At 37.3% G+C, this 476,916-nt stretch overlaps 4 protein-coding genes, 1 long non-coding RNA gene, 1 other non-coding gene and 8 pseudogenes across 27 annotated transcripts; 7 read left to right on the top strand and 7 right to left on the bottom strand.

Annotated features, from left to right (window-relative positions):
• Positions 1-57,906: 57,906 nt before the first annotated feature.
• Positions 57,907-154,984, bottom strand: SPAG1 (sperm associated antigen 1). The gene is made up of 18 exons (XM_077167353.1): positions 154,843-154,984; positions 152,850-153,009; positions 138,164-138,289; positions 126,904-126,968; positions 125,041-125,150; positions 124,363-124,468; positions 121,112-121,242; positions 117,254-117,360; positions 115,721-115,880; positions 82,199-82,567; positions 81,720-81,819; positions 76,446-76,598; positions 72,104-72,270; positions 70,409-70,541; positions 67,394-67,520; positions 59,887-60,051; positions 58,505-58,873; positions 57,907-58,407 (listed from the first exon to the last, which is right to left on the bottom strand). The coding sequence occupies exons 1-18, from the start codon at positions 154,980-154,982 to the stop codon at positions 58,276-58,278; spliced, it is 2,820 nt and encodes a 939-aa protein (XP_077023468.1). The 5' UTR covers positions 154,983-154,984; the 3' UTR covers positions 57,907-58,275.
• Positions 103,954-104,419, top strand: LOC143686406 (cysteine and tyrosine-rich protein 1 pseudogene; annotated as a pseudogene).
• Positions 129,399-129,989, top strand: LOC143686405 (large ribosomal subunit protein eL19 pseudogene; annotated as a pseudogene).
• On the bottom strand, positions 148,356-150,397 carry LOC143686404 (casein kinase II subunit alpha' pseudogene; annotated as a pseudogene).
• Positions 154,985-161,150: 6,166 nt separating the features above from the next.
• POLR2K (RNA polymerase II, I and III subunit K) lies at positions 161,151-163,734 on the bottom strand. Of its 2 annotated transcripts, none has more exons than XM_077167352.1 (4): positions 163,610-163,734; positions 162,881-162,950; positions 162,443-162,535; positions 161,151-161,793 (listed from the first exon to the last, which is right to left on the bottom strand). In XM_077167352.1, exons 2-4 carry the CDS (start codon positions 162,939-162,941, stop codon positions 161,771-161,773), a joined length of 177 nt encoding a protein of 58 aa, XP_077023467.1. In that variant the 5' UTR covers positions 162,942-162,950; positions 163,610-163,734; the 3' UTR covers positions 161,151-161,770. The 2 variants fall into 2 exon arrangements, with proteins under 2 accessions (XP_077023467.1, XP_077023466.1); XM_077167351.1 differs by lacking the exon at positions 163,610-163,734 and adding an exon at positions 163,132-163,278.
• RGS22 (regulator of G protein signaling 22) lies at positions 163,723-432,440 on the top strand. 17 transcript variants are annotated; one of them, XM_077167341.1, is made up of 31 exons: positions 163,760-163,865; positions 179,243-179,353; positions 194,000-194,100; positions 207,262-207,364; positions 211,154-211,357; positions 241,352-241,414; positions 258,084-258,305; positions 263,664-263,749; positions 264,580-264,748; positions 286,370-286,499; positions 287,941-288,556; positions 290,651-290,812; positions 324,894-325,068; positions 339,209-339,342; positions 342,771-342,886; positions 344,202-344,326; positions 345,160-345,261; positions 386,689-386,883; positions 388,873-388,965; positions 390,960-391,132; positions 392,206-392,368; positions 394,541-394,699; positions 396,953-397,021; positions 400,188-400,349; positions 419,478-419,657; positions 422,399-422,554; positions 426,964-427,062; positions 430,196-430,289; positions 430,409-430,489; positions 430,737-430,784; positions 431,613-431,839. In XM_077167341.1, the coding sequence occupies exons 3-30, from the start codon at positions 194,015-194,017 to the stop codon at positions 430,739-430,741; spliced, it is 4,122 nt and encodes a 1,373-aa protein (XP_077023456.1). In that variant the 5' UTR covers positions 163,760-163,865; positions 179,243-179,353; positions 194,000-194,014; the 3' UTR covers positions 430,742-430,784; positions 431,613-431,839. The 17 variants fall into 17 exon arrangements, 16 of the variants coding, with proteins under 16 accessions (XP_077023458.1, XP_077023451.1, XP_077023457.1 ...); XR_013178357.1 differs by lacking the exons at positions 163,760-163,865; positions 179,243-179,353 and adding exons at positions 203,258-204,741; positions 432,295-432,440 and having other exon boundaries at positions 194,002-194,100; positions 431,613-431,665; XM_077167336.1 differs by lacking the exons at positions 179,243-179,353; positions 194,000-194,100 and adding an exon at positions 203,258-204,741 and having other exon boundaries at positions 163,758-163,865; positions 431,613-431,840.
• Positions 166,039-166,142, top strand: LOC143689310 (small nucleolar RNA U13). Its single transcript, XR_013178752.1, has one exon. It is a non-coding gene; the product is annotated as a small nucleolar RNA U13 (small nucleolar RNA).
• LOC143688898 (uncharacterized) lies at positions 213,803-225,265 on the bottom strand. Of its 5 annotated transcripts, none has more exons than XR_013178359.1 (7): positions 225,230-225,265; positions 224,446-224,532; positions 224,088-224,312; positions 223,899-223,984; positions 222,898-222,962; positions 220,158-220,253; positions 213,803-213,899 (listed from the first exon to the last, which is right to left on the bottom strand). It is a non-coding gene; the product is annotated as an uncharacterized LOC143688898 (long non-coding RNA). The 5 variants fall into 5 exon arrangements; XR_013178358.1 differs by having other exon boundaries at positions 213,857-213,899; positions 220,148-220,253; XR_013178361.1 differs by having other exon boundaries at positions 213,857-213,899; positions 220,148-220,253; positions 224,088-224,123.
• Positions 298,328-306,113, bottom strand: LOC143685740 (chromobox protein homolog 3 pseudogene; annotated as a pseudogene).
• On the bottom strand, positions 347,764-348,947 carry LOC143686403 (serine/threonine-protein phosphatase 2A catalytic subunit beta isoform-like; annotated as a pseudogene).
• Positions 380,008-380,618, top strand: LOC143686402 (translationally-controlled tumor protein-like; annotated as a pseudogene).
• LOC143686401 (dynein axonemal light chain 1) lies at positions 405,988-406,759 on the top strand. The gene has a single exon (XM_077163232.1). It carries the CDS (start codon positions 406,061-406,063, stop codon positions 406,631-406,633), a length of 573 nt encoding a protein of 190 aa, XP_077019347.1. The 5' UTR covers positions 405,988-406,060; the 3' UTR covers positions 406,634-406,759.
• Positions 432,441-438,003: 5,563 nt separating the features above from the next.
• LOC143686851 (protein TFG pseudogene) lies at positions 438,004-439,267 on the bottom strand (annotated as a pseudogene).
• Positions 439,268-450,663: 11,396 nt separating this feature from the next.
• Positions 450,664-452,017, top strand: LOC143686399 (retinoic acid receptor gamma pseudogene; annotated as a pseudogene).
• Positions 452,018-476,916: the final 24,899 nt, after the last annotated feature.

Raw genomic sequence — 476,916 nt, 5'->3', positions numbered from 1 at the left:
CTCCTACCCCTGGCTGTACCCCCAACCAATACCACCTCAGTCTCATTGTAGAAATGGTATGAACCTTCCTACTGGCTTCCAAAGTTCATTCTTCTCCTACAGGACCTTCAAACTTATAATCATTTTGGACCCAGCTAAACTTAACTGGAGTCCAACTCCAGGCTAGCCTCCAACAAGAGAACACCCCAGGTTTCAAGTCAAATGAGGCTTTACACACAATATCTTTTTTTAGCCTTTGTACTTTGCTTTCTTTAAAGCCTATAGAGGGAGTTTCACATGGTAGTGAGAGAGAATACAAAGATTATAACAATATACCCTACTGTTCATTATGTAAATTATCAATCTAAAACTGGATTCTCTTAAATGTAAAATTCCTAGTTTTGGAGTACTGAAATGAGTTAGCTTTTTATATTGAATTCACAATCTAGCATTCTTAACTTATTTTTGCTGAAAATTGAATTAATTTGTAAAAATATAAGACTTTGTGTAGCAATTTGTCTAAGTATAAACTTAGATCATCAAAAGATAAAGTGTGTATGTTGAAAATCATCAAATCTATGAATTCTTACATAAGATAAGCAAAATAACTGAAGCATCTCATAATTACTTTTGTTTTTTCACCCAAAGGTGTCATTTCATTTATTTACATCATTTTGAGATAAAGTATGACTTCAAGCCACTGTTATCTTGCTCAGTAGTTTGAAATGCCCAAAATGGTCATCTGAATGAACTTGCAGAGAGAGAATTTGACTAACCATACTATGGTAAATTGAATTATTTACCCCAATTTAGACATATTCTTAATCGGTTTTCCTGTGGGTCTGAACCATTGTAAATAGGGTCTCTTGAGGATACTATTTTTTAGTTAAGCAGTGGCCAACTGAAGCATACTGGGCCTTAACCCAGATTATTAGAGACTTTTGTAAGCAGAAGAAATTCAGAGAATGCCACTAGAAGGGGCCAGAAGTCAACATAGACCAGGAGAGAAAGGAAAGGACATTGGTATGCAATATGAGACAAGGATACAAGCCCAGGAACCCCAAGATTGCTGGCAATCAACACTGGAATGTTAGAGGCTTTGGGAAGAAGGCACCACTTTGCTGACAGCTTGATTTTGGATAGTTAGCCTCTGAGCCAATGAATTCCTATTGTTTAAGCCAACTCATAATGTGGTATTGTTATAGCATTAGGCAAACAGACACAAGTACTACCAAAAGCACTGGAAGTTTATACTATTTTCAAATAGACAAAAGTATGAATATATTTTTTTGGTAGTCATTGAATGGTGAAAGAGAATTTACAGGCTGTGTGATTCATATTGAATCAGTTCATATGCCAACCAGCATTTTTATGATTTTTACCAATTTAGTGATTCAACAAAGTCACTAGCTACTGGGGATAAGGCAGAGTACCAGATAAACAAAGACTCTGGCTTCAAGTTGCTGAGGCCATGGGAGAAAGATAATAAACATATACATATAACTATAAAATAATGCCAAATGATGGGTGCTATGAAAATATATAGGGAGGGTATAGAGTGATTTGAGAGGGGTGAGAGTGCTGTTTTATATAAGGCAAACAGAAAAGGTCTCTTAATTTGATGTCATCTGTTCAAAGATCTAAAGGAAGGAGAAACCATGCAGATATATCTGGTGTATAGGTATTCCAGAAAGATCTTCCCCATGGTCAAATAAATGGACAATTTAGACATCTTTGGGATTTTGAAATCTAACAGGGCAACTCTCCACCTTGTTTTCCTTGGAACTTGAAATTTCCATAAACATTTTAGAATAACCTTATTGAGTTCCACAAATTTTGATTGGGATTGCATTGATTCTAATTATCCCTATAGATTAGTTTTTTTGCACCTTTTGCTAGATTTATTGCTATGTACTTGTTTTTCATGGTGTAGTTTTTTTATTAAATCATTTTTGGCTTGTGGTTAATAGTATATATAGAAGTACATTTGATTTCGTATCTAGGGAATCTTGCTTTCTTAATTTTAGCAGTTTATCTCTCTATTCTTTGGGATTTCTACATACAGTCATCTGTGAACAGCTTATTTTTAGGTATTTAACACTTTTGCAGTATCAGACACTTTCTAAGTACTTTTTAAATACTAACTTACTTCTCAGAACAGCCCTATGAAGGAGGCACTCTTACCAAACATTATAGATGACTTGTGGGACAAAAATACATTCAGTAATTTGCCTAAGGTTGCATAGCTCTGGTAAGTGGCAGAGACAATCTTCAAACTATTTTGTTTCTTCCTCCTTGATTATTACACCATTTCTTTTTTTTTTGCCCAATTGCACTGGTTTGGATTTCTAATGTATAATGCTGAGTAGCAGTGATTATAGGAGATTTTGTTGACTTGTTAGTAATCTCAAAAGAAACCTTGCAGTGTTTAACCATCAATTATATTTGCTGCAGATGTGTTTGTAGATACCCTTTATTAAATTGAGTAAATTTCCTTATGACTCCCAGTTTGCTAGGAGCTTTTATCTTGGAAAATATGTTGACTTTTATTGGCTGCGTTTTGGGGAAAATCTATCATATAGTCATGATTTTCTCCTTTACTGTGTTAATTTGATTTTTTAAATGTTAACCTCCTGAGATAAATTTGAATATCAGGGTGTACAAGGTTGGAATTATGTCTTCCTTTAATATTTAGTAGAAATTACTGTTATGGTTGTCTTAGCCTGAATTGCTTATTTCTTAATACCATAGAGAATTAGGTTTTCAGAGTTTATAAAACAAGTTGTTTTTCATCTATATAACATGAATACAGTAAGGAATGGCAAGCTCTTTCCTGTTGAAGCGTTTACTAATCCTAGAATGTGTAGACTTTGCTGTGTGTCTGGGGACTATAGTCCTGCTTTTATTGTATTTATTTTTGATTCAGCCTTTTGCCTAATAGCAGTGGAACACCTATTTATACTACCTTTTGTCTTACATGAAAGAGGTAGAACTTAAATTTTTCACTGCATCATGTGTACTAAGCACCTCCAAATTCTAAATTACGAATTCAAGATACTGGGGAGACAGGTATCTTAAAAAGAGAGACAATAGGCCTCTTAAGGGCAGTAACCTTGCCTTTCCTTTTATTTTTTCCTATAAATATGTACTTAATATATATTTTATACATGAAGAGGAAATTGAGGATAATATTTGATGGGACAAGAATAACCAAAGGGAATGAGGATGTTTGTGGACTTAGACTCAGAATTGGTAACTGGTCACTTCATAAACTTGTACACTGAAAATAAGTTGTTTGAAACAATCTAATGACTGGTAAATCACTTTTAGCAAGGTTTTATGCCAAATACGTTGATTTATAAATATTCTAAAATGTATGTCAGCCACTAGAACATATTTGTTCATGGTTGGTATAACCAGGGCATTTTGTCTCCTTTTTTTTTGTTTAAAGAAAATCTAATAGTTTTTCAGCTAGATAAAGGAAGAAATCATTGTTGGCTTAGAAGTAATGTGTGGACTGATTTTTTTTTTTTTTTTTTTTTTTTTTTTTACATGGGCAGGCACTGGGAATCGAACCTGGGTCCTCTGGCATGGCAGGCGAGCATTCTTGCCCGCTGAGCCACCGTGGCCCTGGACTGATGTTTTGAGGGTAGTTACTGTTGAAATTTTAAATAGCATATACATGCAAAAATTTACTTTTCCTATTTTTCCCCTTCTGCTTTGCGACCCCCATCTTCTCTGCCCTGTTTTCTCACATTATATCTCCCCATAACCAAAGTAAATAATCTAGTATGTATGATACTGAAGTTTTCTTCATGTTCATGGTCACACAATGCATGTATACATAATACATGTGTACATATATTGTCAATAATTAATATTTGATTTTTTACTAATGTGGAAATCTAAGTCAACTGGTATAGCTCTTCTTTACCTGCATAAAAATTCTATGGTATTTATGTACTGTAATTCATTCAAACGTTCTCATATTGATGGGCATTCACTTGGTCAGGTTTTTGTTTTGCCACTGCAAAACGCTTGCAAGAAACAACTTCATACATAGGTATTTTATGTAGTTCTAATTATCGGAGATAGATTTATGGAAATCAGATTGCTAGCTTGAAAAGTATATGTATTTTAAATTTTAATAAGGTTGCAAGATTGCCTTCCAAAAAAGACTGTCATGATATACAGTTCCCCTAACAATACATAACTCTCCCCTTTCTATGCATTCTACCAAAACTAGTTACTAGAGCTCTTTATAACTTTTTTGTCTCCCTATCTAACTCTTGGAAAATTCTCTTCTTTTTTTTTCTTTTCTTTTTACAAACAAACATTCCCCTTTCCCCTCTCATCCTAACCCGCCCCCACTACCCCCCCATAATCTCTAATCTGCTTTTTATCTCTGCAAATTTGCTAGTTCTAGTCATCTTTTATAAGTGATATCATACAATTTTTGTCCTCATGTAGCTTCCTTATTTCACTTAACATGTTTTCAGGGTTCTCCCATGTTGCAGCGTGTCTCATATCTTCATTCTTATGGCTGATTAATATTCCATTGTGTGTGTGCACCACCTTTTGTTTATCCAGTAACCTTTTGTTATTGATAGACATTTGAGTTGTTTCCAGCTTTTGACTGTTGTGAATAATGCTGCTGTAAACATTGGTGTACAAGTATTGAAACCCTGTTTCACTCTCTTTTGGTATATACCTGGGGAAAGTCTGTAATTACTCAGTTTATATAACTCCTGACAGATAAACTTTCCATCCTGAGGGAAAACTCCGCTTACTTACCAGCAAGATGGTTCTTCTGCTGATGCATATTGTGCCTGGTATTGTTTTGAGCTCTCTACTACCTTAGTAGACTTTGGTTAGATTCCCTCTAACATTTGGCTTCTCCATTTTGCCAGTTTCAATCTATTATATACCCCAGAAAAGCCATGTTTTAATCCTGATCTAATCTTGTGGGAGCAGCCATTTCTTTAAATCCTGATTCAATATTTAGGGCAGAAATTTTTTATTATCTCCATAGAGATGTAGCATACTCAGCTGTGGGTATGATTTTTTGATTACATGGAGATATGGTTCCACCCATTCCAGATGGGTCTTGATTAGCTTGCTAGAGCCCTTTAAAAGGGGAAAACATTTTAGAGAAAACTCAGAGCAGAGCTGACAGAGCAGATGTAGATGCTTGGAGGCAGTTGCTTCAGAGAACAGAGACGTGTGTAGTCCAGCAGATATTGCCCTGAGCCTTTCTGTGAGATATTAAGCAAGTCAGAACCTGGAGAGGGCCAAGGGAAGCCAAGAGATAAAAGCCAGCATGGAGAAGCAAAGTGAGGAACCCTCACAGGAACAGAGGCCGAAAGCAAAGGATCCCAGGAGCAAGAGACCAGCAGATGCCAGCCATGTGCCTTTCCAGCTGACAGGTACTTCAGACCCATCAGCCTTTCTTGAATTAACGTATCTTTCCCTAGATGCCTTAGTCTGGACATTTTCATAGGCTTAGAACTATAAACTTGTAACTTATTAAATTCTCCTTTTAAAAGCCTTTCCATTTCTGTATATTGGATTCCGGCAGCTTAAAAAGCTAATACATCTGTCTAAACTTTGGAGTGAAATTATCAAAACTAGATTAGTAGCTCAAGGGGCATTCCCATGACCTACACAAGAATGGGGAATCTCCGAGAGTTACCAAAAGTCTTCTAAAGAATATGTACAGTGTAAATAGAACTTCTGAAGTAACAGCTCCCAAAAATGGTAGAAACCATTCTGCTATCAGGGACCTGGTATTTACTACCTGTGTTCTCACCCACCTTCCTTACCTCCTACAAAGGTATGAAGAACCCAAGGATGACTCATCCATTAGGTTTTAGGTCTAAAACTAATCTGACCTGCAAGAGAGCTGCTATTTACATAATCTGTATTTGGAAAAGAATCTTACTTGTATTCTCCAGCTGATAACAAAAGAACACTTAAATTGTCTTTTACCTGGCTTTAGCTAGTTGTAGGAGAGAGTTACAGGGTAACAATGGAAAGAGGGTGTGAGGAGGAGTAACTTCTGTACCCTTATTTTTTACAGCTTTATTGAAGTATAACTGATAGACAATATATACACATATTTATAGTGTCCAGTTTGATGGGTTTTGACATACGCAAATACCTGTGAAATCATAACACATTCAAAATAGTGAATGTATCCATCACCCCAAAAAGTTGATCTTTGTGTCATTTAGATTGGTTTACATTTGCTAGACTTCGGTATTAATGGAGATCATACAGTATGAACTTTTTAAGGAAGTCTGATTTTTAGCTTATTTTTGATATCTATCCATGTTCTATTGATTGTTCATTCCTTTTTAATGCTTAGTATTCCATTGTGTCGATATACTACAATTTGTATATTTATTCATCTGTTGATAGGCATTTGGGTTGTTTTCAATATTCACTATGATGTAGGTACGTACATACATTTGTCTGGATATATGCTTTCATTTCCTTTTAGTAAATACCTAGGGTTGGGGAAAAAATTATCAAAATGGTTGTACCATTTGCATTCTGACCAGCAGTGTATGAGAGTTCCAGTCGTTCCACATCCTCACCAGCACTTTGTGTGTTAAGTCTTAATAATTTTAGCCATTCCAGTGGTAAGTGGTGTATCACATTTTGGTTTTAATTTGCATTTCCCTAATGACTGATGATGTTAAGTATCTTTTCATGTGCTCGTTTGTCATCCATTTATCTTCTTTGGTGAAATGTCTATTTAAATTTTGCCCATTTTACTAAGGTGGGTTTTTCATCTAGATATAACTTCCTTGTTGGATGAATGTGCTGCAGGTGTTTTTTACAGTCTGCAGTTTACCTTTCTGTTTTCTTAACCATATCTTTTGAAGAGCAAAGGTTATAAATTTTAATGTGGTATAGTTTATTTATTTATCTTAATAGTGTTTGTGTAATTTTATCCTGTTTTCTTCTAAAAGTCTTATAGTTTTAACTCATATATTTAGGACTATGTGTGGCCACCCTCTAGAGACAGGATGAACCCCCACACCCAAAATTTGCTTCAAACGTTGAGACTGATAACAGTACACATATTCCAAGAAGGTAAGAAAGATTTTATTCACATAGTGAGGCTTTGAAAAATGGAGAGCAGGACAGGCTTTCCCAAGCTGGCCCAAAAATAGCTTGAGGAAAGGAGACAGGCTTGGGTTTTTACTGCACCATAGGTAGTGGGGTGGGGTGAATGGAGGGTTTTCTATTGAGGTAGGGACACGAATGGTTAGACTTTCCACCAGCACCGGAGGAGGGAGCACTCATGATTTCTTAATCTTATAGCTGGCCCAGGTGAGGGGCAGAAGAAGAAGGGAAACTTAAAAGATATCAGCAAGCATCAGAAAATCAAGTCAGACTCAATACAGTCTATGATCCTTTGAGTTAACTTTTGTACGTGGTATAGGGCATGGATCCAATTTTTTTTTTTGTTCTTTTGTTTTTTGTTGTTTTTAATACATTGAAAAATTGTCTTTTCCTCATTGGATTTCCTGGCACCTTTGTCAAAAGTGAATTAACCATTTATGTATGGGTCTATTTTTAGAAAGTTCTTTTCCATTGGTCTAGTTGTCTTAGCTTTACACCAGTACTACCTGTCCTTGATTACTGTTGCCTTATAATAAGTCATAAAAATAGATATAATCCAATTTTGTGATTTTCAAAGTTATTTTGGCTTTTCTACGTCCTTTGTATTTCCATAAACTTTTAGAACTAGTTTGTCAGTGTCTACCAGAATGCCTGCTGGGATTATGATGGGAATTTCTCCCTCTGTTACTGATTTCTAGTTTCATTCCCTTGTGGTTGGAAAAGATATACTGCATGATTTCAGTATTTTTTAATTAATGAGTCTTGTTATAACCTCACATATGGTCTAACTTGTAGAATGACCCATGTGCACTAGAGAGGAATATGTATTCTGCTGTGCTATTAAATGAAGTATTCTATATATGTTCTTAGGTCTGTGTTCAAGTCTCCTAATCCTAACTGATCTGTCTATTGAACATGGTGTAGTGAAGTCTCCTACTGTCAATATTTGCTTCATATATTTGGGGGCTTTTCCATTAGGTGCAATATATAGTTCTAATTGTGTATTCTTGTTGAATTACCCCTTTATCAGTATATACTGATCTTTTTTCACTAGTAATAATTTCTGACTTAAAGTCTATTTAATCCGCTATTAGTATAGCTACCCCAGCTCTCTATTGATTACTAGTTGCATGGCAATTTTTTCCTGTCCTTTTACTTTCCACTTACTTCATGTTTGGATTTAATGTGAGTCTTTTGTAAACAGCATAGAGTTAGGCCATGTTTTTTTATCCATTCTGCCAGTCTCTGTATTTTCAGTGGAGAATTTAATCCATTTACATTTAACACAACTACTAATAATGCAGGACTTTCTGCTGCCATTTTGCTTTTCTAAGTGTTATGCCTTTTTTGACCTTCAGTTCTTATGTTAACGCCTACTTCCATATTTATTTGAATTTTTGCATTGTTACCATTTTGAGTCCCTTATTTCTATTTTTTGGATAATTTCTTTGTGGTGCTCATAAGTCTTTTTTTTTTTAATTGACAAAACAAAACAACATACACAAACATTCTTAACATATGAACATTCCATACTTGGCATACAATCAATGGCTCACAATATCATCCCATAGTAGTATATTCATCACCATGATCATTTCTTAGATCATTTACTTCACTCCAGAAAAAGAAATAAAAAGAAAAATCTCATACATACCATACGCTTTACCCCTCCCTCTCATTCACCAGTAGTATTTCCATCTACCCGATTTATTTTAACATTTGTTCCCATTATTTATTTTTTAATCCATATTTTTTACTCATCTCTTCATACCATGGATAAAAGGAGCATCAGACACAAGGTTTTCATATTCACAGTCACATTGCAAAAGCTATAGCATTATACATTCATCTTCAAAAAACATAGCTACTGGAACACAGCTCTACAATTCCAGGCACTTCCCTCTAGTCTCTCTAATACACCTTAAACTAAAAAGGGGATATCTATATAATGCGTAAGAATAATCTCCAGGATAACCTCTCGACTCTATTTGAAGTCTGTCAGCCACTGACACTTTGTCTCATTTCTCTCTTCCCCCTTTTGGTCAAGAAGGTTTTCTCAATCCATTGATGCTGAGTCCCACCTCATCCTAGGATTTCTGTCCTACATTGCCAGGAAGGTTTACACCCCTGGGAGTCATGTCCCACGTAGAGAGGGGGAGGGCAGTAAGTTTGCTTGCTGTGTTGGCTGAGAGAGAGGCCACATCTGAGCAACCAGAGGTTCTGTGGGGGTGACTCTTAGGCCTAATTTTAAGTAGGCTTAGCCTATCTTTGCGGGGATAAGTTTCATATGAACAAATCCTAAGATTGAGGGCTCAGCATATTGATTTGGTTGCCCCCACTGCTTGCAAGAATATCAGAAATTCTCCAAACAGAGATGTTGAATTTTCTCCCTTTCCACCAAGGGGGCTTTGCAAATACTTCTTTATTCACTGTTCAGCTCACTCTGGGATTTATGGGGGCATCACACTGGACAAACATACATAATCTCATGCCCTATTCAAGGTTCCATGTACTTATGGTGTTCCATGTACTTATGGTACTTATTACCCTGTCAATATAAGTTATATTAGGAAATGCATTAGTCAAAATAGAACTTTTGAACCAAATAAACATTTTTTGCTTTATTCTTTTACAGAAGTTGAAGTTTTAAAATATAAATGACCATCTCTTTTCAACACCCTGCAATATTGACATCCTTTTGTTCTTTCTCATGCACAAACATTTTTTAATTTGTACATTTAGTCACTATTATTGTACACTCTAGGCATTCCTAGCTTATACCATCTCAGCTTTTATTGTCTTTCTTTCTTTCTTTCTGGTTTCACATGTGCCCCCAGTCCTCCTCTCCCTATCTTTATCACATTCAGCTTCATTCAGTGTACTTACATTATTGTGCTATAATCAGGTAGTATTGTGCTATCCGTGTCTCAATTTTTACAATCAGTCCTGTTGCACAGTCTGTATCCCTTCAGCTCCGATTACCCAATATCTACGCTATTTCTATCTCCTGCTGGTCTCTGTTACCAACTGAAATTCTCCAAGTTCACTCACTAATGTCAGTTCATATCAGTGAGACCATACAGTATTTGTCCGTTTGTTTTTAGCTAATCTCATTCAGCATAACGACCTCAAGATCTATCCATGTTGTTATGTGCTTCATTACTTTATTCTGTCTTACAGCTGCATAATACTCCATAATATATAAATACCACAGCTTGTTTAGCCACTCGCTGTTGATGGATGTTTGGACTGTTTCCATCTCTTGGCAATTGTAAATAATGCTGCTATAAACATTGGTGTGCAAATGTCCATTTGGGCCTTGCCCTCATGTCCTCTGAATAGATACCTAGCAATGGTATTGCCACATCATATGGCAATTCTCTACTTAGCTTCCTGAGAAACCACCAAACTGCCTTCCACAGCGGTTGTACCATTTTACATTTCGACCAGCAGTGGATAAGTGTGCCTCTTTCTCCACATCCTTTCCAGCACTTGTTGTTTTCTGTTTTATTGATAATGACCATTCTGTTGGGTGTGAGATGATATCTCATTGTGGTTTTGATTTGCATTTCCCTAATAGCCAGGGAAGTTGAGCATCTTTTCAGGTGCCTTTTAGCCATTTGAATTTCCTCTTCTGAGAAGTGTCCATTCATGTCTTTTGCTTATTTTGTAATTGGGTTGACTTTTTGTTGTTGAGTTGAACAATCTCTATATATTCTGGATACTAGACCTTTATCTGAGATGTTGTTTCCAAATATTGTCTCCCATTATGTAGGCTGTCTTTTTACGTTCTTGACAAAGTTCTTTGATGCACAAAAGTGTTTAATTTTGAGGAGTTCCCATTTATCTCTTTCTTCAGTGCTCGTGCTTTGAGTGTAAGATCTAAGAAACTGCCTCCTATTAGAAGTTTTATAAGATATTTCCCTATATTTTCTTTTAAAAGTTTTATGGTCTTACATCTAATGTTTAGGACTTTGATCCATTTTGAGTTAATTTTTGTAGAGGGTGTGAGGTATGGATCCTATTTCACTCTTGTGGATATCCAGAGACTGTTCTGCCCCAGGTGAGTTGGCTTGATTGCCTTATCAAAGATCAGTTGTCCATAGATGAGAGGGTCTATATCTGAACACTCTATTCTGTTCCATTGGTCAGTATATCTATCTTTATGCCAGTACCATGCTGTTTTGACCACTGTAGCTTTGTAATTTGCCTTAAAGTCAAGTAGTGTGACACCTCTGACTTCATTTGTCTTTCTCAGGATATTTTTAGCTATTCAGGGAACCCTGCCCTTCCAGAAATTGGGTTATTGGTTTTTCTAGTTCTGCAAAGTAAGTTTTTGGGATTTTAATTGGTATTGCATTGAATCTATAAATCAATTTAGGTAGAATTGACATTTTAACTATATTTAGTCTTCCAATCCATGAACATGGTGTGCCCTTCCATTTATTTAAGTCTTCTGTGATTTCTTTTAGCAATTTCTTGTAGTTTTCTTTGTATAGGCCTTTCGTATCCTTAGTTAAATTTATTCCTAATATTTTATTCTTTTGGTTGCAATTGTAAATGGAATTTTTTCTTGATTTCCCCCTCAGATTGCTCATTAATAGTGTATAGAAACACTACAGATTTTTGAGTGTTGATCTTGTAACCTGTCACATTGCTGTACTCATTTATTAGCTCTGGTAGTTTTGCTGTGGATTTTTCAGGGTTTTCAACATATAGTATCATATCATCTGCAAACAGTGAAAGTTTTACTTTTTCCTTTCCAATTTTGATGCCTTATATTTCTTTTTTTGTCTAATTGTCCTGGCTAGAACTTTCAACACAATGTTGAATAAAAGTGAAAAACCCACAGCTAACATCCTTGTCTTGTTCCTGATCTTAGGGGGAAAGTTTTCAGGTTTTCTCCATTGAGAATGATCTTAGCTATGGGTTTTTCATATATTCCTTTTATTATGTTGAGGAAGTTCCCTTCTATTCCTATCCTTTGAAATGTTTTCAACAAGAAAGGATGTTGAATTTTGTCAAATGCATTTTCTGCATCAATCAAGATGATCATGGGGTTTTTCTGCTTTGATTTGTTGATATGGTATATTACATTGATTTTCGTATGTTGAACCATCCTTACATACCTGGAATGAATCCTACTTGGTCATGGTGTATAATTCTTTTAATGTGCTGCTGCATTCGATTTGCAAGAACTTTGTTGAGGATTTTTGCATCTATATTCATTAGAGAGATTGGTCTGTAATTTTCTTTTCTTGTAGTATCTTTGTCTGGCTTTGATGTGAGCGTGATGTTGGCTTCACAGAATGAGTCAAGTAGCCTTCTCTCCTCTTCAATTTTTTTGAAGCATTTGAGCAGGATTGGTAGAATTCACATATGAAGTCATCTGGTCCTGGACTTTTCTTTTTTGGGAGCTTATTAATGACTAATTCAATTTCTTTACTTATGATTGGTTTGTTGTGGTCGAGTCAGTGTTGGCTGTTCAGGCCTTTCTAGGAAGTTGTCCATTTCATCTACATTGTCGGGTTTATAAGCATAAAGTTGCTCATAGTATCCTCTCATTACTTCTTTTATTTTTGTGGGGTCAGTGGTTATGTCTCCTCTTCCATTTCTGATTTTGATTATTTGTATCCTCTTTTTGTCAACCTTGTAAAGGTCCATCAATTTTATTGATTTTCTCATAGAACCAACTTCTGCTCTTGTTGATTTTCTTGATTGTTTCCAGGTTCTCAATATCATTTATTCCTGCTCTAATCTTTGTTATTTCTTTCATTTTGCTTGGCTTTGGGGTTAGTTTGCTATTCTTTCTCTAGTTCTTCCAAGTAAACAGTTAGTTCCTCAATTTTTGCTCTTCTTTTTTGATATATGCATTTAGACCAATAAATTTCCCTCTTTGCACTGCCTTTGTTGCATCCCATAAATTTTGATATGTTGTGTTTTCATTTGCCTCAAGATATTTACTGGTTTCTCATGCAATTTCTTCCTTGACCCACTGGTTGTTTAAGAGTGTGCTGTTGAGCCTCCATATATTTGTGAATTTTCTGGTCCTCTGCCTGTCATTCATTTCCAACTTCATTCCTTTATGATCCAAAAAAGTGTTTTGTATGATTTCAATCTTTTTAAATTTATTGAGACTTGCTTTGTGACCCAACATATGGTCTATCCTTGAGAATGATCCATGAGCACTTGAAAAAAAGGTGTATCCTGCTGTTGTGGGGTATAATGTTCTATAAATGTCTGTTAAGTCTAGTTTGTTTATTGTATTATTCAAATTCTGTTTCTTTATTGTTCCTCTGTCTAGATGTTCAGTCCATTGATGAGAGTGGGGAATTGAAGTCTCCAACTATTATGGTAGATGTGTCTATTTCTCTTTTCAGTGTTTGCCTCATGTATTTTGGAGCACACTGGCTTGGTGCACAAATATGATTGTTATATCTTCTTGTTTAACTGTTCCTTTTATTAATACATAGTGTCCTTCTTTGTCTCTTTTCATTGTTTTACATTTGAAGTCTAATTTGTTGGATATTAGTATAACTACTCCTCCTCTTTTCTGTTTGTTTTTGCATGAAATATCTTTTCTCAACCTTTCACTTTCAACCTATGTTTGTCCTTGGGTCTAAAATGTGTCTGCTGTAGACAGCATATAGATGGGTCCTGTTTTTTAATCCATTCTGCCAGTCTTTGTCTTTTTATTGTTCCTTTAACTGGGCTATATGTTCAATTTTCCTAGTATGATTCATTATTTTTTGCTGGCATCTAGGCATTTAATTTTCTTTGTTAGTTTATTCTGGAGATTGATTTCACTCTTTTACCTAGGATTTTCTTGCTGGTTGACTTTGTTGTCTGTCTGTTCTTTGACATTTAGTTCAGTTTATTTTAGATCTCTAGCATAGGTTTTGTTTTAACAGAACTATTTGTTTTAATAGTTCTTGTTTCTTGCTTTGCCTGTATGGTGCTTTTTTTTTTCCCTTAGGAGGGTCTACTTAGGTATTATAGACCCCAATCAGAATATCCCAGACCAGACTGGCCCTCCTGTAAGGAGGAGAGTCGCCTACAACAGTTTTCCCTGAGGGTGAGACCCAGCAGGTTGACAGGCTTTCCTATGAAACCTCTAGACTCTGATTTTCCTATCATGCCCAGTATGTGGCACTTGTCTGCCTGTGGGTCTCACCAGCATAAGGTGATGTGGTACCTTTAACTTCAGCTAACTCTCCCTGCTGGGGGCGTGGTTGAGACAGAGGAGTTTGTATGCTGGCTTCAATTGCTTCAGTTTTCCAGTCCCTGGTTTCTGAATTCCTTGAGGGAGGGATTCCACCTGAGTTGGGCCCCACCCCTCTCATGGAGAAGGCACAGCCTCCAAGAATGACCTCCTTTCACTTGACCAACCTCTTTGTCTCTCAGTCAAGCATAATTCTGCCCTTACCCAGGGCAGTTGCAGCCTGTGAAACCTTGCAGTTTTATAAACTAAAGAGCAGTTAAGCAGCAGAAATACAGAAAAAAAAAAATCCTTTTCAGAGCAGGACCCTGTTCCTCAAGTTTGTTAATCAAAAGCTTAAGTTGGTACATTGCTCTATGTATCCCCAGGTCTTGTGTGCCCCCCCCTTTTTTTTTAGGGTCCAGACCTTTTCAAGTATTGTGCTGTCTCATCTAAAAAAAACCCTTCCCCCCCCCCCATCAGTCCTGCCCCCTCTGTGCCAGGGCAAAAACCACTAACTTTAGGTTTTACTCGATGTTTAGCTGAGCTGGGGGCCTATTTTTAGTAGTCAGAATTTGTTAATTCCATAATTGGAGCATGGTAGACCTTAGCCCCTTGCTATTAGTAAAGTCCCTTTCCTTTCACCTCTGGAAGCAGCCTGTGGGGGAGGGGCACCGGCCTCCACCACTTAGGGGACTCATGGTTCTAAATGGTATCACAGCTGGTCCAGTTTGCCCAGACTCGTGTAACCTCTGTGTCCGGTCACTGCTGTGGCCCTGGTTGTTGTTCTGTACTGTTCCTGGCTGTTTACTAGCTGCTCTGGAGGATGAACTAAATTCTATACCTCACTAAGCTGCCATCTTGGAATCTCTTCCCATGGGTCTTAAATTTAACATCCTAAAATCATAACAATCACAATTATTTGATACTGTCTTAACCTCAGTAGCACACAGTTCCTATACCCTCCACCCTCACACCTTTTTTTGTTGTAATTGTTACAAATTATATCTTTATACACTGTATGTGCAAAATGATAGATGGTCATTAGTTTTTGTTTTTGTTTTTTAGGAATAAGTAGTCAAGTTTATTTAAAAGAGAAGTTTATCTAAAAGAGAGAGTACATGTTAAAGGTTAACACAGACATGCCCAAGGGAGAGACATGCACTGAGTGGAGTGGGCCAGGTTGTTTTATAGGAAAGTTTCATCGGCAGCAGGTTTCCATAATAACCTTTACATATAACCTTTGTTCTAGGAGGAGACAGCTAGCAGAATTCACGGTTTATTGTCACATACCTAAAATTTGTCTTTGTGCAAATGGTTAACAATCTTTATAACCCTATGCTTCCTATCATTAACTTAGAGTTCGCTTTGGGCCCAGAATTCTACAAGCTTTGATGGTTTGGGAAGGTTTCAATGGTTTGGGGGCTTTAGGGAGAGTTTTTTACCTCAGGAAGTTTGCAGCTCTGTGTTAGTTCCTTTGGAACTAGATAAGAAAAAAGGGACTTGGAGTTGTCTGTCAACTCTTTCAGAGCTGAATGGGAATCCAGGGATTTAGAGTTGTCGTATTTTATCCTGCTTCAGTTACGCACCCCCCCCCCCCCATCTAAAGTGTTAAATCCCTTTAATCTTAAAATTTTTTTTAGGGTTTGACCTTAAGAAAGCAAAAATTTTAAGGTAGTCAGGTTAGAAGCAATATTTTTTTAGTTAAAGTTGAGGAAAAGAGAAGTTTTTTTTTTTGAACTAAGGGTGTGCTCATGTTAACACAGACACAAGAAGTTATTTTGCCAAATTATAAACTTTCTGCTTTTTACACTACTTCTTCGGGAAAACTCTATACTGAAGATGGAATAATTAAGAAAACTTTGTCACTTTATCAGGAAATAAATTTTAGTTTTATATTAGTATATTATAGACCCATCAAACTTCTTAACCTTGACCACAATTTCTCTATCCTTGAACTTCCTACAACCTTTCATATCCACTCATTTTACATTTTCCTCATTCTGTAATAACCATTCATTTTGCTCTCTGGACAAAACTACACTTCTCCTTTTAATAAAAAAAAAACACATTCTTTAAATCCTTCATATTTAAGTTCCCAAAATAATTTTGAAAACTGTCACCAAGCAAACATTTTACAACATACAATTATCATCAAAATAAAATTTGTTAGGATATACTTAATGCACTTTGAAACTTCCTTGCTTTTTCTGTTTGCCACTTACTTGCTGCCTTTTAATGTTTACTTTTTTATGTTTTGGTTTGGGTTTACATCTCAGTGGGTGGCATTGAGAACACTGCCAGGATTCTTTCAGATGACAAACAGTGCTCCCCTGGGGTGAGGACAAACCGAAGGTAAGGAATCTTTTGTAAGGCAATTTGAACCTTAGAAGATGAAACTCACCTCATTTGACTAGGAAATTAAGGGTAGCAATGGTGTCCATGGTGGAAGCTTCTCTTGTAGGACTGCTATTAATAAATCATCAGTGTACTGAGGAAGGGAGCTAGGCTCCAAATGCAAGAGGACTAGGTCTTGCACTAGCGCATTTCCAAAAAGGAGAGGACAATTCAGCAGCGGAGAGGAGATGGAGTGAAGGCTAGTGCCTGAGACTTCCCATCTACTCCCCCCATGTGACAGGTTTTAAAGTAGAGGGCCAGAGTGAGAGGTTAAGTCAGCATATGTGGCTCCCATATCAATTAAAAAATTAATGGTCTTACCCACTATGTCTAGAGCCACTTGGGGCTCCATGATTTCAATCTTCTCCAGGGAGCCAGTGGCCCCAGGCCCCTGCAGTCCTGGTTAGGTGGAAAACAGGGCTTTTGGAGAGGCACCCCTCCTCCTTAGGGGCTCAACGCCTGCCTTCCCACCTCATAGACAGGGCTCTGAAAGCTCTCTCCATCTTCAGGGCTCCTTTGGTCTTTGGGGCACTCCCACTACCAGTGGCCCAACTCTCCACATCAATGACAGTTTGCCAGTGGCTTCTCCCCCAAGTGGTCCTGAGGTGGCTGGTTGCCATTCATAGCCTAAGTTATGAGTCATACCTTATTCTGGTCTCTCCTTGCCTTCTTCTTTGTAACTGAAATGCAAGTCTCAAGGGCCAGTGTCTTACATGGAAAATGTTGCTTTCCTGAGATGTTTTGAAATCACTCCTGGCTGGCTTGCCAGAATATGTTATTGGTGCCCTGCTGGCAGTGGTGCCAGTTGAGCCCCAATCCAAGTTTGATAGTCTCAAAACTAAAAGAATTTAGAGATGAGAGAATCAGTAGGAATAAGTAGTAAAGTTTATTAAAAAGAGAAATTTATCTAAGAGAGTACACATTAAAGAGGTTAACGTAGATGTGTCCAAGGAAGGGATAAGCCTGTTCATTAGTTTTTATACATTTGCATTTTAGAACCTATAAGAAATAAAAAGTAAAGTAATATATATTAGTACTGGCATTTATGGTTACCAATATGATTAAGTTTATGTGAAGGCTTTATTTCTTTATGCCACAACTTTTCCTACTTTTTTTTTGAACTCTGAGAAAGATGGCTCTGACAATTTTTCCTAGCTGTTCAAAGGTTCTGTAAGGGGACAGAACCCTGAAGTGTCTTGTGCCACCATTTGGTCAACTGGAAGTTGCTCAAAGTTGTTAGAGCAGTTTTAGTAGTGGTGAAAGTCAAAAGTCAAATTCCTTTAAAAAAAAAAAGAAGGAATAAGTGGGAGGGGGGAAAATGGAAGTTATTTTTGAGAACATGTTAATGTAGGAAAGTATAGAAGCTTGAAGGTTGAAAGAGGGACTCTTCCTTAGATAAAACAAGTTGTCTTAGATAGAAACAAGTTGAGCATTTTGTAGGCTAAGGGGAAGAAGGCAGTGGAATGAATGTATTACTATTCTTGGAGGTAAGTCCTGAAAGTAAAGGAGGAGATCTAATCAAGAGCAGTTCTGTGGTGTGCTGGTTTGAATCTATCATGTATCCCCCAAAACCCATGTTTTAATCCTGATCCAGTCTTGTGGGAGCAGCTATTTCTCTTAATCCTGATTCAGCACTGCAGGGTAGAAACTTCTGATTAAATTATTTCCATGGTGATGTGATGTGCCCAATTGTGGGTGTGACCTTTTGATTACATGGAGATGTGACTCCACCCATTACAGGTGGGTCTTGATTAGTTTACTGGAGTCCTTTAAAGGAGGAAACATTTTGGAGAGAGCTTAGAGCTGACAGGAATGCCAATGTAGACGTATGGAGAGTGAGGCAGAAATAGCCCAAACCTGAAGAGAAGAAATCTCTGGACCCTGCAGATGCTAAGCTAAGAGATGAAACCCAGGGTTTTGCCCAAGAGCAGCTAAGTGAAAACCCATAGATGCTTAGAGAGGAATCCACTGGCGTCAGAAGCGGGAAGCAATTGAACAGGGAACCAGGACCAGCAGCTGCCAGCCACGTGCCTTCCCAGATCGTCCTTCCTTAAATTAAGGTATCTTTCTCTGGATGCTTTAGTTAGGATGTATTTATGGCCTTAGAACTGTAAACTTATAACTTATTAAATTCCCCTTTTTAAAGCTGTTCCATTTCTGGATTGTTGCATTCTGGCAGCTTAGCTACCTAGTATAAAATGGTATGGCCTCACTTAGTTCCTTTAGGGTCAGGAAGCTTAGGATATCCAAGGGAGGACATGTGACAGTACATCATCGTCCATAGTTAGGAGCCCTGTGGAACCCTAGATTCAAGTTCTATACATAGGAAGCTTTCATATTGTCCACGAAATAGTCCAAGAAATAGTCTCTTATATTGTATATAGTTTAGAAAACATTTTCAAATGTTATTTTTCAAGATGGTATTTCTCATTTACAATCACAAACTTGAGTGATTGTGACTTGCTCAAGAGTTTATATACTTAATAAATTATTGTCTGTATAGTTTTAATTTAAGAGCATTTGTTTTTTTCCTTTCCTTTTCTGTTTGAATACTTTGTCTTTCAGTTTACAGTCTAGAAACATAGCCTATAAAATTCCTTAAGTATGAATTAACTTTTGGTGATAAATGACTTTCTCCCTGAGTAGAATTACTTCCAGATGCATGATTTACAGTAAACAAGTAGACATAAGAAGTGCTAACTTCCACTGAAGTATTTAAGTAGTAAATCTATGCAAAAATAAGATTATAAAAACAATGCTTTCCATTCTGTGCCAGACACTTTGCCAACCAATAGGGAAGACACAATTGAATCAGACATTTTCCATCATAGACAAGGAAACGTGAAAATACCAAAACAAGTGGTAACAGTTACGCTCACAGGACTATGGAAATACTGCAGAATGGTCTCCCTCATTCCAGACAGATTATAACTTAACCACTCCATTAAAAAAAAAAAGTATACACATCAAGCATATCAAGATAAAATAACAAATCCTCATTTAAATAACTTCTCTAGTCACAGAAAAAAATATATACTCTTAGGTAGGTAGAAACAACTCAGTGGATCAGCCTTCAGTTACCTCATTCAGTATGGTCAAAATGAAAAGGGAGTAGAATTTAATTTTCCATTCAAGATCTTTGAAGTCATTTTCTAAAAAGCCTCATACAGTGTATTGTTCAAAGCAATGATTTAGAAATAAGAATTTTTTACTCTCTAAATGTCCTAAACCAGTTTATAAAAACTTTCTCTAGACATTAATCCATTTAATTAGTTTAAATTGACCATTTTTTCCTTGATTTTGTTAACTACCCAAATAATCACTGTTTTTTTTTACCTTTTCTGACACTGTCCTTTGGCAAAATATGTATGAAATCTGATTTCTCCTGAAATGACAGACAATTATGTAAAAACTAGAATGGAAGATGAACAACTGTCAGATAGGACACTTTAAAAGGAGAAATGGAGACCTACAATCACGGTGGAACTTAAGCAATAAGAAAAACTGAACAAACTTTATCTTTTAAAAACAGAATGAGTCAGCAGAATGGTAGAGTGAGAAATCTCCCAAAGCCAACTTTGAAAATCCATCAGAATCAATATTTTCAGAGCTCTGGAAAACAGATAAGGATTACAATAACTAAGTGACAGCAAACTCAAAAGTGGTAACTTAAAAACAGTATTAACACTGTGTGGCACCTTTACTGACTCTTCAACTCCTCCCAAATACCAGCCCGAGCTCCTAGTATGGATCCCTGGTCCTGAGTTCCAGAAGTGCACAGTAACCCTTACGCATATATTGGAGCATATGTTTCGCTATAGCAGTCATTCAGGTGGCAGAGCTACTAAAACACTCTAAACAATCAAACCACAGCTGTCTGGGGCAAAGGATTACCAGTTGAGACATATGGTAGTACCTGAAGTGGAGGAAAAAAGTGAATTTCCTGGGGGATGTTTGCCACATACACCTGCCTAGGTCAAGATATGTGCTCAAAAGGACCTGAGAGGGACCAATGTTTCCTATCAGGCTGTTCTTTAGATCCATCATATGGCCTGCTAAATGCTAAAGGAGAGCACAAGGATTGATCCGATCTGCAAAGACTGGGAATGGTGTTTCATTTTTTGTTGTTGTTATTAGCAATTGTTATTCAAGGTAATATCTGTCTCTGGCTGAATACATGCTTAAGGAATAGAGACTTCAGCAATAACAGATGCCAAGTAACAATAGTCTTTGCATAAAGAATTTGGGAAAAAACTAATGAATGAATAGATTTTATACACTTCAACAAAAGAAATAGGAAACTCTAGGGAAGAAAGACAATCTATTTCTAGACTTATGCGAAATTATTCAGATATCCAGATTTTAACAGTCATGAGGCACACACAAAAAAAACTAGAAAAACAGGGCCCATTTATAGGAACAAAATAAACCAAAAATGAAGAAAACAAGGCATTATGGACATAACAAAGACATTTTTTAAAACTGTCTTTAAAATTAGGGAAAAAATATAAGAACAAAATGAGAATTTCAATAAAATTAGAAATTATGAAAAGTATCCTATTAGAAATACTGTGGCTGAAAAGAACAGTAAATGAAATTTAAAATTTCCTAAAGGGGTTCATCACCAGACTAGAAGTAGCAAAATAAAATCAGTGAACATGAAGATAGGATACTTGAAAAACCCAGCCTGCATAGTGAAGAAAAGTTAACAGAACCTAAAAGACCTTTGGGACACACCAATATAAGCATTATGGGAGTCAGAGAAAGAAGAAAGAAAGGGGCAGAAAAATATTAGAAGAAATAGTGGACAAGATGGCAACATAGTGAGGTGTAGAATTTAGTTTGTTCTCCAGGGCAGCAAGTATATAGCCAAGAACTGTAGGGAACTACTACTGGAGGGGCTTCAGTGACTGGACATACATTGTATGCTTGTCTGGAACAGCAGAGATCCCACACCAAACTCTTAAGTCTCCCAAGCTGGGAAGGCCAGCACCCACCCCACGGGCAAAGAAGGGGTTCCCAAAGGAAAAGGAAACAGACCCTACTAGGAGCAAGGAAGGTAGCTAAACAAAGCTCCAATTGCAAAATTAATTAACAAATTCAGACTGCTGAAAACAGGCCTTAAGCACAGATAAACCTGGAGTCAACACCAAAGGAACCAGGAGATTTTGCCCAGCAGAGAGAGGGTGGGGCTGATGGGAAAACAAAATAAAACAGGCTTTTTGAGTTGGACAGCAAAAAACACTGGAAAAGGGCTGGGTGCCAAGAATAGGGGACATATAAAGCCAGGTACCAACTGCAACTCTTGATTGGCAAACCCAGGGCTCTGAAAACCTGGGTTTCAAACCCAGGATTGAAAACCTCTGGCTCTGAAAAGGCTTTTTTTTCTTCTTTTTTTTTTTTTTTTTCTGATTTACTTCTTAACAGCTCATTACATATAATTGCTGGGCATTCTCAGGCTTCAACACTGCCCTAGGCAAGGGCAGAATTAAGGCACCTCATGTGAATGGGGATAATTCCCTATAGGGTGTATCTTCCCCCCAAAAAGGGGGCAGGGCCCAGCTCAAGTGACTGCCTGGCTTCAGGAAATTCATGCCCCAAAGACTGGAAAACAAGCAAGGAAAGCCCACATTCTACCTGAACCTCCATCTCAACCAAACCACTGGCAGGAAGAGGCTGCTGAGAATTAAAGGCACTGCAATACTTTACAGTGGTGGGAAGCTGTGGGATGACAACCACCACATGTTGGAAAAGCACACAGTCTAGAGACTCACAGAATAGTCTGACAACTTGCTGGGTCTCACCCTCAGGGTAATTTGATAGTGATTACACTCCCCTCCTGAGTTGTAGTCCTATCTAGACTGGAAGAATCTGACTGGGGTCGATCAATCTGAGAAGACCCTCTTCAAAACAAGGTGCCATATAGGCAGGGCAACAGAAAACAAGAGGTGAAAAATCCTGATCAGTTCAACAGAAGCTATGCTAGAGCTCTAGAATAAGTTGAACTGAACATCAGAGAACAGAGCCAACGAGCAATAAAACCTTAGGTAAAAGAGTGAAAATGACCTCTAGCATAAACTAATTAAGGACATGAGATGCCTAGAAACCAGCAAAAAATAACAGTCATACTAAGAAGATCGAAGATATGGCCTAGCCAAAGGAACAAACCAATATTTCAAATGAGACACAGGAGTTGAAACAACTAATTTCATTGTCTAGATGTTCTATGTATTGATGAGAGTGGTGGATGGAAGTCTCCCAACTATTACTGTAGAAGTGTCTACCTCTCCCTTCAGTGTTGAGTCATGCAGAATCTTATTTTAAAAAATCAATGAATTGAGGGAAGATACGGCAAAAGAGATGGACATAAAGACCTCAAAAGTTTGAGAAAACAAATGGCAGAACTTATGGAAATGCAAGGCACCACAGCAGAATGAAAAAGACAATGGAGACATATAACAGCATTTTTGCCTCCATGGTTTCTGAGAAATCTACATATAGTCTTTTGGAGCTTCCCTTGTATGTGATGGATTGCTTTTCTCTTGCTGATTTCAGAATTTTCTCTTTATCTTTGACATTTGACAGTCTGACTAGTTAAGTGTCTTGGAGGAGGTCTATTTGGACCTGTTCTGTTTTGGGTATGCTGTACTTCTTGGATCCGTAATTTTGAAGATTTGAAGAGGCAGGAGAAAGGATTACTGAATTAAAGGAAAGGACATCTGAAATCCTATACACAAACAGATAGGAGAAGAATAGAAAAATATAAACAGGGTCTCAGAATAGAATGACAACATAAAGTGCATGATATACATATTATGTGTGTCCCAGAAGGAGAAGAGAAGGGAAAGGGGGCAGAAAGACTAATGGAGGAAATAATCACTGAAAATTTCCCATCTCTTATGAAAGACATAAAATTACAGATCCAAGAAGTACAGCATACCCAAAACAGAACAGGTCCAAATAGACCTCCTCCAAGACACTTAACTAGTCAGACTGTCAAATGTCAAAGATAAAAGAAAATTCTGAAATCAGCAAGAGAAAAGCAATCCATTACATACAAGGGAAGCTCCAAAAGACTATATGTAGATTTCTCAGCAGAAACCATGGAGGCAAGAATGCAGTGATATGATATTTTTAAGATTCTGAAAGAGAAGAACTGTGAACCAAGAATTCTATACCCAGTGAAAATGTCCTTCAAAAATGAGTGGAGAGTTTAAAATATTTTCAGGCCAAGAGTCACTAGAGAGTTCATGACCACGAGACTGGCTCAACAAGAAATACTAAAGGGAAGATTACACGCAGATAGAAAAAGACAGGAGGGAGACATGTGGAGAAGAGTGTAGAAGTGAAGACTGTCAGTAAAGCTAAAACAAAGGGAGGGAAAAAAAAGATATGACATATACCCAAAAGACAAAATGGTAGCAGAAAGTATTCCCTTTACAGTAATAACATTAAATATTGATGTATTAAACTCCCTAATCAAAAGACAGACTAGCAGGATGGAGTAAACACCAAGACTGATCAATATGCTGTCTACAAAAGGCTCACTTTAGATCCAAGAAAAAAACAGATTGAAAGTGAAAAGTTGGAAAAAGATATTTCATGCAGACAACAACCAGAAAAGAGTGTGGGTAGCTATACCAATATCTGACAAATCAGACTTCAAATATAAAACAATTAAAAGAGACAAAGAAGGACACTATGTATTAATAAATGGAACAATTCATCAGAAAGACATAATCATAAATATTTATGTGCTAAGCCAGAGTGCCCCAAAATACATGAAGCATATACTGACAACACTGAAGGGAGAGGTCGACACTTCTACAGTAATAGTTGGGAGACTTCAATCCACCACTCTCATCAATACATAGAACATCTAGACAAAGGATCAATAAGGAAACAGAGATTTTAAATAATATGATAAATGAACTAAACTTAACAGGCATTTACAGAACATTACAACCCACAAGAGCAGGATGCACATTTTTCTCAAGTGTTCATGGATCATTCTCAAGGACAGACCATATGCGGGGTCACAAAGCAAGTCTGAATAAATTTTAAAAGACTGAAATTATACAAAAACACTTTCTTGGATCATAATGGAATGAAGTTGGAGACCAATAATGGGCAGAGGGTCAGAAAATTAACAAATATATGGAGGCTAAACAACACATTCTTAAACAACCAGTGTGTCAAGGAAGAAATTACATGAGAAATCAGTAAAAATAGAGGAATTAACTGTTCACCTAGAAGAACTAGAAAAAGAACAGCAAACTAACCCCATAGCAAACAGAAGGAAAGAAATAATGAAGATTAGAGCAGAAATAAATGAAATTGAGAATATGAAAACAATAGAGAAAATCAGCAAGACCGAAAGTTGGTTCTGAGAGAAAATCAGTAAAATCAGAAATGGGAGACGGGACATAACCACTGACCCCACAGAAATAAAGGAGGTAATAAGAGGATCCTATGAGCAACTATATACCAATAAATTAGACAACACAGATAAAATGGAGAACTTCTAAGAAAAACATGAACAACAAACATTGACTCCAGAAAAAATAGACCTCAACAAACCAATCACAAGTAAAGAGAATGAACCACTCATCAAGAATCTCCCAAAAAAGAAAAGTCCAGGACCAGATGGTTTCAAATGTGAATTCTACCAAGTATTCAAGAAAGAATTAATACCAATCCTGCTCAAACTCTTCAAAAAAAATTTGAAGAAATGGGAAAGCTACCTAACTTATTCTATGATGCCAACATAGAAACTATAAAGATACTACAATCCAGTAGTATCTTTGTAGCCAGACAAAGATACTACAAGAAAAGAAAACTACAAACCAACCTTTTTAATGAGTACAGATGCAAAATCCTCAACCAAATACTTGCAAATCAAATCCTGCAGCACATTAAAATAATTATACACCATAACCAAGTGGAATTTATTCCAGATATGCAGGGCTGGTACTACACAAGAAAATCAATTAATGTAATACATGATCATCTCGATCGATTTAGAAAAGTAATATAACTGAACATCTTTTTTTTTTTTTACTTTTTTTTTTATTAACAGAAAAAAGGAAATTAACCCAACATTTAGAAATCATACCATTCTACATATGCAATCAGTAATTCTTAACATCATCACATAGATGCATGATCATCGTTTCTTAGTACATTTGCATCGGTTTAGAAGAACTAGCAACACAACAGAAAAAGATATAGAATGTTAATATAGAGAAAAGAAATAAAAGTAATAATAATAGTAAAAAACAAACAAACAAACAAACAAAAAAACCCTATAGCTCAGATGCAGCTACATTCAGTGTTTTAACATGATTACTTTACAATTAGGCATTATTGTGCTGTCCATTTTTGAGTTTTTGTATCTAGTCCTGTTGCACAGTCTGTATCTCTTCAGCTCCAATTACCCATTATCTTACCCTGTTTCTACCTCCTGCTGGACTCTGTTACCAATGACATATTCCAAGTTTATTCTCGAATGTCCGTTCACATCAGTGGGACCATACAGTATTTGTCCTTTAGTTTTTGGCTAGACTCACTCAGCATAATGTTCTCTAGGTCCATCCATGTTATTACATGCTTCATAAGTTTATCCTGTCTTAAAGCTGCATAATATTCCATCGTATGTATATACCACAGTTTGTTTAGCCATTCTTCTGTTGATGGACATTTTGGCCTCAACAAATTTATTTGTAAATAACGCTGCTATAAACATTGGTGTGCAAATGTCCGTTTGTGTCTTTGCCCTTAAGTCCTTTGAGTAGATAACCAGCAATGGTATTGCTGGGTCATATGGCAATTCTATATTCAGCTTTTTGAGGAACCGCCAAACTGCCTTCCACAGTGGTTGCACCATTTGACATTCCCACCAACAGTGGATAAGTGTGCCTCTTTCTCCGCATCCTCTCCAGCACTTGTCATTTTCTGTTTTGTTGATAATGGCCATTCTGGTGGGTGTGAGATGATATCTCATTGTGGTTTTGATTTGCATTTCTCTAATGGCCAGGGACATTGAGCATCTCTTCATGTGCCTTTTGGCCATTTGTATTTCCTCTTCTGGTAGGTGTCTGTTCAAGTCTTTTTCCCATTTGAACATCTTTTCTTGATGAAAACACTTCAAAGGATAGGAATACAAGGGAACTTCCTCAACATGATAAAAGGAATATACAAAAAACCCACAGCTAACATCACACTCAATGGGGAAAGACTGAAAGTTTCCCTCTAAGATCAGGAAAAGATAAGGATGCCCACTCTCACCACTGCTCTTCAATATTGTATTGGAAGTTCTAGCCAGACCAGTTAGACAAGAAAGAAAAATAACAGGCATCCAAATTGGAAAGGAAGAAGTAAAACTCACTATGCAGATGAGATGATACCATATGATGAAATTTACAGCAAAGTGGGAGGATCCAACAGCAACACCCAAAAATCAGTTAGTGTTTCTATACACTAGTAATGAGCATTCAGGATGAAACCAGGAAAAAAATTCCATTTACAACAGCAACCAAAAAAATCTAATATTCAGAATAAATTTAAAGACACAAAAGACCTATACACAGAAAGCTACAAGAAATTGCTAAAAGAAATAATGGAAGGGCATATCATGTCCATGGATTGGAAGACTATATATAGTTAAGATGTCAATTCCACCCAAATTGATTTATTGATTCAATGCAATACCAATTAAAATCCCAACAACTTACTCTGCAGAAATAGAAAACAACCAACAACCAAATTTATTTGGAAATGCAGGGTACCCTGGATAGCTAAAAATATCTTGAGAAAGAAAAATGAAGTGGGAGGTCTCATACTATCTGACTTTAAAGCATATTAGAAACCTACAATGGTCAAGACAGCATGGTACTAGAGCTGTGTTCCAGTAGCCATGTTTCTTGATGATTGAATAATGATGTAACTTTCACAATGTGACTGTGTGATTGTGAAAACCTTGTGTCTGATGCTCCTTTTATCTACCTTGTCAACAGACAAGTAGAACATATGGAATAAAAATAAATAATAGGGGGAACAAATGTTAAAATGAATTTAGTTTGAAATGCTAGTGATCAATGAAAGCAAGGGGTCAGGGGTATGGTATGTATAATCTTTTTTTTTTTCCTGTTTTCATTTTATTTCTTTTTCTGTTGTCTTTTTATTTCTTTTTCTGAATCGATGCAAATGTTCTAAGAAATGATGAATATGCAACTATGTGATGATATTGAGAATTACTGATTATATATGTAGAAAGGAATGATCATTGTTAGGTCGGGGGAACAGGGAAGGGCACTGCAACTGGAGCTGTGGAGGCTGTGTCACCCCTCCCAACCTGACTTCCTGAACTAATGAGCTGCACCTTCCAGACCTGACCTCCATCCTTAAAAGCTGCCTGCACTGAAGCCCGCGTGCAGACTCGCCTCTCTCCATCTTGGATGCAGTGAGCTCTACCCGGAAGCGCAGAAATAAACTTGCTCACTTTAAATTTCCTGGTCTACTTTTCTTCTTTCTCACCCTTTCGCCTCTTAAACCTTTCAATCATATGTTAATGTTTTTGTTTGTTGTTAATTTTTTTAATTAATAAATAAATAAATTTAAAAAAAAAACAGCATGGTATTGGCATGAAGACAGATATACTGACCAATGGAATCAAATTGAGTGTTCAGAAATAGACTCCCTCATCTATGGATAATGGATGTTGGATAAGGCGGTAAAGCCAACCCACCTGGGAAAGAGCAACCTCTTCAACAATTGGTGTTTGCAGAACTGGATATCCATAAGCAAAAGAATGAAAGAGGACCCATATCTCACACCCAATACAAAAATCAATTCAAAATGGATCAAAGACCAGGTGCATGGGTGGTTCAGTGGTAGAATGCTTGTCTTTCACGCATGAGACCCAGGTCTGATTCCTGAACTGTACACCACCACCACCAACCCAGGAAAACAAAAACTTAAAAATGGATCAAAGACCTAAACATTAGAACTAAGATCATAAAACCTTAAAAGAAAATATCTTATAAATCCTACACCCAAAGTGTAGCAACAAAAAAAGAAATAGATAAATGGAATTACCTCAAAATTAAGCACTTCAAAGAACTTTATCAAGAAAGTAAAAAGGCAGTCTACACAATGGGAGATAATATTTGGAAACCACATATCAGTTAAGTTTAATATCCAGAATATAGAAAGAGATTCTACAACTTAACTACAAAAAGGCAAACAACCCAATTTAAAAATAGACAAAAGATATGAAAAAACACCCTTTGGAAGAGGAAATATAAATGGCTAAATGGCATATGAAAAGATGTTCAACTTCATTGGCTATTAGGGAAATGCAAATCAAAACCACAGTGAGATATCATCTCACATTCACTAGAAGGGCCAATTATCTAAAAAAACAGAAAACAAGAAGTGCTGGAGAAGATATGGTGAAAGAGGAGCACTTATTCACTGATAAAGGGAATGTAGAATGGTACAACCACTTTGGAAGGCAGTTTGGCAGTTCCTCAGGAAGCAAAACATAGACCTACCATATGATCTAGCAATCCCATTACTAGGTATATATTCAGAGCAACGAAAGGCAAGGACACAAACGGACATTTGCACAATATTTATGGCAGTATTATTCACAAATGCCAAGAGATGGAAACAGCCCAAATGTCCATCAACAGACAAGTAGCTAAACAAGCTGTAGTGTATACATATGATGAAATACTACACAGTTGTATTACAGAATAAAGTCATGAAGCATGTAGCAACTTGGATGAACTTTGAGGACACTATACTGAGTGAAATTAGCCAGAAACAAAAGGACAGATACTATATTAATATGAACTAACATTAATGAGTGAACTTTGAAACTTAAAGTTAAGAACCCAGGTTATCAGAAGATAGAGGGTAGAGAATGGGCATTTGTTGTTGAAGTTCAGAATGTGCAACAGGACTGATTTTAAAGATTCTGGAATGGATAGCACAATACTATCCATTGTGTAAGTACGCTGAATGAAGCTGGATCTAAGTGTGATTGAGGGAGAAGAGCTGGGGCATGTGTTATACCAGACAGAGAGACTGAGATGGTATAACTTAGGAATACCTAGAGTGGACAATGATGGTGATTAAAAACAAATATAAAAATGTTTTTACATGAGGGAGAACAAATGAATGTCAACATTGCAAGGTGTTGAAAATGGGATGGTATACAGGAAAAAATACAATCAATGCAAGCTAGGGTCTATAGTTAACAGTAACATTGTAATATGCTTCCACTGAATGTAACAAAGGCAATATGCCCAAACTAAATGTCAGTAAGTAAGAGATACAGGGAGTTCCATACCTAAGGAGTTACCTAATCTAAGGAGTTTTTTCCTTAGATTGGATTGTATGATGAGCAAATAAAACTGTTTAAAAATGAACAGAGTAACCCATACCAAACTCTGAAATTTGTTCTACAACTAATTGTTGCAGTGTGCTTTGAAATTTAATGCTTTTTGTATATATGCTATTTTTCACAATAAAAAAAAAAAAAACAAGCAGACAGAGATGCAGGTGCTGGAGTAAAGGCAGAGAAAGAAATGTACCTATTCACTGTTGGCAGGGTAACTAAGAGGTATAGCCCCTTGGAGGACAGCAGGGTGGTTCCACAGGAGGCTAGAGGTGATATTGCCATATGATCCTGCAATCCCGTGGCTAGCTATTTACTTGGAAGAACTGAGAAGAACAGGGACACAAATGGACATTTGCACTGGTGTTTATTGTTAGGTGGGGGGAATGAGGAAAGGCACTGCAACTGGAGCTGTGGAGGCTGTGTCACCCCTCCCAACCTGACTTCTGGAACTAATGAACTGCCCCTTCCGGATGTCACCTGACCTCCATCCTTAAAAGCTGCCCACGCCAAAACCTGCGTGCGCACTCACCTCCCTCCATCTTGGGTTTGGTGAGTTCTGCCCAGGAGCGCAGAAATACCCCCCCCACTTTAAATTTCCTGGTGTACCTTTCTTCTTTCTCACCCTTTCACCTCCTAAACCTTTCATTTATGACAGCAGTGTTTGTGATTTACAGTGAATAGTGGTGGCCTAAGGGGTACATCGACTAAGGAATGGAAGGGGGAACTGTATTGTATAGTAGGAACGAACTACTGAGCGGCTTCAAGAAGGAATGAAGTTGTGAAGCATGCAACTAGGTGAATGAACCTCAAGGATGGTATTGATAAAATTTGAAATGCCAGAAACAAAAAGACAAATAATATCATGCTTCACTCATATGGACCAACTATATTATATAAACTCAGAGAATTAAAGTTCTCAGGTTGGGACCTATTGTAAAGATTCCTAGATTCTAACTTCTAACATCAGTCACATCTATTCCAGAGTTGTAGGCATTATTTATAAATTCTGAGATGCAGAACTATTTGTATATAACCTGGTCATCACCTGGAAGTTCAGTATTTTTGACACCTGAGACTCAGAGTATAGAGTGCTAAGGCTATGAAAGTCAGCATTACCCCACAGAGCAACTGTTTAAAAAGTTGAAAAAGTGATCAAACTTCAATTAGAGATATGAATGAAGCTGATATGGATAGGACTAAGGTAAATCAGAAGACAAGGTACAAGTTGATATGGTCTATATTTTAAAACTCTTTGTGAGACCAAAGGAAGATATATTTGATGCAAAATTTATACTTTTGGTAGCACATTATCTAGTTTAACTTGTATGGTCCCTTTATTTGAACACCATAACTACATGGAATCTTGAATAGGATGTGAGATCTTGTTAGTTTGTACAGGTTCCTATGATGTCCAATACATCCCAGAGTAATTTAGGCAGAGAATAAACAAGCACTTGCAAAGTCCCCTTGTGGGACTGGGGAGATAGAAGAAAATACTCAACTTCCCCATGTGGGGAATTCCTGATATTCTCACAGTGGGGACAATTCAACAGGCTAAGCCCTTGCTCTTGGAGCTTGCTCCTATGAAACTTATTCTTGCCAAGGAGAAGCTAAGCCTACTTAAATTATGCCTAAGAGTCACCCCTAGAGAATCTGTTTTGTTGCTCAGATGTGGCCTCTCTCTCTAAATCAACTCAACAGGTGAACTCACTGCCCTCCCCACCCTATGTAGGACATGATTTTCAGTAGTGTAATTCTCCCTGGCAATGTGGGACATTACTCATAGGGAGAAGCTGGGACCCAGCATCGTGGGAATGAGAAAGCCTTCTTGATCAAAAGGGGGAAAAGAGAAGTGAGACAAAATAAAGTTTCTGTGGCTGAGAGATTTCATACATTGACTCGAGAGGTTATCCTGGAGGTTATTCTTATGCATTACATGAATATCCCTGTATTAGTTAGGGTTCTCTAGAGAAACAGAATCAACAGGGAACACTTGCAAATATAAAATTTATAAAAGTGTCTCACGTGACCGTAGGAACGCAGAGTCCAGAATCCACAGGGCAGGCTGCGAAGCTGATGACTCCGATGGATGGCCTGGATGACCTCCACAGGAGAGGCTCACCAGCCAAGCAGGAATGGAGCCTGTCTCCTCTGAGTCCTCCTTAAAAGGCTTCCCATGATTAGATTTAGCATCACTAATTGCAGAAGACACTCCCCTTTGGCTGATTACAAATGGAATCAGCTGTGGATGTAGCTAACGTGATCATGACCTAATCCTATGAAATGTCCTCATTGCAACAGACAGGCCAGCACTTGCCCAATCAGATAAACAGGTACCACACTTTGGCCAGGTTGACACCTGTCCCTAACCATGACAATCCCTTTTCAGTTTATGGTGTATTGGAGTGGCTAGAGGGAAGTACCTGAAACTGTGAAGCTGTGTTCCAGTAGCCTCTATTCTTGCAGAAGATTGTATAACTGTATAGCTTTTCCAATGTGACTGTGTGATGTGGCTGATGCTACCTTTTATTCAGGGTATGGACAGATGAGTAAAAAAATAAAGAATAAATAATGGGGGGATAAGGGATAAAAGAAAAATTGTGTAGATTACAATACTAGTGGTCAAAGAGAGTGAGGGATAAAGAGTATGGGGTTTTATCTTTTTCCTTTTTATTTCTTTTTCTAGAGTGATGCAAATGTTCTAAAAATGGTTATGATGATGAATACCTAACTATCTGATGATACTGTGAGCCACTGATTGTATACTTTGGATGGACTGTATGGTATGTGAAGATATCTCAATAAAAATATTTTAAGAAAAAAAGAAACAGGGGCTGAAAATCCCCAAATTTAATGAAAGACATGAATATACACATCCAAGAAGCTTCTAAGAACTGCAAGTAAGATGAATTCAAAGAGATCCACACATTGTGTTCAAATTGTGATACGCCAATGACAAAGAGAATCCTGAAAGCCACAAGAGACAAGTGCTGCATCTTTTACAAGGTAGTCTCAAGAAGATTAAGCACTGATTTATCAGAAACCAGGGAGGCGAGAAGACAGTATGATAAGATATTTAAAGGTGCTGAAAGAAAAACTGTCATCCAAGAATTCTTTTTCTGGCAAACTGTCCTTTAAAAATGAGGAGGCAATTAAGACATTCCCAGATAAACAAAAGCTGAGGGATTTCATCACTAGTAGACCTGCAATAAAAGCGATGCTAAAGGTTGAAAGAAAAGGACTCTAGACAGTAGCTCGTAGCTGTATGAAGAAATAAAGACCTCCAGTACAGTTAATGATATGGGTAAAAATAAATACCAATACTATTTTATTTCTATATTGTAACTCTACTCTACATCTTACGTGATAAAATAAATATGCATAAAAGCTCATTATGTAAAGTGATGTAATCAAGATGGATATGCAACATCCCCATGAATACTCCCCTTTAGAGACAGTAAATAAATAAAAGGGCAGATGCAATGCTCTAGGGACTCTGGAGGATGAATGTGACTGGAGAATGACTCAATGAACACTGAATTAGGAAAAAAAAAATCTCCAAATCTGTAGAAGAGTGGTGCTCAAATCTGCATGGTTTATGCAACTCACAGTGGGGGCTCCCTGGCCCAGCTAACTTCTATCATGGTCTCTGACTATATATAGATTCACCCATTGTGGCATCTTAGCAGCCCACATGCATTCAGTGACCCATAGTGGTGCTTTAGTGGTTTGTGCATGCACATTCAAACTGGTTCCCTTAAGCCAGGGTAACCCACATCGTAGCTTTGGTAAGCTGTACATACTTGCAACTGGCTCCTTAGGATTTAATTACTGGTGTACCTAAACAAAAACATTGGGTATCTCTGTAAATTGACTCCATCTGGATCCATGCGGGACAGCCTCAGGGTGCAAGTCTGGATCCCCCAAACCTGAGATTACTAGAGGACAGAAAATTTAGCAGAGCTGTTAAATGCCAGTGGAGTCACAGGGCTGAAAGCTGCAGAGGAAGGGCAGTCCATAGTGCAGGAGTGGAGCTGAGTCAGCTGCAGCCACTGGAGAGGGAAAAACTACATAAAACAAACAGAATGGCCTAGGACTCTTGGGTAAGGAATAGGGGAAGAGTAAATTCTTTCCTGGAAGGGAATCAGTTGCACATACTATAGAAATCTGGAAAGTTACAGCACATACGTAGGTCATAACATAGGCTCAGAGAGACATGAGAAAAGCTGACTGGTTAGGTACAGTGTAGTCTAAAGTGTCAGTATAAACTCATCCAAGCACTGAAGAGCCTGATTACACAGCCAATCTACACTGAAACCTTAGGCAAGAGGGAGAGACTGACTTCCAGAGCTAGTATATCAAAATAATCAAATGCCCAGACAAAAACAAAAGATTCCAAGTCATACAATGAAAAAGGGAGAGATGGCCCATTCAAGAGAACAAATTATAATAACAGAGGAAGCACAAATACTGAACTAATCAAAGGCATTCAGTCAAATCTCCCAAATAACTTCAATGAATTAAAGGAAAACATGGACATAGAATTAAGGAAATCAAGAAGATGATGTGTGAACAAAAACAATTAGAAAAAAAAAATTTGGTAGTGGAGAGTGCATGGGCCGGAAATCGAACCTGGGTCTCCTGCATGGCAGGCGAGAATTCTATCACTGACCTACCCTTGCACCCCCAAGAATTAGAAAATTTTAAAGGTATATAATAGAACTTATGGGGGAAAAAAACATAGTAATGGAGATTAAAAATACGTTGGGGCATCCAATAGCATGTTTCAACCAGTACAAGAATCAGTGACTTAGAAAGAAAGGACAAGCGAATCCATACAGTCAGAGAGCAGATAGAGAAAAGAGTGAAAAAAAGCGAGCAGAGCTTAAAGAACCTGTAGGACAACATGCAGTGTACCAATATAAACATTATGGAAGACCCAGAAGGAGAGAAAGAGAAAAGGAAAAATGAGCAGATTGAATACTTGCAAAAATAATGGTCAAAACCTCCTAAAATTGATGAAAGAAATGAATTTGCATGTTCAGGAAGCCCAATGAACTCCAAATGGGATAAATCCAAACAGACTAACTCCAAGACATATCATAATCGAAATGTTGAATACCAAATACCAAAGAGAATTCTGCAAGCAACATGAGGGAAGTGGTTTATCACATGTAAGTGTTCCTCAATAATGTTCTGGTTCTCATGAGAAACCAGAAAAGGAAGAATGCAGTGACACAACATGTTTAAGGAATTGGAAGAGAAAACTGTGAGCCAAGAATTTTATATCTGGCAAACCTGTCCTTCAAAAATGAGAGAGACATTAAGACATTCACAGATAAACAAAAACCGAGAGAGTCTGTCACCAAGAGATCTATCCTACAAGGAATGCTAAAAAGAGTTCTTCAGGTTGAAAGGAAGTAGCAGTAAACAGTAGCTTGAGCAGTATGAAGAAATAAAAATATCTAGTAAATATAACTACATAGATTAATACAAACCTCAGTGGTACTGGATTCTAGGTAGGTAACTCTGTACTTCGTATAAAATTTAGAAAACAATTGAATAAAAAAATCATATTTGCATATTATGGAAGTACAAAATAGAGAGGTAATGTGTGACAAGAGAGGGAAATAGGTATAGGAGCAGAGACTGTTTGTCTGCTTGAAGTTAAATTGGTATCATTTCAAATTAGATTATAGATTTAGGATGTTTAATACAAACCCCATTGTAACCACAAAAAAAGTATTTAAAACATACAGAAATAGAAATGGGAAAGAGATCCATTTGTTAACATCACAAAAGATAACTATTTGCAAAAGAAGGCCGCAATAAATGAAAAAAGGGATAAAAAGATGTATAAGAAACAAAGGATAAAATGCCTCATTAGTGGGCAGTGTTGACGGTGGCTCTGGCAAAATTCTTGCCTGCCATGCCAGAGACCTGGGTTCAATTCCCAGTACCTGCCCATGCAAAAAAAAAAAAAAATGCCTTTTTAGTAATTACACTGAACAGTAATGGATTTAATGCTCCAATTCAAAGACAGAGATTGGCAGAATGCATTTAAAAAGCATGATGCAATTATATGTTCTTTATAAGAGATTTATACCTTAGACCCAATGACAAAGGATGGGAAAATATCCCATACAAATAGTAACCAAAAGAGAGATGGGATTCAGTACTACTATCTGATAAAATAGACTTAAGTAAAACACTGCTAAAAGAGATATGTACACTCCATGTTAATAAAGAGGTAAATTCGAGGACTTCCTGGAAGATGGCGGCTTAGTAAGACGCGCGGATCTTAGTTTCTTCTCCAGGACACCTACTAGGGGAGTAGAAATGATACAGAAAGCGCCCAAAGCCACAACAGAGATAAAAAAGACAGCATACCCCATCCTGGAACGGCTGGCTGGCTGAGAGAAGCAGCTCGGGTGAGATCGCCGAGGCGCGCGGGCCTTACCGGGCGGGGTGGCAAGCGGCCGGAGTTACTCCCTTCCCCCTTCCCGGGCCGGCTGGGAGAATTGGAGAGGCGGTCCCCTGAAACAAAGACGGCTGGCGCCCATACCACGCGCAGCCCCCGGACCAACTGAGAGAATTGGATCGGAAACCCCCAGGCCGCGGAGAACGGTGACGGGTGGGGGAGGCCCCTTCCAAACCCGTGACTCCCGGGGAACGTGCACTCTCTCGGGCGGGCCGCTGCCGCTGGCGCCCTCCCGCCACGCTTGTTGCCCAGGGCCGACTAGGAAATTCGGACGGGCTCTTTCCCTGGCTGCGGCGACCAGCAACCCTCCCTGCGTTCGGACCCCGGGCCGGCTCAAGCCATTTCGGCTAGCGAACCCCCAGGACGGCGAGAGTTTTCCAAAGTTTAAGGTCCCACAGCACCTTTTACTGGTGGGACCCGCAGACAAACGGGTGCCACGAGCGCCACCTACTGGGCAGGATAAGAAAAACAGAACCCAGAGATTTCACAGAAAAATATTACAACCTTGCTGGGTCCAACACCAAGAGAAATCTGAATAAATGCCCAGACGCCAGCAGCAGAAGATAACTGTCCACGCTCAAAAGATTGAGAATATGGCTCAGTCAAAGGAACAAACCAATAGCTCAAATGAGACACAAGAGCTGAGACAACTAATGCTGAATATACGAACAGAAATGGAAAACCTCTTCAAAAATGAAATCGATAAATTGAGGGAGGACATGAAGAAGACATGGGCTGAACATAAAGAAGAAATAGAAAAACTGAAAAAACAAATCGCAGAACTTATGGAAGTGAAGGATAAAGTAGCAAACATAGAAAAAATAATGGATAGCTACAATGATAGATTTAAAGAGACAGAAGATAGAATTAGTGATTTGGAGGATGGAACATCTGAATTCCAAAAAGAAACAGAAACTATAGGGAAAAGAATGGAAAAATTTGAACAGGGTATCAGGGAACTCAAGGACAATATGAACCGCACAAATATACGTGTTGTGGGTGTCCCAGAAGGAGAAGAGAAGGGAAAAGGAGGAGAAAAACTAATGGAAGAAATTATCACTGAAAATTTCCCAACTCTTATGAAAGACCTAAAATTACAGATCCAAGAAGTGCAGCGCACCCCAAAGAGATTAGACCCAAATAGGCGTTCTCCAAGACACTTACTAGTTAGAATGTCAGAGGTCAAAGAGAAAGAGAAGATCTTGAAAGCAGCAAGAGAAAAACAATCCATTACATACAAGGGAAACCCAATAAGATTTTGTGTAGATTTCTCAGCAGAAACCATGGAAGCTAGAAGACAGTGGGATGATATATTTAAAATACTAAAAGAGAAAAACTGCCAACCAAGACTCCTATATCCAGCAAAATTATCCTTCAAAAATGAGGGAGAAATTAAAACATTCTCAGACAAAAAGTCACTGAAAGAATTTGTGACCAAGAGACCAGCTCTGCAAGAAATACTAAAGGGAGCACTAGAGTCAGATACAAAAAGACAGAAGAGAGAGATATGGAAAAGAGTGTAGAAAGAAGGAAAATCAGATATGATATATATAATACAAAAGGCAAAATGTTAGAGGAAAATATTATCCAAACAGTAATAACACTAAATGTCAACGGACTGAATTCCCCAATCAAAAGACATAGATTGGCAGAATGGATTAAAAAACAGGATCCTTCTATATGCTGTCTACAGGAAACACATCTTAGACCCAAAGATAAACATAGGTTGAAAGTGAAAGGTTGGGAAAAGATATTTCATGCAAATAACAACCAGAAAAGAGCAGGAGTGGCTATACTAATATCCAACAAATTAGACTTCAAATGTAAAACAGTTAAAAGAGACAAAGAAGGACACTATATACTAATAAAAGGAACAATTAAACAAGAAGACATAACAATCATAAATATTTACGCACCGAATCAGAATGCCCCAAAATACGTGAGGAATATACTGCAAACATTGAAAAGGGAAATAGACTCATATACCATAATAGTTGGAGACTTCAACTCACCACTCTCATCAAGGGACAGAACATCTAGACAGAGGATCAACAAAGAAATAGAGAATCTGAATATTACTATAAATGAACTAGACTTAATAGACATTTATAGGACATTACATCCCACAACAGCAGGATACACCTTTTTCTCAAGTGCTCATGGATCATTCTCAAAGATAGACCATATGCTGGGTCACAAAGCAAGTCTTAACAAATTTAAAAAGATTGAAATCTTACACAACACTTTCTCGGACCATAAAGGAATGATGTTGGAAATCAATAATAGGCAGAGTGCCAGAAAATTCACAAATACGTGGAGGCTCAACAACACACTCCTAAACAACGACTGGGTCAAAGAAGAAATTGCAAGGGAAATTAGCAAATACCTCGAGGCGAATGAAAATGAAAACACAACATATCAAAACTTATGGGACGCAGCAAAGGCAGTGCTAAGAGGGAAATTTATTGCTCTAAATGCCTATATCAGAAAAGAAGAAAAGGCAAAAATTCAGGAATTAACTATCCATTTGGAAGAACTGGAGAAAGAACAGCAAGCTAACCCCAAAGCAAGCAAAAGGAAAGAAATAACAAAGATTAGAGCACAAATAAATGAAATTGAAAACATGAAAACAATAGAGAATATCAATAAGGCCAGAAGTTGGTTCTATGAGAAAATCAATAAGATTGATGGGCCCTTAGCAAGATTGACAAAAAGAAGAAGAGAGAGGATGCAAATAAATAAGATCAGAAATGGAAGAGGAGACATAACTACTGACCTCACAGAAATAAAGGAGGTAATAACAGGATACTATGAACAACTTTACGCTAATAAATACAACAATTTAGAGGAAATGGACGGGTTCCTGGAAAGACATGAACAACCAACTTTGACTCAAGAAGACATAGATGACCTCAACAAACCAATCACAAGTAAAGAAATTGAATTAGTCATTCAAAAGCTTCCTAAAAAGAAAAGTCCAGGACCAGATGGCTTCACATGTGAATTCTACCAAACGTTCCAGAAAGAATTAGTACCAATTCTCTTCAAACTCTTCCAAAAAATCGAAGTGGAGGGAAAACTACCTAATTCATTCTATGAAGCCAACATCACCCTCATACCAAAACCAGGCAAAGATATTACAAAAAAAGAAAACTACAGACCAATCTCTCTAATGAATACAGATGCAAAAATCCTCAATAAAATTCTAGCAAATCGTATCCAACAACACATTAAAAGAATTATACATCATGACCAAGTAGGATTCATCCCAGGTATGCAAGGATGGTTCAACATAAGAAAATCAATTAATGTAATACACCATATCAACAAATCAAAGCAGAAAAATCACATGATCATCTCAATTGATGCAGAGAAGGCATTTGACAAGATTCAACATCCTTTCCTGTAGAAAACACTTCAAAAGATAGGAATACAAGGGAACTTCCTTAAAATGATAGAGGGAATATATGAAAAACCCACAGCTAATATCATCCTCAATGGGGAAAAATTGAAAACTTTCCCCCTAAGATCAGGAACAAGACAAGGATGTCCACTATCACCACTATTATTCAACATTGTGTTGGAGGTTCTAGCCAGAGCAATTAGACAAGAAAAAGAAATACAAGGCATCAAAATTGGAAAGGAAGAAGTAAAACTATCACTGTTTGCAGACGATATGATACTACACGTCGAAAACCCGGAAAAATCCACAAGAAAACTACTAGAGCTAATAAATGAGTACAGCAAAGTAGCAGGTTACAAGATCAACATTCAAAAATCTGTAGCATTTCTATACACTAGTAATGAACAAGCTGAGGGGGAAATCAAGAAACGAATCCCATTTACAATTGCAACTAAAAGAATAAAATACCTAGGAATAAATTTAACTAAAGAGACAAAAAACCTATATAAAGAAAACTACAAAAAACTGCTAAAAGAAATCACAGAAGACCTAAATAGATGGAAGGGCATACCGTGTTCATGGATTGGAAGACTAAATATAGTTAAGATGTCAATCCTACCTAAATTGATTTACAGATTCAATGCAATACCAATCAAAATCCCAACAACTTATTTTTCAGAAATAGAAAAACCAATAAGCAAATTTATCTGGAAGGGCAGGGTGCCCCGAATTGCTAAAAACATCTTGAGGAAAAAAAACGAAGCTGGAGGTCTCGCGCTGCCTGACTTTAAGGCATATTATGAAGCCACAGTGGTCAAAACAGCATGGTATTGGCATAAAGATAGAGATATCGACCAATGGAATCGAATAGAGTGCTCAGATATAGACCCTCTCATCTATGGACATTTGATCTTTGATAAGGCAGTCAAGCCAACTCACCTGGGACAGAGCAGTCTCTTCAATAAATGGTGCCTAGAGAACTGGATATCCATATGCAAAAGAATGAAAGAAGACCCATCTCTCACACCCTATACAAAAGTTAACTCAAAATGGATCAAAGATCTAAACATTAGGTCTAAGACCATAAAACAGTTAGAGGAAAATGTTGGGAGATATCTTATGGATCTTACAACTGGAGGCGGTTTTATGGACCTTAAACCTAAAGCAAGAGCACTGAAGAAGGAAATAAATAAATGGGAACTCCTCAAAATTAAACACTTTTGTGCATCAAAGAACTTCATCAAGAAAGTAGAAAGACAGCCTTCACAATGGGAGACAATATTTGGAAATGATATATCAGACAAAGGTCTAGTATCCAGAATTTATAAAGAGATTGTTCATCTCAACAACAAAAAGACAGCCAACCCAATTACAAAATGGGAAAAAGACTTGAACAGACACCTCTCAGAAGAGGAAATACGGATGGCCAAGAGGCACATGAAGAGATGCTCAATGTCCCTGGCCATTAGAGAAATGCAAATCAAAACCACAATGAGATATCATCTCACACCCACCAGAATGGCCATTATCAACAAAACAGAAAATGACAAATGCTGGAGAGGATGCGGAGAAAGAGGCACACTTATCCACTGTTGGTGGGAATGTCAAAGGGTGCAACCACTGTGGAAGGCAGTTTGGCGGTTCCTCAAAAAGCTGAATATAGAACTGCCATACGACCCAGCAATACCATTGCTAGGTATCTACTCAAAGGACTTAAGGGCAAAGACACAAACGGACATTTGCACACCAATGTTTATAGCAGCATTATTTACAATTGCAAAGAGATGGAAACAGCTGAAATCTCCATCAACAGAAGAGTGGCTAAACAAACTGTGGTATATACATACGATGGAATATTATGCAGCTTTAAGACAAGATAAACTTATGAACCATGTAATAACATGGATGGACCTAGAGAATATTATGCTGAGTGAATCCAGCCAAAAACTAAAGGACAAATACTGTATGGTCCCACTGATGTGAACGGACATTCGAGAATAAACTTGAAATATGTCATTGGTAACAGAGTTCAGCAGGAGTTAGAAACAGGGTAAGACAATGGGTAATTGAAGCTGAAGGGATACAGACTGTGCAACAGGACTAGATACAAAAACTCAAAAATGGACAGCACAATAATACCTAATTGTAAAGTAATCATGTTAAAACACTGAATGAAGCTGCATCTGAGCTATAGGTTTTTGTTTTGTTTTGTGTTGTTTTGTTTTGATTTTACTATTATTACTTTTATTTTTTTCTCTATATTAACATTCTATATCTTTTTCGGTTATGTTGCTAGTTCTTCTAAACCAATGCAAATGTACTAAGAAATGATGATCATGCATCTATGTGATGATGTTAAGAATTAATGATTGCATGTGTAGAATGGTATGATCTCTAAATGTTGGGTTAATTTCTTTTTTTCCGTTAATTAAAAAAAAAAAAAAAAAGAGAAGGGATAATTGGAGCTGAAGGGATACAGACTGTACAACGGGACTGGATATAAAAACTCAGAAATGGACAGCACAATACTACCCAATTGTAATGCAATTATGTTAAAACACTGAATGAAGCTGCATTTGAGGTATAGGTTTTTTGTTTTTGTTTTTTTTGTTTTTTTTCTTTCTATTATTGTTTTAATTCTTATTCTGTTGTCTTTTTATTTCTTTTTCTAAATCGATGCAAATGTACTAAGAAATGATGAATATGCAATTATGTGATGTTATTAAGAATTACTGATTGTACATGTAGATTGGAATGATTTCTAATTGTTTTGTTAATTCTTTTTTTAATTAATAAAAAAAAAAAAAAAGAGGTAAATTCATCAATAAGATACATAACAATTATAAACAATATGCTACCTAATCCACAGAGCCCTAAAAAATACATGAGGCAAAAACTGACAAAAGGGAGAGATAGCCAATAATATTTCTGATTTCATAAACCACTTTCATCAGTAGACAGAACATCTAGACAAAAGATCAATAAGGAAACAGAAAACTTTAAAAATACTTTAAATGAACCAGACCTTACAGACACGTACAGAACAATGCACTCAACAACACAATACACAGAACGCTTGGAGGCAATAAGACAGTGGGACAAAATATCTAAAGTGCTGAAAGAAAACAATTGTTTACCAAGAATTTTATATCCGGTAAGTCAGTCTTTCAAAAATAAGGAAGAGATTAAGACATTTCAAAGATAAAGCTGAGGGAGTCTGTCACCACTAGACCGGCCCTCCAAGGAGGGCTAAAGGGAATTCTTCAGACTGAAAGGAAAGAATACTCAACAGTGGAATGAAGTGGTGTAATAATAAAGACCTCCAGTAAAGACAACAATATTGGTAATACATGTACACCGATGTTTGCATGCCAACGTGCACAGAGGCATTATTCACATCTGCCAAAAGACAGAAGTAACACAAATGTCCATCAGCCAATGAATGGATAAACGAAATGTGGTATACACATACAATGGAAAGTTAATGAGCCATAAAAAGGAATAACGTTCTGATACATGCAACAACACGGATGAACTCTGAAGACATCATGTTGAGTGAAAGAAGTTAGACACAAAAGGACAAATACTGTATGATCTCACTGATATAATTAGAATAAAAGCTGACTTATAGATAGAAACCTAGAATACAGGTTACCAGGGGCCAAGGTTGAGGTATAGAATGGGGAGTTAATGCTTAACTGGTAGAGACTTTCTGCTTATGGTTCTGTTTTGGTGATGGATGATGCTGATAAGAGCACACGATTGTGAAAGTAATTCACAGCAGTGAATTATATATTTGAATGTGGTTAAAAAGAGAAATTTTAGGTTGCATATTTTACTGGAATAAATATTTTTTAAAATGGGCTATGATAAATGTAAAAATATAAAAACATTTTTGTATGAGGGAGAACAAAGACTGGCAACATTGCAAGGGGTAGAAAATTGATGGTATACAGGAAAAGGTACAATTAATGCAAACTAGGGCCTGTAGTCAACAGTAAGGTTGCAATATGCTTTCACTGAATGTAACGAAGGCATTAAGCCAAAACTAAATGTCAATAAGTGAGGGGCATGAGGGAGGGGAAGTAAAGGAAATGCCTTTGTATTGATTATGGTGGCAAAGGAATGTCTATTTATTTAGGTTGGATTGCATGAAGTGTGAATAAAATTGTTTAAAAATGAACAGAGAGAAACAAGTGCTAGAGAAAATGTGGAGAAAGAGATGTACCTATTCACTGTTGGTAGGGAAGCTAAGAGGGGCAGCCACTCCAGAGGGGAGGGTGGTGGATCCACAGGAGGCTAGGGATGGGGTTGCCACAGGATCTTACAACCACATTGCTAGGTATATACTTGTAGGAACTGAGGGTAGAGACACATATGGACATTTGCACATTGGTGTTTATGATTCACAATGGATGGAAGTGGCCTAAGGACACAATGACTGAGGAATGAAAGGGGGAACTGTGGCGCTTCCGTAAAGGACTACTTAGCAGCTGCAAGAAGGTATGAAGTTGTGAGGCATGCAACAAGGTGAATGAACCTTAAAACAGTGTATTAACTAAAATGTCAAGAATACAAATATTAGCATGCCTCACTCATAGATTATCTATAATATACAAACTCAGAACTGAAGTTGAAAGCATGGGTTATCAGACTGGGATCTATTGTAAATATCTTTAAAATGTATTTACGAGTTATAACTGATATTTCTAAATTCTGAGATACCAAGCTATTTGCACATAACCTGGTCGTTCCCTGAAATTTGGGGTATTTATGAGTCTCAGAGTTAGAGCACTAAAGCTTTGAAAGTCAGCATATACCCCATTTAGCAACTGTTTAAACTGAAAAAGTGCTCAGACTTCATCTAGAGATATGAATAAAGCTGATCTGGATAGGACTAAGGTAAATCAGAGTATTGGGTAAAGGATGATATGGCCCATATTTTTAAACTTCAACCTCTGTGTGAGACCAAAGGGAGAGATGTTTATTTGGTGCAAAATTTATATTTTAGGTAGCACATTATCAATTTAACTTGAATGGACAGTTTACCTGAACACTATAATTACATGGAGAGAATTTTGCCTTAGGACAGACCATGCCTGTAACTGACTTGATGAGATTTTATACTGTCTCTAATTTTGTACTTCATTGTATTGCTACTGAAAGGTTTAAGGCTTCTGACATTGTTATGAAGTTAATGTATTTTGTATATGGGAAAAACATGTCTTTTTTAGGGGCCAGAGGGTGGAATGTGCTGGTTTGAAAGGAAGTATGCCCCCTAAGAAAAGCCATGTTTTAATATAAGTCCCATTTCATAAAGGTAGAATCATCCCTATTCAATACTGTATATTTGAAACTGTAATGAGATCATCTCCCTGGCTGATGTGGTTTAGTCAAGAGTGGTTGTTAAACTGGATTAAGGGACAACATGTCTCCACCCATTTGGGTGGGTATTGATTGATTTACTGGAGTCCTATAAAAAAGGAAACATTTTGGAGAAATAGATTCAGAGAGATTCAGAAAGAGCAGAACGATGAAGCCATGAAATGCAGAGAGTCCACAAGCCAGCAACCTTTGGAGATGAAGAAGGAAAATGCCTCCCGGGGAGCTTAACGAAATAGGAAGCCAGGAGAGAAAGCTAGCAGATGATGCCGTATTCACCATGTGCCCTTCCAGCCGAGAGAGAAGCCCTGACTGTGTTCACCATGTGCCTTCTCACTTGAGAGAGAAACCCTGAACTTCATCGGCCTTCTTGAACCAAGGTATCTTTCCCTGGATGCCTTTGATTGGACATTTCTATAGACTTGTTTTAATTGGGACATTTTCTCAGCCTTAGAACTGTAAACTAGCAACTCATTAAATTCCCCTTTTAAAAGGCCATTCCGTTTCTGGTATATTGCATTCCAGCAGCTAGCAAACTAGAACATGGCCCATATTTTTAAACTTCAACCTCTGTGTGAGACCAAAGTGAGAGATGTTTATTTGGTGCAAAATTTATATTTTAGGTAGCACATTATCAATTTAACTTGAATGGACAGTTTACTTGAACACTATAATTACATGGAGTCTTGAATAGGGTGTGAGATCTTGTTGGTTTGTACAGGTCAGTGTGATACCCTGATGTATTCCAGAGTAGTTTGGGCAGAGAAAAAAGTATTTGGAAAGCCTCCTTGGGGAACTGAGGAGAAAGAAGGAAATATTAAAGTTCCCCATCTGGAGAATTCCTGATATTCTCACAAGCAGTAGGGGCTACCAATTCAATAGGCTGTGCCCTTGATCCTGGGGCTTTTCCCTGTGAAACTTATTCCTGAAAAGGAGAAGCTAAGTCTACTTACAGTTAGGCCTGAGAGTCACCTCCAGAGAACCTCTTTTGTTGCTGAGATGTGGCCTCTCTGTCTAAGCCAACTCAGCAGGTGAACTCACTGCCCTCCTCCCAATGTGGGACATGACTCCCAGGGTGTAAACCTCCTTGGCAACGTGGGATCTGATTCCTGGGGATAAGCCAGGATCCAGCATCATGGGAATGAGAAAGACTTTTTGATCAAAAGGGGGAAGAGAGAAATGAGACCAAAAAAAGTCTCAGTGGCTAAGAGACTTCAAACACGAGTGGAGAGGTTATTCTGGAGGTTATTCTTATGCATTATATAGGTATTCCTTTTTAGTTTATGGTGTATTGGAGTGACTAGAGGGAAGTACCTGAAACTGTTGAGCTGTGTTCCAGTAGCCTCTATTCTTAAAGAAGACTGTATAACTAGATAGCTTTTACAGCGTGACTGTGTGATTGTGAAAACCTTCCATCTTTTATCCAGGGTATGGTAGATGAGTAAAAAAAAAAAAATTAAAAATAAATAAATAATAGGGTGAAATAAAGGGGAAAAATTGGGTAGAGTGAAATATTATGGGTGAATGAGAGGGAGGGGTAAGGGGCATGAGATGTATGAGTTCTTTTTTCTTCTTTTTATTTCTTTTTTGGGGTGATGCAAATGTTCTAAAAATGATCATGGTGAAGAATACACAACTATGTGATGATATTGTAAATCACTGATTACGTAATATGGTTGGAGCATTGTGTGAATATTTCTAAAAAAAAACATGGGCTAAAATTAATAGTACAATTACAATAATATTCTTTCATGGAAAGGTACCACAAGGTATTAATGGGCAGGGAGGTTTAAACAGGATCTCCATATTTTTTCAGGATTTCTGGAAACGTACAACTTCTCTAATTATATATATCAGAAAAAGAAATCCAAGCAGGCTTTTTTGCAGAAATGGAAAGTCCAGTCTCCAAATTAATATGTATTCATAAGGAGTCCCAAACAGCCAAATCAATATTGCAAAGAAAGAACAAAGTTGAAGGTCTCATGATTCTCTGTTTAAATACTTACTACAAAGCCAAAGTAATCAAAACTGTGGTACTGGTCTAAAGACAAGACACATAAACCAATGGAATAGAACTGAGAAATATGCAATAAACCCATGTATCTATGGCCAACTGATTTTTGATAAAGGTGCCAAGTACATTAAATTGGGAAAGAACAAACTCTTCAATATATGGTGTTGAGAAAACTGGATACCTACATATAATGGAGTAAAATAGATCCTTACCTCATACCATATACAATTAAATCTAAATGTATCAAGGACCTAAACTTAAAAGCTACAGCCATACAATTCCTAGGGGAAAACAGAAGGGAAACTTCATAGTGTTACATGACACCAAGAGTATGAGGAACAAAAGAAAATGGAGATAAAATGGACTTTGTCAAAATTAAAAACTTTTGTACATCAAAAGTCATTATCAAGAAAGCCAAAAGACTATCTACAATAAGGGAAAATAACTGCAAATCATTTATCTGTTTAAGGTTTAATATCTATAATGTATAAAAAAAATTGCTACAACTCAGCAACAAAAAGACAAATAACCCAATTTAAAAATGAGCAAATAACTGAATATACAGTTCTGTAAAACAGATATATGAATGGCAAGAAGCACATGAAAAGATGTATAACATCAATGGTCATCAGGAAATACAAACCAAAACCACAATGAGATACCACTTCACATCATCTAGGAAGGCTATTATTTTAAAATAATGCAAAGAAACACACAAAAAATAAGATAAAGGAAAATTATGTGTTGACAAGGATATGGAGAAATGGGTACCCTTTTATATTGCCAGTTGCAAACCTTAAGATGGTACAGCCTCTGTGAAAATCAGTTTGGCAGTTCCTCAGAAAACTGAAAATAGAACTATCATATGACCTTGCAATCCTATTTCTTCATATATACCCAAAAGAACTGAAAGCAGGGACTCAAACAAATATTTGTGTATCCATTGGTGTCCATCAATGGATGGATGGATGGACAGATGGAAGAAGTGTGATACATACACTGGAACATTGTTTGGCCATGGGGGAATGGGATTCTGTTCAGTAACATTGGTCAGGCACAGGAGAACAAATGCTGTAGCATCTCATTTATGTGAAATTTCTTGAAGGAGCAAACTTTATAGAAATAGACAGTGGTTTATAAATTGCTAGAGGTGGAGGGGAGGTATATCTTGGTGGGTCTGTAGCTTCTATTTGAGATGATAAAAGAGGAAGGGTGGTAGATGATGTAATGGTAGCACAATATTGTGATTATGATTGATGCTACTGAATTGTATACTTAAATGTGGTTGAAATAGGAAATTTGGGGCTCTATATGGGCTACCACAAGAAAAAGCTTTTAAAAAAAGTAATTATAAATATATGATGTTGGGCCACAATGTTTAAGGATGTAGTTTGTGACAACAACTTAAAAGGTGGGACAGCAATGTATAGGAGCATAGCTTGTGCATGCTATCAAAATTAAGCTGGTATCAAATCAGATTGTTACAGATCTGGGATGCTAAATTTAAGCCACAACAAATTCCAATAGAGAAACATTCTATAAAATATTTGACCATCAAGGACATCAAAAAACAAGGAAATTCTAGCTTTCTAATACAGTGAGACAATACATACCTATTCAGGCCATTGTATTTGTTATATCAGCTCTGGCAAACTAAGGCAGTTTTCTGTGGCTGTTGTAACAATTTGCCACAAACCTAGTGGCTTAAAACAATCCAAAGATATTATCTTATAGATTTGCAGATCAGAAATCCAAAATGGATCTTCCAGGGATAAAAATCAAGGTGTCAGCAAAGTTGGTTCTTCTGGAGGCTCTTAGGGGAAAATCCATTCCTGCATTTTCCAGCTTCTAGAGGATGCCCACATTTCTTGGTTTATGGCCCTCCATTCCTTCACTCCAAACTGTTCCCCTCAGCACATCTCCTTCTCAGATTCTCCTCCCTCCTCTTTCCCTTATAAGGACCCTTGTGATTATATCAGGCCTACCTAGATAACTCGGGATAATCTCCCCATCTCTAGATTTTTAAAGTAATGTCACCTGCAAAGTCCCTTTTGCCATATAAAGAAACATTCACAAGTTCCAGGGATCAGGATATAGACATCTTTGTGGGGCCATTATTCTGCCTTCAGCCACAAGGAAGAATACAGTCTCTAAGATCTCTGTCTGATTTGTTCAACACCATTCCCAGCATCCAGCAAAGTACCTGGATCATCAAATGTACTTAGTTAATACCTGTTGAATATGTAAGTAAATAAATGAATAAGCAGATTAAAAGGATGTGATGCTTCCTGCAATACCATCTCATGTGGATACAGTACAGAAAGTTCCAAAATCTAGAATTTGTTGGCTCTTAAAGAACAATGAAGGACTAACCAAAAGACTATGTAAGTTAAGGAAAATAATTCACAACGGCCTTGGATCAAAAACAGTAACATCTGACTTGAATATATACCATTCTTATAAAAATTGCTTGATGAGAAAATGTGGAATATTCTCAGCTATCATACTATCTTCTTAAACTTTTATCCCTCCTAAATCATTAGCAATTATAGCATGCCATGTTCATGAAGCCAAAAAAAAACCAAGGAAAACCAGGAGCCCAAGGAGACATGCCAATTAAGTGTAACGTGGAATCCCTGGAAGGGATTCTGGAACAGAAAATAATATTATTAGGTGAAAACTAAGGATATCTGAAAAGAAACTATGAACAATAGTTAATAACACATCAGTATCTGTTCATTAATTGTAACAAGTGTAGCGTAATATTCTAAGTTGTTAACAATAGGAGAAACAATGTAGGGTATATAGGAACTCTAGCCTATCTTTATAATTTTTCTATAAATCTAAGCTGTTCTAAAAATAAAGGCTATTAAAAAAATTAAGCCACAAAACAGCGACAAAGAAAATATCTAAAAAATATAGGCAAAAGGAAATGAGAAGACATTCTAAATGGTTCACTACAAATGATCAACTAAATATAAATGTAGGCAGTAATTGAAAAAATGAGAGACAAAATGGTATAAAACTCTAAAATCAAATAAATAGGTGGCAGAAAGTCCTGCATTATCCAAAATTATTTTAAATGTAAATGGATTAAACTCCACAATCAAAAGGCAGAGATCAGGAGAACATATTAAAAAGCATGACCCAACTACATGCTGTTCACAAGAGACTCACATTAAATTCAAAGACACAAATCAGTTTGAAAGACACAAACTGGTTGAAAGTAAAAGGATAGGAAAAAAAGTATTCCATTCAATACTAGTCAAAAAAGAGCTAGAGTAATATATTAATATCAGATAAAATAAAAATAGAAAAATTAAAATACATTGAGATAAATGAAAATGAAAACAATATACCTTATGGGATGCAGCAAAGGCAGTGCTGAGATAGAAATTTATAGATGCAAATGCTTGCATCAAAAAAGAAGAAACATCTCAAGTCAGTGATATAACCTCATACCTGAAGGAACTAGAAAAAAGAAGAGCAAGCTAAGTTCAAAGTGAGCAGAAAGAAGGAAATAATAAAGATTAGAGTAGAGATAAATGAAATAGTGAATAAAAAATCAATAGAGAAAAATCTACAAAACCAAGGTTCTTCAAAAAGAACTACAAAATTGACAAACCATTAGCTAGATTGACACAGTAAAAAAAAAAAAGATACAAATAACTAAAATCGGAAATGACTGGATCATTTGACAGCCTTATAGAAATAAAAAGGATTATAAGACAATACTATGAACAACTATATACCAACTAATTACACAATCTAGATGAAATGGACAGATTCCTAGAAGCACAGAAATTATCTAAACTGATTTCACAAGAAACAGAAAATGTCAACCGACTAATAGCAAGTAAAGATTAAGTGAGTGCATTAGGCAGGATTCTCCAGAGAAACAGAACCAAAAGAGTATATATAAATATTAAACATGTGGGTTAAGAGATTTATATTAAAGAATTGGCTCACATGCCATGGAAGATGGCAATCCAAATTCCATGGGGCAAGCTGCAGGCTGGAAACTCCAGTAAAGATAATGTTGAAGTCCTTAGTCCAAACTCCCAGGGTATCTGGTTAGCTGGAAATTCAAGCAATAGTCAGTGCTGAGGCAGAAATTCTTCTTCTGACTTCTGAAACCATCTGGCTTTTAAGATCTCTAGCTGAATTGCATCATTAGATCCAACTGCCACATTGCTGACGGCAATTTCCTTCATTGACTATAGATGCAATCAACTGGTTGTTAGGTGCAAATCCAATCTATGAAATATGCTTGCAATAACAAATTGGCCAGTACTTGACCAAACAGCTTAATACCATAACCTGGCCAACAAATGAAATTAATCATAACAGGTAATCAAAACCCTCCCAACAAAGAAATGCCCAGAACAAGACAGCTTTTCACTGGTGAATTTTACCAAACATTCCAAAGAAAATTAACACCAGTTCTTCTCTCCAAGTCTTCCAAAAAATTGAAAAGGGTACACTTCCTAACTCATTCAGTGAGGCCAGAATTACCCTATTGGTGTGGTTCAACATATGAAAATCAGTGTAATACACCACATTAGTAGAATGAAGAGGAAAAAAAGCAATCATTTCAATTAATGCAGAAAAGACCTTTGACATAATCCAGCACTCCTTGATAAAAACACTCAAATAACTAGGAATAGAAATGTCCTCAACATGATAAAAGGCATCTAGGAAAAACCCACAGCTATCATCATACTCAATAGTGAAAGACTGAAAGCTTTCCTTCTAAAATCAGACACAAGATAAGGATGTCCACATTTGCCACTGTTACTCAGTATCTACGACAAGTCCTTCCAGAGCAATTAGGCAAGAAAAAGAAAAAAGTATCCAGTTTGGAAAGGAAGAAGTAAACTATATTTGAATTGGCACGATTCTATATATAAGAATCTACAAGAAAGCTACTACTAAAGCTAATAAATTCAGCAAAGTTGAAACTCACAAAACCTAATTGCGTTTCTATGTATACCAGGAATGAAAACCCAAAAAAGAAATTTAAAAAGTAATTCCAATTAAAATTGTATATAAAATAATAAAATACCTAGGAATAAATTTAACTAAGGATATAAAATATTTGTACACAGAAAACCATACAATATTGCTGACAAATTAAAGAAACCCTAAATAACCAGAAGGACTCCTCATGTTCATGGATTAGGACTTACTATTCTTAAGATGTCAGTTCTAGGGCTACGGTGGCTCAGCAGGCAAGAATGCTTGCCTGCCATGCCTGAGGACCTGGGTTCGTTTCCCGGTGCCCGCCTATGTTAAAAAAAAAAAAAAAAAAGATGTCAGTTCTACCCAGTGATTTACAGATGCAACACAATTCCTATCAAAATTCCAGCAGCCTTCTTTCCAGAAAGGGAAATACCAGCCATTAAATTCATATGGGGTGGGTCACAGTGGCTCAGCAGGCAGAGTTCTTGCCTGCCATGCTGGAGTCCCAGTTCGATTTCCAGTGCCTGTCCATGCAAAAAAAAAGGAATTGTAAATTCATATGGAATGGGAAGGTGCCCCAAATAGCCAAAACCATCTTTAAAAAGAAGAATAAAGTTTGAGAACTCACACTTTCTGATTTCCATATTTACCACAAAGTTACTGTAATTAAAACAGTGTGGTACTGGCATAAAAACAGATGAACAGACAATGGAAAAGAACTGAGAATTCAGAAGTAAACCCTCAAATCTATAGCCTTCTAAAATTTTGACAAGGGTACCAAGTCCACTCAATGGGGAAATAATCTCTTCAATAAATGGTGCTGGGAAAAATTAATATCCATATTTAAAAAATGAAGATGGCCCCTATTTCATACCATATACAAAAAAGTTACCTCAAAATGGTTCAAAGCCCTAAATATAAGAGCTAAGACCATGAAACTGGGAAAAAACATTGAGGAAATCTTCAGAACCTTGTAATGGACAATGGATTCTTAGACACGACACAAAAGCATGAACAAGAAAAGAAAAAATAGATAAATGAAACCTCATCAAAATTAAAACCTTTGTGCAAAGGACATTATGAGGAAAGTGAAAAGATAACCTACACAATCATATACCTGATAAGAGTTTAATATCTGGAATATATAAAGAAGTCCTATAATTCAACAACAGCAAAATAAGATGACCCAATTAAACAATGGGAAAAGACTTGAATAGATATTTCTTGCAAGAATATATACAAATAGCCAATAAGCCCATGAAAAGATGCTCAACCTCATTAACCAACAGGGAAATGTAAATAAAAAACAGAAAGAGATATATCCACCCATTAGGATGGCTATTATTAAAAAATGGAGAATAACAAGTGCTGGCAAGGATGCAGAGAAATAGAAAGTATCCTGCATTGCTGCTGGGAATGTAAAATGCTGCAGCTACTTGAAACTGGGAAAAAATGTGGTACTGCCTCAAAAAATTAAACAAATTATCATATGACCCAGCAAACCCACTTCTAGCTATACACCCAAAAAAACTGAAAACATATATTCACACAAAAACTGTACAACTGTATTCACAGCAGTATGATTCACAGTAGCCTAAAGATGGAAGGAACCTAAGTGTTCACCAAAAGATGAATGGCTAAATAACATGTGGTATATCCATATACTGAAATATTGAGCCACAAAAAGGAATTAAGTTCTGATATTTGTGACAACATGGATGAACCTTGTAGAAATCATGTTAAATGAAATAAGCCAGATACAAAAGGTCAAATATCATATGATTTCACTTATATAAAATACATAAACAAGCAAATACATAGAGACATAAGATAGATAATAGGTTACCAAAGGCTTGGGAACAGGGATGGGGAGTTATTGCTTAATGAATACAGAGTTTCTATTTGAGGTAATGCCAAAGTTCTGGTAATGGATGATTTTGGTAGCAAATTATTGGGAGTGTAATTAAGGTCAGTAAATTGTACACATGGAAGTGGTTAAAATGGGAAATTGTGTTGTATATATGTTACCATAACAAAAAAAAAATAATAAGCTAGGGACATAGTATGGGCTCAATGTTTATGGAACTGTGTTTATTTAATAAAATTATACAGTAAACTGAGTTTCATGTCAACTTTCAGAGAATTATTCTAAAACTTATAGTTTGGTACAGAAAATAGACCTAGACATAATTTTTATGTAATATGACAAGCAATAAGGTATTAGTACAAGGGGACTCTGGGAACACTGAGGGGAGCTGGTTAGCTCAGGCTGGTGGAGATGATATTCAAGAGGAATCTTGAAGAATGGACAGCAATTAGTCACTGTAGGATGAAAATGGAAAGAGAGAACAGGATTACAGAGTCACAAAGAAGCAACTTAAAGTATAAAGTACAAATCAGATGATGTAGAAAGTAATAAAAATTTATTAGTTAATGCAGGCAACAAAAATCTTACGTGAGATGATATAAGGAGAAACTACAAAATCAAAAGAGGAATAGAGAATTTCACAGATATGTCATAATCAATAAATTTTTTAAACCTCAGAAATAACCATCCCAGGAGAATTATCAAAGGGATGATTCTATTATTTAAATCCTCATTCTAAGAACTTGCATTATACAAAAAAAATAATTAATACTAGTGTAGATACTACAGTTTTTTTTTACCCTTCCTCCAAAACATAAAATCCAAATGAATCTCCAAAGCAAAGGGACTCTGTAACTAGCATAGAATTAAAACAAAACACAACAAGAAACACAGTATATTACTTAGGATAGGATAGGCTTTGATTTGGTTACAAACAATCTAAAATCTCTGGGTGTTTCTTTTGTTGCTCAGATGTGGCCTCTTTAAACCAACCTGGCAGGTGCACTCATGGCCCTCCCCACCGCCCCCACATGGGACATGATTCCCTAGGGTGTAAATCTCCCTTGCAATCTCGGACAGAACTCCCAGGGATAATAACCCTGGACCCGGCATCATGGGATTTAGAAAACCTTCTTGACCAAAAGGGGGAAGAGAGAAATGAGACAAAATAAAACTTCAGGGAGGGGCTGAGAGATTATCCTAGAGGTTATTCTTATGCATTATATAAATATCCCTTTTCAGTTTATGGTGTATTGGAGTGGCTGGAGGGAAGTACCTGAAACTGTCGAGCTGTGTTGCAGTAGCTATGATTCTTGAAGACAATTGTATAACTACATAGCTTTTACAATGTGACTCAGTGTTTGTGAAAACGTTGTGTCTGATCTTCCTTTTATCTAGGTTATGGGCAGATGAGTAAAAACATAAGGATAAAAAATAAATAAATAGTATAGGGGGGATAAGGGGTAAAATAAATTGGGTAGAATGCAGTATTAGTCATTAATGAGACTGAGGGGTAAAGGATAAGGGACGTATGAGGGTTTTTTTTTTTCCTTTTCATTTCTTTTTCTGGAGTGATGCAATGTTCTAAACATGATCATGGTGATGAATACACAGCTATGTGACTATATGGCGGGCCTCTGATCGTATACTTTGGATGGACTGTATGGTATGTAAAGATATCTCAATAAAAATATTTTTTTAAAAAGAAGAAGAAAAATCTTGGTGTTAAACAAAAAAATCTTATTGTTCATGTTATTTGTCCAATTCAGATTGGCAGGCTTCTGCTTCAAACTAACTCTCCCAGTACTAAGCTGATGGAGCTTGGTCACTGTAGAAAGGGCAAAGACAGCTAGAGGGCTCTGTGCCAGCTCTTGCATACTCTGGCCCAGAAGTGACACATGTCACTCCTAGTCATACCTCATGACAAGAATTGTTTCCATGGACTCACCCAATCACAAAGAGGCTGAGAAGTACTGTCTTGTTTTTGCCCAGAATGGGGGAAAAACCCAGGCATCGATTAAGAGTAGTAATGCCCATTCTTTACTACAAGTAGTAAAGGAACTACTTGTTTATTTAATACTCTAATAGTTTCTGCCATTTTACATGCAGCACACAGCTTTCTCTTCCGTCATCTCCTTCAGGATTATCACACAAACCTTATGCTCCACTAACATCAAGATCACATACAGTTCTGTGAACATGGCAAGTTATCACACATTTTCATTTCACAGATTCTCATGTACTTTGATACTTTTGCAATACCTGTTCCTTCTGCCTGGCATGTCCTTTTCTCTCTCATCCGTATGACAAACTCAGGCTGCAATATTACTTCCTCCTTGAAACATTACACTTCCTAACTCTCAGTCAAGACTGGGCTTGTCTTGCTGTGTTTTTTTTTTTTACTGTATTAAAACATGTAATCTACATCTCTCAGCTTCCACTAAGCTGTAACTCTTAAAAGCCACATGCCTTACCCATTATTCTATCAATACATTTAATAAATATTTTCCATTACACAGCACAGTGTTTATGAGCTCATAAACAGACTGCCCAGTCTGAATTCTAGATCTGCTACTTGCAAAATTTGTGACCCTTGTTAATTTATACAACCTTCTCTGGACTGTAATTTCCGCACCTGCCACAGAGTTGTTACGAGGATTAAATTAGATAATGTGTGATAAGCTATATGCACAGTGCCTGGCACAAACTTAAAGTTCAAAAACTACCAGCTCTAATATCAGAGTGTCAGGCACTCTGCTAGGTGCTAGGGATGTAATTATCAACAAAAGACAAATTCTCCCTTCGTATCTCTACTATAAAGTTACTCTAAATTGCAAGCTGCTATGTAGAAGACTGGAGTTAAGTACCCATTACAGTAGACTTTCAATTATGAACAAAAGAAAGAACAATTTGAATGAAAAATGGAAGTTTGAAATTACCATTTAACTAAGATGATTTTTTAAATATTCTATAATTATAAAAGATTACATAAAATAATAATGATATGTAAAAAATTAAAGTGACATTCATCTTTCATCTTTACTAAGAAAATCCTTCCAAAAGGGGAATTAACTACAGATTACAGGGAGAAATGGCAGTATACTGATGGAGACTTGAAAGTCTTATAACAAAGACCATTACTCTAACCCAATTAACAATCAGGAAGAGCTTTCCATTTGAGAAGACTGCTTCACTTTCTCTTTTACAGTAAGGGGATATGGTCATGCTTAAAGCAGAAAACAAAAATGAAGAGGAGGAAGGTAACATTTAAATCTTTTGGAAAAATATGAGAATGATAACTCAAAAAGAAATGCAGGCTTAGTTTACATTTATATAGTGGTTACTTTGTTACTACTTACATAAACATTATAAAAGAGAAACTAGCTTTTAAAACCTAATAAGTGGTAGAAATTTTTGGCAATTTTCTTAATTTAAAGGCAATCTTCCAAATTAGAAAAAATAAGCTACTTATAGGTCTCAATTAACAAAGCAATTTATTTAATAATCATATATTATAGACTCAAGTGTTGCATTTCAGCTTAACTGATTATAATCCACAAGTAGTATAAAATAGGGTTCATATATATGCATATGTTAGCAGGAAATAAAGGTGATATAATAATTAAAGTAAATGACTTGCACTTTTAAAAATGAATTTAAAGAAACAGATTTCCATCAAGCTTAGGAGGACTCCTAGAAAGCCAGAAAATTTTAATTTAACTCAAAATTTTAATCAGCAAGTTATTAAAATAAAGTATATACTATAACTTAAAATGCATTTTGAATGAGTTCCAAATATGCTTATTTTATATTTATTATTAAATATAAAGAAGTAAGCTCTCTGGTACATAAGAAAACATTTACAACTAATAAAAAGCAGAGTGTAGAACATACATGTTCTGTGTATAAAAATAAGTAAAATACTTTATAGTCCAGACCAAAGGATCTTTTCTAAGCTGGCCTTTATCCATGCAACTCTACTACACCACCACCTCATTAGCATCACAGGCACACGTACATACACAGAAGAAATCTATTAGTAATTCTGATTTAGAGCTCATACTGCCTTTTGAGGGCCTGCACATCTTCTAAGGTCAACTGGTTGTCTGGTGTGGTTGAAAGGTCATCAAACAGCTGTTCAATTTGCTCCTTTTGGCCCTTGCTAATTAATGTCAACATCATCTGAAAGGAGAAACACATTAGCATAATTAACATTTTAAAGTAACAGCAATCCTAAAAAAAAGGTCAACCTCTATTAATAAAATATATCATCACTTACCTTAAACCTTTCTGCTTTACTCAGATATAAAAGATGCTGATATACCAAAGAGGGATCTTTATTAATAAGATAATTTTTCAGAGACTGAATGAGGAGGAGGAATGTATCCCCTTCAAGTTTGTTACTCAACAACACTGGCAAATCTTTCGGTTCAGTGATAGCTAAAAGGTCTGCACAGGCTTCTTTATCTTTCTTAGTACTTATAGCATTTATAACTTGACCAAATTCATAGGCATTATTAGGCTTCGAGATCTGTAGTTTTTCATAGTATCCTGGTGGCCCATTTCTTTCATTTCCCTTCTCAGAAGCAAGGCAGTCATTAGGGACCTCTGAGGTTTTCTCAGTCTCCTCTTTATTGTCTTCATTCACCTTCATGAGGAAAAAAATTACACTATGATGCTGAACAATATTCACCGCACACATAAATGACATATATCAAAATGGAAACTTAAAAACCCAAGAAAACCATATTTCAGTCAAAATCTAAGTGGAAAACCCATCATAATAAGTTATAAAATTGTAGGAAGAGATTAATTTTAGGGTATAAGTAACTCACGAAGGTATTTTTTTAAATCTTTGGACACTAGAAATATGACCAAAAATTTTATGTCCAAAATTTTCCATAAATAAAGGTCCTATGTAAAATTTTAAAATCATGTAACAATTTTATCTGTTTTTCATGATAAATTTAAGTATTTTTTTCTTTACATTTTACAGAGAAGTGAGTGTACATTTTTCAGTTCTCTTACAACAGTTTTCTTCCCTCCTTAGAGGGAAAAAACACTTCCTAGCTTCTCTTCACGTACTAGCCTCCTACTCTTAGCAAAAATCTCAAACCATAAATGGGATGATATTAGCATTCACGAATGATCATGCCTTCACGGGCTGGCATTCTTTGATAATGGCAAAACAAAAAGTTGCAGATCAAACATTTGAGTTATCTGAAATCACAAAGGCAAGTTTGATTCTGAGATAGTCTAAGATGTCTGATAAGTCCAGGCTTGTTTCAGAATGCTAAAATGATCTGAGTCAATCTAGATGAATTCTAGAAGGCAGCCTCCATGCCCACTGCAAATGAGTGAGACTCAGAGTGATCTGGAGAGGAATCAATACAAGTCCCAAGCAAGACAGAGGGTGGGACAAAGAAAGGAAGAACCTCAGTAAGGCAGAAACTCCCAGTAGTATCCAGGGATCCAAGTTTAGAAAGACAATGGCTAATTATCAGTGCAAACGACAAGTTTTATCTTTATCATTGGTTAAAGATTTTTCACTGATATCAGAATAAAAATATAAAGTTAAAAATTTTTTGTAGAACTCATGAGATTATGATCTCAGTCTAAGATCCCTGAAAGAGTACTTTCAAAGATAATGAAATAAAATACCTCTTGAATGTTAATTTTCCTTCTTTCTTTTTCTTTGTTGAATGATGCTGTATTACCCTTAATATTAAGGAATCTGGTTACTTCTTCTAGTTCTTTTTTTGCTTCAACAATACTTGGATCTAATACGAGTACTTTATTGAGATCATTTAAACTTTCTTGATAATTCTGAAAGTAGAAAAACAGAGAAAATAATTTTCTTAAATAAAATGAGAAGAGGCATAGATTAGTTCAAGTTGGGAATGAATGTGGCAAAATGAATAATGCAGAGTGTGCAGTGGATTCCCACTATTACAACTATTATAAATTGAAGCACAGAGGGTAGGTCGGGCGCTAAACTGTTATAATTCATAACAAAATGAGCATTAACTATACTATAGAGGAAAAAGTACAGAATCTGGTTGTACAATTCTTGTGTCACCACAGCCTTCACAGTCCCTAACACACAACATACAGGTTAAGTGACTGCTGAATGCATAAATGAAAGAATGAACATCCTCATATTAGCATTTACTATCAGTGAAACAAAGTTCTGTTAAACTTTTCAGAACTTCAGTTTTCTAATCATTAAAATAAGGATAATATAAGCTTCTCTCTCTTATATCTAATAAAGCCATGCCAGGGAATAAATGAGTAAAATAATATGACTGGTTTCAAATCTATAAAGGGCTACACAAATATTAATGATTATTATAATACTCTTGTTCCATAAAAACTTCCAATGTGAGACTTCAATTCACCACTCTCATCAATGGACAGAACATCTAGACAGAGGATCAATAAAGAAATAGAGAATCTGAATATTACTATAAATGAGCTTGACTTAACAGACATTTATAGGACATTACATCCCACAACAGCAGGATACACCTTTTTCTCAAGTGCTCATGGATCATTCTCAAAGATAGACCGTATGCTCGGTCACAAAGCAAGTCTTAACAAATTTAAAAAGATTGAAATCATACACAACACTTTCTCGGATCATAAAGGAATGAAGTTGGAAACCAATAATAGGCGGACTGCCAGAAAATTCACAAATACGTGGAAGCTCAACAACACACTCTTAAACAACAAGTGGGTCAAGGAAGAAATTGCAAGAGAAATTAGTAAATACCTCGAGGTGAATGAAAATGAAAACACAACATATCAAAACTTATGGGACGCAGCAAAGGCAGTGCTAAGAGGGAAATTTATTGGCCTAAATGCCTATATCAGAAAAGAAGAAAAGGCAAAAATTCAGGAATTAATTGTCCACTTGGAAGAACTAGAGAAAGAACAGCAAACTAATCCCAAAGCAAGCAAAAGGAAAGAAATAACAAAGATTAGAGCAGAAATAAATGAAATTGAAAACATGAAAACAATAGAGAAAATCAATAAGACCAGAAGTTGGTTCTATGAGAAAATCAATAAGATTGATGGGCCCTTAGCAAGATTGACAAAAAGAAGAAGAGAGAGGATGCAAATAAATAAGATCAGAAATGGAAGAGGAGACATAACTACTGACCTCACAGAAATAAAGGAGGTAATAACAGGATACTATGAACAACTTTACACTATGAACAACTTTACACTAATAAATAACAATTTAGATGAAATGGATGGGTTCCTGGAAAGACATGAACAACCAACTTTGACTCAAGAAGAAATAGATGACCTCAACAAACCAATCACAAGTAAAGAAACTGAATTAGTCATTCAAAAGCTTCCTAAAAAGAAAAGTCCAGGACCAGACGGCTTCACATGTGAATTCTATCAAACATTCCAGAAAGAATTAGTACCAACTCTCCTCAAACTCTTCAAAAAAATCGAAGTGGAGGGAAAACTACCTAATTCATTCTATGAAGCCAACATCACCCTCATACCAAAACAAGGCAAAGATATTACAAAAAAAGAAAACTACAGACCAATCTCTCTAATGAATATAGATGCAAAAATCCTCAACAAAATTCTAGCAAATCGAATCCAACAACACATTAAAAGAATTATACATCATGACCAAGTAGGATTCATCCCAGGTATGCAAGGATGGTTCAACATAAGAAAATCAATTAATGTAATACACCATATTAACAAATCAAAGCAGAAAAATCACATGATCATCTCAATTGATGCAGAGAAGGCATTTGACAAGATTCAACATCCTTTCCTTTTGAAAACACTTCAAAAGATAGGAATACAAGGGAACTTCCTTAAAATGATAGAGGGATTATATGAAAAACCCACAGTTAATATCATCCTCAGTGGGGAAAAATTGAAAACTTTCCCCCTAAGATCAGGAATAAGACAAGGATGTCCACTATCACCACTATTATTCAACATTGTGTTGGAGGTTCTAACCAGAGCAATTAGACAAGAAAAAGAAATACAAGGCATCAAAATTGGAAAGGAAGGAGGAAAACTATCACTGTTTGTAGACAATATGATACTATACGTCGAAAACCCGGAAAAATCCACAAAACTACTAGAGTTAATAAATGAGTACAGCAAAGTAGCAGGTTACAAGATCAACATTCAAAAATCTGTAGCATTTCTATACACTAGTAATGAACAAACTGAGGGGGAAATCAAGAAACGAATCCCATTTACAACTGCAACTAAAAGAATAAAATACCTAGGAATAAATTTAACTAAAGAGACAAAAAACCTATACAAAGAAAACTACAAAAAACTGCTAAAAGAAATCACAGAAGACCTAAATAGATGGAAGGGCATACCGTGTTCATGGATTGGAAGACTAAATATAGTTAAGATGTCAATCCTACCTAAATTGATTTACAGATTCAATGCAATACCAATCAAAATACCAACAACTTACTTTTCAGAAATAGAAAAACCAATAAGCAAATTTATCTGGAAGGGCAGGGTGCCCCGAATTGCTAAAAACATCTTGAGGAAAAAAAACGAAACTGGAGGTCTCATGCTGCCGGACTTTAAGGCATATTAGGAAGCCACAGTGGTCAAAACAGCATGGTATTGGCATAAAGATAGGTATATCGACCAATGGAATTGAATAGAGTGCTCAGATATAGACCCTCTCATCTATGGACATTTGATCTTTGATAAGGCAGTCAAGCCAACTCACCTGGGACAGAACAGTCTCTTCAATAAATGGTGCCTAGAGAACTGGATATCCATATGCAAAAGAGTGAAAGAGGACCTGTATCTCACACCCTATACAAAAGTTAACTCAAAATGGATCAAAGATCTAAACATTAGGTCTAAGACCGTAAAACAGTTAGAGGAAAATGTAGGGAGATATCTTATGAAACTTACAATTGGAGGCGGTTTTATGGACCTTAAACCTAAAGCATGAGCACTGAAGAAGGAAATAAATAAATGGTAGCTCCTCAAAATTAAACACTTTTGTGCATCAAAGAACTTCATCAAGAAAGTAGAAAGACAGCCTACACAATGGGAGATAATATTTGGAAATGACATATCAGATAAAGGTCTAGTATCCAGAATTTATAAAGAGATTGTTCAACTCAACAACAAAAAGACAGCCAACCCAATTACAAAATGGGAAAAAGACTAACGGACACCTCTCAGAAGAGGAAATACAAATGGCCAAAAGGCACATGAAGAGATGCTCAATGTCCCTGGCCATTAGAGAAATGCAAATCAAAACCACAATGAGATATCATCTCACACCCACCAGAATGGCCATTACCAACAAAACAGAAAATGACAAGTGCTGGAGAGGATGCGGAGAAAGAGGCACACTTATCCACTGTTGGTGGGAATGTCAAAGGGTGCAACCACTGTGGAAGGCAGTTTGGCGGTTCCTCAAAAAGCTGAATATAGAATTGCCATACGACCCAGCAATACCATTGCTGGGTATCTACTCAAAGGACTTAAGGGCAAAGACACAAACGGACATTTGCACACCAATGTTTATAGCAGCGTTATTTACAATTGCAAAGAGATGGAAACAGCCAAAATGTCCATCAACAGAAGAATGGCTAAACAAACTGTGGTATATACATACGATGGAATATTATGCAGCTTTAAGAAAGGATAAACTTATGAAGCATGTAATAACATGAATGGACCTAGAGAACATTATGCTGAGTGAGTCCAGCCAAAAACTAAAGGACAAATACTGTATGGTCCCACTGATGTGAACGGACATTCGAGAATAGACTTGGAGTATGTCATTGGTAACGGAGCCCAGCAGGAGTTAGAAACAGGGTAAGATAATGGGTGACTGGAGCTGAAGGGATACAGATTGTGCAACAGGACTAGATACAAAAACTCAAAAATGGACAGCACAATAATACCTAATTGTAAAGCAATCATGTTAAAACACTGAATGAAGCTGCATCTGAGCTATAGGTTTTGTTTGTTTGTTTGTTTGTTTTACTATTATTATTACTTTTATTTCTTTTCTCTATATTAACATTCTATATCTTTTTCTGTTGTGTTGCTAGTTCTTCTAAATCGATGCAAATGTTCTAAGAAATGATGAATATGCAACTATATGATATTAAGAATTACTGACTATATATGTAGAATGGAATGATATCTTATTGACTTGTTTGTTGTTAATTTTTTTAATTAATAAAAAAAAGTTGCCTACAATCTCATGAGGTCTTTTTAAAAAGATATAGTATAATCACTTTTGTGATTACATTTATTATTAATAGATATTCTTAACTTAATAGATATGCTTAAACCTAAGCTTTATAAGATAATACTCTTTTTGGTATTTGTGCCTTGTAGCCTCCCAACTGACTCTAAATTTCTTAAGGTAGGCACCGTCTTATTCACCCCTATACTTCCGATGCCCAGCACATAATTGGCACACAACAAAATAATTAAATTGTAAATAAAAGCAAAATGTTCAGTTATCTTTACTTGTGAAGATCACCTGTGCATACTTTTCAAAACTGGCAAACTATATTTGCATTTTAAAGCCAGCTACAAAAGAAAAAAAAAACCCGAGAAAGCAGGCAGTGTGTTTCGCTGGGAGCTACAGGCAGGTCACCTGCCAGTTAACTGTGAGTCCCTGTGCCATTTCCTCATTACCTTCATCCTGTGGAAACAGATCAAGGTGTGAGTTCTGACAAATTTTATAAGTAATTGTAGCCTTTGATGATTCTGAGATTAAATTTACTTGGCACATAACTCAAACTACAGGGTATATAAATCAAGTTGTAAGAAGACAAACCAGAAAAACAAGTTTCCAGCCTCATACTCTAGTGGGATAGAACTACTCAAATTTGGGATTATCTTCCTGCATCGTAATACAATTTCTAGAATTCATTCCAGGGAAAAATAAAATTCTAGGTTTTCATTAAGTATAGCTTCTTTTAATCAGGTTCTAAGAGTCAGGTGGCCAGCATGCGACAAACATGCTTTTAGAGTCTGAACAGATTCTGAATTAATGAGACATACAGATCTAACTCTCATTTACCTAAAACCATTAAGCTCAAAGAGTCAGGAGTAAATTTCAAAGAAGTTACTTTAAAGAAGTTATTCGTGGTACAACACCCCATCTAGGAAATCTCTATATGAAATGATGAGGCTAACAAAAGAAAGTGGGGGTGTGGGGGTGGGGTTAAGGTCGCCTGGGCATGGTAATATGCAGGGATCCCCCAACAGCATTTCTGCCGTGGTGGGGAACACGGGCACATGGCCCCACACATGCACACTCACGCACTGCATACAGTGGAGCCTGACCTAATGCACTACACAAAAACATGACCTGTCCCTCCCAACAAAACTTAGATTTTACAGAATATATTTCTAGTTATTTCCCTGTTACTGACAGGCTTGGAATTAGAAGGAACTAATAAGGTCAGAACTAAACTATCCCCCTGACCCCCAAACTTATCCTTCTTCCTGCATAGCCTCCACTATCACTCTGCACCACTCAACTACCCAGGACAGAAACCCAAGAGGTCCCTCTTCACTTCCTTCCCCCATATGTGTTCTGTTGATCAAAGTCAACTTCACCTTCAAACAACCTTGAATTAATCTCTTTGCTTCTCTCTTCCTTCTATCATTACCTTCCTTCAGGCATCTGTTTCTCATTTTGTCCTCTCACTTTATCTCCATGCTTTCTTCTGGCCTCCCCTCTGATCCACCTTCCATGACAGCCCCAAATCTGATCCATCACACCACCATCTGCCACCCTTCAAGAGCTCCCTTCACCTGCCAGATCAGTCCAGCCTCCACAGCCTGCCTTCTAGGCCCCTCAGGCTCTGACCATCTCTTTCCATCCCGATTCCCAACAGCAACTGGCCTCCAGCTATCCCAGTTCACGAACAAGTCCATAAAACGTGCACACCCTTACGTCAGGGCAGTTTTAGTAGTAACAGTCCAAACTGGAAACAACCTAAATATCACCAACTGGTAAATGTATAAACAAACTGCAATATATTCATACAACTCAGCAATAAAAAGGAATGGATTTCTGATATATACACAATATGGATGAGTCTCAGATGTGATGCTGAGTGAAAGATGCCATGGGTACATTCTGTCAAGAATACATTAACATCAAGAAGAAGCAAAATTAATCTACAGTGGTAGAAATCAGGTCAGTGGTTTTCCAGAGTGGCAGGTAGAGGGAGTGAGATTGGTTGCAGAGGGGCACAGGGAACTTTCTGGAGTTGTGGAAATATTCTTTATCTTGACTGAGGTGGTGGTTACACTGGGAAATAACATTTATCAAAAGTCAATGACCTGCAACCAATGTTAGCAGCAACATTTTTATATGTTGATTTTTATATCCTTCTAGAAATATTCCGTTTATATGTAAGTATGTACATGTATTCCTCCTCTGTATATAAATGGTGGCATACTGAATCAAAAAAAAAGTCAATGACCTGCACACTAACAATGTGTGAATTGTTTTATATTATACCTTAATATAACTGATTTCTAAAATATACCATTTCAAGAAATGCCATTCCCCAATATGTTCTGGTTTCCCCATGTGATGTTATTTTCTATATAAGCAAATATTCATTCATCAAGATTTCCTATGCAAAAGAATCAGCATAAAGAAAAGTATTAATTATAAAATACCCTCTTTTCCCTAAAGTAACGGTGTCACTTTTTCAGGGAAGAATGCAACTCTATAGTCTCACATTAGGCCCAGAGCACCATGCATGTCCAAAGATGGAAACCGGGTTTCCATCTTCCAACCCAGCCCACCTTCTCTGCCAATCTTTACTAGAAGAACCCAGTAGCATTATAAGCTTTCAGTTATAGAATTTGCTGTCCTTTAAAAGTGGAACTATTATACCTAAAACCCAACTTAAAAAATCAGGAGAATAAATCAATTTTTTGAGTTAGAAGAAACCTGAGAAGTTATCCAACTCCACATTACAGCCTGGGGTGAAATCTAAGGCCTAGTTCAAGATTTCCACACTGGTCAGTGAGAACCAGGATTAGTTTACAGTGTAATCTCATCCCTTTCCACAATCCCCAGATTTGCTCATGAAATCCAGTTGGTCTGTACAGAGCTGAAATTTATATCAGAAGATGAAGACGTCCTCACCTTGAGTCCTTTATGAGCGAGAGCGCGTCTGTAGCAGGCTTTCACACTCCCATCGTCGATGTGAAGTGCCTGGTCACAGTCCTGCTTTGCTTCTTCAAACTGGCCCAGCTTCAGGTGACAGAGAGCTCTGGTATGACGTAATGGAATTTAGTACTCTGATAGGTAAAGACAGTGTATCTGTACATTCAGACAGTGTGCTGGTTTGAAAGGATGCAGGACCCTTAGAAAAGCCATGTTTTAATCTAAATCCCATTTTGTAAAGGCAGAATAATCCCTATTCAAAACTGTATGCTTGAACCTGCAATTAAATCATCTCCCTGGAGTTGTGATTTAATCAAGAGTGGTTGTCAAGCTGGATTAGGTGATGACATGTCTCCACCCGTTTGGGCGGGTCTTGGTAAATTTCTGGAGTCCTATAAAAGAGGAAACATTTTGGAGAATGAAAGATATTCAGAGAGAGCAGAGCAGAACGACATAGCCACGAGAAGCAGAGTTCACCAGCCAGCGACCTTTGGAGATGAAGAAGGAAAATGCCTTCTGGGGAGCTTCATGAAATAGGAAGCCAGGAGAAGAAGCTAGCAGATGACGCCGTGCTCGCCATGTGCCCTTCCAGATGAGAGAGGAACCCTGACCATGTTCACCATACACCTTTCCAGATGACAGAGAAACTCTGACTGTGTTTGCCATGTGCCCTTCCACATAAGAAAGAAACCGTGAACTTCATCGGCCTTCTTGAATCAAGGTATGTTTCCCTGGATGCCTTTGATTAGACATTTCTATAGACTTGTTTTAATTGGGACATTTTCTCGGCCTTAGAACTGTAAACTAGCAACTTATTGAATTCCTCTTTTTAAAAGCCATTCTGTTTCTGGTATATCACATTCCAGCAGCCAGCAAACTAGAAAAGACAGCTAATAAAAATCAGAAAAGGGGTGGGCCACGCTGGCTTAGCAGGCAGAGCTCTCGCCTCTATGCCGGAGACCCAGGTTCGATTCCCGGTGCCTGCCCATGCAAAAAAAAAATTCAGAAAAGAATAACTCAATAAGTCTGTTTTTATACCACAGCTGTTTAGATTGAAACGATGTCTTACTCTAAATATGGCCTTTTCTTGTAAGACATGAAATTACAGCAGTGGGGACATAAGTGCAAACAAACTACAGCCCTCAAGGAGGAGACAATTAAAATCAGCAAACACAAAATCTGGACAGAGAGCTCTGAAAGCACACAGCTGATAACTGATAACTTAATCAGATCTGGCAGGGTCAAGGGAAGGGACACCACAATCAGGAAAGACTTCCCAGAAGTGACATTTAAGTCAAATCCAAAGTATGAAGTGAGGATTACCCAAGGCAAAAGCACCAGGTTGAGGGAGTTAAGGTGGCGGGAAGGGAGCCTCGAGGCCAAGGGCACAGCATGTGCAGAGGCCTGTGCTGCTGAACACGGTGCTCTCAATGGACTGAGAAGAGCTCCATCTGGCCAGAGTGCAGGCATGAGGCTGGACAGTAGACAGGCCAGGTAACTAACGGCCTTATAAATCATGGCAAGAAGGCTGTTTACCAGAGGTCCATTACCAGAGGGCCACTGAAAGGTTCTGAAATAGGGACTGACCTGTTTACTGTGCTTTAGAAATGTGACTCCAGCTGCAACTTGGAGAATGAAGCTAGAGGAAACACAAGACTGGGCAAGGCCACTGTGGAGGGTGCTGCAGACACCCAGGAAGAGTCAACAGGGGTACAGAGCAGGGCGGTGATGGGTGGAGAGAACAGGTCACACTGAGGAGGCATTTAGGGATGGGACCAGCAGAATTTACGGACAGGGAGGTCAGGAAGAGGGAGTCGTCAGTCAGGGGTGACAGCCAGAAGTGAGTACTGGGGGGCAATGAATGCTGGAGTATGCTGGCCTGGAAGTCAGAAGACAGATTGGGAGACGGATCATACGGTGGTAAAGAACTGGGGAGAGGAAGAAATGACCCAGAGAGTACACAGAGCAAGAAAGAAGTCTGGACATCCAGAATCCCAAGAAGAAAACAGAAAGAAAAGCCTACAGAGGGAGAAGAGATGCATGCAAGTGAGCTATCTGCTTCTGCAGCCGAGGCAAGAAGGCGCTTCAAGGAAAATGAGTGGCCAATTATACCTGTGCTGCAAAGCTCAAACAGGAGAAGGGCAAAAAAAGATCTGCTGGATTTAGTGACAACATAATTGTTGTCTAAAAGGCTGCCAATGGGGGGAAAACATATACAAAAGCAAAATGGTAAGGGATTAAGGTAAAAAAGAATTGATCTTTTTTAGCACAATATTGCAATATGCTTAATGCCACTGAACTGTACCTGTTAAAATGGTTACAGTGGCAAATTTTACATTTTATATTTGCTACTACAATTTTAAAAAAGATTTTTTATTAATAATTTATCTGAAATAGCCAGGATAGCCTGTGCTATGAGCCCCTACTCTTTAGGAGTCCACCATGTCATCTCAGACTCTACCACTCCCTAGAAAACCCCAAATCACCACATTCTAAATAGGCATCTTTTACTATATTGGTCAACAGCACCAGAGCACCATAGTAGAACAATCTACTACCCATTCCTACTACTGCACGCTATAAAAGATGATGGTCCCTCTCCTTAGAATTATAGAAGAAAAAGCACATTGCTATCTAAGACACTGCTCTGAAAAGCAACTGATCCTTGCTCCCACCTCACTCAGCAATATGTATGCTGAGCTGGCTGCAGTAAGGTCCAGCAGCCACAAAATGCCCAGGGGGAGCTGCCCCAGTCCGTGCAGCACCAGCAGTCCTGGGGGCCTGGGCTTCAGCAGCCCTCCTGTCCCATGAACACCTCAGTTCTTCACCTCCTCCAGAATACCTATGGTGCCCCCTCTTTGAAAAACACTCATTTAGGACAATTTTCTATTCAAATTCCCAGAACTATGAAGAAAAACTCTGGCATGGAATGTGTCTATGTTTTTCAGTCAAAAATATTAACAAAGAAAATACATAAAGTTATAAAGAACTTGCCTGTTTGTATATATGGCACACTCCTTATTGTTAATCTTTAAGCATTCACTGTATTTCCAAAGGGCATCTTTATAGTTTTTGTCCTTTACACATTGATTTCCGTCTTCCTTCAGGGTTCTAAACATTTTTTCATCTATGGGGACACCCCCACACACACACAAAAAAAAAAAAAAAAGAAAAAGAAAAGGAAACACTCATATAAGTACCTCCACAAAATCTTAAATATATCTAAGTAAATCCTCTTTTATAAATAAACTTGGCCACACACCATGCAAAGCTAAAATCTAAATGGAACAAAACATTGTACACAAATTGAAAACATTAACTGGCTATAAGTAAAAACGATTATATAATTGTGGCACTATTATTTTCAGATCAGTAAATAAAATACAACTAACTTTTATCATTCTACACGTATTAGCATGCTTTTTTTTCTGCACCAAGATGCTGGAAACATTAAGAGAGGTGAGAACGACCCCAGAGACAAGGCAAACGACAGCACTAGGGCAGCAGGTCACTACATGAAGAGAGATGGCCCTCCGACTGCAGCCATGCCCCTGAACCGCCCAGGGCCTGCTGTTACCTCAAGTCCCGCTGCCTTGCACAGGGCTTTAACAGTACAGGTGACATTTTAGACATTTAGTTAGCTTGCAGGTATGACAGAATTCTTCTATAAAATGGAGATACAAACAGCTACAGTGCTTGGCTCAATGACTATTTCATGAATAATACACCCCTGAAAGCCTGAAGTAGACATCTAATCAGCATCCCAAATTTTCTTGGGAAATCACACCTCCCCCACTCTCTGCCGCTGAGGTTCAAATAAGAGGCGCCCCACTCCCAGCCTATCTCTTGGGGTAATTTCTGTTTAACCAGTACTTTATATTGCTTTGGCCACAATAATCTAAGGGATGGGCCTATGAGATTTTTGTAGCAGCTTCTGGGAAAGTAGTTCACACTCTCTGCCAAGGCATTTGAGACTAAAAGTAGGAGCTATTTTGTCATCCTGTGGTACAAAGGGAGAGCTGGTCTGAGAACAGAGCAGACAGCACAGGGGAGACGCCAGTGTCAAGAGCTAGAGCCAGTCTCTGAGCCCAGAAACCAGCCAAACCTACAGTACTCAACTCAGTAAGAGGCAATAAACCCCATCTATGGCTTAAGTCATTATGGATTAGGTTTTCTGATGTCTGTAACCAAAGAAGCCCCAAATATTCATTACCAGAATTACAGGCTGTTTGTGTTATTGTGCAGCCAACATGACTGAGTCTCTGGTCAGAATCCATTTCTCCCTTCCTAGGGGTGGCCTGATATTCATCCAGCCTCACCATATACATGGTCTACTAGAGTGTCTTATGATACTTAATTATTCTTATTATTGTTAATACCACTCGAATTTAAAAGAGTTGCTATGGGGTTTACACAATCAGCACATATGCTAGATGTTTCATACGTCTATCTCCATTTATTCCTTAGAACGACCCCACGAGATCGTTATTAATATGTTTCCCCCATATACACAGCGACACTGGAGATGTGAAGTACTTCTTAAGACTATTTAGCTCAAAAGAAGGAGAAGTGGAATTCCAACAGGGGTCGGACGCGAGAGTTCATTTTGTTATCTCTCTGCTTTACTGTGAAGATAAATACCCCCGCTCAAGATAACCTTCAGAAGAAAGGGGCGCAGGCTTCCCACACCTGGGATGCCTGGCTGGCCATGGCTGCAGGAATCTCCCGCTCGGTCTGGGGTCGCCTCTGCTGCAGGCTGCCATGCTCGCACCTGTGCGGAGGTGGGCACGGCTGGGATAGGTGACAGCTTCTCCCGCCAGCTTGGTCCATCCACATCCATTAAAATTCTTGTTATTCTAAAAAGAAAATAAGTTCTGTATTGATCATACAATTTGCCTTTTATATTACTGACGATCATATCAAGAATAAAACTTACAAATGCTATGCAACTGTCTCTTGCAGAAAACAAAATCTTGAGCTGTTTTGTGACCACATAAACTAAAATGGCTTCAAAGGGACTTCAAAGTGCCATAAACTGTATAACTTTAGACCATTTTTAATCGAAATAATTGAGACATATCTAATTGGTTTAAAAGTTTGTTTATATTCTATAATATATATGCTATAGTGCATTAAAAGCAATGTATATGTATATACATATATAATATATATCAAAATTTTTAATTTTTTGAAAAAGTAAATATAAAACTAAAATTTAGGAGGCCTAGAAGAAATAGCTTCCTAATACTTATTACAAGTATTGATAATGTATTATTCCTGGGAATAATCACAAGTGCTTTAGAATTTCTATACCCAAACTGTATATTAAAGTGGTTTAAAACAGGTATACAAGATTGGCTGCTAAAACTGACAAGAGTTATCTGTCACATGGTTTGCTACTTTTTGTTAAAACATTTACACATGGTTAAGATAGTTTTACCTTGTATTTTTTCTATCTCTAAAGTTATGCACTTACTTTGTTTTCATATGAATAAAAACAAAAGAATGGGATACAGGAGTTTACCATGAGGCCCCCTGTATTCATGCCGTTTACTAAGGGCCATCAAAAAATTCACATTAAAATCCTTGATGGTCACTTTCTCATTATTTTAAACATATAAAATAACATAGAAAGGAAAAAAAAAATTGAATTATAGAATCTGGTTCATAAAAGGTGCTTCCCAAGATAGAGAAGTCTATTGGCAAGTAGCTGAATGGAGTAGTTAGTTTGCTCAAGGAGTTTCATGTATTCTTTGTCAGAAGAAGTTGTGTATTTATATATTGACAAATATAATACATATACATTACCTAGTTTCTTAAACTGAAATTTCAACACTGATTTTTGGTTATGATAGCAAACCTCATCTATTTTAGTGTAAAAAGATTTTTTTTCTTTGAAAACTAATGTATAACTGACTGCAACAGCAAAAAGAAGCTTTAGAAAAAGAATTTTCAAGCAAAACTTGTATTACCAGCAGAGAGGAAGGAAGAAGCAGCTGAAAAGAGATGATGTGTTGCCAGGGAGTAAATAAGTATGTGCAGGGAAATCTAACATATAAGATTCCTGGAGAGGAAGAGAGGAATATGATTAATGGAAGACAAAAACAAAATAAGAACAGATGTTTCAAAAATAATAAGCTGCTCATGTTTAACTTTCCAATAATGAACTGAAATGAGAAATCAAGCATAAATATGGTATTCACAAAAAGGAATAGTGAAATTTTTAATAGATAGCTTATATAAAAAATATGTGGCAAAACCAAACAAAATCTCATCTTCTTATAAAACAATAAATCAACAAGAAGTATTCAATTAAAAAATGACTGAGTCTTAAAAGTCAATTTGTATAAAAGAACCTTCTTGAGTACATTTTAAAAATATAAAATATTTCTCAAAAAGTTAAACATAGAATTACCATTTGACCCAGCAATGTCATCCCTAGGTCTAGTCTCAAAAGAACTGACAACAGATACTCACACAAAAGCTTGTACATGAATGTTCACAGCAGCACTATTCACAATAGTTTAAAGGTGGAAACAACCTAAATGTCCATCAACTAATGAACAGATAAACAAAATGTAACATGTCCATATAACAGAATATTATTCAGTCATAAAAAAGGAATGAAGTACTGATACATGCTACAACACGGACGAACCTCGAAAAGCCAAGTGAAAGAAAAGGCAACACGTGTGATTTCACACAAGTGAAATATACAGAATAAGCAAATCTACAGAGACAGAAAGTAGATAATGGTTTCCAGAGACTGGGGGATAGAGGTGAGGAGGAGAGGGATGAGGAATGCGGTTTCCTCCGGGTTGGTGAAAATGTTTGGAACCAGACAGAGGTGACAGCTGCACAACACTGCAACTGTACTAGAGGCCACTGAACTGTTCACTTTAAAATAATTTTATGTTATGTGAATTTTACCTCAATTAAAAAATAAAAGTCTAATGCAGAAATGTGAGTAACCATGGTTTCTCAGTCCCACTATTTCTTCCTTTAAGCCACCCAGCCTTATCACTATTAAAACTGGATTTCCTAAAACATCTTTTTATCAGGCTCTTCCCTATTATGTAAGCTCCTTTAGGCGCCTTCCCATTTTGTTTCACACAAACCCCCTAACTCTAACTTTCTCCTCCTATCTTAGAATTACCAGGCAGATGTTGAGGCAAATTAAAAACAAAGCCCCAAAGCACAGGAATGAACCATGTTCTCTCTACTGGAGAATTCATTCACCCAACACATTTTTATGGAGATCATCTACTATGTAAGGTTCTGCAGCTACAAAGGTAGGCAAAACACAATTCCTGACCTCATGGAACTCTCAGAATAGCTACAGAAAAAAGTTTAAGGAGCGAGGAGTGGGGGGATGGGGGGTGAGGGGGATGGGGGGAGGAGGGAAGGGGCGGGGGAGGGAGGGAGGAGGAGAATTTTAAAACGACGACGTGAAAATGCACAGTGTTATGGAGGCACTGAGGAAGGGAACCTAAGGGGAGTGGATGGAGTGGGAGGAAAGGTTAAGTCAGGGAAGGCAATTTCCTAGAAGGAAAGGAGAGCAAATCTTCTCCTGTAAAATGAGGCGGAAATTAACAGGACAAAATGGGGACTTCTAGGCAAAAGAGGCAGCGTGATAAAAGGCCCATGGGCTGAACTACAAGCACTCAGGAGGAGGTAGCAGACGAGGCACAGTGTGAAGACTGAGCTCAATCAATCCCACTCTGCCCCAAACAACCAAGATTTACCCCTTTCTTCCAGTCAAGCTGGGAGTAGGTAAGTTCTGGGTGACCCCAAAATAGAAAAGCTCCAGGGAATGGCTGTCAGCTCTGCATACAGATCTTTCCACGTTTTCTCCAAAATGGAGTAGCACCATGAGGGCAGGTAAAGCATGATTTTAAAAATGAATTAATCCAAATTGTACCTTTCTCATTTTCTATATTTTTGCTCTCTCTCCAACAACCACATCCACTGAGATGAGGATGGCCTGACCTTTCTCTGACCCCCCACTTGACAGTCTAATGCATTTCTGCACTTCGGGATAACTGTCTTATTTTATGTTTTCATACCCAGCTAGATGCTAGTTTGCTTGAAGACACAGACCATGTCATTTTTTTGTTTTTGTCTTTTTTTGAGGGGAGAAGGGCAGGGAGTGGAGCATCATATACTAGATCAGCACAGGGCACTGCTAGCACACAGATACTTGTAAATACTTGAGAAGTTATGCTTTGGGCAAAATGGGATCAGAAAGCTCACAACCAGAAATGTTACCAACTTGTACTTTCAAATTTCACCTGAAAGCAATATATGAGGTCTGGAAATTCTTACTTTCCCATTCTGACTCACGGGGCAAATAGGTATTATACAAATCATATCCAAATTTTTTTGTATTTCACCATTATAAATTAATATTCATCCTAGATGAGGGACAATTTACAAGGACATATGACACACATATCTAGCAGGCTCATCAAGACATCCAGTCCCCTGAGGAGAAACAAAAGATGTTTCCACTGACAGAGGTGTTGCCAATGGATATCTGCAAATTCTGTAGGAGGAGAAGATTTAACATGACAATTTTCGCTACATTTTGTGATTTTGTCCCATCATTAGTTCTGATTTATGACATCAATAAAAACATCTTCCTAACCCCACAGATATTTACAAATACTAAATTAAATTCTGTACATTTTGGGCATCAGATATGAGTTGCATACGCAACTATAAAAAAAGAAAATTAAAAAAAAAAAAAAAAGAAGAAGAAGAAGATTATACTCCAAACAGTGATAAATGGACCAGGAAATAAATAATAGTTATGAGAGCACAACTCAAAGTATATTAAGGATAGTTAGAATATAAGTTAGAGAGAAAGAATCAGTTCAGTTTAACAGAGTGAAAGAAGTCAATCTTCAAGTAAAATAAACAACACAGAACATGTCTACACTTGACATCTTTCCTTGAACAAGGAGGAGGTAAAAAAAATTCAATTCCATTATAAAACAACCAGACCTTAGGTAGCTGCCGATTAGATTACCTGTTAGTACTGTCATTTGCTATCTGGATTCCACAGTCTATTTGCAACACTGTTTTATAATCCACGTAAGCTTTCCGATACTGCTCTAAAGTTTCATAGGCCATTGCTCGTCGCAAAAGAGGCTTGATTGAAAATGGTTGAAGTTCCAAGGCCCTAAAGAAGACAAATATATTACAAATCAATTTTTTTTAAAGTTACACTAAAAACTGAGTATATAATACTGCAGTACTGGAATCTCAAATATGTATATATGTGTTATTTCACTTTGGGGACCCAGTAACATATCAGCAAGGCAAACGCAGGGTAGGAGAGCAATAAGATTTGCAGTTGCTTTTTCAAACCAGTAACAAAGTATTCTGGCATTTACTCTTTACCTACTAAGAAACGAGCTCCCTGACAGCAGGCAGCATGCCTCAATCCTCCTGCATTCTCTAACAAAGCCCAGCAAGACAAAGGTACAGTAGAGGCTTTCAACAGTCTTATCAATGGGTTAAAAAAGAAAATTCTTATTTGTACCAATTTAATAAGGCACCTTAGAATAAAACCATAAAAACCTGCACTGTCTTGAAAATCAGCTAAAATTTAATATGTTTATTACGGTTTACTTGCTGCAAAGGAGTTTCAAAAATAGAACAGAAGGGAATCAAAGAACTTAGCATACAATGATTTCATATCATGAATTCGTGAATGTTTTACTTTGCATTTTTCACTCTTTGAGATGCTTCCAATATCACTGAAGATATATTTCAAGGTTATGTTCTTTGGTTTTGCTTGAAGTAACTGTTTAAAGCTACTTCCCCACTTAATGTACTTCATTATATTCTAAAATAAAGCATACAAAGGATTGTATGTATGAAAGAAAATCACTGTAGTCTTGGTTTTAACAAAATGAACTAAAACCATCAAGTACCCCATGCAGAGAGCCTATAAAGGGCCTACTTTCTCTATTAATCTACTAGCCCATCTCTGCACCAGACTGTTGGTGATCCTATGCTGCAAGCAGTTGACCTGTGAAAAATTTAACTTGCATCAGGGAGAGCAATTTTGTTAACTCTTAGCTGCAAGTAGTTTATGTATCAAAAATTTAACTTCTGGGGAAGCATTAAGTGAGGGCTGCTTTGCTTAACTTGTGTTTTCCCAATAATCTCAGAAATCTGTTGTCTATTCCTGCCTACCATGCCTTGGCAAGGAAGAAGAAACGATGGAATGCCTCCTATGTGCTAATCACTTAAGACTTTTATCTAATCTCATAAAGACCTACAAGGTAAATATTAATCTGTCCAGGTGTCAGTCCTTTTGAATTTAAGTTGCATGAAGGCACAGGTATTCTGTTTTGAGCACCTCTATAATCCCAGGCCTAGATCAACATCTGGGCCATGAAAGGTACTCAACAACACCTGCTGAATGAAGCTTCAGAGTCTGCACTCTTCCTACCACAAACACATACAAAAACACTGCGAATAAAATAAATAAGACATTTGTTTCTTTTGTACCATAGAAGTTATTCTAAAAATGTTAAACCTAACAAGCAATCGATTTTAAGCTGCCAAGTTGTTAGGCTTGTGGGTGATTTTTCATTACCTTCTTTGTGCTGTACTGGATTTTTACATTGTTTTACAATAGGTATGCATCTTAAAAATAACATTAAAACAAGCAAAAATAATTAAACATTGTAAAACAGATCCTTGGGCATCAGGATCTATCACCTATACCACAGCCTTAAATCTAGATTAGTTTAATGCCTAGGGGATATAAACTATATTATAGATTCTAAATATGTATCTCTCTCACAACTACATGACCACTTCTCCACTTCCCAGAAGATTTCCAAGGCCCCAGTGCCACTTATCCAATCAAAATGGATCACAGTCAGTCTTGCACTCTCAAACTGAGTAAGATGTTGCATTTAATTTTCAACATCTCCCAGCCTAGAAAACATAAGTTTTCCCCCTTTTAACCACAATCTGAAAATAAATGAGCTTATGAATGGAAATTCCATCAAGGAAAAAAAGGGGGGAAAGTCCACTCATAAAAACAAACAGAAAACTTTTAAACCAGAGCTTACATAAGACACTGTCTATTCAAGTTTAACACCATTAAGACCATAAAGGGTCTTCTAATTTCAAGTCTCTCCAAGAGTGGCAAAGATAAAAAAAAAAAAGAAGAGAATTACTAAGCATCATTCATTTGCACTTAGTCTGTCAAAATATCTTCAACGGAAAGGCACCAGAAGATTTTTGCCATGGTTTAGACGACTCAATAAAGTTCTCCAGAACAGGCCACAGTGGCTCAGCAGGCAGAGTTCTCACCTGCAAGCCGGAAACCTGGGTTCCATTCCTGATGCCTGCCCATGCGAAAAAAAAAAGGTTCTCCAACAGAATGGGAAAAGTAAAGATATCTTGCTGATAAAAATTATGAAAATAAATAGTTATTTCCAGAATAATGGTTTCCAAACTTTTGTTTAAGAATCACAACCCCTTTCCATGTTTCACCCAAAAGCCTAAAATAGAAGCATGAGATTCTGTGAGGAGGAAAGGGGCAGGAACTGGGAATCCTTTGAAGCATCGCTTAAGAGTCCACTACAAACACCCAGAACATCAGTTCTTCAAACAAGCTGCAGGAAACACTGACGCACCCTGGAGTGGGCCCCAGGAGTGTAGGTATTTAAAACCATTAAAAATACTGGCTAAGTGAAATACGACAGACATAAAAAGGACAAATATTGTATTACTTCACTTATATGAAATATCAAGAATATGTAAACTCATAGAGACAGAAAGTAGAATAACTGGAGAGTTACTGCTTCAAGGGTACAGTTTGTTTGGGCTGATGAAAAATTCTGGAAATAGTGGTAACAGTAACAAAACATTGTGAATGTACTCAATGCTCTAGAATTGTACACTTGAAAATGGTTATAACAGTAAATTTTAAGTTGCGAATATTTCACAATAAAAAATCTTCCAAAATCAAATAGTAGTCTTTTCCCAACATGCATAGAAAGTTATTTTCATAGGTAAAAGACTGCCCTGGAACCTTATTTTAAGTTTTGCCCCGAAATTTTTCTTTTTAAATAAATGTTGACTCCTACCACCACACGTCTGATAAAAAGGGTGTGTGGAGCATAAAACAACTCTCCAAGAAGCAAAAAGAAACAAATGAAAAGCTAAACAACAGGCTTTCTTTAAAATATATAAAATCTCTTTGAAATGAAGGGAAAATATTTTCTGTTAATAAGCTATTCTTAGCTCATACAGATTTAAATACACCCATTATTTCAACATGTTCTCAAAAGCACGCCATAGCATTAAAAGAAGTTTGAGAATCACTGCTCTGGAGCAAAATCACCCCCTACTGAGTATCAGCTCCTTGCCCCTCATGCTAGGACTCATATGCTAGCTATCAAAGAAAACATCTAAGTAGGTCGGTCTCCATAGTGGTCAGCCCTGACCAGCAGAGCCAGATTCCCTGGCCCAGAATCCAGCTTTTATCTTAGGACACCTTACCTAAACTGACCCCTGCCTCCCTCCCTTGCTGGCCTCCTCACACTCTCCCCCAGGACAAGACCCTTTCTAGTCTCACTGGACACCATAGCTAGGCTTCCACCTACTCCTGAGACTGCACTTGAACACAGCAAAGTTTAGCTAGTAAATGTCTGCCTTCTTAAATGTTCTCATTTAAAGATAAAGTTAGTCTGCTGTTTTGCAGCAGCCTTAATTTAACTAACTAAGGAGTGTGAAACTTGCTTACTCCAGAAGACCTCAGACAAGTCTGAAGGGTGATGTACACAGACACTTGTGCTTAGAAGGTTCCTGGATGCAAATCATAGGTGCCTGGTGTCCTGCAAATGCATGTGGCCCTGTGAGTTAGATTTGAATAGTGGTAAATGTTTAACAACCAGCTCTCCAGGGAAAGAAAAAAGAAAAAAAGCCCAGATTGTGGTGTTTGCCGACCTTCTTGGTGTCACCACTCCCTCAAGCTATCAACCTGACATTCACCAACTTACAAAAGCCTGAAACTCGGACAATTAGCCAGTGTGAGCCAACACAACAGTGGATAGGGCTTAAAGTCAGGCCAAAGGGAATGAACGTATTATTAAATTCAAATATGTAAAACTGGCACAAATCCAAATGTCTTCAGGCCTCCTTTTTAAGCTATAGTCACAGATATAAAGAAGCTTCTACCCTTCTCAATAACCCGAAACTGTCAATGAAAAAAGTAGTAAATTGTTCCATTTATAAACAGTATGGCCACATAATTTACTGTCCAAACCAGGACTTTGAGAGTAAAAGGGGAGATACTGATAATTAATCCAGATAACAAGAATAAACCAGGACTGTCAGACAAACCAGAACATGACCTTGACTTTTTTAGATGTACCAAGAGTAGCTTCTTGGCAAAGGGTTCCTGGAGCAGGCTTATACTTAATGGTAAAAGAAAATAATACTCTCTATTAACATAAACATATTAAACTATCCCAGTATCCAACTTATTGAGTACCACGGGTAGGTATTGTGCTTTGAGGGGTAAAAGACAGCATAAAACATGGTTCTGTCCTCGAGAACCTTAAAATCCAGAGCCGTGGAGAACCCAAGTCCCTACAGGTGTGACAGCATGCTAGTGCAGGTGTTACAGATGAGCAGAAGATAGGGCACCTCCTCAGGCTGGGGCAAACAAGGAAGCAGAGAGAAGGTGGCAGCCGAGCAGAGATTTCAGAAGCAAAGATGTGCAGAGGACATTCCAGAAGGTGAGGATCACCCGACAAAGGTGCAAGACATGGGCAGGGTAAGCGTAAGGAACTGGGACAGGAGATCCAACGGGAACAGAAACCTCGTTTTGCAGGCAGCGTGATGACGGAGGAGTAGCTGAAAGACAATACTGAGCTACTGAATGCCTGCCTGAAAACAGTCTGAGAAAAGTAATGCTTCAGGAAAAGTTATTTTGATGCCACAGTGGAATGCAGAGGGCAGACACTAGTAGAAGGCTTCTCCAATAGCCTAAGTGATATAAAAAGAGCATGAATTTCAACAGTGAAAATAAAAAAAGCTTTACAGAATCCTTTTAAAACTGTCTCCAAATATGTGAAAGAGGAGATGTATAATTATAAATATTTATTAGTTAATCTACTTAAAAGCTGTTTAAAAATTAGAAAATTATATTTTACACATATAATTTTAAGAAAACTTAAGCAGAAAAATTTAGCAGCATATTAAATATTGCATTTATCGTATTGAAATTATAGCAATCTCTTGACAAACTTGAAAACATGCGGTTTACCTGTCACAATCTTGAATGCAGCCACTGCAATTTCCTTCTTTTAGGTAACATGCTGCTCTATTTGAATATAAGATACTTAGATCATCTGCACTTTCACTTCCTAAAATCACATTTAATTAAATACAGTTAAAATCATTAGAAAATCACAGTTCACCAGAATTAATAGACTGAGGTCTCCGGTTGGCACTGCAGTCCTACAGACTGCTGACAAAGCAGAGCTCTAAGATGCCATGTCCGTCCTCGAACTGGCCACACAGGGGAAAAGTCCATAAAGGACAGAGGCAAACGTGCCTCACCCGGCACATGCTACACGTTCCAATGTATGGTTCCCATTGCTCAGGTCACACACCATCCTTAAGAACCAGGAAGTAATTCACAGAGCCCCTGTCATTCAGGAGGTGCGGGCGCCCTGCCTGCAGTGGTTTTTGGATCCCGGGGACACAGCCTGCCGGGTCTCCGTAAACCCCAGCACAGCTCACCTGCAGGCTCCAGCTGATCTATCGCTGCGGAGTACTTGAGCGCCGCCTCCGCAAACTGCCCGTTTTTAAACAGCTCGTTGCCCTGGCTCTTCAGGCCGGCTGGGGCCCTTGGGGCGACCGGAGCAGGTGTACACGCGGGCGCGGCGGGGTCCCCAGCGCCCCGCCCGCCGCCCGGGTGCCCGTTGGCGCCGCCCGCAGTCGCTGGGGCCCGGGGTCGACCTAGCTTGTCTGCACCAGGTCCCGGCACCCGCTCCCGCCACGGCGCGCCCCTCTCCGGCCGCTTGCCGCCTTCGCGGGAGAGCTTCTTCTGGATGTTGCCCATAGCGCGAGGCTTGTCGGCGCACCTGGCTCCCGCCGGTTCGGCGGCCTCTGTGGGGAAGGAGATGCGGAAAATAAGTGCATCATCAGGACAAACTACCGAGAAGCCCGCGGGGGTGCTCCGCGGCCGAGGCGCGGCTGGCGGTTCTCAGGGGCGGTTTCACCAGGGCGGTTTCGCCCGGGGAAGCCCGGGAGGGCGCCGCCCGCGTCCGGCCGAGCCCTGCAGTTTCCGGCACCGCCCGCGGGGAACGTCAGTTCAGAGTGATTGACTGCGGAGTCCGAGTCAGGATCCTCCTAGCCTTAGAGTCTTCCCCGAGGACAAAGGTCTAGGACAACGACCTGAGACCAACCCCGTATTTAACTCTTGAAATGCTGAAGCGCTTGTGGCATGAAAACTGGCATTTCGAAATCATTCCCTAAAGTCCTACCTCTTCATCCAACCATACCTGTTGAGGTACAGCTTACAAAACCTTGTCTTTCCTTCCACTTTCAATTTATGACTGAATGAAGTTACTAGGACTTGGTGGACACAATTTAGGATAATTACTCCTTATTACAAAGGGCTGGGAGAAAGATAGCATTTAAAAGAAAAAGTCGATGTGGCTTATTTTTCCGAAGTAGTTTTTAAGTCATTTCAAAGTAGATTTAGCAAAGAAGTCCACATAAAATAAGCACCTAATTTTTAAGCTTAAAATGAACCGTAAAAACACATAGTTTAAAAACACACACACACACACAGTAAATATTCCATTTAAATGCCTTCTTCAAACTTAAACATTCCTTTTAACTTGACTGAGATTTCAGGTATTAATCATAGCTTTATAACTGATTATTAATCTACTATTTTTTAAATATGAAACCGATGTATAAATATTTCACTGATGGGTATCTTATCAATATTTAAAATAGAACAATTAATCTTTTCAAAGCGCTATTACGAAGTGCTATTAAAGAAACTTTAAAGCTTTCTCTTGTAACAAATACTAATCTGATTTCTAATGGATATCTGTTCCATTTTCTTCCAAGAATGGTAAAGCCAGGATTTGAAGCACAAAGATAGAGGGAGTAGAAAACCACAACTGCCTAAATGAAAATCAGTGAATGATTTTCTTAAGGCAAGCACCAAGTATTAAAAATACGCCACTACAGCCTTCTGTACAGAAGAATTGACTGTTCGATCCATTCAATTTGGATCAACCAAAAGAAGTTTGTTAAAACAAAAAGATCTTGCTATAGAGATAAATCCCGAGACTGGACCCAGTAGGATTATTAGAGCAAAGCTTCAGTATTCATCTGGTATCTGCTGTTCAAATCCCAACCCAACACAGAAACGATGGAAGCACAAATCAGTGTCAGTAGAAACAAGGGATAGTTTCCTTCTCCTTTTATCATATTCCCTCATGTCTGATCAATACTATTACTGATAAATAGCTGCCATATCTTTACCACATAATAAGGGTCAGGACCTTTACATATGCTATCATTTCCTATTATCATTTATCCTAGTATCATCATCCCCATCTTACAAATGAGGCAAAGAAGCAGCACAGAGAGCTAAAAACCAGTATAACTGGGATTTGAACTGAATGTAAAGCCTTAGCCCTTTCCCCACGATTGAACTGTCCTTGAACAATTCCAGCAGATCTCAAGAGAGGTGAACAGAAGTGATCTCAAGAGAGGTGAACAGAGGTTGGAACTTAGACAGTCCTGTTGGGCTTGGGGATAACTGTGGGACTTACTGGGCAAGGAGTGGCCTGACCCAGAGACACGGATTTGGGAGTTGACAGCACACAAAGGATCATTAACATAGTAGGTGTGGATGGGTCATACACACCCTCCAAAGGATCCCTAGGGACTTTTACATTTAAAGGATGACCCAAGGAAGAGGAATCCAAGGAGATAGGGGAGTGCGCAGAAATAAGAGGAAGATCAGGAGGACTTACTGCCTCAGACTCCAAGAGGAAGAGTGCTTGAAGGAGAAAGAGAATCTTTCTGACCTAATGGATACAGCAGAAAATAGATATATCCTTTTTCCTCATGAGAGGTTTTAAAAGTCAGTGGTAATTCAGAGTTAACACACATACCTTTATAATCAAATATTTTCAGGTTTGACTTAAGAGTACATGGCTCAGGAGTTCTGTTCTCTGCCGGAGTTCCAATCCCAGATGACTCATAAACGGAGAACTGAACCTAGTACTTTCTATGCCAGCATCCTGATCTATAAAACAAGGCTGATAATGATGACTGTATCTTAATGGTGGTATGTTAATGTAGATAGTATCTTACCACAATTAGCAAAATGCCTGGCACGCAGTAACATTCAATACACAATAAATAGTAGCATTAAGTGTTCAGTGACTGCCTCTGGCCCTGGCTACTAAGATGGTTGATTATTTTGTTTTGGGTTTTTGGCCTTCTTATTATGGAAAATTTTAAGCACGCAAAAATAGAATAATACAAAAGACTGTGTGCAAAGCTGAACCTTAAAGTTCTAGTCCTTATCATTAGAAAGCCTCAGTTTAGTTTCTTCATCTGTAATATAGGAATAAGGCCTTCTGAAGAAAGTTCAGTTTAATTCTATTTTAGTTTATTGTTTTGAGAATTGACATAAAAATTGGTAATTTTTTTAGCATACAGTTAACTGACTGTACGACTTTTCAAAATATTTTATTTTTTTAGCTGTTTTTCATTCTCTCCATGTTCTTTTCCTAGACTAAGAAAAATATTTCAAGACTTTGAAAAAAAATTTTTTACCAACAAAATGTACCCCAATGGCTCCAGGTTATTATTGATGTATTTTTAATGCTTTAACTTGATGCTTGCTTACTTTCTTATAGGTATCTTTTTAAAAGATGTTTTCTAATAAATAAAGTTAGGAAATATGGAAAATACAAAGAAAATTTAAAGTTCACTGTTTAAACGACTGTTAACACACTGAAGTGTATGTCTTTCATGTATTTTTATACATATATGTACTTATTAAGCTTTTGATATGTAATTTACCTTAAATTTTATCATGAGCATACTCTCATATCAATATTATTTTAAAACATTTTTAATAACTGCATAATATATCATCCTGTGGATATTCTATATTTACTTAGTCATTTCCCTATTACTGGATTATAAGCTATTGCCCCTATTTCACTAGTTTAAATAATGCTGTGATAAATATTCCCTGAATATAAGATGATAATATCTCTATTTTCTGGGATAAATTCCTAGAAATCAAATTACTTAGGTACACATTATGAGCATTTTAAAGCATAAAGTACTAGATTACAGCTGAATCACTTTTCTGCAAGGCTGTGACAATTTACACCCCCATCAGAAGTGTATAAGAATGCTTTTATGGATTGGAAAATTTGGTATTAATAAGATCACAATACTTCTTAAAGTGAAATACAGAGTCAAAACAATTCCAGCTGGTCTATTTGGAGAATGTGACAAGCTGATCCTAAAATTCACATGGAAATTCAAGGGTCCCTGAATAGCCAAAACAATTGTGAAAAAGAACAAACTTGGAGGACTCATATTTCTCTATTTCAAAATTTACTGTAAAGCTGCAATAATCAAGACTGTGTTTCTGGCATACAGATAGACATATAAATCAATGAAATAGAATCCAGAATCCAGAAATAAACCCTTGCATATGATCAATTGGTTTTTTTGTTTGTTTTTAACATTTTTATTGTGAAATATAACATATATACAAAAAGTAACAAAGGAAAAGAAAGAAAAAGCAATAATTTTCAAAAGTCAATTGATTTTTAAGGAGGAGGCCAAGATAATTTAATGAAGAAAGAAGTCTTTTGAACAAATGGTGCTGGGACAACTGTATATCCACAAGCAAGAGAATAACTTTGGAGCTGTACCTTACACCATATACCAAAATTTAATTCAAAAGGGATCAAAGATCTAATGTAAAACTAAATTTATTAAATTCTTAGAAGAAAACATATGAGTAGATCTTTAACCTAGGCTTGGACAATGGTTTCTTTGACATGACTTCAGTTAAACTGGACTTCATCAAAATTAAAAACATTTGTGCTTCAAAGGATACTATCAAGAAAAAGGAAAAACCCAAACACAGAAGGAGAGAAAGTATTTGTAATTCATAGGAGTTGATAAGTCTAGTACTCAGAATACAAAAAGAACTCTCACAACTCAACAATAAAAACACAATCCAATTTTTGAACAGACATTTCTTCAAAGACAAAATACAAATGGCTCATAAGCACATGAAACAATAGTCCACATTATTAGACAAAAAAATGCAAGTCACAACCATAAGATACCACTTCATACCCACTAAGATAGCTATCATCAAAAAGACAGACAATAATAAGTATGGGCGAGGATGTGGAGAAATTGGAACTTTCATATATTGCTGGTGGGAATGTCAAGTGGTACAGCTGCTTTGGAAAACGGTTTGTCAGTTCCTCAAACTATTAACATAGTGTTACCACATGACCCAGCAATTCCACTCCTAGGTGGAATTGAAAACATATATCCAACACAAAAATTTGTACATAAATGTTCACAGTAGCATTATTCATAATACTCAAAAAGTGGAAACAACCAAGTTGTCCATTACCTGATGAATGGATAAACAAAATGCAGTATATCCATATGATGGAACATTCAGCCATAGAAAGGAAAGATGTATTAATGTAAAGAAGGATTTTATAAAACTTAACAGTAGCTAACTTTTCTTATGTAAAGAAGGATTTTATAAAGAAAAGAGTTATGGGCCCCATCAGGCTAAAACAACCCAGGACTTCCCAGGGGCGGTTATCTGCTGCCTTTGTTATGCAAGGTTTTCTGCTGCCTTGGTTATGCAAGGTTGTAACTGTCGGAGAAAGTTTATCTAAGAATGCAACTGAGAAGGTTGAGTAAGGGAGTTTTGCACGAGACAGCTCCCATGACTCATGCGCGAAAAATGTTTGTTATCTGCTTCTTGCAAAATGTTCGTTATCTACTTCCTGCATAAAGCAGAACCTGTAACTAATGTTCAACCCTCAAACCCCACACCCTTATCCTGGCCCTCAAAAGGCTTCCCAAAACCCAGGTTCGGGGCTCTCTGTTCCTGCGTGTTCAGTGAGCCCCACGCATGTGTGGTAAATAAACCCCTTGCGTGTTGCATGAGAGAACGTCTCTTGGAGTCCTCCTTTGCGCGGCAAAACTCTCAAATTCTTACATTTGGAGGTCCCACCGAGATCGGCTCTTCGTAGGGGAAGGCTCCAACAGCTCTTTCTCTCGGGGTAAGTAAGGCCTTTTTGTCTGAGGTGCGATCGCTTAGTCTGTCAGACTGGCAGTGACTGTCGGGGAGTCGCGTGAGCACTCCCTGACCGCAACCGACAGACGTGTCCAGGGGTTGCAGGTCACTCTCCCGAGGGACGCCTCGGGATTGGGGGACCTCCGGGGACGCCTGGAGGCTTCCTACAGGGCCGACTCTGATTCTGTTTCCCTTCTGACGGGGGGAGACTCGATCACAGTCATCGGGCCAGTCTGAGCTGTGTCTCTGAAACTGTGTAAACGTGGTGTGCCGGCTCTGTGTGTGTCTGTCTGTATTTGTGTGTTAGGAATTGTTTTTGTTTTACCAAAGATGGGTCAGGGAATGTCGACTCCACTTTCTCTGACCTTAAGACACTGGTCGGAGGTCAGGGAAAGAGGTCAGAATCTATCTCTTATTGTAAAGAAAGGCAAATGGCAGACCTTCTGCTCGGCCGAGTGGCCCTCCTTTAACGTGGAATGGCCTCGTGAAGGAACTTTTCATCTACCCTTGATTCGGGCCGTCAAGTCAGTCATCTTCCGCCCTGACCCGTATGGCCACCCGGACCAGCAGCCCTACATCATGGTTTGGCAGGACCTGTGTGAAAACCCACCTCCATGGGTAAAGCCATTTCTTACTCCTCTTGGTCAACATGACTCTCCCTCTGTACTCCCAATCAAGGTGCCGGGTCCTTCTCAAGCTCCGAAACTCTATCCTTCTTTGTCTCCTGCAGTCCTACCGGAATCCCAATCGGATCTAATCCTCTTCGATGCAGGTCCTTCTTCCCCTCCTCCCTACCCTTCAGCTCCGGTACAGGACCCCCCTTCTCTTAGCTCACCTTCTCCCTCCTCTAGTTCTCTCTCCCCGCCCTCTTCCATTTCCTCTCCGCAGGTTCACCAACAGACGATCCCAGATGAACCAGGACCGGCACATAGTACACGAAGCAGACGAGCACTAAGCCCATCTGATGTGGCGGTCACTCTCCCCCTCAGACCGTATGGGCCTCCAGTGGATGACGGACACGGGGGAGAAATGCCCGCTCTACAATACTGGCCCTTTTCCTCCTCTGACTTATATAATTGGAAAAATAATAACCCTCCTTTTTCCGAGGCTCCCACTAGGCTGACTGGATTGGTGGAGTCCCTTATGTTCTCTCACCAGCCCACTTGGGATGATTGTCAACAACTCCTGGGGACTCTCTTCACCACGGAGGAGCGAGATCGGATCCTACTGGAAGCCAGGAAGCAAGTTCCTGGACAAGACGGGAGACCCACCCAACTCCAGCATGTCATCGACGATCGGTTCCCGCTGCGCCGCCCTAATTGGGACCCGAACACCTCTGAAGGTAGGGAGCATCTGTCCATCTATCGCCAGACTCTAGTAGCGGGTCTCCGAGCAGCCGCACGCCGGCCCACCAATTTGGCCAAGGTAAGAGAGGTTATTCAGGGAGCGGACGAATCACCCTCAGTCTTTTTAGAAAAACTAATGGAAGCATACCGTAGGTATACTCCCTTTGACCCTCAATCGGAGGATCAAAGAGCCTCAGTGGCCATGGCCTTTATCGGCCAATCAGCTCCAGATATTAGACGCAAGCTGCAGCGCTTAGAGGGGTTGCAGGACCTAGCCTTGCGAGATTTAGTCAAAGAAGCTGAAAAAGTGTTTTATAAGAGAGAAACAGAGGAGGAAAAAGAACAAAGGAGAGAGAGAGAGAGAGAGGAAAAAGAGTTGGTAAGAGAGAAAAGGAGAACAAAAGAATTAACAAAGATCCTGGCCACAGTAGTTGAAAGAAACACTGAAGGTAGAGGACGAGCTGGAGAAAATCCCTCTGGTCGGCGTTATTGTACCCCTCTTAGTCCAGACCAGTGCGCCTACTGCAAAGAAACTGGGCACTGGGCCAAAAACTGTCCGAAAAAACGGAGGGGTACTAGGCCCCCAAATTGGCAACAACCGGCCACATTGGCTCTAGAAAGTGAGGACTAGGGGAGTCAGGGCTCGGCACCCCTCCCCGAGCTCAGGGTAAAATTTAATGTGGAGGGGGTACCAATTAATTTTGAAGTCGACACAGGAGCAGTAGTGTCGGCCCTCCAAGAACCTATAGGCCCACTCTCTACAAAAAGGTCCTTAGTGCGGGGAGCAAATGGCAGTCGCTACCGCGCCTGGACTACCAAAAGAACCATGGACCTGGGGAAGGGGAAGGTTCAACACTCCTTCCTAGTTATCCCTGAGTGCCCTGCCCCGCTTATGGGAAGAGACTTGTTAACTAAACTAAGGGCGAGAATCACCTTCAATCCTAAGGGGCCAAAGGTGGAATTTTTAAACCCGCTAGTAAGCCAACCTGTAATAACTGCCCTCACCTTGCCAGTCGAAGAAGAATATCAGCTGTACATAAAACCAGAACAGCTCCACAGTTCAATTCCTCAGGCCTGGCTTGAAGAATTCCCTAATTCCTGGGCAGAAGTTGCCGGGTTAGGGTTGGCAGTCAATCAGCCCCCAGTAGTAGTGACCCTAAAGCCCACCGCCTCTCCAATTCGGGTAAAACAATACTACTTAAGCAAGGAAGCCCGGGAAGGAATCAAGCCCCATATAGAGAAATTCCTTGGCTTGGGAGTACTTAAGCCCTGTCAATCAGCCTGGAACACTCCCTTATTGCCGGTCAAAAAGCCAGGGACTAGAGACTATAGACCGGTGCAAGACTTACGGGAAGTAAATAGCAGAGTGCAGGATATACATCCTACGGTGCCAAATCCCTATAACCTGCTCAGCACTCTCCATCCTGAAAAGACTTGGTATACTGTGCTTGATCTAAAAGATGCTTTCTTCTGCCTGCCCTTGCATAAGGACAGTCAACCCTTGTTCGCTTTCAAGTGGATCGATCCAGAGACGGGATCCTCAAACCAACTGACTTGGACACGCTTGCCCCAGGGGTTCAAAAACTCCCCCACCATTTTTGATGAAGCTCTTCATAAAGACTTAAGCTCCTTCAGAATTCAGCATCCCAGAGTCACCTTGCTACAATATGTGGACGACTTACTGTTGGCAGCAGACACTAAGGAGGACTGTGAGTATGGAACCCGAAAACTGTTAAGTGAGCTAGCCGCACTGGGGTACCGAGCCTCGGCCAAAAAGGCCCAAATCTGTAAAAGGGAAGTAATCTTCCTGGGATATACTCTTAAGAATGGAAAGCGATGGCTCACTGAGGCTAGAAAGAAAACTGTAACACAGATACCCCCGCCCACGACCCGAAAGCAGCTACGAGAGTTCTTAGGGACAGCGGGATTCTGCCGGTTGTGGATCCCAGGGTTTGCAGCCCTTGCTGCCCCATTATTCCCCTTGCTCAAAGGGAGCGCTGATTTCCAGTGGGGAATAGAACAGCAGGAAGCCTTCGACAGCATTAAGAAAGCGCTCCTGTCAGCTCCAGCTTTAACCCTCCCAGACGTGAATAAACCTTTCACGCTCTACATAGAAGAAAGGAGAGGCGTGGCTAGAGGGGTCCTAACACAGGCTTTAGGCCCCTGGAGGAGACCGGTGGCCTATCTGTCCAAGCGATTAGACTCAGTTGCCAGTGGATGGCCACGCTGTCTCAAGGCCATCGCGGCAGCTGCCCTCCTGGCAAAAGACGCAGACAAACTCACTCTAGGACAGAAGCTGACCATAATAGCCCCTCACGCCCTGGAGAGCATAATCCGCCAGCCTCCAGATAGATGGATGTCAAATGCCAGAATTACCCACTATCAGAGCATCCTCCTAGACAAAGACAGGGTGACTTTTGGGGCCCCATCAGCTTTAAACCCGGCTACCCTGCTCCCGGATGAGACCGCGGGACCTGTGCTGCACACTTGCCAAGAGATATTAGCTGAAGAGACCGGAATCCGCAGAGACTTAAAAGACCAACCATTACCTAACTCGGAGGTAACCTGGTTTTCGGATGGAAGCAGCTTTCTCCAACACGGTAAGAGGCGAGCGGGAGCAGCGGTAGTCAGTGGGACAAAAGTTATTTGGTCTTCTAGCCTCCCAGAGGGAACATCTGCCCAAAAAGCTGAACTAATTGCCCTCACAAAAGCTCTAGAATTAGCAAAAGAAAAACGAGCGACTATCTATACAGATAGCCGTTATGCCTTTGCTACTGCCCACGTACATGGGGCAATTTACCAACAAAGAGGGCTATTAACCTCAGCTGGTAAAGAAATCAAACACAAGGAGGAAATTCTTAAACTCCTGGCAGCAGTCATGTTTCCCAAAGAACTAGCCATTGTCCACTGTGCTAGCCACCAAAGAGGTTCAGACCCAATAACCATGGGTAATAAGCGAGCAGATGAAGAAGCAAAAGCGGCAGCATTAAGGGACCCTGTAAACTTGGTCCTAATAACCAAAGAAAACCAGCAACCCCCTGAAACACTATCTGAGGTTACACCCCAAGGAGAATCGGAAGCCCTAGCTTACATACAGCAGGTCCACCAGCTCACTCACCTGGGGACAGGGAAACTACAGCAGCTCCTGCAAGACCAGAGGGAATTGTACCCTCTGGCAGCCTCAAAAAGAAGAGAACTGGCGGATCGCGTAGCTAGAGAATGTCAGGCGTGTCAAATTGTGAACGCCTACCCCACCAAAGCTCCTAACGGAAAAAGACTAAGGGGAACTCGACCTGGGCAGTTCTGGGAAGTCGACTTTACTGAAATTAAACCTGCAAAATATGGACTTAAATACTTGCTAGTTTTTATAGACACCTTTTCAGGATGGGTTGAAGCCTACCCAACTAAGAGAGAAACGGCCCAGGTCGTAGTCAAGAAGATTATGGAAGAAATTTTTCCCCGGTTCGGTCTACCAAAGGTAATAGGGTCAGATAACGGACCCGCATTTGTAGCCCAGGTAAGTCAGGGTGTGGCCAGGATATTGGGGATTGATTGGAAATTGCATTGCGCATACAGACCCCAAAGTTCAGGGCAGGTAGAAAGAATGAACAGGACAATTAAAGAGACCCTAACCAAATTAGCTATAGAGACTGGCTTGAAGGATTGGACCATGCTCCTGCCTTATGCCCTGTTCAGGGCCCGGAATACCCCCTCTGCTCTCATGTGTAATCTAACCCCTTATGAAATCTTGTATGGAGCGCCACCTCCAGTCAAAGACATATCCTCCATTCTAGAGATTAATAGTTCCCTCCATACCCCCTTGCTTGACAGGCTGCGAGCCTTGGAAAAAGCCCAGCGGTTCCTGTGGCGGCAGCTCTCCACCTCCTACCAGCCAGGAGATAACAGAACTCCGCATCAATATCAGGTGGGAGACTTCGTCTACGTCCGCCGCCACCAGGTACAGACTCTTGAACCTCGCTGGAAAGGACCGTATCAGGTACTCTTGACCACCCCCACCGCAGTCAAGGTCGATGGCATCGCATCCTGGATCCATGCGTCTCATCTCAAACCTGCGCCTTCGCCCTCTGAGTCCCAATGGAAACTGGAAAGGACTGACAATCCTCTCAAGCTGCGGGTTCGTAGGGTTACTACTCCTTCTCCTCCTTCCCCTAGGGGAACCCAATTCCAACCCGCATAAGCCTTGGAAATGGACAATAACCAGATGGGATGATGGGAAGACTATAAAAACTTGGGAGGGAGCAGGGGAGCCTTCTTTTCTAGTGACCCCTTGTAATCTTACCACTCTGGGGAACGAGCCCTGCTGCGACCTGACCCCCATCTACCTATGTCCCGCATCCAATCAGGGAAAAAGTTACTGTAACAGCCCAGGACACTATTATTGTGCCTACTGGGGCTGTGAGACTTTAGCTTTAACATGGACAACCTTAGGCGACCCCTTCCTCAAAATAGGGTACCAGAAAACCTGTTCTAATCCTGGAAGCTGTGGGTCTGATGGATGGCCCGGGGCCCACCATGGAACACTCATGACCGGCGGTAGGCCTACAACAGATTTCTCACAAAACCCTTGTGCTAAAATTTGGCTTAATATCACTAACCCCTCAGATAATAGTTGGATAACTGGAAAAACCTGGGGAGCCAGATTATACGAAACCGGCACAGACAGGGGGAGGCTAATACTAATTAAAAAGGAAGAAATTCCCCAAAAAGCTATCAGGGTAGGCCCCAACCCTGTTCTGACTATGAAAAACCCAGGGCCTCGTGCGAAGCCTACGCCCCCAGGAAGGCCTAGCAATAGCTCCCTAATTCCCACTTCTTCCCCCCTTCCGACTCCCAATAGTACTTCTCCCTACAATCCAGAGACTCCTGGTGACCGATTATACAACCTAATTCTAGGAGCCTTTTCTGCCCTCAATCACTCCCGAGCTAATCTCACCCAGTCATGCTGGCTTTGCCTGTCAGCTTCGCCGCCCTATTATGAAGGAATAGCTATAAATAAGTCATATACCATCCTCCCTAATGGCACGTCTTGCGACTGGGACAGCGACCATAAACTCACCCTGTCTGAGGTTACGGGACAAGGAACTTGTATAGGTAACCCTCCTCCCCACGTTAAAATCTTATGTGCCACCATTAATCAAATCCAAAATAATGATAAATTCCTTCAACCTCCCCCAGGTTTAAAGTGGGCATGTAACACTGGAATTACCCCTTGTGTATCTACAAAGGTTTTTAACAACTCTGTCAACTATTGTGTGTTGGTTTCTATATACCCCCGAATTCTCTATCATTCAGGGACAGAATTAGAAACTATACTATTAAGCCAAACCAGATACAGAAGGGAACCAATCTCAATAACCCTGGCAGTTCTTATGGGGGTAACCGCCGCAGCCGGTATAGGCACAGGGACTTCTGCCATTGTACATAGCAATCAACAAACCAGTCAATTTCAGGCCACGATAGATCAAGACTTAAACGAAATAGAAAGATCTGTCTCAGCCCTTCAGAACTCTCTAACCTCCCTTTCAGAAGTAGTTCTGCAAAATAGGCGAGGACTTGACTTACTTTTCCTTAAAGAGGGGGGACTATGTGCAGCTTTAAAAGAACAGTGCTGTTTCTATGCGGATCACTCTGGTGTTGTTAAAGAGTCCATGACAAAACTCAGAGAGCGCCTTCGTGAAAGACAAAAAGAACGAGAGGCGCAACAGGGGTGGTTTGAATCTTGGTTTACTAAGTCCCCCTGGTTGACAACGCTATTATCTGCTCTCGCTGGGCCTTTAATTGTGTTACTTTTAATAATAACTATAGGACCATATATTCTAAATAGAATTATACAGTTTTTACAAAGGCAGATTGGAAATGTCAAATTAATGCTCATCAGACAACAGTACTCAGTATTAAATAACCCAGAAAATCTCTAAGATTAGAGATATGTACAAAAAGGAGTGGGGAATGTAAAGAAGGATTTTATAAAACTTAACAGTAGCTAACTTTTCTTATGTAAAGAAGGATTTTATAAAGAAAAGAGTTATGGGCCCCATCAGGCTAAAACAACCCAGGACTTCCCAGGGGCGGTTATCTGCTGCCTTTGTTATGCAAGGTTTTCTGCTGCCTTGGTTATGCAAGGTTGTAACTGCCGGAGAAAGTTTATCTAAGAATGCAACTGAGAAGGTTGAGTAAGGGAGTTTTGCACGAGACAGCTCCCATGACTCATGCGCGAAAAATGTTTGTTATCTGCTTCTTGCAAAATGTTCGTTATCTACTTCCTGCATAAAGCAGAACCTGTAACTAATGTTCAACCCTCAAACCCCACACCCTTATCCTGGCCCTCAAAAGGCTTCCCAAAACCCAGGTTCGGGGCTCTCTGTTCCTGCGTGTTCAGTGAGCCCCACGCATGTGTGGTAAATAAACCCCTTGCGTGTTGCATGAGAGAACGTCTCTTGGAGTCCTCCTTTGCGCGGCAAAACTCTCAAATTCTTACATTAATACGTGTTACAACATGGATGAACCTTGAAAACATTGACTAAAAGAAGCCAGATACAAAAGGCCATATACTGTACTTGATGGTTAATGTCATGTGTCAATTTGACTAGGTTATAGCATCCAGTTGTTTGGTCAACACTGGACTTCTTGTTACTGTGAAGGCATTTCATAGATGGGATTTGCATCTACAATCAGTTGTTTACATTTATATTCAACAAAGGAGATTGCCCTCAGTAATGTAGGTAATCTCATCCAATTAATTGTAGGTCTAAAATGTCAAAACTGATGGTTTCAGAGATCAGAAGAAGAATTTCTACCTCAACTTTAATACTGGCTCTGCTGGAATTTCAAGCCAGTCTCAGCCAGCCTCCCCTGGGAAATTCAGACTAAGACGTTCAAGGTCAGCTTTATCAGTTCCAGCCTGTGGCCTGCCCTAAGGAGTTTGGACTTGCCAAACCCCATGGCCACATGAGACAATTTCTTATAATAAATCTCTTTATATATTCTCTGGAGAACCCTAATACATAGTATAACTCCATTTATATGAAATGTCTAGAATAAGCAAATCCATAGAAACAGAAAATGGCTTAGTGGCTGCCAGAGACTGGGTGGAGGAGTGAATAGAGAGTGACTTCTAATGGATACAAGGTTTCTTTTTGGGGTAATAAAAATGTTCTGGAATTAGACACTGATGATATGAAGAAACTAAATTATGAATATACTAAAAACCACTGACCACTTGAAAAGATATTAATTACATCTCAATGAAAGAAAATGAAAGCTTTTCACCTCACCTTTACCAACAAAGGATACTCTTTTTTTTTTCTTCCATCTTGGCCAAGTTGATAGAAGAAAAGTAGATTTCAATTTCAATTTGTATTTTTGTTATTACCATCAAAAATATTTATTGATAATTTATATTTCTTATTAAGTGATTTGTCTATTCATGTTTTGCCCATTTTTCTACTGGACTCTTTTTCTTACTGCTTTGTAAAATCTCATATTACAAGATTATCAACCTCTTGCCATTTTACTCAGTATGTCATTTGCCTTTTAACTTTATGAAGGCCGACATAGGGAGATTTTTCATGTTTATATAACCAAACACATTCACCTTCTTCTTCATGAATCTGACCCATTGTTTTAACTAAAAAATTTGTCCTCTTACCCTAACCCACACTACCCCACAACCTCAGCTAATTCTAAAACAAGATTTTATATATCATTCTACTCCCTGTAAGCAACTGTTTAATTTTCTTAAACTTCATTTTTAAGTGGGGACTAAGCAACAGCACTACAAGGGAAGCAGGATGCTTTCTTTCTCTGATTGTTTCTTAGTATAAGGAAGTAGACAGAATAAATACCAAAGTCTCTGACTGCTACAGTTATATGATGATGGCCGCTTCTTCTGATGACTTGTAATAGGGAGGGAAACCCAAATAGATGAGGATGTTCTGAGAGAAGCCCCAACAACTCGAATCCTCAGATCTAATTATCCTGGCCAATAGGTAGACATTTCCTTATACTAATCCTTAGAAAGACAGGTGGAGAATGCCTATCAATTTTCTTAACTTGGTACCTCGCAAGAGTAGGTGCTCAATAATTGTCAGTGGTTTAAATTAAATCTGTTGGTTAACTTATACCTCAGTCTGGATGAACTGGGCCAGGCCACCCTGAGTGAAGCTGGCAGAGGATCAGCTGTGGAAACATATCAGCCAAGATTGCAAAACACTAATTGCTGCATTCTGCTATGGTCCCCGGGCTCTCCAGAACATACCCCATAATGACTAAGAATTCTTTCTTGGAATGTGGTGGAATGAGAATAAAGTGCAAAGATTCCAACTTGATAACCTCCCTCCTGGGCTTTATCAGTATTCTAAAAGTATCCTGGATTTTTTTCCTCCAAGTCTAAGGTTCCAGGGCCTCTTTTCTACACTCTTTTTGACAAGGTAACTTAGCACAGGTCAGTATAAACTAAACTGACTTCAGTTCATCTTAAAAGGACTACTGTGGGTTTCCAGATCTTTATTCCACCCCAGCTTTGTTTTCCTGATAAAACAGAACTTGCAGGTCTTAACATTAATATTCTACCAAGACACTTTTGTCTTCGGAATCTTATATATTCCCTAACCTACAAAATTATTATTGGGGATCTGAATGACAGGATGAGAAACAGTTCTGTTAAAGTACTGGCTATTTGAAAATGTGCATGGGAACACTGCTTCTGCATGGCACCCACTTTACGGATAACCATCTACCTCTGAGAGAAACATCTCATCAATCTGTTATGTTTGGATTACAATAATCCTGACTGTGAATTCTAATAATGAAGGCATCATTACTGTTTTTTTCCTGACTAGTCCTTTCCTACTTACCTCTAATTGTGAGGGAGGGCTTTTTAGTTTGAAAAAATGATCACACCAAGTCTTTGACCCTCAACATAGGTCAGCCTCTGAGAAGAGTTCTTGGTACAACATCAGTGAGCACAAAGTGGATAAACACCAAACAAAAATGTCTGACAGTGTGTCCTAGTGATATCCACCTGAGTTTTAAAGAATCTGTACTCTCTTAATTGGCATCCAATAATCACTCTTAAGAGATAGACTTTGGCTTTTGGTTAGAACTGCCATCTTGCAGTAATGACCCTAATGAAATACATAAAGGGAAAGAGGAGAGGTACCTGCTAGATATTTTCTAGGCTTTTTACAAAAGATGGAGTTGTTCTTTTGGCTACATATATGCAAATCTACAAGAAAGGTGATAGTTTAGATATCAAGGGAATGGACATCATTCAAAAAGGAATGCCCAACAAATGTAACCAAAGTTAAACTGAATGAGTCGATAATGTCACCAGCATGCTTGGCATTGCTGTAAACCACTAAATTAAGGCCACAATTCTTCCAAGAGACGATGTATGTATTGAGCATATCAAACACTCTAAGAGCCAAGATGGCTTCCTGAAATGCATGAAAGGAAAATGATCAGAAAAAGAAGGAAGCCAAAGAGAAAGGGACCTGGTTTCAAATGAAGTTTGAACCTGCCCCACCCAGAGAATCACACTTTGTGAGAACCAATGGAAAAGAGTCTGAGCAGCTGAAACTTATTCTTCATAAATTCATACATATAGGTGTGAAAACAAATAAAAGACTTTTGGATAGCTACAAAAAACAGAGACAGAGATAGACTTCGGAGCCATACAAATCTGGGGCCATATCTCAGTCATGGGACTTAAACTCCTTACAAATGTGGCAAATAACCTTTTAAGCCTCCATTTTCTAATGCATAAAAATATGGATGGTTATAGCTTCCTTAAGGATTAAATAAGTTAACCTATATAAAGTCCTTCAAATGTGCTAATCACTAAAAAAAAAAAAAAAAAAAAAGTGGTGAGAAAAGCACTTCCAGTCAAGACCAGTAAACACACTCCATCCTGTCTCTCCAATTATACAACTGAAGAGCCGAGACACAGTCCATGGGAGCAATGATATGAGGACAGTGAAAGAATGACAGGAGAGTCCCTGTTGCTTTTTTTCTGTCTGTCTACTTGCTGCTTGATTCTTGAGGCAGACACAGTTCTGGGAAATGTGTACAATAGTCTGGGGGAAACTAAAACCTTGGCTTTCTAGTCAGAGGAACAGACAGAGAAACCTCTAGGAGTCCAAAAGTAGTGGGAAGACTGTGGAAAGGAAGGAGCTCAAGAAAACAATTGCATAAAATTGTAAATGAATTCCTGGGCTTACCCTCAAGGAGACCCAAAGGCATAGATCTAACCCTAAATGTTATACTCAAGACTTTAGAACTAAATCATAGGCAAAGAACATCGCCCAAAACTTACAGTGGTCACTGGATGGTGCACAAGTGGGACAGATTCAAACAGCAATGTAAAGTCTTTGAAAACTGAAACAACATTGAAACCATGGTCAACAGAAGTCAGGTAAGAAATTATTGACTAAACCTAACTGGGTTTACCTGCTAAAATCAACATTCTCCACAGGATTTAAGATCCAAAGTCACATAACATAGTATTCAAAATGGTCGGGGTGCAATATAAAATTAGCTGACTTATGAGGAATTAAGAAAATCTCAACATCCTTACAAGAGAAAAGAGAATCAACATATGACAACCCCCAGATGAGGCAGATGTTATGAATTTTCAAAAAACTTTAAAGTGGCTCCAAGAAATCTTCAAGCAAATGGAACTAAATGATAAAAGCAAATATTTTTTTAAATGAATAGAAAGATGGAAAGCATTGTAGAGAAATATAAGATACAAAAAAGAATAAATGAAAATTTTAGAATGGAAAAATACAACAAGTAAAATAAAAAATTCACTGGAGGTGCTTAATGGCAGAATGGAGATGACAGAAGAAAAAAGTCAGTCACTTAAAAACAGAAAAATGGAAATTATTCCGTCTGAACAATAGAGAGAAGATTGTAAAAAAGTGAACAAAGCCTCAAGGACTTGTGACACAATATTAGAAATTTGTGTCAAATGAGTTCCAGAATGAGAGGAGAAATACTGTGGCCCATAAAATAGTTTTGAATAATAGTTGAAAATTTCCTAAATTTGGTGAAAGAAATAACTCAAAGATTTAAGAACTGAGCATAAACACACCAAGGCAAGGCAGAGTGTCAACAACTGGGGGCTCTATTGTATTTTTTACTTGACTTTTAAAAGTAAGCCTGTATTTTCTCTATTAAAAAAATATTTTTTAGGCATTATGCTAAGTGAAGGAAACCAGACACAAAGTACTACATATGGCATGATTTCATTTATATAAAATATAAAATACATAAATCTATAGAGACAGAATTAGATTCATGATTATGTAGAGCTGGGGAAGGATAGAAGGATTGAGGGATGACTACTAAGGGGAATGGGATTTTTCTTTTTGGAGTAATATAAATGCTCTGAACTTGATTATAGTGATAAATGAACAACTCTGTGATTATACTACAAGCCACTGAAACACTCTGGATGGACTGTATGGTTTGTGACTATATCTCAAAAAACTGCTTAAAAAAAAAGAACTCAGCATACTCCAAACAGGATAAATTCAAAGAAATCTACATCCAGATAAATCATGTTCAAGCTTCTAAAAAATAAAGACAAAGAAAAAATCTTGGGAATAGCCAGGGCAAAATGATGCATCACATATTGAAGAACATCAATCTAAATGGCAGCAGAACAACAATTCTGAAGTGCTGAAAGAAAAGAACTGTCAATTCAGAATTCTATACCCAGCAAAAATATATTTCACAACTGAATATGAAATAGAGACATTCTCAGTGAAGTAAAACTAAGAGAATTCATCTCCAACAGCCCTTCTTTATAAGAAATGCAGAAGGAAATTCTTCACATGAAAGAGAACATGGCTTATTTTTCTAATAAATTCTTTAAAATATGCAAAATGGTTAAAGGCAAAAATTATAACTGTCTGGTAGGGTTTTTAATACATGTAGAGGTAACACAATAGAAAGGGGAATGGTGAAGAGACTGATATGGTGGTGAGGTTTCTACACTCTATTTGAAGTGGTAAAATATTAATTCTAGGTGCAATGTGAAAAGTTAAGTATCTATATTTAAATTCTAGAAGAACCACTAAAAATATGAAAATATAGTAAAAATTCCATCAGTAAATTAAAATTTTAAAATATTCAACTAATTCAAAAGAGGGTAGGAAAGAAAAAACAGTAGAATGAAAAATAGAGGGAACCAACAGAAAAACCAATAATTCAATGTTAGAATTATAAACATCTCGATATTTAATTAAATGTAAATAGTAATAAATATACCAATTTAGCTAATCAAATGCTATCTAAAAGAAACTCATTTTAATTTTCAGGTTGAAAGCTGTGGTAGTTAGATTCAGTCGTCAACTTGGCCATGTGAAGATGCCTAGTTATACTGCTGTGGACATGAGCTGATGGCATGTGAACTTCATTTGTTACTGAGTACATCTTGAGTCTGCTAGGAGGCGTGCCTACTGCAATGAATGATGTTTGACTTAATTTGCTGGTGCTTAAATGAGAGAGCTCAATGGAGCACAGCCCAAGCAGCTTAGCATACCTCCGATCAAAGCACTTGCAGCTCAGCCCAGGCCCTTAGAGATGCAGAAAGGAATCACCCCGGGGAAAGACGCTGGAACCCAGAGGCCTGGAGAGAAGGCCAGCAGAGATCACTTTATGCCTTCCCGCGTAAGAAAGAACCTCAGTCAAAAGTTAGCTGCCTTTCCTCTGAAGAACTATACGTTAACTAAATAAATCCCCTTTTATTGAAAGCCAATCCATCTCTGGTGTGTTGCATTCTGGTAGCTAGTAAACTAGAACAAAAGCTAAAGGAAGAAAAAAGATATAGCATTAAAATGTCTCAAAAGAAATATGATGTGGCTACTTTAATATCAGATAAAGTAGACTTAAGAGCAAGTACAAGTGCCAGAGATAAAGAGGGACAGTACATAAAGATAAAGGAACAATTCATCAATAAGATATAACAATCCTAAATGTATATGAACCTATCAACAGAGCCTCAATATATAAAGTAAAATCTGTTAGGACCAAAAGGAGAAATAGACAAATCCACCATCTACCACTATACCACTCCTCTCAATAAGAAACAGAGAAAACAGAAAATCAGGAAAGACATAAAAGAACTGAACAAAACCTTCAAGCAAATGGAACCAACTGATTTTAATAGAATATTCTACCCCCAAACAGCAGACTACACATTCTTTTCAAGTGTTCATGGAACATTCACCAAGAAAGAACACATCTTGGGTCATAAAATAAACCTTAACAAATTTCAAATAACTGAAATAACACAATGTATATTTTCTGACTTTAGTGGAAGTAAACTAGAAATCAGTAACAGAATAATACTGGTAAATCTCAAAATATTTTCAAATTAAAGATACACTATGGGTCAAAGAGGAAGTCTCAAAGGAAATTAGAAAACATTTTCAATAATGTAACTGCAGTCTACCAAAATGCATGGGCTACAGCTAAAGCAGTGCTAAGAAGGAAACTTAAAGCATTAAATGCTTATATTAGGCGAAGAAGTCCCAAATTAAGATTCTAAGCTTTCATCTTAAGAAACCAGAAAAAGAGGAGCAAAATAAATCCAAAATGAAAATAATAATAATAATAAATAAATCCAAAATGAGCAGAGGGAAGGAAATAATAAAGAACAGAAATCAATGAATATGAAATCAGAAAAATGTAGAGAAAAATAAATGAAACAAAAGCTGATAAATTTGAAAAGATCAATAACATAAAATAAACTTCTACCCAGACTAACAAAGAATAAAGGAGAGAAAATGTAAATTACCAAATTCAGGAAGAGGAGATATCACTATAGACCTATCCTATTCATTATGTAGATATATTCAACAAGTTGGATAAAATAAATCAATTCCTTAAAATTACCAAATTACCAAAATTCACCCAAGAAAAAATAGAAAATCTGAACACTTGTGTATACAGTAATGAAATTGAATCTGTATCAAAAAAATCTTTCAAAATAAAAACTCTAGGCCCAGATGGTTTCACTGGTGAATTCTACTACACACTGTCAAAAAATAAATAACATTGGGGCGGGGGGGCAGCATGCAAAGGCAGTTCAGTGGTAGAATTCTCACCTGCCTTGCGGGAAACCCAGTTTGATTCTGGCAGGTCCACTTCCCAAAAAACAAACAAACAAAAAGCTAAAATAAAAATTCAACAAATGGTGCTGCAGTAATGGGATACTCACATGGAAAAAGAATGAAATGTGACCCTCAGGCATATAGCTTACAAAAAAAAAAAAAAGAAAGAAAGAATACCAATTCTGCACAGTGTCTTCCAGAAAATAAAAGTAGAAGAAGCAGATGCCAACTTATTTCACGTGGTCACAGTTGCCTTGATGCCAAAACCAGTATAAAATAAATAAATAATACTATATTTCAATATCTTTCATGAATATATATGCAAAATACTAGCAAACCAAATCCAGCAATCTCTAAAAAGAATAATACGTAATAACCAATACGGTTTATTCCAAGCATGCAAGTCTGGCTCAGTCTTCAAAAATCAATCAAGGTCTGTCTCCAAGAGCACAGTGGAGAGAGACAAAGCCTTCCCTGGCTGGGGTTCCTTCCAAGGCTCCCTGGGCAATGGCTGGGACTCCACCCATCCCCTCTCTAGGGACTGCTGCTTACTCCAGCTGGCCACCCTCCATCCCCTCTATCTCCTCCCTGTTCTGGGCTCTCCCATGGCTCCCAGCCCTCTCACCAGTCTATCTATCCAAGCCATGCAACCTCCAGCCACTGGCTTGGATGGATGCAACAAGGCTGCGGGGGCTTCCAGGGATCTTGCTTCTGAAGTTGATCCTGTTTTTTATCTACGCAGACATTTGCCTTGCTTAGTGCAGCAAAGATTGACGATCTTACTGCTGTGATGGAACCATACCCTATTGTTACTTCTACTATGCCTATACTGGGAATATCCTCTCAGGCATGCCATTGCCAGCATCGTGTTTGGAATCGTATTTATCATGGGGGTCATAAGCAGAATTGCCATCTGCATGTGCATGTGCTTGAAGAGCAACCATGGGACCGAGGTGGGCGTCATCAGGACCACCCACATCAACACCATCTCCTCCTATCCTGTGGCACCACCCCCTATAGTAACAACCAGGAGATGGAATACTCTGCAGACTTGCCTCCACCATACTCCTGGACACTGCAGGCTTCCACAAAGCATACTCCACCCCCTCCTTATTCTGGAAATTTAGGGAAATAATTCCTCTCACAGAGCAGAATATGTGCTCATCAGTGATCTTGCTCAGAACAAAATGCCTCTACTTGGAAGCAGTTAGGAAAAGATAACCCAAAAGAATATTTTGTGAGTCAGACACTATCTTAGATGGAATGCTAGGCTAAGAGATCCAGGGTTTCTATCCTGCTCAGAGCTGACCCCAACTGGAGTATTATGCTTGGTTCTCTAGGACCACATTTTAAGAGATCTACTGGTCAACTTAAGTAAGCACATTCAGAGAAGAGTAAAATTGACAAAACATATGAGAATCTTGTCTTCAAAGAACAGGTTAGGATAGGAGAAAAATATATGAACTTCTAAACTTTACCATTAGGAAATCCCCTGCTACTGTGTCAAGCATTAGGAACACCCAAATCAATAAGCCAAGCCCTTGATCTTGAGGCTTACTCTTGTGAAGCTATGTAGGTGGCTGAGAAGCTTAGCCTACCTATAGGTATGCCTAAGAGGTATTTCTGGAGAACCTCTTTCGTTGTTCAGATGTGGCCTCACTCTCTCTAAGCCCAACTCTGCTAGTGAAATCATTGCCTTTACCCCTATGTGGGACATGATATCCAGGGGTAAAAGTCTCCCTGGAGGTGTGGGAGATGGCTTCCAGGGATGAGTCTGGCCCTGGTAGATCAACAATTCCATCCTGACCAAAAGGGGAAGAAGAAATGTAAATAATAAAGCATCAGTGGCTGAGAGAGTTCAAATAGAGTCAAAAAGCTACTCTGGAGGTCATTCTTACACAAGCTTGAGTTAGACACTGCTACCTATTATAACTTGCCAAACCCTAATCAAAACCATTCCAGCCAATTCTAAAGAAAAGCTAGGGCAGTATGTAAGATTCTACAAACGTTCCATGCACTATGGTAACTTTTCAGAAACCTACAACCTCCAGATGGGTCTCTGGACCAGATAAGTCCTAAAACCTAGAGGTCTCAGCCTCTCCAGAGCATCAGCTAGTTCCATCTCTCTACCCCATATTTATTGACAGCCCCTTCGAACTGAAAAAGTGGGAATAAGCATAGCCCAAATACCCGTAAAGAGTGGGACAGAAAGATCAAAAGTGATGGTGGAGTTATACAGAGAAGGTAGGATTTAACAAATGAATATGATTGCTGAATCATTAAATTGGTATTTCTTTTACTCTCCAGTATCTTAGAGCAGCTAGAAGAAAAAACCTAAAATTGTGGAATTGTAACCCATACCAAACTCTGAGATCTATTCTCAACTAATTGTTCTGCTGTGCTTTGAAATTTATTGCTTTTTTGTATAGATGTTATTTTTCACACACACACATACAAAAGTCAACTGTGATGATAAAAAAATATTTATCCCTTCTAGCTTCCTATACTCTGGAGCAGCTAGAAGGAAAAATCTGAGATGATGGTATGGTAGCCCATGACAAACTCTGGGATCTATCCTGTTAACTACTTGTTTTAGACTGCCTTAAAAACTATTGCTTTTTTCTTTCTTTGCTTGGTATATATATTATAAAATAAAAAAGTTTTTAAAAAAAGAACAATAGAGGGAGAAGATGGCGGCTTAGTAAGATGCACGGGTCTTAGTTCCTCCTGCAGAACAGCTACTAGAGAAGTAGAAATGATACAGAAGAGCTCCCGGAGGCACGACAGACCAAGATGACAGCGTACCCCATTCTGGAACGGCTGACTGGCTCGGAGAACCCGCTCCAGTGAGATCGCCGAGGGGCACGGGCTTCCCTGGGCTGGGGCGGCAGGCGGCCGGAGTCCCTCCCTCCCTCCTTCCCGGGCCGGATGGGAGAATTTGACAGTTGGTCCCCTCAAGCCACGGTGGCTGGCGCCCCCCACCACGCGCGGCCCCCCGCACCAGCTGGGAGAATTGGATCGGAGATCCCCAAGCTGCGGAGAACGGTGACCGGGGTCCCTTCCAAACACGTGGCTTCCCGGTCCGGCTGGGAACAGTGGATAGACACTCCCCCAAGCCATGGCGGCTGGCGCCCCCCCGCCACGCTTGGCGCCCAAGGCCGGCTGGGAAATTTGGACAGGCGCTCCCCCAACCACGGAGGCTGGTGACACTCCCCGCACGCGGATCCGCGGGCCGGCTGGGAGATTTGGATTGGCACTCCCCCAAGCCGCTTCGGCTGGCGACGCCCCCCTACAGCGAGAGTTTTCCAAAGTTAAAGGAGCCACAGCATCTTTTACTGGTGGGACCCGCAGACAGATGAGCGCCACGAGCACCACCTACTGGGCAGGATAAGAAAAAGAGCCCAGAGATTTCACAGAAAAATCTTTCAACCTGCGGGGTCTTACGCCCAGGGAAATCTGATTAAATGCCCAGATGCCAGCAGAAGATAACGGATCACGCTCAGAAATATGAAAATATGGCCAAGTCAAAGGGACAAACCAATAGTTCAAATGAGATACAGGAGCTGAGACAACTAATGCTGAATATACGAACAGAAATGGAAAACCTCTTCAAAAACCAAATCGATAAATTGAAGGAAGACACGAAGAAGACATGGGCTGAACAAAAAGAACAGAAAAACTGAAAAAACAAATCACAGAAGTTATGGGAGTGAAGGACAAAGTAGAAAAGCTGGAAAAAACAATGGATACCTACAATGGTAGATTTAAAGAGACAGAAGCTAGAATTAGTGAATTGGAGGATGGAATATCTGAATTCCAAAAAGAAACAGAAACTATAGGGAAAAGAATGGAAAAATTTGAACAGGGGATCAGGGAACTCAAGGACAATATGAACCGCACAAATACATGTGTTGTGGGTGTCCCAGAAGGAGAAGAGAAGGGAAAAGGAGGAGAAAAACTAATGGAAGAAATTATCACTGAAAATTTCCCAACTCTTATGAAAGACCTAAAATTACAGATCCAAGAAGTGCAGTGCACCCCAAAGAGAACAGACCCACATAGGCGTTCTCCAAGACACTAGTTAGAATGTCAGAGGTCAAAGAGAAAGAAAGGATCTTGAAAGCAGCAAGAGAAAAACAATCCATCACATACAAGGGAAACCCAATAAGACTATGTGTAGATTTCTCAGCAGAAACCATGGAAGCTAGAAGACAGTGGGATGATATATTTAAATTACTAAAAGAGAAAAACTGGCAACCAAGACTTCTATATCCAGCAAAATTGTCCTTCAAAAATAAGGGAGAAATTAAAACATTCTCAGACAAAAAGTCACTGAGAGAATTTGTGACCAAGAGACCAGCTCTGCAAGAAATACTAAAGGGAGCACTAGAGTCAGACACGAAAATATAGAAGAGAGAGATATGGAGAAGAGTGTAGAAAGAAGGAAAATCAGATATGATATATATAATACAAAAGGCAAAATGGTAGAGGAAAATATTATCCAAACAGTAATAACACTAAATGTTAATGGACTGAATTCCCCAATCAAAAGACACAGATTGGCAGAATGGATTAAAAAACAGGATCCTTCTATATGCTGTCTACAGGAAACACATCTTAGACCCAAAGATAAACATAGGTTGAAAGTGAAAGGTTGGGAAAAGATATTTCATGCAAATAACAACCAGAAAACAGCAGGAATAGCTATACTAATATCCAACAAATTAGACTTCAAATGTAAAACAGTTAAAAGAGACAAAGAAGGACACTATCTACTAATAAAAGGAACAATTAAACAAGAAGACATAACAATCATAAATATTTATGCACCGAACCGGAATACCCCAAAATACGTGAGGAATACACTGCAAACACTGAAAAGGGAAATAGACACATATACCATAATAGTTGGAGACTTCAATTCTCCACTCTCACCAATAGACAGAACATCTAGACAGAGGATCAATAAAGAAATAGAGAATTTGAATATTACAATAAATGAGCTAGACTTAACAGACATTTATAGGACATTACATCCCACAACAGCAGGATACACCTTTTTCTCAAGTGCTCATGGATCATTCTCAAAGACAGACCATATGCTGGGTCACAAAGCAAGTCTCAACAAATTTAAAAAGATTGAAATCATACACAACACTTTCTCGGATCATAAAGGAATGAAGTTGGAAATCAATAATAGGCGGAGTGCCAGAAAATTCACAAATACGTGGAGGCTCAACAACACACTCTTAAACAACAAGTGGGTCAAGGAAGAAATTGCAAGAGAAATTAGTAAATATCTCGAGGCGAATGAAAATGAAAACACAACATATCAAAACCTATGGGACGCAGCAAAGGCAGTGCTAAGAGGGAAATTTATTGCCCTAAATGCCTATATCAGAAAAGAAGAAAAGGCAAAAATTCAGGAATTAACTGTCCACTTGGAAGAACTGGAGAAAGAACAGCAAACTAACCGCAAAGCAAGCAAAAGGAAATAAATAACAAAGATTAGAGCAGAAATAAATGAAATTGAAAACATGAAAACAATAGAGAAAATCAATAAGACCAGAAGTTGGTTCTATGAGAAAATCAATAAGATTGATGGGCCCTTAGCAAGACTGACAAAAAGAAGAAGAGAGAGGATGCAAACAAATAAGATCAGAAATGGAAGAGGAGACATAACCACTGACCTCACAGAAACAAAGGAGGTAATAACAGGATACTATGAACAACTTTACACTAATAAATACAACAATTTAGATGAAATGGATGGGTTCCTGGAAAGGCATGAACAACCAACTTTGACTCAAGAAGAAATAGATGACCTCAACAAACCAATCACAAGTAAAGAAATTGAATCAGTCATTCAAAAGCTTCCTAAAAAGAAAAGTCCAGGACCAGATGGCTTCACATGTGAATTCTACCAAACATTCCAGAAAGAATTAGTACCAACTCTCCTCAAACTCTTCAAAAAAATCGAAGTGGAGGGAAAGCTACCTAATTCATTCTATGAAGCCAACATCACCCTCATACCAAAACCAGGCAAAGATATTACAAAAAAAGAAAATTACAGACCAATCTCTCTAATGAATATAGATGCAAAAATCCTCAACAAAATTCTAGCAATCGAATCCAACAACACATTAAAAGAATTATACATCATGACCAAGTAGGATTCATCCCAGGTATGCAAGGATGGTTCAACATAAGAAAATCAATTAATGTAATATACCATATTAACAAATCAAAGCAGAAAAATCACATGATCATCTCAATTGATGCAGAGAAGGCATTTGACAAGATTCAACATCCTTTCCTGTTGAAAACACTTCAAAAGATAGGAATACAAGGGAACTTCCTTAAAATGATAGAGGGAATATATGAAAAACCCACAGTTAATATCATCCTCAATGGGGAAAAATTGAAAACTTTCCCCCTAAGATCAGGAACAAGACAAGGATGTCCACTATCACCACTATTATTCAACATCGTGTTGGAGATTCTAGCCAGAGCAATTAGACAAGAAAAAGAAATACAAGGCATCAAAATTGGAAAGGAAGAAGTAAAACTATCACTGTTTGCAGACGATATGATACTATATGTCAAAAACCCGGAAAAATCCACAACAAAACTACTAGAGCTAATAAATGAGTACAGCAAAGTAGCAGATTACAAGATCAACATTCAAAAATCTGTAGCATTTCTATACACTAGTAATGAACAAGCTGAGGGGGAAATCAAGAAACGAATTCCATTTACAATTGCAACTAAGAGAATAAAATACCTAGGAATAAATTTAACTAAAGAGACAAAAAACCTATATAAAGAAAACTACAAAAAACTGTTAAAAGAAATCACAGAAGACCTAAATAGATGGAAGGGCATACCGTATTCATGGATTGGAAGACTAAATATAGTTAAGATGTCAATCCTACCTAAATTGATTTACAGATTCAATGCAATACCAATCAAAATCCCAACAACTTATTTTTTCAGAAATAGAAAAACCAATAGGCAAATTTATCTGGAAGGGCAGGGTTCCCCGAATTGCTAAAAGTATCTTGAGGAAAAAAAACGAAGCTGGAGGTCTCATGCTGCCGGACTTTAAGGCATATTATGAAGCCACAGTGGTCAAAACAGCATGGTATTGGCATAAAGATAGATATATCGACCAATGGAATCGAATAGAGTGCTCAGATATAGACCCTCTCATCTATGGACATTTGATCTTTGATAAGGCAGTCAAGCCAACTCACCTGGGACAGAACAGTCTCTTCAATAAATGGTGCCTAGAGAACTGGATATCCATATGCAAAAGAATGAAAGAAGACCCGTATCTCACACCCTATACAAAAGTTAACTCAAAATGGATCAAAGATCTAAACATTAGGTCTAAGACCATAAAACAGTTAGAGGAAAATGTAGGGAGATATCTTATGAATCTTACAATTCAAAGCGGTTTTATGGACCTTAAACCTAAAGCATGAGCACTGAAGAAAGAAAGAAATAAATGGGAGCTCCTCAAAATTAAACACTTTTGTGCATCAAAGAACTTCATCAAGAAAGTAGAAAGACAGCCTACACAATGGGAGACAATATTTGGAAATGACATATCAGATAAAGGTCTAGTATCCAGAATTTATAAAGAGATTGTTCAACTCAACAACAAAAAGACAGCCAACCCAATTACAAAATGGGAAAAAGACTTGAACAGACACCTATCAGAAGAGATGCTCAATGTCCCTGGCCATTAGAGAAATGCAAATCAAAACCACAATGAGATATCATCTCACACCCACCAGAATGGCCATTATCAACAAAACAGAAAATGACAAGTGCTGGAGGGGATGTGGAGAAAGAGGCACACTTATCCACTGTTGGTGGGAATGTCAAATGGTGCAACCACTGTGGAAGGCAGTTTGGCAGTTCCTCAAAAAACTGAATATAGAATTGCCATACGACCCAGCAATACCATTGGTAGGTATCTACTCAAAGGACTTAAGGGCAAAGACACAAACGGACATTTGCACACCAATGTTTATAGCAGCATTATTTACAACTGCAAAGAGATGGAAACAGCCAAAATGTCCATCAACAGACGAGTGGCTAAACAAACTGTGGTATATACATACGATGGAATATTATGCAGCTTTAAGACAGGATAAACTTATGAAGCATGTAATAACATGGATGGACCTAGAGAACATTATGCTGAGTGAGTCTAGCCAAAAACTAAAGGACAAATACTGTATGGTCCCACTGATGTGAACCAACATTCGAGTATAAACTTGAAATATGTCATTGGTAACAGAGACCAGCAGGAGTTAGAAACAGGGTAAGATAATGGGTAATTGGAGCTGAAGGGATACAGACTGTGCAACAGGACTAGATACAAAAACTCAAAAATGGACAGCATAATAGTACCTAATTGTAATGTAATTATGTTAAAACACTGAATGAAGCTGCATTTGAGCTAAAAAAAAAAAGTTGCATAAGTTATGGACCTTCATAATATAGAAACCATGCAGCCATAAAAATCGTATTTATTCAGAGTATTTAGTAAAATGATTAAAAATTATCATAATAGAACAACTTTAAGTGACACAAAAACAGCATAAAACTTTGTATGTCGAACAATGCTTAATGCATAGGAATAAAAGACTAGAAGGACAAAAAAAAAAAGAAGGTGAAGAGGCAGCCAACTCAATGGGAGAAATTATTTGGAAATCACATATCAGACAGAGGTTTGACTTCCTGTATATATATAGAAATCATACAACTCAACAACAAAACAACAAACAATCCAACTATAAAATGGGCTAAAGTTATGAATAGGCATTTTTCTGAAGAGCTAATACAGATGGCTCAAAGTGACATAAAGAGGTGTTCATTTTCACTGCCTATCAATAAGGAAAATGCAGATCAAGACTACAATGAAATACCACCTCACATTTGTAAGAACGGCTGCTATTAAACAAACAGGGAACTACAAATGTCGGAGAGGATGTGGAGGAACTGGGACACTTATACACTGCTAGTGGGAATGTATAACGGTGCGGCCACTATGGAAGACTGGTTAGTGGTTCCTTAGAAAACTAAATATCGAGTTGCCCTATGACCCAGCAATAACACTACTTGGTATATACCCAGAAAAGCTGACAGCAACGACACAAACAGACATTTGCATACTGATGTTCATGGCAGCATTATTCACAGTTGCCAAAGATGAAAACAAACCAAATGCCCATCAACAGAAGAGTGGATCAACAAAATGTGGTATATACATACGATGGAATATTATGCAGCAGTAAGACAAAATGACAACCTGAAGCACATGACATGATGGATGAGCCTCAAAGACATAATGCTGAGTGAAATTAGCCAGACACAAAAGGATACATACTGTATGATTCCACTTTTATGACCCGCGTAAAGGTATAAGCAGAGGCTTATAATACAGAATACAGGGGTCTTAGAGAAACATAGAAGCTAGAGATGGGTGAACCATTAGCTAATGAAGTTGAACTCCAATGTAAGGGAATAGATGGGAGCGAAGGTGATGCTTTAGTGGGTCTAGAAGTGATATTACCATATTGAAGATGAACAAGACTGAAGATACACCTAAGTGTCCAACTGATTCACACTAGAAATAAGAACAAGTTCTCGTAAGAATTGCTTCAAAGATATGCTTCTTGTATAAAGAGTGTTTAAGTCCAGGGTACAGGGGGAAAACTGCTATTGTATGCTATGAGCTATGTTCAAAAGGAAACTATCAGCACTACCACAGCAACAACAGAGGTAAATAATGGGGCGAGGGACAAGAGTTAAGAGGAGGTTTAGATTTCCTATTTGGCAAGGGTGTGTTTATTGGTTTTCTGTCTCTTGGAAACAATGAAATTATCTAAAATTGAGAATGTTGATGGACTGTGAACTTTGGGCCTTCTACATGATGCTCAATGAATGCAGGAGGCTGAAGGATGCACTGATGGAGGAGATTGGTGAATGATGGTCTGTACTTATGAACGAAGGTCATGCTGCTACAAAAACGAACAATGTCATGAGGCATACAACGATGTGAATGAACATGTGGGTCATTCGCCAGACAAAATAAGCCAGAAACAAAAAAAACAACAATGGTATGGTCACCTTTAGAAAATGCTTATAAGAAAACAGGGGCCTAGACTGTAAGCTTTTAGAGGAGACACATTAAGGCCAGAGTGGTGATTATTATTTCTGGATTTTGAGAGGCTGTTTTATATATATATATAACCTGATATTTAGAGATAAGAACGAAGCCAAACAGGTTGGGGTCAAATTAATTCAGAACATAGGGGTAAGGAAGACTGTCTATATTTTAGAACCACACATATTCTTTGAGACCAATGGAAGAAAGATTTATTTGATCTGGAACTGAAATTTTCTGTAGTGCATAATCTAATTCAACTTATGTGTATAGCTCATTTGAACAACTGAAACACAGGGAACACAGAATAAGAAATGGGTCCTTTAATCCTGTATAGATTATTATTAATGCCTGAAAACATCCTAGAGTATATTAGGAAGATAATCAAAACATATTGGCAAAGTCCCCTGAGGGAGGGGAGAAAGACTATGGAACTATTAAACTTTACCATCAGGGAATTCTCTGAGACTGTGTCAAACTTTAGGGACACCCAAGTCAATAGGCCATGCCCTTGATCATTAGGCTTACTCTTGGGAAGCTTATGTAGGCAGTGGAGAAGCTTAGACTACCTATAGGCATGCCTAAGAGTTAATTCTGGAGAACCTCTGTTGTTGCTCAGATGTGGCCTCAGTCTCTTAAGCTCAACACTGCAAGTAAAATCATTGCCCTCCCCGCTATGTGGGATATGACATCTGGGGGTGAAAGTTTCCCTGGTGATGTGGGAGATGACTCCCAGGGATGAATTCAGACCTGGCACTGTGGGATCACCAATTCCATCCTGACCAAAAGGAGGAAAAGAAGTGTAATTAATAAACTATTAGTGGCAGAGAGAGTACAAATAGAATCGAGAGGCTACTCTGGAGGTTGCTCTTATTCAAGGTTCAGGTAGACCTTGCTACCTATCATAACCTGCCAACCCCCAACCAGGACCATTCCAGCCAATCCTAAAGAACACCTAGGGCAATATATAAGATCCCACAAGGGTTCCAGGCAAGACTAACTTGCCAGAAACCTACAACCTCCAGATGGATCCCAGGTCCAGATAAGTCCTGGAACCTAGCCTCTTCAGAACATCAGATAGTTCCATCTCCCTACCCCATATTAGTGACAGACCCTTCCAATATGAAAAATTTAGAACTGCTATAGCCCAAATAACCCTAAAGAGAGGTATGGAAAGATCAAAGGTGATGGTAGGATTATACATAGAAGACAGAACTTAACAAATAAATAAGAATGCTGAATCATTAAATGATATCTCTTTTAGTCTCCAGTATTTTAGATCAGCTAGAAGTATAAACCTAAAATCATGAAACTGTAACCCATGTCAAAGTCTGAAAAATGTTCTACAACTAATTGTGGTGCTGTGCTTTGAAATTTATAGTTTTTTGCATATACATTATTTTGGGAAAAAATTAAAAGAAAATGAAATGGAATGGTGGATTAAAATATCCTGTCAATTTCTTAAAAGTTGATTTTTACTTGCAGATGATTTTCAAATTTGTTATTTTCCCCCTGCTTACTCAGGGATTCTAAAAGGGGGAAAGTACCATCCCACCCCACCACCACTGCCCCAGTCAAGTAAGTAGGAAGAATTTTCCCTTCAAAACTGACATAACCTTCATTGCTTTACATTTTGAAGATGCAGCTTTATCTAGTATAGGTTCTTTTTAAAAATATTTTTCAAAAATGAAATTATACTAATTTCTTCTGCATACTTAAAAAAATTTTTTAGGGACACAATTTTGCAACATAAAACATAAAAACATAAACATGAAACATAAAACAACATTAAACATAGAAATAGGGTTATCTATATTCTCTTATAAATCTACACATTTGTTTCCAACCAAGTAGACAAATACAAAGTAGTCATCTAAGGAAATGTTTAAGATTAACTTGTAAATGGTGAATGCACAGACACGGCAATTTACTTTTTTTTTTTTTTTCACATGGGCAGGCACCAGAAATCGAACCCAGGTCTCTGGCATGGCCAGTGAGAATTTTTAAAGGTGATAATTAGAAATTAAATTGAGCACTAGGAAGAGGTGCCAGGTTAAGAAGAAAAATAGGGTTGAGTGATACTCTAAAGAAAGCTGTATTAAGAGAAGATAAGTCAAATTTGCTTGTGGATTTATAGGGTAAAGCTAGAAAAAGTTTGTAGACTAAGAATTTCTGTACAAACAGAAAAATTGAGCCAGTTCATCAAATAAAAAGGTAGTTTTTTGCTTAGCCAGAAAAGAAAAGATGACTTACTCTTATCTCCACTGCCATCTTCATGATCTCTTCCACTGTCCTTTCTATCTTCATCTTCAGAGTTTTCTACTTCTTGAATAACCATCCTTTTCCCTTTGGTTTGAGTCTTAGAGGCAGGTTCGGCATTTTTCAGATCTCTTTCAACCTCTGACAAGATTTTCTGCAACATGATTGCCATATTAAAGAGAATGTTTTCCTTTAATAAAAAATGTAACCATACTTTCAGGCAAGAATATGATGATATAAAAAATAAAGACAATTAAGTAAGGCTTTTATGTTGACCTATTTTTTTTTCAAAATAAAAACAACTTTATTACTCTGTCCGATTACAATCATTCACGTCCACGGTAAAAATCTGAAGCATAACAATAGACCAATAGGTGTCTGTGGAAACTTAGGGACTACTTATCCTAAACAATTCTCCATGGGTCGCTCACATTTCCAAACATATTGTAAGCAGAGATGCTGATTTCCTTTGTCCTGGACTATCTTTTTTGAGGATGTTTATACTGCAAAGATGGAGATACATGGAGATGGTATCTCTCCTCCATGGAGAGGGCAGATTTGTTTGCTCTCCAGTACAATAAAAATAGTGTCTCCCTTTGGAGCAGAGGTTGGGCAGGTTTGCTTACAGCCCATTATAAAAGATGAGGGGTTCCTAAGGGGTCCCTAGGCTGTGAACCAAACCCAGTGGCATCCACCTGGGCCACTCCACATCGTCCCTGTGGAACTGGGAGTCAAGGTAAACTGATGCCATCATGAAGCAGATCTGCTTGCTGTGCTGTGAAAAATAAAGTTCCTGTCACTGGCCCAGGAGTCTCGCCTCTTCTGCCAGCCTAGCTTGTTAATTTATAAATACGGTAAAATCTCAGACCCTTCACAACTCTTGATGCTTTTCTCTACTTTTCTAGGTCTTAATACAGATCTCCCTCAGTGCAGGGCTGAGCCAGTCTGCTCAGGTCAGGGAGCACATGCTGTCAAGGATGCTATGTTTACCATGCAGATTACAAAGAGAAATATTTCTGTGCCCATGGAGCCTAATTCTTTAGCTAGATAGTACAGAGAGTTCCCATATACCTTCCCCTAACACTAACATCTTACTACAGACTTTAGTAGGATTTCAACAGTTTTTCTGCTAATGGCCTTTTTCTGTTCCAGGATCTAATCCAAGATACCACATTGCATTTAGTCCAATTATCTTTGGAAGGAGCTAGGAAACTTCTGTACCACGCTGCATCATAAACTGAGATTAGCTCAGAGAAAACAATTGCCTACAACACTACAGGAAAGGGAAAAGTTAAATATTTGTCCTTCAGAAGTAGGTTTATGGATTTGGACAATTTTTAAGAGCCTTCTTTCTTTTCCTTCAAATAGATTTTAACATTTTGGGGTGCCTGGTTTACATTTACTTTATAAGGCTTTGACCTAATCTTCAACCTAACTTATTCAACAAGAATGAGATCAGTGATAACAGCATCATTTTAGGGTAAATACAGAAATAGAATTAGATAAGAAATCATTTTCTGTACTTACCTTGGCCAACTCATTATCAGGTTCAACATCCAGTACTTTACTCAAATCTTCTATAGCTTCCTGGAGCTTGTTTTGATGTTTGTATGTGGTGGCACGACGCAGAAGAGCTGAAAATTTATCAAAATAAAGAACTTCTATTTTTCAATACATAGCATTTTAGTTAGAATTTATTTTGCAAGTAGAAGATTATAAGTAATACTAAACAGTTTAGGATGTAACTATGCAAAGGCTGAACTACACCCACTTTCATGATGTTGCACATACAGAAAATGATACTAAGGTAAACAGAGGGGCTGCATCAGGCCCCCCGCCTTCAAAATCTCCTCCCCTCCACCCTCACCCTAGTACTCTTGCAGCCCAGGGTCTTGCCCTGATCCCACGTTGCACTTAGGGCAATTATCTTTTGCACTAAAAAACTTTTCAAGGGTAAGTTGTTTATTCACTTAAGCAAACATAAAACTTCTTAACGTCTAATGGCCATGCTCATTACTAGATTTAGATTTGCCAAATTTGTTTTTTAATAGTTGTGATGGTTAGGTTCAGGTGTCAACTTGGCCAAGTGATGATGTCCAGATGTCTGGTCAGGCAAGCAATGGCATTTTTGCCATTTTGGCATTTTGCTGCAAGGATATTTCATGGCTGGTTGATAAACTAAAAGACTGGTATATTAAATCATCAGTCAGCTGATTGCATCTGTGGCTAATTATATCTACCATCAACTGAGGTATGTCTTTTACCTTTTGTATGCTGTATGGTGGGGTCACATTTCATTATTTTTCCATGGGAATATCCCATTATTGCAGCACCATTTGTTGAATTGTTTGTTTTGTTGTTTTTTGTTTGTTTTGCTTGTATGTTGTTTTTTAGGGGTAAGTGAATGAACTGGGAATCAAACCCAGGTCTTCCGCGAGGGTGGAGAATTCTACCACTGAACTACCCTTGCACCCCCTTTGGAGGCTTTTTAAAGAAGACTTCTGTGCTGGGTTTTTTGCTTTTTTTCCTAGTCAGGGAGCCTCTCCTGTAGAGTTCGTTCAGACCTCATCGGAGCCGCCAACTTCACAGCCTGCCTTCTGGATTTTGGACTCTTCTATCCCCAGCAGTTGCATGAGACACCTTCATACATCTCATATTTATGGATATCCCCTGTTGGTTCTATTTCTCTAGAGACCCCTGATCAATACAGTAGTGAAGGTTCTGATGTTTAAGAAATTACTCAAGGAAGAAGCGAGATATATTGTCATTCTAGTGGCAGATGCAAAGCATAGTGATTGAATGTGGGCTCTGGCATCTTTCATTTGTTTTTGAATCCTGGCTGTACCATTTATGAGCCGGGCAACCTTGAGTAGGTTGCTTAATCTCCTTGTATCTCAGTTTTCTTCTTTGTAAAATGGGTGTAGTAATAATATTTTCACCACTGTGAGACTGTTGTGCAAATTAATGGAGTTAATACATGTAAAGCTCTGGGAGTAAGGCCTGGACAGAGGTGGTTTGGGCCCATCAGATCACTAAACGCTCTCCAGGTACCTGCCTAAAACTGGGTACCTGCCCATATTCTGTGATGGAGACCAGCTGATATAAAATACAGGCACAAGAGAAATGAATGAACTGGGGAAAAAAGGGACATGATGTGACATGATGTCAGAGCTGATGCATCAGGCACCTCCTTGCACAGCCTTGCCAGCACATGTGGGAAAAAAGTGTTTATATGTATCTGAAGTCAATAAACATTTAAGAAAATATAATGTATTATAATTTGTGCCATTCCTTCTTGGCATAATTCTTTATTGATAACATAAAAGGAGGATAATGGAGTCTGACCTGCTGTTCTAGTTTGCTAGCTGCCGGAATGCAATATACCAGAAACGGAATGGCTTTTAAAAAGGGGAATTTAATAAGTTGCTAGTTTACAGTTCTAAGGCTGAGATAATGTCCCAATTAAAACAAGTCTACAGAAATGTCCAATCAAAGGCATCCATGGAAAGATACCTCGGTTCAAGAAGACCGCTGAAGTTCAGGGTTTCTCTCTCAAGTGGAAGGGCACATGGCGAACAGGGTCAGGGTTTCTCTCTCATCTGGAAAGGTATGTGGCAAACATGGTGTCATCTGCTAGCTTTCTCTTCTGGCTTCCTTTCATGAAGCTCCCCGGGAGGCGCTTTCCTTCTTCATTTCCAAAGGTCAGGGCTGGTGGGAGCTCTGCTTCTTGTGGCTTTGTTGATCTGTTCTCTCAGAATCTCCTAGCTTTCTCTCTTGTCATTCTCTTTTATAGGATTCCAGTAAACTAATCAAGACCCACCCAAATGGGTAGAGACACATCTCCACCTAATCCAGCTTAATAACTACTCTTGAGTGAATCACACCTCCAGGGAGATGATCTAATTACAGTTTCAAACATACAATACTGAATAAAGATTAGAAGAAATAAATGGCTGCCTTTACAAAATGTAATTAGGATTAAAACATGGCTTTTCTAGGGTATATACATCATTTCAAACTAGCACACCTGCCTACTTCAGGCTTGGACCATGGTAAGGAGGTGCAATCACTGACACAGGAAGTCCAGGGCAGAGTGCAAGTTTCGGTGGAAAGATGTAATCAGTTTTGTACATATTTAATTTAAAATGTCTATGGACATCAAGGTGGAAATGCCCATAAAGTAGCTGGGAGAGGGTAGTAGAGATTCAATGTATAGGCTTATTATTTTGCTATAATAATAAATATCAGAAAATGTTCATATTAAAATATACTTAATTTTTTTTCAATAAAATGACAGAATTTGAATGCAAGCTTGAGATACTTCTTTAAATACATGTATACATTTTATTTAATATTCTGGTATTATCAACTACTTCAATGCAAATAATTAGGGACTTAAATTCCAACTAGAACACAAAATTAAAAGTAATTCCATGAAGGTGGTGACTCACAAGTAAAAATTCAAGTTTTTTTAAAATGTTTTTAGTGTAAATGGAGTGAGCGTCTATAAATGGTTTGTTTTTTAATTAATTTTTTTATTTATGCTACATAACCACATACAAACACAATCTTATCATATAATCATTCCATTCTTGTCATATAATCAATAACACACTATCATCACATAGTTGTATATTCATCATCATGACCATTTCTTAGAATATCTGTATCAATTCAGAAAAAGCAATAAAAAGAAAACAGACAAAAATTCATACATACCATACTCCTTACCCCTCCCTTTCACTGATCACCAGCATTTCAATCTACTAAATTTATTTTAACATTTGTTCCCCCTATTGTTTATTTATTTTTAATCCATATGTTTTATTTGTTTGTCAATAAGGTAGACAAAAGGAGCATCAGACACAAGACTCTCACAACCACACAGTCACACTGCGACAGTCATATCATCATACAGTTACCTTCAAGAAACATGGCTACTAGAACACAGCTCCACATTTTCAGGCAGTTCCCTCCAGCCTCTCCACTACATCTTAACTAACAAGGTGATATCTATTTAATGCGTAAGAATAACCTCCAGGATAACCTCTCGACTCTGGAATCTCTTAGCCACTGACACTTTATTTTGTCTCATTTCACTCTTCCCCCTTTTGGTCGAGAAGGTTTTCTCAATCCCTTGATGCTGAGTCTCAGCTCATTCTGGGATTTCTGTCCCACGTTGCCAGGAAGGTCCACACCCCTGGGAGTCATGTCCCATGTAGAGAGGGGGAGGGCAGTGAGTTTGCTTGCTGTGTCGGCTGAGAGAGAGAGGCCACATCTGAGCAACAGAAGAGGTTCTCTTGGGGGTGGCTCTTAGGCCTAATTTTAAATGGTTTTTAACAGGTCCTGCTGTAAATTTTCAAGTATCCCTTGAATAATTTTTACCTTTTACATTTCCAGGCTCTAACTCCAAAACCTTTTCACAATCCTGAAAAGCGCTATTCCAATTCTGTAATTTGATTTCTGCTTGAGCTCGATTGTTATACGCAGCCACAGTGGGAAGCACTGATATACTCCTATAAAAGAAACATTTATTGGAACTAAGCAGCTTGAAAAAATAGGAATACAGAAAAATCAGCTAAAGTTAAAAATAAAATTTAGAGCCTGCGCCATCACAAGTAATAATATACTGTACTAACACACAAAACATACATAAAAGCAATATGAACCTTAAGAGGTTTAAAGCTGACTCAAGCTTTGAGGTGATGTGAGAATTTATATATCCACAGATCTCCTAAAAGCCAGTTTAGTTACTTAGTTTAGTTAATTCTTGGGGACAGTTTCTTAGTATGAAGAAATGGAACTAATAACAACATCTTTATTAAGTTGTTATTGCCTTATCAGATATAAATTAATTTGTAATCTAAAAGTAGATGTAACTATAAGGAAATTATCATAAAGTGATATAACTAAAGGAATTTAACTGATGGAAACAAATATATACTTTGAGAGTAAATTTCACTAAATTAAGGGTATTAATGAAAAGAACTGAGAATCTACCTGGTTGTTGCTTAAAAAGTTGATTTGAAATGCAATGAATGTATATAATATATTATCCAAAAATATAGGAAAGATAAGCATATGAGTGCTCTGGATTTACTACATACAGAAAAGGGATAGAAGACAGAAATGAAGAAGTGACAAAAAGTGTCAATTAAGTCAAATCAATACAGATTAATATAAAGAAATGATATATTAGAGACTAGACATGTAAAGAATAGATAAGAGTAAAGTAAGGGTGTCTCACTCTGAGTACTTCCCACAGGCCAGGCACTAAGCATGTTACTAACTCATTTTAACCCTCATTACAATCTCTAAAGGAGACTGTTTTTTTTTTTTTTTACAAATGAGGAAGTACTGAAGACACAACAAATTTTAAGTAACATGCCCATCCTGGTAGAGCCAGGATTCAAACTCAGTCTACCCCAGCACATGCTCTCTTGGCCACCAGAATATCCCAACTTTCAGCCTGTTGTTGATCCTCCAGCAGTCCTAGGAGGCAGACACTCTTAGATCCTCATCATGTCGAGGAAAATGAGGTAAGAGAGGTGAAGAGTTTTGTCCAAGTTTAAAAAGTAGTGATTAAAGGAACTCAAATGACCATGTTATACCACTTTAGTTCTTCAACTATATGTCTCTTCAAAAGAATAGGATAAGAAAAGTTTGCTCTCCTATCAGATAAGATTCTCCACTGGTGGAGATCTAGAAGAAGGGAGAGAATAATATCAGAGCTGGACAGGTCTGACATCCTGTCTGAACAGGGAAGGCTGCACTGAATGAATAATCCATCAGATATCCTCACCACCTTGTGCGTTCAATTGAAGAGTCTAAGACAAACTTCTATGTATCTTCCTTCAGAGGGTGAAAGGAAGATTTTACAGAGTTTAGTTTTAAGGTCGCATTAGTGAGTCTATAAGTACAGTTTGGAACACTATTGTAGGAACTTAAGTCTACTTTTCATACCTCAAAAGTTCATGCAACAAATATTTATTAAACATCCACTGTGAACTAGGTGCTTTGCTGAACACTGGGATAGAATGGTGGGGAAAAACACCTAACAAATATATTCTATCTTCGTGGGGCTCACAGTCCAGTTGATATCAAGTAATTGCATTACAAGGAGAGGTAAGGTTGCTACAAGAGCCTATAAATTTGGGAGTGGGGTGGGATGGAGATTTAACCTAGTCTGGAAGGGCAAGAAAACTCCCCTGAGATAGTAAGCACAGGCTGAGATCTGAAGGACACGTTAACTAGCCAGATAAAAAGAGGAAAAGCAGTACAGTAAGAAGGTCCAGCATGGAGGCCCTTCTATTGCAACTCTCAAATTCAAAACGCCATTTTGATGCTTTGTTACCACATTGGTCTAACCATCACGGCTCACTCTGTGGCTGCTCCCGTGAGTTAAGGTACTCTAAGTCCCCTTCAGTGTCCTGAGGTCCCTGTCTAATTTCACAGGAGCACCAAATTCACACACCCACCAACGACATGTTTGACTACCAACCACTGACGTCCCATCCTAGACCCCAGTAAAGGCTGAAGTCCTCAGTTTCCATTGCCCTGTGTCTGGTCACGCTCCAGAAGGCCCTGGGGTCTGCTGTGTATTTCTCTGGGAACTGTAGGCAACTAGTAAATCTAACTTGTTTCTAACCCCTCTCCTTTACTTGTCTCTGTACCTGACTTTACCACACCTAAATAATTTAAGTCTTTAACAATCTAAGGCAGGCCTGTGGGGAGAAGGAGCTCCATAAATACAAAATGGAAAATAACAAGCACTGGACAGGATGTGGAGAAACTGGAACTCTCATGTACTGCTGGTGGGAATGTAAAATGATATAGCTGCACCCTGGAAACAGTTTGGTAGTTCCTCAAAAAGTTACACACAGAATTATCACATGATCTCGCAATTTCACTTTTAGGTACCTCCCCAAAGAACTAAAAGCAGGGACTCAAACAGATATTTGTATACCAATGTTCATAACAGCATTTAACACAATAGCCAAAAGGTGGAAATAACCCAAGTGTTTATCAGCAGATGAATGGATAAATAAAATGTGGTACAACCATGCCATGGAGTATTATTCAGCCATAAGGAATGAAGTTCTGATACATTCTGTAATATGAATAAGCCTTGAAAATAATATGCTAAGTGAAATACACCAGACATAAAAGGACAAATATTGTATAATTCTACTTATATAAAATATCTAGAATAAACAATTCACAGAGACAAAATAGATTAGAGGGAAGGTAAGTGAGAATGGGGAGTTATTGCTTAGAGGGCAAATAGGTTTTGTTTTGGATGATGAAAAAGCTTAGTAATTGAAGGTGGTGATGATAACACAAAACTATAATTAATGCCACTGAATTGCACACTTAAAAATGGTTAAAATGGCACTTTTTATGTTATAAATATGTTAATGAAAATTTAAAAGTGGAGGTAGGGTAGAGGCATGGAGGTCAATTAAAAGTACTGGAAAATGAGAAAAACACAAATGAATTTACAACAAATCATAAAAACAATTTCCTGAGTGATGTTGGTATTGATTAATTAGCTTATTTACATAATCTCAACAATTAAATTTAAGCATTTTCATTTCTAAAATATCAAGTTGAAACCTTTACAAAAATCCACTTGCCTTGTGTAATACATCACAGCCTCTTCATAATCCCCTGAGTTGAAAGCTTCATTTCCTTTTTCCTTTTCATGAATAGCAAACAAATCCTTTTCCTTGTCAGTTAGACCTACAAATAAATACATGCATGAAAATATAATTTAAAAAATTCAAATCCAAGAATGCTTATTTTAACAGTGGGAAATCATAAAGTAAACAAAAGAATAAAAGGTTTTCTAAGTTTAAAGGACGTATCTTTTCTTTTTTGAAATTATTCACAATTTTTGAGGGTTTAGATTTTGATTGGCTTTGCTTTAATGAAGGTGCTATACATCTATGGACTACAAATGAAAAACAAACATATAGTTCCATCTTTTTGCTTTGAGGCAAATGGAAAAAATTAAAGGAATAGGAGAAAAAAAGAGGATTATTAAAAAGGAATGAAAAACAGATTATGGTAAGAAAAAGAGGCTTATATTTTGAAGTTTTACTAAATTCAAGTGTTACAACTTTTAATCTTATGAAATTAAGTAGTTACAAAAGTAGAGGTGAATTTATCAGGGTTGATAAACTCTAGGGGAGAATCCATAAACTTTTAATGGAATTCTGCAGCACTTCAGGAGGGTGTCTGCTAGATCAACAGTTTTATTATAATTCAAAACTTTTAAAGACTGCTACATTATTTCATTTTCCCACAATTACCTGCTATGTCTATTCTTGTCTCAATTTTAGATAAATGTGACTTGTTGTTTACTACAGTCTTATCTTTGTAATTTTCATCAATTTTTGAACACTCCTTTTCCACATCAAATCTTAAATGAAAGAAAAATAAAACTAGAAAAAAGTATAATACAAGCAAGAAAATACAACTGTTATCTGAAAATACAAATTTTATTTGAATATTTTATGAACTTCTGAATCCATATTCAAAAATGCATACTACGTTTGTGTTAGCAGTCATCTGTATTCTCTCTTAGAAAATGTGCAATATAGTGAGGACTTAAAATCAGATCTACTGGATAGGACTAAGCTATATCAGAAAACCAGGTAAAGGATGATTTAATCCATATCTTAAAACTTCAACTTCTGTGAGAGTAAAGCGAGAGATATGTGGTGCAAAATTTATATTTTGACTACTGCATTTCCTAATTTAACTTGTATGGTCAGTTTAATTCAACACCATAAGTACATGGATTCATGAATAGGGGATGAGATTTCGTTGGTTTCTCTAGGTTAGTGTGATGCTCCAATAAATCACAGAGTGATTTAGGCAGTGAATAAAGAAATATTTGCAAAGTTCCCTTGTGGAAATGGGGAGAAAGGGGACAATATTCAACTTTCCCATGTGGAGAATTTCTGATATTCTTGCAAGCAGTGGGGAGAACCAAATCAATAGGCTGAGCCCTCATTCTTGGGGTTCGCCCCTATGAAACTTAACCCTGCAAAGGATAGGCTAAGCCTACTTAAAGGCTTAAGGGTTACCCCCAGAGAACCTCTTCTGTTGCTCAGATGTGGCCTCCTTCTCTAAGTTGACAGAGCAAGTGAAGGTATTGCCCTTCCCCCTTTATGTGGGACATGATTCCCAGTAGTATAAATCTATGTGGCAATGTGGGACAGAAATCCCAGGATGAGTCAGAACCTGGCTTCAAGGGATAAAACCTTCTCAACCAAAGAGGGAAGAGAGAAATGAGATAAAATAAAGTTTCAGTGGCTGAGAGATTTCAAACAGAGCTGAGAGATTATCCTGGAAGTTATTCTTATGCATTATATAGATACCCCTTTTTAGTTTATGCTGTATCAGAGTGTCTAGAGGGAAGTACCTGAAACTGTGGAGCTGTGTTCCATCTTTGTTTCTCAAAGATGATTGTATAATGATATAGCTTTTACAGTGTGACTGTGTGATTGTGAAAACCTTGTGTCTGATGCTCCTTTTATCTAAGGTATGGACAGATGAGTAAAAAATATGGATAAAAAATAAAAAAAGAATGGGGGAAAGAGTTCAAAATAAATGGAGTAGATTGAAATACTAGTGGTCAATGAGAGGGAGGGGTAAGATGTATGGTATGTATGACTTTTCTCTTTTTTCTTTTTTATTTCTTTCACTGGAATGATGCAAATATTTAAAAAAAAGATTATGGTGATGAATACACAACTATGGGATGATACAGTGAGCCACTGATTGTATACCATGTGTGGAATGTTTGTATGTGTGTAGGTTAAGTTTTTACAATGAAAATATTAAAATAAAATTAATTAATCAGATCTAAACTGCGCAGAACTTTGTAATTACAATTGTTACCAATCTCAGTTTTAATGCTTTATTATTTTTTATTTGGATAAGTATAAGGATTGCATTATATATTTTTGGTTGGTTTTATACAAAGATCACAGTCATTTTTTATTTAATGAAAACAAGATCATAAATACTTAGTCTAGATATATTTAATATTCTACTAAAATAATGTGATACTCTTGACATATTCAGGATTATAATAAAGTTATCACAGTACATTGTGGTATAGAATTTTTTGGTGACAAACTTCATAAAAAGAAATAAAAACATACTTATCCCACTCTGCATAATCCCTTGGGATTTTTGTTTTAGCTGGTCTACTTTTAGAATAGTTTTCCTGAAAGAATAAAATCATATTTTATGAGGCATATTTAATCTAAGATCATCAGGTTTTACTGTAAATACAAGGAAAAGTATTGGATTAAGATATTCATATTGAATGGATAAGAAAAATATGTTTTCTTAAAGTTAAAGCAACTATAGTATTATCTTTATTAACATAATATACTCCAGGTTAAAAAAAGGATTTCAACTTTGTAGTTATATCTGGAGAAAAGCTACATGACTTATGCTCACAAATGGCCAATCTCCAGCAACATAATTTTATTTTAGATAGGTTAGATAGGTACTAGGACTGATTAAAAACACATCTATTGTCTACATACAGTCTGAAGCGAGGAAAATATAGCAGAACTTGTAGTAAATACTTAAAAAAAAAACTATTACAAATCATCACTATTAGGTTTGTCACTGCTAATAAATAAATTAGCAATTTTAGGAATTATTAACTGTTTGAAATACTACTACATCATCTTTAAAGGCTGAGTAAATATGTGCTTGAACTTTATTTCCTGCTTATAAAGACATGTTAGAGAAGGTCTGCGACACCACATAGGGAGCCCTGATTGAAAAAGCTGAGGAACTGAGACGTAGGGAATTGGAGACCAGCTAGTACAGAGCCTAACCTGCCCCTTTCCAAACGGAGGCCTGGTGCCCTCAGGGGTGCAGACAGGAAGACAGGGACTAAGAAGTAAGCCAAGCCGCGGTCCTTGACCCCATCTCACCCCGAGCACTGCCCCCTCCATTTTGCCCGCAACACACACACTCCACCCCATCCCGGTCCCTGCCCCTTCACCAGACACAGTATACACCCACACCCACATTCCACACCACATATACTCCTATGGCCCGCCTGCCCCACACTGGCACCCCCAACTTCCACACCCCGATCCTTCTGCACCCCAACCTCCGTGCCCCAATACTCACAACCCCGTGCTTCATGCATGTACTCTCACCTTGACCACAAACCTGACCCTGTGCACCCACACAGCACTTCCGCGATCGGCCTCCCACTGAACCCTGCCTTCGTGTCCCCCATACCACATTCTGCCTTGGTGTTCCAAGGCCTGCCCAAGCTCACCACTGCCCCACGAACCCCGTGCCGGGTCTCCCGACAACCCTGCACTCCACACCTCATGCTCCAGGGCACCAGCACAGCGCCCCAGCCTTGAGTCTAGCCCTGCACCACAACCCACCCTTGCAGCACTGTGCCCCACTGTGTTGGTTTGAAAGGATGTATGTCCCCTAGAAAAGCCATGTTTTAATCTAAAACCCATTTCAAAAGGCAGAATAATCCCTATTCAATACTATATGTTTGAAACTGTAATTAGATCATCTCCCTGAAGATGTGATTTGATCAAGAGTGGTTGTTAAGCTGGATTAGGTGATGACATGTCTCCACCCATTTGGGCGGATCTTGATAAATTTCTGGAGTCCTATAAAAGAGGAAACATTTTGGAGAAGAAAGAGATTCGGAGAGAGCAGAGAATGCTGCGGCACCACAAAACAGAGAGTCAGCAACCTTTGGAGATGAAGAAGGAAAACACCTCCTGAGGAGCTTCATGAAACAGGAAGTCAGGAGAGAAAGCTAGTAGATGATGCCATGTTCACCATATGCCCTTCCAGCTGAGAGAGAAGCCCTGACTGTATTTGCCATGTGCCTTCTCACTTGAGAGAGAAAACCTGAACTTTATCAGCCTTCTTGAACCAAGGTATCTTTTCCTGTATGCCTTAGATTGGACATTTCTATAGACTTAATTGGGACATTTTCTCAGCCTTAGAACTGTAAACTAGCAACTCATTAAATTCCCCTTTTTAAAAGCCATTCTGATTCTGGTATATTGCATTCTGGCAGCTAGCAAACTAGAACATCCACCCCAAGCACTGCATCCTACCATGGGTCCCTCATGCAAATACAAAACTTTAGACTACTGAAGAAAATCAACTTCCAAAGTAACCCTATCAAGATAATTACATGCCTTAAAGGCAACTGAAAATCATAAAGAATATGAAGGTGCAGATAGATATAGCCTAGACTAATAACAAATTAAAACACTGAAGGGGGCACAGTCTTTGGAACAAGATGTTGTTCAGGCAACACTACTAAATAAATTCAACAGGTTGGCTAATGACATAAAAGAGACCAAGAAGGTACTAGAAAGCGAAAAAAGAAAGAAAAACAAAAGACACTAGAGGGAGTGCAAGGGTAGTTCAGTGGTAGAATTCTTGCCTGTCAGGTAGGAGACCCAGGTTTGCTTCTTGGCCTATGCACTTCCCCCACCACTTCCCCCCAAAATTCAACAAATGGTGCTGCATTAATGGGATAGTCACTTGGAAAAAGAATGAAATGTGACCCTCACCATACAGCATAAAAAATAATAATAATAAAAGAAGACACTAGAAGCCTTTCAGTACTGCTGTCACAGCCATGAGCATGCTCAGGCTTCAGAAGAGCCTTGCCTCCAGCATCCTCCGCTGTGTCAAGAAAAGGGTTTGGTTGAACCCCAATGAGGCCAAAGAAATCACCAATGCCAATTCCTGTCAACAGATCTGGAAGCTGATCAAAGATGGGCTGATCATCCACAAGCCAGTGACTGAACATTACTGGGCTTGATGCCAGAAAAACACCGTGGCCTGTCAGAAGGGCAGGCATATGGGCACAGATAAGTGAAAGGGTGCTGCCAATGCCTGGGTGCTCAAGAAGGTAACCTGGATGAGGAGGATGAGAATTCTGCACTAGCTGCTCAGAAGACATTGTGAATCTAAGAAGATTGACTGCCACGTATGTCACAGCCTATACATGAAAGTGAAAGGGAATGTGTTCAAGAACCAGCAGATTCTCATGAAACACGTTCATAAGCTGAAGACAGACAAGGCCCACAAGAAGCTTGTGGCTGATCAAACTGAGGCCCGCAGGTCAAAGACCAAGGAGGCACACAAGTGCCTTGATGAGCAGCTCCAGGCTAAGAAGGAGGGGATTATCAAAACTCTGTCAAAGGAGGGAGAAACCAAGAAATAAAGCTCCCCTTCTCGTCTGTACATAATGGCCTCAGCAGTTATATAGTTATATAGCTTGATTCAATAAATCAAGCTTTTATCCGCTTTATGTAAAAAAAGAAGGCACTAGAAGAGCATAAAGAATTTGAAAGAATAGAAAAATAGGAGATATCACAGAGATTAAAGATACTGTGGACCAAATAAAAAAATATATTAGACACACACAACAGCAGATTTTAAGAGGCAGAAGAAAGACTAAGTGAACTAGAGGAAAGGACAATTGGTTTCAAATACACAAAGGAACAAATGGCAAAAAAAAGGAAAAATTTGAATTGGATCTTGGGGAAATGATGGATAACACAAAGAGTACAAATGTAAGAATCACTGGTGTTCCAAAAGAGAAGAGAAGAGAAAAGGGCTGGGAAGATTAGTTGAGGAGATAATGGGGGGAAACTTTCCAATTCTTATAAAAGGCATAAACATGCAAATCAAAGAAGCCCAACAAATCCCAAATAAAATAAATCCAAATAGGCCTACTCCAAGACATATACTAATCAGTCTATCAAATGTTGAATACAAGGGAAATGTTGAATACATACAAAGGAAAGCACACATGACTGAGTTTGGACTACTCAACAGATACCCTGAAGGCAAAAAGGAAGTGATATATATTTAGGATCCTGAAAGAGAAAGACTTCCATCCAAGAATTCTGTACCCAGCCAAATTGGCCTTCAAAATGAGGGAGACGCTCTCTCTCTAAGCCCAACTGTGCAAGTGAAACCATTGCCCACCGCCATGTGGGACATGACATCTAGCGACGAAAGTCTCCCTGGTGGCATGGGAGATGACTTCCAGGGATGAGCCTGGCTTTGGCATTGTGAGCTTAACAATGCCATCCTGACAAAAGGGGGAAAGATGCATAACAAAACAGGTATCGGTTGGTTTAGAGAGTTCAAATAAAGTTGAGAGGCTACACTGGAGGTCACTCTTACACATGCTTCATTTAGACATTGCTAACTATCATAACTTGCTAACCCCAACCAAAACCATTCTTGCCAATCCTAAAGAATACCTAGAGCATTACATAAGATTCTACAAAGTTTCTATGAACTAAGGTAACTTTCCAAAACCTACAACCTCTAGATGGGTCCCTGAACCAGATAAGTCCTGAAATGCAGAAAGGCCAGCCTTTCCAGAACATCAACTAGTTTCATCCCCCTAAACCATATTATTGACAGCCCCTTCCAACATGAAAAATTTTCTCTCCTAAAGAGTGGGAGAAAGATCAAAAGTGATAGTGGAATTATACAGAGAAGGCCAGGTTAAACCAATGGGTATGAGTGTTGAATCCTTATGTCAATATTTCTTTTAGCCTCTAGTATCTTACAGAGCCAAAGTAAAAATCTAAGATTATGGAATTGTCACCCATATCAAACTCTGAAATCTGTTTTACAACTAATTGTTGTGATGTACTTTTTTTTGGGGGGGGGTGCGTGGTCTGGGAATCAAACCCAGGTCTCCCACACAAACGGTGGTATTCTACCACTGAACCACCCATGCACCCTGTTGTGATGTACTTCGAAATTTACTGCTTTTATGTAGATATATTATTTAAAGAGAATGAGGAGTATAACAGAGAAGACAGGATTTAACAAATGAGTGTAACTGCTGAATCATTATATTGATATTTCTGTTGGTCTTCAGTGTCTCAGAGCAGCAAGAAGAAAAAATGACAAATCATGGAACTGTAGCCCTTACCAAACTTTAAAATCTGTTCTATAAGTACTTGTTAAAATGTAGCTGGAAATTTAATGCATTTCTGCATATATGTTATATTTCACAATTTAAAAATGACACAAAAAAGTGAGGGAGAGATTAAAATTTTATAAACAAACAAAGGCTGAGAGGATTTGTCAGCAAGAGACAGGCTATATAAGAAATTCAAAAGGGTGTTCTGTTGGCTGAAAAAAAAATAGTCAGGAGAGACAGGCCTGGAGGAGGGCACAGAACTGAAGAGTACTAGTAAGTATAATTTAAAGGATAAAAAGAGAAAGAGGGAAAAGAATATACAGATCTGACAAATAAAATCCAAAGGATAAGGTGGTAGATTCAAGAAATGTCTTTACAGCAATAACTTTGAATGTTAGCAGAATAAACTCACAAATAAAAAGATACTGATTGGCAGAAAGGATTAAGATATATGATCCAGTTATATCCTGCTTACAAGAGACTCATCTTAGACACAAGGATACAAATAAATGGAAAGTGAAAGGATGGAAAAAAATGTTCCACACAAGCTATAACCAAAAGAAAGCAGGAGTACCTATACAATTATCAGACAAAATAAACTTTAAATGTAAAGACATTATAAGAGACAAAGATAGACAGTACACATTAATAAAAGGGACAATTCACCAAGAAGAAATAACAATCATAAATGTTTATGCTCTCAATCAAGAAGCTCCAAAGTACACGAGGCAATCATTGGCAAAATTGAAGGGAGCAACAGACATCTCAACAATTACAGTGGGAGATTTCAGTACATCACTCTCCTCTATAGATAGAGCAACCAGGCAGAGGATAAATAAGGAAACAGAGAACTTAATTTGATAAATGAATTAGATCTAACAGACATACATACCCCAAAACACCAGAATATACATTCTTTTCTAGTGCTCATGATACGTTCTCCAGGATAGATCATATGCTAGGGCACAAAACATGTCTTCACACATTTTAAAAGACTGAAATTATTCAAAGTACTTTCTCTGATCACAACGTAATGAAGCTATAAATCAATAATCACCAAAGAACAAGAATTTCAACAAATATATGGAGATTAAATAACACACTCTTAAACAACCAATGGGTCAAAGAAGAAATTGCTAGTGAAATCAGTAACTATCTGAGATGAATGAAAATGAGAACATGACATATCAGAACTTATGAGATACAACAAAGGCAGTCCTGAGAGGGAAATTTATTGCCCTAAATGTCTATATTAAAAAAGAAGAAAGCGCAAAAATCAAAGACTTAACTTCTCACCTGGAGGAAGCAGAGAAAGAACAGCAAATGCATTACAAAGAAAACAGAAGATGAGAAATAGCAAAGATTAAAGCTGAAATAAATGAATTGGAGATTAAAAGACAATAGAAAGAATCAATAAAACCAGAAGTTGGTTCTTTGAGAAACTCAGTAGAATTGATGGACCCTTAGCAAGGTTGACAAATTAAAAAAGAGACAGGATGCAAATAAACCAAATCAGAAATGAGAGGGGGTTCATTACCAAGGACCTGAAGAAATTTTTAAAAAATCATAAGAGGATACTATGAACAACCATACACCAACAAACTAAATGACTTAGATGAAATGGACAAATCCCTAGAAACACATGAACAAGATACACTGACTGAAACAGAAGACCACAACAAACCAATCACAAGTAAAGAGATTCAATCAATCATCAAAAATCTTCCTACAAAGAAAAGCCCAGGGCCAGATGGCTTCACAGGGGAATTTTATGAAACATTCTAAAAAGATCTAAGACCAATCCTGCTCAAACTTTTCCAAAAAACTGAGGAAAAAGGAATAATACCAAACTAATTTTATGAAGCTAACATCTCTCTAATACCAAAATTGGGTAAAGATGCTATAACAAAAGAAAACTACAGGCCAATCTCCCTAATGAATTTAGATGCAAAAATTCTCAACAAAATATTAGTGAAGTGAATCCAATTTTACACCATGACCAAGTGGAGTTAATACAAGGAATGCACAAGAAAATCAAGCAATGTTATATAGCATATGAACAAATAAAAAGGGAAAAATCACATGATCATCTTGATTGATGGTGTAAAAGCATTCGACAAAATTCAACATTCTTTTCTGATAAAACACTTCAAACAAACGGAATCAAAGGTAACTTCCCCGACAAGATAAAGGGCATATATGAAAAAACTCATAGCCAGCATCTTACTCAATGGTGAGAGACCAAAAGACTCCCCTCTAAGATTTAGAATGAGACAAGGATGCGCTCTGTCATCATATTATTCAACATTGAACCTAAAGTTCTAGCTAGAACAATCAGGGAGGAAAAAGAAATAAAAGGCATCCAAATCAGAAAGGAAGAAATAAAACTTTCATTATTTGCAGATGATAAAACACTATACTTCGAAAATCCTAAGAAATCCATGACAAAACTTCTTGAGCTAATAAACAAATTCAACAAGGTAGTGGGAAATAAAATTAATGTGCAAAAATCAGCAATGTTTCTATACACAAGCAATGACCTAACTGAGGAGTCAATTAAGGGAAAAAAATTCATTTAAAATAGCAACTAAAAGAATCAAGTATCTAAGAATAAACTTAACCAGGGATGTCAAGGACCTCTACACAGAAACTATAGAACATTGCTAAAAGAAATCAAAGAATACCTAAGTAGGTGGAAAGACATTCCCTGATCATGGAAAGTCAAATGTAGTTAAGATGTCAGTTCTACCCAAATTGATTTACAGATTCAATACAATAACAATTAAAATTCCAACAACCTACTTTGAAGACTTGGAAAAGCTAACAGTTACCAAATTCATTTCGAAAGGAAAGAGACCTCAAATAATTAAAAATATCCTAAAAAACAAGAAAGTGGGAGGATTAACATTTCCTGGTTTCAAAGCTTATTATAAAGCTACAGTGGTCAAAACAGAATGGTACTGGCACAAAGACAGATGTACTGACCAATGGAATTGAATCAAGAGCATGGAAATAGACCATGAAATCTATGGTCAATTGATCTTCTACAAGGTCCCCAAATCCATTGAGTTGGGATAAAATAGTCTTATCAATAAATGGCATGGGAGAACTGGATATTAATAGCCAAAAGAATGAAAGAGGACCCTTACCTCATACCCTTTACAAAAATTAACTCAAAGTGGATCAAACACCTAAAAATAAGAACCAGTACAAGAACACTCCTAGAAGAAAATATAGGAAAACATCTTCAAGACCCATTAATAAGAGGCAGTTTTCCAAACTTTACACCCAAAGCGCAAGCAATGAAAGAAAAAAATAGATAAATGGGAACTCCTCAAAATCAAATGCTTTTGTGCCTCAAAAGACTATGTCAAAAAGGTGGAGAGGCAGCCAACTCAATAAGAGGAAATATTTGGAAATCACACATCAGACAAAGGTTTGATACCCTGTATACATAAAGAAATCATACAACTCAACAACAAAAGAACAAATGACCCAATTATAAAATGGGCTAAAGATATGAAAAGACATTTTTCTGAAGAGCAAATACAGATGGCTAAAAAGCACAAGAAGAATGCTCATTTTCATTAGCTATAAAGGAAATGCAGATCAAGATTACAATAAGATACCACCTCACATCTATAAGAATGGTTGCTATTAAACAAAGAAGGAACTACAAATGTTGGAGAGGATGTGGAGAAATTTGAACGCTTATGCACTGCTGGTGGGAACATATAATGGTACAGACGCTGTGGAAAATTGTTTGGCGGATCCTCAGAAAACTAACTATTGAGTAGCCCTACAACCTGGCAATACCACTGCTCGGTATATATACAGAAGAGCTAAAAGCAGTGACACAGACATTTGCACACTGATATTCATAGCAGCATTATTCACAATCACCAAAAGATGGAAGCAATCCAAATGCCCATCTACAAATGAGTGGATAAACTGAATGTGGTATATACATATTGTGCTGGTTTGAAATTATGTATGTACCCTGGAAAAGCCATGTTTTAATCCTAATTCCATTTTGTAAAGGCAGCCATTTCTTCTAATCCCTATGCAGTATGTATGTTTGAAACCGTAATTAGATCATCTCCTTGGAGATGTCATTTAATCAAGAGTGGTTGTTAAGCTGGATTAGGTGGAGGCATATCTCCACCCATTCGGGTGGGTCTTGATTAGTTTATGGGAATCCTACAAAAGCGGAAACATTTTGGAGAAAGTGAGAGATTCAGAGAGAGCAGAGAATTCTGCAGCACCACAAAGCAGAGCGTCCACCAGCCAGTGCTTAGGAGACGAAGAAGGAAAACGCCTCCCAGGAGGAGCTTCATGAAACAGGAAGCCAGGAGAGAAAGCTAACAGATGACCCCGTATTTGCCATGTGCCCTTCCAGCCGAGAAATTAACCCTGACTGTGTTTGCCATGTGCCTTCTCACTTGAGAGAGACCCTGAACTTCATCGGCCTTCTTGAACCAAGTATCTTTCCCTGGATGCCTTTGATTGGCCATTTCTATAGACTTATTTTAATTGGGACATTTTCTCTGCCCTAGAACTGTAAACTAGCAACTCATTATATTCCCCTTTTTAAAAGCCATTCAGTTTTTGGTATATTGCATTCTGACAGCTAGCAAACCAGAACACATATGATGGAATATTATGCAGTAGTAAGATAAAATAACGTCCTGAAACACATGACAAGATGGATGAACCTTGAGGACATAATGATGAGAGAAATAAGCCAGACACAAAATGATATTGTATAATTTTGCTTTTCTGACCATGGTAAAGGTAAACCCAGAGGCTTATAATAAAGAATATAGGGGACCTACAGATACAAGGAAGCTAGAGATGGATGAATGGTTAGTTAACGAGGTTGAACTTACATTTGAACTTCTAAATGGTTAGACGTGAAAGAACTTCATTGGTGGGTCTATAAGTAATATTGACATATTGAAGGTGAACATGATTGAAACAGGCTGTATAGAGACATATCTCCTACCAATTAACACTACAAATATAAATAAATTCTTGTAAAAAAAAAAAAAGACTGTTATATTTCCAGGGTACGGACTTGGTACTTGGTACACAGTAGGTAATCAACAACTTACTGCAAATAACTAATTAGAAATAATGGTGGGAACCTTACCATATATTACTGTACAAACTCAGTTACCTGAGTAATGGGGAAACGAGGCTATGGGTGGTTTTTAAGTAAAATTGAGAAGAGATTAGAATAGCAAGAATGAGCACAGAATGAGGAAAGCTGGGTCGCCATCTGTATTAGTTAGGGTTCTCTAGAGAAACAGAATCGACAGGGAACACTTGCAAATATAAAATTTATGAAAGTGTCTCACGTGACCGTAGGAACGCAGAGTCCAAAATCCACAGGGCAGGCTGCGAAGCTGATGACTCCGATGGATGGCCTGGATGAACTCTACAGGAGAGGCTCACCAGCCAAAGCAGGAATGGAACCTGTCTCCTCTGAGTCCTCCTTAAAAGGCTTCCCATGATTACATTTAGCATCACTAATTGCAGAAGACACTCCCCTTTAGCTGATTACAAATGGAATCAGCTGTGGATGTAGCTGACGTGATCATGACCTAATCCTATGAAATGTCCTCATTGCAACAGACAGGCCAGTGCTTGCCCAATCAGATAAACAGGTACCACAACTTGGCCAAGTTGACACCTGTCCCTAACCATGACACCATCCTATCAGAAATCAAAGGAATGAAGGAAAAAATAAAAAAGGGAGAGTAGAGGGAATTGAACGTAAGATTTAAATGAAAGTACGCAGACACCCAGCAGCAATGTCTGGAGACAACAGCTAAATTAATATCAGGGCCAGGTGGACCTTGAATTCCAACAAGGCCCTTTTCTATGGAATCCATGGATTAAAAAGGAGAGGTATGCATGACAAAGTAGGGACTATCCACAGAGAAAAAAGCAGAAGAGGTTGAGGATGGGGGGTGGGAGGTGAAATGTACACTAACAAAGGAATGACATCATGTTTGAGAGTATCTGTATAATACATTAAACCCATAAACAACTGAATTATGTATTAAGATATTTCCTCTGATTTACCTCTATAGGATATTTTAAATTATTCTCAGAAATTCCTACACACAGAATTGGACCATATGTGATCATCAAAACTGGTCAAAGAAGAACAGACAGAACAGCAAAAGAAAAAATGAGGAAAAGCAGTAAACATATGATGCAAGTCTTCAAAGGAAAAAGCTCTTTAACTTTGAGCTCCAATTAATGAAATGTACCCTACTCAAAAAAGTGAAAGCACATATCCACCTGAAAAAAAAAGTCCCCAACTCTGCTGGAGGACATCACACTTTGGCTTCTTTGATTTAGCCAAGATAGCTCTCTTAATAAACAACAACCATCTCTCCCTACCAACCCCATTCTCTTCCCCCAAAAAAGCCCACCTTGCCAACATGAAGACAGCTGTTCGAACCACGAACTGGAGGCAACTTATCTTCTGTTCCTTGAAATGTGTCTGTGTTACAGAAGTGCATTTTATTTTCTTCTTTTTTAATTTCAGATACCCAATCCTAAGAAAAAGAAGGTAAATATAATTTGAATAATTAGTCAGTTATTGTAAAGACTATACATCATCATAGAGTCCTGAAGGTTAATCATTTAACTGGCAATTGATCACGACATTCTCTCTGTCTGAAACGTCCTTCCTATTTTTATCTCGGTAGATCTTATTTATCATTGTTTCTAGCAAGGTTTTCCTAAACTTCCTGTTGTGCTCCCTTCCATGCATTACCATAAAGTTTTTAACTATCTATTGTTTGTCTCTTTCACCATATTGTATGTAAGCCCCTTGAGGACCTATATTGATAATCTTTGTAACTCAAAAATCTGTTGCAGTGTCTGGCACATAACACACTCTCAAAAACATTTATTGAACTTAATTGTCACAAATGTCAAGAAAAAAAGTAGTTGATATGCTATTGAATAAAAGAGATTTACTTATTACCTGTCAATTTCTATCATTTACTTATTCCAAAAAAAAATATTGACAGTCTAATATTTTTCAGATTCTCTTATAGGCTCAGGGGATATGGTAATAACTGTATTATCTGTCTTATCCATAGAAGAGGCAGGGAGGAGGAAAAGGGGGCCAAGATGAGAAACATGAAAACAATAAGGGGTGAAAGATAAAAGGGAAGGTGAAGAATTTTAGAGAAGAAAGGGAGTAAGGATTGAGAAAGACAGAGAAATAGCAAGACAGTGTGAAAGAAGGGGAATTGAAAATGAGACTAACTTAAGAAATGACCAAGAAGAGAAAGGACAAACAACGGGCATAAAAAGCAGGTTTTGCAAGTAAATCTAAGCTGTTTATACCCTGAAAACAAGGCCAAAATACTATGGTCATAAAGTGTTGTGATGGTCAGGTTCATGGGTCAACTTGGACAGGTGGTGATGTCCGATTGTCTGGTTGGGCAAGCGCTGGCCTGTCTGTTGCTATGAGGATATTTCATGGACTTAAATCATGACTACGTTGGTGGTATCAACAGCTGACTGCATTTACGAATTTGCATTTGGAGTGCTTACTGCAATGAGTGATGCTTAATCTAATCACCAGAAGGCTTTTAAGGAGGATTCAGAAGAGACAGTCACTCTTTCTGCTTCAGCCAGTGAGCCTCTCCTGAAGCCTGTTGAGCACCTTCACTGGAGCATCCAGCTCACAGCCTGCCCTACAGATCTTGAACTCTTAGATCACCACAGTTGTGTGAGACACTTTTATAAATCTTAAATTTATAGATATCTCCTGCTGATTCTGTTTCTCTAGAGAACCCTAGCTAATACATGTGCTATTTTTGACTGGTAGAATATTACCATATTTTCAAACCCAATTCAATGAAATAGTAAAATGAGAAAACATAATTTTTTTAAAATAATATGCTGCGTTAGAATATATATATTCCAAAACTGTTTCTAAATGTATTAATAATCTCAAAAATATATAGTGAATAAAATAAAGTAAAACAAAACAAAAACTCTCTCCAGAGTCAGTTTTTTAAAAAATGAAATCATGAAGAATCCTAAGAAAATCTAGGTAAAATGTAGGTGGTGGAAAGAAACTTTTCTAAGAATAAATGCAAATGAAAAGATCATAAAGGATAAAATTGAAAGGTTTGATTTCACAAAAATAAAACATGAGAAATATCATACACAATTCTTAAAAGGCAAATGACAAACTAGGGGAAATTTAAGAAGATATAGGATAGAACTTGTAAATGTAAAACACCTCAACATAAACACAGGAACTTCTCCTTCTGGCCCTGACAGATTAACAGGGGCCAGATTTACCCTTCTACATAAAAACTAGACAACTGGACAAAATATGCCAAATGATGAATTTCAGCATTGGATCATGATCAGCACAGGACAGCAATCTTTGAAAGAAGGGATATTAATGACGTGAGACCTGCAATTGCCCTACCTTACTGCTCAGAGAGAGTTTCTAGGCTGAGGCCTATGGAAAGGAAGCCCAAAGGGAGCCATAGTCTCACAAATTCAGGAGGCAGAGTGTGGACTTCAAAGAAGTTAAAACTGTAAGAATTCGGGGTGATAAATATCAGAGAGGAAGGAGATACACAGAGTTAGAGCTTCAAAGAGCTAAAGAATCTTTGAAGGGATCTTGAATCTTGACTAAATAAGTACCTGTGCATTGGTGTAGAACTACCCAGGACAAGAAAATTACCACTACAAAAGAAGGCTAACAACCTCCAGAGTTCACAAAGGCTGGGCCTAGTTTGTGTTCCCACCAGGCAGAGTGAAAACACTTTCTAATACACAGGGTTTGTGTACAGTCCTCATTTGGAAGAGACTCACTGAATAGTTGAGTTGACAGTTAGCTGTAAGCTAAAGGCTCCTCTTAATCCACCTTAACAAAACTTAAAAATAAGCTTTGAGAGGCTCAAACTAATCTCAAATACACTGCATCCCAGCACAAAACCCAACAATACTTAGTGGACTACAACAAAAGGCAATATCCAACAGCATTATATTAAAAATATCCTGCATCCAATCAAAACTTACCAGGCATGCAAAGGAGGAAAATATGACCCTTGGACAATGGAAAAATAAGGATATGATTCCAGAAATCAAACAGAGGATAAAATTAGCAGTCAAGGATATTAAAACATCTGTATTAAATGTACTTCATATGTTCAAGAATGAAGATGAAAATATGAGCACGATGAAGAGAGAAATGGAAGAGTCTAAAAAGGCCCAGACTGGACTTTCAGTAAGATGGCGGAACAAGGTTAGGTAAAGCTCACTCCTCTCACCATAAAGCAACTGGAGAACAGGCAGAAACTGTCCAAGGCAGTGGTTCTAGAGCTCAGATGACCAGAGAAGGACCACTGCGACACATAAGGAAGAGCTGGATAAAAAAGCAGAGAAACTACAACTGAGAAATAGGGGTGGGTGAAGTCAATTGCTACCATCCCTGAGGCCAGTGGCTGTGCACCAGCTGGACCAGGACACCAAAAAGTGGCGCACTCCTACTAGGGCTGCTGGCTAGTGAAGTTAACCTTCTCAGTCCCACATCCTAGAGTCATTCCATGTGGGAGCCCAGGAGTCAGCATATTCTAAATAGCCACATACAGAGGCCCTGCTGTGGTGACCAATGCCCAACTCTTGAGGCCAGCTGCTGTGGGGTCCCAAATTTGGGAGAGATGAGAAAGTCCTCTCCTTGGGAGGAGAGGGATAGAGAGAGGAGTAACTGATCTGACAGTTGGTTGGCGAGTGAGACCCTCTGGATCCCAAAGCCTCTGTCCATTCTGCACAGGAGACCAGGTGCTCATGGCTTGGCTGGTTTCACGAGAACAGAGGTGGAAGTGAGGGAGGGACATATATTGTGATGCCAGGTGCCCTTCCCTAATCCCAGTGGTCAGTGACTGTGCACTAGCCTGGGTCTGGCCAGCCAGTGAAATGCAGCAAACTCTCAGGCCAGCTGCTGGCTGGTGAAGTTGACCTTCTCAGTCCCACAGTCTGGAATCTCTTCACATGGGAGTCTGGGAACCACCAGCTCTATTGAATCCATAAGTGGAGTCTTTGCCAGAGGACACAGTACCCATCTCCCATCCCTCAGGTCAGTGACTTCCAGCACTCCTGGGCCTGGAAAAGACAGAGGCAATCCTCTCAGGAAAAGAGGGAGGAGCAGATTGGGCCTGAGCTAACAGTTGGCTGGAAAAGGTCACCCTCTGGAGCCTTAAACTGGACCTTGACCTGGTCCGGATTCTGCCCAGCAGACTGCTGCAGTCAGAGAGAGGTAGGGTTGTGAGGAATAGGTGGTCAAGGAGTATCATCTGGGAAGATACTACTTGGGAAGTATGCAGTCTGGCAAGCTACTCTTTGGCCCAGGCTCTAAGATGCATCCAGAAGGTGTTACGCCCTCTGAGTGAGACCCAGGCCCTGGTTTGGCTGCGAGTTACTGACATACCAAGTGCCAAATGAGACCTTTAACACAAACCTAAGCAACAACAAATCTTAAGACAAGAGAGGGAAACCAGATTCATCCCAGGTATGCAAGGATGGTTCAACATAAGAAAATCAATTAATGTAATACACCATATCAACAAATCAAAGCAGAAAAATCACATGATCATCTCAATTGATGCAGAGAAGGCATTTGACAAGATTCAACATCCTTTCCTGTTGAAAACACTTCAAAAGATAGGAATACAAGGGAACTTCCTTAAAATGATAGAGGGAATATATGAAAAACCCACAGTTAATATCATCCTCAATGGGGAAAAATTGAAAACTTTCCCCCTAAGATCAGGAACAAGACAAGGATGTCCATTATCACCACTATTATTCAACATTGTGTTGGAGGTTCTAGCCAGAGCAATTAGACAAGAAAAAGAAATACAAGGCATCAAAATTGGAAAGGAAGAAGTAAAACTATCACTGTTTGCAGACGATATGATACTATACGCCGAAAACCCGAAAAAATCCACAACAAAACTACTAGAGCTAATAAATGAGTACAGCAAAGTAGCAGGTTACAAGATCAACATTCAAAAATCTGTAGCATTTCTATACACTAGTAATGAACAAGCTGAGGGGGAAATCAAGAAACGAATCCCATTTACAATCGCAACTAAAAGAATGAAATACCTAGGAATAAATTTAACTAAAGAGACAAAAAACCTATATAAAGAAAACTACAAAAAACTGCTAAAAGAAATCACAGAAGACCTAAATAGATGGAAGGGCATACCGTGTTCATGGATTGGAAGACTAAATATAGTTAAGATGTCAATCCTACCTAAATTGATTTACAGATTCAATGCAATACCAATCAAAATCCCAACAACTTATTTTTCAGAAATAGAAAAAACAATAAGCAAATTTATCTGGAAGGGCAGGGTGCCTCGAATTGCTAAAAACATCTTGAGGAAAAAAAACGAAGCTGGAGGTCTCGCGCTGCCTGACTTTAAGGCATATTATGAAGCCACAGTGGTCAAAACAGCATGGTACTGGCATAAAGATAGAGATATCGACCAATGGAATCGAATAGAGTGCTCAGATATAGACCCTCTCATCTATGGACATTTGATCTTTGATAAGGCAGTCAAGCCAACTCACCTGGGACAGAGCAGTCTCTTCAATAAATGGTGCCTAGAGAACTGGCTATCCATATGCAAAAGAATGAAAGAAGACCCATATCTCACACCTTATACAAGAGTTAATGCAAAATGGATCAAAGATCTAAACATTAGGTCTAAGACCATAAAACAGTTAGAGGAAAATGTAGGGAGATATCTTATGAAACTTATAATTGGAGGCGGTTTTATGGACCTTAAACCTAAAGCAAGAGCACTGAAGAAGGAAATAAATAAATGGGAGCTCCTCAAAATTAAACACTTTTGTGCATCAAAGAACTTCATCAAGAAAGTAGAAAGACAGCCTACACAATGGGAGATAATATTTGGAAACGACATATCAGATAAAGGTCTAGTATCCAGAATTTATAAAGAGATTGTTCAACTCAACAACAAAAAGACAGCCAACCCAATTACAAAATGGGAAAAAGACTTGAACAGACACCTACCAGAAGAGGAAATATGGATGGCCAAGAGGCACATGAAGAGATGCTCAATGTCCCTGGCCATTAGAGAAATGCAAATCAAAACCACAATGAGATATCATCTCACACCCACCAGAATGGCCATTATCAACAAAACAGAAAATGACAAGTGCTGGAGAGGATGCGGAGAAAGAGGCACAATTATCCACTGTTGGTGGGAATGTCAAATGGTGCAACCACTGTGGAAGGCAGTTTGGCGGTTCCTCAAAAAGCTGAATATAGAATTGCCATACGACCCAGCAATACCATTGCTGGGTATCTACTCAAAGGACTTAAGGGCAAAGACACAAACGGACATTTGCACACCAATGTTTATAGCAGCATTATTTACAATTGCAAAGAGATGGAAACAGCCAAAATGTCCATCAACAGACGAGTGGCTAAACAAACTGTGGTATATACATACGATGGAATATTATGCAGCTTTAAGACAAGATAAACTTATGAAGCATGTAATAACATGGATGGACCTAGAGAACATTACGCTGAGTGAGTCCAGCCAAAAACTAAAGGACAAATACTGTATGGTCCCACTGATGTGAACGGACATTCGAGAATAAACTTGGAATATGTCATTGGTAACAGAGTCCAGCAGGAGTTAGAAACAGGGTAAGATAATGGGTAATTGGAGCTGAAGGGATACAGACTGTGCAACAGGACTAGATACAAAAACTCAAAAATGGACAGCACAATAATACCTAATTGTAAAGTAATCTTGTTAAAACACTGAATGAAGCTGCATCTGAGCTATAGGTTTTTGTTTTGTTTTGTTTGCTTTTTTTTACTATTATTATTACTTTTATTTCTTTTCTCTATATTAACATTCTATATCTTTTTCTGTTGTGTTGCTAGTTCCTCTAAACCAATGCAAATGTACTAAGAAACGATGATCATGCATCTATGTGATGATGTTAAGAATTACTGATTGCATATGTAGAATGGTATGACTTCTAAATGTTGGGTTAATTTCTTTTTTTCTGTTAATTAATAAAAAAATAATAATAATGAAAAAAAAAAAGAGAGAGAAACCAAATCTCAAAATAATCTTATCAGTTAATCAGATGTCCAGAGACCAGCAAAAAGTCACAAGGCACATGAAGAAACAAAAAGATACGACCAAGCCAAATGATTGAATTAAAAAGTTAGAGAAGACACAGAATGTGGAACAACTATTCAGATCTGTTCAAACAAATCTCCTAAAGAACTTCAACAACATGGCTAAAGTGATAAAGGTCATCAAGAAAACACTAGAAGACCATAAAGAATAATTTGAAAGAATAAACAGAAAAATAGCAGATTTTAATGAAATGAAAGATACTGTGGATGAAGTTTAAAATATACTAGAGACAAGAGAAAGAAATAAACGGCATCCAAACAGGAAAGGAAGAAGTAAAACTTTCATTATTTGCAGTTGACATGATCCTATACTTAGAAAACCCAGAGAAATCTATGGCAAAGCTACTTGAGCTAAAAAACAAATTCAGTAAAGTGGCAAGATACAAGATTAATGCATAAAAATCAGTAATGTTTCTATATACAAGCAATGAGACAAGGAGACAATTAAGGAAAGAATCCCATTCAAACTAGCAACCAAAAGAATTAGGTCTCTAGGAACAAGTGTAACTACAGAAGTCAAGGACTTATATGTAGAAAATTACAAACATTGCTAAAGGAAATTAAAACTGACCTGAACAGAGAGAAGATATTCCATGCTCATGGACAGGAAAGTTGTACACCATTAAGATATAAATTCTACCCAAATTGATCCACAGATTCAATGCAATCCTGATCAAAATCCCAACAATTAGTATATTTCCTTCCTTCTGCGTGCTTTGGGTTTAGATGAAGGAAACCCAAAAGGAAGGAATAATAATAAATAAGAGCATAAATCAATGAAAATAGAAACCAGGAAAACAATAGAGAACCCTGATGAAACCAAAGTTGATTCTTTGAAAAGATCAATAAAATTGATAAATTTCTAGACAGAGTGATCACAAATGAACAATATGAAGAATGAAAAAGGGACACCATTATAGCTCCCAGTGACATTAAAAGGACAAGGAGGAAATATTATAAACAACTTTATGTCCATAAATTTGATAAATTAGATGAAAGATTCAAAGTTCCAAAGTTCATTAAAGAAGAAAGATAACCAAATAGCTTTATATCAAGGAAATTGAATTCATAGTTTAAAACCTTTCCTACAAAGAAAACTCAATAGTGAATTCCAGAAAATGGGTAAGGAAGAAATCATACCAATTCTAAAACATACTTTTCTAGAAAATAGAAGAGTAGGGTACATGTCCCTACTCAGTCTGTAATGAGTAGTATTACTGAGTAAATTACTCAGACTGTAATGTTACTCAGTCTAAGTAACATTACAAGAAAAGAAAGAGAGAAATGAGACAAAATAAGCGAGAAACAAAAGGATAGATACTGAATGATTCCGTTATTATGACTCTGGTAGGGGCCTGTACCAATCTGAAAGGATTATGTGCCCTAGAAAAGCCATGTTTTAATTCTGATCCATCTTGGGGAGGCAGCCTTTCTTTTAATCCTGACACAGCACTGTAGATTGGAACCTTGATTAGATTATCTCCATGGAGATTTGACATGCCCAATTGTGGGTATTAACATTTGATTGGAGGGAGATGTGACCCCACTCATTCCACATGGATCTTGATCAGTTTACTGGAATCCTTTAAAATAGGAAACATTTTGGAGAAAGCTTCAGAGCCATGAAACCCACAAGAGACCATGTAGCCAGAGACCTTTGGAAACGAAGCAGGGAAATCCCCCCAGGAGAGCTTTATGAACAAAAAGCCTGGAAAGAAAGCCAGGAGACATCACCATGTTTGCCATATGCCTTTTCAGTTCAGAGAAAACCCGGACTTCATCAGTCTTTCTTGAGTGAAGGTAACCTCTTATTGGTGCCTTAATTTGGACATTTTTATAGACTTGCTTTAATTGGGACATTCTGACGGCCTTAGAATCGTAAACCTGCAACTTAATAAATACCCTCTTATAAAAGTCATTCTGTTGCTGTTATATCACATTCTGGCAGCTAGCAAACTAGAACATCCCCCAAATGAAATCAGCCCTATTTTTTATATAAAATAAAATCTAGCTTCCTTTGCTAATGTACGGGTGTGCCGATTTGAATCTGTGGTAGACTCCAGAAAAGCTAAATCCTTTAATCCTCATTCAGTATTGCTGGGTGGGAGCTTTTTGATTGTTCCCATGGAGATATGACTCACCCGATTGTAGGTATTAACTTTTGATTAGAAAGAGATGAAACTCCACCCATTCCAGGTAGGTCTTGATTAGTTTACTGGAATTATTTAAAAGAAGAAGCATTTAGAAAAAGCTTCAGAATGACAAGAGCCAGAGCCCACACAACCAGAGACCTTGGAGATGAAGAAGGAGTACACTTCCAGGAGAGCTTCATGAAACAAGAAGCCTGGAGAAAAGGCTAGCAGAAAGTCCCATGTTCTCCATGTGCCTTTCCAGTTGAGAGAGAAACCCTGAACTCCATCGGCCATTCTTGAGTGAAGTAATTTGGACATTTTTATAGACTTACTTTAATTGGGACATTTTCTTAGCCTTAGAACTATAAACTAGCAACCTATTAAATTCCTCTTTTTAAAAAGCCATTCCATTTCTGGTATACATTTCAGCAGCTAGCAAACGAGAACACACGTTACCACTATAGATCCAAAGATTTAACCCTTGCACCATATCTACTTCCTTCCCCAAGCCCTTGGTATATTCCTTTCAGTCACCTGGGTGGCCTTACCACACAACTCCAGCACCTTGCAGGTGAAAAGACTTGTCTTTTTCGTCATATTATGTATCACATATCAGAGCTTAAAAATGTGTGTTACTCTGATTACAGAGGGAAATTAATTATTTCATGAGAATAAAAAGAGGGGAAAAAAAGAGAGGGTGTTATAGTTTGCTAGCTGCCAGAATGCAATATACCAGAAATGGAATGGCTTTTAAAAAGGGAGAATTTAATAAGTTGCAAGTTTGTAGTTCTAAGTCCATGCAAGTGTCCCAATTAAAACAAGGCTATAAAAATGTCCAATCTAAGGCATCAGGAAAAGATACCTTGGTTCAAGAAGGCTGATGAAGTTCAGGCTTCTCTCTCAGCTGGAAAGGCATGTGGCAAGCATGGCGATGATGTCTGCTAGTTTCCTCTCCAGACCTTTTGCTTCATGAAGCTCACCCGGGGCGTTCTCCTTCTTCATCTCCAATTGTCGCTGCCTGGTGAACTCTCTGCTTCTCATGGCTATGTTGTTCTCAAGCTTTTTCCAAAAGTGCCTCCTCTTTTAAAGGATTCCAGTAAAACTAATCGAAACCCATGTGGAAGGGGTGGAGTCATGTCTCCATGAAATCAAGTTTAATACCCACAATTGGGTTAATCATATCTCTGTGGAGACAGCCAAATCAAGTCTCCAAACTATAGTACTGAATAGGGATTAGAAGAAACAGTTGCTCCCACAAGACTGATTAGGATTAAAACATGGCTTTTCTACATAAATCTTTTGAAAGCCAGCCAGAGGGTACATTTCTTTCACTCCATAAATCTTTCCTGACCTGCCTGAAGACCTACTTGCCATCTTTAGTTATGGCTGTGAACAAAAAGTCTTTGTTTCAAAGAGGCGCATTGAAATAGGTGAACACATAGGGATGTGCTGGAAAGTTGTGAGTTTTATTTATAAGCTGAAAAATAATAGGAGTGGGTAAGTGTGTTAGTTAGATTCAGTTGTCAACTTGGCCAGGTGAGCGTACCTAGTCTTGTTGCTGCGGATATAAGCCAATTGTACGTGAACCTCATCTGTTGCTAATTACATCTGCAGTCGGCTAGGAGGCATGTCTGCTGCAATGAGCGACATTTGACTTAATTGGCTGGTGCTTAAATGAGAGATCGCAATGTAGCACAGCTAAGCAGCTCAGCATTCCTCATCTCAGTATTTGCAGCTCAGCCCAGGCCTTTGGAGATGCAGAAAGAAGTTACCCCAGGGAAAGTTGTTGGAACCCAGGGGCCTGGAGAGAAGACCAGCAGAGACCATCCTGTGCCTTCCACGTAAGAAAGAACCTCAGTGGAAAGTTAGCTGCCTTTCCTCTGAAGAACTAACAAAATAAATCCCCTTTTATTAAAAGCCAATCCGTCTCTGGTGTGTTGCATTCCGGCAGCTAGTAAACTAGAACAGTAAGGTAAATGAGAAAATAGCAACAAAGTTTTTACGGCTTGGCAAATCAACAAAGGTTACACTTTGAGTTATACACTTAGCTTCTAACTTTCAACAAGAACTGATGGACCTATTTGTGGCACTGGAAGATTCAAGGTGATGCTACCTGACATCAAAGAGGACTTTTTTGTGAAGTGATTATAGTTTGCTCCCATCTGAATGCACCTGGAGGAAAACTGCAGGGATGAGGTACATTTCCTGAACATTGTTGTAAAAAATACAGAAAATATTAATTTGTAAAAGTGCTTTAAAAAATACTGTCACTATTTAATATCTCCTTTTCACAAGTGACTCTGGTATGTGGTATAGACTGATGACATTTTGCTAAAACTTGAGTTGAATCTCACCGAAGGAAACCCAGACCCCAGTGGAATAGATAAGAGGTCGATAGTCAGACTTGTTGACAGAAGGGGTTAATTCAATAGTGGTCTCCTGTTAAAGAAGGTAATGCCCAACAACTCCAAGTCTCCCATCTCCCATACATTCCAGAGGAAGCTTCCCTAGGGCCCTGAACTAGGTGCATCATCACGCTGCCAGAGCAGCTTCCTGTAGACTAGGACTGGAGAGTTTCTTTCTTTCTTTTTGACAGACGTGGTTCTTTACTCCTCTTTGCATTTAGAAGGAATGATTAGAATTTCTTTTTATCACACTGTAGTTTTCCTTCAAGATGCGTGTTTTGGTTGGTTGATTTTACCGGCAAGCATCAGTACTACGTTCCCATCACTTCCCAGTCTTCATCGTGCTGTCGTGAGACCACTGGGAAGCACAGTGTTATCTGCACAAGGCTGGGACTGCTCATTCACTGCAGGGTAGAACTATGGGTGCTCCAAAGAGATCCACGGCCTCTTTGCAGTCAGTCTCTGTGGAAGGTCACACAGCAGAAATTTGGCCAGAAGATCTGTAGCCTCAGGGCTGACAAGATGTCTGTTCTCACTGTGGATAAAGTTTTCCCAGCGCTTCCATGAGTGTTGTCCCAAGATATTGTTGTCCTGTCCATGGAAGAAGGGGCCCCTTTTGAAAGATCATGCTTGCTAACATGTAGCCCAAACTCTACATGTCCAAAACATACTCATACGTCTGATTGCTGATAACAGGCTCTGGCCCCTTGAAGTACCTTGAGGCTATGTGGACACTGTGCTCCTGAGCAGGATGACAGAACTTTGCCAGCCCCCAATCTATCATCACAGCTTTTGCTGTTGGTGTTCTATCATAAAATTGTGAGGTTTCACATCCCTGTGCATGATTCCCTTGCTGTGGCAATAATCCAGATCTCTTAGTGGCTCATACATTACACATAAAACCAGATATCAAAGACTGTCAAAAAAAACCAGGATCTAGTAAAGGTGCTTAAAATTTGTATTATTGATATATTCAAAAACCAAAGCTGGACTCTTTGACACAAGGTCCTTTATAGTGTCAATCAGCTTAATAACATTTTTTCCACCACAAAGGGTCTCCAGACTCTTAACTTCTTGTTTTATTTTCTTTTTTTTCTCTGGCTTGAGACTTTTTATGACTCTCATTGTTGGTGATTTTAATGGCCTCAAATACTTCCCTATACTTTCCCCAACCAAGTTTTCGATTTCGGCGGTAATCATCTTGGTTACCCCAGCTCGGGCCATGTGCCTCACAGTCCCAATACTCAATACTCGCGACTCCTCCAGCTTTTTCACCTCATAGGTGTAAACCCGGGCCCTGCTGCCCACAGCCGGGCCAGGTACACCAGTGGGACTCTAGGTGCTGCAGGGTGCAGAAGGGAGCGGCGGTGGGGGGGGGGAGGAAGAGAAGGGGACGCATGGAGTGGCGCAAGGAGCCGGCGGTGGGCTGCAGGGCGCTGGAGGAGAAGGAGGAGGTGGGTGGCGGTAGGCGGCAGCACCAGGCCAGGGCAGCCGCAGGGGGGCAAAAGTACATGTTTGTAATTCAATAATAGGAACACAACCCTGGTTTTTTTCAGGTGGGCAATGGATTTGAACAAACATTTCATACAAGAAGATAAATAGATGGCAAATAAGCACATGATAAGACACTCAACATTATTAATCACTAGGGAAATGGAAATTAAAACCACATGGGGATCCCACCACATACCTGGTAGAATAGCTAAAATGAACAAAACTGATAAACACTAAGTGTTGGCCAGGATGTAGTACAATAGGAACAGGACTGTGCAACAGCACAACTCTGGACAGTTAGTACATCAACTGGTAAACAGATAAACAAATGGGATATCCATAAAATGAAATACTATTTAGCAATTAAAAGGAATGAACAGACATACGCAACAACAGGGATGGATCTCAAAAGCACTGCACTAAGTAAAAGAAGCCACACATGAAACACAACATACCATGTAACTTCCTTCATATGAAAATCTAGAAAACTCAAAAAGAAGATAGTGATACAAAGCATATCAGCAGTTACCAGGGGCCAAGGTATGGGGTTGGCACTGACTACAAAGGGACACAAGGAAACTTCTATGGATGATGGAAATGTTCTGTAGCATATACATTTGTCAAAACTTATCCAAATATAACAATATAAAATCAGTGATTTTTATTACTTGTAAATTATACATTGACAAAGAAGACAAAGAAATCAGTAAAGTTACAAATAGGCACTTGACAAGAGATGGTAGATGACAGATGAAAAAAAATCAGCTGTACTAACCATCAAAAAATATAATGCTACCATTTTCCAGCTATCTATTTTTTGGGGGGTTTTTTATGGCACATGGTCCAGGAATCGAACCCAGGTCTTCTGCATGGAAGGCAAGCACTCGACCACTGAATCACCCATGCACCCTTCTAATATAATTTTTTTCATGGGGAGGCACCTGGAATCAAACCCAGGTCTCCGGCATGGCAGCCGAGAACTCTGCCTAATGAGCCACAGTGGCCCCTAACTGATTTTTTTTTTGGGGGGGGAGTGGGATGGGTGCATGGTCCAGGAATTGAACTCGGGTCTCTCACATGAAAGGCGGGCATTTTGACCACTGAACTATCCGTGCACCCCCTAACTGATTTTTAAAATGTAAAAAGTAATTGCAGTAACCTGAAATTTCAGGCGCAGAAACCTGAAAATGGTCATTCTTATATACTATTGGTGAGAGAATACAAAGTATATAGAACATGGAAATATGTTTCAAAACCTTAAATTGATCAAACAATTTGAATCCTAACAATTTACCCTGAGAAAATAACCATAGTGATGCCAAAAAAAACAAAAAGAATGGGCAAATATTTAAACTATTTATAGAAACTGATTAAATTATGATTTTTCCATAAGATGGACTATTTATCCATTTAAAAATACACATACACACACTCACATTGTCACTCATTCTAGTCATAAAGAGTAGGTTATAAAACAATATACTAGGTCTCACTTTTTCTTTAAAAAGACATTTATTTAAAAACTATATTGCTGGAGAGATATATCAAAATGGTATAACAGGGCTTATCTTGAGGTGACAGGATTATGATTCTTATTTTATGCTTAGCAGTTTTATAAATTTTCCAAATGTACTATGAATAAGTATTACTTTTGTAATCAGGAAAAAAAAACCATGATAACTGCCTTTTTAAAGAAAAAATTTCTCTTATAAAGCAAACAATCCTATCTAAGTAATTACCACTAAAAAGTCCTTTATTGACAGCCAGCAAGCCTAAGGATTTGGGGTAAGTGAAGTAGAGGTATATGTTGTCATCACACTATCTATCAAAAATTGGCATTATGACATACCTTTATATCACCATCAATTTTTTCCCATTCTTCTGCTGTAAAACTAGATGGTGTTGCTGCAGGCTTATCTTTCCTCAAGGCTCTACTTTCAGGAGCTAAGCTTTTAAGGCGCTTTTCACAAAATTCTGTAAGTTCAGGATAATACCCTTCCTCACCAGACCTAAAAAAAAATTAAGAATTTACACTTAGAACCTTATTCAAAGATTGTTTGCAAGCTGGGATCTGTGGAATGCAGTGCTTCTGCACAAATCTCAAGGGCTGCCCCTGCCCAAGGCCAAAGGCTGGGCTCCAGCTGCCTTCTCACTCACTCTTTTCAAACAATGCAATTTGTCTATTAATGTATGGAATGATGCAATGAAGAAGGACAAAAAGAAATGAAACAATTTCCATCATGCGCTTAAAAAGTTGAATAAAATAACATTTACCTCTTAAACACACGTGTTCATTTTTTGCATAAGGAAATGTTAAACTTATAAACTCATAATTTATGAATATAAATTCAACATTGGAGACAAGCAGAGTAAGAATTTGGATTTCCTTTCCAATGAGACGTTCCTGTTCACTGTTGAAATTTTTTTTTTCCAAAAGGAATAAGAAGAAAACGGAAGAGGAACAGCTTAGACAACAAGCTTCTAAATTCAACCACTGAAGGAACAAAGTTCCTTCCTTAGAAAGTTAAACCGAGACACCTGTTCTTTTTTGGTTTGTCGGTTTACTTTTAAGGGAAATTTTTAGAAAAATAGGAATAAATCCCATTTTCAAGTTAAGTCTTAAAAAATAATTGTGACTCAATACTATATGACTTAATTAGGCCACTCAGGATTTCTTGGAAACAATGTTATTGCTGCTTTGAGACTTCCACTCTCATAAACTTCTCATTTCTTTATCAATCCTTGATCAAATATAAATGAAAATATTCTCGTACTGTGGAGATAAAAGGGAAATAATATGATTTCTTATCTTTTCATTTCATAAATGATGAGATTATTACATCAACTCTGGCAGGAGACTAGAAGAGGATGAAAGAGAAAAAGAAAAATGAAAAACAAACAGTGATACTGAAGGAAGGGAATCCAAGGAAAGAAGAGAGAATATCACTGCGAGCAATAGGAATACCTTTTTTTGTTTGTTTGTTTTGTTTTGCTGTTGTTTTTTTTTTTTCAAATTTGCAAATGCAGTTTAATGCAGAATTAAAACTTGGACCACATTTTTTTGCCAACAACTCATAATAGGAATACTTTTGATGTTGTGGAAAGGAGCAGTTTGTGCTCCCCAATTGCCTTCTGCAACAATATACTAGGATCTCCAACTGAAAACATCTCAAAAAATGCAAAACAGGTGTCTTAACGTTGGTACTTCATAGGTGTTTCTTGAACTGGGTTATTTTGACCACCCGCTAGTTACAAACACATGTTTCTAGGCACCACCTCAGATTTCCTGAAGTAGAATTTCTGGAAATGGGGCTCTCAAATCTGCATTCTTAAAAAGCCATTTGATGTGCATTAATGTCTGATAATCACTGACTTTGATTCCCTGCCCCCTGATTGCCCACCATTAGGCTTCCTTACCATCTTCCATGGGCCCAGCTTTCAGCAAGCCACCCACCATTGTTGGCCAGTGGCATAATGTGAGAGTGTGCCAAAGAACTTTATTAGTGTAGGCTAGTGAGATAACCTTGGCTTCTAAAGGCTACTTTCACAGCTACTTTACCTTTGCCTAGAAAAATGTGGAGGAATCTAGAAAACTGCCTTCTTGGACACTTGGACACTAACGACCTAAATCTAATACTGAAAATATGCCTAGCCAAACCCCTCAAAACCAACCTCAGGATCAAAACCACCAATTTGAAACTTAACATGAGCAAAAACAATAAACCAGCTCAATATTTGAAAATTTTCTTCAATATTTCTAATGTAACTTCAAATTTTAGATAGCAATAGCATAATTAAAATTGATCTATTATTGAAACATGAAACAATTTTTAAGTGCTTACCTGAGTACACAAAGAATTTTTTCCAAGTGTTTAACATCTGAACATTTTTCAATATACTTAAAATCCAAATGTTCAATGGGAATTTTAAATGTTTTTGTTGTTCCAAAGCCCCACAACGATGGACAATCTTTTGCAGTCATGTCTGAAATAGTCAATCATATAGGACAACAGTTAAGAATCTAACAGATGAAGTAATACTTGGACAGCAGTAGGCATCTAGGTACTACTTCTGGTTTTTTTGTTCTGTTCCACTGATATCTATATATCTATCTCTGTCAACACTACACTGTCTTCGTTAACCTACCTCTATTATACGTCTTAAAATCAGGTAGATTGCAATACTAGTGGTCAATAAAAGGGAGAGGTAAAGGGTATGCAATGTATGAGGTTTTTATTTTTATTTTTCTGGAGTAAGGCAAATGTTCTAAAAATGATCACGGTGATGAATACACAACTATGTGATGATATTGATATTATGAATCATTGATTGTATACTTTGGATGGATTATATGATATGAGAAGATATCTCAATAAAAGTACATTTAAAAAGTGCAGGTAGCAAACCTTGAAATCAATTGAGTGAGCTGCAATAAGCATTCTTTGAAGATGAAATATGAGATTTATCTATGTAAAGTGAAGTTTTGTGTGTGTGTGTATAAATGTACATGGATGCAAGGTAAAACATAATTTTTACCGTGGGTCACTGTCAATTTTTTTTTTTAAACCATTGCACTAAACTACAGTGGCTAGTGGTTTTAAAAATAAAGTAGTAGCAGCAATGGGTTTAATTTATTAGAAAATTTTCCTTCCATATGATTGCCCTTTGGGAATCTGGTCATATATCAGATCTCTGCAAAAAAAAAAAAAGAGGATGCTCTGTAAGCTTCTCCTTCATAAACCTACTAGCTTTGACTTGGGTATATGATATAGATGACAGTTTTTCAGCTCTGGATGAGATCCAGCAGAGAAATTAGATTCTGGCTTTCACACATTTGCAGGGCCAACCATGATGAATATTTCCCATTACCAGGATATCCTGAAGGGTGGAAGTTAAAAGAAAGCAAGATGAAGAACTTTTTCATTATTGGTGGCTGCCCAGTGCCAATAGGTTACCTTTGCATTTTCCCCAAAAGTCTGGAGGATCTTTGATCAAAGATGTAAATATCTAATGGGATTAAAATAGAATTACCTCAAATTAAAAATACGTTGCAACTCTGTGATTTTTAAATCAAAGAAAATATAGGGTAAAACATTAGGCAGAACAGAACTCTCTTATTTAATCTAGTAAATTTCCTTTTGAACAGTTTTAGAATTTCTGTGCTAAAGAAATTTAGCTAATTTCAAATTTTTTTTTTCAATTTTTGGAGAACTACCATGATTGTGTGTGTGTGTGTAGCATACACATTCTTAAGACTAAATGTTAATTCTCAAATTCAAAAAATCTATTTATTCAATATTTTGCTCTCTTTAGAACTCTTCTACCTCGGTTTACAAAGTATATGTGTCTGATTACGAAATCCTTTGGTCCTGTTAATGAAGCTGAATTTAATTTCCTCTTCATTATCCTGGTCCACATCCACTTCCCATATTTCCTAGTCAGTTTATCAGTAATAGCGCCAACGGAGCACTGGCAAAACACAAACCTGGTATATCCTAAGAAGGCACTTTCCTTCCAGCGTCCGCGGGGCCGAGTGCCCTCTGCAGCCGGAGAGAGAAAGGAAATGGCATCCTCCGGGAGTAGCAACGGTTACTATGTACAGCGCGGCGAAGGGTGGCGGGGTCAGGGCCGGACTGCGCACCCGGATCTCTACAACCAACCCGCAACGGTCAGGAAGCACCTTAGGGCCCTTGCTCTGAAATCGCTCCCCATCCCCCAGCCTTGGTCACCAGGACTCATCGCCGGGTGTGGCGACCCCGCGCTCAGAGACCTCAGCCCCAACTTCAGCCACCGTCGGCTACGGTCTGGAAGGCCCCCCCAACTTGTTCCCCGCGACCGGGAACGATTTCCACCCTACAAGCTCCCTTCCACTCGGGCCCGACGGTGCATTAGCTCCTCCGCCTCTGCCTCTCACTCCAGAAACCGGAGGGAGGGACTGCGTTTGGGAGATATTACTTGTTTCTGGCCGGCACTACACCCGAAGACTCACCTGGTTCTCAGACCCCGCGCGGTGCGGTGGACGCGGGCGCAGCTCACGGTACCAACAGCGCGGCAGGTGCAGCCCCTGGATCCAAGGGCGAGAGGCCGGGGGCGGGGACTAGGGCCCCTGAGGGATTATTGGCTCTTCCCACATGCCATCCCAATGATTGGCCTTACAGCCCCCAGCTGCACCTCCACCTTTCCCGGGACCAAGGACCATTGTGGGAAAAGTTGAGAGTTAAGTCTGAACTTCCCTTCCTTTGTTTGAGTTTCAATTCGTTTTAGTGAGTTAAAAAACGCTGTTACTGTTCCGTTATCCTGGACTATTGTATTGTCTAACAGGTAAAATGATAGTTACTCTTACTTAACTAAAGAAACATAATGAAAGTTTCAGAATCTGTATTGCAACCTAGATCCACTTCCCATTCTCCCCTTAAATAATCGAGTAAATCAAAGACTCGTTTACACTCTTCTAGTTACACAAGATCTCTCTTCCTTTTCATGCATTCAACATTTTCTGAGTGCTAGTTGCGAGCTAGATGCTGCATAGGACCCTGAGGAACAAAGGTGAATGGGACATAATACAACACAAATGAATAAAACAGTAGAGATCATTTCTGGGGAAATGTATTTCAATTTTATAATTTCAGACTAAAGTAGATGAATGTAAATAACCTAGTACAGTAGTTGGCACTTGGTAGGGGCTAAATAAATGTACGTTTCCCCTTTGCACTTAAATTACAGACCCAAAGCAGGTGCTAATAATGGTAAAAATTCCAATGTCCCAAATATGATACATGTATACTATTACTCCATTGCCAGTGCTGGAGAATGTTAAACTTTCATGTTTACAAAAATGGATTCAAACGGTACAATAATCCTTAGACTGCCTTACTAAATTCTTCATCATAAGGAACAGCATCACACTCCTGCAAAGTCACCTCACACTACATCCCAGGTAGCAAACCTCCTCCATAATTACGCCTAATGTTTAAAGGACTCAGCCTACTCTGACTTCCCTAGGGAAGGAAACTAAGTTTGGGGGGGAGTGGTTGTAATTCCACATACCCTGCTCTTTTCACTAATACTTAATGTTTCTTTTGGTCATAACTATACAACCAAAAGTTATATAATTATACACTTACGGTGAATAATCAAACAGGATAATAAGCAATTCGAAGGAACTAGAACACTGTAGGCAAATAAAAATTATCATTACTGTCCTCAGAAATAATAGAAGACATTGCTTCCAAGAAACAAGAACAGAATGGTGTATATTTGAGTGTGAACATTAAAAGAAAACTAAGCTCTGAAAATTAAAATTATACTAGAAATGAAAAACCCAACAGAACAATTACAAGATAAAGTTAAAATCTCTCAGAAAAAAAGGAAAACAGCAAAGAAAAAAAATAAGTTAGGTCAAAGAAGCCCAAGACTTGATTTTTTTTTTTTTTATTGAGGGGTTCTAGAAAGAGAGAAAAGAAATTGTGAAAGTAATGAAATAATTCAGGAAAACTTTCCACAACGAAGGGTGTGAGTTTCTCTGAGATTACAAGATATTTACTCATACACACATACACACAAAACACTGCAACAGAATGAAAAAATTCAGTCTAAATGATAGAATGAATCAAGACTGAATCTCTCATTTGGATTCCTAACTGGTTTTTCCCAGTAAGGCTGGGAGTTGGAGCACCAACCTAAGGATAATACAATCATCAGTGGGGAAAATGGTAACAATTACAGTATCAGTGATTTTGCATGATCCAGGAATTGAACCCGGGTCTCCCGCATGGAAGGCGGGCATTCTAACAACTGAACTACCCATGTACCCAGTATCACTGCTGATAATAACAGCTAACATTTATGAGGCTGAGAGTTTTACATGGTGTTTTGATTTCCTAGGCTACTCCAGAAAATACCATGAAATGGGTTATCTTCAACAATGGAAATTTATTAGTTTACAGTTTTGAAGCTCTGAAAATGTCCACATCAAGGCATCGTTAGAGCAATGCCTTCTTCCCAAAGACCAGCTGTTGGCAATGCTTCGCTCCTCCGTACATGGCAAGACGTATTGTGGCATCTGCTAGTATCTTCCAGGTTTCGTTGATTTCAGCTTCTTGTTTCCTTGGCTATCTCTCTCTGTCTGAATTACTTTCTCTTATAAAGGACTCCAGTAAGAGAATTAGGACACATCTTGAATGAGGTGGGTCACATTTTACCTGAAGTAGCCTCATCAAGAGGTCCTACTTACAGTGGGTCCATACCCACAGGAATGGATTAAATTTAAGGACATGTTTTTCTGGGATACATATAGTTTCAAACCACCACACATGGATTTAATATCATTTGATATTAAAACAAGTAGGTGCTATTATTTCACACCTATTTTATAAATAAGGGAAGTAAGGGCTGGTAAGGTCACACAGCCAGCTTAAAAAGGGTCAATGTGGGCATCTAGACCCAAAGCCTTATGTCAAAGCCCATGCTGTTTCCAGAATTCATGACTACTAACCAATCATCAATATGTCTTACAGTTCAACTTCAAAACATACCTCTCACAATTAGCTACTTCTCATTTCCTTCACAGCTACCACCCTGGCCCAGTCACCATGATTATTAGTCTGAACTATTACAGATGTCTCATAACTGGTTCCCCACTGCCACTCTTGTTTCTGTACAATCCATTCTCACACAATACCCTGAGTGATCTTTTAAGCCTTAAACATGTTAATATCCTACTTATTTCTCAAAAAGGCTTCCTATCACAAGGCCCAAAGTGTGCTGGCCCTTCCCTACCTCTGCAACCTTGTCTCTTCCCCACTCTCTCCTGTCTCACGAAGTTCCAGTCACATGGGCTTCATTCTGAAGTGGGAACAAGACAAGCTCATGTTCCACCCTAGGGCTTTCCCATGGCTATTTTCTCTACTTCAGACATGTTCTTTTTTATCTTCCAATGACAGTCTCTTTCTCATCCTTCAGCCCTCTGCTCAAATAACAACATCCCCACCCTTGACTAACTATGAACTTATTCTGGGAGGGGTGGGGATATGAGTGCCTATGTGAATATGAGGAGGTGGCAACTTGCTTTTATGTCTCCTTAGCCATGTATTTATATATTTTGTTCCTTAGGGCTGGTCATTTCTAATTTCATCTGCTATATTTGAATTTTTCATAATATCAGTTTCTCAAGATCTTAGCTCTTTTTCAAAATGCTGTTACCTAACCACACTGACCATCATTATTCCTCCACTTTGACAATGAAACTGAAATTAGTATCTAAAATCAAGCTAATAAGTGGCAAGGCTGAAACTTATAATTCTAAGTTCCATTCAGTATTTTTTTTAGTGAAAAACAAAAAACAGTGTTCACAGTTGTTTGTAAGCAGTTCAGTAAGGGCCAAGTTATATATAAATTTCAAGCTCAAATTTACTGATTTTTATATTTATAGAGCACTATTTCAAAGAATCTTTTAAAAGCAAATTTACATCTATTTTCTCATATTTTTTTTTCATAAAAATATCCAGGTGGGTAACAGGTTAAATTACTTTCATCTTATAGATAGAAGGGGTACAAAGAGGTTAAGAGACTGACTGAAAACATAGGTCTTGAGTTCCAGCTGTAGCAATTTTCCATTAAACCATTCTGCCTAGTTAACCAAATAACAATATTCAAATAAACTATCAATACACAAAAGACCTAGGATGAATTAGAACAGTTAAGAAAAGTGTGATTACATTACACTTAGGGTTTATTTGCTTAAGGGGCTGTCATAAGGAGACAGCATACATATTAGGATCTCCATGTCTGAAAAGGATAAGGTCAAAAAGGAACGTACCAGAATCACAAAATTTTAAACATCACAGATAAAGAAAAGCCTGGATTAAGGAAGTACTCTTTAAAAAGAGACAGACATGGTTATTAACAAAATTGGAATATATCTAATCTTTAAAATTCATGCTAAGGAGGCTGACATGACATTCCACAATGATGGAATCTTAGAATAGATGGAGTACAGATGTGAGCATCAATGCCATATTCCTAAGACTGAGGCAAAAGATTTAAACATTTATCCAATAATTTAGTGTAAACTAATTCCCATTCTTCTTATATTCTGAAAGCAGGATTTTTTAACTTATTAAATGACAATACACAGGAAATCACACCAGGCTTAAGAGTCTGCTTCATTCACTTTATTAGGGGTTGATTTTGTCTTTCAGAGAACAACCATTAAAATTTCTCTTCTCTCTCACAAGATTTTAAAAATGATCAAGCAATATGTACAAATAGAGAGAGTCATATCAAGTAATACATGAAAAACAAGAGTCAAAATGATATATGTACACTGATAGCAAGTACACTGGTATACCCTGTTCCAAATGACACTGCCAAGTTTACAAACACTATAAACTGGTGACAACAGTTTCCAAAGAATATATTTACTCAAACCCTCAGATGCTCTAGAAACCTGTATTTTAAACAAAAGACCCAGTGCTACTAAGTTTTGATTAAAACTATGGTTTAAGAAAAGCAATTCTAACCTTATCATGTGTTGGATTAAATATATGATAAAATTAAATTATAAATCATGCAATTGAATAACAACACAAAAAAGAAAATTTCTCTCTACAAAGCATTAACAGATATCTAAATACAATATGGTTTTAAAAGTGAGGGAAAATGAAAGCGTATACTGCAGTTGTATTCATAAAGTATGCTAATCAAAAACTATACAAATAATGTGAAACACAGCAAATCCAACTACAAAAGATGTTACTCTGAATTCATGTTTCATCGAGCGTCAAAAACCACCACTGTATTTACCTGAGTTAAGGACAAAAAATACTTTAAAATTATACAAAACTTTAAACACTTCCAAGGCACCTTCTCTTTGCAATAACCTAGTTTGCTATTTAACTTAAAATGGACAAAAGAATGGAATTCACTATTAACTATAATTGGTGATGACCTGAAAAAACTATTTTGATTTTTTAATCACACTTTCTCAATACAAAAGACTGATATATCAAAACACTGAAGTGATGTTAAAGGAAGGGGTGAGAACTCATAGATTTTTTTAAAAATTGCTAGTTACCACATAAGTTATTCTCAGTTCTTGAGCTAATAATGTAGGTTCTACTTCTCCATTTGGTAGTATACCCAATATTTGCATTTCTCCTTTATAATATAGTATGTCCACAAAATCATGATCAAGAATAAGTAATGTATATAAATTCAGAAACCCTGAAAAAAAAGTTATGAGAATCAAAATCAACTGTAGTTAGAATTTGTAGAGCCTATCACTGGCATAGTGGTCCATGAAAATGCTAATCATGCTTTTTTAAAGTAAAAAATTCTAAAATTATTGCCATCTTTATCAAAAAGCAGTCTTTGACTATTAATCCAAGCACTCTTCTTCATTTCCTCCTACCTCATAATTAGAAAACACAATTAAAAGGATACATCTTTTAGTCCTTTTCTTGTACATTATTCTGTATCCACATTCTCTGCATCTGATTGGATCCCTGGATTTTATTTCATTTTCTGTGTGACAGTCTGGAAAATAAAACATGTTTACTCATTGTTTAAAAGGAAAACATTACAGACAAGCAAATTATCTTAAAATTTTTCATCCAAACCATTAAATCTAAACCTCAGAGTGTGTTGTTATTACTAAATATATCATGGGGGAAAGAAAAAAAGGGTGGGCAATAGACTTTTTCCAAGAGTCTATTTCATTTTCAAGAAATGAAATCATAATGATAAGGGTTCTTTTAGGGTGGTTTCTATAGTGTTCTACTTTAGAACTTTAAAGATCAGTGCCTCATTTAAACAAAGGACAAATGTAACCATTTTCAAAAAACTTAAGTGAAAACTTTCTTTTCTACGTCCTCCTCTTACCTCCACAGATATAAATCATTGGCTGCTGCTTTGGGGGCTGCACGTCCTTCTGGGTGTCCATTGTTAGTCCCTGAAATCACAGATACAAAATACTGAATATCAATTTCAAAGGGTTCCTCATACTCAACCAGGCCACATTTTTCAGCAGCAAAAGCTTTAAAAAAAAAAAAAGTCCTTACTATTAACCTGTACTTTTTTTTCAAACCCTAAGAAAATATCTAAAGGTCGGAAAAAATATATTGAGCGCTTACCGCAAACTGGACACAATATCTCATACACTTTATCTCATTATAATCTCGCCAACAATCCTAGGAGGTATTACTCTTGCTATTTTACAAATGAAGAAACCGAGGTTTAGAGAAGTTAATTTGCGCGGAATTACTCAGCTAGCGAAGGCAGAGAGAGAGAGAGGTCCGACTGCAAAGGTCGCGTTCTCACTTAATTCAAATACAAGTTATATTTTTTCCAAGCTTTTGCATCAGATGGCCAAAAATTTATGTCCCTTAACAGGGATACACGCTACCGGAAGATAAGAGAAAAATGAAATAACGACGAATAGTAACCTCAACACTTAGACTAAAAGAAAACAGGCAAACGGTTGACAGCCTCGGCCGTATCCACAGCCTCTCTCAACACTAAGCCCAGTCCTAGACTTAACCCCCCCAGAGTTTTCCAAGTTTAGGCCCAAATACCCACGCCCAAGACCTAGCCTTCTCATTCCCTACTCACACAGCACGGAGAAATCTGCTCACGCAAGGATCGCAAGCAGTACCCGGGTCGCGGCTGGATTACCACCAACTTCCGGCGCCGGCATATTACGCAGCGGAGGCGTCACGCTCATCCGTCCTGGGCGTGGCTGAGGAGTCGGAATTGAATAGAGACGGTGAAGCACGGACTTTTGGCGTTAGATTCTGTGGAGATAAATGCCTGTTTCGGCCCCAGCTGTTTTCAGTTTTTCAGGAAAGCGAAGCATTTTAACAATTCTGTAAGTCGAAGGAGACTTGCTTTTCCGCCTAATGAGGTCGGTAGAAAATGACACATTTCCGGGAGGGCAGAGGGTTAAAGAGGAACTGAGATGACAGAAGTGTCTGGAAGCCTAGGTTAGTCGTTACTCGTATGAATATAGAAGAATCGATACCACCGCTGATTTCCTCGTAGAAAAAGTTTCCAGATTTTGTTTTTCAAATCTTGTTTATGATAGCAAGTTGAATGCTTGGGTTGAAGTAGTAGAGTAGCCTGTCGTTTATATTCTTTCGTTTTTTGCTTTTTGGCCTTTTTTCGCTTAGGCTCTTTCATCCCTTCCCACACTTTAATCCTTTTACTCGTTTTAAAACAAAGGTGATGAGAGGGCAGGAACTTAAAGTACTCCCTCTTGAAAGTGAGTGCATTTTGGTAGGTTTAATGGGCTAAAGCAGCTGCCCATTGACTCCCTCCAGCCCGTGTATTCCTGGAAGCACAAAGCCACCTGCTCAGAGGACATGCGTTCTTTCAAAGATAAAAATGTCAGATGGGTTTAGAATATTTACATTCGTTTACTTCTTTCATAGCAGATGTTTTACTTATATAAGAAGTAGGGAGAAGAAAGTGAAGTTATTAACATTCAGAAAGTAACTTCACCAGTTGTTAACAACTATTATAAAGTTAATTGGAGAGGCAGACTTCTTTCTTTTACACATTTATTGTGTCTTTTTATTTGGTTTCTTATTAAATAGACTGTCCTCTTGCCTGTCCTCCATCCAGCAACTTGAGACCTTTGGACTTCACCTTTTGCTTCCAGGAGTTCAAACTGTGGTTATACCTCCACGGAACAATTGGAGAGATTTAATTTGATCTTCCAGTTTCTTAGATGCCAATTAAAAAATTTCCAGGGAAACGTACAGGTTCCTGCTTCTTTCCCAAACAGGCTAAAAATAGAGCATAAATACATGTTTTGACTATGGATATTGTTAAAAAGTACCTCTCATCTCAACAAAAGAGAAGAGGTAATCCAATAGAAGAGTCACAACAAAGTTTCCCTACAAGATGTGTTAGATAAAACTATTGGTGTAATAGGAGAAAGAAATAATGGAGAGGTCCAGGATATGAACTGTTCATACTTCCAAGCTCTCCTGTATTCTGTCTATCTGAGGTATTAAGATGACTCTGGTACATAATACAGTCAATGGAGATAAGAATGGATCTACACGTGTAGAATACAAATGGGTTTCTCCATCCCTCATCAAGATAGTGGAGTGAATTTCAGAGCTCTGTCCCCCCACAGAAACAACCAGCAAGAACTGACAGAAATACCTTTAATAAAGCTCTAGAAAACAGTTAAAGGACTGCAGTAACAGAACAAGTACCAAATCAAGGAAAAGGACATTTAAAAGCAATAGGAAGCATCCTGACTGGCCCCTTCTCCATCCCTCGCTGGCTTGGCACAGAGCTGACATCCCCTTAGTGTAGATCCCTGATCTTGGTTCCAGAGAGAGGAGAGTAACCCTACTGCATGTACTGGGATCATGTAAATCTAACCCAATATGTCTGATTGTGGCCTGAGGGACTTCTTGTCACAAAACTAGCCCTGTGTATAGAAGGCAGTTCACAAAGTTCTCCTACAGAATATTGTGGGAGAGCCATCAAGTAGTGCTGCCTGAAGCAAGGGATTGCTGTGTATATGTCATATTGCACAGTACCCAGTAAGAGGGGACATCTCTACCTGAGTCATAGGAGAATTCTAGGGCCATGCACACATGCCCAGAACAAGGTACTTGGAAGAAAGGATCAGGGAGATACCTACAATTTGATCTGGGGCTATTCTCTACACTCATTGTATGGGCCCTGAAGAATAGCACTTCAACAGATCAATCTGCAAAGACTGGGGAAAGTGTTTTCTCCCCCCCACCCCACCTTTCTGGTATCTACTGGCATCCAAGGAAAGCTCTGTCTTAACATTACCTAGATACAAGCTTGAGGAACGGATGCCTCAGAGTCTAAATTCCAGAGACAACACCTTAGATATTAAAATGTCCAGGTTTCAACAAAAGGTTATCAGGCGTACAAAGAAACAGCAGGCAATGGCCCAGGCAAAGGAGAAGAAAAGCATTAGTAGCCATCAATGAGAAGGGTCATACTTGGGACATACTAGACAAAGACTTTTAAAAACGGTCCTAAATATGATCTTTTAGTGGTTCATGAGTATGATGGTTGGGCATTTACACGTTTGCATGACATGTGTCCCCCTTGAATCTTGTTACCACATCAGCACATTACCCATCTGATCTGGAAAAAAAAAAGATCTTAAATATGCTCAAAGAGCTAAAGAAAAAAATGCACAAAGAAAGTCAGAAAATTATGAAAATGGTAGCTGTACATAAACAGAATATTAATAGAGAGATGGAAATTATTAAAAAGAAAAGAAACAACTAAAGACCACAGTAAATGAAATTAAATTTTCCATAGAGGGGTTCAGCAGGAAATTGGAGCTGGCAGAAGAAAGAATTATTGACCTTGAAACTAAGAAAATCAAAATCATTCAGTCGAGGAACTGAAGAAAAGTGAACAGAACCTGTGTGACACCATCAATCATAGCAATATATTCATTGTCTGTGTTCCAGAAAGAAAACACAGAGAAAAATGGGCAGAGAGAACATTCAAAGAAATAATGGCTGAAAACTTCCCAAACTTAACAAAAGACATAAATATATGTGCCCAAGACACTCGGTGAACTCCAGACAGGTTAAACTGAAATACACGCACAATGTAATGTTCATAATCAATAGCAAAATGCCAGTGATAAAGAGAGAATTCTCAAAGCCACATGCTAAATCTTATTGGGACTCACTAGGGAGCCCCAATAAGATTAAGTGCCAATTTCTCATCAGAGATCATGGAAACAGGAAGGCAGAGGGATGACATATTTAAGGTGCTGAAAGCACTGCTGCAGGCTTGAGAAAAAAAGCCAGGAAAGGTGCCATTATGGCTTATTAATCCCTATTCAATGACGTAGGCTGGAAACTTGATTAGATTTTCTCTGCGGAGATGTGACTCACCCAATTGTTTATATTTACCTTGGATTAGAGGGAAACTTGACTCTACCCATTCCAGGTGGTTCTTGATTAGTTTATTGGAATACTTTAAAAGAAGAAGCATTTTGGAAAAAGGCCTGAGATTTTGAGAGAACAGAGCCATGACCGGGCAATGAGAACCACAAGAGCCCATGCGAGCAGAGACCTTTGAAGCTGAAAAAGGAAAACATCCCAAAGAGCTTTATGAAACAAAAAGCCTGGAGAGAAAGCACACAGACATCGCCATGTTTGCCATGTGCCTTTCCAGTTGAGAGAGAAACCCTGAACTTTATCAGCCTTTCTTGAACGAAGGTAACCTCTTCTTGGTGCCTTAGTTTGGACATTTCTATATCCTTGCTTTAATTGGGACATATTCATAGCCTTAGAACTGTAAATTAGCAACTTATTAAATTCCATATCTGGTGTATTCACATTCTGGCAGCTAGCAACTAGAACAAGTATGAGCAACCAACACTGACTCTGGAAGAAATAGGTGACCTCAACTAGCCAATCACAAGTAAAGAGATGGTTCGCTCATCAAGAAGCCCCCTCCCCCAAAGAAAAGCCTAGGATCAGATGGCTTCATATGTAAATTCTACCAAGCATTCAAGAAAGAATTAGTACCAATCCTGTTAAAACTCTTCAAAAATTTGAAGAAGAGGGAAAGCGACCTAACATCTGTGAAGCCAACATCACCCTAATACCAAAGTCAGACAAAGATACAAGATAAGAAATTACAGATCAATCTCTTTAATGAATATAGTTGCAAAAATCGTTAACAAAATACTTGCAAATTGAATCTAGAAGCACATTAAAAGAATTACACACAATGATGTAGGGGGATTTATTTAAAATCAAGTAATGTAATAGATCATATCAATAAATCAAAGTGGAAAAGCCACATATTATCTTGATTAATGTAGAAAATGCATTTGACAAAATTCAACATCCTTTCTTGATAAAAACATTTCAAAGGATAGAAATAGAAGGGAACTTCCACAACATGGTAAAGGGAATATATGAAAAACCCACAGCTAGCATCATATTCAATGGGGAAAGACTGAAAGCTTTCCCTGTAAGATTAGGCACAAGACAAAAATGCCCCCTGTCATCACTGTTCTTCAACATTGTGCTGAAAGTTCTATCAAGAGCAATTAGACAAGAAAAAGAAATTCCAAATTGGAAAGGAAGAAGTAAAACTCTCATTGTTTACAGATGACATGATACTATATATCAACAATCCCCAAAAATCTACAGCAGAGCTGCTAGAGCTAATAAATGAGTACAGCAAAGTGGCAAGGTACAAGATCAACACCCAAAAATCAGTAATGTTTCTATACACTATTAATGAGCAATCTGAGGAAGAAATAAGAAAAAAAATTCTATTTACAATAGTAACCAAAAAAAAAAAAAATCAAATATTTAAGAATAAATTTAAGGACACAAAAGACCTATGCAGAGAACACTACAAGAAATTGCTAAAAGAAATCAACAAAGATCCAAAGAAATGGAAGGGCATATGGTGTTCATGAATTGAAAGACTAAATATAGTTAAAAGGTCAGTTCTACCCAAATTGATTTATAGATTCAATGCAATACCAATTAAAATCGCAACAACTTATTTTTCAGCTATAGAAAAACCAGTAACAAATTTATTTGGAAGGGTAACGTGCTCTGAATAGCCAAAAATAACTTGAAAAAGATGAAGGGGGAGGTGTCATACTATCTGATTTTAAAGCATATTACAAAACTACAGTGGTCAAAACAGCATGGCACTGGTATAAAGATAGATATACTAACCAACTGAAGTGAATTGAGTGCTCAGAAATAGATCCTCTTATCTGTGGACAATTGATGTTTGCTAAGGCAGTCAAGCCAATCCAACTGGGAGAGAGAAGCCTCATCAGTAAATGGTGTTTGTAGATTGGATAACCATATGCAAATGAATTAACTCAATATGAATCAAAGACCTATACATTAGAGCTAAGAGCATAAAACCTTTTCAGAAAAAAAAAATGTGGGGAACTATCTTATAAAACTTATGATATAAGGTGGTTTCCTACACCTTACACCCAAAGCATGAGCAATGAAAAAAGAAATAGAAAAGTGGGTTCTCCTCAAAATTAAACACTTCTGTGTATCAAAGAACTTTATCCAGAAACTGAACAGGCAGCCTATGCAATGTGAGACAATATTTGGAAGCTACATATCAGATAAGGGTTTAATATCCAGAATATATAAAGAGATTCTACACCGCAACAACAAAAAGACAAGCAACCCAATTAAAAATGGGCAAAAGACATGAACAGACACTTTTTAGAAGAAGAAATATAAATGGCTAAAAGGCATATGTAAAGATCTCAATTTCACTGGCTATTAGGGAAATGCAAATCAAAACCATGATGAGATATCATCTGACACCCACTAGAATGACCACTATAAAAAAAATTAGAAAACAAAACGTTATTGGAGAGGATGTGGAGAAAGAGGCACACTTTCTCATTGTTGGTGGGACTCTAGACTAGTGCAACTGCTCTGGAAGGCAGTTTGACAGTTCCTCAGGACACTAAATATAGATTTGCCATATGATCCAGCAATCCCATTACTAAGTATGTAGTTGGAGGAGTTAAAGGCAAGGATCCAAAGATATTTGCACACCAATGTTTATAGCAGTGTTATTTACAATTGCTGAGAGATGGAAACAACCCAAATGTCCATCAACAGACCAGTGGCTAAACAAGCTTGGTATATACATACAATGAAATACTACACAGCTGTTTAAGATAGAATAAAGTCACAAAGCATTTAACAACATTGATGAACCTTGAGGGCATTATGATGAATGAAATTAGCTAGGATCCAATGGACAAATACTGTATGGTCTCCCTAATATGAACTAACATTAGTGAGTAAACTTTGAGAGTTAAAGTTAAGAACACAGATTATCAGGAGATAGAAAGAGGGAAGGATTTGGGCATTGGTGCTGAAGGAATACAGAATGTGCAACAGGACATCACAATACTATCTGATGGTAGCATAATAACATAAGTACATTGAATGAAGCTGAATATCAGTATGGTTGATGGAGAAGGGCTGGGGGCATGTATGACACCAGAAGAAAAGATAATAGTTACAGAGAGACAGAGTAACCTAGGAATGCCTGGAGTGGACAATGATGGTGATTAACTGTACAAATTTAAGAATGTTTTTACATGAAGGAGAACAAATGAATGTCAACATTGCAAGGTGTTGAAAATGGGATGGTGTTATAGTTTTCTAGCTGCTGGAACACAATATACCAGAAATGGAATGGCTTTTTAAAAAGGGGAATTTAATAAGTTACAAGTTCACGGTTCTAAGACTATGAAAGTGTCCCTATTAAGGCAAGGCTATAGAAGTGTCCAATCTCAGGCATCCAGGGAAAGATACCTTGATTCAAGAAGGTTGATGAAGTTCAGGGTCTCTCTCTCATCTGGAAAGGCATGTGTTGAACATGGCATCATCTGCTAGCTTCCTCTCCAGGCCTTCTGCTCCATGAAGCTCCCCGGGAGGCATTTTCTTCAGCTCCAAAGGTTGCTGGCTGGTGGACTCTCTGCTTCTTGTGGGTATGTCGTTCTGAAGCTTTGTCCAAAATAATTCTTCTTTTATAGGATTCCAGTAAACTAATTAAGACCCACCTGAAAAGGGTGGAGATACGTCTCTACCTAATCAAGTTTAATGCCCACACTTGATGGAGTCACATCTCCCTGGAGAAAATCTAATTAAAGTTTCCAACATACAGGACAGAATAGGGATTAGAAGAAATCACTGCTCATAAAAGATTGCCTAGGATTAAAGCACTGCCTTTTTACAGTACATAAATCCTTTGAAACTGGCACAGATGATATGCAGGAAAAACATAATCAATGCAAGCTAGGGTCTATAGTTGAAAATAACATTGCAATATGTTTCCATTGAGTATAATGAAGGCAATATGTTAAAACTAAATGTCAATAAGCAGAGGATATTGGAGCAGAGCGTGAGATTCTTTGCAGAGGAAAAGGAAATGTCATTATATAGACTGTGGTGGCAAAGATGCTATGTGATTATAGTAGTAACTATTAATTTTTCACTTAGGTTGGATTGTATGATGTGCAAGTAATACTGTTTAAAAATGAACAGAGGGCAGTGCGATGGTGGCTCAGTGGTAGAATTCTGGCCTGCCATGCTGAAGACCCAGGTTCGATTCCTGGTGCCTGCCCATGCAAAAAAAAAAAAATGGAAAAAGGAACAGAGAGATACAAGTGTTGGAGCAAATGTGAAGAAAGTGATGTACCTATTCACAGTTGGTAGGGAAGCAGAGTGGTGTAGCCCCTTTTGAGGGTAGTGTGGTGGTTTCATGGGAGTCTAGGGGTAGGGTTGCCATATGCTCCTACAACATCATTGCTAGGTACATACTTGGGGGAACTTAAAGTGGGGATATGGAAGGACATTTGCACACTGGTGCTTATGGCGGCAGTGTTCACAATTTGCAGTGGGCCTAGTGGTGTATCTGCTAAAGGATGGAAGGGGAAACTGTGGTATACACATACAATGGACTACTCAGCAGCTGCAAGAGCAAATGAAGTTGTGAGGCATGCAACTAGGACAGTATGTTGAATGAAATGGTAGAAACAACAAGACAAATATTATCAGTCCTCACTCATGTGGACCAACTAAGTATACAAACTCAGAGAATTGAAATCGAGACCATGGATTATCAGATTGGGGCCTACTTTAAAGGTTCCTAGATTGTAACCTCTTAGAGCAGTCACATCTATTCCTGAATTATAACTTTGGTTTCTAGGTTCTGAGATGCTATTTGGGTGTGGCTTGGTCATACTCTGGAACCTTCTGTCTTTGTGAGACTTTCCTTATTTGTCTCCTCAGTTAGGTCATTGCTTGTGTATAGAAACATTACTGATTTTTGCACATTAATCTTGTATCCTGCCACTTTGCTGAATTAGTTTATTAGCTCAAGATGTTTTGTCTATCAGAGTTAGAGCTCTGAAGCTATAAAGATGGGCATTACCCCTTACAGCAACTGTTTAAAAAGTTGAAAAAGTGATCAGACTTCAACTAGAGATATGAATGAAGCTGATCTGGATGGGGCTGGGAATATGAGAACACAGAGTAAAGGATGATATGGTCTATATTTTCAAACTTCAACTCCTATGTGGTACAGGGGGAGGAGATGTTTACTTGGTGCAGAAGTTATACTTTTGGTAGGACATTGTTGGTGTGACTTGTATGGTCAGTTTATTTGAACACCACGATTGCATCAAATCTTGAATAGGGAGTGAACTCTTTTTTTGGTTTGTATAAGTTGGTGGTTGCCCCCAGTGCATCCCATAGTAATTTGGGCAGAGAATAAAAAAGGATTGTCAAAGTCCTTTGGAGGACTGAGAAGACAGGAGGAAATATTAAACTTACCCATCTGGGGAATTCCTGATATTTGTGCAAGTAGTGGGGGACAATCAACTCAAGAGGTTGAGCCCTCAGTCTTGGGGTTTGCCCTATGAAGCTTATTCCTGCAAAGGAGAAGCTCAGCCTACTGATTATTATGCCTAAGGGTCACCTCCAGAGAACTTCTTTTGTGGCTCAGATGTGGCCTTTCTCTCTAAGCTAATTCAGCAGGTGAGCTCACTGCTCTCTCCCCTACATGGGACATGACCCCTAGGGGTGTAAGTCTCCATGGCAAAGTGGGATATGACTCCCAGGAATGAGTCAGGACCCAGCATCATGGGAGTGAGAAAGCCTTCTTGAACAAAAGGGGGAAGGGAGAAATGAGGCACAATAAAGTTTCAATGGCTGAGAGATTTTAAACAGAGCCTAGAGGTTCTCCTGAGGTTATTTTTATGCATTATATAGCTCTCCTTTTTTTGGTTTATGTTGTGTTGGAGTGGCTAGAGGGAAGTACCTGAAACTGTTGAACTGTCTTTCAGTATTCTTGATTCTTGAAGATGGCTGTATCACTATGCAGCTTGTTAAAAAACATTTTTATTGTTAACCTTATCAAACAAACATACATTCTCTCTTAAAAATATTTTTATTGTAAACCTTAATAAATAAACATACATTCTTGACATACAAACATTCTATACATGGTATACAGTCAGTATCATCACATAATTGTGTATTCATCACCATGATCATTTTTTGAACATTTGCATCTCTCCAACAAAAGAAATAAAAAAGAAAAGACTAAGACATACCATTCCCCTTGCCCCTCCCTCTCATTGACCACTAGTATTTCAATCTACTGAATTTATTTTAACCTTTGTTCCCCTTATTATTTTTTATCAATATTTTTTACTCATCTGTCCATACTTAGACAAAAAGAAAAGCATCAGACACAAGGTTTTCACAATCACACAGTCACATTGTAAAAGCTGTGTCATTATACAATCATCTTCAAGAAACATTCCTACCAGAACATAGCTCTGTGGTTTCAGGTACTTCCCTCTAGCCACGCTAATACATCATAAACTAAAAAGGGGATATCTATATAATGTGTAAAGCTCCAGGATAACCTCTTGACTCTGTTTGAAATCTCTCAGACATTTTTTGTCTCATTTCTCTCTTCCCCTTTTTGGTTGAGAAGGTTTTCTCAATCTCTTGATGCCGAGTCCCAGCTCATCCCAGGATTTCTGTACTTCATTGCCAGGGAGATTTATACCCCTGGGAGTCATGTCCCATGTAGAGGGGAAGGGCAGTGAGCTCACTTGCTATGTCATCTTAGAGAGAGAGAGAGGCCACATTTGAGCAACAAGAGGTTCTCTGGGGGTGACACTTAGGCCTAATTTTAAGTGGACTTAGCCTATCCTTTTCAGGGATAAGTTTCATAGGGGTGAACCCTAAAATTGAAAGCTCAGTCTGTTGATTTGGTTGTCCCCACTGCTTGTGAGAATATCAGGAATTCTCCAAATGGAGAAGTTGATTTTTTCCCTCTTTCTCCCCATTCCCCCAAGGGGACTTTGTAAATACTTCTTTATTCACTGTTCATATCACTCTGGGATTTATCAGGGAATCACACTAACCTGGACAAACCCACAAAATCTCATGCCCTATTCAAGGTTCTGTATATTTATGGTGTTCAATTAAACTGACCATACAAGTTAAATTAGGAAATGCACTAGTCAAAATATATATTTTGCACCAAATAAATATTTCTCCCTTTAGTATCACATAAAAGTTGAAGTTCTAAAATGTGAATGATATTCTATTTTCAATACCCTGGAAATTCTGACATTCATGCAAAAACATTTTTTAACTTTTTTTATTAATTAAAAAAATTAACAAACAAAACATTAAGATATCATTCCATTCTACATATACAATCAGTAATTCTTAATACCATCACATAGTTGCATATTCATCATTTCGTAGAACATTTGCATTGATTTAGAAAAAGAAATAAAAAGACAACAGAAAAAGAAATAAAACGATAACAGAGGAAAAAAAAAAGATTATACATACCATACCCCTTACCCCTCACTTTCATTTACCACCAACACTTCAAACTTAATTTATTTTAACATTTGTTCCCCTATTATTTATTTTTATTCCATATGTTCTACTCTTCTGTTGATATAGTAGCTAAAAGGAACATCAGACACAAGGTTTTCACATTCACAGAGTCTCATTGTGAAAGCTATATCATTGTTCAATCATCATCAAGAAACATGGCTACTGGAACACAGCTCTACATTTTCAGGCAGGTCCCTCCAGCCTCTCCGCTACATCTTGAACAACAAGGTGATATCTACTTAATGCCTAAGAATAACCTCCAGGATAACCTCTCAACTCTGTTTGGAATCTCTCAGCCATTGACAATTAGTCTCATTTCACTCTTCCCCCTTTGGTCGAGAAGGTTCTCTCAATCCCTTGATGTTAATTTTCAGCTCATTCTAGGGTTTTTCTCAGTCCCTTGATGTTGAGTCTCAGCTCATTCCAGGATCTCTGTCCCACATTGCCAGGAAGGTCCACAACCCTGGGAGTCATGTCCCATGCAGAGAGGGGGAGGGTGGTGAGACTGCTCGTCATGTTGGCTGGAGAGAGAGGCCACATCTGAGCAACAAAAGAGTCTCTCTTGGGGGTGACTCTTAGGCCTAAATTTTAAGTAGACTTGACCTATCCTTTGTGGGGTTAAGTTTCATATGAACAAACCCCAAGACTGGGGGCTCAGCCCATAGCTTTGGTTGTCCACACTGCTTGTGAGAATATCAAGAATTCAACTTGGGGAAGTTGAATTTCTCCCCACTCTCACCATTCCCCAAAGGGGGCTTGCAAATACTTTTCCAGTCACTAATCAAATCACTCTGGGATTCAATCGGGGCATCACTCTGGACAAACCAACAAAATCTCATGTCCTATCTGAGATTCCAAGTACTTATGACATTCAATCAAACTATCTACATGAGTTATATTAGGAAATGCTCTAGTCAAAATATTGTAACAAATAAACATTTTTTGCTTTAGTCTCACACATAAGGTGACATTTTAAAGTATTATCATCTATTTTCAACACCCTGCAATAATGACATTCCTTTGTTCTTCCTCATGCAAAAACATTTTTAAAATTTGTACATTGTACATTTCACTATTATTATACACTCTAGGCATTCCTAGAATATACCATCTTGATTTTTACCATCTTTCTTTCTTTCTGATTTCATTTATGTCCCCAGCCCTCCTACCTCTATCATTCTCACATGCAGCTTCATTCAGTGTTTTAACATAATTACATTACAGTTAGGTATTATTGTGCTGTCCATTTCTGAGTTTTTATATTCAGTCCTGTTGCACAATCTGTATCCCTTCAGCTTCAATTACCCAATATCTCACTCTATTTCTATCTCCTGATGGTCTCTGTTACCAAGGAAATATTCCAAGTTTATTCACTAATGTCAGTTCATATCAGTGAGACCATACAGTATTTGTCCTTTTGTTTCGGGCTAATCACACTCAGCATAATGTCCTTAAGGTCCATTCATGTTGGTACATACTTCATAACTTTATTCTGTCTTACAGCTGCATAATATTCCATCTTATGTGAATGTCACAGTTTGTTTAGTCAATTGTCTGTTGATGGACATTTTGGCTGTTTCCATCTCTTGGTAATTGTTAATAATGCTGCTATAAACATTGGTGTGTAAATGTCCATTTGTGTCCTTGGCCTCGTGTCCTTTGAGTAGAGACAACATATAGATGGGTCCTGTTTTTTAATCCATTCTGCCAGACTATGTCTTTTGATTGGAGAGTTTAATCCATTAACATTCAGTGTTATTATTGCATGGGTAGTAATTTCTTCTACTACTTTGCCTTCTGGATTTTATATGTCATATCTAATTTTCCTTCTTTTTACCTTTACTCACAGTCTTCCTTTCTACACTCTTCTCCACACCTTACTCTTCTGTCTTCGTATCTGTCTCTAGTGTTCCCTTTAGTATTTCTTGCAGAGCTGGTCTCGTGGTCACAAATTCTCTCAGTGATTTTTTGTCTGAGAATGTTTTAATTTCTCCCTCATTTTTGAAGGACAGTTTTGCTGGATATAGAATTCTTGGTTGGCAGTTTTTCTCTTTTAATAATTTAAATATATGATCCCACTGTCTTCTCGCCTCCATGGTTTCTGCTGAGAGATCTGCTCATAGTCTTATTGGGCTTCCCTTGTAGGTGATGGATTGCTTTTCTCTTGCTGCTTTCAAGATCCTCTCTTTCTCTTTGACCTCTGACATTCTGATTATTAAATGTCTTGGAGTATGTCTATTTGGATCTATTCTCTTTGGGGTACGCTGCACTTCTTGGATCTGTAATTTTAAGTCTTTCATAAGAATTGGGAAATTTTCAGTGATAATTTCCTCCATTAGTTTTTCTCCTCCTTTTCCCTTCTCTTCTCCTTCTGGGACACCCACAACATGTATATTCATGCGCTTCATATTGTCTTTCAATTCCCTGAGTCCCTGCTCATATTTTTCCATTTTTTCCCTATAGTTTCTGTTTCTTGTCAGATTTCAGATGTTCCATCCTCCAGTTTTGAAATCCTATGTTCTGTCTCTCGAAATCTACCATTGTAGGTTTCCATTGTTTTTTTCATCTCTTCTACTGTGTCTTTCATTCCCATAAGTTCTGTGATTTGTTTTTTCAGACTTTCAGTTTCTTCTTTTTGTTCTTTCCTTGCCTTCTTTATATCCTCCCTCAATTCATTGATTTGGTTTTTGATGAGGTTTTCCATGTCTGTTTGTACATTCTGAATTAATTGTTTCAGCTCCTGTATGTCATTTGAATTGTTGGTTTGTTCCTTTGACTGGGCCATATCTTCAATTTTCCTAGTGTGATTTGTTATTTGTTGCTGGTGTCTAGGCATTTAATTCCCTTAATTAGTTTATTCTGGAGATTGCTTTCACTTCTTTTATCTAGGATTTTCTTGCTGGATGCATTTGTTGTCTATCTGTTCTTTGGCATTCAGTTCAGCTTTACCTGGACCTTTAGCTTAAGTTTTGTTTAACAGAGGAGAATTTTTCAGTTCTTGTTTTCTTGTTTCTTGCCCTGCTTGTGTGGTGCCTTTCCCCCACACACACTTAGGAGGGTCTACTTAGATATTGTATACCTCAGGCAGATTTTCCCAGACCAAACTGGCCTCCTATCAGGAGGAAAGAGTCACCTGCATCGGTTTTTCCTGAGGGTGAGACCCAGCAGGTTGAAAGACTTTCCTGTGAAGTCTCTGGACTCTGTTTTTCTTATCCTGTCCTGTGTGTGGTACTTGTCTGACTGCAGGTCCCACCAGCATAGGATGATGTGGTGCCTTTAACTTTGGCAGACTCTCCCTGCTGGGGGCATGGTGGAGACAGAGGAGAGGTTGTAGGCTGGTTTTAATGGCTTCAAATTACCAAATCCTGGGGTCTGAATTCCTTGATGGAGGGATTCCACCTGAGTTTGGGCTTCACCCCTCCCCTGGGGAAGGCAGAAGCTCCAGATAAGCCCCCAAAAGAGCTCACTTCTGCCTATGCCTGGGGCAGTTGCAGCCTGAAAAGTCCTGCTGCTGTATCCAGAGGCAGTCAAGCCTTTGTAGATCAACAGCCACAAAAACCTCTGTTTCTTTCTTTCTTTTTCCCCCTTTTTTCTGTCAGTCCTGCCCCTTTGGCGCCAGGGCAAAAATGAGCAACCTCTGCTTTGATCAGGTTCACCTAAGCTGGGGGCCTATATTTAGTAGTCAGAGTTTGTTAATTAGTTCCACAATTGGCATTTGATTGTGTCCAGTCCCTGCTGCTGGTCAAGTCCTTTTCTTTCCCCTCTGGGAAGCGGCCTGTGGGGGAGGGGCGCTGGCCGCCACAGCTTTGGGAACTCACGGTTCTGGGGGGTGCTCGCAGCCGGTCCAGCTGGTTCAGACTGGGGTACGCTGTGTGTCTGGTCACTGATGTGGCCCCAGGAGCTGTTCTGTACTGTTTCAGGTTATTTAGTAGTTGTTCTGGAGGACGAACTAAAACGCGCACGTTGTTAAGCCGCCATCTTGACCCAGAAGGGCAAAAACATTTTTTAATTTGTATCTCTAATCACCATGATTGTACACTCTAGGCATTCCTAAATTATACTATCTCAGTCTTTATTGTCTATCTTTCCTTCTGATTTCATACATGCCCCCAGCCCTTCTCCCTCTATCATTCTCACATTCAGCTTCATTCAGTGTAGTTACATTATTGTGCTATCCATTTCTACTATACAGCTTTTACAGTGTGACTGTGTGATTGTGAAAACCTTGTGGCTAAAAAAAATAAAATAAAATAGAAAAAAAAAGGGGGTGGTGGGCCATGGTGGCTCAGCAGGCAGAGTTCTTGCCTGCCATGCTGGAGACCTGGGTTTGATTCCCAATGCCTGCCCAGGCAAAAAGAACCAAAAACAAATGAAAGAAAGACCTTGTAGCTGACACTCCCTTCATACAGGATATGGATAGATGAGTAAAAAATAATAAAAATAAAAATAAGGACAAAAAATAAATAAAGTGGCCCACGCCCTGCAGCAGCCAGCCCGCTGCCCTCCTCTCCCCTCTTTGTCCACCGGCCCGGTGCGCGGTGCCCAAGCCCCACAGCAGCCAGCCTGCCCGCCCTCCTCTCCCCTCTTTGTCCGCCAGCCCGGCGCGCGGCCCCCACGCCCCGCAGCAGCCAGCCCGCCCGCCCTCTTCTCCCCTCTTCCCCCTCCTGCTCCGGCGGCTCTCCAACCACCACCGTGCCCTCTTCCGCCTTCACCGGCTCCTCCGCCACCGGCCTCGACAGCCTTGCCACCCTCACCTTTCCTCCTCCAGAACAGCTACTGGGGGAGTGGAGACAATACAGAGCAGCTCCCGGAGCCACGACGGAGATCAAAGGGATGGCGTGCCCCATCCTGGAATGGCTGACTGGGAGAATCAGCTCGGGTGAGATCACTGAGGGGCGCGGGCTTTCCCGGGCGGGACAGCAAGCGGCCGGAGTCCCTCCTTTCCTCCTTCCCAGGCCAGCTGGCAGAATTGGGCAGGCGGTCCCCTTGGGCCGGGGCGGCTGGTGCCCCCACCACGCGAGGCCCCCCGGACCAACTGAGAGAGTTGGGTCGGAAATCCCCAGACTGTGGAGAACGGTGAACGGGGGGTCCCTTCCAAACATGTGCCTCCCCGGTCTGGCTGGGAACAGTGCACTCTCCCGGGCTGCGACAGCTGGTGCCCTCCCACCACGCTTGGCGCCCCGGGCCGACTAGGAAATTTGGTCGGGTGCTCTCCCGTGCTGCAGCAGCCGGCGACGCTCCCCGTGTTCGGACCCCTGGGCCGGCTGGCACTCTTCCAAGACGCTTCGGCTGCCGAACCTCCCCTACGGCGAGAGTTTTCCAAAGTTAAAGGACCCACAGCAACTTTCACTGGTGGAACCCGTAGACAAACGTGTGTCACGAGCGCCACCTACTGGGCAGGATAAGAAAAACAGTACCCAGAGATTTCACAGAAAAATCTTTCAACCTGTGGGGTCCAACACCCAGGGAAATCTGACTAAATGCCCAGACGCCAGCAGAAGATAATGGATCACGCTCAGAAAATTGAAAATATGACCCAGTCAAAGGAACAAACCAATAGTTCAAATGAGATACAGGAGCTGAAACAACTAATGCTGAATATACGAACAGAAATGGAAAACCTCTTCAAAAACAAAATCGATAAATTGAGGGAGGACATGAAGAAGACATGGGCTGATCAAAAAGAAGAAATAGAAAAACTGAAAAAACAAACCACAGAGCTTATGGAAGTGAAGGATAAAGTAGAAAAGATGGAAAAAACAATGGATACCTACAATGATAGATTTAAAGAGACAGAAGATAGAATTAGTGATTTGGAGGATGGAACATCTGAATTCCAAAAAGAAACAGAAAATGTCCGGAAAAGAATGGAAAAATTTGAACAGGGTATCAGGGAACTGAAGGACAATATGAAGCGCACAAATATATGTGTTGTGGGTGTCCCAGAAGGAGAAGAGAAGGGAAAAGGAGGAGAAAAACTAATGGAAGAAATTATCACTGAAAATTTCCCAACTCTTATGAAAGACCTAAAATTACAGATCCAAGAAGTACAGCGCACCCCAAAGAGATTAGACCCAAATAGGCGTTCCCCAAGACACTCACTAGTTAGAATGTCAGAGGTCAAAGAGAAAGAGAGGATCTTGAAAGCAGCGAGAGAGAAGCAATCCATCACATACAAGGGAAACCCAATAAGACTATGTGTAGATTTCTCAGTAGAAACCATGGAAGCTAGAAGACAGTGGGATGATATATTTAAGTTACTAAAAGAGAAAAACTGCCAACCAAGACTCCTATATCCAGCAAAATTGTCCTTCAAAAATGAGGGAGAAATTAAAACATTCTCAGACAAAAAGTCACTGAGAGAATTTGTGACCAAGGGACCAGCTCTGCAAGAAATACTAAAGGGAGCTCTAGAGTCAGATACAAAAAGACAGAAGAGAGAGGCATGGAGAAGAGTGTAGAAAGAAGGAAAGTCAGATATGATAAATATAATACAAAAGGCAAAATGGTAGAGGAAAATATTATCCAAACAGTAATAACTCTAAATGTTAATGGACTGAATTCCCCAATCAAAAGACATAGACTGGCAGAATGGATTAAAAAACAGAATCCTTCTATATGCTGTCTACAGGAAACACATCTTAGACCCAAAGATAAACATAGGTTGAAAGTGAAAGGTTGGGAAAAGATATTTCATGCAAATAACAACCAGAAAAGAGCAGGAGTGGCTATACTAATATCCAACAAATTAGACTTCAAATGTAAAACAGTTAAAAGAGACAAAGAAGGACACTATCTACTAATAAAAGGAACAATTCAACAAGAAGACATAACAATCATAAATATTTATGCACCAAACCGGAATGCCCCAAAATACTTGAGGAATACACTGCAAACACTGAAAAGGAAAATAGACACATATACCATAATAGTTGGAGACTTCAATTCACCACTCTCATCAATGGACAGAACATCTAGACAGAGGATCAATAAAGAAATAGAGAATCTGAATATTACTATAAATGAGCTAGACTTAACAGACATTTATAGGACATTACATCCCACAACAGCAGGATACACCTTTTTCTCAAGTGCTCATGGATCATTCTCAAAGATAGACCATATGCTGGGTCACAAAGCAAGTCTTAACAAATTTAAAAAGACTGAAATCATACACAACACTTTCTCGAATCATAAAGGAATGAAGTTGGAAATCAATAATAGGTGAGTGCCAGAAAATTCACAAATACATGGAGGCTCAACAACACACTCTTAAACAACAAGTGGGTCAAAGAAGAAATTGCAAGAGAAATTAGTAAATACCTGGAGGCGAATGAAAATGAAAACACAACATATCAAAACTTATGGGATGCAGCAAAGGCAGTGCTAAGAGGGAAATTTATTGCCCTAAATGCCTTTATCAGAAAAGAAGAAAAGGCAAAAATGCAGGAATTAACTGTCCACTTGGAAGAACTGGAGAAAGAACAGCAAACTAACCCCAAAGCAAGCAAAAGGAAAGAAATAACAAAGATTAGAGCAGAAATAAATGAAATTGAAAACATGAAAACAATAGAGAAAATCAATAAGACCAGAAGTTGGTTCTATGAGAAAATCAATAAGATTGATGGGCCCTTAGCAAGATTGACAAAAAGAAGAAGAGAGAGGATGCAAATAAATAAGATCAGAAATGGAAGAGGAGACAACCACTGACCTCACAGAAATAAAGGAGGTAATAACAGGATACTATGAACAACTTTACGCTAATAAATACAACAATTTAGATGAAATGGACGGGTTCCTGGAAAGGCATGAACAACCAACTTTGACTCAAGAAGAAATAGATGACCTCAACAAACCGATCACAAGTAAAGAGATTGAATTAGTCATTCAAAAGCTCCCTAAAAAGAAAAGTCCAGGACCAGACGGCTTCACATGTGAATTCTATCAAACATTCCAGAAAGAATTAGTACCAACTCTCCTCAAACTCTTCAAAATAATCGAAGTGGAGGGAAAACTACCTAATTCATTCTATGACGCCAACATCATCCTCATACCAAAACCAGGCAAAGATATTACAAAAAAAGAAAACTACAGACCAATCTCTCTAATGAATATAGATGCAAAAATCCTCAATAAAATTCTAGCAAATCGTATCCAACAACACATTAAAAGAATTATACATCATGACCAAGTAGGATTCATCCCAGGTATGCAAGGATGGTTCAACATTAGAAAAAAAATTAATGTAATACACCACATCAACAAATCAAAGCAGAAAAATCACATGATCATCTCAATTGATGCAGAGAAGGCATTTGACAAGATTCAACATCCTTTCCTGTTGAAAACACTTCAAAAGATAGGAATACAAGGGAACTTCCTTAAAATGATAGAGGGATTATATGAAAAACCCACAGCTAATATCATCCTCAATGGGGAAAAATTGAAAACTTTCCTCCTAAGATCAGGAACAAGACAAGGATGTCCACTATCACCACTATTATTCAACATTGTGTTGAAAGTTCTAGCCAGAGCAATTAGACAAGAAAAAGAAATACAAGGCATCAAAATTGGAAAGGAAGAAGTAAAACTATCACTGTTTGCAGACGATACGATACTATACGTAGAAAACCCAGAAAAATCCACAACAAAATTACTAGAGCTAATAAATGAGTACAGCAAAGTAGCAGGCTACAAGATCAACATTCAAAAATCTGTAGCTTTTCTATACACTAGTAATGAACAAGCTGAGGGGGAAATCAAGAAACGAATCCCATTTACAATCGCAACTAAAGAATAAAATACCTAGGAATAAATTTAACCAAAGAGACAAAAAACCTATATAAAGAAAACTACAAAAAACTGCTAAAAGAAATCACAGAAGACCTAAATAGCTGGAACAGCATACCGGGTTCATGGATCGGAAGACTAAATATAATTAAGATGTCAATCCTACCTAAACTGATCTACAGATTCAATGCAATACCAATCAAAATCCCAACAACTTATTTTTCAGAAATAGAAAAAACAATAAGCAAATTTATCTGGAAGGGCAGGTTGCCCCAAACTGCTAAAAACATGTTGAGGGAAAAAAAACGAAGCTGGAGGTCTCGCGATGCTGGACTTTAAGGCATATTATGAAGCCACAGTGGTCAAAACAGCATGGTATTGGCATAAAGATAGATATATCGACCAATGGAATCGAATAGAGTGCTCAGATATAGACCCTCTCATCTATGGACATTTGATCTTTGATAAGGCAGTCAAGCCAATTCACCTGGGATAGAACAGTCTCTTCAATAAATGGTGCCTAGAGAACTGGATATCCATATGCAAAAGAATGAAAGAAGACCCATATCTCACACCCTATACAAAAGTTAACTCAAAATGGATCAAAGATCTAAACATTAGGTCTAAGACCATAAAACAGTTAGAGGAAAATGTAGGGAGATATCTTATGAATCTTACAACTGGAGGCGGTTTTATGGACATTAAACCTAAAGCAAGAGCACTGAAGAAAGAAATAAATAAATGGGAGCTCCTCAAAATTAAACACTTTTGTGCATCAAAGAAATTCATCAAGAAAGTAGAAAGACAGCCTACACAATGGGAGATAATATTTGGAAATGACATATCAGATAAAGGTCTAGTATCCAGAATTTATAAAGAGATTGTTCAACTCAACAACAAAAAGACAGCCAACCCAATTACAAAATGGGAAAAAGACTTGAACAGACACCTACCAGAAGAGGAAATACGGATGGCCAAGAGGCATATGAAGAGATGCTCAATGTCCCTGGCCATTAGAGAAATGCAAATCAAAACCACAATGAGATATCATCTCACACCCACCAGAATGGCCATTATCAACAAAACAGAAAATGACAAGTGCTGGAGAGGATGCGGAGAAAGAGGCACATTTATCCACTGTTGGTGGGAATGTCAAATGGTGCAACCACTGTGGAAGTCAGTTTGGCGGTTCCTCAAAAAGCTGAATATAGAATTGCCATATGACCCAGCAATACCATTGCTAGGTATCTACTCAAAGGACTTAAGGGCAAAGACACAAACGGAACTTTGTACACCAATGTTTATAGCAGCGTTATTTACAATTGCAAAGAGATGGAAACAGCCAAAATGTCCATCAACAGAAGAATGGCTAAACAAACTGTGGTATATACATACGATGGAATATTATGCAGCTTTAAGACAAGATAAACTTATGAAGCATGTAATAACATGGATGGACCTAGAGAATATTATGCTGAGTGAGTCCAGCCAAAAACTAAAGAACAAATACTGTATGGTCCCACTGATGTGAACGGACATTCGAGAATAAACTTGAAATATGTCATTGGTAACAGAGTCCAGCAGGAGTTAGAAACAGGGTAAGATAATGGGTAATTGGAGCTGAAGGGATACAGACTGTGCAACAGGACTAGATACAAAAACTCAAAAATGGACAGCACAATAATACCTAATTGTAAAGTAATCATGTTAAAACACTGAATGAAGCTGCATCTGAGCTATAGGGTTTTTTTTTTTTTTTTTTACTGTTATTACTACTTTCATTTCTTTTCTCTATATTAACATTTTATATCTTTTTCTTTTGTGTTGCTAGTTCCTCTAAACTGATGCAAATGTACTAAGAAACGATGATCATGCATCTATGTGATGATGTTAAGAATTACTGAGTGCATATGTAGAATGGTATGATTTCTAAATGTTGTGTTAATTTCTTTTTGTTTTTTTTCCATTAATAAAAAAAAAGAGAGTATGCATTGTCAAAAAAAAAATTGTTAGCCTGCCAGTTTACTTCAATATTATTATTATTTTTTAATGTTTCAAGTTCTTGCATATTGGAAAATACATGGTTCAACTGTAGCTTCATTACATAATGCCAATACTGTTACCTATTTCATGCACTACGTCCATTGGATAATAAGTCAAATTGCTTTTAAGGGATGGAAAAATAAAGAAAATTAAATATTTATTTATGAAAGAATTATCCAGATAGTTTGAATTATTCCAAGGTTCATATATTTGAGGCTTATAAAAGACCTAAAATAAAAATCAACCTTAAAAAGGTTACTAAGTTTGTTAATATTGGAAAAATAAAGATCAGTCTTCCTAAAAAAAAATAAAATAAATAAATAAATAAAGTAATAGTGGGGGTTTGCGTTAAAAAATTGGGTAGATTAAAATATTTGTGGTCAGTGAGAGGGAGAAATAATGAGTATGGGATGTATGGGTTTTTCTTTTTCTTTCTTTTTCTAGAGTGATCCAAATGTTCTAAAAATAATCATGGTAATGAATACACAACTACGTGATGATATTGTGAGCCATTGTATACTTTGTATAGACTGTATGGTGCATGAAGATATCTCAATAAAAATATTTTTTATAAAAGGATGGGCATATGGGGTCTGCCTTGTGGATGCTTGTTGAGGAGTGCTCTGAAGACTATTGCTTTTGTCTTTCTTTGCTTTGTATATATGTTATATTGCACAATAAAAAAGTTTAAAAAAATGGGCATAGCTTAAATACTCCTAAAAATTGGGAGGAGGATTAAAGAAGAAGGAAGAGTTATAACAGAGAAGATAAGATTTAACAACTGAGTATGTCTGCTGAAACATTATATTGATATTTCTTGTAGTCCCTAGTGTCTTGGAGTAGCTAGAAGGAAAAACTAAAATTGTGGAACTGCATAACCCATACCAAACTCTGAAATCTGTTGTATAAGTACTTGTTACAAGGTAATTTGAAATTGATTGCTTTTTTGCATATACGTTATCTTTTACAATAAAAAATGTTTTAAAAAAACGCCAAAGGATAAAATGGTTGAAGTAAATACTCCCTTTATATTAATAACTCTGAATGTTAATGGATTAAACTCCCCAATCAAAAGACACATTGGCAGAATGGATATCATCCATCTATATGGTATCTACAAATGATTCACCTTAGACTCAAGGGTACAAACAGATTGAAAGTGAAATGCTAGAAAAAGATATTCCATACAAACAGTAACCAAAAAATAACTGATGCATTTATACTAATACTGGACAAAATAGACTTTAAAGCAAAAATGTTACAAGAAACAAAGGGCATTATGTGGCAATAAAACAGGCAATCCACGAAGAAGAAATAACAATCATAAATATTTGTGCATCTAATCATTGTGTTCCAAAATACACAAGGGAAAACTGGCAAAACTGAAAGTAGAAATAGATGTCTCTGAAATAATAATTGGAGACTTCAATACATGACTCTCAATTGATAGACCATCTAGACAGAAGATCAATAAGGATACAGAACTTTAATAATATGATAAATGAACTAGACCTAACAGACATATACAGAACATTGAATGCTGCTGGTTTTCTCAAGTGCTCATGGATTATTCTCCAGAATAGACTACATTTTGGGTCAGAAAACATGTCTCAATAAATTTAAAGAGATGAAAGTATGCAAAGCAATTTCACTGATCAAAATGGAATGAAGCTTTAAATCAATAACATAGCTAGAATATTCACAAATACATGTACGTTAAACAACACCCTCTTAATCAGTGGGTCAAATAAATTGCAAGAAAAATCAGTAAATGTCTGGAATGAATGAAAATGTGAACACAACATATCAAAACTTATGGACTACAGCAAAGGCAGTGCTCAGAGGGAAATTTATAGTCATAAATGTCTACATTTAAAAGGAATAAAGAGCTAAAGTCAAAGACCTAACTGCACACCTGCAGGAACCAGAAAAAAGAATAACAAACTAATCCCAAAGCAAGCGGAAGAAATGAAATAGCAAAGATTAGAGCAAAAATAAATGAAATTGAGAACAAAAAAGCAATAGAATCAGTAAAACCAAAAATTGTTTCTTTGAGAAGAATAATAAAATTGACAAACTCTTGGCTAGACTGACAAAGACAAAAAGAGAGAAGATGCGATTAAAATCAGAAATTAGAGGGAGTCACTACCATGGATTGCAAAGAAATAAAAAATCATAACAGAATACTATGAACAAACAAATTAGACAAATTAGATGAAATGGATAATCTCCTAGAAATATATGAAAAACCTACACTGACTCTAGAAAAAGAAGATCCCAAGAAACCAATATCAAGTAAAGAGATTGAAAACCTACTAAAAACCATGCTGGAGACCCGGGTTTGATTCCTGATGACTGCCCATGCAAAAAACAAAAAAACAAAAAACAGAACCTATTAAAAAGTCATCAAAAATCAACTGAAAAGAAAAGTCCAGGACCAGATGGCTTCACAAGTGAATTCTACCAATAATTCCAAGAAGAATTTATACCAATCCTTTCAAACTCATCCAAAAAATTGCAGAGAAGGTAACACCCTATGAGGCCAATATCACCCTAATACCAAAGCCAGATGAAGATACTGCAGGAAAAGAAAATTATGGACCAATCTCTCTAATGAATATATATGCCAAATTCCTCAACAAAATACTTCAAATCAAATCTATTTGTACTTGAAAAGAGTTATACACCATGATCAAGTGGATTTTATTCCAAGTAGGCAAGGATGTTTCACATAAAAAAACCAATTAATGTAATACATAAACCACATTAAGAGATCAAAGGAAAAAAATATGATTATCTTGATAGATGCAGGAAAGGCATATACATAATCCACCATAAAAAGTCCAGTGATAAAAACAATTAGGAACAGAAGGAAACTTCTTCAACATGATAAAGGGCATATGAAAAACCCACAGCTAATGTCATACTCAAAAGTGAAACACTGACGGTTTTTCCTTTAAGATCAGGGACAGGACAAGGATGTCCCCTGTCACCACCATTATTCAACATTGTACTGGAAGTTCTAGCTAGAATAACTAGGCATGAATTAGAAATAAAACATCTAAATTAGAAAAGAAGAAGTACAACTTTCAGTGTTTGCAGATGACATAATCCTCTGTATAGGATGTCCCAAAAAATCTACAACAGGGGCCAAGGTGTCTCAGCAGGCAAGAACGCTTGCCTGCCATGCCAGAGGAGCCTGGTTCAATTCCCGGTGCCTGCCCATGTAAAAAAATAATAAAATAAAATAAAATAAAATCTACAACAAATCTACTAGAGCTAACAAATGAGTTCAGCAAAGCAGAATAAACAGATAAAGAACAGATAAAAGTCAGTAGTTTCTATACACTGGTATTGAGCAATCTGAGGAGAAAATCAAGGGAAAAAAATCCATTTACAATAGCAACTAAAGTAATCAAGTATGTAGGAATAAATTTCACCAAGGAATAAAGGAACTGTATTCATAAAACCACAAAACATTGCTAAAAGAAATCAAAGAAGACCTAAATAAATGTAAGGACATTCCATATTCATGACTTGGAAGACTAAATATTGTTAAGATGTTAATTTTACTGAAATCAATTTACAGAATCAATGTAATCCCATCAAAATTCTAACAGCCTATTCTGCAGAAATGGAAAAGCTGATTATCAAAAGTATTTGGAAGGATAAAGAGCCATGAATAACCAACATCTTACAAAAGAAGAATGAAGTTGGAGATGCATACTTCATGATTTTAAGGCATATTACAAAGCTACAGTGATCAAAACAGCATAGTACTGCATAAAAATAGACATTTTAATTAACAGAATTTAAGTGAAAGTTCAGGAATGGACCCTCAGATCTATGGTCAATTGATTTTTGACAAGGCTTCCAAGTCCATTCAACTGGGAGAGAACAGTCTTCAACAAATGGTGCTGGGAGAACTGGCCATCCATATCCAAGATAATGAAAGAGGATCCCTTTCTCACACCTTTTACAAAAATTAACTCAAAATGGATCAAAGATCTACATATAAGAGCCAGGAGCATAAGATTTCTGGAGGAGAATGTAGGGAAGCATCTTCAAGATCGTGTGGTAGGCAGTAGTTTCTTAGATTTTACACTGAAAGCACAAGCAACGAAAGAAAAAATAAACAAATGGAACTTTCTCAAAATGAAGACTCTGGCACTTCAAAGGACTTTCTCAAGAAGGCGAAAAGGCAGTCTACTCAATAGGAAAAAATATTTGGAAACCAATAAGGGTTTAATACCCAGAATACATAAAGAAATCCTACAACTCAATAATAAAAAGAAAACTCAATTAAAATATAGGTGTTATATATATTATATATATATTAAATATATATAGGTGTTTCAGTTTGCTAAAGCAGCAAGAATGCAATATACCAGAAATGGATTAGCTTTTATAAAGGGAATTCATTAGGTTAGGTTACAAATTTACAGTTCTAAGGCCATGAAAATGCCCAAATTAAGGCATCCAGAGAAAGTTACCTTTACTTTGAAGAAAGGAAGCCACTGGTATCTGGAACACCTCTATCAGCTGGGAAGGCATGTGGCTGGCATCTACTCATCCTTGATCCTGGTTCACTGCTTCCAGCTTCTGATTCCAAGGGCTTTCTCTCCAAGTGTCTGTGGGTCATCACTTAGCTTCTGTGGGGCAAACGGTGGATTTTTATCTCTTAGCTTAGTATCTCCAAACGTCTGTATCTTGGTTTCATCTCTCAGCTCTCTGTGTCGACCCTGAGTTCTCTCTCATAGAGCGCTCCTGGAAAGGATTAAAACCTATTTTGAATGGGCAGGGTCTCCATGGAAACGACCTAATCAAAAGGTCCCACCCACAATTGGATGTGTCACATTACATGAAAACAACCTAATCAGATGGTACAACCCAACAATTGGTCTGCCCCCACAAGATTGGATTAAAAGAACATGGCTTTTCTGGGGTACATAACAGCTTCAAAAGAGCACAATGAGCAAAGACTTGAATAGACATTTTTCCAAAGAAGAAATAAAAATGGCTAAAAGTACATGAAACTATGCTCAAGATCACTAGCTATTAGAGAAATGCAAATTAAAACCACAAAGAGATGTCATTTCACACCTATTGGAATGGTCACTATTAAACAAACAGGAACCACAAGTGTTGGAGAGGATGTGGAGAAACAGGTTCACTTATTTGCTGCTGGCAGGAACATACAGCTGCTGTGGTAGACAGTTTGGCCATTCCTCAGGAAGCTAAGTATAGAACTGCCATGTGATCCAGCAATTCTGCTACATCATGATATCTGAAGATCTGAAAGCAGGGATGTGAACAGACATTTGCATACTGATGTTCATAGAGGCATTATTCATAATTGCCAAAAGGTGGGTGCAACCCAAGTGCCCATCAACTGATGAACAGGTAAGCAAAATGTTGTATATACATATAATGGGTATTATTCAGCTTTAAGAAGAAATGAAATCCTGATGCATGCTACAACATGTATTAATCTTGAGCACATTATGTTGAGTGAAATAAGCCAGACACAAAAAGACAAATATTGTCTGATCTCATGGTAAGCAAACTCACGGAGTTAATATCTAGAATACAGATTAGCAGAAGATAGAATGAGGGTAGAGAATGGGGAATTGATACTTAATTTGTGCAGAATTTTTAATAAGGTTGATTCTAATAGTCTGGAAATGGATAAAAGTGATGGTAGCACAATATTGGGAGTGCAATTAACAGTGCTGAGTTGCGTGTGTGATTGTGGTTGAAAGGGAAAGTTTAGGTCTGTATATGTCACTAGAAGGAAGCTAAAGGATGAAACATGGAACTTTAACATGGAGAACCCTGTTGTGGACAATGAAGTTGGATATAAGAATGTTCTTACATGAACTAGAACTTTAACATGGTGAACCCTGTTGTGGACAATGAAGTTGGATATAAGAATGTTCTTAAATGAACTAGAACTTTAACATGGTGAACCCTGTTGTGGACAATGAAGTTGGATATAAGAATGTTCTTACATGAACTAGAACAAATGCATATCACTATTACAAGGTGTTAATAATAGGGTGGGGGCAGGCCACGGTGGCTCAGCAGCAAGAACGCTTGCCTGCCATGCCAGAGGACCCGGGTTCGATTCCCAGTGCCTGCCCATGTAAAATAATAATAATAATAGGGTGGTGTGTGGGAAAAAATACACCTAATGCAAACCATGAACGATAGTTAAAAGTAGTATTTTAAAATTCTTCCATCATTTGCTACAAAGGTACCACACCAATGCTAAGTTTCAATAATAGGGAGTTATATGGGGTATCAGGTTTTTCTTTTTGGAACAATGAACAGTTTCTAAAATTGATTGTAGTGATGAGAGCACAACTCTGTGATTATACTGAGAACCACTGAGTGTATATGTTGGATGGATTGTATGATGTGTGAATAAAACTGCTTAAAACAAAAACTAAGGAAGTTTCTTTTGGTACAGATATGGAATTATGGTCAAATGCTTTTGATATCTGAAAAAAGAAAGGGAAGAATATAGAGCATACACAACCATTTGTGGAAAAAAAAGGAAATAATACATTACATATATTTGCTTGAAAATGCAAAAATTGTCTCAGGAAAAATATCAGAAAAAGTAACACTGGTAACTTCCACGGAGGAATTTTGGAGGTTGAGGGACAGGTGTGGGAAAGAGACAGTGCACTGTTTACTCCTTGGTATTTTTTGAATTTTGTACCATAGGGATAAATTACCTAAAAAGAGGAAATAAAATTAAAACTATAAAAGAAAAAGGAAAAAAGCCCATAGGACTGTACAATACGAATGTTAACTATGGACTATGTTAATAGTGTAATTAAAATAATATTGTTTCCTTGATAACAAAGCTACCACACTAATGCAAAGTGTTACCAAGGAATACTGTTCATGGGGGTGAGGGTATATGGGAACTCTGTATTCTCTGCGTGAATTTTCTGTAAATCTACACCTTTTCTAATAATTTTTTAAAAATTGAAATCCTATCCCTACCCCAAGAAAGAGATGGTTGAAATTCTAAATGAGAATTACATAAGCACAGGATGGTAAAAGTAAGAAAAGTGCTGACGTAGACCTCTAGGATAACTATCGTTTCGGGGGTAGGAAGAGGGAAAGAAATCAGAAAATGGAGATCAGTTAAGAAGCTGCCAAGAGCAGTAGGATAGTGTCTGGCATATAACACGTGCCCAATAAATATATGTTGATAGAAAAACATAGTTAAAATGCTTTGTTTTGTTTTTTTATTTGACAGTGAGGGTACTTGGGTGCTTGTGATGCTTAAAAAGGAATATTTGCAAACAGTGGATACATTTCACTTTATTATTATTTTTTTTTAGCAATAATGACTTCTTCCAACTATTACAAAAATCAATATAAATTTGTTGTGGAAAAATGGGAAAATACAGATAAAAGACAAGCCGAAAAAACCACATGTAGGGTGGTGCAATGGTGGCCCAGTAGCAGAATTCTCACCTGCCACGCCAGGCTTGAGACCCGGGCTCGATTCCTGGAGCCTGCCCATACGAAAAAACAAACAAATACCACGCGTAACCTGCCCTAAGATAATATAACAAACTAACCGTATCTTTCAGGCCTAATTTTGTGTCTATTCATTGTTTCAAGGGGACATTCATTTTGCAAACTGCTTTTACACTTGATATCTCGCGAAACATTTTCAAGTGAATATTCTCCTAAATTGTTTTCAAGGGGAACCCACTATAGGACATACTTGCCTTTCAAGAAAGGTCTGTTTGGGCAACAGGGACTAAGCGAAGCTGGGAAGAGGGAAACCAGCTCCCGCGAGGGAGAGAGCGGGAACCCGCAGCTCCGGCTGCGCCCACTGCGGCGCCGCAGAGCAGGAGGAAGGGGCGGGGCGGGGGGCGGGGCGGCACACAGCGGTTACTCGGGGCGGGCAGTTCAAACCGAAGGAGGAGACGCGGCGGCCCCACGCGTATTTGGCGTGGTGGTTGCCATAGCCAGGCATCCCTCGGGACAAGGCCGTGGCTCCACCTAGGAGCACCCAGCAGGGACTGCGGCTCTCCTTCCGTCCCCTCCCACCCAGTACCGGTCCCCTGCGGGAGGCAGGATCCGCTGGGCGCCCCTGCTCTCTCGGTGGGCGGGAGCGGGGCACCCCAGGTGTGTGCCGCTGTCCCCGCACCCCCACTTTGTTTTCTAGGTGCTGGGACTAGAGAGGCGCTTTGAAGCCATGCACTTTCTTAGCCCTCTCCGTTCCAGGTGGGGGTTCCTCTGTCTCTTCGCGGCTTTCTGGGCCCTCGGCCTTGGCGACCCAGGGGAGCATCCTTTCGCCCGCTGGCCTTGGGAAGGCCTGGGGAGGGACGAGCAGACTGATTGACACCTGGGTGAGGCCGTTAAACGCCCCCTTCCCCAACCACTGAGGGCACCTCGGGGTGACATGTGCAGTTTACACTTCTATTTTCAGAAATCCGAATTTAGGAAGTTTGCTCATTTCCAAGACAAACCGGAGAAAACAAGATTGTTGAAATTACTGTTGTCTGGAGGAAATTCAAATGATGTATGCGTTTTCAAGTGTTAGAAATAAACCCCGCAGCATGTAATTTATGTACCCTTCATTTTTTTTTAGCATTCATTGTGCTCCTGCAAGTTTCAATTAATTGTTCAAACTCAAGTTTTATTTTTTTTCTTTAAGCGGTATGACTTTGGCATGAATTTTAAAGGCAAGGATAAGAGATTTTCTTGTTCGGACGCCTACAAAATTTTGACATCTGAGAATTCAACCTTTGCTGATGGGTAAGACTTTCTGCTTTAACAAGTGAAGGAAATATGATTTTGCTATATTAGTAAGAATTTCATTCTCTGATTTGACAAATGCTTTTTTTTTTTAAAAAGAACACTGTAGAAGATAATTGCTCTCAATCCTTAATCAGATCCGCCCTTAAAGAAAATAAATATTGACGAGTCTTGTTAAATTTGTCAGTGAACCACTGTATGTAAGATGAAATGTCAAGGCATTCCAGAGCATGATTAAAAGGTTAATTAAATATGGAAGAAAATTGGGGCATAGTTGAGATCAGTGTCTTGGGGTAGTAGAAAGATGAAAATGATTACAACAGAGAAAGCATTTTGGAGGCAAATTCAAATATGTAGAAGAAAAGAACAAAATTAGAAAGTTTTTTGTATATTTATCACAAGCTTAGGCCATAATGACCTTTGGTTTTTCTGGGGGAAGGAATAGCTGCACTCCCACTTCATATCTGACAAGTTTCCTCCTGATTTTCCCAAGTTCCAGCATGGTGAGACACCTAGTGATGAAGTGGCAGAATAGTTAGATTTTTTTTTTTAAACTCTGAAAGACAGCTAATTTAACCAAATCACATAAATGAAAACTGTTAGTTATTAGAATGATTTTGGGGGGTAAGGAGTGGGGAAAAACAATCCGTGGGAGGAGGTTTTATTTGAAAACACATTCTTATTTAATATCTCAAAAACCTAAGAAAATTACTTTAAAATGTAATACAAATTATAGAAAGCAGAGTTCGATCATCTTCTTGGCTTCTAAGAAGATAGCAGTGATTCTCAAGATCTAGAGAGATCAGGTGGGACATGTGAGATTTATCAAAGAGGGGTATAGGTTTAAAAGGTTGAACACTGCTTACTTTGTCCAGTAAAAATTAATCTTCTATACATCATTATACCATAAAGAAACAAATTCATATTCTGCTTAGAGTAGTAATCTTTTAAAAAGCTCTTTCACTCATATATTTAATTGATGTAATTTAGGCATAAATAAATTACCATTACAATCAGCTAAACTATAGCTTGCCAGGATCTTTTATTTTTTTAAATGTTTTTATTGAGAAATACCCACACACATACAGTTCAGCCATATTATACTATACAATCATGGTTCACAATATCATCACATAGCTGTGTATTCTTCACCATTATCATTTTTAAAACATTTTCATCACTCCACAAAAATAAAAAACTCCTACGTTCTGTACTCCTTACCTCTCCCTCTCATCGACCCACAGTATTTCAATCTATGCAATTTTTACACTCTATCATCCCCTATTATTTATTTATTCAAATTTTTATTTCAGGAATTTATTTTCATCTAATATTACTATAACTGCCTATAGTTTTTTTTTTTACCTTTTTTGTTATAAAATATATGTACAAAGAAAAAAAAATAAAATAATATCCTTATTTTTTTTATTCATCTGTCCATACCCTGGATAAAAGGAGCATCAGACACAGGGTTTTCACAATTACACAGTCACATTTGTACAGTCTTCTCCAAGAATCAATTGCCAGGATCTTTTAATAGAGAAAAATCATGAAGCATTTAGCCTGGAGAAAACTTTGAAAGAATTACTGTTTGAATAGTGTATATTGGAATATCTGGAGAAATTTCAAAAACTATGATCACTTTCTTGTCTTAACTTCCTTTAAGTTAAGATTTAATTCAAGTGTCTCAAGAAGGATTGTAATATACTGTTGAAAATGTTAAAGAGTGAACTATTTTCAAGTGTCTTTCTTTACTCATATAATTACTGGGTAAAATTTTTAAAAATAATTTATTTGAATTCTTTATTTGCTATAAATAATTTATTAGTTATAAACTATAAACTTTTATACCTATTTCCACCATTAATTTCCTCTTATCTATATAAATTCAAAACTGCAACTAAACCTTGTGTCTAAAATACTTAGAAAATGAGAAATGAATGGGTATAACAAGGCCCAGTTTGAAATGGCCCTGTGGCAGAGATGCAATAGTTCATTTTGGTTAGCTCAAGAAGAATGTGTTGGTAATTTATCAATGGATCACAGAATTTTTGTAAAGCTGTAGATTTGAGAATTCAGACCTTGCCAATGGTTATGGAATCTAGATTTCTGAGACAGGCCTATTATACAAATATGGAAGCATTATCCTAAGGGTGTTAGAGAGGCAGCATTCTTTTTTTTTTTTTTTTTATTAATTAAAAAAAGAATTAACAAAACAATTAGAAATCATTCCAATCTACATGTACAATCAGTAATTCTTAATAACATCACGTAGTTGCATATTCATCATTTCTTAGTACATTTGCATCGATTTAGAAAAAGAAATAAAAAGACAACAGAATAAGAATTAAAATAATAATAGAAAGAGAAAAAAAAAAAAACCAAAAGAAAAGACCTATACCTCACATGCAGCTTCATTCAGTGTTTTAACATAATTGCATTACAATTGGGTAGTATTGTGCTGTCCATTTCTGAGTTTTTATATCCAGTCCCGTTGTACAGTCTGTATCCCTTCAGCTCCAATTATCCCTTCTCTTTTTTTTTTTTTTTTAATTAACGGAAAAAAAGAAATTAACCCAACATTTAGAGATCATACCATTCTACATATGCAATCATTAATTCTTAACATCGTCACATAGATGCATGATCATCATTTCTTAGTACATTTGCATTGGTTTAGAAGAACTAGCAACATAACCGAAAAAGATATAGAATGTTAATATAGAGAAAAAAAATAAAAGTAATAATAGTAAAATCAAAACAAAACAAAACAAAACCAAACAAAAACCTATAGCTCAGATGCAGCTTCATTGAGTGTTTTAACATGATTACTTTACAATTAGGTATTATTGTGCTGTCCATTTTTGAGTTTTTGTATCTAGTCCTGTTGCACAGTCTGTATCCCTTCAACTCCAATTGGCCATTATCTTACCCTGTTTCTACCTCCTGCTGGACTCTGTTATCAAGGACATATTCCAAATTTATTCTCGAATGTCTGTTCACATCAGTGGGACCATACAGTATTTGTCCTTTAGTTTTTGGCTAGACTCACTCAGCATAATGTTCTCTAGGTCCATCCATGTTATTACATGCTTCATAAGTTTATCCTGTCTTAAAGCTGCATAGTATTCCATTGTATGTATATACCACAGTTTGTTTAGCCACTCTTCTGTTGATGGAGATTTCGGCTGTTTCCATCTCTTTGCAATTGTAAATAACGCTGCTATAAACATTGGTGTGCAAATGTCCGTTTGTGTCTTTGCCCTTAAGTCCTTTGAGTATATTCCCAGCAATGGTATTGCTGGGTCGTATGGCAATTCTATATTCAGCTTTTTGAGGAACCGCCAAACTGCCTTCCACAGTGGTTGCACCATTTGACATTCCCACCAACAGTGGATAATTGTGCCTCTTTCTCCGCATCCTCTCCAGCACTTGTCATTTTCTGTTTTGTTGATAATGGCCATTCTGGTGGGTGTGAGATGATATCTCATTGTGGTATTGATTTGCATTTCTCTAATGGCCAGGGACATTGAGCATCTCTTCATGTGCCTTTTGGCCATTTGTATTTCCTCTTCTGAGAGGTGTCTGTTCAAGTCTTTTTCCCATTTTGTAATTGGGTTGGCTGTCTTTTTGTTGTTGAGATGAACAATCTCTTTATAAATTCTGGATACTAGACCTTTATCTGATATATCATTTCCAAATATTGTCTCCCATTGTGAAGGCTGTCTTTCTACTTTCTTGATGAAGTTCTTTGATGCACAAAAGTGTTTAATTTTGAGGAGTTCCCATTTATTTATTTCCTTCTTCAGTGCTCTTGCTTTAGGTTTAAGGTCCATAAAACCACCTCCAGTTGTAAGATCCATAAGATATCTCCCAACATTTTCCTCTAACTGTTTTATGGTCTTAGACCTAATGTTTAGATCTTTGATCCATTTTGAGTTAACTTTTGTATAGGGTGTGAGAGATGGGTCTTCTTTCATTCTTTTGCATATGGATATCCAGTTCTCTAGGCACCATTTATTGAAGAGACTGTTCTGTCCCAGGTGAGTTGGCTTGACTGCCTTATCAAAGATCAAATGTCCATAGATGAGAGGGTCTATATCTGAGCACTCTATTCGATTCCATTGGTCGATATATCTATCTTTATGCCAATACCATGCTGTTTTGACCATTGTGGCTTCATAATATGCCTTAAAGTCAGGCAGCGCGAGACCTCCAGCTTCGTTTTTTTTCCTCAAGATGTTTTTAGCAATTCGAGGCACCCTGCCCTTCCAGATAAATTTGCTTATTGGTTTTTCTATTTCTGAAAAATAAGTTGTTGGGATTTTGATTGGTATTGCATTGAATCTGTAAATCAATTTAGGTAGGATTGACATCTTAACTATATTTAGTCTTCCAATCCATGAACACGGTATGCCCTTCCATCTATTTAGGTCTTCTGTGATTTCTTTTAGCAGTTTTTTGTAGTTTTCTTTATATAGGTTTTTTGTCTCTTTAGTTAAATTTATTCCTAGGTATTTTATTCTTTTAGTTGCAATTGTAAATGGGATTCGTTTCTTGATTTCCCCCTCAGCTTGTTCATTACTAGTGTATAGAAATGCTACAGATTTTTGAATGTTGATCTTGTAACCTGCTACTTTGCTGTACTCATTTATTAGCTCTAGTAGTTTTGTTGTGGATTTTTCCGGGTTTTCGACGTGTAGTATCATATCGTCTGCAAACAGTGATAGTTTTACTTCTTCCTTTCCAATTTTGATGCCTTGTATTTCTTTTTCTTGTCTAATCGCTCTGGCTAGAACCTCCAACACAATGTTGAATAATAGTGGTGATAGTGGACATCCTTGTCTTGTTCCTGATCTTAGGGGGAAAGTTTTCAGTTTTTCCCCATTGAGGATGATATTAGCTGTGGGTTTTTCATATATTCCCTCTATCATTTTAAGGAAGTTCCCTTGTATTCCTATCTTTTGAAGTGTTTTCAACAGGAAAGGATGTTGAATCTTGTAGAATGCCTTCTCTGCATCAATTGAGATGATCATGTGATTTTTCTGCTTTGATTTGTTGATATGGTGTATTACATTAATTGATTTTCTTATGTTGAACCATCCTTGCATACCTGGGATGAATCCTACTTGGTCATGATGTATAATTCTTTTAATGTGTTGTTGGATACGATTTGCTAGAATTTTATTGAGGATTTTTGCATCTGTATTCATTAGAGAGATTGGTCTGTAGTTTTCTTTTTTTGTAATATCTTTGCCTGGTTTTGGTATGAGGGTGATGTTGGCTTCATAGAATGAATTAGGCAGTTTTCCCTCCACTTCGATTTTTTTGAAGAGTTTGAGGAGAATTGGTACTAATTCTTTCTGGAATGTTTGGTAGAATTCACATGTGAAGCCATCTGGTCCTGGACTTTTCTTTTTAGGAAGCTTTTGAATGACTAATTCAATTTCTTTACTTGTGATTGGTTTGTTGAGGTCATCTATATCTTCTTGAGTCAAAGTTGGTTGTTCATGTCTTTCCAGGAACCCGTCCATTTCATCTAAATTGTTGTATTTATTAGCGTAAAGTTGTTCATAGTATCCTGTTATTACCTCCTTTATTTCTGTGAGGTCAGTAGTTATGTCTCCTCTTCCATTTCTGATCTTATTTATTTGCATCCTCTCTCTTCTTCTTTTTGTCAATCTTGATAGGGGCCCATCAATCTTATTGATTTTCTCATAGAACCAACTTCTGGTCTTATTGATTTTCTCTACTGTTTTCATGTTTTCAATTTCATTTATTTCTGCTCTGATCTTTGTTATTTCTTTCCTTTTGCTTGCTTTGGGATTAGTTTGCTGTTCTTTCTCCAGTTCTTCCAATTGAACAGTTAATTCCTGCATTTTTGCCTTTTCTTCTTTTCTGATAAAGGCATTTAGGGCAATAAATTTCCCTCTTAGCACTGCCTTTGCTGCATCCCATAAGTTTTGATATGTTGTGTTTTCATTTTCATTTGCCTCGAGGTATTTACTAATTTCTCTTGCAATTTCTTCTTTGACCCACTCGTTGTTTAAGAGTGTGTTGTTGAGCCTCCAGGTGTTTGTGAGTTTTCTCGCATTCCGCCTATTATTGATTTCCAACTTCATTCCTTTATGGTCCGAGAAAGTGTTGTGTATGATTTCAATCTTTTTAAATTTGTTAAGACTTGCTTTGTGACCCAGCATATGGTCTATCTTTGAGAATGATCCATGAGCACTTGAGAAAAAGGTGTATCCTGCTGTTGTGGGATGTAATGTCCTATAAATGTCTGTTAAGTCTAGCTCATTTATAGTAATATTCAGATTCTCTATTTCTTTATTGATCCTCTGTCTAGATGTTCTGTCCATTGATGAGAGTGGGGAATTGAAGTCTCCAACTATTATGGTATTTGTGTCTATTTCCCTTTTCAGTGTTTGCAGTGTATTCCTCACGTATTTTGGGGCATTCTGGTTCGGTGCATAAATATTTATGATTGTTATGTCTTCTTGTTTAATTGTTCCTTTTATTAGTATATAGTGTCCTTCTTTGTCTCTTTTAACTGTTTTACAGTTGAAGTCTAATTTGTTGGATATTCGTATAGCCACTCCTGCTATTTTCTGGTTGTTATTTGCATGAAATATCTTTTCCCAACCTTTCACTTTCAACCTATGTTTATCTTTGGGTCTAAGATGTGTTTCCTGTAGACAGCATATAGAAGGATCCTGTCTTTTAATCCATTCTGCCAATCTATGTCTTTTGATTGGGGAATTCAGTCCATTAACATTTAGTGTTATTACTGTTTGGATAATATTTTCCTCTGCCATTTTGCCTTTTGTATTATATATATCATATCTGACTTTCCTTCTGTCTACACTCTTCTCCATACCTCTCTCTTCTGTCTTTTCGGTTCTGACTCTAGTGCTCCCTTTAGTATTTCTTGCAGAGCTGGTCTCTTGGTCACAAATTCTCTCAGTGACTTTTTGTCTGAGAATGTTTTAATTTCTCCCTCATTTTTGAAGGACAATTTTGCTGGATATAGGAGTCTTGATTGGCAGTTTTTCTCTTTTAGTAATTTAAATATATCATCCCACTGTCTTCTAGCCTCCATGGTTTCTGCTGAGAAACCTACCCATAGTCTTATTGGGTTTCCCTTGTATGTGATGGATTGTTTTTCTCTTGCTGCTTTCAAGATCCTCTCTTTCTCTTTGACCTCTGACATTCTAACTAGTAAGTGTCTTGGAGAATGCCTATTTGGGTCTAATCTCTTTGGGGTGCGCTGTACTTCTTGGATCTGTAATTTTAGGTCTTTCATAAGAGTTGGGAAATTTTCAGTGAAAATTTCTTCCATTAGTTTTTCTCCTCCTTTTCCCTTCTCTTCTCCTTCTGGGACACCCACAACACGTATATTTGTGCGGTTCATATTGTCCTTGAGTTCCCTGTTACCCTGTTCAAATTTTTCCATTCTTTTCCCGATAGTTTCTGTTTGTTTTTGGAATTCAGATGTTCCATCCTCCAAATCACTAATTCTATCTTCTGTCTCTTTGAATCTATCATTGTAGGTATCCATTGTTTTTTCTATCTTTTCTACTTTGTCCTTCACTTCCATAAGTTCTGTGATTTGTTTTTTCAGTTTTTCTATTTCTTCTTTATGTTCAGCCCATGTCTTCTTCATGTCCTCCCTCAATTTATCGATTTCGTTTTTGAAGAGGTTTTCCATTTCTGTTCGTATATTTAGCATTAGTTGTCTCAGCTCCTGTATCTCATTTGAACTATTGGTTTGTTCCTTTGACTGGGCCATATTTTCAATTATTTGAGCGTGATCCGTTATCTTCTGTTGGCGTCTGCGCATTTAGACAGATTTCCCTGGTTATTGGATCCAAAAGTTTGGAAGATTTTCCTGTGAAATCTCTGGGTTCTGTTTTTCTTTTCCTGCCCAGTAGGTGGCGCTCGTGGCACACGTTTGTCTGCGGGTCCCACCAGTAAAAGGTGCTGTGGGACCTTAAACTTTGGAAAACTCTCACCGTCCGGGGGATTCGCTAGCTGAAGCGGCTTGAGCCGGCCCGGGGTCCGAACGCAGGGAGGGTTGCTGGTCGCCGCAGCCCGGGAAAGCGCCCGTCCGAATTTCCTAGTCGGCCCTGGACGACAAGTGTGGCGGGAGGGCGCCAGTGGCAGCAGCCCGCCCGAGAGAGTGCACGTTCCCCAGGAGTCACGGGTTTGGAAGGGGCCTCCCCCACCCGTCACCGTTCTCCGCGGCCTGGGGATTTCCGATCCGATTCTCTCAGTTGATCCAGGGGGCTGCGCGTGGTGTGGGCGCCAGCCGCCTTGGTTTCAGGGGACCGCCTCTCCAATTCTCCCAGCCGGCCCGGGAAGGGGGAAGGAGTAACTCCGGCCGCTTGCCACCCCGCCCGGTGAGGCCCGCGCGCCTTGGCGATCTCACCCGAGCTGCTTCTCTCAGCCAGCCAGCCGTTCCAGGATGGGGTACGCTGTCTTTTTTATCTCTGTTGTGGCTTTGGGCGCTTTCTGTATCGTTTCTACTCCCCTAGTAGCTGTCCTGGAGAAGAAACTAAGATCCGCGCGTCTTACTAAGCCGCCATCTTCCAGGAAGTTCGGCAGCATTCTTATTCAATGCCTTTTCCCAAAAACATGTTTGAAGAGTAGTATAGAATTGTGTATATTTTTTAAAATAGCTTTATTTATATCTCAGAACTTTGAAAGGAAATATTCAACTGACGAATGTAGGCCAGCACAAATGAGCTAGAATATTAAAACAAAAAATATGTATTTTAATGCTGTCACAATCATAAGGTAGTAAGAATCAGCTTTTTTTTTTTCATTTGGAAGTGATGCTGCTAGATTTTTTTCTCTCTAAATTTTAGTTCATGAAAATAAGTGTGCATAAATAAATAAGTGCATGGTTTATAGACTATGGTTTAGGCAAGTAAACTGTGATTATAACCTGAAAGATTTGTTTTTTATGATGTCATGAAGTTGTTTTAAGTTACGTACACATCACTATATCGTGGAGCAGAATTGTATTAAAGTAATTTTTTTACTACCATAATATTTTCCATTATTATATATACTCATAACAAATATGTATTCTGGTGTAAACTGTGGTGTTACTCATTTTAATGGAAGAATAAAATTTGTTTCCACTTTGCAGAAACAGAGTTTGAAGATGTCAGAAAGGCACTCAGTTCAAGTTAGCTCTGGAACAGGAAATGAAGTGGAATCTCTTGCTGTCAATTTCAAGTATTCTGGCTTCAGAGATTTTTGTACATCTTCATTTCAAGATCATGGCTATAGGGAGTTACTAAAATCTTGCAGCTCTGGTAATACAGAAAAAGAATTTTTGGGAAAGAAAGAAAAAGGCCCAACATTATTCCGTGAACACCTTGAAACTTCAAGATTGGACTTAACACCTCCTTTAGAATCTCCAACCCAAAAAAAGAGATTTGTTTTCCCTAGGAAAGAAAATGATAAAACCCCAGAACTCTGTGAAACTCCTAAAGTCAGTGGAAAAAAATTCTTACTGCGCAGAAGATTGAATGTATCTTTCTCTCTTCTAAAGGAGGACTTTGAATCACAAAATAGTTCTTTAGATAGTAATAAAAGCCAAATTCTCAACCTAGAAAAAAATATTCCAAGTAGTGCTTCAAATTTTTCAAGACAAAATAATTTTAGTCCTTTAGTTACTAGCACTTTAAAAACAGAAGAAGCTACTTCCAGCAGTCAAAAATTGAGACTTAATTTTTCACAACAAAAGACTTCCACAATAGATGATTCCAAAGGTGATTGTAGCCTATTTGAAGTTGAATGTATATCTCCAATTCAGGGCAGTAGTTTTAAAGACTCTGTCACACATAACTTTAGTGATAGCAGTTCAAGTGTTAATGATGAGAATACATATCCTGAACTTTTGGGCCACTCTGTTAGTACAACAACTTGTGTAACAGATGAGGATATATTTGTGACTCCAATAAATGATCTTGTAGCAAACGTTAAATTTAATGCAAGTGAAACTCTTTCTTCTTCAACTGAAGAGAGAGGCAATATTTCAACACCTGAAGACAGTGGTTTTAATTCACTTAGTTTAGATAAGTCAGAAGATTCTCTTTCTGACCAAGAGGGTTCTTTTCAAGAACTACTTCAGAAACATAAGGGAACTCTTAAGGTGGGGGACACCATAAGAAAGTCAAGGCGTCTTGGAAGGTCTAGAAGATTGTCCACCCTTCTGGAGCAAGGCTCGCAATCTGAGACAGAAGAAGAAAAGCAGATTGTCCACTCTTACTCTGAAACAGAACCAGCAGCTATTTCAGACATCTCAGAGAGTCAGCTGAGCAATGATAATATGAGTGGAGATTTTATTTTAAGCATTAAGAATTTATCAAAGACCCCGGCCTTGCAACTAGTGCATGAGCTCTTGATGAAAAGCAAAAGGAAAAGATTCCAGCACAATGTTGCACATGAACTCCTAGAAGAAAGAGATGGGGGGAAAATAGCTGTATTGCAATGTGTACTTGCAGGCTTGATTGGCAAGAAAATGGGTGTAGATAAATTGGACATCCTAACAGAATTGAAATATAGAAATTTAAAGCATATTCTTGCTATGGTTTTAGATTCCTTGACTGCAGAAAGCCTATGCAGGTAAGAAATAAAAATTGTTTATACAATAAAATTTTTATCATGTTTTCAGCTGGACAATTTTCCTGTGAATTTAGTTCTGCTTTTTCTTTGCTTGTTTTATTTAATTATCTCTATATTTGGTCATCCTATACTTTATCAAAGATGTTTTAGGTGAATTTCCCAGTAAAGCTGCTAGTATAGTTCCTTCTATTTGAAAGCCTACATTAGAAGCAACAAGAATCTAATTCTGGATAGTTAGTTTTACCGTTGTGATCATTTGGAAAGAGGGTTTCTAAAGATTGAACTTTATGTTTTCAAGATGGCAAACTTTATTTCACAGATTTTGTTTAATAACTTATTTAATAATTCACATTCTAATGTCAGATTGTAAATTGTATTAAAGACATGACACTTGGTCAGTAATAAATACTGTAAAACATTTTGGTAACTAAGATATGACAACATACAAAGGATGCCACTGAACTATTTAAGTTCTAGAATCCAAAGGCAATTGTTAGCTTTCATTTCATGGTTTGTTCTTTCCAGACCAAAAAATGGAAATATGGATTGTTTCATTGTTAAAACAGCAATGGTAGTTAATTTCTTTGGGAATTTCAGGAAAATAGAAACTGAAGAATTTGTTCACAGTAATTTCAGTATATTGAGTACTGGCACATAAAGAGAAACCAAGTTAGATATGTAGAAATATTGAAAGTAGAGACTAAGGTTCGTATTGTGTTCGTACTGGCAATTTTGAGGAGTTGCAGGACTGTCAGAAAACAAGACCCTTGGGAATCCTGTGACCAGGAGGAAGGGAACCCATGGAAATAAGATTTCTGCAAGGTGATGGTTGGGGGAGAACATGAAGGAGAGTTTGTGAACCTCTTTCTCTTTAGGTATATGCCAGGAGTTTGAACCCTTGCAGTTTTTATGACTACTAATTCTGTGGTTAAAGTCCTTTGTCACTTTTCCCTGTAAATTAATTGCCGGCAATTGTAGAGAATTGTAGGATTTCAGAGGTAGATGTCTTTTGAGATACTTAGTCCAATGACATATTTTGCAGATAAGGGAAGTGAGACCCAAAGAATTTGTGTTCTGCCAACAGTTACTCTAGGGATAACAATTGATACAGGTCTACAATTGAACTCTCTGATTTTTAATCCATAATTTCCCCATTATTACTGAGAGGCCTTTTGAAGTGAAGTTGATAGGGACTGTATTTGGCGTAACCCAAGAAGGATATTAAACAGATTGGTGCACCCATCTGTGTGTGCCTTTTAAAAATGGTTCAAATCAAATCAGATAAATTGTTTAAACAAGGAGATGGCTGAAATATAGAAATGCTATTTTTATATTCTGGAGTATTTAGATATGACCAGTTAAAAATAAAAACTTGGGTGAAATTTTGGGTGCTCACTTGTGCAAGCAATTGATATTCAGTGATATTTAGGTACTTGCCTAATGTTTATCCTTCCAAATTTATAATGTTTGTTCTGTGTAAGGTATGTATAATGTTAGCACTACTTATTCTTGGTGAGGTCAGAGGTGATGGTCAGTTGAAATAGCTGGGGCAAATACCCAGTTAGATATTTTTTTTCTTCCCCATTATGAATGGATCACTTTCTGCCTATTCCTCTTTTTCTGGCATGTTTTTTGGAAAGCGACACTGGCAACTGAAATAACCATGGTAGCTGGGAGATTAGTAGTGTTGACAGCTCAACCATAACCTGGGCCTTCCACAAAAAAGGGGAACCTTTAAATTATATGAGAGTAATAAAAAAGACCAGATTAATAGACATGGTGTTTGAAAGGCCATTTTTTTGCTAATAATTATTATAATCAAATTTACTGATAATCACTGGACATGAATTGTTTTTTCTTTACCTGCCTCATTCTCATAAACTTTTAGCTTATAAGATATGAATTTGTGATGCTACCCATAATACTATTTACTATGTAGCACTTCCAATGAAGGAGTGTTTTCATTTTTAATCAAAATGGCAGAGATTTTTTGAATACAGCAGTAGGAGAAACTGGTAAACTTTCTTGTACTGCAGATAGTAATCATGTGAATGTGAAGTTTATTTCTTTTTTTTTGGCATGGGAGGGAATCAAACCCAGGTTTCCCTGCATGACAGGCAAAAATTCTACACGAAGTTACCCTTGCACCACCTTGCAAATAGTAATCAATTGCTGCATATCATGTTCCAAAATTTTAAATATGGTTTCACATTTGAAATTAAATCCTTATCAGTCTTCCACTGGACACATATTAGATTTATATAAAACTTTTTTCCTTAACTATTTCTAAGATAGTAATCTTTTGATATAATGCCAGTTATACTTAATATTTTAATAGGTTTTATTTCATATGGTGACTCAAAACATGAAACAGTGCTAGCCAAGTCATATTTTAAATGCAAATTTAGGTTTAAATGTGCTGTCTTAAATCTTTAAAGCAAGTTTTTCTTATTAATTCCTGTGCCCAAAAATGTTAATCTTGTGCAATATGCAAAAGAAGGAATGATCTTTTTGTTATAGAGTTTGGAGAGTAAGCAGAAATTGGCGTGAAATTGTTGTTCAAGATAAAAAAGCTAATCAGAGGAGGAAATTTTATATGACACAGCTGAAAACAAATTCTGAGGTAATATATAATACTCTCCTGAAATGGTTTTGTATAAATATCTTCTAATACAATATTGCTGGACAACCTAATTTGGTTTTCCTGCTATCTTTATAACTTTTCCATTTAGCAAACATTTGCTTATAAACTCTACTCTCCCTAAATTCCATTTCCACCCAGTCCAATAGTAGAGTAGACTACCTATCATCATGAACATCTTCTTGGATTTGTTGTTGTTTAAGAATATGTGCTATTAGCAGCTTTTGAATACTAATGATTTACTGGATCCTATTCATAATTATATATTAATATAGCATTTTTCCAGTCTTTTGAATAGATGTTATATACCAATAACTGCTAGTTGCTGAAATTACAATTGTGAACATTTCCAACATGGTCCCTGCTCTCTTGGAACTCATAGGCTTGTGGATGGTTTAAGTAAACAGGTAATTAGAATATAGATGTGCCCAGAATTCCAAAGGAACATTTAAAAGTGTAGTTGACCAATACATTGGGATCAAGAGAAGCTTCTATGAAGAATGCATCTAAGCTGAGACTTGAATGATGAGTTAGAAGTTAGCCAGGTGAAGAGCACAGGGAGGAGTGTTTCAGTAGGAATAGCATAAATGGAGACAGGAATGAGCATAAGCATGGACATTAGTATTGTGCAGCATTGTAAATTTGTATTCCCTCGAAGATTTGAATTCCAGCTTTGAAAGTACAAGAAAGAAAAACCCTACAGAAGTTGATCAACTAGGTAAGTTGCTTTGTGTAACAGGCACCTGATGTCCTATGGGCCCACATTTGATTGTGGATTCAACTTTTAGACCCTCATCAGTACCAAAAGAAACTCAGAGAGTTCGCTGCCTTCTGCTCATTCTAGTAAAAAGTATTTGATGACATTCTATGAATACATTTCTAATTTGACAAAATATAATAATTGAGATGGAGCATGGCACAGACAAATAGAAACATCTAGGTATACAAGGATGGGTTTCTCATTACAATGGAATATTAGGGACTGTGGTTTACTAAAATTTTGACTTTCTTTTCTACTTTGAAGGAAAATTTTACCTTCTCACCTATGGGGTTGCCTTGGGACTTATTTGCAGCTACTAACTACAGCAGCTTCTGGGTCAGGGAGTTTGTAACAGTGAAAATGTTAATTGACTTCTTCACATGTCTTTTTAAAGTGCTGCCTTAAATGCTAGGGACAAATTTAGGAAACAGTTTTTTTTAAGCAAGTACCTATTCATGTTTAAACTTTTCTTCCATATACTCCTTGCCTCTTATAAGGAAGGGACATCTGATTATGTTGGCAACCCATCAGATAATTCAAGATAAAATACAGTATTCTCACATCCTAGTTGTTGTTTTTTTTAATTTGGGTTTTTAAAGGACTCTGTTTTTCCTTACTTGATCTTATTTTGGTTTCCTTTTTTTTTTTCAAAGTAATACAAGTGCGTGGTTTAAAAAGTTAAATTGGACTGTGAGGCTTATAATGAAATGCAGCACTCCTTCCCCATCCCTACCTACTCTCAGTTCTCACTCCATCAAGCAATCACTTGAACTCTAGTAGTTTCTTCCGTTTTTTAGCTCCATATTTTTAAATAACATGCTTATATCACTATTTCTTGATTTGTTTTTCTACAGAGGATTAGTTTTCTAACCTCTCACCACCACTACTACCACCACTACTTAGCTACTCCCCTCTCTGAATTCCTTTCTCCTATCTCAGTGATTTAATTATACCACTACATGATGGTAAACCAGAATTAGGTGTTGATGTTATTAAGACTGTGTCAAATCATGATTGTTTTTCACATCTGTAACATGTACACTGTGATTATACTTTCTTGTGCAATGTTTTTCCAGAGCTAATTTGTCAGTTTTTTTCCTCTCTCTCTCTCTCTTTTTTTTTTTTGCTTACTGTTTCTCTGTACAGATTTCTAGTTCATCCCGTTATCCACCAGAACAAAATCTTTTCTAAATTCAAACAATCGGGTATCCTATCGGTTCCTTCTTTTCCTCAGACATCCTTCCTGGTGTCCTCCACTCTCCTATTCTGATATGGATTATTTGTATTTTACTGAACTGTCCTAATGTATCATTAATCAAAACAGAGAAATTATAAAACAAAGATGTTTCATGGTTTTCTTCATACTTGGGTAATGTCACAGAAAGTTCCTTTTATGTGAAAATTAGAAGGTGCAGATAAGGTACATGTAGTGTTATCTCAATTTTATCTGTTTGCTTTGGAACAGTGAGACTGGGCATTAACATCTTAATACCTCACTTGTTCCTTTGAATTTCTTAATTAATTGTCTTATTTATGGAAACGGACAACCATCAGGTGTTTCTCTTTCACATTTAAATATTTCTGGTAATGTGATGATGACCATGTTTTGAAAAAATTTGGTACTTATGAACATGTGCTTTCCTCGACTACTTTGCCTCTTATTGCTCAGAAAGAGTAGAACACATTTTAAACTCCATGAGGACAGGAATTAGACTCTTATTCATTTAGCACATATTAGATGTTCTATAAATATTTGTTAAATGAATGAATGCTTCTCCTGTGGTTAAATTTTGCTTCAACAACATATCTTTATTCATTTTCTTGGTATGCATGCACGATCATTGTGTTTGCAATTGTGTTGAAATCCAGGGAGTGTTCTCCTTTCAGTGTGCTATTATGTCATGTGTTTGTAGTCTAAGCTGTGAATTGTTTTATACAACTAATTTAAAGAGACATACTGAGCCCTTGCAGAAATTAGAACTGTATTCATTCTAATTTCTGAAGACCAAAATTCATCCATTACAGTTGAGCATATATTTTTAAATTGTTAATCACATAATCTTTCATATCCAGCTAACCTCATTACCGGTACTTATCCTGATATAATTTCTCATGTTTAACTCTCCTCACATTTAGGAACCATTTGCAGCGAAGGAAACACATAGTTGGACATAATGAGAAAATTCACTCATAGTATATTTTATTTTGATATTTGATTGATTAAGAATATTAGTTTGTTAAAAGAAAATTACCATTTTTTTCCACTACCAATCTCTAACAAAATGCAAGTCTTACCAGGATTACTCATTGAAACTATTTCTTGACTGAATATCTAAATATCCAGTTTAGACTAGGGAAAATTTTTTCTTTTAAGATGTCAAAGCCATTTGTACCAAGTATTTGCAAAAGCCAGTCAAAGAAACTGTGTTTCAAAGGCCCATTGTTCTGATTTGCTGCTAAGTAAGAACCTTCAAAGAATTCCATGCAATCCAATAGTAAACTTTTAAAAGATTCACGTCTTCTGAGACCTTAGCTTAAAACGGGTTGGCAAACTTTGACTTGCATGTTAAATCCTGTCCTTTGCCTGTGGTTTTAAATAAAGTTTTATTGGAACACAACCCTGTATTTTATTTGTTACTATCTATGATTGCTGTTGCTACAACAGCAAGTTCTATGATTATAGAAAAGCCTAAAATATTAACTGTCTGGTCCTTTTCAGAAAAAGATTGCTAATGCATGGCTTAAAACAAATTGAAAAATAACCAATCATGCAAACTTAAAGCTAACATTTATAGCATTTATCAATTTTTTAAAATATATTTCTTTGACTTTTAAATGTTAGGTGAGGATTTTTTTCTAAAAAGGAATGGTTTAGGAGCAAAATTCTAGTAGTGTAAAACAACTTTATAAGTAAATATTTAAGTCTGTATGCATCAAGAAGTTATACTGGAATCTTTGATATACTGGAATTTTTGATATTACAGTATTGACCCTTTCACCTTTTACCACAGGGTGCTATATTAAATGTTAAGGATGCTGCAACTCGGCTCCATCTTCTAAATCGATCAGCTTTAAGATCTGTGCAAGCACAGGCTAGGACAACAGGTTCTCAGAAAGAACAAGTTCCGAATTTATCTCCTTGGGGAGAAGTTTTGACACCTATAGCAACCTCTTCTGTTACTCCTTTAAGTAGTAAACAGGAAGAATATGTTAAGGTGAGTATCATAAGTTTTAGAAATAATATTTACAGAGTTTGAAATAAGGTGATTCTCTATATGAAACCAAGACTGAGTGTATATGCTTTTACTGCAGGTTGCTAAAACGCTTTTTATTGATGAAGCATTAAAACCTTGTCCAAGGTGCCAATCCCCTGCTAAGTACCAGCCATATAAGAAAAGGGGACTGTGTAGCCGTGCAGCCTGTGGTTTTGACTTTTGTGTGTTATGTTTCTGTGCTTATCATGGGTCTGAAGAATGTAGTAGAGGAGCAGCAAAGCCAAGAAATAGAAAAGATGCTCTTCCAGGAAGTGCCCAGAGTAAGCGGAATTTAAAACGCCTCTAAAGAGAAAGGAGACTTTAAATACCAAAGAAGCACTTCCCATACAGTGTTTTATTTGTCTGACTTAAAATTATGACTATTTCAAAAGCCTTCAAATCTTCCCATTAATGACAGATGGTGATTTATGTCCTATTTTGTATAATATTGTGTCATTGTATGTTTTCTTTAAAGTGATGAGTTTTGAAAAAATTAATTTTATATGTCATTTTTACCCATTTTAATAACCTACTGTTTTTAAATAAAGGATTTTCACTGTTGTCATATACATGTATTTTAACATTTCATGTAACATTTTAAGTTTGTTCATTTTGAAATATTTTTCAATCAATTTTTAAAAGTAGTTTTCCAAATAATAATAAAATTTTTGAACTTGAGACAGCTGGCCTTGTAGATTTGGAAAAAGGGTTCTTGACAAATAAAATATAAATAAAAGGTTTTCAGAAGTTATATTGAATTTACTCTATAATTCACTTCATTTAGTAAGAGACATTTGTGTAGACTTCTGTTTAAGTAAAATTTACTTTATATTGATAACTAAGAGGATATTTTAAAAAAGTAAATTATAGGAAGTATGTGTTTCTTCATAATAGGAGTCTTAAACAGTTAATAAACCCTTACATGTCACATGTTTCAAATAAGTATTTTGAAAAATTCTAGAACTAAAGTCATGATTTCATTTGTTTAATATGTTTAATATAGACTAGGTATTAATATTTTATTAATATTAATATTTTGACAAATTTTGGCTGATTGGAAAAGATGGCTTCTTTTTTAAGAAAAAAGTTTACTGAAATTATTTATAGTGTACATCTTCCTAAACATTATTTGAGGTTGCATGTTCCATTTATAGAACAGTAGCTAGAAAAAGATAAGTTCTAACATTTAACAAATTATGAAAACCAGAAACAATTTGAAGATAGTTTCTTAATTTGTGTTTAGATAAATGATATATGTTTATGTCTGTTTGCAAACTATAGACAGATTTAAAATATAGATATCCTTGTAGATTATTTTAATAAAACAATTTTAAGGGATGAATTACATATACATATATTAGGAAAATCTACCTTAAATTTTGACTTTCACTTTCTATGCAATTTTTATTATCTGCTAAATACTAAGTTTTCTTTATATCCTTCCTAATTCCACATAGGATTTTTGGAGGCTAAATATTAATAGGACTAAGTGTTGGTTACATTTAATAAAAATTATACAATCCCTAAATTTTATATCACATTTTCTGATTTATTCGATTCTAAACAAATTCATTTCTTTGTGTCTATTTAATTTCCTATGCTTATCAGTTTACTTTTTAATGTTGTTCACTTAAAACTTAATTTTTTTTCTCCCATCAGAGAATTATTATTATTATTTTTAGGAAATTTATTCCTAGTCTTCATTCTCTTAATTTGTGAAGTCAGCTGTTTGATTTATTTAATCCAAACTACTTTTCTTCAGCCTCTCTTTAGGTGGCTTAGATCAGATCATATCTTTACCTGTCATATGAAATTACTGCTATTTTATGCTTTTGATTTCTGCCTGCCCTAAATGCCAAACTGACTTTTTTAATCTTAAAAATCCTAGATCGAGTTCCATTATATGTTTTTAAAAATGAAATGTCATAACTATTTTATATAATTTTAAATGTTCATATTTCCCAATATCTTACGAAGTTTTATTTGATTACACAATAACAGAAAAGTAAAGATAAATGTTTCTTTTACCACTTTACACATGAAATTGCCAGTAGTGCAATACAAAATCTGGAATCCTACTTCCAGTTCATTATGAGGCACTTTGTTATTATCTTATGTATTACAGTCACACTGCCTTCTCAGTGTGATCACATTTGTCATTTTGTGGTTTCCCAGTCCATTTAGAAAGTAATATTTTATTTCTCTTATTTGGTGAAAGATAGATTTTACCACATTTAGTTTTAAGAATCGGCAATAAACGTGTTCCTCTTATGGTACTGTTAAACAATGCTTAGTAGCGTATTTTTATATTTCTCATTTTAATTTGAATTTAAGCATTATGATCAAATAGATAACATGAAACAGTATGAGGATTTAATGCCATATATTTAATGACTATATAAGAAAGCTTCCTGAAGAAAAAAGGTCAGAGTAGGAATTTAAAAGATAAGTTTAATTTTGATAGATTTCATATATGTGATGGCATCAACAGGTAGGTAGATAACTGGAAGAAAATCAAAAGGTATTCATGTACAACTTTATTAAATAAGCTCAAGGCTATCCAGAAAATAATCACTATCCTAATTGTAAATTATTGTGCATTGTAGTAACTGAATGAATCAATTAACCCACCTATGTGCTCCCTTACTTCCTTTGACATGGCACTTAATTCACTTTATTTAAATTGCTTGTTTATTTTCTCTCTGCATTAGGCTGAATGCTCTGTGAAGGCCCGGACAGTATCATATTAGATGTAAATACTGCTGGATCCAGAGCACCTAGCATAGTGCCAGGCAAGAGGAAGGTGCTCAATAAATATTTATTGAATGAGTAGATTTTTTAGTGCTACTAGTAATAAAAAAAATTAACAAAATATTAACTCAGTTTTACCCTAATAATTTGTTACTCTCTTAACATTTGATTTCAGTGAGTACTGTTTCAATGCATAATAAAATAGACTCCAGATGAAGATTAAATTGCATTTAAGCATGTAGTCAGTGAACTTTATTTGGCATATTCATTTTTGTAGCTGATTTTCTTAGAACCAGTTATGGTATAGTGGAGGGAGCAATACTGGGCTAGGAATCGAAAAGCCTCGGTTGGTATCCTGAACTACTAAACTGGTTGTGTCCTTATTGCAAGTCACTTACTGATTCTGAGTATATTTCATTTATAAATACGGAAAGTTTTAAAAAGATGACATTGTGAAATCACTCTGGAGACTGTTAAGCTGATTTATGTTACTATACATTTGGCTTAATGTGAATAGACTACAACGAAATAGCATTTGTGGGGCTAGATCATGGCCTTGATATCACTAGCATCATGCTGCATGATATTAGTCTATAAAGTCAATCTCGAACCTGCTCTCAAAAAATATCTGACTGAAGAAAAGAAATCAACCAACCATTGAGTATTTGCTATGTACTACTCTAAGTCTGTTACATGTGTTAACTCAATTATTCCTCACATCAATTCTATAAGGATGCTATCTTATTCATTTTATATATAACAGAAACAGAATCAGAGAGGTTTATAATTTGCCCAAGATAGCACAGGCAGTAACTGGGGATCCAGGGCTGTAGTAGAGGCAGTGTGCCATTTGAACAGGAGAAAATGCTTTGCATATAATTACCATATCCTAAATGGATGATGGTCTTGACTTTTTTTGAAAAAACTATTGGTATACTAGGACAAAAAAAATTCTAATTTAGAAAAATTCTCCTTGAATAATAAAACTAGTTCCTTAGTTCATGAGTAGCAAAGACAACTTTATCATTTGAAAAACTAAAAGAATTGAATACATATACTATTATCTGAGAACTCAGGTCAAGAGAAAGGCCACTGCTTCAGTCTCAAGGTTTTTATAATTCAAGGACACAGGATATGAAAACAAGAATAATTGTTTTCACATTCCAATTATTACTGCATTCTTATCGGTTTTTGGTCCTTGGTAAAAGAATGTATTAAGAACAGTTCACCAAACATTTCTTGATGGTTCTACTCTGTGTTCCCAAGAAGGTTTCAAAACAAGAGGGCTAAATTTGGCACTTTATTTTTGTATTTTGTTTCACTTCTCATATCCTTAAGGAAAAGAATGAGAATTCTGGGGTAAACCAACAATGCTTTACCTTCTACTAAATTTAGGGTAAGAACCTTTCTATCTTCTTTTCTGTGGTCTGCTCCCTTGACAGCCTTGCAAGCTAATGAGAAGGAATATTCTTTCTCTTTGACTTCTACTTGATTCCAGCAAAGACATGTATTTTGTATTTATATTTATGACTCTCTGGTATGGAAAAAAAGTGGCCATAAACTTGGGGCAAATAATATAAAAAGAAACAACACTTTTAAGAGCTATACTAGTATAAAAGGATTATATGGGCACAAATATGGATCTTTAAATTTATTCTTTACTATTTAAAGACTAAATAAGTTCTTATGAATTTGTTAGCAATGATTTAGGGGTTGAAGTGCTGTTGAGAAAAGTGTTGATATTTGTTGCTTTATAAAGCTAAGTTTTTCCATGATCTTTGCTTAATTTATATCACAAAAATTTACAGAGCATTTTTAAGTAAATACATTCTATGTTCCTAGTTTTTCACGGTTATTAATGGATTTATTTTAAGTTGTTTCTCTTAAAAATAGTGCAACAGAAAGTGCTTTAAATATTTTAAAATATGGAGATGCCCATTGCTGTTTCTTTGGAAGGGTATTTCAAAGGTCACAATATTCCACAAGGGGGCACCAAAGACTCATTTATAGTGATTTTGGCTCTTCAAAAAAAATAAATTTAGCTTTTATGTATTTGACATTGATGTGCTGTTGCATTGCCAAATAGGGAAAATGTTCCTTGACTTAATTTCTAAAGTGTGTATAGAATAAATTTTGGTAATAGCTATTAGTCATAATTGGTAATTGCTAGAGTGTACTGTTTTCCTGGATGACTTAAAACAACATCTTGTTGGTGGCCCTTGGTTTGCTGCTTTGGCCATCTGTGTTTACTTGCTTAACAGTTCTGTACTCCTGGCTTCCTCATCATGGGCTGTCGAGTCAGAGGAGTGGAAGGAGAGCAGAAATGTAGGTGAGTGCTAGCTGTGAATGGTAGTGGCACACTATCAATTATTCTCCTCTGGCATTCTCATTTCTGCATTAAGGTTCAGGTCCTAATCACATCTTGCCTACATCACTGTAATTGCCTCCTAACAGGTCTCTTTGTTTCTAGTTTCTTCCCGTTTGAGTCTGTCCTAAATGTCTTGCCAGGCTATTTGTAGTAAAATGTGGCTCCAATCATGTTGCTTCCTATTAAAAATGTAGCAGAATTTAGGCTCTCCATAATGTGGTCCTAACTTTCTAGCAATCCCTCCACCATTCCACTTGGTTCCCGCCAAACTGGACTATTTGTTGTTTTCTAAACTTCCCATGTGCTTTCTCTCAATTCCTCCCTCCTTGGCTATGTTACGTTTCTGACAAAATCCAACTACTTCTTTCTTTCCATGAATTATTTTCTGATCTCTCCAACAAGATGGATTTTTTTTTTTTTTTTTACCATCTTTGAATTTAGTGTTTATTTATACCTCCCTTATGGTACTTCTGGCAGGCCTTATATTAAATCTTCTAATTCTTATGGGCAGGAACTGTTTAACTCACCACTCTTATATCCCTTCGGGTAGTTTCATGTGCATGAGAGAAGATGCAGCAAATATTAATTGGGTTGTTAATAATGATTTGTTCTCACATGCAATGACTAATTTAATCCAAATTTCAGTTTTCTTTATTTTTTTAGCTGATATCACAGGGATCTTCACATACAGTTATTTGCTTCTGAGAGAGCTGAAATTGTATCTCATTTAAATACATTTGCAGAATATTTAGCTTTTCAGAGGAAAATATGACATCTAATAGTAGTATTTAGTTATATTTCACCCTGGCTAAAGTAATGGTGTGGCAGATTCAGGATTTTAATAAACTCAACTTGTAAGACCTAAACTAGATATGGACATAGTCTGTGTCAGAAAGAGTTTGTATTTTTAGGGGTGGGTGGGAGGGAGGTATGGGTAGGGCCAAACATTAATTTAAAAATATCTATAATTCTCTTTTTAACTTGGGTGAACAAAAATTTATACTTGTATGTGTATGTATGTATTTTAGATGTTTAGGCCTTTAGAGATGAAATATTATTTTATGATTGAGTGGTATTTAATTACATGTGGAAAGTCAATGATATGACATTTAAATTTTAATGTGCTAGGGTAGCAAAGATATTTACATTTTATATGTTGGTATTCAAAAGAGGGAGCCATGAGTTTAAGATACAGTACTTGTATCAAAGAAAGAAAAGTATAATTTTATTTCTTGAATATTTTCATGCCTTTTTGGTAAGTATTAATAGCTTGAAGTTTATTTTGTGTCACCTGAACAAAGCTTAATAACCTTAAATGTTTTAAAGAATGTATTTGTCAAATTTGCTATTGGTGAAATTAATTTTAACTGAAGGTTCTACCCACAATTATGCCATGAATATGGCATATTTTTCCTTTGAGAAGAAGTCATATTTTTTTTTTAGTATCTATTTCATCACTTAATTTTGTTTAATTGGGTCAATTTCTAATATATTGCATTATTATTAAATTAAATACATAATTTATAATAAAGTCAGGTGTTAAGAACAATTAACTTACGATCTGGGTAATGTTACTAAAATACAAATCTGAGGGTGCATATCCCTACCTTAAAATCTTTCAATAGATAATTCAGATTTCTCAGCATGGCAGATTGAGCCCTCTGTGATGGATACTGTTCCCTTCTCCAGCCTTAACTCTCACCACTCCCTTCATATTCCAAGTGCTTCCACCTTCCAACTACTTGCAAGTTTGCACTAGATTCCATTTCCACATTCCTCCTTGCCTTTGAGAATGCTGTTTTCTTCCCTCCCTTCCCCATGTGACTGACTCTTACTAGTCTTTTTGTCTTTTAAGGCTCTGCTCAGAGGTCACCTGGTCATCTATCTCCCTCCCTGCCTCTCCCCCCACTACCTCCCAGGCTGGATGCATCACTCTTAGCACAGCATCTGGACCCCCTTGGTATCCTTATCACAGCATTTATCAAAACTTTCATGTTTTCCTCATCAGACAGCTAATTCCTCTGACCTGTGGCTCTGTGTCCAGCAGCACTTAGTTTAGTGCCTAAGCAGTGAACAGAAGTTGAGTGTTTGGCAAAAGTCTTTCCTGCCACTTCTATGCCCAGCCTAGGTTAGGTATGCACAGGGTGCTATGAGGTCAGAGAGAACGAACTCCTAAACCAAACAATTCATCTGTGTGGTTAAAAATGAGGTGTTAAGGTTGCTTACATGAAAGGCCTCTTTTTTTGTTTTTTTTCTTATTCTCTGCTGCTGGGGAAAAGTACACTACTGCCTCCCTGTTTAAGTACTGATACAGATTAAAATTTGCACTTATTTTTTGTTACTTTGTAAGTGCTCTTGAATTATATCATGAGTAGGTTCTGTAAACCCTATCTAAAGTGTAAATATCTCAAGGGCAGGGGCTATGCTTTCTTAAATGCACCTCTAGTGTCTTACTCCTATAATCATATAGACACAGTAAATGTTGACTGAAAGGGTTGTGGAATCCTGAGACAGTGATCCTAATTTAAACATTTATATATCTTTATCATTCGTGGCTTATTTTTAATTTCATCAGGCAGTGAACTATGTGCCTTACATATGTTATCTCATAGCAACTCTATGGGACAGTACAATAATTTTCTTTTTTTTTCCATATAAGAAAACTAAGGCTGGGGTTAGAATGGTGGCTGTTTGACACCAAATATCAGCCTGCCCACACTGACCTAAGTCATTGCCCCAACCTGTCAGTAGAGTTTTGGTTCTGCTGCTACCTGCTCTGCTGACAGGTTGGAGGTACAGATTTAGGTCTGCTTAGAGAATCACTTGCTATTTTGGTTTGGCTTAGGTAAGGAAATTGGAAATTCAAGCAGTTAGATGTTTTGTTGTTGTTATTATTGATCAAGGATACCTAATTGGGTTATTAAAAAGTAAGAGATCTTATACTTTGACCAATCTAGTATTCTTTTATGAGTTTTAACAATACAATTTTTATTTCTTCATTAAATATGGTTCATTCATCTAACACATATTAAGCATTTACTGTATCATGCTAGGCTTTGTTCTGAGTGCTAGGGCTACAGGCAACACAAAAACAGGTGAAACACAAAACAAAACAAAACAAAACAAAAAACCCTTAGAGCTAAATTCATTAGAAAGGAAAAGGAGGATGAGGATAGAGAAAAAAGTATTCTCTATTTGTAAAATTTACAATATTCTAAAGCAGTATTGTACTTTTTAAAACTTTAACTAGGGCAGGGTTAAAAATTGAATTATCTCATCAGTTTGTGCAAGAAGCAAAGTAATGGAATGGAATATATTGACAATTAGAATAAATCTAAACCAGCAGGTCCAGATGGTAGTTATCTTGGATAAGTTAAGAAATTGCCTAATGAATGTATTTAATTATGTTCCTTTAAAAAAATTATGAACTGTTAAGTTAGGAAATAGAAAAAAAAATGCTGTTTTCCCGTTAAATGTGACACGGATATGGATATCTATATTGTTATCCAATATAGATAAGATACATAAGATACACATAAAATGTTTAATACAAAAAGGTAAGATAATGACTATTAAAAAGAAAATAGAAATAAAAAATTTTATAATCTCTGTTCCCGACCTCGCTGCCATACCTGCAGTTACCTTAGGGGGTTGGGTGAAGGATGGCATCACATATCATTGTGTGTTGAGTTATCATCCAGCTCCTCGAAAAACACTCTATTGCACTGTCCTGTCATTCTGATACATGTGTAAAAATTAAAAATAGTTAGTCATGTGGAAATAAAGACAACCCAGATGAAAACAAACAGAGGCTATTTATTCAGATGCTATAGCAAGGAAATCAGCAACCAGACCTTGCTTTTGGCAGAGACTCAAAGGCAGGCAAGGGAGTGGAAAAACATGATAACGAAAAATGGAGAAGGCTTTAGGTTTGCTCTGATTGGAAGACATTGGCATGGGGAAGCTGGAAGTGGGCTAACTAGAAGTGGAACATCCTATGTGATTGGTTTGGAGAGCATATTTGCCTTTTTCTGGTCCTGAGCTGGAAATGGGGGCAAAGATTAGGTAAACTGGCAGTCACTGACCTGGTCCTGACCCTTTTGGGCCAAGTGCTGTATAGGCTGTGGTTTGGTTTCCAGAGCTGGTTACCTCTGCAAGAGGTTGTTGTTCGGAGTTCTATTGTCATATATGGTCAGCCATTGTCCCTTTGTATATTTAGACTCTTAGCCTTATAAAATATCCCTCAAATTTCCTTTTACCATCAAATGTAAAATCACAATGGTAGTTAATATGAATTTCAGCCTTTCCTGTTGACAAAAACTTCAGAAAGTTTTAGAACAGGACTTGAGTTGGACCTGTCCATACTAAACCTAAAAAAGGAATGGTACTTAACTTTAAATTAACAGGTTGGGTGTCTGAAAACAATTCCTTGATTGTCTGAGATATGTGTACACATACACATACTTCCTGTCTCACCTGTAGTACCTGGAAGTATCATTAAATAAATTGTTGCAGCTTCTTACCCGGTACAGGCTACATTGAGTACTCTAATGCAAATTTTTGCAATTCGGAAGGCATTGGTTTGGGGGTCATATTTGGAATCACTGATAATTTTTTCTGTCCACAGCAACTTAACATGATGTCACTTCTGTCCTGTTCCATGGGTACATTGGCTTGTCACATAATTTAAATGCTTTGAGGAAAGATTGTCTGAGATGCTCCCCAGGATTCCCCAAATTGAATTCTATGTATATTATAAGGACTTGGTGGACTTGGCATCATTGTCAAAAATCAGTTGGCTACAGATGTAAGAGTTTATTTCTGGGTTCTCAATTCTGTTCCATTGGTCTATATGTCCATCCTTTTGCCAATACACATTTTTCTTAAAACATTTTTTATTGTGAAATGTAACATATATACAAAAAAGCAATATATTTCAAAGTACATTGTACACATTATTTTGATTACTGTCATTTTGCAGTAAGTTTTGAAATTAGGAAGTGTGGGTACTCCAAGTTTGTCCTTTTTCAAGATTGCTTTGGCTATTCAGGGCACCTTGCAATTACATATGAATTTGTGGATTGGCTTTTTCATTTTTTTTTAAAAAAAAGCTGCTGGAATTTTTATTGGAATTGTGTTTAATTTTTAGATCACTTTGGGTAGTATTTACATCTTAACAATATTGTCTTCCAATCCATGAACATGGGCTGTTTTTCCATTTATTTCGGTCTTTAATTTCTATCAGCAATGTTTTATAGTTTTTAGTGTACAAGTCTTACACATTTTTGGTTATATTTATTCCTAGATATTTTATTCCTTTAGATGCTTTTGTAAATGGAATTGTTTTTTATTTCCTTTTCAGATTGTTCATTGTTGGTGTATAGAAACACAACTGATTTTTGTATGTTGACCTTATATCCTGCCACTTTGTTGAATTCTAGTAGCTTTCTTGTGGGTTTTTTGGGATTTTCTATATATATAGGATTGTGCCACATGTGAATGGAGTTTTATTTCTTCCTTTCCAACTTGGATATCTTTTATTTCTTTTTCTTGCCTATTTTCTCTGGCTAGAATGTCCAGTACAATATTGAATAATGGTGATGAAATATAGTCATTCTTATCTTGGTCCTGACGTTAGGGGGAAAGTTTACCATTTTCTGATGTGGATAGTTGTGGATTTTTTTTTTTTGCATGGGCAGGCTCTGGGAATCAAACCCAGGTCTCTGGCATGGCAGGTGAGAATTCTGCCACTGAGCCACCGTTGCCCGCCCTCCTAGTTGTGGATTTCTTCATATGTGCCCTATATCATGTTGCAGAAGTTCCCTTTTTAGTGTTTTTATCAAGCACAGGGGTGGAGGGGGGAAGGAAGTAGTTTTGAGGCAATGAAAATGTTCTAAAATTGACTGTAGTGATGATTGCACAACTCTGTGAATATACTAAAAATCATTGAATACTTTTACAAAGGTGAATTGTTTGATATGTGAAGTATATCTCAAAGCTGTTACCAAAAAAATATTAGCAAAACATTAGAGCAGTTATAACCTAAGCATTGGGGTTCAAGTTACCATATCTTTTTGTTCTCATGTTGTTTATTAAATGTTTGGGGGACTATTTTTAGAGAGAAAAGCTGCAAAGCATAGTGGCTAGAGCAAAGGCTTTGGAATCAGAAAGACCTGGATGGAGTTCTGGCTTCAAAAATTTCAAGCTACGTATCTGGGCAAATTACCTAACTTCTATAAGACTCTGTTTCCTAAATTGTAAATTGAGAATAGTATTACCAGTCTCTTAGGGCTATTGTTAGAGGACCATGGTTAAGTGTGCAACAGGTGTTAGCTGATATTAATATTAACATTGTATTAAGTAAAATAAAATGGTCACCTACATTGGGGATTCCTGGGAGAAGATTCCATTCCAAGAAGGGCATTTCAGAAGGACAAAACAATTGACCTGAAGGAGTTTTTGAGAAAATGGAACATACCCTATAAGGTTGGTGATACGCAACACTTGGTGATAAAACTAGTTTCTGTCTAGAGGAGATAGCTTACCAGAAAGGACAATCATACCATACTAGTCAATGTATATTTACTCCCCACTTTTTAAGATGCCCGTATGTAAAATGGAAACTTAATGTCAGCCAATCAGAACATTTCCTCACTTTCTTTCCCCTTCACCCTATATGGATTTAAGATATGTGTTTGGACAAAGTATATAGGAGCAAGAGGAGTATACAGGAGAAGGAGTTTATGGGAAACAATACTGGAGATGATACCCAAGCTGAGTTTTGAAAAATGAGGAAGTTTAACTTAGTAAAGCAAGGTGAGAAGGGTTTCCTAGCACAAGCAAACACTTGGAAAGCCCATTTATATGCTGATTCTCAAGTTTGTATCTCCCAAATTCCAAGTCCCTGTGTCATCTAAGTGAATATTCAATATCTTCACTTGGATGGCTAACAGACTCTTAAGCTCTTCTCCCAACATGAATGGTGTTCCCTATCTCCATTGATGAAAACTCCATCCTTCTGGTTGCTTAGGCCAAAAACATTAGAGTCATCCTCAACTACTTTCTTTGTTTTATCCTTTCATCTGTTTTGGCAAGAAAACTTCTTAGCTCTTCCTTTAAAATCATACACAAAATCTGAGTTTTCAATCCTTTCCTGCTACCACACTATCTGATTCACCATGTACTCTTGCCTGCTTCTACTCTTGCTCATCTACAATTCATTCTCCATATGACACTCAGCATGATCCTTTTAAGATAAAGTAAAATCATATTCCTCCATTTAAAACTCTTCTATGATTGTCATTTCACTCCAAATGAAAGCTGGAGTCTTTATGATGGCTGACAAAGTCCTTTTGTGATCTGTTCCCCCACATCTCTCCTTACCTCTCTTCTCTTCTACTACTATCTCTTGATCTCATTGGGTCCTCTGATGGTGGCTTACTGTTTTTCTTTTTTGTTTTGTTTTTTGCCTATGTAATTTTGAAAGACAATAAAAAGTACACTTATGTTTTGCCTCCTTGCAATAGAAGCACCCATTGTCTTACACTTTGCTTGCAGAAAACATTTACATACCTGCAGGTTCCTGGCCAACTTTGGAATGTACCGACCCTGTAGGAGGCAAGTGTGGAGGGTTTCTGGGCTGGGAGTCAAATCCTGGGGCACGGCAGGTGAGAATTCTACCACTGAACTACCAGTGCACCCACTACTGCAGGTCTTAAGGAGGTCACATTTGCATTTAGATTATTTTGCTTTCAGCATGGAGAATGGATTTAAGGGGCACTCCACTGGAAGCAAAGGCTGGAAGAGAGAGAAGCAAGGAAATTTTACAAAGGTCAAGATAGAAGCCTATACTGATTTTGGAAGCTATTGGGAAGGAGTGGAGATTCCAGATTCCAGAAATACTTTACAAGGTAGAGTTGGAAGGACTTACTGTTTGACTGAATACAGCTTTGGGGAAAAGTTTAGGATAACTCCAGGCTTCTGGCCTGAGTCACTTGGTGGATGAAGACATCATTTACTGAAAATGAAATTTATATAGAAAGATGAAATTTGAATATAAGGAATGTGGAAGATGTGATTGGTTTTAGGTATTTTGGGTAGAAAGCACCCAAGCGAGAGCCTTACTGGGTCCAGCAAGCAACTGGATTTAGGGTTCTTTGGCTCAGCAGTGGAGGTCTGGGCTGAAAATATGAGTTACCTATGACTTTAATGAAGTTTTTCTAATTAGAACGCTCTTTTGTGCTTTTTAAAATTCCACTTTTGCACTTATCTTCAATTATAACTTTTTCCAAATCAAACTAGGGTCATCCTCAATTTACTGTCTCCTCTTTAGTAGCCTCCTTGGGTATTTTTAAGTCTCTTGAAAATGCAGCAGTCCTAACCCAATGGAGCAAATCTGATTCCTAAAGCACCTGAGTATTTAACATTTATGGAAGCATTTCACACAACTGTGAATGAGATCAAGATTTGTGTATCGAACATTCTTCTGTCTCAAGAAAACTAAGGGAAGACTTCCCTTTCTATCTTCCCTCTTGGGACCAGCCCATCCTGCCTCTCTCTAGGATGGTAAGGCTTGTACTGCCGTCTCCACAGCAACTGGTCCCCCGGCCACTAAAGAGCTACGCGTGCCTCCCGGGCCCCTTCCCAGAGAAGAGAGGGCTCAAGACGGCTCCAGTGTCCCCTCCCCGTCCCAGGGGTCCCGAAACGCGCGTGACCTCCTGGCCTCCCGCGCCGCGGGCTTGTTGGACGCGGGCATTGTCTTAGCTCCATAGCAACTCGGGCTAGGCGGGGGCTACACAAGGAGGCGCAGCCCCGGGGCTTGCGCGCCGCGTCCACGTCTGCTCGGGGGGAAAACACGGGCCCTGAAGGGCGCTGGGCCCGCGCATGGCCCCCTGACGGCCCGGGCGGGCGCAGGGCGCAGGAAAGGGCGGCGGCATGCGCGAGAAGCGGCTCACCGCGGGTAGGTGATCGGGCCGCCGCGACCAGGACGAGGACGCGGACGCGGCCCGGGTGGACGGCTGGCGACCTCTCGGCGTGGGGGGGGGGGGGGGGGGGGGCTTTCTCCCACGCCTCAGCCAGCCTGCTCCCGCCTCGGAATTTTAATCCTAACTGCCTGGACGGCTCCTCTTCCAAACTTTAGAAAAACTGGCAGCATAGCTCTCGCATCCTTTTTTATTATGAATTCCATTCCTACCCCTCTCCTCTCTCCACTTAATTGCCCGATTGACGCCATGTTATTTTATCTTGCTTAATTCTCCATTTTGCAGCTGGAATAATGGAAGCCTCCATCTTTTAAGGTTAACTCCAAGGTCACAGTGAATTACTGACCAAACTAGGTTCCAGGGGTCTTTCCTCCCCACTTCCACCTTGAATTCCAACTTAAAATTCAATCCATGTGCACAAAATGAACAGAGGGCCAAAAATTTACTAAGCTTGCCCGTGTACAAAGCAAGGTTAGGTGCGGCCTCAAATTATTTCATTTACTTTAAAAGGAAATCAGATTTGAGTAAGATAATGTAATATTTTATTTTGTTTCAGAGCCACCAGCAATTACAGAAGAAGAATTTGTAAGTACAATTTTGAGGGGCTACTTATTTTTGTCCTTGGCCTTTTTTTTTTAAAATAGCAAATATTAGGTCATAGAAGAGAGTTGTGTGCTTTTTCCTTCTTTTTGCCGAAGGAATATACTAGAAGCTTTGATTTAGAAAGGATGGTGAGTAGGACCATTGGTTTTAGGTATTTTGAATAGGAAGCACCCAAGCAAGAGCTTTACTGGGTCCAGCAAGCAACTGGATTTAGGGTTCTTTGACTCAGCAGTGGAGGTCTGGACTGAAAATTTGAGTTATCTATGACTTTAATGAAGAAAATGTTTTTCGTTCTTTTCTACATTCTTTAATAGGTACATTTTTAAGAAGGGAGCAATTGATTGTAAGGTAAATGTAGTTCATTGTTCAAATTCTTTCACCTAAACTACCTCATTTAATTTCTCTGACTCCTTAATAACTCCGTGAGAGGAATGGTTTTATCTCCATGGTTTTGTTGTGCTGTGGCTATGCAGTTCCTGGTTGCAGTAAACATTACTAAATGGCATTTGTTGAAATGCATTGTCAAATTATATTTATAATTCCTTTAGAAATGTATTAAATCTTGTTCTCAGTTCAGACTTCTGGAGAAGTTGAGTAATAAATACTTTGCCAGGTGTGATATATACACTGTCATTTAGGTGAGTAGTATGTTTAGGGTGGGTTTTATTCTAATTCTTGTACATTTAAGGTTGCTCAAGATTACACAGGAGGTAGCAGAGCCCTATCCTATTAAGGTCTGAGCCACTTCTCTGTATTACTCAACTTCTAAACACTTCTCTATATTATCTACTTAGGCCCTTCAGCACTTATTTCTCTTGTTGGTCAATTATCCTCTTTGCTTTTGGCTTTTATTTAACCAGCACTAGTACCTTGTATATTCATAATACAGTGCTAGGTGCTGCAAATAAGTCCCAATAAGTTCACAGTACAGCAGGGGCTGTAAGAGAAGGGTTGGCTAAGGCTGTGTGTGCTACCAGCTTCCATTTTTACCCCTCCAGGCCTTTGGTCCACTGCAGAGAGAGAGAGAGACCAAGGCAGAGAGGCTCACAGAGTATGTCAGAAACTCCTTCCATTTCTGGCAGCCTTTGCAGAACTCTGTTTAGTGGTAAATTTCTTTAAGCCGTTCCAGGCTTCCCTGAACTGCTTTTCATTCCAGCAGGAAGTGAGCATTTCTGGAGCCTGTTAATCTTTTCCCATACATTTCAGGCACTCAGCAACATTCCACCTAAATTTTGAGCAGTCTACTAATGTCTTCAGGCCTTTGGCCCCATTTGAGTATTCAGACTAGCTTGAAGACTCTATTAGCCACTCCTCCTTTTGGCTTCTTTGACCACACTGTCTCCCAGTTCTCCCATCTCTCATTCTTACTGCCTTTTCCTGGCTTCTCCTTTTCTTTTCCCGTGAAAGTGTTGACTTTGTCAGGATTCTGTTCTTCAGGCTTTCCATGGATGAGCTCCTCTTCCCCTCCTATAACTTTAGCTTCCCCTCTTTCAAATTGATGCCTTCAGCCCAAACACCTCTTCTGATGCCAGAACTGTATATCCAGTGGGTTATTGGGTATCTTCATCATCTGGATATTCCTGGGTTACCTCAACACTCAAACTTATGTCCCCGCCCAGCCTCCAATTCTGTTTATCCTTTTTTCCCCCCTTATTTTGGTTATGGTGCCACTAGCCATTCAATCACCCTAGTCAGAGCCTTTCTTCCCTTCTCTTTACCCCCTGCCTGTGATCATTTACCAAGTTTTTCTCATAGCCAGATCTTTTTCTCCATCCTCACAGCTACTGTCTTATTTCAGCCCTCATCCCTGGGCCTGGACTTTGGCAGTAGTCCTAACTGATATCCCCGCCTCCAGTATTCCCTCTGCCAACTCTAATTTATCTTTGCTTAAAGCATAAAATGCAAACTTCTGTACTTCAACTGTACTAAATTACTTCCCTTGCTTTGTTCTGTCTACCTTCAGATTTTCCTCTCTCCTATCGCTCTTACCCCAGCTATCAGATTACTATTAACTCTTTTTTAAAAAGTTACGATTTTTGTCATAGGGCATGTTTCTCAACTTCTCAGAGCTTTTATTATAGCTACTATTTATTGAATCCTGACTACATCCTAACCTCAGAACAACCCTATTATATGGGTACTATTACCCACACTTCACAAGCCAGAAAATCAAAGTTCACAGAGGTTAACTAACTTGGCCTGAAGTCATGCTTCTAGTAATTAGCAGAGCCAGAACGTCAGACTTCTTGCTTTAGCGTTTAGGACCTTTTCTTTTAACTTTTCAGCCTTTTTTAACCTTACCTCCCAATACTTCTCTATGTGATAAAGACAGCATTCATATTGTTTTTGGTTTATAAAGTACTTCCACATGCCTTCTGCTCCAGCCAAACTGCCCCCCCTTGCCTCCCTGCCTTTGCTGTTGAGTTTTGTCTCAGTTGCCCTTCCCCATCTATTTCATAATCTTGTACATTCTTCAAGGGCCAGCTCATCTCCTCCATAAAACCTTTCCAACCTAAAATCATCCAGACTACCTTTGAGCTCTGTGCAATTTTCACTCCAGACCAGTTTGTGACTGGAACTTCAAATTCGTATGTTCTCCAAGCAAGATTAAAGAATTATTATGACATGCACATATATTTACCTCTGTTTTTCAGAAGTGTGAAAGTATTGTTCTCATTAATAAACCACATATTCTTGCAAAGAAGCATGAGGCAGAAAACTCTAATTCCTTAAAATTCATTTTTCCCTTTTCCAAATAGACACTTAAGTACATTGCTCTCCTCCATTGCAGCTAAATGTGGTTGTATAAATTCCATCCAATAGGATGGAAACACAAGTGTTGTATCCTGGTTCTGGAAAGCTAATATTTACAGGTGAAATAACTGACCCTTGAGACATACAGCTAATAAATTACCAAGCCACAATTAGATCCTGGGGCTTTCTAATTCTTTAACACTCATAGAAGTGTAAAGGAGGGAATGCCCCTGTTTTCTTCTTTCCTGCTTGCTGGAATGAAGATGTGATGGCTGGAGTTGAAGTAATTATCTTGGATTATGAGGTGGAAGCAGCATCTGGAGGATGGCAGAGGAACAAGATAAAAGGAAACTGGTTTGATATTTTGGAAGCCACAGTACCTGCTCTGGACTGCTATGACTACATGAGAGAAATAAACTTATATTTTATTTAAACCGTTGTTATTTTGATTTCCCATCATTGGTAGCAGAACTGTATATATATTCTGCATAAATACTAAAATATAAATTTACCATAGCAAAAGGCTAAAGTTTAGACTGATTTTATGATATACTGGGATTTTTTTTCATGCATGTTTTCATTTTATTACTTTTCTAACCTTACACTGGATGAAGGGGGGACGGTTTATTCACAAGGTTTTTACAGTCTCACAGTCACAAGATAAAAGCTATATAATTAAACAATCATTTTCAAAGATCAAGGCTACTGAATTACAGTTCAGCAATTTCAGGTATTTCCTTCTGGCTGTTCTAATACACTAGAAACTAAAAAGAAATATCTATATAATGAGTCACTAGATATCCTGGGATTTGATTATGTGTTATGTACACACTGAGACTGACCCCTGAAATTGATTTGCAACTTTAAATTTAAAATAAATTAATATTAAAGATTTAAGTACCTGACTCTTAAATCCAAAATAATAATATTTTTTGTACTTTAAAATAATTTTTTTGATATATGCAAGAAACTATATCATGCTTCAGAAAAGTATTTTTTAAACTCAGAAAGTTGAGTATAGAATTACCCTGTGACCTGGCAATCCCACTAACTAGGTATATACTCAAAATAATTGAAAGCAGGGTCTCTAACAGTTACTTATAAACCAGTGTTCATTACAGTGTTATTCACAATAGCCAAAAGATGGAAGCAACCCAAATGTCCATCAACAGCATAATGGATTAAGAAAATGTGATATATCAATACAATGGAATATTATTCGGCCATAAAAAGAATTGAAGTTCTGGTACTTGCTACAACATGAATGAACCTTGAAGACATCATATTGAGTGAAATAAGCCAGACACAAAAGGACAAATATTTGATTTCTCTTTTATGAAATACTTAGAATAACTGAATTCATAGAGACAAAACAGAATAGGGTTACCAGGGGTAAGGGGGTGGGGTGGGGTGGGGTGGGGAGTTACTGCATAATGGATATGAGTTTGGGTTTGAGATGATGAAAATAGTTTGGAAATAATGGTGGAACTTACACAATATTGTTAATACACTTAATGTCCAAAAATTGTCCACTTAAAATGGTGTGCTGGTTGAAAGTGTTGTGTACCCCAGAATAGGCATGTCCTTTAATCCTGGTTAAATATTGTAGTGTTGAAACCTTTGATTAGAATGTTTTCATGGAGATATTTCAGTGTGGGTGTGGCCCTTTGATTGGATTATTCCATGGAGATGTGATAAGTCTGATTGTGGGTATGGCATTTTGGTTAGATGGGATGTGACTCCACCCATTCAAGTACGGACTTGATTAGTTTACTAGAGCCCTTTAAAAAAGGAAATATGTTGGAGAAACTTCAAATACAGATACTTGGAGAACAGTTGCTTCAGAGCCAGCAGAGATGTAGACGTTTGGAGATGCTTGGCGTGCCAACAGAGAGTTGATGCCAGGGACATTTAGAGATGCAGGGCCCAACAGACGTTGCCTCATGTCTTCCCATGAGATGCTAGCAAGCCAGAACCCAGAGTTGTGTCCTGGAGGAGTTAAGTGCAGGCTCACAGACACTTAGAGAGGAAACCACTGGCATCAGAAGCTGGAAGCAACAGAACCAGGAACAAGGGCCAGCAGATGCCAGCCATGTATCTTTCCACGTGACAGACATCAGCCTTTCTTGTGTCAAGAAATTTTTTGCTGGATGCCTTAGTTTGGACATTTTTAATGCCTTAGAATTGTAAACTTGTAACTTAATAAATTTCCTTTTTAAGAGCTATTCCATTTCTGGTATATTGTATTCTAGTAGCTTTAATAAACTAAGACAAATGGTTAAAGTGATTTTTATGTATTTTTTACCACAAAATAAAATTTTTAAAAATTCTCTGTTTTGTAGTGTAATGATCTGTTAAAAGTTTTCTCACATATAAAACCCACATTTTCATTAACTTTAAAAGCAGATGCCACTTAAAAAAAGAAAAAAGAAAGAAAAGTAGATGCCCTTTAACTTCACCATCAAATTGAGAGAGACTTTAGTATTTACCATATTTCACTTGTTAAAAATGATCATTTTTAGCTCATCTTTAGTCTGTTCAAATTCATATTGTTACTTGTATACTTTGGGTGAAATTATAAACACAAGGCATTTGCCCATGAGGAAACTCTTTTCATTCTACTACAATATGTAAAATGATCTATATCGTTCTAGTCCTTATAAAAAAGATTATCTAGTTACCTGGTCATTAATAATGACTTGATGTTTGATTTTTCAAATTAAAATATGGTATACCATGCATAAATTGGGGCATCACTCCTATTTCTCCTGTTCACCTTCTTTTCTTAAGAAGGGGAAGAGCTTGGTGCCAAAAGTGTTGTGAACAAGTCGTTTGGAAACTTAGGTCCCAGAGATCCTTTGGAAAGTGTTAGGCTGGTTAGGATTTTTTCATCTCTATGGAATCCCATACTCTGGATAGGGATCACATTTTCTGATGTGCTTTGAAACTGCAGAAACTGTTAGAGATTCTATCAATAAGTTAGTCAACAAGTATTTCATTTAGCAATAACTTGCAGTTACTGCTATATTAAGCACTGGGAGGGAAGCACAATGTCAGTCGCTATTCCCCAAAGTAGTCCAATATACCTTCTGATTGGAATATAGCTTTTGATATGAGACAGTAAGAGTATAAGCAGTTTATATTTAAATGCTGATCATGAGGTTTGAACTGAGTGCTTTAGGATTTAGAGAAGCTTGCCATATTCTCCCTTACCCATAGGTGTGAGGTGTAGAATTAGAGAAAGAGATGATAAAATTCTATTTCTTAAGAATGTGAGATTCTCTCTCTTTTAAACTGGAACATCAGTTTGTAAAGACCTTTGTACAGGGAGAGAGCCTTTGGGCCTAATGGATTGATGGAAGCCTAGTAAGTATTAATTAGAGGATGCAATTCAAAAAGAGGAAATCAAGAGCTTCCTTGATTAAACTTCCCCAGGCCCTTGGGTGGATGTTTCTGCCAGGAAGGAAAGTGAGAACAGAAACCCCAAAGAAAGTACTTCTGGGTGCATGCTGATTGTAATATGTGATGATACCCTTGTAAATAAAAGGAGAGGACTGCAAACTTTTGCTCTTCATGGCATGAGAAATGTTTACCTTCTCCCTTGTTCACAGACCTCATTCATAAGAAAATATAGTTTTGTGAACAACTGGAGATCTGTGCGTTCAACTCTGAAGTTTCCAAAATTACCTTGACCTAAGATCTAAGGAAGATCTCCTTTCAATAAGCCACTTTATAGAGCTTATTTCACCGTGCATTCTCTTTTTCTATCTTCCTCCTTTGCTACTATCTCTCCTTTTTATTAGTGTTACTTATTAATAGAGTCTTCATTAGGTAACCAGTCTTTTCTCTTCAAGTATGATGTCCTTAATGTAATCATTCAACAAAAGTACTCAAAAATGTTGTGAAGGGCGGGCCGCGGTGGCTCAGCGGGCAAGAGTGCTTGCCTGCCATGCCGGAGGACCCCGGTTCGATTCCCGGCCCCAGCCCATGTAAAAAACAAACAAACAAAAAATAATAAAATAAAAAAATGCTTAAAAAAAAAAATGTTGTGAAGATGTACTATATAGACTTTGGGAAAAAGCAAAAGCAAAAGCAAAACAAAACAAAGCAGTTCTTTTCCTCCAGGAGTTCACAATTCAGTGGGTGAGACATGTAAACAGACAATTATAGAATGAAGTGATAAGGATTATTATTGGGGAAGCACAGATGACTGCTAATCCAGACTTTCAGAGAAGAAAAAGGTTAGGTAGTTGAATAAGGGGATAAAAGATTTTCTAGGCAGAATAATCACTGTGTGCAAAAGTATAAAAGAAATATAAGGCATTTGCTATGACTACAGCATGGACGTATGAGGTGAGGTTGGACAGGTGGGAAGATGCCAAATCACGTTCACTATAGGTCCTCCCCCCCTTTTTTTTTTTTTAACACTTTTAAGTTTCATAAACCAGTTTAAAATGAAGGCAACAAGGAAAAAATCTACAAATTCAGATAACAAAGTTCTTAAATTCTAAGTGTTAAACACTAACAGATATCATTTGATCAGCTATCAAAACTGTGAATGTTCTCAAAATATCAAGTAGAAAGTTCTTACAGATATCTGTATTGCTATAGTATTGACTTATGTTACTAAATATTTTCCTGTTTCAAACAAAAAAATTTTACAATTAGTGTATGAAAATCTTCACCACCTAAAATGGATATCATAGTTAGCTTACCCATACGCATATTTAAAAAAATCTGAGTAATCATCATAAAGCCTGTTTGCACAATATGTTTCATAAACCAATTTAAAATTAAAGCAAGGAAGAAAAAACATCTCTAGATACAGATATCAGAATTTCTTACATTCTAAATATTAAACATTATCTTAAATACCATTTGATTAACTATTGAAACCGTGTGCATTCTCAAAATATCAAGTAAAAAGTTATTATAAATACCGACTTTGCTATAGTAGTGAGCTATGCTACTGAATATTTTTAAATATTTGATTTTAGGAATTTATTTTATCTGATATTAATAATACTAGCTATTTTTTTTGGTTGTAAAATATAACATATATACAAAGAAGAGAAGGAAAAAAAGCAATAATTTTCAAAGCACACTTCAAAAAGCATTCTACAGAACAGTTCCCAGTTTGAAACTACCATGCCCTCTTTTCAGATTTTTCCTTCTTGCTGCTCCAAAACACTGGTGGCTTTATTTAAAAAGTCACAATAACAGAATCGTACAGTATCTGTCCTTTAATGTCTGACATATTTCACTCAGCATTATGTCCTCAAGGTTGATCCATGTTGTCATATGTTTTGGGACGTCATTTTGTCTAAATACTGCATAATATTCCATTATATGTATATACTACATTTTGTTTATCCACTAGTCTGTTGATGGGCACCTGGAATGTTTCCATCTTCTGGCAGTTGTGGATAGTGCAGCTATGAACATCATTGTGCAAACGTCTGTTCATGTCACTGTTGTCAACTGTTCTGGGTATATTGGTATTGCCAGGTCATAGGGCAGCTCAATATTTAGTTTTCTGAGGAATTGCCAAACTGACTTCCACAGTGGCTGGACCATTTTACATTCCCACCAACAGTGAATAAGTGTTCCAATTTATCCACATCCTCTCCAACATTTTCCTGTTTGTTTAGTAGCAGCCGTTCTTATAGATGTGAGGTGGTATCTCTTTGTAGTCTTGATCTGCATTTCCTTTATAGCTAAGAATGAGCATCTCTTCATGTGTTTTTACCCGTCTGTATTTGCTCTTCAGAAAAGTGTCTATTCAATTCCTCTGCCCATTTTATAATTGGGTTGTTTTTTGCTGTTAAGCTGATAATTTTTTTATGTACACAGACTATCAAGCCTTTATCCGATACGTGGTTTCCAAATATTTTCTCCCACTGAGTTGGCTGCCTCTTCACCTTTTTAACAGAATTTTTTGAGACACAGAAGCTCTTCATCTTAAGGAGTTCCCATTTGTCTATTTTTTCTCTCACAGCTTGTGCTTTAGGTGTAAAGTTTAAGAAACTACCTTCTATTACTAGATCTTGAGGAGGTTTCCCTACATTTTTTTCTAGAAGTTTTATGGTTCTGGCTCTTACATTTAGGTCTTTGATCCATTTTGAGTTAATTTTTGCATAGGGTGTAAGGTAGGGCTCCTCTTTCATTCTTTTGGCTATTGAAATCCAGTTCTTCCATGCCCATTTATTGAAAAGACTATTCTGTCCCAATTCAGTGAATTTAGGGGCACTATGGGTCCTTTTTTTTCACATGGGTAGGCACTGGAATCAGACCCAGGTCTCCAACATGGCAGGCAAGAATTCTGCCACTGAGCCACCGTGGCCTGCCCACTATAGGCCTTTTTTGTGGTTGAAAATGAATGGGGGAGAAATGAGTGCTTAGATTCATTGACTTGTGGTTTGGAAGGGTGATCCATAGGGTAAGTAGGGGCTGGAAGGATGAGGTTGGAATGTTATGAACAGGTCGTGAACAAAAGGTCAAAGGAGTCTGGCCTTATGGATCGTGTCCAGGAGATGATCAGATAACCAGGAATTTATCCTAGAGGTGATGACAATGATTTGGGATCTGTCATTTAGTATGTAGGAGGCTAAGAAACCTGTCTATAGGGTACAGAGAAACTTGATTTTGCTTCCTTGAACACAGCTCCACCCCCAAACATTTAAAAAAAATTTTTATTAACAAAACTAATCAACATACACATAAACATTATTAATGTATGAACATTCCTAATGTATGAGCATTCCATACTTGGTGTGCAATCACCGGCTCACAATATCATCACATAGTTGTATATTTATCACCATGATAAATTCTCAGAACATTTACATCACTCCAGAAAAAGAAATAAAAAGAAAAATACTCATACATACCATACTCCTTATCCCACCTCCTCATTGACCGCTAGTATTTCCCTTTACCCAATTTATTTTAACATTTGTTCCCCATATTATCTATTTTTAATCCATGTTTTTACTCATCTGTCCATACTGTAGATAAACGGAGCGTTAGAACAAGGTTTTCACAATCACACAGTCACTTTGCGAAAGCTATATCATTATACAGTCATCTTAAAGAAACACGGCTATTGGAACACAGCTCTACGGTTTCAGGCACTTCCCTCCAGCCTCTCTAATAATCCTTAAACGAAAAAGGGGTTGTTTATATAATGCATAAGAATAACCTCCAGGATAACCTCTCACTCTGTTTGAAGTCTCTCAGCCACTGACACATTATTTTTTCTCATTTCTCTTTCCCCCTTTCAGTCGAGAAGGTTTTCTCAATCCTTTGGTGCTGAGTCCCAGCTCATTCTAGGGTTTCTGTCCCACATTGCCAGGGAGGTTTACACCCCTGGGAGTCATGTCCCACATAGAGAGGGGGAAGGCAGTGAGTTTGCTTGCCGTGCTGGCTGAGAGAGAGAGGCCACATCTGAGCAACAAAAGAGGTTCTCTGGGGTCCACCCCCTAACATTTTATGATGAAATTTTTAAACATATAAGTTAACAGAATTGTATAGTGAACACCAGTATACCCACCATCCAGGTTTCACAGTTATTAATAGTTTGATGTATTTGCTTTTTAATATAATCTGTTCATCCATTCATCCTACTCTCTATCCAAAAATCCATCTTTCTAAAAATGAATTTCTAAGTTGCAGACATTTATATACTTTACTTACTTTACTCCTAAACACTTCATCATGAGTGTCATTAAATAGCTTTCAAAATTTGTTTATGGTTCTTTTGTGGATGTAAAATTTATGTATAAGAAATGCTTAGATCTCAAGTGTTCCATATAATGAATTTTGGCAAATGCATACACCTGTAAAATTCAAATCCCCATCAAAATATAGAGCATTATCACCACCCTAGAAAGTTCCTTTAAGCTCCATCCTAGTTGATTCTTGTCCCTATTCCCCAGAGACAACTACTGTCCTAATTTTCTCACCATAAATTAGTTTTGTCCCTTTTTGAACTTCATGTACAGTTTGTTCTCTTTCACATAGGTTTTTGTTTTGCTCGTAATGTTTTTGAGATTCATCCATGTTGTTGCTTGATTCTTGTGTGTGCAGACTTTTTAATGTTAGAGTTCATGCTTGAAACGATTATATGCAATTCCTAATCAAGCCTTTAGAATGGTGATCTCTTAACAATCTTGAATAGTCTCCCCTTAATGAGAAACTGTTCACCCAATAGGTAACATTTTTTAAACTAATTTTTGCAACCATGTAAAATGGCAAGAGTTGAACTTAAATTTTAGATTTAATAGTTCTTTCCTTTTTTCCATCACAGATGTAATGTTAAAATTCTTGGAATGATGAACATGGATTTAGAATTCTATAGAATGCTTTCATATCAAATAATGCTATTTTCATATCAAAATATGATTTCAAAATAATGATGAAGCTGTATGTGACTGGCATTTTTAGAGCTGTTACTTTATATCTGGCTTGGATGCTACTACAAATATATGTCATTTGCCACAGACAGAAATGTCTGATGTATGTGGAGACAAAAGATTTGTGGTCACTGTGCCTAGCTGTGCCTTCCAGGATTTTCCCTCACACTTTTCCCTAAGCTGGCAGCACTGTGGGCTGTGCATTGTTCTTCTTAGTCATCACAAACAAACTCTTCAGACAGCTTTATGGAGCAGTGGCATGCTCTGCAGCTAGCTAATAAATCCATGTCCAGGGACTTCAGCATCTACTGGGCTAGGCTGTTTTCAGTGCCTTGCAGAGAAGCAGTGGGTTTGGCTGGGCTCAAAAATAGCTGTCCAGGGGGAAGGGCGTTGCATCTGAGGAGTACCAAACAAGGTTGCTTCACAGTCAGGGGAGGACTGTCCTTCCCTGGCTGTACCTGAGTGCCCTGAGGGCTGGAGATGTCCACTGTCTCTTGACTCAGTGAATTCCATTTGCCGCACTCCACTAAGTACCATTTCACGTCTAGTACTTTGTTCACATTACCTTTGTTTAAAAAAGAGAAAAGAAAGAATGTATAGGTCTCTTAGGAAGAGAAAGCAGTAGGAGGTCCATTCTGATATGTTTGTCCTAGCTCCTGATCAATGACACATCTGAGAGTGTCAGTTTAGGATTCTGCACTGGAAATTAGATGAAAGGCTTCAGTTTAATGTATGGATAGCTTTAAAGGAAATTGGAAACTTGTATTATTTTTCTACTTCTGCCATTAATTGTAATCACCTTTATTACATTTTGCTTTTCTGACCTTTGCTACTTGTGTCATGCATTTCTCTCTACTCTGCTTTATTGCCTCTGGTGTATGTTTCCAGATACATAATTTGAAATTATTTGAAATATATCCTAAATACTATTTTTTCCATATTAGTCTCATCTGATTCCTCCTAGCAGATAATATCTTTCCCTTCTTTGGTAGGAAATGGTTTATATTGTAATTCTGTTATGGCATGTATTATATTTGTTCTTGGACTATGTTTTTTTGTCTATATTTATCTTATTTCCCCTTCTTTGTTTATAATGTCTTCATTGTATGTTGCACATCTTTTAGAGCTGTTAAGCAGTTGTAGTTCATCTGACTTGAGGGTGCAGCAAAATAACTTTTTAAGCAAAATATTTTACTTACTGTAATTATCAAGCACACATGAACTATTTTGCTGTACTCTTTCAGTAAGAAATTTGAGGTTTGGACTAAAAAATGGAAAAGCTGACTTCATTTGCACAGATGGCACACCTGTAATACATGAAAAAAACAGGTTTCAAGAGTGTATGCAATTCTAAAAGAGTGTTTCTACCTTCCATTGCATCATCCAGCAGGAGAATTTGTGTTGCAAATTTTGCAGTCAGTTTCACTGAATGATGTAATGGAGGAATTGATTGTAACTCAATTTTCTCCTTGATTGTACCAATAACCATCTCCAGTTTGTTCATTATCTGGAAGATATTAAAGCCAAGTGTAGAGACTTAGTTCATTTTAATGCAGGCAAGAGACTAGGTTGTGGAAGTTTATTGAGAGTAACAGAGTTGCTATACTTTTTAAAGTGTGTACACTTCAAAAAAAATCTAATTAAAGGGTTTTAGAATAAAGGGTTTCAAAGTAAATGTTTCTCGGACTCTCACTGGTAAACAAGACATTGTTTCTTTACCAATGTGACAGAATATCTGAACACATTGAACTAGAAACTGTAATGGGAAAATGTGTTCATTTAAGGGAAGTGTGGGATTTCCCACTCAAGTGAGATAAGAGGATTGAGCAGAAGGCATTTGGAAACTACATTTATTTTCCATTGTGGAACTACCCTGTGGCTCTGAATCACAGATGTTTAATATTGGTAGAAATCAAGATACCATTTCAGAAGAGAAAATAACATTCAAAATGGCATTTCAGAAGAGAAATATCGATTTTGATGTATTTGAATAATACTTTAAGTTTCCATGATTGTGTTTAACCTGAGGAAGGGACTGAATAGCAAGTAAGTGCCCTATCATCATAGTTTGGATTCAGCAGGAATGCCACTTAAGTGGAGTTGGTCAACTGTGCCTTCTGAGAACTGTTAGCAGTCTGTGGCGAGATGAGTTCAGAAATGGAGAGTAAATGTTTAGAATCTTTATGGCAGTTTAACAAAGTATGTTTATATATATTGAATTTAATAATAAAAATTGGGCTATGCAGCTCTTATTTTATTTTCAAAGTAATTCACTTTGATTGTAAGTTATAAAAATTAACTCTCTGAAATGGATGGGGACAAAACCAAAACAAAGCAGGTACTTCATCCTGTAATTTGGAAAGCTCTGCGGTAGAATCCCTTAGATGTGTGAGGCACTTGAAGCGAATATCTGAATCCACTAATACCTAGAAATTTCTGGCAATGTGGGGGCCACAATCTAAGCAATATTTTGGTCCACCTGGCTCTAGGAAATACAAACTCCTTATTTTGGCTAAAAAATTTAAATAAAACGCAGATTTTAGAAAAGCCAATAAAGAACATAATCCACTAATGTCATTAATTAAAAATATACTAACCCTTCATGTGACCAGGTACTGCAAAATTTGGTCATCCTTATATTAGCACAATGCCACCTACCTAGGAGTTAGTAAAAAATATTTGTTGAATTCAGTTGATTTTTCCTAAAAGTTAGCAGAAACTGAGGTAGCTCATTAAAGTCCTGAAAATTAAAGTAACTTTGAAAGGTAAAATGAAATTATATTGGCCTTATAGCCTCCCCCAAAATGTAATCTGCCTTTTTCTGCTTTATTAAACCTTTGCCAGTTAGGACTTTGAAACTATACTACCCAGGTACCATTACTAAGGCAGTAAGTGTATTAAATCCTTAGTTGTTTGTTGTTGGTGGTGTTTTACTTGGTTAATATTTTGAGTAAATCCCTGGATAAAATCTTATGCTATTGCTTGTGACTCTGTTTTGACACTGCAATTACTTGAAGTATACTTAAAATCTGTTTTACAAAGTAGGTGTTAATATACTATAGTATCTTCCTTATTGCACTATAATTCAACACCATTTTAAACAATTAGTCAGTTTAAGAAAGTAAGCAGCCATACTGAAAAAGCAGCATTGTGTCATATTGTCAACCTACATGCTAAGATTTAAAAAATTGAAATATAATTATGAATTCATAATTATGAATAACAAATTCATGTACTGTATAACAATGTATGCCATAATGTGCTTTTTAAAAAACGTAATATACTTTTGACATAATGAAAATAATTACTAATAAAAAAAGTTTTTTAATGATTTGGAAGAGAGTTTTTGTTCTTGGTAGTGGCTTTTCAGTTTTGACTATTTTAAAAGTGGTTGTGTTGGTGGATGAGACAGCCATTGGGAAAGTGTTTACAATTTTTATGCTTGAAACACATGCATTTTCAAAGTTTCTTCATGAAAAGTTAGCAGGACCAAAATTATTAAAACTGTATCTCCTTCTGAGGAATTTTATCACTTCCATTGGGAGCTTAATTTAGCTTATCACTTCCATTGGGAACATTTAAGAGATTCACAGTCTCAATTCCATTTTTTTTTCATTGCATGGGCAGGCACTGGTATTCTAACCCGGGTCTTCGGCATGGCAGGCGAGAATTCTGCCACTGAGCCACCGTCACACTGCTATCAATTCCTTTTTAATGCAAAACATTGCTTTGGTCTTTCTTAACTCAGCCTTTATTTTTATGAAATATATATTGTTAAATAAGTCTGTGGGAAATTTACCAAGTATAGTTTTATTTTGATTATGTTGATGTTTCATTTAAGTGCTGTGCTTTATTTTTTCACATGTTCTATTTTTTTCCGAGTATGGTAGCAAGATTGTTTAAGAGTATGCAGCATTCTAGTGTCTTATTTTTTCCTTCCAGAGATTGTAGCACTGAGTTCTCTTTATAGTGAGAATTTGTTGACTATCTACATTATAACCAATCTGTAGCCGAATTAGAGACTTTAGGCATGTTTTAAAACATATGAGCATAAGCATAATATTTTGTTTTTATATTTTTGCAGGAAGACTCTTTGGCGACAGATGATTTCCTTGTGGACTACTTTAATGAATTCTTAAGTCTTCCAGTGAGTGTATTATTATGTTCTGTTAAATATTTTATCAAAGCAAAATATTTTAATCACTTTATCTAGTGAAACAAATTTATCAGGGATTATATTTTTCAAAAAAATTTAAGTGAAGCAGTTAGGTAATGTTCATATATATTATAGAGCCAATCATTTGGGCTTAAATCCTATTTAGGAGTTGTTCTTGTTAAAGAAAAATTTTTCAGATTTTCTAACCTTCAAAAAATATTCTGTTAAAAACCTGCTATTGTTGCACTTGGCACCATGTTAGGCTTTGAACAGAGGTGGTAAGGACAGAAAATCAAAGTAAAAAAGCTAAATTTCTTCCCTTTATGAAATTATTGTCATCCTCTTGGAAATATATTAAAGTAGAACTTGTATTTAAGACAATTAGGTTTTGTTTTTTAATCAATACTAATAAAACTCAAGACGTTGGCTTGTTTTAGGTGGATGTCAAATAACAGATTTTTAGTTTTAGACAGCAATGACTGATAGAGTGTCTTCCACAGTGATTGAGGCTTAAAAGGAGAGGTCAGAAGTGAGAGAAGAAGGGGTTTGGAAAAAATGAAATGGGAGCTCATAAAATGACTTATGTTACTGTATGAAAATAAAGTTAATCAGGAATGGGAGTTAAAAGGAACTTAGATAAGAAAAGACTTTTATTATTATGTAATGAAAACAGGAAACATCTTTTATTAAAAGTTTTACTGGGGAAAATTTGAAATATGTATAAAAAGTCACAAGTAACTTTAAATAATTCGAACAATAAATGCAAATTCTCATAGAGTTTAGCCACTGAAAATGTCTTTTGAAGGCAAGGTACTTAGTACTTTCTTTTCTAGATTAGTTTTTGTATTGTATGTATATTTTGTGATTTTTTTCCCCAAAACAATTTTGTATTCTCCCTCCATTTGCACTGCTGCATCTGTAGAACCATTATGGGGATTAGATTGAGATACCAAGCCACCCTCTCCCTTCATGGGAATGGGAAAGTTTTGTTTGGTCTAACTCTTCAGCTTTCACCACTCAGTTTTATAGTGTGAGAGTTAGGTTCAGGTGTCAACTTGGCCAGATGATGGTGCTCAGTTGTTCTGTTGCTGTGGACTTAAATCATCAGCATGTGAATTTCATATGGCTGATTACATCTGCTGTCAGCTAAGGAGAGTGTCTTCCACAGTGATTGAGGCTTAAAAGGAGAGGTCAGAAGTGAGAGAAGGAGCTCAGCACAGCACACCGTAGCACACCGTAGCACACCGTAGCACACTGTAGCACACTGTAGCACACCTTAGCGCACTGTAGCTAGGAGTTCAGACCCAGATGTTTGGAGATGCATAAAGGGGAAATTTCCCCCAAGGAAAGCTGTTTGAACCCAGAAGCCAGGAGGGAAGGCCAGCAGATGGTACCATGTGCCTTCTCATGTGACAGAGGAACTCAGATGAAACTTATCTGCCTTTCCCCTGAATAATTGTAAATTTGTAACTAAATGCCATTTATAAAATCCAAATCCATCACTGTTATATTGTGTTCTGGCAACTTTAGCCAACTAAAACATTAAGCATAGAAAGTAAAGCAGCATCATAAAACTGTTAGAATTTTGTTCTTTGAGATTATGTGGTCTTTCTTCTGGGTTTTGCATCCTCCATTCTTCCTTCAAAAAATTATATTGTAAAATTATAAAAAGAAAATCTCTAAATTGAGTCATTTCAGTTTCTCAAGATTTTAATATCAGTGTCTCAAGATTTGTGATTATCTTGACTTTTACTTGCTCAAGGAAATAAATTTCCCTACTGTTTTAGTTTCCTTGGCTGCTCAAGCAAATACCATGCAATAGGCTGGCTTAAACAATGGGAATTTAAAAGCACACAGTTTTGAACCCAAGCGAAAGTCCAAATCAAGGCGTCATCAAGGTGATGCCTTCTTCCTAAACTGGCATTCTGAGGCTGGCTGCTGGCGATCCTTGACCCTTGGCTCCCCTGTCACGTAAGCAATGAACATGGTTGCCTCTCCTGGCCTCTCTGGTCTCTTTTGATTTTCATTGAATTTCAGCTCTTGCTTCCTGTGGCGTTTTCTCCTTGCCTGAGTTTCATTTTGTTTATAAAGGACTCCAGTAACAGGATTAGGAATTAGCCTGTAGGTGGACCACACCTTAACTGACAGAACTGTATTAAAAAGTCCTACTTAAAATGGATTCACCTTCACGGGAATGGATTAAATTTAAGAACATGATGTTTTTTGGGGGTACACACAGCTCCAAACAACCTTTCTTTCTTCAAACTCTATTTTAATCATATGAGAATAGTATAGAGAATTTACCCAAAAACTGAGAAGCACTCTACCATCCAGTCAGAGCAGACATTAGCCATTTGATTTAACTGTTACAAAAATGTTAATTTTTGTACATCCAAGCTTTAGGTGAAATGACAGTGTGTGACTTCTGTTGAACTACGTCTGGGTAGACATCTTTTTCATCTCTCCTTGGCAGATTCTCAAAACGTGACCCCTTCATGAACCCATGCAGCTCACCTGGGCTGTGTTTTCCCTTTTTTCTGTCTCTCTAAATTCTTCTGCTTTTACCTGTTCTTTTTTGTGCTCGTTTTGCATCTACATTCAGTACCACAGAGCCTACCCACTAATTACCTGTTCTCTGCTCTTATTGAGTACCAGAAGACTAAAGAAGGCTGATATTGTCACAGGTTTTCAAAAAGAGTTTAGGGGTAGGAAGAAGAGGAATAAGGATTCACAAACCAAGTACCTGGCAAAATTCTGAAACAGATGAGTCATATTTGGTTTACAAGCATTTGGCTAAGAATTACAATGCAGAATGGGTTTACTAAGAAAATAAATATGCCAAATTTATATATGTATAGCTATGGACTGGTATTTTAGGGAGAGCCATAAATAAATGTATTATGATTTCAGTAAAGTATAGCATAAATGATGAGAGCAATAATAAATTGAATCATGTCACTTCCTCCTCAATACCCTGTCTAGTAGCTTCTCTTTAGACTAGGAATAAAATCCCCAGTCCTGGATGATCTGGCTCTCGCTTAATCACTATCTTCATTTTCCACCACTCTTCCCCTTGTTAATTCTTTTCCAACCAAAATGGCCTTCTTTGTGTTTCTCAAACAAAAACATGCCAGGAATGCTCAAGGCCCTTCAGTCTGGCACACTCTTTCCTGAGATATCTCTATGGCTTTCTTTTGATTTAAATCTCTTCTGTTCAGAAAATTTTCTGTTCACAGAGAATCTTCCCTAACAACCCTTTGCTGGTTTGAAAGGATGTATGACCCCTAGAAAAGCCATGTTTTAATCTAAATCCCATTTTGTAAAGGCAGAATAATCCCTATTCAATATTGTATGTAATCAGATCATCTCCCTAGAGATGTAACTCAATCAAGAGTGGCTGTTGAGCTGGATTAGGGGAGATGTTTCGCCACCCATTTGGGTGGGTCGTGAATAGTTTATTGGAGTCCTATAAAAGAGGAAACATTTTGGAGAAAGAAGGAGATTCAGAGAGAGCAGAGCAGAATGACATGGCCATGAGAAGCAGAGTCCACCAGCCAGCGACCTTTGGAGATGAAGAAGGAAAATGCCTCTCGGGCTGCTTCATGAAACAGGAAGCCAGGAGAAGAAGCTGTGTGATGCCATATTCGCCATGTGCCCTTCCAGATGAGAGATGAACCCTGACTGTGTTCACCATGTGCCTTTCCAGATGAGAGAGAAACTCTGTGTTCACCATGTGCCCTCCCACTTGAGAGAGAAACCATTAACTTCATCAGCCTTCTTGAACCAAGCTATCTTTCTGTGGATGCCTTAGATTGAACATTTCTATAGATTGTTTTAATTAGGATATTTTCTTGGTCTTAGAACTGTAAACTGCCAACTTATTAAATCCCCTTTTTAAAAGCCATTCTGTTTCTGGTATATTGCATTCCAGCAGCTAGCAAACTAGAACAGACCCTATCTAAAATGGTACCAACACATGCTCCACTTATGTTGTTTTATTTGTCTGCAAAACCCTTGTGATTATACATGAAATTGGTTTCCAAATATTTGAACTGATTCACTAATATAACCAGGACAGCTTGACTCTTAATAGCCTACAGATTGAAGTCCAAATTCTTTGGTATGGAATTCAAGACCCTTTTCAATTTGGCCTCGACTTAACCATTCTAGCTTTATCTCTAGTTTCATATTGCTTGTGCCACCTGCACCCTCTTCCCTGCCTTGCCTGCCCCACGCACCTGACCACATGTGTTCTTCTTCTATTCAAGTCTCATGATGCAATGGCTGCCAAGTGGAGTAAGACAGCACCATGTTTAAGTCCAGCTCTTCCAAGCATTACCTGTGTGAACTTAGAAAAGTTAGTTAATTCCTCAGTTTTCTTCTCCATGGAAGCAAGATAACTATAAGATTGTTATGAAATGAGATAATTATATCAAGAGACTAGCATAGAATAAGTGCTTCTCTTTCCTTTGCCTTCCTTAACTAGATCTTCACATGTTACATTCCTGAAACATAATGAGAAATCACTCTTTAATTTAATTTGGTGGATCATCGTCAGCCTAGAGAGTAATCTTCTGTGTCACACAAATCTGTCATTAGTTTTGACTTTTAAAAATTATTTCTATCAGCGTCTTGGATGAAAAGTTGAAAGAGAATCAGTGTTTTTTCCAGCTTAAGTCCACTCAGCTAATAAGTGACAGGGCCAACCCACATCCACATGGTTCCAAAGCCTTTGACTAATTCACTCCCCTTCTGGGCCTGTATGGTGCAGCACACACAAAGATGAGAGGAATAAACTGAGAATTTGGATTACAGAATCTGAGGTCGTTATTATCTAAATAGGCTGGAATGGGCTAAAACAAAGCTCAGGTGTTCTTAGGGTGCATTAATAGAAGTATAGTCAAGATCAGGAAAATATTAGTTTGGCACATAGAAGGCACTTAATAAATACTTTTTTTTTTTTTTTAAATCAAATTGAATTGTCAGACCACATTTTGGAATATTGGTGCCATTTGTTGAAAATGTTGCCATGCCAAACCAACTCAGAGAGACTCAGCCAATAAGCACTCTGCAAACAGGTCAGATGAAGAATGGTTGAAAGAAGTGTGGGTGTTTAACTTGGCTTGGGTATGGGTGGTAGGGGTGGAATGGAATAGTTTTCAAATATTTGAAGATCTCATTGAAGAAGAAGGGTTAATATATTCTGTGACTCTAGAGGAAGAACCAAGGCCAATGTTCATAAGGAAACTGCTTTTCACTCATTAGAAGAAATGAACTTTAAAGTTTGTTTTCTAACAATAAAATGGGCTGTCTTGTGAAGGAGTAAACTCCCTGTGATTGGTGGTATTCAAGTAGAGGTTAGGAAACCATCTTTCAGGGATATTGTAGAGGGGATATGTACACTGGATGTTATATTGTGCTTTCTCAACTAAGAAAAATTTTGGTTAATTCCTTCTTCTCTATTTTATCTCAGGAGCTACATTGTAAATTTCTCAGGAGACAAAATCTCCTGGGATCCTTTCTTCTGTATCTCCCCAGGCTTCTGGAGGACAACTCTATTTTATTTCTATACTTCCATGTAAAATCTTTGAAATAAACAAATGAATCTTCTAATCTTCTCTTTTTCCCCCTCCTCTCTCCCCACCACTCCCCCCACAACCAAAATCAATAATCTAAGCCCAAGAATGTAGATACAAATCATAACATTCTCCATCTGAAAGGGCCTTTAGGTCATCTAGATTTCTGAGACGTCTACATATGTATGACATGACCAAGGCCCCAACACTGGATTATGGCAGAAATGGGCTAGGAATCAGGCTTTCTGGCTCCTACCCCACTTCCCTTGGGACACTTTGTAAGATCCAGAAATTGATGGCTGGTAGCCTGCCTCCATGTTATTTTTTGATGAGGGGAATCCAGGACAGTTGCTGCTATTATAAATGATTATGGCACTTTCCAAATCCTAGCTTTCATAACTTCATTCTGCTTGTTCTTGTGCCAACTTCACATTCAGATATTGTTTTCATTTGGTGTCTGGGAGTTTTTTGCTGTCAACTCTTTATGGACAAGTGTTTACTTAGTAAGTTTTCTTCTGTGCTATAGTGTGAAAACATTTTTTTTTTTTACTTTTGGGTTTGTTTTGTGTGTGTTATGCTCATTGACTGTTGTGGGCTTGAGTAGATAGCCCACATACAGATTTAGGTTGGTCCTCTGTGGGTGGTTTAGAATGTTTGTGACATTTATGGTTTGCAGAAGCTAAAGGGGTGGCCTGTTCTATACCCTTTTTGCAAGGATAGGTATGTCATGTGTTTGCCAGACCATGCTGAGCTATGTGCCTTTGTAATTTTACCATAACTTCTTTCTTTTTGGACAGATTCTCCACACTTTCTTAAAAAATCTGTAAACTATTATAATTTCTTTCAGCTTTATGCAGGAGTTATATGCTAGATGGATTGTTGGGTCAGGAAACAGAGAGGGAGAGGAAGAAAGAGAAGATTTGGAGAATAGTGGGAAGAAGTCTTCTGTCTTCCCCTGCCAAAATTTGCTCCTAAGAGATTGATTTAAATGAATCTGATGAAGCTCTGGGTCGTACTGTTTAGTTCAGCAATTTATATCTGTTGTCATTTTGATAAGTCTTGTACTCAAATATGAAGCACTCAAATTACCTAGTGTAACTCATTTTTTAAAGATATTTTCTATGCTTTGGTGATATTTTCTATGCATTGGTGATATTCTCGATGCATATTGCCATCGGGAAATATGTCTTGTAAAAAGTTGATGGTTAAACATCTAAAATGACAATAAAACTTAGATTAAAAGAAGTTGTTATTGGTAACTTGTTATAGTCAAGTAGTCAGATGTTTTTCATTCACTGACTAGGATGCATGTTTAAAATATAGCTTTGGAGCTCAATTAGTAGAGACAGAGTTGGAGCAGAGATGAAGATGTATTAAATTAACCTAGTCATTAGTTTTTAATTTAAATACTGTTCAGCTAAATAATTTGGCACCCGGTGAGTTTCAGTGGTGCCGGGCTGGCAGTTTAAGCACATCACTAATTATTCACAGGTTTTTTTTTCTCCCCTTTTCAAAGAAATGTGGAACCAGCAATTTATTGTGGTAAGAATATTTTCATGCACTTGCTTTTTCTGTGAAAATATTTTTCGCACATGGGTGACTGGTACTACAAAGTTAGCTTTCACCACCTTTAGGTCAGTTCGTTTTAGAACATGTGGAAAATGATACCCTTGAAATAGGAAAATGAAGTATAGGAAAGAGAAGTCTGCAACAGCTTGTAGAGAACAGGGTTGGAGGCTCAAACTGAAGATTTTTCCTGTCATATGATTAAAAACTGAGCATTCTTTAAATCGGCCTACTCAGCTTTCTGGGGGAAGGACTTCCTACATTGTTCATGTCTATCTCCCTCACCCCATGTGTCTTTGATTATCACACATTAAACTAATTTTAGGAGTTTTGTTGATAAGCTTAGAAATGGTAAAAAAAATAAAATAAAATAAAATAAAACAAAGGATTCAATATGTGAGAGATTCTTTTTAAGCAGGCAGTGGGAATTTGGGTAATAATTAAAGACCAGCTTCTTTCTCTGTGTAAGGCACGTAGATGGCTGGCACCACCCCATGTGTGAATAAACGTGAGAGTCAGGATGAAGAAACAGAAAGAACATAGGCTTTGAAGTTTGTTTTAACCTGGAATGTGATGAGTATCAATCACGGAAAGTCCTTGAAATTATTTAGTTAAAACCCTGTTTGCAGATAGGATAAATCTCAGTGAGGCAAGGTAATTTGCCCCAAATTTCTTCTATTTTATCATTCTACTTATTCTAGAAATAAGAAGTTTCTAGTTTGGCCAAATCCCTTTTAAGTTCTGCCTATATCTAGACTATGATATTAGAAGTAAAATTCTAGTATTTCTACAGAGTCTTTGTAGATAGATTCTCCTTCAACATTTGCATGTTGCACTCATTTAATTTCAGTATTTTGTTGAATTTTTCATGCTAGAGAAAAAAACAAATGACCATGTACTTGTTCCTTCAAGGGCAGAAACAATGCTTTATACATCTTTGTTTCTATGCTTAGGATAGCAGTGGACACTAGCACACTAAACAATTTTGTTGTTGCATTGCAATGAATGAATTGGGATAAGTTTTGAATTAGTAAGTTGCCACTCAGAGTTAAGGGCCTTCACTTCAGAGCTCTACTCTAACTCCTTGCTTTTTTTTTTTTTTTGATGTTTTGAGAGTTTGGAAACTTTAGTGCACAGGACCCTAAACTGCTTTTTTTGTTCAATTTCATGGAAATATATCCATAGACCATCCGAAGTATACAGTCACTGGCTCACAATATCATCGCATAATTGTACATACATCCCAATGATCAATTTTAGAACATTTTCATTACTCAAGAAAATTAATAAAAATAAATAAAACCCAAGTCCTCCATACCCCTTATCCCCCATATTCATTGCTTTTTAAATAGGAAAATACTTTTTTGCCCTTGACAGTGATATTGTCCCATTTTAATTAACTCCACAGAGAGAAATTCTTAAGTTTAAAGAATTATAAATGTTTTAACAAATCATAAATTTACATTTGTTTTTATATATAAGAACAGTTCATGTCGTTTTATCATAAACACAATTTTCCTTTTATTGTTTTCTCTGTGCTTTTTTCTGCAAAGTACTTTTTTGATTAGCTCTTCTTCTCACTTTCATGTATTTTCCTCTTTCACCTTTTTCCCCTCAGAATGGATGCCATGTACCCTGCCTCCTTCTCTAGTTAACTTGGTTCAAAATTCACATATTTTTGTGAGTGCCTGTGTATTGCAAAGCCTAATTTTCATGTGGAACTGCAGCTACAGGGGAATCTGGGAAATGTAGTTTTGAGTTTTCCAGCCTCTGCATTTTAGGAGGTTGGAATGGATCTTCAGTGAGTCTATTCACAGCATTCATGACAAGCCCTAACTGAAATTATAGGCCAGTCCTAGGTTTAAAGCAGTTTCATAGTCATGAATCCATAGTTCTGTAGGAAGCACACTAGGGGACTTTCTGTAAAGTCAGGAAGAACTCATTTAAAGTTTCTCAGCTGCAGTTTCACTTTGTAAGATGAAAAAAGAATACTTGCTGACTACCTGTCTTAAAACCTGCCCCAAATTCTATGCATGATAGGGACAGCTCAAGAGTTAATTGCTACTTTCAACTTGGTTGTGATAACAGTAGCTCTGAGCTAGCAGAGAGCCTCCCCACAGTGTAGTGAAGGCTCTGCTTGTGGGGTGTGTCTGCCTAACCAGCTGAAAGCAGGCAAGCAAATAGCACATCCTCTATACTGTGACCAGGAGACTCTTCCTAAAACACAAATCTGACTATGTTATTCCCTGGGAGTTCTCTGTGTCTCCCTATTTTTAAGGATTGAGATACAGCCTATAATTCTTTTTTCCTCTACGAATTCAGTTTTTATTCTGATTGCTAGTTAAATATGGTTTAATTTCACAGTTTAACAGTTAAGGATCATACACTGAAGCCAAAATACATATCTAGGATTTCAGTCTAAGTTATTATTCCGTGTATACAACTGAAAACAACCATAAGTTATGGCATAACAAATGCTGGGACTTTTGTTTTGTTTTGTTTGTTTCCAACCAAAAGTAGTTTTTATAGGTACTCAGTTGTACGCTGAATACAAGGCCAAGTCAGAGCTTGTATTAGCCTTTGTTTAACTCTTAAAACACTGTTTTGGTGGGCAGTAAAACAAAAACAATGGGAAGTAAAGAGTATATTGTGATTATAGTCCTACACTTATTTACTACTACATAAAAATGCCAGTAGTGATTGTTATTTTCTAGCCCCCACTATGAAGTTTCACACTGAACCCCACCTTTGGTATTATTCTTAAAATGACATGTGAAGCCTTCCATGATCTGGTCCTATCTACTTCAGTACTTCAAGTCTTTCCTCTCTGTTTCTTAAACTTTCTCTTCCACTGCACTGATCTGCTTATAGTTACCCACATCTACCATGTTTCTTCATGCCTCTATGCCTTTACTAATAAAACAAGAATGGTTAAGAGACACACTTTTGGATCAAAACACCTTGGAATTTGTATGTCAGGGTTCTCTAGAGAAACAGAACCAACAGGAGATATCTGTAAATATGAGATTTACAAAAATGTCTCATGAACCATGGGGATGCAAGAGCCCAAAATCTGAAGGTCAGGCCACAAGCTGGTAACTCCATTGAAGGTCCTCAACAATTTCTCAGTAGAGGCTGGCTGGCTGAAGTGGAAAAGAGAGATTCTCTCTTCTGAATTCTTAAAAGCCTTTGGGTGATTAGATTAATCATTACTCACTGCAGAAGATACTCCCCTTCCCAGCCGTGGATGCAATCGACATGCTCATGATTTAAGTCCATGAACTGTCATCACAGCAACAGATAGGCCAGTGTTTGCTTGACCAGACAACTGGGCACCATCACCTGGCCAAGTTGACACCTGAACCTAATCATTATGGAATTGAATTCCAGGTCCACTTATTTCATAGGGTTATTAACTTAGCACATTGGCTGGTGTAGAGCAGATGATCAGTACATGCTAGTTTTATCATGTGAGGCAGTGTAGCAAAGGGTGTATCAATCAGTGTTCTCCAGAGAAACAGAACTAATAGAACACACGCACACACACATTTTAAGAGATTATTTTAAGGAATTGGCTCACACAATTGTGGGCGTTAGCAAATCGGAGATCAGTAGGGCAGACGAGTAAGCTGAAAACTCAGGCAAGAGTCAGTGCTGCAGTTTTGAGTCCAAAAATCTGTAGGGAAGGCTGGCAACCTGGAAAATCAGACTGGAGTTTTATACTGTAGTCTTGAGGCAGAATTTCTTCTCCAGGAACCTCAGTTTTTACTTTTAAGGCTTTCAGCTGACTGGATGAGGCCTGTCTACGTTATCAAGGGTAACCTCCTTTAAAGTCAACTGCTTTTAGATGCTAATCACATTAGCAAAATACACTCATAGCAACATCTAGACTAGTATTTGACCAAACAACCTGACCAAGTTGACACATAAAATTAACCATCACAAAGGTGAAATGTGCTGTCTTTGAGACTAGACAGACCTAGCACAGATATTTAAACACTCCAACTCTGGAGTCCATGGGCCAGCACTTAAACATAATGGGTGTCAGTTTTCTTACCTGTAAAGATCTATCTCAGGAGTGTGGAAGGATCCAAGATAGTGCAGAGGTGCCTGGCACATCGTAGCTTCTCGTTAAGCGGTGGTTTTATCACCCCTGTTATTTATGCCAACTGTACTTTAACTATTTACTACTAGTAATATAGGTTACTGAGGGTCTCAGAGTGTCACAGTCTCTCAAAAACTTTTACTTGAGTGTTATTTAAAACTCAATTAACAGAAAGTATTTTGTCCACAGAACTAATTAATTGGTATTTTTTGCTTTGAAATATCACAGCTTTGTGTTCCTCTAGCTCCCAGGTGTGAGGGTAGAAGGCCACAGAAAGAAAGGAAAATAATAAATACAAGTCAAGCTTGTTTTCTTGTTCCATGGGTACTCAGAGCTAGACGCAATCTTTTCCAGATGGTCTTTCATATTATACTGCTCCATTCCCCCTCACCCCAGTTAATATTTGATGTCCATTCCTATCAAGTTTAATTCAATTTCTTTCCCCAGCCAGATGGATCTGGTCTCTTATTTGAGCAGACTCTTTTATCACTGCTGTTTATTCTAGCAATAGTATAATTCAGGGGTAATATTTTGTGGCATTTAGGTAAGTGGTGGTGGTTTGAATCCTATATTTGAAAGACAGATGGAGTTGACAACCAATGAAATATGTTTATTAAAGAAACCATATGCATAATTTACTACTAATTGTTGTTACTTGTTCATTCAGCTATGCTTGTCATTTTGAGGAGATATCCTGGTCCTGAGGCCTTTTGGACTATGGACTGATCCTCTTATCGAACTCTATTGTCCATGTACTTTATATTTTTCTTTTTTTTTTTTTTTATTAACGGAAAGAAAAAAAAGAAATTAACACAACATTTAGAAATCATACCATTCTACATATGTACTCAGTAATTCTTAACATCATCACATAGATGCATGATCATTGTTTCTTAGTACATTTGCATCAGTTTAGAGGAACTAGCAACACAACAGAAAAAGATATAAAATGTTAATATAAAGAAAAGAAATAAAAGTAGTAGTAATAGTAAAAAACAACAACAACAAACAAACCAACAAGCAAACAAAAACAAAAAAAAACCCTATAGCTCAGATGCAGCTTCATTCAGTATTTTAACATGATTACTTTACAATTAGGTATTATTGTGCTGTCCATTTTTGAGTTTTTGTATCTAGTCCTGTTGCACAATCTGTATCCCTTCAGCTTCAATTACCCATTGTCTTACCCTGTTTCTAACTCCTGCTGAACTCTGTTACCAATGACATATTTCAAGTTTATTCTCGAATGTCCGTTCACAACAGTGGGACCATACAGTATTTGTCCTTTAGTTTTTGGCTGGATTCACTCAGCATAATATTCTCTAGGTCCATCCATGTTATTACATGGTTCACAAGTTTATCTTGTCTTAAAGCTGCATAATATTCCATCGTATGTATATACCACAGTTTGTTTAGCCACTCTTCTGTTGATGGAGATTTTGGCTGTTTCCATCTCTTTGCAATTGTAAATAACGCTGCTATAAACATTGGTGTGCAAATGTCCGTTTGTGTCTTTGCCCTTAAGTCCTTTGAGTAGATACCTAGCAATGGTATTGCTGGGTCGTATGGCAATTCTATATTCAGCTTTTTGAGGAACCGCCAAACTGCCTTCCACAGTGGTTGCACCCTTTGACATTCCCACCAACAGTGAATAAGTGTGCCTCTTTCTCCGCATCCTCTCCAGCACTTGTCGTTTTCTGTTTTGTTGATAATGGCCATTCTGGTGGGTGTGAGATGATATCTCATTGTGGTTTTGATTTGCATTTCTCTAATGGCCAGGGACATTGAGCATCTCTTCATGTGCCTCTTGGCCATCCGTATTTCTTCTTCTGGTAGGTGTCTGTTTAAGTCTTTTTCCCATTTTGTAATTGGGTTGGCTGTCTTTTTGTTGTTGAGTTGAATAATCTCTTTATAAATTCTGGATACTAGACCCTTATCTGATATGTCATTTCCAAATATTGTCTCCCATTGTGTAGGCTGTCTTTCTACTTTCTTGATGAAGTTCTCTGATGCACAAAAGTGTTTAATTTTGAGAAGCTCCCATTTATTTATTTCCTTCTTCAGTGTTCTTGCTTTAGGTTTAAGGTCCATAAAACCACCTCCAGTTGTAAGATCCATAAGATATCTCCCAACATTTTCCTCTAACTGTTTTATGGTCTTAGACCTAATGTTTAGATCTTTGATCCATTTTGAGTTAACTTTTGTATAGGGTGTGAGAGATGGGTCTTCTTTCATTCTTTTGCATATGGATATCCAGTTCTCTAGACACCATTTATTGAAGAGACTGTTCTGTCCCAGGTGAGTTGGCTTGACTGCCTTATCAAAGATCAAATGTCCATAGATGAGAGGGTCTATATCTGAGCACTCTATTCGATTCCATTGGTCGATATATCTATCTTTATGCCAATACCATGCTGTTTTGACCACTGTGGCTTCATAATATGCCTTAAAGTCAGGCAGCGCGAGACCTCCAGCTTCGTTTTTTTTCCTCAAGATGTTTTTAGCAATTCGGGGTACCCTGCCCTTCCAGATAAATTTGCTTATTGGTTTTTCTATTTCTGAAAAATATGTTGTTGGGATTTTGATTGGTATTGCATTGAATCTGTAAATCAATTTAGGTAGGATTGACATCTTAACTATATTTAGTCTTCCAATCCATGAACACGGTACGCCCTTCCATCTATTTAGGTCTTCTGTGATTTCTTTTAACAGTTTTTTGTAGTTTTCTTTATATAGGTTTTTTGTCTCTTTGGTTAAATTTATTCCTAGGTATTTTATTCTTTTAGTTGCGATTGTAAATGGGATTCGTTTCTTGATTTCTACCTCAGCTTGTTCATTACTAGTGTATAGAAAAGCTACAGATTTTTGAATGTTGATCTTGTAGCCTGCTACTTTGCTGTACTCATTTATTAGCTCTAGTAATTTTGTTGTGGATTTTTCTGGGTTTTCTACATATAGTATCATATCGTCTGCAAACAGTGATAGTTTTACTTCTTCCTTTCCAATTTTGATGCCTTGTATTTCTTTTTCTTGCCTAATTGCTCTGGCTAGAACTTCCAACACAATGTTGAATAATAGTGGTGATAGTGGACATCCTTGTCTTGTTCCTGATCTTAGGGGGAAAGTTTTCAATTTTTCCCCATTGAGGATGATATTAGCTATGGGTTTTTCATATATTCCCTCTATCATTTTAAGGAAGTTCCCTTGTATTCCTATCTTTTGAAGTGTTTTCAGCAGGAAAGGATGTTGAATCTTGTCAAATGCCTTCTCTGCATCAATTGAGATGATCATGTGATTTTTCTGCTTTGATTTGTTGATATGGTGTATTACATTAATTGATTTTCTTATGTTGAACCATCCTTGCATACCTGGGATGAATCCTACTTGGTCATGATGTATAATTCTTTTAATGTGTTGTTGGATACGATTTGCTAGAATTTTATTGAGGATTTTTGCATCTGTATTCATTAGAGAGATTGGTCTGTAGTTTTCTTTTTTTGTAATATCTTTGCCTGGTTTTGGTATGAGGGTGATGTTGGCTTCATAGAATGAATTAGGTAGTTTTCCCTCCACTTCGATTATGTTGAAGAGTTTGAGGAGAGTAGGTACTAATTCTTTCTGGAATGTTTGATAGGATTCACATGTGAAGCCGTCTGGTCCTGGACTTTTCTTTTTAGGGAGGTTTTGAATAACTAATTCAATCTCTTTACTTGTGATTGGTTTGTTGAGGTCGTCTATTTCTTCTTGAGTCAAAGTTGGTTGTTCCTGTCTTTCCAGGAACCTGTCCATTTCTTCTAAATTGTTGTATTTATTAGCGTAAAGTTGTTCATAGTATCCTGTTATTACCTCCTTTATTTCTGTGAGGTCAGTAGTTATGTCTCCTCTTTCATTTCTAATCTTATTTATTTGCATCCTCTCTCTTCTTCTTTTTGTCAATCTTGCTAAGGGCCCATCAATCTTGTTGATTTTCTCATAGAACCAACTTCTGGTCTTATTGATTTTCTCTATTGTTTTCATGTTTTCAATTTCATTTATTTCTGCTCTAATCTTTGTTATTTCTTTCCTTTTGCTTGCTTTGGGATTAGTTTGCTGTTCTTTCTCCAGTTCTTCCAAGTGGACAGTTAATTCCTGCATTTTTGCCTTTTCTTCTTTTCTGATAAAGGCATTTAGGGCAATAAATTTCCCTCTTAGCACTGCCTTTGCTGCATCCCATAAGTTTTGATATGTTGTGTCTTCATTTTCATTTGCCTCTAGGTATTTACTAATTTCTCTTGCAATTTCTTCTTTGACCCACTTGTTGTTTAAGAGTGTGTCCATGTACTTTAAATTCCTTTGAAGGGGACACAGTCAGATTGAAGAGATGTGATAGTATCTGAATACACACATATATATACATAGACACATAAGTATATGTACGTATTTATACTTCCAATTTTAAATGATATCTGATATTTATTTAATTATAACTATCTTGCATCTAACAATACCTTAGTAGAATTTGAAAGAATTAGTGCTTTTCTTAAAACACTTACTAATCCAAGGAGGAAAAGTTTAATGTCTTCAACCATCTGGCTAAACATGTTTAGATTAATCATGTGAGTAGGAATTTCACTGAATGTACCCTAAATAAACTAATGTTCTGAAAAAGGGACCTGATTATAAAATTGGAGGGCAATGTGGAAAAAGACATTGCAAATCTACCATCTGTTGTTATGGAGATTGAGGCTCCATGGATATTCCCTGATTTACCCAGAGTCACAGAGCTACTTCTTTTGGTAAGCCAGCATTCAAACTCAGGACTCCTGACTCAGTTCTCTTTCTACTATACCATGCTGTTGTATATTAACTGGCTGGCTTTAAATAAAAGTTGGCAGCAATTAGAAATTATTGAGAAGAGCTCAGAAATGTTACTCTCTTTCACTTTTTTTTTCTTGTCGCAGTAGGAGGAATGGTGTTGAAATAGTCTTAAATGAAGAACACATTGAACTTAATTTTCTCCTTTTGAGCAATGGAGACTGTTAGTTTTCATAGATCCTGGGAGTGAAAGCAATAATGGAGCCATTATTTCTTCTTCCTTTATTCATTCTGCCTAGTAATACACCTCCTTTTAAGAGGATCACATTGCTTCATAGAGACCAGGTATATTTCTTTCTCTAGTTTCTCGGAGGCACAGAAGTAAGATATTTATACAAAGGGAGCATACCCTGACATTTATGAAGTACATCGGGAAGGAAGGATTCAGTAAATTCCTTTACCAGGGAATTTCCAAGCTCCTAGAAACAAAAGGAGAATGATTAAGAACACAAAATTTTATTTATGTATATATGCTTATGTATAGTATCAAGACTTCTTAGAAACTGGGGTTTTGGTTTTTAAAAAGGTTAAGACTTATTTCCTCATATTTATTTTGCAGACCTTTACAGAGGCAATTAGATTTAATGTGGATTATGGAGTTTTTGAAGTAGTTAACAATGCTCCGCAACTTCTGGAAAAACAGCTAAAAAAAATTCTACAAAACCAGCAACCTCGAAATCCCATTTATAATGTTGTAAGGAAGGGAAAGAATGATGTTAAACCTGTTCAGATAAATACCGTCTCTGAAGATGAAACCATTAATGTCAACTATAATATTATGGTAAGAAGGTATATTTGAGTTTGTTTCTTGCTAGATAAGTAAAGTATGTGGAGCAATTAACAGTAATATAACTATTGTAATTGCATTTTATTGTACTTACACATAGCATCTATTAGGTGCTATATCATCTGTTCATATTTAGTGGTTTATTTAGTCTAATAGTTTTATTGATGTATGGTTATCAGTATGAAAATAATTAAGTTTGAATATTTAGACTATCAAGTTCATTTTAGGCAGTACAAATAATGTATCCCCTACTTTATAGTTTAGATACATTGTAGAAAATGTGACTGTATGGTGAATTTATTTCGTTTGGGCTTTACACCAATTCTGTCATGTGTTGGGAATTGAGACTTCTGACTTTCAATTTATACTCTGACCTCCTTGGCCTCACATTGCCTCCCAGATCCTGATCCTATCTACTTACCTTGACTCCAGGAACCTGGGGTCTTCAACTCCTAGCTCTGTGTCCTTGAACGAGGCACTTTGCTAAACCTCATTTTCATCATCTGTCAAATGATGCCTTTCCTAAGTACTGTTTAGCTTTGTTGTGTGGGTCAAATGAAACTAATAATGTTTAACAACGGTATTTTCCACTGATTTAAAATGTCTGATAGAACTAGGCTAAGAATACTCAAGACATAGCTCTACTCTAACCTAAAAGGTACTCAGTTCTTCTGGTGGTGAATTCACATCATTTCTCTTTGCTGTTAACCTCAATCTGATTAATTATTTTAGTGAAAGGATTGGGTTGAGGCCTCAGGAATGTTTGGGGATGCTGTTAATGTATAAGATTAAGAGAGTTTTCTTTTGATAAACTGAGAATGACCTACATTATGGCCATTATTGCTAGTAGATAGTACTAGGAATTTGTACTTTTTTGAGAAAAAAGCAATCAATTATGATATCAAGTCAAGAGTAATTGAAAATGTAGATACCTATCCTGCTTCAAAAGATTAAGAATAGCCTTTAGTCATTTGCATAATAAAGCAAGAGTGAAAAGAAATTATGGAGAGTGAATACCTTTATTGAAATTTAGAAATCTAGGTTATTTATGTGGAGATTGTTAGCAATTTGAGGGCAGGGCATTAGTGTTTGTGTTGTTTATCATTGAACCACCAGCACTCAGTATTCTGAGAGCCACTTAGGCATTTGAAGTTGTTAGCTAAATTGAGCTGAACTAAATACATAACTCTTTATGTCATGCATTTATTTATTTAATCAACAGATAATTTACTGCACACAAGATGTTACAGGTATTGTTCTAAACATTAAAGATACAGTAGTGAATAAGCTGGGGCCCCTATCAATGGTGAATTTACAGAGGGAGCACTGTGTTCAAAGGAATAGTTTACCTAGGATAAGAATTGACTGTTTCAGATCAGGTAAGAGAAGGCAAACATTCTAGTTTTTAAATGATTGATATAATACTGAAAAATCCAATAATTATAGCATATAAAAAGAAAACTTTGGACATTTTCACTTAAAATACTGCTATAAAATCCTAATAAAATATTATTAAATAAAACCTAATAGTACATTGAAAGAAAGATATGTCAGGACCAAATGTAATTTAGGAAGTCAAAGATGGTTCAATAACAAGAAATCTCTAAATATCCCATACCATACTACTAGATCAATGGAAAGATTCCATTTATCATAATTATGCCAAAAGGCATTCAGTAAAATTTAACATCTGTTTCTCATAAAATAGGAATAGGAGGGTATTTCATCAACATCATGGAAAACAAATATCTCATGTCAATAAACATAATATGTTTGCTAGTAAAACTTTGGAAGCATTCAGTTATATTTAAGAGCAAGATAAAGATGCTTTATTTTGTAATTAATTTTTGACATATTCATTGGAGTTCCAACCAATGCAATTGGAATATAAAAAATAAGGTATATTATTGGGGAATAAAGGAAGGAGTATTTACCATATCTTTCAAGTATTATAATAATATATCCACAAAACTTGAGAGAATCAACTGAAAAACTGTTAGGAACAATGTGAATATGAGTTACTAGTAATTAAATACATGTGAATTGATAACTTTTTAAATATGTCAGTGGTACCCAGGGAGAAAATTTAGTGGAAAAAAATATTCCATCCACAATAGCTATGAAATAAGAACAAAAGCAAGACTTATAAACTTTCTAGGAGTAAAATAAAAAGAGATTATATAAAAGAGAAATTATAAGAAAGAAAATTATGAAACTTTATTAAGGGCCCATAAATATGAACAAATAGACATACTTTATTCATCAGGTAAGACGACTCAACTTTTAGAGGGATGTCAGTCCTCTCTAATGTATAAACTCAGTGCAATCATACGCATAGTCCCAGCAGAATTTGTAAAATGATCACAACACACATGTAAAACAGTGGTTCTTAACCAGAATACTCATGCCAGGAGATTCTGACTTAGTGACCTGGAAAAAATTCTTCAGATGACTTTGCCTTCAATATTTTATTATGAAAAATTTTAAACATACAAGCAAGAAAGAATTTTTTTGTTTGTTTTTTGCTTTTGTCTTTAAGAAAGAATTTTTATAGTGAACACTGCATATAAAATAGTTTTCAGTTAGTTTTTTTTTATATGCTGAATGATGGAGGTCACATTTCATTCTTTTTCCATGTGAGCATGTGAGTATCCCATTATTGCAGCACCATTTGTTGAACTTCTTGTTTGTTTGTTTTTTTGGGAAGTGCATGGACCGGGAATTGAACCCAGGCCTCCCACATGGCAGGTGAGAATTCTGCCACTGAACCACCCTTGCACCTCCCAGATTTTTACCAAGAACACTTTACCATGCTTGCTTCATCATGTATCTAACCACTCCTTTTTCTATCCATTAATTGGTTTTTACTTATTTCAAAGTAAATTGCAGACATTAGTACACTTCCCCCTGAGTATTTCAGCTTGTAGATCATTAACTAGAATTTGATATTTGTTTACAGGTTTTTGATGTAAAATTTATATACAATTAAATGCACAAATTATTTGCTGCTTTAACAAATACATACTCCCATGTAACTGTGAAACTGTCATCAAGATATAGAAAATTACCACCACCCTAGAAAGTTCTTTCATGCCCTTTCCCAGTAAATCTCCATCTGCACCCCAGAACACCATAGCTCTGATGTTTTTCCACCACTCAAGTCACTCCTAGCCAACATCCTAATGAGTCCTATCCAGTGCAGTAAGATGAGAAAAATAAACAAAAGGCAGGCAGATTGGAAAGAAGAAAGAAAACCATCTCTGTTTTCAGATGTTATCCTTATGTATTTAAAAATCCTAAAGAATTCATTTACCAACATGCTGCTACATTAACAAGGTTGCAGGATGTAAGATCAAAATACAAAATTCTGTTGTATTTCTATATTCTACCAATGAGCAATTGGGAACTGCAATGCCCAAATAAGTATCATTCACAATAGTACCAAAACACATATGATTCTGAGGATAACTCTAAAAAAAATTTTTTTTTAAAGAATACTATTGAAAGAGGTTTAAATAAGTGAAGAGAGACATAGTGTTCATAGATTAAAAACCTCATTATTGCTAATTGGTCATTTCTCCTCCAGTTAGTCTTTTTTTTCCAATAAGAATTTTTATTTATTTTTAAATGTTTTTTGTTTATTGTGAAATATAACATATATACCAAAAGGAATACATTTCCAAGTAGTTATAGAACAAGTAACAAGTAGTTATAGAACCGATTTTAAAATTTGGTATGGGTTACAGTTTCACCATTTTTTGTTTTTTCTTCTAGCTGCTCTAAGACACTGGAGACCAACAGAAATATCAATATAATGATTCAGCAGTCATATTTATTTGTTAAATCTTATCTTCTCTGTTATACTCCTCGTTCTCTCTCTTTTTTTTGTGAAAAATAACATATATACAAAAAGCAATAAATTTCAGAACACATCATAACAATTAGTTGTAGAACAGATTTCAGAGTAAAAGAAATACCAATATAATGATACAGTACTCATACTTATTTGTTAAATCCTACCTTCTCTGTATAACTCCACCATCACCTTTGATCTTTCTCCCACTCTTAGGGATATTTGGGCTATGCCCATTCTAACTTTTTCATGTTGGAAGGGGCTGTCGCTAGATAACATGGGTGGAACTAGTTGATATTCTGGACAGGCTAGCCCCTCTGCATTTCAGGACTTATCTGGAGTTTGTAGGTTTTGGAAAATTATCCTAGTGCATGGAGCCGTTGTAGAGTCTTATATAATACCCTAGGTATTCTTGAGGATTGGCGAGAATGGTTTTGGTTGGAGTTTGGCAAATTATGACAGGTGGCAATGTCTAACTGAAGCTTGCATAAGAGTCATTCTAGAGTAGCCACTTGACTCTATTTGAACTCTCTCAGCTAATGATACCTTATTTGTTACATTTCTTTCCCCCCTTTTGGTCAGGATGGCATTGTTGATCCCACGGTACCAGGACCAGGCTCATCCCTGGGAGTTATTTCCCATGCTGCCAGAGAGACTTTCATCCCTAGATGCCATGGTTTCATTTATAGAGTTAAGCTTAGAGAGAGAGAGGCCACATCTGAGCAACAAAAAGAGGTCCTTTGGAGGTGACTCTTAGGCATACCTATAGGTAGGGTAAGCTAAGCTTCTCTGCTTCATATATAAGCTTCACAAGAGAAATCCTGCAGATCAGGGGCATGGCCTATTGATTTCCTCAAACCAGTCTTAATGAAACACTAACAGGACTTTTTTTTTTGTGTGTAGAAACTAACAAGTGGATTCTAAAATTTGTGGGAAGGCAGATGTACTAGGACAGCCAAAACAATTTCATAAACAATAACCAAAGTTGGAAGGAGTCACATTAACTATTTCAGGATTTACATGGTTTCCCCAGGGTAGTGCTGAGGATGTTAAATAGTCAACAAAAAATTTAAAGCCTGGATGAACAAGAGACTTGCAGTCACCATAGTGACACCATCCTGGCTAGTGCTTTTTCTGTTTGTAATTCTTTTCAACCCATTTTATGACTGTGAAAATACTGAGAAGGACTGACTTTTTCCATATTCCTTTTCCTCTAGCAAATTACTTATCTTTTCCAGATTCAACTTGTTAATATATAAAGTGGATATTATAATGGTTGAGATAAGATATTTTGAGAGAATTAAAGAGGTACCAGAAGGCGAGAAGGGGCCTTAAATTTGTGAGTCAGGGTTTCCATTCCCTCTTGTGCAAAAGAAGGTAGAGGTAGGGTTCCTAGTGGTACCAAGAAGTCATTATTGCTCTCATAATTAGGCCTCTATTGCTTTAAAAGCTGGTTTTCTTTGACATTCTCATTATCTTTTTTGTATTTCCTCTAATAGTGTCTTAGTCGAGAACAAGGTATTAAGTGGATCAAAAAAGAAAGACTTCCAGCTTTTCTGGAAAGTGATTGCTACTTTGAATACAGGTTTGTAGTCCCAACAATATAAATATATATATTTTAATGGCTATTACATTTTTCTCACCTAAAATCCTTTTCCTGTACTTTCTCAGTAAAATCTTATACTTATTAACATACTGGAATTTGGATCCTGCCTGATATAAAATAGACAGTGGGTAAAAATCACTTAACATTAAATAAATTTCACAGAAATATTAGTTAATAAACGTACATCAATTGTACCTCTTTGGTCATTATATTTTGTAAATTATCTCTTGGTAATAATGGTATTTATGTTCAGGGTATTAAAGAATGTCATGAAAAAGTAAAATATCATAGTAGAGGGCCAAGCTTTTCCTTTATGTTCACTGACTTTTTTTTTTTATTAATTAAAAAAAGAATTAACAAGACAATTAGAAATCATTCCATTCTACATGTACAATCAGTAATTCTTAATAACATCACATAGTTGCATATTCATCATTTCTTAGTTCATTTGCATCGATTTAGAAAAAGAAATAAAAAGACAACAGAATAAGAATTAAAACAATAATAGAAAGAAAGAAAAAAAAAAACCTATACCTCACATGCAGCTTCATTCAGATGTTCACTGACTCTTAAAGTGTAAGTACTAAATGTTCTGAATTTAACTAAAAGAATTTGATCTTTTCTTAGAAGAACCATTTTTTTCTGGAAGAGCCATTTTTAAAATCAAAATAAAATAAAACAATGATTATTAATAGTATATCTATGAATAAGCTGTTAATTTTAGCAGAGCCTAAGTAAGAGAATTGTCTTACAGAGTTAGGAGGTGAGATTAAAAGTTATTTTACGTTTGCATGATTTCTAAAATGCAGGTTAGCCAAATTGGTCTCACAAGTAAGATGGAGCCGATCGGGCATGAATATCACACTAGATGCAGATTTTACTCCGTGGATCCTGAAAAAGCCATCCAGTCCAACACCTCCTTCAGTTGAAGAAGAAAATCTAGTAATTATGAAAAAGTTCTACATTTCTCTCGGTGAGGTAAAAGTATGAATATTTTTTTCATGACTTGGGGCTTCATTGAACCTTCTCATTTTAGGCACTTCATCTCACTGGCACAACATGAATAGGGAAAATTATTTCAAATAATTCTACAGCAGATTTAGCAATACTTCTTATATTTGTTAGGGTTCTCTAGAGAAACAGAATCAACAGGAAATATTTGTAAATATAAAATTTATGAAAGTGTCTCACGTAAGTGTGGGAACGCAGAGTCCAAAATCTGCAGGGCAGGCTGTGAAGCCAACGATTCTGATGGAGGGTCTGGATGAACTCCACAGGAGAGGCCAGAGAAAGCAGAAAGAGAGCCTGTCTCTTCTGAATCCTCCTTAAAAGGCTTCCCGTGATTAGATTAAGCATTACTCATTACAGAAGACACTCCCCTTGGCTGATTACAAAGGAATCAGCTGTGGATGCAGCTGACATGATCGTGATCTAATTCTATGAAATGTCCTCATTGCAACAGACAGGCCAGCACTTGCCCAACCAGACAAACAGGTATCGCCACTTGGCCAATTTGACACATGAACCTGACCATGACACTTCTTGTGGATTTTTGCTGACTTATTTGCTCTTCATTCTTCCAACCTGAACTGTAATTAGAAAAATTGTTCTCATAGGTACACATTAACATATTTAGTATCACCTGGAAAGCAAGGGTAATTTGAATTACAGCTGTGGTTTCATTATTCATTGCAAAGTTTGTGTTATCTGAATGCCATTATTTTTGTGCCAAAACAATGATGAATTAGATCATCTTTTTCCTATTGTCTGGATTATTTCACAGTATAAGATGCACTACTGTTTAACTGTTATTCTAAGATAAATTTGTTCTTCATGAGCATATTTGAAAAGATCTCACCTAAAATTAAATGTCCTTTTAGTGAGTCACTGTATAGTAAAAATTGTTCTTTGATATTTGGCCTCTGACTCTTATCTCTCCTCTCCCAAAATACAATTCTATACAGCAGATGATGAGGGCTTTCTCAGAATCAGGAATGGAAAATATGTGGCCCATGTGTTGCTATTCTCGTAGTCTCCATCCATCACAGACATTGCTAATCAATCATGGCAGTTTTCCTGCTGATATAGGACTTGGCTCCAAATTCTTTTCAACACAGCATTCTGGACAGGCACTTCCAGTTGATCAAAGATGTCAATACAAGAGGAAATCTATTGCCATCTCTGTTGGAATCAGTATAATTATCCTGTCTTGAACATTTTTCATCTGTATTTCTTATTTAATTTTGTAGTTTAACATTTCTGCCAGTAATATTTGGTAAAAATATTTAAAATTATGCCAGTGTCATTATTTCTCCTGAATAATGTGTAGTGAAGTATCAAAGGCACATATTTCTTCTTGCTTATACTTATTTTTAATTATTTTTGTATGCTGTGTGGTGGGGTCATATTTCATTCTTTTTCTGTCTGAGTATCCCATCACTGCAACACCATTTGTTGAATTTTTGTTTGTTTTGTGTTTTGTTTTTGTTTGTTTTGGGAAGTGCATGGGCTGGGAATTGAACCCAGGTCTCCCACATGGCAAGTGAGAATTCTACCACTAAACTACCCATGTCCCCCCTGGCTTATACTTATTTTTAGGTATTTATTTTTTCTCTTAACTTACATATTATAGAAATGTCAGGAATGTCATAAAAATATGTCCTGCTAGTAGAGGCCAATAAACATACAAAGGGAAGAATCCATCAAGGGGAATAAGTTCTGATTCCTTATATGTGAATTTAATCAAATATAAGTAAGAGAGTAAATCCAAGTTAGTTTATTTTTACTATTTTCTGAGATGAAAAAACTCATTTCTATGAACATGATTAATACTTTAACAATATAGTACCTTTTTTTTAATATTAATTCTGGGCCCTTAAATTATTTAAACAGTGACAACAGATAGGGATTAATCTTTCTTTTAATGGTAATATTTCTTTAAGTCTTTGTACCACTTAAGCACAAATACTTGGCCCATCACTTAGAAGTATAAAATGGAGTAATTAACTGATTTTATGTCTGACTGACTCTTCTTTCACCCCACCTCTTCTATTCCCTAACATCCTTTTTGTAAAGTCGAAATAGCAAGGACACTTGTATACTGATCTCTTTCAACAACTTGAGAGTTCCTTAATTATTTTGACCTCCTCTTAGTGCTTAGAATACTGCTTGGAATAGAGTAGTCACTTAGTGAATGTATGTTGAATGAACATATAATTAATAATGAATAAATTTGTTTTAAAGGAAGGAAAGGAGGGTACAAAAGTGGACTAGGGTCTTATAAAGCTTTTATTCACTGAGGAAGTCTTACCTGTGAGAGGAGTAATGACTATACAGATGGTATCTCTCATTTCTCTGTCTTGTTTTTTTAATTCTGTGTGAGAGTCGGGAGCAATATCTCTTCCATTTGAGCACTGCCTCTTCTGAGGGTGTTCCTTAAGCTTGAGTCAGTTGACTTGTTGGAGAAATGAGAAATGAGAGTAACACTGGGCACTCCCTTCTCTGCTCCTGTTGAACAACTTGGAATCTTTCAGAAGTATGGGTGAGGACACTGCTGAGAGAGGCTGGCAGAGGAATTCTCCCAGAGAGTTGGTGTTCTAGTTTGCTAGCTACTGGAATGCAATATACCAGAAACAGAATGGCTTTTTTTAAAAAATATATTTTTATGAACAAAACAACATACAAATACAAACATTCTTATACATGGTGTACAATTAGTGACTCACAATATCATCACATAGTTGTATATTCATCACCATGATCATTTTTTAGAACATTTGCATCACTCCATAAAAAGAAATAAAAAGAAGAAACTCATACATACCATACCCCTTTTACCTCTCCCTCTCACTGACCACTAGTATTTCCATCTACCCAATATATTTTAACCTTTGTTCTGCCTATTATTTGTTTATTTTTTTTAATCCATATTTTTAGTCATCTGTCTGTGTCCTAGATAAAGGGAACATCAAACACAGGCTTTCACAATCACATAGTCACATTGTAAACAGCATATCTTCCTACAATCATCTTCAAGAAACAAGGCTACTGGATGGAACGCAGCTCTACAGTTTCAGGTACTTCCCTTTAGCCACTCAAATACATTATAAACTGAAAAGGGATATCTATATAATGAGTAAGAACAACCTCCCGAATGTGTTTGAAATCTCTCAGCTGCTGACACTTTATTTTTTCTCATCTCTCTCTTCTCCCTTTTGATCAAGAAGGTTTTCTCAATCCCTTGATGATGGGTCCTGGCTTATCCAGGACCAACAAAATCTCAGGCGCTATTCAAGGTTCTCTGTACTTATGGTGTTCAACTAAACTGACCATAATCCTGTACTTATGGTGTTCAATTAAACTGCCCATACAAGTTAAATTAGGAAATGCAGTAGTCAAAATAGAAATTTTGCACCAAATAAACATCTCTCCCTTTAGTCTCACACAGAAGTTGACGTTTTAAGATAGACAATACACCTCCTTTACCCGGTCTTCTGATGTACCTTAGTCCTATCCAGATCAGCTTCATTCATATCTCTACTCAATGTCTGATCACTTCTTCACCCTTTCAAACCATTACTGTATGGGGTACTGCTGACTTTCATGGCTTCAGAGCTCTAACTGTGAGTCCTAGGTGTCACATAAATACCCAAAGTTTCTGCATACCTGCAATTTTAAAAACAAATGAGGTGTATAGAAATTGTCTGGAAGAAAACACACCAAACTGACAACAGATATTAACTGATGAGGGAGATTGAGAAGGCATCGGGGATAATGAAGGAAGGGGGTACTTAAAATGCTTATTTCTCCACTGAGGAGAAGCCTTGCAGGATGGAAGGGAAGCCTAAGGAAGCAGGCCTTGAAACTGATAGAGAACATCTTGGGAGCTAGAACTGCTAATTGACTTGCCTGGTTCTGCTGCAAACTATTTCTTTGGTTGTTGCATCTGATTCTGTTGAAGAATTAAAGTTCCAGAGACAGAAAATTTGATTAGCCAAGCTTAAGCCAAGTGACACTGATAGCTCTATCTAGATACAGAAGAGGGTATGGGTATGGATGCTAGGACTAAAAAAATGACAAATGTCCACTGTATTCTCTCCTTTCTTTGCTTATTTACGTCTTGATTCTAGGCCTTTCTTTACTTTTGGTGCAAACTTTCTGATGTGGATTTTTTTTTTAATTTTAATTTAATTTAATTTTTTTAAATACCAAGAAACATGTAACAAAAGCAATCATTCCTCTTTTGATCGTCCATTCTACATATATAATCAGTAATTTACAATATCATCACATAGTTGCATATTCATCATCATGATAATTTCTCGGAACATTTGCATCTATTCAGGAAAAGAAATAAAACGAGAACAGAAAAAAAAATTTATGCATACCATACCCCTTACCCGTTCCTTTCATTGATCACTAGCATTTCAAACTAAATTTATTTTAACATTTGTTCCCCCTATTATTTATTTTTATTCCATATGTTCTATTTGTCTGTTGATAAAGTAGATAAAAGGAGCATCAGACACGAGGTTGTCACAATCACACAGTCACATTGTGAAAGCTAAATCATTATTCGATCATCATCAAGGCACATGGCTACTGTAACACAAGCCATGTGTCTTGTAGACACTTTCAGGCAGTTCCCTCCAGCCTCTCCATTGCATCGTGAATAACAAGGTGATATCTACTTAATGCGTAAGAATAATGCCCAGGATAACCTCTTGACTCGGTTTGGAATCTCTCAGCCATTGACACTTTGTCTCATTTCACTCTTCCCCCTTTTGGTCGAGAAGGTTTTCTCAATCCCTTGATGCTGAATCTCAGCACATTCTAGGGTTTTTCTCAATCCCTTGATGCTGAGTCTCAGCTCATTCTAGGATTTCTGTCCTATGTTGCCAGGAAAGTCCACACCCCTGGGAGTCATGTCCCACGTAGACAGGGGGAGGGTGGTGAGTTTGCTTGTGTTGGCTGGAGAGAGAGGCCACATCTAAGCAACAAAAGAGGCTCTCTTGGGGGTGACTCTTAGGCCTAATTTTAAATAGGCTTGACCTATCCTTTGTGCGGTTAAGTTTCATATGAACAAACCCCAAGACTGTGGGCTCAGCCTATAGCTTTGGTTGTCCACACTGCTTGTGAAAATATCAAGAATTCAACTTGGGAAGGTTGAATTTTCTCCCGTTCTCACCATTCCCCGAAGAGGACTTTGCAAATACTTTTCTACTCACTGATCAAATCACTCTGGGATTCATCAGGGCATCAATCTGGACAAACCAACAAAATCTCATGTCCTACCCAAGGTTCCATGTATTTATAGTGTTCAATTAAGCTGTCTACATAAGTTATATTAGGAAATGCACTGGTCAAAATATAAATTTTGTACCAAATAAACATTTTTTCTTTAGTCTCACACATAAGTTGAAATTTTAAAATATTAATTATCGTCTATTTTCAGCACCCTGCAGTAATGACATTCTTTTGTTTTTCCTCATGCAAAAACATTTTTAAAATCTGTGCATTTAGTCACTATTATTATACACCTTAGGCATTCCTAGATCATACCATTTCAATCTTTATCGTTTATCTTTCTTTGTGATTTCATTTATGCCCCCAGCCCTCCTCCCTCTATCATTCTCATATGCAGCTTCATTCAGTGTTTTAACCTAATTGTATTACAGTTAGGTAGTACTGTGCTGTCCATTTCTGAATTTTTATATTCAGTCCTGTTGTACAATCTGTATCCCTTCAGCTCCAATTACCCAATATCTTACCCTATTTCTATCTCCTGATGGTCTCTGTTACCAATGAAATATTCCAAGTTTATTCACTAATGTCACTTCATATCAGTGAGACCATACAGTATTTGTCCTTTTGTTTTTGGCTAATCTCATTCAGCATAATGTCCTCAAGATGCATCCATGTTGTTACATACTTCATAACTTTAATCTGTTTTACAGCTGCATAATATTCCATCGTATGTATATGCCACAGTTTGTTTAGCCACCTGTCTGTGGATGGACATTTTGGCTGTTTCCATATCTTAGTAATTGTAAATAATGCTGCTATAAACATTGGTGTGCAAATGTCTGTTTGTGTCCTTGCCCTCATGTTCTTTGAGTAGATACCTAGCAATGGTATTGCCAGGTCATATGACAATTCTATATTCAACTTTTTGAGGAACTGCCAAACTGCCTTCCACAGTAGTTGCACCATTTGACATTCCCACCAAAAGTGGATAAGTGTGCCTCTTTCTCCACATCCTCTTCAGCACTTGTCATTTTCTGTTTTATTGATAATGGACATTCTGGTGGGTGTGAGATGATATTTCATTTTGGTTTTGATTTGCATTTCTCTAGAGGCCAGGGAAGTTGAGTGTCTCTTCATGTGTCTTTTTGTTCAAGTGTTTTGCCCATTTTGTAATTTGGTTGTCTGTCTTTTTGTTGTTGAGTTGAACAATCTTTATAAATTCTGGATACTAGACCTCTACCTGATATGTTGTTTCCAAATATTGTCTTCCATTGTGTAGGCTGTCTTTTTACTTTCTTGATGAAGTTCTTTGATGCACAAAAGTATTTAATTTGGAGGAGTTCCCATTTCTTTTTTTCTTTCTTCAGTGCTCTTGCTTTGGGTGTAAGGTCTATAAAACTGCCTCCAAGTATAAGATTTAAAAGATATTTCCCTACATTTTCTTCTAACAGTTTTATGGTCTTAGATCTAATGTTTAGGTCTTTGATCCATTTTGAGTTAACTTTTGTATAGGGTGTGAGATATGGGTCTTCTTTCATTCTTTTGCATATGGATATCCAGTTCTCTAGGCACCATTTATTGAAGAGACTGTTCTGTCCCAGGTCAGTTGGCTGGACTGCCTTATCAAAGATCAATTGTCCATAGATGAGACGGTCTGTATCTGAACACTCTATTTGATTCCATTGGTCAATATATCTATCTTTATGCCAGTACCATGCTGTTTTGACCACTGTAGCTTCATAATATGCCTTAAAGTCAAGTAGCATGAGACCTCCGACTTCATTTTTTTTCCTCAGGATACTTTTAGCTATTCGGGGCACCCTGCCCTTCCAAATAAGTTTGGTTATTGGTTTTCTATATCTGAAAAGTAAGTTGTTGGGATTTTGAGGGTATTGCATTGAATCTATAAATCAATTTGGGTAGAATTGACATCTTAACTATATTTAGTCTTCCAATCCATGAACATGGTATGCCCTTCCATCTATTTAGGTCTTCTGTGATTTCTTTTAATAGTTTCTTGTAGTTTTCTTTGTATAGGTCTTTTGTCTCTTTAGGTAAATTTATTCCTAAATATTTTATTCTTTTGTTTGCAATTGTAAATGGAATTCTTTTCTTGATTTCCCCCTCAGATTGTTCATTACTAGTGTATAGAAACACTACAGATTTTTGAGTGTTGATCTTCTAACTTGCCACTTTGCTGTACTCATTTATTAGCTCTAGTAGTTTTGCTGTAGATTTTTTTTGGGTTTTCGACATATAGTATCATATCATCTGCAAACAGTGAGAGTTTTACTTCTTCCTTTCCAATTTTGATGCCTTGTATTTCTTTTTCTTGTGTAATTGCTCTGGCTAGAACTGCCAACACAATGTTGAATAAAAATGGTGATAGCAGACATCCTTGTCTTGTTACTGATCTTAGGGGAAAAATTTTCATTTTTTCCCCATTGATGATGGTAGCTGGGTTTTTTTCATATATTCCCTTTATCATTTTAAGGAAGTTCCCTTCTATTCCTATCCTTTGAAATATGTTCAACAGGAAAGGGTGTTGAATTTTGTCAAATGCCTTTTCTGCATCAATTGAGATGATCATGTGGTTTTTCTGCTTTGATTTGTTGATATGGTGTCTTACATTAATTGATTTTCTTATGTTGAACCATCCTTCATCTGCATACCTGAGATGAATCCTACTTGGTCATGATGTATAATTCTTTTAATGTGTTGCTGGATTCTATTTGCTAGAATTTTGTTGAGGATTTTTGCATCTATATTCAAGAGAGAGCTTGGTCTGTAGTTTTCTTTTTTTGTAATATCTTTGTCTGGCTTTGGTATGAGGATGATGTTGGCTTCATAGAATGAATTAGGTAGCTTTCCCTCCTCTTCAATTTTTTCAAAGAGTTTGAACAGGATTGGTAGTAATTCTTTCTGGAATGTTTGGTAGAATTCACACGTGAAGCCATCTGGTCCTGAACTTTTCTTTTTGGGGAGCTTCTTAATGACTGATTCAGTTTCTTTACTTGTGATTGTTTTGTTGACGTCATCTATTTCTTCTTGATTCAGAGTTGGTTGTTCATGCCCTTCTAAGAAGTTGTCCATTTCATCTACATTGTCGTATTTATTAGCATAAAGTTGTTCATAGTATCCTGTCATTACTTCCTTTATTTCTGTGGGGTCAGTGGTTATGTCTCCTCTTCCATTTCTGATCTTATTTATTTGCATCCTCTCTCGTCTTCTTTTTGTCAGTCTTGCTAAGGGTCCATCAATCTTATTGATTTTCTCATAAAACCAGCTTCTGGTTTTGTTGATTTTCTCAATTGTTTTCATGTTCTCGATTTCATTTACTTCTGTTCTAATCTTCATTATTTCTTTCCTTTTGCTTGCTTTGGGGTTAGTTTGCTGTTCTTTCTCTAGTTCTTCAAATGGACAGTTAATTCCTCGATTTTTGCCCTTCTTTTTTGATATAGGCATTTAGGGCAATAAATTTCCCTCTTAGCACTGCCTTTGCTGCATCCCATAAATTTTTATATGTTGTGTTTTCTTTTTCATTTGCCTCGAGATATTTACTGACTTCTCTTGTAATTTCTTCCTTGACCCACTGGTTGTATAAGAATGTGTTGTTGAGCTTCCACATATTTGTGAATTTTCTGGCACTCTGCCTATTATTGATTTCCAACTTCATTCATTTATGATCTGAGAAAGTGTTTTGTATGATTTCAATCTTTTTAAATTTTTTGAGACTTGCTTTGTGACCCAGCATATAGTCTATCTTTGAGAATGATCCATGAATACTTGAAAAAAAGGTGTATCCTGCTGTTGTGGGGTGTAATGTCCTATAAATGTCTGTTAAGTCTAGTTCATTTATTGCATTATTCAAATTCTCTCTTTCTTTATTGATCTTCTGTCTAGATGTTCTGTCCGTTGATGAGAGTGGTGAATTGAAGTCTCCAACTATTATGGTAGATATGTCTATTTCTCTTTTTAGTGTTTTCATTGTTTGCCACATGTATTTTGGGGCATTCTGGTTTGGTGCATAAATATTTATGATTGTTATGTCTTCATGCTGAATTGTTTGTTTTATTAATACATAGTATCCTTCTTTGTCTCTTTTAATTCTTTTACATTTGAAGTCTAATTTGTTGGATATTAGTATAGCTACTCCTGATCTTTTCTGATTGTTATTTGCATGAAATATCTTTTCCCAACCTTTCACTTTCAACTTGTGTTTATCCTTGGGTCTAAGATGTGTTTCCTGAATACAGCATACAGATGGGTCCTGTTTTGTAATCCATTCTGCCAGTCTATGTCTTTTGATTGGGGAGTTTAATCCTTTAACATTTAGTGTTATTACTGTATGGGTAGTACTTTCTTCTACCATTTTGCCTTTTGGATTTTATATGTCATCTAATATTCCTTCTTTTTACCTTTACTCATAGTCTTCCTTTCTACAGTCTTCTCCACACCTCTTTCTTCTGTCTTTTCATATCTGTCTCTAGTGCTCCCTTTAGTATTTCTTGCAGAGCTGGTCTCTTTGTTACAAATTCTCTCAGTGATTTTTTGTCTGAAAATGTTTTAATTTCTCCCTCATTTTTGAAGGACAATTTTGCTGGATATAGAATTCTTGGTTGGTAGTTTTTCTCTTAGTAATTCAAATATATCATCCCACTGTCTTCTTGCTTCCATGATTTCTGCTGAGAAATCTACGCATAGTCTTATTGGGTTTCCCTTGTACGTGATGGATTGCTTTTCTCTTGCTTCTTTCAAAATTCTTTCTCTTTGACCTCTGACATTCTGATTAGTGTCTTGGAGTATGTCTATTTGGATCTGTTCTCTTTGGGGTACGCTGCACTTCTTGGATCTGTAATTCTAAGTCTTTCATAAGGTTTGGAAATTTTCAGTGATAATATCCTCCATTAGTTTTTTGCCTCCTTTTCCCTTCTTCTCCTTCTGGGACACCCACAACACGTATATTTGTGCGCTTCATATTGTCATTCAATTCCCTGATTCCCTGCTCATATTTTTCCATTTTTTCCCCTATATTTTCTTTTTCTTTTTGGATTTCAGATGTTCCATCCTCCAGTTCACTAATTATATCTTCTTCCTCTCAAAATCTACCATTGTGGGTTTGCATTATTTTTTTTCAACTCTTCTACTGTACCTTTCATTCCCATATGTTCTGTGATTTGTTTTTTCAGACTTTTGATTTCTTCTTTTTGTTCATTCCTTGTGTTCTTTATATCCTCCCTCAATTCATTGATTTGGTTTTTGATGAGGTTTTCCATGTCTGTTTGTACATTCTGAGTTAATTATTTCAACTCCTGTATCTCATTTGAATTATTGGTTTGGTCCTTTGACTGGGCCATATCTTCAATTTTCCTAGTGTGATTTGTTATTTGTTGCTGGCATCTAGGCATTTAATTACCTTAATTAGTTTATTCTGGAGATTGCTTTCACTCCTTTTACCTAGTGTTTTCTTGCTGGATGAATTTCTTGTCAATCTGTTCTTTGACATTCAGTTCAGCTTTTTTTCTGGACCTCTAGCTTATGTTTTGTTTAACAGAGGAGAATTTTTCAGTTCTTGTTTTCTTGTTTCTTACCCTGCCTGTATGGTGTCTCCCCCCCCCACCCCAACCCTTCGGAGGGTCTACTTAGGTATTGTAGACCCCAGCTGGATTTTCCCAGACCAAACTGGCTTCCTATCAGGAGGAAAGAGTCACCTGCATCACTTTTCCCTGAGGGTGAGACCCAGCAGGTTGAAAGACTTTCCAGGGAAGTCTCTGGACTCTGTTTTTCTTATTCTGCCCAGTATTTGGTGCTTGTCTGCCTGCAGGTCCTACCAGCATAAGATGATGGGGTACCTTTAACTTTGGCAGACTCTCCCTGCTGGGGGCATGGTGGAGACAGAGGAGAGGTTGTAGGCTGGTTTTAATAGCTTCAAATTACCAAGCCCTGGTGTTTGAATTCCTTGAGGGAGGGATTCCACCTGAGTTGGGCTTCACCCCTCTCCTGGGGAAGGCAGAGGTTCCAGAGCTGCTCTCAAACAAGCTTGCTTCTGCCTATCCCTGTGGGCAGTTGTAGCCTGAGAAGTCCTGTCACTGTATCCAAAGGCAGTCAAGCCTCTGTAGAAACACAACCACAAAAACCTCTGTTTCTGTTTTTTTGTCTTTTTCCCTCAGCCTTGCCCCCTTGGTGCCGGGGCGAAAATGAGTGACCTCTCCTTTGACCAGGTTCTCCTGAGCTGGGGGCCTATTTTTAGTTGTCAGAATTTGTTAATTAATTCCACAATTGGCATTTGGTTGGGCTCAGCCCCTGCTGCTGGTAAGGTCCCTTTCCTTTCCCCTCTGGCAAGCAGCTTGTGGGGGAGGGGCGCTGGCTGCCGTGGCTTGGGGAACTCATGGTTCTGGGGGGGCTCACAGCCGGTCCAGCTGGTCCAGACTGGGGTACGCTGTGTGTCTGGTCACTGACGTGGCCCAGGAGCTGTTCTGTACCATTTCTGGTTGTTTAGTAGCTGTTCTGGAGGACGAACTAAATTGTGCACATTGCTAAGCCGCCATCTTGGTCCCTCTCCAGAATGGCTTTTTAAAAAGGGAATTTAATACATTGCAAGTTTATAGTTCTAAGGCCAAGAAAATGTCCTGATTACAACAAGTCTATACAAATGTCCAACCAAAGGCATCCAGGGAAGATACCTTGGTTTAGGAAGGCCAATGAAGTTCAAGGCTTCTCTCTCAAGTGAGAAGGCACGTGGTGAATACAGTCAGTTTCTTTCTCATCTGGAAAGGCACATGGTGAACACGGTCAGGTTTCCTCTCTCATCTGGAAGGGCACATAGGTAACACGAAATCATCTGCTAGCTTCTTCACTCTCTTTCTGTTTCATGAAGCTCCCCGGGAGGCATTTACCTTCTTCATCTCCAAAGGTCGCTGGCTGGTGGACTCTGCCTCTTGTGGCCATGTCATTCTGTTCTGCTGTCTTTGATTCGCTCTTTCTCCAAAATATTTCCTCTTTTATAGGACTTCAGAAACTAATCAAGACCCACCCAAATGGGTGGAGACACATTATCACCTAATCCAGTTTAACAGCTACTCTTGAATGGGTTACGTCTCCAGGGAGATGATCTAATAACAGATTCAAACACATACAGTATTGAATAGGGATTATTCTGCCTTTCTGAGATGGGATTTTGATTAAAACATGGCTTTTCTAGGGGACATACATCCTTTCAAACCAGCACAGCTGGGATAGGGGCTTTTCATGTTTGGAGTTCTAGAAGCTGAGGGTCAGCTATTAATGGGGTCAACTGACTTGGGTACACAAAACAAAGGAAAAATTGAAGGCTGCCTCCAGGGATAGGTAGAGTTAGGGGTCATTCTACAAGAAGCATCAAATTCCAGAAAGTTGGGGAAACTGACTCTAAGGCAAAGGGTCAGCAATTGGAGGATTGCAAAATGAACCTGGAGAGGTTTCCAGTAGTACTGGGAATAGTCTCTCTCACTGTGTGTAGCAAGTTGTTAAGGCTGGGTCAGACAGGATTGGGGCATGAAATAATTGGGAAAGTTGTAAATTGAAGCAACTACCAGAAGGTGAATCAAAGGACTGATAAGCCATGGTGATTGCTGACTTGAAGTTAGATGGCATGAATTTGTTATGAATCCAGGAAGCAGGAGTTCATGCCTTTGGCCAGCAACAACCTGAGAATAGGAATGGAAAAAGTATTTGTCTGGCAGGAAGATCAAGAGGGCCCTGGAGGGCTATGGCGTCCTCCACGACTGTGATTTCAAACTGTACTTTGCTGAGTCCTTTGAGTTCTGGTAACATCTCAGGAAATATATGTAAGATTTGTTTGAGCAAAAGATAATGTTGCTAAATTTCAAAACTACCATTTTCACTAAGAACAGGTAAGGCATTCTTGAAGAACAAATCTGGGGGACTTGAATTACCAGATAACAATACGGATTATAAAAATTTAATGAAGACGCTGTAATTATTGCCCAAGGATAGGCATTCAGACTAATGGAATAGTATAGAAAGTCCAGAAACAAAGCTGTACGTAGATGACCCAATTCATGTCAGAAATGATGCTGCAGTTTAGTGGAGAAAGAAGAGTGTTTTCAGAAATGATTTTAGGTCAATTAGATATCCATATATAAAACTTGATTTTGACCTCTACCTCACACGACACTCAAAAAGCAATTCCCCAGTTGGATCATAGACAGAAGTTTAAGAGGTAGAACAATAAAGCTTTTAGAAGAAAGCAGAAAATTAAATTCATGACCTTGACAGAGAGAGACAAAGCTTTATTAAGACAGAGCACAAAAAGCACTAATATTGGGGAAAATTAAACTATATTAAAATCAAGAACTTAGATGCATCAAGAGACACCATTTAGAGAATGAAAATAGAAAAAAGGACAGAAAACTGGAATGGGTACTTCACAAATGAGGCTATTTGGCTGGCCAGTATATACATGCAAAGATACTTAGCTTTATCAGTCATCAAAACAAAATTAGATACCACTGCATTCTCACCAGAATGGCTAAAATTAAAGAAGGTTTAAAATTTGTATAATCAGTGAAAAACTTTAGGAGCAGCTATTGACATATTTTACTAGTTTTAGTATATTTTACCAAAGCTGAGCATACATAGGCATTCCACTTCTAGGTAAGTAACAGAAATGCATACATTTGTTCACCAAAAGACATATACAAGAATGCTTATAGAAGTTATATTTCTAACAGCTTAAAATTGAAAACAACTCAAATGTCCATCTACAGTAAGTGGATAAGTAAATTGTCATATATTCATATAAAATGGAACTATACAGCAACAAGAAAGCATGAACTACAACCAGCTCAATGAATCTCACATACATAATGTTGAATGAAGGAAGTCAGACACAAAAGAGTACCTTCTTATATGATGCATTGATAAAAATTTCAGAAACGGGCTCAATTTATCTATGTTAACTGAAGTAGGATAATGGTTGGCCATGGAGGATTTCCAAGGGGTTCAGGAGGGGAGATTTGGAGTCTGATTCTGGTAATAGTCATTCTTGATCTGGATGCCATTACATAAGTTTGTTCACTCTCTGAAAACTGTACACCTATGTTTTTTGTACTTTTCTATATTATGTTATACTTCAACAAAATTTACTTTAAAAATTTAATGTGGAAGATGGGGGCTTAGTAAGGTACGTGCGTCTTAGTTCCTCCTCCTCCAAAGCAACTACTAGGTGAACTGAAACAGTGCAGAACAGCTCCCGGGGCTACGGCAGGGAATGGACACACAGCGTACCCCAGTCTGGACTGGCTAGTCTGACTGCGAGACTCGGCTGCGGTGAGATCCCCGAGCGGCGTGCGATTTCCTGAGCAGCGGCAGCTGCGGAAGTCAGAGCTACTCCCTCCCTCCTTCCCGGGCCAGCTGAGAGTCTTGGAGAGGCAAGTTTCCCAAGCCGAGGCGGCCGGTGCCCCTCTTTTGCGGGCGGCTTCAAGTCCGCGGCTACGAGTCTCGGATCAGAGGGCTATCCAAGCCGCGGTGGCCCCCCCACCCCCGGCGCGGGCGGATTCCTGGTCCGGTGGGGAACTCCCCAGGCCGCGGCTGCTGGTGACTGATGCCCCTCCCCCGCAGGTGACATCCTGGTCCGGTGGCGAATTCCCCGGGCCCGCTGCGGCCAGTGACCAGCCACAGGGTCCCCTAAAGCCGCGGCGGCTGACGTCCCACCACGCACGGCCCCTGAACCAACGGAGAGAATTGGATCGGAAATCCCCAGGCCGCGGAGATCGGTGACCGGGGGGATCCATTCCAAACACGTGAGACAAACGTGTGCCACGAGCACCACCTACTGGGCAGGATAAGAAAAACAGAACCCAACGATTTCACAGAAAAATCTTACAACCTTGTTGGGTCCGACACCCAGGGAAATCTGACTAAATGCCCAGACGCCAGCAGCAGAAGATAACTGTCCACGCTCAGAAGATTGAGAATATGGCCCAGTCAAAGGAACAAACTAATAGTTCAAATGAGATACAAGAGCTGAGACAACTAATGCTGAATATACGAACAGAAATGGAAAACCTCTTCAAAAATGAAATCGATAAATTGAGGGAGGACATGAAGAGGACATGGGCTGAACATAAAGAAGAAATAGAAAATCTGAAAAAACAAATCACAGAACTTATGGAAGTGAAGGATAAAGTAGAAAAGATGGAAAAAACAATGGATACCTACAATGATAGATTTAAAGAGACAGAAGATAGAATTAGTGATTTGGAGGATGGAACATCTGAAGTCCAAAAAGAAACAGAAACTATAGGGAAAAGAATGGAAAAATTTGAACAGGGTATCAGGGAACTCAAGGACAATATGAACCGCACAAATATACGTGTTGTGGGTGTCCCAGAAGGAGAAGAGAAGGGAAAAGGAGGAGAAAAACTAATGGAAGAAATTATCACTGAAAATTTCCCAATTCTTATGAAAGACCTAAAATTACAGAACCAAGAAGTGCAGCGTACCCCAAAGAGATTAGACCCAAATAGGCATTCTCCAAGACACTTACTAGTTAGAATGTCAGAGGTCAAAGAGAAAGAGAGGATCTTGAAAGCAGCAAGAGAAAAACAATCCATCACATACAAGGGAAACCCAATAAGACTATGTGTAGATTTCTCAACAGAAACCATGGAAGCTAGAAGACAGTGGGATGATATATTTAAATTACTAAAAGAGAAAAACTGCCAACCAAGACTCCTATATCCAGCAAAATTAATCTTCAAAAATGAGGGAGAAATTAAAACATTCTCAGACAAAAAGTCACTGAGAGAATTTGTGACCAAGAGACCAGCTGTGCAAGAAATACTAAAGGGAGCACTAGAGTCAGATACAAAAAGACAGAAGAGAGAGGTATGGAGAAGAGTGTAGAAAGAAGGAAAGTCAGATATGATATATATAATACAAAAGGCAAAATGGTAGAGGAAAGTATTACCCAAACAGTAATAACACTAAATGTTAATGGACTGAATTCCCCAATCAAAAGACATAGACTGGCAGAATGGATTAAAAAACAGGATCCTTCTATATGCTGTCTACAGGAAACACATCTTAGACCCAAAGATAAACATAGGTTGAAAGTGAAAGGTTGAGAAAAGATATTTCATGCAAATAACAACCAGAAAAAAGCAGGAGTGGCTACACTAATATCCAACAAATTAGACTTCAAATGTAAAACAGTTAAAAGAGACAAAGAAGGACACTATCTACTAATAAAAGGAACAATTCAACAAGAAGACAAAACAATCATAAATATTTACGCAACGAACCAGAATGCCCCAAAATACGTGAGGAATACACTGCAAACACTGAAAAGGGAAATAGACTCATATACCATAATAGTTGGAGACTTCAATTCCCCACTCTCATCAATGGACAGAACATCTAGACAGAGGATCAATAAAGAAATAGAGAATCTGAATATTACTATAAATGAGCTAGACTTAACAGACATTTATAGGACATTACATCCCACAACAGCAGGATACACCTTTTTCTCAAGTGCTCATGGATCGTTCTCAAAGATAGACCATATGCTGGGTCACAAAGCAAGTCTTAACGAATTTAAAAAGATTGAAATCATACACAACACTTTCTCGGATCATAAAGGAATGAAGTTGGAAATCAATAATAGGCAGAGTGCCAGAAAATTCACAAATACGTGGAGGCTCAACAACACACTCTTAAACAACGAGTGGGTCAAAGAAGAAATTGCTAGAGAAATTAGCAAATACCTCGAGGCGAATGAAAATGAAAACACAACATATCAAAACTTATGGGACGCAGCAAAGGCAGTGCTAAGAGGGAAATTTATTGCCCTAAATGCCTATATCAGAAAAGAAGAAAAGGCAAAAATGCAGGAATTAACTGTCCACTTGGAAGAACTGGAGAAAGAACAGCTAACTAACCCCAAAGCAAGCAAAAGGAAAGAAATAACAAAGATTAGAGCAGAAATAAATGAAATTGAGAACATGAAAACAATAGAGAAAATCAATAAGGCCAGAAGTTGCTTCTATGAGAAAATCAATAAGATTGATGGGCCCTTAGCAAGATTGACAAAAAGAAGAAGAGAGAGGATGCAAATAAATAAGATCAGAAATGGAAGAGGAGACATAACTACTGACCTCACAGAAATAAAGGAGGTAATAACAGGATACTATGAACAGCTTTACACTAATAAATACAACAATTTAGATGAAATGGACGGGTTCCTGGAAAGACATGAACAACCAACATTGACTCAAGAAGACATAGATGACCTCAACAAACCAATCACAAGTAAATAAATGGAATCAGTCATTCAAAAGCTCCCTAAAAAGAAAAGCCCAGGACCAGACGGCTTCACATCTGAATTCTATCAAACATTCCAGAAAGAATTAGTACCAACTCTCCTCAAACTCTTCAAAAAAATCAAAGCAGAGGGAAAACTACCTAATTCATTCTATGAAGCCAACATCACCCTCATACCAAAACCAGGCAAAGATATTACAAAAAAAGAAAACTACAGACCAATCTCTCTAATGAATATAGATGCAAAAATCCTCAATAAAATTCTAGCAAATCGTATCCAACAACACATTAAAAGAATTATACATCATGACCAAGTAGGATTCATCCCAGGTATGCAAGGATGGTTCAACATAAGAAAATCAATTAATGTAATACACCATATCAACAAATTAAAGCAGAAAAATCACATGACCATCTCAATTGATGCAGAGAAGGCATTTGACAAGATTCAACATCCTTTCCTGTTGAAAACACTTCAAAAGATAGGAATACAAGGGAACTTCCTTAAAATGATAGAGGGAATATATGAAAAACCCATAGCTAATATCATCTTCAATGGGGAAAAATTGAAAACTTTCCCCCTAAGATTAGGAACAAGACAAGGATGTCCACTATCACCACTATTATTCAACATTGTGTTGGAGGTTCTAGCCAGAGCAATTAGAGAGGAAAAAGAAATACAAGACATCAAAATTGGAAAGGAAGAAGTAAAACTATCACTGTTTGCAGACGATATGATACCATACATCGAAAACCCGGAAAAATCCACAACAAAACTACTAGAGCTAATAAATGAGTACAGCAAAGTAGCAGATTACAAGATCAACATTCAAAAATCTGTCGTGTTTCTATACACTAGCAATGAACAAGCGGAGGGGGAAATCAAGAAACGAATCCCATTTACAATTGCAACTAAAAGAATAAAATACCTAGGAATAAATTTAACTAAAGAGACAAAAAACCTATACAAAGAAAACTACAAAAAACTGCTAAAGGAAATCACAGAAGACCTAAATAGATGGAAGGGCATACCGTGTTCATGGATTGGAAGACTAAATATAGTTAAGATGTCAATCCTACCTAAATTGATTTACAGATTCAATGCAATACCAATCAAAATCCCAACAACTTATTTTTCAGAAATAGAAAAACCAATAAGCAAATTTATCTGGAAGGGCAGGGTGCCCCGAATTGCTAAAAACATCTTGAGGAAAAAAAAACGAAGCTGGAGGTCTCGCGCTGCCTGACTTTAAGGCATATTATGAAGCCACAGTGGTCAAAACAGCATGGTATTGGCATAAAGATAGATATATCGACCAATGGAATCGAATAGAGTGCTCAGATATAGACCCTCTCATCTATGGACATTTGATCTTTGATAAGGGAGTCAAGCCAACTCACCTGGGACAGAACAGTCTCTTCAACAAATGGTGCCTAGAGAACTGGATATCCATATGCAAAAGAATGAAAGAAGACCCATATCTCACACCCTATACAAAAGTTAACTCAAAATGGATCAAAGATCTAAACATTAGGTCTAAGACCATAAAACAGTTAGAGGAAAATGTAGGGAGATATCTTATGAAACTTACAATTGGAGGCGGTTTTATGGACCTTAAACCTAAAGCAAGAGCACTGAAGAAGGAAATAAATAAATGGGAGCTCCTCAAAATTAAACACTTTTCTGCATCAAAGAACTTCATCAAGAAAGTAGAAAGGCAGCCTACACAATGGGAATCAATATTTGGAAACGACATATCAGATAAAGATCTAGTATCCAGAATTTATAATGAGATTGTTCAACTCAACAACAAAAAGACAGCCAACCCAATTACAAAATGGGAAAAAGACTTGAATAGACACCTCTCAGAGGAGGAAATACAAATGGCCAAAAGGCACATGAAGAGATGCTCAATGTCCCTGGCCATTAGAGAAATGCAAATCAAAACCACAATGAGATATCATCTCACACCCACCAGAATGGCCATTATCAACAAAACAGAAAATGACAAGTGCTGGAGAGGATGCGATGAAAGAGGCACACTTATCCACTGTTGGTGGGAATGTCAAATGGTGCAACCACTGTGGAAGGCAGTTTGGCAGTTCCTCAAAAAGCTGAATATAGAATTGCCATACGACCCAGCAATACCATTGCTGGGAATCTACTCAAAGGAATTAAGGGCAAAAACTCAAACGGACATTTGCACACCAATGTTTATAGCAGCGTTATTTACAATTGCAAAGAGATGGAAACAGCCAAAATGTCCATCAACAGACGAGTGGCTAAACAAACTGTGGTATATACATACGATGGAATATTATGCAGCTTTAAGACAGAATAAACTTATGAAGCATGTAATAACATGGATGGACCTAGAGAACATTATGCTGAGTGCGTCTAGCCAAAAACTAAAAGACAAATACTGTATGGGCCCAATGATGTGAATCGACACTCGAGAATAAACTTGGAATATATCATTGGTAACAGAGTTCAGCAGGAGTTAGGGTAAGATAATGGGTAATTGGAGCTGATGGGATACAGACTGTGCAATAGGACTAGATACAAAAACTCAAAAATGGACAGCACAATAATACCTAATTGTAAAGTAATCATGTTAAAACACTGAATGAATTGCATCCGAGCTTTATGTTTTTGTTTTGTTTTGTTTTGTTCTTACTATTATTATTTTTATTTTTTTTCTCTATATTAACATTCTATATCTTTTTCGGTTATAGTGCTAGTTCTTCTAAACCGATGCAAATGTACTAAGAAACGATCATGCATCTATGTGATGATATTAAGAATTACTGATTGCATATGTAGAATGGTATGATTTCTAAAAAAAAAAAAATGGACAGCACAATACTACCTAATTGTAATGTAATTATGTTAAAATACTGAATGAAGCTGCATCTGAGCTATAGTTTTTTTTATTTGTTTTTCTTATATATTTTTGTATTTTTATTTTTATTTTTTCTCTATATTATCATTTTATTTCTTTTTCTGTTGTCTTGCTATTTCTTTTTCTAAATCGATGCATATGTACTAAGAAATGATGATCTATGTGATGATATTAAGAATTACTGATTGTATATGTAGAATGGAATGATTTCTAAATGTTGTGTTAGTTTATTTTTTAATTAATTAAAAAAAAGCTGAAAAAGTGAAAAAAAAATTTAATGTGATCACGAGTAAAAAAACATACAAATAAACCACTATTTTCGAATAGTGATAAAATAAGCAGTGTTAAAGATCCTGGCCTGGAGATTCATGCTAGGTAGAAAAGATATAAAGCCCAGAAGAAAGCTCAAGGTGTGGGAGAAATTAAGAATGGGATCAAGGAATTAGGGATTATATGAGGGACCAAAGCCAGTTCAAGAGATATTGGAGAGTAGGAGAGAAGAAAAGGGGTGAGATCAGCATCTAATCTCATAATTCAAATATTCAGGTTATAACGAAGTCAAAGACATAGCATTGTCAGGAGAGATTGAAGGGCTATAGATCATTAAAACTGCAGAAAAAAATGTGAGAAAAAAATTGGCCTTTGGGCATATATCTGAGAGGGAGTTCAGTCTCCTCACCCCTCAAAATGTCTTGGTGAACATACCTTGATGAACGTTGAGGTAAGCCATAGTATTGTTCCTTTTCATTCTGACTTCATCTTTGTAGGGGTCTATTTCTTTGTCTCCTGTTCACCTTACTACTTAATATTCTATTCTGGGGATGTAAAGGCATATGTTTGTTTTTTTTTAATTTTTAAAATGGGGGTAATAATCGGGGCTATGCAGCATAGATGATGCTTCCCTCATTTTTTTTCCCTTTGGTTATCTACTATGAAAAAAATCTGAATAGAAATATCCTTCCCAATATTCCTTTAACTAATGAATTCTCCTCTTTGTATAACTTTCTTCTCTTTTATGGAAGAATTTTTCATTTACACACTGTACTGCCCAAAGTGCATATTATTGTAATGATTCATTCAGGTTTACAGATTATTGCTAACAAATGTGCTCTTTTCTTTCTAGGCTTCCTACACTCAAACGAAAGATTGGTTTACATTAGCAAAACAAAGTCAGCAAACAGTACCAACCTTTTCATTGCCCTGTTGTGTGTTCAACAACAAAATCGAATCACCAGTCGTTTCCTCTGTTTCTGGTAAGCAGAAAAGGAAAGAATGACTTTAAAACTCCTCCTTGATTAGTCTCTTACTTTCTTACTTAAGATTAGTGTTCTAATCTTACAGTATAAGCAGATAATTTCTACTGTGGGGAGCTTCTGGTGAATAATACTAGTTTCTAATAAAAAAGGAAATCTTGGAAAAAAAAAGGGAGTCAACATGATTTTGCTAGGGAAAAAAATTGAGATGTGATTCAGGAGACGAAGTCAGCAATTCACTAACAGTTTTTAACTAATCCCTTTTAAAAAATGTAGAAGGTAATTTGGATTCTCTAGAATTGAACCTACATTTTTGTGAAGAGGAAAATAATCCATCTAATTGAAAATAACTGTATTTATATATAGGTTTCTTGCTGTTTCTCCAGAATAGAAAAGAGAAAAGAATACATAAGAAGAGAAAGGGTAGCAGGAGGTTAGAAGGCAGAAATGCCAACCCACAGTTTTACAAAAGCCTACTCTATCAATATTGGGGAAACTGGATATACTTAGTTTCAATAAAAATTATAATAAAATATTTCTAGTTCATTGAAATTTGAAATTTAGTAACTGAGAAAATGGTCATTGAGGTTTGGGCACAAAAGACAATTGAGTTCCCTGATTCTTGGCATTTCAACAGGGAGTAGACTAGCACTGACATCAGACATTTCACTGATTTCTGAAGAGAAAATTGGTGCTAAACATTTATGTCTTTAGAAAAGGTATAAAAAATTATCTCTTTGTATTTATAAGCCTTCATAAGGCCCTTATACATTTTGTAACTTTAATGATAGGTTGTAAGCATGATAGGAATTGAATAATTCTGATAAAATAGAGAATTTTAAAAAATTGCTGATATTAACTCTAGTTCTGATTTGTTCATCTATGGCAGCAAATTTTCCTTTATCATGTAACCTGAAATATTAAAGCACATAAAATTGTTTAATGAGTATTCTAATTCTTTAATAGATTTGGCATTTATACAGTGACTTCTATATCAGCCTGAAATAATACATTTTAAAAGTGTATATGGGGTGGGCAACAGTGGCTCAGTGGCAGAGTTTCGCCTGCTGTGCTGGAGACCCAGGTTCGATTCCCAGTGCCTGCCTATGCCAAAAAAAAAAAAAAAAGTGTATATGGCATTTAAAAAAAATATCCTCTATATTAGGGATATCAAGTATTTGGCCCATATGCCACCATTCTCCCTTTATTCTTGTCCAAGGAAGGCAAGGCTAATCCTTGGTGGCAGCTTTTTCTCTATTGATCCCAAATGTATCTTCAGAATCCTTCTTAGAACAGCGTTCCATACAATCATTATGTTTTTGAGCTGGCCAAAAGACAAACCCATTTGCCATTCTAGCTCTATAGATCACTTTATTTATTTATTTATTTTTTAAGTTTTTTACCCCTATATGATCGAATGGCCTTTTATGATTTAATACAGAGAGTTTTATCTTTGATGATGGAGTTCACCCCAGGACAAAAAAGGACCCATCTAAATCCACCAGATTAATTTCTGAATTTGAAGAAGATGGATCTGTATGTCTACAAGACACTCCTTCTCAAGCTCTTCTGAGACTATACCTTGAAAAGCAAGAGGATGTTGATGAAAGCCTGACAGTGTATTTTCCATCATGTGAAGAATTTTTGAGATCTTATGTAACCTTTATTTTGAGAGCAGCAATTCAGCAAATTATTGGAGAGACATTTAGTGAAAGCCCAGATTATATAAACTTCAACAATGTAACCCAAGTGGTGTTTGAGAACTTTTCTGAATCTGTGCATGATAAGACTGCTTCTATAAGTGAAACAGTTCAAACCACAAAGGAAAAATCAGAAGAGAAATCAGACTTAGCAAGTTTAAGTTCAAATAGTGAAAGCATCGGACCAGAGAGCAGGGCTGACTGGTGTATTTCCCACAGAACCTATGACATTGGCAACAGAAAAGAGTTTGAAAGATTTAAGAAATTTATAAAAGGTACATTAGGAGAGAGATATTGGTGGCTGTGGATGGATATTGAGAGGTTAAAAGTTCTTAAGGATCCTGGAAGACATCAAAGGTATTTCTACTTTTTATATTTCAATAGTTGTAAAGACAAATTATAGAATATTAGTTTGCTTTTCTTTTTTAGCACAGACAGAATAATAAATTAGTCTAAAAAACAATGTAATTTATACATCTGGAGGAATAAATAATATTAGTTTTATTATAATAAGTAGTTATTTTACTAGTTTTCTGATTTCATTGCCTTCAGAAACTAATAATAGCAATTATTTGGGTTTGCACAATGTTTCTTCCCATAAATTCTAAAACTCCCTTCAAATTAATTGTTATATTTGATCTTTATAGCATTTCAGCAATGTAGAATTTTTTATAGTAAAATACCTAATGCATCAGTTATATAACCACGCTAGCATGTTATCTTTTGGATACCTTATGTCAATGTAAGGGGCCTTCTGTTTATAGCAGCCTGTTTGGTTGACATATTCCATGATCTTTAGTTGGATGCTGCTTCCTTGGATCTCTGAATAGGTGTCTCTGATTAGAGATCCTCTTTGAAGTCTACTGGGGTTCAGGTCTTCATTTGACTGGTCCTTGTGTTTTTAGAAAGTGCTTATCTTGTTTGTATTATTTTCTGCACAGTAAATTGAAGTTCCCATTAAGGATTTAACTATGTATATACTAGTGACTGGATTATTCCAGTTATTTTAATGGCATTCAGATCATATAGTTTGTTGTTAAACATAATTCAAAGAGCAGTGGTCACCAAATGATTATGAAGCATGAACAAGTTGATCATGGGGTAGAAGCCACTCCCACTTTTCAAAACATATCAGGAAAGATATATGCAAACAACCTACATAGGTTCTTCAGCGTAAATTCTGTTTTAGTTTCTACTGTTGCTGCAACAAATTACCACCAATTTTCTGGCTTAAAACAGCCTGAATTTATTTTTTTCTAATTCAGGAGGTCAGATTCTAAAATGGAACTGTAGGATCATGCTTCATCTGGAAGCTCTAGGAGAGAATCCATTTACTTGCCTTTTTCAGCTTCTGGAGGTCACCTACATTTCTTGGCTCATTGCCCCTCCTCATTTTCAAAGCTAGTACACTAGCATTTTCTTTACTCTCTGATCTCTGCTTCTGTCCTCATATCTTTTCTTTATGACTCTGTGTTCTAGTTTGCTAGCTGCCAGAATGCAACATACCAGAAACAGAATGGCTTTTAAAAGGGGGAATTTCATAAGTTACTAGTTTACAGTTCTAAGGCTGAGAAAAATGTCCCAATTAAAACAAGTCTAGAAGTTCAGGGTTTCTCTCTCAAGTGAGAAGGCACATGCCAGTTTCTCTCTCAGCTGGAAGGGCACATGGCAAGCAAGGCATCATCTGCTAGCTTTCTCTCCTGGCTTCCTATTTCATGAAGCTCCCTGGGAGGCGCTTTACTTCTTCATCTCCAAGGTCACTGGCTTGTGGGCTCTCTGCTTCTCATGGCTATGTCACTCTTCTCTGCTTTCTCAAAATCTCTTTCGTTTTCCAAAATGTTTTCTCTTTTATAGGGCTCCAGAAACTTATCAAGACCCACCCAAATGGATGGAGGCATGTCATCACCTAATCCAGTTTAATAACAACTCTTGATTAAATCACATCCCCAGGGAGATGATCTGATTACAGTTTCAAACATACAGTATTGAATAGGGATTATTCTACCTTTATGAAATGGGATTTTGATTAAAACATGGCTTTTCTAGGGGACATACATCCTTTCAAACCAGCACACTCTGAAGTTCCTGCTTTCTCTTAGAAGAACCCTTGTGATGACAGTAAACCTACCTGAATAATCCAAAATGGTCTTCGTATCTCAAGATCCTTAAGTTAATCATGCCTACAAAGTCCCTTTTGCCACATAAGATAACATATTTGTGGGTTCTGGGGATTAGAACATGATCATCTTTCTGGGGTCTTTATTCAGCCTACCACAAATAGCTTCCCCATTTCTGTGACTGTGAAAAGTATTTTTATCTCCATAAAAATGATATCTCTGTTACTGAGAGTTGGTTTTGAGTTAGTTCATCACCTGTATAAAATATTTTAGAAATGATAACATTTGCTTAAACATTACATTAATATGTGTATATGTGTGCATTTTATTCCAGACATCTTGAGAAGATGAAAAAATGCTATCTAGTGAGCAGTGGAGACTGCTACCTTTCTCCAGAAATCTTATCAAAGCTTAAGCTACTAGAAGGAGCTCAGTGGAATGAAGAACATTTAAAGAGCATTCAGCCGGAGGTTGTAAAACCCTTACTTCTCTATTGGTAAGAAAAATAACATGGATTAAAGTTATTGACTTTCACTTTTCTTAGGCTAGTTAAGAGTTAAACTTCTTTTGCTTTATGGATGTATAACTTGTGGAATTTTAAAGTAACAAGATTACTTTATCTTTGGCCTTCCCCAAAGTCATTATACTTTAGGTAATTTGGATGCTTGAGTAACTTGAGATCCATAATAAGGCTGGACAGTACTTAAGTTCCTTTTGAACTTTCTGAGCACATCCTTTACATATGATCTTTTTATGGTCACGTACTGACCATGAAAAGTTGTGTGTATGTGCATGTGTGTGTGTGTTTATGCATATTGGTAGCGTTCTAGCTTGCAAGCTGCAGAATGCAGTATAACAGAAATGGAATGGCTTTAGAAAAGTGGAATTTATTAAGTTGCACATTTACATCTCTAAGGCTCTGAAAATGTCCAAATTAAAGCAAGGCTATAGAAATGTCCAATCTAAGGGATCCAGGGAAAGATACCTTGGTTCAAGAAGGCCAATGACATTCAGGGTTTCTCTGGAAAAGCACAGGGTGAACATGATGGCGTCTGCTAGCTTTCCCTCCAGGCTTCTTTCATGAAGCAACCTGGAGGCTTTTTTCTTCTTCATCTCCAGGGATCTCTGGCTGCATTGGCTCTTGTGGCCTCGTGGTTCTGAAGCTTTTTCCAAGATGGTTCCCTCTTAAAGAGTTCCAGTAAGCAACTCCACCTTGAATGGGTGGAGACATATCTCCATCAAAACCATCTAACCAAAAGTTACCACCCACAAGTGGGAGGATCACTTCTCCATGGGAACAATCAAAAGCACTCATCCAGCAATATTGAATGAGGATTAAAGGACATGGCTTTTCTGGGGTTCACAACAGATTCAAGTCAGCACAGGTAGAATTACAGTTTTGTCCTCTCAACAACTATTTTTTGAGTATTTATTTTTGGTTAAGTGCTGTGCTGAGGGTACAAGAGTAAAACATAGTCAAGGTTATCACATGGGAGGAACATACATGTGAAAGTAAGTGTAATAAAATAAAAGTTTGCAAATGCACAAAATACAGAAAATAAGTAATATGTCACGCAGGAGTTGAAGGACTCTAAGCCAGGAGAAGAGATAGTTGTAGTGGAGAAAATGTGTGTCACTTGAGCTTCAATGAATTGTTCATTGTCACTGCAATGGGTCTGAATATGTCACTTCTGTGCTTTAAGTCTTTCTTTCAGTGGTTACCTCAAAGCTTTCAGGATAAAGTTCAGATTCCTTAATTTAAAAAATAATGTCATCAGGATTTGTCCCTTTCATGCTTCTTTGGCATCATCTCTAATCTAGGTATTACAGATTATTTATATGCCTTATACTTTCAAATATAGAGAGAACATTTTTTCCTCTCTATTTAAAACTTTTATTCTTAAATATATAAGACATACAGAAAGGTATAAATTGTGTTATAGTGGGAAACTATGTACCTACCACCCAACATAAGACATAAAATATAATTGATACAATTAAAACTTCCTTTTTTACTTATTGCACTTTTTATTTTGAGGTACTTTTAGATTCACATGTATTTATAAGAAATAATATTGAGAAATCCTGTGTACTCTTCACTCAGTTTTCCCAGTGGTAACATCTGGTGTAACTACAGTACAATATCACAACTAAGAAATTGACATTGATACCATTCATTGGTATTTTTCATATTTCACCAGTCTTACATGTGATTATTTGTAGGTATATTTAGTTCTATGCAATTTTTTTCCTTATTAGAGAAGCTGTGGGTTTACAGACATTTAAAATACAGGATTCCCATATACCAACCCACCACCAACACCTTGCATTGGTGTGGATCATTTGTTACAATTGAAGATAGTAACTTCACACTGTGGTATAGTTTCATGGATTTTTTTGTTTTTATTTCCCATTTTAAACATATTCAGCTATGTATTTTGATGCTGTTAATTGCATTCACAGTGTTTTGTTAAAATCACCACCATCCATTACCAAGCATTTGCATCATTCCAAATAGTAACTTATAAATTTTAAGCCTTAACTTTCCACATCCTATCTTTGCCCCATCCCTTGGTAATCTATATTCTAGATTTGATCCTAAGAATTTCCTTAGTCTAATTGTTTCAAATCAGTGATATCATACAATATTTTTCCTATTATGTCTTGTTTATTATAAGCAGCATGATGTCTTCAAAGTTCATCCTTGTTGCCGCATGTATCAAGACTTCATTCCTTTTTATGGCTGAATAATATTTCATTGTGTGTATATACTACATTTTATTTATCCATTATTTCAGTTGTTAAACACTGAGCTTGCTTCCATCTTTTAGCAATTATGAATAATGCCACTAGGAACATTGATAGGCAAACATCTGTTCAAATCTCTGCTTTCAGTTATTTTGGCTGTATACCTGTAGGGGAATTTGCCCAATCATATAATAGTTCTATACGTAGCTTTCTGAGAAATTGCCAAACTTTCTTTCACAGTGGCTGCACCATTTTACATTGCCAACAACAATGTATGAATATTCTTATTTCTCCACAGTCTCTCTAATACTTGTTATTTTCTGTTTGTTTTTTTTTTTTTAGTGGCAACCATTCTAATTGGTGTGACATGGTATTTCATTTTGATTTTGGTTTGCATTTCCCTGATGGCTAATGATATTGAGCATCTTCTCATGTGGTTTCTGGCCATTTGTTTATCTTTGGAGAGATGTCTTTTCTCCCACTGTGTAGGTTGTCTTTTTATTTTCATGATAAAGTCCTTAGACAAACAAAAGTTTTATTTTGATGAGGTCCCATTTATCTATTTTTTATTTTGTTGCTTGTGCTTTGAGTATAAAATCTAAGAATCCACTGCCTAGGATCAGGAAGGTCAAGAAGATGCTTCCCTATATTTTCTTCTAGGAGTTTAATAGTTATGGCTCTTATATTTAGGTTTTGATCCATTTTGAGCTGATTTTTGTATATGGTGTAGGGAAAGGGTCTTCCTCCTTTTTTTTGCAAATGGAGATCCAATTTTTTTCTTCTTTGTTGAAGAGACTATTCTTTCCCAATTGAGTGGTCTCTGCCACCTTGTCAGAAGTCATTTGGCCATAAATGTGGTGGTTGAATTCTGAGATCTTAATTCGATTCCATTGGACTATATGTCTGTCCTTGTGCAAGTATCATGATGTTTTGATTACTATGACTTTGAAATAAATTTTAAGATTGGTAAGTGTGAGTCTTCCAACATCATACTTCTTTTTCAAAATGGCTTTAGCTATTCAGGGCTTAAAACCGTCCAAATAAATGTGATGATTGACTTTTCCATTTCTGCAAAAAAAGGTTGTTGGAATTTTGATATGAACTGCATTGAATCTATAAATTGCTTTGGATAGTGTTGCCGTCTTAATGATATTTAGTCTCTCAACACATGAACATGGAATAGCCTTCCATTTGTTTAGTCTTCTTTAATTTCTTTTAACAATGTTTTGTAACTTTCTGTGTACAAGTCCTTTACATTCTTGGTTAGGTTTGTTCCTAGTTACCTGATTCTTTTAGTTCCTATTGTAAATGGCATTTAAAAAGAATTTCTTGTTCTAAGTGTTTATTACTTATATGTAGAAACACTACTGATTACTGGGTCTTGATCTTGTACCCTGCCACATTGCTGAATTTATTTATTAGCTCTAGAAGTTTTGCTGTGGAGTTTGCAGGATTTTCGGTATCTAGGATCACATCACCTGCAAATAGAGGAAGTTCTGCTTTTTCCTTTCCAATCTGGGTGCAATTTATTTCTTTTTCTTGTGTAATTATTCTGGCAAGAACTTCCAGTAGAGTGTTGAATAACAATGGTGACAGTGGGCATCCTTGTCTTGTTCCTGAGTTTGGAGGGAAAGCCTTCAGTGTTTCAACATTAAGTAGGGTGTTAGCTGTGGGCTTTTCTAATATGCCCTTTATCATCTTGAGAACGTTTCTTTCTATTTCTAGTGTTCTAAGTGGTTTTATCAAGAATTGTGCTGTATTTTGTCAAATGCCTTTTCTGCATTGATTGAAATGATCATGTGGATTTTTCATTCATTCTGCTAATGCGATATATTACATTAATTGATTTTCTTATGTTGAACCAACCTTGCATATCAGGGATAGATCCCACTTGATCATGGTGTATAATCCTTTTAATATGCTATTGGTTATGGTTTCCTAGTATTTTGTTGAGGAATTTTGCATCTATATTTCTAAGAGGTATTGGTTTGTAGTTTTCTTTTCTTATGGTATCTTTGTCTGGCTTTGATATGAGAGTGATGTTGGCCTTTTAGAAGGAGTTAAGTAGTGTTTCCTCTCTTCAATTTTTTGGAAGAATTTGTGCAGAATTGGAATTAATTCTTCTTGGAATGTTTAGTAGAATTCCCCTGTGATGCCATCTGGTCTCAGCTTTATTGAAAAAAAAAAAAAAGGCCCTAGCAGCTGGCCTTCCTGGCGACTGGCCAGTCTGGCCAAGGCAAAGGAAAATGGATATGGAGGAGCCAGAAGCTGGAAATCAATAGAGTGCAGTAGAGAAAGGACAAGACATTGCCAGTGATGAGAAAGCCAAGGAACCCAAAGATTGCTGGCCAACCAGAACACTACCAACTAGTAACTGGTTTGCTGAGATCATCTATTTCTTCTTTTTTTTTTCCATCTATCCAATTTATTTTACCCTTTGTCCCCACCCCCCATATTTATTTATTTATTTATTTATCCATATTTTTTATTCATCTGTCCATACCCTGGATAAAAGAAACATCAGACACAGATTTTTCACAATCACATGGTCACACTGTAAGAGCTATATAGTTACACAATTGTCTTCAGGAATCAAGGCTACTGAAACACAGCTCAGCAGTTTCAGATACTTACCTCTAGCCACTCCAATATGCCATAAAGTAAAAAGAGATATCTATGTAATGCATATGAATAACCTCCAGGATAACCTGTTGACTCTGTTTGAAATCTCTCAGTCACTGAAACTATATTTTGTCTCATTTCTCTGTCCCTCTTTTTGGCCAAGAAGGCTTTCTCAATCTCTTGATGCCAGGTCCTGGCTTATCCCGTACTTTCTTATCCACATTGCCAGGAAGATTTATGCTCCTGAAAGTGAGTTCACCTGCCATGTTGGCTTAGAGAGAGAGACCATATTTGAGCAACAAAAGAGGTTCTGGGGGTGACTCTTAGGCTTAATTTTAAGAGGCTTAGCCTATCCTTTGCATAGGGGAAAACCTGAAGATTGGGGGCTCAGCCTATTAATTTGTCCCCATTGCTTGCAAGAGTATCAGAAATTCTCCAAATGGGGAAGGTGAATATTTCCTCCTTTCTTCCCATTCCCCCAAAGGGACTTTGCAAATACTTCTTTATTCACTGCCCAAAGCACTCTGGGATTCATTGGGGCATCACACTAACCTGAACAAACCAACAAAATCTCATGCCCTGTTCAAGAGTTCATGTACTTATGGTGTTCAACTAAATTGACCACATAAGTAAAATTAGGAAATGCACTATCTAAAATATAAATTTTGCACCAAAAAAACATCTCTTTCTTTCGTCTCACCCAGAGGTGGAAGTTTTAAAATATGAATGTTGTCACTCTTTACCAATCTTGTAGCATACCTTAGTCCTATCCAGATCAGCTTCATTTATATCTCTACTCAATGTCTGATCACTTTTTCAACTTTTTAAACAGTTGCTGTATGGGGTTCTGTTCACTTTCATAGCTTTAGAGCTCCATCTCTGAGTCTTAAGTGTCACATAAGTACCCAAAGTTTCTGGGAAAGACCATGTTATGTACAAAAAGCTCAGTATCTCAGAATTTATAATTAACAGTTTCACCTCATGAATATATGTGACTGCTATAAGAGCTTACAATCTAGGACCCTTTCCAATAAGTGCTAATCTATAACCTATGCTCTTGACTTTAGTTCACAAGTTTTTATTTATAGTTAGTCCATATGATTGAGGCATGACAATATTTGTCTTTTTTTCCCTGACATTTCATTCAAATATACAGCTTTTAAGGTTCATTCACATATTTTTATGCCTCATTCCTTCTTAAGGCTAGTCAGTAGTCCATCGTATGTATACACCATAGTTCCCTCTTCCATTCCTCAGTCATTGTTTCCTTAGGCTGCCTCTATCCATGTGGACTGCAAACACTGCTGCCAGAGACACCAGTGTGCAAATGTCTGTTCATTCGTGTCTCCACATTCAGTCCATCCAGGTATATACTGAGCAATGGGGTTTCAGGGTCATATGGCAACCCCACCCCTAGCCTCCTGTGGAACCACCACACTGCCCTCCATGGGGCTGCACCTCTCATTTCCCTACTGACAGTGAACACGTAAATCTCTTTCTCTATATTTTCTCTAGCACTTGTTTCTCTCTGCTCATTTTGTTTTAAGGAATTTAAAACTATTTATTGACCACTGTTCACCAGTATTTACAATAAAGTAAATCATATACAGTTGGATAACATTCTCCTTACTATGAAGTTATTGTTTGTTCTGGCTTCTGCTGAACCAGTAACCCAAATACTAAAAAGATTGAGCCATGTAAGGAATGCTTTGGGCATAAAAAGAATACATGCAGGATTTCAACTTTCCATAAAGGAATGGCTCTCTAGAAGGAACCTTTAAATGGCCTTTTAACCAAGCCTTGTTTGGCTAGTGAAAACAAACAGTATTTACCTTGTTTTCTCATTTGGATGGGGAGATTGTTGGTTGTGGTAGAGTTTCTTCTTAGAGTTTCGCAAATATTTTGCATTTATGTGACTAAAGATATAGACATGGGTTTTGCTCTGGCTGCTTAAAATTATATAAATTATTTGTATTATATTTAAATTGTCCAATTAATTACTGAATCATTTATTTGATTTGAAAGTTTATGACTTTAAGAAAATTTTCAATTTAATTTGAAGTGATTTCTTGCCCAGAATGCTGGCATCACAGAAGCATGATGGACTTATCCTTGGTTGTGAAATGCCATTTTTTTAATGGTTTTGTTTTTGATGGATGCAAATAATAAAAAATAAAAATTGCATCTGTGTTTATATATACACACACCCACATAAGCAAACAAACGAAACACTCAGAATGGTCAGAATGGTCTCCTTAGGCATAAATGGGGCTAAACACAAGTTCTGATTCAGTAATAACTGTGGAAAATTTTCCCACATTTAGAAAAGCTATTCTGTAATGCAAAGGAAATAATAAACCATGGTATCAAATATTCCTTTCTGATAAATGAGGCAAGTACAGAAAGCTTTTATTTGTTCAAAGTACCCAGTGATGCTGGTGCAAAAACAAAACAAAAACCAATACCCCCCCCCCAAAAAAAGTAACAACTCCCCCAGTAAAACTAGTTCAGAACAAATATACCAAACTTGATTTCCTTTAGGATAGTTATTCTTCACACTAATAAATGAAAAACCCATGATCCAGATTATGTATATATAAATATATATAAAAAGCAATCCAAACAATTATTATTATTATTACTATTTTTTTCCGAACAATTGTTGAGCTTCATCTTCTGGACAGGAATGCTAAGTTAGTCTCTCTTCATAAAAAGCAATTACACACTTCGGAGAAGATGGCCGCTTAGTAAGGCGCGCGGGTCTTAGTTCCTCCTCCAGAACAAGTACTAAAGAACTAGAAACAGTACAGAACAGCTCCCAGAGCCACGACAGAGACCAGACACACAGCGTACCCCATTCCGGACCGGCTGGACTGGCTAAGAGACTCCGCTGCGGTGAGGTCCCCGAGAGGCGCGCGCTTCCCTGGGCCGAGGCGGCTGGCGGCCGGAGCCCCTCCCTCCCTCCTTCCCGGGCCGGCTGGGAGCTTTGGATCGGGTTCCCCAAGCCGTGGCGACCAGAGCCCCTTCCACACACGCAGCTTCCCGGGCCGGATGGGAGCTTTGGAGCGGCGGTTCCCCAAGCCATGGCGGCCGGCGACCCTCCCCCATGCGCAGCTTCCCAGGCCAGCTGGTAGCCTCGGAACAGTGGTCCCCCAAGCTGCGGTGGCTGGCGACCGCAGCCCCTTCCACACACGCGGCTTCCCGGGCTGGCTGGGAGCATCGGAACAGCGGTTCCCCAAGCAGCAGTGGCCGGCGACCCTCCCCCATGCACGGCTCCCCAGGCAGGCTGGTAGCCTCAGAACAGCGGTCGCCCAAGCCGCGGTGGCTGGCGACTGCAGCCCCTTCCACACACACGGCTTCCCGGGCCGGCTGGGAGCATCGGAACAGCGGTTCCCCAAGCCGCGGCGGCTGGCGACCCTCCCCAACAGGCGACTTCCCGGAGGGAAAGGAAAGAGTCTCCAACAGTAGTAGAGACTGAGCCCAACCTCACACCAATAGTGGCATTAAGGAACAACTTCTGACTACTAAAAATAGGCCCTCAGCTCAGGCGAAACTGATCAAGGCAGAAGTCGCCGATTGGGCTAACTGAAAAAGAGGAAAGGGGGCGAAACAGAGCCTTCTGCGACTGTTTCTACGGAGGCTTCATTGCCTCTGGGCTCAGCGCTGGGATTATATAGGTTACAACTGCCCCAAAGGCAGAAACAGGCTGCTTTTACGGCACTATACCACCTGAACCTTCCCCGCGGGAGGGGTGAAATGCAACTCAGGTGGAGTCCCTCTCTCAAGGAATTCAGATCCCAGGACTTCACAATTTGAAGCCATTAAAACCAACCTACAACCTTTCCTCTGTCTCCACCACACACGCAGCAGCGAGAGTTTTCCAAAGTTAAAGGAGCCACAACATCTTTTGCTGGTGGGACCCGCAGACAGACAAGCACCACGTACTGGGCAGGATAAGAAAAACAGAGCCCAGAGACTTCACAGGAAAGTCTTTCAACCTGCTGGGTCCCACACTCAGGGAAATCTGATTAAATGCCCAGATGCCAGCAAAAAATAACAAATCACACCAGGAAAATTGAAGCTATGACCCAGTCAAAGGAACAAACCAATAGCTCAAATGAGATACAGGAACTGAGACAACTAATTCTGAATATACGAACAGAAATGGAAAACCTCTTCAAAAACCAAATCGATAAATTGAGGGAGGACATGAAGAAGGCAAGGGATCAACAAAAAGAAGAAATGGAAAGTCTGAAAAAACAAATCACAGAATTTATGGGATTGAAAAACACAGTAGAAGAGATGAAAAAAACAATGGAAACCTACAATGGTAGATTTAAAGAGACAAAGGATAGAATTAGTGAACTGGAGGATGGAACATCTGAAATCTAAAAAGAAACAGAAACTATAGGGAAAAGAATGGGAAAATTTGAGCAAGGGCTCAGGGAATTGAATGATAACATGAAGCGCACAAATATACATGTTGTGGGTGCCCCAGAAGGAGAAGAGAAGGGAAAAGGAGGAGAAAAACTAATGGAAGAAATTGTCACTGAAAATTTCCCAACTCTTATGAAAGACCTAAAATTACAGATCCAAGAAGTGCAGCGCACCCCAAAGAGAATAGACCCAAATAGGCGTTCTCCAAGACACTTACTAGTTAGAATGTCAGAGGTCAAAGAGAAAGAGAGGATCTTGAAAGCAGCAAGAGAAAAACAATCCATCACATACAAGGGAAACCCAATAAGACTATGTGTAGATTTCTCAACAGAAACCATGGAAGCTAGAAGACAGTGGGATGATATATTTAAATTACTAAAAGAGAAAAACTGGCAACCAAGACTTCTATATCCAGCAAAATTATCCTTCAAAAATGAGGGAGAAATTGAAACATTCTCAGACAAAAAGTCACTGAGAGAATTTGTGACCAAGAGACCAGCTCTGCAAGAAATACTAAAGGGAGCTCTAGAGTCAGATACGAAAAGACAGAAGAGAGAGGTATGGAGAAGAGTGTAGAAAGAAGGAAAATAAGACATGATATATATAATACAAAAGGCAAAATGGTAGAGGAAAGTATTACCCAAACAGTAATAACACTAAATGTTAATGGACTGAATTCCCCAATCAAAAGACATAGACTGGCAGAACGGATTAAAAAACAGGATCCTTCTATATGCTGTCTACAGGAAACACATCTTAGACCCAAAGATAAATATAGGTTGAAAGTGAAAGGTTGGGAAAAGATATTTCATGCAAATAAAAACCAGAAAATAGCAGGAGTAGCTATACTAATATCCAACAAATTAGACTTCAAATGTAAAACAGTTAAAAGAGACAAAGAAGGACACTATATACTAATAAAAGGAACAATTAAACAAGAAGACATAACAATCATAAATATTTACGCACCGAATCAGAATGCTCCGAAATACGTGAGGAATACACTGCAAATACTGAAAAGGGAAATAGACACATCTACCATAATAGTTGGAGACTTCAATTCACCACTCTCATCAATGGACAGAACATCTAGACAGAGGATCAATAAAGAAACAGAGAATCTGAATATTACAATAAATGAGCTAGACTTAACAGACATTCATAGGACATTATACCCCACAACAGCAGGATACACCTTTTTCTCAAGTGCTCATGGATTATTCTCAAAGATAGACCATATGCTGGGTCACAAAGCAAGTCTCAACAAATTTAAAAAGATTGAAATCATACACAACACTTTCTCAGATCATAAAGGAATGAAATTGGAAATTAATAATAGGCAGAGTGCCAGAAAATTCACAAATACGTGGAGGCTCACCAACACACTCTTAAACAATGAGTAGGTCAAGGAAGAAATTACAAGAGAAATTAGTAAATATCTCGAGGCGAATGAAAATGAAAACACAACATATCAAAACCTATGGGACGCAGCAAAAGCAGTGCTAAGAGGGAAATTTATTGCCCTAAATGCCTATATCAGAAAAGAAGAAAAGGCAAAAATTCAGGAATTAACTGTACACTTGGAAGAACTGGAGAAAGAACAGCAAACTGACCCCAAAGCAAGCAAAAGGAAAGAAATAACAAAGATTAGAGCAGAAATAAATGAAATTGAGAACATGAAAACAATAGAGAAAATCAATAAGACCAGAAGTTGGTTCTATGAGAAAATCAATAAGATTGATGGGCCCTTAGCAAGATTGACAAAAAGAAGAAGAGAGAGGATGCAAATAAATAAGATCAGAAATGGAAGAGGAGACATAACCACTGACCTCACAGAAATAAAGGAGGTAATAACAGGATACTATGAACAACTTTACGCTAATAAATACAACAATGTAGATGAAATGGACAAGTTCCTAGAAATGCATGAACAACCAACTTTGACTCAAGAAGAAATAGACGACCTCAACAAACCAATCACAAGTAAAGAAATTGAATCAGTCATTCAAAAGCTTCCTAAAAAGAAAAGTCCAGGACCAGATGGCTTCACATGTGAATTCTACCAAACATTCCAGAAAGAATTAGTACCAACTCTCCTCAAACTCTTCAAAAAAATCGAAGTGGAGGGAAAGCTACCTAATTCATTCTATGAAGCCAACGTCACCCTCATACCAAAACCAGGCAAAGATATTACAAAAAAAGAAAACTACAGACCAATCTCTCTAATGAATATAGATACAAAAATCCTCAACAAAATTCTAGCAAATCGAATCCAGCAACACATTAAAAGAATTATACATCATGACCAAGTAGGATTCATCCCAGGTATGCAAGGATGGTTCAACATAAGAAAATCAATTAATATAATACACCATATCAACAAATCAAAGCAGAAAAATCACATGATCATCTCAATTGATGCAGAGAAGGCATTTGACAAGATTCAACATTCTTTCCTGTTGAAAACACTTCAAAGGATAGGAATACAGGGGAACTTCCTTAAAATGACAGAGGGAATATATGAAAAACCCACAGCTAATATCATCCTCAATGGAGAAAAATTGAAAACTTTCCCCCTAAGATCAGGAATAAGACAAGGATGTCCATTATCACCACTGTTATTCAACATCGTGTTGGAGGTTCTAGCCAGAGCAATTAGACAAGAAAAAGAAATACAAGGCATCAAAATTGGAAAGGAAGAAGTAAAACTATCACTGTTTGCAGACGATATGATACTATACGTCGAAAACCCGGAAAAATCAACAACAAAACTACTAGAGCTACTAAATGTGTACAGCAAAGTAGAAGGTTACAAGATCAACATTCAAAAATCTGTAGCGTTTCTATACACTAGCAATGAACAAGCTGAGGGGGAAATCAAGAAACGAATTCCATTTACAATTGCAACTAAAAGAATAAAATACCTAGGAATAAATTTAACTAAAGAGACATAAAACCTATACAAAGAAAACTACAAAAAACTGTTAAAAGAAATCACGGAAGACCTAAATAGATGGAAGGGCATACCGTGTTCATGGATTGGAAGACTAAATATAGTTAAGATGTCAATCCTACCTAAATTGATTTACAGATTCAATGCAATACCAATCAAAATCCCAACAACTTATTTTTCAGAAATAGAAAAACCAATAAGGAAATTTATCTGGAAGGGCAGGGTGCCCCGAATTGCTAAAAACATCTTGAGGAAAAAAAACGAAGCTGGAGGTCTCACACTGCCTGACTTTAAGGCATATTATGAAGCCACAGTGGTCAAAACAGCATGGTATTGGCATAAAGATAGATATATCGACCAATGGAATCGAATAGAGTGCTCAGATATAGACCCTCTCATCTATGGACATTTGATCTTTGATAAGGCAGTCAAGCCAATTCACCTGGGACAGAACAGTCTCTTCAATAAATGGTGCCTAGAGAACTGGATATCCATATGCAAAAGAATGAAAGAGAACCCGTATCTCACACCCTATACAAAAGTTAACTCAAAATGGATCAAAGATCTAAACATTAGGTCTAAGACCATAAAACAGTTAGAGGAAAATGTAGGGAGATATCTTATGAAACTTACAATTGGAGGCGGTTTTATGGACCTTAAACCTAAAGCAAGAGCACTGAAGAAAGAAATAAATAAATGGGAGCTCCTCAAAATTAAACACTTTTGTGCATCAAAGAACTTCATCAAGAAAGTAGAAAGATAGCCTACACAATGGGAGACAATATTTCGAAACGACATATCAGATAAAGGGCTAGTATCCAGAATTTATAAAGAGATTGTTCAACTCAACAACAAAAAGACAGCCAACCCAATTACAAAATGGGAAAAAGACTTGAACAGACACCTACCAGAAGAGGAAATACAAATGGCCAAAAGGCACATGAAGAGATGCTCAATGTCCCTGGCCATTAGAGAAATGCAAATCAAAACCACAATGAGATATCATCTCACACCCACCAGAATGGCCATTATCAACAAAACAGAAAATGACAAGTGCTGGAGAGGATGCGGAGAAAGAGGCACACTTATCCACTGTTGGTGGGAATGTCAAATGGTGCAACCACTGTGGAAGGCAGTTTGGCAGTTCCTCAAAAAACTGAATATAGAATTGCCATACGACCCAGCAATACCATTGCTAGGTATCTACTCAAAGGACTTAAGGGCAAAGACACAAACGCACATTTGCACACCAATGTTTATAGCAGCATTATTTACAATTGCAAAGAGATGGAAACAGCCAAAATCTCCATCAACAGATGAGTGGCTAAACAAACTGCGGTATATACATATGATGGAATATTATGCAGCTTTAAGACAGAATAAACTTATGAAGCATGTAATAACATGGATGGACCTAGAGAACATTATGCTGAGTGAGACTAGCCAAAAACTAAAGGACAAATACTGTATGGTCCCACTGATGTGAACTGACATTAGAGAATAAACTTGGAATATGTCATTGGTAACAGAGACCATCAGGAGTTAGAAACAGGGTAAGATAATGGGTAATTCGAGCTTAGGGATACAGACTGTGCAACAGGACTTGATACAAAAACTCAGAAATGGACAGCACAATACTACCTAATTGTAATGTAATTATGTTAAAACACTGAATGAAGTTGCATCTGAGCTATAGTTTTTGTTTGTTTGTTCTTTTATATATATATTTTTTGTATTTTTTATTTTTATTTTTTTCTCTATATTATCATTTTATTTCCTTTTCTGTTGTCTTGCTATTTCTTTTTCTGAATCAATGCAAATGTTCTAAGAAATGATGATCATACATCTATGTGATGATATTAAGAATTACTGATTGCATATGTAGAATGGAATGGTTTCTAAATGTTGTGTTAGTTAATTTTTTTTTAATTAATAAAAAAAAAGCTGAGGGCAGAGTTTCTACTGGGAAAAAAAAAACAAAAAACAATAAGCAACCAGCTTACAGGAAAAAAAAAAAAGCAATTACAATTGGAGGAGACTTTATGTTTGCCTTTTTTGCCAACACTAAGTCTGCCTCATCTGAATTTTTCCAATTCATGAGAAATATTAATTCTCTACTTTCATAGGAAACATTAATTCTCCATAATTGTGGCACCAATTATGCATTCAGGATCAAGACCTCTAGTAAAGCCTCTTGCTTTGTCAGCAGCATCTCTTCTTTGATTTGCTGTCACCAGATTCACTGTGAGATAAAGATTTTCTTTTTGTACATCTTTTTCTTTACCAGGTTTTTGAGAATTAAGAAATGCTTCAATTAACTCTGGGCAATCTAAATTTTCTTCAGGCTTCCAAGTGTTGTCAGCATCTGTAAATCCCTTCCACTTCAGGAAATACTCCACCTTCCCATTTACTACACGTCGATCTAGTACTTTTTCCACCATGTATTCTTCAGATTCTGCCTCTTCCACTTTGCTCTTTTCATTCTGCTTCTTCCCATTTTTTGTTCACTACCTCCTACCTGCTCTGGATCCTGGGTCTGCAGTGTCCCTGGCCCTGCAAGCCTCCAGCTTGAATCACATCCGAGGGGGTGGTTCCCTGTTCATGTTTAAGCTGTTTTATTCACACATCATACAAGCCAGCCTAAGTGTATAGACATGCCTTCGCCCTATACTCTGTATGAAGACATTTCCTTTTCTTCCACAAAGAATCTATACCCCTTTCCCAATTCCCCCACTTGTTGACATTTAGTTTTGACATAATACCTTTGTTATAGTCAGTGGAAGAATATTATAATGTTACTGTTGACTATAGACTCTAGCATACATAACTGTACTTATCCCCATATGCCATCTATTTTCAACACCCTGCAATACTGGCATTCATTTGTTTTCCCTCATAGCAAAAACATATTTTAATTTGTACATTTAATCACCATCATTGTCTACTCTAGGCATTCCTAAAGTATAATGTCTCAGTATTTATCCTCTGTCTTTCCTTCTGGTTTCACACTTGCCTTCAACCCTTCTCCCTGTATCATAGTCACATTCAGTGTACTTATATTATTGTGTTACAATCAGATAGTATTGTCCTATTCATTTTTGAATTTTTACAATCAGTCCTGTTGCACAATCTGTATTTCTTCCACACCATTTGCCTGTTTCTATCTCTTGAAAACCTGTGTTCTTTTTAAAAAAAATTTTTTTTTACATGGGCAGGCACTGGGAATCGAACCCAGGTCCTCGGGCTTGGCAGGCAAGCATTCTTACCTGCTGAGCCACTTTGGCCCTAAAAAATATTTTTATTGACAAAATAGCATACAAGCAGAAACATTCTTAACATACAAACATTCCATACATGGTGTACATCAATGGCTCACAATATCATCACATAGTTTTATGTTCATTACCATGATAATTTCTAGAACATTTGCATCACTCTGGAAAAAGGAATAAGAAGAAAAAAGAAAAAACACACATACCTTACCCCTCCCTCTCATTGACTACTAGTATTTCCATCTACCCAATATATTTTAACCTTTGTTCCCTCTTTATTTTTTTATCCGTATTTTTTACTTATCTGTCCATACCCTAGATAAAGGGAACATTAGACTCAAGGTTTTCACAATCACAAAGTCACATTGTAACATGATTCATACAATCATCTTCAAGAAACAAGACTACTGGAGCACAGCTCTACTGTTTCAGGTACTTCCGTTTAGCCACTTACAATGTGTAAGAATAACCTCCAGGATAAACTGTAGACTCTGTTTTAAATCTCTCAGCCACTGAAACTTTTTCTCATTTCTCTCTTCCCCCTTTTGGTCAAGAAGGTTTTCTCAGTCCCTTAATGCAGGGTCCCAGTTCATCCTGGGGTTTTTGCCCCATGTTGCCAGGGAGATTCATACCCCTGGGAGTCGTGCCTCACATAGGAGGGGAGGGCAGTGGGTTCTTTTGCCATGTCAGCTTAGAGAGAGAGAGACCACATCTGAGCAACAAAAGATGTTTTCTGGGGGTGATTCTTAGGCCTAATTTTAAGTAGAGTTAACCTCTCCTTTGCAGGAATAAGTTTCACTGGGGCAAACCCCAAGCTCAGGGGCTCAGCTTATTGATTTGGTTGTCCCCAATGCTTGTGAGAGTATTAGAAATTCTACAAGTGGGGAAGTTGAATCTTTCTCCCTTTCTCCCCATTCCCCTAAGGGGACTCTGCAAATACTTCATTATTCACTGCCCAAATCACTCTGGGATTTTTGGGGCAACACAATAGCCTGGACAAACCAACAAAATCTCATGCCCTATTCAGGATTCCATGTACTTATGGTGGTCAACTAAATTGACCATACAAGTTAAATTAGGAAATGCACAACTCAGAATATAAACATTGCACCAAATAAATATCTCTCCCTTTAGTCTCACACAGAAGTCGAAGTTTTAAGATATGGATGATATCATCCTTTACCCAGTCTTCTGATATACCTTAATCCTATCCAGATCAGCTTCATTCATATTTCTACTCAATGTCTGATCAGTTTTTTCAGCTTTTTAAACCATTCCTATATGGGATACTGCTGACTTTCATAGCTTCAGAGCTCTGACTCTGAGTTTCAGGTGTCACATAAATATCTGAAGTTTTGGGAAAGACCAGGTTATATACAAAGAGCTCAGTATCTCAGAATTTAGAATTAACAACTTTATCTCCTGAATATATGTGACTGCTGTAAGAGTTTACAATCTAGGACCCTTTACAATAAACCCCAACCTGATAATCCATGCTCTTGACTTTTGTTCACCGAGTTTTTATATTATAGTTAGTCCATATAATTGAGGCATGATATTGTCTTTTTGTTCCTGACATTTCATTCAACATAAAGTTCTTAAGGTTCATTCATCTAGTTGCATGCTTCACAACTTCATTCCTACTTATGGCTAGTCGGTAGTCCATTGTATGTATAAACCATAGTTTCCCCTTCCATTCCTCAGTTGTTGTACCCTTAGGCCACTTCCATTCATTGTGGATCATCACTCCCGCCATAAATACCAGTGTATAAATGTACATTCCTGTCCCCATCCTCAGTTCCTCCAGGTATATACTGAGCAATGGGTTTCAGGATCATATGGGAAACCCACCCTTAGCCTCTTGTGGAACCACCACACTGCACTCCATTTGGCTGTACCTCTCATTTCCCTACCAACAGTGAATAGGTACATCTCTTTCTCAGCATTTTCTCTGGCACTTGTTTCTCTCTGACCATTTTTAAATAGTTTTATTCACACATCATACAATCCAGCCTAAGTGTATAGACATGCTTTTGCCACCATACTCTATCTGAAAATATTTCCTTTTCTTCCACAAAGAATCCATACCCCTTTCCCAATGCCCTCACTTGTTGACATTTACTTTTGGCATATTGCCTTTGTTACAGTCAGTGGAAGCATATTACAGTGTTACTATTGACTATAGACTCTAGCTTACTTTGATTGTACTTTTTCCCACATACCATCTATTTTCAGCACCCTGCAATACTGACATTCCTTTATTCTACCTCCCGCAAAAACATTTTTTAATTTGTATATTTAATCACCATCGTTATACACTCTAGGCATTCCTAAATTATACCATCTCAGTCTTTATCCTCTATCCTACCTTCTGTTTTCATGTGTGCCCCCAGCTGGTCTCCCTCAACCATACTCATGTTCAGCTTCATTCAATGTATTTACATTATTGTGCTACAATCACATAGTATTGTACTATCCATATCTGAATTTTTGTAATCAGTCTTGTTTTACAATCTGTATTCCTTTAGCACCAATTGCCCAAAATCTCTCCCCTGTTTCTATCTCCTGATAACCTGTGTTCTTAACTTCAGTTCTCCAAGTTCATTTGTTAATGTTAGTTCATATTAGTGAGACCATACAGTATTTGTCCTTTTGTTTCTGGTTAATTTCACTCAGCATAATATCCTCAAGGTCCATCCACATTGTTACATGCTTCATGACTTTATTTTGTCTTACAGCTGCATGATATTCCATCATATATACCACATATTGTTTAGCCATTCATTCATTGATGGACATTTGGACTGTTTCCATCTCTTGGCAATTGTAAATAACGCTGCTATAACATGGGTGTGCAGATATCTTTTGTGTCCTTGCCTTCATGTCCTCTGAATAGATACCCAGCAATGAGATTGCTGGATCGTATCGCAGTTCTATACTAAGCTTCCTGAGGAATTGCCAAACTGCCTTTCCCAGCAGTTGTACCATTTTACATTCCCGCCAACAGTGGATAAGGGTGCCTCTTTCTCCACATCCTCTCCAGCACTTTTCATTTTCTGTTTTATTGATAATGGCCATTCTGATGGATATCAGATGATATCTCATTGTGGTTTTGATCTGCATTTACATAATAGACAGTGAAGTTAAGCATCTTCTCATGTGCTTTTCAGCCATTTGTATTTCCTCTTCTGAGTAATATCTGTTCACATCTTTTGCCCATTTTAAAATTGGATTGTTTGTCTTTTGGTTGTTGAGTTGAAGAATCTCTTTGTATATTCTGGATACTAAACCCTTATCTGATATGTGGTTTCCAAATATTGTCTCCTATTGGGTAGGCTGCCTTTTTACTTTCTTGACAAAGTTCTTTGATGCGCAAAAGTATTTAATTTTGAGAAGTTCACATTTATCTATTTCTTTCTTCAATGCTCATGCTTTGTGTGTAAGATCTAGGAAACTGCCTCCTATTACAAGTTTTATAAGATATTTCCCTACATTTTCTTCTAAAAGTTTTAGTCTTAGCTCTAATGTTTAGGTCTTTGATCCAATTTGAGTTAATTTTTGTGTAAGGTGTGAGATATGGATCCTCTTTCATTCTTTTGCATATAGATATCCCATTCTTCAAGCATCATTTATTGAAGAGGCTGCTCTGTCCTAGGTGAGTTGGCTTGACCACCTTATCAAAGATCAGTTGTCCATAGATGAGGGGGTCTATATCTGAATCCTCAATTTGATTCCATTGGTCAGCATATCTATCTTTATGCCAGTACCATACTGTTTTGACCACTGTAGCTTCATAATGTCCTTTAAAGTCAGGTAGTGTGAGACCTCCCACTTCATTTTTCTTTCTTATGATATTTTTTAACTATTGGGGCATCCTGTCCTTCCAAATAAATTTGGTTATTGGTTTTTCTATTTTTGCAAAGTAAGTGTTTGGGATTTTAATTGGTATTTCATTGAACCTATAAATCAATTTGATAGAATTGACATCTTCACTGTATTTAGTCTTCCAATCCATGAACATAGTATGCCCTTCCATTTATTTAGGTCTTCTGTGATTTCTTTTAGCAATTTCTTGTAGTTTTCTATGTTTAGGTCTTTTGTATCCTTAGTTAAATTTATTCCTAAATATTTGATTCTTTTGATTGCTATTGTAAATGGAATTTTTTTTCTTGATTTCCTCCTCATATTGCTCATTACTGGTGTATAGAAACACTACTGATTTTGGTACAAGTAGTCTTGTACCCGCCACTTTGCTGTACTTAGCTCCAGTATCTTTGCTGTGGATTTTGCAGGATTTTTGACACATAGTATCATATCATCTGCAAACAATGAGAGTTTTACTTCTTCCTTTCCAATTTGGATGCCTTTTATTTCTTTTTCTTGTCTAATTGCTCTGGCTAGAACATCCAGCACAATGTTGAATAACAGTGGTGACAGTGGACATACTTGTCTTGTTCCTGATGTTAGCAAGAAAGCTTTCTGTCTTTTCCCATTGAAGATGATGTTAGCTGTGGGTTTTTCATATATTCCCTTTATCAGATTGAGGAAGCTCCCTTCTATTCCTGTCCTTTGAAGTGTTTTCATCAGAAAAAGATGTTGACTTTTGTCAAATGCCTTTTCTGCATCAATCAAGATGATCATGTGATTTTTCTGCTTTGATTTGTTGATATGGTGTATTACATTAATTGATTTTCTTATGTTAAACTATCTTGCATAACTGGAATAAATCCCACTTGGGTCATGGTATATACTTCTTTTAATGTGCTGCTGCATTCGATTTGCAAGAATTTTGTGGAGGATTTTTACATCTATATTCATTTAGAGAGGTTGGTCTGTAATTTTCTTTTCTTGTAGTATGTTTGTCTGACTTTGATATGAGGGTGATGTTGGCTTCATAGAATTAGTTAGATAATCTTCTCTCCTCTTCAGTTTTTTTTGAAGAGCTTGAGCAGGATTGGTACTAATTCTTTCTTGAATGCTTGGTAGAATTCATATGTGAAGCCATCTAGCGCTAGACTTTTCTATTTTGGCAGCTCCTTGATGACTAATTCAATCTCTTTACTTGTGATTGGTTTGTTGAGGTAATCTATTTCTTCTTGAGACATGTTGGTTATTCATGCCTTTCAAGAAAGTTGTCCGTTTCGTCTGTATTGTCTAGTTTATTAGTATATAGTTGCTCATCGTATGCTCTAATTGCCTCCTTTATTTCTGTGGGATCAATGGTTATGTCTCCTTTTCTGTTTCTGATTTTATTTATTTGGATTCTCTGTCTTTTTTTTTTTGGTCAACCTAGCTAAAGGACCTCAAATTTGCTCATTTTCTCAAAGAACTAACTTCTGGTTTTATTGATTTTCTCGATTATTTTCAAGTTCTCAATTTCATTTATTTCTGCTCTAATCTTCGTTATTTCTTTCCTTTTGTTGTTTGCTTTTGGGTTAGTTTTCTGTTCTCCCTAGTTCTTCCAAGTGGACAGTTAATTCCACTTTTGCTCTTTCTTCTTTTTCAATAGAGGCATCTAATGCAATAAATTTCCCTCTTAACACTGCCTTTGCTGCATTCCATAAAATTTGGTATGTTGTGTTTTCATTTTCATTTGTCTTGAGTATTTACTGAATGGACTCACTGGTTGTTTAAGAGTGTGTTGCTTAGCATCCATATATTTATGAATTTTCTGGCCCTCTGCCTGTTATTGATTTCCAACTTCATTCCATTATGATTTGAGAAAGTGTTTTTTTCCTAACTTTTTTATTGTATAGTATAACATATATACAAAGCAAGGAAATAAAAAAGCAATAGTTTTCAAAGTACTCTTCAATAAGTAGTTACAGGACAGATCCAAGAGTCTGTCATGGGCTGCCATACGATTCTTTCAGATTTTTTTCCTTCTGGCTGCTCCAGAATATAGGAGGCTAGAGGACTTAAATATTTTTTATCATCACAATTGACTTTTTTCCTTGTTTTTGTGAAAAATAATATATACTCAAAAAAAGCAATAATTTCAAAGCACAGCACCACAATTAGTTGTAGAACATATTTCAGAGTTTACCATGATTTACAGTTCCACAATTTTAGGTTTTTACTTCTAGCTGCTCTAAGATACTGGAGACTAAAAGAGATATCAATTTAATGATTCAGCATTTGTAGTCATTTGTTAAATCCTATCTTCTATGTATAACTCCACCATCACCATTGATCTTTCTGTCCCTCTCTTTAGGGGTGTTTGGGCTATGGCCATTCTAAATTTTTCATATTGGAAGGGCCTGTCACTAATATGGGGTAGGGAGATGGAACTATCTGATGTTCTTGAGAGGCTGGGCTCTCTAGGTTTCAGGACAAGGGACACATCTGAAGGTTGTAGGTTTCTGGAAAATTACCCTAGTGCATGGAACCCTTGTGGAACCTTATATATTGCCCTAGGTGTTCTTTAGGATTGGCTGGAATGGTCCTGGGTTGGGGGTTGGCAGGTTATGATAGGTAGCAAGGTCTAACTGAAGCTTACATAAGAGCAACCTCCAGAGTAGCTTCTTGACTCTATTTGAACTCTCTCTGTCACTAATGCTTTATTAGTAACACTCTTTCCCCCGTTTTGTTCAGGATGGAATTGCTGATCCCATGGTGCTAGGTCTGGAATCACCCCTGGGAGTCATCTCCCACACTGCCAGGGAGACTTTCACCCTCAGTTATCATGTCCCATGTAGGGAGGAGGGCGATGATATCACTTGCTGTGGGTCTATAGAGAGTGAGGCCACATATAAGCAACAATAGAGGTCTTCCAAAAGTGATTCTAAGGCATGCCTGTAGGTAGTCTAAGCTTCGCTGTTACCTGCCTAAGCTTCACAGGAGTAAGCCTCAGGATCAAGGGCATGGCCTATTGATTTGGGGTGCCCCTAAAATTTGACATGGCACAAGGGACTTTGCCAATACTTTTTGATTATCTGCTTAGTTACTCTAGGATGTATCCAGGCATTACAATAATCTATACAGGATTAAAAGACCTCTTTGTTATTCTGGGCTCCCTGTGTTCCAGTTGTTTAAATGAGCTATATAGATAGGTTGAGTTAGATTATGCACTACAGAAAATTTCAGTTCCAGACCAAATAAACCTTTCCTCCTTTGGTCTCAAAGAGTATGTTTAGTTCTAAAATATAGACACTGTTTTCCTTACCCCTATGTTTTAAATTACTTTAACCCCAATCCGATCAGCTTCATTCTTATCTCTAAATATCAGGTTATATATATGTATATGTAAAACAGCCTTTCAAAATCCGTAAATAATAATGACCACTCTGGGCTTACTGTATCCGCTCTAAAAGCTACAATCTAGGCCCCCTTTTTCTTATAAGCATTTTCTAAAGGTGACCATACCATTCTTGTTCTTTTGTTCATGGGTTATTTTGCCTCACTAAATGTCCCACATGTTCATTCACATCATTGCTTGCCTCACAACTTTGTTCCTTTTTGTAGCAGCAAATCCCTTCGTTCATAAATATCTATCATTGTTCGCCAATCTACTTCTCAGTCAGTGCATCCTTCAGCCACCTGCTTTTTCAGGCATCATGTATAGTGCCCAAAGTACAAAGTCCATCAACATTCTCAATTTTAGATAATTTTATTGTTCCCAAGAGAAAGTAATAAACATGCCCTCGCCAAATAGGAAATCTAAGCCTCCTCTTAACTCTTATCCCTCACCCCATTATTTACCTCTGCGGTTGCTGTGGTAGTACTGATGGTTTCCTTTAGAGCATAGCTCATAGCATGCAATAGCAGTTTTCCCCCTGTACCCTGAACTTAAACACTCTTTGTACGTGAATCATATCTTTGAAGTAATTCTTATGAGAACTAATTCATATTTCTGGTGTTAATCAGTGGGACATGTAGGTCTATACAACCCCTTTCAATCTTGTTCATCTTCAATATGGTGATATTATTTATAGACCCAGTAGAAAACCACCTTCACTTGTATCTATTCCCAGACATTGGAGTTCAACCTCATTAGGTAACCATTCACCCATCTTATTTCTATGTATCTCTAAGTCCCCTATATTCTGTATTATAAGAAGTTGATTATACCTTTATGCTGGTCATAAAAGTGGAATTATACAGTATCCATCCTTTTGTGTCTGACTTATTTCACTCAGCATTATGTCCTCAAGGCTCATCCACTTTATCTTATGCTTCAGGATGTCATCTCATGTTACTGCTGCATAATATTCCATCGTATGTATATACCCCATTTTGTTGATCCCCTCCTTTGTTGATGGGCATTTGGTTTGTTACCATCTTTTGATGATTGTGAATAATGTTGCTATGAACATCAGTGTGCAAATGTCTGTGTCACTGCTTTCAGCTCTTCTGGGTATATACCAAGTGGTGCTATTGCTAGCTCACAGGGCAACTCAATATTTAGTTTCCTAAGGAACTGCCAAATAGTCTTCCATAGTGGCTGCACCATTATACATTCCCTCTGCAGTACATAAGTGTCCCAGTTCTGAGAATGTGTTTTGTATTATTTTAATCTTTTTAAATTTATTGAGACTTGCTTTGTGACCCAGCACATGGGCTATCCTTGAGAATGATCCATGAGCAATTGAGAAAAATGGGTATCATGCTGTTGTGGGGTATAGTGTTCTGTGAATGTCTGTGAAGTCTAGTTCATTTGTTGTATTATTTAAATTCTCTGTTTCTTTATTGATCCTCTGTCTAGATATTTTTTCCAGTGATGAGAACTGGGAATTGAAGTCTCCAGTTATTATGGTAGAAGTGTCTATTTCTTCCTTCAGAATTGTCAATGTTTACCTCATGTATTTTGGAGCATTCTGGCTCAGTGCATAAATATTTATGATTGTTATGTCATCTTGTTGAATTGTTCCTTTTATTAACACAGTGTCCTTCTTTATCTCTTTAAGTTGTTTTACATTTGAAGGCTTATTTGTCATATATTAATATAGGTACTCTTGTTCTTTTCTGATTGTTGTTTGCATAGAATATCTTTTCCCAGCCTTTCACTTTCAATATATTTTTGTGCTTGTGTCTAAAATGAATCTCCTGTAGACAGTAAAAAGATGGGTCCTGCTTTTTAATCCATTATGCCAGTCTGTGTCTTTTGATTGGGGAGTTTAATCCATTAACATTTAGTGTTTTTACTGTAAAGGCAGTACTTCTGTCATTTTGCCTTTTGGATTTTATATGTCATATCCAATTTTTTCTTTTTTTTCCCTTACTGATAATTCTCATTTCTACATACTGCTCCAGACCTCTCTCCTGCCTTTTCCTATCTGCCTATAGTGTTCCCTTTAGTATTTCTTGCAGAGCCAGTCTCTTGGCCACAGATTCTCTCAGGGATTGTTTGTTTGAAAATGTTTTAATCTCCCCCTCATTTTTGAAGGACAGTTTTGCTGGATATAGAATTCTTGGTTGGCAGAAAAATTTAGAATTTTTTTCACATGGGCAGGTACTGGGAATCAAACCCGGGTCTCTGGCATGGTAGGCAAGAATTCTGCTACTGAGCCACCATCACTCTACCCTCCCTCTTAGAATCTTAAATATATCATACCACTGCCTTCTCACCTCCATGGTTTCTGCTGAGAAATCCACACTTGTCTTATTGGGCTTCCCTTGTATCAATGGATTGCTATTCTCTTGCTGCTTTCAAAATTCTCTCTTTCTCTTTGACATCTGGCAGTCTGATTAACATGTGTCTTGGAGTAAGTCTGTTTGAATCTATTGTGTTTGGGGTATGCTGCACTTCTTGGATCTGTAATTTTACATCTTTCATAAGAGATAGAAATTTTCAGTAATTATTTCTTCCATTAGTTTTTCTCCTCCTTATCCCTTCTCTTCTTCTTGGACACCCACAACACGTATATTCATGTGCTTTATGTTGTCATTCCTGAGAACCTGCTCATATTTTTCCATTCTTTTCTCTGTATTTTCCTTCGGTATCAGATTTCGAATGTTCAGTCCTCTAATTCCCTAATCCTGTCTTCTCCCTCTTCAAATCTGTCATAGTTTTCCATTGTTTTTTAATCTCTTCTATTGTACCTTTCATTCCCATAAGTGCTGTGATTTGTTTTTTCAAACTTTTGAGTTCTTCTTTTTGTTCACCCAGTGCCTTTTTTATATCCTCCCTCAACTCATTGATTTGATTTTTGATGAGATTTTCCATGTCTGTTCAAAGATCCTGAATTAGTCATTTCAACTCCTGTATCTCATTTGAATTACTGGTTTGTTCCTTTGGGCTATATCTTCTATTTTCCTAATATGATTTGCTATTTTTTTGCTGGTGTCTAGGCATTTGATTTCCTTATTTAGTTCATTTTGGAGGTTGTTTTCACTCTTTTACCTAGGAGTTTCTTGCTTGATGGCTTTGTTCTCTATCTGTTCTTTGACATTCAGTTCAACTTATTCTAGACCTCAAGTGTAGATTCTGTTTAACTGATCAGAATTTTTCAGTTCTTGTTTTTCTGTTTCTTCCCCTGCCTATGTGGGGCCTTTTTTTTTCAGGAGGGTCTCCTCAGATATTATAGGCCCCAGTCAGATTTTCCTGCCCGAAGTAGCCTACGTCTTAGGAAAAAATAGTCACCAACATCAGTTTTCCCTGAGGGTGAGACCCAGCAGGTTGCCAGACTTTCCTAAGAAGCATCTGGACTCTGTGCTTTTCCTATCCTGCCCAACATATGGTGCTTGTCTGCCTGTGGCTTCCTACCAGCATAAAGTGATGTGGTGCCTTTTATTGTAGCAGACTCTCCCTGCCAGGGGCATGGTTAAGACAGAGGTGTGGTAATATGATGGCTTTAATTGCTTCAGTTTTCCAGTTCCTGGGGCCTGAATTCCTTGAGGGAGGGATTCTACTTGAACTGGACCCTACCTTTTTCTTGGGGAATGTATAACCTTTAAGGAGTTAACTCCTTTCACATGACTAGTTTCTTTGTCTCTCAGACAAGCTTAATTTTTGCCCTTGCCTGGTGCAATGCTGGTGCCTGAGGAGGCTCCCAGTTCTATCTAAAGAGGTATTAAGTAGTAGAAGCAAAGCAAAAAACAAAAATCCTTTTCAGAGCAGGACCCCTCTTCTTGGATTTGTCAATCAAGAGCTTAAGTTGGTATATAGCTCTCTGTATCTCCAGGTTCTATGTTCCCATTTTTTTTAGGGTCCATCCCTGGGCTGGTTTGAAAGGATTATGTACCCTTGAAAAGCCATGTTTTAATACTGATCCATTTTGTGGTGACGGCTGTTTCTTTTCATCCCTATTCAGTACTGTAGATTTGAAACCTGATTAGATTATCTCCACAGATATTTGTGGGCATTCAGCTTTGATTAAAGGTGGGTCTTGATTAGTTTGCTGGAATCCTTCATAAGGGGAAGCATTTTGGAAAGAGCCAAGAAGCAGGGAGCCCACGCAGCCAGAGACCTTTGGAGATGAAGAAGGAATAAGCGCGCGCGCACACACACACACACACACACACACACACACACACACACACACACCCTGGAGAAAAAGCTTGCAGATGTTGCCATGTTTGCCATGTGCCTTTCCAGTTGAGAGAGAAACCCTGAACTTCTTTGGCCTTTCTTGAGTGAAGGTAACCTCTTGTTGGTGCCTTAATTTGTATATTTTTATAGACTTGCTTTAACTGAGACATTTTCAAGGCTTTACAACTGTAAACTTGCAACTTAATAAATCCCCCCCCCCCTTTTTTTTTTTGACATGGGCAGGCACAGGGAATTGAACCCGGGTCCTCTGGCATGGCAGGCAAGCATTCTTGCCTGCTGAGCCACCGTGGGCCACCCTAAATTCTGCTTTTTAAAAGCTGTTCTGTTTCTCATATATCACATTCCGGCAGCAAGCAAACTAAAACAAGCCCTTTTCCAGTATATTGTGCTTCTGACTCAAAAGGCTGTAGGTTTTGTTTTTTTTTTTCCCATCAGCTCTACTCCCTCTCTGCTGGGGCAAAAACTCCTAGTACCTTTAGTGCTTATGTCAGGTTTATCTATGCTGGGGGCCTATTTTCAGTAGTCAGAATTTGTTAATTAATTCGCAGTTGGAGCTTGGTTGAGCGAAGCCTCTGCTGCTAGTAAAGTCTGTTTATTTTCCCTTTGGGGAACCAGGTGGCCGCACCTGTAGGGGAAGGGTGCCTGCTTCTGCTGCTTGGGAGACTCACAGTTCAGTGTGGGGTCTCACCAGGTCCAGCTTGTCCAGACTGGTGTGCATTGTGTATCTGGTCACTGATGTAGCCCAAGCAGTTGTTCTGTACTGTTCCTGGCTATTTACTAGCTGCTCTGGAGGACGAGCTAAATTCCACACTTCACTAAGCCACCATCTTACCCTGCCCCTCCATCTATTTCTTCTTGAGTCAATGTAGGAAGTTTGTGGGTTTCTAAGAATTTGTCCATTTCATCTAGGTTATCTACTTTATTGGCATATTGTTGTTCATAGTGTATCCACTTATAGTCCTTTTTATTTCAGCAGTTTGGTAGTAATATCCCCCATTTTTATTTATGATTTTCCTCATTTGTATCGTCTCTCTTTTTTCTTTGCCAGTGTAGCTAGAGGCTTGTTGATTTTGTTGATATTATCAAAGAACCAATTTTTGGTTTTGTTGATTCTTTCTATGGATTTTTGTTTGGTTTTCTATTTCACTTACCTCCACTCTGATCTTTGTTATTTCCTTCATTCTGCTTGCTCTGAGTATAGTTTGCTCTTCTTTTTTCTATTCCTCCAGTTTCTTAGAACATTTTTATTGAGAAATCTTCACACCCATCTAGTCCATCCATAGTATATAATCAGTGGCTCACAATATCATCACATGATCATTTTTAGAACATTTGCATCACTCCAGAATATGAAATTAAAAGAAAAACCTCATATAACCCATACCCCTTGCCCCTCCCTCTTACTGACCATTCATATTTCAGTCAACCCAATTCTTTACCCCCATCTCTCCCTATTATTTATTTTTTATCCTTATTTTTTTACTCATCTGTCCATACCCTGGATGAAAGGAGGATTTTCCTTTCATCACAAGGTTTTCACAAATCACACAGTCACATTGTAAAAGCTATATAGTCTTCAATAATCAAGGCTATTGGAACTTACTTCAAAGGTTTCCAGTACTTCCCTCCAGCCACACCAATATAACATAAATTAAAAGGAATATCTATATAATGCATAAGAATAACCTCTAGGATAATCTCTCAACTATCCTTGAAATCTCTCAGCCACTGAAACTTTACTTTGTCTCATGTCTCTCTTCCCCCTTTTGATCAAGAAGGCTTTCTCAATTCAACGATGCTGCATCCCAGCTCAACTTGGGATTTCTGTCCTATGTTGCCAGGGAGATTTATGACCCTGGTAGTCATGTTCCACATAGCAGGGGAGGGCAGTGAGTTCACCTGCCTAGTTGGCTTAGAGATGGCTTAGAGAAAGAGGCCACATCTAAGCAACGAAAGAGATTCTCTGGGGGTGACTCTTAGGCATAAATATAAATAGGCTTAGCTTCACCTTTACAAGAATAAGTTTCATAGTGCCGAACCCCAAGATCGAGGGCCCAGCCCATTAAATTGGTTGTCTCCACTGCTTGTGAGAACATCAGGAACTCCCCAGATGAGGAATCCTAACATTTGCTCCTTTCTCCCCAGCCCCCCAAAGGGACTGTGCAAATAACTTTTTTATTCTCTGCCTAAAACATTCTGAGGTATATCGTGACATCACAGTAACTTGTACAAATTAACAAGATCTCATGCCCTATTCAAGATTCCATGTCATTATGGTGTTCAAATAAACTGACCATACAGGTTAAATTCTATAATGCACTACCTAAAATATAAATTTCACACAAAATAAACATTTCTCCCTTTGGTCTTACACAGAAATTGAAGTTTTAAAATATGGACCATATCATCCTATATCTTGTATCTTGATTTACCTTAGTCCTATCCAGATCAGCATCATTCGTATCTCTAGTCGAAGTCTGATCACTTTTTCAACTTTTTTTAACAATTGTGTATGGGGTAGTGTTGACTTTTATAGCTTCAGTGCTCTAACTCGGTCTCAGGTGTCACATAAGTACCCAAAGTTTCATGAACAACCAGGTTGAACACAAGAAACTCAATATCTCAGAATTTAAAAATAACAGAATATATGTGACTGCTGTAAGAGCTTGCATTCTAGGACCCTTTACAATAGGCTCCAACCTGATAACTATGTGCTTGACTTCCGTTCTCTGAGTTTGTACATTATAGTTAGTCCATATGAGTGAGGCAAGGTAGTATTTGTCTTTTTGTTTCTGCCATTTCAATCAACATACTGTCCTTAAGCTTCATTCACCTAGTTCTGTGCCTTACAACTTCATTCCTTCTTGCAGTTGCTCAGTAGTTTGTTGGATGTATACACCACAATTCCTTCTTCCATCCCTCAGTTGTTGTACCCTTAGGCTACCACCAACCATTACAAATTGCAAACATTGTTGCCATAAACAACAGCGTGCACATGTCCATTCATGTGCCCACTCTCAGTTGCTCCAAGTGTATTTCCTGGGCTTTTGCTTGTTATTTGTTTTGGAGTTTCTGTGTTTATGGGTGTCTGATTTTCTCCTCTGTTTCCTGGGAATAAACCTCCTTCACCCGAGTAGCTGAAGCCAGCAGGCCTTTGTCCCAGACTTTCCATCTCTGTAGTTTTTTATACTTCTTTCATGGTCTCATGCTGCTTTTGCCTAGAGGGAAAATTCTGGTTGAAGGGTCATCCTGGAGAGGACTTTGGCACTTTGGTCTTTTCTGGCCAAAGCAGGGCCAGGGACCTACAAAGGGGACTCAGATTGGCTCCAAAGTACTCTGTAGAGGGAGTCAGAAAGGGCATTAAAACTTCTCTGATGGCTTCCCACAGCTGAGCTTTCCTGGCCTGCCCAGCAAATGTAGCCCTTCAGCTAACTTTTCATCCCAGTCCTGAGGCAGTACTATATCTTTAAATCACCACTTTATCTGCCCCTGTCCATGGAAGGTGTTCTTTAAAACTCTGTTCATATCTGTATTAGTTTCTCAGCTGCTGAAACAAATAGTATACAGTGGGTTGGCTTAGACAATGTGAATTTATTGGCTCATGGTTTTGAGGCTAGAAGATGTCTGAAGTTGAGTGTCAGCAAGGTGATGCTTTCTCCCTGAAGACTGTGGCATTCTGGGCCTGGCTGTCAGTGTCCCTTGCTCCTTGGCTTTTCTATCACATGGCAATGTGCCTGGTGGCATCTTTTCCTTTCTCTTCCGGGTTCCCTTGACTTCTAGTTCTGCTCCTCCATGTGACTCTCTTCATAAAGCCTCCAGTAATAGGGTTAAACGTCTTATTCACACACACAAGAATGGATTAAGAACTTGTTTTTTTTCTGGGGTACATAATTCAACCTACCACAATGGTCACTTTTTCATTACTCTCAATATGACTAAAATACTCTTCTTCATGTTTCCATAGTATTCTATAAACATCTATCATAGCATCAATATCATGTGCTGTGATTATTGATTTACTTGTCTTTCTCTTTCATTGGATTGTAAAATATTCTAGGCCATGTACTGTGTCTTATTCAATTTTTGTAGTCTTTGCACAGTGTCTCAAGTATAATAGGTACAAAATGCATATTTTTTAATAGATAAGGGAATATGTTTATAAAGGAGACTTGGATAAGAATGAAGCGCCTCTTTTTAGGACAATATTCAGAAATTTGAAATTTACACTTTAGGAGATGACAATCTGTTGAAATTTTAAATTGTTGTTCTCTTATTAATAAAATTTTTTATTTAGAGCGGCAGAGAGAACAATTAGGAGCCTAAAATAAAAGGTTACGCATAGGTGAAGAAGTTCTGTAGCAATGGGGAAGAAGGAATAGATTTGGTAGAGAATTTGGAGATTGTGTCAACAGAATTCAGTGGCTAATTGGATGTATGGTTTAAAGAAAGGAAGATGTCAAGGATAAACCCAGATTTACACTTGGGCTGTTTGGTGGGTGGTAATGTGCCACCAAGGGGAAGGAGCAGATTTGAAGCATGGAGGATAGAGGAGAGATAATGTCTTGATTTGGGGCATTGGATAGGAGGGCTTAATATTGAATTTAGAGGCCTTAAAAGAAGATAACCAACCAGTAGTCAGCTGAAAATTGAAGTCTATTGTTCCAGCAGCTGAAACAAACACCATACAATGGGTTGGCTTAAATGATGAGAATTTATTGGCTCATGGTTTTTAGGTTAGAAGACTAGTTGTGGAGTTGTGGAGAAATTACAGGTAGAGATAAAATATTTGAGCTGTCTTTTAAAATTAAGTTTGCCCTTGTTTTTTAAAAAAATCCACTATAGCATCCTTTTCCTATAATCTGTTCAGAATAGTTATTAAATGCTTATGTTCAGTGTGTTTTATCCAAACTTGTTATTCTAAAAACCATTTAAAATGAAATTTAATGTCAATCTAGGCAATGCATAAAACATAAACAATTTAATGAATATTATAAAGCAAGCCCTTGTATGACGACCGCATAAGTGAAGAAACGGAATATTGTCAAGACCCTTGACAGCCTCTCCACTGCCTCTCACGTGTAATCACTGTCCTGACTTTTGTGATTATCTTCATCTTGCCTTCCTTCATAGCTTTACCAACCGTGTTTGCAAATACCTCCTTAAACATTTATTTTCATTTGCCTGGTCTATACCTTTATGTAAGTGAAATAATTTTATATACATTCTTTTTCTTTTCTGTCAACATATGTATTTTTGAGATTCATCTTTAACTGCATCAAAGAGTAGCTAATTCATTTTCATTGCTTGGTATGGTATTCTGCTGCATGAATATACCACAATTTATTTGCGATTTTTGGACATTTGGGTTGTCTACTATTGTTTGCAATGTATATTATTTTACATGCATCCATTTCTCCAAAATAATTGTACCAGTTTAGACTTCCACCAACAGAATGTGAGGGTGCCCATTGCTTCACATCCATGTTAACACTTGATCTTATCAGATTTTTAATTCTCCTAATGCAGTTGGTGTGCTACTGTTATCTTGTGGTTTTAACTTGTATTTTACTGATTACTAGTGAGGTTGATAAACTTTTTGATGTTATTGGTCATTTGGATTTCAATTTTCATACTTCTTTGCTAATTTTTCTGTTGAGTTGTCTCTATTTAATTATTGATTTGTAGGAATACATATGTGTATTCATACATGTATGATGTTTGTATATGATAAAGGTCCTTTATGGTTATTGTATAATAAATATCTTCTCCCACTCTTTAGAACTTGAGAATTAAAGTGTACACAATCAGCATATTTGACAACTTGTATAACAGAAACATGAAAATAATACATTACCAGTTTAGAATTATGCAATTGATTCCACATTTGACAAATTAACATAGTGGCAAATCAAAGATTTAATGCTATATGAATGAAATAAGAATGCAAGATTAGAACGGTTGGGGCAGCAGGGACTTATGGAGTCATATGAATACATTCAAATGATATGAATCATAAAATTGATCCACTAGATTTCCTGGCCATCACAACTATGATTTATTTAATAAGGGTCTTATACTGGTTGAGATGCCAATAAGGGGTAATTTTGGATACAACTATTTCCAAGTCTGCAAGTAAATGTTCTAAAATACAGTATAGAATAACCACATAGATTATACAGGTGTTTTCTAATTCTAAACTAATTAAGGACTTTGGGTTCTCTTCCACTCCCAGTCCCTGTTCACATCTGGGAGATATCTATCTTCTTGCTATTTTAAAGCAAGGCAGTTTTTATTAGACCCTGAAATTCACATATGGACTAGGGAGTAGACTTTGGGCTGTGGCATCAGGAGAAAAACCTGGTCCAAGGAGCAATTAGCAGCAAGCCCTGATAGCTGGAGTTAACCTTATATCCAATAAAGAGTTACCCCACAGACTGAAAACCAGGGTATCCATCCAATTGTGTGGCCTTGACACTGTGCAAACATTCCTTTTCCTAAGTTCCTGGCAATGGTGTTGGTCTTTCATTTATAATCACTTGTCTTAAAATTAATTCTTACCTTCAAACTTAAGTCCTGAAAATAGATAACACAAATCATAACCCATATTAGTGGTATACTTAAGCGTTATGAAAAATGTTTATTTTAAATGTGAACTTCATCTTCCAGTTTTTATCTTCATACTGTAGATGAATACTAAGCTGCTTTAAAAGATACATTTTATGTTCATTTTACTAGAGCCTATAGGTGATTAAAAGTTCCTTTGATAATTTACATATAGTTTTCTTATCAAATCGGTAGTAATTTGAACATTTTATTTGATTTTTTTTCTGAAGTACATTGCCTTTTTATATGAGTGCCTTTTTATATGAGACTGCAGCTCAGTTGACATATAGAAAAAAATACTTGTTTAAAGGCTAGGCAGCAGAAAACGATGTAGAAATGATTAGAAAAGTGGTATATTAAGAGAGATAATTGCAAGCACCACTATATATATTTATACATTGATTTTAAGGCTTAATGTCTAGTTTAACTTGTTTGTTTTTCCTCTCAATAGGGCACCAAGATTCTGTGTTACTCATTCATCCTCAACAAAATATGCCAGTGCTGAACTAAAATTCTGGCACCTCCGTCAGGAGAAGCCAAGGAAGGATATTGACCCCTTTCCACAAATAGCCACCCTCTTGCCATTAAGACCTAAATCTTGCATTCCACAGATATCAGAGAACCAGGTAGTGTTCTTTAATTCTTTGACCTCTTTATTACGTTTATAGGAAAAAAATTCATGATTGGGTTTGTGTACTCTGTTATTCAAGTAGGTTTCATTGCAAACTTTGTTGTTGATGTTAATGCACGTGCTGTAACAATTAGGAAATAAGAAAATGCAATGCGAAACATAATTTTTTGTAGGTCAAGTATGAAATATCTAAAATAGGTATTTTACAGAGATAGAGAGCAAACTGATGGTTGCCAGATGCTGGGGATTGGGAGCATGGGGGGTGACTGCTTTCCATTGGGTTTTCTTTCTGGGTGATGAAATATTTTGGAACTAGATAGAGGTGGTGATTGTACAACATTGTGAATGTACTAAATACCACTGAGTTGTACATTTTAAAATGGTTAATTTTATGTTATGTAAATTTCACCTCAATGAAAATGAGAAAAGAAAATTAAAAATCAAAGCATAACTACAAGAGTAATTTGTTCCTTTTCTAGACTCACTAACTACTATTTCAGTGCCCTCACTTAGGAATACTGTCTTTCTTGGCGTAATTATGATGCTGCCTTTCCCATATCTTTTCCACTTTCCTAACATTTCAAAATGTTATATTGTCTGAAGACTCTGAAAATGACCTTATCCCTTACTTCAATCATTACAAATTTTTTTTTTGCTTATATAACCCCTAAAAATATGCCTAAACTAATTTCAAATAACTTACCACTTTGTACGTTAAGTTGACTCTATACTTTTTCATCAAAAGGTTATAATTTCCAATGTATTATAAATACATTTAAAAATAAAGTTTTAAAATCATTTTAAAATATACACTCAAAGGATTCCACATACCATAGCAATTTGAAATCCACTATCATTCATTTAGAAAATAGGAACCAAAATTTTCTTCAACTATTGGAAATTTGTATTACCCCTCTTTCTCTGTAAATTTATATTTTCACTTTTTATCCTCCACAGAATTGTATAAATTATATTTTATGCACAAATGTCTTTTATTGATCACACTAACAAAGAAACAAAAAAAATATGTGTATTATCCTACTAGGGCTGCCACAATAAAGTGCCACAATCCAGGTGGCTTAAAAAAAATTTATTCTTTCACAGTTCTGGGGGCCAGAAGTCTAAAGTCAAGGTATTAGTAGGGATGTGTTCTCTCTGAAGTTCTAGGAGATGAATCTTCCTTTCCTCCTCTTAATTTCTGGTGTTTACTGGCAACCCATGACATCCCTTGGTGTGTGGGAGCATAACGCCAATCTCTGCCTCCATCTTCACATGGCCATCTTCTCTCTGTGTCTGTCTCTATGCCCACATTTTCCTCCTCTTATAAGGATACCAATCACATTGGGTTCGGGAGCATCCTAAATCAGTAACCTCATTTTAACTAATTACATCTTCAAAGATCCTATTTGTAAATAAGTCACATTTACAGGTACCAGGGATTAAGACTTGAATTTATCTCTTTGGAGACACATTTTAACTCACAACAATATGCATATAAATTGAAATTAAAATTTTAAAATTGTTACTATAATGCCCTAATTATTGCTAGTATTATGTGTAAAAAGTTAAATTTTGTTGTGACTGCAATGCTTAATGAGACGAATGGGGCCGTTAGAAAAAAGCTCATTAGTCTATAGATGAATATTGCTTATTATTTCAAGAATGACCCGTGGTTGATAATTTAAGTCCATGAAGTGTCCTTGCAGTAATGGTTAGGCCAGTGCTTACTTGACCACGCAACTGGGTACCATTACCTGGCTGAGTTGACACATATACCTAACCATCACAGTCCACCCCTTGTCAACTTGGCAGTTATGCACATCACCTTAAATCATACTTAATCACTAAATAAAAAACAATAACAGACATAAAAAGGAATGAGATATGGTTCGGCACTAATGATATTCCTACTTTTTGGTTGTATAGATTTAAGTACTAAGAAATATTTTTCTCATAAATAAGTAGATAGGAATAAAACTGGTTTTGTTATAGTGATATCATGTAATTCTTTGATGCCCAAAGCTCAGAGTCACATAATGAACTCTCATCAAGCATTATTTTTACACACCTATCATTTGATGACTAAATTATGTCCTTCTTCAATTTTGTTGAAGTAACAGGATTAATAAACAACTTTACTTACAAAAGCATTATTATGCAGTTAGAGTCTTTCTCAATTTTGGTGATATATATATTAAATAGTCTTTACCAAGGCTTATCAGATGACTATTATATTTGTTGTCTTTTTCATTTACATGCATCTTGTTTAACCAGTAAGGGTTGGGAAAATTAAAATACAATTAATTTAAGTAAACTTTTGCCATACAATGTATTTTGATAAAACGCTTTATCTTAGCACATACTTTAAATATATTTTTTGTCAAAATTCAGTTCAACCAATTTATGGAATATGTATGCCCTATAACCTAATTGACAAAGTCTGTCCTCATTGCCAGTTGGTCATAAAACACTGACTTTCTGACTGAAAAAGCCTTACTTCGTGTTTTAATTCAAATAAATGTGTTATTATGTGTCATCATGATGACCACTTCATTTCTAAATTCTAAGTAGATAGATAAATAGATAGCCAGCCAGCCTTACCATGAATTTCTTTCTGCAGAAAAGTGCTGCTTGCTTTCAGGAACTCATTAATTGAAAAAATAGCTCAGACTGTCCCTTTGTTTGGTACCTTGGAGGTTTTTACAATCTCAGACAGTAATCTCATCATAGTAAGATTCAGAATAGGCTTAAGGTGTGTTTATTTGATTGTTTTTTTTTGGAAATTGGTAGTAGAGTAATATAAAAGAGGAGTAAGGAAAGAAAAGTCACATGAAGGTTCATCTTCCAGCACGTTCTCAAGCAGATCAGTTTTAGGAAAGCATACACATGGAAGCTAAGGATATGGAAATAGATTTTGATAAGAAATTTTTTCCATTATCTCTTAGAAAGATTTTTGTACCCAGGTTGAAGTCCTAATTTACTGAGTGAGGCCATTTACTGGGAACATCTTCTTCTCTTCCCTTACCCTTTCTAAAGCAAATTCCTTCATAATTTGCCTTAAATCTCTTTCTATTAAAGATAGAATTTTAGCCTCATATGGGCCTAAGAATATACCAGGCTACTGCAATAATTTTTAAGTGGTTTCTTTACATTTTAGAGTTTTCCCTCTTCCAGTTTAACATATATATATAATGATGCTTTGTCTTTTCTCAAATCTATCCTTGGCTATTTTCTAATAAATTTACAAACTTAGATGATATGGGCATATTCCTTGAAAGACAAATTAACAAAGCTTACTCAAGAGGAAATAGATAACCTGAATATTCCTATTCTATTAAAGAAATTGAATTTTTGGTTAAAAACTCTCCCATAAAGAAAACTCCAAGGTCCAGCTGGTTTTACAGGTGATTCTACCAAACATTTAAGGAAGAAATATTACCAGTTCTACACAAAATAGAACAGAAGGGAACACTTCCCAACTCATATATAAGGCCACCATTACCCTGCTACCAAAAACAAAGATGTTATAAGAAAGGAAAACCACAGACTAATATCCTTCATGAATATAGATGCTTACCTCAAATTTATGAATACTAACCTCAAGTGGGACTTCGGTGCCACCTAGAAATCCTATTTCATTTCCTAGGTCACTTATCTCCCATTATCCTCCATGTCTACTTCATACCTTTTTTTTCCCACCTCAAGCCTCCAAAACATCTCCCATTCCTACAATCAGCCGCTAAGTTTGTTTCTTATTTCAGTGGAAGTAAATTGAAGACAACATTAGTAAAATTTGACTCAGGATGCCACTCTCTTTTTAATTTCTCCTTGCTTCATTGGTCGTTCCTTCTTAGTCTTCTTGTTTCCTTCTCATTTCTCCAACTTTATAACTCTATACTTGTGATCTCCTCCAGCCAGACCCATGACTTTAAATACCATTCATATGCTAATGATTTCCAGATTTACATATTTAGCCCAGAACTCTTCTCTTACCTCCAGTTTCATATATCTAGCTGTCTATTCAAAATTTCCATAAGCATCTCAAATATAACATATCCTTACCAAAATTAAAATCCATCCCAAACTTGCTTCTCCTACAGTTTTCCCAATTTCTATAAATGCCACTTCCACCCTTTGACTTGTTGAGATAAAAAAAGAAACCTCATCTTTTCTTAGGTTGCACATCTAGTTTCTCAGCAAATCCTATCAGCCTTTCATTGATAATATATCCAGAACCTAACCACCCTTTATCATTTCTGTCACTACCACCCTTTATCATTAAAATACCTTCCTAACTTTACAAGTCCTCCTGCATCCATCTTTGTTCTCTTGTAGTCTGTTCTCCATCAAGCAGCCAAATTAATCCTTTAAAAATAGACTCATCTGTTTAGAATTCTCCAGTGGCCTCCTTTGTCACTCAGAGTAAAACCAAAATCTTTACAAAGCCTTCCCAAACTCCTGCTAACTTTTTGACCTCATTCCCTTCACTCTTTTCCAACTTAATCTACTCCAACTGCGCTGACCCCTTTGCTATTCTTTGAGCACACAAGAAAAAACCTCTGAGTCTTTGCATTTGCTATCCCCTTTGCCTGGAACATTCTTCCTCTAGATATACACCTGGGCTTCCCCCTCACTTCCTTTAGGTGTCTACTCAACTGTCGTTTGATCAGAGAGGCTCTCCTTGATTACTCTATATAAGCTCATTTATATAAGATGGCACACATACCCTCCATCACTATCTGTGCTCTTTGCCTTACTTTATTTTTGTTTATTTTAATTGTAAGTATGTAATTTGTTTACTGTCTTTCTACTACTACAAGAATGTAAGAAGCTTTTCTTTATTAACTACTTATCCCCAGTGCCTAGAACAGTGCCTGGTACTATTTAGTAAATATAAATTGAATGAATGAGTGCAAAATAGCAACAACAGAATTAGGAATAGTGAGCATTCTTCACAATGGAGAAGAATAAAATAGGACAATAAGAAAAGTGTAAAAGAAGTCCAGAAAGAGAAGAAAAGTTAACCAGTTTTATAGAGAAAAAGTAAATAATTGTACATGCTTAGGCATAGGAACACAATAACTCTGGGTAAATCCTGAATTTACAAAGTAAAGAGCCTTCTTGATCTTAGTAGCCTGTGAAGGTGTCACAGAATAACTATTATTGACCCTTGTCACACACCACCCCTTCAAATAAAGTGCTTTAGGTTTAGGGCATCCTATTTTAAAAAGTGGGAAGATGTGTAATAAAATTAATTTTTGAACTTTTACTTCTACAAATAGCATTTTAGAGCAGGAGGAACTTTACAATTTTCCCCTGCTAGTGGTTTTTTAACCCTAGATACACATTTAAAAGCTGGGGAGTTTTAAAAGCATAACAGATGCCTGTATCCAGTCTTCAGAAATTCTGGTTTAATTGCTCTGAAATGGGTGAGGATCACTCTTTAAAATCAGAGGGTTAGCTTAGAACCAGGGTTCACAACCCTGCCTGGACATTAGAATCACATTTTAGAATCAGCATTTTAATAAGATCCCCAGGTGAATCTTACCACGCTGAAGTATGTGGAGCACTGCTTTAGGTTGGTGGTTCTCAAACGTTACCATGTATAAGAATCACCTGAAGAGTGTGTTAACTCACAGATTCCTGGGCTCCAACCAGAGATCAGATCAAAGGTCTGGGATGGGGCCCAAGAATCTGCATTTTTAATAAGCTTCATCCCAGTGTGGCTGTTGGTCTAGGGACCGCACTTTGAATACTATTGCCACCAAGGCATTTGTATCTTCTTATCCATTTGTTTTGACATTTTTCTAACCTCTAACATTTTTCTAACATGTTTATACCTTGTGGCCTTTTTGTTCAACACTGTGCTGATACATCTAATCGTTCTGCTTGGCCCATGTGACTTAATGACCAGTCAGAGACTAAATAATCTAAGTCATGGCAGTGTAGTGTGGGAAGCATGTCAGCTGATAACACGTAACACTAGTACAAACAGCATTGTCAAACCAAGAGGTAAAGACGAGAAAAACAAGTGCTGTGGTTAATGAAAGGAGATCAAATAAGAAGAGAGCAATGCCAAAGGAGTGAGGAGAGTTTATCTTGTATGGAAGAAAAGTGTACGAAACTTGACTTCTCATCTTTTATGTTTGTTTGGTGCTTTGAGCATCATTACAGTATGTTGTCTTTGGTGTTTTCTAGTTGGACAGCTGGTTCTGCTCTCACTGTCTGTCTTGGCAGAAAACTCCCTGAGGAATAGAATTTAATTCAGTTTTCTTTATTCTTCCCATTTTTTGATCATTAAGCTATAATCTATATACATTAAAATTCACCCTTATTAGTGTACAGTTCTGAGAATTTTGACAAACCTGTATGTTGTATAATCAGTATCACTAGCCCAATCAAGATTCCTTTGTCACCCCCTCCACCCCACCCCCGTCAGTCACTTTCTGATTATTATAGGTTTCATCTAAGCCAGAAAGCTCAAAAACTCTCACTTAGGCCTTTCCCTGTATGATACACTTTTAATAAGCTCAGCCCCCTGTGGTACCACTAAGTGGCATTTATGGAGTGTTGCTTAACTTCATGCTGTGTTCTGTATTACTAGAACAGATGTGAGCCCTGATACCCAGGAAGTCCTAAGTAAAACATTCTTAAGTAATTAATTTTGTTTATAGAATTCTTTTTAAAAATTAGTGTAGTTGTTAGGCACCTTGAGTGTATACAAGATTTTATTGTTTGTTCTGGGTAATAAAATATAGTAAATATATTCCTTGTTCTCCAGCAACATATTACACTCTAATGTAGGTTGACATACTTAGGTTTTTTATGTTTATTTTTCAAATTATAGAAATGATAAAATAACTATAAATTTGGAAGCTGGAAAGAGGGACAAATCACTTATGATTTCACCTACTTCTAGACTATTATTGTGTTTTCCTTTGAACTTCTTGTTTTGAGTTCTTAGGTTTTATGCATCTCCATACTTTTGTTGTATCCTGATTAGTTTTTGAACATCTTCATCCACGTTTTCAAATAGTTTTCCTTCCAAACTATTATTTTAAATGCTATGTTACCTTTATAAATGGCCCATATTCAGATCATTGCTTCTTTGACCTCCATTTGGACATTTAGATGTTTATACTTTCATGATTCAGGCGTATATCTTCTCCTGTTCTTTTACTATAATGAACTTTTTTTTTTTTTAGTATAATGAACTTTTAAGAACAAGAACAATACCATGAACTAAAACATTAAAAACTTAAAGAATGTATTTTACACACGATTGTCCTGCTAATCCACAACTTCTTTTTTTTATTAATTAAAGAAAAAAAGAAATTAACCCAACATTTAGAAATCATTCCATTCTACATATGCAATCAGTAATTCTTAACATCATCACATAGATGCATGATCATCATTTCTTAGTACATTTGCATCGATTTAGAAGAAGAACTAGCAAAACAACAGAAAAAGATATAGAATGTTAATATAGAGAAAAAAATAAAAATAATAATAATAGTACAAAAGAAAAAACGCAAACAAACAGACAGACAAAAAAAAACCTATAGCTCAGATGCAGCTTCATTCAGTGTTTTAACATGATTACTTTACAATTAGGTATTATTATGCTGTCCATTTTTGAGCTTTTGTATCTAGTCCTGTTGCACAGTCTGTATCCCTTCAGCTCCAATTACCCATTATCTTACCCTGTTTCTAACTCCTGATGGTCTCTGTTACCAATGACATATTCCAAGTTTATTCTCGAATGCCGGTTCACATCAGTGGGACCATACAGTATTTGTCCTTTAGTTTTTGGCTAGACTCACTCAGCATAATGTTCTCTAGATCCATCCATGTTATTACATGCTTCATAAGTTTATTCTGTCTTAAAGCTGCATAATATTCCATCGTATGTATATACCACAGTTTGTTTAGCCACTCGTCTGTTGATGGACGTTTTGGCTGTTTCCATCTCTTTGCGATTGTAAATAACACTGCTATAAACATTGGTGTGCAAATGTCCGTTTGTGTCATTGCCCTTAAGTCCTTTGAGTAGATACCCAGCAATGGTATTGCTGGGTCGTATGGCAATTCTATATTCAGCTTTTTGAGGAACCGCCAAACTGCCTTCCACAGTGGTTGCACCATTTGACATTCCCACCAACAGTGGATAAGTGTGCCTCTTTCTCCGCATCCTCTCCAGCACTTGTCATTTTCTGTTTTGTTGATAATGGCCATTCTGGTGGGTGTGAGATGATATCTCATTGTGGTTTTGATTTGCATTTCTCTAATGGCCAGGGACATTGAGCATCTCTTCATGTGCCTTTTGGCCATTTGTATTTCCTCTTCTGATAGGTGTCTGTTCAAGTCTTTTTCCCATTTTGTAATTGGGTTGGCTGTCTTTTTGTTGTTGAGTTGGACAATCTCTTTATAAATTCTGGATACTAGCCCTTTATCTGATATGTCATTTCCAAATATTGCCTCCCATTGTGTAGGCTGTCTTTCTACTTTCTTGATGAAGTTCTTTGATGCACAAAAGTGTTTAATTTTGAGGAGCTCCCATTTATTTATTTCCTTCTTCAGTGCTCTTGCTTTAGGTTTAAGGTCCATAAAACTGCCTCCAATTGTAAGTTTCATAAGATATCTCCCTACATTTTCCTCTAACTGTTTTATGGTCTTAGACCTAATGTTTAGATCTTTGATCCATTTTGAGTTAACTTTTGTATAGGGTGTGAGATATGGGTCTTCTTTCATTCTTTTGCATATGGATATCCAGTTCTCTAGGCACCATTTATTGAAGAGACTCTTCTGTCCCAGGTGAGTTGGCTTGACTGCCTTATCAAAGATCAAATGTCCATAGATGAGAGGGTCTATATCTGAGCACTCTATTCGATTCCATTGGTCGATATATCTATCTTTATGCCAATACCATGCTGTTTTGACCACTGTAGCTTCATAATATGCCTTAAAGTCAGGCAGCGCGAGACCTCCAGCTTCGTTTTTTTTCCTTAAGATGTTTTTAGCAATTCGGGGCACCCTGCCCTTCCAGATAAATTTGCTTATTGGTTTTTCTATTTCTGAAAAATAAGTTGTTGGGATTTTGATTGGTATTGCATTGAATCTGTAAATCAATTTAGGTAGGATTGACATCTTAACTATATTTAGTCTTCCAATCCATGAACACAGTATGCCCTTCCATCTATTTAGGTCTTCTGTGATTTCTTTTAGCAGTTTTTTGTAGTTTTCTTTATATAGGTTTTTTGTCTCTTTAGTTAAATTTATTCCTAGGTATTTTATTCTTTTAGTTGCAATTGTAAATGGAATTCGTTTCTTGATTTCCCCCTCAGCTTGTTCATTACTAGTGTATAGAAATGACACAGATTTTTGAATGTTGATCTTGTAATCTGCTACTTTGCTGTACTCATTTATTAGCTCTAGTAGTTTTGTTGTTGATTTTTCTGGGTTTTCGACGTGTAGTATCATATCGTCTGCAAACAGTGATAGTTTTACTTCTTCCTTTCCAATTTTGATGCCTTGTATTTCTTTTTCTTGTCTAATTGCTCTGGCTAGAACCTCCAACACAATGTTGAATAACAGTGGTGATAATGGACATCCTTGTCTTGTTCCTGATCTTAGGGGGAAAGTTTTCAATTTTTCCCCATTGAGGATGATATTAGCTGTGGGTTTTTCATATATTCCCTCTATCATTTTAAGGAAGTTCCTTTGTATTCCTATCTTTTGAAGTGTTTTCAACAGGAAAGGATGTTGAATCTTATCAAATGCTTTCTCTGCATGAATTGAGATGATCGTGTGATTTTTCTGCTTTGATTTGTTGATATGGTGTATTACATTAATTGATTTTCTTATGTTGAACCATCCTTGCATACCTGGGATGAATCCTACTTGGTCATGATGTATAATTCTTTCAATGTGTTGTTGGATTCGATTTGCTAGAATTTTGTTGAGGATTTTTGCATCTATATTCATTAGAGAGATTGGTCTGTAGTTTTCTTTTTTTGTAATATCTTTGCCTGGTTTTGGTATGAGGGTGATGTTGGCTTCATAGAATGAATTAGGTAGCTTTCCCTCCACTTTGATTTTTTTGAAGAGTTTGAGGAGAGTTGGTACTAATTCTTTCTGGAATGTTTGGTAGAATTCACATGTGAAGCCGTCTGGTCCTGGACTTTTCTTTTTAGGAAGCTTTTGAATGACTGATTCAATTTCTTTACTTGTGATTGGTTTGTTGAGGTCATCTATTTCTTCTTGAATCAAAGTTGGTTGTTCATGTCTTTCCAGGAACCCGTCCATTTCATCTAAATTGTTGCATTTATTAGCGTAAAGTTGTTCATAGTATCCTGTTATTACCTCCTTTATTTCTGTGAGGTCAGTGGTTATGTCTCCTCTTCCATTTCTGATCTTATTTATTTGCATCCTCTCTCTTCTTCCTTTTGTCAATCTTGCTAAGGGCTCATCAATCTTATTGATTTTCTCATAGAACCAACTTCTGGTCTTATTGATTTTCTCTATTGTTTTTATGTTTTCAATTTCATTTATTTCTGCCCTAATCTTTGTTATTTCTTTCCTTTTGCTTGCTTTGGGGTTAGTTTGCTGTTCTTTCTCCAGTTCTTCCAAGTGGATAGTTAATTCCTGAATTTTTGCCTTTTCTTCTTTTCTGATATAGGCATTTAGGGCAATAAATTTCCCTCTTAGCACTGCCTTTGCTGCGTCTCATAAGTTTTGATATGTTGTGTTTTCATTTTCATTTGCCTCGAGGTATTTACTAATTTCCTTGCAATTTCTTCTTTGACCCACTCGGTGTTTAAGAGTGTGTTGTTGAGCCTCCACGTATTTGTGAATTTTCTGGCACTCCGCCTATTATTGATTTCCAACTTCATTCCTTTATGATCCGAGAAAGTGTTGTGTATGATTTCAGTCTTTCTAAATTTGTTAAGACTTGCTTTGTGACCCAGCATATGGTCTATCTTTGAGAATGATCCATGAGCACTTGAGAAAAAGGTGTATCCTGCTGTTGTGGGGTGTAATGTCCTATAAATGTCTGTTAAGAGTAGCTCTTTTATAGTAATATTCAGATTCTCTATTTCTTTATTGATCCTCTGTCTAGATGTTCTGTCCATTGATGAGAGTGGGGAATTGAAGTCTCCAACTATTATGGTATTTGTGTCTATTTCCCTTTTCAGTGTTTGCAGTGTATTCCTCACGTATTTTGGGGCATTCTGGTTCGGTGCATAAATATTTATGATTGTTATGTCTTCTTGTTTAATTGTTCCTTTTATTAGTAGATAGTGTCCTTCTTTGTCTCTTTTAACTGTTTTACATTTGAAGTTTAATTTGTTGGATATTAGTATAGCTACTCCTGCTCTTTTCTGGTTGTTATTTGCATGAAATATCTTTTCCCAACCTTTCACTTTCAACCTATGTTTATCTTTGGGTCTAAGATGTGTTTCTTGTAGACAGCATATAGAAGGATCCTCTTTTTTAATCCATTCTGCCAGTCTATGTCTTTTGATTGGGGAATTCAGTCCATTAACATTTAGTGTTATTACTGTTTGGATAATATTTTCCTCTACCATTTTGCCTTTTGTATTATATATATCATATCTGACTTTCCTTCTTTCTACACTCTTCTCCATACCTCTCTCTTCTGTCTTTTCGTATCTGACCCTAGTGCTCCCTTTAGTATTTCTTGCAGAGCTGGTCTCTTGGTCACAAATTCTCTCAGTGACTTTTTGTCTGAGAATGTTTTAATTTCTCCCTCATTTTTGAAGGACAATTTTGCTGGATATAGGAGTCTTGGTTGGCAGTTTTTCTCTTTTAGTAATTTAAATATATCATCCTACTGTCTTCTAGCTTCCATGGTTTCTGCTGAGAAATCTACCCATAGTCTTATTGGGTTTCCCTTGTATGTGATGGATTGTTTTTCTCTTGCTGCTTTCAAGATCCTCTCTTTCTCTTTGACCTCTGACATTCTAACTAGTTAGTGTCTTGGAGAATGCCTATTTGGGTCTAATCTCTTTGGGGTGCGCTGCACTTCTTGGATCTGTAATTTTAGGTCTTTCATAAGAGTTGGGAAATTTTCAGTGAAAATTTCTTCCATTAGTTTTTCTCCTCCTTTTCCCTTCTCTTCTCCTTCTGGGACACCCACAACATGTATATTTGTGCGGTTCATATTGTCCTCCAGTTCCCTGATCCCCTGTTCAAATTTCTCCATTCTTTTCTCTATAGTTTCTGTTTCGTTTTGGACTTCAGATGTTCCATCCTCTAAATCACTAATTCTATCTTCTGTCTCTTTAAATCTATCATTGTAGATATCCATTGTTTTTTCCATCTTTTCTACTTTATCCTTCACTTCCATAAGTTCTGTGATTAGTTTTTTCAGTTTTTCTATTTCTTCTTTTTGTTCAGCCCATGTCTTCTTCATGTCCTCCCTCAATTTTTGATTTCATTTTTGAAGAGGTTTTCCATTTCTGTTCGTATATTCAGAATTAGTTGTCTCAGCTCCTGTATCTCATTTGAACTATTGGTTTGCTCCTTTGACTGGGCCATATTTTCAATTTTCTGAGCGTGATCCGTTATCGTTTGCTGGCCTCTGGGCATTTAGTCAGATTTCCCTGGGTGTTGGACCCCACAGGTTGAAAGATTTTTCTGTGAAATCTCTGGGTTCTGTTTTTCTTATCCTGCCCAGTAGGTGGCGCTTGTGGCACACGTTTGTCTGCGGGTCCCACCAGTAAAAGGTGCTGTGGGTCCTTTAACTTTGGAAAACTCTGCGGTGGGGGAGGTTCGCCAGCCGAAGCGGCTTGGAGAAGTGGCAGCCGGCCCGGGGATCAGAACGCGGGGAGGGTCGCTGGCCGCCACAGCCCGTGAGAGCGCCCATCCGAATCTCCTAGTCCGCCCAGGGCGCCAAGCGTGGCAGGAGGGCGCCAGCTGCCGCGGCCTGGGAGAGTGCACCGTTCCCAGCCGGACTGGGAAGTCACGTGTCTGGAAGGGACCCCGGTCACCGTTCTCCACGGCCTGGGGATCTCCGATCCAATTCTCCCAGTTGGTCAGGGGGGCCACGCGTGGGGGGGTCGCCAGCCGCCGCGGCTTGAGGGGACTGCCTTCCCAATTCTCCCAGCTGGCCTGGGAAGGAGGAAGGGAGGGACACCAGCCGCTTGCCACCCCGGCCTGGGGAAGCCCGCACCCCTCGGCGATCTTACCGGAGCGGGTTCCCCCAGCCAGTCAGCCGTTCCAGGATGGGGTACGCTGTCTTTTTGATCTCTGTCGTGGCTCTGGGAGCCGTTCTGTATCATTTCTACTCCCCTAGTAGCTGTTCTGGAGGAGGAACTAAGATCTGCGCGTCTTACTAAGCTGCCATCTTCTCCGGAATTCTCTATCTGAATGGCTGGGACCGCGCTCCCCACCACGCAGGCCAGACAATGGCTCCTGGGCGCACAGGCGCATCGCTCGGCGGTTTCTGCCTCCCGCCTCCTGCCGGGACCTGGCCCCATAGGCCGGGAGCTATAGCCCGCGGGCCTCAGCGTACGCTCACCCTCCACCGCCCGCCCGCAGGCCGCGCCCACCCACTCGGCGCAGTGACCGCCCGTGCCCCGGGCGGCACCTCGGGACATGTAGTCCAGGGACAAGGGCCGCACCACGGCTGGTTCTCCGCGGGAGCATCTAATCCACAACTTCTTTAATAAAGAAAAAAAAAGGGAAAGGAAATAGTTCTAAGATATCAGTTGCTTCTCATGAACCAAAGGAATTTTGCTTCCTTCCCTTACCCTGTCCAAAGTTCCTCCACCCTGCCACTTGTTCTAAAATCTGTTCAGTTTTAGAACAAAGGTAAAGAACAAAGAAGTTTTTACCAAGTTCTTCCTAGATAAGATTTTTCTTTCACAGTGGTGGAAATAAGCATATAAGCCCTTGCCTTTTCTTTTCTTATAGTCTAAATAACTTTTGGATTTCTCTCTGCTGGTTGTGTAAATGGAAATTTCGAAAGGAGTAATTTTTTATTCTTGTGTGAACAGGGAAAGAATTCCTCTAATGGTTGAAACAAATTTGAGATATATGTGGACACCCATGTTTTGTTCTCTCTCCTTTTTAATTTGCTCATTTTTCATTATCTTGTTACCTTAAAGAAAGAAGAATCCAGTTTATTACAGCCTCCTAAATCTCCCAAGAAACCACCTAGAGTAAAAACAGCAACTCAGAAACTTTGGAAGGGCAGCTCTTTTTATCCAGTTTCTTCTAAGGATGACATGATTGACAAAGGGTAGGTGCAGCCTTTTGGGTGATGTACTTTTCCATAATAGTAAGACATTTGAATAATCTATAAATTAAAGAGCAATTGAAAACAAAAATTTTTATTTTTATGTGGGTTCTTCTTATATTTCAGTGATATGTGTTAGAGGTTTGTAATTCCCAGGCACACTCTAAATTAGGGGTAGAACTCCGGAGATTAGTATCATTAAAGAGATGGTGTTCCAGCCTTTTGTGAGCTCTATAACCAAAATAATTCTCTGAGAAGATTGCCCCCCCCAATTCTTATTTGGCTCAATTCAATAATTCAGTGTTTCTCAAACTTGAGGACTCATAGCACTCTCAAAAATATTGTCATTGTTTAATACAATATAATCTTTATTTGTTTAGATTTGCCCACATATTTACCCTTTTCATTATTCTCTATTTCAGCTGGGATTATTTTCTTTCAGCTTGAAGGATGCTCATTAGTATTTACTTTGATGTTCATTGTGTATGTCACTGACAAAGTCATTGAGAAATTAGGAAGAAGAAATTCCAAGAGTCAGAAAACTGACAATAGCTGGAAGAATACATTGAAGTTAAAAAGAAACTGATTAGTATAGATCAGTCTTCCTTTCACTTTTTATTTAGAGATACTTATAGATTCACATGTGGTTGTAAGAAATAATATAGAAATACCATATACCTTTATCCATGATCTCCCAGTGTGGTATTACGTATCTATGGTAGTATATCACAACCCAGGAAATTGACATTTATACAATCTATCTATCTTACTCATACTTCAGCAGTTTTACATGAACGCATTTGTTTATGTGTATGTGTGTATATTTAGTTCTTTGCAGTTTTATAACAGGTGCACTTTCGTGTCACTACCACCACTGCCATTTTATAGCCACATCCACCATTTCCCTTCACCCTTCCCCTAATCCCTGGCAACGATGAACCTATTCTCCATCTTTATAATTTTATCATTTCATTAATATAATATGAATGAAATCACTCAGTATGCAACCTTGAGATTAGCTTTTTTAAATGCAGCATAATTCCCTTGAGATCTAAGTTGTTGCATATATCAATAGTTTGTTCCTTTTTATTGCTGAGTGGTATTTCATAATCTGCTCTTCCTAGAAACTTGGGTAAAAAATTTTGGACTGATAATAATAATAGTTAAAAGTCATGGCATTTAGGGCAGGCCACAGTGGCTCAGCAGGCAGAGTTCTTGCCTGCCATGCCAGAGACCAGAGTTCGATTCCTGGCATCTGCCCAAAAAGTCGTGGCATCTGGGGGGGAATATTTATGTTACAGTTATTCATTTTTACTCTTTTTGATGCTATTATGAATGAAATTTTCTCTTAATTTCAGTTTCAGGCTGTTGCTAGTATCTAGTAATAAAATGAACTTGTATGTCTGTCTTGTTTCCTAAGACTTGGCTGGATTCGTTAATTAGTTCTAGTAGTTTTTTAATGGATTTCTTAGGGTTTTCTATATACAAGAGCATGTTTCCTCTTCTGAGGATAAAGGCAGTTTTACTTCTTTATTTCTGATCTGGATGCTCTTAATTTCTTTTTCTTGCCTAGTTGCCCTGGCAAGGCAGGCCCTCCAGTTCAATGCTGAGTAGGAGTGGTGAGACTGGACATCCTTGTCTTGTTCCCAGTCTTAGGGGAAAAGTATTCAGTCTTTCACCATAAAGCATAATGTCAACTGTAGGTTTGTCACAGGTTCTCATTTTGAGGAAGTTCCTGTCTATTCTTAGTTTGTTGAGACTTTTATCATGAATGGGTGCCGGATTTTGGCAAATGCTTTTACTGCATCTGAGATGATCGTGTGGTTTTGTTATTGATTCTACTGATATGGTGTATTACATTAATTCATTTTTGGATGTTTACCAACCCTGCATTCCTGAGATAAAACCTATTGTTCATGTGTATAAACTTTTTAAAATGCTTTTGGATTCAGTTTGCTGGTATTTTGTTGAGGATATTTGTGTTATATCCATGAGAATATTTGTCTATAGTTACCTTTCTTGTGGTGTCTTTGTCTAGCTTTGGTTTCAGAGTAATACTGGCCTCATAGAATGAGTTAGGAAGTTTTCCCTCCTCTTCTGTTTTGTTTTTTTTTTAGAAGGATTGGTATTAATTCTTATTTAAATATTTGTCAGAATTTACCAGTGAAGCTATCTGGACTGAGTCTTTCTTTATTGGAAGATTTTAAATTATTGATTTAATCTCTTTATTTGTTATTGGTCTATTCAAATTTTCTGTTCTGTTTTGATAATTTTTCTTTCTAAGAATTTGTCCATTTCATCTAGATTATGTAATTTCTTGGCATATGGTTAGTCATAATCTTTTAATTTGTGTAAGGTTTATCTCATCTTTTATGCCTGATTTAATTAATTTGAGTCTTTTCCCTTTTTTCTTAGTCAGTCTAGCTAAAGGTTTGCCAATTTTGTTGATCTTTTCAAAAACAAACTTTTGGTTTCATTTAATTTGTCTAATTGTTTTTCTATGTTATATTTCATTTATTGCTCAGTGGTGCTGGTTATAGGAATATGTTGTTGGAAATGTGGATTGGGTTAGCCAGTCAGCACTGTCTGCTACATGAGGGAGTGGAAACTGATGCTGTACCGACATTTAGTCTGAGAAGAGCATGCAAAGTACTATGTTGGTGGACGACGGTGGAGGTAGAAGTGGAACAGGCATGTTTTAGGGAGCTTGTAAAGAAGAGATAGATAAATGCAGTGGAACCTGGGAGCGGGGGCTGGATAGGAAAATAGAAAAGATATAATGTCCAAAATCATTAGTCTTAACTCCAAAATCTTCCATTTTCTGTCCCCAAACTACCTTATACAAATTTTTATAAATTCCACCTGTTATGAGAATTAAAATATATGAATTATATTTATCACTGTTTGTTTTGTAGTATGAATTTAACTTATTTTCCCCTTGCCAAAAGCAGATTGGTTAACTTGCTGCCTTTTAAGCAGATTTTTCCCTACCTATCTTCATTCATTGCTTATGCTGTTCTCCCCATCTAAAGTAGATGCACATATACACACACATAATAAATATACACAAAGAATATAGCTCCTGTTCACTTTTTTTCAGGGCTCAGGAAAATGTCATTACTTTAATTACTAATATAGCTTGAAGGGACTTTTCATTCCTACACTTCCATAGTATTATCTAATCCAGTTATTTGGCATATATCATATACTCACTTAAGTTCATTCAATTGGGAGTTATTTTATTGAGAATTATTTTTCTGTGTCAATAAACCTCATTTTCTTAACCACCTTCTTCAGAGATAGAACTAAAATTATCTTTTTTCCCCTATTCTCTCATAGTTCTCAGAAGAACTCCTAATATGTACCATGTATATACCAGAGACACTCAACATATACTTGTTGATTTATTGCTTCTCATCTCTATAATTTAGGTCAAGGAGCATGTCATTAAGCAGCAAAGTTATTCATTTAACATCTTTCACTGACATTTCTGAGTGTCTGAAGCCCCAGCTGGATAGAAGATATTATTATTCAGAAGAACCTAAGGGAAGTATTTTGAGTACTGAACAAACCTGATTCTTCGTTTAACTCATCAGTAGCCTCTGATTTTAAAGGACTTTATTGATTTACATAATATTTCTTTACTAAGCAACGTGATTTATTTTTTTGCTTTGCAAAAGGATTTTTACAAGAATTTTCCCCTTGTATTTCCTTTTGTAGTACCATGTTGCTATGTACTCTATGTTTACTGCTTTCAGAAACATCTGTGTTCTGGTTTTGGTATGATGACACTTAACACACAAAATGAGACCCTCCAGAATTTTTATTAAATTTTCAAGAATTGATAAAAATAATATTTGATGTTATGATTTGGAAGTTTAGAATTTTTAAATGGCATGATATTTCAAGGGCATGGTTACTCTAATTTTGTATGATTATTTATTTTATACTAAGCAAAATTTTCTCCTTTTCTTCTAATTAGGGCGTTTTGTTTCTTAAACATGATTTTTTAGTTTGAAATGCTGATAGTTAAACTTCAGGAAAACATTAAATTCTCACCTCAGAACTTGTTTAGCAGGGGGATAAAGAAAAAGGTGCAGAAGAACTATGACAGAGCAAGAATCTTATTTTAACCCTAAATTGCTCATGCCACAGTTGTTTTAAGATTACAAAGATGTCTGAATTTCATCAAACAATAGCAAAGAGTTTGTGCGAATAGTAGATACCCTTTCATATTCTGAAATTTTCTTGTGCTTAGAGAAAAAAGCATTCTTCTGTGTTTCAAGAAAGGGGTTGCCAGCGTTGTTGGCAAAGAACTCATAAACTGCAAAGTTTTATGAGGCTTTATACTGCCATTTACACTCTGCAGGCCATGACCTGCATGGCAGAGAAGATCCAAAGAGGGGCCCCTAAGGACAGTTAATGAGCAGCCTTGAGAGGCCTTGAAGATAGTTCTTTTTATAACCTAATTGTAGCCATAATAGCAGTACTTCAAGGCTAAAATAACAGTTAATATGTAGGAAAGAGGCCACCAACAGAGATTTGGAGGACTCCTAAAATGGTATTGCCATGCCTGAAATATGAAAATATGAGATTGGGGTTTCAAACTTCAACACTAGGTTTGAAATCAGATTGATTTCTAGTAGAATTAACACTATTGCTATATAGTTGACTCCATACATGAAGATCATATGACATTCAGATGTAGATATATTTCATTAATTACATATATGGTATAAAATAAAATAAAACAGGCCAATGGGACATGACCGCCTAGAAGAATTTATGAAACCCTATTGTACAATCTATAAAAAATTACAGTGTTTCTGGATGGATAATTGACTTCTGTTTTGTTATCTAGGTTAAAACCATGTTAGATGTTGGTGCCTTGGGTGGATTTGACATGGAAAATTTGTTGCAATCTTTGTACGTAGAAAATAGAGCTGGATTCTTCTTTACTAAATTTTGTGAGCATTCAGGGAACAAGGTAGAAAATAACTAATTAGATTTTAAATCTAATTTTATAATTTTACTTCACTTTAAAATGAGAGGTTGAAATAATTCAATGCTCAAATTATTTTTGATGTTAAATTCCCATCAAAATTTGATGTTAAATTCCCATCTCCTCTTGTAAGAAGTTTCATACTGATTATTAGTAAAAATTTAAATTGTCTTTGGTTTACTATCCCACTAAAGTTACAAAGAACATAAAAATACAGATAGACAAAGATTGACTTGCATAACTAAAAGCAGTTATTTTCATATAACTTTATATCAGTTTGCTAAGTGCTTAAATAGTAGATTTTACATTTAGAGTGGTTTCTATCCTTTAATTTTTAATAATTCTAGCTATTACTAATTATAGTGGATAGTTGCAAACTTATTTCCATATTTTTTTAATTACAAAGATTGTTTTTGTTTTGCTCAAATGGAAAGTAACTGGTTCAATTATTAAAATAGGATTTGGTTCTGGTGTGATGTGCATTTGCCCATATATATTAAAATGCTTTCAATTTTTGGTTTAATGTCATAAATATGTGTTTACTTTTTAACTGTTACGTAGAACAACTTACTTTCAAGACCAGTTTTAATGACCAATTATGTAAGAGGCATACATGCAAAAATATATTGTTCCAGTGACAATACCAATAAATATTTTGTATTAATGCCAGTTTGTGATAGAAGATTAAAACCATCTTAAATTGAACCTGATTTATGGTAACACCAAGGAGCTAAACAATTATTTATATTTTGAAATCAGAGTTTTGTAGAGCTTTAATAATTGGGTGGTAATAATTTATGTTCTTTTTCCGTTTGCAGTGGTGGAAGAACAGTGTGTACTTTTGGTTTGATCTACAGGCTTATCATCAGCTTTTCTACCAAGAAACGCTTCAACCTTTTAAAGTATGCAAGCAAGCCCAAGTAAGTAGTAAATAACATTGGCTCAATGTGAAGCTCTAAGTACACAAAGAAATGAAGATTTCTGTTCAGCCCTAAACAAGAGAAACCCGGGAGTACAGGCAAAAAGGTAGCAGTTAAATCGTTGCCATGGGATTACTTTACTTTTATGTCAGCAGAATATTGTTTTCTAATCTGATTTGCAAATTCTCGGTTTTATTTGGTTCACTTTATTTTCTCTTTGCTGCCAACTACTTATTCTCAGTGAAGGACAGTCCATCTTTTTTTTTCCTAATTTATATCGTTTTGGTTTGCTTGTGAGTGATTTAGAAGAAAACCGTAAGAGTGGACTTGTAATGAATTGTTGAAGCATGTGAAAGCAGAAGCATTGACTGATGTTGTTCTCTGAGCTTCTTGCAGAAATCAGCTGTTGATACCCTTAGGTTGCTGTTCTGTTTAAAGGCCAGGGGAGGGTATTAACTGACTCAATGTGGTAGTGACCCTGTGTAGTCTGCTGGGCTTCTGTGCTATATGCCTTATATATAAGTGACTCAGAGAGTGACGGAAAGAACATCGCAAGACCTCTCCAAAGCAAAATAGAAGAGCAAAGTAAAAAAAAAAAAAAAAGAAGAGAAAGAACAGAGGATTCTCTGCAAAAGGAAACAAGGGATAGCCTCTTCTTTAGGGGAAAGAAAGGCGACAGAATTATGCCTAAAGCATACTTATCTTTTCAGGTTTTTATTCTGCAGGCTCTTTTGATCTTCTATGGAGAGAGGTCTTCAAGCCTAGAAAACTAGTCACTTTTACATCTTGTTGAACACTTCAGTGGTTCTTATAGTCTGGATTACCCCCATTCCAGAGATTCTTCTCAACAGGGCTAAGGAGACCAGCTTAGTCATTTTATTCTTTATATTATAATCTTGTTCAAGACATAAGAGAATACTGCTGGATATTTGTTGTGACTTTTACTTCCCTGAATCTGACATTAATAATTATGCTTTGTAAATCAGCTGACAGCATTGTATTTTTTACTGTGAAGAAAAGTACTTCAGTTCCTCATAGCCCAGACCTGGCTCCCTGAGATCATGAAATTATATCTGTAATTTGCCGATACCATTTTCTGAGACCACACAGTTGAGCTGTCTGCTTGTTAAGCCTTTACCTGTAATTCTCTTCTTTCCCTCTTCCCCCTAACCTATTGCCCCTGTCTTCTAAAGTATCATCCGTTATTTTTATTATGTTTTTACTACTACAAAGAGTACTCCTCCAGAAACCTTCAGCTGCTCGGTTAAGTGCTCTTTTTGTTAGTAATCACCATATTTACATGCACTTATAAAAGAGAAACTTTTATTTGTGTTTGGTAGCTTTATTAATTCTTAGTAATGGTATAATTCAGCCAACTATACATTCTTGTGAAAGGGGTCACAGTCAATTTGTGGTTATTCTGAGAAGGATTATTCTCCTTTAGGATTATCTAGGCCTATTACATTTAAAAAAATTTTTCCCTCTCTGGGTTCTTTCATTGGGAGTCAAAGCTGGGTGGGGGAAGGGGAACAATGGAGATATGCTTTTAGGTGAAGAGGGAAGAAGAAAAGGAGAGCAAATTCATGTGGTTCATTTGACTTGTTTGCTTTTTGCTTCCATGGTTATTTTATTTTTTAGTTGGAAGAGCAATTGTCTAAATAGGGTTAGGTTTTAATTACCCAAGATCTCCATGCTTCCATATATAGGAATTGCCTCTAATAATTACCATAATCCTCTATATTTGTTTCACACTATGAAATACCATTCCTTTCTTTATAATAGAAATACTGTCTGACTTTCTTCAAGGGTACATTTCCAATATAGCTCTTTGAATTTTTAATACGAATGGCAGAATTAAGTAGCTAGCACTGTGTTAAAATTGCTGTGGACTTGATTTTTTTGTTGTTGTTTAAAATGGAAAGTGAATTTGCTCAGTGTACTAAATAGGATGCAAGCACTGTCATGACAAATATATAGAAATATGCAGATCAATGTAAAACAATAATTTAGTTTAAATGAAGGGAAATCTTTTTAAATGTTATGGTGACATATTCCCAAGAAGAATCTTTTCCTCAGTTAATTATACATTTCAATAAAATAAAGGTGATAATGGTATAAGTGGAAGTTAGCTTGTGTGAGGTTTCCTTAAAAATGAAATTCCGACCTTATTAATCCATGCCAGGTAAACACTATAACTAAAATGTTCTAGTAAGTGCAAAAGGGGAGAAAGGAGTTTAGTTACCATTTCTGTTTGAATAGTCTAGAGAAAAATTGTTACTGCAAATATAGCAAAGTGTTAAGACTGACTGATCTAGAACATTATAGTACTGAATTTCAGTCTCAAATTTTGCTAAGTGCTCATCATTAGTATGGCACATTTTGGTCCATGATGTTTAATGCCAAACTAGATACCAGTTTGTTACAGAAACAAAGAGATTACTGCTGCTTTTTTTTTGTTTGTTTTTAATATATATATATGTATATATATATTTAAAAGCCAGATATAGTTCCACATACAAAGGCAGGTTTTCTGAGAGGCAATTTACAGGAAGTAGTCTGGGGCACACTGGGTAACATGAGGCTCTCCACAGCAAGGCCCTAGGTCAGACTGAAGGAAGGAATATTTTGAAGTTTTTTTTTACATGATAGCAGCCTGGTACTCACAATGGTAACAGTAATTGGGTGCACTGAAGACAGTAACCACATTCCAATCATGACACCAATTGCATCCCTCCATTACAAGTTGATGAGCGCGAGATGCAAGACCATGGGCATGGTTAAACGTTTCAGAAATGTCTTGTCCAAATGTGTGGCCAGCACCACTAGTCGAAATACCCCACCCACCATGATCATCGGGATCTGACCACAACATACCACACCTTGGGTCCTCCTGTGGAACTTCTTGTAAACAATCCAGGGCTGTTATGTGGTCCAGTGTATTTATGGATGGAGAGAGGCTGTGATGGTTAAGTTCTGGTGTCAACTTGGCCAAATGATTATGCCCAGTTATCTGTAAGCAAGCACTGGCCTGACCATTGCGGTAAGGATACTGGGTGGGTGGTTGACAAATTGGAAGGCTGGTGTGTTAACTCTTCAGTGAGTTGACTGCATCTGTGGCTGATCACATCTGCCATCAACTAAGGTGTGGCCCCACAATGAGATAATCCAATCCGCTGAAGGCTTTTAAGGGAAAAGAGAGACTCTTTCACTGCTTCTTCAGCCAGCGAGCCTCTCCTGTGGAGTTTGGACCCTTCATTGGAGCCACCAGCTTCACAGCATGTCCTCTTCCATTCCCACCATTATGTGAGACACCTTTAATTCTCATATTTATAGATCTCTCTTTTGGTTCTGTTTCACTAGAGAACCCTGACTCATACAGAGGCCACCATGGAGGCAAAATATCTGTCCAACTACTAAATCTGTAAGTGGAAGACAGATAGATCTGTGAAATATTTCCAAACATTGGCTCATTGACGTTCATCATAAAAGCCATGTATTTGGGTAATTTGCTGGCTTTCATGTTTTCCTCCCAATATTGTAATGCGTTCTGGATAATGCACCTTTAATGCCAAAAGAAGAGTCAGTCTCCACAGAATAATAACCTCTGTCAACGTGGTTGTCCCGGAATTATTTGTGTCTGATGATTTCCTACCAATTCTAAAAAGTTCCATTAGATCATGGAATTGACCCTCAACATCCCCACAGAAGTAACAGGCAACGAACCTCTTGCACATTTGATTCTTTTGCTAAAATTTCCTTAGCCTTTTCGCATAGGGTCCGCACTTGGTTCTCTTTAAGCTGTTTATATTCGGTCCGCTGCTGGACCCACTGGTCCAGCTCCTTGGGAACCTGTCTTACAAGGCGGCCAGCACTCCTTCGCCGCCGCCTGTACCTCTCGCTCCTCGGGCGCTGAACGCCGCTCCCCCTCCGCTCTTCTGCAGTCGTGGCCGCTGCCAGCTTCCCTCGGAAGAGGAAGGAGTCCGGGAGGGCGGCCCTGGCCCCTGCGCGCCCGGCCCAGGTCCGGTGGGGAGTTCCGTGCGCGCGATTTCGAGACCTCTGCTGGCCGTTCCAAGCCCCGCCGCGCACCCGTAAGGCTGTTAAGGGCGCGGCTAGGCGGTGGGGAGCGTGGCATGGGCCTCGGCTCCACGCCCGACATAGGTTGGCCGCTACCGCCGCCCCCGCCCGCCGGCAGGTCCCCGCTACTGTGCACTTGATTTTATATTATTTTCATACATCTACCAACCTGCATGCTAGAAGACTGGGAGTTGATTCCAAGAAATTTACATGCTTTTCTGTATCCTGGCAGACAAATTTTATTGCCCCATGAAGTATTGTAGAAATCCATGTAGGCATCCCTGATTTGCAAGGGGTGATCAGAAACAGTGATTTAACATGACTCACTAACTATATTCCAGGAGTTTGAACTACCCTGGGTATGTCCTAAATACTTAACTGCATGGCTTCTAGATGTTGCAGAGATAAAGTCAGTGATCCTAGCAACAGCTAGCCAGAGGGACTGTATATCACTGCTAAGATGTGGACCCTAGATTGCTGCCACAGGTAATACTGTGGCTTTTTTTTTTCTTCACATTGCATACCTTTTTCGTTAATAGAGTGCTACAAAAGAATGAAGCAGATGTGGGTGATGCTAATTTTTGTAACTTCTATTCTTTTAGAAATCTTTCAATTAAACTGTGTCCCAACAATGAACATGCATTTAGATTTTACCATTCTTCTTTCTACCACAACATACACATTAAAATTCGGTATCTTTACCCTCCTCTCAAACAATTTAAGGATCTTAAAACACTTTAATTTTTTATATAACTATTATGTAGTATTTTTGTTCATTTTGTCTTATACCCTCCAAGTAGTCATTAGTATTGTTTTTTATATTGTCAATGCTTGTTTAAATTTATTCCCTCACTTACCATTTTCTTGTTCACCATTATTATTTTTTTTTATTTAATTTTATTTTTTACATGAACAGGCTCTGGGAACCAAACCCGGGTCTCCAGCATGGCAGGCAAGAACTTTGCCACTGAGCCACCATTGCCTGCCCTCACCATTCTTTTTTAAATGCAATTTTATTGAGATATATTCATATACCATATAATCATTCAAAGTCTACAATAAATGGTTCACAGTATCATATAGTTGTGCATTCATCACAATCGAGTGTTGACCATTTTCATAACTCCATAAACAATAAAAATAAGAGTAAAAGTAAAAGTAAAAAAGAACACCCACAATATCCCATATTCCCTTTCTCTTCCTATTATTAATTTATTTTTCTTAATTTTCTTACTTATCTGCCCATACGTTGGATAAAGGCAATGTCAATCACAAGGTTTTCATAATCACACAGTCACGCCATAAAAACAATATAATTATCAATCATCTTCAAGAGCCAAGGCTACGGGATTACAGTTCAACAGTTTCAGGAATTTCGCTCTAACTACTCCAATACACACAAAAAAACTGAAAAGGGATATCTATATAATGCGTAAGAATAACCTCCAGAAATACCTCTTTCCTCTATTTGAAATCTTTCAGCTACTGATACTTTATTTTGTCTCATTTTTCTTCCCCGTTTTGGTTAAGAAGGCTTTCTTAATTCCACAATGCCCGGGCCAGGCATCCCCAGGAGTCATGTCCCACGTAGGGCAGGGAGGATAGTGAGTTTACCTGCAAAGTTGGCTTAGAAGCACAGGGCACATTTGAGCAATAAAAGAGGTTCTCTGGGGGCGAGTTTTGGGCATAATTATAAGTAGGCTTAGCTTTTCCTTTGTTGGAGAACGTTTCATAAGGGCAAGCCCCAAGATCAAGGGCTTGGCCTATTAAATTGGTAGTCCCCAATACTTGCAAGTATATCAGGTCTTCCTCAAGTGAGGAAGTTTAATAGTTCCTTATATTTCCTTATTTTATCCCCAGTCCCTCAGGGGATAAAAATACTTTTTTTTATCTTCAGCCAGATTACTCTGAAATGCATTTGGGCATCACACTGACCTGTACAAACCAACAAGATCTCATTCCCTATTCAAGGTTCCATGTAATTATGGTGTTCAAGTAAACTGAACTTCCAATTTAAATTAGGTACTTTGCTACAGAAAATATAAATTTTGTACCAAATAAACATTTCTTCCTTTGGTCTCACATAGCAGTTGAAATTTTAAAATTCAGTCAATATCATCCTTTGCCCTTTGGTCTGATTTACCTTAGTCCTAACCACATCAGCTTCATTTGTATCTCTAATTGAAAACTGACCTCTTTTTCAGCTTTTTAAACAATTGCTGTATGGGGTAATGCTGACTTTCATAACTGCGGAGATCTAGCTCTGAGTCTCAGGTATTATACAGAGGTCTGAAGTTCCAGGGAATGACCAGGTTATACACAGAGAGCTTAGCATCTCAGAATTAGAGATAAGAGTTACAACTCAGGAATAAATACGACTGTTGTAAGAATTTACAATCTAGGAATTTCTGCAATAAGCCCTCCCCTGATAACCTATGCTCTCAAATTCAATTTCCATGGGGGAGGGTGCCAGCTTCTGCTTTTTGGGAGCTTTACTTATAGTTCTATGCTGTGATCTTGGCCCTTCCACCCATTCCAGACTGATGGACAATGTGTGTCTGATTGCAGATGTCCCCCAAACAATTGTTCCAGACTAGTTCCTAGCTATTTACTAGCTGGTGTAGATGAGAAACTTAATTCCATACCTCCTTGAGTTGCCATCTTGTCCTTCCTCCTCACCTTTGCTTTTTGTATCATTATCCTTCCTTTAGACTTAATTTCCAAAGAACATCCTTTAGTATTTTCTTTCCATGAGATTATGCTTATGGTAAAAAATCTCTCATGTTTTGTTTGTTTGAAAATATCTATTTTATCCTCTCATTGATAGTTTAACTGAATACAGAATTTTAGATTGACAGTTTTCTATCAGCACTGAAGATATTATTCTATTGTCTTCTGACTTCTATTACTGTTATTGAGGAGTCTGCTGTTTCTCTTTTGTAAGTAGATGCTTTTTCTCATTATTTGCTCTTCCAGTCTTCTCTTTGTCTCTGGTGTTCTGTATTTCATCTCAGTGTGTTTACCACAACTATCTCTCTTTGGTCTCAGTTGCTTCTAGAATCTGAATAATCATGAATTTTATCAATTCAGAGAATCTGATATTTTTTTCTTTCAGTCCTTTTACTCCTCTACTTTCTCTATTCTCTCATTGTGGATTTCCTGTCTAATCAATGTTGATGCTTTTTAATTTATCCTATATGTGTCTTTTAACCTTTATTTCAAGTTTTTCCATCTTTTTACATCTGTATTGCATGGTAGGTAAATTCTTTTGATGTTTTCCAGCTCAAATATTTTCTCTCCAGCAGATTTAACCATTCTAATGAGTTAAATAATTGAGCTGAATCATTTTAGGAGTTGATTTTTTTATTAGTAGATGTTCTATTCATGTTTTACAAATCTTCCCATTGCTTTTCCCCTTATGTTTTTTAAATTTCTTTTTGTAGGTCTTTAATCATTTAGATGCATATTATAGTCTATACCTTTATTAATCATCTATTACTATGTAACATTATTACAACAAGTTGTGACTTAAAACACATGTTTTTTAATCTCACAGTTTCTGGGACCCAGGAGTGTGGGCACATGCTCGGTTGATCCTCTTTTAGGCTGTTTAGGTGTCAGCCATGGAACTTGCTCATGTGATTGTTAGCAGCATTCATTCCTTGCAGGTTGCCACACTGAGGGCCTCAGTTTTTTTGTTGGTTGTCAGCCAGAGGCTACTTTCAGTTCTGTGCCATTTCCGTGTGGCAGCTTACAATATGGTAGCATGCTTCTTCAAACCTAGCAAGGGAGAGAGTCTATTAGCAAGACAGGGATTATAATCTTAGGTAACATGATCACATACATTCTGTCACAGTTGTCATATTCTATTAGTCAGAAGCAAGTCATAGTTTATACCCTCAGTTGAGAGAAGGGGATTATAAAAGGGCACAAACACCAGGAGCTGTGGGGTTCATGGGGCTACCCTAGAGTCTATCTTCCATAGTATGATAATTCTATGATTTGTGGGTCTTGGCAGAATTAATTCTGCTTTTATTTCTGCTGAAATGATAGATTGTTAGACTGTTTCCTTATGTGTTTTGTAACTTTGAATTGTGAGCTCTTCAGTGGGGTTTTTATCTATGGTGTTTCTGCCAGGCATATTTTTCATGTTAATTTCTCATCTTGTAGTTTTCTCATTAGCCAACCAAATCCACATGAGCATAATAAACTCATGATAATGGATTTTGTGGAGATTTTTTTCTTTTATGTAGAATCTAGGCTAAGATGGGCAAGTTTCTGTTTTGTCTTCTGGCTTTTGTGTATACACAAATACACAAACACATTTATAGTCTACATTTCACTTTGTGAATAGTTCTTCAGGCACTTTGGTATGTAGGTGAGTCTCAGTGAAACATTTTCACCTCATGAGGGTTTAAGACCTTGTCTTCTATACCTGTGCCTATTATAACCTAAGCCTTTGGTTTGCACGTGGCTACCCCACTGTCAGCTCATATTTGTCACCCTAATTTTCAGTACACCTCTTAACTTTGGTCCCCAGAATATTCTTACTAGCTCAGTCATATATTTAAATGGATATTTGTTATATTTTATCCAGTGTTCCCTAAGTATTTTATAGAGAAAGGGTTTTCAAGTAATCTAGCCAGCCAAAATGCCAGAAAAGGAAATCTCAGCAGGAGGCAGTCACATTATTTTCTTATTTAATGTGCATAGAAAGCATATAAGTTATTATTACCCTAATTTTTTAATAGCCAAAAGGAAAATTGATCTCTGAAAGGTTAACCTTGCCAGGATTACACAGCTAGGGGCAAAAGTAGCCTCAAACTCGAGATGGAGAAACATGCTGCAATGTTGTACTTTACCTCCTCTGCTATATAAAAGTTCACATGTCTACCACATGGGACTTCTGTAAATGTTGCATAAGATATTGTAGGTGGAAGTATTTTGCAGTTAATAAAGAGCACCTTGTGAAATAAATAGGCTTTGTTAATGTTATGATTATTACTAAAGGATAATATAACATTATCCAATCACCTGGATAATGGGGAAAGAAAATAGGATTTTGAGGAAATTGAAGAAAAACAGAAGAATGGCAACTCCTTAATCAATAGCTGTTCACTGAGACAATACTGTATTTGTTCTGAATTACAAAATATAACTTAAATCAAAATATGCTTCTTAGAAACACAACCTTTTAAGAATATCTTTTATAATATTTGTATACTCTTTAATTAACATTCACTGAGAGCCTGCTATGTGCCAAGTAATGTTCTGTGAATACAAAGGTGATTAGGACATAGTTCTTGGCTTAGAGGGTGCAATCTATGCTGGGAGAGATAATTACAGAAGAATATCTATTATGTTTGAAACAACAAACAGATAAATAGCATATTAACTGAAGATGAAATAACTTCTTTCTTTACCAGTGGATAATAGTTAGTTATTGTTTTTAAAATAGTCATTTGGGTAGTTTTTCAAATACCTGTAGCAATAAGAGAATTATTTCTTTTTATCTCATTTTTGAGCCAAAAACTGCCATCTGTTCATCTTATTCCTGCCCTGCGAGGCAACACAAAATAAATCTCTTCTCTTTTTTTTGAACAAGACAAACAAACAAAAATATGGCTGTCCTGTTTTATTCATATCAACTTCTTCAAACTAAATCCCAAATGTTTTCAGTATGTTCAATCATAGCTATATGAAATCTTGATATTTGGAAGTCCCGCTTCTCATTTCTCCACCCAGTGATTTGACAGCTTGAAAATGCCCGATGCTCTGGTGAAAGACTCTTTTTACTACTACTTACACACATTCCTTACTCGAGCATCCCATAAGTCAGTGCAACTGACTATTCCTACCTACCAAGTGTCAGACTGTCACAGGTTCACTCTCTCGTTAGCAAAATTTCACAAGAGAAAGGAAACACAAAATTTGAATCAATAAATATCATCAGACCTATATAGTGCATTGGTGTTTTTAGTACACCATAGGATGTGAGGTAATAGTAATGCAGAACCCATTAGTGTATTCATTCAGCGATTATTTATTGACTACCATTTGGTGTTGGGGATATAGCATTAAACAAGACAGAGTTTTTGCCTTCATGGGTTGAGCAATCCAAATGAGAAAACAGTGCTCTTTCTTTTCAGAGTAAGCTGTTTAGAATCAATTTACAATTTAGAATTTTGCACAGAAAGTTTAAACATTTATATAGAAGATAAATGTAGTCTCAGATTAGGATAATTTTAACTTTATCTGTTTAGATGATGGTTTTGAAAATTGCATAATATATGAACTAGGGCATGTTTTAACCTAGGAAGCCTAGGAATTTCCCATTATTATCTGTTGCAACAGTAAATGGTTGGGATAGTAGTATAAACCCGTTAGTGAGTTTTTCTTCCTGCTGGCCCTAGTGTATGCATACATTCAGTGATATAATGATTGTGGCACTATCTTCTTATGCTTTCAAATATTTTGAGAATAGTTATGTTTTGAGTATAGAATATTTTATATCCTTAACTATAATTAAAAGTAACTATTTTGGCTTCAACGAGTGGGTAAATTTTTCTGAGATTTTTTTTTATACAACACCTAAATTACTAGTGTTAAAATTTCCATATTTGAGCATGTACTTACAATTGTACTTAGCTTTGCAAAATGTGTTTCTAAGAAAATTAAGCATTAAATACAGAAGGGGCAGTTTCTGTCTAACGATACTCTATTTAGAAACCTTTTGTAATAGGAATAATCTTTTTGCAGAGCAGATAATTGCTTCCATTTTGACTGTTTTACGAATCTTGTCTTTTTATATATCACTCTTGTTTAAATATGTTTATCCCTGCACTTAAGTATCACTTAAGTGTTAAAATAGGCACCCAGGACCCTAGACCTTTAATTCATTTAAGCTACCTGGATCCTACTTTTCTCATCTCTCTGACCCCAAATCATTTCAGTTTCCCATTAGGTAATATTAGAGACAGTGTGGCTCCAAATGCTTTTCATACTAGGGCTCTACAAGCATAGCAGTGCGTGCTTTTGGCCTCTCTGTTCCTGCTCTTTCAGTAATCATTGTAGAATGGAAAGCAGTTATACCAGGAATTACAAGTACGTTTTCCCCTAGCCTAAGAACTTGCATTGATTTTTCCATAAACATTTATCCCACGTCTGCCATATACCAGGCCCTGATAGGTGGTGAGAACACACTGGTGAACAGTGCACACACAGGCGCTGCCATCACAGGGCTCTTTCCATCAAGTTTCAAGAATGTGGTCTTTCTTCCACTTGTCCAGAGAACCCTAGAAAGTCTAAGAAAGAAAAGACCAGAAGAAACCATGCAGCCTTTACACCATAAGGTTATTTCCTGATATTGTTTTCCAGTGAACTCTGAACTAATCTTAGGTGACCAAAACAGTGGATGTTACCACAAATTCCTTTGAAAATTTATGGCATAAGAGGGGCAGTGTTGAAGATTTTCCTCTGATAATCAGCTTAGATTTTTCTTTTCTCACTGTTATCCATTACCTTAATTGTTCAGATCCTCTCCTAACTTGGCATTTATTGCACTTAAATACTTCAGGGTGGTCCTGACATTTTCATTAAAGTACAGTGAGCTAAGTGTTTCTTCTTTAGGTTGATGGTGTATTTTCAGGTGCAGTAACAGAGCTCATCATTTCTTTATATAGGAGTGATATTAAGAATCAAGCTGTGTTTCCTAAAAGTTAAATGGGCATGGGTGATTGTTGAGGTTAGGGCTTTAATTAAATACAGAAAATCATTTATCTCTTTTCTGCTTTATGGTAAACTTACGTCTCTTCATAAGTAGGTTATTTCTTGTGTGCTGGGCAATTATTATTCAGACTTTGTTACACTATTTGTTTTTGTTACCAGAGAGATGGTGTCCCAAGTAGCAGTCGGGCTTGGGTTTCCCAGCACTATGAATCACTGCACAGAATCAGCAGGGTTCTCAGCTTGCATCTCATTTTGTTGTTCTTGCTAGTGAAATGAATTCAGGAGGAGCCTGACAGCAGCCAGATTTCTGGTTTGCAGTTACCCACTTATGTGCCTTATGCCTTAGGATGTTTACACTACCTACCACATTCAGTTTTAAGATTTTGAATCTGAAAGAATCAACCATGGACCAAAAGAGGATCTCCGAAGATCCTCTTTTAATCTCTTGTTTCCAGAAAGGTCAATAACTGAACTTCTTAAAAGCAAAATAATCGTTAAAGCTGACATTTATTTAATATTTACTATCTGTTAGGTTCTGTGGTAATCACTTCACATGGACAACTTTATTAAATTCTCGGCAATTGGAAGAGGTAGATATTGATATTATGGTCATTTTTATAGATTAGGAAACTCAGACTTAGAGAAGTTGAATACCTTTTCTAAGGTCATCCATTTAGTGGGTGGTGAACTTGATATTAGAACCAAGTATTCAGACTCTAGATCCTATACCCTTAACTTCTAAGTGGTTGCCTTCTTATTGTCTCCAGAAAAGGAAGCAACTGTTTATTACCTTGTTTAATTTTTCATTTTAATATCTTAAAATAAAAATGTCAAGTTTCATCCTTAATATTTTTCCCCACTACACTGTAAGCTCCACGAAGACAGTGTCCTTTGTTCACCCTGTATGTTCAGAACAGGCTCTCAATTTACCAAATGAATGAATGAATGAACATATTTAGCAACATATCATTACCCTTGTTCTAATCATTGGTTATTTAGATTTATATCTGTCAGCCAGGTGTTTTTATGTTTTAGTTTTTATTTTTTAATGGAAAGTTTAATGAGCCCCCAAATATTGTCTCCCAGCTTTAACAATTGTCAACATTCTATCTCTCCAGAGATGTTGAGTTTTTAAACTGAGTTTTCTCTCAATAATGAGTCATTTATAAATTCCACTGAAGCAATAGTAAAGTCTCCTCATCCTCTCCTGTCCTCACCCAAGGAATCTGAAAATAAGATTGCTTTCGAATGAAGCCGCTGTTTAATAATTCAGAGCAGATGTGAGCAGCTGTCTCGGGACAGGAGGGCTGCATAGGTCCAGAAGCCTAGTAATGAAGTTAGCAGTACATCTGAAGAAAGAGCGCTGTGGTCAAGAAGAGGCATCGGTCAGCAGTAATTCACTCAGAGAAGGGAGTTGCAGAGGCAGACCTTGACCACGCTTCTGAAGTGCTATCCCGAGCTGTCATTCCTGTTTAAGTGAGCCTGATCAGTAGCACTGGAGAGAACATTCATAGTATTCATCCAGTAAATTTCACTTACTCTGATACCAAGTAACCTGCTACATGTAAGCTTGCTGTCCAAAGTATTGTGCTTGTTTCACAGTTGACTTTATCATTGCAAATCAACCATCTGATGTTCTAGTTTCATGCTTTGTTAGCATGGATCAGCATCCCTGTGAGGGTGCTTTTTGTTTATTTTAAAGCTAAAATGTTAATATAGTCATGCTTTGCTCATTTAATTATTTGTTCACTGATTTTCAAGGATTTATCTATTTAGAGACTAAATAGTTGCATTAAAAGTTTAAATACATATAAAATCAAATCCTTATTTGTTCCTGAGGTTATTTTAAACTGTTCAATAATAACCCTTTTTTTTTGTGTATTTGTCTATTTTATTCCACCATGTGCTTAATAGATTTTGCTTAAAATACCTTAAGTAATGGCCCATTAGTCCTAAAAGCCTAGTGTCTCTTGCCCCTTGAGTTTGTGGTTTGTTTTTGGCTTTATTTAATATGTTCTGTTTTCCTCTTGTGATTTTTCATTCTGTCCAAAATGATTCAAGTTTGTTTTATTCTTTTATCCTATTGGCATTTTCTTAGGTTCTCGTTTTCATTGAGTTCTCCTTCATAGGGTCTGAGCAATTGCCAGAAATTCTCAGTTTGATTGTCATCACGTTATCCCTTTTTGTGCAACTCCATCTTGTATTGATCCTCTGCAGTGATTTGCCTCTCTGGATCATGATGTTGCAATCCCTAGATCCCATCTTTAAGGTTCCTAATCGAAAAATCTAAGGTCCTTCACATGAAAATCCATTTGTGGAAAGCTCCATCTGTAATTTATTCTCTCTTGGCATAACTTCTCAGTAATGTTTTTGAGCTCCTAGTGGGATATGAGAGGTCATTAAAAATCATCATTTTTTCCTCCTTTGCAGGAAAAAAAAGCTGGATTGCTTGAACTTGCTCATTATTTCTTTTTCTGCCTCATATGAACTCAGATAGTAATGTTCTATGCCTACTAGAGCTGCGAATGGTTATGGAAATAGTCTTCTCTTTTTGCTGAAGTAAATATTTTGTGATTTCTGAAAGTAACGTCTCTCAGAGCGTTTATATTCCTTTTGTAAACTTCTTTAGGGAGTCTTTTTTTGCCTTTACCTTTTTGGAGCACATTTTCATCTCATTGTTTTATATAAGCTCCAAGTATATTTATTGAGTCCAGTTGAGAAGATCCCATGTTACTTGCTATAAGTCTTAAAGTACAGCAATATGGTTTGTTTTTTGTTTTGTTTTTGCTTTTGTTTAACATCTGTTTAGTGGACATCTGTTCTGTTGTGTTTAAGATGATCTATGAAGTGGTTTTGATCTCTTTGGGGCCCAGACACTGAATCAAGATCCGTTACTACTAATTGCCTCTCTTGTTATATTTTAATACTTCTTCATAGCTACTCCTTGTACTTTCTCATGAGCACAAGTTAATTTTTTCTCCACTAAACTCTTAGCTCTTCTGATTTACTTGTGAGACTGAAATTAAATTTGACATTTGAAGCTTATCTTGGCTCTTTTGTAAATAAGGATGTAAATAAAACAATTTTTTAAAAAAAAAGCTAATTTGCCCCCTTCTTATAGTCCAGCTTTACTTTAACCATTGAAAGGGCCTTTACTTTATACGTATTTAAAAAAAACAGATATGAGTATCTGAGTAAACCATGTATTGGCATATTCTGGTATGAGTTGATATATTGTAATATATGACTTTGCCTTCTGTAAATATATGAATTCCTTGCTGCCATTTTTTCCCCTTTCCTCAGTGATTTTGATAGGAAAAGAGAAAGGTATTTGCCTTATAATCTGTGGTACGATGGTAAATGTTTAACATACAGCTCTCCAGGGGAAAAACAGCCCTGATTTGTAGCATTTGCTGATTTCCGAGTGTCACCATGGATGATTTCAAGCTGCCAACATGATGTCACTGAACACAGAGTGGGGAAGAAATGTGTAATAGCACATCATCATACAGTATTCCCATCATTCAGACTCAATAGAGGCAAATAACCTCAAAAACATGGGTGATAATAAAATTTAGTAGCTACTTAGAAAGTGATGAGTATTTATTACTTTTTTTACCTTTGTTTTTAACATAATTTATTTACTTTTAGGCTTATATAGTTAAATATTTGATAATGACCAAGTTTAGTAATTGGCTAACAAAATTCCTGACAATTCACGAATTGGCTCTTGTGAGCTGGTACAAGCTGCCTCTACTACACCATTGCTTATAATGGAGAAAAAGTAATAATGACTAGTGCCCCTCTGATTCTCTCCATTCTAAGTTTCTCTAATGTTTCAGCTGGAAACCCTGACTTCCCATCCTTAGGATACTGCGTATATACCCCTTGCTTTCATCTACCAAAGAAGTCACATCACTTTTCTTCAGCATTGCTAGATCCTGCATAGTTTACTATGAACTGAAAGAAGGAACTTAGTAAAAAACTTTATGTATCTTAGTAACGAAAAGTTCTTTTTCCTTTGTCTTTAGAGATTGTTTAAGAGTGTATGAAATAGTGACAGGGTTTTATTGGATATCATTTATTCCCAGAGGGCTGCCTAGATTTTTGTTGATAACACCCTGTTAGTCCACTTGGCAGAACCCTAATGCTAACTCCTGATAAACAACAGCAGATAGCTTTTTATTCCTGTACTCTCTCAGTGGGCCTCTTGGACAGTTATTCAAAGAATATGGAAGATGTGTTGAAAGCCTTCTGCTGCCTTACTAGTTGCATAATTAGAATTCCCTCTTTTAACATTGATATCATATAAGGAGTTTAAGGAAAATGGACTTGCTAATGACACAAAATTAAAAGCATGAATGTTTGTTCCTAATCTCTGGAATACTTTAATAAATTATTTATATTGAAAGTCTACTTTTTAAATATCCCAGTTTTAGTTAACCTGGGATTATGCTCATCTAGATGTCTTATAATCTAGTGTTAAGATCTCACAGCATATAGATTTTGACACGTTTTTTTCCCTAGGGTACTGAGGGACTCATTGTAAGCCATGCAATTCCAAAGCTTTACATTTCTCTTTCTTACTTCCAGTTCTGGCCTGGTGGTGACAGCAGAACATCATGTAATCAGTGTTACCAGGCAATCATAGGAAGAAGCATACACATGGTCATTAAAATAAATACATCAAAATGAAGTATGTGAAGCTGTTCCATTAACAAAACTCACAGCTGAAAATGTAACATAACAAATCAACACATGTGCTACAACATTTGGTATCCCTGAATTTTCCTTTTAAGGCTACATAGAAATTGTTCTTATTTTCATTGGAACACAGATGAGTGTCAAGCTGCAGCTCATCAAATGGCCCCTACTTATGGAAAATATGCCTTCCTAAAGACTGCCTACTTTTGGCACAGTAAGAGTCTTTGTTGGGTGTTTCTACAGCATGATAATTGGAATCTAATACCGTAGCTGTCATCATTTACATTTTGGTACAAAGAGAAATCAAATTGCGCAGAGAATGTGCTTTTTGTGCTATTTGTGCATTTTTCATTTCTCGGGTATGTTTACCTAGGTTTTATGAGGCACAAGAAAGCACCAACATCTTATAGAGTCTATGAGAGTGAACATAATATGGGGAAACTTAAGTCTAGAATGCATTGTGATAAATTTGAGAGCAGATTGGGAAACATTTTCATTTAAGAATATGCTCATTAGCATATACTTTCAAAATGATTTTGAAAAGAAAACCATATGTAGCAATACTGAAATATTGCATGAAAAATATCTTAGGGTTGGAAAAAATATAAATTACAGTGGTAAATGTTATATTTAAACTTGTTTAAGTCACCTCCTATATAGTACAATACAGCTATTGGGTACAGAATATTGCCTCTAATTAATGAAGTATCTGGGAGTTCCCTGAAGAGGCAAACATAGAAACATTTTTGTTGATTTTTTTCTATAAACCCAACAACGTAATTTGTGCTCAAAAATAATTTAAATTTTTCTTCAATTTTAATACATTTGAGAAAATAAAATATGCATGAAAATACTGTTTTTCTCCTCCTCCTTCACTTCCTTCTCTTCTATTTTGATCTTCCTTCCTCCCACTTTGTTTCTCCATTTTCTTTTCTGCTTTTCAATTCACCTCTCCCTCCTATCTTTACTATATCCATTCTACATTTTATTCTTGATAGTCTTGGTACCTATCATGTAGTCTTAAGAGTTTAGTTAGACAAGAAAACGAATTCTCAGAACTTCAAGACATGCAAAAGACTTTTTGCTGTGAGGCATTGCTTTCTTTCCCTGTTTGATACGAAGGCCAAGAAAGTGAGTCACAGGCGCAGGTGTAGAGAGGTGCAGGGCAAGCCGCCCGTTGTGCATTTCCTGATTACATAACCTTTAAATGTCTCCAGGAGAGATGGGATTTAGAGCCGTGTTATGTGCGGTGCCAGGCAGCCTGATCACATACAGTCAGTGCTTGTATCATTACTCACAAACTTTTCTACTATGTTGTTAAAGCATCATTGGTTAATGTTTAAATTGGAATCATTTCAGCCACAGCTGTGGATGAGTGAATCTCTGCTTAAATATGAATCAGAGTAGTGGACTGGGATATGAAGGGAGCATTTTCCTTCTCTAACATTAGCTACATTGTTATTTACTCTATGGCTAAAAAGGAAGGCCTGGGTGGCCAATAAAAACGCAAATGACCCAGGATATTTAAACAATGTTCCTAACCCATAATTAGACTGTATTATTTAGCTATCATATATCATAGTCTTGATATTCTCTCTTAAAGTCAATTTACATCAACTTAATGATTTTCATCATCTTCTTAAAGATTTTACGATTTTAAAGGTGGTGTTTTCCTTTTAAAATTTTGATTCATATATATATAATTATATCCCTTCTGTTTGTTATATATAGTCAGTACTCAGATATCTGCTTATATATTGTCTCTGGATTATTGGAAATACATTTTCATATTTTAATGACATAATTCACTTGAGTTGTCTATAAAGTTACTGTGTTTTCTGTAGTGTTTCTCATCCTTGCCCTCTTATCCATGTTTATCCCTACTGCCCTAGGGAGGTGGAGGTGGGGAATGGGTGGAAACTGAGCTTCATAGGAAGATAATAAATGCTTATAATATGGGCTTGGGAAGCCATGGGGAGGATGACCTCTCAAGCCACTTTTAATGCTTACAGTTGATTTTTTGAGACTGGTAGAAAATCAGAGAGGTGGAGGGAATGTATTGCTCTTAAGGATTATGCTTGCTATCATAATGGGAGTTAATACTTAACAAAGATAATGAAAGGTGTTCTGTGGGGGAGCATGGCTACATGACTCTACATAGAACAAAATAAACGTGTGAAGTCAGGAAGGTGGTAGACTGTACCCTGGAAAAAACCTAGTCTAGCTTGATCAGAAGGCTTATGTTTCTTGTTGGGATAAACTGTTGCTTCTTCTTTTCCTACTTATATATTTGTTCAGGTCAGTTTCTTCTTGTTTCATTGTAGAGGTTAAATTCCCAGGCTTGCATTTGAGGAGAAAGGAAGAGAAATTAGGGAAGGATTAAAGATAGTGCTGTATATAGTATGTAAGTAATTGAAACTGTGATGGGAACACAGGAGGAAGGTAGAAGCTTGGGGGGACTAGGAAATGATAATTATATTATGTTTATTATTGAGGCATCAAGTTTGAGTGTCCATGGGGCATTCATGTGCCTATAACAAGGCAACAAGAAGCAATGCTCCGTAAATATTTGGGTTCCTTCCACATATAGGTGACTGTTAATTCCAGGGAATGGATGAAATAATTCATTCATTTATTAATCAATCCATTCATTCATTCTAAATTTAGCATCATAGTAGAAACTGTGGATACAGTAATGAACAAAATAGACTCATCTCTGCCTTCATTGAACTGTGGTCGGGGGGAGGAACGTGCAAGTATAGGCTCCCATGGGAGCGCATAGAAGGGTACCTGAGCAAGACTTCAGAATTAAAGGAAGGCTGAGGTCTTTAGCATGAATAAAAGCTCAGTGAAGGGGAAGAGAAAAAAAAAGGTAGAGTACAAAGAAGGAAGCATATGTGAAAGCCCTTTGAGAATGTGCACAACACGTGAGAAACAGAAAGAATGTGAATTGAGAAAGAAATATAGTTGAACCTGGAACTTAATGAGTATCTTCCTTTAAGGGGGGGATTGAGGAAAGAAGTTACCAAAGAAGCCTGAAAAAGAACGGGAATGAGCAGAGCATCAGGAGATAGGGTTGGATAAATCAGAAGGAGAGAGTCATCAATGTTGTCAAAACTATATATGGGACCAAGTAGGATGAAGACAGAGGAGAGAAGCTATTGAATTGGCAATTATGAGCTTGTTAGGGTTCTTAGAGATCAGTTTCATTGGCATGAAGGCCAGATTTCAGTAGATTGAGGAGTGAATATAACTTGAGTACGAAGATTTGTGGGGAAGGGGAAGAGAGTTTGCAGAGAAAATAGTCAGGAAAAATATTTTAGAATGGGATAAGTACTTCACTTGAACAACTTCAAAGCTTAAGAAGGGATATAGAATCAGTAGAAAGGTAGATTAAGGAAACCAGATCTTAAGGAAATAATGGGTTCTGCAAGGCTCTGGAGAAATGGAATAAAAAACACACATGAATGGATTAGCTTTGGGAAGGATTCTTTTGAGACACCAAAGAAAGATAAAGAGAGGAGAGCTCTTGGGATAAATGTTGAGGGCATTCATGTTGTCCCCCCCGCCCCCGCCCCAGTTAAGTGAATAATAAAACCTACTGAAAGTGAAGAGGTGCAAGGGTACATATAGGTTTAAGAGAAATGGGGGAATGGAGTTGATTAGAAATAAGCAAAAATGTACCAAGCTTTGCAATAGCAACTGAGTTTTGTTTGTTTTTAAAGTCTATAATGTAACCAATCATCATAGTTTTTATAGGGAGCTTGAGGATAGAGCTGAAAAAATGAATGATCCAGAATGGGGCCTTGACAAAGCACAAGTTCCAGATGGGGAGGAATTAAGGATATTTGTAAGAGTATAGTTGAAATGATGGACAGTCTTTAGTCCTGATAGAAGAGAAACTATGAAATTAGGAGAGGTGATTAGAGGACAGGAAGAAGCTGCAGACTGTACTGAAGGTCACAGAAAGCTTGATCGGAGATATAAAAGGATGAAGAGACACAGTCAGTGTGAGGAGAGTGCACTATTAACATAGAAAGTGGTAGAGTGAAGTGAAACTAATTCTGAAGAAAATCATAAAGCAAAACTCTGGAAGCTAACAGCCCAAGCCAATTGAATACAATCCCGTGGAGTGACTTGACTTTAGCATGGCATCATGAGGTCCTCTGTGATACAGTGATAGACTGTATAAAGAGTATCTAGAATACCTCATGGAACTGTGGGTAGCAGTGGAGCTCAGAGATAGGACAGAGACAGTGAAGACAAGACTGGGAGTGAAAGAGAAGGGAACAGATCTGGCTGTTTGTCAGAAGCCCGTAATCATTTCTGTCACTCTTACTCTAGTTACTATTTCAACTTCTTTCATGCTTTTACCCTCTTCAGTGTTCTTAACTTTGTAAAATCAAAGGAATCACCCTGATTTCTATACACAGAATTTGAATGTGGCACATCAAATCTTTTTTTTAAACTACAGCTTTGAATGTAGCTGACCCCATGACAAAGGAGCTGTTTTATTTTGCCACTAGGTGATATTCTTGCCCAAATTTCTGGATAAGCGATTTAACCTAAGTGATTTAAGGGGTTGAATTTAATTCCGTTTGAGGTAAATTTGAAGTTATTGGAGAAAAGACTAGATAGATTTTTAAATTTTTGCTAATTAAATATTTTTAAATTTTTAGTTTCTTAATTTATCTGTGACATTATTTTCATTAGTGTATTTTAAAAACCTTCCAATTTAGGAAATGTTTAAGAAGAGTTTTGAATCAGATACAACCCCAGCTTGTTAAATTTATCAGACTAGTTAAATTTTTAAGTCATTCTTCCAAACAAGTCCCAGAGTGAGAAAAATTTGCCCATTTTTCTTATTTGTCTTATGGAGCAAATTTTGTTTTAAATATTACAATCATATGGTAAAAGTATAGTTCATTTGGAACTATTCTCCCCAGCAAACTTTGTACCTATCTTTTAGGAAAGAAAGCTTCCAGTTTTTGTAGTTATGGAAACAACCAGATGGCTCTTAAGTATGTTTTGTCCACCCCATTTCATAACACTTGAAAAGAAAGAGATGTTCTCTGCTTCTGTTCAAGACTTATCTTTTAACACCAATTTAAAATTTTGTAGTCTGTCCCATCTGCTAATTTCCCCTATCCCAAACCTCATTAATATAAACTAGAGACTATTAAAGTACTTTTTATCTTCCTAGAAATGTTTAATACACGACTCATGAAATTTCTCCCTTCCCTTTCTCCTTTATCATCTTGAAGCTTTTCAACATCCACACTAATGACCTTTGTAACATATATGCTACTGTATTTCTTAATTTACCGCATTCCATTGCCTTTAATCTTCATTTCTTTTCAGTTAACTATGGTCATGGCCATGTGTTAGAATCCATCATAACTTGGAACTACTTCCAAGTTTTGAACCCTGAAATTCCCATTTCAAATCACACTTTACCCTTAAGCCACTGATCTCCCATTCATCCATTCAGCAGATATTTATCTAGTGTCTGTTATATGCCTAACTTTGTAGTACTCCCTTTTAACTGTTATACATGCCTTTCTTCCCTTATCTTGACCTCTAGTTCTTTTATATTCTATTCTGCATGTTATACTGCATTATCACTATGACTGGTCTTATCTGCTTTCTTACCTATCATGGACCTATGGTAGATCATTTCATTGCACTTCAATTCTTTTGTTGCTTTAGCATCACTTTATTTGACAGCAACATCTTCTTCTCCTCCTCCTCCTTCGTTTATTACTTTCTCTGTCTTTTAACTGACTCCTCTGTTAGCTTCTGGAACATTACTGTCTTGGTTTACCTATCTCTCTGGCTTCTTTTTTTCCCCTCTGATTTCTTTTTCTTTTACCTTTTTTATTGTATCGTATAACATATCTACAAAGCAAAGAAATAAAAAAAGCAATAGTTCTCAAATCACTCCTCAACAAGTAGTTATAGACCCCAGAGTTTGTCGTGGACTACTATACAATCCTATCAGATTTTTCCTTCTAGCTGCTCTAGGATATAGGAGACTAGAAGGCTTAAATGTTTTTTTTGTCAGCACAATTGGTTTTTTTCTTTCTTTTTCGTGAAAAATAACATACATACTAAACGATAAATTTCAAAGCACAGCACCACGATTAGTTGTAGAACATATTTCAGAGTTTGACATGGGTTACAATTCCACAATTTTAGGATTTTACTTCTGACTGCTCTAAGATATTGGAGACTAAAAGAGATATCACTTCAATGATTCAGCAATCATATTCATTTGCTAAATCCTATCTTCTCTGTGTAACTCCACCATCATCTTTGATTTTTCCATCCCTCTCTTTAGAAGTGTTTGGTCCATGGCCATTCTAGCTTTTTCATATGGGAAGGGTCTGCCACTATATGGCATAGGGAGATGAAACTATCTGTTGTTCTGGAGAGGCTAGGCCCTCTAGGTTTCAGGACTCATCTGGTCCAGGGACCTATTTGGAGGTTGTAGGTTTCTGGAAAGTTATACTTGTGCCTGTAGTGCCTGGAGCCCTTGTGGAATCTTATATATTGTCCTAGGTGTTCTTTAGGATTGGCTGGAATGTCCTGGTTGGTGGTTGGCAGATTATGACAGGTAGCAATATCTAACTGAAGCTTGTGTAAGAGCAACCTCCAGAGTAGCCTCTTGACTCTGTTTGAACTCTCTCGGCCACTGATACTTTATTCCTTACACTTCTTATCCCCCTTTTGGTCAGAATGTAATTGTTGATCCCACAGTGCCAGGGCTGGATTTATCCTTGGGAGTCATCTCCCATGTCACGAGGGAGACTTTCACCCCTGAATGTCATGTCCCGCGTAGAGGGGAGGGCAATGATTTCACTTGCAAAGTTGGGCTTAGAGAGACTAAAGTCACATCTGAGCAACAAAAGAGGTCATCCAGAAGTACTCTTAGGCATGCCTATAGGTAGTCTAAGCTTCTCTGCTATCTGCATAAGCTTCACATAAGTAAGCCTTGAGATCAAGGGCATGCTCCCCCTCTCTACATGGGACATGACTCCCAGGGGTGTAAAGCTCCCTGGCAATGGGTCAGAAATCCTAGAATGAACTGGAGCTCAGCATCAAGGGATTGAAAAAACCTTCTTGACTGAAAGAAGGAAGAAAGAAATGAAAGAAGATAAAGTGTCAGTAGCTGAGAGATTTCAGAGTCAAGAGATTATCCTGGAGGTTATTCTTATGCATTTTATAGATATCCCCTTTTTAGTTTAAGGTGTATTAGAGAGGCTAGAGGGGAGTGCCTCAAACTGTAGAGCTGTGTTCCAGTAGCCATGTTTCTGGAAGATGAATGTATAATAATTTAGCTTTTGCAATGTAACTGTGATTGTGACAAAAAAAAAAAAAATCAAGGGCATGGCCTATTGATTTGGGTGTCCTAAGGTTTGACACAGTATCAGGGGATTTCCTGATGGTAAAGTTTAATAATTACATATTTTTTCTCCCCTCCTTCAAGGGACTTTGCCAATACTTTTTGATAATGTGCTTAATATACTCTAGGATGTATCCAGACATTACATTAGGCTATACAGGATTAAAGGACCTCTTTCTTATTCTGGGTTCCCTGTGTTTCAGTTGTTCAAATGAGCTAAACAGGTAGGGTGAGTTAGATTATTTGTTATAGAAAATTTCAGTTCCAGACTAAATAAACCTTTCTTCCTTTGGTGTCAAAGAGCATGTTTAGTTCTAAAATATAGACATTATTTTCCTTACCCCTATGTTCTGAAGCCAACCTGATTGACTTTGTTCTTATCTCTAAGTATAACAGCCTCTTGAAATCCAGAAATAATAATTACCACTCCAGACTAAACGTGTCTGCTCTAAAAGCTTACAATCTAGGCCCCTATTTTCTTGCAAGCATTTTCTAAAGGAGACCATACCATTCTTGTTCTTTTGTTTCTGGCTTATTTTGCCTCACCAAATGTCCCACACATTCATTCAAATCATTGTTTGCCTCACAACTTCATTCCTTTTTTTTGTAGCAGCACAACATTCGCTCATAAGGTTACACCATCGTTCGCCAATCTGCTTCTCAGTCAGTGCATCCGTCAGCCACCTGCATTCATCAGGGGTCATGTATAGTGCCCAAAGTCCACAGTCCATTAACATTCTCAATTTTAGATAATTTCATTGTTCCCAAGAGAAAGAAAATAAATAAACACACCCTTGCAAATAGGAAATCTAAACCTCTTCATAACTCATATCCCGCCTCCATTATTTGCTGCTGTTGCTGTGGCAGTGTTGATGCTTTCCTTTTAAACATAGCCCATAGCATGCAGTAGCAGTTTTCCCCCTGTACTCTGGACTTAAACACTCTTTGTACAAAAATCATACCTTTGAAGTAGTTCTTGCAAGAACTAATTTATATTTCTTGTGTTAATCAGTGGGACACGTAGGTCTATATAACCCCTTTCAATCTTGTTCATCTTCAAGATGGTAATATTGCTTATAGACCCCCTAGAGAACCGACTTCAGGTCTGTCTATTACCTAACATTGGAGTTCAACCTCATTAGCTAACTGTTCACCCAGTCATGATAAACTGTTCTAGTTTCTATGTATCTCTAAGTCCCCTATATTCCGTATTACAAGCCTCCGATTTCACCTTTACCGTGGTCATAAAAGTGAAATCATATAGTATTTATTCTTTTGTGTCAGGCTTATTTCACTCAGCATTATGTCCTCCAGGCTTATCCATCTTGTCACATGCTTCAGAATATCATTTTGTCTTACTGCTGCATAATATTCCAAAGTATATGTATACCACATTTTGTTAATCCACTTGTCTGTTGATGGGCATTTGGTTTGTTTCCATCTTTTGGTGATTGTGAATAATTCTGCTTTAAACATCAGTTTGCAGTCATTGCTTTCAGCTCTTCTGGATATATACCAAATAATGCTATTTCTGGGTAATAGGGTAACTCAATATTTAGTTTCCTAAGGAACCACCAAACAGTATTCCATAATGGCTGCACCACTATACATTCCCACCAGCAGTGCATCTAAGTTTCTCTACATCTTCTCCAACATTTCTAGTTTCCTGTTTGTTTAATAGCAGCCATTCTAATAGGTGTGAGTTGGAATCTCATTGTAGTCTTGAATTTCCCTTATACCCAGTGAAAATGAACACCTCTTCATGTGCTTTTGAGCCATCTGTATTTGTTCTTCAGAAAATCGCCTGTTCATATCTTTAGCCCATTTTATCATTGCATTGTCTGTTCTTTTGTTGTTGAGTTGTATGATTTCTTTGTGTATGCAAGATATCAAACCATTGTCCAATATGTGATTTCCAGATATTTTCTCGGATTGAGTTGACTGCCTCTTCACCTTTTTGACCAAGTCTTTTGAGGTACAGAAGCATTTGATTTTGAGGAGTTCCCATTTATTGATTTTTTTTCTTTTGTTGCTTGTGCTTTGGGTGTAAAGTTTAGGAAGCTACCTCCTGTTGCTTAGTCTTGAAGACGTTTCCCTACATTTTCTTCTAGAAGCTTTATGGTGCTAGTTCTCATATTTAGGTGTTTGATCCACTTTGAGTTAATTTTTGTATAGGGTGTAAGATAGGGGTCTTCTTTCATTCTCTTGGCTATTGATATCCAGTTCTTCCATGCGCAATTATTGAAAAGACTATTTTGTCCCAGTTCAGAGGATTTGGAGGCCTTGTCAAAAATCAGTTGACTGTAGGTTTGGTAGTCTGTATCTGCACTCTCAATTCAATTCCATTGGTCAATGCTTCTGACTTTGTGCCAGTACCATGCTGTTTTGACCACTTTGGCTTTATAATAGGTTTTAAAGTCAGGGAGTGTTAATCCTCCCACTTTGTTCTTCTTTTTTAGGATGCTTTTAGCTATTCAGGGTCTTTTTCCCATCCAGATGAACTTGGTAATTAGCTTTTCCAAATCTTCAAAGTAGGTGTTGGAATTTTTATTGGTACTGTGTTGAATCTGTTGATCAGTTTGGTAAGTCTTTTACATCCCCAGTTAAGTTCATTACTAAGTACTTGATTCTTTTTTTTTTTTTTTTTTTTTTTTTGGCATGAGCAGGCACTGGGAATCGAACCCAGGTCTCCAGCATGGCAGGCAGGAACTCAGTACTTGATTCTTTTAGTTGCTATTTTGAATGGATTTTTTTCCTTAACTGACTCTTCAGTGAGGTCACTGCTTGTGTATAGAAACGTTATTGATTTTTGCACATTAATTTTATACCCTTCTACCTTGCTGAATTTATTTGGTCAAGTAACTGTGCTGTAGATTTCTCAGGATATTCCAAGTATATTATCATCTCATCTGCAATAATGAAACTTTTACTACTTCCTTTCCAATTTGGATGCCTTTTATTTCCTTGTCCTGCCTGCTTGCTCCAGCTGGAACTTCTAGCACAATGTTGAATAATAGTGGTGACAGCGAGCATCTTTGTCTCAGGATAGGGGGAAAGCTTTCGGTCTGTCTCCACTGAGTATGATGCTGGCTATCAATTTTTCTTATATCCCCTTTATCATATTGAGGTAGTTACCTTTGATCCCTATCTTTTGGAGTGTTTTCGTCAGAAAAGGATGTTGAATTTTGTTGAATGCTTTTTCAGCATTAATCGAGATGATCAGATGATTTTTCCCTTTCAATTTGTTAATGTGCTGCATTACATTAATTGATTTTCCTGTGTTGAACCATCCTTGCATTCCTGGTATAAACCCCACTTGGTTGTGGTGTATAATTCTTTTAATATGTGATTGAATTTGATTTGCTAATATTTTGTTGAGAATTTTTGCATCTGTGTTCAATAGGGAGATTGACCTCTAGTTTTCCTTTCTTATAGCATCTTTACCACATTTTGTTATTGAAATGATATTAGCATCATAAAATGAATCAAGTAGAGTTCCTTTTTCCTCAAGTTTTGCGGAAAGTTTGAGCAGGATTGGTGTTAGTTCTTTTTGGAATGTGTGATAAGATTCCCCTGTGAAGCCATCTGGCCCTGGGCTTTTCTTTGTAGGAAAATTTTTGATGAGTGATTGAATCTCTTTACTTGTGATTGGTTTGTTGAGATCTTCTATTTCTTCCTGAGTCAGTGTAGCTTGTTTGTGTATTTATAAGAATTTATTTATTTGTCTAGTTTGTTGGCGTATAGTTGTTCATAGTATCCTCTAATGATTCTTTTATTTCTTCAGGGTCTGTGGTAACGAACCCCTTCTCCTTTCTGGTTTGTTTATTTACATCCTCTCTCTCTTTTTCTTTGTCAGTCTTGCTAGTGGCCCATCAATTACATTGATTGTCTCAAAAAAAACAACTTTTGGTTTTATTGCTCCTTTCTATTGTTCTTTTGTTCTTCCATTCATTTAACTCTGCTTAATCTTTGTTATTTCTCTTCTTCTATTTGTTTAGGGTTAGTCTGCTGTTCTTTCTCAAATTCCTCCAGGTGAGCAGTTAAGTCCTCAATTTTTCTTGCTCTTGGGGTTTTGTTCATTTGTTTGTTTTTTCACATGGGCAGGTACCAGAATGCTCTTATTTTTCAATATAGGCATTTAAGGCAATAAATTTCCCTCTCAGCACAGCCTTTGCCAGATCCCATAAGTTCTGATAAGTTGTATTCTCATTTTCATTCATCTCCAGGTAGCTACTGATTTCTCTAGCAATTTCTTCTTTGACTCACTTGTTGTTTAGGTGTACAATATTTAATCTCCATATATTTGTGAATGTTCTCATTCTTTGGTGGTTATTGAGATCCAGATTCATTCCACTGTGATCAGGAAAAGTGCTTTGAATAATTTTAGTGTTTTAAAATTTATAAAGACCTGTTTTGTGCCCTAGCATATGATCTATCCTGGAGAATGTTCCATGAACACTAGAGAAGAATGTATATCCTTGTGTTTTGGGGTGCAATGAGCTATATATGTCTGTTAGGTATAATTCATTTATCAAGTTGTTTCACGTCTCTATTTCCTTGTTGATCTTCTATCTGGTTGTTCTATCTTTAGAGAGTGGTGTATTGAAGTCTCCTACGATTATTGTTGAAATGTCTATCGCTCACTTCAGTTTTGCCAGTGTCTGTCTCATGTACTTTGGAGCTCCTTGATTGGGAGCATAAACATTTATGATTGTTATTCTTCTTGGTGAATTGTCCCCTTTATTAATACATAGTGTCCTTTTTTGTCTTCTATGATGTCATTACATTTAAAGTCTATTTTGTCCGATATTAGCATAGCAACTCCTGCTTTCTTCTGCTTACAACTTGTGTGGAACACCTTTTTCCATCCTTTCACTTTCATTCTATTTGTATCCTTATGTCTAAGATGAGTCTTGTAAGCAGGATATATCTGGATTATATTTCTTCATCCATTCTGTCAATCTGTATCTTTTAATTGTTAAATTTAGTCTGTTAACATTCGAAGTTATTACTGAAGAGGTGTTTCTTGATTCCACCATCTTATCCTTTGGATTTTCTTTGTCAGATCTATATGTGCTTCTCCCTCTTTTTATTTTTATCCTTTAAGTTACCCTTACTGGTGTTCTTCAATTCTGTGCCCTCCTCCAGATCTCCCTCTCCTGTCTTTTTTTTTTCAACTGGCAGAATTCCCTTTATATTTCTTGTGGAGTCAGTCTCTTGTTGACAGATTCTTTCAGGATTTGTTTGTCTATGAAAATTTTAATCTCTCCTTCAGTTTTGAAGGACAATTTGACTGGATACAGAATTCTTGCCTGGAAGTCTTTCTCTTTCAGATTTTTAAATATATCATAGCACTGCCTTCTCACCTCTATGGTGCCAGTTTAATAGTCTGAACTCAGTCTTATGTGGTTTCTCTTGGATATAGTAGATTGTTTTTCTCTTGCTGCTTTCAGAATTTTCTGCTTCTCTTCAACATTTGACTAAACTGATTAGTAGGTATCTTGGGGAAGGCCTATTGGATTTGTTATGTTTGAAATTCATTGGGCTTCTTTGACATTTATATTTATGTCCTTTATAAGGCTGGGAAAGTTTCCTCCATTATGTCCTCAACTACTCTTCCCAGCCCTTTCCTCCTCTCTTCTCCTTCTGGGACACCAGTGATTCTTATTTTTGTGTGCTTTGTCTTATCTGTCATTTCCCTGAGATTCAGTTCAAATCTTTCCATCTTTTTTGCCATTTGCTGTTTTGAGTGTTTGAAATCAGTTATCCTGTCCTCTATATTGCTTACTGTTTCTTCTGTTTCTTCAAATCTGATGTTGTGTGCCTCTAGTATGTTTTTTATTTGGTCCACAGAGTCTTTAATCTCTTTGATATGTATTTTTCTATTTATTCTTTCATATTCCTCTTTATGCTCTTCTACTGTCTTCTTGATCTCCTTTATGTCATTAGCCATCCCACTTATTTTATTAAGTAGATGATATGAACATCTTTGATTAGTTGTCCCAACATCAGTGATTCCTCTGGTGTTTTAATTTGGTCATTAGGCAGGGCTATATCTGTCTGCATTGTGATATGCACAGTGGTCTTCTGTTATTTTTATCACATATAAATATCTTGATTGATTTACTTTGGGAATTGATTTCCTTCAGTAGTCTAAAGCCTTGTGTTTATGGGATGGATGTATAGCAGGATGCAGGGCGTGGGGCTGAGCAGAATAGTGCGGTGATGCATTGCAGTGCATGTAGGTGCAGGTTGGGGATGTTATGCTGGTGCTCATGAATGAGGGCACCCAGACACCAGGGAGGATGTAGCTGTGCACGTGCACAAGTCTGGGGGACATAACCCTGATGTGCACTGGCCTAGGGTATGGGGCCCTTTGTGTGTATGCACAAAGTTATGGCAGCTGGTTGGCATTCTGTCTTCATGGGCTAGGGGTGGATGTGACCCGCCTGCACAGGTCAGTGCTTTCTCAGAGCCAGAAAGTGCGACTGAGCGCCATGCGCATGTGCAGGTCTAGGAGTGCCAAAACTGATGTTCATAGAGCTGAAAGATGTGACTGGGGGCTGTGTACATTCATGGGTTTAGGAGTGCCATAAGCTGATATTCCCAGAGCTAGGAATGACTCTAGCTCTGGGAATGCATGACTGTGTGTGCATGTGTGGGTCTAGGATTACTGTAAACTCATGTACCCAGAGCTAAAGGACATGATTGGGAGCCATGCACATGTGCCTGTCTAGGAGTGCTATAAACTAATGTGTAGAGCTCAGGGTGGGCAGGGTGAGGTTGTGTGACACTATGGGCAGGGGCTGTGGGGGTGGGTGTAGTCTGGGTTTGGAGGTTAGCACTCACAGCCTTTATGCACTGGTGATAGCCTGCAGGAAGCAGGGAGGGGGAGGTAGGGCTTGGGAGGGATGCAGGAAAGGTAAGTTGGGCTACACTTAGGGTGGGGGTATGGGGCAAATGCGTGCACACTGGAGGTTGGGGGGGCACATGGAGTGTGGGGAGTGGGTGTGGTTAATGGGTTCAGGTGCGTGGGCTCTGGGGTGAGTCATGGGTCACAGGGCTGTACTGATGAGTGTAGCACCTTCAAAGAATGTGGCTTGACTTACTTCCTAGTCCTCTGCTCCCTGTCTGTGCACTTCTGTGGGCTCCCTGCTTCCATGTTAGGCTCCAGCTTCTCAGTTCCTCAACTTTTGGAACCAGGCCTGCCCTATGTGGTGCAGAAGGCTCCCCTAGGTCAGCCATACTTTTGAATCGCTGTCTCAGTTGCCCTCCTATCCCTTCTCTAACTTTTCCTTGGGTCAGGACTGAAGTCGATTTACCCTATTCAGCCATCTTCCCGGAACTCCCCCTCTCTGACTTCTTTTCATCAGTATCTTTTACTATTTCCTCTAACTTCAACCACTATTATTGTGCTCTACGATCAATATCCATTGATATTCGCAAGGTTTTCTTTCTGCTATTCTTGGGTTCCTTCCTGCTTTTGTTTAGGGATCATTTTATTTCTGTCTGGGATCTCCCTTTATTATTTCATTTAGTGCAGGTCTGCTGATGATAAATTCTCACTTTTTGTTTATTTGATTTATGTCTTTATTTTGTCTTCATTTTGGAAGGATGTTTTTGCTGGGTGTAGAATTATAGATTGGCAGTTATTTTCAAAGTATTTCAAAGACTCAAAGCTGAAGACCACAATTGGTCCATCTCAGTTCTTAGAATGTTTTGAGAGCCAAGAGTGTAAGCAGGGCTTTCCGCTGGTAGTGTCTACACTCTAATCTTTGTCTCCTTAGCATTGTAAAACTTGCCCAGACTCCATTTATACGTAATTATAAGTACTTTGGCTTTTATTATGTGTGAGATAGAAAATCACTGAAGAGTGACTTGAAAAAAGATTTATCTGTTTACTGTGGAAAGAATAGACCCTGTGGAAACAAAGAGGTAACCAAAGATCATTTTGGAGGTGATTGCAGTAACCCAGGTAAGAACTTCAGGGGAAGATGGCAGAGTAGAGAGTGGCAGAACAAACTCCTCCTCTAAGGATAGCTAGTTAACAAGTATAAACTGTCTGAACCAATTGCTCTGGGGCTCCTGAGGCCAGGGGAACACTTTGTTGCATCCAGGGAAGAACAGGATGAAGACACTGAGAAACTATATTATAAAACTAACTCAGTCCTCTGTGGCTGCTGATATCTATCCTCCACTGTTGAGGCAAGCAGCCTGGTTGAGGGATATGGAAGTCAGCTTCCCCAAGAATGGGAGTGGGTCATGACGAGTGCAGATCATGACTCTTGGTCTGCTGTTTAGCCTACCCCAGACAGGGACTTCTGTGCACAACCAACAGATGTTTAAAAACACACTACTTTCTTTAATGGCTTTTTTTGGGGGGGGGAGCGGTACATGGTCCTGGCAATGTAAAACACACTGCTTTCTTAGAGCTGTGGGGAACAGCTTGCTGATAAGTGCCATCTGTAGCCTTAGAGAGCTGACAAAAAAGCTTTTTGGCGTCTTTCCTGATCCTTGGTATTGGTAAATCCTTTCATAAGTCCCTGGCACTGTTTGGGCTGGGAAATACTGTTAACCCAAGTGTCAAGAAGAGCATTAGCACAAAGCCAACCAACAACAAAACCATAGATGAGAGAGGAACTGATCTTTAGAGTAAATTCATTAAGATAATCAGATGCCTGAATATCAACAAAAAGATTACAAGTCATACTAAGAATCAGGAAGATATGGCTCAGTCAGGGGAACAAATTAAAACTTCAGAGGATACACAGAATTTTAAGCAAATCTTCTAAATCAATTCAAGGAGATGAGGAAAATTTGGCTAAAAAGAGGATATTAAGAAGATATTGGGTCAGCGTAAAGAAAAAATTGAAAGTATGAAAAGAAGCATAACAGAACTTATTGGAGTGAAAGGCACAATAGAAGGGATTAAAAATACTCTAGAAGCATACAACAGCAGATTTGAACAGGCAGAAAAAAGAATCAGCTAACTGGAAGACAGGATGATCAAACCTCACAGAGAAAAGATTGGGAAAAATTGGATAGGGTTTCAGGGAATTGAATGATAGCACAAAGAACACAAACATACACATCGTGGGAATCCCAGAAGGAGAACAGAAGGGAAAAGGGGCATAAAGGATATTCAAGGAAATAATGATCAAAAGTTTCCCAGCTCTTATGAATGACATAAATATACAGATGCAAGAAGCACAATGTACTTCAAACAGAGTAAATCCTGATGGGCCTACTCTGAGAAACATAGTAATCAGAAAGTCAAATGCTCAAAATAGAGAACCCAGAAAGCAGCAAGAGTAAAGTAACTTGTCACATACAAGGGAGCAGCAGTACGATTAAGTGCCAATTTCTTATCAGAACCCATGGAGGCAGGAAGGCAAGTGGTATGATATATTTAAGTTATGGAAAGAGAAAAATTTCCAGCTGAGAATTCTTTATGTGGAAAAACTGTCCATCAAAAATGTGGAGGGTTTAAAACATTCACAGATAAACAAACTGAGAGAGTTCAACAAAAGACCTGCCCTACAAGAAATACTAAAGGTAGTTGTACAGGAAGTCAGCTTCCGTAGTTGCTACGGAACTACATAGCAACAGGGTACTACGTGTACAACTACGTGTACAGGGTGAAAAGAAGAGACAAGAGAGAGAGGCTTGGAGGAAAGTGTAGAAATGAAGATTTTCAATAAAGACTACTAAAAGGGTAAAAAGAGACAAAAATAAGACATGACATATAAAAAACAAAGGATTTTTAATCGAAGTATCTGCTTTTACAGTAATAGCATCGAATGCTAATGGATTAAACTCCCCAGTCAAAAGACACAGATTGGCAGAATGGGTAAAAAAAAGTTGATCAATCAATGTGCTGTGTATAAGAGACTCACCATAGACCCAAGGACATAATAGGTTGAAAGTGAAACATTGGAAAAGATATTCCATGCAAACATAAACAAAAGGAGCTAGGGTTGCTATACTAATATCGGACAAAATAGATTTTAAATGAAAAAGCTGTTATAATAGACAAAGAAGGATACTATATGCTACTAAAAGGGGGTAATCCACCAAGAAGAAATAACAACTATACATATTTATACACCTAACCAGGGTGCCTCAAAATATATGAGGCAAACACTGGCAAAACTGAAGAAAGAAACAGACATCTCTTTGATAATAGTTGGAGACTTCAGTACACCATTCTCATCAATAGATAACGTCCAGCTAACCAGGGTGCCTCAAAATATATGAGGCAAACACTGGCAAAACTGAAGAAAGAAACAGACATCTCTTTGATAATAGTTGGAGACTTCAGTACACCATTCTCATCAATAGATAACGTCCAGCCAGAGGATCAATAGGAAACAGAAGAATGAATCATATGATAAGGGAACCAGACCTAACAGACATATATAGAACATTGCACCCCAAAACAGCATGATTTACAATCTTCTCAAATGATCACAGATCATTCTCCAGGATAGACCACATGTTGGTCCACAAAAAAAAAGTTTCGATAAATTTTAAAAGATTGAAATTATACAAAGCACTTTCTCTGGCCATAATGGAATGAAGTTGGAAATCGATAAGAGGTAGAGAACTTGGAAAATTTACAAAGATATATAGGCTTAAACAGTACACTATGAAATAGTCAGTGGGTCAAGAAAGAAATTGCCAAGAGGAATCAGTAAATATCTGGAGATGAATGAAAGCAATAACACAATATATAAAAACTTATGGGCTTTTCCCTTCACCCCTCTCCCCCAGTGCTGCTCCCTGCTCTTGCTCTGAGCGCCTAATGCCGCTGCCACCTCCCTCCAGCTGCCATCATGATCATCTACCTAGACCTCATTAACCATAATGAGATGTTGTCAGACATTTACAAGATGCAGGAGATTGCGGATGGGCTGAACCTGGAGGTAGAGGGGAAGATGATAGGTAGGACAGAAGGTAGCATTGATGACATGCTTATTGGTGGAAATGTCTCTGCTGAAGACCCTGAGGGTGAAGGCACAAAACACATCATCACCAGCATTGATATCGTCATGAACCATCACTTGCAGAAAACCAGCTTCACAAAAGAAGCCTACAAAAAATACATCAGAGACTACATAATGTCAAGCGAAGGCAAACTTGAAGAGCAGAGACCAGAAAGAGTAAAACCTTTTATGATGGGGTGCTATAGAACACATCATGCACATCCTTGCCAGTTTTCTAAAACTACCGGTTCTATATTGATGAAAACATGAATCCCGATAATATGGTTGCTCTCCTGGACTGTTGTGAGGATGATGTGAACCCATATATGATTTTCTTTAAGGAAGGTTTAGAAATGAAGAAATGTTAACAAACTTGGCAATTTCTTGGATATATCACCTATCATCATAACTTGTTGCTGATTTCATCCACACGATACCAGGACTTAGACAAATAGACTGATGCCATTTTGAACTCTTCATTTATTTTAATCTTGATTTATTTGGGACAGAGGCATTGTTTTTAAGAAAAAACATATCATATAGTATGTCTAAAAATTAAAATACACTTAAACTCATTTGAGAATGTGCTGTTTTGAAGCTGTTATGCACCCTAGAAAAGCCATGTTCTTTTTCCTAATACAGGCTTTGGCGGCAGAACTATTATTTAGGGTGGGACCTTTGATTAGGTTGTTTCCAATTGTGGGTGGGATCTTTTTTATTAAGTTGTTTCTACAGAGATGTGACCTACCCAGTTGTCGGTGGGACCTTTTGATTAGGTGGTTTCTGTGGAGATATTTCTCTGTCCATTCAAGATGGGTTTTAATCCACTTACTGGACTCCTTTAAGAGGGAACCATTTTGGAAAAAGTGTCAGAGCTGACATAGAGAAGGACATTTGGAGATGAAGAAAGAAAACACCCCTGGGAAAGCTATTTGTAACCAAAAGCCAAAGGACCAGCAGACGCCAGCCACATGCCTTTGCAGCTGACAGAGGTGTTCTAGATGCCATCAGTCTTTCTAAAGTCAAGAGAAGATGCAAATAAATAAAATCAGAAATGGGAGCGGGGCACATTACTACTGATCCCAGAGGCATAAATAGTATCATAAGAAGATACTATGATATATGACAATTAGACACCTTACATGAAATAGACAAATTCCTAGAAACACAAACCACCTACAAACTTATAGAAGAAATAAACTTTAGGAGGAAACACTGCCTAATTAGTTCTATGAAGCCAATATCACTCTAATACGAAAGCCTGATAAAGATACTACAAAAAAACTAAAGACCAATCTCTGTAATGAATATAGATGCAAAAATCTTCAACAAAATGCTTGCAAATCTAATTCAATTGCACATTAAAAGAATTATAAAATGAGACCAAGTGATTTTACTCCAAGTATGCAGGGGTGGTTCAATGCAAGAAAATTAATTAATGTAATACACTACATTAACAAATCAAAAGGCAGAAACTACCTGATCATCTTGGTTGATGCATATAAGGCATTTGATAAAATCCGGTGTCCTTTCCTGATGATACACTTAAAAGGTAGGAATGAAATGAGACTTCTTCAACATGATAAACGGTATATATGAACAACCCACGGCTGACCTCATACTCAAATGTGAGATACTGAAAGCTTTCCCTCTAAGGTCAGGAAGAAGACAAGTATGCCTATTGTCACCACTGTTATTCAACTTCATGCTAGAATTCTAGCTAGACCAGTTAGGAAAGAAAAAGAAATATTACAATAGCAACTAAAATAATCAAATATTTAGGAATAAATTTAACTAAGGATGCAAAGAACCTGTATGCAGAAAACTAAAACAATGCTGAAAGAAATCAAATACAATTTAAATAAATGGAAGGACCTCTCATGTTCATGGATTGGAAGGCTAAATGTCATTAAGATGTCAATTTTACTCAAATTAGTTTATAGTTTCAATGCAATCCCAATCAAAAGTCCAACAGCCTACTTTGCAGAAATGGAAAAGCCAATTATCACATTTATTTGGAAGGGTCAGGGGCTCCAGATGGCTAAAAAATCTTGAAAAAGAAAAGTTGGAGGACTCACACTTCTTAACTTAAAGTGTAATACAAAGCAACAAAGTGGTCAAAACAGTATGGTACTGGCATAAAGATAACTATATTGACCAATGGAATTGAATCAAGAGTTCAGAATTATACCCTCACATCTATGGTCAATCGCTTTTTAAAAAAGGCTTCCAAATCCATTCAACTGGAACAGAATAATCTCTTCAACAAGTAGTGCTGGGAAAACTGAATATCCATATCCAAAAGAATGAAAGAGGACCACTATCTTACACTTTATAAAAAATTAACTCAAAATGGATAAAAAACCTAAATATAATAGCCAGCACAGTAAAATTCAGAGAAAACAAAATATAGGGAAATATCTTCAAGATCTCATGGACAATGTTTTCTTAGACCCAAAAGGCAAACAATGAAAGAAAAAAAATAGATAATTGGGACTGCCTCAAAATTGAAGACTTCTGTGCTTCAAAAGACTTCATCATGAAAGTGAAATGACAGCCTACTCAATGGGAGAAAATATTTGGAAACCACATAACTGATAAGGGTTTAATATCCAGAATATAAAAAGAAATCTTACAACTGGAGGATAAAAAGACAAACAACTCAATTAAAAAATGGGGAAAGACTTGAATAGACATTTTTCCAAAGAGGAAATATAAATGCCTAAAAAATACATGAAAAGTTGCTCAACATCCCTAGCTATTGGGGAAATGCAAACCAAAACCACAGTGAGATATCATTTCACATCTACTAGAATGTCCATTGTGCCGGTCTGAATCTGTAGTGGACCCCAGAAAAGCCATGCCCTTTACTCCTCATTCAATATTGCTGGGTGGGAGCATTTTGATTGTTTCCATGAAGATGTGACCCACCCAATTGTGGGCGGTAACTTTTGATTAAATGATTTCCACTGAGGTATGTCTCCACCCACTGAAGGTGGAGTCGCTTACTGGAATCCTTTAAAAGAGGAAACATTTTGGAGAGAGTCTCTTTTTTGGTAGAGCCACGAGTAAGCCAGCAGACACCACCATGTTTGCCATGTGCCCTTCCAGCTGAGAGAGAAGCGTTGAATGTTGTCGGCCTTCTTGAACCAAGATATCTTTCCTTCTTGAACCAAGATATGCCTTAAATTGGACGTTTCTATAGACTTGTTTTAATTGGGACATTTTCTCGGCCTTAGAACTGTATGCAACTCATTAAATTTCCCCTTTTAAAAGTCATTCTGTTTCTAGTATATTACATTTCGGCAGCTAGCAAACTAGAACATCTGCTATTAAAAGACCAAAACTACAAGGGTTGAAGAGAATATGGAAAAACAGGAACACTCATTTACTGCTGGTGGAAATGTAAAATGGTACAGCTGCCATGAAGACAATTCAACGGTTCCTTAGGAAGTTAAGTATAGAATGGCCATATGATCTGGCAATCCCACTACTAGGTATATACCCAGAAGAACTGAAAGCAGGGAGGCAAACAAACAGTTGCACACTGATGTTCACAGCAGCATTGTTCACAATTGCCAAAAGATGGACGCAACCCAAGTATCCATCAACTGATGATTTGAATAAACAAAGCGTGGCATATACATACAATGGAATATTATTCATCTGTAAGAAGGAATGAAGTCCTGATGCATGAAACAATATGGACAAACCTTGAGGATATTATATTGAGTGAAATAAGCCAGACACAAAAGGACAAATGTTATGATCTCACTGATAATGAATTAATTAGAACAAGCTAAATTATGAAGTTAATATCTAGATATAGATTACCAGAAGATAGAATGAGGGTGGAAAATAGGGAACTGATGCTTAATTTGTACAGAATTTCTAATTAGGGTGATTGTAAATGTTTGGAAATGAATAGAGGTGATAGTAGCACATTATTGTGAGTACCGTCAACAGTGCTGAATTGAATGTGAATGTGGTTGAAAGGGGAAGTTTAGGGTTGTGTATTTCACTTGAATCAAAATTAGAGGATAAAACATGGGTCTTTAACATAGTGAACCCTGTTGTGGATGATGAAGTTGGTTACTAGTACAAATACAAGAATATTCTTTCATGAATTATAACAAATATACATCATTATTACAAGGTGTTAATTATAGGGTGGTATTTGGAAAAATAACAATGCAAACTATGAACTATAGTTAACAGTGATGTTTTAATATTCTTTTGTGAGTTATAACAAGGGTACCAAACCAATGCTAAGTGTCAACAATAGATGGGATATAAGAGGTATGATTTTTTATTTTTGTATTAATGAAAATGTTCAAAAATTAATTGTGGTGATAAGTACAACTCTGATTACACTGAGAGACACTGATTTTATACTTTGGATGGATTGTATTGAGTGTGAATATATCTCAATAAAACTGCATTAAAAATACAAAGACAATTTTTAAAAATCAGGCAGGCGATGAAGGTGGCATATAATTTCTTGTCTGGATTTTTAAGTAACTTAAAAACTGCCTGAAATCTTTACTCAACTTTTTCTTCTGTCTAATGCAATAATGATTTATTTCTAAAATTCATATCCAATGATGTCCCTCCTCAGCTGAAAATCTTCAGAGATTTCTCTTTATATCTTTAGGTCAGAATTTAAATTCATGAGTGAGGGCATGAAAGGTATCCATGCTCTGGTCCTGACTCCCTCTGCAGCATCTTCTCTTATTCTTTCTCCAGCCAGTGTTATCTACTTGGAGCCTAGAACCTCTCCATGGGTGATCACATCCCCCTAGGCTTACACAGCTTAGCCCATGATTGCCTTCTGCTTGGACCATCTTCCTTATCAACCCCTTTCTCTTGTTGATTGGCCCCAATTCATCTTTAAAGATTGAATTTAAGGATTATCTTCTCTCAGAAAAGTTTCTGGAACTCTTTCTCTCCTATTCCATACCATAAATATTCATTTTGTGTGAATTCAGTACAATTCAATAAATACTTAAGGTGCATCTACTTTCTGCCAGGATAGTTTTAGGCATTGGTGATTAGCAGATTAATCAAATGTAGTTGCCTTCAAGGACCTCAGGAGAGATGACACATAAATACATAATTATATTATAGCGTGACAAGCATAGTAGTAGAAAAGTATGGTCTTAGGAGAAGGGTATGAATGAAGGCTTCCTAAAAGAGGAGAAAGCTAGGTTGGATTTGAGAGAATAATACAGTTTATATAGGAGACAAGGTGTGAGAGGTAGGGTGAATATCAGAAGTTGAAGGAATAATATATGCAGTGGTATGGCTGAGCAGGTGATTCACCAAGACTTAGGTGAATTACTGAAAAATTGGTATTTGAATATAAAGTTTAAGGGTGATTAATGGGAGATGCACTTGAATAGACAGTCATTGAAGATCTTATTTGCAGTGCATATCTCAATTATAGCACTTTTCCTACTATTGTAATCACTGATTTTCAACTCCGTGTCACTACCAAAAGGGCTCCTTCAGGGTAAGCATTAGGACCTATTCACTAATCTTTGCGTAGCTAGGCCCCAGCCAAGTGTCTAACATATAGTAGATATTCAGTAAATGTTTATGGTATTAACAGACTCTTTAAAACTTCTAAAAGATTATCTTACCTAAAACTATTATTTGGTCTTTGTGACAAATTGAGCTACATGTGTATTTAACATGGGTTGACTTTTATGATTGTCCGGTATAAGTCTGAGAATATGAAATAAAATGCGATTAGCTAGAGGTTCCTAGTAAAACCGCATTTAAATCTAACATTTTAGAAATTTAATGTTATTAAATTGCTTCTCAGATGGAAATAGTCATTTTAGAGACAAAACAAATTACTAGAACAGAAAAGACATTTATGGCAGGTTTGTCCAGGAACCTGAAAGTTCTAAATTTATCTTTCCATTTTGTCTCGTCCTCTTCATGTATCTGTTCCACAGCATTGGGCACCAGATGGAGACATTTTATGGCAGAAAGGGATAATTAATTATAAAGAGTCTTAAGAACTCTCTTCAACTTATTTGGTTAGGGCAGGTAGTCTCTTGGGTCTCTAGACTAGAAGACTAATAGCCTGCTTTTCAGCCCTAGTATGTACTTGCCTCTTATTTCCAAAAGGGCATTTCACATCACTTTAGACAGCACAAATATGTTAGAAATGTTGTGAACATACAGGAAACAGGAAGCATATATCCCCAAATCAATCATAATACCTAGTAAATACTTCAGAAGCTTTATAATCTGAGAAAAATTGAAACATCTAGATCACATACTCTTGTGCAAGATCCAATGGCTAATTGACTAATTGTAGACAAAGATATAGGAAGAGAAAAGAAAAAACAAAGACTTTTGAATAAATGCGCTGCTTTTTCTTAAATAGCTTAAACATCTTTTCAAGAGCAAAAAGTCACTTGAGCTTGTTTGCTTTCTACTTTTTTTTTTAAATACCTTTGCTGAAGAATTTGCTAACCATTATGGTTTCTCCTATCTTTACTCCTCCTTCCTCTTTAGTATCTTTTTGCCACGTATATTGCACCTTCGGCCACTCTTGAAATTGGACTCCAGCAGGAAATGAAAAAAGAAATTTATATGAAAATACAGCCACCATTTGAAGACCTTTTTGACACTGCAGAAGAATATATTCTTCTCCTCCTTCTTGAGCCCTGGACAAAGATGGTAAAATCAGACCAAATTGCTTACAGAAAGGTATCATGGCAGTGATAAAATTTCTGTGAACTATCCAGGTTTAGTACACAATTAGTGATAAGCAGCACTATTAGCTCCTAAGAGAAAAACTAAAAAGGATTTCACATGGGCCGAGAATTCAATCAAGATTTGGCCAGAATAAGAATTGGGGCAGGGAAAGTGTTTATTAACTTTATTATTATTATTATTTTGCTAGTTTCCTTTTGTCTCCTAACAAAAGATTTAATTCTGTGTCACTTTTAAGTTCTTTTTACAAATATGTAAGAAGAGAGAACTCTGAGTTTTGGTTTCCTGCCACATTAGTATACTGGCTTTGTCCCTTCTTGTCATTTCTTGGCAGTTGCCTTAATTTTGATTAATGGAAAAAAACCCATTTCATTTTATGTTGAATGAATTGCAGTAAATATTATACCCATGGAAAATATAAACGTTTCATATATCTTGTGAAAAGCAGATCCTCAGACTTCAGTGCTGCTATTTTAAAGCACCCCCAGATGTTCATCAGGTCAGACTGCTGAACTGGATAAAAGTATCAACACATCTTTTTTCAGTCTGAAAGAGGTCAATTTAAGCCTTAGTGCTTGAATATTTTCATTATTCATATTGATGGGTTGAGGAAATATCTTTAAATATTTATTTTGAATCACAAATTAAAACCATCCATGGGTATTTTTTGTTTTAAGTTGATGCTTGCACCCTCTATATATTATTTCAGGTGGAACTCTGCTGTCTTTGTACTGTTATTGTTTATTCTTATGTACTCAGCAACTTCTTAGGTAGGCGTGTCTTCTATCAGAAAGGATAGTTTAGGTAATTCAGATAAAATTAATACTAAAACACCTTGCATAAAGTTGTTTTGGCACTATGGATTGTTGTCACGTAGACTGTTGCTGAACTCTTTGACAGCTTACTAATTCAAAGACCAAAATAATTAAGTTTTCATTCTTGATTTCTCTTTGTCCTGAAAGTTGACATCACATTCTTTTTATCACAAAACTACATTTATTACACTAGGAAAATTAAGATATCATATGAAATTTAAAAAACATGTCCACTGTCATTATTTTGAGTATAGTTTACCATGCAGAGGAAAATGGTGCTGAGATGGTTTAAAAAAAAAAAGATTTGGAATTATACCTAACTTCCCTAAACCAAAAAGTTTGGGGGTTAGTATGATTCTTATTAAATGTGTGGAACAAATTATGCATTTTTTAAAAATGATTAGAGGAAAAATCTCTTCTTCGTTCTGGAAAGTTCCTTAAATTTGCCCAGAGGACTTTTTCTAAAAGCCCATCTTACTGGATTATGTAGACTATTTCCCTAATGGGATAACCAAGCTATCAAAGTTAGCTATTAAATTCAGAAAGTTCTCAGTTAGCTAGTCAGCCCAAACTGGATTTTCCATGCAGTAGAGAAATGGAAAATACTTTTCTTACAATTGCAAAATATGTGTTTTCTTGCTCTATAAAACAGTGAATTACACTGTCTGAAGGATGAGTTCTGCTGTGAAGTTTAATTTGATAATTGATTCTCTCCTCTATTAGCTACAGCAGTAAAACCTTTGCTTACAGGCTAATAATCAGTGGGATTTGGTCATTTCTTGTTCTTCTGTGGATTATCTGATGTCTATAACTAGCAGTGCCTGCCTTCATTACTATTTTCCTGTTAAAGTAAAAAGAAATTGGAAATGTGACAAATATATTTGTGCTGAATCTGTTAGTTCACACTGGGTGTCCAGAAAGGATGAGTGATCTTTGGTGGCACTGTATCATTAAATAGAAATGTGTGTATTTTTAATTGCGTAACTTTGCTGAAGCTAATATTTTAAACTATGTCATTATTCCTGCTCTTACCTCCAAAATAATTTGCTTTACTAGCAAACGTATTTGATTTTTAGCCCTCTGTTATTGGAAAATCATGCATTCCATTCTCCACTTCTTCATAATATATGTTCTATTGATGTTACAAGCTTTATCATTATTTTATTAGGTGGACCTGGTGGAAGAGACTCGACAGCTGGACTCCACATACTTCAGAAAGCTACAGGCTTTGCATAAGAAGACATTTTCCAAGAAAGCTGAGGTAAGACAACCCGTACTTAGAAAAACAAACCTTTTTTTTTGTCTGGAGAGGGATACCACTTTATATAATGGAGTGGAGGAGATCATGTATCAATAAAGTAGTGTTGTTCCTTTGCCTGGCATGCTGCATTTGACAAGTGTCACATTTTACTGACACATTTAAAAGAGTTAGAAAAACAAAGCAGATAAGGTAGCATAGAGAGCTAAGCCACTCATTTGCCTTAGGATCAGAAACTTGAGCCTTCAACCCATATCATATTCTTTTTAATGTTATCGGTTATTTTCTGAATGGCAGCAACTTTGTTGTTGGGTCAGAAAAGAGTTAAGAAGTTTCTAAACAGAAGAGGAACTGTTTGTATGACAGCAATAGACAAAAACAAAAAAAAAGAAAGCTGTATGGAAAGGAATTAAAGAAGGCCATAAAAAGATCATAGGATTGGCTAGGATATTAAAGTGTTATTTTGATTTATAAATTGTAACTTTGGACTGGCTATGTAAACTGTGATAGATCCATAAAATTAAATGTGTCCATCTATATAAAAATGACAATTTAAATTCAGATTTATCCACATGGACAATGTCCAGATCATACTATTATATAAAGATGTAGGGAACTAAAACCCCAATATGGTATGATCCTCTTTATGTAATATTATATATGCATTTCTGTATGTAAACATACATACAAAGATAGGTGTACAGAAAGATGTCACAAAAATGTTAAAGATAGCTATCTCTGACTGGTGAGGTTTGGGTGATTTTTTTACTTTCTTATTTGTACTTTTCTGAGATTTTTTTACTCTTTTACAGTGTTTTACAAAAACAAAATTATTTTTAAAAATGTAATCTTCATGATAGTTGCCTTAACACAGAAATTCTCTATTTGAGACACTCCTAAGTAATACCTTGGAAAAGGTACGTAAAAATTCACAAAAGCAGCACATTATAAAGGTACATTTTAAACTTTATGCACTAAAATTTATAATACTCTACATAATCCTTCAAAGGAAAATTGAATTTCTCAAATTTCATTGTTTATCTTATGATCTGAAGAGTTTCAAAGACAAATACAGAGATGAATTAATTATATAAGGAAAAGCTTTTCAAAGAAGAAGGTTTTCTAGCTCTTTGCCCTTTAGATCTTGTATACTGTCAACCAAACATCAGAAGGTTTAACAATATCTAAGTATTAACTTTTTTCTTTCTTTCTTTTCTTTTTTTTTTTTTTCACATGGGCAGGCACCGGGATTCAAACCCGGGTCTCTGGCATGGCAGGTGAGAACTCTGCCACTGAGCCACCGTTGCCCACCCAGTTTTAACTTTTATATGAAGGAGATTACATTTGAAGAAGGCACTATTTAAAAAGTATCTTGTATTACTTTATAACCTTTAAAAGTTATGTTATAAACAGAAAACTATTTTATGTTCATGTTATATTGTTAAGGGGAAGAAGCAAATTAATAATGCATGTGTATGTTTACAAAAAAGACTGGTAAGATGTATACCAAAAGGTTGTATCCCTGAGTGGTAGTAGTATGTAAGATTTTTATTTTCTTCCTTTGTATTACAAAAATATATCACTTCTGTACTAAGGAAAATAAAATTATAAAGAGGTGCTTTGTATATAATAGATGCTTAAAATGTTTGTGGAAAGAAGAGAATGGAATGGAAAGAAACAGAACCAAATTTCATATGTTAAAACTTGAATCGCCTAGGTTTTTTACCCAATTCTACCACTGAATTTTTTATTTTATTTTATTTTATTTTTTTATTTTTTATTTTTTTAGCATGGGCAGGCACCGGGAATCGAACCCAGGTCCTCGGGCATGGCAGGCAAGCACTCTTACCTGCTGAGCCACCATGGCCCCCGCCCTATTTTATTTTTTACCATTGAATTTTTAAATGGCCTCAGCCTAATAGTTAATTTTTCTGTATTTAAAAGTGGGAAAAAATTTGTTGTGTTTGAGTTTTTCATGAAAAATATTATTTCACTAGGACATCACTTCTGAAATCAGAACTGGTATTTTATCACTCTCTGACGTCTCTAAACAAACAGAATATTGGAATAATGTTCCTGCAGACTATAAGCATTTTACTTTTAATGATCTTTTTAACAACAAGTTGGAATTTGAACATTTCCGTCAGTTTCTTGAGGCTCACTCATCAAGGTAAGTAACACAACCCTTTTTAAATGTTTTTCTCTTTTAAAACATCATTTTTCTAAGCCACTTGGTTTTGATTCAACATATTATAATAGTGCTTTAGTGCTAAATTTTACCCATGTCAGGAAAAATTGACGAGGATAATGAATATCTGAAATCTATAAAATAACTTTTTGTTGGAGAATGCAGCATTTTGATTGTAGTAAACTTCAAACTGTTTTAAGTGATTAAACAAATATTTATTGAAACTTTCAGCCTTGGCTCACTTAAAACACCAGCAATACTTTATTCTTTCCTTTCTTTCTCTTTTCTGCTGTTTCTTTCTTTTGCGTTTTCCTAGACAGGTACTTTACTTTCTGGAAATGTCTCCTCTGTATTTCAGTAACACAGATGTAAGGTTTTGAAATTACTGTTCTGTTTTACAGTTTTTATTAACATCCATAAGTGAAACATTGTGGTTTTGTACAGAATCTTGGAAACTTATATTTAATTAATAGACACTGAAGTATTGATCATATTGTTTTCCTATTTATTTTCTCCTAAGTCAACAAAAACTGGCTAGACCAGACTAGACACCTGGGAACAAAATTTCACTATGACAATTCCTAATGTGTGTGTGCATGTGTGTGTGTGTGTAAATGATAATTCCGAATGTGTGTGTGGAAATAGTTTCCCTTCTTGGTGTGTATGTGTAAATGGTCTCTGTTCTTGGTGGTGAAGATTATTCTAAATTTAGATTATTCTAAATATTGTCAAATAGATATGCCTCATGTGGCAGTTTTTCCGTATTTGAAATTAACTATGCTAGTCCATCATTAATGGGGTATTAATCCCATTACCCCTTATTATTATTCATAATATTTAGTCATGATTAGGAACATAATAGAATCAAGTAACTGCCCTAGAAAGGTGTCAGTGACATAACATTGTACTCGTTAGTCCCTTAATCTAATCAGCGGTGCTAACTAGTCAACACAACCACCTTCTAAGTTCTGTCAAAACACCGACTTCTTTGGTGGTCAGTGGACTTGAGAGAAATAAATAAGAAGGACTGAACTTTATTTTTGTTTTCATTTTAGCATGGACCTTATGTGCTGGACAGACATTGAGCAGTTCCGAAGAATTCTTTTCAAAGATCAAAATCAAAGGGAGGCAAAATCTATTTATATTAAAAACAAATACCTTAATAAAAAATATTTCTTTGGGCCCAACAGTCCAGCTTCTCTATGTCAGCAGAACCAGGTATCAAAACGTAAATGTATTTTCTATATTGAAGCATGACAGTGTAAGAGATATTTTCTTTATTTTTGTCACTTTCATGCTAGACTTTTATGTTAAACTCTTCTGTTATCTCATTTTTCTTTGTATTTATAAGTATCTATAAGTTAAGTGTCTTTACAATTAACCCAAGTATACATATTATAAAATGTGTTACTTTAAAAATTCATTTATCAAATAAAAAGAACATTTATGTAGGATTCATCCATCCATCCATTCATTAAAAAATATGAGTAAGTACTATATGCCGTTGTTCTAGGTGCTCGGGATAAAGTGGTGAACACAATGGGCGAGTCCCTACACCTTCAAGCAAATAGGAAAACAGCCAGAATCAGCCATTATACTTCATTTTTATCTCTTTTCTGTTCTTCTCTTAACTGATATTACTCAAAACATAATCAATCTTTATAAACTTTATTTACCATTATATTGTCCCCAGGAACATAGGTTTTGCTGTTATGTTGGACCAAAATCTAACATCCTTAATCACAACTTCTTAATAATTATTATTTGAGTGTTCATGTAACACTTTTATCTTATGAGGCATGGCTGAAGTTGTATGCCTTTTAAATATAAAGAATTAAGTATTATAATTTATTTTTTTGCAGTGTGTTAGTACTACATTACTACATAAAAATCAAATATAGAGCTTTTTTTAATTTCAGTAATGTAAAAGAATGCATATCCTAATGGCAAACATTTATAAAACACAAATTTTATATGAATGCTAAATTAAATAAATTAAAGAAAAATTCAGAGAGCCTCACAAGTGGGGATACCAAATTTAAAAACTAGATTTTGGGGGTGGGGGTGGGGGTCAAGCATAAGTCCTTAGGATCAAGAGATAGGGAAAATTCTAGAATTAAGCAACCTTGACAAAAATGCCTTGCTGTTAGTTCCTTGAGATACAAATCTGGGACCCATTAACAAAAGTAGTTCGGTATCCCAATAAGCACAAGTATGAAATTAAAATGCAGAAAGCATTTGTTTTCTATTTGGCTTGTGCTGCATTGCATGAGATTTTATGATATCTGATGCTACTGTGTAAATTCTCCATACTACAACATGCTGAAGATTTAAAATCCAGTGAAAAAAGTCATCCATTGCTATCATAGCAAATGGGCCTGCTCACTAAAAATGAGTTTTCCCAATGACCTTTCTTCCTCATCTTTGCCTTTACTTATAGTTTTATTTATATATTTTACTTTTAAGGATTCCTGCATCCCATTACGTGTTATATAGATCATGCTAGTCATAATTTCAGTTGTGTCACCAAATTGTTCTTTGATTAGCAAGGTAGTCTTTTTTTCTTTTCTCTTTTGTTTTTATACAAAATAATTATTATTTGACTAATACTAATATTATTAATCAAAGGAGTACTAAAAAGAAAGTGATTGTTTAACTGAGCCATCCAAGCATTTTTGAGAAACAGAAAATAGAATGCTTTGTAGCAGTAAATAACAATTACTAGCTTGTTGACGCCCATAATTATGCAGAAGAAAGATTTGGACCAAAAATAACTTGTGTTTTATAAAAGTTGCTTCTTATTCAAATCAGTGACTGCTGTCTATACAGCATAATTTTTCTCTGCTTCCTGCCTCCTCTGTTTTCTTCTTGGAGGAAGTTGGAGCAGGTCTACATTGTTGTCACTATCACCATCCCTCAAACTCCACCCTGACATTCGTTGATAACACGTATTTCTAGTATCTGACTAAGGTTGTTTTTTTAACTTTCTCAAACAGGCCAATTTGACTGTTTGAGGCCAAGAATCATAGATTCATGGGAGTTAGACCTAGAAGAAAACTTAGAAAGCATATAGATTAAATTCCTCATATTACCGTTGAAGATTGATCCTGAGGGAAAATGGCATTGCTTATGGTCACAGAGGATAAAAACCCTCTCCCATGTTCTTTTCAGTACACCCTCTGCATAAACCAAATTCTCTGACGTTAGGGAAGTTGACTGTCATTATTGAGCAAGATATAGCCAGGAGGCAATACAGCATTAAAAAATTGTGGCACTTATTGGGTGTTCAGTACATGTTTTTTGAGGCTAAATTAATGAATTAATGATTATTAATGCTTCTTTACCAAAGCAGAAGTTCGTTATTTTCTGTTTCATTTTTTATCTTTGTAGATAATGCAATTAAGTGGTGGTTGGGGAAAGATTCTCCATGATCAGCTTGATGCACCTGTCCTAATTGAAATTCAAAAACATGTCTTAAATAGGCTAGAAAATGTCTGGTTGCCATTGTTCCTTGCAAGCGAACAGTTTGCAGCACGTCAGAAGATAAAGGTATATATGTTAGTATAATATATGGATAGCAGTTGGCAGTACCTATCAAAACATTAAGTATACATCCCTGTTGACCCAGCCATCGCACTCCCATGGCATAGAGTCAGCCTTCCCAAGTTTTAATCTCAACACTGCCACATTAATTGTACAACTTTAAGTTTGTAACCTCATTTGACAAATGAGACTAATAGTAGTAGCTGCTTCATAAGGTTGTTGCAAAGAAGAAATGAGATGATGCTACTTTAATTTCTTAGCATGGAGTTTGGCACACAATAAGCACTTAAATGTTATCTATTAATATTGTTATTATTAAGTTCTTATACAAATAGGCAAAGATGTTAAAGGACATTCATTTCAGTATCATATGGAGGAATAGTTAAATGAATTACGATAATTCCATGCTATGGAAAACTATGCAGGTTTCCATATAAAGATTATAAAAATGAGATAAATATATAAAAACAAGATTTCTACATATATGAAAATGTTATTTTTGAGTGAACAAGTATGAGGTAGAACAATATATAGAAAATGATCCTAATATGTATACCTGTATATCTATATATGCCTTTTATCCATGCATCTATATCTTATCACCTTTCTCTATCTACTTAATCCATGATTATCTAACTATCAATCTATCATCCGCATCATTATCATATATCTTTATCTATCCATCATTCATCATATTTATGCATAGAAAAAAGATCTAAAAGATTCTACCTCCCGGAAGTGGGTTTGGGGTATGAGAAGGATTTTTACTTTTTACTTTGTAAAGTGGAATTTTTTTGTTCTTTATTTTGTTTTTATTTTATAAGAGGCATATAATATTTGATAATTTGAAATATCAGAAGTATACGTAAAAGGAGGCAAACCTGATCTTTACACAAAGATAACACAAGAGGCTGATAACATGCAATTTTGTACTTCAGGATGCAAAGCCACATGCCATTAGTATTGCTCAGGAGGAACCTAAAAAAAGCTGCCCTCTATATTCAATTTATCAAACACGTTGAGGTCTCATCTGGAGATATCCTTAGTCTTTTTTTTTTTTTTTATGCTGAATGATGGGAGTCACATTTCGTTCTTTGTCCATGTGAGTATCCCGTTAATATAGCACCATTTGATGAATTTTTTGTTTGTTTGTTTTTGGGAAATGCATGGGCCAGGCCTCTCACATGGAAGCGAGAATTCTACCATTGAACTACCCTTGTGCCCCTGATCCTTAGTCTTTTGAGTTGAGCAACTTAAGTTATGGAAAACACATTAGCTGGGAGCATAGAGTTTATAATATGGACAGGTAGAGCTGACTTGTTTTAGGCAAAAATTCCCAGAAATAAGCTTTGGGGCAGCTCAACTTTCCTCATTCCCTTTTTCAGGATAACTATCCAAAGCCAAGTCAAGGACATTTGGGTTACTAATATTATTTAGCATGATTTCTCACTGTTTGCCATGGTAATTTATTGTGACTTGCATTAATTTGCTGGCTTGGCATTTTTGGGTTGCCAGCAACATAAACTGATTTCCTTTAAACCAAAGACAAAAGGGAGGGGATAGAATTTGTTATAAAATGATGAGGGGGTTGTATCTCACAGACTCAGGGGTAAAGTTGACACCCAAGCTTTAGAGAGGGTGGGGTCATGGCATCACTGAAAACCCAGCAAGAATTTTGGGATCTCTTCGTCAGATTGTGGCTATCAAAAAGACCCAGTCCCAGTGATTCTAATCCGTGTCTCCCAAAGTCCACTTCTGAGTCCATCTGCTAAACAGGAGGTAGAGTCACATAGACTTCTCAGAAGCAGTTCCCAAGAGGGGAAAATATTGTGAACAACCAGAAACTCCAAGAAGAATCTTCTGTAATTCCCTTGTGTTGACTAACTTTTGTACTCTTCTAAAATTAATTGTGGAAGTAAATGACTAGAAAATAGCACAAATAAGAAGTCAAATGACCGCCCCAACTTCAGTTTCTGTGTGATCTAAAGTGAGGCCATTATCTGTATTTGGAGTAATACAATCAGGTATTATCTCCATTTTGCAGATGAGGAAACAACGTTCAGAGAATTGTGAGTGATTTGTCCAGGGACCTGATGGCAGGGCTTCCATCTCTAAATCTGATCCTCTTTCTCCTGAACTGTGCTCTCTCTTTTCCAAGCTGAGGGCTTTGCCACATTTTCTTAACTATAAAATCAGTGAAAGATTTCAAAATTTAGACATTCTGAGTAACTGGGATGATATCATTGGTTTTGCTTTTAGGTACAGATGAAAGATGTAGCTGAAGAGCTGTTGCTACAGAAACATGAAAGGAAAATAGGTGTCTGGAAGGTAATAAATATTATATTCTTTCTTTTGTAAGTTCCACTCTATCAAAGTAATATTTTTCCTTCCTTTCTTGTTCAGAGACCCTCTTTGAAGATACTTCTTTATAAGTTACCAGCTAACTTCCTATATCTCTAGAAACTGTTCTTAATTGACTTAATTGGAATTTGAGAAAAAGTGGAACTTTACCAGAGCCCTGTTCTTAAAGAGTCCACCAACCTGCTCAACCTTAGAAGTGGACTTTAAGATATTGTATTTTTCTTAATTTTGCTTGTGATGGATTTATTGAGACAAGCTGTTCATTCTAGTATACGTTAGTTTACCTATTATTGAGACTAGATTACATAAAAAGAATGAAAAGTAGGCAATAGATTCAGCAAGGTAAATCATGTTACATTATCTTCTTTATTTAGGATTACATTTTAGCTTTAAAAGAATGAAGATAACTATCATTTTGGTGGTTATTAAAGCCACTATAACATACCTTACTAGAAATGGCCTATTTTTAAAAAAAAATTTTATTTATGATACATAACCACATAAAAACACAAGCATTACCATATAATCATTCTGTTCTTGTTATATAATCAATAACTCACAATATCATCATATAGTTGTATATTCATCATCATGATAATTTCTTAGAGCATCTGCGTCAATTCAAAAACAATAAAAAGAACACAGAAAAAATTCATACGTACCATACCCCTCACCCCTCCCTTTGATCATTAGCATTTCAATCTACTAAATTTATTTTAACATTTGTTCCCCCATTATTTAGTTATTTTTAATCTATATGTTTTACTCATCTGTTGATAAGGTAGATAAAAGGAGCATCAGACACGAGGTTTTTGCAATCACACAGTCACATTGTGAAAGCTTTATCATTATACAATCATCTTCAAGAAACACGGCTACTGGAACACAGCTCTACATTTTCAGGCAGTTCCCTCCAGCCTCTCCATTATACCTTAACTAAAAAGGTGGTATCTATTTAATGCATAAGAATAACCTCCAGGATAATCTCTCAACTCTGTTTGGAATCTCTCAGCCATTGACACTTTATTTTGTCTTATTTCGCTCTTCCCCCTTTTGGTCGAGAAGGTTTTCTCAATCCCTTGGTACTGAGTCTCAGCTCATTCTGGGATTTCTGTCCCACGTTGCCAGGAAGGTCCACATCCCTGGGAGTCATGTCCCACATAGAGAAGGGGAGGGCACTGAGTTTGCTTGCTGTGTCAGCTGAGAGAGAGAGACCACATCTGAGCAACAGAAGAGGTTCTGTTGGGGGTGACTCTTAGGCCTAATTTTAAGTAGGCTTAGCCTATCCTTTGTGGAGATAAGTTTCATATGAACAAACCCCAAGATTGGGGGCTCAGACTATTGCTTGGTTGTCCCCACTGCTTGTGAGAATGAGAAATGGCCTATTTTTATTCTTAACAAGCATGATAAACATGGTCTTCTTTTTCAGCCTACCAGGTTATGTGTATTCATCGCCCTGTGGGTCTCATAGAAGGTCAAACTAGATCCAGCTGATCCCCAGCAAACTAACAAAGAAAGATAAAATTCTGTTTGAATGTTAAAGAAATGTACATATCTGCTAGGATATTCTTCTACTGTATTTTTCTCTTGAAGGGAAATAAACTTTTTAATGTTTTTCTTCTTTTGCTATATTTTAAATTGAAATAGTAAGATAAGAAGAATGGGCTTGTATCTTATATTACTGTGCACTAGATATTATTTTCTGCTTAGTTAAATTGCAAGTTTTAGTTAAATTGCCAAATTTCCATATCTTAAGAAGCAGGTCTTAAAACATCATTTTCTAAGTGGTTTTTAAATAAACATCCTAGTCTAATATATAGTAGTTCCTATTTATGGGGCTGTAATTTTAATCTGGGCCATATGGCGAGGGTCTTAACTTTCTGCCCAGAGAACATGACATGTATCTTACTAAAATAGTGACAGACATCTGCTCACTTTATCTTGGTTAATGGTACCGTCAGTCGTCTATGCTGCCTGGAGTTGCCTTTACTTTTCAGTTTCTAACTCATATGTCATCCTCAAAGCCCTTATCTAAAGCTTTTACTCCTGCAGGCAGAAGTAGCGGCTCTTTCCTTTGTGTTCCTATAGCACTTTTTACATAACTCTCTTAAACGCTTTTATTGATGGTCACATATGAATTGTTTTTAGGTACTTACTTTATGCATTTTCATTTATGAATGTTTATCATATATTTTGAGTGCATATTGCTATAATTCCTAAGTTTATCTAAAGCATTGCCTTTGAAATTATGTTTTCATGTATGATTATAGGTTAAAATCATCTTTGGAGAATTTCAGTAAAATTTATCCAGTAAAATCTATTCAGTAAATTCAATAAAATCTATTTCCTATGTTTTTTAATTCTGAGAGGCTAAGAATGGATAAATATGTGGTTTAAAATGGACAAAGTAAAAAAAAGTAGACATATTTCAAAATTGGGAAGACATAAAATAAGTGTAGGTAAGAATACCTTAAGCCTGGGTACTTCACGCTGTTTTTTTAAAACATGAGAAATTCTCAGAGGAAGTTTATTCTTAAAAATGATTTTATTAATTATTAAAAATAATTTTTAAAATAATATAAAAATGTCTCATCTAAAACATGATCTTTCCAGGGTAGTATAGTGAAGCTCCACAGTAGATTTTCCATTTAAATTAAGGGATTAATTGGTAAATTTTCTTTAAAAAATTGAAAAAACTATCTTAACTGTTCAACCACTTTTAATTTTTAAAAGGTAAGAAAATTATATATTAATACATAGTACATATGTAATAATATAATAAATATATAATGTAATAAAATATATAATAACATCATAATTAATTTGTTCTAAGCATAGAACTCATACTATGCACGAAAAAGTAGTTTTTTACTTAGTACCAAACTTCAATAAACTGTTAACATTCTTAAATAATTTGGTAATATGTTCTAAATCATCCATTTCTTTTTCTCTCTAACCTTAAAAATATAAAAGAGACAGAAGAAAAAGGGTTGCTAAATTTTGTTGTATCCATGTCCTAAGTTTCACCAGTCAAAATTAAAGGAGATAGAAGTGGGTACATTTTAACTTAACTAATGAAATTATTGTTACTTTTCAGAACACAACTAATTTTCTGTTTCCCTGTTTTGGACAGCCTGTGGAAAGTAAGTGGATATCTTCATCTTGTGATATCATTGCTTTTCGAAAAGCATTATTGAACCCAGTTACTGCAAGACAATTTCAACGTTTTGTGTCTCTAAAAGGAGATTTATTGGAAAATGGGGTACTCTTTTGGCAGGAAGTACAAAAATATAAGGTAATGTATTGGAAACTGGAGAAAATCCTTTCTTTTAAAAGAAATTTTGTTTTTTTATTAAAGCCATTGTAGGTTTACAGAAAAACTATGCAGAAAGTACAGAGTTTCCAAATACCCACCCTCCAACACACACAATTTTCCTCATTATCATTTTGTATTAGTGTGACACCTTTGTTACAATTGATGAAACAACTGATGAAAAAATAAACTATAGTCCATAATTTACATTAGGGGTTCACTCTCTGTGAAGTTCTGTTTTTAAATCAATTTTTATTCTGATTACATATATACAGCATAAAATTTCTCATTTTAACCACAAGAATACGGTACAGATACAATGTTGTGTTATTTTCACCACCATCTATTATCAAAATTTTACCATCACCCCAAACAGAAACTCAGTACCAGTAAAGTGTTAATGCCCCATTCCCCACCACCACCCCTGCCCCTGGTAGCCTTTATTCAAATTTCTGACTCAATTTGCTTATTCTAATGATCTCATATAAGATCATACCATATTTGATCTTTTGTGTCTGGCTTATTTCCCTCAACATGATGACTTCAGCCTTCATCCATCTTGCTACATGTATCAGAACATCGTTCCTTTTGTATAGCTAAATAATATTCCATTGATGCATATATCATATTTTGTTTATTCATTCTCCTATTAATAAACATTTGGATTATTTCCACCTTTTGACAATTGTGAATAATGCTATTATGATCACTGATGTGCAAATATCTGTTTGAGTCCCTGTATTCAATTACTTAGATGTGTGGAGGTCAAGTCGTATCATAATCCTATTTTCAATTTTCTGAGAAAACATTTTACACAGTGGCTGCACCAGTTTACATTTCCACTAACAATGTACAAATGTTCTCGACACATCTTCTTCAATGCTGGTTATTTTATTTATTTATTTATTTTAACAGTAGCCATTTTAGTGAATATGAAATGGTATCTCATTGTGGTAAAAAGAATCCCCTTTTTGCATAGAAAAAATACAATGACATATCTGATTCTTAACTGACTTTATGGCCAAGATCTGTGTAAAATATTCCAATTTTGCCATCTTCCAATGTATAAATATTGAGGTGTTTATTGTTTCATGCCTAGGTACATTTATTAAATAGAGGAAAATAAGTGTATGCCCTGAAATTATAGTATTAGATTTTTCAAGTTATTAATATGTGTTATGACCTAGTGATAACCTTCCTCAAAAGCGTTTTTTATTTTATTTGTGCATATCATTGCTCTATAAATGCACTGTATGCATTTTTTCCTGAAGATATCCATATTTATGCCTTAGCCAGGATGTCTTTACAAGAATTCCTCCTAACCTTATTTGCAGCAATAGTACTGTAAGATAGCAAATTATCTTGCTATCTTAGGGTACTAACAGATGAAATGGGCTTTTCTGTTAAAAAGAATGGTCAAATTCTTAACAAAATAAGTAAACAAGTGGTTAGGCACAAGGGCAGTTTATTTTCAGATTTAAATGTTTAATGCAAACAAGTAGAAGCTTTGTGTTAAAGAAGGGGAAGGGACTTTCTGGGTTATGTTGTCTCGACTTGTGTTTGGTAATGTTGTCTAGAAATCCCTGAGAGCAGCCATCCAGCCTCTGCGTAAACACTTCCCAGGATAGCAGGCTCATTGTCTTGCAGGGCAGCCTATTCTAGTTCATTATAAAAGTAGGAAATAAAAATAAAACTAGACTTCAAGAAGATAATGTTTTCAAATGACTTAAAATTTTGGTCTGTATTATGCAGTACAGTTACTCTGCAGCGTGTGTGTGTGTGTGTGTGTGTGTGTGTGTGTGTGGACACACTCTATATAGTTAATATTTACTCGGTAGAACCTGTTTCTAAGCTTTTTTCAAGGAATTATATTCTACCGGTTTCTATTATCAACAGTTTTTGTACTATTCTTGGTTCTTAGGTTGTAACAGAAAAAAAAATTTTTTTTGAGAAGTCCTTTTAATATCCTTCACAAAGGGCACATGGTTGCCCAGTGGTAGGATGCTCGCCTGCCAGGCGGGAGACCTGGGTTTGATTCCTGGCCCAAGCACCACCCCCCCAAAAAAATGTAGAAAATCTTTCACAAGATGGGTAATACTAAAAATTTTTTTGAGAATTAGAAAGGAGATAGAGTCTATTTTACAGAGTTGGCATTTATTGGCTATGAGTGGGCAGAACTATATTTAAGCTAGTGTGTATAGGAGTGAGCCCATCCTTGCTAGGAAAAGCCTCCTGTTTGGTAGCTAGATCAGTAGCAGTGATGAGATAAACCTTGTAAAATACTGATTAAAAAAAAGACTATAGACTCGTACACAGTCAACTTGTAGTTTTATAACTGTTTCTCCTTCCAGGCTCCCCTTGGCTATCATTTTAATAACATGTCTTTAGTATAACATGAAGGATATATGACACAGGATCACTGTTAAAAATGCTATAGAAATAAATTTACTCATTCAGTAAGCACTTATTAAGTATCTAATGTGTCAGGAATTATGGTAGATTATGAGAATATAAAGTGGAATGCAACACAGTGCCCTCCCTCAAGGAGGGAGACAGACATGAAAACAAATATTATGAAACTGTGATCCACACTCTAACTGCTTTTAGCACAGAAGAGGGAATAACTAGAGGGAGCGTGAGAGATCCAGGGATCTTGGCAGAAGTGGTAATACTTGAATTAGGTCCTGAGGGAGTTTGCCAGTTGGAAGGCATTCCACTTGAATTAACTCTCATATAGCTCTTACTGAGTGTTTCCTATCTGCCAGACCTTGTCTTAATGCTTTTCATGTGTTAACTAATTTATTATTCACAAGAATTCTAGTTGTTCAAGGCTGTTACTCTCACCAGTTTACAGATGAAGAACCTAAATCATAAAAAAGTTAAGAAATTTCCAATATCATACAGCTAATTACATGGCCCAGTTGGGATTGAACCAAGGCATTCTGTGCTAAAGCCCATGCCTTTAACCACTAAGCTATACTGTCTCCCCAGTAATGACAGTGGTAATGTGCAAGGGATAGTCACAATAATCATAACCAAACATTGTTCTGAACTGTGAAAAATTGGAAAGAATTGAAATGTTCAAGAATAGGATGTTGGCTACTTAACTATCATACACCTATACCATAGAATACTCCTCAGCCATTAAAAATTATGCTGTGAGAGGGTAATCAATGATGGAAAAAGATGTTCATTATAGATTTTTTTAAGTCTAACTACCAGAAATAGTATGATTCCATTTGAAATATGTTTGTATTTGTGTGTGTGTTTGCACACATCCACAGCAAAAAGACTGGAAGAATATATTCATTCAACAAATATTTTTTGACTACATACTAACAGAGCAGGCTAAATCCTGGAGATGAATTGTGAGTAAGACAGTATTTTCTCTTAGAGTTTATGGTCTTATGGGACAAGTGATAAAAAGACAATTATAAGATTGAGATTAGTGCAATGATCAAGGAAATACTGGATGCTATGGGAGCACTTAAGAAGGACCTCTCTCCTGGACTGAGTCCAGAAAGCTTACTAGAGAGAAGAAAGTTCACTGAAACTGAGACCTTAATAATAGGTAAGAGTTAACTAGTCTATTGACTACAATAGGACAAAATAATAAGAACAAGTTATCATTATGATTCTAAATTTTATTCCTCCACCCTCAAAATTAAAGCCGTATAACTTTGCAAATCTGTTTTGATTTCACAAGCTTTACATTCCACATTAAAAAACTAAGCTCACCAAATAATTATATATGCTAATCCCCCTAATAAAGACAAAAATGCATTTTGGGTAATGTTCCAAACATATTGATATAAATGGGCATTTTCTGAGGTAATGTTAAATTGACTTTAAAGTGCTGTCTTATTTGGAACAGCCGCTTGTAACCTTTATATTGGTTTTTTTTTTCACACATAACTTAAGCAAACTGTATGTAAAGTTTTGTATGGTGAGCAGTGTGAATTTTTCTTTCATTCAAAGAGTTCATTAAACAACCGTTACAAAGTGTGACACACAGTGGGCACTTAATAAATACTGGCTTATTTCTGGCCTATAATTAGAAGTTCCTAAATTTGTTTGCTTTCCCTGACAGGGAAATGCCATAATTGAATCTAAGCTTCTTTCTCTTTCTTTCCTTCCTTCCTTCCTCCTTCTCTCTCTCCTTCATTTCTTTCTTTTTTTTTCTTTTTTTCACTGTCTCCCTCTTTCCCTCTTTCTTTCTTTCCTTCCTTCTTTTCCTTCTTTCCCTTTCCTGTTCCTTTCCTGTTGTCAAATGATCCTTTATTGAAATATTTCCCTCTGTAGTTCTCAGCTAGCTGGGCATTTCACTGCACCACTTTGTTGTCATCTATGATGTCTTGAGGGTGGCAGCCATTGGCCTTGCAACCCACAGACTGGTAGTCCCTAGAATCTCTTTCATAGCTCCAGAGAGTTCTCTGGCTGAAGATCAATGCCACATCTGTTGGGCTATGTTGATAATCTCATCAAAAATGATACTTCCACTGTTCTTAAAGGTTTTCTGCTTCTGAGTGTTCCTTAAGAGCGTTGATTATCAAGGTAGAGGCAGCAGGTACCACCTCAATCTGGGCCTATCTATTCTGAGTGGTCAGTTTCCCCATAACCCTTAGACCTTTCTAGTCACCAGTGGCCTTGTCATTGTAATCACCAAACTTTTTTGCAGACAGAGCCAGGAGGCTTCTCTTGAGGCAAGGCAGACGAGGTACTGGGCTCAGGTACAGGACTTCCATGTCCTCAGTGTCAGAGGCAGCTGGTGTCTCTGGAACCCATATGTGGTACAACAGAAGAAAGTTGCATCCTGACCTCCTCTCCCAGTCAAAAGCAGAAAATCCTACCCTTTATTAAAAAAATAAAAAGATAGCACTATATGGGTGATAAACTGGGTCATTTTACTGTAAAGATCACTTTATAAGTTCGTTAACTATAAAGAGGATAATGTGATGTGGTAACTGAAACTATACAGTTACTAGGAGATACCTAATGACACACCTGTTACCTCCAGCTTCTCCACTTATGTTGCTAACCTTTTATGAGCCTAAATCACCTTGTTGTAGAAGCAGTTCTGTTTCTGGTTGGGAAGGCTTTTTATAGGTGCCTCTTCTTAGTGCTCTCCTAGGATCCTGTGTGCTCCTCTGTCATGAATTAGGAAAGCGTGTTTTCATGCTTGCTTCTTCACTAGAGACTGAGCCTTAAAGAGCAGGGGCTGCATGTTGTGGCTTAGCTCAGTGCCTGGATATAGCAGGTACTCAATATATATATATGTTAAATGAGTCAAAGTAGTTACTAAAGCTGTTCCTTTGCCTCGGGAAAAAAGCCATCAGGATTTAGTGAAACTTGTACTTATGTGTAAAGGTCTTAGGTTCCTCAAACGCAACAGAAATAAAAGCGATGGTTTTCTTAAAGTAGCTTTGACCTGTCCCCTTTACCTTCTTGACTTGAAGTTAAAATGTATCCATTAATTGAGACTTACAGAAAGATGGCAGAATAGAATAGGCTGAGTTCACCCCTACTGCAAGGATCAACTAGATAAGTGAAAGAAAAATAACTGGGACAGCAGTTCCAGGGTGCAAGTGATCTGAGAGAGTCCTCTATACTATTTAGGGAGGTCCTAGATTAAAAAGCTAAGGAATTGGCAGAGGGCCCTAGCAACCGGAGCAGTGACAGTAGCAACCGCCAGAATGGCAAAAGCAACAACAATCAAAGAAGCCCTAGCCAGATGGGAAGAGAAAACTGGTCAGAAACCATCTGAAGCCAAAGAGATAAAGCTTTATGCCCAGATTCCCCCTATAGAAAAGATGGATGCATCTTTGTCCATGCTTGCTAATTGCGAGAAACTTTCACTGTCTACAAACTGCATTGAGAAAATTGCCAACCTGAACGGCTTAAAAAACTTAAGGATATTGTCTTTAGGAAGAAACAACATAAAGAACTTAAATGGACTGGAAGTAGTAGGGGACACATTAGAAGAACTGTGGATCTCCTACAATTTTATTGAGAAGTTGAAAGGGATCCATGTAATGAAGAAATTGAAGATTCTCTACATGTCCAATAACCTAGTGAAAGATTGGGCTGAATTTGTGAAGCTGGCAGAACTACCATGCCTGGAGGACCTGGTGTTTGTAGGCAATCCTTTGGAAGAGAAATACTCTTCTGAGGGGAGCTGGATCGAAGAGGCAAGCAAGAGAGTGCCCAAACTAAAAAAGTTGGATGGTACCCCAGTAATTAAAGAGGATGAAGAAGAAGAAAACTAACTCCACATTTTCCACTTTGTGTTAACTTATTTTAATGTTATAAGAACAATAGATAAGTTTTGTATAATTGTCTATTTTAAAGATTCTGTGTGGGTTAAAAGGTTCTTAAGAAGATTAAAAAAAAAAAAGCTAAGGAATTGTGATGCAGAGAATGGGGTGGATGGGCTTTGTCAGGACTCCAACAGGGAAAAGAGGCCACACCCAGGAATGTGCCTGTGTATGCAGCTGGCTTGGGAGATCAAGCCCCTCAGCTCCACAGCTTGGAGATCCCTTGGGAAACCTTGAAGCCAGCAAACTTGGTTTCTGGTTCATAAAGACCATCCAGCTAGTGCACAGAGCGTACCACTTCCCTTTTTATATGGCAGTCTGGAGCCCTTGGAGTGCATAGACAGGAAGATGGAGATGAGGAAGTAAGCCATGCTGTACCCCAATCCATGTCCAGGCACCACTACACCCCACCTGTGCCCTGGTGCCCACACGTGCCAAGTCCAAAACCTACGTGCTGCTATGCCCTGCCACCCACTCCCCTTGCACCCAGCACCTCAATTGCACCACACCCTGCACCCCTCACCCCATGCATATTGCATTGAACCCTTCACCCCCATGCCCTCGTGCTGTACCCCACACCATACCCTGCCCTGTGCCATGTCATGCCCCTGCACCACCATGCTGAACTCCACCTCACACCCCTGCAGCCCTGAGCCACCACACCACACCCTGCACCACACGACTCCCTGTGCCGCTGTGCCCTATACCTCCATGTCCACATCTCTGCACCTCACCCACACCCCCACACACAGTGTCCCATGCCATACCTAGTTGACAGGTAATTCCAAGTTGGTTTGGACAGGGGCAGTTGACATACCCAGTTCCATAGCCCAAGGACATTCCAAGCAGGAGCTTGGGGGCCACCAGAACCATCGGACACACAAGAAAATCACTGCTTAGGTGCACACTGCCCACCCACAAATCCTGAAGTTGCTGGTTTTCAATGCCCACCAGGATCAGTGGACCTGGCTGGAATTGCACCAGGTCTCCATCCAGCTCACCATCCAGCAGCCACAGTCAGGGAGAGGCAGGACTGAAAGGAAGAGGGGCCCAAGAACTGTCTGTTGGGAAGAAATGGAAAGTGTAGTCTGGCAAGCTGCCTGTCTTACCTGTCTAGCTTCAAACAGATCCTCAAGTAGAGTTGCAGTCCTGAATGAAGACTGGGCTTGGTTTGACGGGGAATTAATGATGAACCAAGTGCAAAAGGAGACTTTCAATGCAAACCCAAGCAAATACAAAACCTTAGTCGGCTGAGGGAAATCCAAATAACCCTATCAAGAGAATCAAATGCCTTGAAGCCAACAGAAAATCACAAGCATATAAAGATGCAGGCAGATATGGTCCAGCCAAATGACCAAATTAAAACACTGGAGGAGACACAGACTTTGGTATAACTAATCAAAGATGTTCATACTAATCCCCTAAATAAATGTAATGGGTTGGCTAATGACATAGAGGATATCAGGAAGATATTAGAAGAACGTAAAGAAGAATTTGAAAGAATAAGTAGAAAAATAGCAATTTAACAGAGATGAAAAATACTGTGAACCAAATTAAATATATACTAGAGACACACAAGAGCGGATTTGAAGAGGCAGAAGAAAGAATAAGTAAACTAGAGGACAGGAAAATTGAATTTGAATGCACAGAAGAACGAATGGCAAAAAAGATGAAAAAATTTGAATTGAACCTCAGAGAAATGATGGACAATAAGAAAGCACAGAAATATAAGAATCATTGGTGTCCCAGAGGAGAAGAGAGGAGGAAAGGGCCAGGAAGATTACTGGAGGAGATAATGGGGGAAAACTTCCCAACCCTTATAAAGGACATAAATACACAAGTCAAAGAAGTTCAATGAATTCCAAATATAATAAATCCAAATAGGCCTTCCCCAAGATACATACTAATCAGTCTGTCAAATGTCAAAGAGAAGCAGAAAATTCTGAAAGTGACAAGAGAAAAACAATCTGCCACATACATACATACAGTCTTATGGGAAACCACATAAGACTGAATTCAGACTAACTGGCACCATGGAGGTGAAGGCAGTGGTATGATATATTTAAGAGCCTGAAAGATAAAGACTTCCAGCCAAGAATTCTGTACCCAGCCAAATAGTCCTTCAAAATTGAGGGAGAGATTAAAATTTTCACAAACAAATCCTGAAAGAATTTGTCAGCAAAAGACCAGCCCTACAACAAATACTAAAGGGAGTTCTGCCAGTGGGAAAAAAAGACAGAAGTGGGAGGTTTGGAGGAGGGCACAGAATTGAAGAGTACCAGTAAAGTTAGCTTAAAGGATAAGAAGGAAAAGATGGAAAAGTATGTATAGATCTGACAAAATCCAAAAAATAAGATGGTGGATTCAAGAAATGCCTTTTCAGTAATAACTGTGAATATTAATGGACTAAACTTACCAATTAAAAGATACAAATTGGCAGAATGGATTAAGAAATATAATCCAGATACATGCTGCTTTCAAGACTCATCTTAGACACAAGGATACAAATAGATTGAAAGTGAAAGGATGGAAAAAGATGTTCCACACAAGTTGTAAACAAAAGAAAGCAGGAGTCGCTATGCTAATATCGGACAAAATAGACTATAAATGTAATGACATCATAAGAGACAAAAAAGGACACTATATATTAATAAAAGGGACAATTCACCAGGAAGAAATAACAATTATAAAATGTAAATCAAAGAAGCCTAAAGAACTCCCAATAGAATAAACCAAAATAGGCCTACTCCAGTCTGTTGACAGGCTACATATTAATCAGCCTGTCAAATGTTGGAGAGAAGCAGAAAGTCTGAAACTGGCAAGAGAAAAGCAACTCATCACATACAAAGGGAACCACATAAGACTGAGCTTGGACTACACAGTGGGCACCATGGAGACGAGAAGGCAGTGGTATGATAAAGAGCCTGAAAGAGAAAGACTTCTAGCCAAGAATTCTTTTTTTTTTTTAAACTTTTTTTATTAATTAAAAAAAATTAACAAACAAAACATTTAGAAATCATTCCATTCTACATATATAATCAGTAATTCTTAATATCATCACATAGTTGCATATTCATCATTTCTTAGTACATTTGCATCGATTTAGAAAAAGAAATAAAAAGACAACAGAAAAAGAAATAAAATGATAATAGAGAAAAAAAACTATACGTACCATACCCCTTACCCCTCGCTTTCATTTACCACTATTTCAAACTGAATTTATTTTAACATTTGTTCCCTCTATTATTTGTTTTTATTCCATATGTTCTACTCTTCTGTTGATATAGTAGCTAAAAGGAGCATCAGACATAAGGTTTTCACATTCACAGAGTCTCATTGTGAAAGCTATATCATTGTTCAATCATTATCAAGAAACATGGCTACTGGAACACAGCACTACATTTCCAGGCAATTCCCTCCAGCCTCTCCACTACATCTTGAACAACAAGGTGATATCTACTTAATGCATAAGAATAACCTCCAGGATAACCTCTCGACTCTGCCTGGAATCTCTCAGCCATTGACACTTTTGTCTCATTTTACTCTTCCCCCTTTTGGTCGAGAAGGTTCTCTCAGTCTCTTGATGTTAAGTCTCAGCTCATTCTAGGGTTTTTCTCAGTCCTTTGATGCTGAGTCTCAGCTCATTCCAGGATCTTTGTCCCACGTTGCCAGGAAGGTCCACACCCCTGGGAGTCATGTCCCACGCAGAGAGGGGCAGGGTTAGCCAAGAATTCTTATACAGCCAAGTTATCTTTCAAAAGTGAGGGAGAAATTAAAATTTTCACAGTCAAATAAATGCTGAGAGAATTTGTCAACAAGAGACTGGCCCTACAAGAAATACTTAAGAATGTTCTGTCAGCTGAAAGAAAAGACAGGAGAAGGGAGTTCTGGACAACAGCACATAATTGAAGAGTACCTGTAAGGGTAACTTAAAGGATAAAAAGAGAAAGAGGGAAATGATTATATAGATCTGACAGATAAAAAACACAGGTTAAATGGTTGATTCAAGAGATTCCTTTACAGTAATAACTGAATCTTAACAGACTAAACTCACCAATTAAAAGATACAGATTGGCAGGATGGATGAAGAAATATGATCTTAACAATCTGCTTCTTATAAGAGACTCAATTAGACTCAAGAATACAAATAAACTAAAAGGATGTTCTATGCAAGCTGTAACCAAAAGAAAGCAGGAGTAGCTATACTAGTATCAGCCAAAATAGACTTTGAATGTAAAGACATCATAGGAGACAAGGAAAGACGCTACATATAGTGGGACAGTTCACGAAGAAGAAATAACAATCATAAATGCCTATTCTCCCAATCAAGGAGCTCCCAAGTACATGAATTAAACACTGGCAAAACTGAAGGGAACAATAGACATTTCACCCATAATAGTGGGAGACATCAATACATCATTCTCCTCTATAGATAGAACAACCAGGCAAAGGATCAACAAGGAAATAGTGAATTTAAACAAAGCGATAAATGAATTAGACCTAACAGGCATGTATAGATCATTACCCCAAAACACCAGGATATATATCTTCTCTAGTGCTTATGGATTATTCACCAGGATAGATCATAATACAGGTGTTTATAAATTTAAAAAGATTGAAATTATTGAAAGCACCTTCTCTAATCACAGCTTAATGAAGCTGAAAATCAACCACCAAAGAGCCAAAACTTTCACAAACATATGGAGATTAAATTTGCACTTATTTTTTCACAATCACACAGTCACATTGTAAAAGCTATATCATTATACAATTATCTTCAAGAAATACAGCTATTGGAACACAGCTCTACAGTTTCAGGTACTTCCCTCTAACCGCTCTAATACACCATAAACTAAAAAGTAGATATCTATATAATGCGTAAGAATAACCTCCAGGATAACCTCTCAACTCTGTTTGAAATCTCTCAGCCACCGACACATTATTTTTTCTCATATCTCTCTTCCCCCTTTTTAGTGGAGAAGGTTTTCTTAATTCCTTGATGCTGAGTCCCAGCTCATTCTAGAATTTCTGTCCCGCATTGCCAGGGACAGTTACACCCCTGGAAGTCATGTCCCATGTAGATGGGGGGAGGGCAGTGAGTTTGCTTGCCATGTCGACTTAGAGAGAGAGAGAGGCCATATCTGAGCAACAAAAGAGGTTCTCTAGGGATGACTCTTTGGCCTAATTTTAAGTAGACTTAGCCTATCTTTAGCAGGGATAAATTTCATAGGGGTGAACCCCAAGATCAAAGGCTTCCTCTGTTGATTTGGTTGCCCCCACTGCTTGCAAGAGTATCAGAAATTCTCCGAATGAGGAAGGTGAATATTCCCTCCTTTCTCCCCGTTCCCCCAAGGGAACTTTGCAAATACTTCTTTATTCACTGTTCAAATCACTCTGGGATATATCTAGTCTGGACAAACCAACAAAATCTCATGCCGTATTCAAGGTTCCATGTTTTTATGGTGTACAATTAAACTGACCAAACAAGTTAAATTAGGAAATGCACTCGTCAAACTATAAATTTTGCATCAAATAAATATTTCTCCCTTTAGTCTTATACGGAAGTTGAAGTTTTTAAGTTATGGATGACGATCTATTTTCAACACCTTGTAATACTGGCATTCCTTTGTTCTTCCTCATACAAAGACATTTTTTAATTTGCACATTTAGTCACCATCATTGTACATTTTAAGTATTCCTAAATTTTACCATCTCAGTCTTTATCATCTGTCTTTCCTTCTGGTTTCGTTCATACCTCCAGCCATTCTCCCTCATCACTCTCATATTCTGCTTCATCCAGTGTACTTACAATAAATAATGCGCTTTTAAAAAAATATCTTTATTGAGAAATCTTCACACACATACAGTCCATATATGGTATACAATCAATGGCTCACAATATCATCCCACGGTTGTGTATTCATCACCATGATCATTTTTAGAACATTTGTATAATTGCAGAAAAAGAAATAAAAAAGAAAAAACTCCTACATCCCATACCCTTTACCCCTCCCTCTCAACTAATGCACACTTAAACAATCTGTGGGTCAAAGAAGAAAGTGCTAGAGAAATAGTAAATATCTGGGGATGAATGAAAATGAGAATACAATGTATCAGAAGTTGGAATGCAGCAAAGACAGCACTGAGAGCAAAATTTATTGCCCTAAATGCCTATATTAAAAAAGAAGAAAGAGCAAAAAATCAAGGACTTAATTGCTTACTTGGAGGAATTAGAGAATGAACAGCAGACAAATCCCCAAGCAAATAGAAGAAGAGAAACAACAAAGATTAAAGCATAAATAAATGAATTAGAAAACAATAAAAATGTCAATAAAACCAGAAGTTGGTTCTTCAAGAAAATCAATAATATCAATGGACCCCTAGCTAGGCTGACAAAGATTAAAAAAAAAAGAGAGAGAGAGAGAGAGGATGCAAATAAGCAAAATCAGAAATGAGAGCAGGGTCATTACCATGTACCCTGAAGAAATTTTTAAAAAATCATAAGCACACACCATGAACAACTATATGCCAATGAAAAAACAACTTAGATGAAATGGGAAAATTTCTAGAAACACATGAACAAGCTACATTGACTCAAGAAGAAATAGAAGATGTCAGCAAACCAGTCACAAGTAAAGAGATTCAGTCGGTCATCAAAATTCTTCCTACAGAGAAAAGTCCGGGGCCAGAGGCTTCAGAGAAGAATTTTATCAAACATTCCAAGAAAAGTCCAGGGCCAGAGGGCTTCAATGAAGAATTTTATCAAACATTCCAAAAAGAACTAACACCAATCCTGCTCAAACACTTCCAAAAACCTGAGGAAAAAGGAACATGAACTCATTTTACGAAGGTAGCATCTCTCTAATACCAAAACTGGATAAAGATGCCACTAGAAGGAAAACCACAGGCCAATCTCCCTCATGAATAGAGATGCAAAAATTCTCAACAAAATACTAGCAAATCAAACCCAACAACAGATTAAAAGAATTATACACCACAACCAAGTGGGGTTTATCCCAAGAATGCAAAGGTGGTTCAACACAAGGAAATCAATCAATGTATTATACCATATTAACAAATCAAAAGGGAAAAATCACATGGTCATCTCAACTGATGCTGAAAAACCATTGAACAAAATCCAGCATCCATTTCTGGTTAAAAACACTTCAGAAGGTAGGAATCGAAGGAAACTTCCTCAATATGATAAAGAGCACTTATGAAAAACCCATAGCCAGCATTGTATTCAACAATCAGACTTGAAAGCCTTCCCACTAAGATCAGGAATGAGACAAGGATGCCCTCTGTCACCACTATCATTCAACATTGTACTAGAAGTTCTAGTTAGAGCAATTAGGCAGGAAAAAGAAATAAAAGGCATCCAAATTGGAAAAGAAGTAAAACTTACATTATTTGCAGATAACATGATACCATACTTGGAAAATCTTGAGAAATCTAGACAAAACTTCTTTTTTTGTTTTTTTACATGGGCAGGCACCAGGAATCGAACCCAGGTCCTCTGGCATGGCAGGCAAGCATCCTTGCCTGCTGAGCCACCATGGCCCACCCAAAAACTTCTTCTTTTTTTAAAAAAAATTTTATTGATAAATCTACATACATGAACATTCTATATATTGTGTACAATCAGCAGATCACAATATTATCACATAATTGTGTATTAATTAACATGATCATTTTTTAGAATATTTGCATCACTCCAGAAAAAAAGTAAAAAGAAAAAACTCATACATATCATACCACCTACTCCTCTCTCTCATTGACACTAGTATTTCCATTTGTACCTCTTATTATTTATTTAATTTTTAGCCATACATTTTTACTCACCCATCATACCCTGGATAAAAGGAGCAACAGATAAAAGGTTTTCACAATCCCACAGTCACATTATAAAAGTTCTATCTTTTTACAGTCATGTTCAAGAATCAAGTCTACTGGAGCACAGCTCAACAGTTTCAGGTGCTTCCCTCCAGCCACTCCAATACACCAGAAACTAAAAAGGGATATCTATATAATGCATAGGAATGACCCCCAGGATAACCTCTTGACTATTTAAAATCTCTCAGCCACTGAAACTCTATTTTGTCTAATTTCTCTCTTCCCCTTTTTGGTCAAGAAGGCTTTCTCAATCCATTGATGCTAGATCCCAACTAATGCTGAGACTTCTGTCCCACGTTGCCATAGAGATTTATACCCCTGGGAGTCATGTCCCATGTAGGAGGAGGAAGCTGTGAGTTCACCTGCTGAATTGGCTAGAGAGAGAGGCCACATCTGAGCAACAAAAGAGGTTCTCTGAGGGTGTCTCTTAGGCCTGATTTTAAGTAGGCTTAACCTATTCTTTACAGGAATAAGTTTCATAGGGGCAAACCCCAAGATTGAGGCTTCAGCCTATTGATTTGATTGTCCTCACTGCTTGTGAACATATCAGGAATTCTCCAAATGGGGAAGTTGAATCATTTCTTCCTTTCTCCCCAGTGCCTCAAACGAGACCTTGCAAATACTTCTTTATTCACTGCCCAGATTACTCTGGGATATATTGGAGAATCACACAAACCTGGATAAACCAACAAGATCTCATGCCCTAGTCAAGCTTCCACAGACTTATGGTATTCAACTAAACTGACCATACAAGAGACCTTGAATAGCTAAAAACCCTAAAAATGAAGAAAAAAGTGAGAGGTCTAACATTTTCTCATTTTCAAGCTTATTACAAAGTCATAATCGTCAAAACAGCATGGTACTGGCACAAAGATAGAATATTGACAAATGGAATTGAGAGTGCAGAGCTAGACCACCAAATCAATGGTCAGTTACTCTTCACCAAGGTCCTCAAATCCACTGAACTGGGACAGAATCATCTTTTCAATATATTAACATGGAAGAACTGGACGTCAAAAGCCAAAAGAATGACAGAGGACCCTTACCTTATACCCTATACAAAAATTAACTCTAAAGTGGATCAAAGACCTAAATATAAGAACCAGTACCATAAAACTCCTAGAAGAAGATATAGGGAAACATCTTCAAAACTTAGTAATGGGAGATAGTTCTAAATTTTATACCACAAGCAACAAAAGAAAATATAGATAAATGGGAAAAGTCATATGCTTCTGTGACTCAAAGGACTTTGTCAAGAAGGTGAAGAGGCAGCCAACTCAATAGGAGGAAATGTTTGGAAATCACGTATCAGATAAAGGTTTGATATCCTGTATACATAAAGAAATCATACAATTCAACAATAAAAGAACAAAAAAACAATTGTAAAATGGACTAAAGATATGAATAGGCATTTTTTAATAGAGCAAATACAGATGACTGAAAAGCAGATATGTATTATAGATGCTCTTTCTCATTAGATATATAAGGGAAATGCAGATCAAGGCTACAGTGAGATACTACCTCATGTCTATAAAAATGGCTGCTACTAAACAAACAGGAAGCTACAAATGTTGGAAAGGATGAAATTGAAACACTTATGCACTGCTGGTGGGAATATATAATGGTACAGCCACTATGACAATTTGGCAGTTCCTTAAAAAACTAAATATCAAGTTTCCCTATGACCCAGCAATATCACTACTTGGTAAATACCCAGAAGAGCTGAAAGCAGTGACACAAACAGGCATTTTCACATCAATGTTCATAGAACCATTATTCACAATTGCCAAAAGGTGAAACAATCCAAGTGCCCATCAACAGACAGATGGACAAACAAAATGTGGTATATATGTGTATATATATATGATGGAAGATTATGCAGCAATAAGACAAAATTAGGTCCTGAAGCATATGACAACATGGATGAACTTTGAGGACATAATGCTGACTGAAATAAGCCAGGCACAAAAGGAGAGATTCTGTATGATTTCACTATTATGACCTTGGTAAAGGTAAACTCAGAGGCTTATAATATAGAATATGGGGGACCTAGAGATAAACAGAAGCTAGAGGTAGGTGAACAGTTAGCTAATGAGGTTGAATTTAAATGTAAGGAAATGGATAGAAGTGAAGGCAGTTCATTAGTGGGGTCATAAGTAATATTGCCATCTTAAAGGTGGACATGAATGAAAGGAGTTGTATAGAGCCAAGTATCCCACTGATGAACACTACAAATATAAGTTTTTGCATGAACTACTTCAAAGGTATGAATATTGTAATAGAGGGATATAGAGGAAAACTATTGTATAATATGGCCTATATGTAACAGGAAGACATCACCAGTACCACAGCAGTATCAGGGGTAAATAATTGGGAGGGGGACCAAGAGTTAAGGAGAGGTTTGAATTTTGTATTTGGTGTGGTTGTGTTTATCAGTTATTTTTCTCTTTGGTGCAATGAAAATTGTCTAAAATTAAAAGTGTTGATGATTGTACAACTAAGTGAGGATAATGTGAGATATGGATTGTTGACTTTGAACATTATACATGATGCCCAATGGATGGAGTTTGCTTAAGGATGCATTGACTGGCTTAAGAATACATTGACTGAGAAGCAGAATGGCAAACTGTTGTGTGTACATATGATGGAATATTGTGCAGCTACAGAAAGGAACGAATTCGTGAGTGAGACATGCAAGAAGGTGAATGATGAACCTTAGGAACATCATGTGGTGCAAAATAAGGCAGAAAGAAAAGAACAAATATTGTATAGTCTCTTTTAGAAAATATTCATAGGAGAATTGAGGCCTAGATTGTAAGGTTTTATAACAGTCACATTTAGTCTGGAGCTATAAATGTTATTGCTAGATTTTGAGTTGCTTTGCTATATATGTATAATCTGGTATCTACCTGGAACTTTGACGACCTTTGTGACATCTAAGACTCAGAGTTGGAATTACACAGTACTGAAAGTCAGCACTGCTACATACAACTGTTGAAGGAAAAAAGAGATCAGGCTTCAATGGATATTAGAATCATGCTGATCAGTTCAGGTCTAAGATTAATCAGAATACAGGTATAAGGGTAACATTGCATTTTAGAACTTCACCTACTCTGTGAGACCAAAGAAAGAGAGGTTTATTGTGGCTAAAACCTAAATTTGCTGTAGTACATAATCTAACTCAACCTGTCTGGATAGCCCATTTAAACAAACCAAACACATGGAGCCTAAAATGGAAATGAGGGCTTGTAATACTGCATAGCTTAATGTAATACCCAGATACAGCCCAGAGTATGTTGGGCAGGTGATTAAAAAGTATTACAAAAGTCCCTAGAGGGACAACAGAAAAATACGGAACTATTAAGGTTTACCACCAGGGATACTGTCTCAAACATTAGGGACTCCCAAGAAAATAGGCCAAGCCCTTGATCTTGAGGCTTGCTCATGTGAAGCTTATTTCTTGACCTGTAGTCAAGAAGCTAAGCCTATGTATAATTATGCCTAAGAGTTACTCCCAGAGAACCTCTTTTGTGGCTCAGATGTGGCTTCCCTCTCTCTAAGCCCAACTCTGCAAGTAAAATCATTATCCTCCCCCTTACTTGGGACATGACATTCAGGGGTGAAAGTCTCCCTGGCAATGTGGGACATGACTCCCAGGAATGAGCCTGGCCCTGGCACCATGGGATCAACAATGCCTTCCTGACCAAAAGAGGAAAAAGAAATGTTACAAAATAAGGTATCATTTGACTAAGAGAGTCAAGAAGCTGCTCTGGCAGCTACTCTTATGCAAACTTCAGCTAGATATTGCTAATTACCATAGTTTGCCAAACCCCAACCAAAAGCATTCCTGTTAACCCTAAAGAACATTATTAGGGCTATCTGAGATTCTACAAAAGTTTCACCCACTGAGATTACTGTCCAGAAACATAAAACCTCCAGAAGAGTTCCTAGGCCTGATGAATCCTAAAAACCAGAGGGGCCAGCCTCTCCAAAAAAACCAACTAGTTCCATCCCCTATCCCAATTATTGACACCGCTTTCCAACATGAAAAAGTTAGAATGGGTGTGGCCCAAATACCCCTAAAGATTGGGAGAAGGATCAAAGTAGAAGGAGGAGTTACAACAGAGAAGATAGGATTTAACAAGTGAGTATAAATGCTGAGTCATTATTGTGATGGTTAGGTTCTGGTGTCAACTTGACCACCTGATGGCACCTATTTGTCTGGCCTGAAAGCACTGACCTAACCATTACTGCAAGGATATTTTGTGCCTGGTTGATAAATGGGAAGCCTGGTTTATTAAATCATTCAGTTGATTGCAGCTGTAGCTGTTTACATCTCCCATCAACTAAGGGCACGTCTACAGTAAGTGAAATAATCAAGTTAGTTGGATTTGATCTAATCAGTTGAAGGCTTTTAAGGGAGAAAGAATTTTCTGTTTCTTCAGCCAGTGAACCTTTCCTGTGGAGTTCATCAAGACCCTTCCTCAGGGTTGATAGCTACACAGATGTCCCTATGGATTTTGGACTCTTGCATTCCCATGGTTGCATGAGACACCTTCATAGATCTCATATTTACAGATATCTCCTGTTGGTTCTTTTTCTCTAGGTAACCCTGACTAATACAATTATATCGATGTATCTTTTAGACTCTAGTATCCTGGAGCAACTAGAAGGAAAAACCTAAAATTGTGGGACTGTAACCCATACCAAACTCTGAAATCTATCCTATAACTACTTATTACGATGTACTTTGAAATTTATTGCTTTTTTGTGTATCTGTTATAATTTCACACTAAAAAATGTTTTTAAAAATGTATACATTAATTAAAGCACATATTGACTGTAATGTGTTCTATGTGATGCATTGATCATGTGCTATTGTATTTTGTGCCTTCTTCTTTAGGATTTGTGTCATTCACACTGTGATGAATCCATCATTCAGAAGAAGATCACAACTATTATCAACTGCTTTATTAATTCCAGTATTCCACCAACTTTACAAATTGACATTCCAGTTGAGCAAGCTCAGAAGATTATTGAACACAGGAAGGAGTTAGGACCATATGTATTTAGAGAAGCACAGGTGGGAAATCAGAGGACATGCCTAAACATTTTAAAATAGATTGATAACCTTGATATTCTTTAATATTATTCATTTTTGGCAAGGTTCCAAAAATTAAAATTCCATCTTAATACTGGAATTTATTCTATTTGGTAAAAAATTTCTTTAATATGCCACTGAAATATAAGAAGGAATTTACTTGCTATTTTGTTGATAATAAAAATATAGCAAATAAATCATTTAAATACTACACTTCAACTTTCTATGTTTATCATTTTTGTTTCTAACTTATAAAACTCAAGTTATTACTTCTTCCTTTACCACCATTCATATTTTCTTTTAAAATATCCACTACCAAAAAATATGTAAAATATGTGTGTCAAGATTTGTATTTGGATATTCACACAGCTCATAAAAGAAGTGAGAGATTTAGGTACCAACCAACATAAAGTACGCAAGCTTATGAAAGGAAAATCATGACTGTTAACTTGCTTAAGTTACTTTTTTAAGATAAATATTTTTTTAAAAAAGTAGTTATGTGGTCAACACAATATTTGCATTTTGGAAAGACTTTTAGTGATAATGCTCCTAAAAAGTGATTAAGAAAAATAAATTATAATATGGGTAATAGCGAAACCATGTCATGAATCAAATGATATGAAACAGAGATTTAGGGTATTTGCCCTTGAACATGGAAAAAAAAGCCATTATTCTTAACGTTCATTTGTGAGCCATCTGTGTTTGAAGTCCTCTTAGTAAGCGATACTGGACTCACAATCCAAATTATGCATTAAAATAGACAAACATATAAAGGAATGGTTTAGGATGTGCTAATGTATAAAAAATCTGCTGCCAGAATTGTAACATCTATTAAATTAAAAAGATCATAAACGGGCGGGCAATGGTGGCTCAGTGACAGAGTTCTCATCTGCTGTGCCAGAGACCTGAGTTTGTTTCCCAGTGCCTGCCCATGCAAAAAAAAAAAATCATAAATTTGCCTCGGTCTCCAAAGAACCGGCAAGGTTATATTATATGAAAGATCTTATATTACTAACGATGGATGTCTGGAGCTGTTTCTATTTGTTGATCTGGCACTCTCCAGAGATTACAGTCAATGAACTTCATTGGAATCCTGTAGCCTATGATTTCTTCTTGATTTTTTAAAACCAAGTTCTACACATCTTAAATATGAATTTTGGAGCATCTGAGAAAAAGAGAAGATTTAGGAACCTTCTCACACCAAATCTGTGCCTTCTCCTGTTGTTCCTGTCTTTGAGAATGGCATTACTTCCTACCCAGGGCCTACAAGCCAGAGGTATAGTTGGCTAGTAGATTGTCAGATTTTATTACTCCTTTATTTTTATTAAAACATTTTCTTACCCACAACATGATTATCTTTTAGAGTTCCAAAGTACTGGGTAGTTTGGGAGACCAGTATAGATATATTACCAACCTAAAATCCCAAGTACAACTTTTAGGAATAGAGTAGTTTTATGTCTTCTATTGAAAAATTGTGTCCTAGTTGGATGACGTTTTGTGGGAGGGTCCCTAGATGGAAATACATATATTTGAGAACAAAAAGTGACTGAAAGTTTGGAGAGAGAGTCATTTAGTAAATTGAAAAGGAAGACTGTTCAAAGTTAATGAGTTCTAGTAAAAACTACCATGATCCATTAACATTGGAACAGGGCATTATTGAATGAAATGAATAGCATCTAAATAAAAATGCCTGAATTTTATTAAATAAAATATTTCTAGCTTTTAAAGTTCCCAATACCAAGAAGCTATGGAATTCATTGACAAAGCTGTATTTTAAAAGGAGTAAGTAATTTTAAAATTACTAATAACAGTCATGTACTGAAAAGAGGAGTAATAAAATCTGACAATTTCAGTGCTGTCTTGATCACTGCACATTTACTTTTTAAAAAATTCTTCTTTTCCCCTAAGAATTGGCTTGGAGCCTAATGGGATGGTTCATTTTTCTCTAAGGCATTAGATAAAGGCCATTCCTAGCAGAAAGATGTTGGACTTGTTGATCTCAAGTACAAGTCCTACCTTCTTGGAAATAACATGTGCCTCTGGAACTAATGGAAAAACTTGGCATGGGAATTTGAGCAACAATTCTTATCTCTATAAATATCACAATTAATCACTTAATGTATAATGTCCTCATAGAAAGCTTTGTCCGGGATACCATTCTGCTTTTTAAATGTTACTTTTCTTGCTCTCACATAAAAGAGAGATTATATCATTTAAAAGTTACTCAAGATTTATTCTTAGATCTGTAGCTTTGTTTAAGAGCTTTTCCAGAGGCAAAATGGTATTTCCTTTCTCTAAAATAAAGAAAGAGAGGGGGTGGGGTTTCCCTTGATGAACTGAATATTTGGAATGCTTGCATAAAACAGCAAAGTGTGTGGCAGATCAAGTAATATATGTTTTAAAAGAAAACATAAATTTCTTATTTAAAAAGTCCTAATGGATTCTTTATTAATACAATCAATTGGATAGGGAAACATAAAGAATAAAGTGACTTTTAAGCGTATGTTTCTTTTAAAAGAAAGACTTCTCATTGGTAATAAAAAACATTGATGATAAGCATGTGCTGGGCTAAACTATACCAAGATGTCTGGAGACAATAAGTTGGAGGAAACATGCTGTATATTAAAGACAGAGTAGTTAATCCATTATTATGGTGAATTAAAGTTTAAATGGGTACATTTGTATAAAATGGTAATCTGAGATATACTTTGTTTTTTATACAGATGACAATTTTTGGGGTTCTGTTTAAATTTTGGCCTCAGTTTTGTGAATTTAGGAAGAACATAACTGATGAAAAAATTATGAGTGTTTTAGAGAGAAGACAGGAATATAAACAGAAGAAAAAATTGGCACTCATGGAAGATGAAAAATTTGGAAAGGTGAGACAAGACTCATTTTGGGTTTAGTCAGACTTTTAAAAGGTATGTGATATGTGTGAAAGAATTTGAACTGGGGAAAAATACAGAGGAAAAGTTATAGAATACACATTTCCATGGTTTTTAAGTCTTCAGTCAAGAGGTTTCAGACTTGCTTTGTAATTTCTCAAAATTCAATTCAAATGCTATCTCTTCTATGTGAAGGCTTCCCTGATTCCCTGGGAAGCATGAACAACTCCCACTGCAGTAATATTCCTTCCTCTCTTAGAACATGCTTTATGTTGTCTTCTGATAGATTTTTTTGCATCTGTTATCCTCACTGGACTGAGATGCTCAAGGGCAGTATCTGTCTAATTCACCTGTGTCTCGTGAGCACCTTGAGCAGTGCCCAGCACATAGTATATGCTCAATTGTTAATTATTTATAGAATAAATGATGAATGAACAAATGAACAAATATTAGGTACTTGGGGGTGACATTTTCAATACTAAAATTATAGAATATACATTGACTGTGAAAGTTGTAAATATGAGTCATGAAATGGCCCTGCCAGTCTTTTAGTCTGTTCATTTATTCATTCATGCATCTATCTCTTTATATTAATCTGTTGTCTGTAGTGTATCTCATCTTATTTATAAGGTTAAACCTACTCTTTTTTGTTAAATTTAAAAGATACTGAAAGATACAAAAGTAGTAAATGAACACTCATATTTTCACAGTTCAAAATAAATACTGTTGACATTTTGCCTCATTTGTTTATTGTACTTGAGAAATAAAATGTTGCAAATAGGGTAAACTCTCTTTTAACCTCATGCCTGAGTTCTATTACCCTTCCCCAAGAGCAACCACTAAATTTGGAATATATTCATCCAGCTCTTTTTAAAAATAGTTTTTTATATATGCATATGCATTCATAAACATTACAGAGGACTATTTTGTATGTTTTAACTTACATAAATGGTACCACATTGTACAACACATATTTCTACATCTTACTTTTTACACTCGACATTATGTTTTTTATTTCTACCCATAATAATGTACTTAGATTTAGTTTATTCAATTTAATTGCTGTATACTATTTCATCATATGAATAAATATGCTATTTTTATTTAACTATTTTCATATTGTTAGATTTGTTTCCATTTTTCACCTTTACAAACAGCACTGTAGACAACATTAGTGCTTTTAATATATTTGCAGAGTTGTTCAACTATCACCACTTGAGTTTAGAACAATTTCAACACCCCACAAGAAACTCCATACCCATTAGCAGTCTCTTTGAATTCCCAGCTCCCCCCAGCGCCTGGCAACCACTAATCTATTTTTTGTCTCTAGGCATTTGCCTATTCTGGACATTTCATGTAAATTGAATAATACATGATATGGTCTTTTGTGACTGGGATGCTTAGTATAATGTTTTCAAGGTTTGTCCATGCTGTAGCATGTATCTATACTTCATTTTTTAATGGCTGAATACTTTTCCATTGTATAGATAGACCACATGTTGTTATTCATTCATCAGTTGATGGACCCTTTGGTTGTTACCACTTTTTGGCTATTATTATTAATGCTGCTGTGGACATCTGTGCAGAACTTTTGTGTAGAAATCTGTTTTTGTTTCTTTGGGGTATATATCTAGATGTGGAACTTTTGGGTCATATGGTAATTCTTTGTCAAATCACTGCAGCCCTTTGTTAATGAATTTGCCACTATTCATTTTAAGTACACAATATTAAAATTAGATGATATGAAACTAGATGAGCCTTTTTAAATGAAATTCTCTCTCACCTAGCATTACCTCTCTTCAGATTACCTAGATCCATTTAATTCCTTCATAAGAATAAGAAATGGAGAGTTTAACCTTTTGAGGAACTGCCAAAACTATTCCAAAGCAATAGTTTTGTTGTTGTTGTTGTTGTTGTTTTGCATGGGCAGGCACCGGGAATCAAACCCAGGTCTCCAGCATGGCAGGTAAGAACTCTGTCTGCTGAGCCACCGTGGCCCACGAAGCCCATAATTTTTGTTTTAATTTATTTAGTTTTTGTTTATGGTATATAACCACATACAAACACAAACATTCTTATCATATGCTCATTTCGTTCTTGCTATATAATCAATAACTCACACTATCATCACATAGTTACATATTCATCACCATGATCATTTCTTAGAACATATGCATCAATTCAGAAAAAGCAATAAAAAGAAAACAGAAAAAAAATTCATACATACCATACCCCTTACCCCTCCCCTTCACCGATTACCAGCATTTCAATCTACTAAATTTATTTTAACATTTGTTCCCCCTATTATTTATTTATTTTTAATCCATATGTTTTACTTGTTCATCAATAAGGTAGACAAAAGGAGCATCAGACACAAGGCTCTCACAATCACACAGTCACACTGCAACAGCCATATCGTCATACAATTATCTTCAAGAAACATGGCCACTGGAGCACAGTTCCACATTTTCAGGCAGTTCCCTCCAGCCTCTCCATTACACCTTAGCTAAACAGGTGATATCTGTTTAATGTGTAAGAATAACCTCCAGGATAACCTCTCAACTCTGTTTGGAATCTCTCAGCCACTGACACTTTATTTTGTCTCATTTCGCTTTTCCCCCTTTTGGTTGAGAAGATTTTCTCAATCCCTTGATGCTGAGTTCCAGCTCATTCTAGGATTTCTGTCCCACATTGTCAGGAAGGTCCACACCCCTGGGAGTCATATCCCTTGAAGAGAGGGGAAGGACAGTGAGTTTGCTTGCTGTGTTGGCCGAGAGAGGCCACATCTGAGCAACGAAAGAGGTTCTCTTGGTGGTGACTCTTAGGCCTAATTTTAAGTAGGCTTAGCCTATCCTTTGTGGGATTAAGTTTCATATGAACAACCCCCAACATTGGAGGCTCTGCCTATTGCCTTCCATAATTTTTGTAACACACAAATATATTTTCTGAAAAAAAAGTCTGGTACCATGAAAAGCTTGAACTTCCCTGGTTCAAATTCTGTCTTTGCAACTAGTTACCTTGGGCATGACTGAACTCTCTGCTCCTCAGTTTCATCTATCACTGTGAAATAAAATTAATTTTACATAATTTTAGAGGGATTCATTGAGACAGTGTGTGCAAAATTTCTATGCAAACTATGCTTATTGCGTGATGTTTTATCTAAGGCAGTATGGAATAGTGTAGTCTTGGATTATATATAATGGTTTCATATCCTGACTTTACCATTTATTATTTCTGTCATTTTAGGAATACCATTTAATGTCTCAAAACCTATGTTTTTCAATAAAATAGAGATAGCAATAGAACCTACATCACAGATGGGATTAAATACGATAGTATATGTGAAGTACAATGCATGTCAAAATAAATGTTAGTTATCTTATTAATGTAGCAGAAATTTTCCTTCTTGAAAAATAATAATATCAAATATATTCTCCATTTCTTATTCTTATGAAATAATTAGATAAAGCTAGGTAATCTGAAGAAAGGAAATGCTAGGAGAAAGAGAATCTCATTAAAGGTAATTTTACAACTTGGATCACATATGTTTCTTCATTTGTCTTTTAACCTTATTTATTTTTTGCCACTTGAAAGTTTAAAAGTATTTAATTAAATCACTGTGATCCTTTGTTAATGAAAAAGTGCTGTACTTGATATTAAAACTAGATGACATTAAACAAGATGAGACTTTTAACTTCTAAAGAAGTGACTCAGAAAAATGCAGAAAGATATATGTACATAGCATCATTCATAATAGTAAAAAACAAAAACATAAATTTCTAATAGTAGGAATTGACAGAATTCTCTGTGGAATTACCTTCATTTGAATATTTTTCACCTGTGGGATATGATGATATAGATTATTCATTTTATCATCCAAATATTTCAGAGCATACTTTGTTGCAGGCACTGTTCTCCAATGGTAAACAAGACAAAGACCCTGCTTATATTCCAGGTCTGTTTCTATTCACATAGAAACATTTCCACAATATATTATATATGAAAAACCAGATTTAAAAAGAACATGTATATATAAAATTGTATGTAATAAAATATGATTATACATTAAATTACAGATTTTTATCTATGCATTTTCTATAGTGAAAACTCTGAATGGATGTTCACAAAAATGTTTATAGTGGTTTTTCTTGGATGCTAGAAATTTTGGGTGATATTTACATTCTACTTCTTAATTTTTCTCATATATTTTTATATTAGAATGAAAGAAAATGAATGATAAAAACAGTAGTGTATGTCACAGTGATATTGACTTGAGAAACCGTCAGGTATAGTGCTCACCACAAAATATTTTTTCATATGATGTTATGACTTCTTAACTGTAAGTTTATATTAACATGGCAGTATACATTTTTTTGGAATAATTTAATTTAATTTAATTGCAGGATGGAATCAAACAATATGCAAGTACTGCAGGGTCTGTTTCCAAACCAACTGCTTTAGCGAGTGATTCACTTATAGGCTTGCAAGCATATGGCCGACAGGTAAGCAGGAAAGATTTAACAGATATGGCTACTTCTATAGTGCATTGGATATTGGAATGCAGTAATTCAGTCATTTTATGGTAGTAGAGGTGTGTTTAAAAATGAGTGTGAATTTATAATAGAGTAGGGGAGACTGGAAGAAAGGGGAATTTCCTTGAGTCTTAAGAGACTTAAAATATCAGCGGATTCTGGACAATATAATTCCTTTATACACTTGAAGATTTACTTTGCAGATGTTGACATGACTGTATTATTGGAAAAGAGAGAATAAGATAGATACAATAAAGGGAATAAGATAGAATATTTATATTGTTATATTGTTGGGTTAAGAGATCAAATATTTAGTCCCAATTTCTTTGAATTTGTTGAAATGGTCACAAAATATGGTGCCAATATATGACCACCAAGTAATACATTTAAAGCTCTTATGTTTTCATTTCTATTTATAGCTAGCATATTAATATCATTTCCCTGAAATTTCATGAGCTTACAGTATGTCCATTTGTATTGAAAGTTTTTGCATCTTGGGATGATACTAACTCAACAAGCAACCTTTATGGTATTTGGGGATGTCAAGTAAGTTTAATTGCCCAGCTAAGACAACTCATAGACTATGAAGCCATTATTGAGATATGAGAAATACTCACTTTTGTGGAACCATGTATTGAAACAGATGTATATAAAAGTATGTGAAGCCTAGTAATGCCATTCAGAAATACATTCATCAGTAAATGACTACAGTAAAATTTCAGAAACAGTGTAAAAATAAAGGGAAATCTCAATTAATGATATCAGGCTTCTCCTTTTTACTCTGTCACTTAAAGTCAGTATTACCTTGAAGCATAGAGAAATCACTGATCTCCTGTGAGCCTTTTTCCTCACCTGTTAAAAACACAGAGCGACAGGGTAATGATGATGATAATGATGACGATATCGTGTTCCATATATCTCAGTATTGTTATAAGAAGCTAAAAAGCTTTTGGAATCCAAGGAAATTTTATAAATATGAATTACTACTATTATTACTATTTAAGTTATACATGTTGAATTATGTTAGTAATTTGTAAAATAATAATGCATTGTCATTATGCAAGTGTGGGCATCCTGTATTTGCATTTGTTTCAGATAGATTCTGCACATTGAAGCAACATAATTAATCCTAATGCAGATTTATCCCCCAAACTTGGATCTTTCCCAAGCCCTTAAATTCATAATCAAATTGAATATATAAAGTTGATTGAACAGCTGTCAAGATATCTATAAGAGACAAAATAAAGTATCAGTGGCTGAGAGATTTCAAACAGAGTTGAGAGGCTATCCTGGAGTTTATTCTTACACATTTTATAGCTATCCCCTTTTTAATTTAAGGTGTATTAGAGAGGCTAGAGGGAAGTGCCTGAAAATGTAGAGCTGTGTTCCAGTAGCCATGTTTCTTGAAGATGAATGTCTAATGATACAGCTTTCACAGTGTGACTGTGTGATTGTGAAAACCTTGTGTCTGATGCTCCTTTAATCTATGATATTGTCAGATAAGTAAAAAATATGGATTAAAAATAAAAAATAAAGGGAGCAAAGCTTAAAATATGTTGAGTAGATGGAAATACTAGTGAGCAATGAAAGAGAGTGGTAAGGGGTATGGTATGTATTAGTTTTTTCTTTTTATTTCTTTTTCTGGAGTGATGTAAATGTTCTAAAAAAGGACCATGTTAATGAATATACTACTATGTGATGATATTGTAAGCCATTGATTGTACACCATGCACGGAATGTTTGTATGTTAAGAATGTTCATGTTTATATGTTGTTTTGGTTTGATAATAAAAAACAAATTAAAAAAACAAAAAACAAAACAAACAAACAAAAAGTGGACACAGCCCCATCTTGAGATACTTGTCTGAATTCTAGCAATTTGGGGAATTTTCCAGGCAAAGGTACCCTAGCCAGGTTCCCTTCTAGCAGCTGCTGCTGTGGTACTCGGGGTGCTCATTTCCTCCTCCCTGGTTTTTAGATGTCCGCCATCTTGTTGCATCTTTGGGAGTCCACTTGGTTAGGCCTGGTGACAGGGGCCATGGCTGGCCCCACCCTCAAGTCAAAATAAAATACTGGGGCGGGCCGCGGTGGCTCAGCGGGCAAGAGTGCTTGCCTGCCATGCCGGAGGACCCCGGTTCGATTCCCAGCCCCAGCCCGTGTAAAAAACAAACAAACAAACAAAATATAATAAAAATAAGAAAATGTTTAAAGATGTTTCCCTTTCTTCCTCCTTTCCTTCCTTCTATCCTTCCTTCCTTCTCTGTCTTTCTTTAAAAAAAAATAAAATAAAATAAAATAAAATAAAATAAAATAAAATAAAATACTGCCCTTTGGGACAAAATAGCTTCCTAATTTTTACCAGTTTTCCAACATATCTGGCATTCAATTTCTTTGGGAAACAGGCAGGACTTCAAGCTTTCTCCAGTTACCCATTTATTTAGTGCCTTTTGGTGTCAAAGTTGGCATTAGGCAAAAGTTCGAAGTGGCAGTGATTTGGTAATTCCTACCTCACTGTTCATCATGCTTTACCTCCTTGCCTTTTGAGGAAGCCATGTAATAAATGCTTTCTACCACATTTTTTAGTTTTCCTCGGAACAATCTCTGAGGGAGTAATGTATTATACCATCCTACATTTTACAGAGCAGAACATTGAGGCATATTTCAGAGAGAACCAACTTGGAGTCTCTTTCCTACAGTATCTCATTCTAAAAAAAAGATTTCTATAAAGCTTTTGAGATATTGACTCACTGACAGATTATACATTATCATCTTCATAATCTTCTTCTCAACTTGGTGCCAGTAAATATAAAAATTTAGGTCAAGGTTATAGAAAAAGTACTGTTACTTCATCATAAATATTTTTAAACAATCTGGGGTACTCAGTTAAAAGGTTAAATGAGTAAGTTCAGTTTGTGGAAAACATCACCCAATAGTGAATTTATTATATATGTAATAAATATACTATTTATAATACCCAGAAGGCATATGTGCATATATGTATATACATATATATATGCTGATATAAGCCATCTTACTTACCTTCAGATTATTTTCTGGGGCAAACATTTCCAGAATTAATTTTAAAAATTGTTTTTATTTTATAGCCCACCTGGTGCTACTCAAAGTATATAGAAGCCTTAGAACAGGAGAGAATTCTTATTAAAGTTCAAGAAGAATTGGAAAAAAAGTTGCTTACAGGTGATTTTTGCTGTTTATCTAACAAGGCTTCTTTGTTGTCTTCTATCATGGATTAATTTTAGAGGACTTTGCCAATGATTAATTTATTGTTTTCCTTATCTCTCTAATTTTTTCAACAGGAACATCATCTTTTATAAATTTTAAGCCTACTTCTTCAGTTTTGTCATTGAGAAGAAACCTGTCTTTCCATACCAATCAGAGTGAGTGTCCGGTGATAGTATATCTTCAGTTCTTTCTTCCTTATTGTTGGCACATCTGTCTCTCACCTGGCCATGCAGAGATAGAGGGCAGGGAGAGTTGAAGACTAACTCCCTCCTTTCCCCAAACTGTTCTGACCCCAAAATTAGGAGAATTTCAATGTGTATATATCTCCGTGTCTGTCTCTGCTTTCTCTCCTCTGCTGAGGAGGAAAGACTAAGATACATACCTAATACTTCCTATTTCCAGAGTGAGAGGACTCGTGACTGTTTATGCCCTGATGCTGACAGATGCAAGGTAAGTCGTAGTCTAAAAGTTGGTTGGTCCCTCACCCCGCCATACCTCTCTAACACACATGCACACACACACACACATATCACAATCACACACACACACACCTACCAAAATGATGGGTAGGAATACCTTGCTTCCCTTCTGAATGGCACAGTCTCCTGAGAGGGAAGGCCTCTGGACAGTAGTCATTTATTGTTTCTATTTACCCTTTATCAATTCTTCTCTTCTACAAAGAGTGTATATGGAAGAATAGGCTCTAGCTCTGTTTTTCCAAGCTCAGTTTTTCTAAGTTGGGAATATAAAGAAGGGACTGAAAATAAAAGAAAGAATTGCAAATCAATCTGGAGCCCATTCTCCCATACAGTACTGATGTGATTATGCAATTATGCCTAATTGGATTTTGATATTAGAGCTTAACAATGGCTTTATAAAATAATGTAGTAGTGTAAATGTAGACCATATGTAATCCATTGACCCCAAACTTGATTAACCCAGTAAGGGTTCTCTTTCTCATATCTTTTGTCTTCAAGCTTAGCCATTTGGTTTCTCAGAATCCTCAGTTCTCTGGGTCTAGGGAGGGTTTTATGAGCAGGCCTTAATGTTCTTAGCCTGCTCATCTTTTTATCTTCTAATATAATTACCTTAATCACTGCACCCTCTGCCAAATCCCCCCCTTAGATGAATGTCAGTGTCCCCAAAAGTTAGAGTATGCAAATACATCTGCTAACTTTTTTGATCCTTGCAACAGCCCTATATACAGTTTTTTTGTGTGTTTTGGATTTACATTTTCTATAGCTACTTATGTTTTTATCCATTTATTTTCTTTTACAGGAACTCTTTAAATCAAATTCAGCTGACATGAGAAGCTCAAGTGATTTAGGATGGTATGCATTACAGCAGGCCTACCATCTAAATAAAGTTTGGCTTGTTTTACTCTCATAGTTTTAAAATTACAGCTGTTCTATACTCATACTATACAAGACTATAAAATTGTAGAACTTATTTAAAATAAAGCTACTACTATCCAGGTCAGAAGAATCAAAATGTTTTGCTTATCACAGTCCTTAAGGAAGTATGTCATGCTCAAGTAATCATTCAACAAATATTCCTTGAACGTTTAGTATATTTGGTTAGCAGATATGTTCAACAGGTGGTTAGGGGACTAATAATCCTAGTTATAAACTGACTCAAGACATAAAAGGAAGAGCCATTTCCACCCCCATCCCTAACTCTAAAGGTATTATGTATAGATTAAAACAGTGTTTCTCACTTTCATGTGCATAAGCCTCACTTATGACATTCGCTACCTGAGAGTTGACTCAATAGTTCTTGGGCAGGACCCAGAATCTCCCTCTTTAACAGATAACACTGGTGATTCTGATGCGGTGTCCCAGGTAAACTGTTAGGATAGCAAGAAAAGAGCTTCAAAAAGGTCAAAGATCCTTGTTATCTAGAGCTATGCTTGCAACAGAGATATCCTAGAAATACATTTTGTCATACTTTTTCCTGGAAGGACTTGGGAATGTGCAAGAAGTGATCTGGGAGGACAAATCTTCACCATCTATAGGCCTCAATACTCGGGAACTCCAGGGACTGTCACCCAGACTACCTGATTGGAAGCATTGGACTTCCTGTCTCATGTATTTCTAGTAAGTATTTTCAAAGTAGAAACTGCCACTCCTAATTTTCCAATGATTTATACATTTTAATCATAATCCCAAACATCAAGAGACATACTTCAAAGACCATCTTTCTTCCATAGCAATGGCTTTCTACACTTTTAGGCATTAGATCTCTGTAGTTCTCTGTGCTCTCCCCACTGCCGCATTCCCTTAGTGACTGAAGTCTGACATCAGTATTTTAAAATATTCCATAGTAAATTTTGTTCTTAGAATAAAATTAAGAAAAGAATAAGAATAAGAAAAAACTTAAGTTTTCATGTCACATTTTTAAATTGACAGTAATCTTTATATTATTAATTAATTGTTCACTTTAGACCTTGCCACAAAGTTTCTACTATCATAGGCTAGTCCCAGTTTTTGTCATCAGAGATAATTACTTTTTATTAGTATGCACAGGAATAGTCTTCTGACAGGGGTTCTACCGATTCTTCTTTTTTAAAAATATTTTTATTGAGAAATCTTCACACACAAACAGGTCAGTGGCTCACTTTATCATCACATAGTTGTGTATTCATCCACCCTGATCATTTTTAGAACATTTGTATCACTCCAGAAAAAGAAAACTCATACATGCCATACTCCTTACCCCTCCCTCTCATTGACCACCAGTATTTCAGTCTACCCAATTTTTTACCCTTTAGCCCCTCCTATTATTTATTTATTTTTATCATTTTTTTACTCATCTCTCCATAACTTGGATAAAAGAAGCAGCAGATACAAAGTTTTCACATTGTAAAAGCTAGATCATTATACAGTCATCTTCAAGAATCAAGGCTACTGGAACACAGCTCAACCATTTCAGGTATTTCCCTCTAGCCACTCTAATACACCATAAACTAAAAAGGGATATCTATATAATACATAAGAATAACCTCAAGGATAACCTCTCAACTCTGTTTGAAATCTCTCAGCCACTACAACTTTATTTTGTCTCATTTCTCTCTTCTCCCTTTTGGCCGAGAAGACTTTCTCAATCTCATGATCCCGGGTCCTAGCTCATCCTGGGAGTTCTGTCCCACGTTGGCAGGAAGATTTACACCTCTGGGAGTCATGTTCCATGTAGAGGGGAGGGCAGTGAGTTCACCTGCTGAGTTGGCTTAGAGAGAGAGGCCACATCTGAGCAAACAAAAGAAGTTTTCTGCGGTTGACTCTTAGGCATAATTATCAGTAAACTTAGCTTCTCCTTGGCAGAAATAAGTTTGATTGCCCCAACACTGAGGGCTCAGCCAATTGATTTGGTTGTCCCCACTGTGTGAGAATATCAGGAATTCCCCAACTGTGGAAGCTGAATATTTCCTCCTTTCTCCCCAGTCCCCCAAAAGGACTTTGCAAAAACTGCTGTAACTCTGGTATATATTGGGGTATCACACTAACCTGGACAAACCAACAAGATCTGATGCCTTATTCAAGATTCCATGTAATAATGGTGTTCAACTAAACTGACCATACAAGTTAAATTAGGGTAATATGCAACCCAAAATATAAAGTTTGCACCAAATAGCATCTCTCCTTTTGGTCTCACATGAAAGTTGAAGTTTTAAAATATGGACCATATCATCCATTACTGTGTATTCTGATTTACCTTAGTCCTATTAAGATCAGCTTTGTTCATATCTCTAGTCGAAGTCTGATCACTGTTTCAGCTTTTTAAACAGTTGCTATATGGGGCAATGGTGACATTGATAGCTTCAACTTTCTTGCTCTTGTGTATGTACACCACAGTTCCCCTTCCTTCCCTCATTCTTTGTACCCTTAGGCCACCTCCATCCATTGCCAATCACAAACACTGCCACCATAAAACCAGTGTGCAAATGGCCATTCATGTGCCCACTCTCAGTTCTTTCTGGTATAACCTGAGCACCTTGCAGGATCATATGGAAACGTTACCCTAGTCTCCTATGGAACTACCACACTGCCCTCCGAAGAGGCTGTACCTCTCAGCTTCCCTACCAACTACTGTGTGGCTGCAAGAAGAAATGAAGTTGAGGCATACAGCTAAATCAGTGAACCTTAAGGATTATATGTTGAATGAAATGGCAGAAACAAAAAGACCAATATTATCATACCTCACTCATATGGACTAACTATAATGTACAAACTCGGTGAACTGAAGTCGGGAGCATAGTTGGGGCCTATTATAAAGGGTCCTTGATTGTAAACATTTACAGCAGTCACATATATTCAGGAGTTATAACTGTTATTTCTAAATTCTGAAATACTGAGCTGTTTGCATACAATCTGGTCATTCCCAAGAACATCAGGTATTTATGTAACACCTGAAACTCAGAGTACAGCCTCAAGATCAAGAGCTTGGCCTATTGATTTGGGTATCCCTAATGTTTGGCACAGTGTCCAGGGTTTCCCCAGTGGTAAAGTTTAATAGTTCCATAAATTTTCTTCCATCCTTTAAGGGACTTTGCCAATACTTTTTGATTATCTGCTTAATATTCTCTGGGATGTATCCAGGCATTACATTTTGCTATACAAGATTAAAGAACCTCATTTTTATTCTGGGCTCCCTGTGTTTGAATTGTTTAAATGATTTGTCCAGACAGGTTGAGTTAGATAATATGCTACAGAAAATTAAAGTTTTGGACATAATAAAACTTTCTTCCTTTGGTGAAATTCTAATTTACAGGGAATGTCTTCCTTACCTCTGTATTCTGAATTACCTTAATCTCGGCCCAATCGGCTTCATTCTTATCTCTGAATACCAGGTTATACATATGTAAAACAGCCCCTCAAAATCCAGAAATAACAATTACTGCTCTGGACTTAATGTGACTGCTATAAGAGTTTACAATCTAGGCCCCAGTTTTCTTATAAGTATTTTTTAAATGAGTTCATACAATATTTGCTCTTTTGTTTCTGGCTTATTTTGCCTCACCAAATGTCCCACAGGTTCATTCACATAGTTTCATGCCTCACAACTTGGCTCTTTTTTTGGCAGCACTGTGTTCAATCCTATGTTTATACCATCATCCTCCAATCTACTTCTTAGTCGGTGCATCTTTCAACTATGTCCATCTACTAGGCCTCATGTATAATGTCCAAAGTCAATAGTACATCGACACTCTCAAATTTAGTTAATTTCATTTTTCACAAGAGAAAGATAGCCAATAAACACAACCTCATCAAATAGAAAATCCAAACCTCCGCCTAACGCTTGTCCCTTCTCCCCTGGTATTGCTGCAGTACTGTAGAAGTTTTCCTGTTAAACATAGCCCATAGCACACAATAATATTTTTCCCCTATACCCTGAAGTTATATACTCTTTGTAAAATATTCATACTTTTACAGTAGTTCATGCAAGAACTCACTTATATTTGTAGTGTTAATTGGTGGAACACATGAGTCTATACAACCCCTTTCAACCATGTTCACTGTCAACATGGTAATATTATGCACAGACCCACTAGTTACCTGCCTTTACTTCTATCTATTCCCTTACATTTAAGTTCAACCTCATTAGCAAACTGTTTACCCATCACAAACTTCTGTGTATCTCTAAGTTTCCTATATTCTGTATTATAAGCCTCTGATTTTACCTTTACCATGGTCATAAAAGTGGAATCATACAGTATCTAACCTTTTGTGTCTGGCTTATTTCACCCAGCATTATGTCCTCAAGGCTCATCCCTCTTGTCATATGATTCAGGACATCATTTCTTCTTATTGCTACATAATATTCCATTGTATGTATATACCACATTTTGTTAATCCAGTCTTCTGTTGATGGGTACTTGGATTGTTTCCATTTTTGGCAGTTGTGAAAAGTGCTACTATGAACATTTGTGTGAAAATTTGGGTCACTGCTTTCAGCTCTTCTGGGTATATACCAAGTAGTAGTATTGCCTGGTCATAGGGCAACTCAATATTTAGCTTTCTAAGGAACCACCAGACTGTCTTGCATAGTGGCTGTACCATTATACATTCCTACCAGCAGTGCATAAGTGTCCAAATTTCTCCACATCCTTTCCAACATATGTAGTTTCCTGTTTGTTTAATAGCAGCCATTCTTATAGGTGTGAGGTGGTACCTCATTGTGGTCTTGATCTGCATTTCCCTTTTAGCTAAGAATGAGCATCTCTTCATGTGCTTTTAGCCATCAGTATTTGCTCTTCAAAAAAATGTCTATTCATATCTTTAGCCCACTCTTGTACTTTTGTTGTTGAGTTGTATTATTTCTTTATTTATACAGGATCTCAAACCTTTATCTGATATGTGATTTCCAAATATTTTCTTCCATTAAGTTGGCTGCCTCTTCACCTTTTTGATAAAGTCTTTTGAGGCACAAAACCATTTGATTTTGAGGAGTTACCATTTATCTATTTTTTCCTTTTGTTCCTTGTGCTTTGGTTATAAAGGTTAGGAAGCTACCTCCTATTACTAGGTCTTGAAGATGTTTCCTTACATTTTCTTCTAGGAGCTTTATGGTACTAGTTCTTATGTTTAATTGTTTGATCCACTTTGAGTTAATTTTTGTATAGGGTATAAGATAAGGGTCTTCTTTCATTCTTCTGGCTATTGATATCTAGTTCTCCCATGCCTATTTATTGAAAAGACTATTTTATCCCAGTTCAGTGGATTTGGGGGTCTTGTTGAAGATCAGCTTACCATAGATTTGTTGGGCTATTTCTGTCTCACGATTCGATTCCATTGGCCAATACCTCTATCTTTGTGCCAGTACCATGCTGTCTTGACCACTGTGGCTTTATAACAAGTTTTAAAATTGGGGAGTGTTACTCCTCCCACTTCATTCTTCTTTTTTAGGATGCTTTTAACTATTCGGGGTTTCTTTCCATGTGAATTTGGTAACTAGCTTTTCCAAGTCTTCAAAGTAGGTTGTTGGAAACTTTATTGGTACTGCATTGAATATGTAGATCAATTTGGGTAGAACTGACATCTTAACTACATTTAGCCTTCCTTTCCATGAGCATGGAGTGTCTTTCCATCTATTTAGATCTTCTTAGATTTTTTAAAATAATGTTATGTAATTCTCTGTGTACAAGTCCTTTACATCCCTAGTTAAGTTCATTCCTAGATACTTGATCCTTTTAGTTGCTATTTTTTAGGTGGAGGGGGAGTTCGGTCATCTTTATAAGCCTATCAAGGCTACATTTTGTACATAATATCTAGTTGTCTTCTTAAAGGGATCTACTTTAGTACATCATGTTAATTGTAAAAAGCAAGTAAGATGGCTAAACTTCAGCCTAACGTTTTAATACCCTCTGGACAAGGCAAGCTAGAAAGTCAATCACTTTACACATGCTTAGGAGTAGTGTTCCAAAATAAAAATAACTAGGAAACTGCTACAATTTAAAGCAAGGGAGGAAAAAAAATTTCATCTTGGTCTTTTTTTTTTTCATGTTCCAGCAAATTATACTTTTATTTAACAGAAACATTGATATTGATATTTTAAAAATGCTCTGCTTTTAAAATTTCTGAACTTCAATACAAATTAAAATAAAATAGTAGTATTGGAGTATTTGGGGAGACAGATAGCTAGCAGCTACATTCATCAGTGTAGCTGAGTCTCCTTATCGATAACCAGGTCCAGGTGGGGTATAAACCTGCCAGGAAAGAGGACAGCTCTGTACGTAAGGGTTAGGCCCACTTGGAGGAGGGGTCCTCGTACTTCTAGCAGGTGGAGTAAGACCTGGTCTTGGTTGATAGGCTGAGTTAGCTTGGAGCCATTCCAGGTTGTATAGCAGAGGCCACAGTGTAATTAGTAGGCTGAGAAGTTTGGGTAGTGTAAGTTGATGGAGGATAATTGCTCGCCTGGTACTGCTGTGGTAGTTGAGCAGGCAGTTGCTGAGGCTGACCAGAAAAGGCAGGAGCCGGTGCCTGGGAAGTTGGTTGCTGGCCATATCCCTGGAACGGCTGTGGTTTTGGGGGTCTGACTATAACCTGACTACTGAATACCATACTAATTTATGGCCACTAACAGAGAGCCTGTGGCTGCTGAACACCACATCCAGCCTGTTGGTGGCATTGTCGGTACATCTGACCTTCAGTCTTCTGCTTGCATCTGAGCTTCTGTATGTTGTGGCTGCTGTGGCTGAACTCCTGGTGGGGTGAGCTGCTGAGGAAGAGAAAGCAATGCTGTCAGGTATTCATGAATAGACTTCTACAGGAGCGCTGGGTGGCTCTGAAAATTGATCATCTGTTAAGCCAAATGCAGACATGACATTTTTATTGATTTCATCTTGGTTTTTTAAGGGATCAAAGGTTGACACACTTGAACCCATAAGTTGAATAGACTGCTTTCTAGAAGAAAAAATCAGAAGCAGCAGGCTTTTCTTCCCTACCATTAACAGTATCATTTTTAGGAATATTGGTGGAAGGTCCTGGTTCCCCAAGTGGTTCCAAGCTATCCAATAAGTGATTACTTGTATTTTGAAGTTCTAGGAGTTCTCAATGGAGATATTTCACCTGGCTTGATTCAGGGGGGCTTGGTTGGCCATTAACAATGTCAGTTTCAGTATCCTACTACACTGAATTGCAAAGGAGGGGTCAGAACTATCAAAAATTGTGATAAGATCTCCCATCTTTATACTTTATTGTAACTTCATCATTACTCAGAATTTTTCCTCTGAAAACTCATTGCATCATTAGCATGTTTTTACCATAAGTAATATCTTCATTATGAATGGGAATTCGCCGAATATCTTCTCTAAGTTGAGCTTTGATAACTAGCTTCCCACTTAGGTCAACTCTCCATTCATGGTGAACTCCAGGATGCGCTATGTATACAACTCTAGATAAAGATGGCTTGCCAGGCCACCACTGTTGCCTTCCCATGGGTCTTCACTGCTCATGCCTGTGTGTGGCTGCTGCTGCCCCTGTCACCAGGCTCTCAGGCTTCAGGGGAACCCTGTGGTCATGACCAGGTCAGGTGCCCTTTGTCGCTATACCTTGCTCACTGGCTTGCCTTGGTTGCTATGTTGAATGGATTTTTTTCCTTAATTGACTCCTCAGTTATGTCCTTGCTTATGTATAGAAGAAACATTACTGATTTTTGCACATGAATTTTATAACCTGCTGCCTTGCTGAATTTGTAACTTTGTTGTTTATTTCTCAGGTTTTTCCGAGTATACTATCATGTCATCCACAAATAATGAAAGTTTTACTACTTTCTTTACAATTTGGATGCCTTTTATTTCTTTTTCCTGCCTGATTACTCTTGCTAGAACTCTTCTAGTACAATGTTGAATAATAGTGGTAACAAAGGGCATCCTTGTCTCATTTACAATTTTAGGGGGAAAGCTTTCAGCCTCTTGTCATTGAGTACAATGCTGGCTATGGATTTTTCATATATGCCTTCTATCATGTTGAAGAAGTTGCCTTTGATTCCTACCTTTTGAAGTGTTTTTATCAGAAAAAGATACTTTTTCAGTATCAGTAGAGATGATCATATGATTTTTCCCTTTCAATTTGTTAATATGCTGTATTTGTTTATTTTGGTGGGGGGGGGGTGCATGGTCCTGGAATCAAACCTGGGTCTCCCACATATAAAGCAAGATGTGCTGCATTTTAACTGATTTTCTTGTGTTGAACATTCTGAACTCCTGGTATAAATCCCACTTGGTCATGGTGTATAATTCTTTTAATGTGCTGTTGGATTCGATTTGCTAATATTTGTTGAGATTTTTTGCATCTATGTTCATTAGGGAGATTGGCCTGTAGTTTTCCTTTCTTGTAGCATCTTGGCCAGGTTTTGGTATTAAAATGATGTTAGCTTCATAAAATGAGTTAGGTAGTGTTCCTTTTTACTCAACTTTTTGAGCAGGATTGCTATTAATTCTTTTTGGAATGTTTGATAAAATTCCCTTGTGAAGCCATCTGGCCGTGGTCTTATCTTTGTAAAAAGATTTTGATGACTGTTTGAATCTCTTTATTTATAATTGGTTAGTTGAGATCTTCTATTTCTTCTTGAGTCAGTGTAACTTGTTTGTGTGTTTCCAGGAATTTGTCCATTTCATCTAAGTTGTTTACTTTGTTGACATACAGCTATTCATAGTATCCTCTTATGATTTTTTTTCATTTCTTCAGGTTCTGTGGTAATGAGTCCCCTCTCATTTCTGATTTTGTTTATTTGTATCCTCTCTCTTTTTTTCTTTGTCAGCCTTGCTAGTGGCCCGTTGATTTTCTCAAAGAACCAATTTTTGGTTTTATTGACTCTTCCTCCTCTTGTTTTCCCATTTATTTAACTCTGCCCTCATCTTTGTTATTTCTCTTCTTTTTGCTTTGTGGTTAGTTTTCTCTTCTTTCTCAAGTACCTCCAGGTGAGCAGTTAAGTCCTCAATTTTTGCTCTTTCTTGTTTTTTTAATATAGACATCTAGGGCAATAAATTTCCCTCTCAGCACAGCCTTTGCCACATCCCATAAGTTCTGATATGTTGTGTTATCGTTTTCATTCACCTCCAGATAGCTACTGATTTCTTTAGCAATTTCTTCTTTGACCCACTCATTGTTTTCTCTGTTCATTTTTAAACAGTTTTATTTGCACACCATACAGTCCAACCTAAGTAAATAGACATGCCTAAATCACCATAATCTATATGAAGACATTTCCTTTTCTTTCATAAAGAATTCATATCCCTTCCCCATACCTCCTGCTTGTTGACATTTAGTTTTGGCATAATGCCTTTGTTACATTCAGTGGAAGCATATTACAATGTACTGTTGACTACGGACCCTAGCTTAAATTGATTGTACTCTTTCCTATATACCATTCATTTTCAACACCTTGCAATGTTGACATATATTTCTTCTCTCTCTTGCAAAAATGTTTTTTATTTGTATAATACAAATATCACCATCACTGTCCACTAGGCACTCCTAATTTATTCCATCTCAGTCTTTATCCTCTATTTTTCCTTCTGATTTCATATGTGCTCCCAGTGGTTCTCCCTCAACCAAACTCACATTCAGCTTCATTCAGTGTACTTATATTATTGTGCTACAATCAAGTAGTATTGTGCTATCCATTCCTGAATTTTTACAGTCGGTTCTGTCACTCAATCTGTATTCCTTCAGCACCAAAATGACCAGTCTTTACCTTAGTTCTGTCTCCTGATAACCTGTGTACTTAACTTTAACTCTCAAATTCACTCATTAATGTTAGTTCATAGATGTGAGACAATGCAGTATTTGTCCTTTTATTTCTGGTAATTTCACTCAGCATAATGTTCTCAAGGTTAATCCATGTTGTTACATGCTTTATGACTTTATTCTGTCTCTCAGCTGCATAATATTCCATCATATGTATGTAATACAACTTGTATAGCCAATCATCCGTTGATGGACATTTGTGCTGTTTCCATCTCTTGGCAATTATAAATAATGCTGCCATAAACATTGGTGTGCAAATGTCTGTTTGTGTCCTTGCCTTCAATTCCTCTGAATATATCCCTAGTAATGTGCTGGATCATATGGCAATTCTGTACTTAGCTTCCTGAGGAACTGCCAAACTGCCTTCCAGAGCAGTTGTAACATTATACATTCCCACCAACAGTGGATAAGTGTGCCTCTTCCTCTGCATCCTCCAGTAATTGTTGTTTTCTGTTTTTTGATAATGGCCATTCTTGTGGGTGTGAGATATCTAATCGTGATTTTTATTTGTATTTCCCTAAAAACTAGTGAAGTTGAGTATCTTTTCATGTGTCTTTTAGCCATTTGTATTTCCTCTTCTGAGAAGTGTCTGTTCGTGTCTTTTCTCATTTTTAATTGAGTTGTTTGTCTTTTTGTTATTGAATTGAAGAATCTCTTTATATATTTTGGACACTAAACCCATAGCTGATATGGGGTTTCTAAATATTGTCTCCCATTGCATAAGCTGCCTTTTTGCTTTCCTGACAGAGTTCTTTGATTTACAAAAGTGTTTAATTTTGAGGAGATCCCATTTATCTATTTTTATTTTCAACACTCATGCTTGAGTGTAAGGTCTAGGAAACCACTTCCTATTACAAGATTTATAATATAAAATTTTAATTTCCCTACATTTTCTTCTAAATGTTGTATGGTCTTAGCTCTAATGTTTAGGTCTTTGATCCATTTTGAGTTAATTTTAGTATAGGGTGTTCAATATGAATCCTCTTTCATTCTTTTGATATCCAGTTCTCCAAGCACCATTTATTGAAGAGGCGGCTCTGTCTTAGGTAGGTTGGTTTGACTGCCTTATCAAAAATCAGTTTTCCATAGATGAGAGGGTCTATTTCTGAACACTCAATTCGATAGCACTCAATTTGATTCCACTGGTCAGTATATCTGGCATTATACCAGTACCATGCTGCTTTGATCACTGTAGCTTCGTAATATGCTTTAAAGTCACTGCTGATTCTTCTTAACACATTCTTCAAAGTATCTGTTCCTCCTTCCCCCACTACTGGATGACTGCCTTATTCCAGATCCTCATCACCTTGCATCTGCTTTTAATTAGTTTCCCTTTCTCCTGTCTTGCCACCTTTCAGTTGTCCTCAGTGTGATCTTTCTACAATCAAACCTTCTTATAATATTCCTTTGTCTAAATCCTCCAATGATATTATCGGTAAACATATCATTGGTAAATTAGAAGTTTCTTACTTAGCATGACATACATATGAGGCCCACATGTCTTGTAATATAAACATTCAGATGAGGCCTTTGTTCTTCTGGGAAGCTTTCTTTAAAATTTTTCTTTTATCCCAGTCCCCATCACCATCACAAGCAACTACAGAACTTATCATTCCCTTTTCTGTACTACCACTTTGGCTTATTCATAATTCTGTAATGGTACTAATCACACTGATTGTAAATTTTTGTAGACATGTCTGTTTCCCCTAATAAAGATATTGACTTTATGTGTGTGTGTGTATTTTTAACTTTCTCATTTGTATTTGAAAATTTTGCTAGTATTATCAAAGGACTGTTATGATTCCCTTTTTTTACAGGGAAAGGCCATATAACTTAGCATCAAGCATGTTTCCCTGTATTATCTCATACATCCTACCACGTCTATCATTTCTTGTCATACGCAGTGAAGCCAACAGTTCTCATCCTTTGTTTTTCTTTGCATTCACGTTTTGCCTTTTAATTTTTATTTTGGTAATGTATATACAACCTAAAATTTCCCATTTTGACCACATTCATATATATATTTCAATGCTATTAATTACACTGACAATGTTTGATACCATCACCACTATCCATTTGTAAAGCTTTACAGTCCACCCAGAAGAAATTCTATTCAATTTAAGCGTTAATTTTCCATCCTCTACCCCCAACCCAACCCCTGGTAACCTATATTTTAGATTCTAACCCTATAAGTTTGCATATTTTAATTATTTCAAATCAGTGAAATATGCTGTTTGCTCTTTTATGTATAGCTTATTTCACTCAATGACTTGAAAGTTCAGCCACATTGTCACATGCACCAGAATTTCATTCCTTTTTAATACTGAATAATATTTCATTGTATGTATATACCACATTTGGTTTATCTATTCATCAGTTGATAGGCACTTGGGTTGCTTCCATCTTTTGGCAATTGTGAATAATGCCACTATGGACTTTAGTGTGCAAATATCTGTTTGAGTCCCTGCTTTCAATTCTTTTGGATATATACCTAGTAGTGGGATAGCCGGGTGATATGGTAATTTATAAGTAGCTTTCTGAGGAACTGCTGAAATGTCTTCCACTGTGGCTGTAACATTTTACATTGCCACAGGCAATAAATGAGTGTTCCTAATACTCCACATCCTCTCCAACACTTGTAATTTTTTTTATTTTTAAGAGTAGCCAATCTAGTGATGTAACATGGTATCTCATGGTAGTTTTGATTTGCATTTCCGTAATAGCTAGTGATGTTGAACAACTTTTCAAGTGCTTTTTAGTCATTTGTATATCCTCTTTGGAGAAATGTTTGTTCAAGTCTTTTTTCCATTTTTGATTGGCTTGTCTTTTTATCATTGAGTTGTAGGATCTTTTTATATATTCTAGATATTAAACTTTTATGGGTTGTTGTTTCCAAATATTTTCTTACCTTGGGTAGGTTGTCATTTCACTTTCATGACAAAGTCCTTTGATACGCAAAACTTTTTAATTTTGATAAGATCCCATTTGTCTTCCTTCATTACTTGTGCTTTGGGTATAAAGTGTAAGAAACCATTCCCTAACGTAAGAAACTGAAGGTGCTCCTTTACGTTTTCTTCTAGGAGTTTTATAGTCCTGATTTTTATATTCAGATCTTGGATCCAGTTTGAGTTAATTTTTGTAAATCATGTGAGATAGGACCCTCCTTCATTCTTTTGCATTAGGATATCCATTTCTCCCAGAACCATTTGTTGAAGACACTATTTGTTATGGTCAGGTTCGTGTGCCAACTTGGCCTGGTGATGGTGCATGTTTGTCTGGTTGGGCAAGTGCTGACCTGTCTGTTACTATGAGGACATTTCATTGGTTGTTGTTAGATTAAATCTTGATCACATTGGCTGCATCCACAGCTGCTTGCATTTGTTATCAGCCAAGGGGAGTGTCTTCTGCAATGAGTGATATTTCATGTAATCACTGGAAGGCATTTAAGGAGGATTCAGAAAAGATAGTCTTCTTCCTACTTTGGCCGGCGAGCCTCTCCTGTGGAGTTCGTCCAGACCCTCCTTCATCAGAGTCATCAGCTTCACAGCCTGCCCTACAGATTTTGGATTCTACATTCCATGGTTATGTGAGACACTTTAATAAATTTTATATCTATGAATATTTCCTGCTGATTCTGTTTCTCTAGAGACCCCTAGCTAATACAGCTTGGTACCAGGAGTGGGGTGGTTCTTAAGAAATAGAATCCTAAAAATGGGTTTTTACGATTGGTTTTCTACTCTGACTGCACTCAAAGGCACTAAGGACTCTGATTCCCATAATCAAAATGACACTGCCAATCCATGGGGTGAGTTGGCAAAAGAGATAGACAAAATATCACCATTCAGTTCTTCTAATGCTTCGCTTGTATGAAGCCAGGCTCTGGGGGATAATGTTTTTGACACCTCTGTGGAGTTTTGTGGAAATAGAAGGTATAGAGATGTTGGCTGGTTGTTGTTAGATACACTATATATATTAATGAGTGAAAGGAGTGGGCTTAAGGCTTCAAATGAGAAGCTTACTCACCATCTAACAGATGTAAACATTTATATGAGTATCCTGAAGAAAAATGTTATTTCCTGTGGCCGTAGATTTGAGATCTCCAAAAATCAGACTCAGAATCTTGTTAGAGTAGCAACTTTACAATGTAAACTGAAATCTCAATCTTGTGTGGTGTCTGCCATTAAAGTGAGGGCATCGATTGGAAAGGAATGGAACCCTGAAAAATGGGATGGTGACATATGGATGGATAATGACGGAGAGGTTGAAACCCTAGGTCATGCTGAATCTTCTCTACATAACCCAGTAATAGTCTACCCTGAGGATGTAGCCACCCCACCTCCAGCCTGCCCTGAGGAGTTGGCCACCCAGCCTCTACTTGAAGGGATTAGCCCTAGAGTGATTAATCTTGTTTCACCAGATGAAACTGCCAATGAATGCACTGAAGCAAATGGCTTGGAAGATACTTCTTACTCCTTTCATGACCCACCTCTACCACCCCTCATTTCTTCCAGACCTATAACTAGACTGAAGTTCCAACAAGCCCCAAAAGGTGAGGTACAAAGTATCACACATGAGGAGGCACATTATGCTCCAAAAGAACTGTGTGAGTTTTCCAATTTATATAGACAGAAATCAGGGAATATGGGTGGCAATGGATTTTAAGGGTATGGGATAATGGTGGGAGAAATATAAAGCTGGATCAGGCTGAATTTATTGATATGGATCCACTAAGCAGAGATTCCTCATTCAATGTTGTAGCTTGAGGGGTTAGAAAAGGCATTAAGAGTTTGTTTGAATGGTTGGCTGAAATATGGATCAAAAGGTGGCTGACATTACCTGAAGTTGAAATGCCAGAACTGCCCTGAAATGATGTAGATGAGGGGATCCAGAGACTTACAGAGATTATAATGTTAGAGTGGATTTATCATGGAAAGCCTGCTCTTACGCCCCAGGAATGTCTGGAGGATGCACCTTTCACCAGAACTGTGAGAAATATATTTGTGATTTTAGCACCATCATCCCTGAAGAGCTCTGTAGTTGCACTTCTCTGTAGGCCAGGTATTACTGTGGGAACAGCCATCACTGAGCTGGAATCCTTCAACACAATGGGGATGACCACTCCTGAGTTGGCAGAAACCAGGTGGCAGCACTTAATCGCCAAAGACAAGGTGGACGTGGCTGTCATAATGGACAGCAGACTCAAGGCAGGAGTCAAAATAATCTGATATGCAGAGGATTGGGTGTTGGCTAGTAGATCATGGGGTACCTAGAAGTACAATAGATGGGCAGTCTACTAAATTCTTGATTGAGCTGTATAAACAAAAGAGTTCTAGGTCAAGTGAACAGAAGTCTAACTTGAATTACAAAACAGAGAGTCATGACCCCTTGGAATCAATTTACAGACTTAAGACAGTTTACAGACCCAGAGCCCCTTGAATGAAGGGGAGGCCAGGTCCCTTTAGGGGAGGGCCCTGTTACACTGCCACTAATTTTTATTGTTAATCTTCTCCAAGCCTTCCCCAAGGAAACCGACAACCTTTAACCAGGGTAACTGCCTTGGGAAAAAGGAAATGATCAGATATTTTGGGGATTATTAGACAATTCAGAAGTGGCATTAATTCCAGGGGGCCCAAAACATCACTCTGGTCCACGAGTCAGAGTGGGAGCTTATGAAGGTCAGATGATCAATGGAGTTTTAGCTCAGCTCCATCTCTCAGCGGGTCCAGTGGGCCCCCAGACCCATTTTGTAGTTACTTCCCCAGTTCCAGAATACATAATTGGAATTGATATACTGAGCAACTGGCAGAATCCCCACATTGGCTTTCTAACTTGTGCAGTAAGGGCTATTATGGTAGGAAAGGCTAATTGGAAACCACTAGAACTGCCTCTACCTAGCAAAATAGTAAATCAGAAGCAATACTGGATTTCTGGAGGGATTGCAGAGATGACTGCCACTCTTAAGGACTTGAAGGATGCAGAGGTGGTGATTCCCCCCACATCCCCATTCAACTCTCCTATTTGGCCTATGCAGAAAACAGATGGGTCTTGGAGGATGACAGTAGATTATCCTAAATTCAGCCAGGTGGTAACTGCAATTGCAGCTGCTGTTCTGATGTGGTATCATTGCTTGAGCAAATCAATACATCCCCTGGTACCTGGTATGCAACTATTGATCTGGCAAATGCTTTTTTCTCAATAGCTATTAGTAAGGACTACCAGAAACAGTTTGCCTTCAGCTGGCAAGTTCAGCAATATACTTTCACTGTCCTACTTCAGGGGCATATCAACTCTCCAGCCCTATTTCATAATTTTTCTCTGCAGGGACTTTGATTGTTTCTCCCTCCCACAAGACATCATACTGGTCCATTATATTGATGATACCATGTTGATTGGACCTAGTAAGCAAGACATAGCAACTACTCTAGACTTACTGGTAAGGCATTTGTGTGTCAGGGGATAGGAGATAAATCTATCAAAAATACAGGGGTCTTCCACCTCAGTGAAATCTCTAGGAGTCCAGTGGTGTGGGGCATGTCAAGATATCCCTTCTAAGGAGAAGGATAAGTTGCTGTATCTGGCCCCTCCTACAACTGAAAAAGAGGCATAATGCCTAGTTGGTCTCTTTGGATTTTGGCGACAACACATTCCTCATTTGGGTGTGCTACTCTGGCCCATTGATCAAGTGACCAAAAAAACTGCTAATTTTGAGTGGGGACCTGAACAAGAGGGGGCTCTGCAACAGGTCCAGGCTGCCTTATAAGCTGCTCTGCCACTAGGACCATACGATCCAGCAGATCCAATGGTGCTGGAAGTGTCAGTGGCAAATACAGATGCTGTCTGAAGCGTTTGGCAAGCCCTTATAGGAGAATCACAATGCAAACCCTTAGGATTTTGGAGCAAAGCTTTACCATCTACTGCAGATAACTATTCTCTTTTGAAAAACAGCTTTTAGCCTGCTACTGGGCCTTAGTAGAGACTGAATGCTTAACCACGGGCCACCAAGTTACCATGAGACCTGAGTTGCCTATAATGCGCTAGGTATTTTCTGACCCACCAAGTCATAAAGTTGGGTGTGCATAGCAGCACTCCGTCATAAAATGGAAATGGTATATGAGATAGGGCCAGAGCACGTCCTGAAGGCACAAGTAAGTTACATGAGGAAGTGGCCCAAATGCCCATGGTCTCCACTCTTGCCACATTTCCTTCTCTTTCCCAGACCAGAGCTATGGCCTCTTGGGGAGGTCCTTACAGTGAATTGACTGAGGAAGAGAAAACTCGGGCCTGGTTTACAGATGCTTCTCATGATATGCAGGTACCACTCAAAAGGGAACAGCTGCAGCACTACAACCCTTTTCAGGATATCCCTGAAGGACAGTGGTGAGGGGAGATCCTCCCAGTGAACAGAACTTTGGGCAGTGCACCTGGTTGTTCATTTTGCTTGGAAGGAGAACTGACCAGAGGTGTGTTTGTATACTGACTCATGGCTATTGCTAATGGTTTGACTGGATGGCCAGGAACTTGGAAAGACCATAATTGGAAAATTGGTGACAAAGAAGTCTGGGGAAGAAGTATTTGGTTATACCTTTCTGAGTCGGATAAAAATATGAAGATATTTGTGTCCCATGTGAATGCTCACCAGAGGGTGACTTCAGCAGAGGAAGGTTCTAATAATCAAGTGGATAAGATGACCCGTTCTGTGCATACCAGTCAGCAAGTCCTGTCATTGCCCAATGGGCCCATGAACAAAGTGGTCATGGTGGTAGGAATGGAGGTTATGCATGGGTTCAGCAACATGGACTCACTCACCAAGGCTGACCTAGCTACAGCCACTGCTGAGTGCCCAATCTGCCAGTAGCAAAGACTCTCATGGGGCCCCCAACATGGCACCATTCCCCGAGGTGACCAGAGGGCTACATGGTGCAGTTTGATTACATGGGACCACTACCTTCATGGAAGGGGCATCAATTTGTCCTAACTGTAATAGACACATTCTCTGGATATGGGTTTGCTTTCCCTGCACGCAGTGCTTCTGCCAAACCTACCATTGTGAACTTACAGAATGCCTTTATTCATCATCATGAAGGTTTGGGTCACCCCACCAGGCAAAGAACCACGGCCAACTGAGGTACTTCCTGTGGGTAGAGGGAACATGGAATGGGTAGTGGAAGAAGGTAATGATCAATATGAACTACAAACCACATAATCAGTTACAGAAATGAGGACTGTAATGCTCTTTTGTTCATGTAATAGTATTTAAATTATAAGATATCCAGTTTAATAATGAATTTTACCCAAGGACTTGCACCCTCTTCTGGGGAGATTTAATGTGTTTCTGATTGTATATAGACAGTTGAGTATTGTTAGGTGAGGAAAAAAAAAAGTCTTTTATTGTTTTCTATTTAGAGATTAAGTACGGTTAAAAGTGATGTGTATAACTGCCAAGTTGGCAAGGGGTGGACTGTCATGGTCAGGTTCATGTGTCAACTTGGCCAAGTGGTGGTGCCCATTTATCTGGTTGGACAAGTACTGACCTGTCTGCTTCTATGAGATCATTTCATAAAATTAAATCTTGATCACATTGGCTGCATCCACAGCTGATTGCATTTGTAATCAGCCAAGGGGAATGTCTTCTGCAATGAGTGATATTTAATGTAATCACTAGAAGGCTTTTAAGGAGGATTCAGAAGAGACAGTCTTCTTCCTGCTTCGTCATGTGGACTCTCCTGTGGAGTTCATCCAGACCCTTCATCAGAGTCATCAGCTTCACAGCCTGCCCTATGGATTTTGGACTCTACATTCCCACGGTTACATGAGACACTTTTATGAATTTTTTATCTATGAATTTCCTGCTGATTCTGTTTCTCGAGAGAACCCTAGCTAATACACTATTCTTTCCCCACTGAGTGGGCTTGGCAGCCTTGTCAAAAAGCAATTGGAAAAAAAAAAGCAGTTGGGAGAGTGAGCCCAACCATGGCTAAAGTAGCAGCCCTAGCTTCGAGCCCATCAGTCCCTTTCCTCTGCTGGGGATCCCCCTCTTCCCCGCCCACCCCTTACCCCCATGCAGCCTGGAGCCCTATGCTGGCTCTGCCCCTGCCCCCTCTAGGAGCGGGCACTGCTGGGGGAAGAGGGTGACTCAATTGGTTTTCCTAGCACCCAGTTCCCTCCAAGCCTAGTCGTGATATATGACTTCATGGAAGCAGGAGCTACCTGCTGTTCCTGTTTTACTGGACTTGAGTCCTTGGCTTGGCTGAAACCTACCAGTCTACAATCAATGGACATGCAGAACACCAGCTCAGAGGAGATGGTGCCCAGCTCATCCTCACCCCCTCCACTGCCTTGGGTCTACAAGTCATGCTTTGTATACAATGACAATTCCTCTGGCTACCATTATGGGGTCAGCTCTTGTGAAGACTGCAAGGGCTTCTTCTGCAACAGTATCCAGAAGAACATGATGTACACATGTCACCATGACAAAAACTGGATAATCAACAAGATAACCTGGAATCGCTACCAGAACTGCCAGCTACCGAAATGCTTCAAAGTGGGCATGTCCAAGGAAGCTGTGCAGGATGACCAAAACAAGAAGAAAGAGATGAAGAAGGAAGGGTCATATAAAAGCTATGAGGTGAGTCCCCAGTTATAAGAGCTCATCACCAAGGTCAGCAAAGCCCAATAAGAGACCTTCCCCTCACTCTGCCATCTGGGTGAATACACCATGACCTCCAGTTCAGATCACTGGGTGCAGCTGGATCTGGAACTGACCACCAAGTGTATCATTAAGATCGTGGAGTTTGCCAAGCAGCTACCTGGCTTTATAGGATTCAGTATTGCCGACCAGATCACTCTGCTCAGAGCCGTGTGCCTGGACATCTTGATGCTGAGGATCTGCACGTGGTATGACCCAGAGCAGGACACCATGACCTTCTCTGATGGGCTAGCGCTGAACCAGTCTCAGATGCACAATACCAGCTTTGGGCCCCTCATAGACCTTGTCTTTGCCTTTGCCAGGCAGCTCCTGCCTCTGAAAATGTGTGACACCAAGACAGGGCTGCTCAGTGCCATCTGCCTCATCTGTGAAGATCACATGAACGTGGAGGAACCCGAAAATGTGGACAAGCTGCAGGAGCCACTTCTGGAAGCCTTGAGGCTATATGCACAGTGCCGGTGGCCCAGCCAACCATATATGTTCCCAAGGATGCTTATGAAGCTCACTGATCTCCAGGACACCAACACCAAGGATGCAGAAAGGGCTATTAGCCTGAAGATAGAGATTCCAAGCCCAATGCCTCCCCTGATTCGAGAGATGATGGAGAACCCCGAGATGTTTGAGGATGATTTCTCCCAGCCTGGTCCCACCCCAAGGCCTCCAATGAAGATAAGGTTCCTGGGGGCCAGGGAAAAAGAGGTAGCAGTCCCCAGCCTGATCAGGGCCATTGACTTCCTTGCTGTGGGGATTGGGGCTCCAGACAACAGACTGACCATCTCCCAAATACCACCAGAAACTGGGAGAGGATCTGCTCTGCCCTTTCCTCACCCCTTTCATTCAGCTCCTTGTTTTTGCCAGAGTTTCCAGGGGTGCCTCTGTGTTCATCCTCTTCTGCTCTAATAGGCTCCTTCTCCAGTCCTGGGGGCCTGCCCTGCCCCTACCAGGAGATAGGGCAGAGGGGTGAGCCTGGGTCTGGACTCTAAAATCCCAGTGCTGCCCCTTGATACCATGGTCCCAAGCTCCCTATGGTGGGAGGAAGACTCTGCCATTCCACAGTCCATTCCCCTTGCTGGTGCTTAGGCCTCTAGGAGCAAAGAGGAACACTAGAGACCAAATGGGGGTGGGGGGTGTGGGAGGGCCAAGCATACCCTCTTGCCCCTACCCTTGGTGCTTAATGCTGCATAGTGCACCTGCCATGTGCTTGTTGCCCTCTGTGCCCCGTCCCTGTGCCATGCTTGGGGTGGGGGGCAGGCTAGGTCCTGCATTTCTGTTGGGGCTCAGAGGGTGAAAGACAGATGCAGGTCCATTTAACAGTTCTTTGCTGAAGCCCAGAGTTTACCCTGTGCCCTCCGTTACAAGACGCCCCCAGCCCTGACGTGTGCCTTGGGCTGCCTCTCTCCCCCATTTCAGCCATCGCAGCAGGGACCCTCCTACATTACAGAGGGGCGAGGAGATCCCTTTCTTCCTAGAGCATTCCATTGACCCCCAGAGCAGCTTGGCCGAGGGTGGGGGAGAGCTGCTTAGCTGACCTGCCCTGATCCAGAGGAAGCCTCTATTTATTAACTTTTGTTTACACACTGGGATTGACCCTTCCTCCAGGGATCTTGGGATGGAGAGCCTAGGGGTCCCCGTGACCCCTCCTTTCTGCATCCAATATCCAGTTAGTATTTAACTGCCAAATAAGATTCCCAGTGGCTCCCGTTTTTCTCTGGGAAGTCAGAGTGCTGTCTCCTCCCCCTCTGTTTACATCTCCCCTCCACCCCATTGTATCCCATATTGCTGAGTTTTCTATTTTTGCAGTGATGGAAACTAAGAAAAAAAATGTCAATTGGTCATAGTTGTGAGAGTCGCAATTTGGTTCCACTGGTCTATATTGTTTTAGTAGTACTGCACTGTTTTGACTACTGTGGCTTTATAACAAGCTTTAAAGTCAGGAACTGTATGTCCTCCAACTTGGTTCTTATTTTTCAAGATAGTTTTAGTTATTCAGGGCCCCTTACCCTTCTAAGTAAATTTGATAATTGGCTTTCTCATTTCTGCAAAGTATGCTATTGAAATTTTAATTGGGATTGCATTGAACCTGTAAACCATTTTGGGTAGAATTGACATCTTAACACTATTTATTGTTCTGATTCATGAGCAAGGATGTCCTTCCATTCATTTAGATCTTCTTTAATTTTTTTTAACATTGTTTTGTTATTTTCTGGATACAAGTCCTTTACATTCTTAATTAAATTTATTCCTAGGTACTTGATTATTTTAGTTGCTATTGTAAATGGAAAATTTTCCTTGATTCCTCCTGATTGCTTATTACTAGTGTATACAGACAATGTTGATGTTTTCATCTTGATCTGTATCATGCCACTTTGCTGAATTCGGTTATTATGTCTAGTAACTTGTAGTTTTTTTTTGGACTTTCTATATATGGGATCATGTCATATGCAAATAATGAATGTTTTACTTCTTTCCTTCCAGTTTGGATGTCTTTTATTTCTTTTTCTCATCTAGCTGCACTGACTAGAACTTCCAGTACAGTGTTGAATAACAGTGGTGACAATGGGCAGCCTTGCCTTATTCTAGACTTTAGATGGAAAATTTCAGTCTTTCAGAATTGATTATGATGTTAGCTGTGGGTTTTTCATATATGACCTTTATTATGTTGATAAAGTTTCCTTCTATTCCTGTTTGTCTAAGTATTTTTATCAAGAAATGGATTTAGTCAATGCCAGTTCTGCATCAATTGAGATGATCATGTGGTTTTTTTCCTCTTTGTTTTGTTAACATGCAGTGCTGGTTTGAAAGGATGTATGTCCCCTAGAAAAGCCATGTTTTAATCTAAATCCCATTTTGTAAAGGCAGAATGATCCCTATTCAATATTGTATGTTTAAATCTGTAATTAGATCATCTCCTTGGAGATGTAACCCAATCAAGAGTGGTTGTTAAACTGGATTAGGTGATGACATGCCTCCACCCATTTAGGTGGGTCTTCAGAAGTTTCTGGAGTCCTATAAAAGAGGAAACATTTTGCAGAATGAGAGATTCAGAGAGAGCAGAGCAGAATGGCATAACCACGAGAAGCAGACTCCACAAGCCAGTGACCTTTGGAGATGCAGAAGGAAAATGCCTTCTGGGGAGCTTCGTGAAACAGGAAGCCAGGAGAAGAAGCTAGCAAATGATGCCGTGTTCGCCATGTGCCCTTCCAGATGAGAGAGAAACTCTGTCTGTGTTCGCCATGTGCCTTTCCAGATGAGAGAAAAACTGAACTTCATCGGCCTTCTTGAATCAAGGTATCTTTCCCTGGATGCCTTAGATTGGACATTTCTATAGACTTGTTTTAATTGGGACATCTTCTCAGCCTTAGAATTGTAAACTAGCAAACCAGAACACATGCAGAATTGCATTAATTGATTTTCTTATGTCGAACTACCCTTGCACACCCGAGGTAAAATACAGCTGATCATGGCGTATAATTCTTTTAATCAGGTGTTGATTTGATTTGATCATATTTTGTTGAGGCTTTTTTGCATCTATAGTCATAAGAAAAACTGTTCAGTAATTTTCTTTTCTGATAGTGTCTTTATCTGGCTTTGGCATTAAGGTTGTTGGCCTCATAGAATGAGTTAGGTAGTGTTCCCTCCTGTTCAATTTTTGGAAGAGTTTGAGAGGATTGCTATTAATTTGGAATGATCAGTAGAATTCACCTGTGAAGCCACTTGGTATTGGGCTTTTCTTTGTTAGGAGGTATTTGATGAATGATTCAGTCTCTGCTTATACTTGCTCTGTCGAGGTCTTCTCTTTCTCATAGAATCAGTATAGGTTGTTCGTTTGTTCCTTGGAATTTGAACGTTTCATCTAACGTGTCAAATTGTTTGCACATATTTGTTCATAGTATCTTCTTATAATTCTTTTTATTTCTGAAGGGTCAGTAGCAATGCCCTCCCCCTCTAATTTCTGATTTTATTTATTTGTGTCTTCTCTCTTTTTGTCTTTATCAGCCTAGCTAACGATTTGTCAATTTTATTGGTCTTTTCAAGGAAGCATGTTTTGATTTTGTTAATGCTCTCTTTTGTTTTTTTCTTCCTTATTTCATTTATATCTTCTCTAATCTTTTTATTTCTTACCTTTGGAATGCTTTAGGTTTAGATTTCTGTTCTTTTTCTAGTTCCTCCACATATGGAGGTAGGTCTTTGATTTTAGGTCTTTTTTTTTAATGCAATCATTTAGGGTAATTAATTTCCCTCTTAGCACCACCTCACTGCATCCCATAAGTTTTGATGTTTTGCATACTTAATTAAAAGTATGTTATTTAATTGCAATATATTTACAGGTTTTCCGGTTCCCCGTCTGTTATTGATATCCAACTTCATTCTGTTATGGTCAGAGATGTTTGTATAATTTCAATCTTTTAAATTTTATTGAGACTTTTTTTATGCAGCCCACCATATGATCTATCCTGGAGAATGATTCATGTGCTCTTGAGAAGAATGAATGTCCTACTGTTTTGGGTGCAATGTTCTGTACATGTCTGTTAGGTCTTGTTCATTTACCATATTGAAGTTCCCTGTTTCCTTATTGATCGTCTGTCTAGATATTCTGTGTTTTGATGAAAGTGTTCTATTGATGTGTCCAACTATTATTGCAGAGGTTTCTATTTCTCTGATTAGTTTTGCAAATTTTGTTCCTTGCATTTTGGGGTACCATGGTTATGTGCATAAATATTGATAATTGTTATTTCTTCTTGGTAGATCGATCCTTTTATTAGTATATCATGTCTTTGTCTATTGTAACAGCTTTTGACTTAAAATCTATTTTGTCTCATATTAGTATAATTACCCCAGCTGTTTTTTTTGTTGTGCCATTTGGTCCCAAGTGAGTCTTTTGTAAAGAACATTTAGTTGGATCATGTTTTCCTATCAATTCTGCCAATCTGTGCCTTTTTAATGGGGAGCTTAATCCATTAATACTCAATGTCCTTGCTGTAAAAGATTTCCTTACTTTAGACATTTTGTCCTTTGGTCTACATACATTTGTGATGGGTAGGTTCATGTGTCAACTTGGCCGGGTAACAGTGCCCAGTTGTGTGGTCAAGCAAGTACTGGTCTAACCATTACTTCAAGGACATTTCTTGGCTGGTTAATAAAACTATCAATCAGTTGGTTACATCTGGGGCTGATAAGTCTCAGACAACTAAGGGAGTGTCTTCTGCCTTCAACTAATGAGAGAATCCAATCAGTTGGATTTAATTCAATCAGTTGAAAACTATTAAGAGAGAAGAGAGAACCTTTACTTTTTTTTTGTTTCACCAGCCAGCCTCTCCTGGAGAGTTCATTGACAACCTTCATCAGAGTTGCTAGCTAGCCCCCTGCCCTATGGAATTTGGACTTGTGCATCTCCATAGTTGCATGAGACACTTTTATAAAATCTCATATTTATGGATATCTCCTGTTCGTTCTGTTTCTCTAGAGAACCCTGACTAATATAGCTTGGTCCTGGGAGTGGTTCTTGAGAAACAGAATCAATTCTTTTTCTACTCTGATTAGATTCAAAGGCACTAAGGACTTTATTTCCAATAATCAAGATGGCACTAACAGTCCATGGCATGAGTTGCCAATACACATACACAAAATATCACCCTTTGATTCTCCTACTCATACTCTTACACGAGGAAAAGCTCTGGGTGACAGTGTTATTGACATCTTAACTGAGTTTTATGAAGTTAAGAGGGATAATGATATTGACTGGTTGTTCTTGGATATGCTGGAGCAATTATCCAATTGCTAAGCAGATGTTCTGCATTCAGTGTTGTGGCTTGAGGAGTTAGGGCCTTAAACTCTTTGGGTGGTGGGCTGAAACAGCATTAACTGAAGTTGAATTGCTAGAACTGTCCTGGTATAATGTAGATGTATCTGGCCCCTCCTATGACCAAAAAAGAGGCACAATGCCTAGTTAGTCTCTTTGAATTTTGGCAACAACATATTCCTCATTTAGGTATGCTACTCCAGCCCATTTATTGAGTAACCAGAAAAACTGCTAATTTTGAGTGGGGACCTGAACAAGAGGAGACTCTGCAACAGGTCCAGGCTGCCGTATGTGTTAGTTAGATTCAGTTGTCAACTTGGCCAGGTGAGCATACCTAATCTTGTTGCTGCGGACATAAGCCAACGGTACGTAAACCTCATCTGTTGCCAATTACATCTGCAGTCAGCTAGGAGGCGTGTCTGCTGCAATGAGTGATGTTTGACTTAATTGGCTGGTACTTAAATGAGAGAGTGCAATGTAGCACAGCCTAGCAGCTCGGCATTCCTCATCTCGGCATTTGAAGCTCAGCCCAGGCCTTTGGAGATGCAGAAAGAAGTCACCCTGAGGAAAGTTGATGGAAGCCAGGGGCCTGGAGAGAAGACCAGCAGAGACCATCCTGTGCCTTCCACGTAAGAAAGAACCTCAGTGGAAAGTTAGCTGCCTTTCCTCTGAAGAACCAACAAAATAAATCCCCTTTTATTAAAAGCCAATCCATCTCTAGTGTGTTGCATTCCAGCAGCTAAACTAGAACACCATGTAAGCTGCTCTGCCACTTGGACCATGTGATCCAGCAGATCCAATTGTGCTGGAAGTATCACTGGCAAATAGGGATGCTATCTGGAGCCTTTGCAGGCCCTTATAGGAAAATCACAATGCAGACCCTTAGGAATTTGGAGTAAAGCCTTACCATCCTCTGCAGATACCTACTTTCTTTTTGAAAAACTCTCTTTTTGGCCTGCTACTGAGCCTTAGTAGAGACTAAATGCTTAACTGTGGACCACCAAGTTACCATGAGACCTGAGTTTCCTATCATGAGCTGGGTGTTGTCTGACCCACCAAGCCATAAAGTTAGGTGTGCATAACAACACTCCATCATAAAATGGAAATGGTATATACAAGATCAGACTTGATCAGGTCTTGAAGGCATAAGTAAGTTACATGAGGAAGTGGCCCAAATGTTTGTGACTCCCACTTCTGCCTGATTACCTTCTCTTTCCCAACCCAGAGCTATGGTCTCTTGGCAAGTTCCTTAAAATCAGTTGATTGAAGGTGAGAAAACTCGGGCCTGGTTCACAGATATGCAAGTACCACATGATTGTGGACAGCAACATCACTGCAACTCTTTTCTGTGATATCCCTGAAGGACAGTGGTGATGAAAAATCCTTCTGGTGGGCAGAACATTGAGCAGTGTACCTCATTGTTCATCCTGCTTGGAAGAAGAAGTGGCCAGAGGTGCATTTGTGTAGTGGCTCTTGGGCTGCTGCTAATGGATTGCTGGATGGTGATGGACTTGGAAGAAGCATGATTGGAAAATTGGTGACAAAGAGGTCTCTGGGGAAGATATAGGTGGATAAACCTTTCTGAATGGGCAAAAAATATATATAAAGATATTTGTGTCCCATGTGAATGCTCACTAGAGGGTGATTTCAGCTGAGGAAGGTTTTAATAATCAAGTGGTTAAGATGACCCATTCAGTGGATATGAGTTAACCTCTTTCCCCAACCACTCCTGTCATTCCTCAATGGGCTCAAGAAGAAAGTGATCATGGTGGTAGGGATGGAGCTTATGCATGGGCTCAGCAACATGGACTTCCACTCACCAAGACGAACATGACTATGGCTCCTGCTGAGTACCCAATTTATGAGCAGCAGAGACCTACACTCAATCCCAATATGGTACTGTTGCCCAAGGAGATCATCCTACTGCTAATGGCAGGTCGATAACATTGGACCACTTCCATCATGGAGGGGGTAGTGATTTGTTTTGACTAGAATAGACATATTCTCTGTATATGGATTTGCTTTCCCTGCATGCAATGTTTCCACCAAAACTACCATCCATGGACTTATGGAATGCCTTACTCACTATGTTAGTCAGGGTTTTCTAGAGAAACAGAACCAACAGAAGAGATCTGTAAATACAAGATTTATAAAGGTATCTCACGGAAGTGTGGGAATAGAAGAGTCAAAAGTCTATAGGCAACCGGCTCCTCGGCCACCGTCCTTGACAGCTTTGCCATCCTCACCTTTCCTCCTCCAGAACAGCTACTAGGGGAGTAGAAACGATACAGAACAGCTCCCGGAGCCACGACAGAGATAAAAAAGACAGCGTACCCCATCCTGGAACGGCTGACTGGCTGGGAGAACCTGCTCCGGTGAGATCGCCGAGGGGCGTGGGCTTCCCCGGGTGGGGCGACAAGCGGCCGGAGTCCCTTCCCTCCTCCTTCCCGGGCCAGCTGGCAGATTTGGGCAGGCGGTCCCCTCAAGCTGCGGCAGCTGGCGCCCCCACCACGCGCGGCCCCCCGGACCAACTAAGAGAATTGGATCGGAAATCCCCAGGCCACGGAGAACGGTGACCAGGGGGGTCCCTTCGAAACACGTGACTCCCCGGTTCGGCTGGGAACGGTGCACTCTCCCGGGCCGTGGCGGCTGGCGCCCTCCCACCACGCTTGGTGCCCTGGGCCAACTAGGAAATTCGGACAGGCGCTCTCCTGGGCTGCGGTGGCCAGCGACCCGCCCCGTGTTCGGACCCCCGGTCCGGCTGGCACTCTTCCAAGCCGCTTCGGCTGGCGAACCTCCCGCACGGCGAGAGTTTTCCAAAGTTAAAGGACCCACGGCACCTTTTACTGGTGGGACCCGCAGACAAACGTGTGCCATGAGCGCCACCTACTGGGCAGGATAAGAAAAACAGAACCCAGACATTTCACAGAAAAATCTTTCAACCTGTTGGGTCCAACACCCAGGGAAATCTGACTAAATGCCCAGACGCCAGCAGAAGATAACGGATCACGCTCAGAAAATTGAAAATATGGCCCAGTCAAAGGAACAAACCAATAGTTCAAATGAGATACAGGAGCTGAGACAACTAATGCTGAATATACGAACAGAAATGGAAAACCTCTTCAAAAATGAAATTGATAAATTGAGGGAGGACATGAAGAAGACATGGGCTGAACAAAAAGAAGAAATAGAAAAACTGAAAAAACAAATCACAGAACTTATGGAAGTGAAGGATAAAGTAGAAAAGATGAAAAAACAATGGATACCTACAATGATAGATTTAAAGAGACAGAAGATAGAATTAGTGATTTGGAGGATGGAACATCTGAATTTCAAAAAGAAACAGAAAATATCAGGAAAAGAATGGAAAAATTTGAACAGGGAACTCAAGGACAATGTGAACCGCACAAATATACGTGTTGTGGGTGTCCCAGAAGGAGAAGAGAAGGGAAAAGGAGGAGAAAAAATAATGGAAGAAATTATCACTGAAAATTTCCCAACTCTTATGAAAGACCTAAAATTACAGATCCAAGAAGTGCAGCACACCCCAAAGAGATTAGACCCAAATAGGCGTTCTCCAAGACACTTACTAGTTAGAATGTCAGAGGTCAAAGAGAAAGAGAGGATCTTGAAAGCAGCAAGAGAAAAACAATCCATCACATACAAGGGAAACCCAATAAGACTATGTGTAGATTTCTCAGCAGAAACCATGGAGGTGAGAAGACAGTGGGATGATATATTTAAATTACTAAAAGAGAAAAACTGCCAACCAAGACTCCTATATTCAGCAAAATTATCCTTCAAAAATGAGGGAGAAATTAAAACATTCTCAGGCAAAAAGTCACCAAGAGAATTTGTGACCAAGAGACCAGCTCTGCAAGAAATACTAAAGGGAGCACTAGAGTCAGAACCGAAAAGACAGAAGAGAGAGGTATGGAGAAGAGTGTAGAAAGAAGGAAAGTCAGATATGATATATATAATACAAAAGGCAAAATGGTAGAGGAAAATATTATCCAAACAGTAATAACACTAAATGTTAATGGACTGAATTCCCCAATCAAAAGACATAGACTGGCAGAATGGATTAAAAAAGAGGATCCTTCTATATGCTGTCTACAGGAAACACATCTTAGTCCCAAAGATAAACATAGGTTGAAAGTGAAAGGTTGGGAAAAGATATTTCATGCAAAGAACAACCAGAAAAGAGCAGGAGTAGCTATACTAATATCCAACAAATTAGACTTCAAATGTAAAACAGTTAAAAGAGACAAAGAAGGACACTATCTACTAATAAAAGGAACAATTAAACAAGAAGACATAGCAATCATAAATATTTACACACCGAACCAGAATGCGCCAAAATACATGAGGAATACACTGCAAACACTGAAAAGGGAAATAGACACATATACCATAATAGTTGGAGACTTCAATTCACCACTCTCATCAATGGACAGAACATCTAGACAGAGGATCAATAAAGAAATAGAGAATCTGAATATTACTATAAATGAGCTAGACTTAACAGACATTTATAGGACATTACATCCCACAACAGCAGGATACACCTTTTTCTCAAGTGCTCTGGATCATTCTCAAAGATAGACCATATGCTTGGTCACAAAGCAAGTCTTAACAAATTTAAAAAGATTGAAATCATACACAACACTTTCTTGGATCATAAAGGAATAAAGTTGGAAATCAATAATAGGCAGAGTGCCAGAAAATTCACAAATACGTGGAGGCTCAACAGCACACTCTTAAACAATAAGTGGGTCAAAGAAGAAATTGCAAGAGAAATTAGTAAATACCTCGAGGCGAAAGAAAATGAAAACACAACATATCAAAACTTATGGGATGCAGCAAAGGCAGTGCTAAGAGGGAAATTTATTGCCCTAAATGCCTATATCAGAGAAGAAGAAAAGGCAAAAATGCAGGAATTAACTGTCCACTTGGAAGAACTGGAGAAAGAACAGCAAACTAATCCCAAAGCAAGCAAAAGGAAAGAAATAACAAAGATTAGAGCAGAAATAAATGAAATTGAAAACATGAAAACAATAGAGAAAATCAATAAGACCAGAAATTGGTTCTATGAGAAAATCAATAAGATTGATGAGCCCTTATCAAGATTGACAAAAGAAGAAGAGAGAGGATGCAAATAAATAAGATCAGAAATGGAAGAGGAGACATAACCACTGACCTCACAGAAATAAAGGAGGTAATAACAGGATACTATGAACAACTTTACGCTAATAAATACAACAATTTAGATGAAATGGACGGGTTCCTGGAAAGACATGAACAACCAACTTTGACTCAAGAAGAAATAGATGACCTCAACAAACCAATCACAAGTAAAGAAATTGAATTAGTCATTCAAAAGCTTCCTAAAAAGAAAAGCCCAGGACCAGACGGCTTCACACGTGAATTCTATCAAACATTCCAGAAAGAATTAGTACCAACTCTCCTCAAACTCTTCAAAAAATTCGAAGTGGAGGGAAAACTACCTAATTCATTCTATGAAGCCAACATCACCCTCATACCAAAACCAGGCAAAGATATTACAGAAAAAGAAAACTACAGACCAATCTCTCTAATGAATATAGATGCAAAAATCCTCAATAAAATTCTAGCAAATCGTATCCAACAACGCATTAAAAGAATTATACATCATGACCAAGTAGGGTTCATCCCAGGTATGCAAGGATGGTTCAACATAAGAAAATCAATTAATGTAATACACCATATCAACAAATCAAAGCAGAAAAATCACATGATCATCTCAATTGATGTAGAGAAGGCATTTGACAAGATTCAACATCCTTTCCTGTTGAAAACACTTCAAAAGATAGGAATACAAGGGAACTTCCTTAAAATGATAGAGGGAATATATGAAAAACCCACAGCTAATATCATCCTCAATGGGGAAAAATTGAAAACTTTCCCCCTAAGATCAGGAACAAGACAAGGATGTCCACTATCACCACTATTATTCAACATTGTGTTGGAGGTTCTAGCCAGAGCAATTAGAGAGGAAAAAGAAATACAAGGCATCAAAATTGGAAAGGAAGAAGTAAAACTATCACTGTTTGCAGACGATATGATACTATACGTCGAAAACCCGGAAAAATCCACAACAAAACTACTAGAGCTAATAAATGAGTACAGCAAAGTAGCAGGTTACAAGATCAACATTCAAAAATCTGTAGCATTTCTATACACTAGCAATGAACAAGCTGAGGGGGAAATCAAGAAATGAATCCCATTTACAATTGCAACTAAAAGAATAAAATATCTAGGAATAAATTTAACTAAAGAGACAAAAAACCTGTACAAAGAAGACTACAAAAAACTGCTAAAGGAAATCACAGAAGACCTAAATAGATGGAAGGGCATACCGTGTTCATGGATTGGAAGACTAAATATAGTTAAGATGTCAATCCTACCTAAATTGATTTACAGATTCAATGCAATACCAATCAAAATCCCAACAACTTATTTTTCAGAAATAGAAAAACCAATAAGCAAATTTATCTGGAAGGGCAGGATGCCCCGAATTGCTAAAAACATCTTGAGGGAAAAAAACGAAGCTGGAGGTCTCACGCTGCCTGACTTTAAGGCATATTATGAAGCCACAGTGGTCAAAACAGCATGGTATTGGCATAAAGATAGATATATTGACTAATGGAATCGAATAGAGTGCTCAGATATAGACCCTCTCATCTATGGACATTTGATCTTTGATAAGGCAGTCAAGCCAACTCACCTGGGACAGAACAGTCTCTTCAATAAATGGTGCCTAGAGAACTGGATATCCATATGCAAAAGAATGAAAGAAGACCCGTATCTCACACCCTATACAAAACTTAACTCAAAATGGATCAAAGATCTAAACATTAGGTCTAAGACCATAAAACAGTTAGAGGAAAATGTAGGGAGATATCTTATGAAACTTACAATTGAGGCGGATTTATGGACCTTAAACCTAAAGCAAGGGCACTGAAGAAGGAAATAAATAAATGGGAGCTCCTCAAAATTAAACACTTTTGTGCATCAAAGAACTTCATCAAGAAAATAGAAAGACAGCCTACACAATGGGAGACAATATTTGGAAATGACATATCAGATAAAGGTCTAGTATCCAGAATTTATAAAGATATTGTTCAACTCAACAACAAAAAGACAGCCAACCCAATTACAAAATGGGAAGAGACTTGAACAGACACCTACCAGAAGAGGAAATACAAATGGCCAAAAGGCACATGAAGAGATGCTCAATGTCCCTGGCCATTAGAGAAATGCAAATCAAAACCACAATGAGATATCATCTCACACCCACCAGAATGGCCATTATCAACAAAACAGAAAATGATAAGTGCTGGAGAGGATGTGGAGAAAGAGGCACACTTATCCACTGTTGGTGGGAATGTCAAAGGGTGCAACCACTGTGGAAGGCAGTTTGGCGGTTCCTCAAAAAGCTGAATATAGAATTGCCATATGACCCTGCAATACCATTGCTGGGTATCTACTCAAAGGACTTAAGGGCAAAGACACAAATGGACATTTGCACACCAATGTTTATAGCAGCATTATTTACAATTGCAAAGAGATGGAAACAGCCAAAATGTCCATCAACAGAAGAGTGGCTAAACAAACTGTGGTATATACATACGATGGAATATTATGCAGCTTTAAGACAGGATAAACTTATGAAGCATGTAATAACATGGATGGACCTAGAGAACATTATGCTGAGTGAGTCTAGCCAAAAACTAAAGGACAAATACTGTATGGTCCCACTGATGTGAACCGACATTCGAGAATAAACTTGGAATATGTCATTGGTAACAGAGTCCAGCAGGAGTTAGAAACAGGTCGACTAGGAGGCGTGTCTGCTGCAATGACTTAATTGGCTGGTGCTTACATGAGAGAGCACAATGTAGCACAGCTAAACAGCCCGGCATTCCTCATCTCAGCATTTGCAGCTCAGCCCAGGCCTTTGGAGATGCAGAAAGAAGTCACCCCGGGGAAAGTTGTTGGAACCCAGGGGCCTGGATAGAAGACTAGCAGAGACCATCCTGTGCCTTCCACGTAAGAAAGAACCTCAGTGGAAAGTTAGCTGCCTTTCCTCTGAAGAACTAATGAAATAAATCCCCTTTTATTAAAAGCCAAAAAAAAAAAAAAAAGTCTATAGGCAAGCTGTGACGCTGGGGGACTCCGATGAAGGCTCTGAATGAACGCCACAGGAGAGGACTGCTGGCTGAAGAAGCAGCGTAAAAGTCTCTCTTCCCCCTTAAATGCCTCCATTTTGGATTTTCTCATTGTGGAAGACATGCCTTAGTTGATTGCAGATGTAGTCAGCCACAGATACAATCAACTCACTGATGACTTACTACATCAGCCTTCCAGTTTATCAACCAGCCATGAAATATCCTTGCAGCAATGATCATGCTAGTGCTTGCCTGACCAGACAGCTGGGAATAATCATTTGGCCAAGTTGACACCGGAACCTAACCATCACACCCACTGTCATGGTATTACACACAGCATTGCTTATGATTAAGAAACCCACTTCACAGAAAATGAAGTATAGAAATGGGCACATACTCATAGAATTCTCTGGTCTTACCATGTTCCCCATCATCCAGAGGCAGCTGGGTTGATAGATGGTGGAATGGCTTTTTGAAGACCCAGTTCTGGTGCTAAGTAGGTGGCAAAACCCTGCTGAGCTGGGGCAGTGTTCTACAGGAAGCTGTATATGTTCTGAATCAGCATCCACTCTATGGTGCTGTTTCTCCCATAGTCAGGATTCACAGGTCCAGAAATCAGGGGATGAAAATGAGAGTATCACCACCCACCATCACCCCTAGTGACCTACTAGAAAAATGTTTGCATCCTGTCCCTGAAAACTTAAGTTCTACTAGTCTACTGGTCTTATTGCAAAGAAGAAGTACTCTTACTAGTAGACACAATAATTATTCCACTGAACTGGAAGTTAAGACTGCCACCTGGCCACTTTGGGGTTCTCATGCTTCTGAATCAACAGGCAAGGAAGGGGATTGCTGTACTGGCTGGAGTGATTGATCCTAATGATCAAGTGGAAATGGAAGGCAACAACACAATGGAGGTAAAGAAGAGTTCCCTTAGGGTGTCTCTTAGTACTACCTTGCCCTGTGATTATAGTCAGTAGGAAACTTCAACAATCCAATCCAGGCACAACTACCAATGGCCCAGAAACTTCAGGAATGAAGTTTTGGGTCACCCCACCTGTCAAAGAACCACAGCCAGCTGAACTGCTTGCTGAGGATAGAGGGAACATGGAATGGGTAGTGGAAGAAGGTAGTGATCAGTATGAACCATGACCACATGACCAATTACAGAAACAAGGACTGTGATGGTGTGAATATTTCCTCTTTGTTTTGTTATGAGTATGTCTGTGTTTGCATATAATACATAAAGCAAATATCTTGTTTTCTTCTTATCATATGACATAAGTTGTATTGTTCATGTTATAGTATTTTAAGTTATAGAATATCTTTTTTAAGAGTAAATGTTACCTAAGAACTTGCACCCTCTTCTGGAGAGATTTAGTGCATTTCTGATTTGTACACAGTTGACTATTATTAGGTGAAACATATGTCTGTTATTGTATTCTGTTTAGAGATTAAGTATAGTTTAAGATGATGTGTATAGCTGCCAAGTTGACATGGGGTGGATTGTGATGGTTAGGTTCATATACCAATTTGGCCAGGTAATAGTGCCCAGTTATTTGGTCAAGCAAGTACTGTCCTAACCATTACTACAAGGACATTTCATGGAAGGTTGGTTTATTAAATTATCAGTCAGTTGATTGCATCTGTAGTTGATTACATCTGTGATCAACTAAGGGGGCATCTTCTGCAATGAGAGAATCTAATTAGTTGGATTTAATTCAATCAGTTGAAGACTTTTAAGGGAAAAGAGAGAACTTTCACTTTTTTGTTCAGCCAGCCAGTCTCTCCTGGGGAGTTCATCGATGACCTTCATCAGAGTTGCCAGCTAGCAGTCTACTCTGTAGTATTTGAACTCATGTACCCCCACAGTTGTGTTAGACACTTTTATAGAATCTCATATTTATATCAGGAGACCCTGATGGGTCTGTTTTTCTAGAGAACCCTGACTAATACATCTTATCTTTTTTGGAAGGCGCGACAAGGGGGGTGGCTCTGCATGCTCCAGGAATCGAACCTGGGTCTCCCGCATGGAAGGCGAGCATTTTCCACTGAACCACCCATGCACCCATATATCATATCTTTTTTTTTTGTCTCCTTTCCTTTATTGCACACTTCTTTTCTGTATAATTTATCTTTTGTGATGTTTCTGGCTCATCCCTTTCTCATTTCTGTTTCTGTATATGTTTTAAATACTTTCTTTGTAGTTACCCTGGGATTTGTATTACACAATCTACTTCTATAAGCTACTAATTTGAAAAGGTACTACTTAGCTTCACAGCATAAATAGTCTCTGCTCTCATATCCCTATTTCTCCCTCCCTATGTTGTTTTTGTCCACATTACCTTGCCTATACTTTGCACATCCATTATCAGGAAATATGCCTTTTTCTTGTTCAATTGTATTCTGACTCACACAGAAATTAAATAATAGAGTTGTATATTGAGGATACAGTACTATTGGGTTTTGCAATTACCCTTTTAGTTACCGTTAATGAAGATGTTCATTTCTTCACAACACACTAAGCCACTCTCTCCTGTCTTTTCCTTTCAACCTGTAGAACTCCCTTTACTAATTTTTGTAGGGCAAGTCTTTTGTTGATGAACTCGCTCAATTTCTGCTAATCTGTGAATATTTAAAACTCATCTGCATTTTTGGAGGACAGTTTTGCTGGATAAAGAATATTTGGCTGGCATTTTTTTCTCTCAGTACCTTAAATATATCATACCACTGCCTTCTCAACCTCCCTGGTTTCTAATGAGAAATTGGCACTTAGTCTTACTGATAATCCCTTGTTTGTGACAAATTGCTTTTCTCTTGATGCTTTCAGAATTCTCTTTTTATCTTGGGCATTTGACATTTTGCCTAGTATGTTTCTTGGAGTAGGTATATTGGGATTTATTCAGTTTGTAGCACATTGCACTTCTTTGCCATGTATATTTATGTCTTTCATAAGAGTTGGGAAATTGGGAGCCATTATTTTCTCAAATATTCTTTCTGCCCCTTTTCTGTTCTCTTCTCCTTCTGGGACACCCATGACACATGCTTGTATGTATCATACTTTCACTCAAATCCCTGTGACACTGCTCGATTCTTTCTATTGTTTTCTCTATCTGTTCTGAATGTATGATTTCAATTGTCCTGTCTTGGAGTGCATTGAATTTTTTCTTCTGCCTGTTCAAATCTGTGGTTATATTCTCCAGCATATCCATATTTTTGTGTATGCTATATGCCTGGGGTCACATTTCATTGTTTTTCCTTGTGAGTATCCTGTTACTGCAGCACCATTTCTTGAATTTTTGTTTGCTTTTTCTCTCTTTGTTTTGCTTGTTTGTTTGTTTTTGGGAAGTGGGTGAGCCGGAAATCGAACCTGGGTCTCCCACATGGCAGACGAGTATTCTACCACTGAACTACACTTGCACCCCGCCTCCAGTGTATTTGTAATCTCTATTATTGTGCCTTCATCCCTTTCTTTTTCTGTTTCTTTTTAAACTTTATGATTCTTCATTTTGCTCACACATTGCCTTCTTAATATCTTTTAGCTCTGTATTCATATTTTCCTTCATCTCCTTGGATTGATTTAGGAGATTTTTTTGAATTTCTTTGATTAGTTAATCAAAATTCTGTGTATTCTCTGACATTTTAATTTGTTCCCTTGACTGTACCATATCTTCTTGTTTATTAGTGTAGCTTATAATTTTTTAGCTAATGTCTGGGCATCTGATTATTCTGATGTGTTAATAAAACCCTTTTGCCTAGTGTTTTATTCTTGGTTGACTGTGTTAAAGCTTTTCTTTGATGCTTGGTCCAAGGTATTTTGGGCCTATATTAAGTATTCACATTTTCTCATTTCTTCTACACCTGATTCTTCCCCTGGATATGTGGTATAATTTTTAATATTATAATTTTTTTGTAATCATTTCACCTCCTGGAGAAAGTTCCCTTTCCTTTGTTCCTTTTCCAAGAATCTTGTTCTCTTCTGCTTGTTTTTGTGCAGAAGTTTTTCCCCAGCTCCTGTGACTTGTTTAAATCATCTCCTTTACTCAGTACCCGTTTTTCCTTATAGTTTCCTGTTCTGGGACCCATCCTGTCTTGTAGAATTTGGTTCCACCCCCCACCTCACCTTTCGTTTTTTTTTTTCCCTGTGAGGCCCTCCTGCCTCTGGTTTCTTCTCTGTTAGGCTCTCCTGCCCCAGGGAGCCAGATGGGGTCATTCCAGAAAGTCCATTTTGCACTTAGGTGGCCCAGCAAACAGAAACTGGATTAAGTGTATGCACCTCTTGCCAACAGTTCTGCTGTGGTCTCTTTTATCCCTGAGTGCACTTTGTATTTGGCACTCCTTAGCCACTTATGTTCTTACCTGGGTCTCTGGGGACTTGAGTCCTTGTGCCTGGATATGCATAGGGTTCTAACTTGCTGCTGTGATTGGCTCTATGGTCTACATCTGTGGCAGAAGGGACCCAGGCCTCCTGTCTCTGTGTGACTCCTGTGTTGCGTGGGATGGAGTAAGGGGCTGGGGACATGTTTGGCAGGTCTGGGATGAAAATTTCCTATCTGATTTTGGAGATTATTTTTCTTTTTCCAGGATTCAGCATTTGTGGAGTCCTTCTCCAGTCTCTATTGTCCTCCAAGGTTCCAAGCAAATGGGATTTGTCTTTTTATTAGTTAATTCTGAAGGGAGACTTTTCCAAGGGATGTCTTATGTTGCCATACTGATGATGCACTCCAGTTCTCAACCTTTTTTACCTCAGGATCCCTTTGTAGCCCTAAAAGTTATTAAGAACCCCAAAGATCTTTTGTTTATGTCCTTTTTATCTATTGATGTTTATTGAATTAGAAGTTAAAACTGAGAAAATTTAAAATATTTATCAAAATATCAATAAACTACATGATAGTATAAATAACACATTTTTATTAAATAGTAACTATTTTTTGAAATAAAAAAATTAGGGAAAAGAGTGCCAATGTTTTACATTTTTGTAAATCTCTTCAATGTCTGGGTTAATAAAAGATAATGAGTTTTCATATAGGCTTCTGTTTTCTATCTGTTGTGATATGTTGTTTTGGTTGAATGATATGGAGAAAATCTGGTCTCACACAGATATACAGTTGGAAAAGGTATATAATTACCAGATAATTATCGACATTCTTCATACTACAACAAAATTTGAAAAAGGGGTAGATTCTTAAAGGTTAGTTTTTGCAATTTGAGATCGTGTCAACACGTTTCCCACTCTGTTATATGAAAACCCATTGATCTATCTTGCACTTTGAATGGATCTTTTATCCATGCATTATTTTGTACTATCGTACATTGCTCTTTGAAGAAAATGGTTCACAGAGTAATGTAGATCTTTCAAATGTTGACATTTCATTATACAATATAAAAAATCACAGTAGTTTATATCAACACCAATGTCATCAGAAAAATCTTTAAATATTGGAAAGTTGTCACATTCACAGTGGTAGATATATAAGTTATCCAAAATTCTGATTTTCATTTGTAAGTTCCTATTTTATCATTGGAAAAAATACTGTAAGCTGTTTTCCCTGAAGTGACAGTCTCACTTTGTGTATTTTTTGAGAAGACATCTGCCACATATTCAAGTCTGAAATAATCATAATCTGTTCATCCTTTCAAGTTAAAAATGGTGTTCCATGAAAAAGAGGCTAGGTCAGCTGGCAACTTAAACAATCACACAAGTGCTTTTTCTTGAGAGAATCATCATCCTTTGATATGCAGCAGACATACTTCCTGTGTATTTCTCATTGAATGGCACAGAGTATTAAAGAAATATAACTCAAGGGTCAAGATTTAATAAATTATTCCTACTGCATCATTAAGAACATTTTTTCAGTGAGACTGGCCTTTTTTAATGCAAGTCCTTTGCAATGAAAAATAAAATTATTTTGGTGTCACGGCCTCAATCTGCATAAAGGTACCTTCCATTGCATTACCATGATCAGTACAAACATCAATACAGTAAAGTAAATAATGTCTTAGCTTTATTATGAAAATACTTTTGACCTTTGTCCTCCTGAAAGAGTCATGGGGACTCATAGCAGTCTGTAGATCACACTTTGATAACAACTGTACTATGACAAATTACTTACAGTTCGCAAATAGATCATCGTAGTTTTATATCTCTTCCATCTGTCTGGAAATCCCTTCCCTCTTCCACCTGTGGAACTCTTAGCATTTTTCAAAGGCCCAATTCAGGTGTCCTGTCCTCCTTTGAAGCCTTTCCTGGTCCTTTCCTTCCCCGAAAGAATTTATCTTTTCCTCTTTTTTCTTGCTATGGTAACTTGCACATATATCTGCTACAGTGCTTATCAGTCATGTTGTACTTTTTGCACTTTTTATCCATATCCTCAGTACTTACTACACATTGAGTAATTTAATGAGGCTGAAAATTTTGTAACTGCCAAAAAGTCATGGTAATGGCTGTTTCTTCTTAATCCTGTAGCCTGATCACCCTGTACTGTATACGTGGCATGCCCTATTCCTATATAATTACAGTTCTTAGTTGGATCCCTTAACTTGTTAATTATGCATATATGCTTTATATAAAGAAGCACAAGCCCACCAATTCCCATCACAAGGTTACTGATATTACATATAGTATTTTCAATCAAATCATTTTTTTTTCTTTTTGTGAAAAATAACATATACCAAAAAACCCCAATAAGTTTCAAAGCACATTGCAACAATTAGTTGTAGAACAGATTTCAGAGTTTGGTATGTGTTACAATTCTACATTTTTAGGTTTTTACTATAGCTCCTCCCAGACGCTGGGGATTACAAGAAATATCAATATAATGATTTCAGCAATCATATTCATTTGTCAAACCCTTCCTTCTCTGTATAACTCCACCATTACCATCTTTCTCCCATTCTTTAGGGATAGTTGGGTTTTTCCAATTCTAACTTTTTTGAAGGGGCTGTTGATAATATGGGATAGGGTATGTAACTATTTAACGGTCCTGGAGAGGCTGGCCTCTCTGCATTTCAGGACTTATCTGATCCAAGGACCCATATGGAGGTTGTAGGTGCCTGGAAGGTTACCCTAATGCATGGATCCTTTGTAGAATCTTATATAATGCCCCAGGTTGTGCCCTTCTTTTTGGATTAGTGTTTATTTACCAAACTTTTACATTTATCATCAAAATAAAAATATAGCTTAAATTTTCTTACAAGAATAATTAATTTGGCTCATATGCAAAACACTTTTTAACATAATGATAGCATTTACTCCATCCGAGGATTTTAAATGTATTATTACAAAAATCAGTGTGGCGTTTTTCATTGTGTATACTATTTTCTTTTAGGGGTTGTCAGAAAAAAAAGGAAAAGAATTCATTTAACATAGCTGTAGTTTTAACTGAAGAATTTGGGGTCCATTATGATTGTTATGTGCATGATACCTTTATGCAATATGTGTTTGAAGTTCCCATCCTGCCAGAAATATAATGTTTTTAAATCAAGAGAATAATCTCTTCTCAGAAAAATATTCTTGCATGCATAAAAGCAATCATCTCATTAACTAGAATGTGAAATGAGACGAATAACAGGACAAACAAGGAACAAACACATTGTCATACAGGAAAAATGTGCTAGCGTGCAAGAGCTTATGCATTGCTGCTGTTAAGACAAATAATGTGATATATCAACAAAACCTAACAAACGGGTTAAAAACTTTTATAATGTTTGTGTGGGGTATACACGTATCTTGAGGATGGCTGCTCTTGTTTCTAAGTCTTCATTATTATACTTCAGCTGAAGAAGAATGACAGTTTTAATTCACATGTAATTCAGCAAAGACCACTGTGTAATCCTTATGGCCATCAACAAACTGATTCATGTGCAGTTAGTCCAAAAGTTACAAAAGCTGTTTCTGAGTTCTTGTTTGTACCCACCATTTTAAGATTACATCAGAATTAAAGCATGCAGGATTTGAACTGACTTCAAAGACTAAACTTAGACTTTTAGCTAGTTTAGCTTTTTTCTTTTATTGGTTCATGTTTTCCATTTGGCTTCCATATCCTTTTCTAGCTTGATGCCCCTTCTAGAATTTCATTTACAAATCTTACAGCCTTGGTTGGTGAAACACATTAATTAATACTGTGGTGAAGGCTGATGATTTTAGCAATCTCATAACTCCTACTTGGAAACATATCTGCTGTTTTTCCACCCATATCTAGCACCATATTGAACATGGCAAAATGCATCTTAAGTGGAACTCTAAATGCATTTAATCAAAATGCATTTAAGGAGGACTGTTTACACTCTTATCTCTTGCCAATACTATTAATCACAAAGCTCAAATCTTTCAATGCAACAGAAATATGAGATCTACTTTTTCCTAATTAGATTTTTTCCAAACAAAACAAAGTAAAAACAGGCCGTTTCATGATTTTTAAAAAGTCCCAAGTGATGCGTATGCCAATAGTATTTCAGCTTATAAAAATAGACAATTCCATGGGCTTTGTAAGTCCTTTATGAATATAATCAAGAATACTAATTTAAGGGACAAATTCTCATTCCATAGGTCTTTGGCCTACCTGGGAAGTCAGTCCAGGCCACCAAGCTCAGATTTGGGGCTTTTATATTTCAAAAAGCTGTGACTATGATCAGCTTCTCAATACACATTAGTCAGAGCTGTGTGGTACATTGAGTGTGTTAGTTGGAAGTAAATAAACCTAAAATTACTTGTGTTAATTTTCCTACTAAACTATAAGCAAGTCTAGAAGGTTCAGTATATATTTTTGTTTGTTCTTCATCAGTTTTCTATATGTAGAAATTCCAGGGTTGAAAACTTAGAAACATAATGTCAGGATCCACAAAGTACAGTGCTTATGAAACACCTAACTTGCTTCTTTAAAGGCTTTAAGTCTACTAGAAGGCCTGGCTTTAGACACCACTCAAAAAACACTGAATTTAAGTGTACCAGCATCACTGTAAGACAACATTTTAATAAAATGACTTACCATAATGATGATGATATTGAGCATGATGATGATGATGAATGCTAACATTAGGCAGTTATTATGTACCATGTTCTGTTCCATGCATTTCTCACCACAAAACCAGAACCATCAGTAAACATCAAGAATTTATAAATAAGCTAACCGAGACCCAAAAAGTTAAGTAACTTGTCCATGGTGGCATTGCTAACAGCTTATATGATTAAATCATGATGTCTTCTATCATTAATTTTCTTTTGATCCCATCCAAAATCAACTCAAATTTCAATCATTATGGCACCAAAGCTCAGTGTCAAAGGAGAATTAAAGTCCAAGTCTTACTTTAAGTAAAGTAGTCTTCTTATTTGACTTTAGTAATAACATTGTTTTTTCCTAGAAATGGGATAGACTATTAAGTGCTAAATGAAGGTCTCATACCTTTGTGGCAAAAAGGTAGAATAATCTCTTCAGAGGTATTTTTTTTAATATAATGTGGAGCTTGACTTTAGTTTTAAACTCCTATACTTGGCCTAAAGACACACTGGCTCTAAAGATACAACCATTAAGATATTATTTGAGAATACAATGCTTATAGGTGTAATTTGGTATTATTGGTCAGGTAAGAATTGTATAGCCAGAATGGAATAACAGCTTTAAAGTGATTTAAGAAAAAAAATCTGTCACCTTGAAATTCTATATCCAGTGAAAACATCCCTCAGAATTAAAGACCTTCACTTCTCCTTCCTCTTATTCTTTGCAAGAGCCAAGATTTTAGCTGACATAATCAGTGTGGGTAGGGCCAGGGATTTGGCTAGCATGGTTGGTCAAGCCAGGGTTGAGAAAATGGCCTTTGTAGTTAGGAGATTAATTACATAGAGAAGTATTGACAAAATAACATTGAGGACAATAGGAGCCAGCTTTTTACCATTTGAGAAGGTTTTTATGAATTTGGAAAGGGGAAGGCTAGACTAAACCCTGTGGTATTGGATTGGAATTAGAGATATTGGTGAGAATTCATGATTTATATCATCTCAAGTTATCCCCCCAAAAATACTTATTGTTAGTTATTGCAAAATACAATAATTTTGCAGTGGCAAAGCATGGCATATGTCATCTTAGTCAAGTAATGAAAGTTAATATCACCAGTAATGGGGACAATAGACATTGTGTGCCTCCATATATGATGCACTAATACCCGTGGAATTCCTACCCTCCTCCAAATGAACAATCTGTGTTGAATAATGAGGATATATCATTGTTTTTATTTGCTGAAGCTTCCACAATGCAATATACCAGAAATGAGATGTCTTTTGAAAATGGAATTTATTGAATTACAAGTTTACAGTTCTAAGGCTGTGAAATGCCCAAATTAAGGCATCAACAAGAGGTTACCTCCACTCAAGAAAGACTGATGCCCCCTGGAACACCTCTGTCAGCTGGGAAGGCATGTGGCTGGTGTCTGCTGGAAATTTGGTTTCTTGTTTCAAACAACTTCCCCAGGAATGTTTTCTTTCTTCATCTCCAAAAGCCTCTGATTGTGTTGGCTCTGAAGCCTTTTCCAAATTGGTTCCCTCTTAAAGGACTCCAGTAAGCAAACCCACCTGGAATGGGTGGAGACACATCTCCATGGAACCACCTAATCAACAGATCTCACCCACAATTGGGTGGGTCACGTCTCCAGGGAAACAGTTTAATAAAAAAGATCCCACCCAGAAATAATGAAACAGGATTAAAGAACATGGCTTTTCTGGGGTATACTACAGTTTCAAACCAGCACAATCATAAAAACCCAAACTAAAGGATAATCTGCAAAGTAACTGGCATGTACACTTCAAAAATATCAAAGTCATGCAAGACAAAGACAAAAGAATCTTCCAGGTTGGAGGAGATTAAAGAGATATAATGTGATGGGTGGAAATGTGTGCCCCAAAATATGTCGAACGCTTAACTCACAGTACCTGTGACTGTGGCCTTATTTGGAAATAGAAGTTTTGCAGATGAAATCAAGTTATGATGAGGTCATACTGAATTAGGATGGGGTGTAATCCCTCACGACTAGCTAGTGTCCTTATAAGATGAGGAGGAAGAGATATGGTCAAAGACACACACAAAGATGACATGGCAATGGTCATCTAGGAAGAGCCCTCTTGGGTTCATTATAACTCTTACAGACTGCCCTCAAAAGGTACCCCCTGTGAAGGGGCCCAAATTTAATTGGATCAGCATGTGAACTAATTTATACCTCAGGACAGTGTTGTAAACAATAGAGCAATCAGCTGGCAATTAGTGGAATCTAAAACTTAGTGTGATACTAGCAGAGTCACATAGCTTAACAGAGAGATCAGCAAAAGGGATCCCTTCCAAAATTATGTTATCATGCACATGCCCAAGGCTGTGCCTTTTGAAGACTGACATCAGAGGCTTTAAATTGTAGGGGAAATAGGCTTCACTAAATAATCCATCCCAATTATCAAACAAATAAAAACTGTACAACAACAAAAACAAGCTCCATAGGGGAAGAGGCCAGTGTCAAGTGTTGCTCCAAGTATTACCAAAAATGTCCAGTTTTCCATAAAAATTTTGAGACATACAAAGAACCAGAAAAGTGGAACCCATCCACAGGGAAAAGAAAGGTAACAGAAACTACTTGTGAGATA

The sequence above is a fragment of the Tamandua tetradactyla genome, chromosome 6, assembly GCF_023851605.1.
Source record: "Tamandua tetradactyla isolate mTamTet1 chromosome 6, mTamTet1.pri, whole genome shotgun sequence".
NCBI classification, from domain to species: Eukaryota; Metazoa; Chordata; class Mammalia; order Pilosa; family Myrmecophagidae; genus Tamandua; species Tamandua tetradactyla.
Note: the sequence above shows the minus strand (reverse complement) of the source record. Positions and strands in the feature narration are given on the sequence as shown.

Excerpts from the sequence above, each read along its gene's own strand:
- SPAG1 (XM_077167353.1), bottom strand. The coding sequence starts at position 154,982 with ATGACTGCAAAAGATTGTCCATCGTTGTGGGGCTTTGGAACAACAAAA. Across the intron at positions 117,361-121,111 it reads AGAGCCTGGAAATGTAAAAG|CTCTTCTGCGTCGTGCCACC; the intron begins GTAAAAATTATT and ends ATAAATTTTCAG. Across the intron at positions 76,599-81,719 it reads TGCATTCAAGATTGTGACAG|GGCCTTGGAACTTCAACCAT; the intron begins GTAAACCGCATG and ends TGTCTTCTTTAG.
- LOC143686401 (XM_077163232.1), top strand. The coding sequence starts at position 406,061 with ATGGCAAAAGCAACAACAATCAAAGAAGCCCTAGCCAGATGGGAAGAG.
- RGS22 (XM_077167336.1), top strand. The coding sequence starts at position 203,273 with ATGTCAGAAAGGCACTCAGTTCAAGTTAGCTCTGGAACAGGAAATGAA. Across the intron at positions 286,500-287,940 it reads AGTCGTTTCCTCTGTTTCTG|AGAGTTTTATCTTTGATGAT; the intron begins GTAAGCAGAAAA and ends GATTTAATACAG. Across the intron at positions 288,557-290,650 it reads GATCCTGGAAGACATCAAAG|ACATCTTGAGAAGATGAAAA; the intron begins GTATTTCTACTT and ends ATTTTATTCCAG.
- POLR2K (XM_077167351.1), bottom strand. The coding sequence starts at position 163,155 with ATGAGATATTGTGTCCAGTTTGCG. Across the intron at positions 162,536-162,880 it reads AATGATTTATATCTGTGGAG|ACTGTCACACAGAAAATGAA; the intron begins GTAAGAGGAGGA and ends TTTATTTTCCAG. Across the intron at positions 161,794-162,442 it reads CAAGAAAAGGACTAAAAGAT|TGGTGGTTTTTGACGCTCGA; the intron begins GTATCCTTTTAA and ends AGGTAAATACAG.